The 491,162-nt window shown below is 34.1% G+C and overlaps 2 protein-coding genes and 1 long non-coding RNA gene across 8 annotated transcripts; 1 reads left to right on the forward strand and 2 right to left on the reverse strand.

Annotated features, from left to right (window-relative positions):
* Nucleotides 1–83,293: 83,293 nt before the first annotated feature.
* NEDD4 (NEDD4 E3 ubiquitin protein ligase) lies at nucleotides 83,294–196,380 on the reverse strand. 5 transcript variants are annotated; one of them, XM_051980705.1, is made up of 29 exons: nucleotides 195,885–196,380; nucleotides 189,286–189,359; nucleotides 183,298–183,376; nucleotides 183,173–183,211; nucleotides 172,035–172,088; nucleotides 143,690–143,740; nucleotides 140,641–140,702; nucleotides 138,817–138,919; nucleotides 134,382–134,548; nucleotides 130,778–130,895; nucleotides 130,484–130,651; nucleotides 126,664–126,729; nucleotides 125,372–125,491; nucleotides 114,819–115,025; nucleotides 111,872–111,949; nucleotides 111,565–111,619; nucleotides 111,418–111,476; nucleotides 110,358–110,423; nucleotides 100,618–100,847; nucleotides 99,986–100,107; nucleotides 99,828–99,898; nucleotides 99,034–99,129; nucleotides 98,652–98,725; nucleotides 95,996–96,056; nucleotides 94,707–94,766; nucleotides 94,509–94,616; nucleotides 88,921–89,017; nucleotides 85,545–85,617; nucleotides 83,294–84,803 (listed from the first exon to the last, which is right to left on the reverse strand). In XM_051980705.1, the coding sequence occupies exons 1-29, from the start codon at nucleotides 195,927–195,929 to the stop codon at nucleotides 84,701–84,703; spliced, it is 2,706 nt and encodes a 901-aa protein (XP_051836665.1). In that variant the 5' UTR covers nucleotides 195,930–196,380; the 3' UTR covers nucleotides 83,294–84,700. The 5 variants fall into 5 exon arrangements, with proteins under 5 accessions (XP_051836665.1, XP_051836663.1, XP_051836661.1 ...); XM_051980703.1 differs by lacking the exons at nucleotides 172,035–172,088; nucleotides 183,173–183,211; nucleotides 183,298–183,376; nucleotides 189,286–189,359; nucleotides 195,885–196,380 and adding an exon at nucleotides 164,525–166,045 and having other exon boundaries at nucleotides 134,382–134,500; XM_051980701.1 differs by lacking the exons at nucleotides 172,035–172,088; nucleotides 183,173–183,211; nucleotides 183,298–183,376; nucleotides 189,286–189,359; nucleotides 195,885–196,380 and adding an exon at nucleotides 164,525–166,045.
* A 21,212-nt stretch (nucleotides 196,381–217,592) lies between these two features.
* Nucleotides 217,593–383,385, reverse strand: RFX7 (regulatory factor X7). The gene is made up of 9 exons (XM_051980706.1): nucleotides 382,557–383,385; nucleotides 304,962–304,995; nucleotides 250,658–250,740; nucleotides 243,810–243,932; nucleotides 235,559–235,675; nucleotides 234,204–234,288; nucleotides 233,510–233,717; nucleotides 228,893–229,188; nucleotides 217,593–223,695 (listed from the first exon to the last, which is right to left on the reverse strand). Exons 1-9 carry the CDS (start codon nucleotides 382,715–382,717, stop codon nucleotides 220,417–220,419), a joined length of 4,386 nt encoding a protein of 1,461 aa, XP_051836666.1. The 5' UTR covers nucleotides 382,718–383,385; the 3' UTR covers nucleotides 217,593–220,416.
* Nucleotides 220,760–227,079, forward strand: LOC127551182 (uncharacterized). Of its 2 annotated transcripts, none has more exons than XR_007951022.1 (3): nucleotides 220,760–220,851; nucleotides 223,209–223,363; nucleotides 226,778–227,079. It is a non-coding gene; the product is annotated as an uncharacterized LOC127551182 (long non-coding RNA). The 2 variants fall into 2 exon arrangements; XR_007951023.1 differs by lacking the exon at nucleotides 226,778–227,079 and adding an exon at nucleotides 224,571–226,385.
* Nucleotides 383,386–491,162: the final 107,777 nt, after the last annotated feature.

Here is a 491,162-nt window from a genome sequence, read left to right on the forward strand (position 1 = left end):
CACTTGAGGTCCTTCACAATCTAGCACTAACCTGTCTTCCCTCATTCATTCCCTTTCCTAGCTCTAAAGTTCAAAGATAAAATGGCATTTTTACTGTTTTTCTCCTACAACATCCTATCTGCCATCTCCCTGTCACGTCCCAGACTATTCCCCAGGCCTTGAATACTCTGCCTCCACACTTTAAGAAAATTCTATACTTCTTTCAAGACTCAACTCAAGCAGCATAGTCTTTAGAACCCCATTACTGCTCAAAACTCTTAGAGCCCTCCTCCAGTTTTGTATTACTTTTGCATAAACTTCTTCCATATATATTCTTCCCATTACACACACACACACACACACACAGAAAGAGAGAGAGACAGAGAGAGAGGGAGGGATGGAGGGATGGAGGTTGGGAAAGAGGGAGAGAGAGAGAGAATGTTTCATCCAATAAAATATAAGCACCTTGAGAATAGGGAATTTTTCATTTTTGCCTCTGTAACCTTAGCATCTAGCATAGTGCCTAATAAATGGGGCATAGGAATAGGGATTGTACCTTTAATTTCTTTTATGTAAGGCACTGATGAAATCCCCTCTACCAATGCAGGTCATTACCTTTGTTGTAATTTATACTCTTAGTTGTCTAGGCCAGTGAGAGGTGACTTGCCAAGGGTCACACAGCCAGTATATGTCAAAGGAGGTACTTGAATTTTCTAGTTTTGAGGTTATCTCTTTAACTACTACTCATGCTTTCCTATTATGCGTATTTGCATATATAATATAGGAGTATAAGTACACTGTGCCATATTACTAATCAATTGCAAAGAAGAAAAGGCATAAAGGATTCAATAGAAAGATGCATAATTAGAAAAAGGTGTGATGGTTATGAGCCAGAGAAACAAATAGCTGATACTTTCTGTTGGCATCCAGATGGTGTCAAGAGATCTAAGGAAGTTGCCCAGCACTTTGAATGGACAGACCATGGAAAATTTATGAGTATATGAATGAGAATTAAATTAGATGAAATATCATAATTAATTTAAGTCTGTAGCACTAGTGAGAGTAATTAATGAGGGCATTAATGATCTGTGTGTTGATCCTCCTGAATAGTTATCAGTGAGGTTCTTATTCAAATATTGTTTCCAGTTTTAATTTCCACAACTTAATTGGAAGGAAAAGGAAGAGTGTGTGTGTATGTTTGTGTGTGTGTGTGTGTTGGAGGGAATGCAGAAAAAAATGAACTTGGAAAGGAAACACAAAGAAAATTCAAAGGCTAGGCAAATAAGATTTATAAAACATTCTCTGGTTTCATTCTCCAGTACTGATTGCTCTTTCTCTTATGTTCTTCAGCAAACTAAGTCGAAAGTTGGAATTAGTATAACTTGCTCTTTATTTTCACTGATCTTTTCTCCTTTACCACCATTACTAAGTAGCCTTTGCTTTGAGGCTGACGCGATTCATCTTTAACATTCACCTAATGCTGTGATCTACAGGCCATCAAGTCACTCCTTTTTTCTTAAGGAATTTGGTATCTTACTTATACTCCTCATAAGAATTGGAAGAGACTTCAGAGGTCAAAAGTCCAGCCTTCTCATTTTACAGATAAGGGAACTGAGGCCCACAGAAGTTAATTGATTAGTCTAGGGTCATTCACCTAAAAAAAAAAAAAAAAAGCTCTGAGACAAGTTTCAAATCCAGGTCTTTTTAACTCCAAAATCAGTGCTCTGCCCACTAAGTCACATTGTCTCTTTCCCCATCTAAGTTCCTGGCCCAGGAGATTTTAGAAGCAAGACAAATGGAAAATCCATGTGATCTGTATGGCTCAGTGGCATAGAGGGAGATACAAAAAATCCATAAGTAGGAAGAGGTAGGAGCTGGTGAGAAAGAAAAACAAATGATAGGAAGTTGGGGTGGAAGAGACTGCAGCTACCAGTTCCCAATATACTGTGCAAGATTTTGTATAAATTGAACTGATGAATTATCACTTTAATTTGATATGAAGATATCTAATTTTATTTATGAAAAATTTAAGGGGATCCCACAATTTTTATGCTTTAATATGATTAATTAGTTCTCTAATCTTTGGATCACTGCTGTACAGTATTTGGACTCTCCCTTGAGAATAAAGAACAGAAGATGAGAAATATAGAGAAATTTATATCTAAGAAAGGCATTACCTTTTCACTATATAGAGACAATGTTATATGATGGAAAGGCACTAGATTTGGAGTTAGAAGAGAGTGGGTTCAAATAGTATCTCTTAACTAGTTATGTGACCATGGACAACTTATTCAGCCTCTCTGAGCATAAAATGGATATGCATGAAAGGGGCAGAATTATATTTTCACTACCTCTTTCACCAATATTTTAGGAAAGCAATTTGCCAACCTTTAAGCATTATAGAAATATGTATGATTATATAATGTTTCAGAAGAGGTTAAAAGCTGCAGATGCTAGTTTTTTGATAAATTATCATTAGATTTAGTATAACAGAATAGTAACATATTATTTATTGTAATATGTAATATAATTAATATTGTAACATAATTATACTAATACATAATATATTACATTGATATTATTATATAATTATAATATTATATTAATATATAATATTATATTAATATACAATATTAATATTAATACATAACTGTTTACCAAAAATCATAACATAATAAGGTATTTTCTTGTTCATCATTTCGAGGGACAGCATAAATTTAAGAAACAAATGAAAGTGGTGGTTTAATTTAATTGGTTTAATTTAATCACTAAATTCTAAGATAATTAATACTCCATAATGTAACAGGGTAGGACACATTTTATTTCTTACATCTATCAGAGAAGTAACAAAAATCATTAGCATTCTTCTATATGTATATTGGTTGACAACTAGAGAAACTTGGAACATTTTAAGCTTTGCTCTAAAACAAACTGTTAATCATATTCCCATTCATACCAGGGGCCTCATGACCTAGTAAGTAACTGAAACAGTACAATGTATACTTGCTTTCAGTTCAAAGACCTCACACTGGTGAAGGAGTGTTAATGTCTTCAAAGGCTTCACAGTTGGCCTCTTCACAGCAGCTCAGATTGCAACGATTCCTTTTCCATGTCCTGGAGAGTCTGTCCACTTTATCATACTAAATGTAGGGAGAGTAGGAGTGGCTTCTTGTTCTTTTACTTCCCCTTTTCTTCATCTCCCTTTTTTCCTCTCTCTTTCTTTGTCTCTCTCTCAAAAGGAGAAGGTGATTCTTCCTTCATTTTTAATTTTATTTGTCAATATTTTCATGGAAGTCAAAGAGATGTCTCTAGAATACTCTTTTTTATATTGTTTGCTAATATATTTTCTTTACTTAGAATCTTCACCTTCTATTTCACTTAAGCTGGTGGCATCTTTATTCCAAAGGAGAATATGAAGAAGTCCAATACAATAATTAAAGGGAAAAAAAGACTGTTCTTTGTTCATCCTTCTCCCTTAATCTCTGTAGAAAGGTTCATTTCAGATCATATTTGGGAGTTAGGACCTAATAAGTATAAAAATAGTCTCTGAAGGACTTTTATAGTCAGTTTGGTGTTCTTTAAGGATCAGATTAGTTCCAGAGCCATCCTGGAGGTTTAAGCTCATCTGATTCAGCCCTAGGATCTCTGGGATTTTCTACTCCCATCTTAGGATAAATACAAATATTTGATTTGCCCCACAACTGACCCATTCTCCCCAGGGTACATCAGATCTTCTAGACTGCTTATAACTGAACAAACCCTGAGCTCACTTCCTCTCTCCATCCCACATTCAAAAAATATATGTTAAATTGATCAACAAGTATTTACTGAATTACAGCTATGTGCTTTGTCTTATCTTAAGTGTTGTGGGGTTTATCAAAGATCTTTGAAATGGGATTTTTGCACTAAAGTAGTTTATAATCTAGTTGGGAAGTAATGACTAATGGTAAGCAAAAGTACAGTAAATAATGTAGCAAATCCATAACCAGCCCTCCGCTTATAAATAATGTTCCCAAAGTCCATTTGTAATTATGTATGATTCATAGAACAACATTATAAATTGTTTTTGCCTTCCCCGAGTAGCCCCCAAAAGTAACTTAATAGGAAAATGGTAATGCTTAATAGGAAAAAAGTATGTTCATAGTCTAAGCTGGGGAATTTGATCTTTATTCACCTGATTCTTAACAACTAAATGAACAATTATGAGGACTTTTATGATGTTAAAGTTAATGAAGAATGAAATGAGCATAATTAAGAGAAACAATTTTGAAAATTGTAAGAACTATCACCAATAAAATGACAATTTATAATTACAAAGGACTGGTAATGAAACATATCATTCATTACAGAAAAGTGATTGATTAGGGTTCAGAATGACACATACTATTATTAAGGGCCATTAAGATTAAGTTTTTGTTTGACTTTGCATATTTGTTACAAGAAATGCAGATTTCTTTTCTTAGAGAGAAAATAAATTCTAATTAATTCTTAAAAATTAAGTAGGAAGCTATCGATACAAAATGTTGCTTTCACTGTCAAATGAAGACACTATGTTATTAGTTTTACTTAGCTATTTTACTTAATTATAAGAGACCTCTTTTGAGGTGGGAATAATCTGTAAATGTTTGTAATATAAAAAAACCCAAAACACATAAACAAAGCCTTTTTTGGTTAAAGAGAGAAGTATGGAGAAAAGGGACCCTATCTAGTATAATATTTCTGCACATAAGCCCAGGATGGTCAGAGGTCTTTCTCATTTTCAGCATAACTATGAACCATCACCACTAACTCTGCAAACCTCAACCATTAGCCATGCTACCCAAGGCTATGTCATTCTACTTGCTGCTCTACTGGCACTCTATGAGATCTTGTTCTACAGGCTCTTTTGCAGCATCCATCCAATTCCTACAAAATAGCAGGGGTCCTCAAACTGCAGCCCGCGGGCCAGATGCAGCAACTGAGGACGTTTATCCCCCTCACCCAGGGCTATGAAGTTTCTTTATTTAAAGGCCCACAAAACAAAGTTTTTGTTTTTACTATAGTCTGGCCCTCCAACAGTCTAAGAGATAGTGAACTGGCCCCCTACTTAAAAAGTTTGAGGACCTCTGTCTAGTGCATCAACAGTAACAATAACAACCTCAGCTTCACGATATCACCATGCTTCCAAATATATATCTGTCTTCTGACTTCACAGGGAATTCTCCACTGAAATATTTATCTTGACATAGTAGAATATTTACATCTTATCTAGGGGAATATCCCTATAAACAAATGCCAAATTGCATAATATTCACTCAAAATTTGACAAGTATTTGTGTGCATGAACTACAAAGGTTAATACAGTTTTAAAAAGGGGGGTGGCAAATGAAGAATGATCTGGGAATGCTTCATGGAAAAGCTTGGACTTGAGCTGGTCCTAAAAACAACCAGAATTTGTATTAAGGGATAGAAAAGGAGACCACATTCCAGGGGGAATTTTCCATAAAAGGGAACATATTTACATGCTAGAATGAGAAGCTGATAAGCTATGCAGTACAGGGGATAGTAAAGAAACATATGGCATGGTTCCTGATCTTAAGAAATTTATAATACAGTGGAGGAAATAAGATTTGAACATACAAAATGATTAGAGGACACTATAAGGAAGAATAATTTGGGAATGAAAATGAGAAGTAAGGAATGGGAGAGATGAAACATGACTCTGAAATGAAAGCTGGACAAATTCTCATTAGGGTTTCCCATTTCCATGGCATGGAAACAAAAAAGTAGTACCGTCAAAATGATGCCTAGTATTTCTCAGGTAAAAATAATAAAGCTGCTTATAAGAAGCAATACTTATATCCTGATGTATCTGTTTACTACTAGGCAGAATATGTCAAAGTTATTTTGAAATATTAATAAATAGAATATCAATTTCATTCAGACCTGGCAAACTAGTCCTCTTGTCTAATATACAGAAAAGTATATACTTCTATAAAAATAATGAATTTAAATGGAAACATGGTGAAAATCATTTAGATAAAAAGAAAAGAAAAAACCTACAGCATGGCCTAGAGAAAAATTAGACTACAAATTGGAGATGTGAATGCTTCTTTCTTAAAATGAATTCTATAACTGCATTTAAGTAAACTAGACAACAGAGAGAACTTTGACTAAGATATCTACTGAAAGTTTCATTCTGACTGGGGGAAATTATTTGATAAATTTCTAGCTTTTATGGCTATGAAGATAGAGGAAGGTGGAAAGGCAAATGCTATTCTCTACTTAATTATGACTAGTTAGAAAACATTATTTAGTGACATGAAAGTGATAGGAAATGTGGAGAAAAGTGACAATGTCATTCTGGAGTTCATAGCTGGATAATCTTATAATTTAGGAAAGTTGATTTTCTGACAATTCAGAAAATACAAAGATTAAACTTCATGTTTAGAAACTTCAAGCCCATATGGTTTTCTTTACAATAAATACATTTTATTAGTGCCTTTTGTTTTTACTTCACAGTCGTTTCCACCCACCTCAAATGAATGTTCCCTGGTGACAAAGAAAAACAATTAGATAAAAACACCTGACAAAATGACTGTATCTGATAATTACAATATATTGTCCTAGTAGTCTCCCATTTCTTTGACAGAGAAGTTATTTTTCTCTCTCTGTTCTCTGGTGTTTCATTTACTGAATTTGACTTCCTCTTAGATATCTTTTCATTTATATTGTTTTGGTCATTACGTATATTATTCTCTTGGTTATGCTGATTGGAATCCATAAAGTTTATATAAAGTTTCTCTGAATTCCTCTTTTTTGTAACTTTTTACTGCATAATAATATGCATATAAAATAAATATGCCATAGTTTTCTCAGTCATCCCCTAATTGATGTGCACTCACTATTTCCAATTATGACTTCTTTTTTGAAGATGAAAATTTTTTATTAATATCTTTTTATTTTCAAAATACATGCAAAAATAGTTTTCAACATTCACCCTAGCAAAACCTTGTGTTCCTAATTTTTCTCTTTCCCTTCCTTCCAGCCCCTCCCCTAGATAGCAAGTAATCTAATATAGGTTAAACATGTGCAATTCTAAACATGTTTCCATATTTATCATTTTGCACAAGAAAAAAATCAAATCAAAAAAGAAAAAGAGAGAGAAAAACAAGCAAGCAAATAACAACAAAACAGTGAAAATACTATGTTATTATTCACATTCAATCCCCATAGTCCTTTTTCTGGATGCCGATGGCTCTTTCCATCACAAGTCTATTGGAATTGGCCTGAATCACCTCACTGTTGAAAAGAGCCATATCCATCAATGTTGATCATCATATAATCTTGTTGTTGCTATGTACAATGTTCTCTTGGTTCTGCTCACTTCACTCAACATCAGTTCATGTAGTTCTTTCCAAGCTTTGCTGAAATCAGCCTGCTCATCATTTCTTCCAGAACAATAATTTTCCATTACATTCATATACCATAACTTATTCAGTCATGCCCCAACCGAGGAGCAGCCACTCTTTTCCACTTCCTTGCCACTACAAAAAGGGCTCCTACAAACATTTTTGGACATGTGGGTCTCTTTGGAGTACAGATCCAATAGAGATATTACTGGATCAAAGAATATGACAGTTTGATAGTTCTTTAGGCATAGTTCCAAATTGCTCTCCAGAATGGTTGGATAAGTTCACAACTCTACTAACAGTGCATTAATGTATCAGTTTTCTACATATCTTCCAACATTCATCATTATCTTTTCCTATCGCCTTATCCAATTTGAAAAGTGTGAAGTGGTACTTGTTTTAATTAGCATTTCTCTAATCAATAGTGATTTAGAGCATTTTTTCATATGACTATAAATGGCTTTTATTTCTTTGTCTGAAAATTGTCTGTTCATATCCTTTGACCATTTATCAAATGGGGACTAGTTTGCATCCTTATAAATCTGAGTTTTATATATGTGTGTGTGTGTGTGTGTGTGTGTGTGTGTGTGTGTGTGTATTTAGAAATAAGGCCTTTATCAGAACCCTTGCATGTAAAAATTTTTCCCAGCTTTCTGCTTCCTTTCTAATTTTGGCTGCATTGTTTTTGTTCATGCAAAAAAATTTTAGTTTAACTTACTTTAACTCATTTCCTACTTTAATGAGAAATCAAGCTCTCTTTCTCTCTCTCTCTCTCTCTCACACACACACACACACACACACACACACACACATATACACACACATACTTTTCAATAGCTTCCTAATAAGAATTAATTTAATTGCTTCTTACATACATGTAAGATACATACATCCTCAGGAAACTTTCATTTGACTCTACTACCTTATATCTCTTCTCCATTCTGTTGCCAAACTTCTTGAAAGAATCATCGGCATTCACTTTTTCTACTTCTTTACAAGCTTCTCAGCCTCTTGAAATCTGGATTTTGACTCCATCACTTGACTGAATTTTCAATTTCTTTCTGGTTTTTGTTGTTGTTGTTTTTGGGTGGGGTATTATATAGAAAAGCTTTTTCCATTTACTTCTTTGCTGATCCCATTTGCTATCATGAACTAAATTTTTATCTCCACAAACATAATTTCCAAATATGTATATACACATGTGTATCTGTGTATATACACAGAAATAAGTCTAAAAATGTGTGTGTGTGTGTGTGTGTGTGTGTGTGTGTGTACATAAAGTAAGTAGAATCCAAGGGAAGATGTTTATGATGTGATCTTTGGTATCTAGGTCATATTTATCTTGCAGTTTATTTTAGTATATACAGTGAGGTATTGATTTAAATACAATTTCTTTCATTCTACTGCCCAGTTTCCCCCCCAAATTTTAAAAATCAAATTGTGCAACTTTATCCCAGTAACTAGGATCTTTGTATATTAAGCTACTAAATTTATTTGTTTCTATGTGTTGTGTGAATAATTTGTTCAAATTATTGATCTATTGTTTAACCAGTACCAATTTGCTTTGAGCATTACTGTACTGATATGAAATTATGCCCAAAAGGCTATTATAAAACTGCAAATCCTTTGATCTAGCAGTCTCACTAATGGGTCTCTTTCCCAAAGAGATCATAAAAAGGGAAAAGGATTGACATATGCAAAAAATGTTTGTATGAGTTCTTTTTGTAGTAGCAAGGAACTGGAAATTAAGTGGATTACTCTCAATTGAGGAATGGCTGAATAAGTTATGGTATATGAATTTAATGGAATATTATTGTTCTGGAAGAAATGATGACCAGGCTGATTTCAGCAAAACCTGGAAAGACTTACATGAGCTAAAGCTTAATGAAGTGAGCTAAACTAGTAGAACATTATAAACAATAGCACCAAGCTTATTTGATAATTAACTGTAACAGACTTGGGTATTCTCAGCAATGTGATGATTGAAGACAATTTCAGTAGATTTGAAATGAAAAATGGCACCTGCATCTAGAGAGAGAACTACAGAGATTGAATGTGAATCAAAGCATAGTATTTTCTGTTGTTTGTTTTCTTTCTCATGTTTCTTTCCTCTTTTGCTCTAATATTTCTTGTACAACACAACAAATATGGAAATACATTTAAAAGAATTGCACATATTTAACCTATATCAGATTACTTGTTGTCTTGGGGAGGGAGGGAGAAGATAAGAGAGGGAGAGAGAAAAATTAGAAACACAAAGTCTTACAAAAAATGAATGTTGAAAACTACGTATGTTTGGAAAAATAAAATACTATGGGAAATGTTTTTTAAAAAAGAGAATTATTGGGGCAGCTAGTTGGTGCAGTGGATAGAGCATTAGCCCTGAAGTCAGGAGGACCTGAGTTCAAATCTGGCCTCAGATACTTAACCCTGCCTAGCTGTATGACCCTGGGCAAGTCACTTAACCCCACTTGCCTCAGCCAAAGGAAAAAAAAGGGGAGAGAGAAGATTATTGTGTTGTATTATCATTTGAGATTTGCTGCTAGCACCATTCTTGCCCACTGTTTTCATTTTTTCTTGAGATTTTTTAATATTTTTTATTCCATATGAATTTTGCTATTTTCTAGTTTTTAAAAGAAATTATTTGTTATGACACTGAGTAGATATATTAATTTAGGCAGTATTATTATTTTATTATATTGAATCATTCTACCTTTGAGCAATTAATATTTTCCCAATTATTTAGGTCTGTCTTTATTTCTGTAAACAGAGGTTTGTAGGTGAATCTATATAATTCTTGTATGAATCTTGGAATGTAGATTCCCAAGTATTTTATATATTCTGTAATTATTTTAATGGATTTTCTATTTCTTTCTGTTGCGGTTTTTTGGAGGGGTATTTTATAGAAAATCTCTTTCCATTTACTTCTTTACTGATTTCATTTGCTATCATGAGCTAAACTCCATAAAGATAATTTCCAAATGTATATCTGTGCATATACATAGAAATAGTATAAAAATATGTATATATACATAAAGTAATTTCCCTTGATGATTCTGAACTTTAAAAATATTTCCTATTATACCATAGTTAGAAAACATACATATATAATATCAGAACAAATTTTCTAGTTAAATATTATATATAAATATACAAAAACATAAACTTTCAAAACTTAAACCTACACTAAGTTTTTTAAAATAACCTGAATATGGATGTATGTCTCCTGATCTTTCTTCTAAATTCTAATAAGAAGTCTAAAAGAACATGCTACCTTAAATACAACAGATCTAAAATAGCAAAACCTACTGCTCTTCCAAATTTTCCTGTTTCTATTATGTACACTATCCTCTTTTTAGGCATACAATTAGGATTTCAGCCTTGTCTACCTCCCCTCTAACTCCATATCCAGTTTCCAAATCTTGACTAGTCTTTCTTTAATCTCTTATATCAGTTCCTTTCTCCCTGGTCACTGGGCCACCACACCAGTTACAAGGTCCTCATCATCATTTACCTGGATTCTTCAAATATTGTAGGGGTGGCTAGGAGGCATGGTAGAAGTGCTAGGCCTGGAATCAGGAAGACTCATTTTCCCGAGTTCAAATCCAGCCTTAGAAACTTACTAGCTTGGGTCCTAGGTGAGTCACTTAACTTTGTCTTAGTATCCTCATTTACAAAATGAGTTGGAAAAAGAAATGGCAAAACATTCCATTATCTCTGCTAAGAAAACTCAAAATGATATAATGAAGAGTCAGACACTTGAAAAATGATTCCACAACAACAAATTAAAACATAGTAGTTTATGAGTGGATGCCCACAGTTGGAGAATGGCTGAATAAGTTTTGTAAGAAACGACCAACAGGATGATTTCAGAGAGGCCTGGGGAGACTTACATGAACTGATGCTTAAATGAAATGAGCAGAACCAGGATTTTACTGTACATAAAAAATTATGCAATGATCAATTCTGATGGAAGTGGCTCTTCTCAACAGTGAGACAATTCAGGTCAGTTCCAATGATCTTGTGATGATGAGAGAGAACCCAGAGAGAGAACTGTAGGAACTGAGTGTGGATCACTATTAAGGGGCAGGTCAATTCTCTGAGAGGCTCTACAGCGTGGATCATAGCATTGAAAGAGTTTCAGGAGATAAATTGGAGGCAGAGGGAAGAGGAGAGAGGTCAGAGAATGCAATGGCCTCTCGGTCTCCTTGTATCATCATCTCACATGAACAGATCCATTCTTCAGGCCTGGATTCGATCTCCAGCAGCCACTGTCAGGTGGCTCCCATGACACAAGGGATCACAACATAGCATTTTTCACTTCTTTTATTATTGTTTGCTTGAATTTTATTTTACTTCTCATTTTTTTCCTTTTTGATCTGATTCTTCTTGTGTAGCAAGATAATTGTATAAATACATATGCCTATATCAGATTTATATATATATATTTTACCATGTTTAACATATATTAGATTAATTGCCATGTAGGAGAGGGGGAGGGAGAGAGGTGGGGAATTGGAACACAAGGTTTTGTAAGGGTCAGTGGTGAAAAATTATCCTTACACATGTTTTGAAAATAAAAAGCTTCAATAAAAAAGTAGTAGTTTACTAATTGTTCTCTTCATCTCTAATTGTTCCTCTAGTCAATCCATTTTTAACAAAACCAACAAAATGCTTTTTCGTGATTCCTTGTTGCCTGCAGTATAATATTCAGATGCCTTAGACTTCTATAATCTGTTTTTAACACACCTCTCCAAACTTATTTCATATTCTTCTTCTTCATACATACTGTATTTTAACTCAATTGGACTTCTAGCTATTTCCCAAACTAGTTTCCTGTACATTCACATTAGCCCTCTATCACCTTCTTTTCATCTCTACTTTTTGAAATCTTCTTCCTTCAAGGATCAGTTCAGGTTTTCCTTGATCCTCTCTATAATTCCTTCCTCAATTTCCCAAAGTATCTTAATCTCTTTTTTAAAGTCTCTCTATACTGTAATTATATACAAGTTGTAGCCCTCTAGTAAAATGTAACCTCTTCATAGGACAGGGAATAATCTGTCTTTGTCTTTTTATCTACCACAGAGCTTTGTAAATAGTAGATATGTGAAAAATGTGTATTGGCTTTAAATGGATAAATGAATGAATTAATTTTTGTGTCTATGCTTAAATCAGTATGCTAAGCACTGAGAATACAAATAGAAAGTTTCTGTTCTCAACCTTTAAAAAAATTAAAGGGGAATAATGCCCATATATCTTTTTCATAACTGTTTCCAATTCTTAACTATACTTTTCTAGTCCTTTGTTCTTCATAACTTACCAATAGGTGAAGAATTAAAAGGGATCTCAGAAGTCATTTAATTCAATTCCTTCATTTTACAAATAAGATAGTGATATGGAGCAGGAACTTTAAGGAGCCCTTTCTATCTCCATTGTCAGAAATCATATAGAACTTTAATTGAGTCCATGATTTTTCCATTGTCACACACAAAAGTAGTCTGAATTCCTGAGATTGTCTTATTAGCATACCTTCAGTCTTTTTCAACTTCTATCTCATCATGTAATTGCTCATAAGGAAATCGTATAACATACATATGAGTTTGTTCTTAACAAGATCCACCCAAACTACTTCCTAACTCCTTGGAAACCTCCTTTACTTCCCTTCCCCTCTTCCTTCTAATCTTAAAAGCCTATTTTGATTTTTCCTGTGAGACTTTTCATGTCAACAAAGGCCTTGTGACTATGTTAAATACCTGTTGTGAATTTTTCACATCTAGAACTACTCTCCCATAACCTGATACTTCTTAAAAAGCAGAAGCCCAGGGAAATGAGGTGGCTGCCTAGGTTCAAAGAAGGAGCACTTGAACTCAGATCCTCTGAGTCTAGAGTTATAATATGGTAATAATGTCAAAAATGGCACGCCTTGTTGAAAAGATAAAATACTGTTTTTTCCTTTCTCATTTTTTCAATAATATTTTTCCAATTATATGTAAAAACAGTTTTCAACATTCATTTTTGTAAGCTTTTGAGTTCCAGATTTTTTTTCCTCCCTTCTTTATACCTCCCCCGCTCTCCAAGACAACATGCAATCTGATATAGATTATATATGTATAATCATTTTAAAAAGATGAAATACTTATACATCTACATTATTTTTGATGCGAAAAAAATCAAGAAAAGGCAATCAATGAATAATGTAAAGAAAAACTCATGGGATTTTCTTCTTGAGTTTCATTAGAAAAAGTTGACTTATAGTAATTTGATTTTGTGGAGGGCTCTTATAATGGTTGGAATAAAGTGTTATCATAAATTGGCTGTGTAATTCTGGGCAAGACACTCAATCTCTAAGTGCCTTGGAGAGAACATCTAAAACCAAATTGCTAAAGAGTTTCAGTTCTGCACTAGTAAAAGGAGGTCTCTACAATTCTACATGAAATCATAGGTTTTCACAACCTAAAATCTTTTATCCATTGTAAACATTACTGGAATAGATGGTAGAACAATGGATGGGGCACTGAGTCTGGAATCGGGAAAACTTTTTTTTTTTAATTTTTATTTAATAATTACTTTATATCGACAGAATCCATGCCAGGGTAATTTTTTTTTTTACAACATTATCCTTTGCACTCGTTTCTGTTCTAATTTTTTCCCCTCCCTCCCTTCACCCCCTCCACTAGATGGCAAGCAGTCCTTTATATGTTGGATATGTTGCAGTATATCCTAGATACAATATATGTTTGCAGAACCGAACAGTTCTCTTGTTGCATAGGGAGAATTGGATTCAGAACAAAAATGCAGATAGTTCACATTCGTTTCCCAGTGTTCTTTCTTTGGGTGTAGCTGCTTTTGTCCGTCATTTATCAATTGAAACTCAGTTAGGTCTCTTTGTCAAAGAAATCCACTTCCATCAAAATATGTCCTCATACAATATCGTTGTCGAAGTGTATAATGATCTCCTGGTTCTGCTCATTTCACTTAGCATCAGTTCATGTAAGTCTCGCCAGGCCTCTCTGTATTCATCCTGCTGGTCATTTCTTACAGAACAATAATATTCCATAACATTCATATACCACAGTTTACCCAGCCATTCTCCAATTGATGGGCATCCATTCATTTTCCAGTTTCTAGCCACTACAAATAGGGCTGCTACAAACATTTTGGCACATACAGGTCCCTTTCCCTTCTTTAGTATTTCTTTGGGATATAAGCCCAATAGAAACACTGCTGGATCAAAGGGTATGCACAGTTTGATAATTTTTTGGGCATAATTCCAGATTGCTCTCCAGAATGGTTGGATTTGTTCACAACTCCACCAACAATGCATTAGTGTCCCAGTTTTCCCGCATCCCCTCCAACATTCATCATTATTTTTTCCTGTCATCTTAGCCAATCTGACAGGTGTGTAGTGGTATCTCAGAGTTGTCTTAATTTGCATTTCTCTGATCAATAATGATTTGGAACACTCTTTCATATGAGTGGTAATAGTTTCAATTTCATCCTCTGAAAATTGTCTGTTCATATCCTTTGACCATTTATCAATTGGAGAATGGCTTGATTTCTTATAAATTTGAGTCAGTTCTCTATATATTTTGGAAATGAGGCCTTTATCAGAACCTTTAACTGTGAAGATGTTTTCCCAGTTTGTTGCTTCCCTTCTAATCTTGTTTGCATTAGTTTTGTTTGTACAAAGGCTTTTTAATTTGATGTAATCAAAATTTTCTATTTTGTGATCAGTAATGGTCTCTAGTTCATCTTTGGTCACAAATTTCTTTCTCCTCCACAAGTCTGAAAGATAAACTATTCTATGTTCCTCTAATTTATTTATAATCTCGTTCTTTATGCCTAGGTCATGGACCCATTTTGATTTTATCTTGGTATATGGTGTTAAGTGTGGGTCCATGCCTAATTTCTGCCATACTATTTTCCATTTATCCCAGCAGTTTTTATCAAATAATGAATTCTTTTCCCAGAAGTTAGGGGCTTTGGGTTTGGCAAACACTAGATTGCTATAGTTGACTATTCTGTCTTGTGAACCTAACTTTTTCCACTGATCCACTAATCTATTTCTTAGCCAATACCAAATGGTTTTGGTGACTGCTGCTTTATAATATAATTTTAGATCAGGTACAGCTAGGCCACCTTCATTTGATTTTTTTTTCATTAATTCCCTTGAGATTCTCGACTTTTTATTGTTCCATATGAATTTTGTTGTTATTTTTTCTAGATCATTAAAATATTTTCTTGGAAGTCTGATTGGTATAGCACTAAATAAATAGATTAGTTTAGGGAGTATTGTCATCTTTATTATGTTCGCTCGGCCGATCCAAGAGCACTTAATATTTTTCCAATTATTTAAGTCTGACTTTATTTGTGTGGAGACTTTTTTATAATTTTGCTCATATAATTCCTGACTTTCCTTTGGTAGATAGATTCCCAAATATTTTATGGTATCAACAGTTATTCTGAATGGAATTTCTCTTTGTATCTCTTGCTGTTGGGTTTTGTTGGTGATGTATAAAAATGCTGAGGATTTATGGGGATTTATTTTGTAGCCAGCTACTTTGCTAAAATTATGAATTATTTCTAATAGCTTTTTAGTAGAATCTCTGGGGTTCTCTAGGTATACCATCATATCATCTGCAAAGAGTGATAGTTTGGTTTCCTCATTGCCTACTCTAATTCCTTTAATATCTTTCTCGACTCTTATTGCCGAGGCTAGTGTTTCTAATACGATATTAAATAATAATGGTGATAGTGGGCAACCTTGTTTCACTCCAGATCTTACTGGGAAAGGTTCCAGTTTTTCCCCATTGCATATGATGCTTACTGATGGTTTTAAATATATGCTCCTGACTATTTTAAGGAAAAGTCCATTTATTCCTATGCTCTCAAGTGTTTTTATTAGGAATGGATGTTGGATTTTATCAAATGCTTTTTCTGCATCTATTGAGATGATCATATGGTTTTTGTTTGTTTGGTTATTGATATAGTCAATTATGCTAATAGTTTTCCTAATATTGAACCAGCCCTGCATTCCTGGTATAAATCCTACTTGGTCATAGTGTATTATCCTGGTGACAATTTTCTGTAATCTTTTTGCTAATATTTTATTTAAGATTTTAGCATCAATATTCATTAGGGAGATTGGTCTATAATTTTCTTTCTCTGTTTTCAGCCTACCTGGTTTAGGTATCAGTACCATGTCTGTGTCATAAAAGGAGTTTGGTAGGACTCCTTCAATTCCTATTTTTTCAAATAGTTTATTTAGCATTGGAGTTAATTGTTCTTTAAATGTTTGGTAGAATTCACATGTAAATCCATCTGGTCCTGGGGATTTTTTCTTAGAGAGTTGATTGATAGTTTGTTCTATTTCTTTTTCTGAGATGGGACTGTTTAGGATATTTACTTCTTCCTCTGTTAGTTTGGGCAAGCTATATTTTTGGAGGTATTTTTCTATTTCATTTAAGTTGTCGAATTTATTGGCATAAAGTTGGGCAAAGTAACTCCTAATTATTGCTCTAATTTCCTCTTCGTTAGTGGCGAGTTCTCCCTTTTCATTTTTAAGACTAACAATTTGATTTTCCTCTTTCCTTTTTTTAATCAGATTTACTAAGGGTTTGTCTATTTTGTTGGTTTTTTCATAGAACCAACTCTTAGTTTTATTAATTCAATAGTTTTTTTTACTTTCAATTTTATTGATCTCTCCTTTTATTTTTAGAATTTCAAGTTTAGTGCTTGACTGGGGGTTTTTAATTTGTTCCTTTTCTAGCATTTTTAGTTGCAAACCCAATTCATTGACCTTCTCTTTCTCTATTTTATACAAATAGGCCTCTAGAGATATGAAATTTCCCCTTATTACCGCTTTGGCTGCATCCCATACATTTTGGTATGATGTCTCATTATTATCGTTTTCTTGGGTGAAGTTATTAATTATGTCTATGATTTGCTGTTTCACCCAATCATTCTTTAGTATGAGATTATTTAGTTTCCAATTATTTTTTGGTCTACTTCCCCCTGGTTTTTTGTTGAATGTAATTTTCATTGCATCGTGGTCTGAAAAGGATGCATTTACTATTTCTGCCTTACTGCATTTGAGTTTGAGGTTTTTATGTCCTAATATATGGTCAATTTTTGTATAAGTTCCATGAACTGCTGAAAAGAAAGTGTATTCCTTTCTGTCTCCATTACATTTTCTCCAGAGATCTATCATATCTAACTTTTCTAGTATTCTATTTACCTCTTTGACTTCTTTCTTATTTATTTTGTGGTTTGATTTATCTAATTCTGAGAGTGCAAGGTTAAGATCTCCCACTATTATAGTTTTACTGTCTATTTCTTCTTGCAGCTCTCTTAATTTCTCTTTTAAGAATTTAGATGCTACCCCACTTGGTGCATATATGTTTAATATAGATAGTGCTTCATTATCCATGCTACCCTTTAGCAAGATATAGTGCCCTTCCTTATCTTTTTTAATTAGATCAATTTTTGCTTTAGCTTGATCTGAGATCAGGATGGCTACCCCTGCTTTTTTGACTTCACCTGAAGCATAGTAGATTTTGCTCCAACCTTTTACCTTTAACCTGCATGTATCTTCCCGCTTCAGGTGTGTTTCCTGTAAACAACATATTGTAGGATTCTGGCTTTTAATCCATTCTGCTAATCGCTTCCTCTTTATGGGGGAGTTTACCCCATTCACATTTATGGTTAGAATGACCAATTCTGTATTACTTGCCATCTTGTTAACCCTGGTTTATGCTTTTCTCCCTTCTTTCCCCTTTCCCCCCTTCCCAGTATTAAGCTTGTGAGCACCACTTGCTTCTCACAGCTCTCCCTTTTTAGTATCCCTCCCCCCACCTTAGAGTTCCTCCCCCTATCTTACCCCTTTCCCTCCTAGTTTCCGTATTCCCTTCCGCTTAGCTTATTCCTTCCCTTTTCACTTTTCCCTTCTCACTTTTCAATGAGGTGGGAGAAGTTTCACCATAGATTGAATATGTCTTAAGATTTTTCACTTAAAGCCAATTCTGAAGGCAGTAAGATACCCACTATATTCATCCCCCTCCATTCTTTCTCTCAGATATAATAGGTTTCCTATGCCTCTTCATGAGATGTAATACCCCCACTTTACCCTTTTTCTGGTACAATGTCCTTTCCACATCAATTTCTAGAACAAGGTATACATGTATTCTTTATACATCTATATAGTTGAAATATAGTTCCCAAGATTAATCTTTACCTTTTTAGATTTCTCTTGAGTTCTATATTTGTAGATCAAACTTTTTGTTAAGTTCTGGCTTTTTCATCAGAAATAGATGAAATTCGCTTACTTCGTTGAATGTCCATCTTCTTCCCTGGAAAAAGATGCTCATTCTTGCTGGGTAAGTTATTTTTGGTTGCATACCAAGTTCCTTAGCCTTTCGGAATATCATATTCCAGGCCCTTCGATCCTTTAATGTGGATGCTGCCAGATCCTGGGTGATCCTTATTGTGGCTCCTTGATACTTGAATTGGGTTTTTCTAGCCGCTTGCAATATTTTTTCCTTCGTCTGAGGGTGCTGGCATTTGGCCACTATATTCCTTGGTGTTTTGATTTTAGGATCCCTTTCAGTGGGTGCTCGATGAATCCTTTCAATGTTTATTTTTTCCTCTGTTCCTATGACTTCTGGGCAGTTCTCTTTGATAATTTCCTGGAAAATAGTGTCCAGGCTCTTTTTTTCATCATGTTTTTCTGGAAGTCCAATGATTCTCAGATTGTCTCTCCTGGATCTGTTTTCCAGGTCTGTTGTCTTCCCCATAAGGTATTTTACATTCTTTTCCATTGTTTGATTTTTTTGGATTTGCTTGACTGATTCTTCTTGTCTCCTCGAGTCATTCAATTCCAATTGTTCAATTCTGATTTTCAGTGAAGTATTTTCTTCACTCACTTTTTAAAAATCTTTTTCTAATTGTCCCATTGAGTTCTTTTGTTCTGTGGAATTTTTTTCCATTTCGCCAATTTTGTTTTCCAGTTCACCAGTCCTATTTTTCAAGGATTTTACTTCTTTATCCACTCTCTTTAACTGACTTCTCCAGGCTCTTTTGCCAAGCCTCACTCTGCTTTCCCCATTTTTCTTCTAGCTCCCTTGTGAGAGCTTTTTAAATTACTTCTATGAGGTTCATCTGTGCTGAGGAACAGATGATCTCCTCCTTTGGGGATTCACCTGGGGACTGTCTGTTTTTAGTCTCCTCAGGATTTAGAGTCTGCTCTCTATCTGTATAGAAGCTGTCAAGGGTTAAAGTCCTCTTCAGTTTCTTGCTCATTCTGTCTAATAATCAAAGACAAACTAGCAAAGAAAAACAGAAAAAACTGGAGTCTTTCTTTGGGGGAGGGGCTGGGTGTGTTACCGAGCTTCCTCTCCAGACTGCGGGGGGCAGCAGTGAGGCACTAGCAGGACTGTGGTGCGCTCTGAGATCCCAAAGCGTGCTGAGTCACTGTGGGGGGGAAAGGGGGAGGCGGCTAGGTCCTGAGAGACTCCAGCTGTTTGGGGTTGTATTCTTCACCCCAGGTGTTTTTAGCTTCTCTGCTGGGCTGCTGACTTGCTGCCGGAGCAAAGTATCCAAACCTGTAGCGAAGCTCTCCCCGCAGAGACGGCTGCGATCACTCCCCACCCCCTCTCCAGTCTGCTCCCGTGCTCTCACTGCCGCTGCCCACCGCCTGCGCCCGATCTAAAACCGTCCCAGCCCTCCAGTAAAGACAGACCTTTCTTGGCGGATCTCAAGGATGGCTTCTCTTGGTAACTATTTGTGGTTTTTTTTTCAGTCAAGCATTGATTCAGAGGCTTGTAATGAAATGGATAGTGAGAGAAAGCGTGGAGCTACACAACTGTGTGCCTCCTCTCCACCATCTTAACTGGAAGTCCTGGAATCAGGAAAACTTGAGAGCAAACCACTTAACCTCTATTTGCCTCAGTTTCCTCAACTGTAAAATGAGGATTATAATAGCAACTACCTTTACAATTTGTTGTGAGGATCAAATAAGACACTTACTAGAGTGTCTGACACACAGCAGGTGCTATGTGTAAGTGCTTTTCCCCTTCTCTTCCCTATCAGTTGGTTCTTGTTGGTTGGTTTTATTTTCCTTTGTTCTGATATAGCAGTACTGGAAAGTTTAGTTAATAGAGAACAACAAAAATTCTACATGATAATATGATTATATGAGGGAACAATGAAATGAATAATTAGAAAGTGGAAATGGGAAATGCAAAAACATAATTGGAAAAAAAGAGAAGAGTCAGAAAGCACTAACAGTTGTACAGACTGAGAAGGGGCCTAGATTAAAGTCTTATGAAATGTGGAAAGTAAAATAAAATGCAGCAAAACAACTGCCTTGAGAAGATAGATGGGTTTGACCTCAGGGATCAATAGGGCTCCAACTTGCTTGAAGAAAGATTAAGCAATGACTTCCCTTTTTCTGCTTTCACTCTGCCTCATGATGGGAGGAGGGATTTTTACTAACAAATTTTGCTGCTCCAATTTTGCTGCCAAAAAAATCTGATTTGGGAGATGCATTGATCAAAGTCAGTTAATTTCTGGTGTTACATTTAAATCCAGCCTTGATGTCTCTGTCTCTGTCTTTGTCTGTCTGTCTGTCTGTCTCTCTCTCTCTCTCTCTTTTTCTCTTTCTCTCTCTTTCATTATTATAGCATTGTCCAATGGATTCCATCAAATCCATTGAAAGCCATATTAAACCTAAACCTTTTGCATTGTAAAAATTTTGTTATCAGAATGATTTTTTTTTGAAACCAGAGAAAATGCCTTTTAAGTATATAGGTACAGAATACTGATTATCACTACAAACATTACATTTTGGTAGCATTTTAAAATCTACCAAAATGAAATGTGTGTAGTGATAAAAATGATTTTAAAATACCATATCTTACATTTTTCCTGTAGTTGTATATAGTCATTCTCAGTGTGGTATTATTGAAAAAGTCCTGACTTTGGAATCTGAGGTTGTATGAATTCACATCTTACCTATACTACCCCTAGAATCTGGGGCAAGATATTTCACCCTGGGCTTCAGTTTCCCTAGTAATAAAAGGAGAGGACTGGACTAGGTGACCTCTGCTATCTCTTCCAGTTTTGAGCTTATGAAAGATCACTTTCTAGATTTTTCTTAAACTACAGGTTCATATTAACTTTGTATTTTCTTAAATTAATAGGGCCTTGTAGGGTTCCATTTTCTCTTCCTTCTTTAAGAAAAAGAGAAATCAGGTTCTTTTACCTCATTAAAATATTGTCAGAAGAAAAAATCCAAAGCCTCTCTTTCTGTCTCTCACTCCTTCTCTGTCTCTTTTTCTCTCTCCATATAAATAGGAGTGTGTGTGTGTGTGTGTGTGTGTGTGTGCGCGCGCGCGCATGTGCAATAATTTCAGGATTGTTTTATTACACGTGCTTTTCAGTGAAAGACAGAACTATTGTGTCCATTTTGTAAATGAGAAAACAGATTCAGAGATGGTAGTTGACTCAAAATTACACAACTAGGAAATGATTAGTGATGGAGTTGTATTCCAACCTAGTTCTTCCAGCTTCAAATTCAGTGCTACCTCTATGTTCCAATAACTACACCATCTCTCATTTCCCTTTATTTCTTTTGGAGGAGGCTGGTCTATAATTTCATTGGCATAGGTAATCAGCAGGGAACAACTCCTTTTCCCAGTTCAGAATGACATTCTCTGAAATGTGTATTCTTAGATGTGGCAGTGAGAGGTAGAGATTTGCCTGGGGTCACATAGCTTGGGCTGGAGATAAGACTTTAATTAGGTCTTCCTAATACTAAGGCTTACTCTCTACTCTCTACAGAGTTCTATTTGAGCCACAGGTAAAAACAGTATTCTGAATAACTGAGTTAGACTGATCTCACTGTATTTGAGCTACTAACATATTTACACCAGTGGTTGACAAATCTTCACCAGATGTAACTCTCTTAGATAAATTATACACATATGTTAATTAGTTGGAACAATTTAAGTACTAGCTGTACATCTTTTTTTTTTTTTTTTTTTTTTTTTTTTTTTTTTTTTAATCCACAGCTCGGAGTAAGTTGGTGGCATTGTAGATAGAGTGGTGGCCCTGGAGTCAGGAGTATTTGAATTCAAATCCTCAGGCACTTACTGACTGTGTGGTCCTGGGTGATTTAACTCTCTTTATCTCAGTTTTCTATAAAATGAACTGAAGAAATAGCAAAGCACTTCAGTATCTTTGTTCAGAAAACTTTATATGGGAGCATGAGTTGGACACAATTCAAACAACTGAACATCAACAGAGTAAGCTGGAAACAGTTCCTGCTCTTCAGAACTGCAATATATATATATATATAAATTGACAACTTGCATGGTGCCATAGCAGTAAGACAAAACAAGCCTATTTTGTTTATTGCATTCTCCCACATGCCTTTTTACAACATTGTCCCAAAATTCTCAGGTACTTAGGGCCCTTAGGTACCCAGCTGCTCAAACCCTCCCACTATTGCATCTTGCTCAGGTCTGCCTTCTGGGAAAAAAATTTATTTTTCAAAAGTATCTTCCCGTTCTCTCTTTAAAAAATTGACTTTCACTTTAGTATAGAATGACTTTAGTTAATATCAGAGAAAGCAATCTGATTAAAGGAAATCACAGAAAGAAGGTTTACTCTTTCCATTTGAATTTTAAAAGATTTGTCACCAAATGAAGTTCTAAATAGTTAAATGTTCTGAAGAGAGATTTTTCTGAACCAAGGGAACTTTCCAAGTACTTACCACCAATAATTTTTACTGCCATTCCTTCCCTTCCATGTCACAAAAAAGTATCATTCCCTGCCTTGAAATGTGATGGTATTCAAACTTCTCCATGAATGTGAGGGACTATACTACTAATTCTGCATCTGATTTTTTAAAGATATAGTAATATCACCTGAAACTAGTGCTTTACTACAGCCAGTTCATTCACACAAGAGAACAAGCTGATTGTTAAAATTTCACCTGGGCATTTCACATCAGCAAATGGGGATTTGATATGTTGTTTTGTTGTTTTGTCTAGCATTTAAGAAAGTGGAGAAAACATATGTGATGCAGGGTAGATTTTTTTCTCCCTAGATAGTCAGCTAATTGCTAAACATTTACCAGCATCCCTTTGCCTAAAAGTCTGCTAAATTGAATAATTGCAAAGAATGGAGAGTAGTGGAATGCTCAGGGAGCTACTGCAAAATGAACCAAAATAAAATGGTGGCCAAACAAACCGAAGACCCAATGAAGCTATTTAAAGTATAGCGAATTTCTAGGGGACAAGCTGCAAACTAAACAGTTTGATATACAGTTAACAGCTTACAGTGTTTCAGACTTTATATACAACCTCCTAATCAGATAATAATGTATACTGGGAATGAGACAATTGTCTAGCATTCAGGAGTTTTTAGTTCAAAGAAGGATTCTCTCCTTCTCTCAACAGTTAGATTTGAGACTATTTGAACAGGAAGGAGGTTTTAAGTCACACCCAGAAGTTCTTAAAGGGATACACACAGTCTGCAAGAGACAATCAAGAAGCAAATGCTTGTTTTGCACCTACCGTGTATCAGGCATTAAGAACACACTGGGAGGAAGAACTACCAAAGGACTACCAAATCAGTAACAGGGAGAGACTGAGTCCCTAGCTGGAGACTTATTGAATCAAGCTAGAAGGAATCACTGAAATGAAAAAAACAACCTACAGTGGGGTTGAACTATATCAAAGAAGGGAGAGATGAAGGTGGGCCATTAGGACTTGAACTCCAAATAAACTCCAAAATACAGCAGAAAAAACATTTAGACCTGAGAGTCATTGTATTGTCCCTCCCGTTTTTCAACATTCCTGTATGCATTTTCTTTCCAGTTATAAGTTCCTTGAGAGTAGGGACTGTTCTGTTTGCTTCTCTATGTATTCCTGGAAGTTAGTCCAGTGCCTAGGATGTAGAAAGTACTTAATACCTATCTATCTATCTATCTATTTATCTATCATCTATATCTTTCATTATGCATTCTTTATGTCTGTCTTCTCCTTTTTCATATTCATAATACTTTATTTCCCATATATGTGAGCTTGTATTAGCTATTTCCAATGCCAGGAATGTAGTCCCAATCTTCTCTCAGAATTGCTGATTTCCTCCAAATTTTCTTTCTTAAATTCCTAGAAACCAATGTCCCATCACAATCACCTGGAATCATCATCATCATCATCATCATCATTATCATCATCATCATCACCATCAGACATTTATTAAGTATTTACTATGTGCCAGGCACTGTACCAAGCACTGGAAGATATAAAGAAAGGCAAAATTTTCACATTCTCACTCCCATGTTCACATTCTAATGGTGGAGGTGTTGAAAGGAAAATTGTTCATTTGGATTTTCATCCTGATTAGGGAGGCAAACTCAGAATGAAGAGAATATGTCAAGGTAGCAAATTGCTTTGTTACCTTGGTGATCACAGCTGAAGATCAGAAATAGCTTCAAAGTGGAGCCAGCTTTTATAGATAACTCGAAGACAATTCAGATAGGTCAACTTCAACAAAAGAGGTTGAGCCCTTTGGGTGGATGGATATGTGGTGACTTGGCTAGTAACCAATATCAAATAGTAGATGACACCTCCCCCAATACTGATTGACAATCAGGGCTGGGAACAATGGGTTATTGAGTCAACATCTTTTTTCCATAGAGGCAACTTGCAAATCACTAAGTAGATAAAAGAAATGTATAGTGTAAATGAGAGGGAATCCTAGAGGGATAGCACTAGCTACAGATAGGTAGGTAGCTGGAAGGTGGTGGTAATGATGCGGAGACCAGTAAAAGTCTCTTAATGAAAAGTAAGTTTGAGTTGAGTCTCAAAGGAAGATAGGAAGCAGAAATGAGAAAGGATCATTTCAGGGATGGGGAACCAATTTTCTCTTTGTTTCTATGTTTCTCTTTGTTGTTTTCTCTAGTTAAGACTGCAGTGTTCTGGGTAGGAACTGTTTTGTGTTGTTCTCTTGGTATCTCCAGAGTTTGGAGCATAGTAGGTACTTTGTTGATCTATTGATAGGAAGGCTTTTGTGGTCCTCTCTGGTTATAGCAATTATATGTCTGACCCACAAAAGAATTGCAATAGTTTTTGGCAAGGGATCTTTAAAAGAGATGAAGTCACAAGAAAGCAGTACAAACTATGTCATCAGCAGCTTTGCAAGGAAGCAGTTAGTGACAGCTTCTGAGGCAGAAAAATGTTCCAGCTGCTAAGCATCCTGAGGAATTTGAATTGTCCAAATCATGCAAATGACTCATTGCTTCCTAATAACCTATAACTCTACAGGCAAGCATGCTTCCTGAATACATAAGAAAGATTTAAAAAAATTAACCTAGCAATTCAATTTAAGCAAATGCTTTTGGAAATAAGTTAATGTGAATTCATGTTTTGTCTTTGAGGGACATTTTAAGAAATTCATAAGCTTTTTCTTTGAAAAGAAGCCAACCAAAAGCATGATTCAAATCTATATTTGAGAGTAGCCTGGTCTACAGTAACACAATATATACTGAACACCATGCAAGGTGATGTGGGGGAAGATAGTAGAAGTATAAAAGGCAGTGTTATGATGAAGAATTCAAAGTCAGTTAAAAGTCAGCCATTTTGAGGGATTTTCAAGAATAATTTTGGACATATTCAATTTTTGTCTTACACATTGACATTAGAATTGCAACCTTAAGTAAAATAAGGCTGTACTGTAGACTCGATTTATGAAATGATGGACAATGATAGTGCATAAAAAATTATCCCAAAGCTTATTTTTTAAGAGAGAAGAAAAATTATTTAGTTTCAGGAGTCACTGATAGACTTCATAGACTTGGATAGCTTCAATTTCTATAAAATATGAGAGCAGAAGCCAAATTAAAAAAATACATTGTCTTCTAGTGGTTTATATATTAAAAACATTTTTTTCCTTTGTGGGAAAAATATTAACAACTTGATTATAATTTTATTAGAAAGATGGTTTTAATTTTACTTCTTTAGCATTCTAAGAAATTACTTCTGATTACTGACATTTCCTAGATTGATGAATCTCACTTTAAAAGAGTATCTTTTAATGAAGTAACAAGATTCCATAAACTCCTCAGCCAGCAAATAAACCTCTTTGTCACATAGAGATTCCTGGCAGTCAAGGATAACAGATTAGAATACAGATTTATTTATAAAATATTATAGAAAAGGACAATAGAAAATGTAATGGGCTGAAGCTCGAGTTTATGCACTGAGGTACTCGAGTTGATGCACTGAGGTCCCAAGCATGTGAGGCTAAATAGTAATTGGACCATACTCTATTAATATATGCTTGGAGAAAGAATGGCCCCCGCTCACTCTTTGTGCAAGTTTTGAGGTGTTGTATGGGAAATGATGTAGGGACGATTTTGGCGGGTAGAGAGAGAAGGGCAGAGAGAGAGGCAGAGAGACTGTGGTCTGGTTCGTGTTGCAGCTGTTCTCACTTTCTATCACCATCCCCCTTCACCTCCACAAAGAATAAAGATTGAGGATTTTCCCTTAACCCGAATTCCTGACTCTGGCTGATTTTAAAATACGCGGTCATCACAAGAAAATAATAATTTTATCTTATATAATTACCTTATAAATTTTACTTTATATTATCTTATAAAATAGTGAAAATGAGATTGGGCAAAGCTTATCATGAGAAATATTTGCACTAGATTACTGTAAAAGCTCTTAAAAACAGAGTTGTAAAGACAACAGGTAGACATGCAACAGATGCTATTCACCAGGACTTTCACAAGGATTATCATAGGGATTTATTCTCATTAATGACAATAATAACCAATATTCTCTTAGTACTTTGAGATTTACAAAGCACTTCACATACATTTTTGCTTTTGTATCTCACAATAACCTAATAAGGAACATACTACTTCATATGCCAGTGCTTTAGTTATTGAAAGACAGCTGAGTGTCTTCCCTTCATCTTTTCTTTTCTAATCAAAACACTGCCTCCCCAGTTATTTCAACCAATCTTTAAATGACATGAATTTAAGTGTTTTTTATCATCAAGATTTCCTTTCTTTGAACATACTCTAGTTTATTAAATGTCCTTCATAAATTAAAGCTCTTAGAAATGAACATAATACTCCAGATGGGATCTGACAAGGTGTAAGTACAAAAGCTTTATTATCTCCTTATTCCTGAAAGCTATACCTGTATTAATGCAGTCCCAAATCACAATAGTTATTCAATCTAATGCATCATACTAGTGAATTATAGTAAACATGAAGTCCATTACAACCTCCAGATCTTTTTCAAACAGTTGTTTAATCACATCTCTCCTATCTTGTACTTGTAAACTTGATTTGGGTAACCTAATTGTAAGACTTTTACATTTATTCCTATTGAATTTCATCTTATTAGATTCCACATTCTAAGGCATAAAGATCTTTTTTTCAATTCTGACCATCATCAAGTGTATTAACTATTCCTGTCAGCTTTTTATCATCTGCAAATTTGATAAGCATGCCATCTATGTCTTTACTACATTCAATAATAAAAATGTTAAGCAGGATATGGCACAAATCCCTGGGGCACTCCAATGGAGATTTCTTGTCAAGCTGACATCAAACTTCTGGTGACTTTCTTTGGGTCACGCTACTGGACCAGGTCTGATTCCATCTAGCTATTTTATTGTCTAGTCTACATTTAGAAAAAGTGGATGGATGGTAGAAGTCACTCAGGTTTGGGGTTTCACAGGAGTACATATAGGGATTAAGGGAATCAGGACAAAAGACAGGAAAGAATTAAATTGGTGATAGAATATTACAGTGTTATAAGAAATTATGAACATGATGAATACAGAAGCATAAAAAGATTTACAAGAACTTATACAAACTGAAATAAGAAGAGCCAGGAAAACAATATATATAATGACTAACAATGTTAGCCAAAAAAAAAAAAGCAACCACAAAACAATCATAAACTTGTCCCCAAAGAAATATGAGGAGACACTTTTCCCTTGATATTCCCCTCTGCAGATGTTTGAATTCACAGGAGTGGAACATTGCATGTAACATCAAACTTTTTTTATAGCATACTTGATCAGTTTTGCTGACATTTTTATCTTCATGTTTTCCATTCATTTAAAAAAATATTTGCCATATGGACTGTCTTGGATGGGAAGAATACAGAGAAAATCTAGAAAAAAATTAAATTACAATTATTGATAAAATATATTCTAAAATTTAAAATATAAAAGAATTAAGATAGTCAAGAATGTGAAAAGAGGAAAATAAGTCAATAACAGTGAGTGATGAACCAGGAAAACAGAATAGGGTCAAGTGAATAGAGGTCAAGATATGGAAAAAGAACAGGATTAAGAAAGCAAAGATGGATAAAAGTTTGTAATCCAATAAAGGAAATTCATATATTTGGGGGACACATATTCTATGATTCTAAAATCAGTATTTTCCAAGGTTTTATGTAATGTGACACATTTATACTTAAGGCTCTATAAAAATGTACATTTAAAAAATTTCTCTTTATTTTAGCAAATTTATCCGATACTATTTATTAGCTATACCTATACCTGCTTAGAGAGAGGCCCTGAATGGCAAAGTTTTTCCTGCTATATTAGAAAAGATTTACCCCTTTCCCAACTCACATTTTATGGTAATTGTGAAACACAAAAAAGTGAAATTTCATGGCATTGTAAAACAAAAATATATGGTTTCCAGTTAGGATCAATGTTAGTGCCTGTACACTTTCTTAGAGAACTTGTTTTCCCCAAACTACTATTCCCTAAAGACTTATTCTTTGTCTAGTTAGTGGTAAACAAAAGAGGATCCTCTCTACATTTGGTTAACAAAAAAAGACATTTTCCCTCTTCCTTTGGCCACCATAAATTCCCTCTAATGATTTACCCTGGCATTCAGTCTTCTTTGGGGGGAATTAAATACACTTTTTATTTTGATTAAGTATTATATTCAGAGGAGACTTCATGGGAGTAAAAGGATTCACATGTTGGCACTTAATATTATAGAATCTTAACACAGCATAAGAGTTCCACACGAGTGGCAGAAAATGTGTCATAATAGAAATTTTCTAGAATCCCAAGTGCCTAGTACAGTGTCTGTCACTGAGTAGACATTTAAAAAAAGGTTTTGGATTGATAATAGAGAAATAAACAAAGTGTTGTAGGAGCATGAAGGAAGGATTTGAGAACTAAAATAATAAAGGATTCTTAAAATAGATGACATTTTAGTAAGGCCTTGAAGGATAGGTAGACTTTCAACAGATAGATTGATGGGGCTGAACATTTTAGTCAGAGAAAGGCCAGAGGAACAATTTTGAGGCAGGAAAATGGAAGGTGAGAACTTGAATGGGAGAACTAGAAGTAGTCCAATTGCATGAAGTGTAAGATATAGAAAAATTGGGTTCCAAATTTTGAGTGTGGTATATCAAAACCATAGTTTAGTTCAAGAGAAATTAATAACTGATCTTGGAGAGAGCTGAAAAACTATTATGTGTGCCTATTTTCTTTTTCTAAAAATTAATTAATTTATTTAACATTTTAGCAATTATATTCAAAACTTTTTTTATGTTTATTTTTAAGATTTTTTGAGTTCTAAATTATCTCCCTTATCCCCACTCACAATTAAGAAACCATATGTGAAGTTATAGAAAACATTTCCATAAATGTCAAGCTGTGAAAGAAAACATAGATCTCCTACCCTAATGAAAATAAAAACCTCTCAAGAAAAATTAAGTTAAAAATAGAGAAAGACAGAAATAGAGAATGCCTCAATTTGTATTCAGACACAATCAGTTCCTTTTCTGGGTATGGATAGGATTTTTTATCATAAGTCCTTCAGATTGGTTGTGGATGATTGTACTACTGAGAATAACAAAGTCATTTACAGAATGATCATCCCAGAACATTGCTCTTACTTTGTATATAGAATATTTTTCTTTGTTGATGGAGGACTTTCTAGGTTTTGTTTTTCCTGAGACCATCCTGCTCATCATTTCCCAGAGAACAATAATATTCCATCAGAGAAACTTGCTTTGAAATTTTTTTTTTGCAATTACTATTGCTTAATTGTATTTCCTTTCACTTATTCTCTCTCACTCTGTTCCTCTTCAAAAGTATTTTCCTACTGACCATTCCTTCCCCTAATATTCCCTCTCTTTTATTATCCTTACCCCTTGCCATATCTCGTACCCTTCCTATTTTCCTGAAGGGTAAGATAGATTTTTATACTCTATTGAGTATGTATGTTATTTCTTATTTGAGTCAATGATGATGAGAGTAAGGTATACTCATTCACCCTTTCTTCCCCCTCTTCCTCTCCACTGTAAAATCTTTTTCTTGCCTCATTTTTATGGCAGATAGTTTCCATTCTACTTTTCCCTTTCCCACTACATTCTTTTCTCACTCCTTAATTTCATCATTTTTAAAAAAAAGTTATTATCCCTTCATATTCAACCCATACCTGTGCCCTCTATCTATATATACTTCTTCAAACTGCCATAATAATGAGAAAGTTCTAATGAGTTACATCCTCCTATGTAGGAATGTAAACAGATAAACCTTATTAAGTCCCTTATGATGTCACTTTCCTCATTTTCTCTGTATGCTTCTCCAGAATCCTGTATTTTAAAATCAAATTTTTCCATTCAGCTCTGTTTTTTTTTAAATCACAAATGCTTCAAAATCCTCTGTTTCACTGACCACCTTTTTCTCTGAAAGATTATACTCATTTTTGTTGGGTAGGTGATTCTTGGTTGCAATCCTAGCTCGATTGTTCTCTGGAATATCACATACCAAGTCCTCCAGTCCTTTAATGTACAAGCTGCTAAATCTTGTGTTATCCTGACTGTGGTTCCACTATACTTCAACTATTTCTTTCTGGATGCTTGCAATATTTTCTCCTTGACCTTGGAGTTCCAGAATTTGGCTATAATATTCCTGGGAGTTTTCATTTTAAGATCTCTTTCAGGAGGAGATCAGTGGATTCTTTCAATTTCTATTTTACCCTTTGGTTCTGGAATATCAAGACAGTTTTCCTTGATAATTTCTTGAAAGATGTTTTTTATTCAGGTAGACCCAATAATTTTAAAATGCTCTCTCCTGAGTCTATTTTCCAGGTCAGTTGTTTTTCCAATAAGATATTTCACATTTTTTCCTACTTTTTTCATTCTTTTGGTTTTGTTTTATTGTATATTGATTTTTCATAAGGTCATTAGCTTCCATTTGCTGAATTCTATTTTTTAAGAAATTATTTCCTCAGTGAGCTTTTATATCTCCTTTTATACCTTATTTTCTCTTCTTTTTATATCTTATTTTTCTTGGAGGCTTTGGATGTAGGGCCTTTGACTTTGTTATCATCTTCTAAGTGTGTGTTTTGATCTTCCTTGTCACCATAATACCTTTCAATGGTCAGAAACCAATTTTTTTGTGTTTTTTTTGCTTTCATATAATCTTGCTGTTGTTGTGTATGATGATCTAGTTCTGTTCACTTCACTTAGCATCAGTTCATGTAATTCTCTCCAGGACTCTCTGAAATGATCCTGCTGATCTTTTCTTATAGAACAATAATATTCCACAACATTCATATACCATAATTTGTTCAGCCATTATCCAGCTGATGGACATCCACTCAGTTTCCAGTTTCTTGCCACTACAAAAAGGACTGCCACAAACATTTTTGCATGTGGATCAGTAGAGCTCTGTTTCCAGAGTGGAGGGTGCATTGTTCCAAGCATCAGGGATTTTGTGTAGCTGTTTTCAGAAATCCTTCTAGAGATCTGACCATGATGTGTGCCAATTTTCTATGATAAAATTAATGCTAAGGTGGCATTTCATCACCAAATAAGTATTTGCCAATGCATTTGTTTTGCTTGCTATTTTGTTTGACCCCCTGATTTTGGCTCAGTACAAATTGGTATTGAGAGGCAGCATAGTCTAGTGGAGAGAGACTTGACTTTGGAACACCTGAGCTCAAGTTCTTTTTCTGACTGTGTAAACCTGAGCAAGTCCCTTAATTTCTTTATTTTTTATTATAGCTTTTTATTTACAAGATATATGCATAGGTGATTTTTCAGCATTGACAATTGCAAATCCTTTTGTTCCAACTTTTTCCCTCTTCCCCCCACCCCTTCCCCCAGATGGCAGGTTGATCAATATATGTTAAATATGTTAAAGTATAAGTTAAATACAATATATGTATACATGTCCAAACAGTTATTTTGCTGTACAAAAAGAGTCAGACTTTGAAATAGTGTACAATTAGCCTGTGGAGGAAATAAAAATTGCATGCAGACAAAAATAGAGGGATTGGGAATTCTATGTAGTGGTTCATAATTATCTCCCAGAGTTCTTTCTCTGGGTGTAACTGGTTCAGTTCATTACTGAAGTCCCTTAATTTCTAATATCCCTAAGTAGCATTCTAAATAGCAGATACAATAGCAGTCTTCATCAGTAAGGAGAATTTTTAATATTCACAAAGTAACATCTCCTGTCCAAAAAAAACCCAGTATTATCTCCATTTTCAAAAATGGAATTTTCTTCTTAGGGATCTTTATATAATAATCACAGAGCCTCCAAGAAAGGAAGAGAAGAATTAGAGAAAACTAGAGAGACAGTGAATTCTTCCATCATTTGCTGTCTTCAATGGAAGCTGAATAAACCCTTTTCAGTGACATTGAAATGGGAAATTCATGTTTCATAGGAGGTGGCCAAGAGGTCCTAGAATTCCCCACTTCAGTGTCACTGAAAAGTGTTCATTCAGCTTCCATTCAAGACAGGAAATGAAGGAAAATTCACATAGGTGCATTCTTAATTCTTTCCTTTGGGACTAAATACAGCAAAGCATATCTATCTTCCATATGAGATCCCATCAGATATTTGAAGATAACTCTAATGTCCCCATTAACCCTCCCATTAGAAAATATAGATAGAAAATTTATGGGAATTGGAAAGAGAGGACCTGAATTCAAATATCAATTCTACTATGGAATATTTGATGATTGACCTTTGGGAAGCTATGTTAACCTTTCAGTAAAAGGAGTTGGAATGAATGATCTTTTAAATATTTTTTCTGGGTCTACAATGATATGAACCTTTCCTTTTAAGGCATCCTTATATGAGGTATTTTTAGGTCCTCTGACAACCAGTATGGAAAGAAAACTTCTCTTGGAAGCAGGAATCTTCTAAGATTTTTGACTCTGACCTTCACAAGAAAGTCATTTAAGCCCTTTTCAATTTCTCCATCTGAAAAATAGTAACACTGTTTGTTACTTTTTGAGGAAAGTGATTTGTAAACTTTAAAGAGATTATATGGTTACCATTTTTGGATTAATTGTAACTCATCAATATTCTTAAAAAGTGCCTGCCACATCTGAATACAATATTCGATGTGGTGTGACTATGGCAGAGTGCTGTAGTATTTTCCTGTTCTACATGATATGCTTTTTTCAATGCTATCCCATCATGCTGTTCAATTATATTCAATTCTGCAAGCTTTCACTAAGCACTATGTGCCAGAAATGTTAGCTAAAAAGTCAGAAATGAAACCATCCCTGCCCTCAAGGAGCTTATATTCTATTGAGGGAAACAATATACATATAGACAAAATATAAACAAAATTATATACAAAATATAGGAATAAGGATTGGACTTATTATTTTACCAAAGAAGAAGCCATCTCTACCAATATAGATTAGAACTTTTCTTCAGCTTAAAGCTTTAGAGAATTGCTTCAAGCACTAAGAAGAGGTAGTGTGTTCTATATAGTCACAGAGCCAGTATATGTCAGAAGCAGTATCTGAATCAAAGTCTTCTTGGCTTCAGTGTTGGCTCTCTGGCATTTACCCCACTGTAAGTATAAAATAATATTTTTATTGATGGTGGTGAGAAGGCACTAATAGCTGAAGGGAATCTGGAAAGATTGTTGGGAGAAGTTGATTTCCAGCTGAGCTTTGAAGGGAACAGGAGAAACAGAGTTTGGCAGGATTATAGAAGATATGTAGAAGAAGAAATATTCTGCTTGGTAGAAAAAAATTAGATTGTTTCAAGTCTTCTATTATCATCATCTCATCCAATTGGAGCAGTGTTCTTATCTCTTTGATTTTCTTGCTGCTTTCTACATAGCTTTTTTAAAGCCTTTTTGTTGTCTTTAGAGTTTTCAGCAACACTCAGCTCATTGCAAGTTTTAGAATTTCTGGAATTTTTCTTAAAGAACCATGCCACTCTGCCCTTTTTGTAGTGGCTAGAAACTGTAAACTTAATGATGCCCATCAATTGGAGAATGGCTGAATAAATTATGTATATGAATGTTATGGAATATTATTGTTCTGTAAGAAATGGCCAGCAGGAGGATTTCAGAAAAGCCTGGAGAGACTTACATGAACTGATGTTAAGAGAAATGAGCAGAACCAGGAGATCATAATACACTTCAACAACAATACTATATGATGATCAATTCTGATGGAAGTGGCTATCTTTGGCAATGAGAAGATCCAATTCAGTTCTAATTGCTCAGTGATGAACAGAACCAGCTACACCCAGTGAAAGAACTCTGAGAAACGAGTGTGGACTGCTTGCATTTTTGTTTTTCTTCCCAGGTTATTTTTACTTTTCTAAATTTGATTTTTCTTGTGCAACAGTTCTCTTGTTGGAGATATATGTACACATATATTGTATCTAAGATATACTTTAACATGTTTAACATGTATGAGATTACTTGCCATCTAGGGGAGGGCGTGGAGGGAAGGAAGGGAAAAGTTGGAACAGAAGTGTTTGCAAAGATCAGTATTGAAAAATTACCATGCATATGTTCTGTCAATAAAAAGTTACAATAGAAAAAATTTTTTAAAATGACGAAAGGGATAATTTCAGAAAAATAAAATAAAAAACAAAGACAAACAAAAAAAAACATGGCTAGACCTAAATAAACTGCTTCAAAGTGAAGTGAGAAGAACAAGATCATTGGGCACAGTAATAGCAATGTAGTAATAATGATTAACTATGAAAGACTTGGCTACGTTGATCAATACAATGATCCAAGATAATTCCTAAGAACTCTTGATGAAAGACTGCTATCCACCTCCAAAGAGAGAACTGATCAACTTTAAAGGTAAATTGAAATATTTTCTCACTCTATTTTTCTTGCTTTTAAAAATGGCTAATATAGAAATTGTTTTGCATGATTTTACATGTATAATTAATATCATATTGTTGGGAGTAGAAGGAAGAAAGAGAATTTGAAACTTAAAATTTAAAAAGAAAATAATACTTAAAAATAATAAATTAAAAATTTTAAAAAATAAAATGGATATCAGGCATGAAGTGCCTGAATATACTTTTTTAAAATACAAAAATAAAATTTAAAATATTTTTTAAAAGAACTGTGCCACTTTATGGTATGAATCCTCAATTATTGGCTCTTGCTTCCATTTTCAGTATGCCCTTTAAAAATTTTATGGGTTTCAAAGTTCCCTACACATCCAAATCAGTCTCTTTAGACAGTGCTGGTCCCTATTCTTCTCCATCAGAATAATTTTTCTTGTCAGATTCTTGTTCCTGAAAGCACTGAATTATTCTCCTTGAGGTAACTTCACTTAAAGAATTTTACTCAATAAGATCCTAGCTATCTTTCTTTGTATTTTTATTTAGAAGCCATTTTCCCCAAATCTAGGACATGTGCCCAGCTTTTCTTTATCTTTGTATATATTCTAATAACATAGCAGGTAGTGTATTCAAACTGGAATTGGGAAAAACAAATAGTGGGGAAAAAAAGCATTGTCCCTGGAATCAGCAGATCTGGATTCAAACTCCATCTCTCTAACATTTGCTACCTGTATGGGATTGGTCAAATTATTTCATCTGCTCCGGCCTTAGTTTGATTATGAATAAAATGAGAGGTTTGAACTAGATGGCCTTTGAGGTCCTTTCCTGCTCTAAGTCTATGATCCTAAGATGATATGGGACATAGGTTCAATTCTTTTTCTGATATTTATTAGTTTCATGAACAATAAACTGGGAAAACATTTTTACAGTCAAAGGTTCTGATAAAGGCCTCATTTCCAAAATATATAGAAAAGTGACTCTAATTTATAAGAAATCAAGCCATTCTCCAATTGATAAATGGTCAAAGGATATGAACAGACAATTCTCAGATGAAGAAATTAAAACTATTTATAGCCATATGAAAATATGCTCCAAATCATTATTAATCAGAGAAATGCAAATTAAGACAACTCTGAGATGCCACTACACACCTGTCAGATTGGCCAGAGTGACAGGGAAAGATAATGATGAATGTTGGAGGGGATGTGGGAAAACAGGGACATTGATACATTGTTGGTGGAATTGTGAACACATCCAGCCATTCTGGAGAGCAATTTGGAACTATGCTCAAAAAGTTATCAAATTGTGCATACCCTTTGATCCAGCAGTGTTTCTACTGGGCTTATACCCCAAAGAGATACTAAAGAAGGGAAAGGGACCTGTATATGCCAAAATGTTTGTGGCAGCCCTGTTTGTAGTGGCTAGAAACTGGAAAATGAAAGGATGTCCATCAATTGGAGAATGGTTGAGTAAATTGTGGTATATGAACGTTATGGAATATTATTGTTCTGTAAGAAATGACCAGCAGGATGAATACAGAGAGGACTGGCAAGACTTACACGAACTGATGCTGAGTGAAATGAGCAGAACCAGGAGATCATTATATACATCAAGAACGATACTGTATGAGGATGTATTCTGATGGAAGTGGATCTCTTTGACAAAGAGATCTAACTCAGTTTCAATTGATCAAAGATAGACAGAAGCAGCTACACTCAAAGAAAGGATACTGGGAAATGAATAGAAACTGCTTGCATTTTTGTTTTTCTTTCCAGGCTATTTATACCTTCTGAATCCAATTCTCCCTGTGCAACAAGAGAACTGTTCAGTTCTGCACACATATATTATATCTAGGATATACTGTAACCTATTTAGCATGTATAGGACTGCTTGCCATCTGGGGGAGGGGGTGGAGGGAGGGAGGGGAAAAATCGGAACAGAAGAGAGTGCAAGGGATAATGTTGTAAAAAATTACCCTGGTATGGGTTCTGTCAATAAAAAGTTATTTTAAAAAATTTATTAGTTTCATGACTCTGGGTAAGTCACAACCCTACTTTCTTTTGGTGAGGCAATTTAATCATTTTATTAACAAGACCAACAGATTATTAAATTAAAAAGGATAGTCATTTGGCCATCTCTTTTAGACCAAAGATAATCAGACCAAAGACAAACATTCATCAAAGATTTCTTGAGACTATGAGGGGAGTCAATGTGAAAGGAAATATGAAAAAATGGATGCCGCTTGAATCTCACTTTTTAATCTATAAAATGGGAACTAATGCTAGTAGCATCTACATCACAGAGTTAATGTGATTATTAAATGATATAAAAGTATTTTGTAAACTTTAAAAATTATATAAATTGTAGTTATTAATACACTATTGTTATTTTCTCCCCAAATTCTCGTGATTTCTAAATCAGTATCTAACTAAGGTTTTTGTTTTTTGTTTATTTTTTAATTTCTTTGAACTGTTAAACTAAATTGCTGTAGGGAACTCCTGGTGAGGAAATTCTTGCTGCAATTGTTAAGCAACTTACTATTTTACTTAATGTCTTGAGACCCTAATGGGTTAAGAGGCTTACCCAAATTCACACAGTAAATATGGACAAAATCTAAAAGTTAACTGGCTCTTCCTGGCTCAAATGAAGGTTCTCCAATCCTGGAGCTGCCTCTCTGTTATTTTCAAATAGGCACTTGTTCTCTCCTCGTTAGTCAGAATCAGGTGTAAAATAGCAGCTGTAGAATAGCACCATGGCAAATCTTCCAAGTTTTTAAAAACTAAATTATCATCAAAGTAAGTCAAGCCTTTATCATATGCTATGCTTTTAGCAGAAATTTGGCCAGCAGATGCCCATGTAGTCAAAGTTCACCTTCAATACTTCAATTTTTACTCTGAGACAGTTTTGTAATCTCTGGAGTTATCTTTGATGATAATACTCTCTGATACCACTTAAGAGCAGCACAATTCTTATTTATGGCCGAAAGAATCCTTAATATTTGAATGTATTCTCTTTCAATTGCAGAACATGCAGAATTACAGTCTTGATATTAAAATCTAAACAGAAGATTGGCTAGTGCTAACTGTACCTTCCAAATGCAAAGCTCCTTTTCAGCTTTTTTTCTGTTTCTCTGTCTCTCCGTCTCCCCTTTCTTCTTCTCCTCCCTCTCTCCTCTCTGTCCCTTTACCCCTTCACTTTCTCTTCTTCTATGTATCTCTCTTTCTTCCCTCTCCTCCCTCCCCCCTCTGTCTGTCTCTCTCTCTGTCTCTCTCTCTGTCTTCTCATGCTTTTTCTTTTCTTTCTCCTCCTCCTCCTCTTTTCTTCTCTCTTCTCTCTTGCCAGTGTTTTTCTTTTGATAAGAGCATCAAGACATTATGTAGTTCTGCAAGCTCAAACTTTCTCTCTCCTTTCCTGTATTTAAAGGAATGGCTAGGTTGTGAGAGAAGCCACTGAATCTTTCCCAAGTTGATTTAGGAGTGGGCGACACCAAATGAAAACACTTTGATCTTATTGCAATCCCTATATCACATCTGTTTTCTCTCTCCCCAAGTTAGTACCCTGAGTACACTATTCTTTGATTCCTAGAGCACTTCCAAAGCAAAAGTAACACAAAAGTGATAGAACTGTTTGTTCTAACTTTATAGATCTTAAAACTTTTAAGCTCAAAATGAAGTATTCTTTATCCAACTGAAATTACTTGAATGCTAGAAAAATATGAGAATAATTTAATTTGCAAAAAAATGTATAAAATTACCATTTTCCTTAAAAATATGGTAAATCAGAGGTTGGTTGCTAGAAGATATGGGTTTGAAGGCCAGGCTGTTACACAGAATTAGGCAAATTTAAACATGTATCCATGCCCACAATTATTTTCTTTTAACTTCTCTAGACTCTCTCCAAAACAGCTTCTCCTTTGATCAAAGTTTTTTTCTGAAGAGCTAGTAAAAAGATGCTGCTCTTGACCCATTTTATCTCATTTATACATAATGCTGATTAGGCAAAGACCACTTGGCCCAAAAACCCATCCGCTTTAAGTTTATCTGACTCCACTTCTCTGCCTCTGGAATGCTTTAGCTACAATACACTGTTGTCACTGAAAGAGTGATTGCCTCTCAAGAGTGTAAAGATAAACAGATTCTCCTGTCTGCAAAGCTTGTTCCTAGAACCACATCTCTACCTCATGTTTTGGGAGCTTCAGTCTGGTCATCTCTTTTCTTAAAAGTAACAATTAATAATATAGAAGAAATATGTTTAAAATTATTATACATATATAACATATATCAGGTCTTGGGGTGTCTTGTGGAGGGAGGAGAAGGAAGGAGAGGAAAATATGGAACTTAAAATCTTATGAAAATGAATGTTGAAATTTATATTTAAAAGTAATTGAAAAAAATACTATTTAAAAATAACAGTAAAAAAATACAATGTGGTTATTTCTACAGAATCTCTCTTGACAGTCAAATAGAATTCTAAGAAATCAATCTATGGGGGAAAAGAATCAGGCTCTGTCACTAATAGAAAGAACAACAGGGACTGACTGAATCAAAATAGGTGGGCAAACAGTAAGAGATTCAAGATAAGCACTGACAAAGAGTTATTCTTTGTATTTGTGTCTGTTTGGAGATGGGGTGGGGGAGGTTGCCATAGTTGTTAGAATCTCATTTTAGGATTACCAGGACAGTCAAGGAGGTTGGGTTTCCTTCTTCCATTCAACCTACAAAACCTTTCTAAAAACCTCCCACACTAGCATAATAGTTTCTGACTTGAATGCTGAATAGATAAATTATAGCCACATTGTTAGTTTGTTGTCAAAATTCACATCCAACCATTGCTTTCTTCACTCTTTTCCTAGTCAGGTACAGACATTAACCTCACTGGAATTTCTTATAGGGGACCTTTCCTCATGTCTAGTTAGTAGCATTTGATTTTTACAATTACTGTCTTTATGCTTTGTATTTACTGGTTTATGTATTGTATCCCTTTAGTTTAATGTTTACTGTTTACTGTAATGTTTAATGTAAACTATTTGAGGGCACAATTTCATCTTGTCTTTGTATTCCCAATGCTTATTATGATGCCTTATACACTTAATAAATGCTTTTTGCATTTACACCTAGGAATTCATCCATCTTATCTTTGACTAAATGATGGCACCTCAAAATACCAATTGCAGTAGTATTTTCCTACTCTGTTTATTAACAGTACCATGTTTTATTTATTTATTTATTTTTTAATAAGGCTCCTCAAGAATTTAGTGACTGAGAGAAGCTCATGTGGAAAAAAATCATTAAAAAGGCTCAGGGGGAGCTAGGAGTAAGTTAGGTTCTTTTAAACTATGTGTTTCATTTTCAAATACTTGTCAATTTCATGTATTCTTTCCTGGAAATGATAAGAGGCTGTGTTGTCAGAATACTGACATTTTGGGTATCAGCATGATTTGCAAGCAGGGATTTAGCTTTTCAAAGTGAGTGCCCTACATAAATCTAAGAAACAAACTCTCCCTTAATGGATACAGTCATGTAAATCTCACATCTACTGAAGGGGCTAATGCATTAAAGTACAGCTCTTGGGGTCATATAGCATTGGAGAATCAATAACCTAAGCATAATCATAACAGACATTTATTTAGTATGGTTTATACCTTATTTTATTTAAGACTAATAACAATTCTGTGAGGCAAGTACCATAGGTATTATTGTGCCCATTTTATGGGTGAAGAACCTGAACAAATGAAAATTATGTATTAAATGCTGTCAGGCAATGTGCTAAATGTTGAGTATAAATAGAGATAGTGCTCACCTTCAAAGAATTTTACATGCTAATAAGGAAAATAATACATATAATGGAAAATTTTGGTCTGAGGAAATCAAAAGGAGATAAGCAGAACCCAAAAAGACACCTCCTTTCCAGAAGCAATAGCTGCATTGTTTTTATTGCTGTTTCCAGATCAAGAGATGGAAAACTGAAGTGAGGGTGGGGTAGATGGCTGACTCGAATATGAAGAATGGCCGGCTGAGGTTGGCTAGATATATAATGGTAGATAGTAGGTCCATCTAGATATTAAGTCTAGATATTAGATTTAGGTCCAGAGAGGACTGGACCTAAAATTAGGAAGACAAGTTCAAATTCCGAAGGTGACATACACCTGCATTTCAAAAACAAAGTCTGTTTCTAGATGATTTAATAATTGATGTTGGAGAAAGTGTTATTAAGTGTTTATTGGCTGACTGACAAGTAGCCCTGATTATTAGGGAATAGAGAAAAGTTTCACTTGACTAGGTAATGAAAGAGGGAAATCTACTGATAATTCTTGTTCAATTGGTTTTTTTTAATTCTGCTTGATTTTTTTGGGACCCCATTTGGGTTTTTTGGGGGGCAGAGATACTGGAGTGGGTTGCTGTTATTTTCTCCAGTTCATTTTACAGATGAGGAACCTGAATCAAAGAGGGTTAAGTGATTCGCCTGGGGTCACTCAGCTTGTAAGTGTTTGAGATCACATTTGAACTCAGATCCTCCTGACTCTAAGCTTGATGCTCTGCCCACCATGCCACCTAGCTATCTCACCAATACTGGACTATTAGCTTTTTAAATTTTTATTTTTTAATTCATGAACTAACACTCTATTCAAATAACTAATTAATTCTACCTCAAAATACTAATAACCAAAGAGTTATTAAATTGTTTTTTGAAATGAAATCTCAGGAAATAATTAGGTACTTGAATAGGATACAGAATGCTGAAATTTCAATGATAAAGATCAACTAAGCACAAGTATTAGAATTGTGGGATTTTAGAGTGGGAAGGAACCTTTTAATCCAACACCTTGATTTTACAGATGAAGAAGCTAGGAAGTAACTGGCCTAAGGTCACATAGCTAGGATTCAGATCCAATTCCTTTATGAATTCAGGGTTCTTTCCATAATCTAGACATATCAGGATCATGTCTTGAGTATATAAATAAATACTTGCCAACTGAAAAGCATCCTTCTCTAAATACTCTGGCAGTTCTGATGGACATGTCTAACTAGTTGAATGAAACAAATGGAACATCACAAAAATAGCTAAACTCAGAACTAGGAGTAAGACATTTGGATAGGGAATTGAGTCTTGGAGCCTATGAAATTGGGTACCAACTAACAATGAAGAGCCCCTCAGGGCAGATGACACCAGGTATGTCTGGCCTGTTCTTCAATTCTAGATCAGTACTTGTGTCATTTAGTGTTGTCAGTTGTAGAAGGCCAGAACTCTGGAGAAGTATACTTGAAACAAGGTATTAACTCAGTGGAATTGATGAGATAATGGTTCTCTAGTTCACACATACATAATGTGCTGTAATGATGTAATTGTAATAGGGTTTTTAAGGGCTGAGAGGACTGGAAATGAGATATTCCATCTTTGAACATCCTCCTAGTGGCTCTCCTGCCTCCTGCACTTCTCCACTAAGATCAAGACTGGGTCAGACTGTGACAGACACAGACTGTGAAGGAGACAATAAAGACTCTAGACTATTTCTGACCATTCTCATGGTCACTATTCTGCTGAGAAAGCTAGCCCAGATATTACAGTCAGTGGTTTTGAAATTAGACTAGAATAGTACCCAAAGGATATCAAGAAAGAGGGTGGAGTTTTAAGACCACAGTGAACAGTTTCTTTTGCTGCTTCCTCATCCTCTTCTCAAACTCTTGGCAGTCTCATTCACTCTCATAACCTCCATTTACCTCTACACTAATTATGTTTCCAAATTTATTTGTTTTTAGTTTCCCTGACCTCTTTTTGGAGCCCCAAACTCATAATTCCAACTGCTTGGAGATACAGAGATGTTTGAGGAATATATCCTATATCAGAGTCAGATTAATTTTTTTTTTTATGAAGCATTTGAGTAATGTCTCTCCTCTGCTCACAATTCTTTCATGGCTCCCCACTGTCTACAAAATAAATTTCCTCTTCTTTGGGATGAGAAATATTCAGGGCCTTCCAGAATCTGGAAAAATCTCTTTCTCTCTCCCCACCACCTTATCTTCTCTCACTCTTCTCTTTGAACTCTCAAGTCCTAAAACAAAATAAAACAAAACAAAACAAAAACTAGCCATTCTTTTGGAACACCCATGTACATATCTCCCTCTTCAACTTTGCTCAGATCTTCCCTTTACCAGGAATGCCTTTCAGTTTGTCTAAATCTTTCCCTTTATTTGAAAGTCAAACTCAAATCCTACTTTCCACATGACGCCATTTTAGCCTATGGTGATCCATCTTTTCCTACTCTAAATACTTATTGCAAAATAATTCACTCTTTTGTCCTTATCCTCCAGGAACGCAACTTATGAGCTATCTTTTTATGTTGCAAGGATTTCAAATCTCTCTCTTCCTCTGGTGCAAATGAGTTGTCGCTTGTTATCCCTCTATTCTTTAAAAGTTATTTCACAAAGCAGCTCCAGGTAATTAGTATATTCCATTTCCATATGCTGTAGGGAGGAATTAAGAACAATTAGTGAAAGTGTAGGGTATTCTTTGTAGAGTGTTGCAACTTGTGAGGAGAGATTGACTTGAGTGGAAAACAGAAAGTGATGATAATGTTGAAGGAGACAGATTATTTGAGAAGCCTGGGGCTATGTGTAAAAGAAGGCACAAGAATAGCAAAAATAGGTGGGTGAGTGGGTGGGTAGGAGGGAGAGAAAATCAATTTCTGTTTATTGAAAGAAAATAATTGAAAAGAAAAGAATAATGGAGCCTTTTTATTTTTTAAACAAACATGTCTGTGAAAGTTCTCACTATGGAAGCCAACTGTTAAAGAGCTTAAGAAAATGATAGAATAGACAGACTTCCAGGTCAGATAACCAAGGAGAAAGGAACTAGATTTTTTTTTTTCCTGATCCTTCTGTCTTCTCAAACCCCTCTCAAATAGGAATTATAGATAATAAATAAAACAATTTTGTGTCTCTACTGATTAAGATATTAAAAACCCATATGAGATTGTTAAACTGAAAGGAGATAAGGCTAATTCCTAATCTCTAACATATTTACTCAACAATTCTTTCTCCAATAACCACAATGTTCTGGCTGGGCTAAACAAACTAACCCATGGTTGCCAGCAGAACTCAGCACATTAGATAGAAGGATAACAATCTTCAAAGGTCAGTCAAAGAACTGAGGAACAGAACTGGAGCAGGAAGACATCCATGTCTGTGGAAAAGGAACTGGCAGCTATCTAGAAGGGAATATGACTTCCAGGTCAGCTAAATGAATCAAAAAAATTTTGAATAAATATTGTAAGACAAAAAGGAAATGGATAAGTAGCTTCGAAGGCAGAGGACCCTGTGGATTCTTGAGAAGAAATCATAGAACCACAACTGGAGGGTCCTGAATGGTTTAAAAGAGAACCAAGTATTGTGAAAATAGAATTTATCGCTTGCACAGCAGAAACAATTGGCAGAATAGAAAAACTTGAATCTACAGTAGCAAATCTCACCAAAGAAACAAAAGAGAGAACAACTGATTAAAAATGTGAAAACATGGAAGGGAACGACAATCTGGAGGAAGAGAAGCAAAAAGAAATAATTATTAAAAGAACTGACCTAGGAGACAATTTAGGTATTTTATAACTCCCAGAAAAACATAGGATGTCAAAAAATCTGAATGTCATAATGCAAATTATAATACAAGAAGCCTGGTTAGGACTTCTGAATACAGAAAATGCAGTGTCAATAGAAAGAATTCACAGAAAAAGAAAAACAAAAAACTCTAGAAAAGGAGGAAAAATGCTTTAAATGCCTAGAAACATGGGGTTAAATTTAATAATTTAAAAACATATAACAAATTCTGCAAGTAACTATGGAAAAGATCTTCAGATAAAGGAAAGGAATTCAAATAACAGAAGACTATTCCATACTCACCATAAATCAAATGAGAAAATGGAATATTATGCTCTGAAGAACAGAGGAGCTCAAGATGCAACAAACTCTGCAAACCTGAGTCTAGCCATCAATGAAAAAACAAAGCTGCTTAATTTAAAAAGAGACATTTGAAGCATTCAAATAAAGAAAACCAGACCTGAACAAATCATTTGTTTTAAAAACACCCCACACAACAGAAAAAGTAATAGAAAGGTAAACAAATATAGCAACTAAGGAAAATGCAGGTAATAAAATAACAAGTGAAAATAACAATAAATACATATATAATATTTATATAATAAAGAGATTGTAGGATATATTGGAGCCAAGATGGCAGAGTGAAGATACTCACTTGAGTTCTCCCTCAGGTCCCTCCAAATACCTTTAAATAATGACTCTAAACAAATTTTAGAGTATCAGAACCAAGCAGAAATAGAACAATTTTCCAGCTGAAGGCAGCTTGGAAGGTCAACAGAAGGGGTCTACTGCATGGGGTGGGTCTGGAGCACAACAAAGAGCTAAAAGCCAAGCAAGAGACTGGAGAAATGAGCAAATAACAGAAAAAGATTTTGACCATTGAAGGCTACTCTCTTGACAAGGAAAAACAAAATACACACTTAGAAGATGATAATAAAGTCAAAGGTCCTACAACCAAAGTCTCCAAGAAAAATAAAAATTGGCTTCACACTGTGGAAGAGCTCAAAAGGGATTTTGAAAAGCAAATAAGAGAGCTAGAGGAAAAATTGGGAAGAGAAATGAGAATGAAACAAAAGGAAATACAAAAAGCTAATGAGGAGAAGAATGCCTTCAAAAGAAAAATTGGCCAAATAGAAAAAAAGGTACAAAAACTCACTGAGGAAAATAATTCTTTAAAAATTAGAATTGAGCAAATAGAAACTAATGACTTTATGACAAATCAAGATACAATAAAATAAAACCAAAAGAATGAAAAAAGAGAAAACAATGTGAAATATCTCATTGGAAAAAATAACAATCTAGAAAATAGATCCAGGAGAAATAATTTAAAAATTATCGGTTTACTTGAAACCCATAATCCAAAAGAAAAAAAAAGAGTCTGGACATATTTTTTTCCTTTTTCCTTTTTTATTAAAGCTTTTTATTGTTCAAAACATAGGCATGGACAATTCTTCAACATTAGCCCTTGCAAAACCTTGTGTTCCAATTTTCCTCCCCTTTCCCCCATGCCCTTCTCTAGATGGTAAGTAGTCTAATATATATTAAACATGGTAGAAATATATGTCAAATTCAATATAGGCATACATATTTATACAATTATTGTGCTGCACAAGAAAAATCGGATCAAACCAGTAAAAAAAAAAAAGAAGCAAAATAAAATTCAAGCAAATAACAACAAAAAGAGTAAGAATGCTATGTTGTGAACCCTACTCAATTCCCACAGTCCTCTCTCTGGGTGCTGATGGTTCTCTTCATCATTGAACTGTTGGAACTGGTTTGAATCATCTCATTGCTGAAGAGAGCCACATACATCAGAATTGATCGTCGTATAGTCTTGTTGTTGTTGTATATAATGATCTCCTGGTTCTGCTCATTTCACTTAGCATTAGTTCATGTATATCTCTCTGAGCTTCTCTGAAATCATCCTGCTTACAGAACAACAATATTCCATTATATCCATATACCATAGCTTATTCAGCCATTCTCCAACTGATGGGCATCCACTCAGTTTCCAGTTTCTTGCCACTACAAAGAGGGCTGCCACAAACATTTTTGCACATGTGGGTCCCTTTCCCTCCTTTAAGATCTCTTTGGGATATAGGGACAGTAAGAGATACTGCTGGATCAAAAGGTATGCACAGTTTGATAACTTTTTGAGCATAGTTCCAAATTGCTCTTCAGAATGGTTGGATCTGTTAAAAGTTCCACCAACAATGTATTAGTTGGACATTATTTTTTTTCAAAAAATTATAAAGGAAAATTAGATAGAGGGCACAGGTGTGATTTGAATATGAAGGAATAATATCTAAAACATAACATAAAATCAAGGGGTGAGAGAGGAAAATACTCAGAGAAAGGGAAAGGGAGAGGTGGAATGTTATATATTATCTGCCATAAAGGAGCAAGAAAAAGCTTTTATAAAGGAGGAGAAGAGGAGGAGGGAAGGAGAATAAGTGAAACTTATTCTCATTAGAGTTGGCTCAAAGAGGAATTAACATACACACTCAATATGTGTATATAAATCTATCTTATCCTGCAGCAAAGTAGGAAAGTAAAAAGATATGAAAAGCGGGAAGAGTGATAGAAGAGAGGGCACATTATGGCACATTGTCCAAAGCAAAACATTTTTGAAGAGGCACAGAATGAAAGTAGAGCCTGGAATAAACAGGGGGGAAATATAGAGTTAGTCATACTAATTATGAAAATAATTTTTAAAGAAAATTTCTCTGATGAAGGCTTTATTTCTCAAATGTAAGGGAACTGAATAAAATTTATTTTTTTAAATAAAGAGCCATTTCTCAATTGATAATTATCAAAAGCTATGATTTATAATCAAAGGGTTATAAAATCATGTGTATCCTTTGATTTAACAATATTACTACTAGGCATGAATCCTGAAAGAGATTTTTTTTAAAAAAGGAAAGAACCTAAATGTATAAAAATATTTGTAGTAGCTCTTGTCTCACAGCAAAGAATTGGAAATTGAGGGGATGCCTATCAATCAACTGGGGAATGGCTGAATAAATTGTAGTATGTGGTTATGAAGGGATATTATTGTTGTATAAGAAATGATGAACAAGGATGCTTATCAGAAAAACCTGGAAACTTTTCAATGAATGAGATGTACTGTGCAAAATGAAATGTGATATGTATATAGTGATAGCAAAGTTGTGGGATGATCAGCTGTGAATGACTTTGTTCTTCTCAAGAATATAATAATCCAAGATTACATGATGAAAAATGCTATCCATATTTAACATATAATTTAACATATTTAACATTTATTGGACTACCTGCCATCTAAGGGAGGGGTGGGGGGAAGGAGGGGAAAATTTGAAACAGAAGGTTTTGCAAGGATCAATGTTGAAAAAATTACCCATGCATATGTTTTGTATTTTAAAAGATATAAAAAATATAAAATTTTTTAGAAAATTATAGACCAATCTTCCTAATGAATATTGATGCTAAAATCTTAAATAAGATATTAGCAAAAAGACTACAGAAAATCATCCCCAAGATAATACACCATGATCAAGTAGGATTTATATCAGGAATGCAGGGCTGGTTCAATATTAAGAAAACTATTAGTATAATTGACCATATTAATAACCAAATTAACAAAAACCATATGATCATCTCAATAGATGCAGAAAAAGCATTTGATAAAATCCAACATCCACTCCTATTAAAAACACTTGAGAGTATTGGAATAAATGGACTTTTTCTTAAAATAATCAATAGCATCTATTTAAAACCATCAGTAAGCAGCATATGTAATGGGGATAAACTGGAATCATTCCCAATAAAATAAGGAGTGAAACAAGGTTACCTACAATCACCATTACTATTTAGTATTAGAAATGCTAGCTTTGGCAATAAGAGTTGAGAAAGAGATTCAAGGAATTAGAGTAGGTAATGAGGAAACCAAATTATCACTCTTTGCTAATGATATGATGGTATACTTAGAGAACCCCAGAGATTCTACTAAAAAGCTATTAGAAATAATCCACACCTTTAGCAAAGTTGCAGGATACAAATAAACCCACATAAGTCACCAGCATTCTTATATATCACTAACAAAATCCAACAGTTAGAGTTACAAAGAGAAATTCCATTTGCCAATAGTATAAAATATTTGGGAATCTATCTGCCAAGGAAAAGTCAGGAATTATATGAGCAAAGCTACAAAGCACTTTCCACACAAATAAAGTAAATTCTAACCAATTGGAAAAATATTAAGTGTTCTTGGATAGATCGAGCAAATATAATAAAGATGAAAATACTCCCTAAACAATTCTATTTATTTAGTGCTATACCAATCAGACTCCCAAAAAACTTTTTTTTTCCAAAAAACTTTTAATGACCTAGAAAAAATAACAACAAAATTCATCTGGAAGAATAAAAGCTTAAGAATTTCAAAGGAATTAATGAAGAGAAAAGCAACTGAAGGTGGTCTCGCTGTACCAGATCTAAAACTATATTATAAAGCAGCAGTTACCAAAAACATTTGGTATTGCCTAAGAAACAGACTAGTTGATCAGTGGAATAGGTTAGGTTCAAAGGACAAAATAGTCAATAACTTTAATAATTTAGTGTTTGACAAACCCAAAGACCCCAGCTTTGGGGATAAGAATTCACTGTTTAACAAAAACTGCTGGAAAAATTAGAAATTAGTATGGCAGAAACTAGGCATTGACCCACACTTAACACCGTACACCAAGATAAGGTCAAAATGGGTTCATGATCTAGACATAAAGAAAGAGATTATAAATAAATTATAAGAACATAGGATAGTTTACCTCTCAGATCTATGGAGGAAGAAGGAATTGTGACCAAAGAAGAACTAGAGATCATTATTTATCACAAAATATAAAATTTTGATTATATCAAATTGAAAAGTTTTTGTACAAACCAATGCAGCAAGATTAGAAGGGAAGCAATAAACTGGGAAAACATTTTTACAGTCAAAGGTTCTGATAAAGGCCTCATTTCCAAAATATAGAGAGAATTAACTCTAGTTTATAAGAAATCAAGCCATTTTCCACTTGATAAATGGTCAAAGGATATGAACAGATAATTCTCAGACGAAGAAATTGAAACTATTTCTAACCATATGAAAAGATGCTCCAAGTCATTATTAATCAGAGAAATGCAAATTAAGACAACTCTGAGATATCACTACACAACTGTCAGATTGGCTAGAATGACAGGGAAAGATAATGTGGAATGTTGGAGGGGATGTGGGAAAACAGGGACCTTGATACATTGTTGGTGAAATTGTGAATTTTAAAGAAGGGAAAAGGACATGTATGTGCAAAAATGTTGTTGCAGCCCTCTTTGTAGAGGCCAGAAACTGGAAACTGAGTGGATGCCCATCAATTGGAGAATGGCTGAATAAATTGGGGTATATGAATATTATGGAATATTATTGTTCTGTAAGAAATGACCAGAAGGATGATTTCAGAAAGGCCTGGAGAGACTTACATGAACTGATGCTGAGTGAAATGAGCAGAACCAGGAGATCATTATATACTTCAACAACAATATTATATGATGATCAATTCTGATGGACATGGCCCTCTTCAACAGTGAGATGAACCAAATCAGTTCCAATAGAGCAGTGAAGAACTGAACCAGCTACACCCAGTGAAAGAATTCTGTGAGATGATGATTATTATTATATAGAATTCCCAATCCCTCTATTTTTGTCCACCTGCATTTTTGATTTCCTTCACAAGCTAATTGTACACTATTTCCAAGTCTGATTCTTTTTGGGCAGCAAAATAACTGTATGGACATGTATACATATATTGTATTTAACTTATACTTTAACATATTTAATATGTATTGGTCAATCTGCCATCTGGGGATGGGGGTGGGAGGAAGGAGGGGAAAAGTTGGAACAAAAGATTTTGCAACTGTCAATGCTGAAAAATTACCCATGCATATATCTTGTAAATAAAAAGCTATTAATAAAAAATATATATATATATATATAAATTTTTTAACGCTAGCCATACCCAGAGAAAGAATTGATTTTGTCTGAATGCAGAATAAGCATATTTTTTTACTTTTTTTTTTCTTGCGAGTTTTTTTTTGGGGAAAGGAAGTGCTATATTTTCTTTTGCAACATGACTTTTATGGAAATATTTTGCACAACTTCACATGGGCCTTTTTAGTGGAGAGTATGAGGAGGAAGGAGGACTATCTGGAATTCAAAATTTTGAAAACAAGTGTAAAAAGAAAGGAAAAGATATAAAAAATCATATATATGTGTAGATGCACATATACATATATATACACACACACATATTTATACATATGTGTGTGTGTACACATGTGTGTATGCCAATAACAACAAAATAATAGCAGAGGGACCATTGAGATTTCTTCCCAAAAGTACACAAGGAAGCAAAATCCTACAGGCAAATTTATTTCTATATATCTATATATGTATTTGTTGGGATGAAATTACAGAAGAGTAGGGCATGTAAAAAGGGATAGGGAGAAAGAAGAAAGAAGTATTGTAATTTAATCAAGGCAAAGGTTGAAAATAAAAGGAAATTAACTTTTTAATTCTCTCTTTCTAGTAGCCCTTTTTGTAATGGCAAGAAACTGGAAACTGAGTGGATGCCCATCAATTGGGGAATGGCTGAATAAGTTATGGTATATATGGTATTCATATACATATGATATATCAATAAGTATGATATATATATATATATATAATGTACCATATATGTATATGTATGGTGTGCACATGTGGTATTTATAAGAATGTTATATGGAACATTATTTTTCTGTAAGAAATGAGCAGCTTATTTCAGAAAAGCCTGGAAAGACTTACATGAAGTGATACTAAGTGAAATGAGTAGGACCAAGAGAACATTATATATAGCAACAACAAAATTATGTGATGATCATCTGTGATGGATGTGGCTCTCTTCAATAGTGAAGTGATTCAAGGCAATTCCAATAGAGTGTCATGGAAAGAGCTATTCGCATCTGGAGAGAGAACTATAGAAACAACCTAAATAGGAAGGGATATTATTATTTTCATTTTACATTTAGGGAAACTGAGGCAAACCGAAGTTAAATGATTTGCCTACAGTCACACAGCTAGTAAATATCTGAGACCACATTGGAACTCCAGGCTCAGCACAGGAATCTCCGTGCCATCAGACCTAGATGCAAGACCCCCAAGAGTCTTTTTTTTTTTTCTTTTCCAGGTCTGTTTACAAACAGAACACCTACCAAGTCATATGAAAATGACAGTTTGGGTTTGCTGCAGAAAATTCAGGTATTGTGGATTAGAGACACAACTTTCTTAGCATGGCATGGTTTTAATTGTTTAGCATTTTAAGCATATATCAAGTGCTTTTGACAATATGCTACTTCTCACAGGGATTTGTTAACATGGGCCTTATCCTGCTTGACAGATGTGAAAAATATCTCAAATCAAGAAAGGGACACACATATACTCATGTCTAGGGTCATCCTAGTCATAGACCCAGGTACAAAGAGTACTATTTTGTTTTCCTTGTCTGAAAAATAAAAACTAAGATGCCACCTTTCAAAAACATTCCCAAGAAGCATTGGTACACTTGAAGTTCCCAGCTATCTTCGGTCATGAAAACCTTTTGGAATTTTCGTTTACAGATGTCACTGGGGGCATTATCTAAATTTAAAATGTGTTGCAGAATTCCCCATTGCAACTCTTTTTATTAACAGTGTGTCAAAAAATGATAGAATTGACTTTAGTATGGTGCTCTTCAGACTACTGGAAAGCTAAGAGTGAAAGAGAGAGGTTATTTCCATATTTAACAGCAGATGAAACCATTTATAAGGCACTCATTCACTCACCCACACACCACCTGCTCCCTTCCACAATTATGGAGGGATACTAGAGCAGGAAGGAAATATTCTTGTAACTAAGTTTTTCCCACCTTTCTCATCTAGGTGGGAGAGTGATACTTTAGTAAAATTTATACATGTGCTGAAAAAGAACTCAGTCTTTTGGTCTAATTCTACTTTTTATCCTCTTTGAATTTGTTGTGCTATTTCCCTTCCTTCAAAGATGAATTTTAAAATATATAGACAGGAGACAGATGGGTTCTTTAGTTCATTAAAATGATACTAAGATAGGATCTACTCCTTGGGTCAAGGACCTAAGTGAAGCACTTTGGCTAATAACGATGAAAAATAATTTTGCTGAACAAGATCTATACCACAAATGATGAGATGTGACTATGTGACGTGATCTCTCAAGCAACCAAATTTAATCAGATTATCTTGAACTGCCCAGACAGATGCACCACAGTGAAAATCCTATTGTGACCTCAACCTAATATTCAAAGAAGAATAGTCTCTCTCATAAAAAGGAATTCTAATAGAAAATTTATAACAACTTTTCCCCTTTCAGAAAAGATCGTCCATAAATATTCTTCTGTGGCGGTAGAAAGTTGAAAGTTTTGACAACCTTAAATTCAAAAGGTCAATAATCAGTCCTTCAGGTAATATAATTTAACTCCTTAGCATTTTCTAGGTTTCCAATTAAATGAATGTTGAATGTCATTGTATGTATGTGTGAGAGACAAAGACAGAGACAGAGAGAAAAACAGAGACAGAGACAGAAAGACAAAGAGACAGAAAGAAAGAGAGAGAGAGAGACAAAGAGACAGAGATGGACAGAGAGAGAAACAGAGAGAGAGAGAGAGAGAGAGAGAGAGAGAGAGAGGAGAGAGAGAGAGATTAGTGGGGAGAACATATATATATATATATGTATTTTTACCATCTTCTGAAAGTTAAGTGTTTATATATATATATATATATATATATATATATATATATATATATATATATATTTTTACCATCTTCTGAAAGTTAAGTGTTTATTTCCCCTTGGGGGAAAGAGGAAGGAATAACAAATTTTAACCAAATATTCTGTTTTCAGTTTGATTCAACAAGTGCTTATTCCATACAAGTCAGTCTTAACTAATAATAGGATTGGGAATAAAGAAACAAAAATATGAATCAGTCCCTGTTTTTAAGTCTACTAGACTATAAATGTATGCTCATTCATTCAGATAGTTCAAAGAATGTTTTTTTTTTTTACTTCAGAGCATCTTTTATACCAAAGAAAAATTTTCATTTTAAATTTTCCACTACATTATTCCCTCTCTCACTATTCCTCCAATAGAGTAAATAAAACAATGGCTCTGGAGTCTAGTGATCTGAATTCAAATTTGATTTAGCCACTCATGGCCTATATGGCAACAGGCAATTCACTTAACCTTTATAGGCCTCAGTTTCCCTATTTGTAAGACGAGGGGATGGGATTAGATGATCATTAAAGAACTTTTCCAGTTTTATAAATATAAGAAGATGCTTTGATCATCTTATGAATCATATAAAATCAGAAAAGCTAGGCTTTTCTGCCTACTTATCACTACTGGTATTGGTCTAGGCTTCCTTAATCTGAGAAGACTATAGGCATTTTTAAAGGGGAAAGAGTCACATTTTCAGGGCTTCTGCAAGTTTAGCCTCCCTGAACAAGCAGAGAACCAAGAAATTGTATATGTAATTTTCTATGTAGCAATTAGGCAATTACAAGCACAATTGGCCATTTGTGCCTTTTAAATAGGATGCAAATGGTTGATTGTGGGTGCAATTCAATAGCACATGCTCCTTTGTATCTACAGTTTTGCTTCCACACAGAAGAAGAAGAAGACTTACAGTTTGAAACCTTAGCCTCTAGCCTGAACATTTATCATTGTGCCAAATCATGTCTTTCTTCAAAAGATTCCTCCTAAAAAAGAAGTTTCTAACCTAAGAAAATAGATTTTGATGGAGGAAATTTCACACCAAAAATTTTGACTTTGATTGTCTTTCAAAGCATTTGAGTGCTGCGTTTTGGAAAGAAAAAAAAGGCAGAAGGTTGAGTTGTTCCTAAGTAGTCATTAGCACCTGGGCCAATTTTCAGACAATTGTTGGGATCTTAAAAGCATGATGCTAACAAATGGTCAGCCTTGCCTTATCTAATACATGAACTAGGGAAATGCTGCCACCTCCTGGTGGAGCTTACTAAGAGCTGAAACCCCAAGACAAGCATAAACCAAAGGTGGGAGTGTTTTGTTTTGTTTCTGGGAAGATAGGAGGTCTTTGAGATGGGAGAGTGTCAGATAATTAGGCCTGAGGGCAATTCCAGGAGAACAGGCCTAAACCAAGGCAAACCGAGAACAGCAAGCCTGTGGCACTGGGCAAAATAGGGAGAAATTACAAGAAAGGACAATGGATGGAGAATCTCATGGCTACTATTTACCTGTGAGTCCTTCAGTTTCAGTAATCTGTGCCTCAGTTTTCTCATTTGTAAAATAAAAGGGTTGAACTAGATTTGATCTAAATTTTATTATCTCCAGAAAAAAGGTAAGTTGGTTCTAGAGTTCCAGGGCAGTTTGAATTAGTCATCTAATAAACTTACATTTCTTACCGAACTATATGCATTATAAGTAGCAGGGGATACACAAGAAACAAAATATACAGTGTGGGATGATGGGCGAAATAGGGGATTTGGAATCAAAGATTCCTTGTTCACATTCCAGAGTCTGCTACTTACCATTCGTATGACCTCAGAAAAAGTTATTTTGTTCAAATTTTATAAGAACACAAACTATTCTCTAATTCAGGGGTCCTCAAACTTTGGCTCAGGGGTTCTCAAACTATGGCCCACTGGCCAGATGCAGCAGCTGAGGACGTTTATCCCTCTCACCCAAGGCTATAAAGTTTCTCTATTTAAAGGCCCACAAAACAAAGTTTTTGTTTTTACTATAGTCTGGCCCTCCAGCAGTCTGAGGGACAGTGAACTGGCCCCCTATTTAAAAAGTTTGAGGACCCCTGCAGTCTAATTGATAAATGGTCAAAGGATATGAACAATTTTCAGACAAAAAAAACTAAAACCATTTCTAGTCATATTAAAAAATGCTCTAAATTACTACTGATTATAGAAATGCAAATTAAGACAACTCTGAGGTGTCATTTCACACTGCTTAGATTGGCTAAAATGATAGGAAAAGATTGGCTAAAATGATAAATGTTGAAAGGGATGTGGGAAAGCTGGGACACTGATACATTGTAGGTGGAGTGTGAACTGATCCAATCATTCTGTAGAGCAATTTGGAATTATGACCAAAGGGCTATCAAACTGTGCATATCTTTTGATCCAGTAGTATAACTACTGAATTTGTATCCCAAAGAGATCATAAAAAAGGGAAAAGGCTTCACATGTGCAAAAATGTCTGTAGCAGTCCTTTTGTAATAGTAAGGAATTGGAAACTGAATGGGATTCCCCAAATCAATTGGAGAATGGCTGAATAACTTATAGTATATGAATGTTATTGAATATTATTATTCTATAAGAAATGATGAGCAGGTTGGAAAAGACTTACATGGAGTGATACTAAGTGAAGCAAGTAGAATCAAGAGAACATTGCCCCCAGCAAAAAAAAAAAAAAAATTATGTGATGATCAACTGCAATGGACTTGGCTCTTTTTCAACAATGAAGGGATTCAAGGCAATTCCAATAGACTTGTGATAGAAAAAGGAATCCATATCCAGAGAGAAAACTATGGAGCCTGAATGTGAATGTAAATATACCTTTTTTTTTTTTGTCGTGGTCTGTTTGCTTGTTTTTCTCTCATTTTTTTTCCTTTTTTGATATGATTTTTCTTGTGCAGTATGATAAATGTAGAAATGTATACAGAAGAAAAATTAAACATGTGCCATTCTTCTATACACATTTCCACATTTATCATGCTGGATATAATGGATTGTTTGCTGTCTAGGGAAGGGGGAGGGAGAAAAAAATTGGAAGACAAAGTTTTGCCAAGGTAAATGTTGAAAACTATCTTTGCATATATTTGGAAAAATAAAAGCTATCATAAAAAAAGAAAAGTTATTTCTTCTCTCTGAACCTCATTTCTCTAATCTTGAGGATTAGACCAGAGAGTTTCTAAGGTCATTTTCCAGTTCTAAATCTAAGATCCTCTGATCTTGCCTTTGGAGCATTTATAAGGTTTAAGCTTTTTTCATGTTAAGTCAGGATAGAAATTGTTCCTTTTAGGCTGAGTCCACAGGGGCTGGTGACCTTTAACTCTAGGTTCATTGCTCTGGGGTTGCCTGTCTTCTCAATAGAGGGGCTGACAACCTAAAAGAAGAGTCAAGGACATAAATATTTATAGAATAACTATAAAGATAATAGATATATTTTTAGCCTCTTGCTGGAAGGGTAGGGACAGGAGCTAGTTGCCCATCTCATTATCCAGGTCATAAGCCACATAGTAACCACTTCCAGGTGGCTGCTTGTACCGGGGAATTCAACAAACTTGAGTGAAGAAACCCTCTGAAATCAGGAGTAGGGCCCAAGTCCTGCCCTGGCTTCACAGGAAAAAAAAAAGAACCAAAAGTTATTTGGACAGTACAGAGTTGAGGTGAAAGATAATAATGTCTATTTAGTAAAGAGAGAATTCAGTGTTCCAGTCCTTTGGGACCAGCAGTATTCATATTATTAGGTATGGGGGCTTCTCCGTCGTAGATATAAGGCTCTTTGTATTCTAGGAAACCAGGCCAATGTAATAGGTAACTTCAATAGGCTGGTGCAGTTATTTGGGACATTTTTTTTGAAGTATAATTAGTACCAAATGAAGACTCGGGTCTTAGACTCACTCTCCAAGACTAAGTATATCCATCTCAAAATTAATGTTTAGTCACTTAAGATCCAGAAAAAATATATACAGAATTAAAGGCAGAGATCTACATTCAAGCTTACTAGCTAAGCCTTCTTTGTTCTAACTGGTACATGGGAGAAGTCAATAGATTATTTAGATGGAGAGGGAACATCCTTCAAAGGAAATACCAGATGGACATGTTGCCATCTAGATGGTCAGAGGCAGAGAGAGAAAAAACAAGGGCTGGGGTAATTTCCTTTTTAAAGCCCACTGTGCCATTGGTTTTTCCTGGTCCATGATATAAGAAAGTTGTTTGTTTTTTAATATGCAGATTACTTTTCAACCCTGATCACGTATGTAGGCTGGAAGCAACATCAGTACTGAGCTAGCATATATGTATAACTAGTTATATGTATAAAGCTTTGTGCATTTTCTGCAATCCCTGATTATATAAAGGACAAACCTAATCTACACAAATAGATACACATTAATTTTAGAAAGAAGTAGACTAGCAGCATCAAGACCCTTTTTATGAAGGAGCTGAGACTTGAATTGAGATATGCAGGCAACCAGAGTCCAAGAGAGGAAGCTGAGGAAGAATTGCATTGAGATATGGAGGACAGCTATTACAAAAAAAAAGCATTGAGATGGAGAGTTAATTAGTAGTCAGTCCATCAATGGATGGATTGAAGACGATAAGAAAATTATTAAAGTATAAGAAAACTAGAAAAATAAGAAAGTACATTTTGTAAAAAGCTATAAACATTAAATAGGAATTTATATTTGATCCTGGAAGCTACTGAGAGCCACTAGAGTTTGTTGCATGAGGAGTTACGTGATCAGACTTTTGCTTTAGAAAAAAAATCACTTTGGCAATTTTGTGGAGCATAGATTGGAGAGCAGAGAAGCTTGAGGCAGGGAAAACAAATAGGAGACTACTGCAATTAGCAGACAAGCGGTGAAGAGGGTCTAAATGAGGGTAATGGTTGTGTGAGTAGAGAGAAGACAAATCTCCTAATTTTGACATAAATATGACAAATTTGCTCTTAAGTTTTAAAAATAAATTGTAGCAACTATGCTCTGGCCTACTCTCCCAGAGACAGGCAGGTTGCATCTTCTTCTCCAAGTCATAAAGTACCCTGAGGAGTTTGGGGGTGTCTCATCTTTACTGCCATCAACTCAAGGTCACACTGGCTATAACCTCCCACTATTAGAGTGCCAGTGACTAGTACTCTGGTTCCATTTAATCACTGAACATTGTTCAAGAAAAATATTAATAATCTACTCTGTGTTTTAGGTACATGTTTACCAGGAACAATTTTATTTAATTAGATATTATTTTAAATCCAGAGATTTTTAGTTTAGTGACCAAAATGGAAGATAACAAAAGTATATCCATATCCTTGAAATCTGCGTCTTTTATCCTATGTCCTTCAGAATTGAATGATTGGGTATTTTTATAAATTTGACTCAGTCTCTATATATTTTAAAAAATGAGACCTTTACCAGAGAAACTTGCTGTAAAACTTTTTTTCCTTGGTTTTCTGCCTTTCTTCTAATCCTGGCTATTGTAGGATTCTAGGTTTTTTAATCCATCCTGTTATCCACATACATTTTATGGATGAATTCTTTCCATTCACAGGTATGGTTACTTACTATGTAGTTCTTCCATCTTACTTTTACTTTTCCCCCTGTTTAGGTTTTTCTCTCCATCTCTGTCTGTCTGTCTCTTCCTCCTTTGAGCCTCCTCAAAATTGTTTTGCTTCTGACCACTACCTTCCCAATTTGACCTTTCTTTTATCATTTTCCTCTTTTCTTATCCCCCTTCCCTGTAGAGTAAGGTAGATTTCTACACCTGGATGAATGTGTATGTTATTTCCTATTTGAGTCAATTCTAAGGGGAGTAAGGTTTAAGGACCACCCCCTGCATCTTCCTCTACATTGTAAAAGCTATTTTATATCTTTTTTTTATGAGATAATTTACCCAATTCTACCTCTTTCTTTCTTCTTCTTCCAATGCATCCCTTTATCTCACCCATTCATTTTATATTTTTGGCTATTAACCCATCATAGTGAACTCACACTCATGCCCTTTGTCTATGTATACTCCTTCCAACTGCCATAATAATAATAAATTCTTAGATGTTACAAGTATTTTCTTCCCATGTAGGAATATAAATAGTTTAACCTTATTGAATTCCTTATGATTTCCCTTTCTTGTTTACCTTATGTTTCTCTTGAGTCTTGTATTTGAAAATAAAATTTTTTGTTCAGCCCTGGTCTTTTCATCAGGAATGTTCAAAAGTCTTCCATTTCATTAAATATCCTTTTAAACTTTGAATTCTTCATTGTAATACTAGTTCCTTTGCCTTGCAGAATATCATACTCCACGCCTTTTAATCTGTTGCTCAATCTTGTGTGATATTGTGAGGAATGTACAAGACCCTTCCCAAAATGACTACTCAGAGATCACTCAGTAGAAGGCAGAAAAGTTGTTTATTGAAAACCTCTGGAGGATGAGCCTTCCCATTGCGAGATAAGAAAGAGAAAGCTCGAGGTAGGAGAGCTAAAGAAGTACTAAAGATACATAGCTTTTACACAAGAAATTACATCACAAGTAAGAGAGCATTGAGAAGGGGAAGGGGAGGCATCTAATTGGTTATTGCTATCTGGGGAGATTGGAATGGAAGGTTTCTGTTTCCCTGAAATCTCCTGATTCTAGGAACATAAAGTCAGGCCTTTAGGCTTAATCAAGCAGACAGTGGTCCAGCTAATAGGCTAAATATCGATAAATGTCAAATACCAATAAATGTCATCAGCTCAGGTTAAGTAAATATGTTTCTAGCTGGCCAAGGCTCAAGTAGATATGAGCCTGCACATATTATACAGGTCATAGGGGAGACACAGAAATAATAAAATACAGAAAAAGAATTCATTCCTGTAAGTTTTTCACCTTATCTATTCCTCACAATATTGACTGTGGTTCCATGATATTTTAATTGTTTTCTTTCTGGATGCTTGGAATACTTTCTTCTTGTCCTTGGAGTTCTGGAATTTTGCTATAATATCCTGGGAGTTTTTATTTTGGCATCTTTTTCAGGAGGAGTTGAATGGATTCTTTCAATTTATACTTACCCTTTAGTTCTAAGATATTAGAGCAGTTTTCTTTGATAATTTCTTGAAAGATGATATATAGGCTCTCATTTTAAAAAAAAATTATGACTTTCTCCTTGACTATTTTCCATGTAATTTGCTTTTCCAGTGAGATATTTGGCATTATTTTAAAATTTATTGGAGTGAAATTTGAGAGAGCTCAGGCAAGTCCCTGCCTTTATTCTACCTCTGTCCTGCAGTATGACTTCTAGATGAGTTTTCTCTGATAGCATGTGATGAATCCTACAGATCACAATCTTAGTTATCCTGTATGATTTCCTCATATGATCTCTTTCAGATAGTGATCAGTGGATTTTTTCTATTTCTACTTTCTCCTCATGGGCAAACTGCTTTAATTATTTCTTGTATTATTAAATCAAGATTCTTTTTTCCCCCCAGTTATTCTTATGGCTTTTTCCTCCTTAATCTGTATTCCAGGTTCATGGCTTTTCTTATGAGATGTCTTATACTCTCTTCTATTTTTTCATTATTTATATTTTGTCTTATTATTTCTTAGTCTCATAACTTTGCTGGTTAACCCTTGCCCAATTCTAGTTTTCAAGGAGTCATTTTCTTTCTTAGGATTCTGGATCTTTTCTAGTTGGTTGATTTTCTTTTCATAATCTTGTTTTTCTTCAATTGTTCTTTTTGAATAATTTACACATTTTTCCTTAATTTCTCTCATTTTATTTTTTTTTAAGTCTGACGATGAATCCCAGTCTTCTTTATTTCCCCAAGTACCTCCTTATGGTTTGGTTTTTCTCTTTTGTTTGCTTATTTTGTAACTGATTTTTGGTGCATTCATCTCTAGTCCTGGGATATAGAGGATGGGTTCCTATAAGTGCCTGCTGGGTGTACCAGGCTCCTTCTCACCCAGGGAATACAACTGGGCCTGGTGTCCCTTATCAGCAGAGGTGCCTTCAATCTTCCCTGACTCAGATCTCTGACTCCTGACTCTGGAAGGTGAAAGTTCCAGTGGTGAGGCTGAGGTTAGCTCGAATCCAGCAAGCTCAGGGCTTCCCGGCTTGCTATTTCAGCTGAGCTAGCCTGGAGGTGTTTGTATTTAAAACCAATTAATTTTGGATCCCTGGGTCTTTCTTCTGGAGCTTTTCAGATTGTCCTAAGAGACCTCCTGTTCTTTTCCAAGACTTATTTGTTTTTTACCTGTCTATATTTATCACGAGGAGCAATTTTGTCTTGCTTGTGGGGAGAATCTGGATATCTTGGAGTTTTCTGATCTACTCCACAATCTTCCCGCAATTCTCCCAGCAATTTTTGTTAAGGCAAAAATTTAGAAAAATGATATCTAGGTATCTATATGGTGGGGTGTAGGTACAAGAATTGGAAACCACTAAGGGTTTTAATTTGTTTTTTTGTTTTAAGAAAATTTCAAAGGAATTATAGAATAATGTGAATACATTATTAACTGATTGAAAATTAAGCTGATTGAATACATTAACTGATTGAAAATAGAGGACCTGGAAGATACTCTTTGAGAAGAGGTTAAGAACTGAGAAAAATATGTGAATTTGTCCTATTCTACTGGGATGGGTAAGGGGATTTGGAGTGGTGACATACCCACAGAGAAATCCTAAAGGAAATCTCAGGACTCGAGATGGGCTGGAGCTGGAAATAGATTTGAGAATTTTTCTAAATTTGACAAATATGCATATAAAAGAACATTTTCATATACAAAGTAGAAAAAGAATCTATTACATGAAGATTTTTTTTTTAGTATATAAGTTCAACATGTTGTTTTCAAAGCTGTCCATCTTGTATTTTTTCCCTTCTGAACTTCCATTCGATTCTTTGTATTTTAATAAAATATATTAATCACCCCCTTTTCTTTCTTCTTTTTTTTTTGTCAACAGTATCCCGTTCCTAGCTCTTTTCTCCCTGCCAAACACAACTCTTCCAAATGAAAACTAATAACTAAATTAGAAAAAGTAATAACAAAGTTCATTTAGAAGAACAAAAAAATCAGAAACTTAAACAAAAAGAGAGAAAAAAGATATAAAGGAAGCAGATTCAGGATTATCAGACATTAATCCATATTATAAAGTAAAAGCATTGTTGAAAGGTAAAATGGATAATTTTAAATTAAAATTTTCATGTATAAATAAAAGCTACACAGCCAAGAATAAAAAGAATGTGGAAAATTTGGGGAAAAAAAACTTTCATAGTTTCTCAGGGTGCGATTGGGTTGGAATATTGCTGTAATGTAGGAAATGATGAACTGGTTGATTGAGAAAAAATGGAAAAACTTAGATTTATGAAAGAAGATGCTATCCACCTTCAGAGAAACAGATGACAAATAGAAATAAGCATAGTATAGGCTTACACATATGTTTATACATATATGTGGATATGTATGTGTATAATATATATTATATATATATGAAGGCTACAATTAAGCATGACATAAGTTATATATTCATGCTTAATTGTAGTTTTCTTTGGGCGAGGGGAAAGAGGGAAAATAAAAAATACACAAACAAAAAGAACCTATAAGGAGGCAAAGAAAAGTTTAATGTCTTTGAAAAGAATGTGTAATATATAATATATAGATTTCACTGAAATGGAAATTTATTGCTTTATATTGAATCATCTCTTATGTTCTGCTCTGTTTATAGCAATGTTTTTTTTCCCCTTAGATTGTGCTTAAATTCAAAATAGATTTCACAACTTAAAAAAACACAAAGAAACTATTATCCTGATCATTCCTAAGTCTTGTGATAAGGACATTTTTTGTCCATATAATCCTTAGGTTAATAAAACCAAATGTTTTTAGAAAACTTGGGGGAAAACTTAAGAATTTCATATTGATTAAACAAATTTTATTTACAAATAAAAGAATATTCATAAACTAGTGTGAGCTCACATATCTATAGATCTAAACCCTTTGCTTCTAAAGAAAGGAGTAAAACTAAGGATGTAAATTAGCCAGGATGACCCTGCTCTTTAATTCTGAAGAGCTTGGGACCTGGGGTTGAGTGTCTTGCTACAAAGCTGAAAGAGTAGTATCTAAGTCTGAGAAAGCAAATTTGGGGAAGTGTCTGTTGATTCTAGGGCAAGGATTTTTCTGGCTTTCCTATAATAGTAGTTGAAATTCTATGTATGAGCTTTAATTAAGAAAGTCTGGTGGTATCTGCTCTTCCCTGTGGACACCTGAGAAGTCACTTAAGCCAGAAGCTCTTTTAGCACATGGTACTAGTAGTAAACCTGGAATGGGTAACTCCTACTCATATATTCACTCAGGGCCCCCATTTAACACTGCAAGACTAGAAACTGCAGAAATGTTGCATATTTGTATTGGTGAAGGTATTTTCCTTGTCAGAAATTCCCTACTAAGCTCTAGATCATTTCCTCAGATATATTTTCCCCATCCACTTCCCAAAATATTTAACATGTGTAATCACTTTCTTTTATTTAATTAAAGCTTTTTTAATTTTCAAAACATACGCATAGATAATTTTTCAACATTAACCCTCGCAAAACCTTGTGTTCCAATTTTCCCCCCTTATCCCTACCCCTAGATGGCAAATAATATATGTCAAATAGGGTAAAATATATGTTCAATCCAATATATGCATACGTAGATATACAAATATCTTGCTGAACAAGAAGAATCAAATCAAAAAGGAAAAAAAAAGAAAGAAAATAAAATGCAACCAACAAACAACAAACAAGAATGAGAATGTTATGTTTTGATCCACACTTGGTCCCCATAGGCATGTCTGTGGGTGTAGATGGCTCTCTTCATCACAAGATCACTGAATCTACCCTGAATCACCTTGCTATTGAAAAGAGCAACATTCATCAGAATTGATCATAGTATAATCTTGTTGCCATGTACAATGATTTCCTGGTTCTGCTCACTTCACTTAGCATCAGTTCATGTAAGACTCTCCAGGTCTTTCTGAAATCATCCTGCTGATCATTTGTTACAGAACAATAATTTTCCATAACATTCATATACCACAACTTATTCAGCCATTCTCCAATTGATGAACATCCACTCAGTTTCAAGTTTCTTGCCTCTACAAAAAGAGCTGCTGCAAACATTTTTTGCACATGGGGTCCCTTTCTCTCCTTAAAGATCTTTTTGGAATATAAGGCCAGTTAACTTGTATAATCACAACAAACAGACACACAGACCACCACACACACACACACACACACACACACACACACACACACACACACACAACTAAGGCAAGGGTTAATGGAAAACTCAAATCTAATTCCAAATCATCTTAAGTGCTGGGCTCCCACTAGGCTTTCTCTGTGGGGCATTCCTCTCCTTCACCTCCCTTGACTGCAGCAGCATGGGAATAATTATCAAAACAAAGAGACTGTTTAAAATGTTTTGTAACCTCTTCTCAGCCTTTTCTATAATATCCTTAAAAAAAAAAAAAGTGATTCAGCTGCTCCTTTGCCTTCAAAGGAGTAAACTTGAGGGAAGCACTGCTAAAAACAAGCATTTCAAAAGATCATTGTTCTGTAATCACCTACTGGGGTTTAGAAAACCAAGGTTTCTTAACAGTCTTTTACTTTGCTTCCCAGAAAACACTTTGAGGGTCCTGCTTTTACTGACTCAGTCTGCTAAACTTCCTTGGGTTAGCATTGGATTTATAGTAGGATTGTTTATCTAGAACTTAGAAGGAATTTAGAGATCATCTAATCTTAATATCTAATCTTAATAAATCATAATAATCTCCATTATTATGCAGATAAGGAAAAAAAACACCAAGAGAGAAATGATCCACCTTCCTTAAAATGTAGGTTTTCTAAGCCCTAGTCCAATAATGGTTCCTTGCCACGAGCTTCCTTTAAGCAGGACTATGCTAAGCAATTTTAGAAAAGACCCTACTGGCCCCTCTTCTACATGCAGGATGCCCCATTCTTTGAAGAACTGAACAAAAGATCCTGAGTCAATATTAACCTGTTCACTTTACCTGTATATGTGCTCAGACCTGGAGATTGGGACTGGAGAATTCAGAAATAACGAAAAATGCCTCCTGTTATCCCCAACCAAAAAGGGCTGCTGTTGCCTACTGTGACAAGTTTCTTGTTTTTTTTTCTTTTACATGCTCAGAAATCTGGAATCAAAAAGGCAATTGTGCAAACCAGAATCTTGGACCATGACTCTATCATAAACTTGTCCTTGGTCAAGTCATGGGCCTCAATTACCTTAACTGTAAAATGGGTTTGAACTAGATGACTTCTGCCACCCTTTCAGTTTTCTATCTATAGTCCTGTGGAAATAATGGGGCTATTTTTTGTTTGCTTCTTTTTTTAGAGTTATGTGGGAATTTAGAGATAATATAGTTTAACCCCTCACTTTATAGAGGAAGAAACTGAGGCACAGAGAGTGTAAGGGACTTAGTAGTGCTGAAGGGACAGGAGTTGGAGCTTCTGTTGAGGTCAAAGGCTTCCTATCTTACAAAGGGTTGGGATAGGATAATTTTAGAAGAGCTGAGACCTCAGCTTCCCTAAATTGTCAGTTCTTAGTGTTTGAGTGGGAATGAAAACAATATTTGACAAGAGAGGGGAAAATAAGCGAGAAAAAAAACCTTGCTTCCTGTACATTTGTAGAGGGAATTGGGATGGATCATAATACATAACTATAAATTCCTTCTTAAGTTTGTAATTACAGCCCCCCCCCCCCAGTCTGCCCCCTGCAGTACCTATTGGTGAGTCTTCACTGTGCTCCCAGAGCAATCTGCTCATCTGCAGGCCTTGCGGTGTTTGCAGAAGTCCAGGTTTTGGAAGGAAGAGCAGATATGAGAGAATATGGAAGGGGCCACTGGGGAGTCAAGTCTTGGGACTTGCTGGTGGGGAAAAAGTAGGCTCTCAGATTAGAAAGAAAGAATCTTGGAGATAAGACCAGAGTAAGTATTATTATATTTTATCAACAATAATTATTTAATATGAATCTACTTTGAATGGGTGTTTCCATATGACAAAGATTCTAACCTCAAGATAATCATTTTTTAATGAAAGGAATGCCATATACATAAATAACGATCACAAAATTGAGAGTGATAAAGGAGAATTTTAGGAGGAAGAGAATATCTTTCAGGATATGGAAGTGGGAGCAGGAAAGGCTTTTTTACGGAGGAGGGTGTTTTTAGAAAAGGATTATCAATTACTAGTAAAGCATCAATGTTAATCTGGAAATCACATAACCCTCCATACTACCATCAGTGAGAGTCAAGGTGGATCAATTCTTCTACATTAGCAATTTAACAGTCACCATAGAGATATTCCCAACAGGGAGATAGTTAGGGAGACTCAACTTGGAATTGAAAGAGGGGTCATCTAGCATACCAACTTCTAGGAACCAATGACAAGGATGGGGAGAAGGAAATTCTGCTAAGACAGACATGTTCAAAAATGCTTTTTTTTGGTGCTGCAAAGTATTGTGAATCTGTCACTTCAGGAGAGCTATAGGATCATGGATCCTTTGCCCTAGATCACTCAGATGATAAGCTGCTTCCTAACAAATATGCCCATATCACCCTCATCTTCCAAAAAATCTCACATGATCCACCCACCCTCATTAGCTGTTATCCCTTATCTTCCCTCCTTTTTGTAGGTCAAATCCATTTTCTTTTTTTTTTTAATAATTTTTTTATTTTCAAAATATATGCATGGATAATTTTCCACATTCACCGTTGCAAAACCTTGTGTTCCAAATTTTTTCCCTTCTTTCCCCCATCTCCTCCCCTAGATGGCAAGTAATCCAATATCGATTAAACATGTGCAATTCTTCTATACATATTTCCACAATTATCATGCTGCACAAGAAAAATCAGATCAGAAAGGGAAAAAAATGAGAAAAACAAAATGCCTCCACTCTTGTATGACCACTCTTTCTCAGTACACTTTTTATGTCTTCCTCCAGGTCATACCCAGTTACAATGGATGTCCCATAGAGCTCTGTCTTCCCTTCTCTCCATATATATAGTGATTTCATCAACTCTTCTGGGTCCAACTGTCATTTTCATGCAGAATGAATCTCTGATTTATTTGTCCTAACTTCTCTCCTTTCTAGCCTTTTGGACACATCACACTGGATATCCCAAATGGGATGATTCCCCACGTTCAAAGATTAGGAATTATCCTCTAAACCCTTTTCTCCTAACTTTCATATTGCCGTCAAGGACACCACCATCCTCTGAAGGCCGAAACCCAGGTATCCTCCTCTCCTCTCTCACTCATCCTCCCCTGCCGATCTGTTGCCACATCCTGCTGATTTTTATCTTCCTAACATCTTTCACATGTTTCCCTCCTCTGACCCTGCCATTACCCTGATTCAGGTGCTCAACACTTCCCGAGGGGAGGGGGTGGGGTGTCTCAGCCAACATCATATTTCTCCCCTCCAGTCCATTCTCCACCAAGTTATCAAATTTTATTTTCCTGAAGTGCAGTTCTCACAGTACCACCTTCCTCTTCATTAAATTCCAGCGGCTCTCTCTCACCTCTAAGAACAAAGAACTAAGTCATCATTGGAAAAAACTTAATGAGCTTCTTACATCTCCTCCATGTACTCATCCAGTAGCACTGGCCTCTTTGCTGTTCTTTGTATGTGATTCTCCATCTCTTAATTTCAGATATTTTCACTGGTTGTCCCTAATGTATGGAATCCTCTCTCTCCTCTTTTCCACCTTTTGGCTTCCTTCAAGTTTCAGCTCAAGTCCCATAATGAGATTTTTCCAGTCCTCCTGAATCTTAGTACATTCTTCCCCCCCCCCCCCAATTTACCCTGTATGTCTGATCCTGGCTAGGGATACTTTATGGCAATTATGGATAACAAGTTCAATTTTATTAAATACAAAAATATTTCTGAAAAGACATTTTAAAGAGAAAGAATTTTTTAAAAAGCCACATAGTCATCATTTTGGTTTTACATATTAGCTAACATTTTTATAGAAGAATGTAAGGAATCCCACACTGAGTCAGATCAAAATATTCCATGCAGCTCAGTATTTATCTCTCTCCCACGAGTCACTGTTTTCTCAGTGACCAACTTGCTTCCCTCAACCTAGACCACATTTAGCCCTCTAATGTTATTAAGTTGTGAACAAATAACTGTACCATATATGGAGTTAATGAATTACAAAAGTCAAAACAATTGAGACCCAAATAGGAAATAACCTTAGGTTCTCAGGGACCTGTAGTCCCTTGTAAAAACCAACTAATATTATATATCTTCAGGAACTACAGTATATTTTGAGTACTCCATGGCTGAGCTAAACTGACTCACTAATTGAAGACATTGTCAGGGATATTCCTCAACTGTATATAGCAGTGGTTCTCAAACTTTTGTTTTCACTATCTTTATCCTATTAAAAATTATTGAGGATCTCTCCAAAGCATTTTTGTTTATCTGGGTTATATTTATAGATATTTACCATATTGGAAATAAAAACTATTTTTGAATTTGTAGACCCTCTAAAAGGGGTTCAGAGATTCCCAGTATTCTCTAGACCATATTTTGAGAACCACTGGTATACAGGTTGTAAACCTAAATCTCCTCACACAGTAATCAAGATTAATTGTACAAAAAACAATTTGTTGATGCTGAATTCCAGACTAGCAGAAAGTTGTAGCATAGCAAAAGCCAGAGGGAGTAGGGAAAAGGGGAAAGAAACTCTGTGTGGGGAAAGACAATTGCACTGGGGATCAGAAGATGGGTTCAAATTCCATTTCTGTTTATTTGCTGTGTGAGTTTAGGAAAATTAAAATTGTTCTATCTCTCTGGCTAACAGTATCTTCATCTATAAAATGAAGGGTTGGATTAGGTGGGCGCTGAGCTCCCTTCTGGACCTAAATCTATGTTCCTATGACTTTTGGAGAAATGTAATTCCCTTTTTGCCCTTGAATGTGACCCTAAAGAATTTATTTGGCACAAGATGAGACAAAGACCCCTGTGGCTAGACTGTTGTAGTCTCATTTCATCTTGATTTCTTGCATTCTATGTGCTCCTGCTGGCTTCCCTAAGGAGCCTAAGCCTGCTTTATGACCTTATGACAAAGTTTGCTCCCTTGACTAGTTTGAGTCACCAAGCACCAACTTCATCCATGTTCCTTCCTGCCTCCATTTCAAAAAAAAAAAAAAAAAGTAGTTGAATGTGATATTTATAAAGCACTTTAAGATTCTCCTCCACTTAACAGTACTTTATTTTTTCCAATCATGTGTAAAGATAGTTTTCAATATTCATTTTTATAAGACTTTGAGTTCCAAATTTTGTCCCTTTCCCTCCCTCTCTTGTCTCTTCCACAAAAAAAAGCAAAAAATGTGATATAGATTATACATGTGCAACCATGTTCAATAGACCTCTTTGAAATTTGCAAAGCACATTCCATGTTTCTCTTCCATGCCTCTTCTTAGAGTTTCATGACAGCTCTGTGAGGTAGGTACTGGAGGTGTGATTATATCAGTTTTATAATTGAAGAAATTGAACTCAGAGAATTTAAGGGACTTCTCCAGTATTATTCAGCTATTAAGAATCTGTGGTGGGATTTGAACCGAAGCTTTTCTGACTTTAAATCCAGGATTCTTACTTGCTATACCATACTGCCTTTCAGAATATAGCAAAATAAAAAATGGTGATGGTAACATTATGAGAATGAGAATCAAAATTCAGGTTTAGCATTTTAAAAAATTTAATAAGTTTTAGGGAGTCCTGATGTACAACTTTATCAAATTCTTTTTAAAAAATATCTTAGAATGGAAACTCCTTCTACTGATACAGATCCATAATTCATGTCTAATTTACAGTCTTAAGAGATGTGCCTAGGGCCTTGAGAAGTTAAATCAAATAGCTAGTATATAATCAGAGACAAAAGTTTAATTGAAATCTTCCCAATTCTCAATCTAATCCCTATCCATGACACTAGACTGACTCTCTAAATGCAACATATTCAATAAAAAAATATAAACTTGTGGTGAATGAAACAAAAATAGTATTATTTCCAGAAGAAACACCATTTTCTGAAAACCTGTATTTAAATAAAATAAAATTTGTCTGTCTTGGACTTTAGTATGATTTCATTATTCTCACTTGTATCATGTAAATATGAAGAAAATGAATATTTTAAAAATCCCATATTAGTGAATACTATCAAGTATAGGAAATAAAGCGAAAACACCTCCTGAATTATGTTTTGCAGAAAGTGAGAAGTTTTCCTCTAAGTATTCTGCTGGCACGAAATTCAATGTGAGCACATAACATTTTTCCCATGTCTAAGCTTGAACAAACACAGTAGGCAACTGAACACTTGGGTAATAAACAATTAGTACAATTGTTGCAAATGGGAGGGAGCATTTTAATCAGTCACCTCAGATATTTTGTTACAATGACATGACATTTTCCAGGAAAGATTCTTGAAAGCTGTTCCCTGCCTCCCCCTTCCCCCCTCCCCCCGCCCCAATGAGATTATCAGTATTCTTAGCTGATAGAATTGAAATAGTCCAATATCTCAAACAAGGTACCATGATTCACTGCAGAGAAAACAGTAATTCTATTCTCTTTTCACTCATCCGGTAAGACATTTGCATACATTTTAGTATTTTCATTAAAATGCTATTTAAAGGGCAGCTACTGACGCAGTGGATAGAGCATCAGCCCTGAAGTCAGGAGGACCTGAGTTCAAATGTGACCTCAGACACTTAACACTTCCTAGCTGTGTGACCCTGGGCAAGTCACTTAACCCCAACTGCCTCAGCAAAAAAAGAAGAAGAAGAAGAAGAAGAAGAAGAAGAAGAAGAAGAAAGAAGAAGAAGAAGAAGAAGAAGAAGAAGAAGAAGAAGAAGAAGAAAAAGAAGAAGGAAGGAAGAAGAAGAAGAAGAAAGAAGAAGAAGAAGAAAGAAGAAGAAGAAGAAAAGAAGAAGAAGAAGGAAGAAGAGAAGAAAGAAGAAGAAAGAAGAAAGAAGGAAGAAGAAGAAGAAAGAAGAAGAAAAAGAAGGAAGAAAAAGAAGGAAGAAGAAGAAGGAAGAAGAAGGAAGAAGAAGAAGAAAGAAGAAGAAGTATCATTTAAGTTTTCCTCTGTATCTTTTCTCCTCTCCCTTAAAAGCCATATTATATAACAGTTTAAAAAAAAGAAAAAGGAAAAAATTGGCAAAACTGATAAAATACATTTAAAAAATCTGACTCCACAAAATGTTTTAAGTGCTAATAGCTTCAAGTTGCACTAAGACTTTTGGAATACCATCTATATACAATGTACCACATCTACTTACATGCTTCTGCAAAGAAGTAGGAGAATCATACTTATCTATCTCTTCTTTAGGACCAAATTTAATTTTTAACATTTTGCAACACTGATTTGCAATTGTTTTGTGATGTATGTGACTTCCATTTACATTGTTGTATTAATGGTGAAACTAGCTTCACTCAGTTCACGAAACTATCTTAATAATCTCAGAACAACATTTTAGCATTGTCACTCAACTAATCTGTCATCACAGGAAGACAATTTCACCCATTTCTTGTTGCAGAATCCTCAATGTTTCTTCTAGTGTTTTAAATAAATACCATCAGATTTTTTTTTTAAGATTTAGAGCTCTATTTTGGATATTTTGAGTTTAAGATAGCTGTGAGATATTTAGTTAGATATATCTTATAAATGAGGATCCTGGGAAAATGGCAGAGTGGATCAAAAAATTCCTAGCTCTGTAGACAACATAGACTCTTCAACAAGACAATACAGAACCTTAGAACACACGTAAAGTGGTTAAATGTGTTGGGTCAAAACAGTGTTCCTCTTGGAACAATCAGGGAGGTGCTGAAGTAAGATATCAAGACTAAGATTTTGCCTATAAAATGCAAACACCTTCAAATTAGCTCAGCTGAAACAGAGTGAGCCCTGAGACCAGCAGGGTTAGGAGGTAGCCTCAGCCTCAGCTAGCTACAAGAAGATTGGGAACCTCAGCTGATAAGGAATGCCAGGCCCAGATGAACTCCTGAGACCAGCCCTGGGCCAGAAGGAAGCAGTACACAGCTGTTGAGTGGGAAAGCTGTGGGCACTCAAAGGAGAATGGCTTTCTTGGTTTTAGTTCCAGACCAGAAGGGAAAACTGAAGGAAGACCTGAGGTCAGAAAATCATCCTTCACACCCCATGACTAAAGTTCCTGGAAAAAAATAAATAACCAAATAAATAAATAAATAAGGGGCAGGAAAAGAAGAACCCAACCATAGAAAGTTACTATGGTAATAGAGAAGACTGGGGTACATCTTCAGAGGAGGATACTGAAGTAAAAAATAGCCCCTCTTGTTCCAAAGGGTTATGTCAAATGGCCATTGGGTCAAAAAAAATTCACAGAAGAATTCAAAAAAGACTTTGAAAATCAAATGAGAGGAAGAAAAAAAAAGAACAATCCAAGTAAAACAAGTTATGATGAAAAGAAATTCAACCAACTCGAAAAAGGAAATCCAGAATCTTAAGGAAGAAAATGACTCCATGAAAACTAGAATTGGGCAAGGGAAAGCCGGAGCAGTTATAAAAGACCAAGAAACAATATAATAAGATACAAAGAATGAAAAAATAGAAGAGAATGTGGGACATCTCAGAAAACCAATGGAGCAGCTAATTGGTGGAGTGGATAGAGCACCAGCCTTGAAGTTAAGAGGACCTGAGTTCAAATGTGACATTAGATAACTTAACACTTCCTAGCTATGTGACCCTGGGCAAGTTACAAAAACAAAAAGCAATGGTCTATAGAACAGATGTAGAAAACATAAAAATAATAGGATTACTGAAAGTTAAGATTGAAAAAATACTCTTGATATAATAATAAAATAGTCCTGAAGTGCTAGAACAAGACGCAAAGTAGAAATAGGAAAAAAAAAAAACCAAACCATTGACCAGTACCTGAAAGAGAACCTATAATGAAAACCTACAGAAACATCATAGCCAAATTCTGAAACCCCCAGATCAAGGAATGTCACAAACAACAAGAAAAAATGAATTCAAATAAACCAGCACCACAATTAGAATCACGTAAGACCTAAAAGCAGCTACATGAAAAGATTCTTGGAACATTATATTGAAAGAGCAAAAGAATTGGAGTGACAGCTGAAAATATCATATTCAGCAAGAATAATCTTGAAAGAAAAAAATGGGATATTCAATAAATTGCTAGACTTTCAGAAATTGTTACAAAGTGACCTGAACTTAATATTTGACATATGAGATCCAAGAGAAATACAAAGTAAACATCAAAGGCTAATTACAAGGGACTCAGTAAGAATAAACTTTGTTTTGTATATGGAAATATAAACTGAATGTTTATGATTCTCATTAGTAATTGGGTAGTTTGAAAGAAAGTTTGTGGTACAGCTGAGTATGATGCAATTTTTTAAAACAAAAAACTGTGTTAGGAAACATGGAAGAATTAGATGGCCTAGGACTCTGTCCATTGTGTCAGATGCCCAAGTCCTAAGTAAAGTCCTACTGAAGTTTTATTTTCTAAATGCTCTTATTCAAAAATATTGACTAACAATATTGTGTCAAGTCCCAGAATACAATAAAGTCCTCTCACTGTGACACACTGGTACAAAAGAAATTGGTCACAAACCATCATCATTTGAAACACAAAATGATTAGGTTTGTGATACAGGACTGTAGTCCCTACCAGGCTAAGGTTGGTAGATCTCCTGAGTTTAGGAGTTTTGGACTATAATAGGACTAAAGTAGATTTGGTAGCTTCACCATTATGGTGACTCTTCAAGAGCAGGGAGCAATTAGGTTGCCTAAGGAGAGGTGAACTGGCTTTGCTCAGAAAAACTGAGTTAAACAGGATTGGGTATGGGGCTATGAGCAAGTGCTACCCTTCCAGCATGGGCAAGATAGGGAGAATCAATCTCAGAACAAATCATAGTGCATGAAAAATGCCTATTCCTGGACTTGGAATGAGTGTTGGATGAATGGCCCATTGAGTTTATTTGCTGGTATGTGCTCCTTGGGCAAGCACTAAAGGCAAACCAATGGTTTTACTCATCTTTGAATAATAGGAGAAAATGCAGGAAGATTGAATTTAGGAAGTTTCTTAAGCTTTCAATGACTAGAAATTGGTCATTGCCACAAAACCTCACCTTTTATCACAGATATTCTCCTGGTGAGGTCATTTGCCTGCAAGTCTTGGAATGCCACAATATTAGAAGAATCTAAGAGAGAGCAAAGGAAGCCCAAGGGTTCTGGATGGGCACAGCATAATGTCATCTGTTATGTGTACAAAAAAAGTGACTTGACTTCCCAAACCTGAATCATGCCCCTCCTTCATGTTTTCAGCCTGATGAATCATAATACCTACATAAATACATGTATATATACATATATTTACATATATATATATACATATATATATTTATATATAGTCCTTCAGAAACCATGATCCATGAAAGCTTTGAGCAACAGTTACTCATGTAAAGATACACAAAAAGACTTACAGAGAGACCTGTCAATTAAGAACATTACATTTGGCCCTTTTTTAATCTTTTTGCAACCAGGGTGGCAGATGGTCTAAATTAGTAGGGCAAACAATTGGGAGGTAGTGGGGAGAACAATGAAATCAACATTTGACAAAAATCATACTGAATCTGAAGAAGACTCGAGTTGGGAGACCGGGGGCTATACAGTATACAAGGAACACCTTTTGCACACCTCCCTCTCCTCTGAGGGAGGTTAGTGGAAAGCACAGTTCCCAGAGATAGCCACAAATAAAAGTTTCTCAGAAAGAAGAGATGCATTCATTATATCTTAAAGTGATGAATTGGCCTATTACAGGGCTTTCTGGTCAGAGGCAGGGATTTCTGTGGATGGTGGTAATGACTTTCTGTTGCATCTTCTTTATGTTTGTATTAAGAGATCATTAGATGTGGGCTCAATGGAATAAATATTCACTGCTTCTATGGCGAATCTTCTATGTCTCAACTTCTGTCAACTTCAGTGGAATTAGAACAGATGTAATGAGAAAGTCCCTTGACTTGATTGATGGAGTGATATAAAGTGAGAGAATGGATGCACATTATTGTGGTAACCAGTTATGCATGTTACAGAGTCTTAAATAGTAGGATTAACAAACAAGAAGGGCAGGCCAGGCTTTTAAGGGGAAATAGGCTGTTTAAACATATGAAGCTTGTGGTGCTAATGGGACTTCCAAGTGGAGATATTTAGCCAGAAGCTGGGGAGGCTGGACTGGAGCTGGAGTTGGAGTTTATCCAACATAAAGATCAAAGTAGTTAAAAATATGGTTGTTTGGAAGGGAGGCAAAAGGGAGCACTTGGGAGATCTGGGGAAAGCTACATTTAATGCAGAAATCATGCTTGAGCTACATTTTAAAGAGATAGGGTTAAGGAGAGAGTACATTCCAGGCATGGGGAAAATAGCAAATAAAAAGGCACAAGAGGAGAGATAAGGGCAATTTGGGTGGCTCACAGAGTGGGTTCAGAGAAGTAATGTCCCATGAGCTTGGAAAAATTGGCTGGAGTAAATTTATATACATACATACATACATAAATAGGGAGGGAGGGAAGAAAGGAGGGAGGGAGGGAAAGAGAGAGAGAGAGAGAGAGAGAGAGAGAGAGAGAGAGAGAGAGAGAGAGAACCTAGAACAGAATATTAGGAAACACACACACCTACAGGTATGGGGTATGAAATGGATGATAAGTAAATACAGGAAAATAAAGAGCAGTCAGTTATAAAGGAAAAGAACCAAGGAGCAATTTCACAAAAATCCAGTTTTCAGAAGGAAAGCATGATAAGCAGTCAAATGCAATAATAGGGGAAGGGAAGGGAAGAAGCATTTATTAAGCGCCCATTATGTATCAGGGATTGTGCTAAGCCTTTTACAAATATCATCTCATTTGATTTTTACAAGTTCCCTGTTGTGTCTGGACTAGCTCTTTGGAGGACCTCAGTACTAGCCCAAGTCCATAATCTTAGAGGAAGAGTGAGGAGGCAGGACTCACATGGATGGTCAAACATAGTCTGTTTATTCCAAATTCTCTCAGCCTTAGACACCCTAATACCCTTATAGAACCAAAGCAATACTGCACATTCACTAACTATATACTGCCCGCATGCAGGTCCACATAAACAACTTGCTATTGTGTGTAGATATCTTTGCCACCTATCTCTCTGTTTCAATCACAGGTTGTCACCATCCCCTGACTTCTCAGGAAGGCAGAGAGGCTTTAGGGGCAATGGGGAGCAGAACCAGACGTTGTTAGCAGGTTCCCTTTAGGCTGAAAGGCCTTATATCTCACCCAGAGTTCCCCCACTGACTGTGACCCTCTACAATAACCTGTGCACTCCAATTTTATAGCTGGAGAAACTGAGGCAGAGGTTAAATAACCTTCCCCAGGATTATACAGAGATAAGATTATGAGGCTGAATTTGAATCCATTTCTTCCTGACTTCAGGACCAGTGCTCTATGAATCCAGTTGCTTCTAGATAAGTTAAGAAGTCTAAGGACTGAGAAAATACTATCACTTTAGCAATTAAGAAATGGTTATTTACTATGGAGAGAGCACCTTCAGCGGAATAAGATTGGAACCCAGATTTCAACGGGTTGAGGAGTGAGCAGAAAGGAAAGGAAAGGAGATCGTGTGCAGGAAGTGACTATAGGCAGTTTCTTCAGGAATTTGAGACAGAGTGAGGAGAAGGAGATGTAAGATGGATAATTGTAATGTTCTGGTTAGCTTTCTGGAGGTCTCTGGACCAGCCTTCGTTTCAGCAAAGTATCAACACGAGAATAGCCAGATGTTAAAGCCCAAATCCTTTATTATCGCCTTCAAAGTCTGTCTCCTTCACTTGGGACCTGGCTAGCTTTCTGGAGGACCTTCAAACAGGATTTGGTTTCAGTAGAGAAATGAAGGAGAGCCACTAGGAGGAGCCTGATCCAAGATGGATTGTCTCTCTGAGTTCGAGGGCTTGTGCTCCAGCCTCCAGCCACCACAAAGGTAGGAGAGGAAATGAATCTCTCTCCTTGGCTCTGAGAGCTTAAGCTCCTGCTTCCAATCCTCTGTCTTCTCTGAGTCTGTCTCTGAACCCTTCTCTGCCTGAGTTTGTCTCAGTTTATATGCAGTATACTGAATATAAGCCAATCATTATATCACTAGGGAATCATTATTTATTGTAAGATTAATTTAATCATACTGAACTAAACTAATAATAAACTAGATAACCATTGGCTTATCAATTCCACTTAGTTAACACCTTGTAAGAATCCTTGTTTCAAGTACAGCGTTCTGGCCCATTACATATACTAGTCTTATCAAAGGTTTTGAGGATAGGGGAGCTTATTTTAAGGATCAAGGATCTTTTGCACATTTTAAGACAGAAGAATTGATAGAGAGAGGTAGGGAATTCAGAGAAAGGAAAGATGATTGAAAATGGATTCTGCTGGGGACAACAAAAATGGATGGGATCAAGTGCAGATGTAGAAAATTGATTTTGGCATCACTTTATTAGAAAAAGGAGTTGGAAATGATGTCAGCGGTTTAGAGATTATGAGGAGGAGTGCACATAAAATGACCTCAATTTTTTTATTTTTATTTTTTACTAAAGTTAGAGGCACACAGAAAAACCTTTTGACAAAATACAGCATTCATTCCTATTAAAAACACTACAGAATACAAGAACAAATGAAGCTTTCCTTAAAACAATAAGGAGTGCCTATCTAAAACTCTCAACAAGAATTATTTGTAATGGGAATAAGTTAGAAGCCTTCCCAATAGGATGAGAGGTGGAATAAGGATGTCTATTATTATCACTATTATTCAGTATTACACTAGAAAAGGTTAACTTTAGCAATAAGGGAAGAAAAGAGAATTTGAAGCAATTAGAACAGGCAACGAAGAAACAAAATTATCACTCTTTTGCAGATGATATAATGACAGAAAGAATGCTAGAGAATCAATTTTAAAACTACTTGAAATAATTAAGACTTTTAAGAAAGTTGCAGGATATAAAATAAACCCACATGAATCATCAGCATTTCTATATATTACAATATTTTTTAAAAAAAACTCAGCAAGAAGAAACAGAGAAATTCTATTTATAATAACTGTAAACAATATGAAATGTTTAGGAGTTTACTTGTTAAAACAAATGAAAGAACTAACATGAACACAATTTCAAATCACTTTTCATATAAAAGTCAGATCTAAACAAGTGGAATTAGTCATGGCTAGGCCAAAACAATAAAACAAAATGAACAATTCTACCTATCTGGATTTATGCATTTAGTGCCATATCAAACTACCAAAAATTATTTTACAGAGCTAGAAAAAAATTAAAATTCATCTGGAAGAATAACAGGTCAAGAATATCAATGGAAGTAATGGAAAGGAAAGCAAAGGAAGGTAATCTACTCATACCAGATCTAATATTATCTTATAAAGCAGCAATCATCAAAATTATTTGGTACTGGCTAAAACACAATGGTGGATCCATGGAATTGATTAGGTACAGAAGACATGGCAGTCAATGATTATAGTATTCTACTATTTAATAAATGCAAAGACTCCAACTTCAGAATAAAAACTCACTATCTGACAAAATCCATTGAGAAAATTGGAAAATAATATGGTAGAAACTAGGCATAGATCAACATCTGATACCATATACCAAGATCAAAATCGGTACATGATTTAGATATAAAGGGTAATACCATAGCAAATTAGGAGAGTTTATCAGTTTATCGGTCAGATCTTTGGAGAAGGGAAGAATTTATGATATAACAAGAAATATAAAACATTATGAAATGCAAAATGGATAATTTTGATTATATTAAATTAAAAAGGTTTTGTACAAACAAAACACTTGATTTGAAAAACAAAATCTTGATTGAAAGATTAGAAGGAAAGCAGAAAAATACAAAAAATTTGTATAATACATATTTCTGATAAAAGCCTCATTCCTCAAATATATAGGTAACTGAGTCAAATTTATAAGAATACAAGTCATTCCCCACTTGATAAATGGTGAAAGGATATGAACTGGCAGTTTGCAGATGAAGTAATTAGAGCTACTTATCACATGAAAAAAATGCTCTAAATCACTGCCTAGGGAAATAAAAATTAAAAACAACTCTGAGGTATGATCTCATACCTATTAGATTGGCTAATATGACAAAAAAAGAATGATGTTGGAGAAGATGTATGGGAAACTGGAACACTAATGCATTTCTAGTGGAATAATGAATTGATTTAACCATTCTAGAGAATGATTTAGAACTATATTCAAAAAGCTATAAAACTGTGCATAACCTCTGATTCAACGATACCATGTTCCAAATAGATCATAAAAAAAGGAAAAGAACCCCCATCTAGAGCAGCTCTTTTTATGGTGGCAAAGAATTGAAAATCAAGGGAAGCCTATTATTTGGAGAATAGTTGAACAAACTGTGGCATATGAATGTAATGGTATAAGAATTGATGAGCTGGCAAATATAAGAAAAACTTGGAAAGATATACATAAACTGATGCTGAGTGACATGAGCAGAGCCAAGAGAAAACTGTACACAGTAAAAGTAACATTGTGTGATGATCAATTATGATTGACTTAGCTTTTCTCAGCAATAAAGATCCAAAACAATTCCAAAAGACTCATGAGGGAAAATGCTATTTGTAATCAAAGAAAGGACGATGGAATCTGAATGAAGATTGATTTTTTTTGGTGGTTTTTCCCTTTTGATTCTGTTTCTTCTATCACGACATGACTAATGTGGAGGTATGTTTATATGATTCTATTTTATATGATTGTGTGTCATTTTGGGAGAGGAATGGGGGGAGGAGAGAGAGGAAGGGAGGAAAAAATCTGAAACTCAAAAATCTAATAAAAAATGAATGTTGAAAACTTTTTATATTTAATTGAAAATAAAACACTATTCAACCAAAAGAATTAAATAATTAAAGGAAGCTCTCTGCAGTTTGGCTCCTTGATGTCTTTCTAGTCTTCTTACACTTTACTCCTCTCTGTGTATTATGATCCCATGGCACTGGCTTCCTAGCTGTTCTTCACATGCAAAATGTGAATACTCGTCACACACACTGTCTCTCCCAACTCAGTATCTTTTCACTGGCTGTTCTCCCTGCTTCTTTGGCTTCTCTAAAGACTCAGCTCAAATCTGCTTACTAGAATAGGCCTTGCCTCGTCCTCACCTCTGCTAGTGCTTTCTCTCTGAAATTACTTCCCAATCACTACCTAATATGAAGGGCATTATTTTCAGGTTTTTCCCCTAACAGATTGTGAATGTTCTGAGGGCAAGGATCATGTTTCTGCCTTTCCTTGCATTCTTTACTTAGCACAGTGCCTGGCCCATGGTGAGCACTACAATGCTGCTGCTGCTGCTGAGTGCCCCCATCTCTTCTCTGGTAGCCTCATGATTTAGAGGAAGGCTCCTGGACTATTATTTGGAACCACAGAGGATGTGCTGGAGGACATGATCAAATAAAAGTTCAATAGGATGAGAAGCCAGTAACTATAAAGTTGAGAGCCCAGGCCTGGGTCAGTACATATAATATATTTGACAGTACTAGTATAAATGCATAATGGCACTTAGTTCTAATATTTAAAGGCATGAGGCAGTCAGGTGGCACAACAGATAGGAGAGCAAGGCCTTGAATCCGGAAGCCTTCCTGGCTGTGAGACCTTGGGCTAGTCATTTGTCCTCTGCCTGCTTCAGGTTTCTCATCTGTAAAATGGGGCTGATAACAGCATCTACTACCCAGGGTTGTGAGAATAAAAGAAGAGGATAGGTGTAAAGTACTTTGCAAACCTTAATAATCAATAATTAATAATAATTAATGATAATATAATTTTCATTTTACTCTATTGGCTTTTGTTAATCTATTTATAAGTTGGGAAATATCTTTGTTTATCTGAGTCTGTGCATTAATGGTAGCATAAATGGGTTGAAAGATATTGTTGTCATTTGAACTTTTCTCACAAGTTTAGTTTATATTTTAACTATATTACATCTTAATAATTTCATATTTTTCTGCAAGATTTCTTTGAGCCTCTTTAAATTGTTCCTAGGATCCTAGGATGTTTAAATTCATCAAAACAAATTATGATTCATTAGAATAAATCTTAATTTCTGACATTAGGATTGGAAAAAAGTCAATATTTTATGCCACAAGTTTTGCTGCATCAATTGACAAAGCTTGGCCATATCCCAAGTTAAAAAAAGTTTCATGTCAAGTATCATGGAATAAATTTGTTTTTATTGTACCAAAATTTTATTTATTTTGATAATATTTATATGAACTGTAAAATACAAGTAATACATTATAGTATAATTTGGTATTAAAGGTTTGGAAAACTTTTACAAAGAAAATATAGGAATTTACAGGAAAATATGTGATAACATTATGTGCTCTAAATTCTTGGGAAAAAATCTGTAAAAATGATCCTACTCAGCCAACATCAAAAGGATATATATGTTCCAATTTTTCTTTTAAAGGTAATGGGTTATAATGTACAATCCTTACTGATCAAATAACATATGTACCTTTGAGATAGTTACTCAGGAATAAAGATACAGTGTGTGACATGGAACATAGCTGTCTGCAGGGAGTTAATTGCCTTTGAAATATTGCAAACCTGTCACTGTAACCTAATTACACCATGCTCTAACAGAGTTGTAGAAATTTTAAAATAAAAATCAGTTGGATAAATAAGCCTTTTCCCCAGTATTAGCTTTTACTATCAATTATTTTACCAAATGTATATTTAAACTACATCAAATGCAGGGAGAATAAAATTTCAACAAAATAATAACAACATTCATGTCTTTATAATCAAACTATAGCCCATACTAATACTGCTTTGCTGTTGTATATTAAATTGATACATCACATATTACATGTATTCAAAACATTCTGTCCATTTGGTAAGCAGTTTATTTAAGGAAATATTTTTCTTTTGGTGTTTTAGTATTAAGTATATAAGTGTGCATGGTTTGGTAATGATTGCTAGCTCTTGACTCCTAACCTGACTAAGGGAAGCAGGAAAGAAAGTAGAAGCAGGTTAGAAAATGATAATATGGGTTAGTGCAGGGGGAAAATACTTCACTGGTCTGTGAATGACTACTGAGTAATGACTAAGAAGACAGGATAGTTTCAAAATCATTAGTGTCATTTGTAGAGTATGTTTGCAACTCTATAAGTTTTGAACATTTCTCTCATGAACTGAGGGGTGTACTACAATTTAAACATCCTACTAGTCCTCTTAAAACAACAGGAATAAACACTTTTCAATGCAGACCTCAATTTATGGTATCCCTCGAAAATAATCAACATAACATTAGAAGAATATATTTAGTAAGTTTATGTTCATTTAAATATAGTTTTGACACGAAGTACAGATACAGGCATAACTTTACTTTCATACAGAATGCAAATATACTGTGACCCTATAGCACCAAGTTCCTTATGGTAACAAAACCATAAAATATGGTAAAAAACAGAAACAACATTTTGGATAATTAAATGGATTAGTTCATAATGTCTCTTCAGGTTTACTTTTAAGATACTACTACTTATATAAAATGTTTTTGTTTCTTGATAATAAAATATTAGAATAATTTGATAGGTTTTTAAAAACTATAAGAAGTTTAGTAAACAAAATATCTAAGATAAACTATACATTCTTGATTATGATTTTGGTTATGCAGTATTTTAACAAACATTTAGTTTGTGTACTAAAGTGAAGAAACAAGAAATATAAAAATGCAATGATAGAAATTGGCTTAATATGTAAACATTAGAAACTCTGTAAACACATACTTACTATATCACTGAGCAAGAATAAAGAGTGAATATTGAAACAGTGAATCAATGAAACAAATTGTACTTAGTTTTCCAGGGAACAAATGAAAAACACTGCATTATTAATCTTTCCTTGGATGTTTGCAAAAATGGATTTTCAGGTTTCCTTTATAATTAGCAATTATAAAATTTAATAATTTTTTTTGACTATTCAGATGAACCATAAGGACAAAAAATTTAATATTTTTCATTCAATGCAGTTGTGAATTTTAACTTTACATGCAACTTATAAAAATACTATGTTTAATAAACTGTATGTTACCAAAAGCTAAAAAGAGATGTCTGAAAGAGCTTTTAAGAGAAAGAAGTAATTATAAAATATAGGTAACACTTTCTAAAGTTTTCCAAATATATTGAGCAGTAAGGTGCTTTAGGCAATATATATAATAATAAATAGCTGAAAGCAGCACTAAATATATTGCAAAAAATTATATTTAAGTTTTCAACAATTTTTTATGTTTTTGTTCTTAGAATGTATCAATTTTTTTTTACACCTGACACTTCTTACATAAATGTTTTCACAGTTACAATTTCAGTAGTCTAAGAACTGCCTGAAGAATATTGTAACAGAGGTAATTGTTGAGGGAAAAACAATATTTTAGGCACAGAATATTTAAATCACATAATTCCAATTCAAAAGAAAAACTTTATCTTTATGATATGAAGATATTCATACAAGAATACTGTTTAGGATGTTACTTTAAAAGTGAAGTTGTTTCACTATAAAATTGTTTAAGTATTCATATCTTCTTATAGTTTTACATCATTTATTCAATATTTATGAAAATAGCTAAGTTTGAAGTAGTTCCCTAGAGAATTTTAAGTCAAAATTTCATTTGTAAAACTGCAGCAGTTAAACTATAGAGACATTGTTATTTATATTCTAATCAACCCCATCAAAACCCTGAGTGTTTTCAATTGCTATTTGAAGCTTATCCCATAAGTCTTCAAATGATTCATATGGAGGCAAATCCAAACGATTAAAGCTGAAAGAACAGACAAATATTGAGATCAGAAGTTAAAAGTGAAGGAGAGTTATATTTCTGTCAAATATAGAGGCTATGACAGATTTTAAGGGCAAAAGTGTCTATCATTATCACAAAACAAGGGCATTCTATAACATGAATTTCATCCTAGCTATGTTTTGGTGGGATATTTCTTCCTTTTGTTCTGGTGAGTGAATCTAAATCTCTCAGGTCCTCTCCCAATATCTCTACAATTGGGTGGGATGTTCCTTTTTTGCCCTAATTAGCCTTTACTCAGGGGCAAAGGAGCCATATTGCAATGGTTTGCCTGGGCCAGTGGTGTCAATCTCAAATATAAAAGGGAGGTCACTAATCCACCTATAAGGATACCTGTAGGTTCCATGGTGACTTAGTTTTTAAATGTAATATTTATATTTTACTGAATTTTTATTTATTTTGTTAAATATTTCCCATTTATGTTTTGATCATTTGGGTTACACTCACAGGTACTGAGGATGTGGCCTCTGGGTTGTCAGTTTAACACTTCTGGTCTACATGACTGGGTCACTTGAGGTCTGAAGTATGGACCTACTCAATTTCCCGATGTATATAAGATGTCTTTTCATTGGGCACACTCACCAGTTACTTAAGAGTGGGGAGATTAAAATGCCAAGTCTCTCTAAATCTAAATCATTTTTGCTAAAAGTAGATTTGTTTTTGAAGGGATTTGTTAATCAAATGCCACTATAATAAAATATTTACCAGGTATGTGCTCTTGGTAGTTTTTCAGGAGTACCCCACTGTTCCACTGTAAAAAACTGTGGTCCATTTGAACCTATAAGGAAAAATAATTTTTGGTTTCACTCATTTTATACAAGAATCTCTCATAAAACATGCAACTTATTTTAACAAGGAACTAATTTTGCTTGTCTCAGTAAGTTTGAATTTAAGAAGTTGGTACTAAAATGCCTGATCCCAATTTTTTGCATAGAGACAGATTTTAGTTTGATGTGGTAAAATCATAATCTGGAGAAAGCAGTGAATGATCTGACTAGATAACTTTTTCCAAGGGTATGCACAGGGATAGGGGGAAATATGGGGAAACCACTGCCTTTCTTGCCACTTAAAATTTATAGGTCATGACAGTCCCAGAAGTGCTGATATTCTTTTAAAACTAGGTAGGGAGCTTCATAGGGCAGTAGCCATACCAATCTAGTCTGATCTGGTCCTAGGACTGGGTTTTTTTTTTTTTTTTTTTTCATTTATAAAGGTAGCTTCAATAGCTTGATATTATACGGGCCATCCCATTATATTCCCCTTATTATTTCAATGATTCTGATCTATGGGGATCACCAATATATATCCATTTATGATTTCCAGATTGCTGGAGGCCTGGAAATGATCACATTATGCAATATTTCCTTTTTCTTGGCTACTTAACAAACATTTGCTATTTTAAAGCAACTTTTGCTTAATTTTTTTTTTTTTACTACTAGGTGATTTCTGGTAGGGATGGTAGAGCAGGAAAACAGAATGAGTGTCCAGGCTTCTTTTTTAGGTACAAAGAACTGCGTTGCATCTCCTGAACTGCTCTTGGTAGTCTTGAATGTGGAAAAGAAAACTTTGTAGATATTTTCAAGATAATTCTAAAATACTCAGAACCCAATAAGTCTAATACTTTAGAAAAACTGGAAGTAATCACAAAAGGTATTAGAGAAGTTAAGATAATAGATGGAAGAACACAAGTATCTGGTTTTTTTTGTTTTTTTTTAAATCAGGTTTACACTAACAACACCTTATTGCTCTGACAACTCTTATTCAAGGAAACAGCATCTGAAGTGGAGAACTCCAACTTACAAGAAATTTTTGAAAAGTCTGTCACTGTCTAATAGCTGTTCTTGAAGTTTGATACATGTTTAAATTCTTTATAAAACATACTGATTTTATGTTTAATATTTATATCTTTATGCATTTTTAAAAAAGACTATTTTCTCAAACAAAAATTTAATATTATTATTTTAACAGATATATACATATATTTTAACATATGTTAACATATGTAACATTCTCAGGTTTTGTCACATTTGATAATAAAAATAGAACAATTTTTCAATTCACTAGGAAATAGGTGAAAATAATTCTCCTTATACTACTATTATACTACTGCCACTATTGTGCAGATCAGCTCTTCACTGTTAACCCACACATCAGGCTTCAAAAAAATGTAAATGAATACAAACAATTCTTGTAATAAACTACTCCATCCTTCCAATGTTTATTTTTTTTTAGTTTGTGAATAATGGCTTATTTGTTGAATGATCATAACATATTTCTAAGTTTTGGGTTTGTATTTATTTATTAAAGTAAAAAAGATGGTGTCAATCCAGAAGCCAATTTCCAAAAGAATGAACAATGAATGAACAATTTATTTAAAAAAATAGTGCTTTGTGGTTTACATTTGGTTTTGATTCATTTGATATTTCTGAGGGGTGGTGGAAACCTTATTCATTCAGCAGATTTAATTTCCTTTGAATTTATAAAAATAGTAAAGAATGATTCCACTAAGAACTTCCATGTTTACATTTGAACATACAAAAATTGGATGTCCTAAAAATCAATTTGTCTTTTTTGAAAAAAGGAACATTCTTTAATATAGCCTGTGGGATTCATAGATAGCTGCAAACTGGAATAATGAAAAGCAACAGAATGACAGGAAAGAAAGTAGATCAGGAGGAAGGATCTCAGGTATGAAATAGGCCTTCTGCCTTTGTTAATCCATTGGCTAACAACAAATTAAGAGGCAAGCGATGATGTCTAAGAAGGGGCATGAAATCCTTGAAAAAGAAAAGAACAACAAATTAAATAAGATAAGAGAGTGGGGAATTGATTAAACACAGAAGTTAGCTTTCTCTTTTAAAAATAGATTTCTGTTTTTTATTCTGAATTTGGCAAAACAACAAACATGAATATTATACATAAAGAAGAGATAGAGATATTTATAAAAAATTGCTACCATATATATATATATATAAAAGTTGATGACCCTCCATTTTTTTCCTTTTTTTTTTTTTAGCAATGGTTATCAATTATTAATTTCTTTATTTTATCTTTCTTTTTTTCTGAGTAGTTAATGCTTGGTTATTACTAAAGCAGCTATTTTCTTATAAGTTTTATACTAATAAAAATAAAGATTAAATAAGAACACTGAGCTTCTGGGAGAAGAGAAAAGGAAATTTCATCACACAATACTTCTTTGACTTTTAAAACTTAAAGCTTATCTTATCCATATCTAGTCTTGACTGCCAGCCCTGGAACAAATTATAATCCTTTTTTCCATTACGGAGAATAAGTTTAATCCTAGCTACAGTTTTTGGAAAGATATTTTTTTCTTCTTTTTATCTGTTAATGTAAACTAAATGCCACATTTGCACTTTTTCTAGGGAACACAACACTGTAACCTCTCACAGATAAAATGTACCAAAGTCATTTTGATTTTTTTTCTTTTTCATAGAAATAAATCTGCAATTTTATGCTATCAGGAGTTGGCAAACTATGCTCCTGCTTTTGTATGGACTGAAAATTAGAAATAGTTTTTATATTTTTAAGGAAAGTTAAAATATAAAACCATTTTTAGCTCTCAGGCATACAAAAAACAGGTGGTGGGCTAGAGTTAGTCATAAGACTGTAGTTTGCCAACCCTTGATAGACTTCAATGAGAAAACAGGTTCTGACCTGTAAAACTTCATATTCTAGAGCCAACTTACCATTTATATATCTACTTCAAACTTTCAGGGTTACTTTTAAACGTTTCCTCTAAAAATTTAGTGTACTGTTTTTGCAACAGAATTTATAATGAGAATTTAAAGATGGTACATAATTTATGGAATATTTTCAGGATTTTTCTATTCTCGTTTTCAATATTAAAAGTATAGACACAAATATATTTTGGCTTACCCCATATCTTATTTAAATTATGGCAGAAAAAATTCCCATTTCATTTTAGAAGATAAGCATTGTGCACTTGATATTGCAAACTTCTAAATTAATCTAAGCAGTGAAAAAGTCCATACATTTTAGACAATTTCTTTCCTATTGCTGGTATTACTTAGTTTATGGTTTTTGAATGGAAAACCCTTACCATATAGTTCAGCAAATCCGTTCATGGGTACACGTGATGTACCAGTAACAAACTGAAGCAATCTTATTCTTTTCTCTGAATCCATCATTAAAACAGCCTGAACAAGATTTAAAACAAAAACAAAAACAAAACTCAAAAGAGCTTATTTTATGGACACTTGAAAACAGGATTTTGAAGCATAGTATCATTAAGTTGCTATAGTCACTTTTTCCATGTGTAAGATTTTTTTTTTTTATATTTGCACCTTATGCCAGCTAAGACTGGCTGATTGGATTTCTTTTTTTTTTTTTCTTTAGTTAAAATACTTGTCTCTAAGATGGTCAAGGGAGTAATTCCTAGATATTGGGTGGTAATGTGAAAGGCTGGGAAAAAAAAAAAAAAAACAACCCTTCTTATAGATTTGTCTTCTACTGTCTTTCAAGTAAGTTTTCCTGAATACAATATATACTTTGGTTTCTTATGAAAATGAACTGGATGATGCAGGACAAAAGCACTAGAGTAAAAATAGTGACTCGGCTCTAGTCTCAACCTTGGCTGCTTAACTAATCTGAGTCTTAGTTTCTTTATCTGTAATGTTATGCCACAGTTCTCAGTTTCCCTAATTATCCTGACCCAGTCTTGACTCAGTTTCTCTGCTTCTCAAGGCTCAGTCCTGCAAAACCTCCCCTCCCTCTTACTCAGAATATTTGATAAGGATAAAAGATCTTGTTTCAGAACATCAGAATGCCTCTCCCCATCCCAAGAAATTGGAGTGTCAGATAACGTCTTATCAAGATGCCTCTCCTCATTCTGGGATTCCTCCCTCCATTATGTCATGTCATCTCATCTCCAGTGGCTCTCAGTACCCTGACTCTGCCCCTGCCTCAGTCTACCCCCTTGAGTCTGAACTATGTGTATATATGTCATTGAGAACTCACATTGTTTGCTGAATTCTTAGAGACGAGAGTCTCATTCAGAGCTGGGACCAAACCATGGATCCATTTGGTCCCAGGAAATCTCTCCCTTTCAAATAAATTATGAAATACTCTCTAATCTCTATCTTGTCTCAGTTCCTCCAGCATTATATTTTGGAGGCCCCAGTGAGATGTAAGAAAATGAGGAGGATTAGAGATAAGAGACTTTCAGATCTCCCCCGTGGGCCTCAGGGTGGCTGGGGATCTGGGTTCTTTGCTTGGAGAGGCCAGCCCTCTGGATTTTTTTCCAGAGCCTCCGGGAAAGAGCAGTTTCCAGCCACAACTGTGCCTGAGGCCTGACGGCGGACACTCCATTTCGGCCATGGGAGAGTAAGTCTGGATGTCTTAAGACCTGTTCTGTCTGTCTGTCTGTGCTAGCATCTGGATTCCCAGAATTATGAAATGCTGATGGGCATAAATTCTGGGAGTGGGGTCCTCTGGACGCAGTGAGCACTACCTGGGTGTCTCCTAAGACACATCTGGTTCTGTGTGCCAGTTGGCACAACTCCGGGCATTCCAGAGTATAAATCTGGGTATCTTTTTTTAAGAGACCATCTGGCTAAAAAAAAAAAAAAAAACAAAAACAACTCCATTTGGATTCTGGGAGGGAAGACTCTGGAGCTGACAACTTCCCTCAGGGCTATCCTTTCCAGATAGCCCTTGGTCTGTGTTAAATGTTTTGTTTTATGTTGTAACTGCTCACTCAATGTTTGAATGTGACCTGTTTGTCTGTCCTGTTGGTTCAGAGCTCTGCTAAATTAAGAGATTTGGGAATCAGCTGTTTCAGTGTTGCAATTATAGTTAGTATGACATTTGCTTGTGATCTTAAACTTTTAAAAACTGGCACTTGGGTAGTTTAAATTCAGGCGTGGCTTGGATTGAGCTACTCTAGATAAGGCCTCTGGAGAACAAAAGGCGTTTATGCTAATTGATTTGAACTCTGGCTAGAGAAACATCTGATTAGAAATTTTAGGATGATTTTAAAATTGTGGGAAATAATTTGAGTGTTTCCTATGCAGGCTAGATTTAATTATCTTTGAATGTAAGATCTTAAGAAATTGTTGGAGTGAAGTTCTGTCAACTTACCTGAAAGGGGTCATGTGCCTCTAATTAAGGTAAAGAAAGGTCTGACTTTTCTAAAGGCTTCAACTCTGGCTTAGGAAAAGTCCACTGGGAAGGGTGACCACGTGAAATCCTCACTCCCCCACCCCCCACCCCACTAAAGGTTGGATGGGGTAGGGATCTTTTGTCTTCAAAGGTGAAGATTAAACTCACCCCCACTGCTCTCTGCTACTCCAGGTACAAACAGGCCTACTTAGCCTGGGGTGAAGGTTAGCTTGCCTTCCCTCCCCCCTGCCTCTTTGGAAGTAGAGTGGGGGGAAGGGCGGCCATGTGGAATTTCCCCCCCCCCCCACACACACACACACACTAAGTGTGCTCAAACCTCTTTATGCAGAGGCTTGACTTTGGCAAAAGATTTCAAGAGATAGGCCTGATTTTAAGTTAATTGATGTATAATTTGGTAGGGCTATTTCTAAAACTCTAAAGGATATTTTAAAGAATCTTTCAGATTCTTTTCTGTAGAATTGAGTATTCTGTATAAGTTTAACTGATTGTATACTGAGATTATGCCCATCATTTAAAGGAAGGGCTTCTGAAAATTTTACATATATATATAATGTAATATGGAATATTTGTATATGTATTGGTTATTTTTAAAAGCAAACTGATTTGTATGTAAAATGTTCACTTATGGAAACATCTACTTAGGTATATAAGAAGTGAACATACTGAGACAAATTCTGTTATAAATATAAGGTTATAGTAAATATCTATTTAGGATTTATCTGAAACTTCAGCTAATGCAATGTGTTATTAGAAGTAAAATTCTTTGGGCTTATAATTAATGCTATTTGGGAGTTTTAAAGCTCCACCTTCTGACAGTTAGTGGGACAATTAACTGGAGTAAAAATGAATTAAAGCTATTTTACCCTGTTTTGCTGAAAGTTAAGTTTTAACTGCTTATCTTATGGTTGTGTCCCTGCATTTTTTCCTCCTGTGACTAATTTCTATAATCAGAGTAATGGTCAATAGAAACTGTTAATGCAATTCCATTATGTCATACCTTGCTATTTCCAATCAGGTTATATATAATCATTATATTCTAAATACTTGGGCAAATAAGTATCTAGTCTGATCATCTATCTGTTACTGAATATTTGTGTCTGTGGATATTCAGATTTTTAAAGGTTTCAAAATAATGAGAGAGCAAAAGCCTAACTGCTGTTTTATCTGTTGGGAAGCTGCTGGCCAATTCATATTGACCTCTTCACATTTTGTATCGGTCTGTTCTAACCTTTACTTGTTAGATTTATGTTTTTTGATCTAGATTTTGGTCAAATTACAGGTACTGACTTGCTTCTGGGACCTAGATCAGCTTTGATTGCTAGCATGCCAGGCCATACCACATGTATCCTCTGCATGGACTGAGAGTCTCCTGCCAGTGTCCAGCCTGAAGCAGTTTTCGTCCCTTACCCCTGATGGACTGATATAGGGAATTTAAGAATCCTGATTGGGTCATCTATTACTGTGTGTTTAAAATTTGGGATGGATTTGTTAAAACTGTTTAACTATTGCTGTATGTTTGAAGGATTTTTAGGAAATTGACTGTACTAGTCTGTTATGTATAGGAATTTTGATTCACTCTTGGGATTTATATGTGGAATGGTCATTTGATAATTCCTTTTCTGTGGAAAAAAAGGGAGGAAGGAAGCTGGTTGAAACTGGTCAGGAAATTGGGGAAAACTGATATATTTTTCTTAGCCACTTCTGCCCAGCCCCCTATTTTATTAGTTCAGATTGAATTGGAAATTATTTAAACAGTCCTTTTCGTTTTTACTCCTTGCTTAAAATTTCCTGGACTATGATTTGCTAGTTAAATTTTAACTGTGAAATCCCTTATTCTGCTGGAATTGCCCTGGCAGACTCAGTTTTAGAGATTATTCTTTAGAAACAACTAGAAATCAGACACCTGTCCTGGGACTGGCAGTCTCTCTGATCTGTTTCTCTACTCCTATTACCTCAGTTCCTTAATTAGCATTAATATCTGGCTTCTAATAGTTCAGGGTTGCCTGCTTTGATCTAACTGTGTATATACTCTGACACTCTGTTCAGAAATCTGTTTCCTAGTAGCAGCTCTTGTTCTATAGAGAGAGGACAGCCTGGAGCTACTCCAGGCCCATTTTTCCCCCCTTTGGAGTCCCTGACAGACTTGTGGTACACTCTTAGGGAAGTAGGACTGTCTTGAACACTGCTACTCAGCAGAGGCCGAGTTTAATGCACAAATGACCACAGAACACACAGCAAACTGTCCATCTCAAACTGGATTCTCTGGCTAAGATGCCCCGCAACTGCAGAGGACCTGAACAGGGAGGCCTGTGTCTCCCTAAATGAGGAATGCTCTTTCATGAGAACGACTCTGGGCTTATCAGGGAGAGACAGGTCTTTGCCAGAAGTCGTTGCATTTTTGTAGTTTTACTTCGGTTTATTTGCTTCACATAGGGTTGGTCAAAATTTATGGTGCCAAGACCTTCTAGAGGAAGGTAATTCAATGATTTGAATATTCAGGAGAGTGTGGAATGTTATGCCACAGTTCTCTTTTATTGTTCTGACTCAGTTTCCCTAATTATTCTGACCCAGTCCTGAATCAGTTTCTCTGCTTCTCAAAGCTCAGTCCTGCAAAACCTCCCCTCCCTCTTTATCAGAATATTTGATAAGGATAAAAGATCTTATGTTTTAGAATATCAGAATGTCTCTCCCATCAGAATTTCTGATATCCTCTTATCAAGATGCCTCTCCCCATGTCCAGGGTGCCTCCCCCTATAATGTCATCCCCATCTCTGGAGGCTTACCCCACTTAGCACCTAGACTTTGCCCCTGCCTCAGTCTACCCCCTGAATCTGAGCCACGGGTATATATGTCACTGAGAACTCTGATTGTTAGCTGGATTCTTGGAGAGGATAATCTCATTCAGCCTGGGACCAAACCATGGATCCATTTGGTCCCAGTAAATCTCTCCCTTTAAATAAATTATTAAATACTCTCTAATCTCTATCTTGCCTCAGTTTCTCTGGCAGTACAGTAAAATGGAGTTAATAATATTTGTCTAACAGGACTAGTGTGAGGGTTATATAACATGATGCAAATGAAAGCATTTTTGACAACTATAACATAATATATAAATAAATGTGAATGATTGTTGTTGTTTTACTAGTACAAAGTTTAAGCAAATAACTGAGTATCTAAATATTGTCCTTTAACTACACTTCAAATTTTCTTTTGTTTTTATTTGTAAATTTACATGAAAAAATATTAATTATTTGAAAGGATTTTCTTGCTGATAACATTCATTTTAGTTCTAGGCCATAGAAAGTAAATAGGGTCAAGTTAGGAGGAAAGAATTAAGGGCATGAATGTTGAGGACTGGAATATTCCTTTTTGTATCCCAAAATAAAAAGATAAATTATATTACTTAAGTTAGTATTTCTTATCATATATGGAATGGACTCTAGAACTTATCACCAATATAGTAGATATATTCCAGATTATTTTATAAAAATCAGAGCTTTTACTTGCCTTCCAGAACCATTGGATAACTTGATGATTTACACTGTAGCCATTTTTGTATTTTGTGTGTTCCCTCCAGTCATTCACATCTACATCTCCCAATCCACACATAAGTAACTATATAAATAAGAAATGTTAAACAGTAAATCAAGATTAAAATAATATGTATAGAATTTCTACTAAAAATAAAGAGATAACATACTTTACCTCTAGTTCATTTTCATCAAAAATCTTGATGAGATCTTGTGGTATAAGTTCAAAAAAACCCTTACAAATAAAAGACATTTAAAATTTATATTAGACAAATAAAGGATAGAGGCAATTATAAAAAAACCTTTTTCACAAACATGACTATTATAGCTAAGGGAAATAATCAACTAAAAAAAAGTTTTAGGTAAAATAATTCTGATGAGTTTGATAACCTAAGACATATATAAATAACAAAAATAAATAAATAATACTAAAAGCAATTCCTGAACAGTTAAATATTAAAAGGATATGAAAAAGCAGATCTCAAAAGAATTATAAACTAATGATAATCACATGAAAGGATATTCCAAATCATTAAAAATAACAGGAACTGCAAAGCAAAATTAATTCTGAAGCTGCACCAAGCAAAATTGGCAAAAGAATACAAATGAGAATTAGTCAATTTTGAAAGGTTTGCAGAGAGGCCATTAATGCAATGCTGGTGAAACTGAATTGGTATAATTAGTTTGGAAAGCAATTTGGAATTATATAAATAAAATTAATAAACTATTCATACCCTTTTAGCAATAGGTCATTGCTAGGTATATATTCCACTAACAAAAATAAAAATTCTAGATATGCCAAAATATTTATAGGGGCACTTTTTATGGTAGCAAAGAACTTCCATATTCCATATAACAGTATATGCTCATCATTTGAAGAATTGTTAAACAAATTACAGTATATAACTATAAGGGAGTATCACTTTGTTGTAAGAAATATAAAATATGAAGAACAGAGAGAAGTATGGAAATATATGAAGCACTACCTTCCCTTACTCCTTTGCAGAGGTGGGAAATCTATATACAATGTCAAATTTTAAAAATGTTGATTGATTTTAATGTGTTTTTTTTTTTTTTTGTAAAAATTCTATTTTAAGTGAAAGCTCTCTGGGAAGGAATGAGGGATGGAAATCTAGATGATATAAAAACAAAAGATATCAACAAAAATCAATAAGTACTATAAAAAGAAACTTCAGGTTAGAGATGCCACTCCACATTTAGGAAGTAACAAGAATATAACAAATAGTTAAATATACAGACATTAACTTTAAAAACTACTTGCTCATTGTTCTCTGCCAGATAATGGTATATTATCTAAACTAAAATGTTACTTTCTCATATTAAAAAAGACATTACAAAGTTAAGACATTTACTTGATTCTTGTGGGAATTATTAGGACCAATATTATTAAACTTAAGATGCATTTTGAAATTTTAGAAGAACAGATGAAAGTAAAATGAATACCTCTTTAAAAGCAGACATTTGCTTCTGGATTCGGTTTACAAATCGCCATTGTATTACAAGACTAAATGAAAATGTAAAAACGTCAGTATTTTACAATGAAAAGTCAATTAATGCAGTAAAGAATGGAAAGCGAATATAGCAAGAAGGAAATACCTAATTATCTTAGTAGGCTACAAACTTATTACAAATAAGTAACATAGTATTATGATTATAAAGCGATGCTATACTGGGAATGTATAGTAAGAAAATCAGAGCATGAAAAAAATCAGGAAATAATCATTTTGTTAGAATCATGGAATATTTAAAAGTTCAGAGTAACCTAAGACAACTCTGAGATATCACTACACACCTGTCAGATTGGCTAAGATGACAGGAAAAAATAATGATGAATGTTGGAGGGGATGCGGGAAAACGGGGACACTGATGCATTGTTGGTGGAGTTGTGAACGAATCCAGTCATTCTGGAGAGCAATCTGGAATTATGCCCAAAAAGTTATCAAACTGTGCATACCCTTTGATCCAGCAGTGTTTCTATTGGGCTTATACCCCAAAGAGATACTAAAAAAGGGAAAGGGACCTGTATGTGCCAAAATGTTTGTAGCAGCCCTGTTTGTAGTGGCTAGAAACTGGAAAATGAATGGATGTCCATCAATTGGAGAATGGCTGGGTAAATTGTGGTATATGAATGTTATGGAATATTATTGCTCTGTAAGGAATGACCAGCAGGATGAATACAGAGAGGCTTGGAGAGACCTACATGGACTGATGCTAAGTGAGATGAGCAGAACCAGGAGATCATTATACACTTTGACAACGATATTGTATGAGGATGTATTCTGATGGAAGTGGATTTCTCTGACAAAGAGACTTAACTGAGTTTCACTGGATAAATGATGGACAGAAACAGCTACACCCAAAGAAGGAATACTGGGAAATGAATGTGAACTATTTGATTTTTGATTTTCTTCCTGAGTTATTTTTACCTTCTGAATCCAATTCTCCCTGTGCAGCGGGAGAACTGTTCGGTTCTGCAAATGTGTATTTTATCTAGGATATACTGCAACATATTTAACAAATATAGGACTGCTTGCCATCTTGGGGGGAGGGGAGGCGGGAGGGAGGGGAAAAAACGAAACATAAGTGATTGCAAGGGATAATGCTGTGTAAAAATTATCCTGGCATGGATTCTGTCAATACAAAGTTATTATTAAATAAAATTAAATTAAAAAAAAAGTTCAGAGTAACCTTAAAAGTCATCTAGTACAAATCTCTGCCTAAGGTAAGGATCCTCTCAATAGCATCTATGACAGATGATGAAATCTCTATTTGAATAATTGTTTGACCAGCTCATCGTTAGCACATCTAGTAGCTCACTGCTTCACAAAAATGCTTTTTTGAACAGCTCTAATAATTTAATTAAATTGGATAGGCATTTATTAAATACCTACTATACAGAGAGAAGATCTATAAGAGTCCCTATCATCAAGAAGCAAGCATTCAAATAGGGGAATATAACATTTTTGCAAATATAAAGGAAAGATTTGAGGATGCAGAAAAAAAAAAACTATTAACTAAAGGAATCAGGGAGAACTTCCCATAGGAAGGAGGTGATCCCTGAGCTGATCCTTGAAGGACTGCTGGGCAATAGTTCTAAAAAAAGAAGTAAAATTACAATGTCAGGTTTGGAGAATGAGAAACTAGGAAAATTCAGCTGAAATTATGTGAAAAATAATGCAGAGTTAAAATAATTATAAAGTTGCTTCTTTGATTGAACCAAAATTTGCCTTTTTTAGAATTCCTATGCATTTTTCTACTTCTAAATCTGTATTTTTATTGTTCATTGATTATTAAATTGGCTTTAACTCTTTATGATCCCATTTGGAGTTTTCTTGGCAAAGATAGTAGAACAGTTTTCCATTTCCTTCTCCAGATCACTTTACAGATGAAGAAACAAAAACAAATAGTATTATGTGAATTGCCCAAATTTACCAGGCTAGTAAAGGTCCTAATTGAACTCCCAAGAAGTCTTCTTGACTCCAGGCCACTTCGTTGCCCTTAATTCTTTGATTTACATAGTATAAACTGAATTGTTCTTTTATGTGACAACCTTTCACGTATTTTAGGAAAACTCTCATTACATTATCTTCCCCCTTTCTTGATTCCTTCACCTCTTCTTTATGATTTTCTTTTTATTAATAATTTTCTCAATAAATCCTCAAATGATGCTGTTTATAGACTTTCCTTTGGAATGCTCTAATTTGCCAATGTTCCTTGTAAAGTAGGGTTCTTTAAACTGACTATAATATGTCAAAATGTCTGCCTACAACAGAGAATGGTACTATCATGTCCTACACTAGACATTGCTCAGGATAGAATACTGTGTCAAACTTCTCTTTCTACATTTTGTGGAAAAAATGAAGAGAATCCAAAGTAGAAAAACTAAAATAATTCAGAAACTATGGGAAAAGATTAAAAGAATCTGGTTGAGAAGTTTAGAGAAAGGAAGGTTAGGGATAACTGAAGTACATGAAGAATTATTACAAGGTTACCTACCAGATATATCTCATGTGAACAAAGGATTAAATAAGAAGAAATGGGCTTACATTATGGTAGTAGAGTGGTTCAATTTGTTAATGTGAAATAGCAAAATACTTACTGAATATATTCTTTTTTGTTTTTATTGGTAACAACTATTTCAGATCCACCATTTTTTAATTCATGTTGATGAGTCTAAAAATAAACATAGAATAAATAAATATATTTGATTTTGTGAGAAAACGGATGGCAAAATATGCACTTTAAGCTACATCAAAGTACTTTAAATTAATTTTTTAAAGTCAAAACTTAAGATGTTAGGTTAAAGAAGTTACGTCACAAAATATTTTGTCCTAGAAAGCTTTTTTTCATTTAAGAAAAGGATATCAAGTACAGGGGAAGGAGATTCCATGGAATACAGAAATGTATAGCATATGTATCTTTTACCCTTTGTATATTTATTTTATAATTCATATTGTTTCATTTAGTTAGTATTTACAAACCTGCCCAAAGAGTTCTTCATCAACTGTAAACCTCAGGTCAAGTTCTGCTGGATCATTCTCAAGAATCCATCTTAGTGAATTATAATATTCACTGTCCTTTAAGACAAATGATTGAATATTTAAAAGATTGAATATTTAAAAGTTATATACTGCTCCTCTATAACTCTACTTTTTATTCAAACTTGACTATTAGCCATTTTCTTACTTTGTTTTTCACTCTCCCAACCCAGTACATCTAGGTAGGTTATCTTCCACACATGGAATGCCCATTCTTCATTGAAATATTTCTCTTTTTTTCAAGCCTAGGTCAAGTACCATTTGAACTACAAAAGCTTTCTTGACCTAGCCAATCCCTACCCTGCTCCCTCCACAGATGAAATTTCTCCTCAAATTTTCTTATAGAATTGTTTGACTCTCCTATGGCCTTGATAACATCTTACTTTAGATAGTATTTATTTGTGTGTACATAATATCCCTCTTTTCAAAAGAAACCTCTTTGAGGGCTAGGAACGGTATTGTTTTTCACCTTCATAGTCTCAGTTCTCTATAACATGTCTTGTACCTAGTAAGTTCTTAACAAAAGTTTGTTGAACTGAATTTAAGGATCACAACCTAATTTTTGATCTTAAAGATGTATTCCATTCATAATAAGAAACATGTTAACAAATGTATTTGGAATTTAAAACCCCAATAACTCCAACTCCCTAAAAAACCCTTTCTATTTCAAATTTATAATTATTTTGAAACTTCACTGTTCCTAAATTGCAAATGACAAAATTAATTAAAATACTTACCACAGATTCCATATCATGGAGTGTTATTGGTTTATGCAACATCATTTTGTAAAATGGACGAATAAAAAAACCTTTCAAATAAGAGATTTAAAATTATTAATAAAATGGAAAGAATGACAAATTTTTTTGAAAACTTAGGAGTTACCAATAATACTAACCATCTAAAAGTTTGCCATGATAAACTGCCATTCCAGCTACCCGGCCTATAAACTTGAAGTAGGAGAGATGATCTTCATTACACAATCCAGAATTTGGATTTATCTGCAAGGTATAGTTATCCCTATAAAGAAAATAATATTTTAAATACCACCCTCTTTTAAAAGTTACTGATACAATGATAAATAATGCTGAAAGTTTTTATAGCAATTTTTATTTCCATTAGAACCATAGTTGGGTTTAAACAGTTTTTTTTTTTTAAGAGTGGACCAATTCTAAAATTGTTTCTATTGCACATTTTTTTCTTTCATGGCCTATCATGACACATTCTTTTCTTGGATCAAAAAGGATATAAGATTTTCATGCATAATAAGATAACTTAACAAATGATGGCAAAATGTTTTTAATAGTAGATGTAATAAAAAAAATTGTCAATTTCCAGCAAAATCAAGCTTCCATTGTAACCAACCTTAGAAATTCAAATCATTGTTCCTTTAAAAATAGTGATAAATGGTGACTGTGTAAAGTATTTTATAAAAAATTAATTCCATTATAAGAACATTATTAATCTGGAAATCTCCAAGGTACTAGAATAGTGATTTTTATTTTGTTCATTTATTATAACAGCACTTACGTAGCAGAATATTCAAATAACCCATAATAAGGGTTAAACATTTCTTTCGATAATAGGAAGAACCATTCTCTGGCCACTCCTCCATAATCTAATCCTTTTTCACCATCAAACTCAATCCATAGCCTCGCTTTAAGGTAGTCTGCTCTCTTCACAGCTATGATTCTTCTGTAAGAATCTTCAAGAACTGTATTGCGGCGAAGTTTCATTTCAAATCGATTTGGAATGTCATTCTGAAAATCCAGAAAAGAGAGTAATTTTAACTTAAGCTAAAATATATATGAAAATAATATTGCAACCCATGGAATTTCATTATAATTTAGGGCTCTCTTCTACCCTGTGCGTAAGTCATAATGCTAATATTAAGCCAGTCAGATAGGAAGACAATGTCAGCTCATGTGATGTGTTGTGAAACAGCTCATGGGCTAAAACAAATATGAGTAAGCAACATCTTTCAGGTGAAGATGGCCCTTTAAAGTTGGAGGGAAGAGAGGCAAGGAAGTAGGGGCAAAGTCTAGGAAATTAAGGAGGAATTAAAGGAGAAATTAGGCTGGGTGCTTGTCCAGACAAACTCATGCATGTCTACTGACCAGCTACATGGTGAGATGGAAGGAAAGTATACTTTTTAGATATACAAGTAAGACAGTCTAAGGGCAACATTTGTATATGACTGTGAGAGCAGGATGGGTGATTACAGCTCTTGCTCACATCACAAAGAATTGTTTAAAACAAATTTCTTCATAATTTATTATCAGTAAATGTTTAATTTGTAACAAGTAAACTTTTTTCCTACCCACAACCTCATTTCATTCAAGAAATTTTCCACTCAAGAAAATTCCCATTTTCACCCAAGATTTTTTTTGTGTGTGTGTGACTCTGGGTATATAGCTATGTAAAATAGGTATATGAATCAAACATTTACTGATAATAAATCATAATTTTATGACCTCCACATTTAGTCATGAGACCCTATATGGGGTTGCAACCCACAATTTAAGAAGCTGGGATCTAATTCAACAGATAAAAAATATTACAGAGAATTAACTTGTACTTTCTTAAACAACTCCAGTGATAAGGAACTTACAACATTGACAAGAAGTTCATTTTTGGACATCTTTAATTGTTATTATACTCATTCTTGTACTAAACAAAAATATACCTGCCTATTGTTCTTTGTTCCATCAGATACCAAGAAGAGTAAGTATGATACTACTCCATCATGTGATAATCCTTTGTATGATTTGAAAAAAATTGTAATTTTCTTTCCCACCTTTAAGTCTTGTCCTTCCTCAGGACAAAAATTCCAAATTCATCAACCAATATTTAAATCACATGTTTTATCTCTTTACCATCCTGGATGCTCTTCTATGGACATGCTGCAACTTGTCTTAATTATTTCCTATTTACTCAACACTGTAAAAGGTATTTTGAATAATGCAAGCTTTTATTTCTCAAGGAACTTACAATACAGTTGGGGAAAAAAAAGAATGACAAAAATATGATAAAATTACAGAACAATAAGCAACAGTAAATAGTTGAGTGCTAAACTGGGTCAATTAGACATTGAAAACTATGACTTTAGAGAACAGACTTATTTTGGGTAGGAGATATCAGAAAAGGCTTTATAGGGAAATAGTCTTGAAGGAAGGCATGGAAGGATGAATAGGATATGGATTGTTGAAACAAAAGAAGTCATCTTATGTAGGAAAAGTAGCAGCAACAAAGATAACAAGTAGGAAATAAATATAAGTGCAAAAGAAAATGAGAGGATCAAAGTGACTGGAACTGAGGTTATAAAATAAATAATGGTAAGAGGAAAGTTGGATAAATAATGGATCTAGGTTTAGAAGGACCTCAAATTTTCAGATGAGTTCAGATATGATTAAATCTGTAGAAGATGTACTATGCTTTGTTCTTGCTTTTTAAATGTTTTATTGATGTCTTTTATTTTTAAATTAATCATTTTTTACAAATACACTCCTTCCCTATGAGTGCATAAGCATGATCAAATTGTTATTTTAGGAAGAGTCTCAAACTAGTATTCAGGATAGTTTTAAGATGAATAAACACTGGACTCAATAAGAGCAGTATTGCAATATTTGGTGTATAAGGTAATGAAGGCCATATCAGGATGCTGGCAATAGGAAGGGATAATAAAGAGAAAATTTGAAAGAAAATAAAGAGAAAAATTTGAAGGGAAAAATGATATAAAAGAAAATGATCCTGTGAGTTTAGAGAAATAAGTCAAACTTTGCTATAAAGTTTTAATGCTGGATGAAAAGAATAGTGATATCATATCATTGTTATAAAATGAGGAATCTGGCATGGAATTTTCAAATACTTTTCGTTCCTTCTCATCCCACTTTTCTCCGTCTGAGAGAAAGCATAGTGTAATGGACAGGATACCAGACTCAGAATCTGGAAACCCTTGATCTATATCCTAACTCAGCCAGCTGCATAGCCATGGACACAACCTCTCTAAATTTCAACTTACGTATCTGGGAATGAAAAACAATAAGAAATGCGATACTTATTTCACAGAGCGGCAGTGTCAAATGCAATAATATAAATTTCCTTATGAACTTTAAAATCTGTTGTCAATTATATATGTCTGTTGAGAGCACTTGTTTGTATTCTGTGCCAAAGCCTGTTGACACTGTCAGGTTTGGGTTTCTTCTCACCTGCCTTTACTGACAAGGTCCCTTTCACTTCTAGCTCACTTTACTATGCTTTTCTGAAATATGAACTTTGATGTGGCAGAAAGAGCATGAACTGAGATGATGACTCCTGGCTCCTACTTATACTAAGCTATGTTTTAGACAAGCCACTTAACCTCACTGTTACAGTTTCACTTTCTCTATTTGTAATTAGGGATAATATCTCTACCACTTATCTTACTGAGTGGTATAAAAAGAGTAAGTTGTAAAATGTAAAGTGCTATAAAAGTGTGAACTCTTATCATTCTATATTAATCTAACAATTCTTTCCTGAATTTCTAATTCTTTCTTTGCATATCACAAAATTTTGGGAAATTAAGGTTCTCTATAGAGATTTAAAGATTTAAATTTTACATAAATATATTTGAAAGCTTGCTTGCAATTTTTTTATTTCCAATTTTTTTCAAAGAAACATATGCCTTGTCTTCCTCTCAACTTTCTCCCCCCTCTCTCCCACAATAAGCCAGTAGGAAAAATAAAACCCTGGTTATAAACATGTATAGTAGAGCAAAATAAATCCATACATTGCCTAACAATATTTTAAATATGAATATGTCCCCTGCAACTTTCTGGGAGATACCAATACTGTAAAAAAAAAAAAAAAGTTACTATCAAAATCATGCCACCACATGAAAAAGATGATCAGGCTTCTAGTAAAGCCAAACCTACTATATACATAAGAAAGACATGACGGCAATTAGCAGAAATACAAATATTTTCCCCCGTCACTTCTGCAACTTAATAGAAATGAAAAGGGTAACAAAAACTGTATTTTAGTACACTGGACACTAGGTGGCACACTGTGGATGCACGTAATAGATTTTTATCTTTTTCAGTTTTGAAATGCTATTCACATAAAATATTTTGAGTTCATGTCTTTCTCATTATGTGAATGGTGAAATGGAGAGTGAACTAATGGATTCAAGATTCAGAATGAGACATATATTTTTGAATGTGTCCAATGTAGAAATTTGTTTTACATAGGTATGTTTATTATGAGGATTCTGTTTTTCTTTTCTTTCACCTTCCTCCTCTATTCCCCCACTCCTCTTTCTCCTCTCCAGGAAAGGGAGTGCAGCAGAGGAGATGAAAGGGAAAATAAAATAAAAGGACACTAAGGCTGAAACAAATAAAATAAACACAGTCACCTTTAAGCTATTTGAATCTGACCATGGCCAATCTCTTTTTTATGTATTATTCGTATCAGTTTATTCAACTCTAATTCCTCTAATCAAATCTTATTCATATGACAGATACAATTTGTTTCTTAAAAATTCCCAAATTACAGTTTAACAATACATAAAAACTGGAAAAGATCAAATCAGCTCAAACCTCTTAAATTCTTAATCTTAAATTAATCAGAATCTTAAGTTCTGATATTGTAATTCAAAAAAAATTAATCTGCTTAAAATAGGAGTAGAAAATAGCAAAAATGTCCACAAAGAATGAGTAATGTGAAAAAGGAATAGTTTTTATTTGTTTGTTTGTTTGGGTTTTTTTGATTTTTGTAATTCTCCTTTTGTAAGCCAGCCTCCCAGGAAATCAGTAACATCCTTTTTATTTCCTCTGTGAAGCCTTGTCTGAGTTTGTTCTCCTCAGCAGTGTCTAACGTTCCAGACTTATTCCCCTTCACTTTTTAAGTTCAGAATTTAAAATCCATATATGCACACACACACACACACACACACACACACACTTTTTTATAGACATAAAACACAAAAGAGGACTGTAGATAAAACCAGGAGTTTTCATTCCATACCTCTTGCTTGTCTTAGAAAGTATAAAGTTCTTGTTTCTTGTTTCCCCCACTAAAAGTTAGCACTACTTTATTTTTCATAGAACCCCTTCCAATTGCTGATAAATTTACCTAAATTTCTCTTGACTCTTATATTTGCATGTTAATGTTCTTAGCTCAGATTTCATCAGAAAAGTTTCAAAGTCCATATCAAAGGTCAGTTTTGCATAGTAATTTTGTTGTAAGCCTATGTCTTTTACCTCCTGGAATATTGTTTTCCAAGATATCTTCTTGTTTTTAACCCAAGCCTCCAGTTTTATATGGTCTAGCTTACAGTTCTGTGGCATTTCAATTGCTTTTATATGGCTCTCTGTAATAATTGTTCTTTGATATGGGAAATTTGGATTTTTGGCTCTGACATTCATGGGATTTTTCTCTTTGGTGTTTCTTTCAGAAAGTAATGGGTGAATTCTTTCTTCACTTTGTCCTCCTGTTCTAATAGAACAGAATAGTTTTCGCTTGACTTCTTGAAATATAGTGTCTAGTCTTAACAAAAACAAAAACAAACCCAAAAAAACCATGATTTTCAGGGAGTTTAATCAATGAGTCTTAAATTTTCTCTCCATGACGTTTCCAAGATTAGTTGTTTTAGACAGATAATACCTAACATTTTCTCCCTTTTTTCAATGTTTTGACTTTGTTCTAATATATCTTGCTATTTCATGGAATCATTGATTTCTATTTGCTCTATTCTAGTTTTCAAGGACTCCATTACTTGAGTCAGTTCTATTACCACTTTTCTGTTTAAGGGTTTTTTCTTGCAATTCTTTAGCACTTTCATTTTACTTTTATCTTTTGCTTCATTTCTAGCTATTCATGTAGTTCATGGAACATCTATTTTTTTCCTTTTAAGTTATTGATTAGACAACTTCTAGAATCATCTGATCCTTTATGGAGATCTCTAGATCTATAACGTTTTTATTTTGGTTAGTATTTTCTTTAATGTATTCAACTCTGTAATGTTATCTTCTGAATTGAGGCTGAAGGCCAAGGCCAGATTCCATACTTTTCTGTGTTTTTGGACTGGGAGGGAGGTTCAACTCTGCTTTGTCTTGCTCTGGGCCACCTGGGTTGGGGAACTAAACTTCACCTCATAGGATTAAGCCCTCTTGAATCTTTGAGATTCAGAATGCTTCATCTTTGGGGTGTTTCAGAGACTTAGGATGTGGCAGATATGTCTGAGTACTACAATGGCTTACAGATTGATGCTGCTTCCTCTGGGCTTCTAAGTTGTCTACCCCAGGGCTTTTTGATCTCTCAAGAGCTTCAGAGGGGATGGGAAGACTCTGCTCTGGCTACTTCAGTCTCAGAACCTTGAAGGCTACCTCAATAATGTCAATAGGTCGTATAGTTTGACTTTTGAAGTTGAGAACACTGCTTAGACCTAAAGTTCTCAAGAGCCTTTCTTTTCCCCCTGTCTCTTGGCCAAAGCAGAGACCCAACTGGCTTTCTTCTACCTATATAATACTCATAAGCACAGTGAGTAAAAGAGGGCCTGGTCTGAGGGAAAGCTTTAAGTTATTATAAATTACTAGCCTCAGTGCATGAAAAGTATTAGGGAGAACCACTGCTTCCAGGACTCAAAGACTGGGAACTGCATATTTCTGTAATGTTCAAAATATTTTCTAGGTGAGCCTCAACCCTTTACTTTAGGATGAAACTCCCAGACTAGAATTAGAAACAGAGAGGCTTGAAACTATGCTTAATCATCTCAGTATCTTAGAGGATAGAAACCCTTATCAACTGGTCAATTCCCTATGCTATAGTGGTCAAATGCCCTTCTCCCTTTTACTCCACATCCTCTCATGTACTCTTTGATCTGGGGACATTGGCTTCCTAGTCATTCCACAATTAAGATATGCTATATCTTTGGTTCTGAGCAACGCCTCTGGCTGTTCCCTGGAATACTCTCCCTCATCATCTCTACCACCTGGCTTCCTGACTGCCTTTAAATTCCCCTGAAAGGCCCACTTTCTCAGTCCCTCTTAATTCTAGTACCTCTCTTATTTATTTCCTATTTATTTTGTATATATCTGTTTACTTTATGGTCTTTCCCATTAGACTGTGAGCAGGAACTGCCTTTTAGCCTTTCTTTTTATCTCCATCTGGGACACATGGAAGGCACTTAATAAATGTTTACTGATTGAATGAATGACCTCTTTGAAGTTCTGCAGTTAAACCCTAAACTAACTCAATCTCTAGCTCTAATACTAATTTTGGGGTTTCTGGTTTCTGTATTTGCTTCTATAATGGTGCCAGACGAAAAGTTAGGTATGGGCAGAAATGAATAGGAATGGTTGTCCCCTGTGCTCATTTTTAAAAAATGTTTTCTTTGACACTACCTTCTTTTGATTTGCCTGATTATCTGAACAATCCTTTTCATTCTCTTTTCCTCAATCATCATCCTTCTCTTGCTCATTAGTGTGGGAGTTCTTAAGACTGTCCTAGGCCCTCTTCTCTTCTTTCACAGTGATCTTGCTGTTTCTCAGACTTCCAATTATCATCTTTATATACAGAAATCTTTATATTCTAAATCTACATACTGAGGTACCTCACAAGGATGTCCTGTAGGCATCTCAAACTCAACAAATCCAAAATGGAAATCACTGTGTTGCTCTTCCAGATGAGGCTCTTTCAAATCCCCCTGTCTCTGTTGAGGACACCACACATCCTCCAGTTATATAGATATGCAATCTTAGTCATACCTGAATTTTTATTCTCTCACTTCCTCTATTCAATCAGTTCACAACATTTATTACAACTATTCTCTAATCTCCATTCACATAGATTCTACAACTCAGGCTCTCATCATCGCTCACTTGGACTACTGCAGTTTACCTAACTGGTCTCCCTGCTTCCAGCCTCTCCTCTTGCCAATCATCAATCTAATATTTCTAAAGTGCAAAATTCCCTACTGGTTCTAGGATAAACTACAGATTTTTCCATCTGCCACTTAAGTCCTTCCACAATCAGACTTTCATCTACTGTTGTTGTTTTTTTTTTTTTTTTTCACATTATTCTACTCCATATCTTAATTTCCAACAATCTGGCCTGCTAGGTGCTTCCCTCATACATAGATATTTGGTTTTCTGCTGTCTCACAAGAAGTTGCACAGTAACCCCGTCCTGTCTGGAATGGTCTTCATTCTCACTCCTGCTTCTTGGAACATCTAATTTTCTTCAAGGCACAACTCAAGCACTACTTCTACATGAGGCTTTTTTCTCTGACCCACCATTTCATTCTACGTCCCATGAATTTGTTCTCAGCTGCTAGAATTTTTTCCTTCTTGAAACATTTTATATTTACTTATTTGTGTGCTTCTTGTTGTTCCCTGTACTCTACCTAGCTAAATATAAGCTCTGAGAGCTGGAACTGTGTCCTCATGGACAGAAGTCTTAGAAATTAACATTTCACCTTTTAAACAAACTTTCAAAGTTCTCTCTGTCTCTCTCTCTCTTTTTCTTTGTCTTCCTTTTTCTTTTTGTCTCTTTCTCTCTAACTAAATCAATCACAGTTGATCATCATCCAATCTTGCAGCTACTGTGTACAATGTTTTCCTGGTTCAGTTCACCTCACTGAACATCAATTCATGTAAGTCTTTCTATGCTTTTCTGAAATCAGCCTACTCATCATTTCTTATAGAACAATATGCCATTACTTTCAAATACCATAACTTATTCAGCCATATTCTGATTGTCATCCACTGATCCACTGAATTGGAAAATTCTTTACCACCAAAGAAAGGGCTGCTTTAAATATTTTTGCACATGTAGGTCCTTTTCCCTTTTTTATGATCTTTTTGGGATATAGACCTGGTAGAGCCACTACACACTTTTATAGTCCTTTGGACATAGTTTCTATTTGTTCTCCAGAACAGTTGGATGAGTTCACAACTCCACCAACAATGCATTAGTGTCCCAGTTTTCCCACATCCCCTCCAACATTTATCATTATCTTTTCCTGTTATATAGCCAATCTGATAAATGTGAGGTGGTTCCTCAGAGTTGTTTTAATTTGCATTTCTCTAATCAATAGATTTAGAGTATTTTTTCATATGACTAAATGACCATAGAAACATTTTCCCAAGTTTTCTGCTTCCCTTTTAATCTTGGTTGCTTTGGTTTTATTGCAAAACCTTTTTAATTTAGTGTAATCAAAATTATCCATTTTTATTTCATAATGTTTTCTATTTCTTATTGTATGTTCTTCCCTTCTCCAAAAATCTAATAAGTAAACTATTCCTTACTCTTCTATATCAAGATAAAGTCAAAATGGGTACATGATTTAGACCTAAAGGGTGATACCATAAGCAAATTAGGAGAGCCCTTTTGGAAAAGTGCTTCTGCTTTATAATACAGTTTTAGGTCTAGTTACTGCTAAGATGCCATCCTTTGGATTTTTCCCCCCACTAATTCCCTTGATATTCTTGACCTTTTATTTTTCCTGTCATTTTTTTCTAGCTCTATAAAGTATTTTTTGGCAGTTTGATTGATATGACATTGAATAAGCAGACTAATTTAGGTAGAATTGTAATTTTTATTATATTAGCCCTCAGCCTACCCAGAAGCAATTGACATTTTTTCCAGTTGTTTAGATCTGACTTTATTTATGAGAAAATTGTTTTGTAATTGTGTTCATAATAGTTCTTTGTCTTGGTAGGTAGACTCCCACATATTTTTATTGTCTACAGTTGTTTTAAATGGAATTTCTCTTTTTAATCTCGTTGTTGGGCTTTGTTGGTAATGGAAATGTCAATGATATATATGGCTTTATTCAAAACTATTTTTATTAATAGAATTGAATAGAATTAATAGAAATTAATAGAAAAACTTTTTTACACTTTTGGAATGTGACTTGCACGCAGCAAGCATTTAATAATTATTTGCTGACTTCATGGGTCAGGATAACTTTATGTAATCTCCCTGGGCTGGAAAAATGAGAAAGCATGGCAGCCAAATCCTAAATCCTTGATTTTTCTGGATTACCAAGTTCTTCCTAAGAAATCATTAACACTGGTAATTCAGGAAGAAAAAATACTCAAAGTTTAAGTTAATTAACAAATAGGAAAATTCAAAGAAATAAAACTATCCTTCCTGTAACACTTTTCTCTTGTTTCCTTAAAAAAGTTCTTTAAAATGTAACAACTAAATTTTTATTTTTTTTCTTATGAATTGCTAGTAGTTCCTCTAATGATCATTCTAACAAATACAAGTATTTATTATATATGTTACCTGCTTCTTCATCTTCTTTCTGAAGAATTCATACTTTCGTTTGTAATCTCTGGAATAGGGTACAGCCTTTAGTTGAAAAATTTAGAAAATTAAAATAAGTTTTATAATGTTCCCTTTTAAAATAACTTATAATTTTATTTTCATTCTATATTTTCTGTATATAAATTCTATGCATTACATGTAGAAATTAAACTTTAAGAAAATTAATACTTCTCTGCTTAAGATACGATTGCTTACATTAATTCTTATTAGATTATAAATTTAATCATGTAACCTTCTTAGATTGTTAGCTTTCAAGACTTTCTTCCATGGACAGAAGTCTTAGAAAAGAAAAGTTCCATTTTCAAACAAACTTTCAAAACTATTTTCTAGTAACAGAAAAACATTTAAAAATGTTATTTTTCTCAGCTGAAAGAACTTTTTAAAGCATTATTTGAAAGAAATAAACATCAAACAGCACTTTCAAAGTAATAACTTCAAGTTCAATAGAATGTGCACAATTAAAATTAAAGAAACTAAAATTAAAAAGTAACTATTTACAACTAATTGTGTCTTGTAATAAATTTGATTATGCAATGAATAAAAGAGGTATTGATAAAATCAAACAGAGGACAATCTAACAATCATCATACATTTTTGTATTTACATTTCAATATGGGTGTGCTTAATATAAGAATTCACAATATTTTAACCAAAATAATCAAGTCATGACTCAGGATTAATTAGAAAGTTGCCTACCTCCCCCATCTTGGCCTCTGCTGAACTTCTCCCTGTTATGGAGTATTTCCACTCAGACTAATGCAAAGCCTGAGGTTAGCTGTTCTTTCTTAGCGTCTGTTTGCTTCATACCTTCCCCTGGCTATTAGGGAAGGTTGGGAATAATTAAATATTTTGGTTTAAAAGGTTTTGTCTGGTAACTGAGACTGAAGGTAGGAGAAGCAATCTTAAATTTTTTTTTTTCTCTTCCAATGCCTTCTAAACTGTAAGGAGATAGTTTATGGGAGTATGACTCAGGGCTGATTGTATTTATAAAAGTACAACTACATAAAGAGATACTTACTGGTCTAGTTGTTGCTACATTCTGTAATCGAGGATCTTCCCATTGTGTTCTTTTTATATCTGTGGGGAAAAATGTATTCTTTTCCTTTCTTGTGCATAAAATTAAATATAACAAAAATGTAATAATTGAAGATCGCAGTGTACATACTGTGATTTATGTAGAAGACTCTTCCATCTGTGTGAATTCTCTCTTCCCATCCTGGCTAAAATAGATAGGATTTCAATTTTATTTGGGGGATTTTTAGCTGCTTAGATAAGAAAATGTTAATGGTTCTACAATTCATCTGATATGGCATATTACACTTTTTGAAGCAAGAAATATGAATCAGGAATCAGTATTTGGGAATAGATTTTTAAAAACATTTAAAAAAACACAACTTAACATATTATCATACCTCAAAATTAAAAGTGTTTCACATATTCAAGTTTTATCTACAAGAATTTAAAAAACTTACAGGTAAAGGCCCTAGATCAGAAGTATCAAGGGATGTGTTTCTCTTCAGATAAGCTGGAATTTTCAATCTTGGATCTTCCTTTTTTGGTATTGCAATAGAACAAAAACCACATTTAAGCATGATGAGAATACCTTATTTTTACCATATTAAAGACATTTCCAATCCCCTCCATTAAATAAAAAGTCTCTTAATAATTATAGTTTTGCATAATTTGGGAGCTAAGGATGATTACGTCTCTTTGTATGCTTTACCACTATGGCTGGGTCTACACCATCAAAAAAAGTGCTAAGGACATTCCCCCCGCACCCCAGAATGTATTCAGCATTAATTGTCATATCTTTTACAGAAATTATCTAGAAGATTTAGTTATTACTTTCCAAGGTGTTTTTTGGTTACACAGGATTTTATTCTACATGTTAGTGTATAGAGAGTTTAAGAATAAGAAGGAAATTTATTTCTAAGTCTCTAAAATCTGACTAAGTAGTAGAAAAAAACTGAGTTTGATATCATCTGAATTCTATATGACATTCATTATCTATGTGACTATAAGTCTCTGGGACAATCATCTACATTACAAAAAAACAAGTTATATGGAGAATGTTTATGAATTACATTATAAAATGCAGTTGTACAACCTATAGAACTTGTTCATCAGCACATATGCCTTGGATAGACACTGTAAATAAAAAATAGGCCCAGAATTAAAAAGGAAAACAGGTTGTCCTATTCTCTGAAACAAAGGACCATGTTTTTAATACCAATATTCTATCAGTGTTGCTGCATGGTGTAAGTCATGGAACAGTACAATTTACAAAGAACTAAAACAAATGCCACTCAGAGAGCAATGGAGAGGCATATACATGTGAAGTACTGCACCACAAGAAGGAACTCTTAATTCCCTTTGTATTGGTCTCAACTTTTAAACTGATTTCCCTAGTAGGTTCTTTCTATAAAAACATACCAAGTAGATTTTCTTCCTGAATTTTCCACAGGAAAATTAATTTTCATAAGGGGTAGATAAAATGACACTCTGGAGAATTCTCACAACGTGTAAATTCTTTTTGAAAAAAAGTTAAAATAACAGTATCATCCTAGCTTATTGATAATGATATTTATATGACAATATGTCACAGAACACTGTCTGAATCCCCACAAATAATTAAGGCTTGAAAAGGATTTAAAAATCATCTCATCTAAAATTCTCACTTTTCAGATGAAGAAAATGAAGTCCAGTGAGGTCAAATGGCATGTCCACACTCAGAGAGCTGGGATTTGAATCTGGGCCTCCTGACTCTAAGCCTAAGGCTCTCTATGTCATCGCATGATGCTGTATTTACCATGTATTATTATCCCCATTTAAAAATGATGAAATTATGACTCTGAGAAAGTAAGTGACCCATAGCTTGGTTATAATGGAGCCAGAACCCAATCCTAGATCTTCTTATTCAGAATCCAGTTCTTCCCCCCCCACCACCACTATGTCATGGTTTCTCAATTTATCAGCACTGTTAAGATTATTAAAAAGGAGTATTCTTTATAAAAAAAAGATTTATCTTTAGAAGCATTTTAAAAAATCACCAATTTATTCTCTTTACTTGAAATATTTATGTACATAAATTTATTTTATATGTATTCCAGTAATATTTTAACTCTCCTAATGCATATTATCATGTCTGAAGCTACAAATATGCCAGAAATGACGTTGCAATAGTGCACCAAAAATAAATCCTGTTGAAGACTTCCATTAACAGAGGACAGCTTGGTGAAGCAATGGAGAATTAATAATTTTTTAATGCTCTCTCTCTGCTTCTCTGTTTTTGCAGAAGCTGCTTTCCCTTCAAACTTCAAGTTTCATTTGCTTCAACAGTCCTCTCTTGATTTCCAGTCACAGTTAGGATGTCTCTAACTCCTGAAATAAGTTTATATTCATTTTGTGGCATATTCTATATTTACCCATCTGTGAACACGTTGTATTCCCCATGAAAATAGGCAAGTTGAGAGTAGGAATCAGCTTGCTGTTATATTTTTATCCACAGTGCCTAATTTACACTTAAATAATGCTTGTTGTTTGGCAATTACAAAATGTTTATTGATTTATTACATAAACTTTGAAAGGATGAAAAGTTAAATTTTCTTTGGATTTTCTTGAAACAGTTTATAATAAGCTAGGAATATAGGGTAAGGATGATTAAAGGAAAACTAAATTTTATATAATACCAATTTAAAAGAAATGCCTTTTTGCACAATAGGAAAAAAGATTGAAATAATGTTTAGAAACTTTTAATTTCTGTTAAGTTTTTGATGCATTAAGATTGATCAGAAGGAAGAAAAAAAATATTGACATCCTTTTCCCCTCATTATTCAAATAAAATATAATACTTTCTCAATTGCATGATTAGGAAATGGTGAATTCTTCTTCTTTCAAAAAACCTGCTTACCTGCTTTGGGGAGGCATAATAATTTTGGTTTCAATTTTGTGAAACTAATGTTCAATTTCTTTCTTTTGGAATGCAATTTCCATTAAAATTACTCACTTTCTTTTCTTTTCTTTTCTTTGTTTTCTTTTCTTTTCTTTTCTTTTTTTTTTTTGCTGAGGCAATTGGGGTTAAGTGACTTCCCCAGAGTCACACAGCTAGGAAGTGTTAAATGTCTGAGGCCAGATCTGAACTCAGATTTGAACCCTGACTTCAAGACTGGTTCATTTTCATCTTCTTAACCATGCATAACTAATATGTGAAGGAACAAATGATTAAATAATCAGTATTGTCATAAAGACAATATAAAAGACTGAATGACTTTAAAGTGATCATAATATAAAAATAAAATATGTGCAGCTTTAAATATATAAATGTATTATTATTGCTAATTTAAAACATCTCCAACATCCAGTATACAGAATGTAATTGGTTAATAAAGGCTTATTAAATTAAAAAATTATTAAAATTACCCAGGTGGTAGTTTTGGCATTATGGTCAATGAAGAAAGGTCTCCCATTTGGTGCATGTCGGACTTCCCAACCTTTAGGAAGACTTCTCTGCTCAGATTCAGATTGCTGATTCAAGGAGGGTAGTGATGAATCCATTGTAGCTATTGGTTTTTGAGTAGATGTAGAAGGACTTTGGTGTGATGGTAACTGAATGTTTTCTACTGTTGACTGTAATAAATCAGGGGAAAAAAGATTTTGTGGATTACTGCTGCAAAATAAAGATGTTCTTATTTTGTTTTTTTAAAAAATCAATATTTTTATTTTTCCCAATTACATGTACACTTTTAACATTCTTAAAATTTTTTTTGTGTTCCAAATTCTCTCCACCTCTTTTTTCTCTCCCTCCTTGATTGAGGAGGTAAGCAATTTGATATAGATTGTACATGTGTAGTCATGCAAAAGATATTTCCAGGTTGGTAGTGTTGTGAAAGAGAAAACAGACAAAAATCTTCAAGAAAAAAATAAAGAGAAAGCATGCTTTAATCTCTCTTCAGAGTCCATTAGTCCTTTCACTGGAGATGGATAGCGGTTTTCATCATAGGTTGCAGAATTGTCTTGAATCAGTGTATTGCTGAGAAGGACTAAGTCACTGATAATTGTACAATGTTGCTGTTCCTGTGAATACTATTCTCCTGGTTCTGCTCCCTTCACTCAGCATAAGTTTATGTAAGTCTTTCTAGGATTTCCTGAAATCCCCCTGCTCATAATTTTTTATGGCATAATAACATTACATTACATTCATATGTCACAAGTTGTTCAGCCATTCTCCAATTGATGGGCATCCTTTCAATTTCCAATTCTTTCCTATCATTCAAAGCAATATTTCTATATCCTTTTTCTTTTTGTTTTTTAATCTCTTTTGGATACAGACAAGGCAGTAGTATTTCCTAGTCAAAGGATATGTATGGTTCTATAGCCTTTTGAGCATAATTCAAATTGCTTTTCAGAATGGTTGAATCAGTATACAACTTTATTAAAGTGCATTATTGTCTCAATTTTCCCACATCTCCAACATTTGTCATTTTCTTTTAATGTCCTATAAGCCAATCTGACAGGTAAAAGATGGTACCTCAGTTGTTTTAATTTGCATTTCTCCAATCAATAATAATTTAGAATATTTTTTTCATATGACTACAAATAGCTTTGTTTGCTTCATCTGAAAACTGCCTGATCATATTCTTTGACCAATTATCAATTGAGGAATGGCTCATTTCTACAAATTTGACTCAGTTTTTTATATATTTGAAAAAAGAAGTCTTTATTAAAGAAACTTGAAATAAATTTTTTATTACAGTTATGATTACTATGTATTTCCCTCCATCCTATTTTCTCTTTATCCTCTCCCTCCCCCCAGCTCATAAGAGTAAAGTTCTGATAAAAAATAAGGTTGATATGTTTCCTTTCTTCCATTTCTTTCATCTTCCATTCCAATGTTAAAATGTCTCTTAGGTAATTTTACCTAAGACCTTTTGACTTCTCCCTTTTCCATCTCCCAGTATACATCTCTTTATCATTTCTTAAATTTATTGTCTTAGATAACCTTTCCATCATTTTCAACTCACCTGTGTCCTCTGTCTATGCACGTTCCTTCTATCTGCTCTAATAATGATAAACTTTTTAGGAGTTAAAGTTCTGCATAAGAAAATAAAAAGTTTAACCTTATTGAATTACCTTATAATTTCTCTGTCCTGTTTATCTCTTTATGCTTTTCTTGAGTTTTGTATTTGAAAGTCAAATTCTTTATTCAACTCTTTCCAGGATGAAGATGTGAAAGTCCTTTATTTCACTGAACATCCAATCTCAATCCCCTATCCCCAAATATAAGTTTTGCTGGGTGGGTGATTCTGATTGTAATCTTTAGTTTTTTACTCACCATATTCTAAACTCATATTCTAAAACTTCTAATCCTTTAATGCAGAAGCTACTAAATTTGTGTAATCCTGACTATGGCTCTATGATAACCGAACTGTTTCTTTTTGACTGCTTAGAATATTTTCTTCTTGATCTGGGCAATCTGGAATTTAATTATAATATTCCTGGTAGTTTTCATTTTTGGATTTCTTGCAGGAGGTAAGCAATGAATTCCTTTAATTTCTATTTTACCCTTTGGTTATAGGATATCAGGAAACCTTTCCTTGGTAATTTCTTGAAAGATTACATCCCTCCCTCTCTTCCTGCCTGCCTTCTTTCTCTCTCTCCATACAGTCACATATATAAAAACATAATTCATATGTAAATACATACACACATGCACACATAAAATATACACATGTACAATACAGATACACACATGTGCATTATGTTTATGTACATGTACACATACTTTTTTTTGGAACATGGCTTTTGGGTGATTTATTAATTCTTAAATTATCTCTCCTTTATCTATTTTCCAGATTAAAGTTGCTTTTCCAATGAAATATTTCATATTTTATTCTATTTTTTTCATTCTTTTGATTTTGTTTTGTTACTTGATGCCCCATGAAGTCATTAGTTTCTATTAGTCCAATTCAAATTTTTAATAAATTATGTTCTTTTGTATAGCCTTTTATATTTAGTGAATTCAACTTTTTAAATTGAATTTCTTCATTAAATTTTTGTTTACCTTTCATTTGGCCAATTTTGTTTTTCAAGCCATTTTTCTGTGCATCAGATTTTTGTGCCTCTTTTACTATTTGGTCTATTCTCTTTTCTGAAGTGTTATTTTCTTCAGTATTTTTTGAACCTTCTTCTCTAACTCTTTTCTCATGATTTTATTGTATCCACTCTCATTTGTCTTCTCAATTTTTCCTTTGCTTCTCTGACTTATTTTTTAAAGAGTTTTTTATTTACAAGTTATATGCATAAGTAATTTTACAGCATTGACAATTGCCAAACCTTTTGTTCCAATTTTTCCCTTCCTTCTTCCCACCCCGTTCCCTAGATGGCAGGATGACCAGTAGATGTTAAATATATCTAATTCATTTTTAAAAGATTTTTCAACCTCTTCTATGGCCTCAGACCAATTCATATTTTTCTTTGAGGCTTTAGATGTAATAATTTTGACATTTGTCTTCTTCTGAATTTGTATTTTGATTTTCCCTGTCATCATATTCACTTTTTATAGTCAGGATCTTTTTCTGCTAATTTGTTCATTTTTTCCATCCCATTTCTTGACTGTTTACTCTCTATTAAAGTGGGTTTCTGCTTCCAGAATAGAGGGGGCTCTCAAACTTCAGGTTTTTTTTACAAAGTTGTTTTCAGAGATAATTCTGGGGTTATATAAATTTTCAGTTCTTCTAAGGCTATATGATCTAGGGAGAGATATGTTTACTACTTTTCTGGTCTGTGACTAACCCTAAATTCTTTCTCACCCTAGAACTGTGTCCAGGGAGACCAGTGAAAAGTAAAATTCCCTAACATAGAAGGAGCATGAGATAGCTTTGAAAGTAAAACCACAATAAATGGGGTAGAGTAAAGAAGGCAGAAAGTGAGGAATAGTGGAATATAAGGGGAAAAGACTAAAACAATCAAAGATCCCAGAAGGAAAAAAAATTTAGTTTAAAACCTCTAGGAGAAGATAAACTTGCAGAGAAAATGCTAAAATCAGAAGATTAAAGAAATATGAAGATATCTTATATATTTCAAGATAAAAAAAACTAAATCAATACTTAATAGAATATAGAGCCCTGTGGTTTCATGAGAAGGTATGCAACTCCATGGTTTAAGAAAGAAAGAATTTTTTTTTTTTTAGTTTGAGAGAAATATCAATGTTGAGAGAAGGCAGAAGGAAAAAAGTAAAATCTACAGCCTGAACAACAGAAATGATTAGCAGAATTAAAAAAAAATTAAATCCATAGTGGTAAATAAAAAAAAAAGAGAAGAATAGAATGGAAATACAAACATGTTTAACTGAAAAAAATGTGGAAGATAAGCAAAAAAATCAATATTAAGAGAAAATAATCTCTAAGAAAGCAAAACTTGTTTGTTGATAATGAAATTTTAATTATTGTCCTCAGCCCAACCTCACAGAGGTCTTTAATCATAGGTCTCACTAGAACAATAAGCAGGTCAGCATGCTCTGTAATCACACGACCTGATTTAAACGTACTAGAGAAATAAGACAATAAGAAAGTACTACCAACAAGATGCTGAGCAGGATGATGGACTCCATCCTTTCCCCAACTTGGGGTCTGGGTGAACTTATAATGAATTCAGGCTAAGTATAAAGCATACATTAATATCATCAACCCCTTTGCCTCACAGTGGAATTTTCTGAATTCATTCTGGATAATTGCATGTACAGTACCATCAAGGTTTTAGGACTCCCTCATGTTAACCAATTTTTCCTCCAATCTCAAAATCTATTTATTTTGTGATATAATTAGCATCATTTTCTCAAAAATCCTGTCCTGCTTTTCCTAGGTAGCTAACTTCTTCAAGAAATTTAGTCCACTGAGGACATAAATCTCATTCAATGATTTTACTTCATTTGGAACTGAGTCCTGAACTTTTTCAGATGACACTGTGGAATATGCTTAATATCCCAACATTTGGTGACCTACATGGGGAAGGGATAAGTGATTGGCTTTGTGCAGAAAATCCCTCTATATTTTCTTGAGTGCCTTTCCTTTTCAACATTCACCCTAGCCTTTATTTGAAGGGGAACATATTTTCCTTTCTTGATGGTGCAGAAAGGGGTTTGGGGACAAAATAGAAAGTCAAGGAAGGATTAAGAAGAGGTTGATATAGAAAGTCAAGGAAGGATTAAGAAGAGGTTGATTATATATATAAAATCTTTTTCCCCCCACTCTATATAAAAAATCTTTTTCCCCCCACTCTCTTCAATTCTGGACTTTTTGCCAATTAACTTTCCTTCACAGCCCTAGAATAATGAAAGTGTTAATCTCAATTACTTTTAAAACTTTAAACAAATTTTAGAAATTAAGATTTAATCCTTATTTTTCCTTAAAATAAATTCTATAGAGTGGTACTTCAAAACTTACTAGATACTTCAGAAGGGAATGAGTTCCTGGAATTAGTCCAAAGTCTCAAAAGTTCTCTCCTGCAATTCTGAAATTACTAATTGCCAAATTCCTTAATGACTAATCTCAAAATTTCTAGAATCTGCTAAGATGTTCTTTAGTGGTTCTACAACTTTAATTATTTAACTTTATTTCTATAGCCTCAAATTGCCAACTGTTGGGACCACAGAAAAAATGTCTTTCATGCTTTTCTTCTTTGCTTAAAATCTAATCTCCAGCAGAAAGTCTAAGGTAGGAATTAATAAAGTTATTAAATCTTTCCCATGTTCCTAACTATAGCTTTTGAAGTTTTTTTTTCTCTGCATGATTGCATTTCAAATATTTCAAGGTCCTGTAAGTCAAATTTATTCCAGTTTTACAGGAGACAACCAAGTAGGGGAATTTCTACAGGATGGAGGGTGATGGTCCCATTATTCCATAAACCTGAAAAATTCTCACTATAGTCATTCAGCTCATCAAGCAGAATCCTATGGAGATAACAAGAAGAGGGGCTCGATACAAAGTTCCCAAATGGAGCATTCTCCATCCAGAGGGAATCTGCTGGGTACAGAGACCCACAAGCATTATGGCCCAAGAAGTTCCATCAAGCCTTCCTAGAAGCTTGAGAAACATAGACTAAAGTGAGGGGGAGAGGCTTGCCTTGGGCTAGAAAAGATCTGAATTGAAAACTTCTTAATAGGGACCACCAAATATTGGCATAACAGGCAAGTACAAAAGATTATATATATATCATCTGAAAAAATTCAGGATTCATACACTTCCTAAATCAAGCAAAGGTGATGAATGAGATTTGTGCTTTTAATGGGCTACAATTCTTAAAGGAGTTAGCTGCCTTGTTATGGGCCAGAAGTCTGTACTTTAAACAAGGATTCTTACAAGATGTTAAGTCAGTGTAATTGATGATACAATGGTTATCTAGTTTAGCATGGTGCTTAATAGTTCTCTAAGTTCAGTATGGTAGATTTAGTTTTACAACAAATAATGGTTTCCTAGTAATATAATGATTGGTTTATACTCAGTGTAGAGCATATAAGCTGAGACAAACTCAGCCAGGGTCAGAGCCAGATTCATTCATCTTCTTCTCACACCACCATGGTGGCTGGCCTCCTGAACTTCCACCACTGGGACCAAGGCTGGTCTGAAAGGCTCTCCAGAAAACTGCCCATCCCTGGGAAGGAGATAATAAATGATTTGGACTTTGGACTTTAACACCTGGCTATTCTCATGGTGATTACCCTGCCGTAAAGAACGGTGCCCCAGAGACCTCCAGAAAACCAAACCAGAACATTACATTTTGGTGCCCAGCATGGGGCTAAGGACTTACATCTACAACCCAGAAATTAGGGTAAGTACAAAAATAGACAAGAAAGAAACTTTGTTAAGGGCTAAACTATCGTTTCAGCTGAAATGGGACAAATGTTTAGAAAACAGCCTTCTTTTCCACCTTAAGGAAAAATGTGTTGCAAGCTTAGTTAAACTGATAAAAAACCAAGGTTTGATTGTAACTTGGGAGCAGATCATTCTACTTTTAGAAACAGTACAGTACACATCTTCTTGGTTCTCAAAGGAAAAAGTATTAGATCCAGAGAAGTGGAAATTAGTTGGAGAGCAACTATATGAATATTACAATGATAATGGTTCTGATTCAATTCCTAAAGAAACACTCTATACATACAACAACTGACTTTAAGGAATTATATAAGTATTAGAATAAGAAAAAATAAAAAAGAGCAGGAAGGGGAGGATGCTGACAAACTAGTTGAAAAGGATGAAGAATTAGACAAGGAAGGAGTTAAGTACAATTCTGATGAAATTAAGGAGTTTGGTGTTTCACAATAGGAGTCATTAGGGCATTCTCCATCTCATGACCCTCCCCCCTCAACCCTTCATGGGTGGAAGGAGCAGGAGGAGGGGGAGGGGCAGTAACACAATCAGCACCACCTAGGAAGCAGCCTATGACAAGATTACAAAAGGCACGGGTTAAAGCTAAAAATGAAGGACAAGATATATCTGATTTTAAAATAAACGCATACCTTGTTATGAAGAGTTTGACTCTTCAAGTCAACAAAGAAGAAGATATACTCCTTTTGAACTGAAAAAAAAATCAAGGATTTGAAAAAGGGTTGTACTCTTTATGGGGCTACATCGTCTTATGTTAAGATGGTATTAGAGAATTTGGCTTATGAAATCTTAACCCCTAGTGATTGGAAATCTATAGCAAAGACATGGTTAGAATCTGGACAAAACTTGTTGTGGCTTTCGGAGTATGGTGAACTATGTAGAATACAAGACCAAGGAAATAGGCAAACTATAGTTAATATACAAATCACTTTTGACCAACTAGCAGGTAAAGGTCAGTATGCAGATGCTTCAGCACAGATTAATTATCCTTTGACAGCACATGAGCAAATTGCTGCTGCTGCAATCAAAGCATGGGGCTCCCTCCCAGGAAAACAAAATGGAGGGGAAGCCTTCAAGAAATAGAGAAAGGCCCAAATGAACCCTTTGCTGATTTTGTGGGATGTCTGCAGACAGCTGTCACAAGAACCACTGGAGACTAAGCAGCAAAAGAAATTACGATAAGACAACTGGCTAAAGAAAATGCTAATGAGGTTTGTAGAAGAATTATTCTGGGACTACATAAGGATGCTTCTCTAGAGGAGATGAGATGTTGGGCCACAGTGGGCACAAATGCGTTTTATACCCAGGCTATGATGCAAAATAGGGGAAGACAGGGTCCCTCTTGGCAAGAGACTTTCAGAGAGACTCGTCAATGCTTTCAGTGTGGTAAAGTAGGGCATCTGAAAGCCCAGTGTAGGCAAAGAGATAGAGTGAGAAGACAGCGTAAGAGAACAAGACCCAAAACCCCGTGTCCAAAATGCAACCGAGGTTTCCCCTGGGCCTCAGAATGTACATTGATCCAGGGAAATGAGAGGCTGGGCCCAGCTCTAAGACCTCAAACAAAAAACAGGTGGGGCATGATGGTAGCCGAGGTCACACCCAGAGAGTCTTTAGAAGCTCAATATCCTGACATGATCTAGCAGCCAAAAAGCAATCTGATGGAAAAAAGGGAATATGATTGGGGAGAATACAGGGTTTTTAAACCAACAGAAGGGCAGTATCCAGTCCAGCCCCAATGTAATCGCCAGGTGATGAGGAGAGACCCAGAAAGTGGTGAATAGAAAGGACCAGATAGGTTAACTGCTTGGGAGAAAGGATTTGCTTATATTTCTACAGATGGAGAAGGAATCAGATGGCTGCCAATGAGCACCTTAGAGAGACAGAAAAAGAGAAAAAGCCTTGAAACAAAGGAGAAGACCTAGATAAAAAACATCTGTCACTGAAAGAGCATGGCTGATAATGAGACTTACAGAACTTCAAAACCCGCAGGAATCATTGGATTTTTATAGAGTAAATGATACTGATTACATCACAAGATATCCAGACTGAGATTAGAGGAGGAGTTTGCTAACATGGGGAGATTCTAAAGCCTTGATTGGAACTGGGCATGAAGTTACCCAGAAGGCATAAAAAAGAAAAGCCCACTGGGGGAAGGTATATTAATGTGAAATAACAATGTTATAATTAGTCTAAATTCTTTATAAGTTCACCCAAAGGATGGCAAAGGAGGATAGTGCACAGACTCCAAGTTGGGTAAAGGTCCCATCTGTGGTTTGGCATCTAACATCCTGCTCAGCTTTGGTACTATTGGTACCATTGTCTTATTTCTGTGGTATGTTTAAACCAAATTGTGTAATCCCAAAGCATGCTGAGTTGCTTATTGTTCCAGTGAGGCCCATGTTTAAGGATTTCTGTAGTGTTTGGGCTGAGGGCAACAATTAGAATCCCATAATTGATCTAAAAACAAAATATATAGACAACTTAAGGATCAGATGCATCCCAGAACATAACAAGTCCTAACAGCTGAACACTATAATGCAAAAGATAATAGAAGATTAGACTAGGCAAGAAAGAATAAGAGTTAATTAAAAATAGCAAGGCAAAGAAATCCTTTTTAGAAAAAAATGCAGAAAAGAAAAAAAAAAAAAAACCCCTAATAAATAAATAAATAAATTGGAGAGGACAGGAATGGGGATTTTGAATTGATTACTTAACTGAAAAGAAAAAGGGGATAATAGAGTGATGAATAAGATAATTAGGAAGAAAAAACATAAACTAAGACTCCAAAATTAGGGAAAGAGATAACAGACAGGAGAGGGAAGGGAAGAAAGCTATTAAGAACAGGACTGCCTTAAAGTGAATTAAAAAAAAAAAAACTATTTGTAGAGATAAAGTATTTAAAGGGAGAACTTAATAGAAGTACTTAAAAGGAGAACAAAAAAATTCCTAAATCTAAAAAAATTCAATATTAGAGATACACATGGAGGATCACATAAGCCTAACTTCATAAATTTAAGTAGATTAAAAGGAATGGGGAAGGGAAAGGAAAGGAATAAGCATTTGCAAAAGGTCTACTATGTGTCAGACACTGTGTAATTTTATTTTTTAGTCATGTCTAACTCTTTGTGATCTCACTTGCTATTTTCTTGGCTGAGATAACAGAATATTTTGCCATTTCCTCCTCCCGCTCATTTTATAGATGAAAAAATTAGAGTAAAGAAGGTTAAGTAACCTGCCCAGGATCACCCAGCTAGTAAGTGTCTGAGGCTAGATATGAATTCAGATTTTTCTGACTCCAAGCCCAGATCTTTATCCACTGTACTACCTAGTTCTCCAGGCACTGTGCCTGTTTAATAAATATTATTTGGTTTGAATGGATTAAACAATTCAATAAAATGAAAGTATGATAGATTGGATCTGAAAACAAAGTCACCCAATCTTTCATTTATAAGAAACACTAAAAGCAAAGATATATACAGAATAAAAATGAGAGGTTGGAACAAAATTTAGTATGTAATAGGCGAATCCAAAAAAAGCAGGAGTTTAAATCATGCTATCAGAGAAAGCAAAAATAAAAATTCACATTATAAGCTAAGATTAAAAGGAAATTATATTCATTCTGAAAGGAACCATAGACAGTAAATCAAAATTAATATTAAATGTATATGCTTCAAATAGCACAGCATCTAAATTAATGAAGTTAAAAAGCAACTGAATAGAAAGAAAACATAGATAGTAATACAATAACAACAGGAAACATTAATGTTCCTTACTTAGACAAATTTAGCAGACGGATAAACAAATGGGAAAATAAAAAATTAAACAAATGGTTGCAGGAGTTAAAACTAAAAAAAAATAATGGTATGTTCTGAAGGGGACTGTTAAAGATCTAAAGCAGAATTCTCTAACAAAAATTTAAAGAATAGTTAAGATCAATATGATATGATTTTTTCTCAAAAATTAATTAATATCATATTAGAAAATTAAATAATCAATTAACTGAAACACAAATACAATACAAATACAAAGTATTTCCTTCAAAGGTAATTAAACTGAATTAGAAAACAATTTTATAGATGTGCTTCAGGATACCTGTATAATAGGTTTCATCCATGTTGTAGTTTTGGAATTGTGGTCTATATAATAGGATCTTCCTTTACCATCTTGTTTTTCTTCCCAGCCTGGTGGTAATCCAGATGAAGTAGGCAAAAACTAAGTAAACATTAATGAGTGAAAAAAATTTAATAAAAACTTTTAAACTATAATTAACTAAAGAAATATTTATTTTTCTGATAATCTTCTTTTAAAGGAATACCAAAGAAATATTTTAAATGGTCAAAGCAGTGTACTAAATAAAATAGTAATTAAATTCACTAATGTATTATTATATTGAGTCATACAGATAATCTATGAGTTAAAATCTAGGTACAGGTCAGCCAACACGCAGATAATAGGGTTGAAATAATACAGATCAGAGTAGATAAATAGAGTACACCTTTAGACAAAAGATGTCTGTTTTTGCTAAAGGCTGGGGAAGATCCAGGTCTACTGTAGTAAGAGTTACAGGGAAACCAGGTTCTTTCAATGTTTCTGTAAACAGGAACTGGTACAACAGATAGATTAGAAATATCAAACATGAAGCCTGAAGGCCACATGTGACCCACAATTCTCCCAAGTGTGACCTGAATAAGTTAAAATGTAATTAGGAAATATACAGCAAAATAAACAAAAATAAAATAAAACAAAATAAAATTCTAAGTCAATATATGCCCCAAAGAGATCCTTATACATAGCAAGAAGATTCTTATTTCTATGAGTTTGATACTAGCACTACAGTACTTATTCTACAACATATAGAGATGGTAAAAGAACATAAACAGATAACTTACAAAGGAACAAATATGTGCTCCTTTTAAAATAAATAATTTCTCTTTATTTCCCCCTCATCTTTTCACTATCTTGATATTAGTTGATTGTTTACTCTTTGCATCTTTTTCTCATTTCCATGGCTTTTCAGTTTGGGAACTATAATCTAATTAATACTGCCAATATCACTGGAAAGGGTATGTCATTTTTTTCCTCTAAGACTCCATTCAGTGGGAATTTCTAAACTAAAATACTTCTTCCTGATCACCACTACCCCTATAAGAAAGTAAGCTCCCTGAGGTTGAGGACTGTCTTTGTCCTTGGCTTATAAATATTCTTTCTTTCATTTTTTTCATTTCTTCATTCATGCTATCCTAAAGCCAACATGGCCGTTAAGTACATCTGGCTTAGTGTTAGATGCACTTAGATGACAGGTTCAGAGTAGTAATATAACCTTTTAGGCCCAGTGATTTGAATAACATTATTTTTTTTAATGGCTGAAAAGAGATGAAACTCACCACAGGAAGTGCAGGTTGCTCCTCAAAAGTATATGCTTGCAAACTTCCTCTTTTTTTGAAGTGGTTCTTAAAGTAAATATAAACACGAAATAACTTGAGATTTCTGCCAAATCTTTGACTTTGTCATCAGTACGTTACCAAAAATAGTTACATCATTAAAATATAATGCTTACAAAACTGGTTTCTGTTTACTCAGCTCCTAATTTAGATCCTTCCCTCTTAAATCATCTTCCACATAAGGGTTGCCTTCTCCCAACTGGCTGTTTACCTAATATACAGCTGTTTGGGTAGAGGGAGTAATCTTGATACTAACTGATCACTCTGGGAAATCTTCACCAAGATTATCCCACGCTTTAAACAGCAGAGTTAGAGTACTCCAAAGGTACCCTGAATGACTGGAGGGAGACAGCATCAGTCAGAAAGAAGTATATTGAGAGGTAGATTGTAGCAAAGATGGTATAAATGAAGTCAAGCATACTCAGATTCACACAGACAGCCAGGTTCTTCACCTATTGCAAGTAGATGAGATATCAGCAACTATATTGGAACTTAAGTTTGGGTTTGGTGAACTTCCTCCATCCAACCTGGAGGATCTTCTAGGCTGAGAGAATAGACCTTCCTCCTATTTTTTCTCTATCTTTATCTCTGTTTGAAAGAACAGAGATTAAAATCCAGATTTCCTTTCTTTTTTAAACAGCACCCTATTACTTTACTTGGTTTCTCTAGATAAAAGAGATTGTTCTCAAATGCCTTGTGGGCATCTATATTTGTGAGTCAAGAATGCAATGGGAAACATTTTTTGTGGCCACAGGAGTTTAATGAACTGATAGCATCTTTTTCTCCCACTAAAAACTTGGACAAATCTCTAAATTTTCTGTATTATCATTATCTAACCAATGGTCACATGTAAGTACTGCTGTAGGCCTTGCCTTTGCGCAGAACTTTTATAAGTGTTCTTCATGGTTTAGAGCTTGACTGTCAGTTTTGTGCCTCCAAGGTACTGTCTTCTTGTTTTATTATAACCTTGGCTAGCAATCGCTCTTTCATTTTCTTCTGGTTAACTATTTCCAGAGATGAGACTTTTCACAACATTATCAATCGTCAATTCCTAGGACTTTTGATGATCTTTCAACAGCCTGGAGAAGGGTAGATGTTCATTTGACCAGATGGGCTGATTTCTTATCTTCTTATGCACAAGCAATCTGGAAGGGGAAGTACATCTTCTGTTGTTGCTGGGAGACCTGAGCCCACCGCATTAACTGCTGTATGGGTTCTGGACTTGACTATACAAGAGTGATTTCTGTGTTATTTTCTGTCAGGGAATTAGTCTGGCTTATTCTGGAACTAGCTGTTAAAAGAAATGAACCGATTTCTAGAATTTTACTAGGTCTTAGGGTCCTGAGGAAAGGGGAAAAACATTTCAGTTTGAGAAACCTGTTAAGTCTGGAGTATATTCAAAGCAATGTCTCTTCTTTGAATTTCTCTAGAAGACAGTAGTTTGAAATGACTCCAAGGGCCAGAGGAAAGATGGCAGACTATAAAGAAGCAATGTAGCCCAGTACTCATGCATAAAATTCCTTTATATAGATATAGAAAATGCACCAAAGCAAATTTTGATAGGGAAAAAACTTCTGAGTCTTTGTCTGACTCAGGTTAATATACAAAGGCAGATAGAAGTTTTGTTGACATTGGAACTGGTTTAGGGCAAAAAAGTACTACGTCAAGGGAGAAGCTGCATACGAGGACAAAAAATCCTAGAAAGTGCCCACTTGGTCATCTCTTGATAGAAACTTCTAAATGAAAATTTCCAGGAACATCCCAGCTAAAATGAAGAGTTTCTGGATTAAAGAAAAAATCTTGAAAGCAGTCAGAAATAATTCAAGTACTGAAAAGCCATTGAGAGGATTTTCCATGATTTAGTAGTCACTACTATAAAGAAGAACTTGTGTCTCCCTTGGGTCTAAATCCCAAAAAGATCATAAAAAAGGGAAAAGAACCCATATGTGCAAAAATGTTTGGGAGCAGCCGTTTCGGTAGTGGCAAGAAACTGAAAACTGAGTGGATGCCCATCTGTTGGTGAAGGAATAAGTTATCGTATACGAATGTAATGGAATATTATTGCTCTGTAAGAAATGACAAGCATGCTGATTTCAGAAAAGCTTGGAAAGACTTACATGAACTGATGCTAAGTGAACAGAACCAAAAGAACACTATACACAGCAACAACAAGATCATGTAATAATCAACTATGTGAACTTGGCTCTTTTCAACAATGAAGAGATTTCAAGGCAATTTCCATAGACTTCTGATGGAAAGAGCCATTTGCATGCAGAGAGAAAACTATAAAGACTGAATATAAATCAAAACATAATATTTTCATCTTTTTGTTTTTTGCTTACTTGTTTTTTCTTTCTAATTTTTCCCCTTTTGATCTGATTTTTCTTGCGCAGCATGATGAAAATAGAAATAAGTTGAGAAGCATTGCACAGATTTAACTTATAACAGATTGCTTGCTGTCTAGGGGAGAGGGAATGGGGAAAGGAGGGAGAAAAATCTGAAATACAAGGTTTTGCAAAGATGAATATTGAAAACTATCTTTGTATGTATTTTGAAAAATAAATAACTTAAAAAATAAAAATCAAAAACTTGGAATATGATCTTCTAGAATTCAAAGGATATAGGCTTTGATAATTGAAAATAACAACACAGCAAAACTAAGTATCTTGCTAGAGAGGGGAAAAAATGGACCTTTAATAAATTTTTTTATAAAACTCTCCAGTATGATGGGGACCAAATTAAAATGTAATTGGGAAATGTTTAACAAAATAAATAAAAATATCATATAAGATAGATTATGTTAATTTGCTATTTGCTAAGATAATAAGCAATATTTTTATTTGAGTTTGACACTACTATTATAGGTAGTACTATAATTTTTTTATAATGCTGGAGCCACTTTTTTTTTTTTTTTTGGGTAATGCCTCGATACCAGTTTGATGTCCCTTATATCAAAAGGTAATATAAAAGATCTAATAGAAGTGAGGGTACTGAATCCCACTAGATATTATTTTCAAAAGCCTATCTGTGTTCACTTTTATACACACATGAAAACAAAAAAAGGCTCTCTATGAAAGTGGGAATCTCCATTTCATATGATTTTTTTAAAATAGCATAAAACAAATTTTACATTTTATTTTCAAAAGCCTATCTGTGTTCCCTTCCATTCTTTCTCTCTGCATTTTGAAAAAAAATGTTTGGATAGACCTTTTATTTTTTTGTATCACTGCTGCTACTCTTCTCCTTCCCCCAACTGAAAACTAAGAGAAAAAAAGGAAGGTGAAAAAACAGCTTTTATAACATAGAAACATCAAGCAAATGAATTCACAAAAAAATCACGTTCAAAAACGTATGTCTCTTTCTGCAAACACAATTGGTCACTTCATTGACTACAATTCTTATGTTTTAAAAAATAATTTTTAAAAATACTGTTCTTGTTTATGTAAAAAGTATTTTCCTGATTCTGTTCATTTCATTGTATTCAAACCACCTGGGATTCTCTGAAATAGTCTGAATTATTTCTTATAAAGCAATAACATTCCATGATATCCATAAATCACAGTTTATTCAGACACTCCTTAAGTGTCTGAAAAACAATCTAAAGTTCCCCCTTATATTACCTCCCTCATTCTTAATCCCCTCTTATTATAGTATGAAAAACAAATTGAGTAATGTTCAAATTCTAAAAAGAATTAAAGAATTAAATATGCACTTACATTCAAATATTAACAATTTATCAAAAACAAATCAAGAATTTTCTTACACAGTTGAATATCTGTTGGCCTATAGCTGAATTTCCAGAGGTAGAAGGTCTGGCATTTAATTCTCTTACAAAGTATGTCTCAATATCAAAGTGACTTTGTGGCAGAAGAGACTGGAGATTTTGGTTGCTACATATGGTAGCTTCATCTTCTGTTATAATCTCCCAACTCTGAAACAAAGAGAATCAGCTTAATCTACGATTATTTTAATATATTTATAAACTATAAGTACTTTATTAGTTAATATGAAAGATGTACATAAGACAATAGAAAAAAAAAATAAAATTCTTTTACACCTCTGTAGCATCTCTGTTTTCAGAATTTTCAGTTTCTTCAGATATTTGCTTCCGTGTAGTAAATGCATACTGCCCTTGCTGTTCAATGTTAGCATTCACAGTATTTTCTGTGTTGTGCCTGCACCAAAAATATGAGTCAAAATCTATATTTTATATCATGGGAAGTAAAAATAATTATAATATTTAATTTTATGTATTGCTTTTCACAAAGTGATTTGTAGTGATTTACAAAGTACTTTACATGTGCTCTTATTTGGCTAACAGCCATTCTGAAATAGAGAAATATTATAGGTATCATCCTTATTTTAAAAATGAAGACACTGAAGCTCAGAGTGGATTTTCCATGTTCTCATAGACTACTGTTGGAAGTGGATTCATAAATTAAGAAGGGACTTTAGAGACCACTGTAGCCACCAAACCAGACCTAGACAAGAATTCCCTTTATAACATACCTGACAGATGGTCATCTAGTTTGAATCCCTCAGAATGGGGGTATTAAGGGAACCCAATACCTCCCAAGGCAGCTCTTTCCAATTTTGAACAGTTCCAATAATTAGAAACATTTCCTTTTATCAAACACAAATACTGACTTCAAGTCCAATACTCTTTCCACTAAATTGATAAAACTACAGTGAGGATTTAAAAATAAATATCAGATTAATCATACTAATAATTATAGCTAATATTTACAAAGCATTTTTATAAGCTGAAAGTACTCAACTTTTATTACCTTTGTTCAAAGACCATGGAAAAATCCAGATGGTAAAAAAAATTAGCATTTTCATTTTTTAAAAGGTCTAATACATCTTTTATTATGTTGATTTAGCCCCTTTTTTTGTTTATACATCCTCAGTCAATGGTACAGTATTTGTTTATCTGTGTAGCTGTGTAGACCCAGGAGAATATAAGGCTCTCAGGATTGTATTCCCAGAGTAATAGATGCTGAAATAATTTATACTGTATGATCTAAAATAACTTTATCTCTGATTTTCTTTAAAAAAAAAAAAGAAAGAAAGAAAGAAAAAACAGAAATTCTAAAATTTTATCTAAATCTCTTTATCAGACTCTTATTTACTAGAATTACTTCTGAATTACTAAAATTATCTAAGGAACTTCTAACATGGACAAACATATTCTAACAAAGAACAAAAGTAAAGATGACCTAGTAGGCTGCTAAACTGAGCGTTCCAGATAAGAATCATCAAATCCAAAGTGGAACCTAACATATGAAGTGGCTAAGGCAGGGTACCCCAGGTTAGAAGTGACAGCATCAGATTTGAGAGCCCTAATGGGGAGGTAGCAAAGGTCAGGGATGAGGCAGGCTCCCAATTTCTTGACAGAAAGTCTTAGGGCTCAGAGAGCGGAAACAAAGACACATTTTTTGGATATGGCCAATATGGGAATTTGTTTTTCTTGACTATTTGTTACAAGAAATATTTTTTAGTTTTCTTTTCCTAATGAGGAAGGAAGGGTGTGGACAGAGAAATGTATTTTTGTTACCTGAAAATATAAAATTGAATTTTAAGAAATTTCAAAAAAGAAAAAGGAGGCAGTGAAGGGTGCTTTTTTATCAGGAAATGAAAGAATTAAGAGCTGGAATTCCTGGATCCTGGTTCTGATTCTATTTCGAGCCAGTGATGAGGCCATAGACAAGTCACTTTACTCGAACACATTCCCTCCCTATTCTAAGATGAAATGTATTATTTTTGGAGGTATTGGGCTATTCACAATGATATGGCAGAAGAGATTCTTACTCAGCTTTGGGTTGAATTAGATGAGTGTGTTTCTAATTCTGAAATTCTATGTAACTTTTTTCCTCATTTGTAAAATATGGAGACTGGATGATCTCTAAGGGTTCTAACTTGAAAGTCATATGGTACTGTAAAAAGACTATCATAAAAATTTGGCTGGATTTGGGGAAAGTTAAGATTGCCTTAGACAGTGGGAGTTTTTAAGTGGAGGTCTATGGACCCTCTGGGGATTGTGAACCTCAAATGTAAAAAATATCACATCATTATTTTTACTAACTTCTAACTGAAATTTGATATTTCCTTCAATAATGAATCAAAATCAAATATTCTAAGAAGTATTCTTTAATTTAATTTAGATTTAATGAGGCTGCTAAAGAAGTCAAATGCATAATACAGGTAAGAACCACTGTTCTAGAGAAATATTGTTGTGATTGTCTTTAGTTACCTTTCACTACACAAAAAGTGTCTATTGGCTACTACTAGCCCATTATACCAAATATTTTGACAAAGGATTAATGACAATTTGTAGAATAACATAATGTAGAATATAGCAATTGAAGACTCCATAATATTAAAAACCTATCAAAAAAGAGCACTATAATATTTTAATCAAGGGCAGCTAATTGGTACAAAACTTCATCCTGAATTCAAATCCAGTGTTAGACACTTATTAGCTGGGTTAACTCTGTGCAAGTCACTTTTGCCCTATTTTCCTCCTCTGTAAAAGGAAGGACAAGGTGATCTCTGAGATTCCTTCCAGGTCTAAAGTTCTTGTGATCTCCACCCCAAAAAACCTTCTTCTCTATTTCCTTCAACTGATGGCACATGACACAGTTTCACTAATCAGTCAATCTCCTGTTTTCTTTCTAGTCTGTCAGTGTTCCTCCTAAAATGTGACATGTAGTAGAACTAAACAAAAGTACGACACCACTTTTATCTCCATTTTGGACTCTATGTTTCTATTATTGTATCCCAACTTTTCCTTTTAAATTAAAAATTATTTTTACCATAATTCAAATGTAATTAAGTAACATTGTATTAATCCAGAAAATTAACATGGACCCACAAGACCAGGGCCTGAAAGAAATAAAGTGTAGCCCAAGTTTTGGTTTCCATGTCAAGTATCGGAATTACCAGATTAGACTAGAACCTCTAAATCTTTTTCAAAGGAAGTACTAGTCATTCCTCTTGTATGCTGTATTAGAGGAGGTAATTTTTTTCTTAAACTCAAGAATATTACTTTATGTATATTTCTACTAAACTTTATTTTAGCAGGTTTGATTCCTTATTTCCAACTGCTGAGATCTCCTTGGATCATGATTATGTGATTCAGCAAAATCAACTATTCCTTTTCAATTTCCATAGAATGCATATAGGATAGGCATGCCATTTGTGCCATCATCCAAGTCACTGAAAACAATGATAATAGTAAGAAGGAAAGCCTAGAGCCATAGGACAATATGTCAGACAGAGGTTTGCTTCACTCTAAGCTATCGTCAGACTCTTTGGATTCAAGTGTTCAACTACTTCTGAAATTATCTGATTCTGCAGTCACCTGGCCCTCAATCCTCTGTAATTCACAAAGTTATAATGAAACACTGTCAAATATTAAGCTAAAATCTATTTAGGCCTTATTTATGATATTATATCTACCAATATTTCAGAAAAGGAAATGAACTTAATTATTCAGTCAATGCTAACTTCCTTTTATTTAACCCAGAAGCACATGTAAAAGGCTTAATAATCTAGTTATCAGTCTTAAAATTATTCCGATTCAGTAGTGAGCAACATCAAAATGACAATATCTAGTTAACATTATCTATAGTACAAACAAGGATGCTATCACCACATACTGAGGGGTTGGTCTTCTCCATTGTGTTCTTCTAGACTCATGATTTACATAATAGGTTCTTCCAAGAACATCTTGCCTTTCTTCCCACCCTGGAGGCAGAGGAAAGGATTCCTGTTGATGCTGCAAATGAAAAGTGGCATCGCGTTGGTCCACAATAATCCAGCCAGGCTGAAAATTACAAATGTTTAATTTAAGAGATGAAAGTAAATTTTTAAAAATTTTCAAATCTTACATACTAAATGGAAAAGGGAAATTTTAAATTGCATTAAGTATACAATATTTAGACCTGACAGTTACTCAATGAACATTATAATATAACCTATAAAACCGCAATTAAGTAATTTTTTGGTATTTGATCTGAGATAATTTTAGAAAATGAAAGATTACTACATATATTAGGAAACTTTACATTAAACTACTTTAAAATAATCCAATCATTTTTAAAAGGAGAAAGGATAATGCCTGTAGGAAAATACAAAACATCTTTAAACAAGCTGGAAAATTTATAGAAGTCAAAAGTCTATTTAAAGTATAATCTTTGAGTCGTTAGTGAAGCTTTTTGCAACTGTGCAGACACAAGTAGAAAAGTAGTGAGTGATTTAGATATAATTGCAAAAGTAAAAAAAATCCTGATTAGAGGACAACTTTTGGATTTCCTAAGTACATATTTATTTTAAGCTCTCTAACCTTTGGATACAAGAGAAGTAGAGGTTACAGAGATTTGGTTAAGCCCTGAAGCAGAAGAAACACTAAATTGCAAAACATAATTCTCTCTATCCTTCAGGTAATTCCCTTTTTAAGTCAACTGAATATTGAGGAGCTATCATGTAAGTCCTTGACAGTCTATGTAAGTAAATGTTCACAATCACTTAAAGTGGACCTTATAAATAGTATTACACTTATACTTCCCAAATCTTCTGTAATTTAAAAGCTGCTTAAGAGCCTGATAAGTAAAGTGATTTGCCCAAATCACACAATCAATAGTCATTAGGGACTGAATCTGAACCGTTTTCCTGATTATAAGGATGACTCTTTATCAACTACAAAATACCTAACATACATTTATAAATAAAATAAAGTTCAAATTGTCCATTCTTTAAAATGGATCTTTGCAATAAAAAAACCCTGGATTACTATGGTCATTTACTACTGTCTACTGTGTATTTAATCTATACCACAGACCCAACAATGTATTTCTTAAGCAGTACCAAATTTGCTCTATAAAATAATGGTTTGGTAGTCTGACTGGATGGCCCTTGCAGCTATATCTTTTGAAAATAAAGAACTGGGGGCAGCTAGATGGCGCAGTGGATAGAGTATCAGCACTGAAGTTAGAAAGACCTGAGTTCAAATTTAGCCTCAGACACTTAAAACTTCCTAGTTGTGTGACCTTGGACAAGTCACTTAACTCCAATTGCCTCAGAACAAAAAAGGAAGAAAGAAAATAAAGAACTGTTGGAATGGAGATCCCATTTACAGGTAAACAATACCATGTACAGAGTAGGCATTCAAATATTTGTTGAAGGAATATGTCTCTGAGATAGCGCTCCTATAGATGGTGTACAAATAAAATGTTTTCTGCCACTTCTATAATTTACAAGCAAAATGTTAAAATTGGAAGGGACATGTGGGATTATCTGATCTAAAAACCTCTTCTCACCTGAAAAAGAGAAAACGGTGTCCTAGAGTGTTTGTGGTTTTCCTAAGGTTTCATAAAGCCTCAAAGAAGGACTAAAACTCAAAAGTTGTAATTATTACCTTTGATGTAATTAGTATCAAATTTACATTTCCAAATTTAAATTCTATTCTGACGTATATTCTACTATATCTCTCTAACTGAATGTTCCCTTACCATCTCAAAGTCAACATGTCCAAAACTTGATTTACCAACCTTTACCAAAATAATTTGATCTTCATTTTCAAATTTCTATTAATGTTGATTTAAACAATCATACTTGAGTCTTCTTTGACTCTCCCTTCTCCCACTGATTCAATCAATTGATTCTATTTCTGCATCACCTTCCCCTTTGTCTCTCCTTTTCTCTTCCTATTGTTAGAATTGAGCCTAGATTCTCTCTTCCTTAGCCATTGCGAGTATTGCTGGTATTTTTGTATTAAGTTCATTCTATAGAATGTTGTCATATCTCCTTAATATAACCTATCGGTAATCACAATATCACAAACTTTATGTGAAAATCAAGCTTATTACAAGAGAAATTGACAAACACATGAATACTAGCAGGACAAAAAGAGGAGGAGATACCAGGAGGGGGCGTGACATGGGAGGGGAATGGTGCAGCAAAGGTGGGGAAAAAAGACAAGACCACTCCAAACACCTCATTCTTTTCTCTTGGGAACTGGTAGGTTATGAAGATAGGAGGGTCTGCTTTTCTGCAAAGAACCCTGGCTGCACAAGCACTCTCCCAGACTGGTACTTGGCACCTTTTTTGCCTCTCAAAGACCCATAGAGTGATCAACTTGGGGTGTAACAACAAATTATGTGGGTTCAGTGGGAGCTTCATCCTTAACAAATTCAAGGGCCTCTCGCATGCTCTAGGTCCAGCATTTCTGGAAAAAATGGCTTCTCTAGAAGATAAGTTCAGAGGACTCCTTAACAGTCCTCACCACTATCAACATTACTCTCCTATCACTTTATTATTCAAAAACTTTAAAAACTACTCAGACTTTTTAGTGTGGTTTTCAAGGCCCTCCGCAACTTGGTTTCAACTTTCATACCATGTGCTGCACTCCAGGCTCCAACTACATAGTATAACTTGCATTTTTCCAAATTTATTTCGTGTTTTCTCACTTCCTTTTGTTTACTCACAATGTTACTTGAGTCTGGAAAACATTTCCTCCATCCTGCTCTGTTCAATGAATCTAGCCATCCATGGTCTTGCTTATCTAGTCTACAAATCCATGCCTTATTCTTCTAGATGAAAGCTCTCTCCTACCTTTCAACACCCATACCATGTTTGTTTTTATTCTCATTAATTATCGTATTCTATATTTTTTGTCAGGGAGACAGAGACCTGCGACTTCCTTACATAGGAAGTTCCCCATGAGGAAGACTCTCTACCATGCAGATGGTATTTTGCAATTTCAAGTTTTAGAGCTATGCTACCTTGGACATGGGGCAGTGAAGTAACTTACCTATAATAGTACACACAATATGTATCAAAGGCAGGACATGAATTCAAATCAACCAGAGTTCATATTGTCTTGACTTAGAGATCAAGTTTCTATCTATTACTAAATTATCATAAGTATTATTGAAATAAATTACACTATTATAAATTTACTACTAAAATATACACTAAGATATGTACTATAGTTCCTTTACATGTGGTATGCTTCTTGAGATCAGAGATCATGTTTTATATGTCTTTATATCTCCCTCAGTAATTAGGACAGTGTCTCTGACAAAATAAAAGTTCACTTTCAGTTAGCATAAAGAATCTCTTGGCCTCACAGGCAAGAACTTTCTACTAAATTGTGACTCTTATTTTTTCACTTTGGCTATTCAATTCATTAAAAAAAATTTTCACGTCTCCTGACAAAAATCAAGAAAAATACCCATATATCATGTCCCTCCAAAAAGTATTCCATCAGATCCTTAACTAGAAAAATTACTATTATTACTACTGCTATTGCTACTATTACCACTACCAGTTAGCATTCACCCAGTGCTTTAAAGTTTACAAAGCACTGTATAACTTTATCTCATTTGATCCTCAAAACAACCTAAAGAAGTAAGTATCATTATTACCTCTTTTTTACAGATGAGAAAATTGAAACAGTGGTTAAATGATTTGCCCAGGGCCACATTGTTAGTAAATGTCTAAGGCAAGATATGAACTCAGATTTCCCCATTTCCAAGCCCAGCACTTCACCTTCTTTACCACTTAACTACTTAATTATTATTATTAATGTAAAATAAAGTATTTCAATAAATTCATTTGCTTTTTAAGAATAACCTTAAATAAGTTGAGAAAATGGAGGGAATAATAAATCTTAGGAAAGAACTTGCAATTTACTGATGTTCTTTTAAAAAACTAAATTAAGAAATATTAGGATCTGGTACTATTTTAATATAGAAAAATGTGACAGAATTTCAGAAAACCTTTTGCAAAAACAGAAAATAGAATGTAACTTAATTTTTATAAATTAATTTTGGTAAATATATTCATTTATATTTATTAGGCCTTTCTTCATCATTACATTAAAAAATTTAACCAGCAATAGCCATTCATAGACTATAGTATGCATAAGTATTTGAAACAAATGGGATTTTTTAGGCATATTTGGAAAAGGTAAATATATTTTTCAGTTAACCAATTTTCTTTAAAACAAATTAAGTTACTATAGTTGTTTTCTTGATTACATAAAAGAATAAGAAATCATATGTATTTTAACAAATTAAAACATCTCCCCACCTCTAATGCTTCAATCTGTTCTGTGTTTTCATCCTCAGATCCACTGGCTCTAGGCATATAAGTCATTTTTAATCTAAGATAACCTTTAACCTTTGATTGGTGACTGTAAAAAAAAAGACATAATTAGGCTAAAAGACTATAAAATTCATACTTTATCAAAGGAATTGAATGACTTGGAAAATTTAAACTTCATGACTTCATGAAAATTATATTTTGCTTTTCTAGTAAATGTTAATATAGTAAAACTTCACTAGTTAAGCTCAAACTAAGAGAAAGCCTAAGTGAATTAGTAGACATCTAATAGGAATAATAACAACAGAAATAGTCATAACTCTTTTGTAAATCCTATAATTGAAACTAGATCAATGATGCTTAAAAGAACATCTGCCTTATTGAATAATATTTTCTCATGCTTAATTGATTTTTTTAGGTGTGAATAGTGTTTTACTCATAATAAAGCAATGATGTAGGTAGTCTATTAAATCTCCATTTTACAGATGGAAAAAACTAAGACACAGATATTAAGTGACTTAAATAATAGTTTCATATACATCAATACTAACACACACACACACATCAATACTAACAATGATTACACTCAAGAGATATAACATTTGCTAAATGTATGTTCCAAAAGGAAAAAAATGCTTTTTGTCACTTAAGTAGTGCATTTAGGTGAAATTTTTATTTTATTTTCTAAAAATAATTAAAATATAAATTTCAGCCCATTTTAAAAAAAATGACTTCAGGAGAGGAGACTGAAGTGCTCTTTTATTTTTTCTTCCTTGTAATCCGGATATGAGTTGGGGGCAGGGAGAAGCATCTTGGGCACGTAACTGATAATTCTCCTCTTCCACTGTTTTTGGGCACAAGGCTCACCTTTCCTCAGGAGCAATAAAATGAGTCATAAAAGACAATGGATGGTGTCGGGTAGAGAAATGATTCTTTGGAGTTCTTTTCCAATTTAGTGCTTGCTGATTTCTATTTTTCTTCAGTAAATGCATTTAACTTTTATGTTAAATGAGATAATTTTTTTAGGTTCACATAAAAACAAAGATAACTAACCTATAAATTAACAAGTACTTAATGTAAACTTTATATATTCCCTTGTATCCAGCATAGTGACAGCTTAAAAGTACTGTTAGCTACACATGAAAAGAATTTCATACTCCCTGAATTTCATTTTTAGAAGAAAATTCTTCCTGAGTTCCTATAAAATGATTTTATAACATGTAGAAAAGGAAAAAAACAGTAGGAAAAATGTTATTTTTAGATAGAATTTTTGCTGCCTCATTTAAATAGTTTCAACAGTAAATCAGTATATATCTTGACCATATCTGTCTAGAATATTCCAAGGTGCTTTTTTGAGGGGTTAAATATAGCCTTTTTGATTCAACAGTACAGTTATAAAATATCCTCTTTGTGTTTTAAGTGTCTCTGTGCTTATATTGCCTTCCATTATTTATAATGTAAGTCAAATGAAAGTACATATTTATCCAGGAAGACTGGTTTTATATCATATCATTTACTAGTTTGTAGACAAAGTGGCAAAGTGTGATTTTTGAAATATGGTATATTTCACTAAATAAGATTTATATGTCATATATGTAATAAATATAAAGAACAATCTTCTAGTCTCACTTGAAAATAATTTCTTTTTGCACAATTAGAAAAAATGCTGCAGAAAATCAACAATAAAAAATTAAATTATTTTTGAAACAGATTATTTGCATGTGTAACCCTGAACTTATATAGAATTCAACTGAACAATAAAGTTAGAATTAAGACATGAAAGTATCATTTTCCTATCTGCCACATACTGACCTTCTTGGGTGAAGAAGAAAATCCTTAAATGTGTACGGTCTTTCCATATTTGGATTTTCTGTCTAGAAAAAAATAGAGGGTTTTCAATATCCAGTTGTAAGATAAAACTATACTTAAAACATTTGTGATAATGTAATCAAAAATAAACTATAGATAAATTATATCACACAAAGAAGTAAAAGTATAAGCTTAAGTGACATTTCTACATTAGTCAGGTTGTAAAAGAAAAATCAGAACAAAAATCAGAAAAATCAGAAAGAAAAACAGGAAAGAAAAAACAAAAAAAATGAAAAATACAAGCCATTCCCCAATTGATAAATGGTCAAAGGATATGAATAGGAACTTTCGGATGGAGAGATGAAAACTGTAGTCATATGAAGAAAATCTCTAAATCACTATTGATTAGAGAAATACAAAATCAACAATTCTGAGGTACAACCTCACACCTATCAGATTGGTTAATATTACAGAAAAGAAATTCAATATATGAGGAAATTGGAACATTAATTCATTGTTAATGGAGATGTGAACTGATTCTGGAAAGTGATTTGGAATTATGCCTAAAGAGCTATAAAACTGTGCATACTTTCTGATCCAGTAATACTACTTCTAGATGTGCATCCCAAATAGATCATAAAAAAGGGGAAGAGATTCACATGTGCAAAAGTGTTTGTTGGGGAATAACTGAATAAATTGTGGTATGTGAATGTAATGGAATACTATTTTTTGTGTAAGAAATGATGAGCTGGCAAATTTCAGAAAAATTTAGAAAGGCTTACATGAACTGACACTGAATGAAGTGAGCAAAACCAGAAGAACATTGTACATAGTAACAATAACAGTGCAATAATCAACTTTGATAAACTTAATTAACGCTTCTCAGCAATACAATGATCTAAGAGGAAAATGCCATCCACATCCAGAGAAAGAATTATGAAGTTTGAATGCAGATTGAAACATATTAAATTCTGTTAAGTTGTCATTTTGGGATCTTTTTCAAGAGATAATTGGTGTTTTCTATCAATGATCATTTTATTCTCTGGTTTTAGGATATTAGAGAGTTCTCCTTGATAACTGCTTGAAAGAAGTCCAGGGTCTTTTTTTTTTTTTAAATCATGGCTTTTAGGTAGCCCAATAATTCTTAGATTATTTCTCCTGAATCTATTTTCTAGGTTATTTGTTTTTCCAATGAAATATTTTACATTTTCTTCTATTTTTCCTTCTTTTGATTTTGCTTTTCTGATTCTTGATTTCTCATGGTCATTAGTTTCCGTTTGCCCAATTCTAAGTTTTAAGGAATGATTTTCTTCAGTTAGCTTTTGTACCTCCTTTTCTATTTCACTACTCTTACTTTTTAAAAGTTTTTTCTTCAGTAGATTCCCTCCCCCCATTTTGCCAAATGTATTTTTAAAGGAATTGCTTTCTTCAGTAAAATTTTTATCCTTCCTATTCCAAACTGCTGACTCTCTTTTCCATACCTCTCATTTCTTTTTTCAGTTTTTTCCTACCTCACTTATTTGATTTTTAAATCCTTTTTGAATTTTTCCAAAAAGGATTTTAAGGCTTGAAATCAATTTATATACCCATTTAAAGTTTCATGCAGTTATTTTGTTCTCTCCCGAGTTGGTGTTTTGATCTTTCCTGTCACCACAATAGTTTATTATAGCCAAAATTCATTTTTATTCATTGATCATTTTTTTGTCTATTTCATGGCTTTTAAAGTTGAATTGTGCTCCTGGAGTACAGGGGGTACAATCCCAACCTTCTTGTGTTGGGGGTTTTGAGCACTGGGGTCTTAAATACTTGGTAACTTGCTCACTGTGCTGGGGTAGCCTGGGCCTACTCACTTGTTATTGCCTGGTTTCTGGGGCTGGCAATTTGCCTTCTTTACTGGGCTGGAGGGTCCACTAATGGCTTTCTATGCCACTGGCCTGGTGACCCAGAACTAAGGGACTTTGGTTGCTGAGCTATGCTGTGGCTAAAAGCCGCCCCAGGCTTGGTTGGGCACGGTCTGTGCTGGACTGCACTTTCTTTTACCCAAGTGAGACAGACCTTTCTTGAAGTCCTTCCAAGATATCTTGAGCTACAAAATTGTTTCATTCCATCTTTTTGTAGGTTCTGTCCCCGCTCCAGAATCTGTTTAGAAGTTTGATTTAACATAGTTTCCAAAGGAAACCTAGAGAACTCAGAAAACTCCCTGGCTTCTCTCTGCTATCTTGGCTCTGACCATTTGGGGGATACTTGGCAAAGTTACTGGAGTGATTTGCTATTTCCTTTTTCCAGTTATTTTATAAATGAGGAACTAAGACAAACAGGGTTAAATGACCTTCCCAGGGTTATATTTGCACTCATGAAGATGAATTTTTCTGACTTCAGGCCTGGCATTCTATTCACTTGGCACCTAGTTGCCACATTTTGATCTTGGAAACTTCTAAATCTCTCTGTTGAGTTCTGACTTTATATCCACATTCAAATCTTTTTAGCTTATCAAAAATGTTCACTTTAATGTTCTGTTATCAATTATATTTAGTACATATTATTATAAACTTATCTGAAACCAGTAATTCTTCACAGTTCTTCTAATTGTATGAGTGATAATATTAGGGTCCTTTTTCTTATATAGACTCAAAATTTTCTGATTCACTACCTATTTTCATTTTCCATATCCAGTCATCAAACGCTATGAATTTTTACATCTCTTTATCTTTTGTATCTGTCCCTCCTTAATTTCCATGGTCACCATTCTATCCTAGAATCTCATGCTATTTTATTATAAAAGTTTCTTTTCTATACTCTCCCCATTTATTTCAATTCTGCTATTAAATATTTTTTGTCAAACATTGTTTCCATGATCAGAGAGTTACCTTTAAATTGGGATCACAGGATCATATATTTTGATAAAATTGAGGAGATAGATTAAGCTATTTTAAAATAAAGAATAGACTCAAGGATTACAAGAAGCAAGCTATTCTATAAAGCATACGTTTACACAAATATTGTTAAATTAAAAATTTTGAGCATAATAAAATAAGTGAAAGTTTGTACTAACCGGTAACTGGTAAAGAGGTACATTTACTTGACCTAGGAAGTTATCGCTTGTCTAGAAGAATAGGGAAAAACAAATAAGAAATATGACCACATCCTTTAGCAACCTCAAAGTCAAATTAATTTTTTGATAGAAACCCCTAAAATTTCCTATCCCATGAAACAATGATGGCAAAATAATAATTAATAATTATATATGTAGTCTGTTGCCTATTATCCATCTTGTGTACCATCTTTTCTTCTCAATGTTTCACTCATAGTTTTTTCTAGGTTAAAGACCTTATTATGTGAGTAAGAAAAGGAGAAAAAGAACAGATGAAAGAAAGGAAGGGACACTGTCTTACTGCTGGAGTATATGTCCTGGAGAACACTGAAGGCTTGCTTAACTTGGAAAGACTTAAGATGGTAGGCGTGGGGAGCTAATGAATTTTCAGGAAGTCATATTTCTCATGGCCTCATTTATGGCTCACAATACATTCTCCAGCTGTTCTGAGGGTTCACAGGCATTAAAAAATGGACTGGATCAGAGTGATTCAATTCTACTATCATAACTAGGCATAGCTGGAACTGTTATAAAAGCTAAAATATAGAGATCTGTTTTTATCAGCATAAATCTATGAAGGGTCAGTTCTATACAAAAATAAAACTAACTTAAAATTTATCATAGTGAAATAGCTATAACTAGGCCTACATCTAAAGTTAAAAAAAAAGACCTATGCATTAAAAAAAAATCACAAATGTTTTTTATAATGACAAACGAATAACAACTCAAGGCGGTAACAATCAATTAGGGAATGGTTGAACAAATTATGGTATACAAATGTAATGTAATGAAATATCCTCGAGTTAGAAACATGATTAAAGAGAGTTTCAGAGAAATCTAGCAAGATCTGTATGAATTGATACAGAGCAAAATTAACAGAATCAAAACAATTTGTACACAAATCAACACCATAAGGAAAAAGAAACACCAATCTCAACCAGAAAACTGAGAATGTACAGCTCCTGAAAAGAGAGAAGGTGGTAGGCTAAGATATAGGACAAGACAAACATTTTCAGATATGACAAATATAAAAATTTGTTTTGCTTGACATCGAATTTTTGCAAGATTTTGTTTCATTAGTTCCAATATTGGGAAGAGGAAAAAAGGTGGAGACATTACAAAGGGATTGTAGCAGAGCAGGACTGATTAGAGTTACATGTTGAATTTTTAACTTAAAAATAGAGGGGAAAAGCTCTGTCATAATGCCTAAATCAACAAGAGAAAATAGACCTACCTGGCAGCCTAAATTTCTGACAAACTTCAAATCCAAGCTTTAACTTGTCAGCATAAGACAGCAATGAGTTAATTAGTGATTCAACAAGCTTTTATTAAGTGTTGGTCAGTGCTGGAAATAGAACTAAATGAAGAAAGAAAGATAGTCCTTGTCCACAAGTAGCTTACCTTCTAACATAGGAACCAACACATAAAAGAGATCTAAAACTTGGGGAGGAGAAAGAAAAGAAAATATTCAAGATGGGGTATGGCACAGACAGTTCTGCGGAGAAGCCACCCTGCTGAAAAGGGAGGAAGTCACCATAGGCCAGGGCCTATTCTTTAAATTGGAGGTGCTGGAAGGAATCAGCCAATCAGCCTAAAGCCAAAAAGCCTCAAAGGCCACAAGAAGAAGGGACTTCCAGAGAGAAGATGCTTCTAGGACATGACAGGGAGCAGCCTGTGGAAGTGGAACTGCAGCGCAGCCGGGGCAGGAGGGAGATCAAGGAGAGAGAAGGTACAAAAAGTGGTCCAACTGAGCACGACCCTCAGGCTATGCTGTCCTAGAAGGGTATGAGTGTGAGTGTGAGTGTGTGTGTGTGTATGTGTGTGTGTGCATACGTGCGTGTGTGCACATGCACCCACTCATGCGTCTATGTCAGAGAGACAGGCAGAGGAAGAGAGAATGTGTAAAATTTGGATTTTGTGTCCTACATTTAATTTTTTTTAAGTAAGCTACAAAAATAATTTTTCTAGCTTTAATTCACACTACTTCTACTACTACCATAAGTATCATCAAGAGCTCATTGAAGGAATGAGATAAGCAATAGTCTATGTAATAAAGTACTTAATAATAATAATCAGTTACAGTTAAGGTTTGCAAAATGCTTTACAAATATTATCTCATTTTATCCTGTTAACAACCCTGGAAAGTAGATGCTGTTATTATTACCTCATTTTACAAATAATGAAATGATTAAGACCTATGTTCAAGTAATTTATCTACAGTCAAATAGCTAGTATGTGTTTGGAGTTCCTTAGAAGTAAGATGTTCCTGATTTCATGGTCTGCATTCTGTCCAATGTCCCTTACTGCAATCACTGGAGAAAGTGAATAAATTTAATTCCCTTGTGAGTGAGCAATTACAGGTACTTTTTCGTTTATCAAAAAAAATTAAGAAGAAAGTGTTAAATTCATTCTTAATAAATATCAGTCAATCTATAATGTTCATTACAACTTCTCTAGCCAACTAATTATTTCATATTCAGTAAATTCAAGCATTACTTAGCAAGTTATATCCTAAACTATGTGAGTTGCTTTTGTAAGAGTAAATATGTATTTGGTAAGTTTATCTCACTTAAAAATTCTTCTGGGAGGAAGAGAATTCAAAAGGTAAGATACTTTAAAAACTGTTTTTGTTAAGATAAATATCCTGGTTAATAAGTGTTTTCTCAAGGGGTGGGGGAATTAAAGTTCTTCAAAATTGCTTACAAAACAATAACAAGATTTAAGTGAAAATAACTGCTAAAATACTGCCAAATTTTGCGAAATCCTGACTATAGATATTTGGATTCTATAAAAAGATTCTTCTGAATATGAAATTCCTTTTGTAATTTTTACTTTATTCATTTTGCAACAGTTTGATTCATATATATTTTCCAAGAATATATTTTGAAAATAAAGATTAAAAACACTTTTAGAAGACATATCTTTGAAATAAAAAGTCAAAAGCATATCCAAAGTTTTTAATCAGATTGCCAAACCTTTTTACTTAAATTGTGTTTCCTAATGCTAGGGAAAGTATCTAATTTAAAATACAGAACATAAAAGTGAATACTAGTACAATACTAGTCTGGTTTTCAACTTTCAGAATTATTTTACAATTCTTTTCTCTTATTTCCTGATCCAGCTGATTTCTATTTTACTGTGGCAATAAAGTCTACAGATTAGTTTCATATGGAAACACAGAAAAGATCTTAATGAAAAAACAATAAAATAAAGAACAAAAACATCATAGTATTTTTAAAAAACCCAAATTTTCCATCTGTTCAAAATGCTTCTGTCCATCATAAAATTAAATAGTAGATTATTTATATGCTGGTGTCATAATATATAAATAGGCTAGTAGTAAGTATGTCATGGCTAAAACAATATGCTATCTATCCAAATGTCAAATCACTAAATTGAACTAAAATGAAACTCAGAGAGCATTTATTGATTCATCTACATATGTCACATATTTCTAAAAAAGAATATTCTATAAAGCAACTTTATTTGTTTTTGAAATTTCTCTGTAGGGATTTGTAATAGGGAAAAGAAAGGATATAAAAAGAGAAGCCATAAAATAGAAAATTGTAGTAAAGATAATTTTAAAAATATTCAGATTACAAGAAAGTAATTTAGATTAAATAAAAAGTTATTGCAAGAACTATTTCAAATGAAATCAAAGATAACTTAAATATTTATAATTACAAATGTTTAATGAGAAACTCTACAATCCTTATTTTAAGAATGGAATTTAAAATCTCATTTGCTGTACTAATTTATAATTAAAGAACTTAAATAAACAATAGAATTCTGAGTACATGAGAAGTGGCTACTTTGGCTGAACACAATTTAGGTTACATTAGGACATCTGAAAAATATAAGTGAGATAATTGGGGAAAGGAAAATAGCATAAAAGGTCCATATCAGTCTCTTCATAAAGAAAACCATGAGGCTCAAAAATGTACCAGTATAAAAAAATAAAAAATATCCATTTACAAAAAAAAGAAAGAAAAAAGTCTTAAATTAATTCTTAATAAATGTCAGTCATTCTTAATAAATGCTGAAATAGAATGTTTTATTTGTATAATAGCTGTCATTACAGCTTCTCTAGCCAATTAATTATTTCATATTCAGTAAATCAAGCATTACTTAGCAAGTTATATCCTAAACTATATGAGTTCCTATGACCTGAAATCTACAGAAGGATGCCTAGCATCCAGGAGACCTTGAGAAAGGTAAGTCAGCACAAGTGGAAAAAGTGTTGAGGTGGAATAGGTCCTGAAACTAGTACCCTGAGATGGGAGAAAGGTCTGGGCAAAGACCTAGTCAAGCCTGCCCAAGGTCTGGGACATACTGCAGGAGCCCAGCACACAGGGTATGATAGGGGATACTAGGGAATAAAGAAGAAAGAGGAGGGAATATATCATATAGTGGAAGCCCATAATGAAATAGTATGCCACCACAAAGAAATGGATGGGAAGAATCCACACCTAATAAACCTCACTTTCATCAAAACCAGATAAATAAAGATTTTAGCATCACACACACCTAAGGAAGTTTCTCTGATAAAAGTCACTTTTCTAAGATATATAAGGAAAAACTTAAACCAAGGGGAGAGGGCTCAGAGAGAGGAAGGGGATGGTATTCCCCTAAAGTCTCTGATGGTATAAGAATTGCCAACTGCCCCCAAGTGCATATCCCCTAATCATACATACATAGTCCTTCCCTATACCTGTTTCTCAAATAAGAACTCAGATTCTTGTTTTGCCTTCCATGTACTTTTTCCACATTCTCTCTTTCTACTAATGGTGACTTTATGTTAGAGTGCACCCTTTGTGTGTGTGTCTCAGTATTATAAAACTTTGTTCTTCACTTCATTGTTTTGAACTATATGACTTAATCTTATTCATCTGATAGAGTATATACATCAGTGTGATTCATCATTGGGAGGTGGACTGACAGAGTATTCTTGAAGCTTGGGTGGATTTTTCTAAAGATTTGAGGGGAGATCTGGGGTGATTGCAGTGTTAAACCAAAAAATTCTACCTTCTTGTCCAAAACACCTTCACACTTCAATATGTACTATTTACCAAATATGTTAAGGCTGGCTCTAAATGTCTTAGTTTTGCTTGAGATAAACTAATAGTTTACCCCTTTATAGTATAATTCTTTATACTAGTAAATATATAGTAGTACATATAGTAATATAAACTGATTTTTAAAATGACAACCTACATAAATATTTAGTCCCTCTCACTTCTACATATCTGTTTTTTGCTTCATGCACTGATTTTAAAAACACGTTTCTGGAAATTAAAAAACGCTTTTTTAGCATTGCCAAGAAAAAAATGGGCAGTAGCTTAGGAAATAGAGAAATTTAGGCCATAAACATTATAATGTGTTAGTTTTGCTGAACTTTAAACAACTAGTGATCTAAGTTTAAAGGATTGTACCAATGGTTAGAGTAGAACTGTGATCCCATCTGGAATGTCTCACTATAAAATACATAATAATTATTAGACAAAAAATAGTATTATACCTAAATTTATACTCAAACACTTGACAAGAAAGAAATTAGATATTATAATCTACAAAAAGAATTTTTACCTAACCAATATTGAGAAAAAGTCTATTTTAAGCCATGGATCTTTATGTTTAAATGAATTTTTAAACATTTAAGATCCAATAAAGAAGGAAAGAAAAGTTCCTTTAAAAAGAGCAACTGATAGGATAAGAATAGGCTTATATTCTATGTGCTAGAAGATTGCCAGAGTAAAGAAATAAAGATTAACATTTTTGTGGCCTTAAAAAATGAAAATTTTGCATATTACTTTTCCCCCCTCAAAATAAACTTCAAATACTTCAGCAATATTACAACTTCTCTTGTATAGTTTCTATCTCTAATGACAAAATGATATGTCCTAAATTCACTCCACATCTTTTGTTTCCACATCTCTGGAAACCTGAAATTTACCTAGATTATGGAACTTTGATTTTGGATCTGACTTTTAAATTGACCTTTTTAATTAAGCTGACTTCTCATGGTCCCCAGTCTCGTGGCCTCGATTCTCGTGGCTCCCAGATTGGGAAAGATTTTCTGTCGATGAGATTTTAATTGGGACCAAAATGCCTTGGGAATTCAGTAAGTAGAGATGAGGGAGAATATTTCATGTATGGCATATAGCGAGAGAAAATGCTTGAAGCTGAGATAGAATGTTTTATTTGTATAATAGCAAGAAAGTCGGTGTCACTAGACTAAAGAGTTCCTGTCAGGACTTCACCCCTATCTCATTTATACTCCTAGTTTAAATGTAGCTAACCCTCTCTCCCTTGTCCATATTTAGAGATTTATAATCTCTTAAAAGATTGAATAATAATAAAATTCACAAGGAAACAAAAAATCTCAAGAGAAATAATGAAAAGAAATAACAACGAAATAAATCAGAAATAATTGCCAGAATTCACAATTTAAGAAAAATTTCTCGGAGAAATTGAATAGGAATATGGAAGTAATCAAAGTGGGTTGATGATCTAGATAACAAATGTTACATCATAAACAAATTGGAGAAACATGGGGGGAAATTATTAGAAGCATGGAAAGAAGAAAAATATGTAACAAAAAAGGAAGAGAGGAACATAGAAGATAAAATGTGTAATTTTGATTACATAAAATTAAAATGTTCTTAACTAAACAAATGCAGTGTATTTTAAGTTAAAAAAGAAACAAATAGAAAGTCCTTGCAACAAAGTTCCCTGATGAATGTCTTGTTTCCAAAATACATAAGGAATTGATTCAAATTTATAAGAAAAAGAACCATTATATAACTGATAAATTGTCTAGGAACAAGAACAAATATAAAGTTCTCAAGAAACTCATGTATTTATAGCCATTGTTTTTTTAAAATGCTCTAAATCATTATAATTAGAGAAAAATAAATAAAAGCAATTCTGACAAATCTACCTCACACTGATAAAAATCAGTTTATATTACTATATATACTACTATATACTTACTAATATAAAGCAAAGATGAAAAAAAAGAAAAGAAAAATGTTGTAAGGATTGTGGGAAAATAGGCACACAAGATGCCCTTCTGATGGATCAGTGAATATGTACAACCATTCTGGTAAGTAATTTGAATCATACTAAAATCATACTAAAAAAGTTAATCAACTGTGTACCCTTTGATTCAGTTATACCACTGCTAGGGCCACATACCCAAATAGATAAAGAAAGAAGCAAATGCCCTTTATGTCCAAAAATATTCATAGCTTTTTTGTGATGACAAAAATAATTGAAAACTAAAGGGATATCCAATAATTAAAGAATAGATTTAGTTAATAAATTATGGCAGATGAATAAGGTAAGCTATGTTGTGCTATAAAAAATGAAGAAAGATTATTTTAAAAAGATGGTTAGAGAAAAACAAATTAAATTAATTCTGAGATACCACCTTACCCTTATTAGATAATATGAAAAAAAAGGAAAATGACAAATCCTGGAGGGGATGTGGAGAAAATGGGAAACTATAGCACTGGTGGTGGAGTGTAAAGTAGTCTCATTTTTCTTAAAAACAATTTGGAACTAAGCCCAAATGGCTTTAAAATTGTACACAGCCTTAGATATAGCAATAGGTCTATATCTCAAAGAGATGAAAGAAAAAGAAAAGGACCTATTTGTACAATACTGCATACTATACTGATGTAAACTTCTCTACCTTGGCTGTCCTCTGAACCAAGGGAGAAGTTGATAAGAAAGTTAATGCTATGGACCCACACAACACCATATACCAAGATAAGATCAAAATGGGTCCATGACCTAGGCATAAAGAACGAGATTATAAATAAATTAGAGGAAAATAAATAAATAAATAAATTAGAGGAACATAGGATAGTTTATCTCTCAGACTTGTGGAGGAGAAAGAAATTTGTGACCAAAGATGAACTAGAGACCATTACTGATCACAAAATAGAAAATTTTGATTACATCAAATTAAAAAGCCTTTGTACAAATAAAACTAATGCAAACAAGATTAGAAGGGAAGCAACAAACTGGAAAAACATCTTCACAGTTAAAGGTTCTGATAAAGGCTTCATTTCCAAAATATATAGAGAACTGACTCAAATTTATAAGAAATCAAGCCATTCTCCAATTGATAAATGGTCAAAGGATATGAACAGACAATTTTCAGAGGATGAAATTGAAACTATTATCACTCATATGAAAGAGTGTTCCAAATCATTATTGATCAGAGAAATGCAAATTAAGACAACTCTGAGATATCACTACACACCTGTCAGATTGGCTAAGATGACAGGAAAAAATAATGATGAATGTTGGAGGGGATGCGGGAAAACTGGGACACTAATGCATTGTTGGTGGAGTTGTGAACGAATCCAACTATTCTGGAGAGCAATCTGGAATTATGCCCAAAAAGTTATCAAACTGTGCATACCCTTTGATCCAGCAGTGTCTCTATTGGGCTTATATCCCAAAGAAATACTAAAGAAGGGAAAGGGACCTGTATGTGCCAAAATGTTTGTGGCAGCCCTGTTTGTAGTGGCTAGAAACTGGAAAATGAATGGATGCCCATCAATTGGAGAATGGCTGGGTAAATTGTGGTATGTGAATGTTATGGAATATTATTGTTCTGTAAGAAATGACCAGCAGGATGAATACAGAGAGGACTGGCGAGACTTACATGAACTGATGCTAAGTGAAATGAGCAGAACCAGGAGATCATTATACACTTAGACAATGATATTGTATGAGGACATATTCTGATGGAAGTGGATTTCTTTGACAAAGAGACCTAACTGAGTTTCAATTGATAAATGATGGACAGAAGCAGCTACACCCAAAGAAAGAACACTGGGAAACGAATGTGAACTATCTGCATTTTTGTTTTTCTTCCCGGGTTATTTTTACCTTCTGAATCCAATTCTCCCTGTGTAACAAGAGAACTGTTCGGTTCTGCAAACATATATTGTATCTAGGATATACTGCAACATATCTAACATATATAAAACTGCTTGCCATCTAGGGGAGGGGGTGGAAGGAGGGAGGGGAAAAATCAGAACAGAAACGAGTGCAAGGGATAATGTTGTAAAAAAAAATTACCCTGGCATGGATTCTGCCAATATAAAGTAATTATTAAATAAAATAAAATAAAATATTATTTAAAAAAAAAGAAAGTTAATGCTGTGGGAAGACACTGAGAACAGCAAGGTTGCAGTTTTTTACTCCCATCTTCCACTTTCACTAAAAACACCGAGATAACAAAAAGGATTTTTTGTTTGTTTCAGTGATGGAAAAGGATGGGAAAAGTTTTGTGATTTTACTCTACTATGCAGCAAGCTAGAAAGGAAAGAAACCCTAGTTGGAAGAAAACGATATGAAAATAAGAAGAGAGTGACTTAATCCTTAAGAAGAAAGGGGTAACTTTAAGAAGTTCTTCAGGGATTTACACTAGCAGGAAGGTATCACCTTTCATTCATTCATTCATTTGTTGTACAAATGTATAAAAAGATTTATAGCAGCCATCCTTGTGTTGGCAAAGGAAAATGTAAATGTTCAGAGCTAGTACAATGCCCTGGCAAAATCATCATTTAATAAATGCTTGTTTATACAATGAAAGAAAACTAGAAAACAGTTTTTGTCAAACCTTGATATAAGATCATTAAATATAATGACAGAATAATATTTTTTCTCACAAATTTTCTTATTAAAACAACTTCTCAGGGTTTTTCAATATTACAAAAATAAAATCTGAATATATTTCCAATTTGCTTGTGTGATTATATGAGCAATTAAGGTTTAACTCTTTAAACATTAGTCAAATTGCTTCCACAGGTGAGAAGGTATGTATATAATTTTTTTGGAAGCAATATAAAGTATCTATGCAATCAAAAAATACACACATAGGTCTGAGTTGTTTTTTTTTTTAAAGAAAGTAAGTGTCAACAGCTCTCTTATAAATCCAACATTATTCTTATTGAAACTTAAGTCAGACTTTTGATAAGTCAGATAAATGAACCCAACTAATTTCACACCATAAACAAATTTAACTAACCATAAACATTTTATCATAACATATCATCATATTAAGATATATGCAGATTTGCTTTATTTTAAGCAAAAACATTCCTGGCAGTACTAGTCATTTATATCCCTTTAATAAGAACAACTACCCCCAAATAATAGCTTGATCAGCTTGATCAATTAAACAGCAAAAGAAAGTTCTGTTTTCCTAGCTCTGATCACTTATAATTTTTCTTTTTTTCTCTCTAATTATATACCAATAATGAGCCTTCTCTCCTCTTTCACCATCTTGGCTGTTCCTACTTGCTGGTTCTAGTCAATAGCAGGAACGTAGGGGAAGAAGGAACAAGCTCCTTCTGAGTCTCCTCATCAAGTCAGCTCTTGGAATCGCTTATGAAGACAGCCCACTTCCAGCCCTATCTCTGAACAGGTCTGCTTCTGTAACAAATGCACAGAAGAGTAAGTTCCATGAAATACAGATGAATCTTACTTTAGCATATCCAAATCCTACCACTGTCATCTATGTGTCCTTGGTTTTTCTTTGTGGGGTCTAAATGAAAAAAGATAGGTAGAGAAAGTAATCGGATAAAAGAGGCTCTCTTCTACCTTCCTCTTCCAGTAAAAACACTGAGATAATATTTAAGAGGATTTTTTTGTTTCAGTGATGGGAAAAGCTCTTTGATTTTACTCTATTCTACAGTAAGCCTGGGGATGAGAGAAAGTCTAGGTGGAAGGAAAAGATATGAGTGAGGAAAGGGTGAGTCAATTCTTAAAGGCAATAGAAGGAAGGGGTAACTTTAAGAAACTCTTCAGTGACTTATACTAGGCAGGCGAGTAAGGTCTTTCATTCACATTCATTCAAAAAAACTTTTATTAAATGCTTATATGCTATATTGAATATGTATTGAATATATATGTGTGTGTATGTATAAGACAATAAGTCTTGGATCTCTTCTGCCAGCTCCTTGCCACTGAAAATAATCCTACCCAGCTTTTTAAATGATTACTTTTGGGGGGCAGAGCCAAGATGGCAGAAAGCAGACATGACTTTCTGTGACCTCCTCTCAAACCAACAGCAGATTAAGCCTTTACTCTGGTCTTGGAGTCAAAGAATCCACAAATATTTGGAATGCAACACATTCCCAGAAGAAGACACCTTGGAAGAAGTTCAGAACAAGTCTGTCTCAAACAGGCAGGGGGACAGTCTGCTGAGCCCATACTGCAGCACAAGGAGCTTGAGGCAAAAAGCTGGGGCAGGAGTCAGAGCGTTGCAGCTTCCAAACTTGGGAATCTTCTGGGAGCCTTTTAGGCTACTCTGTTCTGGTTGCAAGCAGGTGCTTTGGCAAATTTGGCTCTGCCCTGGACATTCTCCTCCCTCTCAGTAATCTCAGTTCCTCAGATATGCATACCCACCTGCAGTCTCTTTCCTCTGAGCCTCTGTCCTATATCACAGGTATAAATACCTCCTGGATATTTTAAACTGAATGTCCCAGAGATAGCTAAAACTCAACCCAAAACTAAATTCCATCTTTCCAAATCCTTGCCTTTTCCAAATTTCCCATTTTCTGTCCAAGGCATCACCATCTATGCAGTATTTCAGGTTCCTAATCTTGGCATTATTCTGTGTTTCTTATTCTCCTTATCTCATGGGTGCAATCAGTTGTCCAAATTCCACTCTGGTTCAAGCTTTTATCATCTTGTGCCCAGATCACAGCCTTAACCTCCTTATTAGCATCTCTTGCACATCGACCACCCTAGTTTCCTGCTCACACCACTCCAGTGGCTTCCTTGTGTCTCCAGAACAGAATATAAACTGTTCAATCCCACTTCTTCTGGGTAGTGGATAGAGGGCTAAGCCTGAAGTCAGGAAACCTGAGTTCAACTCTGACCTCAGATTTGGATTAGCTGTGATTGTGGGCCAGTCTTTTATCCTAGTCTACCTTGGTTTCCTCGGGGTTGTTGTGAGGATCAAATGAGATAATGGCTGTCAAGTGCTTAGGATAGTATCTTGCATGTAATAGATACTTCCTACAGTACTTCCTCTCTATAATGATGAAGAATGAGTCACTCACAATAATGCATCTTCCATTTTCATGTCTTTGTACAGATCTCTTGGAATGTCCTTCCTCCTAACCTCTGTCTCAGATTTCAGTTTTTCCTTTAATATGAAGCTCAAACATCATCTTTTGCATGAAAATATTCCTGATTTCCCAAACCACTAGTGCCCATAACACACACACACACACACACACACACACACACACACACACACACACACACTTTAATTAGTTTTATTTTTATAGGTACTTCTTGTCCTCATCTGAATGCAAGTTCATTTCCACATGGAACTATTTTTGCTTTATAAACCCATATCCTTCAATCAAGCACAGTACCTGGCACACAACAGGCACTAATAGCCATTATTGAGTGATTAATGATAGAGGGGAAGGCCTTGTAATGAATCCACAATCAAATCTTACCTAAATATGCTCATCTTCTTTAGGGAAAGAAAATAAATTTTCTTCATTTGGCAACATCACAAATTTTTAACAACCAATGAAATGATGCTCCAAATCACTGATGGGAGAAATACACAACAATCCTACTCGCCTCTCACCTTCCAAACATGAAAAGATGAGAATTTCACTGTTGGATGGGTCATAAAAAGACAGGTACAAAGTGATAGAATATAGCTTCTAAGGGGGACAGCAATAATTTTAAGATTCCCTGACCTTAGGGATGCTTCTGTTTTAATAATGTCAGTGATTCTAAATCTTCGGGTTTTGGAATCGGTGATCCCGAGGCCCTCTGATCCAAAAATGCTATTGTTCTGTCAATGACTGTAAAAGTCTTCTGACCTAGGAATATAATAATAATTCTTCTTTTAGACTTTAGGGAAGATATATCAGTGATTCTGAGATTCTCTAACCTTAGGATGCTATTGTTTTGACAATCTTGCCTGTAAAAGTCTTCTGGCTTTAGGATAACCCTAGGTCTGCTAGTCAGTGATAATCAAATTCCTGAAACTACCCTTCAGATATGCCTCTAGGGCATAAAATTAGCAAATCAGTGACATGAAGAACTGGATAAATTTATCTTCTTGCTCCAAGTTCTTTGTTAAAATCTTTGGACTTCAACTGGCTTCAATTAGTGTTACAACTACAATAAACTTTGCCTTTTCGACTTGGATGTGGATTCAAGCCTGCAAATTCTTTTGAGATACCTCACAACACAGTCTGTGACCCCAACCTTTTGGAATCCCTACCCAACCTTAACATTAGTGTACAATTGGTGTATCTAAAAATAACTTTTGGAGAGCAATTTGGAATTATGCAAATAAAGTGACTAAAATTAGAAATATACTCCAAGAAAGTTATTGATAAAAAGGAAGTCCTCACACCTCACATACACCAAAATATTTATAATATCACTTTTTTGTAGTAGCAAAGAAAAAGAATTTTAGATTTCTATTGATTAGGGAATACTAAATAAATTTTGGTGAATGAATGTAACAATATCATTGTTATGAGAAGACATGACACATTTGTGTCATTTGTCACTTCAAATTGTGTCAAATGACACATGTCATTCTATAAGAAATGACATAAGATGAATACAGATAAGTACAATAATACTTAAATGAACTGATTCATGTCTAATTGGCATCATATTGCTTGGTCTTTCAAGGGTGAGGAAGAGATAGAACTCAAAATTAAAAAAAAGTTAAAAAATTTTAATGGAAGTAGGACTTAATGAAATAATTTGCATTTTTATCAGCAATATGATGAAAGATGCTTATCTAATTTGCAGATGACACAAAACTTGGAGGAATAGCTAATATACTGAAAAAGTAAGCATCCTAAAAGGTCTCAATAAATTAGAATAATTGACTTAATCTAATAAGATGAATTTAAAAAGGGATAAATTTAAAGTCTTACAATTGTGTCAATGAAAAATTCAACTTCCTAAGTACTAAATGAGAAAGGTAGGTCTAGGTAGTGAATCATGTGAAAAAGAATTGGGAACTTTTGTGAGTTGTAAACTCAATTTAAGTCAACGTCATGATGTGATTTCTAAACTAAACTATCCTGAGAGGCATACTATAAAGTTCAAAGCAGATAAAAGTTCCCTATATTCTGTTCTGATAAGATCAACCTTAGAGTATTGTGTCTAGTTCTGGGAGCTGCATTTTATTGCTTTTAATTTTATTTTTCAAGTTAAATATATTTTATTTTAGACAATATAGATTACACATTTTAAAAAATAATTTTTCCATTTCAAATAAATTAGTTTAAAGATAAATGAGTAAAGCTCAAGATGACAGCAGTCAGCGGTACAGTACAGAATCATTTATCTGAATGCCATGACCAAAAAAAAAAAAAGAGCCTAGACATCCTACGAAAGCTTACAAGAAAACTGCCCAGAGTGCAAGGTGGAAATAAAAATCCATCACTCACTTTCTGAAAGAAACCTCAAAATGAAAACTCCCAGTAACATCACAGCCAAATTCCAGAGTTTCCATGTCAAAAAAAAAAAATACTATAAACAGCCAGAAATAAAGAATCCAAGTGCTGAGAAATCAGTCTGGATCACAGATGATAAACTACTATATAGAAGCAGAAAACCTGGAATACAGCTTTCCAGAGGCAATGGATATAGACTTATGGCCAAGAATAACTTACATAAAAATGTATATAATACTACAGAGAAGAAAATGGATCTTTAATGAAATAGAGAACTTCTAAACATCTCTGATGAAAAGACTGGAGCTGCATAGAATCGTTAAAGTTCAAACACAAAAGTGAAGGAAACATAAAAAGGCAAATATAAACAAACAGTGATAAATAACTAAACAAGGATAAACTGTTCACATTTAAATGTGGTGCAGATAAATGTGTTCCCTTGAAACTATCATTATCAGGAACTACAGAGGAAGTTCATTTAAACAAGCTTTAGAAGTAGCTGTTGTCCCTTAATAATCTTAAGAAAGGAATGAAAAAGGAAAGGGAGAAGGGAAAGGAAAATCTGGGAAATTTATATTTTTCATAAAAAGGAGTAGGTAATGGGAGGAGTGGTTCATTCCCATCGGAACTGGTCAAAATAAGAACAATACACATACACACACACACAGTTGAGTATAGGATTTTATTTAACAGGGAAAGGGGAGAAGGAGAGAAAAGGAAGTTGAGGAAGGACATATTAAGAGAAGGACAAGTCCCTGGCAAAACAAATTCTAAGGATAAACAAAACTATAATTCTTTGAGGTGGTAGATATTCATCAATTGGGGAATGAATGAACAAATTTATGAAGCATAAATATGATAGAGTACTATTAGGTTGATCTCTTATCAATGTAATGACAAACCATGATTTCAGAGGACAAATGAAACATGCTATCCACTTCCTGAAAGAGAGGTGAAGTGGATGTAGAATAAATGAAAATTTTTTCAGCACATGTCCAATATGGAAATGTGTTTTGATTTACTATACATTTGTAATAGGCTTTATTTTTCTTGTGCTCTCAATTGGAATGATATAAGGAGAGAAGACAGATTTTCACTCTTTAAATAAAAAGATGAGTTAATGTCCTCTTTTTGGTAGAAAGGTAGTGAATTAGGCATATGAATACAGCACTTACAGTCAGACATGATCATTGGGCTGATTGGTTTTGCTTAACTATTTTTCTTTGTTATAATTAAAGGCTCATTTTGAGAGGAGATATTTATCTGAAAATGACTAACATAAAAATATTAATAAAAACAAAATAACAGATATTTAAAAATAGAATACAGGCCTCCTAACTCCTAGTCAAATGCTCTTTTTACATGATTATTGCTTCAAGTTTACCTTGTTTTCCTATTAAACTATAAGTTTCTAGGGGGCAAGAACCATGTAACTACTTTTTCACTATTCCCAAGAATATTAGCCATGGCACTAGGCACACAATATATGCCCAATAAATAACTACTGGTATAGCAATTTTAGCAATTTTCTTTGTGCAAGAAAACCTAGATTTCTCATATATGCATTTTTTACTGTTTATCACTTCTCACTTTACAGATTTTCCTACTTTGCCTTAAAAGAACTATATGTATTTCATTCTTCCTTATATTAATTCACCAATTTTTGACAGGTCTTGGAAAATAATCAGTTAGAATCCAATAAGCAGTTTGCTTACTAATAAGGGAGAAGGGTCATAAAGATTGTCAGAAACTAGACAACCCATTTATGTAAAGAAAAACTAAGATAACACTAAAGTCAGCTGTGTTTAGTACAAACAGTTAAAGACAAAGTAAAACAAAAGGAGTATGGAAGAGCCAGTGTGGCAGAAAAAGTATTGTTTTTGAATTCAAGTTTTTATACTAATCAGTTGTATGACCTTAGAGGCTCACAACTATACCTTAAACCTTAAAATAATATAAACATGTAAATCATTAGTTCTTTCTCCTACTTTATATGGAGGTTTAATGCAAAACCCATTGACAGTTTTATATTATTAATACTTTCCTATAGAGAAATATGAATGATTTTGAAACAAATTATAACCCAAAGAGGCCATTCTCTAGGAAGCTGAGTAGGAGATGGAAGTCCAGGCTGAAGAGTTCCCATAGTTTCCATCTGTTCGTTCACTTTTCTTAAATCAGTGAGCATCCTCCATTTTCCTGATTTCTTTTTTACAACGAACACTGGTGAATTCCAAGGACTTAGAGAAGGTTGTAAATGCCCTTGTTCAAGCTGCTCCTGTATTATATCTAATAAGGCCTGAATTTTATCGCTACTTAAGGGCCACTGTTCTATCCACACTGGTGTATCAGTTTTCCATTGGATAGGAATAGGTGAAAGTGTTGGCAGGCCTTCAACAGCAGCCCTGCTTAAAAAACCGAAGTACTCATTTTTAACCCCAATTGTTGTAAAACGTCTCTTCCCCACAGATTGATGGGGATTTTTTCAACTATAAAAGGAGTAAAAACTCCTGTTTTGCCTTCAAAAGTCCATCTCATAGGGGCAGCACTAACTTCAGCTGCTATTGATCCTCCTACTCCAGACATATAGGTATCTGCTTTAATCTTTGGCCAGTGACTGGGCCAACTGGCACCTCTAATAACTGTACGATCCGCACCTGTGTCTACCAATCCTTCCAATGGTAGGCCATTTATATAGATAGTGAGCATAGGTCGGTCAGCCGTTACTGCTGCTGTCCAGTATATTTCTGGTTTTTGTGGTCTGGAGTCAGAACCTGGGTGACTATCACGAGTCTGCTTATTAGGATTCTGTATGAGTAACCCTGATGCTACTACGTCTCCTGGGTGATAAGTCACACATTGACTACCTGTATTAGTGACTGGGATATTATCTACACATTCCCCAGTTTCCCACATCAGTGTGTGGATGGACACTGTTTTGTACATACAAGAAGGTGAAATGGTCAAGCCTACTGTGCCTGGAGGTAAGGGATCCATAGGCTGGAGAGGAACAGATTTCACCTCTCCAGGGGGTATCTCAGTTGTCCCAGCTGCATACAGCTCTATTCTCCCCAATTGTAATTCCCTTCTGCCATCAGGTTGCTTCCTGGCTGGTTGACTGTGTAATCCCCTTCTCCCATCATATGGCTTTCTGGTTGATTGGTCATGTCTGGGTACTGGACTGCTAGCCAAGTGGAAAATATTCTGCCTTGCCTCGGAGAGAGGGCTTCTGGCGTAACTCTACTGAAATCTGACCGAGAGCTTCTGTCTGTTTCTTTTATCCAAGAGGGAGGAATTGTGGGATACGAGAGAGAGGGATTATGGGTTATCTCCCATAGTGCTCTCTGGCCCAACGAGCTTCAAGGGAGGTGTGAACTCATTGAACTTAGTTCTACTTAGTACCTTGTTTCAGGTTCTGCCCAAAACATCTTCTTGTAAGATTAGATCAACTCTAATTAGTTAGCAGTTAGTAAGGACATGTGTAAATTTTCAGATTGATTCTTGTTATTTGTTACATTACTACTAGCCTGTGTTATATTACTATGTGCTCATGTAAATTATGTATAATGCCTCCCATATTGATGGATTTATGTATACCATGTATATCTGTTACAAAGTTCTGGCCCATATTGATGGATTTATGTGTACCCCCTCAGAAACCCCCTATGTTTTAAAACAAAAGAAAGGGGGAGATGTTGGAATCCTTACTAACTGCTAAGTAATTAGAGTTGATCTAATCTTACAAGAAGTTGTTTTGGCCAGAACCTGAAACAAGGTACTAAGTAGAACTAATCAAGACAAGGCTTGTGTTCCCACCTTTACTCATTGGACTCCACAAGTATGCTAGCTTCACAAAGTACACTTTCTAACTTCAAGAGAGTTCACACCTCCCTTAAAGTCATTGGGCCAGAGAGCACTATGGGAGAAAACCCATAATCCCATTCTCTCAGAAGAGGCAGATAAAAAGCCAGCGATGAAGGATCTATGGCAGAATACATATTTTCCTCTTGGCTGGCTGATCGCGCTAGACTCGAGAGAAACGACTCTGCTGCAGAGAACACTTTTGGGATTTCAGTGGAGCTACGCCAGAAGCCCTCTCTCCGCGGCAAGTTGGTGCTGGGCTCCCCAGAAGGAGATAAGAGAGATCTTCCATCTCTGTTGGAGGCAGAAGAAGGCAGAGGCAGAGGCTGAAGGACAGAACCTTTGGATTTGGAGACATCTGAAGGGCTCTAAGCCTCTAAACCGGCTGTCCTCTGAGAACAAACTCCAACATTTTGAACTCTTAACTTTAGAAGTAGCTGTTGTCCCTTAATAATCTTAAGAAAGGAATGAAAAAGGAAAGGGAGAAGGGAAAGGAAAATCTGGGAAATTTATATTTTTCATAAAAAGGAGTAGGTAATGGGAGGAGTGGTTCATTCCCATCGGAACTGGTCAAAATAAGAACAATACACATACACACACACACAGTTGAGTATAGGATTTTATTTAACAGGGAAAGGGGAGAAGGAGAGAAAAGGAAGTTGAGGAAGGACATATTAAGAGAAGGACATATTAAGAGAAGGACAAGTCCCTGGCAAAACAAATTCTAAGGATAAACAAAACTATAATTCTTTGAGGTGGTAGATATTCATCAATTGAGGAATGAATGAACAAATTTATGAACCATAAATATGATAGAGTACTATTAGGTTGATCTCTTATCAATGTAATGACAAACCATGATTTCAGAGGACAAATGAAACATGCTATCCACTTCCTGAAAGAGAGGTGAAGTGGATGTAGAATAAATGAAAATTTTTTCAGCACATGTCCAATATGGAAATGTGTTTTGATTTACTATACATTTGTAATAGGCTTTATTTTTCTGGTGCTCTCAATTGGAATGATATAAGGAGAGAAGACAGATTTTCACTCTTTAAATAAAAAGATGAGTTAATGTCCTCTTTTTGGTAGAAAGGTAGTGAATTAGGTATATGAATACAGCACTTACAGTCAGACATGATCATTGGGCTGATTGGTTTTGCTTAACTATTTTTCTTTGTTATAATTAAAGGCTCATTTTGAGAGGAGATATTTATCTGAAAATGACTAACATAAAAATATTAATAAAAACAAAATAACAGATATTTAAAAATAGAATACAGGCCTCCTAACTCCTAGTCAAATGCTCTTTTTACATGATTATTGCTTCAAGTTACCTTGTTTTCCTATTAAACTATAAGTTTCTAGGGGGCAAGAACCATGTAACTACTTTTTCACTATTCCCAAGAATATTAGCCATGGCACTAGGCAGAAAAAAAAATTTTTGAAAAATTTATACTTTTTATCCTCTGGAATTGTTTCTTACATATTTTTAAAAAAAGATATATATGATTTTCCAGGGTTTCAAAATCTAAGTGCATAGTATTTTTAATTTAGTTTAATTTCCCTAATCTTAAAATATTTACACTAAGTAATACAGAAAAGTCAAATAAATGTTAACTACTTTTGCTGTTAGGACAGGACAATACACTAAAAGAAATTTACTAATTACTTAAGTAGGACATCATGCAAAATGTCTGCTACTCAAAATCAGATCCAAAAAATTATGATTTAAAAAGCAATATTGAAAGACTGAATTACGGTATAAAATAAAAGTGAGTTTTAACTAGTGGCTAATGAAAAGGGTGGAAACTTAAAATTCCTGTGGTTACAACTTTGTGCAAATGTAAATGCCATTTTATTATTTCTGTTATAAATATGCAGTACAGTACTTAATCTATCATCTCTATCATCTAATAAAAGCATATTTGGTAAAAAAAACCAGTAGATCTTATCTTGAAATATTTGAACCACTATTTTTATGCATCTAGATAATTTTGTATTGCATAATTGAAGCAAAAAATCATCAAGCTAGTATTTCAGTTTTGTAAGGCAAAGCTGAACATGAAACCACAGGAATTACTATGCCACTAGTCAAAGAAAAAAAAGTCACTGAAATAAAATTAAACTTAACAATTATGATTTAAAGCTTCTTTCATTTAAGCCATAAAAACTTTGTATTGCTTAAAATGGCAAGAAGTTTTCAAAACGTACATCTTTCTTTTCAAATAACATAAAATAGCATATAAAATTACTTAAAATTGCTCAGAATATATATTTCTGAATATAAACTTCTTGATCATGGAAAATTTGCTAAGCATAAAGACTATGAAAATTTTAATGAAATTTTAACATTGCTTTATTATGGTTTAGATACAAGATACAAGAAATTCCCACATAAATATTCATGCAAATGTCAAAAAATTTATTACAGGTACCAAAGGAAACTTACCTTATAACAGTGTTTCAAAGTATTAGACAATTCTTTTTTGAAATAGTTCTTGCCTTCTTTTGGAAAATTACTCACTTTGCCTTCATTTCCAGATGTGAACTGAATGTGTAATTGAGATGGCCCTGCCATGGAACAACTATGCTTAAAGCTGGATAAACAAGAAAGATTTGGATAAGTTCCTTCCAATGAAATACTTCTTTGTAAAGTGTGATAGGGTTTGCTTGTCTTTAAGTTTAATCTTTCCAATTCTCTTTCAATAGTGATTGGACAGTCCACATTTGGGGGAGATGGCAGACATGCAGATGTGCTATGGATCAGCTCAATATGCTCTGAACTAGAATTAAGTTTAAACTCCACGGCTGACATTTCTGGTTTACAAAGACCATTTGTTGTTTCACTTTTTGATAAAGATGCTCTTTGCTGGCTGAAATGTAGTGAAACACAAGAACAGCTGTCAGATGATTTTTCACAAACCAACTTATTAGAATTCTTATTTGAAGTAAAAATGTTTTCTTTAAATGAACCATTCACATGAAGTGGCTTAATGTGTCTAATTTTCCCTGGAGCATGTATAGATTTAGATAGCCGGAGTCCATTGATTGCTGTAGAAAGGAATTCTTTAGAAGTTGCACCATCTTCAGTTTCGGCAAGTTCACAGGAAGAAATAATGAACTGGTGTGAAGTTTGATAGGATCCTTTTCTTGGTAAAGTACCTGAGTTCACTGGAGAAGCTGAAGGGCTCTTAGGGAAAATTAGCAAAGATGAACAACATTTTAGTGGAAATTTAGATTTCTTTCTCTCTAGAAATTTCGTCATCTCCAATCCTTGCTCCAAGTCATCCTGGTCAAAAGGAATTGTACTTCTATTTTTTGAAATAACTTCAGATGGGACAGTATTAATATTTGTCAAACTCTTCTTGGTTGTGCCTTTATAGGATAAAGTCCCATGGAAAAAAGCATCACTTGGAGGACATGTACTACTATCGTTAACGATGCAGTTATGTGAACTATCAACACTTGTACTCATACATGATCCATAATCACTACAATTGCTGCTAAAAGATTCATTATCCCTGGTTAAAATACTACATGGGCTGTCAGCGATGGAAGAGATTCTTAATTGGCTGCCATCATGTATAGTACTCAATTTATCATCTTCTGTGGCTCCACTATAAATTCCTCCTGTTAAGACACGAGTAGATACTTTATCTTCACCAGTAGTTATAACATTGTTAGACTTTAGACATCTACTATACCTTGTAGGCTGTAGTGAAATCTGTAGAAAGGTGCTCTTTTTGCTAATATTTTGAGATGAAGGCTCAGTTGTTCCTTCCTGAGACTTAGTATTTTCCTGTGTTTGAGGGGCTAAACTGGCAGTCAGCTTCATGTGAATAATGTTAGATGTTGAAATTTTTCTCGATCTTTTGAAGGACATGTGAATATTATTATCCAATTCATCTCCAGAGGTTTCCGAAAGTGAGCAAATATTGCTTCTTCTGGATGCAAAATGCAATTGTGCCATTTGTTCTCATTTTTAAACATGTTAGCAAATGAAAGTCATAACAAATCTCTGTCTGAAGACAAGCTAGCAGCAGCTGTACCACATTTGAAGACAAAAGTCATGTGTAGTCTATTTAAAAGAACTTTTAAATTGTAGCTTTTATCTAAAATAAAATAGTAGATAATAGTTATCCTATAAAGAAGCAAACAACTCATTCCAGAGCCTAGGATTTCAAAGTCTTGCTAGTAGTCAAAATGTCTTCACTTACAGAGCACTTTAATTCCAGCGACCTTTAAGCTGAGCTCAGCTGCAGCCCTCTGCCTCAAACACAGCCAACCTTGTTTCAATTATACCTTCTCCCATTTGCATGAATGAATAACACAAGAACAACAATCCACTAGCATTTCAAGTTTAAACAGTATTTTTCTCTCTGGCTACACTAGGTGAACTATTTAACTATTTGAATCAACGTGCAAAAATTTTCTCCAGAGGAGTTTAACCACTAATATTTTTACCCGAAGGTATAAAATTACAGGAAGTTGGTAGGAATGAAGTCCCATGTAACTGAGTATCAAATCAAAGACTGACTTTCCAAATAGTAACTATACTAGGAATACAGTTAAGTTGATTGATGCAGAGAAATATTTACCAATTATACTTTTTAAAATCCCCAAATATAAAGTTTTAATAAATCAGGAATGCCAAAATACTGAGGGGAAAATAAATGTCACAGATTCAAAGGGAAATTTAAGGTAAACTAATCAAATAAATTTTATTCATCATAAAAATTAAGGTCATTCTGATAAGGATATTTTCTCCTGCAATTGGAATGCCATTTTAGCCAAGTGGCACAGTTTTAAAATAATGCTTTTCATATTCTGAATATCAAAACTGCCAAGAAAACATCCCGTGAAAAATTCGTATTTGACCCTCCCTCCCCAAGAAACATTTATCATATCACATCACATCACATCACAGTTTCAATTATTTCTCCAATCCACCCAGTTAAGTGTGTTGTGCTAAGTTCAGAAGTCGAAAAAAGGACTTAATACTTCAAATAAACATATCTGAATGCCAAGTGTCCAGATAGCCTATAAAGAACTCTTTGCTGGCCCCTAGTGGCATATGAAATTTAGCTGGTTTTGCTATTCAACATACATAAACAAACATTATGCAGCATGTTTATTTTAATGAACAAAGTATATATTTATTTACATCAGAGTACTCATACTAAATACAGTAATGTGAAATTAATTGCTGTAATAATTAACTTATAAAGCTTAAGAGCGAAGCACATTAGACAATTTATCTTTTCAGAAGTTGTACTATTTTTTCAGTTATATATTTATTCTTTATTGTACTATGATCCTATCAGTAATAAAAGTCTAAAATTTTATTCTTCCTAAAGAGCCATGGATCAGGTCTGGTATTTTACTCAAATAAAAAAATTCAATAAAAAATAACAGATTAAAATCAGTACCCTATACTTACAGTCAGAACTCCAATAAATAAAAATTTACTAATTCATTTAAAATAAACAAAAAAACCAGTTCAGTTTTTAAAATTACAAATTAAGAAACTCATATATTTTTCTAATTAGTGTATTCTAAGCAAATACATAAAAATTCAACATATTTTTTTCCCAAAAACTACATAAAACATTCTTTAGTTTTTAAAAAGCATTTTTAATCAAATGAATCATGGAAAACAAAAGACTATATATATTTTTCTACTATAAAAATGTAGTAACATGTAGAATGGGAAAAGGTTAAGAATAATAAAGATAATTATTACTTTATGATTTTGTTTTAGATAAGCAAATAAATTTAGTATCACAAGCTGGTCTTATTAAATGTGATTTTTTTTTTTTTTTACTGTTTTCTAAGGTCTTGAGATCTGAACTAAGGGATTTCTTATTTGGATACTTTGAATGTAAATTGACAAAGTAATCAAACACCATCATAAATAAAGCTACTTAGTGCTTAACTAAAGTCAACATCAGAAATTAATAACTATATCTTTTATGTTATTTTGCTTTCTACATTAATATTCATATCATCATTTGTCATAGCAAACTGAAGAAATACTTTGTAAATATGGATTTTGTAAGGAAGTATAAGATTAATATTAGCAAGGATTTGTGATTAATCAAAACCAAAACATATTGATACACCTAGAAAAATGTCAAATCAATGCCAAAATTCTGAATCAAGTTCATTTTCTCAAAATTAAAGAAGCCAGGAATAATTATCTTGGATCTCAACTATATAATTTTATCAATAGGTGCTAAAATTTTGATTTTGTTAAAAGTTTCAGTGTATTATTATATAACTATGGGCTACACACTCTCTTTGGGAACAACTTTTGTCTACTATCTAGACTCAGTCATGTGATTTCCTCTCCTAGTGATCACCTTATGTTGTAGTGATTATCACATCCTGCACATTTTTTTTTATATTTGATTTATTTATTTACTACTTTCCCCAGTTACATTCAAAAATTTTTTTTACATTTTTAAAAAAATTCTGAGTTCTAGGTTCTTTTCCCTTATCTCCCAACCACAATGAAGAAACCACATGTGAAATTATGCAAAACATTTCCATCAAAAGTCAAGTTGTGAGAGAAAACATAGATCTCCCACCCTAATGAAAATAAAAACCCTCAAGAAATTAGAGAGAGATAGAGACAGACAGAGAAGATAGAGACAGAGAGAGAGAGACACACACACAGAGACAGAGAGGGTGGGTGAGGGAGGGAGAGAGGGAAAGGAGAGAGGGAGAAGAAGAGAGAGAGAGGCAGAGGGAGTAAGGGAGGGGGAGAATGCTCAATCTGTGTTAAAACAAAATCAGTTTCTTCTGATATGGATATGGATAGAATTTTTCATCATAAGTCCTTCAAAGTAGTAATGGATTAGCATTTTTCTTAAGAAAGGCAATCTGAGAAACACTTGCTACAGCTATATCTGAGGCTCCAAAGATTCTGCACAGCAGCATGTGATATACTAATCTCTCACAAAGAAATGGCAACTTTTTATGGGTATTATTAGTTGTTTTTTGTGTTAAATATGATCAAAATTATTAAAATAAAGTTTTGGGTGGGGCCTATAGTTATTTGCAGTTTTTCACAATTGCAGGCGTGGTATGCCTCTAACTCCACAAATTTTTAAGGGATGACTGTCTTAAGAAAATAAAAAATGGAGAAAAATTAAAGTATTCTCCAATAAGATCTAGGTTAAAGTAAGGATGTTCAATATTACCACTACTATTTAACACAGTTCTAGAAATATTAACTACAAAAATAAAACAAAAGGAATCAATAGAATAGTCAACCCCCCAAAAATTATCATTTTTATAGATATGATGGCATAATTAAAAGAACTCTATAGTAAACCAAAAACTCAATGACATAATCAATAAGTTCAATAATGATACAGGATAAAACATATATCCTGTATTTCTATTTATCCTATTATGTTATATATGTTATGTATATATAATATGTATTATTATATAACATCTATTAATCTAGCATTTCTATTTATTACCAATAAACTCCAGCAAAAAACAGTTAGAGAGACAAATTCTACTTAAAATAACATAAGAGGGGGCATCTAGGTGGTGCAGTGGATACAGCACCAGCCCTGAAGTCAGGAGAACATGAGTTCAGATCTGTTCTCAGACACTTAACATTTCCTAGCTGTGAGATCCTGCGCAAGTCACTTAACCCCAATTGCCTCAGCAATACAAATAAATAAATAAATAAAATAAAATAACCAGAGAAGCTATATTGTATTTGAGAGCATATTTACCAAGAAACATCCAGGAACTATAGTAATTCAACTATAACATATTTTTTGAGAAATAAATACAGATCTAAATAATGAAGGAACATTAATTGCTCACGGGTAGGTCAAATCAGCCTAATACAATATTACCAAAATTAACTGACTTCTTTTTGTAGTACTAATCAAACAACCAAGGATAAACTTTGTAGGGTTGGGAAAAATGATAAATAAAATTCATATGGAGGAATAAAAGGTAAAGAAATCAGTGGAGGCAGATACGGATATAACATATTTGAACGACAGAGAGTAATACAGATTGGTTATAATAGAATGCATGGAATAAATGAGTATTCATGAAAAAGTGACTCCATTGTTTTAAGGACTCTGAACATAATGTAAAGGAATTAGAATTTTATGCAGAGTACTATAGGGAATCATTAAGATTTTGAAGCAGAGAAATAACATAAAGCAGATCCATGTAAAGAAAATTAGTCTGGCAGAAAAGTGAAAGCTGAATTGGAAAGAGAAAGGCAGCAGAAAGGGAAGATCTATTATTAAGTTATTACAACATTCTAAGTAAATAGCAATATTATTGCTAACATAAGATATTTCTCATCTATGTTAGGATGGTAGCAACAGGAAATAAGAGGAGGAGACAAATGCAAGAGATAGTCTGAAGATGGCATAAAAAGAACTTATTAATCTATTCAAAATATGAAAGGTAAGTGAGAACAAAGAGTCAAAATTAAGACCAATATTCATAAATGGGAGAATGGGTGACTGATGGTGTCATCAGGAAAATAAAAAGTCAGAAAGAGGATTAGGTATGGGAAGAGAGTAAATTCAATTTTGGTATTTTTAAGTAAATGTTATGGATCAGAACTCTGAAACAAGGATTCTTACAAGGTGTTAAGTCAGTGGAATTAATGAGACAATGATTATCTAGTTTAGCATGATGATTCTAGTTCTCTAATTCAGTACGTGTACTTAGTACTTAATCTAGTTCTAAAAGATTCCCACCTATGATAATGTAATTGTAAGAGAGCATATAACTGGGAGCCTCAGCCATAGCCAGAGCCAGAGAAGACAAGAGGACTGGAAGTGGGAGCTCAAGCTCTGAGAACCAAGGAGAGAGAGGATATTAGAGGGATGAACATAAACCTTCAAACCTAACCATTTCTACAGTTACAAGGACTTCATGGTCTAGAATTGATTAGATCCAGTTAGAGTTTTGCTCCAAAATAAACATTTGGAAGTTCCCATTTCTTGAAGAGGAAAACTACCTTCTATGCCATGCCTGCTCTTTTTTAAAAAATTTTAATCCTGACAAACATGAACAGTACCATAAAAAACAGAAAAAGAGGATGGTATAAGAGAAACTGACCCTTTATTATGAAGTTGTTTTAAAGTATATATTAAATGTTTGTCCATGTTTCCTACACACACACACACACACACACACACACACACACACATAACCAAGGATAGTCTGAAATGAGCTTAAAAATTAAATACTCTGGACAACTAAAGATTTTAATATAGCACTTAACAGAGCATTCATTTCACTATATTAAAATCATATCTTGGTCCAATTTTTCACTAATCTTTCAAAGACAGCTACCAAATCTTTATTTGAATAATGAATAAATAATTATATAAATTTGTTTATTTATCACTAGCAATGGTGTTGTAAACTGGCTGCTCTTTGCCAGAAGAAATAAGAAAATAAAGAAAGGAAAAGTGAAGGACTGTGATTGCCCATTAAACTAAACCCTTTCAGAGAAAGTAGAGAAGTACTTGCCTTGACCCTTGGGCTCCTGAAAGTATATTAAATCAATGATGGGAAACAATGAAAAACACTACAGAAACAAAAAAGAAAGGGACTTCAAAGATTATCTGGTCTAAACTGTTTATTTTTCAAAGGAAGAAAATGAGATTCAAAGCTCTTTCTCCAACTTGTATTCCTAGCCTTTTTATAATGTGAATACTCCTGGGAAAATTGTAATAAAACCTTATTAGATTTTTAATGAAAGGAATATTATCAGCTGACAATTAGATAAGAGTAAGAATCAAATCCAAGATTTAAGTATGCTTGAAGAAGGAAATGGCTCCATAAAAGGGATGTAGGGAATAAATAGCATAAGAACAATCAACACCTTTTTCTTTCTCACTATCTGTTTTCATTCATGTTTCACACTTCTCTTACTCTGCTAGAAAATAACTTACCAAACGATTTTCATCAAATACTTCAAAAAGAAGCCAGTGCTGATGAGGATGAACCTAAGGAAAAAAAAACAGAAAATTTGTTTTTGTTTAAAAAAAAAATTTGGCTTAAAGATATTTAACAAATCAATGCTTAAAAATATAAAATATTTTATAACAGCATCCTAATTAAGATATTGTTTTCAAAAGCTTACTGAAAATTCAAAACCAGAATGTAGTATTTATATACAAGTATCAATAAAGTACACTATAAGAATCATACAATAAAAGGTAATTATTTTAACTGCCATTTCAAAGTAAAATTCATAATATAGCTTAAGGCTTATATTTTTAAATAAATAACTTATTCATTATAATTATTTACTTTAAATTTCTATTCCTCAATTTTCTTTTATCAGATAAAAAACAGACTTGGAAGTTAAAATAAATGTGAAAATGTCTATTAGCTTCTGTAAGTATAGCTTCATAAGGCTTTCTCTAAGAAGCAACCTTTTCCATAGGTTTCATAAAGCCTCTTTAAAATGTCAAGAATTTTGTTTTAAGAAATATGGTAAACTTTTGTTTCAAATTGCTAGCTCTCATTTTAACTTGATAGCATATACTTTTTAACAGATATAGTCAGTATTTATGATCTTTAAATTTTATATAATCCAAACAAATTAGCTATCCAAAAAAGCCCTAAGTAATAACAAGAAAAAATAATAAAATGAGGTGGGGGAGTTGCTCAGGATAAATTCTTTCAAGAGAATCCTAATCATTTCTCTATGAGAAAAAAAAATTCTAAATGATAATGATATTGTAGAGCAAACATCAGAGAAAACTCCTTCTTATTTAAATATTTATTTCCTAAGGCATAGGATATAAAAGGCTAAGATTTGGTCACTTTACTCTAAAATATAGTCCTTGAGTCAAGTCATTTAAGGATTAGTAAGATTTTTTTAAGGGAAGAGGAGATGAAACTAAAAATCTAAATTAAAATACACAGGTAGAATAAGCATTTGCTGTTCCAGAAAACAGTGGAGTTATGTTCAATTCAATTTCAACAAACATTTATTATGTGCAAGGTACAATTCAAAATTCTAGAACTACAAAGGCAAAAAAAACAACAACAAAAACTTTTAAGAAACTTATAAAACTGGAGTAATATGATAAAGCTGAATTTAAATCATTATTACCCAGAGTCATGAAATTGGAGGATTTTAATTTGATATTTTTCTATTTTTTAAATTGTCTGCCCAATTCATTGATCTTTTTATTTTATTCATGGAAGCATTCAGATACATAAAATTTCCTCTAAGAACTGCTTTGGCTACATCCCATAAGTTTTGGTATGTTGTGTCTCATTACTGATCTCTTGGATGAAATTATTGTTTCTATGGATTTGTTGTTTGACCTCATACTTCAGGATTAGATTATTTAATTTCCAATTAAGTTATGGTCTATTTTTCCATGGCCCTTTATTACATGTAATTTTTATTGCATCATGACCTGAAAAGGTTATATTTACTATTTCTGCCTTTTTGCATTTGATTGTGAGGTTTTTAATTCTCTTATACATGGTTAATTTTTCTCTAGGTGCTTTGTACTTCTAAGAATGTGTGTGTGTGTGTGTGTTTTCTGGAATGATCAGCTGTGAATAACTTTGCTATTCTCAGTAATTCAGTAATTCACAACTAATCCAAATCAGGATTTATGATGAAAAATCCTGTCTATACCCAGAAAAAGAACTGATTGTGTTTGAATACAGATTGAAGCATATTCTCTCTTTTTAAACTTTATTTTTCTTGAGGGATTTTTTTAAAGAGGAGATCTATCTTTTCTTTCAGAATATGACTTTTATGGAAATGTTTTACAAAACTTACTATATGCTTTCTTAATGAGGGCTGGGGGTGTGGATAAGGAAGAGACTTTAGAACTCAAAAGTTTTAAAAACAAATGTAAAAAATCATTTTAAATGCAACTGGGGGAAAATAAAAATATTAAATCTTTTGATTAGATATATTTTTGCTTTTGCTTGGCCTGAGATCAGGATCACTATCCCTGCCTTTTTTTTTAACTTCAGCTGAAGTATAATATATTCTGCTCCAGCTTTTAATTTTATTTTATATCTCTCTGCTTCATAGAACATATTGTAGGATTCTGGTTTTTAATTCACTTTGCTAACCACTTCCATTTGATGGGAGAGTTCCTCCCATTCACATTCACAGCTAAGATCACTAACTCTATTTTCCCCAGATTATACTTTTCTCTCCTCTTTCACCCTTTCCATTCTTACCAGTGTTTTGCTTCAGACTACCATCTCCCTCACTCTGCCCTCCCTGGGGTTTTCAGTGCCCCCTTATTCCTTTACCCTTCTATTTCTGTCCTCCCTTCTATTAGCATTTTCCTTTTCTTACTCTTTTGCCCTCCTATTTCTCTATAAGGTGAGACAAATTTTCATACCAAACTAAGTATGCATGATATTCCCTTTTTGAGCCAGAGATTAAGGTTCAAACAATGCCCATGCCCTTCCTTTCTTTCCCTCAAAAGGCCTCTTCATGTGATGTAATTTGCACCAATTTATTTTCTCTTTCCTCTTCTTCCAGGACAATCCCTTTTCCACTACTAATTTTTTTATATTATTACATTAAAGTCAATTTGTACCATACAATTCGCAAGAATTACAAGTATCTTACCATGTAGAGATGTAAATATTTTTACCTTTAAAACAATTTTTAACCTTCAATTACCAAATGAACATCGAAAACTGGCTGTTTTGAAGACATCTTAAATTCAACATGTCCAAAATTACCCTCTGTTCTTTCAAACATCTCTATTCATGTCAAGGACATGACCATCCTTCCAGTTATCCAGGCTTGAAACCTAGGTGTCATCTGACTTCTCCCTTTCTCTAGTCCCTTATAATCAATTTACTACCAAGTGTCCCCTTCTAGCTTCTGAAATTGTCACCATCCTGGAACAAGCCCTTATCAGTTTACATCTAGACTACTGCAATAGTCTATTCATTGTTATTCTTGCTTCAAGTCTACCCCCATTCCATTACTTTACTTCCCATCCTTCACTTGGTTGTCAAATGCCAACCCCCTCTTTCCCCACCATTTCTTTCTTGGCTCCCTATCATCTTTATAATTTAATATAAAATACTCTTTTTAGTTTTTAATATACAACTTGTTACCTTAACAGTTTTCTTATGTTTTATTCCCTTCAACATAGTTTGTGATCCATTAACATTGGTTTCTTTGGAGTTTTTCAAACAAGACACGCCATCCCTAGATTTTTGGCATTTTTAACTGGCTTTTTCTTTTGCCTAAAATATTATTTCTTCTAATATCTGCCTATGGCTTCCTTTCCTTCAAGTACCAACTAAAATCCCATATTCTATAAAAAAGCATTTTTGGAAGCCTATAAAAAAGCATTTTTGGAAGCCTATATTTTATTTTTCAAATTACATGCAAAGATATTTTAACTTTTGCTTTTTTTTTTAATATTTTAAGTTACAAAATCTTCCTTTTTTTCCTTCCCCTCAATCCTCCTTGAGATGGCAAGCAATTAGATATCAATTACATATGAGTAGTCATGCAAAATATATTTCTACTTATTTACCATGTTCAAAAGAAAACACAGACACCCCCTGAACTCTCCCCCACACAAAAAAAAAACCGCAAGAAAAATAAAAGTTTTAAAAAATAATCCTCAATCTCAATCTGCCTTCAGACTTCATCAGTTTTTTCTCTGGAAATGGATAGCATTTTTCATTCTAAGTCTTTTGGAACTGTCTTGGATCTTTGTATTCCTGGGAATACCTAATTAATTTACAATTGATCATTGTACAATATTGCTATGAAAATGTTATCTTGGTTCTGCTTACTTTACTTTGTATCTGTAAGTCTATCCAGATTTTTCTCAAAGTATCTTGCTCATCATTTCTGGTAGCACAATAGTATTCCATCAAAATCATATGCTACAACTTGTCCAGCCATTCTCCAAATGATGGGCATCCCCTCACTTTCTAATTCTTCACCACCACAAAAAGAATTGCTATAACTATTTCTGTAGATATATGTACCTTCCCTTTTCTTAGACTTCTTTGGAATATAGACTTAGCAATGGTACTGCTGGGTCAAAGGGTATGAACAACTTGATAACCCTTTGGACATGATTCTAAATTGCTCTATTATGTTAGTTCACTATTTCACTAACAGGGAATTTGCATCCCAATTTTTTTACATAATTTCCAACATTTGTTATTTTCTGTTTCTGTCATATTAGCCAGTCTTTTGGGTAATGATACCTCAGAGAGCATTTTTATATCAAAATAGTGTGATTTTTTTATTTGAAAACTGTCTGTTCTAAGCCTTTGCTCATTTATCAATCAGGAAATGAGTTGTATTCTTATAAATTTTGCTCTTCTCTATATATTCTTTATCAGAGAAAGTTGCTGTACAATTTCCTCCCCCACCCAAACTTCAGCATTCCTTCTGATCTTGGTAGCATTAGTTTTGTTTATATAAAACCTCTTTAACCTTTTAACTTAATGGACTCAAAAGTGTCCAATCTACATTTCATAATGCTATCTCTTATTTGGTCATTAAATTCTTCCTTTCTTCATAGGCAGAAAGTTACAATCTCCTCTAATTTGCTTGTGATATTCTTTTTTTTTTTTTGACCATTTTAAAACATATTTTATTGATGTATTTTATCATTATAGCACCATTATTTCTGAAAGAGCAAATCCCTATCCCCCTCCAGCTTGAACCATTCCTTGTAACAAAGACAGTTAACAAAAAACATATGGTACAAAAACTATATATAACAATGTATACAATATTCCACCAGAGAATTTCCCTTCTTTTTTTTTTAATTATAGCTTTTTATTTACAAGATATATGCAGGGTAATTTTTCAGCATTGATAGTTGCAAATCTTTTGTTCTAATTTTTCCCCTTCTTCCCCCACTCCCTCCCTGGGATGGCAGGTAGACCAATACATGTTAAATATGTTAAACTACACGTTAAATACAATATATGTATATATGTCCATACAGTTATTTTGCTGCACAAAAAGAATCGGACTTTGAAATAGTGTACAATTAACCTGTGAGGGAAATAAAAAATGCAGGTGGACAAAAACAGAGGGATTGGGAATTCTATGTAGTGGTTCACACTAATTTCCCTGAGTTCTTTCACTGGGTATAGCTGGTTCAATTCATTACTATTCTATTGGAGCTGATTTGTTTCATCTCATTGTTTTCATCTCTCATTGAAGAAAACCACATCCATCAGAATTGATCATCATATAGTGTTGTTGTTGAAGTATATAATGATCTCCTGCTCATTTCACTCAGCATCAGTTCATGTAAGTCTCTCCAGGCCTTTCTGAAATCATCCTGCTGGTCATTTCTTACAGAACAGTAATATACCATAACATTCATATACCATAATTTATTCAGCCATTCTCCAATTGAGGGGCATTCACTCAGTTTCTGGACACTACAAAGAGGCTGTCACAAAGATTTTTGCACATACAGGTCCCTTTCGCTTCATTAAGATCTCTTTGGGATATAAGCCCAGTAATATCACTACTGGATCAAAGGGTATGCACAGTTTGATAACTTTTTGAGCATCGTTCCAAATTGTTCTCCAGAATGGCTGGATGTGTTCACAATTCCACCAACAACATATCACTGTCCCAGTTTTCCCACATCCCCTCCAATATTCCGCATTATCTTTCCCTGTCATTCTAGCCAATGTGACAGATGTGTAGTGGTATCTCAGAGTTGTCTTAATTTGCATTTCTCTGATTAATAATGACTTGGAGCAGCTTGTGATATTCTTTATGTCCAAATTAGATATCTATTTTAATTTTACCTTGGTATATGGTATGAAATTTTGGTCTACACCTAGTTTTCATCAAACTGCTTTCAAGTTTTCCCAGAAATTTTTGTCAAATACCAAATTCTTGTCCACGAATATTTGGATTTATCAAATGCAAAAAAAGTATTTTGGCTATTTGCTACTGTGTATTTTGTCCCTAATTTATCCATTGATCCATAATTTTATTTCTTAGCCAGTATCAAAATGTTTTGATCATTACTGCCATATAAAACAGTTTGAGATCTAATATTACAATGCTACCTTCTTTCACTTTTTTTCCTTTTGATTCCTGTAATATTTTTGACCTTTTGTTCTTTCAGGTTAATTGTTACTATGTTTTCTAGCACTATAAAATAATTCTTTGGTAGTCCGATTGCCATTACTGCCATATTATGCATGACTGCCAGTTAATGCCATTACTAAATAAGTTAAATTATTTTAGGCAGAATTGTCATTTTTGTTACATTGGCTCAGTCTATTTAGATGCAACTTACATTTTTCCAATTGTTAAGATCGAAGTTTATTTGAAAAGTATTTTGTAATTGTATTCCTATAGTTCCTAAATTTGTCTTGACAGGCAGATTCCCAAATATTTTACATTTATATTTATTTTAAATGGAGTTTCTCTATCCCTTGCTGTAGGACTTTGTTGGTAATATATAAAAATGTTGATGATTTTTGCAGGTTTCTTTTATATCCTACAACTTGCTAAAATTGTTAATTTCAACTATATAATGAGGATAATAACAGCACTTACCTCAAAGGATTGTTATGAAGATCAAATGAGATAATATTTATAAAGCTAAACTTAGCACAGTGCAAGGCACATAGGAGATCCTATATAAAAGGTTATTTCCTTTCTTTCTCTTCCTCTTGTTGCTTGCTAGAGTAGATTGTGAGCTCCTTGGGAATATTAACTGTTTTTTGCTCTTTTTTTTGTATCCCCAGAATTTAGTACAATATTGATGCATAGTAGATACTTAATAAAAACTTTCTGATTTAATTTAACAAGAGGAAGGAATGAAGGAGAAAAGTACTTTGAAAGGACAAAAATAATACAAAAAAGAAGGAATCCAGCAATCATCACAACCATTTGGTACTATTTTAAGAAAGAGATAGAGAGAGACAGAAGCACAGGGATAGAGAGAAAAAGATGGGGAGGGAGAGGAGGAAAAGAGAGAAATGAACTCATTTAATCCAGTGTTTGAAGATCTGGAAAAAAAAAAGTACTTAGGAAAAAGTTCCTCATTTGGTAAAACTGCTCAGAAAATTGGGAAATAATCTGGAAGAAATTGGGCAGAAAACAACTTTTTATACCAATTCTACAACTAATTTTAAATGGACACTTGACTCTAATATTAAAAGAGTCTAATATTAAAATTCATAAAAGAATTATGAAAAGTACATAGACCTCTCAAAGCTCTATTATTAAGCAAATAAAGGACAGAAGCAAATATAAAAGACAAAATATACAACTTTGATTATGTGAAATGTAAAAGATTCTGCATTAGAATAATTAGTATAAAAGCATAAGCATTATTAAGATAGCGAGGATAAGGAGAAAAGCAGTCAAATGGGAAAAGACATATCCAACCCATGCCTTTACCAAAATGGGAGGTCCATGAGTATGCTGAATTTGCATATTATCAGATATTTTAAAATGTGTGATCAGTTTGACTGATTTGGGGCAACTTTTTCCCCTTTAAAAAATGTAATCTGTAATATAGGATTGCTCTCTGAAGAAAAAGATATGGTAAGAAATTTTGGTGATGTAAAGAAACATTTAATTAAAAGGAATTTTTTAAAGTATTAAAAGTAAATGGCAAACCACTTCACTATCTTTGCCAAGAAAATCTGTACTGGCATACTATGGTCCATAGAGTCACAAGAAGTTAGACATACCTGAATAATAAAAAATGAATTTTAAGCTGTTATTTTCAATGGATTCAAAAAATGTTTTTTAAACTTCTTTAGTAAAATATCTGTACAAGCCACTAGCACTTTTTTTCACTGATTTTAAATTCCCAAGAAGTCAAGATGATTATAATCACAACTTGTCAATTGTAAATGTTTTACATAGTGTTTTGTGGCAAAGAAATATATACATATACCTACTTATCTTATTTGATCTTGACATCAACCGTTTTGAGGTAGGCCTTATTATTATTTCTATTTTGGAGACAAGGGAAGTGAAGATTAAAGAGGTCTAATGACTTGTTCACAGTCACATCACTAGGGTCAATCAAGATTTTAACTCATGTCTTTCTTATTCCAAACTTGTACCATGTTGCTTCTACACTACAAAATTGAAAGATATATATTACCTTTGAATCATTGTTTAGTTTAGATCTAGTTTTTCCTTTATGCTTTTAGACAAATCTTGAACTTAAGGTGTGTATGTTGTCTGCTTACTCTGCTATGATTAAACCTTGAATTCAAAGAAGCAACAATTGTCTGTTAGCTTCCCATCTCTCTCTGATACCTTCCTGTTCTGATGCCTCTTCATACATATTATTCTCTTCCATTTGGCTTTTTAGCTGCTGAAATGTGCAATTATCTACAATGAAAAATTTTTTTCACAAATGCAGAATAATTTCCCCATAAAGTCCTTGTCCCAATCACTAAAGGCAACCTGGTTCTATATCACTCCTCTAGCTTCTCCCCACCCCCCATAATAACAACAATAATAAAAGCTCACTTAAAAAAAAGTTAGCACCTTTAAGTGTTGCAAAATGTCTTCTTTCACATAATAACTCAATATACTACATTCATAGTGTAAGTGCTATTATTCTCGTTTTCAGAGACCATATGATGCAGAGGGAGAAAAAAGTCATAGGATTAGATATAATAGGATCTGGTCTAGTCCTACTAAATATTTCTCGTGAGAGCCTGAGCAAGTCACTTAAACTTTTCTAGGACTCAGTTTCTTTTCTGAAATGTGAATTTAGACCAGACAATCTCCAAAGTCTCTTCTAGTTCTAGACACTATTAAATTATCAACAAAACAAGCAGAATTAATGATATTTTTAAAAGACAGAGGATAATAGAACATGAGATCACCAATATTAATAAATATTGATTATATCATTTTCTAAAAGAATCCTATCATAGAGATTAGCAAGAATAGCTGAAGAAAATATATTTTTAAACAAACAGCAGTTTGGTATATAGAAATGGGGAAAAAACTGATTAGTAGAACTTGAATCAGAAGAATATGCTAAAAGAAGGATATGATAACAGTACTTTTGTGTTTAAGAAATATTTTTTTCCAAGCAAAGCCTGAAAAGCTTATAGATTTAGAGTTCTTAGGATCATCCAGTCAAGCTGTTCAACATTTTACAGAGAAAGATACTGTTCAGAGAGCAAAAAAACTGACTAAGGACACAAGACTATTAAATGACCAGCCATGAATAATAAAGTCCAGGTACTTTAACTCCAAACCCTGAACTCTTTCCACTTATTGCTGTACCAATAAACAGTCAGGAAAGCTGGTGAAATACATGAGGATATTACATATTAACATGGCCACCATCTAATACATTCATAATAAATCTTCAAAACTTGATTACAAGGAACTGAGGATAGCATGGGTAGTGAGAGAGTGGAAACTTAGAAAAGAATTGAGATGGTAGCAGAAAAAGATACAGAGGTCAAATGAAAGCTTTTTTCTAGACTCCGAACTGATTATATTTATAGGTAGAAGAGAAGTGAAGGATAAATTGAAGATTCAAGAGATAACTCCTAATACAAAATTAATAGGAGAGTTGAGAAAGGATAAAATCAAAGCAGAAGTCTGACCCTTACTGAGTGGAAGGAGAGAGATAATGATGACTGCAAAGTCTTAGGACTAGAGGAGGGGAGCTGATGGGAGTTCACATTGGGAGGCCTCAATTTTCTGAGCGAAGTAGGATGCAAGTTGTTAGCATGGGGAGCAGTGTATTTATCGGGGGCAAGAAAATATATAGTGGGTAATATCAGCTCAATTTCCAGTCAGTAGGAACAAGAGCAGAGATATCAGATGGTGATAGATACCTGGGGATTAGGATTAATGGCTTGGGAATAATAAACTGCCAAGAAAGCAAGTAATTGTAGAACAGTAACCAGTCAAATGGAAAGCTATGGATAAACTCATTATTGAGAAATCACATCATCTTGAAGGATCTAAATAAATAGCCTCTTTTTTCATACTTCATCAGTACTCTCCATGTCTCTAATAAGAGGACATAACTACAAACACCTTAATTTTAAAGAGAGAGATCAAGGCAAATATTTCCTTTTTTTCCCATTTGACCTCACTGATTTATTTTTACTTCTTTCATTTCTCTACTGGTACTTATTTTGGTCTTCTTTGGCATTCCAATATTCCTGCCAACCTCTTCTTTCTCTTCACTTTTCAGCTTTCTTTTATGTGCTCTTTTCTTCTATAAGATTGCAAATTCCTTGAGGACTGGTTTTTTTTTTTTTATTTGTATAACCATTGTTAGCACAATATCTGCATACAGAAGACACTATGATAAAGCTGCCTCAAAACTGGATGCCTCTTTCAAGACAGACCTATTTAGTCTTCTACAATCTTGTTCCCTCCAATTTTTTACTCATAATTTCTTTTTATACTCTGTCCATTACAAACAAAATTCTATGTTCTCTATGTGCTACATTCATCATTCATACCCATACTCTTGCACAAATTGTAATGATGATGTCATCATTTCTTCTGTTTTCTTAAGATTTCATTATCTATGAAAATCTTCATTCTACAAAATGAAATCAGTTCTGAAACTCACACCTTAGTATTTCAGAAATTGAATATTCAATAGTTGTTTGATTCTATTTTAAAATAAACTGTCATCTTAAACTTGTGATAACTAATGAAATGGTCTTTTTTTTCCATTTTAACCAATTAACTATTGATAAGCTGGACAAATACCAATTTGATAAATAAATTTTTTTATAATGAATAAGGAACATTTCTTAATATCAACAACTAAATGCTTATTTAAAAAAATAAGAAAAAATCCAGTTTTTCAAAGAGAAATGACTTTCCACTAAAAACACAATTTTTCTATGGTCATATTAATCTGCAAACCACCAAATGAATCATCTTCAAAAGATATTTACAAAATTGTTTAGAATTTTTTTAAGTTAAAATCTCTAGCAATGCTCATTAAAATATTACTTTGGAAATTGAAGCTTATAAATACTGACCTACAGAGTTTTAAGACCTTTGTAATTTTTGCATTTTAAGGAAATAAAAGTCATTTATACTTACTCTGAATAATATCTCTTCATTCCACTTTGGATTCAAAGTCTAAAAGATAATAAAAACAGTTTGAAGGCTTTCACATAACAGAAACAAAGTTTATTTCAGACTCATTAAACACTTCTAAGCCAAACCTTTTTAGCAGTTTTTGTTTGAACACTATTTAGGATTCCATTTGTTGGATCATAGAGTGTCACTTTCACATAAGGATCACTGTTTGAAAAAAAAAAAGAGTGCTTTAATTATTGTTCTACATAAATAAAGCATATTCTACTTTACAGAAAAATGTGTTAGTCTATATATTACTTAAAATATTTTCTTCAATACCCAAAAGTCAATTCTTTACTTCTAATGACAAAAAGAATTCCCCCAAAAACTATATTTCGTTTTAGACTTTGTTTAAATCTGTACTACTGTTTATTTGGTATGCTTTTCTCAACATTTCTGGAGTTCTGAGTCCTAAAAATTTTTTGTATGATTTCATGATATCCTGTTCTACCTTCTACTAAAAGGGATGCATTATAATTTTTTTCATCTACCATATTAAAAAGATTTCTTTTTTCCTGCTGTTTGAACACTAATAAGTACAGTGAAACTCATCACCAGTAGCCTCATTTCTTTGTGATAACAGCTGATATCTGTATAGGTTTTATAGGTTACAAAAGTATTATAAAAATAAAGGATACTTTAGACAAGTCACAGGTTCCATTCACCTCAGTTTTCTCAACTATAAAATGGAGATAATAATAACAATTTTGCCTTTCAGAATTGCTATCATGATATATCTGTGTGATGCTTAGCACAGTCTCTGGCATATAATAGACACCATATAAATTCTAGCTAAGATGATGATGATGATGACATTGAGGACAATATTGTTCTATTCAAGGTGAACCTGAATCAATTTAATGAGATTTCATGGTATGGATCTTTGTTAGACAGTCATATCCCATGGTAACATACATGACAGTCAGTTCCTTACTGCAAAAGCAGGCAAATTTTCTATTTGTGGTTCCCAGTACTTCAGTAGTCTCTGAAGTAGATGGAGTGCACTATCAGTACTTGTGCCCTTTCCCCATGACTAGAAAAATGAGCTTAGCTCCCCCTGCCCCATCCCTTACTGTCAGATAAGGATGCAGCAAGGGTGAATGGTGTTTGAGGGAAGTAGAGAGGAAGAATTTCCTTAACAACAGCACAAGTGACTTATAAGAGAAACATATGGGGGCAGCTAGGTGGTGCAGTGGATAGAGTACCAGCTCCTAAGTCGAGAGAGAGAGAGAGAGAGAGAGAGAGAGAGAGAGAGAGAGATCAAAACTAAGAGAGGAATTGTTGAAGCTCTAGTTTCTGGCTACCTTCTTCTGGCCTCTTTTCTGAGAATATGTCCCAGAGTCCATGAGAGTAGACTTTCAATTCAAGTTCGATACTTCCTAAACTTGGGAGTTCCGAAGTTCAAAGATCTGGGCAGAACACACAAAGGAATATTTTCTTAGGAGTGTGCTCCAGTGAGGAGGAAAAGGAGCAACACCACCAACAAATTTCCCTGCAGCTGAAGAAGTTAAGCAATACTAGTGGAATTGAAATAAAAATTCTGACCACTCTTTCATTACTATGAGTTGTTCAGATGGTAAAGGTCCATGGTGAATGGATATATTTGTTCATCAATTCCCTATCTCACCCCCATAGAGTCTTTAATTTTGAGAAGGGGTTCAGGGAATCTAATGGACTATTATTTGAATACTTTATATTACTGTTTTTGTTCATGGTCCTGTGCCTAAAAAATAACTGAGGGATTAAAGAACTGGAAGTTACAGAGAGGACAAAGGTCGGTTAATGGTCTGGGATGGAGGAGAAAAGAGAATGAGAAAAGATTATGATCAGCTACCAGAATTTCAAAGTTCACAAACATAAAAGTTGGAAAGTTGTAAGTGATGGCAAGATCTAGAATGGGATCATCGCTGTAATGGTTGGAAAACTGTTGAAAAATGTACTATGTAGTGCTTTCGATTTTCCCCAAATTGCTCCCTAAAAACAAATAAAAAATTTAAGAAAAAAGTAATATGCTGGGGGCAGTTATTTGGCACAGTAGATAGAAACTGGCCTTGGAGTCAGGAGGACCTGAGTTCAAATCTAGTCTCAGACTCTTAATACTAGCTGTGTGATCCTTTGCAAGTCACTTAACCCCAAATGCCTTGCAAAAATAAATAAATAAAAAATTTTTAAAGCTTTTAAAAATAATATTCTTCTCGTAATGTATTATCAATCATGGAATATCATAATCTCAAGAAAATACCCAAAGAATAATGGAGAGATGTATATTGGGTATGAATAAGAGGCAACATGGTACCAATGATTATCTGTTTGTGAGAAATTGTATAAAAGATATTACTAAAGAAAATAAATATTCCTGGAAAAGGAAGTAGGTTAGTTCTACAGTGCAAGATTGCATGAAAACTCCTATGCTGTCCCAGTAATCCTATGTAATATTAAAAGACAAGAAGAAGATCCCCAGTATACTAAGAAGACCCCTATGAAAGATTTTGGGATAACATGGAAAAGAATCTTACAGGACAAGAAGGGGGATACAATTTGCACTGGACAGAATACTCAATGTAACTAATTAGATTACAGATTAATTAAAATACTGAAGTATTTAATTGGAAAGTCAGGGTCATCTCATATCTAACATTGGGAATCACTGAACTAGCTAACTTAACCCTAATTATTTCCTTATTTTGCCACACTGTGAGGGGAAAAATTACTTGCCAAAAGAATATATTACTGAATACTCTCATTTAAATAAGATAGACAGCAATCTACTGATATGTAGAATCAAAGTTGTCAACATATCCCATACTTTCAAGAGTGGTCAGAATTTTTGTTTCAACTCCACTGGTATTGCTTAATTAATTTCAATTTTCTAAGAAAAATAAAAATAAGCATTTATTTCATGCTTTAAAATTCTGAAGTAATTTACTAGTCAATAGCTAGTATTGCTAGCCACAACAGATACTACCATTCTCCTTTCATAGATGAGAAAACTAAAGTTTCTCAAAGAGGTTAAGTGAATGTTTGAGCCCCCCACCTATCAAGTATCAGAACCCAGTATTCTTTTCTTATTTTTATTTTATTTTATTTTTTTAGACTCTGTATCTAACATATTATTTCTTAAACTATAATTTCCCTAATTTATATATTCCTTCTAGAAGTGAGAATGCATAAATTACTAATTCTAAAAATATTATGATATATATAGTAAAGAAACATGAAAATATCATTCAACTAGTTTGTCACTAAATTGCTACAGAAAAGTCATTTTATTATTTTAGTGACCTTTATAGTGACAAAATAATTGAAAATTTTTAAACTTTTATTTTTCAAGTAAAAAGTATTTCTTAATTTGTCCCTTGCATTATCTCCACATTGACCAAATTTAAAAACCAAAAAGAAATTCCTCATGCATATCGATATAAGTTAGTCAAATAAATTCACACATTAACACTCTCCAAAATTAATTTTTTCTGCATTTTAAGTTCAGCAACTTTGTCTGGTGAATGACATTTTTCATCTTCATTTTTTTAAACTCATGGTTTGTCATTGCATACATCAAAATTCTAAAAGAGAATCTTTTAAGTGTTCTTTAAAATATTACCAATATATAAACTACATTCCTGTTTCTGTTCATTTCATTCTTCACTACAATTCATAAAGGTCTTCCCAGTTTTCTTTGAAATTGTCCATTTCATCATTTCTTATGGCAGGATATTATATTATGTCCACATACAATTTGTTCACCCATTCTCCAATAGAAATCTTCCTTATTTTCTATTTTTAAATTATCATGAAAAGAGCTGCTATCTATATTTCTCTACATGTAGATCCTTTCCCTCATTGATTTCTTTCAGCTATTGGTCTAATAGTACAAGAACTGAATCAAAAGATTGCAGAATTTGGAAACTTTTTGAATGGTTAGACCAAATCATAGCACTATAATGGTACACTATTTTTAACTATCTCCAACATCTGAATATGATAATTTTCTAACTCACATTTTTTTTTACCCTCAAATCACAAGCAAGTTACTCAGTAAATGAATGTTGATTGACTGATTATGAATAGGATTTGAAATTAAATCCCAAAGTAAAGATTCTCTCGATTTGTGTACAATATTTTTGTTGACAAGTCATTCAAGTATTTTTCTGGCAATTTGCTTAATTCAGTGGCACTAGTCAGCTGGCAGATATGTGGGCCTTGGTGATGGTGGCCAGTGGGCAAAAATATATACCTAAGGGCAACTAGGTGACACAGTGGATAAAGCACTAGCCCTGAAATCAAGAAGACCTGAGTTCAAATCTGATGACACTTAACACTTCCTGGCTGTGTGACTCTGGGGAAATCACTTAACCCCAATTATTGTCTGAGCAAAAAACAAATACACACACACACACACACACACACACACACACACACACACACAATCAGTATCAATGACCAGAGCAAAGATGAGGACTCCAGCAGAATTTCACTTAAATCGCTAAATGTATTGGCATATAATTGGGCAAGATAACTTCTTACAATTGCTTTAATTGCAGGAGCAACAGATAGCAGAGATGGCCCCAGCTGGAGAGAAAACAACACCAGAAAACAGAGCAGTTTCCAGTAGCAGTTGCAGAAAATGGGCAAGTATAATGGCAAAAAGCAAGGTCCACTGTAGTCCATTGCTTATTATAATTGAGAGTGGATGAGTCCCTCCAAACTGCTGCCAGTACAACCTCTGGGGTATTTTTACAATTGCTCTAGGACTTGGAGGACCAGTGGAGTGACATTGTTGGATGGGAGCTTGCTTTCTGGTAATTAGGGGAAAGCCACAGTGGTTGGCCAGCCCCCAGGAATGGGAAAAGCCTGGGTTGGCTGATGGGCAAAAAGCACTTGCAAAGTTAGTACAAAGCAATTTTCCCTAATACATGTTGAGGATCAATGACCATGCAGAAGTGTCATCATCTTTGCCACAGCTCAGATACTCTCAGTGCTATTTTTGTTTATGGTCAGCTGTTTTATACTAAGTGAACCACTGTGAATTGGAAAGGTTTGGCCCCATTGATTACAAACCTGATTATTTAGTTTGGGGCCTCTTTTTCTACCCCCACTTTTAGCATTCTTTTCATAGCAAACACATAGGTGATCTTTCTCCCTACTCAAATTTACCTAGAGAACTTTGCTTGAATCTTTTTCTAATTCCAACTGCAGTCCACTTGGAATTAAATTTATTTATTTCTTTATATATAAATATATATATTACATATGTATATAAAATAAGAAGGGATGATATAGATATAAGAAACATGAACATGATTATATATACACACACACATCATATATATGATAATACATAAAGATGTCATATGAGGTGTGGGTATTATATACTTATATCTATTTCATCTACTATATCATTATATATCATGACTATATCTCATATCTATAGCATTCCTTCTGTTAGACCATTAGCTCCTTGAGGGCAAGAACTGTTTTTCATCTTTGATTTACCAGTTGCTAACACAGTGAATTATAAAATGTGAGTACTAAATATTCACTACTTCAAAGAGTTATTTTCATCAGCATGGTTATTATTTTTATTAACACAAATAGCAATCCTTCTATAAATTGGTAGGTGGTCTTCAAGACTTGTTATAATAAAAAAAATTCTCCCTTTAAAGTTGATCTAAACATAAACTTTATTTATCTAGATTTGTCCTTAGACAAGAGACATACAGATCTCACTGGACTCAAATACTTTCCAGCCTTTCTAAACTCAGAGCCTTTTCACTTTGATAGGCTCTGCTGGAAAAAAATGAGTCAACAATGGCTCAAGTCAAAATGGAAAATTAAAATTGCCATCTACTATTAGATGTTGTCCTGAATTAGCTTGTATCATGTCTTTGAGAAACCAAAATCACTTTTCTGCCACAAAGATCTCAGAATAGAAGTAAAGAGAAGGTCTTTAATAAATAGTGAAATTACTGAATTCTAACTAGCATCAATATTTTGTAATCTAATAAATAAAAGGAATTTACAAAAAATTAATACATATAAAACTTTCAAAAATATCAACATTTCTATAAACTTACCTAGCTCCCAAGAGATCCTTCTTCACCAGGCCTATTCCAGCTATAACTTTCACTCTCACAATTCGTGAATTTTCCTTAGGTAAAGATAAAATTTAATTTTTCTATATTTTGTATATGGATTTTAAAAATTAAATAGTATATCTGTCAAGTATATATAATAACTGAATTAAAGTTAAATCATTCAGAAGTTTTGTAGATTTATTTTGACTAAAAAGAGGTTAGTGACTCAATAATTTTGTAATTGTTATAATTTTTCAAATTTTCACCTTAGCAAAGCAAATGAAAATATTACTGTCGACAAACTTTACAGATTTCCTATAGTAATCTACTAACTGTAATATGCATCTTATTCATAAAAAGAGGCAGCATAAAGAGAGATAGAAAACCAGGCTCAAAATCAGAAAGATCTGGGTTCAAGTCCCACCTTGGACATAAAGGCTGGGTAAACATGAGCAAGCAAGTCATTTATTCTTGTCTTCTAGGAAACAAACTAAAAATTGTAGAGAAGGTGCTGAGCTATACTTGAACTTTCCCTTCAGTCTGTTCCTTACAAGTAATGAAATCAGTTTCAATTCTTCTTCTAAAAGCAACCACAACAAAAACAATCAAAAGATCATCACACAGAATTAGACAACTAGTAAGGAAATGTCCAAATTATATAAAGAACAACTGTTACCAGGTTTGAATCTCAAACTGAATAGATCTCTATAGTGAAAAAGCAAATTTGTCGATTATGTTAGTATCATTTACCAGAGAGGTCAAAACTTCACTTTTTTTCCCTCTCCTAATATTTCCCTCAAGGAGCGAGCCCCACTAATATCAGACCCAAATCCTTATTTCCTTAATTTTCTTTTTTTCCCTTTCTCTGCTCAGCCCAGATAGAATTCTAACCATCACCAAAGTTAAGTTTAAATGGCAATTTTTAATATGACTAATGATTTGTGAGATGGTTATAAAAACAGGAGAACAATTTGAAAAGGCATCATAACAGCACAAATCAGTTTTTAGCAAGCAAATGTTTTAGTTTGGCATCTAGAATATGTCTAAGTTCCAAGTTATATCAACTAGTTGCAAACCTAATATGACTGCTGCTTTTGTTATTTCAAAACCAAAGTTCTCTGTCTTTGGCAAATAGTTAAACCACTTTCAAGACTGTTGTTTTAGGGTTTTTTTTGTTTGCTTGTTTCTGGGGAAGAGTGGTGCCCAGTATAATTTAGCATTCCTTTTCAGCTGCTTCCTCAGCTGCTTCTTCCACCCCAGCCTTTCTTCAACACCTGTTTTCTTCCCACTTTCAATGGGCTTAAATGAAAAGATTTCTAGTAACTGCTATAGACGCGACAAGGGAACAAAGTCACCTATAAATCTTTTAGGAATGTTTCTTGGTACTCTTCCCTTAGGATTAAAAAACAACAACAATAAAACATATAAAACTGCAGAGCTTTGATACTAGCTTATATACTAGAATAATTCTTCTGTTCTACACTGGTCCATATTTTATGAATGAAAATTAGAAATTAAAGAGAGGCAGATAAAGTTAGCTAATAATAATGTTAGTTATATAACATACAAAATCAAGTTATGAAATGTAGTTTAAAGGAGCCTGAATCAGGGTGATGGCATTATGACAAGAGAGGAGGAATATTTGACAAAGTGAGGAGTCAAGGATGGTTATATAAATTGATATAATTCTAACTTGTGAAGAAACCAAGAAATTTTTTTCCCATCAACTTCTTCCCAATGTAATCTGCTGTTTCTCAGCATATACATATTTTTTTTCTTTTCCCTACAAGAATGTGATATACATGAGTAGCCAATATTGCTCTCAAAAGCACTTCTCAAACTATGAATAGTTATGACCATTTTGAAGGTATATGGTCAAAATTCTTTGATAGAATCTCCTAGCAAAACTATTTCTTTTTTTTTAATAGCTTTTTATATACAAGTTATATGTATGGGTAATTTTACAGCATTGACAATTGCCAAACCCTTTGTTCCAATTTTCCCCCTCTTTTCCTCCACCCCCTTCCCTAGATGGCAGGATGACCAGTAGATGTTAAATATATTAAAGTATAAATTAGATACACAATACATATGCATGACCAAACTGTTATTTTGCTGTACAAAAAGAATCGGACTCTGAAATATTGTACAATTAGCCTGTGAAGGAAATCCAAAATGCAGGCAGGCAAAAATATAGGGATTGGGAATTCAATGTAATGGTTCTTAGTCATCTCCCAGAGTTCTTTTGTTGGGTGTAGCTGGTTCAGTTCATTACTAGCAAAACTATTTCAGTTAATCTAATTATATTACTATACCTAGGTATTCCATGCACATAATCTGTATTACTTTAAATTTCCCAATTCTAGGAAAATTTCTAAATCTCAGTCACTCCTTTATATTAGATTTTATTTACTAAAAAATTCTGAAAACTATAATTTAGCTCAAATACTTTTATGAAAATTCTAAATAATCTAGAAGACTAACCCAAAACAATGACAGGGAAAAGTGGTATTTCTTAAAGAAGAGACCCAAGAAAATTTACAACCATATCCCACATTTCAAAATGTTCAGTCCACCACTTATGAAGATAAAAATCTATTTTAAAAAACACTTCTTATGTTTCTTTGTTACAGTGTCTGTACTTTTCAGGTTGCCTATTTTTACCCAGAAAAAAAGAACTTTCCACCCTAAAGAGGCTCTAATTATCTTCCTTGATATTTTCCCCCTTCTGCCATTCTATTACTTCATTCACCTCTGTAGTTTTGAGACATATATTAAAAAATATTTTAAATTCATGGAGCAGTCTGCTTAAGAATTTTTTAAAAACTGCTTTATTTCTTCTTCCCTATTATTTATTTCTAGATTATTCTAGCTTCAAACAATCTTATTTTCCTGTGTACAAAAACTTAGTAAAAAAAAAAAAAGACAAGTATTAATAAAGTTTATTCAATTTCCAGTTAAGAAATCAAATGAATGAAGTCTTTTATACTAAAGAGATTCGTTTTATCCTTACTAAGTACAGGTACTCTTATTGTGAAGTGATTTTATCTTTCAAAATCTGTTGGGAGTCCTACAAAATGGACCCCTAAAAATTGGCCAATAACCTACTGTGATTTTCCCCCCTGAGGCAATTGAGATTAAGTGACTTGCCCTGGGTCACACAGCTAGGAAGTGTTAAATGTCTGAAGCTACTGTGATCTATTTATAGAACTTTTTAAACTGAATATATTTTCAGTTCTATATAATTAGAAACCAGATCTATTCCTAATATTTTTGTTAATATATCTTAACATTTTTCAATTTTTTAAAACAAAATATGTTTAAAATATTTTCAAATTGATTCATTCTAGTTACTTCATTTTTCTACAATGAATACACAGTCTCCTCTAAATTGTCCTAAACTATGGACAGTCAAATTTCATAGGTCAAGCGTGAGTCAGCTGCAGCCCTCCCTTTTCCTTTACAGAACAGTTCTTCCTTCTCCATCACTCCCTATTCCATTAGAGTTGTTTAGTAATTCAAGTACAACCCCATTTTCAGCATTTTGAAGTGAAATATTTCTTAAATCACATTGAATAACAAGTGCTGATCGTTTTAGTCTATTTTTAAAAAAAGTAAAGAAAAACAAACTTCAAAGTCATTTTAAGACATTCACACAAGTGGAGGCTAAAGTGTTGCTACTAAAGCAAAGAATTGCTATGGCATCCTGTAGCTTTCTATAGCACTCAAGAAAAGGTTCTCACATGCAGTCTGGTAATTACATCAGTGGATAATGAGAGAGAAGCAAGCAGTCCCTTTTCTCAATCTTAATCTCTTGCTCTTTTTTCTCAACACAGTGGAAGGAGGAGCAGGTTCATAACCAGACCTCTCTCTTTTTCCCTGTGATAGAGTAATTTGGATATAAAGGAAAGAGGCATTTGGAATCTTGGCAAAACAAAAGCCAGAGCTCTCCCTTACCACTCAGGGTGCTATCTAAATGTAGGATGATGTTATTCCATGAAACTTGTGGGGTCTAGAAGTCTTAAGTTCAAAAATTAGGACTCTGCCCAATTATAACCCACTGAAGCATGCAGTGACAAGCACCTGGGACATAAGGTCATATATTTCAGGTCTAAGATTTTAAAATCATTCTAGGGATTCAGGTTTTACTAACCTGAAAAAAAAGCAGACATCATTAAAGAGAGAACAAAAGGAAAGGAGCACTAGAAATGGGGAATTATGTTTTTCAATCATTTTACCATGGATTTATCCTGATCCTGAGATTTCTCTTTAGAAATCTAGACAGAAAGAGTAAGAAATTCAGAGCATCAGAATTTGGCTTTGAGCAACAGATTATGGCTCTCAAGAGTCCCAAGCCTTTTTAGATACAGTGGGTATTTACCTTATAATTGCCTAAGGTAAGTATCTATTCTACAAAACAGGGATGGGGGATCTTTTTTTCTGCCAGAGCCATTTGGATATTTATAACATTATTCAGGAGCCTTACAAAATTATCAATTTATAGCACTCAAGCAGTAGGAGGTTGTTGTACCTAACTTTAAGCTCCTCACTGCCTGCAGTTGATTATGCATATAATTTTGAGGGTCTTATAAGGCAACAGACTGAGGTTCCCCATCACTATTATACAGCTGGGAGTGGGACAGTCTCATGATCTTCAGAGCCAAACAACAAAGTGACCAAAGGCATAATACTGTTCTCCTCTTGTTGAAATATTAGCCAGAAAATAATGTAGCTACTATCTAGCACTTACTATACACACGTACACATATTCATACTACCCTTTTAGTAAGAGATACAGGAATAAGTGAATATATTCCACCAGAAATTATTTTCTATAAGCTTTTATATGATCAGATGAAATTTTGTTTTTCAGTGGTGTTGACTTTTTGTGACCTCCATAGATCATAGCAAATAGATCCTTCTATCTTCTACTATTTCCTGAAGTCTGTCCACGCTCAATGTTTGTTGCTTCCATGACACCATTGATCCATTTTCTCTGCCATTCTCTTCTTTTGCCTTCAATCATTCTCCACAAATAATTGTCCTTTAATCAAATTATACTTATAGGAAATATTACCAAGCCATGCCAAAATAATATTACTAGTATAGGGACCGGATCTCTGATTTTATTGGTTTAGGGACCTGCACCTTCTTTCCAATTTATAGTCTTAGAGAGTTGCTTTCAGGTACTTTAAATATACATGTTTTGCCAAAAATCACAGAGACAGTAAGCGTCAGAGAGGGGAAGTGAGCTCAGTTCTTCTTGGTTCCTGGTTCTGAGACTTAATTCTGTTATTAAAGCCGGCATGCTCCATGGGAGAAAATAGAAGAGACCTAACAAGAAAGTAAGCTGAGATGAGAAGGAATGTCTCTTTTTACAAAATATGCCCTCCAGCAAAATTACTGAAAAAAATCAAATCTAAATTAATTGGTTCCAATATATGTTGATAGCTGTTAGCACAGCCAAATAAGTATTAATTTTGGGCTAAATCTGAATCTAACACATAGTAAGTTAAAGTGTATACACAGCCTGTCAGTCTTGGAAGTTGTACATTTACATTTCCGAGTTTGATATCTTAGAAGTCATACTTCCTCAAATAAAATTTGACCATTTTTTCCCATTGGTTCTTTGAAAGAGCGTAAAACCTGACTAGCCTTCAGATTATATAACAGCAGTGAGAATACATAACATCAGGACTCACTTCATACAGAATTGACAAAACATAATTTACTTTTTAAACATTTATAGAGGACAAAAAGATGCGCTTAAACTATACCAACAACCGGAATAAAGGATTTCATTTCAGTAAATGTAATTTCTTTAAGTTTCATTGAGTTTTGGCTTAAAAAAAAAAAGGACCAAAACAATTTTCCATATTTATACTGCTTATTAAATCATCTATATTAAATCATCTATGATCATGTGATCATATAAAAGCTTATAGAAAATAATTTCTGGTGGAATATATTCTCTTATTCCAGGTAATCACTATCACCCTGAAAATCCAAACAAGGGGAAAATAAAGCCTTCAGATAAAGAAAACAAAGAACGAAGTGGTCTCAAGATACTCGAACTCAAGAGTTTCGCTCAGCTTTAAAGTCCTATTCCCTACGACTTGAGTACCAAGTTCATAAAGAGTACTGTCTGGCGGGCCTCGGGCGAGACCAAGTTACAGGTGGGGATGCTCCAGGTGAAGTGCGAAGCATCTTTAAACTTTGCGGCTCACCTCACCACCTCGGCATGCCGGGGAACTTCCCAGGCCCGGGAGTAGACGGGGAGGGGAAGAGGAGCGGAGGAAGAAACGCCCGCGCACGAGGCATCCCGCACTCGCCCGGGCCCCGAGATCCGCTCTCCGGCCCGGGGCCCCCATTTCGCGGCTAAAAGGGGGTTGTACGAGAGTGGGGTACAATTAGGGTGGCCAGGGCACGGTTTCCAGCTACCCACTTTTACTCTCAAGAACCCGCCTTCCGCGGGCCCCGCCCCCTCTCCAACCCTGGAGAGCAGGCGAGCCCGAGGGTCCTCGAGGTAAAGGATCCACGAGCTGGGGCCTCGACCTCCTTCAGGAGCAGGGAAGGCTGAGCTCAGTAGAGCACCTTACCTCATCCTCCAGAAGTCCGAACACTTCCACCGAAGAAGTTGCCATGCCCTAGCTGAGCTGAATAACTTCTGGGCTCGTTCAATCCCCTGACACCCCGGCAGGGAACCGCAGCGGTAGAGGAGGTAGGAGTAGCGGGGAGGAGGAGGAGCGAGAGAAAAGGGAGGATAAGGCGGAGAAGCCTCAGCAGCGCCACCTGCCTTAGGAGAAGAAGAGGCAGAAGGGGCTCCTTTTCTTGCTCTTCGGCTTCCTGTGCACGCGCTGGGCTGGACTGGAGCCGCGCAGGCGCCTGTAGCGGGGCAGCCTTAGAGCCAGGAGAAACCGCTAGGAATATGGACTGGGAAGATTTAAGAAGAGAGGGAGGTATACGACTCTTCCTTCCAGGGACTGAAGCCCCGGCGGAACAGGCCGCGGACTTGTCTGCAGGAAAGTCTGCGGAAGGGCTGGGAGAAATGGGACTCGATTTGCGCTGATGGGAGGGAGGCGGGGTTGGGAATCCCTCCAACCTCCGCCCACCTAGACCGGGAAAAGTAAAGGACTGCTGGATTCCGCTGCGGATCCCGTGCGGCCGGGCCAGGCCAGGGCGGCCAGGGTTCGGCGTCATGCTGACGTTTCGGGCCGGGGCAGGCTTGGGGATGGGGGAGGAAAGGGGTGTCCCATGCGTTACCCCGACTTTGCAAACCCACTCATCCTTTCTGTGTTTTTCGATCCAGCCCCGTATTTCCTGACATTGCAAGTTCGGTTGTTCTAACTAACCCTTCTTTAATGCCTGCTGGGTTTTGTTAGTTTGGTTTAGTTTTAATTTCTTAATCCCTCTACCCACTGAGAATACTCTTGACCGGACCACCGAGGGGAGATTGAAACTCAGATTTCCTATCTCCCTGAGATTTCGTGGCCTCGCTCCCGCAAATAACAGTAGTATTGCCTCATTGAATCCACTTAAATTTTTGTGCTTCTGGTGGTTTGTAAAGAAATACTTTTAAAAGGTTCCCAATCCTATTCTTTGGAGGGAAAAAGTAGTGCCTTGTTTTTGTTATAGGTTTTTTCAAATTTTTCATGCTGGGTCATTCTAAAACAAAACGTTGGCATTTGAAAGACCAGAACTAGCTGCCCTTCCCTTTATGCATGAAGATCATAACTATTCCCCACCGTGCTTTACTGCTACTTGCAGTTACCTAGATGGATAAGAATTAATTCAGTTCGTATCGTTTCTGGACAACTTAATAAATGAAGTTTAAAATGATAGTTCTTTTGTTGCAATTTAAAACTTAATAAATGGAAGAAAACCACATAAAAAAAAAAAAAGGAAGTTATCTATTACTGTCTTGTTCTTTTAGGCAACATTTCTCCTTCCTCATCCCTCCTCCTTTTCTGAAACAAAGATCAATTAATTCTGCTGTTGTTTCTAGAGTGTGTCAATGGACTCTACTATGGTCTCACTCACTAACATAACTTTTCAAGACTAAAATACCCTGACACCACCTTTCCCCGCACATGAATTGCTTCCCCTATTGGAATGTAAGTTGGTGGGTTTTTTTGTTTGTTTGTTATAAGATGAAAACACTATGTTGAGATTCACTTTAGTCCTCTTTCTGGATGTAGATAGCTCTCTCTATCTTATTGGAATTGGTCTGAATCACCTCACCATAGAAAAGCTAGGTGGCGCAGTGGATAGAGCACCAGTCCTGAAGTCAGGAGGACCTGAGTTCTAATGTCATCTCAGACACTAAACATTTCTTAGCTGTCTTTCCTTGGGCAAATCACTTAACCCCAATTGCCTCAGCAGAAAGGGAAACAAAGCAGAATGATCAATTCGCAACTCCACCAACAATGTGTTAATGTCCCAGTTTTCCCACATCTCCAACATTTTTCATTATCTTTTCCTGTCATTTTAGACAATCTGAGAAGTATGAAATGGTACCTTAGAGTTGTCTTAATTTGCATTTCTCTAATCAATAGTGGTTTGGAGCATTTTTTCATAAACTAGAAATGGCTTTAATTTTTTCATCTGAAAATTGTCTGTTCATATCCTTTGGCCATTTATCAGTTAGGAAATGGCTTATATTCTTATAAAGGTGGTTGAGTTAGTTCTCTATATATTTCAGAAATAAGGCCTTTATCAGAAATTCTGGAAATAAATTTTCCCCCAGTTTTCTGCTTCCTTTCTAAACTTGCCCGCATCAATTTTGTTTCTACAAAACCCTTTTTAGTTTAATATAATCAAAATTATCCATTTTACATTTTATAATGTTCTCTAATTCCTCTAATTTAAATTCCTTCCTTCAAGAAATTTATGGTCCCAAAAAGGGGAAAAGCACATAAAAGGGAGCTGAAAGGTATTAGGGTGATACTTAATGAGGGGGAAGTGTCAAAATCCATAGAGCCAAAAGAATTCTTCCAGGAAAGGAATAAAGGATGACTGGCTTGGGCCTTTCTTCCAAATAGAGGGAATGGAAGAGAGAACATCAGGGTGACAAGGTCACAGATGCTGAGAAAGTTTCTTTGATGTTTTTTATTTGTATGCACTTAGCACAGAGCTTGGCACCACAATAGTATGCATTTAATAAATGCTTTTTCATCCGCTTAGTAGTCAAGTTAACTTTTTAACAGTTAACACATTCTATAGGCTTATAGTGATAATGGTCATATCACTTACCCATCTCACCATTACTTCTTCCTTCTTATCTAAAAATCAGAAAGTCCACCTTTGGAGTATGCCCAGTTAGGGTAATTACTTTGGGGCCAGCATTTTGGAATAGCCTTCCTGGGCCAGGCAGGCCAGAATGATCAGAGGGAATAGCAGGCTAGCAAAGAGGCAGGGCCTAGGAATGAGTGCTCTTGACCAGGACACCCACACATAACATAACAATAGGGAGCATGTGCTTGAGAACTCAGCTTCTTAAACACTGGTTCTCCCCTCCATGTGGTGTCTCATAACTGAATTGGGAGTCATGAAATTATGATTTACTATCTGTAAATATCTGATTTTTATACTTCTTTTATATATTCATATACCCGGGATCATGTAAAAATTTCTTGAGTGAAAACAATTTTCTAGAGTGTGATAGTTTAACTTTTGAGTTGTCTTAAATACCCTCTGGGCTAGTCAGGGGTTCTTAACCCAGTGTCTATATACTCTTAGAGATTTCAAGAGATTTTTGTAAACTTGGATGGGGAAAATTTTTATATCTTTATTTTGATTAACCTCTGGTTTCCTTTCTGTCCTATGTATTTAATTTTATGCATTTAAAATTTTGGGGAAGGGGTCCATTCGTTTCATCAGACTGCTAAAGTGGTATATAACAATAACAACAACAAAAAGGTTTGAGAACCCTTACTCTAGAACTACTCAGCCCCTACTTTCAGTGGAAAGGTAGGTCCTGAGAATAAGCTTTCTCCCTCTTTCCTCATGGCCTAGAAGACCTTGAGCTGGGTGGTGGGTTTTAAGTGCTATACCTTATCAGCTCAGGCTGGGGCTTTTTCCTTCCTCATCTGTACCCCAACAAAGGATCCTCTTTAAGGGGCTTTACTGGAAGGCTTCTTTCTACCTTAGGCTTCTGTATACTTAAATATACTCTATATATACTTCAAGTTCACTGTCTGGTTTAATGTAAACCACACAGGGAATGACCTCATCAATCTACCTATTTGAACAGACTTGATATTGCACCTAGGTGAAATGCCTTGTTTGAATAAAAATGCCCACTTTGGAGGTCTGTGACTCTGGGGATCACATAACCCTCTTTGCCTCAGTTTCCTCATCTACAAGGAAGTGGCAAATTCCAAAAAAGAGTCAGACATAACAAACAAATGAACAATATAGCTGAGGAGGGTTTGAACTAAAATGATATACCGGTGAATGGAGAAAAAGGGATGGATGTGAGGCATGTTGTAGATACAGAAGTGACAAATCCCTATGATGATGATATGGAAAATGAAGGAAAAATCAAATTGTGAGCCTGGAGTGGGGAGTGGTGTCTTGAAGAACAATTGGGCAATTTGGAGATGAGTTATAATTAAGTAGAAAGGTAATGAATTCTGTTTTATATCTATGAACTTTGAGATACTATTATAATTAATACTTGATAGATGAGGAAACTGAGACAAATAGAGGTTATTTGTCCAGAACATCTAGTGGATGTATGAGGCTGAATTTGAATCCAGCACAAAGAAAGACAGGAAGTCTATGCAGCAAATGAAAAGATACATGGCAAGTAGAGGGTAAGGGAGGGGCAGCTGCTGCAAAGACACAGACTGGAAATGGACTATTTTGTGTGAGCAGCCAGACAGCTAATATGACTGGACTGTAGTGTGTGGGAAGGAGGCTAGTATAAAATGGAAGTTGAAAATACTAATTGGGTCCAAATTGTGAAGGGCTTCACAAACCAATGAGAGGAGCTTATGCTTCATCCTAGAAGCAATGGGAGCTGCAGGAGTTTATTGAGCAGAGAGTGACATGGTCAGGAAAATCACTTTGGTAGCAATGTGAAGAATGGAATGCAGAAGGATATGAGACAGGAGATGAATTAAGAGGCCACTGCAATAACTTCTTGCTTAATTGTTTCAGAGGTGTCCAACTTTTCATGACCTCAATTGGAGGGTTTTTTCTTTTTCAAAGATAGTCATTTCCTTCAGTTCACTGAGGCAAACAGGGCAAAATGACTTACTTGTCCAGCATCACACAACAAGTGTCTGAGTCTGGATTTGAACTCATGAACATGAGGTTTTTTTTTTTATTTCAAGTCCTCTGCTCTATCCACAATGTCATCTTGCTGCCTACTTCAATAACTAATGGAGTAGTTAGTGAACTCTAAGATGGTATTTGTATGAATAAAGAGAAGGGATCTGATGAGAGAAACACGATGGAGGTAGAAACAGAAAAATTTCAGTTTATTGAATATGGACATCAATTAAAGAAGCAAGTTTATGGTGCAATTAGAATCAAGGACTGGCCTTATTTGAAGGGATATATTAACATATACATTGAGATGAAGCTAGAGTTTGGAGATGATGGGAAAGCTTTATCTTATATATCAGGACTTCTTGACCTTTTTCACTCTTGACCTCTTTTTACCAGAGAAATTTTTATGTGACTCCAGGTAAATAGGTATTTATTAATTATTTATTTAATCTATTTAATATAATAAATATCTTTTATAAATACCTCAAACATTTATTATTTATTATAGATATCTCAAACATTTACTGATAATAAATCATAAAGAAATTTATTTTAAAACAATTCTTTGCTGTACATATAATTTTAGCATTTATTAAAGACAAAAGCAAATTTGCATACTAAGATATGGATATGCTTGTTTCTTTTTACATAAAGAATTAAATCTTGGTGGAATATGATACCTTTTACTATTGACAATTTTTTTTACCACCCCCACATTCACTTACATGACCATATATAGGGGACTTGGTCCATAATTTAAGTAGCTTTGTTATATATGACATGAAGACTATGTGGTGAACTTCCTAAGAAAGGATAAAGAACAACCTGGAGGTCTGTAGAAAATTCCACAAAGATGATTGAAGAGAGTGATAAGGACATAGTGATACTAAAAAATGGAGTGAACTTCCAAAGAGAAACTGTTGAGTAATGACTGTGGAGTGAAATTTTGGAAGGGACAGCTAAGTGGTGAGGTGGATAGACTCTTCCTGGAGTCAGATGGCCTCAGACTGTCTGTGTAACACTGGGCAAGTCACTTAATCCTGTTTATCTTAGTTTCCTCATATGTAAAATGAGCTGAGAAAGAAATGGCAAACCACCCTAATAATGTCTCTGGCAAGAAAACCCCAACAGAGTCAAGAAGGGTCAGATGTGACAAAAAGTGACTGAATGACAAATATAAATCTGGAAGATTCCAGTTTGTCCTTAGCCCAGTGTGTGTATGTGCAAGATGAGGGACAATGTAGTTCTAGAGACGGTGCCTCTAGCGCTACAAGGTGACAGTTGGGAGTTGGGGAGGGACACAGCCTTCTGAAAGAAGTGTGATAAGAAGAGATAAGGGGAAATTTGTTAGAGACAAACCAGGTACAGAGAGTAGAAGAGAAAGGTCAGGCCTTGCCCTGTGACCTTGGCCAAGTTAGTCTTTGGATCTCATTTAGCTTCCAGATATTTGAAGGGCTGTTCTGGGGAAGAGGAACTAGAATTACTAAATAGAATTTTGAAAGCAAATTTGAGAAATATATGGCCTCCATCTAGTGGCATAACCTAGTCATTGCATCAATTCAGTTTTCCATTTAGTGTATACTTTACAAACTGCAAATATTGAAGGAATAATAATTTTTTTAAAAAAACAAGCAATATTTAGTAACAACTATCCAAAATCATGTGTTGATATTTGCATAGACTTTCCCTGCAATAATTCTGTGAGGTAGATAATGTCATTCTCTTTGTGGCAAGAACACTTGGCCTTAGGGTCCAAAAGATTTGAGGTTCAAATTTTGCCTTAAACACCTCAGAGTTTGGGGATGATTTACAGGTCATGGAATTTCTCTGAGCCTCAGTTTCTTCCTATGCAAATTATGGATAATAAAATAGTACTGACTTTACAGCATTACTGTGAAGAACAAAATGAAATAAGGTATGTAATTTGCAGCCTCTATAAAGTCTATGTAAATAATGATTAATTTTTAAAGTGAATATTCATATCTTTTTTATATCATCAAAACTCCCGTCAGTCCCTGAATCCTCTTCCCAAAGAATTATCCCATATAACAAATAATAGTTTAAAATACGAGAAAGGAGAAAAAAATCAGGAAATATGATCAATAAATCAAGTTTGAAATTATGTTCAATGTACCATACATACTCTCAGACTTAATACTTTTGCAAAAAAAGGGGAGATAAGTGTTATGTCTGATCTCTCTTTTTTTTTTGAAGACATGCATCTGCTTTGTAATTTTGCCATTCAAATTTTTAAAAAATATGGCTTTAACATTCATTTTTTTTAAGTTTTAAATTCCAAATTCTCTTCTTCCTGTCCCTTCCCCAACTGAGAAGGCAAGCAATATAGCAATTATATATGTGGAATTATTTTTAAAATGTATTTCCATTATTAGCCATTCTGTGGCTGATTTTTTATTATATTTCTTTCTATTATAGCCATCATATATGTTATTTTCTTGATCCTGTTTACTTCATTCTACATTAGTTCATATAGTTGTTCTTTCCATGCTTTTCTAAATTTATCATACTCATCATTTCTAATAGCACAGTAATATTCCATTATATCCATGTAGCATGATTTTACTTTTGTCTTTCTTTAGTGTAGTTCTTTTATATAGTTCTTAGCTCTTCTTTGTTTTCCATTTTTTACTCTCAGAAAAAGTGCTGTTACAAATATTTTGGGATTTATGGCAATACTCTTTATATTAATGGTCTTCTTGGGGTACAGATCAAGTAGTGAATTTTCTGGGTCAATGAATATGGGAATTTAATAAGCTTTGTTTGCAAATAAATATGAACTATTATTTATTTTCGGAATATTTTGTCAAAAAACTTAAAGGTCACTTATGCTTCTACATAATTCAACTACTCCAGCCCACAAAAAATGAACTTGTTTTCAGAAGATGAAGAATTCTCTGTACCTAAAATATAAGTATGTGACTGCTGGAAACTTAATGGGTAGAGTACTGAACTCTGAAATGAATTCAAGGCCTGGTGTCATTACTTGCTAATTGTATAATCTTGCTAAGTCATTCAACCTCCATGCCTCACCACAGTGTAATAGCACAGACTTAAAACTGGAAGGAACTTTATCAGTGATTTCTCCTAACCCTTTCATTTTATAGAGCTTCAAAGTGCAGAGTTTAAATTCAGCCTCAGATACTTCCTAGCTCTGTGATTCTGGGCAAGTTACTTAATCTCTGATGGAGAAGGACACAGCAAATGGGCTCCAGTATCTTAGTCAGGAAAACCCCAAATATGGGCACAGATCACTGAACAATAAATATGCAAGTATAAACCCTTTCCACCTGCAATAAGTATTTATATACATTGCATATAGCTTAGTAACACAGGAGGAAGAGCAGTGGATTTAGAGTTAAAGGACTTGGTTATTTGCTAGCTATGTGATCCCTGAGAAAATCACTTAATCAGTTTCCTCATCAGTAAAATGAAGTTTTAGAACTAAATGATCTCCAAGGTACCTCCTGACTATACTTCCCATTACCATTTTACAGATAAGCAATAATTTGGATCCAAAAGCCTAGGTTAGGTTACTTCCTGGGATCCATTACTAAGGCACTTTGAAGCTCTGTAAAATGGAAGGGTTAGGAGAGATCCCTGATAAAAGTTTCTTCCAGTTTTAAGTCTGTGATATGATGCTATGGTCCTGTGAGGCATGGAGGTTGAGTGACTTAGCAAGATCACACAATTAGCAAGTAAGGACACTAGGCCTTGAATTCATATCAGAGCCAGTTAATAATTAGAATAGACTTCTACAATCAGGTTGGTTTTGTTTTTGTGTTTGCTTGTTTTTTTGGGGGGAGGTTAAATACCCTGTGGTTTCATCTCTGTAGGAAGCTCTGCAGTGAGGAAACTCATTCTCCTAAATCAGATTTCCAGCTTCTTCACAATTGGAGTTGCCTAAGGACACCAAAAAGTTAATCCTAAATGTCTCTGGCTGACTTAAATTAAGGTGGATTTTAGTGCTCCATTTTTCTAACTCATTTCATAAAAGTACCTTAAGTTATGAGAGTGAATAGTCCTTTTAGGTAACAGGAGAAATTGGGGATAAGATTAGGTTTCTGTGGAAAAGGGACAAACTCAAGTCAAGAAAATTAATAAATTTAATGGTGTTAAACCATGAACTATATAGAAACCTTGGTTGAGGCACTTAGGGAGAAACTGGACTCTGTGCATGTTGCATTAGTAGTTAGCAAAAGGTGAGCTCTACATGGACAGTTCAGCCTTGAATGGCCCATCTGGCAGTATGAGCAGATATAGCCCTCTGATTAATATTGAGTCACCATCTCTATATAAGCAACAGCTCCTCTGAGTAAAGCATTTATTTTTTACTCTTCTATGTCAGTCCTTTTCCAGATCATATCTGTGACCATGATCCAAGGCAGATATTACTGGTCCCTTAGTCTAGCATACGTATATTTGTGCTGAGCTAGAGGCCCTTCTTACACAGTCTCAAGTATTCAAATGGAATTGCCATCTTGTCAGTTTGGGACTTCTCTGCATCCATGAAGACTGCGACTCATCCATGCTGGGCCATCTGGTGTCACTCACTGACTTTTGTCTGTGTTCTCCACAGGTTTTCACCCACTGTTTGAGAAATTTTACTTGCTTTGTTATCACAAGAATCCCAGCAAAACATTTTTGCTTTCCTTCCATCACTCCTCACTCCATCCATCATCCCATTTTTTTTTTCCTGTCCAACAACATCTTGATGATACCCTTTACTCATATTCTTCTTTAGAGTTTCTTGTTAATTGCCGCCCACTGACATCCAGGTACTGTTATTATATAGCAACATCAGTAAAACCTGAATTCAAGTATTGCCCCATACTTCCTTAATTGTATAATCCTGGACAAGTCACTTAGCTTTTCTCAGCCTGAGTATCCTCATCTGTAAAATGAAGAAAATAATAGGACCCACTTCACAGGGTTGCTAGGACAATTAAATGAGATAGATATGTAAAATGCTTTAGAAACCATAAAATACAATATAAATGCTAATTATTTTTATAGTGTCATATGTAAACATGAGTATCTGGGGGACTTCACCATCTATAAGGATTTACTTGTTCATCACCTTGAATTGGTGATGAACTGGGTCTCCTCCTTTACACTGATGATTATCTTTAACTAGCCTATTACCCTATGTTCCTGGAATTATGGACAGAAATTTTTGTGGTTAATTTTAATGAGTATTCACTAAGAACGGTTCCAGGAAAAAAAAGATCTCTACATAATCTAATGCTAATACATTGTGCAATTTTTAGAATAGACATCAAAGATAAATTTGAATTTAATCTTAGATCTTGAATTTTTATCTAGCATAGACCTCAAATTCAGAGGCTACCACCATTTCTTTCCATGGAGATGTAAAATATAATTTAGATGTTGACTGATTGAGACCTGAGAAATAGGAGTAAATGGATTAAGTTTTCTCTGTAAAACTAGGCTAATTTTTCAATGTCTATACTTTTCCTACTCTTTGGGGGCATTATATTTTATCTTATTTAAGGATTTTTGAAGGTCATCTATATCTCCTTCTACATCTCCTGCTGTCTTCCTTCTGTTGGTTTCAGTTTAAGGCATGGAGATGGGAAAAGCAGAAATACTTTTTAGCATTGTCAACTTTTCTTGAATGGGACTGAAGTCAGGCATCTGATGATCCTGTTTTTATTCATTTATTATTTTATTAAAGGTTTTTTATTTACAAAACATATGCATGAGTAATTTTTCAATATTGACCCTTGCAAAACCTTCTGTTCCAAATTTTCCCCTCCCCTAAATGGCAGGTAGTCTAATACATGTTAAATATGTTAAAAATATATTTTAAATCCAATATATGTATACATAGTTACACAGTTATCTTGCTGCATAAGAAAAATAGGATCAAAAAGGAAAAAAAACTGAGAAAGAAAACAAAATGCATGCAAACAACAACAAAGTGAAATGCTGTTTAGTTCTACACTCAGTTCCCATGGTCCTCTCTGGGTATAGATGACTTTTTTCATCACTGAACAATTGGAACTGATTTGAATCATCTCATTGTTGAAGAGAGCCACATTCATCAGAACTGATTATGGTATAGTCTTTTTGAAGAAGCTGTTTTTTATGATACTGGGCAAAAAAATAAATGAAACACATCAATGAATGCCCATCACATGCTGACAGTTTCTCCTGAATCCTACCACTCTAATCTGGTTCAGATGATAATTCTTAGAAGCTGCTCTTCTGCTGGCAACCTCTCATTAATAAGGGGTTTTGAGAATGTGAAATAATTTTTATTCTCTACTTTTCTATTTCTTTTATGACATGAATTTCAAGTAAATGAACCACTATAAACTGAGGCACACATATATTCTATATATGTCTTTTTTTTAAATAGTATGTGTCTTAATGATCTGCACATATTCAAGTCACCATGATTCTATACTGGAAGAGAATGGAAAAAAATTAGTGTCAGTACTATTCTGTTCAACAAGTGTTCATTGAGTATTTACTATATTTTTAGAATGTTGTAGATATAACAGAAAAGTACAATTCACTCCTTGCTTTCAAGGAATTAATATTGTCATTGGAAAGACAAATCTAAAACCCATGAAACAAATTATTCAAGAACAATATAATATGTGTTTGAAATGTAGGAATATATTATTCTGACAAAGCACAAGTCTAACCATATCACTTCATTACATAGCAAACTCCAGTGGCCCCATATTGCTTTTAGGATCGATAATGAAATTCTTTGTTTAGCAATTAAAGCCCTTTAAAATCTGGCCCCTTCCAGCACACTGCCATCTAGCTACACTGGTGCGCTTGTTGAAGGCTCTTTTTCTTGAGTCTGCCTTTTCATTGATTATGATTATTCTCATGCCTAGAATGCTTTTTTCTTGCATTTCCAGCTATTTATTTCATTTCCTTCAAAACTAAGCTTATATTCCATTTTCTGGAGGAACTCTTTCCTAGTCCCATAACACCACTGACCAAGTTCTTTTCCTCTGAGATTACCTTCCTTCCATTTACTATATATATATATATATATATATATATATATATATATATATATATATATATATATATATATATATATATATACTTGCTTATGCATAGTTATTTGCTTATTGTCTTCTTCACTAAAACCATATTTTTGCCTTTCTTTGTATTCGTGGAGTTTAGCATAGTAAGTGCTTAATGTGATGCTTATTGAATAACAATACCTGTTATCAGTTTATCAGATTATAAAGAAGGCTGAAGTTCTAATTAAGTCTAAGTCCTGGACACAATATTAAAAATAACCAGAGAAAAAAATCTGTTACCATGTTGAGTATATTATTCATGGTAAAATATTGACTAAAATTGTAGATCATGGGATGATATATAATCTGCATTGTAGGAGAAAGTACTCTCACCAATGAAATCATAAATTCATTGAAGTATCAGAATATAGTTACCTTGAAATGTTGAAAGAATCAGAAATTCTTTTTCTGGAATGGTGTGCATGAAATATACAAAGTATGAGGAAGACCTATAGTAGTTTTGATAGTATGAGAAAATATGGACAAGAATATTGAAGGATGAGAAGGTATAGTAGCAGTTGGACTTGTATTAGAGGAAGGAGTACTCACAGCAGTGAACTTCAAAATGTCAAAGGGAGGGAGGCCCTTATGGTGGGAATAATTTCTATAACTAGCATAGAAAGGGAAGAAATTACAAATAGTAGTGATTACAGGGAGATGACATCATAAATGACATGAAACAAAGTTCTCCAAATCTTAAGAGTTACAAACAGATAACCACATAAAGAAGCTACCATGGTCTGTTAGTAACAACTTGTGAAGAGTTTAGTGCTGTAATCAAATAAAACTTATTTTATTTGTCACATTTGTAATAACATTTTATCATTATTATGCTGCATGGAAATTATACACAATAGATAAAAGAAATGACTCAAAGGCAGCTTTCCTCTACTTCAGAATTTGTTATGGTACGCAATCAAGATGGGGTTAAGACAACACATGGCTTTGCCATAATTCAATTCAGTCCCCATTTGGGGCAATACTCTGGAAAAGCAGAGATCTATTTAAGAACCTGAGTCTTACTGGATGACAAATGTGAGGGGTCTCTAAGAGGAATGATATCTTCAGGGGTAATTCAAGCCCTTGCACCATCTTAGAACTTTGGGGTTAAAAAGATAGTTTCTTCCTGCAACAGTATGGGGAAATTTCTTTGGGCAAGAAGGAAGCTCATGACCACAAGCTGTACTAGAAGGGGAGTGTCTAGCCCTTAGGATGCTCCCTTCCTATAGCCTGAGCAGCACAAATTCACCCAGGCTTTTTTTGGCAGGACATATATTTTATATGCCATGTACTCACTGGCTTAAAGAAAGCCACAAGCTAAACCAAAACAGGCTTGACTTAATTCCTAATTGAAAATGAAGAAATGGTAGCTTGATTTTTTTATCTTTGTAATTTCAGCACTTATCACAGTGAGCATATTGATAAATGTATAGTTGTTCTAAACATGATCTCTGACAAAACACTTTGCAGAGCATTCATTTCAAATGAGTTCTTCCTCAAGTAAGTTATACAGTTTAGTTTATCAGACACAGTATTGCTAAATAAAATTCTATAGTTTTAATTTTTTTTCTTATAGTCTGCTATATTCTTTTATTTTTCTTCTTTTAACCAGTATCAAAGTTTTGATAATTGTTGTTTTACAACATAGAGTTCTAAAAGTTATTTCCCCTTTAGCACTACTTACTCTCGTCAAGACATTCTTAATTTCTTTAAGGGAAAAAAGCAGTTTTACTCTTGCAAGTTTTGAGTCTGCTCAAAATCGAATCTCAGAAAGTTTATATACATATATATGTATATTTATATACATATATATATATTTGTACTTACTCTAAATGTGGGGTATCTCTACAATTACTCTATGGGATTAATATTATTTTATTTTTAATACATTATTTTTATCCCACTGATGCTATTGTTTCAATTAGGTTTTTTTTTTTTTTTTGCTCATTCTTTAGGATTTTCTAAGAAAAATATGAAGTCATTAGCAAATAGGGACTATTCTGTCTTTTCTTCTTACTGCTATTAGTACTTCTGGAACTATGTCAAATAATAAGGAATGAGAGGGGGATAGCATCCTTACTTTATTCTCAAATTTACTGGGAAAGCTTCTAGTATTTCCTCATTGCATATGCTAGTTGTTGATTTTAGATATATATTTTAAAATCATATTTTAAAGGTTCTTCTATGCTTATGCTTTGCTTTTTTTGCATAAATGAGTATTATATTTTAACAAATTTTTTTTTTTCTGAATCTGCTGACATGATCATATGGTTTTCAATCCCCAAACCACATTTTCCAAGATATTTTTTATTTTCCTCCATCTTCATATTGATGTCAATATTTCAATGTTTATTATATTATATTTAAGAAGTTTTAAGGAATGTTATGTTCTTCGTCGCATTTCTTTACTTAACCCTGTATGACAGATTTTGACACAAACCGTCGGGTCGCTTTTGCCGAGTCCTTGGGAGGACTTTCTTGTAGCTTTTGGGCAGACAGTGAAATCAGCGCTGCTGCTGCTTTTACGCGTCTCCGAGGAAAGCCTGTGAGCTGCCCCATTTAGCGACGGCGACTCTGCCTTCTGGCTTCCTTTGGCGCGGTTGCCCTTTGTTTTTCCTTTTGAAGAGCTCCAATGCCCTCGCACGCTTACGTCTTGACTCGTGCGTGAATGGGGGAGGCGAGGTTGCAGTCACCGGCCTCTCTCTCGGATCTGGAATCCCTGAAGTCCAGGGAGAAGACAAAAATCACGGGGACCGCCAGCGGCCTGCGATACAGCGGATCATCTCAATGTCTGTGATGTCTGAGCGGACTCAGCGCTCCCAATACTCGCTTCAGCCACTTTTATGACTCTTGGAATAAATCCTTCTCATCTGCCCTTTTCACTAGGGGGAATCTTCACATCCCCTGAATTCACCTATGAGTCTGAAGCCCAACAGTTACCTGCTTAAGCCTATCAGTTGAGAGCGTTTACCAGGATGTAGCTGCTAAGTATAATACAGGTTCTTGGAGCCATAGGTGAGAACTAAATGCCAGGTGGGCGAGAAAAGGGCTCAGCAAGGTTTCACACGAGAGGTACCAATTATCATTGATCACCGTAATGTTAGTGTGGATGTAGTTCAACTAATCTAGTTGTCTTATCAGCTTGCTGACAATTAGAAAAGTTTACATTATTAAAATCACCAGTTAAAATAATGCTTGTAGGTAGTTCTAACAGTAGTGTCATCTTAGCAACCGTTTCCTGACACTTTTAATGTCACTCATAAGAAAAGGGATACACACTAGAAGGACAGTTTCTCATACGTTCTTTGATTTACTATGGCCAAAATATTTCTTCACTTCAATTCAACCTTTTGTGACTTTATGCATAAGCTATTTTGTCATACATAGCAGACATTCTGTCAGTGGGCTTTAGATTTAATACTTTCTCACAGTGGTACTACTTTTCCTAGCATCAGCCACAAAACCTTTAGCTAAGTTAAACTTCTCACCAAGAAAAGAGTTATTAAGAGTGAATTTTGTTGGATTCACAATAATTTTTGCCATGAAAGTCTAGGGAAGGGGATGAATGACAGGTAATTTCAAAGTGTGAGGCACTTCAAGGAAGGGGAAACGTTGAAACTTTTGAGGATCAGAATAAAATACAAGAGCACTAGGATATTGGGATATAGAAGAAAGCTAGAGTTGCCATATTCATTGGATTACAATTGAAACTATTCTTTTAATCAATCAATGAACCAGTATGCATTTAGTGTCTGCTATGTTTCAGGAACAAACATAGCAGCTGCTCCTTAGTGCCAGATGCAACTTAGGATAGTAAACGAAGTGAGAGAACACTATAATTATTTTTTTAAGACAATAAATTCGGATAGTTCAGTAATAGTTAAACCTGTCATTTGAATAGACATTTTAGGGAAAAGATAAGTATTTAATTTTATAATAATTAAATACTCATAGGCTAGTCACATAATCCAATAGGAATGGGTTATAGAAATGAATAATTATATACTTTAACATTATACAGTTTTTCTAACTTCCATAGGAAGTTAGATTTGTGATACAATTGTTATAGAGAACTCACAATAAGGAAGACAACTAATATGACTAAACATTGTTCTGAAAAGTAAAAATTTTAGCGGGGTGCCTACAAAGAAGTCCATATTAAAAAAAACATGCTAAATCAAATCAATAAAAATTTATTTGATGCCTATTATGTACCAAGCACATTGCTAGGATGTGGGGATAGGCAAAAATAAATCACAGTCCCATGAATTATTGTTGTCACAGACTACTTATGTAATAAATGAATTAATTTAATTTTGTACAATGTATTACATGCTTGCTATATTGGGCATTACTATCATTCAGGAGAAGTTGCAATTTAAAAAATACTGTTTTTACACAGTTCCTAGCTAAAGGAAGAAAAAGAATTAATTTTCATTTCAAACTGTTTCAAAAGTACAAATGTCCAGTATTTCATTTAAACCAATATTAAAACTCTGTTGAAAATTCATTTATTCATCTCATGGGAAATCACTTTGACAGCAGTAATGATTTTTGTAACCATGCTTCAATGGTATAAATAAGCTTTAAAACCGTCCATCTCTGCTCCCCTTCCTCCCCACAAAAGGACTAACAAGATAGTTTTCTTTTAGAGCAGGATAGTTTTAAAGGGCTTTAAAAAAAACCAAACAAACCTGAAATATGATTTCCTCCTGAGATCTTTACTCATGCTTCCTGTCCCTCACCCCCTGCAATGTAGCCAGTTCAAAACATGCTAGAAAGATTATAATACTGACAATCAAGTAGTCTGAATATATAAGAAAATAGCTATGAAATTTATATAACCTATCACTTGGATTAAGAAAACTTTCTCTTTGCAAACCACAATGCAGTAATGATTTATCAAAGGTTTGGTTTAATGCAAATATTTGGCTTTTCACCATAATGACCATAAGGTTACTGTCAAATCAGTTAAATTTCTGTTCCCAGCAGCAAGGATTGGCCATCTGCTATGGCTGGCAAAGAGATGTACGTATTTCAAGATGTTAACAAACTGCAGGATCATACTATAAAACTGGTAAAGAAATGATTTTTCAGAACTAGATTCTCTTGACATAAAGCAATGATCTCAAACACAGAATGTGATTTACAGCTAATTAGAAATTGATCTCAGCTAATTCCTAGCAACTATAAAAAAGCAATAGCTGTTAGCAAATTCCTTTATTGAGGAGTTTAAAATAAATTTCTATTGTAAGGGATAATTTATTAATTAAGACCCTGTGCTGTCTAGGAAATCCTCAATCTATATGTAAATAATATATTGCTTATGGACCCCAACCTAGAGAATATGCAATAAATTATAAGGCCTTAGTTTAAACACATATTTTAGAGTGCCAAGGAAACTATTCAAGCTCAATTCTGTCATGCCATTAAACAATCTGATAATCTGTTCACCTTTTGGAGAAAAAGTAAATATGATCCAAATATACACACACACACACACACACACACACTCACGTGTGTGTGTGTGTGTGTGTGTGTGTGTGTGTGTGTGTTGATACAGTAAAAGAAATGAGAACTATGGAGAAGTGGAAAAAGGGATTAGCAGTTTAACGGAAGAGTTATAAAATCTTACTCTAGCAACAAACTCTAAAAATCAGAATGGAATAGAAATTAACTCAGGAGACAGCCTTCTCACCTCCACCGCACCCTCTCCCCAAAAGTCAAAGGAATGGAGTAAAATGAAAATAAAACTGACCTGGAAAACAGATGTAGAAATAACTTAAGAATCATAGAATCAGAACCTAGATATCATATTTCAAGAAATCATTAGCGAAAACTGCCCAGTCATAAAAAGAGCGATGTGAAAATAGAATCTATTGATCATAAAAGAAACTCCCAATTAAAAATTCCCAGAATATCACTGAAAATATTGTTTGCAAAAACTGCTAGAAAAATTTGACGATAGTATAAAATTAATTAAATTTAGGCCAACACTCCTTAAATTAAGAAAAGATAAACTCCGCATGAATATGTAACCAAAATGTAAAAGACTATATCATAAACACATTAGAGAAACATGGCAAAAGTACCAAACAGATCTGTGGATAGGAGAAAAGTTCATGACCAAACAAGTAAGAGAGAGAATAAAATGTATTGTTCTAACTACATAAAATTAACACTTTTTTCACAAATTGAATAAAGCAAATTAAAGCAAACAATTGGGGAAGACTGTTGCAAGTTTTTCTGATAAAGATCTCATTTTTTAAAGATATGTGAGAAATTTAAAAGAAAAAGCATTCCCCAATTGATTAATAATCTATGGATAGAATAAAAGTCAGCAAGAAAAGCTATAAAAAAAGAAGAAAGTATTAATTAAGCACTTACTAAGTGCAATGTTAATTTCATTTGAACTTCACAACCACCTTGGGAGTTGGGTGGATAGGCCTATTTTTAAATGCTCCCCAAAATATTACTAATTAGAGAAATTCAAATAAAAACTTTCTGAGATTTCATCTCATACTCATCAAAATGGCAACAAAAAAAGGAAAATGATAAATATTTGAAATGTGGGGAAAAGTCACATTGATATATTACTGCTATACTTGTGAATGCCCTTTTGAAAGCAATTTGGAATTATACTGAAAAAGTTACTAAACAGTGTGTGCTCTTTGATCTACTTATACTACTGTTGGATTTCTAGGAAAAATAGATCAAAGAAATAAAAAAAAAACTTTATGTAAAAAAGAAACTTAAAACAGCTATTTTTGTGGTGGCAAAATCCTAGAAACTAAAAATTGTCCATTAATTGTGGAATGGCTGAATACATTCTGGTAAATGAATGAAATAATATATCATTGTGCTGTATATATTGAATGAAACATATTTTTGTATTACTGTCATCAAAGGAATTTATTTTGCTTGACTATGCAAATATGTTTTGCTAAAAAAAAATTTCCCATTTTTTTTGAGTGGGAGAGAAATTATTTTTTTTTTAAATATAGGTGAGAAAGTGCTACAGATGCAAAATACTGCATGCATTATTATCAAATGAAATCAGTGGGGAAGCATAACTCCAGTCACTGATAGCCTTCTTTCTCTTTTTTTGGGGGGGAGGGGAGGAAGCTGAGGAAGCTGAGGCAATTGGGATTAAGTGACTTGCCCCAGGGTCACACAGTTAGGAAGTCATAAGTGTTTGAGACCAGACATTTAAGTTCTCCTGACTTCAGGCTGGTGCTCTATCCATTGCATCACCTAGCGGCGCAACTGATACTCTTCTTGAAGATAATTATAGATTTCTTCTGCACATAGCTGTTTAGCTAGCTCTTCAACTAAAATCTTTTAAAAAAATATTTTTCAATTAACAAGAATTTGTTTTCTCACTTATTTCTCTCCCTTAAAAAAAACTGTAACAAATATGATCAGGCAAAAAAAAAATTCACATTTTAGCAATATAGAAAAATGTATGTCTAATTCTCCATCTTCACATCAAGAATGGGTAGCAAAGCACATTGCACTGATCAGAGTTCTTAAGTCTTTCCAACTTGTTTATTTTTTAAATGTAGTTATTATACAAATTATTGTGATTCTGTTCATTTCATTCTGTAGCCCTTCATACTATTTTTTGGAAGGTAGCATTTGAAGACTTAATTTACTTAAATTCTCTAAGAATCCATCTTTTATTATATTCTTCATATCTAAGCATATCACTAACTTCCATTGCTGGTTTCCTCATCTATAAAATGAAGAGGGCTGACTCTTCTAGTTTCGGCATTCCTTGGTCCTTGGGTTCTCTTAGCAATACTTACTATTCCTTTTTAGTTTTAAGATCACTTTCCTTCACAGAGAAATTTAAAGTGAGGGCCAATGAGATAGATAGTAAGAAAAGTAAATCATACTGATTTTTGTCATCTGTTTCTAAGTAATGTTGGGGCCTTTTAAAATAACTTTATTATTTAAAATGTACAGGGTTTTTGAGTAAAATTTATTTTTTATTACACAAACAGTGCTTCTTCCTCTTCCCAACACATTCCAGTAATATACTTGCATGGGAAAGTATTTTCCTAATTTTCATTCTGGAGAAGCTTTGGCACTTTGCTAGGATATGAAGATTTGCTAAAGTAAAACTGTAAGAACCATTTTGGCTTAAAGTCATGATAGGAATTTCATATTTACATTATGTGACACATGGCAGGGTTTTGGAGTCCTCCGAAGATCTTTATATTATACAAATACAAACTTTATTAAAAAAATTAAATTATACGAGGTAGACAGGAGGTATAAATAAACACTTACACTTTCTTGGTTCTTTAAGATAAAGTTGCTCAATCAAACCTGATGGAATTATTATAGGGAGGCTAGCTATCATACTGGTGACCTTTTTACTAACTCTGGAGTTGATCCAAGACAATCCCAAGATAGGAGTAGCTCTGTAATATAGGGACTATCTCTGGTAGTTAAGAGCCAGTTAGGGAGTTATCTTCTAGGAATGCAATCTACAAATGAGAGGGAGGAAAAGGGGTTAGTCCCAGAAGATAAGCTACAATTACAATTAAATAAGGAATATCTTTTCTTTAAAAAGCTGGATATTACAAAATATATTAACAGGCAGTTTTTAGACAAATCAAAGCTATCGATCACTATTGATTAAAGAAATACAAATTAAAACAACTATGAGGTACCACCTCACACCTATAAGATTGGATTATATGACTAAAAAGGAAAATGATTTGTTTAAGGAGATGAGGGAAAACTGGGACACTTATGCACTTAGTGGAGTTAAAAACTGATCCAAGCAATTTGGAAGAACAATTTGGAACTATATCTAAAAGATTATAAAACTGCACACTTTTTGACCCAGCTACATCTCTGCTAGATCTGTATCACAAAGAAATTTCCAAAAGGTGTCTACTGTGCATGGGGGGAGGAAGGCCTATCTGTACAAAAATATAACAGCTTTTTTGTGATGGTAAAGAATTGGAAATTGAGGGGGAGGACTATCAACTGGGAAATGGCTGAATAAGCGGTGGTATATATTGTAATGGAATATTACTGTGCTCTAAGAAATGAAAAGCATGGATGATTCAGAAAAACCTGGAAAGACTTAACATGAATTGATGCAAAGTGAAGTGAGGAGAAACAGATCATTGTATACAGAAATACTACACAATGGAGAACAGCAAATGACATTGTCAGCACAATGATCCAAGATAATCCCAAGTACTTATGAATATGGACTAAAACAACTAATTTTCTTTCTTTTTTTGGTTGCAATAGTCTTGTACAAAATGAGTAACAGGGAAATGTTTTGCATAAAAACAGTAAAAAGATGGACATCAGATACCTGGTTACCTGTTATTTTAAGATCTGTTACTGCGTCTGTGGGGAAAATCAGATTTGACCTAAAAGTGCTTTCCCCCAGGATTCTAATTTACACAAAACACAGAGTCTACCTGTTGAAGTTGCTTAGATATCAAATATCCATATAGAATTTTACAAAATGAATTAGTTAGATTTCCCTATTGGCAACTAATTTGAGGTAAAACATATGTCAGTGCTCAATACAATTTGAGAAATACAAATTTTTCAGCAAAGGCAAAAAAGAATAGGTGAATTAGGGTATTATAATAGACAATCAAAAAAAAAAAAGAATCATAGACTTAGAATTAGAAGTGAATTCAAAGGTCATCTAGTCTGGCCTCCTTATGTTAAAGAGGAAATTGAACCAAAGAAGAAACATGATTTGCTTCAAGTTAAACATGTAGTAAATAATAGATTTGTGGTTTTAACTTATGTATGTTCCAAGTAGATTTTTATCTCTTTGTTGAAAAGGGTTAAATGCTAGAATTAAAAAAAAAGGATTTACATGTGTACACACACACACACACACAAAACATGGACAGCTTGTAAATAACTTTCAAAACTCAATTATCTTAATATAAAATGTTTTTATTGTTTTTGAAAACATTTAAAAAACAATTCTTGAGCACTTTCAATAAAAAAAGAGAACTGAAATGCTACTGCAATAGTCAACTACTGTCGTTTCAGCAGGTACAACAGACAACAAAACACTGGGGGAAATCTGACTTTTTGCACTAAATGAAAATGTGGAACAGGGATTTATTTTTCCTTATGGTGCAGTAAAGCACAGTATAGTACAAGACTATTATATGAACCTCAGATGCACTGCACAAAAACACTTTCCTTCTTTTCAGTTCAAAAGTCAGTGCTTATTGCAATTATATGCAAAATTATTTACCTCATGAAGTAGTATCATGATAAGATGATGCAAAATGTTTTTTAACACGAGAACAATGAAAAATAATCTGAGAAAAGAACATATTCAACAATAACTAAGCAGAATTAGTCAACATAAAAGAGGAAATAACTTGTGAATAACTATGCTTACCTGGTTAACACTGAACCAGTTTCAATATAGCCAAAAAAAAAAAAAAAAAAAAAAAGTGGTTACAGGAATATACCTAGTACTGTACAAGATAAGTCAATAACACTCATGCACGCTTTGTGATCATGTATTAACATGGTGAAGCAAACTAAACTTAATTTTTTCCTGCTGTAATATTCTCATGTAAGAGAATAAGAAATAGAAATATCTCATTGAGATCAATGCACATTGCTACATAAGACAATTTTATCTGTCACTTGGATGACATTTGTCTTTTCATAATGAAACACATTTAAAAAGTTATCTGTGGACTGTATTGGTTGCATTTATCCTAAGAGATGTGCCTACCACAGGTTCAACAGAAATTTAGTGCAATATATGAACCCCAGAAAAGTTTGCTGGACTAATCAACCAAATTTAAAGTGTTTGCTGCAATACTGTACATGGGGTAAAAATTCACTAGTCTTAATGTTTTATCAAAAAATGTTTTCATTATTTTATTTTGTTAGTAGGAAGCTAATAATGTAAACAAGGGATCAGAATGGCCTCGAATTCTCCTTCTCCGAGTTTCTTACACAGAAAGGCTGCCATCATTTATTAGAGAAATCACATAGTTTTCCTTTGGGTATCGCATACTTTGGTGTGCAGTAGTGCTGTGTCTCAATGTACAGTAAAGAAATAACTAACTTTAAGAACAGGTATCTAACCAATTTTAAAATCATAACAGCAAACACACACAAATTCCAATAACTAGTATAATAAACAAGCTCTGAACCAACCCTAGCACCATTTATTGAAATGTATTGATCCCCCTTACTTTGCAGTTTTGCTGAACAATTTAAATCCTTCATCACATTTGTTAAATATTCATTGATGATTGTAATATTGACTGGCTTGCTAATTAAGTTAAAGGAAAACTTAGTTTTTTAAAACATAGCATTTGTATTTAAAATGGTTTTAATGTCACTTTAAAAACTTAATAATAATGTCTTAATCAATTTTGCAGTAAACTTGAAAAATTCACTTAAAAAAACCTGAACTCTCAAATGGATAGCAGATTGCATATGTTGATGTGAAATTTATATATTCATTAAACAAAATAGGCATGCAGAAAAAAAAGCAACTTTAAAATAAATCCTGAGTGTTTCTCTTGCAGTTTTGGTTATTACAATAAATAAGCAAGCAAGTAATAAGTTTCTTCTTTTGTTAAGTATTTTATATATATATATATATATATATTATATTAACACTTTTACAATAGAATTAATTAAGGATTTGTGAAGTCAGGCCTTAGTAACTATTTTCAGTTTAACTTTTTATATTTCTCTTGCTTGCTTGTATGTTTTTCGAATATTCTCATGATCAAACTGCATTTTTGTATTCAGGAGGATCAAAAAGTATTGGCTGACTAAATTGAGAAAAGGGGAAAAAAATCCTTCCTGATTACTAGAACATACAATAAGGGTTTAAAAATAAATCTCAAATAATAACGTTGTAATATCTTCCATGTAGCCATTCTATTTAAAAACAAGTATTTTTATTTCCATTTCCCTATCCTAAATTATTAATAAAACATGAAACATGTAACATGCTTAAAAGTTTCAGTGCCCAGAATTATTTGTTTCATGTTTTTAAAAAAATCAACATTTAAAAATGATACTTAAAAAACTAAACATGAGGTCACAAATATAAATGGCTAACAAACACTAGGTTTATTTCTCAAAAAATTTAGTGCAGCTTACTTTCTTTAAACTAGTATTAAATTTTTCATCATTTTCTCCTATTTAAGCCCTTCACTTTAGTTGTAAATGCTATTAAAGCTAGAGAAAGCCCTGCAGAGACTTCACACTATACCATAGCCCTATGCTTCAAAACTACACACTTGTTATTACCTGAATGCTATCTTTAGTTCCCCAGCTTTCTCTATAGTTTATCATAGCTGTGATTTCTTCTCTACAAGTGCCAAAAGAAAAAAAAATCTTATATCTAAAACCAATGGGATTCTGTGCATATCAACTAATGGAATAAAACTCATTTTAAAAATAGTCATCTGGATCACTGTTGTGAAAACTGGTTAACTGCTGACTAACAAAAAAGTGATTAAATGGGCAACATCATAAAATTTAAATCCTAATACTGGTTTGTGGACAGACCCATTGTCTTCAGAAACTTATTTAGAACAGAAGCAATTCTCATCTATTCCCTAGTGAAGAAGAATGAACCACTTAATGCAGCAAACCCTATTAAAATGTCACAATTAATAGCAAGTGTTTCTGCTGCGGGAGGCACTTCCATTAAGACAAATACAATACATCTGTCATTAGATACAGTGTGCTACATATTATAAAACACAATTTAACCCAACATTTCAACAGTGGGATGGTCCTTGCTTTCCATCCACTCAAAACCTGATGAAGTCATAGCGTTCATGGATTCATTGCAGATTTGCTGAAATAATGGATCATTCTTTAATTCCTCCAGTGTAGCATCATCATCTTGTCCCTGCTGGCGACCTGGATCAAACAGTAGATTTGTGTCTAAAGTGTTCAAATCATTGATGCTGCCTGAGAGTTCAGAAGACAATCTGATATCACTAGAGAAATCAGATGTAACATTACTAAGATCTGATGCTACCTGACCCACCAGCTGCTGGTTGGCTTGCAGGTTATCCCCACCCAACAAGTCTTTAACAGTGCTACTGAAATCTAACTGCTGCTCTCCAATTTCTGATTGTGCTTGGTTATCTCCAGGAGAAAAATTAATCTGATCCGTGCTGTTGTTTTTTGTGAGGTAAGTTGGTGTCTGGAATTCATAAACCGAAGTGCTAGAATTGATCATACTCTGTGGATTGGCACTAGGAAAAGCTGTAGAAGTTTCCAATATCTGAGTGAGATTCATTCTGGCTGTGTAATTGGAGGGCAGGTTGTTTATTCCCAAACCTCTTACTGCATCGTCATTGTCAGAATCAAGTTTATTCAACAAAACATTGGTTATTTTTTTACTGTTTGCTTGTTTCTGAAGAGTGGGGAAGGCTGTCTGCATCATAACAGTCAATGGGACCGACTGACTTCTTTGAGCTATGTTGTTGGCACTGGTATCTGTCTGTACATTTGCGAAAACATTATGGACTTCTGGAGTTATTGGGCTTCCAAAGGGAGTCAAATTCGACCGTGGTATATTAGAAACTGGATAGAGGGTGCTTCCACTAAGGTTACGTTGGCGATGGACTGCAGGGCTCACACTCCGGCATCTCAGGCTGTTGTTGAGGGAAGAATTATTCCCCTTGTTATCAAGAGGAGCAGGGACCGCGAAGCCTTCTTGCTTGTTCGCATTATTTACAGTGGCACCCTGATGCTGCACAGGTGAGACTGGAGTCAACCGACCAAAATGAGTCTCATGGTGCCTGGACTGAGACTGATAGGACTGGCCGGGCACAGCAAAAGCGTGAGGCTTCCTGAAGCGGTCTTCCACTAGCTCTTGGTAGCTCGGGAGAATACCGTGGCTTGCAACTGACGAATTACTGACTCCACTATACCCATTGTTCATCCACTCCAGTTTAGTTTTGTCAGGGTGAGTAGCCATAGGTCTCTGCATCGGTTTCACAGGACTACTTGAGACAATGCTTGCATCATGGTAGGCCATGCTGGAGCTTATTGGTGTAAATGCAAAAGGGTTCCTGCATTCAACAGGACTAGGAGGGACACTACTACTGCAGTTCGAGTGCGGAGTACCAATGGGTGTGTGCCTACTACTTCCTAAAGCACTGTCTACTGGCGTAGTCTGGGCTAATCGAGAACAGGGGCTCTCTCTTGATAAACTCTGAGAACCAGCAATCATCTCAGAAGTTGGAGTGGGTGTGGGGGTGGGGGTGGGGGTGGGGGTCGGAGTTGGCGTAGGTGTGTGAATTGGAGTGCCATTGCTATGGATTGAATGGTAAAAGTGAGTACTGTTGGGGTGAGATGACATTGGAGTTCCTGCAGCTACTGCTTGACTCTGAAGTGTCATTCCTAAACAGCCACCATAAGAATGTGAATTGTTCATTGACATTTGTTGTTCCATGAGTACTAGCTCTTCCACAATACTGTCCTGTGTAAGTTCATCGTCAAATGGAAAATAATTTTCATTTGTCTGAGAAACAGTAGGCTCAAATTCCTTCAAGTCAGACTGCAGAGGTAACTGATTTGAAGACTGTGCTTGCATTTGATTGAGAGAAGATTCTTGCATCTGGCTGTGTAACTGCTGGCTATATGTTTCCTGTGGCATTCCTTCTAAATGCAATGGTTCCCAAACAGACTTCTCTAAATCATTAATGTCAGAGTGACCAGTAATATTCATAACACTGATATGCTGTGATTCACAGCTGGCAGATGAAAATTCAGAATCCTGAGTGATCTGCTGCTGCCAGGCATTGGAATTAAAACTGCTATCTGCTTTTGAGTCATTTTCTAAAAGAAACACATTTTCTTCTAATTTAACTTTTATATCTGGAGATGATGATGTCAATGGCTGTTCTAAAGCTGAATCACTGGCATTTATAACATTAGAATTTAGGGACTGATTTGCCACAACATGTGGATTTACATTTATTGTTACCTTGATAGGAACCTGAGCACTTACTGCTGAGTTTTCTGTTTTTGCTGCAGGGAGAACTTTTTGATCTTTTTTAGCACTATCACCTTCCTTCTGAGCTTCCATGTTACCTGCAGAAAGCTGTTCCACCAGGGGTTTCTTTACAGGAGGCATCTGAGACTCTTGCAATGTAGAAGAGAGCCTCTTCCTTGGACTTTTTGTGCATAACTTCGTGTCTTTATTAGCAGGGTCACCATTAGATGGTGAACTGGTGCTGGTGAAGGGTAAATTTTGAGTAGCAACTGAGAGAGTGAGAGTGCTGTGATTATTGCCTGAAGAGACTGGTGGCATTTCATTGTAGCGACTTTTGCATTTGGTCCTCTGATCACAGGTCTTAGTTGCTTTTGTTTCCATTACACCTTCATTTGAGGGTTTCAGCCCTGTACCCTCTGAATTACTTCTCTGTCCCAAAGTTCCACGAGGGGTTACTTTAGCAGCTTTAGACACATCGGAGTTCTCTTGGCACTGTATAGAATTTTCATCTAATAAAATCTCTGGTTCCATTTTTATTTCCACAGAGGAAGTTCCCACAGCACTACTCTTGGATCCAGGAGACTGAAGTGAAACCACAGAACCATTTTTGATATGGGGAACAGCTCTTGATTCTTCTATTGTTCCAGTCGCACTGTTCACAGAGGGAGAATGTTTAAGAGGAGCACTACTGTTGCTGGGCGTGAGTGATATTGCTGTCATTTTCACCACATTTAGAGAACTCATATGTGGAGCTGGTACAACAGTTTTGATGGGACTGCTTGTAAAGAGGACAGTAGTTGGGGAACGGATGGTGAGGGCACTGGTGTTAGCTGGCTTGGGCAAGATCTGAGGGTACCGGTGCCGAGAAGAGCGATCACCACCAGGACTGGCTGGGACGTTTTGAGGGGTCTTTGGTGCCTGTTTAACAGACTGCATGTGCTGGGTGACCACCTGTACATTGAGGGGAAGGACCTTGCCATCTGAAGAACCCATTGGACTTGGAGAAGTCACCAACTGCCTGGTTCTTGGTACCTAATGGAAGGTGGAAAATAAAATCAGATTTAAAGTGTTTAGGACAGAAAAAGTAATTCACAAATATAGTATAGCTGTAGAACATTATTAAGGGATTTACTGGGTTTGGTCTGTTCCATATAATTAATGCAACACTGTTCTTGTCAATTAAGAACATTCAGGTAAGTTATAAAATTTCATAAACTATACAAATTAAATTTTGGTTATGATTCTCAGTTGTTGCCCTGAAATTCCTGCCACATTGCAGTATGAAGGTAAAATGTGGGTAGGGCCAATTAAGCAGGAAATGCTTCAAAAGTATTAGATTCTATGAAAATGGATTCTATAGACAAAAAAAGTCTCCTTACCAGACTGGCTACATTAACACAAACTCTTTTGGCCAAAGCAACATAAAACCATTTACTAAGACATGGAGGAATTGTATTTTGCTTTAGGCATATGCTAAATACTGAAGGAAATATAACAAGTAAAATACCATACACTTAAAACAGTCTAATGAATCACATGATATTTCTATTTAACTGACACTGGGTATTAATAATTAATTCTATAGGTGGTCTGTATATTAAGCATTATCTATTCTACATTGAGCTGATTTCTGACTTTCACAAGTTGACCACAAGTTCACAAAATGACCATGTTTTGGCAAATATTCTACTTCAGTTTTGTGTAGAGTACTGTCAGCTACTTTGTTGGGGATGAGAAAACAGAAAAGTTTTATAAAAGAAGAACCCAGTCGAGGTCTATATACATATAGAAGACTTTTTTAATGTTTGCTGAATAATTTTAAGGGGATTACAAGAAGGGAAGAAATTATCTTTTAGATTCTCAATCAAAATGTGGATGTAAGATATACTGAAGTTCATTTCCAACAGGTTTTTGGTGCTATGAGGTCAGGAGAAGAGGGAATGTCATATGAAATTACAAATTAGATGGGTCTGCCTTTCAGGTAAATTTTTCTGGAACTTATTTATCTTAATATCAAGTACTCACATAACACTTTAGTATTCAAAGTGCTTTTGGAAAAATATTTCAAAGTAGGAAATACTCCTTTCAGAAAAAAAAGAAAACTAGACCTCAGAAAGCTAAGTGACTTGTCCAAATTATAAGACTAGAACCTATTCATTGTATGTAACTTTGAATCTAAGTATGTTTAACAAGTTGTTTAGTTCTAACTGGAAATTGAATGGATGCCCATCAAATGGAGAATGGCTGGGTAAATTGTGGTATATGAATGTTATGGAATATTATTGTTCTGTAAGAAATGACCAGCAGGATGAATACAGAGAGGCTTGGAGAGACTTACATGAACTGATGCTAAGTGAAATGAGCAGAACCAGGAGATCATTATACACTTCGACAATGATATTGTATGAGGATGTATTCTGATGGAAGTGGATTTTTTGACAAAGAGACCTAACTCAATTTCAATTGATAAATGATGGACAGAAGCAGCTACATCCAAAGAAAGAACACTGGGAAACGGATGTGAACTATTTGCATTTTTGTTTTTCTTCCCGGGTTATTTTTACCTTCTGAATCCAGTTTTCCCTGTGCAACAAGAGAACTGTTCAGTTCTGCAAACATATATTGTATCTAGGATATACTGCAACATATCCAACATATAAAGGACTGCTTGCCATCTAGGGGAAGGGGTGGAGGGAGGGAGGGAGGGGAAAAATCGGAACAGAAGCAAGTGCAAGGGATAATGTTGTAAAAAAAATTACCCTGGCATGGATTCTGTCAATATAAAGTTATTATAAAATAAAATAAAATATTTTTTAAAAAGTTGTTTAGTTCTAATATGAAATAAAAGAAATTAGATCCAGGTTAGGATGGAATACCTTCCAGAAATTTCTTGGCTAACATACATAACTTCAGCTCCTACTTCCTACCTATATGGTCTTAAGCAAGAAATTTACCTTCTCTGAGCCCATTTCTTCATCTATAAATGAAGAGGTAATGAACTAGATGATCTCTAAGATTCCTTCCTATTTCAATCTCTATATCTTATGATCATCTATATATGAATATACTTAGGTTGTTTCTGTTCTCTATATAGATATGTTAGTACTGTTTTTACCTTCCTATCGTAAATATGAGAATAAGATTTTCATTTTTATTTTTTGTAAGATTACAAAATATTCTTGACACTAGAAACAGGATGGGTAGGTCTAAGTATATGTTGTCATATGTTAGAGGGATTATACTAGTTTTGCTTTACTCTAAGGTAGAAATGAGAAAAAAAGGGTGGAAAATGTTAAGGAGACTGAGAGTTTATATAAAGGGAAACTTCTTAACAGTGAGAGATATTGAAAAGTGGAATGGTGATGAGTTTAATTTGAATTTTTCAAGTAGAGGCTGGATAGTTTTTTTCTTGGGGAGGATATCTAAGAGATTCTTAGACAGGTAAAGTTTGAACCTAGATGGTTCTTGGGGGATCTTTCAACAATGAGATTCTACTACAAAATATAAAAGTATTAAGCTTCAAAATGGTTGCTTACTTTAAATGAGTTCATATAAAGGTATCCAAATGGGTTCTGAAGTGAATATGTATATCTGAAAAATTAATAATTTTCCAAAACTTGCTATGTCTGCTTTCTGGAGATCAGCCCAATTAAGTGTGGAAAAGTTCATTACCAATGGGCTGATCTACTTGGTAATGAATTATTTGACTATTGTCATACATGAAACAATTGGAAAAAACCTCCAAAAACCACAATAATAGGTCCAATAACTTCCTCTTTCTATAGTATAGGTAGAAAAAGTAGAGAAAAGAGCAGAAAGCACTAAAAATTAGTTTTTAAGGCTATAAACATTAATTTAGCTGTTAGTATTCTTAATATAAGATTTTTTTCTAATGATCAAAAAAAGGAACATTGTAGAGTAGTAAGAGATCTTAGCAATCTTGATTTCCTCTATGAACAAAACCAGAAGACAAAAGGAGGTTAAAGTTAAGTTATAGCTAAGGTTAAAACTCTTGATGCTTCTTGGAGAGGCAAACAAGTTCAAAAAAAAAGTTTTCATATGAATTCAAAGTTAATATCATTTGATAGTATATTTGCTCAATTCTTATTTGCAGGATGAATAACTTCAAGATAACTACTGAAAGTGATTACAATATACATAACATGAGCAAAGAAGAGAATTCAACAGAGTATTTAGTAAGATTCTCCAAATTAAATCAATAAATATTTTGTGGCTCAGTGACCTTACCACAAAAGTAGAAGAAAATCAGGACTTAAATATGTTGGAAGACATAGTTCAAGCCTAATGAAATAGTAATGAAAGATGCCAAAGACTTGTAGACTAAGACTACTTATATATCATATACCTGTCACAAGTATTTTCATTAAGAAATAAATGGAAAGGAATAAATATGGTGAGCACCAGAAAAAATCTCTGAATCAGAATTTTATACTTTAATAGAGTAAATGTTTCATTATTCATAAGTTATTCCATAATTAAATGTGTACATATGAAATATCCAGATGTTTCTAAAGGAAGTTGAAATTATATTTAAGAAAACAAAGATAAGAAAAGCATGTGAACAAGACCAGGCACACTGAAAGGAAACTAGTACTAAAAGGCAGTGAGAAATCAATTCTCAAGGGATCTGAAGGAGAAGAGACCAAAGACCAAAAGACATGGAAAAAAAATCTTGAACTTTCTTACCACTGTCCCCAAAAAAAGAAAACTAAAAAAATCAGAAATTACTACAGCACCCACTTACTTTTCCACTTGTACCGAAAACACACACTTTCTCTCTTACACCTAGTCAAGATATTTACATTGTTATGGAGAAGTTCTACATATAATACAATTTGAAGAAGGATTCTTTAGAGATGGTGAGCTCCACCAAATGGTCCTGTCTACATACAACACATGTTTGTGTTGATGGCACCAAACCATAGAATATTCAAAGCTTCCTAGACAATACCTATAATCACTTGACAGAGGATGTCCCAACTATTCACACAGGAAAAACCAAATGTATAAAGAATGTCTATTGTCTAGACTATAATTTTTAGTCTTGTCTATCGATTATAATTTTGACAGATACTGTAAATGGACAATTAATAAGATCTAGAATTGAATGTATGTACATTCAAATATATTGATATATTTCCTTTGTATAAGATGAAATTACATCTCACTCTCAGGACAAGAACTTTGATGAATGGTAAATGTTAATCACAGAAATATAACAACAGCTAACATTTCTATAACTTTTTTTGTATACAAGCCACTTTAGATAATTATTCTATTTGATCCTCACAACAAGTCTGTGAGATAGGTACTGCCTTAAATGACTTGACTAAGATCACAATAGCAGATTTGAACCCAGATTTTACTAACTTTAATTCTAATATTCTAACCATTACATTATACAATTTTACCATTATGAGAGCTATATATTATCTCACCTACCCCTCTTCTACCAATATACATTTCCCCCTAACAAATAAGCATAGTCAAAATATACAAAAAATGCACACATGTTGTTGTAAAGTCGTGCATTTTTGGCTTTGAAAGGGTCTTTTTTTCCCCTATGTAAAAAACTGTGGCCTTCATGATTATCAAATCTTTGACCTTGGTCAATCTCTATTTAAAATAACTATTGTTAAATAAGTTACTAAATGAAAGAACTATTTAATAGGATATCCCACTGGAAATTTTAACATTTATTCTCTTAATATCTTATTATCTTATATTTTTACAAAAAAAGAATACAGAAGCAGATGATTTTGTACTGAATAAATGTGGTAATAAGAAGTAGCTTGGCAGACTAGACAGAGAATGTATCACATAGTCAGGAAGGTCTGCTTTAAAATCTAAACTTTTACGCTTACTGGCAATGTGATAATGGGCAATCCATTTAGCCTCTAAATGCTAAGACTTTGTAAGACTTAATGTTGTAGAGAGAGTGAGAAAAAAGTTCTTCATTGGGAGGAAACCACAACGATGAAATCATAGATTTAGTTAAAGAGGGAGAAGGGTCCAGAGATTAACTATATTACATGGTATTATAATGTATTAACAATTGACAAAATAATTACAATATTGAATAATTAAAATGAAAAAACTACTCAAGACAATATTATTGATAGATTACACCAACATGTCAATTATTTAGATTTTGTAATTTCCAGAGACACCTTACTGAAAAATTTGAAAAGTGGCTTAATAACATTACCGGAATAGGACTGGGAACAGCTGCCACCACAATACCAATAGGCTGTGGAGAAAGGATTGGAGGATTTCCATTAGAAATACTTGTTACTCCATTGGTTGTAGTTCCTTCTAGTTTCTTTCCTGGAGACTCTCCTGGTAAAGGAGATTGTAGCTTCTGTTCCTGTTGTTTCTTTTGGATTTTCCTTTGCAACTGCTGCTTAGCATCAACAGGAGATGGCAGAGTCTTTACTTGAGGCTGAAAAGAATTACTTTCAGCAGTTGGTATAAAAGCAGAGGGCTGGGTCATTCCTTTAATTCCTGAAAATAATAATAAAAAAAAGACAGTGGAAATTAAATGAAACCTCTTTTATTCTGACAACAGTTGCAGTCTGATAAATCTATAATCTGCAACTCAATACAAGGTAAATAAAGCAATTCAACAAATAAACTGCCCAATGTATTCAGAGCATTATCAACCAAAGCATCACATGTAGAAATTATTCCAACTTAAAAGTACATGTAGAAGCTATATCAAAGTTCAATATCAAAATAATGAGATATTATTCACTGAAATGAAACTTTCCCTGAAGCAAATGGTAGCTTTTCATGGGAGAACAATTACATTCAGAACTATTAGAAACAAATAGGAACAAACTCCATCAAATATGTTTTACAAGCTCATCAGCATCTGTGAGAGCATCTTTAATAATCATTGTAACAGCTCATCTTTCTATTGGCCTTTAGATTTTGCAAAGTGCTTTCTTCAAAGTAAGCAGGTACAGAAAGTGATGAAAATGTTTTACAGAAGAAAATTCAATACATCTCTCCAATAAACGTATGTAACATAAGAAAATAAGACATACAAATTGTACTCAATAAAATTCTTGGATCCTCCTCTTAAAGCAATTTTATGTTAAACATGACATGTGTAACTAATATCAGATTGCTTGCTTGTTACGGGAAGAGAGGATGGTGGGTCAGAAAGAGGGAAAAAAATTTGGAACTCAAAAGTCTTATACAAATGAATGCTGAAAACTATTTTTACATACATGTAATTAGAAAAAATAAAATACTATTTACAAAAAAATACAGCAGTTTTATGAAATATGCCTTTAAGCCTATGGTACATATGTCACATTATTATTAAAATTATTGCTAGGCCTGCTATTGCTACTGTTGCTGAGCAGAGCGCCATGTATGAATGGAGAATGGACTGAATGAAATAAGAAGCAAGGCAGAATCTCTACATGAAAGATCACAGATTATCAGGTGTTACAGCAGGTTTAAAAATGTTAGTGGATGAGCAAAAGTATTTTTCATTCAGCAATAATAAAAAGAGTGTTGAAAAAGAGGTAAGAATGAAGATAGAGAAAAAAGTTCATTAAAAACTACATTAGCTAAAAAATTTTGGAAAGATACTGTCTTAAAACATTAATTTTAAATTTGGAATATGACTATAGTATTAGCAAAAAAAACCCTGAAATCACTTGGTTTCCAGAAAAACTGAAAGTCAGAGGTAATGAAAGAGTAGGTGTTAATAAATTATTTGAATTTGAATTCGTACCGCTGTTTGAAATGAGAGTAGCATTCTGAGAAATATATATACCTTGGACATACATCTGTAGATATTTGAACACAAAAAAGAAATTCCTTGATTAAAATGGCACACGTGAAAGATAGTTTGACATGTAGGGCTGAGAAAGAAATATGGTTTAGAAATATGAAGCATGGCCATAAAGTTTCAATGAATTTTCCCTACAGAAATTACACATTTATTCTAACAATAATCAAACAATATTTGTAGCTTCCACTCTGTGGCTTGAGAACCACTTGAAAATCAGTTTTATACCATTTTAATCACTCCTGATTTTGAACCAAAACATTTTTATTACCTTATTTACCAGAAATGCGGCTGTTTTTTAGTTACAGGTTCCTAATTTAAGCATGTCTAAATTATTTAAGTTCTTTACATATAAGGAATTTCAGAGATACCCCTTCTCTACAAACTTCCTCATCCTACTAATTTTCTCAGGCCCCAATTCTAAGCATAACCCACCATCCCCTCCCCAAAGACAACTGATCTATCTTAAAGGAAAAAAGAAAAAGCCCCCTTTGTGCTACAACTCTTGCTTTGCAAACTACACATCCTTTTTACCTCCATTTCTTGCTGCCTTTGTATCAACTCTTTATTTTCCCTCCCTCCAGAGATTCTATTTAACTTCATTCCTTTAAAATTTGAAACTTTTGATCCTATTCTCATTAATATCCACTTATTTGTTACTCCTGTCTTGAACCACAGGAAATACCACAAGAGGTTTGGAACTCAGGAAAGTCCTATTCACAATAACTGGCAAGTTGAAGAGGGATAAAAAGAAAAAAGTAGAAACGCATTTCTGGTTTCACAAGATATAGTGCTGAAGGCATTTTCTCAACAAAAGTATTGTTACAAATGGTGGTTAGGGTTTATATTATAACTACTGATGCCATATTTTAGACAAAAAATATTAAATAGACTTTTTTTTTGGGGGGAGGGGGCGTGGATATGAGAATTTAACCTCCATGTATAATACTGTTTCCATGAGGAAAATTATGGTCTAAGTTTTAAATGACCAATATAGACTTGCAAATGGTAAGAACTAAAAGAAATTTTATGGATCCTCTTGTTCATTTAGAGATGAGGAAACTGGCCTAGAATTTAAGTCAGTTGCCCCAGTCAAATAAAAGGCAGTGGAAAATTTGCTCAAATCAAATACACACTCCAATAACAAAGACAATAGGTATGAATTATAATTTTCCTGTTTTATTTTATGTTTTATTGAGCCATGATTTCATCAGTGGAGGGATTCCTGGTTTGGAAGGTTTTTTAAACAATATAGAACAGCCTCTTCTCTGCTATTCTCAGTCTAAGAGATACTGGAGGAGATGGGGAAGTGAAAGGATGTGCTCTGAGTCATGTGGCCAGGAGATGTCAGAGTGAGACCTGAACACAGATCTTCCTGGCTCTGAAACTAGCTGGCTCTCTAACCACTCAATCACTGTCTTTTTAATTATATTTGTTAGGGGGAAAAACACTCTACAATCACTGTGTAATCACATCTTCTGTGTGTATAATGTGGATATGTATGTATATGTACATGTAGGTCTATCTTATCTATCTCTCACATATACATTGGTTATTAGCCAATTCTAAAAATTAGTAGACAACGCTGCTTTCAGTAATGACAATGAAGAGCCTTCAAAATTGAGTCTTTTAAATCATGTATTTTTTATGTGTGTTAAGTTGTAATTCAGATTCAGGCGATTTGGTTCAAATCCAGACAAAGGATTCAAATTACAAACATAGGGTATCTTGCCAAAATATGGATCCTAAAATAATCTTAACATAAAAGCAATAAAAACAAAACACAAACACTTAACATTTTTGGTAGCTATATTTTAACAGAGAAAGTGATTCAGAATTCATAAGAAACCAGATAAGCCACCAGAAATCTATAAGTTGTTTCATAAGATTATATATCAGTATAAGGTATGATATCACAATAATATGCTATAGAGTTATGATGGACTTAGCTTTTACACGAATAAATTTTTCATGTAAACTGTATTTCTCTATATTTTATTTCCAATAATAAACTGATTAATAATTGACCTACCCTCCATAAGTAGGTAAGATATAAACTATAAAGTAATGACTTAAATACATAAGAATTTAGATATATAAATGGATGCTGTACATTCAAAATAATGATGTTGGGAGACTAAATAATCATTCTAGTGATGATGCCATTGTTCATGACATAATTGCCTTTATGCTCACCACATATTATTCTGATTATCTTCAAAAGTAATGAATCTTCATCTGCTAAGGGTGCAAATTTTTAAACTGATTAAAACCTAGAGACAAGTCTAATATATAGGGTGAATAATCAAATTGGCTAATATACTTTTTGGATTAAATCAAGGTGCTATCATAAAATAATTAGGCTAATTTTATCATATGGCTTGCAAAATAACCACAAAGGCAATTCTAAAAGAACTCCAAAAATATTTTGTATTTTTAGATATTTTTGTATTTTATTTTGTATTTTAGAGTATAGCCTCACAGATTCACTTAAAAATGAAAATTCTGAATGCATCAGTTCTTTTAGTAATAGGTTTAAAAATCAGTCTCACCATAGTTATCACATCATATATGCATTCTACTAAAAATAAAAGTCCCCTCAAGGAAAGTCAAAGACATCATAATTAAAAACAATATTTTCTTAGGGAAAAATTTATTTGGGAAAAAAACCCCCAAACCCAATATTCTTTGAATTCTGAACAGGAATTAATAAAATTCTATCAAGTTTATCTTAAAAATTTTCCTAAAGCAGCACAGCAGCACACATACACAAGAGATAATTTTGCATACTAAAAACTATATTTTATCCGATTATCCATTTTTAAGGCTCACCAACTTCTTGAATACATTGTTTATTCATGACAAGAGAGATCTCAACAAATTATCTTAACACTAAGGAGATGAGCAAGCTCCTTCTGGCTAAAATTTTCTTTATATCAATTCTAAACATAACGGCTATTTTTGACTAGTCAAGACCCTGGGTTAGTTTGAACTTTCTAACAGTAGTTAATTTAGTACCTGCTGGTGCTGCTGCCATTACAGTTAGAGCTGCCATCGATTTGGTGCCTATGTAGTGACTTTTTACAAGGAAGCGAGCTAATTCCAAGACTGAATCAAATGGCTGGCTTAATACTTTCTGGGCCCACTCACACACAAGGCGGCAGGCAGCAGAGATAACTTCCTCATCAACAGTTTGGAGTTGCCCGGAAGGTTCGGCTCCTTCCAACTAATCAAAGGAAAAAGGAAAAGTTAACTTTTAGAAAGCTCAAAGAAAAATTCTATTCAAGTACATTTAGAGAACATGCATCCTCAATATACAAGCAATAAATCAAAACCTAAGATTGTCATATAAAAAGAATGAAATTAGCTTATTATTATAGCTATGAAAATTCTAAATACATGCTCACAGGCATCAGAAATATTATGACTGAGGCTACAAGCTATAAAAAGGGGTTTGTAAAAACATTTATATGGTGTACTAAATTTCCTAGAAACCATTAAAACATTATATTTTGTTTTATTGTTAATTACAAATAATTTATTTTAGTTTGTTTTGTCTCTGGTCTCTATGGAATGTTATTTTAGTTTCTTAAAGGCACAGTTTTTGATGTTGGTCTTACTTAGATATAACTATGCTAAATGAGTTTCAATGCTGATATTAAATTGTCCATTTCTAGAAAAAATTAAAAAGAAAACAAAACGGATATCTTACCCCATCTCCACTTTTATGAAAGTCAAGGTTGGGCAGTGTTGGCATATGAACAAAAGCTTTTTTCCTTAGTCCACTGTAGCAATATGTAATAAATAGTTAAGTGCTAAAATACTCTTCAATAAAAATGGATTACTTTCAATATTTTCCAGGTAATCATGTAGAAATCAAAACATTATCAGTACAAAGTAATGTCCACCTTACTAAGATCCTTAATATCAAACTTTCAGTATGTTAATTTCTTAAATTGAAATGGACATGGCAAAAATTTTAGTCATCTGAAATGAAACTAAACAACTGTCATAAGCTATAAATTTATGGAAAAACTGCCCCAGTAAGTTGTGCTAATTTAGAGAAACAGAGAAATAGCCAAATGGAAATCTGGCACAAAGAAGGGAAAACTCTCACTGAGGCAGTTGGCCAAAACATCTCTTAAAGAGTGTTGCAAGGCCTCTAACCTTTTCTCTCCCCTGATGCTTCTGCTACTACAACACATAAAACTTTAAGATAAAAAAGACACATCTGGGCACACTTGATTATGATGTTCAAGAGCCCAGGAGATGAAATCCTTAATAGATAGAGAAAACAATAAATGGTTAAGAAAATACTCAACTGGTTTTTAAAAACAGCACATAAGCAATCTCACTTTTCCTTAGGCCTTTCCATTTGTTCCATGACATTTTTTTGTCATTATATTAAAGACTTAGCTATGTATTTTCCAAGTGATGTTAAGACCTCTTTTTTTTTTTAACAGTCCTTCAGAAACCTTATCATATGCTTTTAATGTTTCTCCAAGTTTTACTTATATTTGTTTTCCCTACATTTCTATATTTTCCTCTCAATTACAAGGTGAGGTTTTACTTTCTATTGATTTTTTTTTTTTAAACTACCAGGCTGAACATTTTTGGATGCCAATCTTTAAATTAGTACATTTTGCTACAAGTCACATTTTATGTTTATGTTTTAGTAGCAAGATGTTTTAAGTTTTTAAAACTATGAAAGAACGAAAGAGGATAGGAGTATAAAGACCAGCATTTCTCTTTAGTTTTGTTAATATGCTAGATTATTTAAATGTCTAAGAATGATATCAGACAACTAAGTCATATAAATACTGTTTTAAGAAGTCAGGTAAAAAGTATTTTACTATCCTGATACATAGATGGACAAATCTTTTTAAAAAAACTGTTCTTCTACAAATCTGATTATAGCTAGAAAACAAAATTTACTAATTTTTAAAGTTGTTTGCATTTGTTGATTTAATTTTGTTTCTAAATTTAATTAGGGGTTGAATTATAACAACAGAAGTTCTGTAAGCAAGTGTTGAAGATATTATTGAAAACTATTCTAGTAAAGGATATTTTGATTTGCCTCTTGTGCCCAGGCGGCGTGCCTTCATGTTTGGAAAGACGTTTTTCATGATCTTTCCAAAGTCAGCAGCACTTAATGGATGGTAACCAAGATTGTCGCAATAGCTTCTGCAAAAGAGGGAGGGGTGGTTTAGATAACACCATAACTTAATACTATATAGCATGGAATTGCCTTGAATACCATTTTTATCCTTTTTCTTTCTTTAAAGGGCTAAAGTGATTAGCAAAAGCCAATTATCTCTAATTTTAATTGACTTAGATTTTATTTATTATTACTATCTACAATAGTGAGTCATCTTAGGACAGGCAGCTGATCATCTCCACAGAGTTAAAATATGGCTTTCAAACAGTATTCATGGAACCTACAGAATTTGGTGAAAAGCATTGTTGTTATAGATTTCCTTTCTTACTCCAATAAATTCTCTTCTCTAATAAATGTGTAGAAAATATGACTTTATGATTTAAACACTGTTCTTTAGTCTTTAGCATGCTGACCAAAGCAATTATATCAAATCGCTACAAATTCAGTTGCCAATGTTATTAATAACCTTTATGGTTTAAACAACCCCACCAAAATATGAATCAACTAGTCAAAAAGAAAAAGGGAATTTAGTACATAAGAACCATGCCAAAGAAATTCAGAACCAAATGTAAATAAAACTAAACTAGACTTTAAAGAAACAAATTTAAGATAAAAGTTACCCAAGCTAAGAAAAACAAAACAAAAACAACAAAATGAGGCTTCCAAAAAATCAAGGCTAAAGAAACAAGTATTAGACAATTATTCCAAATGAGAAGTTTAATATACTTGTCTCTCTTCTTTTTATTCTCTGGATTTTGGTAAGATTCTCTGTGGTAACATGCCAAATATAATTTCTTCACGCAAAAAATTTCTAATATACTTATATATACTTTTGGTATGGTTATATAGGAAGCAAAAGGAAGAAAGTTAGATGTGAGTTAGGTGAATGCAAATTTTGTAAGTAAGGTAGAATTTACGAAGCCTAGTGATTTTGAACAACTATAGCTCGACATGGTGGCAAATGCCTATAATCCTAACTACTAGAAAGTTTAATAGATCTCTTGAGCTTACAAGATAGAAAATGCAGCAGGCTAAGTTAATCAGATGTCTACACTAAGTTTGGCATTAATGTGATAAATTTCTAGGAGTAAGGAGGTTACTAGATTATCTGAGGGGAGAGCTGGTACAGGGCAGAAACAAAGCATGTGAAAGCTCTCATGCTGATTAAAGAGAGATGATATCCAGGAATAGCCCTTGTACTTTTAGTCTAGGTGAAATATGGAGACCCAGTCTCAAAAAAAATCATTACAAAGGGCAGAATTCTGTTTTTTTTTTTTTAACTTTGACTCCTTCCTACTAGGAAAAAAAGTTAAAATCCAACCTTATTTTGTTAAAGAAATAATTTTAAATTCTGAAGGAAAACATCTTCTAGAAAGTAGGTGTTATATGTCATTTTGCAGGTATGTAAATAGAAATTAAATAATGAAGATAAATCAAACAGTAGGGTTAGCTAGGTGGTATGGGTGCATTGAGTGTCAGGCTTATTCAAGAAAACGTATCTTCATGAGTTCAAATTGGGCCTCACTCTGTGTTATCTTGAGCAAGTCATTTAACTCGGTTTGCCTCAGTTTCCTCATCTGTAAGATGAACTAGAGAAGGAAATGGCAAACTACTCCAATATCTCTGCCAAGAAAATCTCAAATGAGATCACAAAGAGTCAGAAATGACCAAAAAGAACTGAAAAACAAGGTCAAATAGTAAACAATGTCAAGATGAAAACATCAATTATTACTCAAAATCCTATACTAATAAGTAAAACACTTCATTTTAAATATGTCCAGTATAAACAAACTGGGTAAAGAGAAATATACAGGGTCTTGATTTTTTTAAAAATCAAAAAGATTTTCACTGCCTGTGCTAATCTCATGATTTTTACAGAATCTTAAAGAGCCGAAAGTAGTCTGAAAGATGCTCTAAGTTCCCATCCAATAAAAAAAAAATCTCTTCTATAAAGCTCACTAAACCTCTCTGGGCCTCAAGATCTTAAGTTTGGCATTAACATTATAAGTTGTCAGGAGTAAGGAGGTCATTAGACTGTCCAACGTGAGAACTGGTGCAGAGAGAAACAGAACAAGTAAAAAGCTCCCATCCTGATCAAAGAGAGATGATAAGTTTAAAGTCTAACTGTGCCCCTCGTTACATGTGTGGCCACAAGTTAGTCTGCTAAAATCCCCTGGAGTTCAGTATTGCTCATCTGTAAAATGAAGAGTTTGGAACACAAAATCTATAAGGTTCCTTTCAGCTCTCCATACAGTCTATGATCTCTGAAGTCTCTTTCAGCTTTAAAATTCTTCAAATAAAGATTTGCAAAGTCCTAGAATATGCTGCTTCCCATGATAGTCAATTTAAGAAACATTCTTCTCTATTATTGAACCAAAATCTGTTCCGTTGAAACTTTTTTCATTGGGTCCTCACTTCATATTTTGAAAAATTTAAGTCTAATTCAGCTAACTCAAAATGTTACTTATAACCATTTTCAAAGCAGTACTATAAAGCACAGGGTCATTTCAGGATATCTAGAGATCTTTTATTTTCCTGTTTTACAACTTAGATTGCATGTGGATTGGACAAGAAATGGTGTCATAACACCTAACTCAGTGTTAACATATTTATGCAGTATATGCAGAGTGAGAATATGTTCACAATATAACATACTGTTAATTCTTAAAATTAGATTGTTTGTTTTTTAAAAGATTACATTTCATGACCTAGTTTTTAAACTAAGCCTAATAATTTCTTAACCTGGCTCATTTCATCCTTTTTAAAAAGAATTCAATAAGTAATGTCCATTTCTACATATTTGAAGAGCCCAGTAACCAAAATTACATTTTACAGATTATTTAAGGCCAAAAAAAAGCAACAAAAAGTAGGAAGGACAATGTAATTGTGAGCTCCAGTGAGAATAAAGAATATGGTTAACAACTATAAGAGTAGTACATGACATAACTGATAAAGAGACTATGAGTAGAGAGAGGAAGCACTAAATCTGCTATCTCAGGATTGTTATGGTCTTAAGTGATCATTAAGACCACAGTATTGCCATGATAATCTGAAATAAGTATAAAATTCATTATAGAGGAGAAAGAACTGTGGAAAGATGGATTATGAGTCCAATAAGTTGGATGGATCATCAATACAGGTTTGTAAAGATAGAGGTGGAAAGAAAAACTTAAAGACAGGAATATATATCACGGTATATCCTGAATGATATAGAGAAGTAGTAAAATGGGAAATGAAGGAAATATATTCACTGTATCTGCTGATATTTCACATGTGAATGATATGTGAATGATACCCAGTTCTCTCAGATATCTTAAAAGAGTGATAAAAATAAAAATTATACCACTGAAATGAGGAATATATGCTAAGGAAATAGATGTACAATAATTACTCACGATTTAACCATAAACAGACATTTGAAAGGGAAGATGTGGGATGCATGGACATATTTACATGTTACATCTTCTGGAACAATGAAAAAAATATTGGATAAGGAATCAAGAAATCTGGGTTCTAGTTCTAACTGGAAGAGAATTTAGTTATTCAAATTGCTAGGTCTGTTTCCTCATCTATAAAAAGGAAGAGGGTGGACCATATTATCTCTAAGAACCCTTCAGCTCTCAAATTCCATTAAGTTACTCTTTTCCTCTGAGACTCAACCAAAAGATGGATACAGAAAAATATGTATAAAGAAAGAAGATCCAAAAAAAAAAAAAAAAATGATCCTTCCTAACTCAGATCACATCTGCTACAGGATACTAGGTTATATTCATTTCTGAAGAATCATCAAAGTTGAAGTCTTTACATAAAAGAGAGGGAAAAAAAGTAGATTCATTTCTAATTTGGCAGGGAAGACGGGGGAGGAAAAAAGTTACTATAAGAAACTACTTTTCCTCTAGGGGGCAGGAAGAAACTAGGAGACATATATCACAAGAGAATGTGACTAAAATGTTCCACCAGAGAATCATATCCTAATCCACCTGGTAAAATATTGAATCTTTTAGCTTCTGAGTAAAAAGGGATAAAAGGAAGCACGTCATACATCAACATCTGCAGCATGGTACTGTAAAAAGAATGGTATTTGGAGCAAAGGACCTGAGCTTAAATCTGTGCTCTACTTTTCACTGTCTTTGTGAGGAAGACTTTTAATCTCTAAGAGCCTTAGTTTCCTTATCTGTAAAGCGAAGGGTTGGATTCTTTTATACATTATATCTATGATCTTAATGATCTCTCTCATTCTACTTTTTGGGAATGTACAGTAATGGTTAGGTAACAATGGAAAGAATATATTTTTATCATATTGATAATATAAATGTGAATTTTCATATTAAAAAAAAATTCTTAGTTCTATATATGTTGTAATTATACCTAAAAGTCACAATAAATACTTATATCTAACCCTCGTGAACAAAAATTGATTTTGATTATATATTTCTAATTATAGAAACTAAATAATTTCTTAAATTATAGAAACTAAATTATTTCTTAAAACTGAAGTAAAAAAATCTAGCAGATGCTCATATATTTTAAACATTCTATTTCTAGATATAGCAGTTTTGGAAAATAAATATTAGATACCATTCTGATATTTATATATAAGTCTGTGTGTGTGTGTGTGTGTGTGTGTGTGTGTGTATAGAAGTCTAAGCAACATTTATCTATTAATCACTCACTACATATTTGATATATTAATACTCCTAAGTAAAGAAGAGTACATTATTAGGATTAATTATATCATTAAACTTATCAGGATTTATTTTACATTGATAAATATATAGCTACCTAACTTGTGTGGTGAGGTTAAGGTTATTAATGAAAGTTACATGTACGCATGAAAAAATTCAAAGATTTCTTATTACTTTGAGCAATTAAGAAATGATCAACAAATAAAATGATTATATTAAAAGGAGTAGATGAGTGTCATCTAGTAAAAATATAGTTAAATTTCTAATAAGTAAATATGTTTTCCATTAAGCATTTGTAATTTTCTAGACTGCAGTAAAACTGATTTTTTGAGCAACTAAATCAAGAAAAATGTTTTTAACAAGAAATTCATCTACAAATCATTTTTACATTTCTTGTGTGATAATAAGAAAAATAATTATTGATGCTGTCTTTTTATTAGATACATCAGATATTTTGCATTGATTTATTCCACCAGCTTTTCCTATTTATTCATATTTGAAGATGACAAATATTCCTTAGTAAACATTAGAAATATAATCATAGATGCTTAAAATCATTAGATTACAAATAAAAAGCATTTATTTAATGTCTACTAATGCAAGACACTAATGAAGTATAGGACATATAGCAAAAAAAAAAAAAAAAAAAAAGGAAAACAGTCTCTATCCTTAAAGAATTTACTTTATACATGGAGACAAACAAGTAACCAAACCAAGTAAATACAAGATTGGTTTGAGGAAGGATTAAGTTGACAATAAGTATATGGCAAGGGGATAGAGGTTAGCTGGAGGATATAGCAATTTTTTGCAATTAATTTATAACTTAAAAAAATATAGTTAAAACCAAACATCTTAATTATATATTGCATCTAGCAAAACAAATGTTTTAAGAAGTTAATGACAGAAGTTCTATTATTTTTCAAAGGGAAATCAGCAATAGGTGCGGTTTCTTTTGTTTTAGCTCTCTCAGTAGACTAACTTGACAGCTCTTATCAATCTGCAATGATGAACTTCCTACTAATTGCACTGATTAAGTGCCTATTAAATGTCAGGTACCATATTAGATGCTAGAATTATAGATATAAAGAATGAAACAATCCTCACTCTCAAGAAGTTTCTACAGTCTAACAATGTGAACAGCTTCTATAAGGATATATTATAAAGGATACTAACAAAAAGTTGCTTCTACTCAAAGAATTGCAGAAATGCTGATTTGGGGCTTCTGAATTTTTCATCTTATTTTAATAGGAGAAAGATTATTTTTATTGAAATCTTTATTAATCTTTATTAATACAAACTTTAATTTTAAAAATTAACTTTAGAAACCATCTTATATAAAAACCTAAACCTCCATAAGGAATAAACCTTATTGTCAAGAAATTTTTTGCACATTTAACCTTCTTGCTGCATTTAAACTTCCCAATATTTTCTAAGTATAATTTGAAAACCTTGTTGCCATACTATCCCACATACAGATGTGAAAATTTTTTTCCTTATCAGGTAGTTCCTTTGGTTTATTTTCTAACCCTTTAATTTGTGTGTTGCTATCTACCCAACTTAATCTCCCAAAACTTTCACATTTATTAAGCTAGATTGGTCCAAATATATAAAAAAGCTACAACTTCCCTGATTGGGAATTCCCTCCATTTATATAGACTGAAAATATGCCTTACTACACTACTTTTCTGAGTTATGGTGATAGTAGAAATGCTTCATTTGGGAGCAAATCTTGGTGCTAGGCATCTTCAAATGAGATAGTCATCTGGTTGTCAAACTGGTACTGGTGGGACCAACCAAAACTTGTATTCCATTGGCACAGCCTTTTAAAAACCTTAGGGTTATCTCTACAACACAGTACTTGACTAGATAGAGATCTACCAGCCACATTCCCCTATCAGCAATTAAATAGCACATTTCTTACTATCAGAGTTACACTGCTTAATAAATATCCTACTTTAGTCCACTATGATTCATACATTTTAATATCTTATAAATCACTTAGCTTATATTTAGACAGTTTATTTTTCTACACTGAATGAACTATTCTTCCCTAATGCATATTGGACTTTGTTTTCAACCATTTCTCTGACTCATCTCCTTATGAGGATACAAGCTATGCCATAAGCTATGCCATTCAAATTTTATGTCAAACATTTTAAACAAAGATTCATTTTCATTTAAATCACTAATAAAATATAAAAATTAATGCTTTTCATGATATTTTTTAAAAATCAAGTAACTTTTGCAGAAACCCCTAAAATCCCTTGAAAGATAATTTAGGATAAAGTATTTGGGATTAAATAAGGAGACCAGGTTCTAATTCTGGCTCTGATCTACCAGTGTGACAAAATTCAGGTTCTCTGTAAGCCTCAGTTTCCTTTTCTGCAATATAAATTGAATAAATTAATCCTGAAAGGCCCTCCCATCACAAAATGCTATGATTCTGTTACAAACTACATCTCTGTGTTAAATAAGTTCTCTTGGTTGCTTGTTCCTTTAAATGACGTTGGGATAACTTGATTATATATTTGGCAAGGCATATATATTGGCAAGATAACAGACACAGCAGTTACCTGAATTAATTAAATCAATTTGCATTGCAGCAGGCATTTAATTAAAATTTGCTAATTATTTATGGAACTATATAACTACTTTCCCTAAACCACAGCAACCCCACAAGCATTGGTTTTCTCTTTTTCTAGTTTCCATTATATACCACCCACCTCATTTATTACTACCATGTTTCTTTGACTTGTTTCTTTTTAAAACTGTTTTTTTCTCTTTTTTTCCTGTGATCATATCTGCTACCTTCCTGTTTAGTAATACTTCTACTTTTTTGAAAAAAGGCTTATGAAGATTTGTGTGGTTCCTAAATAAGTTTGTGAATTTAAAAATCCCAAAACTCATTACCTTTAGTGCTTATTACAGGATGGTGCACAATGAAGAAATTAAGTATTTCTTATTATTAAATATTATAAAAGTATTATAAAAGATCCAATATATGATTATGGAACAGCACAAAAGGATGTGATGTAGGAAAGCACAGTATTTCTCTGTAACATTACCTTTAGAATATTAGGGATGCACCCCCACACACATTAAAAACAAACCTCCCCAAAAAATCCCAAACCCAACCTAGTTTCCCTTCATAATCTATTACAAATCTGTCATTTATTACTTTATCCAAACCTTTTTTGAAGATTTTTTTTTTTTGCCAGTAACTAGATTCCTCAAGTTTACTACCTGCTGTGTACTTCCAATTTTTTGTCCCAAATTTCTCTCTTTAAAGCTTCAAAGGGTGCCCTCAAATTCTGGGAATTGCTGAATAAGTCCATGTTCATCCATACCATTCATGATTTTAAAGACTTCAGCTTGGTATTCACTGATAATGAAGCAGATAACAGTATGTGAGAACTGTATAATACTCAAATCCCTTTATGTACCAGTAGACCTAATACCTGTACATAGTACTTACTTATATTCATCATAGACTTCCTGCTTAGGTAGTGAAGTCTCAGGATGTTCCTCCAATGTATTTCGAATCCAGGAAAAGGCGTGCATTTGCTGGGCACGACTTGATGACATGGAACTCTGATCACTGGTCACAAAACAAATATACATTTTAGGTGAAATAGTGCCTTACTTTGTGACTTTTTTAGATTAATCTAAACTTTCTATTACAGAACAGTATGAAAATAAGAAATAAACACACCAAACTTATAACTCGTCAATACCTGAAAATATGTAACAAGGAAATTGAAATTTAATTCTTCAATTAAAGTAACAGTACACCAGTTTCACCTCTCTTTTCTCCTTCTAGTAGTTACAGAAAAATCTCCTGCAAAAATTTGTTTTTTTTTTAATTAAAAATTCATATCAATGCTTCCCTAACTTGGTAAAGAAATGCACAACAGACAGTAAACACATATGATTTAGTAAAAATAACCAACTGGAAGTTTTGATGACAATCTGTTTTGCTGGACTATCAAATTTCTGATAAGCTGACACAAAAGTCAATTAGTTTTAGTTTACAAGCAATGGGAAAATATACAACATACAGAGAAACTGTACTAGAAATCTAGCTAAAACAGAATGTATGATGTGGAACAAAATTCAACATTAAGCAAATCTTTGCTATACAATAATTTCATTTAAAATGTTATGAAATGGATAGTAGCAATCATTGTAAGGGACTTCAAAAATAATCTAGTTCAACCCTATAACTGAAGCATGAATTCCCTTTATAATTCTTAGCAAATGCTCATCTGGCAGAAGATTTTTTTCTAAGTCATCTGCTTTTTTTCTTAAAGACTTTGTAGAGCTGATGAATTCATTGCTTCTTTGCGATAGTGAGCAATTCTTAATTATCAGTAAATTTCTTTTTATTTTGCTTAGAAATTTGCCATTATTATTTCTACCAGTATATAATTTCAATATCTTCTAGAATTAAAGAAAGTATAATCTTTCTTCTACATGATCAACCTCAAAATATATGAAGACAGTAATTGTCATGTACTCCTCTTCATTCTTCTTCCCACCCCTCATACTAAAAGTCCTTTACCATCCTTATCATCCTTCTCTGTATAAATTTCCAATTGATCAATGTTTTAGGATTGTCTAAATCCCAATTTCATATAATAGGATAGAACTTCAACTGAGAAATCCACAGTGCCTGAAATCAATAATATCATTGTACTGAAATCTGGGAAGATAAGAAAACTAATCAGTCAAATAAACTACTTTGCAAAGCAACCTGTTTTTAATGCTAGGCAGTTATAGTTATTATAATATTCTTTATATTAAAGCCTGCTCATATTTTTACTCACCGAAATGACATATAACCACTTTAATTCTCTGAAATGACATATAACCACTTTAATTTTTTTAAATCACAAGACAGTCATTTAAATATCTGAAGGCTGTTATCATATCTTTCCTTAGTTGATTCTTATAGGCTAAACATTTCTTTTAATTTTTATGATTTTCTGTATCCACACTTGAGTCACCACATTCTGGACCCATTTCGAATTGTATGTACCTCTTAAAGTATAGTGCTTGGCATTGAATATAATATTCCAGAATGATTTGTGACAAGCAGAGTTACATAATGAAGACATTATACTTCTTCCTAATGCAGCTCAACGTTCTGTTGACTTTTTAAATGGACACATTAAATAACTGATTCACATAGAAACTGTATTTTAAAAAATCAACTTCACAGAGATAAAACTGGGGTGGGGGAGTGATCAGACATCAGCTTGTATGAAAAAAATCTGAAGGTTTTGATAAACTTCGAGTTCAATATGTGATAGGACAACCAGCATCCAGAGAAATAATCTTTATAGAAGACACCTGGAAACTACTTCTAAGGTTGCTATAATTCTTGCATCTTCAGTAGTTACAGCTACTTGACTCAAAAAACAAACTTCTTGCCATGAAATTCCATGGCACTGTCAAAGTGTTCAACATCATACACTGATATGATCTTATCAGTAGAAAAGACATTAAGGAAAAAGAATTACCACTCTATCCCCATGGAGTAAGAGACCATGTTCTGTCTCCCCCATGAAAATATAAACTCCTTAAAGCTCAGGACAGTCATACTATCAATATCACCAACAATTAGCACAGAATTTTGCACAAAGTAAGCATTTACTAATAATGCTCATTCATTCATTTAAGAAAGTTCATATTAGTATTAGCTGAGACACGTAGTTCCAAGGCAGTTTTTTGGTTCTCTTAACAATGAGATAATAACAAGAGTAATGCGCTCTGTTTTGGACACCACATTTTAGGAAGGACATTGATAAACTGGAGTACCCAGAGAAAAGCAACCAGAATGATGAAAGCACTCAAATTCATCTACATAATGACTGGAGGCAGGAAATAGGAATGTTTAACCTAGAGAAGTCTTAGGGGATTTAACAGATGTCTTCAAATTTTTTTGAAAAGCTGTCTTAAAAGAAAGATTAGGCCTTTTCCGGGAGCTTACCGGGAGCAGATTTAGGTTTGATAGAGAGAAAAACTGCTTAATAACTAGCACTGTTCAAAAGTGGAAATGCTGCCTTTAAAATGGAAGATGGATTCCCCTTCAATAGAAGTCTTCCTATGAATGTTGGATGTCTTCTCCACTATGCTGCTGAGGGGTTCTTGCTCAAGTATGAATTGGAATAGATAATCATTCAGATTCCCTTCCAATTCTGAAATTATGAAATTTTGTAATATGAAGATGAAGCCAGAACAGTAAGGTTCAAGGCAGATAAACACCAAGTCCAGCACAGAAATACTGAGTTCTGTTTTATTTGGTCAGAGATAATTTTGAGTAGAAATAAATCTAAGTCCTTCACCTATGTTATTATTGTGCAATGAAAGGACAGACATGAGGGCATAAAATTTCATATTTGACAAGCTTAATGTTCTTTTTTACCTGATAATTACTGGAACCATTTGTGTTATGCTGTTTCTTTCATATATGTTGGTCTTCATATTTGCATTTGGGCTTTTGATCTGGGCTTTTGTTTCTCTCACATCAAAAATTAAATTTAAAGCCTTCTGGCTCAGGCAGGAAAATTTACTAAATGCATTCTTCCTAAAATATCAAGTCCCTTCCAGAATCTCATCATTATAGGATTATAGAACATAAGGCAGACAATTAAGTCCTTCTCTTTGACATCACTTTCTTATATCTTCTCTTCTCTTTCAAAGTTACCATCATCAATGGAAAGACATGAAAATATTACTTGTACTCCTAATTCTTCAGTATCCTACCTTACACTTGAACTTTTCAGATGCATTTCATACATCTAAGTAAATAATTGATACCCACACAAGTCAGAAGAAAGTGGTGATTTTTTGACTCTCAACATGCTATTATAACTAAACTATATGTTCCTAAAAGATAGCGTAGCTCCCAATTTACCATAACAGCTCTGACATAGTCACCTTAATTCCTATAAAGCACAGTCATCAACTATACTGACTGACAGACTGAAGTCTATGAATTCCTCTAAAGGTCTGTGGAACACAGAATGGTATTGCTTCTTCAGAATTACTTTTCACAATAAACATATGACTCCAATGGTGAAGAGGAAGTTCATTATTTTGAGACTAATCTTTCTTATAAAAGACTCCATGGTGTGTGTGTGTGTGTGTGTGTGTATGAATTAGCTGGACAAAGTTTTTCTGAGAAGTGAAAGAAGCGTAAGGGCATGAGAGGTAGGTAGGGTGCTGAAAATATAATTTGAAAATATCTGAAAGTAGTAGACGTAAGAGCTCTTGATTATGATTACAACAGTCTTAGATAGGTGAAAACAATGTAGAACATAATTTTTTTTTCTTTTGCTGAGGTAATTGGGGTTAAGTGACTTGCCTAGCATAATACAGAGAGGAAGTGTAAACTATCTGAGACCAGATTTGAACTTAGATCCTCCTGACTTCAGAGCTGGTAGTCCATCCATTTTGCCATCTAGCTGCCCCCAGAACATGATTTTTTTTTTTTAAAAAGACCATAACAACCAAGAGAATTTCATAAAAGCCTTAGTCTGACAAGGAAAGATCTAGAGGAAGTGTTAGCCTTCTGTTCTGAAAAATATTATATTATATTTACATGTACAGCTTTATTTTTTGAAAGCACTTTTTCATTATCATTTTAATTAGTTCCTATACTCCTGGGATGTCAGTTAAGTAGATAGCAACATTTCCATTTTATAGATGAGGAAATTAAGGCACAGAGAATAAAGTCCCTAACTCAAGATTACACAGTTATTTAGTTTAGGAATAAGTACTGATTTCCTTGCTCGTTATTTTACAACCTTTATGACACTTCCTCTAGAAGTCTGAAATGTGATATAATATAAATGCTTAGAGGTATAGGAGTAAAATATGTAACTCTTCAGGAATATTACAAATCAATCTCCTTTCTTCATTAGAAATTAGGTCTAATATGGCTCTCTTCAACAATGAGATGACTCAGGCCAATTCCAATAGATATGGAATGAGAAGAGCCATCCATCTACAAACAGAGAGAGCACTGTGGGGACTGAATGTAGATCACAACATAGTATTTTCACTCTTTTTTTTGTCATTTGCTTGCATTTTGTTTTCTTTCTTGTTTTTTTCCTTTTTGATCTGATTTTCTTGTGCTGTATGATTACTGTGGAAATATGTATAGAAGAACTGTACATGTTTAACATATATTGAATTACTTGTAGTCTTAAGGAGGGACGGTAGAAAGGGAGAAAAAATTTGGAACACAAGATGTTGCAAAGGTGAATGTTGAAAACTATACCTATGTTTTGAAAGTAAAAAGCTAAAAAAAAAAAGAAATTAGATCTAAAATATCATTTGAGAACATTCTTTTATGCTTTAGGGTATTTAGATTTTTTAAAGATTTGTCTGCCCTTATTCCTAGAGAGCTACAAATATTAATAGAAGCAAAAAGCTAAGTCTCTTCAAATATAAGGCCTATGCTGGCTAGACATTTTGTTGACTTTGCAGAGATTTGGAATTTGAGTGATTAGAGGCATTACATTCCCAGGCCCCTTTGATCACAGCTGCCTTATTTCCAGTAACACAAGTTGAAGGGATATTTAGTTTCTCTTGAAAGATGACCCTTTCCAAAAGAACAATTGTAAGGTCAAACATTTGACCAGAGTGGCACTTTCAGGATCTGTACTCTAAAGATCTGTAATTCTATTGCTGTGGGTATTTCATTTACCAATATATGTTGAAATTAAAATTCAGTGGAGATCTTTAAAGAGTATGGTGGCAAAAATATCATCATCCTCCACTTAAACTGGAATACTTCTAAAACTTAGCTAGGCTACTGCTCGAATAAAAGAGTGTTTTATTAATTCTATTCTCAAAAACTTTCCAACCTGGGACTATAGAGTCACCTACAAATCAAAGTAAAGCATGAGAGAAGAACTTGAATGGAAAGGCACAGAAACAATTAGCTCCTTTTTGTCCTTTATGTTCTCAATTCCTTTGATCAATAAGTATCTTTTGTGAAAGCAAACATCTATTTTGGTCTAGGTATCCCAGTATAAGTCTATACTTGTGTGAAAACTGAATGTCATACAGCAATGGTATCAAATTCTGAAAAACACACATTTTTAACTTTATCTGCATTGTATTGTATTTTCATTTATTTTGTTGAATATTTTCCAATTATATTTTAATCTGGTTTAGTCCCACTTATTTGTGGGCTGTACAAAGCTCAACTCCGTCACTTCTGTCATAGTATCTATGTGCTTTAGCTATTAAAATCACATGGACTCACAGCATGAGTTCCCCACTCCTATTCTTTCTCCTCTTATTCATAATAGAATCTTTAAGAGCCTTTTGCCTCCATTTCTGTGTTTCTGCAATAAGCACAGAATATTCTAGCTAATGCCTTTGGCAGCCATCTCTGTGCACTTACCAAAAAAAAAAAAAATAAAAAAAAAAAAAAAAAAAAAGAATAATCTAGTTAGATTGCACAATCAGATTTAGACAAAGAAGGATCTTAGCAATGGTACTACCCTGATGAGGCTAGTCTAATGAACAGTAGTTGCTATCGAATTATATGAAGACAGTCTTAATCTGAAAGAAGCAGATTGGTGGTGGCTACAACTAAGATTCTTAAGCCCAAACATAAGGGGTAGAAAATCCTTTTAATTTCTGATCCTTAAACAGAATTTTCTTGGCAAACTAAGTAACCATACAGCAGTTGCTAGCACACTCCCTCCAAATTCTTCTGGCCAAAACTTTGAAAGATAAAATAAAACAATATTTTAACATGCTATGTTAGGGGAGAATGAATGAGAGTTACCAAGCATTCTGAAGATATAGATGATCTAGCTGGCTGAAGGATATCAGCAAGACCTTAAGCCATTAAAGTATTTAAGGGAGTAGGTTCCAAATAGAAAATAAAAAAGAATCTGGAATTTATCACAAATCTATGGCAGTATTTATATTCTGCACCTTCTCATTTCAATGAGCAATCAAAAAAAACAAAACAAAAACCCAAACAAACAAACCCCACCTCTAATATTTCATTCCTTATCACAGTAATCTGCTTATTTGTGGTTTCCAATTTTCAAAAATGATCAAATGTACAACATTCTATCCTTAGAATAAGTAAGCATTCACCTTTACCCATGTATACCATCATTTGATAGAGAGAACTAAGTTTTTACTGAAGTAAAAAATGTATATATACTAAAAAAGATCTTTTTTCCCCAAGTATTTTCTGAGACAGTTTTCAGAAATATATTGTAACAAAATTAGAGGACTGTCTGTATGCTTTTTCACTAATGTCAGAGACCAAGAAAATATATATACCTTTTCTCTCCATTGCTGAGACCAGAAGGCAGCTGAAGGTAGAGGTAGAGTTTCTCTAGGTCTGTAAACTTCTCAACTTCTTGCTAGTTACAAAGGATTAAAGAGGAAAATTTAAAAAAAAAAAAAACAATACATTTCTAAACAAGCTAACCAATTCCCTAAAACAATTAGCAATCAAAATTACTCCAAACAAAAAATATCTTGGAGTTTTTTTTATTCTCTAGTTGGTCCAATAGCAAAACTAAATTGCTTTACTGAGTAATTGCAGAAAAGGTCATGTAAAGTAGAAACTTTGTTATTACTGTTTATGTAGTGACCAGAATAAATACTATGATAGATCAAAGCTTTAGATACACTATTTCCTATAATTTATTGTTCACTGTATTCAAAAAGAGGCTCTGTGTATGGCATAGTGGGGGAAAAGCACTAGATTAAAGCGAGTAAGATTGTAGTCCTGATTCTACCACTAAGTAGTTATGTGAACCTAGACACATTTTATATATAAAATGAGGAGAATTGAAGTAAATGTTTTATACTAACATCCCTTCTCACTTTAAAATTCCATAATATGATTTACCATTTTCACAATTGTATAATACCTGTAATAGCTGAAAAGCATTAAGGGAGACCACTAATTCTTTTTACTATGAACATTTAAAGATTGTTCTTCATTTCATAGTTCTAATGACTATTTATAGTGCCTGCTTGAGACTTGCAGTTGGCCTTAGAACTATCCTATGCATGGCAATCTGACAGCCTGTTTGCTATTGCTTTCCAACAGCCTACAGCTACACTATCTTGAATGAAAATGAATTTGATAGCATTCTTCTAAGACACTTATTTTGTCCTTATTATTTGGACTTTTCCTAGTTTATAATGTTAACAAAGCATCAATTACAATTCAATTTCTAATTAATAAACACCAACACAATAAGAATAATTATATATTAAAAATATGCTAACCCATTCCCAGCAATATTGAATATAACATAACAATACAATTAACTGAGTTTAAATAATTTATTGAAGTTCACAGATGTAAGATTTTTTGTTGTTGTTAGGGGATGGAGAGCGCACAAAACTGTTTTTATCAATGTGAGGAACTTCTAGAGAGGAAACTCCTTTCTCTGATGCATATTAGTCACTCACCTGTAGCTTATAATCTTAGTAATCAAGTGGAAATATGCACTGGAAGGTTAAACAATTTGCCTATAATACAGATAGTGTGTCAGAAGTAGGATTTGAATTCAAGTCTTCCTGATACCAAGGCCAGTTTAATTATCCTCTAAGTAATTTAACCACTTCTTATACTTCCATAAAAAACACACAATAATGAGATATTCCCAATAGAGCAAAGTATCAAAGACTAAACTTGAAGAATACACCCACCCAGAAGGTTTTAAATTACTAGATGGCTTTTGATTCTCAAAACATTTGTATTCCTACTAATCTTTTCCCAGTCCTACACATCTATTACCCAGGGGAAATTACAAAGGATCTTATTGGTTCCTTGTTCTGATTTACTATATTCCACTAATCCTTCTCCATTCAACATTCTTGTCAGATCATCCAGCTTCTGCTTAAACACTTTGGGCAATAGAAAATTAGCTCTCTCACACAGCGGCCAATTCTAATTTTAGTTTGCTGTAAGTATTCAGAATAATCTTGATATTTGGCAAATCTGCTTCCATATAATTTCTACCTCCTAATCTTGGTTTGCCTTCTAAAGATATATGAGCTAAGTCAACATTTCTTCCACATGACAGCCATTAAAACAAAGGTGGCTATATTGTATTACCTCTATATCTCTTCTACTATTCTAACTCTTCAACTATTTTTCATATGACATAATTTAACTATATCTTCCTATTAATCTGATCATCTTTTTCTGGGCATACTCCAGTTAACAAATACTCATCTAAAAATATGGTACATATTGTTGGGCATAATATTTCAGGTGTGGTCTGATCAGCCCATAGGACCACTAACTTCTAGTTCTAGATACATTAATTTAACCACTTAATTCAAATCTAAATTGAATTTGCTTTGGCAGTCGCCCCTCATTATTAACTCACTTTAAGTTAAGTTGTAGTCAGTTAAAACCTTATCCCTCTGCCCCCAATAAATACTGTAACAGTATCTGATACTTGCTTGGTGATACCTAAACCTAAGCCTAATTTTAACTTTAAATCTATCTATAGGATGCCCCATCCCATGAAGAATTTTCTGGATACTGACCCTATTGGGATAATTTCCAGCACTGTGCCATATGTACATCTGATTAAATTATGGTTTCTATCATTCAAATTAATGATAAAAACTGTTGAATAGCATAGGGTCACAATAAGAAGTTTCCTTTCAGCTCCACAAGGAGTTGTTAATTAAAAATCTTCAGTTCTCAGAATCATACATTTAGACCTGGATAAAATAATCTTAAGAGATCATCTAATTTAACTTCCTCCCTCTGCCCACCCCATTTTCAAGATGTAGAATATAAGAAATAATTTACCATAGGCAGTAAGTGACAGAGATAGTCCTCTAGTTCCAAATCCAGTGCTACTTTCACAGCACTGCTGTGCCCCCCCCCCAAATTATACTCTTATCCAGCATATACCTTTCTACCATTTCTTTAAGTATAGAAGAGATTGACAAGTAACTTGCAGAAACCCGGATAACTGATTACTGTTCTATCTCAATCAATAAATTTAATGAACATTTATTAAATGCCTACTATATGCCAGCCATTGGGCTAAGCATTAGGTATAGAAAAAGAAGCAAAGGATAGTTCCTGCCTTCAAGGAGCTTAAAATCAGTTTGCTATTTAAATGATCAATCATAACAGTACGAGAAAAGGGAAAAAATGTTATTTTTCCAAGACTTAAAAAAAAAAAAAACTTATATCCTAGTAATTACAGTTTTACTTTCTAGATGTTCACAAATGATCTGATTAATAACTTATTCTGAAATTTTGCCAACCATCTTACTGGTCTCTAGTTTCTAGTCAATCTTTACTCTTTGGCACTTCTCCCATAATTCACAATTCCTTAAAGAATGCTGATAGTTTTAGAGACTCTTCCCCATATTCTGTCAGCACTTTGGGATATAATTCCTTGGCCCAAAAGACTATGACTCATATAAAGAAATCAAGTGTTTTCTTACTAGCTCTGCATCTTTAAGACCTTCTTGATGAGTGTTTGTTTTACCCTCTCTGGTTCATATATTTTTCTCTGACAAACTATGGAAATAAAATAGAGAAATAGTTAAGTTGTGAATGAGTAACAAAGCATTGATGAAGCACTTATTATATGCCAAGCACTAGGAATACACATACAAAAAAGCAAGTAGTTCCTACTCTTCAGAAGTTAATATTTTAAGGAATGTTGGAGAGAAGGAGAAACACATTCATAGAGGAAAAGTGACCCAAAAAAGGCTTCTTGGTCTGGAAAATTACAGAGATGGTAAGTAGAACAAAAGAGTAGTACTGAATTCATTAAAGTTATTATAATAAAGAAAATAGGTAGAAAGTGGTAGGCAGATGGGAGAAGATCATCAGGCTTATTCCTTTTTCACCTGTTTCTCCAAAGTTTAATAAGGCCTTTTAAATTGTCTGTAGTATTTTCCAAAAGCCAATTTTTTTTTTTTAAGCTATGATGATTTTGCAATTCAATCAAATTGTTTGCCTTTGTTCGTATGTGATCTTCTTTCTATCCTTTAAACATATTCTTTTAAAATCTAATCTCAGTGGAGAAAACCTGGGGCAGCTCCACTGATTTCCTGACACTCTACACACATTTATCACTGGAATAATATGTAATCGTCTCTTTGTAATCTGTAATTTCCTTTTTTTAGAGTCCCTCAGATCCACTGTCTTCTCTTTTAGAGTTTCTAGTCAAGAGGAATATAGTTTGATATCTAAAATACTTTTTAAACTATGTCCCATTTCTCACAGATTTCCATTTCAATGTTATATCAAAATCTCAACGTTAACAGATTGAAACTATACTTTTTTGCATCTCAAAAATTAAAAAGTAGTTACCCCTTCCCAATTCTTTCATTATACTACAACCACAGATAATAGCTAGAATACTACTTTAAGATTTGCAAGGCACTTGATAAATATTATCTCATTTTATATTCAAAACAACTCTGGAGGCAGGTACTATTATTATCTCCACTCTACAGATAAGGAAACTGAGATTTACAGAAAAATGTCTTGCCCAGAGTCACAGAACTAGCAAACTCCTGAGGTTGGATTTGAACTTAGGTCTTCCTGACTCCAGACCCAGTAAGCTATTTATTTAGACAATTAACTGTACATACGTCCTAAACAAATCTTTTGCTTTTCTTGTCATCCTTTCAAAAATACATTACCAAATCACAATGACACTTTTCCGATTTTGTCTATTGGATATTTCTCTTCCTCAACAAAAGCATTTATAGTTCTTACTTTTGATAGTTATGCCAGGATAGTTCTTTTGAAAAGTGAGTCGAATGCCAGATCAACATCAAACTGTGACACAAAAACCTAAATTCCTTAATGGACTTTTTAAGGCTACATAGTATTCAACAAGAAGGTGCTAAGTCTACTGTACTGTACTCCACTCTGGATATACAGTATCAGGAATCCCCTGGATATACAATATCAGAAATACCAAATATAATTCTGAGGAGCACATTTTAGAAAAGCCACTTAAAAGCTGAAGAGCATCTCTAGGGTTACCAGGATAATGAAGATCCTCAATAATAATAAAATAAATAACTTATTTATGTAGTATTTTGAGAGTTGCAAAGTACATTACACATATTATCTTTATTTGAGCCTCATGACAGCCTAGTAAAAATAAGTACAAGTGAGGAAGGTTAGGTTAGTTGCACTTAATTTATCCTAGCAAGCACATTTAGGAATTTTGATAGAAATTGAAGAGACAGATACATGTCTAATACAAGGTAATTTTTCCTTGCAATGAGGCTGGCATTATGGAACAGTGAAGAGTGGATTGGAAATTAGAAGATCTTTATTATCATCATAAGGCCGCCACTTACTATTCACATAACGTTGGGCAAATCACTTAACCGCTCTAGGTCCCAGTTTCTCTCTCTGTAAAATTAGAGGTTATATTAGATGGAAGGGAACTTCTTTTCTTAATTCTAGGATTCTATATGTCTGATCCCAGCAATTCAGCACTTAACATAATTCACAGAATAATAAAAAGTTTAATGTGTAAGCTTGGGATGCAGTGGATTCCTCTTCAGAAGAGAAAAATTACAGAACGGATTCTTGTTCATGCATAGTTTGGACTGTGTGGCCTTTAACATCCTTTTCTACTATAATTCTGTAAACTGTCTTCTAGAGGTATCAGGCTAGCTCACCTTTTCAAAATTTTCAATTTGTTCACATGGCTAGTATAAGAATATTTTTTCAAATCTAATTTCTTTCGAATCAAAGATCTCATTTAAAAAGTCAGTGGCTTCTAGTGTCTATTGTAGTAATTCCAAACTGCCAGAATGCAAGATGAGAGATTAGATTCCATTTTCCCCTTTTATTCCCTGAGCCTAGCATATTGCCTAGCATATAGCAGTCAATTAAAAACTGCTCAGTGAACCAAACTGCTACTTAGCATTCAAGATCTTCTAGTTGAATGTGTCTTGTGTATCCTCTTGATTACTATACTCTGACCAAATTTACATTTTAATGAATTTTACACAATTTTCTCAAATCTTACTTTGAGTTTCTACTTAATATAGAATATTGTCCTTTAAAAAAAATTCCCTTTCCCCTCCACTATTATCAGCATTTTTTACTTTTTTCAAAGACAACTCAAATCTCAAGCCCAGAAAATATACCTTCATTCATACAATTCTGTTTTCTTTTTATGGGGATTGTTTATCCCCAATTAGTTTTTAAAAATATTTTATATAAATTTGTATTTATACCATCTATACTTATGCTGTATATGTTTATACATGTATCTAGCTTCTCTGACAAAACAGGGCTTCTGAAACTTTTTCCACTTGTGACATTTTTTTTTACTTAAATTCTTCATGATATATAGGTATATAAAGTAGGTATACAAATCAAACATTTACTGATAATAAATCATAATTTCACAACCCCCACATTGTTACATGATCCCACTTAGGGTTGTGACCCACACAGTTTAAGAAGTTTTGCAATAGAACATTAACCCCCTTTGTTGAGCAAAGATGGTTTCATTTTTTGTGCTTGGAACTTCATGACAATGCCTGGAATACAATAAATGTTCAATTTGATTGGTAACTTAGATATTGAGTTTGCAACTGTATTCTTCACTTGTTTCACATCTAGAGAATATAACTTTCTGGACAAAACTGTAAGCTCTTTATGGAAAGGTTACAGAATTCATTTCATTTGTATAATGGCTAGAATAGTCATGTGCATGCAGCAGGCTTGTGAATATTCTTCACTGAATATTGCTTTTTAGTAACATTTTATTACTCATTACTTTTGCAATAGCACCCATCTCTAAAATATCAACAAAATTAAATTTCAGCAATGTGATTCTCAAAAGGAAATTATTATGATTTCAGTTAAACTTCTTTCAGTAAGGAGGAAACTCCAATCACTTGACAGTTTTTTTTCTCTACAAAGTATTAATCCTATTAGTGATATTAAGGGTTCTTAGGCTGCTCATACTATTAGAAGGCTATTTGTTCCCTACCTTGGTTGTCTTGATTTATATGATCTTTTGGAAAGAACAAATGACTCCAAATGCCTACTATATTAAGAATGCTCATCTAAGACTTTTTTGCTTTTTTTTTTTTTCAGTTCCACCTTTGGAGACAGGAAAATAAAATCTCAAGATCATAAGATTCAAAGCTAAAGGGATTCTTAGAGAACATCTAATCCATCTCTTTATTTTATAGCTGAGACTTGAGGCCCAGAGAGGTCAAGTTGACACAATGGTAAGCAGAAGAGCCTAGATTCAAAGTGAAGTCTTGTGTAATAACATATGTAAAATGCTTTAAAATACCACATAAATGCCTAGCTATTATTTACTAGTATTTTTTATGATAATAATCAGCTACTACAAAAATCAATAATAAAATCATAACAATAAAAATATTATTTTATCATCCAAATCCAATCTACTCTAAAAGAGATTCTAGGTTTCACAAGTGTGGAACAACTTATAATAGCTGCCAGAAACATTATATTCTCTAGAGAAACAATATTTAATGTTAAATAACTTGGGTTAAAAAAGATTGCCACTATTGGCTGTTATGATAGGTAGTCAATTAAGAAGAGCAAACTAAAAAAAGGCATTTTAAGGCCAACATGATGGTAACTCTTAGGAGGCTATCTCTTGTATAGAGGACCAAGTACATGGAATGCATAATCCAAACTGAGCAAGTTCTTACAAATTAAATCTTACAATGGGAGAATTTTAAGAATTAGAAAGTACTTCAAAGATTATATCACTTGGAACCGGAATGGATCATCACTGAATTCCAGAAATGTCAAATAATTTATCCCAGATAACACTCTGAGCAGAAGGAAGGTCCAGTTAGGACTCTACCTTCTTGTTACTTATACTAAAATAATTGTTATCTTTTCCCAAGTGATTATAAGATTTTAAGATTAATAGCAGTCCCAATGATCATAACTCAAACATCTTCTACCAGTATCTCCTCTTTCACTCCTGTTTTATGTGAAGAGGCCCTTTTCCTGAAGATAAATCATTACCCATGCACATGTGATCCCATTCTATTCTATCTTCTCAAGAAGGTTAACTCCTCTTGCTTCCTATTTGCCTCTTTATCCTAGTCCATATTCTCATATTCCTCTCTGGATTATGGGAATACTCTTCTCTTTGGTCTCTCTGCCTCAAATCTCTCTTCATTCCAGTTCATTTTCCATCCAGCTATCAATTTGTTCTTCCTAAAGCACAGATATGACCATGTCATATATCTAAACTCCAGTGGTTCCCTTTTCCTCCACAATCATATATGAAGTCCTTTGTTTAACATTCAAAGTCTCTCACAACTTCACTCCCTCCTATTTTCTGGAGATAACACGGGATGTCTCTTAGGACCTTACTCTTTGCTACTTCCTTGGTAGACCAGTGATACTTTATGAATCTTCACACTCCAAGCATTTTCACTTACTTCCTGTCTCCTAAACTTATCATGCTTCCTCCGCTACTTGCTAAATACGTAGACATCTTGTAGGCACCTCACATGCAAGTTAAAGAAAACGGAACTTTGTTTTCCCACTAGAATCCTTCCTTCCTTCCAATCTTCCCTATTAGGTTCTGTTGAGGGCACCAGTCACCTAGGTTCATAACTTTGGAGTCATCTTTGACTCTTCTTTCTCCTCTCACAAATGCAATCAGGTGCCTTCAGACCCTTATCTACTTGTTGGAATTATTTTAATAGCTTCCTTCCAGCTGCTAATCTTTCCTTCCAATTCATACTCCATATAGCTGCCCAAATACTCTTAGTAAGGTCTGACCAGTTTAGTCCTGTGCTTGGAATTTAAAGCCTCCCACAAATTGACTCCCACCTACTTTTCAAGTCTTATTTTATATTATTCATTCCTCTTTGTGAATTCTCTACATAAATCAAACTAGCATATTAGCTGTTCCTTGAACACAATAGTCTATCTCTGGTTTCCATGAATTTGTACAAGCCAATTTCTATACTACTTCCTTTTTACCTCTCAAAAAATCTTGTCTCCTTTTAAGTTTCAATTCAAGTGCTTCTTATTCCTTCTGGTTTTTTCTCTTTTCTCTCACCTATAGCCTCTCAGTTGTGACTACTTTTCTCTACCTTAATTTTCCTTTAACTAAAGTATTTAGAAACCACTCTTTTAATTTGAAGTTATATCTCTAGCATTTAATATGATGCTATTTAAATAGTAGGAATTTTATTTTCTTACTCATTGACTTTCTTCTCTCCTTTTCCACTAATCAAGGAAAAAAAGAGAAAAAGAAAAACCACACTCCCATAACAAATACACATATTCAAGCAAAATAAATGCTCACATTGTCCATGTCCAAAATATGTCTCATTCTCCATCTTGAATATATCACCTCTCTATAAGGGGGATAGGTACCATGCTTCATCACTGCTCCTCTGGAAGTATGTTCTGATCAGAATTCTTAAGTCTTTTTTAAAGTTTGTCTTTACAATATCATTATCAATTTACAAATTGTTCTACTGGCTCTGCATTAATTCTTACAAGTCTCCCAAGATTTCTCTGAAACCCTTCTTCTCATTATTTTTTACAGTACAATAATATACATTATAATTCAAATACCATAATTTGTTGTCATTCCTCAATTGATAAGCACCACCTAATATAGTTTCTAGTTCTTTGCTACTATAAAAAGAAGTGCTATAAATACTTTTGAACCTGTAAGTTTTACTTCTTTTTTTGGGATATAAGCCTGGTAGGGATACTACCGGGTCAAAGGGTAAGCATAACCGAACAACTTTTGGGGCACTGTTCCAAACTCTTTTTCAGAATGGCTGGACCAAGTCATAGCTCTATCAACAGTGCCTACTATATGCCATAACAAAGTGTGTGGCCACACACTTTGTTAGACACTAAAGATATAAAAAAACTTACATTCTATTAAGGAGGATATGTATGTATAAGAAGTAAGTGTCAAACATACAAATGGTTTAAAAAATTGTGTTCAACTACGCCCAAAGGGATATCAAACTGTGCATACCCTTTGATCCAGCAGTGTCTTTCCTGGGCTTGTATCCTAAAGAGATCTTAAAGGAGAGAAAGGGACTCACATGTACAAAAATGTTTGTGGCAGCCCTTTTTGTAGTGGCCAGAAACTGGAAACTAAATGGATGATGATCAATTGGAGAATGGCTGAATAAGTAATGGTATATGAATGTTATGAAGTATTATTATTCTGTAAGAAATGAACAGGAGGATGATTTTAGAGAGGCCTGGAGAGACTTGCATGAACTGATGTTAAGTGAAGTGAGCAGAGCCAGAAGATCATTATACATGAGAACAGCAAGATTATATGATGATCAATTCTGATGGATGCGGCACTTTTCAACAATGACATGATTCAGACTAATTCCAATGATCTTGTGATGAAGAGAGCCATCTGCACCCAGAGAGAGGACTGTGAGAACTGAGTGTGGATCACCATAGCATTTTCACTCTTTTTGTTACTGTTTGCTTACGTTTTGTTTCCTTTCTCATTTTTTTCTTTTTTGATCTGATTTTTCTTGTACAGCATGGTAATTGTAGAAATATGTATAGAAAAATTGTACATGTTTAACAAATGGATTACTTGCTGTCTAAGGGAGGGGGTGAGGGAAGGAAGGGAGAAGAAAATTTAGAATATAAGATTTTGTAAGGGTGAATGTTGAAAATTATCCATGTAGATATTTTGAAAATAAAAAGCTTTAATAAAAAAAATTTGTGTTCAAATTTTTTTTCCGTATGCTTTGCCTATGATACATTTTCTGATGCAATTTGTAAAGAAACAAGAGCTATGCAAAGGGTTAAAAATGGACAGAATGTGGAAAAGAAGTAAACGCAGTTTTGTCTTCTTTATACTGATAATTGATGCATCTCATGACTATTCTCCAAAGAACTGGATGGAAAAGGAAGAGAAGACAGTAAAGCTTTGAGAGACTGTTTTTCTGTGGGGGATTGCCTGATACTGTGATTCTAATAGCTTGAGGTAATAAGCCTGTAAGATTAACAGTATGAAGCACTGGATGCTTCAAGAGCATGATCTAAAGAATCACACCCTTGAATTAAGTGTGTTTCTTGTGAATGTTCTAAAAAAAAAAAGTTGTATTGTATTACCTGCTGGAAATCAGTAAGGATAAAATTACCTAACACTTTTGGAGAGAAATTCTTTAGGGGGTTGATCTGATTATCATGAATCCTTAGCTTTTTACTTCTTTTAGAAATTTGATGAACTTCCGGTTAAGATGGCGGAGAGGAGGCACACAGCTGTGTAAGCTCCGCGCTTTCTCTCACTATCCATCTCATTACAAGCCTCTGAATTAATGCTTGACTGAAAAAAAAAAAAAACCCCACAAATAGTTACCAAGAGAAGCCATCCTTGAGATTCGCCAAGAAAGGTCTGTTTCTACTGGAGGGCGGGGATGGTTTTAGATCGGGCGCAGGCGGCGGGCAGCGGCAGTGAGAGCACGGGAGCAGACTGGAGAGAGGGTGGGGAGTGATCGCAGCCGTCTCTGCGGGGAGAGCTTCGCTACAGGTTTGGATACTTTGCCCTGGCAGCAAGTCAGCAGCCCAGCAGAGAAGCTAAAAACACCGGGGGTGAAGAATACAACCCCAAACAGCTGGAGTCTCTCGGGACCTGGCCGCGCCCCCCCCCCCCCCCCCCCCCCCAGTGACTCAGCACGCTCTGGGATCTCAGAGAACAGGCGCAGCACAGTCGGGCTAGTGCCTCACTGCTGCCCCCGCAGTCTGGAGAGGAAGCTCGGTAACACACCCAGCCCCTCCCCCAAAGAAAGACTCCAGTTTTTTTCTGTTTTTCTTTACTAGTTTGTCTTTGATTATTAGACAGAATGAGCAAGAAACTGAAGAGGACTTTAACCCTTCACAGCTTCTATACAGATAGAGAGCAGACTCTAAATCCTGAGGAGACTAAAAACAGACTGTCTCCAGGTGAATCCCCAAAGGAGGAGATCATCTGTTCCTCAGCACAGATGAATCTCATGGAGGAAATTAAAAAGGCTCTCACAAGGGAGCTAGAAGAAAAATGGGAAAAGGAGAAGGAGGCTTTGCAAAAGGAGAGGGAGACTTGGGAAAAGGAGAGGGAGGCTTGGCAAAAGAGCCTGGAGAAAGTTAAAGAGAGAGTGGATAAAGAAATAAAATCCTTGAAAAATAGGATTAGTGAACTGGAAACAGAAAATAGCTCTCTAAAAAACAAAATTGGCGAAATGGAAAAAAATTCCACAGAACAAAAGAACTCAATGGGACAATTAGAAAAAGATTTTAAAAAAGTGAGTGAAGAAAATACTTCACTGAAAATCAGAATTGAACAATTGGAATTGAATGACTCGAGGAGACAAGAAGAATCAGTCAAGCAAATCCAAAAAAATCAAACAATGGAAAAGAATGTAAAATACCTTCTGGGGAAGACTACAGACCTGGAAAACAGATCCAGGAGAGACAATCTGAGAATCATTGGACTCCCAGAAAAACATGATGAAAAAAAGAGCCTGGACACTATTTTCCAGGAAATTATCAAAGAGAACTGCCCAGAAGTCATAGGAACAGAGCAAAAAATAAACATTGAAAGGATTCATCGAGCACCCACTGAAAGGGATCCTAAAATCAAAACATCAAGGAATATAGTGGCCAAATGCCACAACCCTCAGACGAAGGAAAAAATATTGCAAGCGGCTAGAAAAACCCAATTCAAGTATCAAGGAGCCACAATAAGGATCACCCAGGATCTGGCAGCATCCACATTAAAGGATTGAAGGGCCTGGAATATGATATTCCAAAAGGCTAAGGAACTTGGTATGCAACCAAAAATAACTTACCCAGCGAGAATGAGCATCTTTTTCCAGGGAAGAAGATGGACATTCAACGAAGTAAGCGAATTTCATCTATTTCTGATGAAAAAGCCAGAACTTAACAAAAAGTTTGATCTACAAATATAGAACTCAAGAGAAATCTAAAAAGGTAAAGATTAATCTTGGGAACTATATTTCGACTATATAGATGTATAAAGAATACATGTATACCTTGTTCTAGAAACTGATGTGGAAAGGACATTGTACCAGAAAAAGGGTAAAGTGGGGGTAGTACATCTCATGAAGAGGCATAGGAAACCTATTATATCTGAGAGAAAGAATGGAGGGGGATGAATATAGTGGGTATCTTACTGCCTTCAGAATTGGCTTTAAGTGAAAAATCTTAAGACATATTCAATCTATGGTGAAATTTCTCCCACCTCATTGAAAAGTGAGAAGGGAAAAGTGAAAAGGGAAGGAATAAGCTAAGCGGAAGGGAATATGGAAACTAGGAGGGAAAGGGGTAAGATAAGGGGAGGAACTCTAAGGCGGGGGGAGGGATACTAAAAAGGGAAGGCTGTGAGAAGCAAGTGGTGCTCACAAGCTTAATACTGGGAAGGGGGGGGGGAGGGGAAAGAAGGGAGAAAAGCATAAACCGGGGTTAACAAGATGGCAAGTAATACAGAATTGGTCATTCTAACCATAAATGTGAACGGGGTAAACTCCCCCATAAAGAGGAAGCGGTTAGCAGAATGGATTAAAAGCCAGAATCCTACAATATGTTGTTTACAGGAAACACACCTGAAGCGGGGAGATACATGCAGGTTAAAGGTAAAAGGTTGGAGCAAAATCTACTATGCTTCAGGTGAAGTCAAAAAAGCAGGGGTAGCCATCCTGATCTCAGATCAAGCTAAAGCAAAAATTGATCTAATTAAAAGAGATAAGGAAGGGCACTATATCTTGCTAAAGGGTAGCATGGATAATGAAGCACTATCTATATTAAACATATATGCACCAAGTGGGGTAGCATCTAAATTCTTAAAAGAGAAATTAAGAGAGCTGCAAGAAGAAATAGACAGTAAAACTATAATAGTGGGAGATCTTAACCTTGCACTCTCAGAATTAGATAAATCAAACCACAAAATAAATAAGAAAGAAGTCAAAGAGGTAAATAGAATACTAGAAAAGTTAGATATGATAGATCTCTGGAGAAAATGTAATGGAGACAGAAAGGAATACACTTTCTTTTCAGCAGTTCATGGAACCTATACAAAAATTGACCATATATTAGGACATAAAAACATCAAACTCAAATGCAGTAAGGCAGAAATAGTAAATGCATCCTTTTCAGACCACGATGCAATGAAAATTACATTCAACAAAAAGCCAGGGGGAAGTAGACCAAAAAATAATTGGAAACTAAATAATCTCATACTAAAGAATGATTGGGTGAAACAGCAAATCATAGACATAATTAATAACTTCACTCAAGAAAATGATAATAATGAGACATCATACCAAAATGTATGGGATGCAGCCAAAGCGGTAATAAGGGGAAATTTCATATCTCTAGAGGCCTATTTGTATAAAATAGAGAAAGAGAAGGTCAATGAATTGGGCTTACAACTAAAAATGCTAGAAAAGGAACAAATTGAAAACCCCCAGTCAAACACTAAACTTGAAATTCTAAAAATAAAAGGAGAGATCAATAAAATTGAAAATAAAAAAAACTACTGAATTAATTAATAAAACTAAGAGTTGGTTCTATGAAAAAACCAACAAAATAGACAAACCCTTAGTAAATCTGATTAAAAAAAGGAAAGAGGAAAATCAAATTGTTAGTCTTAAAAATGAAAAGGGAGAACTCGCCACTAACGAAGAGGAAATTAGAGCAATAATTAGGAGTTATTTTGCCCAACTTTATGCCAATAAATTCAACAACTTAAATGAAATAGAAAAATACCTCCAAAAATATAGCTTGCCCAAACTAACAGGAAGAAGTAAATATCCTAAACAGTCCCATCTCAGAAAAAGAAATAGAATAAACTATCAATCAACTCCCTAAGAAAAAATCCCCAGGACCAGATGGATTTACATGTGAATTCTACCAAACATTTAAAGAACAATTAACTCCAATGCTAAATAAACTATTTGAAAAAATAGGGATTGAAGGAGTCCTACCAAACTCCTTTTATGACACAGACATGGTACTGATACCTAAACCAGGTAGGCTGAAAACAGAGAAAGAAAATTATAGACTAATCTCCCTAATGAATATTGATGCTAAAATCTTAAATAAAATATTAGCAAAAAGATTACAGAAAATCATCCCCAGGATAATACATTATGACCAAGTAGGATTTATACCAGGAATGCAGGGATGGTTCAATATTAGGAAAACTATTAGCATAATTGACTATATCAATAACCAAACAAACAAAAACCATATGATCATCTCAATAGATGCAGAAAAAGCATTTGATAAAATCCAACATCCATTCCTAATAAAAACACTTGAGAGCATAGGAATAAATGGACTTTTCCTTAAAATAGTCAGGAGCATATATTTAAAACCATCAGTAAGCATCATATGCAATGGGGAAAAACTGGAACCTTTCCCAGTAAGATCTGGAGTGAAGCAAGGTTGCCCACTATCACCATTATTATTTAATATCGTATTAGAAACACTAGCCTCGGCAATAAGAGTCGAGAAAGATATTAAAGGAATTAGAGTAGGCAATGAGGAAACCAAACTATCACTCTTTGCAGATGATATGATGGTATACCTAGAGAACCCCAGAGATTCTACCAAAAAGCTATTGGAAATAATTCATAATTTTAGCAAAGTAGCTGGCTACAAAATAAATCCCCATAAATCCTCAGCATTTTTATACATCACCAACAAAACCCAACAGCAAGAGATACAAAGAGAAATTCCATTCAGAATAACTGTTGATACCATAAAATATTTGGGAATCTATCTACCAAAGGAAAGTCAGGAATTATATGAGCAAAATTATAAAAAAGTCTCCACACAAATAAAGTCAGACTTAAATAATTGGAAAAATATTAAGTGCTCTTGGATCAGCCGAGCGAACATAATAAAGATGACAATACTCCCTAAACTAATCTATTTATTTAGTGCTATACCAATCAGACTTCCAAGAAAATATTTTAATGATCTAGAAAAAATAACAACAAAATTCATATGGAACAATAAAAAGTCGAGAATCTCAAGGGAATTAATGAAAAAAAAAATCAAATGAAGGTGGCCTAGCTGTACCTGATCTAAAATTATATTATAAAGCAGCAGTCACCAAAACCATTTGGTAATGGCTAAGAAATAGATTAGTGGATCAGTGGAAAAGGTTAGGTTCACAAGACAGAATAGTCAACTGTAGCAATCTAGTGTTTGCCAAACCCAAGGCCCCTAACTTCTGGGAAAAGAATTCATTATTTGATAAAAACTGCTGGGATAATTGGAAATTAGTATGGCAGAAATTAGGCATGGACCCACACTTAACACCATATACCAAGATAAGATCAAAATGGGTCCATGACCTAGGCATAAAGAACGAGATTATAAATAAATTAGAGGAACACAGGATAGTTTATCTCTCAGACTTGTGGAGGAGAAAGAAATTTGTGACCAAAGATGAACTAGAGACCATTACTGATCACAAAATAGAAAATTTTGATTACTTCAAATTAAAAAGCCTTTGTACAAACAAAACTAATGCAAACAAGATTAGAAGGGAAGCAACAAACTGGGAAAACATCTTCACAGTTAAAGGTTCTGATAAAGGCCTCATTTCCAAAATATATAGAGAACTGACTCAAATTTATAAGAAATCAAGCCATTCTCCAATTGATAAATGGTCAAAGGATATGAACAGACAATTTTCAGAGGATGAAATTGAAACTATTACCACTCATATGAAAGAGTGTTCCAAATCATTATTGATCAGAGAAATGCAAATTAAGACAACTCTGAGATACCACTACACACCTGTCAGATTGGCTAAGATGACAGGAAAAAATAATGATGAATGTTGGAGGGGATGCGGGAAAATTGGGACACTGATGCATTGTTGGTGGAGTTGTGAACGAATCCAACCATTCTGGAGAGCAATCTGGAATTATGCCTAAAAAGTTATCAAATTGTGCATACCCTTTGACCCAGCAGTGTTTCTGTTGGGCTTATATCCCAAAGAAATACTAAAGAAGGGAAAGGGACCTGTATGTGCCAAAATGTTTGTAGCAGCCCTATTTGTAGTGGCTAGAAACTGGAAAATGAATGGATGCCCATCAATTGGAGAATGACTGGGTAAATTGTGGTATATGAATGTTATGGAATATTATTGTTCTGTAAGAAATGACCAGCAGGATGAATACAGAGAGGACTGGCGAGACTTACATGAACTGATGCTAAGTGAAATGAGCAGAACTAGGAGATCATTATACACTTCAACAACGATATTGTATGAGGACATATTTTGATGGAAGTGGATTTCTTTGACAAAGACACCTGAGTTTCAATTGATAAATGATGGACAGAAGCAGCTACACCCAAAGAAAGAACACTGGGAAACGAATGTGAACTATCTGCATTTTTGTTTTTCTTCCCGGGTTATTTTTACCTTCTGAATCCAATTCTCCCTGTGCAACAAGAGAACTGTTTGGTTCTGCAAACATATATTGTATCTAGGATATACTGCAACATATCCAACATGTATAGGACTGCTTGCCATCTAGGGGAGGGGGTGGAGGGAGAGAGGGGAAAAATCGGAACAGAAATGAGTGCAAGGGATAATGTTGTAAAAAAATTACCCTGGCATGGATTCTGTCAATATAAAGTAATTATTAAATAAAAATTAAAAAAAAATAAAATTTAAAAAAAGAAAAGGAAAAATGGGAAAAAAAAAGAAATTTGATGAGTAAGACATTTACAGAAACTTATGTAAATCTTCCTTCAAAATAGGTAAAGGATAAAATAAACGGCTTTGCAACATAAAAAAAAAAGTTGGTAGGGATGTTTTAAGTTGATTTAAGTTAAATCATTACAGAATCAATAGCAACTCCTTAGAAAACAATGAGGTAGAAGACAAGTATATAAAAACTGGAGGAATCAAATGTAATCTAGAAGATTTTTAAGCATCTTAGTTAAAAGTCATAATCACATTTCTCATCATTCTCTGTTTTGAAGGAGGAGAGCCTAAAATCTGAAAGAAGAGAATGTAAGAAAGCTACAAAACTGCTGACTAAGAAACCCTATCATAACAACAAAGAAGAGTCTTACTAATGAAGACATAATCATAGCCAATGGAGATACATAAACCTTGATATGCTAAAAAAGCTCAGTGAACTAAGCACATACAAGCCTGGGAGGATTTTGACTTCAAATTAAGAAGACTGAGATACAAAAATTAGTGTTTCTAATTATAAAATTTGTATATCATTAGCACTGGAATAAGTTGCTAAATGAATGGTATGAGAGCACAAAGAAAGGTAGACGATGGATGCTTCACAAGTATGAAATAAAGAATTACACTCTTGAATTAAGTATATAATGTTTGCTTTAGTTGTTTAAAGAAGAGTATTGTAGAAATAATTTCTACAGTATAACAGATAGAAAAAAAGTGAAAATTAACATAAATGTATGGAGGGCTTGGACAAAGAGTTTAATAAAATTTAGGAAAGACACTATCTTTACAATTTACAAACTTGATGCTCAAACTTTGTCTAAGATTACTATCGCCTATAAATCTATACTTTATTGACAAGTTGAGTTTCATTGGGAGGTTTGGTGGAGATGGGGGAGGCAGGGTTAATTAAAGAGGAACAGAAACATGAATTAAAAGTCATGAAATGACTGTATAATGTACATTTAATGTTGTTATTGTTGTCATTTTTTGTCATGTCCCAACTCTCTTTGACCCTATTTAGGGTTTTCTTGGCAAAAATTCTGAAGTGGTTTGCCATTTCCTTCTTCAGCTCATTTTACAGATGAGGAACCTGAGATAAACAGGATTACATGACTTGTCCAACAACCTCACTCAACTCAAACGAGGCCTGATTTGAATTCAGGAAGATCAATCTTTCTGACTCCAGGTCCAGTACTCTATTTATTATGCTACCTAGATGACTTCAATATATATAGTTGAATCCTAATAGCCAAATTACTTACCTTTAAATATAATGACTTGTACATTAGAATCATTTTTAAAGAATCCAGAAGTCTCAGACTGAGGGGGTAAACCGGTATCTACAAGCAAGAAGACTTCAAAAAAAAAGGTACAAATGGTAGGGTGATAAGAACCAGGAAATCACTAGGAGCTGACAAAGCGAGTCAGTGATTGCTTAAGATCTACTCTACGCATTTAACTATTAGTTCTTCTACCAAAGATAATAGAGAAGTTACTGTCATCAAGAGTTGCAGCTGCAGTTGCATGTCATGATTTCAGAAGTGGGCAAGTCAAAAATAAAAACTATACTTTGCTTTCTCCAATTTTTGTAAGTATTTGAAAAAGGAAAGAAGATTATACTTAAGAAAATTCTCCTCATCTATATGAAAACTGAACTAGACTAAATCAATTGAAAATATTCTTTGTAGCAAACAAGAAGGAATTTATGTATCTTGAATTGGTTTGCAGATTGCTTAAGATATATGACAGGCCAGGTTTCAGTGACAATCTTAGAGTTAAAAAAAATTATTTTGACCTCAGAAACTATTAAGAATTTAGGTACAGGAGCACGTCATCTATAGGACCAGCAGATTTCACCTTCAAGGGAGGAATAAAAAGGAAAGAAGAATAAAGCATGCTCTATGTTATCTGTACAACTCCTCAGATTTGTATATTACTTGTATTATTTAAACTAAACTAATCTAATCTAATATGAATAGGATTCAAACAAAATATGTACTTGCTCTCAAAAAACTATAAACCTCACAAGCTCATTCTTAAATACTAAACAAAACTGACCTGGCTAGAAGAAACCAATATAAAATATAGGAACCGCCAAGATCTAGAAGATGGGCAAGGGCATTTTCCTGACCTCCTTAAACTTACCTTAATTCTTATCTTCCCTCATGTAGAGGTTCAGGACCCCAAAGAAATGCAACAAGAGTCTGAAGTGGAAGAACTGAGGGGCAGCTCTAATAACTCATTAGAACCACAGGGTCGGGGTAAGGGTTCCTCATTGCATATCCCCACATCAAGCCTAACTGCACATTCTAGCTTCAGTTTTGAATTCTTATGAACCACTGATGATCTTTGTGAACTATCACACAATACATGATGTATAACACCTCTGGGAACAAGATGTCAAGAAAGATCACTAATTAGAGATTAATTTAGTTTTATCTAGAAAGCTTCTATGGATTTTGGACTCTGGGGTTCAAACTTAGATGCAAAGTACTGGTCTTGAACAATTTTTTTTTTTTTAACAGAGGAGGATTAGGTTATACTCAATTTAGTTAATTTAATAACCCTTTTAGATTGCTTTGTTATTTCCCATTTTCTTTTTATAAGTTCAACGTTAATCTTCCTCTCCATTATAGTTCTGGTGATTTACAAATATAACTGTATCCCACTGAATTTTTTTACACTAAAAATTATACATATTTTTCAAACCAGTAAAAATCTACTCCGCCCCACTGCCTGAAAACAAACAAAAAAGATCTATTATAAACATGTATAGTCAAGGAAAGCAAACATCCACATAAGCCATGGGCCAAAAAATGGAAATGTTTCATTCTACAGACCGAGTCTTTTACCTCTTTATCAGGAGGTGAGCACTGTTTTTCATCATTGGACCTCTGGAATCCATGGCTGGCCATTGCACTTATCAGAGTTCTTAATTATTTCAGAGTTGCTTGTCTACCATATTGTATCATTTATAAATTATTCTCCCTGGTTCTGCTCACTTTGCTCTTACATTAATTATTGAAGTCATCTTATATTTCTTAAAAAATCACCTGCTTCCTTATTTCTTATAACATAACAGTATACCATCATATCACATTTATATACCATAACTTGATCAGCCATTTTTCCAACTGATGGCCATTCCTTTAGATTTCCATTCTTTGCCATCTCTAAAACAGCTACATATATTTATATACTCAGATTTGTTTTACTTAGAAATAATCTCTCATTTAATCTATCCATCCTCTAATTCCCCCTTTTCCCCTTTCCCTACTATTTTCCTGTTGAATGCAATGTATTTCAGTACCAAACTGTGTCTATACTCTACTTTGACTAGATAAGATGGTGAGGTTCAAGTTTTAGCCCCTCCTTACACTCATTATTCCTTGTTTGCATAAATTTCTTCATATCCTGAGTATGCTAGATAATTTTTTTTCTAATCTTCCTTTCCCTTTTGGGAATTGCCACTTAGTTCCCAGGATCATCAAAACATAACAGAGCCATTCTAGACATCATTTAAATAGATTCTCTTTATTTCTGTTGATGATGTTAGGATTCAGAAGGTAACATGTATCATTTCACTATATGCAAGCAGTTTATCTTTGATTAATGATTTACAACTGTTTACTCAAGTTTACTTTTTGTTTCTTCTTAATTCCTATGAATGACCTGTAAAATTTCTATAGCATTAGTCTTTTTTTTTTACCAGTTTTGAAAGTCCTCTATTTTATTAGAGATCAATTTTCCATTTATAATTATACTTATTTATGACATTCAGTTTTACTGTTATTTTTGGCTGCAAGCCTCTGTTGTTTGACTTTTGGAATTGCATATTTCAAATTTTCCATTAGGGTAGTAGCTGTTGATCTTATATAATTCTGTGGCTTCCTTGGTACTTGAATTCATTCTTGCTATTTCATAGAATCACTGGCTTCTTATTGGTCCATTCTAGTTTTCAGAATGTTTATTGCAGGGACAAAATTTATTATTTCTTGGACCTGGTCGTTAATTCCCTTTCCAATTCTTCTTTCCATAGCATCTCTCTTTTCTGTTGGAGTACATGGGAGCTACTTGACAGTGGCTGCTGAAGATCCACCCCAGACCTGCAGAATGGATCTCCTCTTGTGAGAGGATGATACAAGGAGACTGAGAGGAGATCCATTTGACAGGTCAAACAACACAACAGCCTCTCAGTCTCCTTGTATCATTCTCTCATAAGAAGAGATCCATTTTGGGTTGGATGTCCATCAGCCACTGTCAGGTGGCTCCCATGTATTTCAACACTTTTCCTTTTTTTTTTTTCTTGAGTTCTCTCATTTCATCAATAAAAAGTATTTTAAACTTTTTAAAATTTCTTTATTCATTTCTTCCAGGAATTCTAGTTGAATATTTGCTCAAGGGGTGTGTGTGTGTGTGTGTGTGTGTGTGTGTGTGTGTGTGTGTGTGTCTTTAAAAGCTTGACTTGTAGAAGTTCAGAGTTATTCTCTTCTTCTGGGTTTGTGTTTTGAATATCAATGTTATCATGACAGTTTTTCATGGTAAAACTCTTTTGTTTAGTCATTTTTCCAGCTTTATTCCTGATTTTCCACAATGTTAGGACCAGGCTATGTGAAATCTGGACAGAAGGTATGAGCTAGTACTGTTGATGTTTTGGGGGGTATTAAGTTGTGTTATTCCAGCTGTATGTAGAGAAGACAAGCTCCTCTGGTTGAGGGCTGCTGAACCCTTTTTTAGAGCTGCTTTCTCTTTGGTATCCACCTGTTCCACCTAAATTTTCACCTGTGATTCCAAGGAGCTGTTATATGCCCAACAGTCAGCTGTTTCAGCAGATGGGCTAAATCAGTTTGAGGGTAACTGAGGGGTTTCAAATCTGTCAATGAATTGGGGGGAAGGAAAGATGTCTACCCCAAGCATATGAAGATTTCCCTTGGTGAAATGAGAATAACTTGTTCCAACAACTATCAAGGTAGTTGTGGAATACTTGGAGCTTGGTTGAACATCAAAAATGCAAACGTCATCCACTGCATCTTGAGCCATCACCAGTCGTCTTGACTTGGTCCTAATACTAATTGTAATGACTTTGGAAGAATGAGTAGGCCAATGACTTTGTAGAACTCTACCTCACTTAAATCCAGTTTACACATGAATCAAAAATCATCATCTCTACCACTGCACTATTTTTTACTTATCGCAAAGTCCTGTGGAGAGAGGCAAAGTGACAGCAGGTGCAGATACACTGGGAGCTCTAGTCATAGCCCTGCACACAGGGACCCAGGTCTTTGAGTCATCTTCTTCTGGAAGCAGCAGTGGGATTCAAGCAGACCCCTGGGTGTCTGAGCAGCCTTTTAAGGTTTCCACACCTTATGGGGTGAGGAAAGAGCTGGAAAAGGTGCCCTTTCAAAATTGCTTACCCACCCATGACTTGATTACTGTAGCAGGTGGGGATCCCACCCAGCAGTTGAAACCCAAAACATGTACAAAGTCTTCTGCAAAGATGATTGCACTCTCCACTGTTATATGGAACGTGCATACACTCATAAATAATACAAAATCCAGTAGACCCGAAAGACAAAAAGTTCTTGTGAGAAAATGCAGTGGATATCACATACAAATAGCAGCCCTGAATGAAACAAGTCTGACAAATGAAGGTCAGCTTAGTGAAGTGAAAGCTGGAGACACATTTTTCTAAAGTGGCTTCAACAAAGGGGAGTACTAGAAAAATGGTGCAGATCTTGTAATCAAAATTAATTTAATGTACAAGCTTGTGTGCCTATCAAAAGGAATAAATGACAGGCTCATGACAATGTGATTGCTATTGGAAGGAAAATATCACCACCATCATCAATGCCCATTCTCTCCACCAGGACAAACCCCAATGAGGTCAAAGAAAAATCTCATGAAGACCCTTATTGCCGATATGCCAGAAGAGGACAAACTTCTAATAGTTCTGAAATAACTACAATACCAGAATAGGCTCAAGATACCAGACAAAGGCAGGAAATCCTTGGGAGGAAAGGAATCAGAAATGACAGCAATGATCATTTACAACTGAAGATATGCGCATTTCATGACCTTCTAATGAAAAATACTGTCTTCTATTTACTGAAATGCAATAAAACTTCATAGATGCATCCTCATAACAAACACTGATATTTAACAGACTATGTGATGGAAAGAAGAGACAGACAGTTTGTGAGAATGGCAAAGGCAATGTGTACCAGAATGGTGGATTGATCATACTTATCCTTTCCAATGCAAAATATTTGCATTCAACAAAAGCAGCAGCCCAAGGCAAAATTACTATCAGAAGAATTAATATCAACAGAATAGAGTGCTTCTCTGAGAGGGAACAGTTTGTTGTTGACTTGGAGGAAAAGTTGAGCCAACACAAAATTGGCAACAAAGAAAAAAGAAAAAAGAGTAGGTAGCTTTCAGAAATTCAGTGTAGACCACTATACTTGCTCAACTGGGTGAGAATACACACAAACAGCAAGACTGGTTTGATGAAAGTTATGAGAAAATTCAGGAACTGCAAAGTGAAAAAACAAGAACTCTACAGGGTGTACCAATGGGATAGTTCCTCCATCTCTAAGAAGATACCATGTAATTCCATCAAAATAAAGTACAAGTGAAGCATAGAGAGTTGCAGGATTCTTGACTGATGAAATTCAGATTTATGCTGATAGTTAACAATCCAAAGTACTTTAATGATGTCTTGATGGCTATTTATGGGTCAAAGACCTGTGGTGTGTCTCAACTACTCAGTGCTAATGAAACTACATTAGTAATAACAAGATAATCCTAGAGAAACATTTCCATAATGTTCTCAACAGACATTCATCAATCAATGCTGAAGCAACTGACCAATCCTTCCTTAGCTGAAGAAGTTTTAAATAGGTTCTTTTTGAATTGTGTACTTAATGCAACCTCTGAACCTGTAATACACAAAGTATGAATTGATTTTCTGCTGTTTATGCTAATTTTGGTCCAATAATTAACACCAAGAAAACACAGGTGGTTCCATCAGCCAATACCAAACTTGCCATATGTGGAACATCAGCTATAGCAAAGAGAGAAGTTTTGAATGCTGTGGATAAGTTCACTTACCTTGGCAGTATACTTTCTAGGGATGTATACACTGATAATGAGACTGAAACACACAATACCAGAGCTAGCTCAGGCTCCAAAGGAAAGTGTGCGAGAAAAGAGAAGTATTAGAGACTGTGCTGATCTCATTGTTGTACATCTGTGATACCTGGACAGTATACCAGCGCCATGCCGGGAAACTGAATCACTTCCATTTGAATTGTCTTAGGAAGATTCTGAAGATCACCTGGCAGAATTAGATACCAGACACTAAGTCCTTTTTCAAACTAAACTGCCAAGCATTCCAACTCTGCTGCACAGAGCACAACTCTAATGGACTGGCTATATATCATTCAAATGCCAAACATATGCTTGCCATAAAGACTATTTTATGGAAAATTCATTCAGGGCAAGCACTCAGATGGTGATTAGAAAAAAAAGCGATACTAAGTCACTCTCAAGGTCTCTCTTAAGAACTCTGGAATTGATTGTATGAGGGGCACTGGCACAGGACTATCCAAATGGCATGCCCTCATCCAAGAAAGTGAAATAGCGCAAAAGAAACACAAGATGCACAAAATTAGAGAATTCAACCCAAATATTCACAAAGACTATTTGTGCTTGACCTGCCTCATTATTTTGCCTTATTATGCCAATAAAATATTGATTTTATTTTCCTTTGCCTTATTTATTCATAGATATCTGGACTTATTTAGTTGATCTGTAAACTGTTACATGTTGGCTTGTAAGAATTTCCCTAAGTTCTTTAACTGAGTTTTTTCTTCCTACTAAGAGCTTTGGTAATTTCATCCTTTTTCTTTTTATATTCTTCTATTGCTTACTTCCTGACTTTCACTTTTAATAACTTTTCCTTGAGGTTTATACCTCAGAGCTGTCTCAGCCTTCTCTCAGGCTGAGGACTTCACCTATCTTGCTCTCTACTTCAAATGCCTTCTGGAAGAAATTGACCTCACCCAGATGTCATTTCCCTTTGTTTCAGGCCTAGTGGATCCACATATATGGTAGTATCCTACCCCAGTTCCTTTTGTTGTCCAGTTCTATGGCTGAGAATTGTTTGTTTATTTTTCCTCCTCAATAGTATTTTATTTTTCCAAGTACATGTAAAGATAGTTTGCAACATTAATTTTTTAATATTTTATGTTCACATTTTTTCTCCCTCCCTCCTTTATCTTGCCCTTCCTTGCAAGCAAAGTTATAAATATACAATTCTTTTAAACATATTTCCATATTGGTCATGTAGTGCAAGAAAAATCAGACCAAAAGGGAAAAAACTACAAGAAACAAAAAGCAAACAAACAAAAAATTGAAAATACTATGCTTCGATCTATATACAGTCTCCAAAGCTCTCTCTCTGGATGTGAAGGGCATTTTCCACCCCAAGTCTATTGGAATTTATCTTGGATCACTGTATTGCTGAGAAGAGTGAAATCTATCATAGTTGATCATCATATAATCTTATTGTTACTATGTGCAATGTTCTCCTGGTGGTTCTCACTTCACTCAGCATAAATTCATTTAAGTCTTTCCAGGCTTTTCTGAAATCATCCTGCTAAGCATTTCTTATATTTCATTACATTCATATACCATAACTTATTCAACCATTCCCTAATTGATGAGCATCCATTCAATTTCCAATTCCTTGCCACCAAAAAAAGAGCCTGCAACTGGTCATTTTAAGAAAAAAGGTATGTGTTTTTTTTAATCCTTTCATCTCTAACCAAAATGTATTATGTACAAAATATATTTTTGTTTGGGGAATGATAATTAATAATTTATTGATATGATTTGCCTGTAATAATTCCCTCTCATTTATATCTTACTATATCTATTCTATAAAAGTAGAATAAGATTTATCTTTCTCTAGGTCATGACAAGAATAAAAAATTCCCTACCCCACCAGGTCAACAACCACTTAAGTTATTTTCTTTCATTAAACTGCCAGTTTACTTATGTCTTGCAACAAAGTGGGAGTTGGGGAACTGAAACAAGTTAGTTTTCCTGATTCTTTTGAGTATACAGGGTAATAATGACCCTTTATTCTCTTCTTTCCCACTTCAAACACCCTTTCAACTACATCCAATAATTACCTGTCAGATAAAAAAAAAATCTTCATTGGATCTCTATCATTCACCAAAGCATCCTTAATAATAAATAAATATCCAGAAAGGCAAAAAAAAAAAAAAAAAAAAAAAAGTATGTTTGGGGAAAAAGAAACCAAGGAGGGAAATAAGTTTTTAACTTTATCCCACTGGGAAGCCCATAAGAATTTATTATACATAAGCAATAACTGAAATCTTTTCACTTCCTAATTCCCAACAGACATACTAGGAATAAGCTGTTTCTGTAACTCCATGCTCTGCAGGCTGGAAATGTTTTCTAGGAATATATTAACTGTAACAAAATTTCATTATAATAAAACAATTTAATTGGTCCTGTGAAATTTGAAAAATGGGATTTTACTTTACAAGCACACCTTTTTAAAAACTGAGTTTAAAAATATAATTAATAAAATTAAGGATTCGTTTGGTTTTGTTCAACACTAAGCTGAGCATTCAATAGCCTCAGTTTTATATATGTTCTTTTGGAATATGAAGGTATTTCACTCATCATTAGCAAAGCATGCACTTGGAAAATTTTTTTCCCCGATAATAGGGATTGATTTTTATCTTTATTTTGCTTATTCTTCCATGCTATTAACTATGCATTTTCAAGATAACTGACCAGTTAGGATAACTTCAATAAAATTTAAATAATTCAGTTTAAAAATGTATTAAGCTGCTGCTCTGTGAAAGGCCCATTGCAAAGTAAAGCTAACTGTTTTAATTAGCAAATCAGCACCATTTTAATCATTTAAAGCAACTATTTGTCCCCATTTCGGTCAATTTCAGCTCACAACCTATAAAAATAAATTTTTATACAAAATGGTCTACCTTCCCCAAATCTACCATCCAGTCTATTAATTGATCAATAAGCTGTAATATTTATTCTTCTCTAAAATATATTTTCTGTGAGCAGGTTTTTTGGGGGACTTCTGGGAACAGCCAGTAATCACCACAAGTCCAGCTCTGAGTTAAAGTCCAATCCTTTATTGTTTCCTTTCCAGTCTTGTCTCCTTCCTGGGGTCTAGTTAGCTTTCTTGGAGGCCTATCTCTCTCCTTGATTCCTGCCACTAGTCCTTTGCCTCTGCCAGCTTCTGCCTCTAATTCCCTCCACATGTCTCCAGCTAGCACAAAGGTGGAAGATGCAATGAATCTGTCTCCTCCTCTGACAGTGGGCTTTGTCTGCAGTGGGCTTGTCCTTTAGTGGGCTTGTCCTTCTTAGCCCTGACACTCTTCCTTATATATGCTCTCTTAAAGGTGTGAATCTTGTAGAATTATAGTAAGTACTAAGTACATGTAAATTAGAGAATCATAATCTCATCAATTCCACTGATTCAGTACCTTGTAAGACCTAACATCTCCCACTTTCTTTTGATTTATAACAGGGGTCCTCAAACTTTTTTAAATAAGGGGCCAGTTCACTGTCCCTCAGACTGTTGGAGGGCCAGACTATAGTAAAAACAAAAACTTTGTTTTGTGGGCCTTTAAATAAAGAAACTTCATAGCCCTGCGTGAGGGGGATAATCGTCCTCAGCTGCCGCATCTGGCTCTCAGGCTGTAGTTTGAGGACCCCTGATTTAGAACAAAAGTGGTCATGTGAATTCTCAAGGAGGTGAGAATCCCAAGAAAGAAGGTGATCATGCCTTCCCTGACTGCTCAAAAAAGGAGTGAAAACACCATAAAAAGAGGTGATCACACCTTCTCTGACATCTCAGGAAGAGAGATGAAATCACCAAAGGAAATGGGAAATCAAATCAGATTAGCAGGTTTCTGAAGGGGCTCACTTGAAACAGGTATACATAAATCCATCAATATGGGGAGTATTACACATAACCACATAGATTACATAAGCACATAATAACACAGGCTAGTAGTGACATAACAGATAACATGAATCAACATGCAGAATTATACAGGTTCATAAGTTCTAGAAATAGTCCAAAAAAAAATCTATTGTACATTAGTTCATGTGTCAGGAATTCAATAATTCCTGCAAGTTTTGAAGTCCTGCAGAAGTTTCTTCTTGTGTTAGAGAATTCAATGATTCCTGCAGATTTTGTTCTTAGGTCTTCTCCTTTGTTTCCAGATTTTTCTTTTTCTGTCTCTGATGAACAAGGTGAATATGACTCGTTGGCACTCATCTGTTTCCTTCTCTATCTGTAGGAATACAAACAAACCCTTTCTCCCAAGCAGTTAACCTATCTAGTCCCTTCTATTTACCACTTTCTAGATTTCTCCTCATTACCTGGCAATTACATTGTTGGAGCTTCTCACACTGGACACTGCCTTTCTGTTGGGTTAAAAAGCCTGTATTCTCTCCAATTGTAATCCCTTTCTGCCATATGATTGCTTTTTGGTTGATCGATCACATCAGAGTCCTGACCTTCTAAAGACTCTCTAGGTGTAACCTGGGCTGCCATCATACCCCACCTGTCTTTTGTATAATATCTTGGGGCTGGGCCCTGCCTCTCATTTCCCTGGGTCAATCTACATTCTGAGGCCCAAATGAAAGCCCTTGTGGCATTTTGGACATAGGGTTTTAGATCTTCTCTCACCCTGTCTTCTCACTCTATCTCCATATCTCCATTGGGCACTCAGATGTCCTATTTTTCCACACTGAAAACATCGACAACTCTCTCTAGAAGTCCCTTGTCAAGAGTGACCCTGTCTTCCCATCTTCAACATAGTCTGGGTATAATAAACATTTGTGCCCACTGTGGCACAGCATCTTATGATCTCCTCTAAAGGAGCATCCTTATGTAGTCTCCATATCATTCTTTTGCAAACCTCATTGGCATTTTCCTTAGCCAATTGTCTACTCATAATTTTTGTAGCTGCATTTTCTCCAATGGTTCTTGTGATAGCTGTTTGCAAACGTCCCACAAAATCCACAAAGGGTTCATTGGGACCTTGCTCTATTTTTGTGAAGGCTTTACCTCCATCTTTCTCTGGGAGGGAACCCCAAGCTTTTATAGCAGCAGTAGCAATCTGTTCATAAGCTGTTGTGGGGTAATTAATCTGTGCTTAATTCTCTTCATACTTACCTTCACTGGCTAGTTGGTCAAAAGTGATTTGTACATTAACTCCTGTTTGCCTATTGCATTGGGCTTGAATCCTACATAATTCATGACACTCCAAAAGCCACAACAAGTTTTCTACAGGTTCTAAACATGTCCTAGCTACAGATTTCCAATCACTAAGAGTTAAGATTCCATAAGCCAAACTAGTAACATCTTAACATAAGATGATGTAGCCCCATAAAGAGTGCAATCTTTTTTCAAATCTTTAATTTTTTCCAAATGAAAAGGCGTGTATCTTCTCCATTGTTGACCTGAAAAGTCAAGCTCTTCAATCACAGGGTATGCATTTATTTTTAAATCAGATATATTCTGTCCTTCTCTCTTAGCCTTAACCAATGCCTTTTGTAATCTTGTCATAGGCTGCTTCATAGGTGGTTCTGTTTGTGTCACTGCTTCTCCCCCTCCTCCTCCCTCTACCCATGAAGGGTTAATTGAGGGAAGTAGGTCAGGGGATGTGGAATGATATAATTTCTCCTAATGTGAAGTAGCACACTCAAAATTGTTCTTAACTCCATTCTTATCTGATTCTTCATCCTTTTCACCTAGTTTAGTTGGCTCTTCCCCCTCCTGTTCTTTAGTCTTTTTCCTTGTTCTATAACTTATATAATTTCCTAAAGCCAGTTGTATCAAATTGTATGTATAAAGTGTGTCTCTGGAAATTGAGTCTGGTCCATTTTCAGTGTAGAATTGACATAGTTGCTCTTCTACTAATTTCCACTCATTTGGATCCAATTCTTTCTCCTTAGAGAACCAAGGAGATGTGTACTGTATAGTTTCTAAAAGTTCAGTGATCTGCTCCCAAATTATAATCAAACCTTGGCTTTTCATAAGTCTGACAATGCTCTCTACACATTTTTCTTGAATTGGAAAAGAAGGCTGTTTTCTAAACATCTGTCCCATTTTAGGTGAAATACTAATTTAACACTTTAACAAAGTTTCCTTGTGGTACTCACCCTAATTTCTGGGTCACAGATGAAGGTTCTTGGTCCCACATTCAGGCTTCAAAATGTAATATTCTTCTCTAAAATACAATATTTTCTGTGAGCAGGTTTCTTGGGGGGCTTCTGGGAGCAGCTAGTAATCACCACAAATGCAGCCAGGAGTTAAAGTCCAATCCTTTATTGTTTCCTTTCCAGTCTTGTCTCTTTCCTGGGGCCCAGTTAGCTTTCTTAGAGGCCTATCTCTTTCCTTGGTTCCTGCTGCTAGTCCTTTGCCTCTGCCAGCTTCTGCCTCTAGCTCCCTCCAAATGTCTCCAGCCAGCAAAAAGGTGGAAGATGGAATGAATCTGTCTCCTCCTCTGACAGTAGGCTTTGTGTATAGTGGGCTTGTCCTTTAGTGGGCTTGTCCTTCTTGGCCCTGACAGCTCCTCCTTATATATGCTCTCTTAAAGGTGTGAATCTTGTGGAATTATAGTAAGTATTAAATATATGTAAATTAGAGAATCATTATCTCATCAATTCCACTGACTTAGTACCATGTAATAATCCTAACAATAAGCATTTATTAATTTGCTATATATCAAGCATTGTGGAAGTCATTGAAACAACCAGAGAATAGGAAAACACATGAAAATTCAGTACACCTAAAAAGTAAAAAAGAACCTTACATGAACTGATGCTAAAAGTGAAATGAGCAAAACCAAGAGATCATTGCACAAAGCAACACAATTATATGATGATCAATTCTGATGGATGTGGCTCTTTTTAACAATGAGATTACTGATGCCAGCTCCAATGATCTTGTGAAGAAGAGAGCCATCTGCACCCAGAGAAGAGGACTGGGGGAATTTAGTGTGGATCACAACATAGCATTTTCACTCTTTTTGTTTTTTGCTTGCATTTTGTTTTCTTTCTCATTTTTTCCCTTTTTGATCTTATTTTTCTTGCCCAGTACCATAATTGTATAAATATCTATACATATATTAAATTTAATATATATTTTAACATATTTAACATGTTTTGGATTACTTGTCATCTAGGGGCTGGGAGGAAAAGGGGGAAAAATTTGGAATACAAAGTTTTGCAAGGGTCAGTGTTGGAAAATCATCCATGCACATGTTTTGAAAATTAAAAAAGCTTTAATAAAAAGAACTTATCAGATAAAATTTATATAGCATGTTGCTTTTATATAAATTAGATATTTTACAACCAGGACCAGTTATCTAAATATGGTCCCTTAGCCAAAGAGGCTTAAAAAAAAAAAAAAAAAGGTAAATTCTGTACATACACAGATTTTTATTCCTGAAACTATGTAGCCTTTTCCCCACTACTGCCAAACCAAACTGAAGAAAAAGAAAACAGATTTTATGTTTATTACATAGTCAAGCCAACTGAGTGTCTATTCAATTGATAAAAGGTATCACATTATTTAAGATCAGACTTAGAACTGGAAGTTAGGGGTTATCTAGTTCAAACTCTTTCATGGTCTTCTCACAATGAATCTTTTTGAAGACACAACTCATTTTAATTGGCTGTCTCCTGGGAAAAATTTGTCTGTTAACAAGATGACCCTCTGCCATCACTTGGGAGTCTCAGCAGAAACATTCGGAGTGAATAATTTCAGTTCAATTCCTAGAAAGTTGTATATACAAACTCTTCTTTATTTTTGACACATACGAAAATCTTCTTTTTCTTTGATTCAACAATTCCTAGCCTATGAGCTCAGCTCAAAAGCCACTACAGGAATACAGAAACACAGGATCTAAGAGTTGCAAGTTACCTCTGAGGACATAGGGTTTAATCCAAACATTGTTTTTCTGTAATGTCTTTAATAAGTGGTTGCCCAAAATGTGTCTTAGATCTCCTAGAAAAGAATTCACTGCTTGCTGATACACCTTTGAAATCCAATCTATTATGGAAAGTTCTTATTGTTAGGAAGATTTTCCTTATGTTAAGCATAAATCTGCCAGATTGCAAAATCTACTGACTGCCCCTAGATCTATGTTGTACTGCAAAGTGGGAAAAAGTATATGTAAATCCTTTTTAATATGGCAGTCCTTCAAATACTTGAAGACTATTATTATGGCTCCTGGTAAATCCATCTTCAAATTCCCTCAATAATATGGTATGTTTACAAATGCTCTCATCACTTTCTTTAAACTGCTACAGCTATCACTGGCTTTTAAGGTCAAACAAAAGTCATGTGCCTGACTGGATGATTTCCAATGAAATATAAAAATATATTAAGTATGGATAGAGACTAGACCTGTAATTTCATTGATAGAGGGAAGCTTCCTTAACCAACACAATTTATAGTTTAAAGAGATGCCTAGAACATTAAGTAAATTTGCCCTCAGGTCACTTATCCTTCATAACATGCTGTCTTCTCATAGATATTAATATAATCTAAATGTTGTATCCACTAGTTAATTCCATTATGATCTTTTGAATTAAAAACTAATTTATTTATTGTTAAATTTACCAATAAGATCTACAAATAAAGTTCATTATTTTTCTAAGAACAAATTTTTCCTTTGCATAAAAAAATTTATTTTATGGCATAATGCTGCTCATAAAAGATTTCAGAGAATATTTCTTTTCCAGGAATCTATCTATTTATCCCTCCCTCCCTTCCTTCCCTGCTGAGGCAATTAGGATTAAGGGACTTGCCCAGGGTCACACAGCTAGGAAGTGTTAAGTGGCTGAGGCCACATTTAATCTCAGGTCCTCCTGACTTCAGGGCTGCTGCTCTATCCTCTATGCCACCTAACTGCCCCTTATCCTGGAATTTTTAATCTTGGTTATAGAAGTAATTCTATAAGGAAAGAAACCATTATATTTCATGTCAAGGACTGTTATTATTACAAGAGTTAATGGATATCTCTCTGCCTAGGTTCTCTAAATTTCTTATATTGTAACAAAGAATTGTGATGAAACTGGGGGAATTTAAAAGCAAACAGACAAATCTGGCATAACTTTAGTCAGGCTTTTTACATAGCTTTTCAATGTCTCTGAGAAAATAAGCTACTATTCTTTATTGAATTGGCATTGAATTCACTTGCCATTGAATTGTCAAAGAATTTTTTAAAGGCACCCCAAGCTTAAAAATTGAGATCCGAACATTTAATCTTGTTATACTTATTTACCTAAGATACGGTTTTAAATTTCCTAAGAATGAAAAATGTAGCTTTTTTTTAAACCCAGGTAAACAATAATTGAGCTAATTTTGCCATCACTATCCCCCCAAAATACAAGCATTAGGAAGACTATTACCGTCCAATATTTTTAACCACTACTATAATATATAGCATGTTAGGTTTGGAGCAAAAAACAAAAATAATATACAGTACCTATCTTCTTGAAGCTTATCATTCAGTATTCATCATAACAGTATATGTCACATTTTTGAAGTATTTTCACCTGATCCACAAAATCTTGTGAAGCAGCAAAGGCATTACAATCTCCATTTAACAGATGAAGAAACTTAAATTCAGAAAGATTAAGTGAGGTGACCGCAGTTGCAAAACAGGAAAGAATTCCATATTCTGCCATTTTTCTATATTGTCTTTCTCAACTTAAAAAGTGAAGGTCACTCTGTTCATTTTCTTCAGTTTTAAAAGGCTTATTAAAAGACAACCATTCTCAATAGTTCACAATGCAAATCACCCAAAAGACACAAGACACAGTTGTACAATAGCTGAGAGAATAAAAAGTGATGTAATATAAAGAATCATTACAAATAGAAAATCCTTCCCCAATACTCATACCTACCCCCCTCTCTAACCTTTCCTCCCCACCAGACAAGTTGTAACCTCTTACAATTGCTTATTTTTTTTCTGCCACAGGCAACATAATTTTTTTTTAACCTGCCCTGGCTTCAACTATAGGGATTATTCATGGACCTGATTCCACAAATCACTAATAGCACAGGAGCTTCAACCTCAGCAAGTTTAAACTACCCTCCCCCCAACCTCTTACACTTAAGAGAACTTGAAGCCCCCTTCTGGAAAATCACCAAACTGCTGAACTTACTGCAAACACCCAATCCCCTGACCCTAAGCCTAACCCTAAATGTGCAGTTCAAAATTCCTTAGCACAAGAGATCAGTCAACCTCTCTGATAGGAAGTTTTATATAGATATATGCCACCACATCCAACAATATATTAATTGTTAAAACAAAGTAATTCCTATAGTTTATCTCTAAGAGATAGCCATTATTACTATATCATTTGTGTATCTTTTATTTTAGGATTCAGAAATGATCTGAGAATAAGCTATTATTCTATTAATATTCTTATATATTTAATGTTTTTTGGAATGTTATCTAAAAATGTTTTTAGTAATTGGATAAGAATACTAAGATTTAAACTCACATCACAATGAAATCACAATGAAAATATCTTTAGGACATATCTAATAGCAGATAGATTGACAGTGGTAACACATACCTTGTCCTGTTCCTACATCATTTTAATTGTTTCTGCTCAGTTTCTGATTTTGAAAAGCTTTTCTTCTAGTAGGTTTCTATATTTAAAATCTTTGATGTTGTTTGGAGGAGCATTTTGTTGAGAAATATGTACTTAAGAACTATTCTTAAATTTTTATGAATAACTGTTCAATCTGACAATCAATAAACATTTATTAAGGAGTTGCTATGTGCCGGACACTGTGCTAAGCACTGAGGATGAAAATAAAAGGCAAAACAGACAGTCTCTCCCTTTAGAGAGACATTAGACAGTCTAATGGGGAGACAAAAAATATATACACACAAGTCATATACAGGATAAAGAGGATATAATTAACAAAGAGAAAGCCCCAGAAGTAGGAATTGTCAGGAAAGACTTACTATAGAAGATGGGATTTTTAGCTGGAACAAAAAGGAAGCTGGGGAAGAAATGAAGAAAAGAATTCCAAGGGTATGGGAAAACCAGCGGAGAGTTTCTAGAACTAAGAGAGTGTCCTGTTCATGTAACAGCAGAAACTGGTGCCTCTGGATCAAAGAGAAGATGGCCAGAAGATGGAGAATAAAATCACCAACGAAGGTGAAGTGTAAGAAGACATTGGACAACTGGAACTCTTCAGAAGGACTGATTCTTCTATATGATCCTGGAGGCGACTGGTGCTGCTAGAATTTAATGCGGAAAGCAAAAGGGGGCTGATCTGGTCAGATCTAAGCTTTAGGAAAACGACCTGGTGGCTGAATGGAGGATGGACTGAAGGCAAGCCAATCCACCAATAGTCCCAGCTGAGGGTGTCAGAGTATACTGCAAAGGAGAAGACTGGATGGGGGAGGTGAGAGAGGTAGGGAGAAGTTAAGAATGACTCCTAGCTTGTAAGCCTAAGTATTGCCATTGACAATAAAGGGAAAGGGGGGGATCTTTTGGGGAACAGATGAGTTTGAGAGAAACAATAAAAAATTATGTTCTCATAGCAGAGAAAAAGCAGGCATCTGGAACTGAAAGTAGTCCAGAGGTGGGGACCAGGGGAGTTCCTGAACCAGTTGAAACTAGGTAAAACTGGACAAAACTAATAGTAAAAACAACAACAAAAGTCATACCTTAACTAGAGTATGTATGCTTAATTGCTTCATAAATATTAACTTCTCTTCAGAAGATAAGACTCATTTTAGTGGTCATAAAATGTATATGGGGGAGGTAGAACATATTAAAGGGTGTAGGTTGTAGGAAGATTGGGAAAGAATATTAACTTCATTACCTCAAACAATGGGGATTGGGGGAGGGACTTTGAGGCTGGGAGAAGAGATAAAAGACTATGCTCCTGCTTCTGAAAAGTGTGTGAGCTCATTCTGAGTTTCACACCCATTTCCTGCAGGAATGTATTAAAAGTTTAAGCTGTTTTAATCATCCTGAATTTTTTCATTTACTGTGCCTTTATCCGGGATTCAGAATTTTGTTTCTAACAAGTTCCATTTTGGATATGTTGAATTTAGGATGTCTATTACATATCCAGTTCAAGACATAAGACAGTTTGAGATGGGAGACTGGAGGTCAGCAAAGAGATTAAATTTAAATTTAAAATTTGTCAGCACAGAAATGGTAATTGAAGCCATTGTTACATCCAGGAGGTTGAGGGCAACAGTTCTGTCTGCAATTTATTATTGTTGTTATGTTATTGTTTTCATCTTTTTGGAAGGAAATTAGATAGAAATGGTTCTCAGACTAGTCATCATTGTACTATGAACTATTGATTATATAAATAAAATAACTACTGCTTTTTATAGTTAAATAAAAAGTATTAAAATGTAAGACAAACCGAACACATCCTTTGTATAGCTTCAATAGCAGACAAAACAATCAAGATAACGTAGTACCTCATCCCAATCCCATATGATTTTGATCTTCTCAGTTACCCTTCTTTATTTCAAAAGCTTTTCATTCATGCAACTTGGAATTTGGAAATTATGCAAGTTTTGGATGGTGACATATATCTTAAAATGGCATTTTAAGCAGCTAGGTGGATCAGTGGATAGAGCCCCAGCCCTGGAGTCAGGAGGACTTGAGTTCAAATGTGGTCTCAGACACTTAAGATGTCCTGGCTGTGTGACCCTGGGCAAGTCACTTAACTCCAATTGCCTCGGGGGGGGGGGGAGTCATTTTAAATTTTTATGAATTAACATTATTTCTGGGTAATTATGGGCAAAAATTTGGTTGATGATAATGGTCTGGTTCCAGTAGAGTTTACTGGCCAAATTTTCTAGGATATTTCAAAGTTCATTAATTGTAGCATCTACATGTCATCTATTAGTTGTAAAATTCTAGTTACTAAACTATTTTTCTTTGTATTTATATTTCTTTGTATTTCTATCATCAGTGCTTAGTACAGTATCTGGCAGACATGCATTAAATAAAAGTGTTAAATGACTATTTATTTGACTATTGGATGGCTTCTGGGGGCTCTTCCAACTCTGTATCTATGACCCTATAATCTGCCACTCATTCTCTTCTTACAATTCAGATGACTACCATTTTAGTTCAAAACTTCATCAGTTCTACATAGACAACAATCTCCCACTTGGTCTCTGTTTCTCAAGTTTTCTCTCTTTAATCTTTCCTCTATATAACTGTCAGAATGATTTTCCTTAAGTGCCAGTCTATGTCACTCTTCTAGTCAACAAACTCCAATGCTTTCCTATTCCCTCTAGAATAAAATATAAACTCCTCTGTTTGGCCTCTCAAGTCCTCTACAACCTAGCCTCACCCAACAGTTTCAATTTCATTATACACTACTTTTTGCCTTTTACTGTCTAGTTGAACTGAACATCTTACTGTAACTCCATGTCTTATAACCTTTGCAATGGCTTTTCTCCCGCTATGGAAAACTATTCCCCTTCATCTATACTACAGGTTTCCTTCAAAACATTCTTTTAAATGAAGCTTTTCTTGATCCCCCCAGTGGCTAATGCCCCCCAATTATTTTGAACTTATGCTGTATGTATTTATACATATACATACTACCTTCTCTAAGAGAATGTAAATTTCTTGAAAGCAAAATCTCTTTTATTGTTTATCCATAATGCCTAACAGTGCCTGGCACTAAGTAAACTCTTAATTAATTGTTGTTGACTTATATAAATATATAATAATAATAATAGCTAACATTTATGCAAATTTTAATAATAACAGAAGTAAGCTAACATTTATACAGTGCTTCTGAGATGCCTGGTACTGTGCTAAGCACTTTACAAATATTATTTCTTTTAATCCTCATAACAACCCTTATAGGTAGGTGCTACTATACTATTTTACAGATAAGGAAATGGAGGCAAAAAGATTAAGTGACTTGCTCAAGGTTGTACAGCTAGCAAATGTTTGAGGATCCATATACACAAATCTTCCAGGCCCAGCACTCTATTCCCTGACAGCACCACCTAATTGTCCACACACTCTCTGGAAAGTTATCTATTCTAGACATTTAAAAATACTTTATGGAGTTGGTTTTAATTAGAGTTTATAGATATTCCTATAGATAAAAAACCTGAATATGCAGCCTTTGTTAAGAAATATAATTTCCTACAATACCACTCTTTCAGAGAAACAATCAGATCTAGTTTTATAGTTCAATGGACAGTAACTAGTAAAGGCTAACTGTGTACTACAGCTATAGGTAGACAGGGATTAGAGGTAAAAGAAGTATACAATTCTGTCCTATAAAGCCAATCCATACAGAAAGCAAAGTCAGAAAGGGCAGTGTTGATTAGGTGGTGCTTTATGTTACATAAGCACTCAAGCTCTCAAATAAGAAGAGACCAAAGAAATCAATAACTTTCTTGTTCTCATTTTACATTTAAGGAAATTGGGGCTTCAAGAAGCTAAGTGTCTATTTTGGCTGAGCATTATATCTATCTATACAACAGAATAGAAAACACAAAGCAATTGAACTGAGGAGGTTAGAAAAGGGAATTTGAAAAGCTTTCGCATTTTCCTAAATGCGAACTTCAAAACAGGATTTCAATATTTTGAACATAAATTTAAAAAGAAAAATTAAATTGTTTTGAAATTACCTCCAGGTTATTATTTTATGGATATTAACACAAAAATGCTACTAAAAATGTTACTTTAAAAGTTTATAGTTAGAAAGAGTAAGAATTTTTTTTTGGCTTTTATCACTGATAATCACACTTTCAAAAAAATTATATATTGTTAAACATGCCATATTGGTATGAGCAATTCCCTTGTATTTCTCAAATAATATATTTCTTCTCTTCATTACTCTTATTTGCTAAAGCCAGGTCAACAAGCATTTATTAAGTTATTTATTAAGTTCCTATTATGCATCAGGAACTATACTAACAACTAAAAATAAAAATAGAAAACAAAGAAATAATGACAACAAAAACCCAGTCATGGTCCTCAAAAAAATTTATTACAATCTAATGAGAGAGACACAACATGCTTACAACATATAAAATCAATACAAGAGAAACTAGAGGAAATACTGAGGGGGACCAGGAAAAACCTCTTACAGACAATGGGATCTAAGCTGAGACATAAAAGAAGTCAGAAGGCAAGGATGGGGAATGGCAGGATTCTAAGCATGAGACAACCAGTGAAAAAGCTGATTGTTTTTTGTTTGCCCCTTATTCTGTAAGAAGACCATGACATCAGGGAGGACATGAAAATTAGCTGGATTTAAGTGAGGGAGGACTCACTTTCTCCTTCAAAGCCATTGGGGTCCAATGACAAGATACAGATCAGGATGACTAGAGATGGTCCTGAATGTACTGGGAGACTTTTTAAATGAAGCTGTAAGGGCTTTAAAAACCAAGGACTGTATAAATATGTGATCCTAGAAGGAATATGGAAATCTTAGAGAAGGGGGTATGACATTAGCAAAACTATCCTTTGGCAGTCAAGTAGACTATATGCTAGAGTAGGGAGAGACTTAAGGCTAGAAAGCTAACTTGTAAGCTATACGATTTGTAAGGTAATGAGGGCCTGCGTTAAGATGGTGGCTATTTAAGAGTAGAGAAAGGAAAGTATCCAAAGAATATTAGAGGTCAATTTAAATAAAACTCAATGATTAGATATGAGGGGTTGAGTGATCAATTGAAGAGAACACTCAGGTTGTAACCCTGAGTAACTGGGAGAATAGTGGTGTGCCCAATAATAACAGGAAAATTTAGAAAAGGGCAGGATTTAAAGGAGAAAATAATTCCATTTTAGATATGTTAAGTTTATGATGCTGACAAGTTTTAGATATATTTAGTTTATGATGCTCACTTTTTATCTCTGCAAATTGCGAGAGAAATAAAAAAACAAAAACAAAAAACAAATTCATTGTAAAAAATATATACAATCAAGCAAAATAAATTCCCATAATGGGTGTTTCCAAGAATGTATGTTTCAGTCTTAAAATTGAGTCTGTAGGAAATGTGGTTGGAAATATTGCTTCTGTGGGGGAGGAGGGAACACATACATAAAAACCTACTTATAAATGCTTACATGACAGAGAATATGCAACGGATTATGACCAAATAAGGTGAATATGAATAACTAATGAGAATTAGATGTAAGGACTTACATGGGGGAATGCTCTGGATAGGCTGTAACCTTTGTAGAATCAGCCAGTGGAGAATCAGGGGTATAGGACAGGATACAAAAATTAATGGCTTTGGCATTTTAAGAATATATCTATTTGGAATGCCCATTCTTGCAAAATCATGAATAAAAATCTTTTCCTGGTTTCATCAGACTTTGCAAAGTTCTTGGCAAGACATTTGTCTTTTACAAATTGGGATCTGGATTCAACATCCAGACATCCTGAGTGAGGGGCAACCACTGCCAAAGGATGAGAAGACAAATCCTGCTGACTGGCTATGGGAGTCACCGTTCATAGATCACTTGCAATCCTAGAAATGTGTTAGTGGTTAAAACTACTATGAATCCAGGAAATTTGAAAGGAAAGAATAGGTACTGTGGGTGACCAGGCAATTCTGTACACAGATCAAGGGTAAGAAAAAAAGGGCTATTGAGTAATATCATTGATGATTAGCATCTTACAAGAGTGTGAGATGAAGCTTGTGTACAGTAGCACAAAAAGTTGCACCCAAGTAAGAAAGATAGGGAATAGGAATTCAAAGGCACTGGAGAAACTACAGGCAAACTGGGAAACTCCTGTGGACATTCCTCCATATAGTTCCAAAGGAAGGATGTTGAAAAAAATGAGGCGGTACAACCTGTGTTAGAAAGACAAAAACCGGGGCAAGATGGCACAATGGGTAGAGCCCCAGCCCTGAAGTCAGGAAAACCTAAGTACAAATCTGACCTCAAACACCTAACACTTCCTAACTGTGTGACCCTGGGCAAGTCAATTAACCCCAATTGCCCCCGGGGGGGGGGGGAGGGTAGGGGGGAAGAAAGATAAAAAATTTTAAATGCATACTTTTTTCTCTCAATTTTTTGTCCTGTCTCGTCTTTTTGTACCCTGTCAATTAGATTACAGGTGAGAGTATTTGGCTCTCCTTGCTTCAAGCTAATCTGCATTTTCTTGAAAGTTAAGTTTTCCAGAGATAAAAACTTAAGTCTCCAGGCTACCAGCTTGAAAAGGGTAACATGCTGTCTTGAATAAGCTTCTCCCCTTCCTGATCTAGCCATCACCCCTGGCTCTTAGCACCCCAACATCTCAGAACCCTCATTTCTGGCATCTCTCTGATAAACAGTAGACTAACCCCTACTGCAGCACTATCTTAGAAGTCCCAATCAGTCCCCCCCTTCCCCACTAATGCCCTGGCATCAGCCTTGTTTTCTCACTCTGATTCTGGATACCAATGTTCAAAATCTCCAGACTCACAACCTTGACAAATCCAAGGTCCTGAAGTCTGTTGTATTCCCAAGCCCAGATTCTGGGCTCCTGCACCAACCCACAATTTCTCTAGATGAGAATTCCCTCTGTCTTCTATCCCACCAGAGTCCTAAAATCTTCCTCATGAGACTCTGTGAATGTAGAAAGGTTCTTTCCCCTCTCTTACCCAGGAGCTGACCTCCACATAGCTTGGGGAGATCCAGATGGCGGACTAAACAGGAGCAGCCATTTTAAGAACTTTTATTGTTTCCCCTTTCCTTCCACCCTAAACTGCAGGAGGGGTGAATTGATGGTAGAAGAGAGTAAAGAGAACCTTAAATTAAAAACAGACTTTTGGGGAGATCCAAATCACTGCCATTTTGCCCCAAATGCCATCTGGAAAACCCACAAGCCTGTCTCTCTCAGCTTTCAAGTGCCATCTCATATCTCAAATAGTTTACTGCCACCTTAAAAATTTGAAGGATCCAAAAGAACAGGCTTGAATGTCAAAGTGTTTCAAGGGGTGAAGACCTTGACCTTTTGAAATAAAAACTGGCATATTTAAGATTTCTCCTGATTCACAAAAGAGGAAAAAGTTTTTTCCCAAAAATGTAATTTTAAATTTATGTACATTTAAATTAGAAATCTGATTCTAAACTGTATGAGACTAGAATCACTTTTAACTGGTGTATGCTAAAATTGTGAACTTGATTGTTAATCTAGGCATAAGATTTTATAAATATGCATAGATTAATCTTTAATATTTAAATATTACTATTAGAAATTTAAAACTGTATTTAAACAAAATTCTCTTCTAGTAACTTATAAGGTCACATGTTTGTATCTCCTTTAATAAGATGTAATTTATTTAAGGTATTATGTTGCTTTCTAAATTAAAACTGCAATTTGTAAAATAAAAATGTGTAAATTATATTTTAAAATTCTATCAACCTCATTGAATACATGCTATAAGGAAATTTTGTAAAGTGTCATAAAAATCATTTAGCTAATGCCTATGTTCTGAATTTTAAGGTTTGTCTTGCTTTCTTCCTTAAACAAAGAAATTTACTGAAAGAGATAGAAGGGAAAAATCTGATTCTTCCTATAGATCCAGCATTGGCCATGTTGGGTCTACAGAAATAAACCTAGATAATTAAAGTTGTGAAACTACTAAAAAATATTTTAGCAGATTATGAAAGTTTTAATCATTAAGAAGTTTGGAAATTAGTCTAAGGTACCATTATGTAGAATTTATTCTAAAGAAAAAGGACTGAATCTTATAAAAAGTTTTAAAAGGTTTTAAAAGCAACTCAAAAAGGAAACTTATTTAAGAGGCAGGAACTCTTAAGAATTTCCAGGATTACAATAGCTTAGAAAAAGAATATTCTACAAGTTTTATCTATGAAACCCAGTAAATACTAATTGATAATAGGTTCTTTCTAAAATTCTAGAACTAAAATTTGGTTTGTCAATCCAGTAAATCTGAATATAAACTGAATAACTAAAAGTTTATAGGAAATATGCTTAAAAACCAGTTGTTTTATATAATGTTTTATAACTGTCTTTTAGAATACTGAATATTTCTACTCTTGTAAGTTGAGAAGTTATACCTAAAACAATTTGGTTATCACTTAGAAAATATGTAAAACAATTATTGTGTGTGGAAAGATGGGGATGAGGTGAAAACCTTATCTGAATTGGTTTTTCATGTTACAGCTGTTCTCCCAGAGATCTGAGGTATGCAGCTCTCTTCCTTTCTTCACAGAATGTGGTAGGAGATATTGATGACAGAGCCCATAAGGATATAGCTGCAAGAACACGCAGGAACAGTAAGCTCACCTCCTTTCTCTTTTCTATAGACTCCCTTAATTTGTACGCTTTACAAGTTTCTTAAAACCATCTTGTGAGAAAATCCATCAACCCTGGAAAAAGAGCTTGTTTGGATTATATACTTCCCAAACAAGGAATAAGTTTACTGGGAATCTATAGGCTTGTTATATAGTGATAATTTCTAATAATTGGTTTTTATACCAAGACAGGTTTAAACACAAGAAGAAGAAGAAAGCAAAGCAATCAAAAGATGTTAAGTGAAATCTCTTATGGATGTTAGGTCTGTTAAACTTTTGTTACTGTGATAAGGCTAATTTAAATTGATTGTATTAAAGTCACCTAAAATAACATGTTTTACTCTAGACAATGTTTCTAACATTTATTATATTTCTATATCTTATGTTTTTGGTTGTTAGCTATTGATAATCTTAAAGCAAGGTCATTATTGTAATGTACTTAAAACCATTTCCTTAGATATCAAGATAAGTTGTGAATTTTCTGTGATGAATCTCTTATAATAACCAAGGCATACTAATATTTAGGATATGTGTGATTCTTGAGAGCTGAATCTACCTAAGGTTGTGATTACTTGCTATTTATGAAACGTGCTATTTGAGATGAAATCTCTTGACATTATAACTGTTATTGTTTTGAGTTCAGATTCAATGTGGACAATGGGCTACTAAGTCAGTAAACCGACTATTCCAGAGGAATGCCACAGAGTGCCTCAGAAGATATAGTTGTGTCATTTATGAAGTCAAATAGAGTTAAAGATGTTTTCTGTCATAATCACATCCCTTTTCTTTCCTCTTATAACAAATTTCCATATTTAGAGGAAGTAGTCAGTAGAAGTTATGAATACCATGCCAAGTATATAAAATCTTGCTGTTTTCAATCTGAAAATGAGTAATCATTGGATAAATGAATATTTGGCCTAATCATCTACCTACTACTATATATATATATATCTTATTAGAAAGACATACTTGCATGAAATAAAGTCCTTAAGGGTTTCAAAATGATGTTAAGAACAATTAGTATTTCTTCCCTCCTACAACAGTATCTGAGACTAAGGATGCGGGACATCTGGAAGATCTAGGTAAAAAATACTGAAGAAGCTACCCCACAAACAATTTAGCTTGATACCTTTCAAATTAGAATGTGGAGGCTTCACTAATCAAAGACAATTAATTAGTTATGGTAAGTATTTATGCCCTGATGGAAAAAGAGGATTTTATGGTTCTACCAAACTTGGAATAATATTTGGCTTAATACAGCTTTAAAAAATGTATATCTAGTTATAAAAAACTAAAATTGATATCAAAATTGGATTATGTTGAAAGGAAAGACCAATCCCAAATGTCAAGAGTTAAAAGTGCAAACCTATAATCCTGCCTATCCAGAATGCAGGTGAAAGAGTAAGTTAAACATATGGTTTGGGAATAGATGTAACAAATATAAATCCTTTAGGAAGATTTGGAAACATGGTGAAAGAGAATCTTAATGTAGTCATAATACCTCCAGTGGAGAAACAAAAACTCCCAAATGATCCTAAGATTGTGAAAATTATTAAAGTCAAAGACTTAAGACAAACAATAGAGACAGAAACAGGATATGAAGACACCAATGTCTGAATAAATGAGAAAAGTATTCTTAAAAGTCTGAATAGAAACATTTGCTATGTTTGTGCCACTGGTTGCTCCACCATCTAGACAGTACCTTTCTCCTTAGGCATGGAAAGATATGAAAGTGAATTAAGTACATGATCCTCCAGTTCCAAACCAATACCCCTGGGAAGAACTGCAGTGCTTTGTCCTTTCTATTCCTTGCTATAAAGAAAAGGAACACTAGGCTATCCTAGCCTCTCATCCAGACTTGAGAAATCCCTTGGTTTGTCTCTCATAGCAGGATCAAAGATTCCAAAACCTAGGGACTTTGTCATCAGACATTCAAAGTTGGAATGTAATTGGAGAACAACTCTAATAGTTTCTCAGGGATGAATATACTTCCACAGACCTTTTATGGTTGGAGACATACATTTTGATTTCTATAAGCTCTTGAGCTTATGCCAAGATCTCAAGTAAGTATCACTGTCTCTTTCAATTCTGATGAGTGTGACATGGTCTCTGTATCATCATGTTTCATCATTCATTGTGGTAGAAACAACACACTGCTCTAAAATATGTATTTTCAAGATTTCCTAACTCATTTTTGCATATAAAATGGTTGTGTGGGATTCTCTCCATGAATGCTCAACTTTTTTGGTCATCAAAAAAATTATTATAGTCACCAGTACTATCTGAATATTCCAATTCACAGGAATTGCTGGGAACATTAATTTTTGATTTTCACTCTCATTTAGCAAATGATCAAATAAATAACTCTTCTCTAACATCTGTTCAAGTTGATATAATTATATAATTATATATATTTATGCCCATTTTACAGGTATTAATATAAATTACAGATACAGATATAAAATTTGAAGCTCAGAGAGATTAAATAATTTGCCAAAGAATCATAAAGCTGGTAGGGTCAGAGATCCTATTTAAACCTCTGTATTACTGATTTACAATAGAGCACTCTATCCATGATATGAAGCATGCTATTTCCAAGCTGTAAAAATACAATTTGGGGAAAAAAATTGATCTTTAGCAACAATATGCTAAATAACACAAGATAAAAAAGATATTAATTTAAAAAGTAATAAATCTAGTATTTAAAGTGAATTATAACATTCTCAATCTTCCAAGGAAAAAATTATTTTTTAAAGTATTTTTTACAATTTTAGAAAGGGATATATAAAAGGATTCTCAATTATATACTTTCTGAATATATATTAAGGTTCAACTTTAGAGTCCTTTTATAACTAGAACTAGCAAAGTTAAAGATTTGCAAAGTGATATACAACCCAACAACACTCACAGGGCTATTAGTTACTTTTCCTATTCAATTTATTATTGTTCTCAATAGGGACAAGTACAGTTGCTGTTTACACAATCTCTAAAGCCAGATGTCGTTCCCCTGTTGGGGATATTGAAAAGGATTCTTGCCCAGAAAAGGGATGAATTAGATCACTTATAAAGTCCCTTTCAATTCTTCTTCTTTTGTCTGTTAGTTCAAGAAAACACATATGTTCTATGATGTTAGTGCTAATAACTTTTGTTCTTAATAATCTTCAGATGGCAAAGTGGGAATCTTAGCTAGGTAGCAATCCAGTTATCAATTAGGGCAAAATCTTGTTATGGCAAAAGTTAAATTCTGAATTTAAACATAAAATACAATGAACTTTTTACATGGTAGAATATCAAGAGCATTACGCATGCATCCATGAATTTTGTATTGCTTATTTTAAAAATGCATATAAAAACATGTCTATCGTATTTTCATTCTACACGTTAGTTTCAAAACTGTTTTACTTGTCTGTTTCCTTCTGTACTTCTTGTCTGTGCAATTTTAAAAATGTTTCAATGGCACTCTGTTATTTAGCATCAGTTCTAAGCCTCTCCTCTAAAAACCACCCTTCCAAGTTAAAATCAAAGAGGAGGGAACCCAATAAACAACCCTCATAAGAAATAAAAGTAATAAAGCAAAATAAATTCATGTGGCCATGCTCAAATATGTATGTTTCTTCCTGTATATTGAATCAATTACCTCTATCAGGGGATGGAGACAGTTGCCCATTGCTTTTTTGACCATAACTCAAGTCTTTCAAAGTTTTTTTTTTCTTTCTTTCTAGTGTTATTATCCTGATATAAGGTGAGCTCCTACTTCTACTTACTTTGCATCAATTCGTTGTAGCCAGAATTATCCTGATTTATCCCTTTTACGTTTTCTTACATGCAATAATATTTCATTCCATACACATTCCATAATTTGTTCAGTCAATTCCCAATTAAGGTAACTCTTTAGAGTCTAGTACTTTTCCTTTTAATTTCCTCTTCAGGTACAGGAAGTTTATTTTGTTTGTAACTTTTCCTTACTAAGTATTATAATTGCTTTTAATCCCTTCTTCTCCAATTCCTGCTTGTATATTTATTGGCTCTGAAGTATTTCTACACAAAACTATTTGGATGTATGTGAATGTGTGTATTGAAGCCTCCTTTTTGCTTCAGACAAAAGTGAGGCTCACTCTCCAAATACTTCCTTCAAATTTACTTTAAATTTTCATTAACTCCAATTATAAAAAACTTATCAAGTTTCATTCCCATTTTCTTCTATTCTATATTAGGGCATTCCTTTTAAACTCCCGTCTCTTTCTCTTCCCTCTTTCCTGAATATTTTTCTTATTTAGCTTAACCTTTGAAGACATTAAGGTTGATACATTTCTTCTACTATTAGGTTAATTTTACACATCATTATGCAAGTCACTTGAGCTCATATTCCAAAGTTTCTATTCATTCATCATCAGAAAAGTATGAGAATTGTCTTTTCCTAAAAAAAAATCCAGTTTTATTCTTCTGCAGTGTTATACTTAGATTTGTAGGGTAAATTATTCTTGGATGTAAGTCTGCTTTTAAAATAGTGTATTCCAAGATCTCTTCTAATTTAAAGCAGAAGTTGCCAAGCTTTGTGTGATCCTAATTGTGGTTCCTGATGTTTGAATTCCTTGTTTCTAGAGTGTATTTGAAGCATTTTTAATTCGACATAAAAGCTCTGTATTTTCCAATTCTTCCTGTGCAACAATAGAACTGTTTGTTTCTGCACACATATATTATATTTAGGATATACTATCACATATTTAACATGTATAAGACTGCCTGATATCTAGGGGAGGGGGTGGAGAGAGGGAAGGGAAAAATCAGAATAGAAGTGAGTGCAAGGGATAATGTTGTAAAAAATTACCCATGCATATGTACTATCAATAAAAAGTTATTAAAAAAAAAAAAAGAAAGCTCTGGATTTTGACTTTGACAGTCTTAGAACTTTCCGTTTGGAAAAGTGTTCAGTGGATTATTATATTAGAAAGTGATCAGGAAATTCTATCTTCTACTTTCCTTCTATTTTTAATAAATCTGAACAGTTTCTAATGTTTTGAAATAGAGTGGCCATTTTTTATGTTTTTAATCATGATTTTAATGGGGTCCATGTTTCTTAAATTAATTCTTGATCTATTTTGCAAGTCAGCTGTTTTTATTAGCAGCTATATCTTATATTCTCTTCTATCTTTTTTCCATCTTTGGATTTTTTTTCTGATTTTTTTTTTGGTCTTAGTCATTCATTTGTTTGGTATATTCTAGTTTTCAGGGATTTTGTTTCTCAGTTAAGATTTATTATTTTATTTATAAGACAATTATTTTCCTTCCAATTATTTTCTCCAGAGTTTTTCTTTCACTTTTAACTTCTTGCTTCATTTCTATTTTTGAAGTTTTTATGGAAAAATCTGTTTAACTTTTTTTTTGGTGGGGGTTTTTTTCCCCATGAGCCACTGCTGGCAGTAACTATTTTGAGGGATTTCTAGAGTAACAATAATTTTTTATACTAATTGATATTTCCGTTGGGTTAGCAAGAACTTTATGTCAGGGCCAGCCTATTCACCATATTACACTTTTGGGTAGGGTGGTTAGTTCTGCTTATTCCTGTCCTAGGTTGACCTTCACTTTCTTAGATTAGGCCTCCCACCTGAATCTTTGAGGTGCAGAGTACAGAATCAGAAAGGTAAAGAGATCTAGAGCGCCTGGCTCTAGATCTAATCATTGCAGCATTGCTCTGGTTACTGCTACTCCTCGAACTTTTAAAGATAAAATCCTGGGGCTTTCTGACTACCACAAGGCTTTCTTGAGGGAACTACTTTTTCTGCCTCACACATGGTTTTGCAAGAACAAGGACAATATAGGCATATTTTCTGGCATTGATTTTCTGAACACTTCCTTTCCTACTGCCTGTGAATTTATGGCTAGAAGATCATAAGCATCAGAAAATATTAAATTTTGAGTGGAAGAAGTAATTTACTTTAGGTTCCTTGATCATTATTCACTGTGGTATCAATTTGTTGTAGTGTGTATATAGAAAATGGAAGATGTGCTTCCTGTTCAGGCAGGAATCTTAGAGATAAGTTGTACTTTGAAAGAATTAATAAATACATTACTACAACTGAAAATTCTTTCTCAAATAAGACCATTCTAAAAAACAGCACATCTGATTTTTAAAAGGTATTCTTTTAAAACTTACTTTAAAAGGAGTTATAAAAGAGGATAAAAAGTTGACCAATTTTATTTCCCATTAGAGTAAATACAAGCAATCTTACAATCAGGTTAAATGAGAAGACTATAGGCATGTACAGGGTTTTTCAAAAGTCTAGTTACTAAGGTTTTAAAATGCACTAAGATTTTAGAAGCATCCTTGTTCCCCCATGTTTCTATCTCTGTTTCTTGTCTTCTCATGTATGTGTGTGTATAAATACGCACACACACACACACACACATATACATATATGTATGTAGGAATGAAATTTGCATCGTTATATAAGAAGTTATGTCTCTAGAAAGCAGGGTTCAAAGCTTTTCAAATCATTAATGTGCCCATTCTAATTCTAACTGCATTATAACTACAGATCTAGTAAGCAACAAAAGCAACAATTTAGTCATATTTTTCTTTTTTTATTACATTTTAGACTTATATTAGCCCATCAATGAATCAATAACAATTTATTAAACCAAGCATTGCGCTAAACTCAGAGAAAATGGCAAAAAACAAGGCAATAACATGAAAACATCAAAATACAAACAAGATTATACAGGATAAATTGTAAATAATCAATAGAGGGAAGACACTAGCATTGCGGGGGAATCAGTGAAGCCTTCTTGTAGGAAATGAAATTTTTAACTCCAACTTGAAGGAAACCAAGTAAGTCAGGAAACAGAGATGAGCAGGGAGAGCCTTTTTAGGAACAAGAATATTCTTGGAATGTAAAGATGGATAAAGTATCAATGGACTTCAAAAGAGGTGGCAAAGAGTAAGGTGCTAAGAGACATTCCCTGTTATCTCCAGAAAATAAGAGGGAGTGAAGTTGTGAGAGACTTTGAATGCTAAATAAAGGACTTCATATATGATTGTGGAGGAAAAGGGAACTACTGGAGTTTAGATGTGTGACACAGTCAGATCTGTGCTTTAGGAAGAACAAATTGACAGCTTAATGGAAAAATGAACTGGAATGAAGACAGATTTGAGGTAGAGACCCCAAAGACAAGACTATTGCCATAATCCAGATGTGAGGAATATGAGAATATGGACTAGGGTTCTGGCAGCGTCACAAGAGAGAGAAAGGGGCAAATAGTAGAGATATTAGAAAAATAAAACTGACAGATGCTGGCAAAGACTGGATATGGACAGACAGTGAAGAGTGAGGATGGCACATAGGTTATGAGTCAAAGGTGACTGGGAAGATGGTGGTGCCTTTGACAATAAGAAAATTCAGAAGGGGGAGAATTTGGGGAAAATAATGAGGCTCAATTTTAGAAATGTAGAGTTTAAGAGTTTAATAAGTTAAGTTCAATAATTGGCTAGATAAACAAATCTAGAGGTTAGGAGAAAGATTAGATCTGGATAAGAAGATCATCAGCATAGAAATGATCAGTGAAACCATTGGAGCTGATTAGAAGGCCAAATAAAATAACATAGAAGGAGAAGAAAAGAAGGCCCAAGGCAATCCTGTGGGACACTCATCTTTAGTGGGCCTGACCTTAATGAAGATCTAGCAAAGAAGATTGAGAAAGCAGGGTCAGATAAGTAGGAGTATAGCCAGGATTGAGCAGAGTTAGAGAAAATGGAAAGAAAATCTCAAGGAGAACAGTGTCAAAGACAGCAGAAAAGTCAAGAATGATGATGGCTGGGGTGGGGAAAGGCCATTAGATTTGACAATTAAAGGATTAGTGGCAACTCTGCAAAATATAATTTCAATTGAAAGAAGTAGGAAGCAAAACTGTAGAATTAAGAAAAGAATGAGGTTAGAGGAGAAGAACTTCTTCTCAAGGAGAGAAAGGAGTTTGGGGAAGAATAAAAAGGTTTGGAAAAGTTGCTGTGGTGAGTAAATTAGACATTTGTAAAAAGATTACCTTGATGCAATGAGGGACCAGTTGGGATTATGTTACATATCTGTAGTAGTCAACATAGTTTTATTATTTTCTCAAACATTATTCAGCAGCATGTGAGCAGAAGTGAGGCAAAAGGCAATGGGAATATTGAGCTGAAACATTGCAGGACAAGACTGGTGAGTAAGGAGAAAAGGGACTTGGGAGAGTAAGTCAGTGTAGAGTTAAATTTATTCACTAAGAAATTAAGAAAAGGAAGGAAAGAGAAGGTGACAAATATGGGGTGATGGCATGGGAAAGAATTCTAATTTGAGATATCTAATAGATAATTGGTGATATTTAGTCTACATGAAAGTACATTGGCTCATTTATCTGAGACAGATAGATAGACATTGTCAATAATGCTATGGATATAGTTCTGAAACTAAAACATGACAATGCTTGGAGGCCATATGAATTCAATGACCCCCTGTAACAACTCTACTTCTTCCCATCAGCAGATATCTGAGGCCTACGAGATGGGAAAAAATGTATTAGTTGATGAGCTATTCCTATCAACAAATTTTAAGTCAGATTAACTTGTTATCCTAAAATAAAATATTCCTATAGGGAGGATACCTCAAAGCATTGATATTTAATACATAATAGAAGAAGAAGACCATTGAGAAATGACTCTGCCAACTTTATTATTTTTTTTTAGTCAGGAAGCTATACCATTTGAGTTTATTGCCCATAGTTTACCCTTATTTCCTATTAATTACACTTCTATTCATACATTTTTGATATGAATTAGAGTATACATGTTCACTAATACCAAACAACTTTTTAATTTATTCTACAAAGTTCCTTGATATCTCTAGTTGTTAGCACATTCTCCTTAAATTACGTTATATTTTCTTAGAAGAATGTAAAGTCACTGCAGGAAGGGGAAGGTTTCATTTCTGTCTTAGTGTACCCACAAAGTAATTCAGTACCACAGTACATAAATGTATATCAAATGTTTGGAATTTAATTTGAATTGAATTGAATGTTCTGATCATAACAAATGCATATTTAACTGTTACTAAAACAAAATAATAAATGGCATTCATAGACTATTTTTGAAAAGATTATTGAAAATTTTAATCTTAGTTATCTCTTATATTTTAAATAATAAAATTCTGAGTTATAAGAACCCTAAGATCATCTAGCTCAATCTTGTCCTTATACAGAAAGGGAAATTGAAGCTCAGAAAGGGTGACTTGCCTAAGGTTATAAAGGTAATAAGGAGCAGTGCTAGGATTTGACCTCCCATCCTCTTATTCCAAATCCAGTGCACTGTAGCAAGGATATCTATGATATACTAATTAAAAATACAACCAATGTACATTTAAATTAGAAAGGAGCTCATATATGCATATAGCTTTACATTTTCTCTCTGAAACAGTAATACAACTTTGGACTCCAATAAAGATAAAGAACAAAGATTATACTTACTTCTCTAATTATTAGAATAAACAGGAAAAGTTAAAACATTTTATTCTAATTAGATATTTATAATTCACATGCACATATCATAACTAAAAATTACAAAAGGTTCTCTACCCTCCCAATTTCTCAGTAAACAGACAAGCTAGATAATCACCTGATGCCATCAAAACCAGAACAAATTTCTCCAGAAACTATGTTGAAATCAACATAGAAATACTGTAGTTCTTCTCTACTTATCCCATTTCTCACTATGCCTTCTGGCCAATAAGATATAGTCAAGCACCCAATTAATATCTTTCTGTTAGGCTTGGTAGGGGAGACTCACAAGTCTACAGATGAGGGGAAAGCTTGGTTTACTGAAGTGACACTGCTGAGAAGTTGATTACTCTAAGAGACCCAGAAAAGAGAGATATCCAAGTCAGCACTATTCCAGTAGCAAGAACAGCTGCATGCCCCTTCCCCCACTGAAGCATCATATTCCACTCAACTATATGTGTAGCAAGAGCTAAGAACTACTAAAACAATCTAAAATTAAACTATTAAATTAATTGCATATTTAACTCTAAAAGATCTAGCCCAAATCAGAAAAACCATATACAGGCAAAACAAAACAACAAAACCAACATGTTAATATTTGCTCAAAAGAAAAAAAAAACAATTACCCTCCTATCTACCGCCCCCCAAAACACCAAATTTATATAGTTAATAGAAGAGAAAAATCCAATTTAGTTAACATATTTACTTCCAGTAATATTATTTTTTAGCAAAAGACAATAAGTTTTAAATAACTAAGCATTGTCTTCTGGTAATGGTTTTATTGTTTTGTTGAAGTAACTATATAAGAAAACATTGTGGCCCTGAACCCTGAGGCTATTTTAAAGAATATAACTGTTGTTGTTAAAATCAGTATATATTTTAAAACAGTAATTAACAAAGATTAATATATTTCAAATGTAAGTAAGTTAGCCTAATTAAAGAAGCATTTAAATAATGTTTTTACTTACCAAAATGCAGTCCACTTTAGATTGTACAGTTTTGCTAAAAAAAAAAAAAGGGGGGGGGGGTCAAATTAATCACTGTGATATATTTATTGGCTTTTAACTATAATATTTCAAAGCACATATGCTAATTTGTCTGTCTTTTGTTTGGTGCTCCTGCGAACAAAGGTATATATCTTCTTCCTGTTAAAAAACCCTAATGTAGAAAAAAAGATCTGGAATTTCTTATAATTTTTTCCACACACAAAGAGGAGGAAACATGTATTACTTACATGTTTCCCAGCTTTAAAAAAAAGTAGTATAATTTCACAATTTATCAGAATCACCTACGTCTAAGTACACCATTATTTAACGCACACATGCACATACACACCCCCATTCATTCAGCAAATAAAACTACTTCTAAGTATTAATATCCAACGATGTTCTGAAAAGTCATTCATATCCTATTAAAGGAAAAGTAAGTGTTGAAGTTACATATTTAGAACTCATAACATAAGATATATAATATCAAATTATAATACAATTCTACTACCTGTCTATTACTTTAGATGCCTTCCTTTGCATTTAAAAACAAAAGGAAACAATGTAATTTTGAATCTAGAAACTTCTTAAAAATAGATTAGAAAAATAAAAAAGAACCATTAAAGATGCTTAAAAATAAAAATGTAATAAATATTCAGAAAAATGAGATAATTTAATAACCTTAAGAGGGGAATAAGACAATTTATAGAAGTTTTTCTACATATGTAATTTCCCATTTATTTCTATGTGGAAAACATTAAAGAGATAAATTATGTACAAAAGTCTGCTTGTTCAATCATTTATTTTTTTAAAAAATCACTTAATGTATAGTTGGATAGATAATGTGTATTGAACCTACCTATTAACACACACACACAGAGAGAGAGAGAGAGAGAGAGAGAGAGAGAGAGAGAGAGAGAGAGAGAGAGAGAAAGAAAGAGAATCACAGAATTAGATTTGGAAGGGATCTCAGAGGCCATCTACTATAACCTACATTTTTTTACAGATAAATAAACTGAGGCCCATTAAGGATAAGTACCTTGCCCAAGGTCTGATACTAAGTATCAGAGAAAGGAAAGATTTAAATCCACATTCATGTCTCCAGAGTCAGTATCCTTTTTACAGGACTATATTAAAGTGTAAAAGTTAACTGAGCTGAGCTGAAAAATGAAAACAAAAAATAAAAAACAGAACCTGCAAGATTGGCTTTGAAAAACTACACAAATGAAACCTTTTAATGAAACCAGATTTTAGGGCTCATCTCTTCATACAACAATTTTCCAATAAAATTAAGTAATAAATATTACAGTGTCTGAATTTAAAGATCATCTAAAAGGCTTCAATATATTATACCCAGGAAGACTGCAGAAGTAATGAAAGGAACATTATTAAAGAAATACACAACAACCAAAAAAAAAAAAAAATGACTATGAACTAATCACCTAGAACAAGTGGACTGTCTAACCTCCTTTGGTAGACACTGGCAAGAGAAGTGAAAGAAAAATATGCATGAACCCCTCATAAATTTCTAGGTCACAGAGTTGCACAGGATAGGTGGAGATGAATGGATCATAATTTGAATTAGCAAAGATAATGTACATGAAATCAGAACCATTGAAATTGTGGACTAAATGTTTCATTAGAGGAAAACACTGCCTTGATAGTTCTCCTACAACAAGATATTTTTCATTCATGAGTGAAAATCATACAAGATTTCTTGGCAAGAGGTAATAACAAATAATTTTGTGACAAATTACTACCAAGATACAAAATAGATATGTAGAATGTAGAATTGTATTTATATTAGTTTCACTTCTTTTTAAATTTAGCATAGAGTAAACTCCATGTGACTTTCAAAACTGTTCTACTTAATCTATGCTTGCTTTTGTTCTTTTATATGGATTTTTAAAAATGTTTCAATTACTCTTTGTTAGGCATGTTTTGCTAACACCCTTCCAAAATCACCATCCCAGTTAAAAATCAAAGAGCAGGGGGGGCAGCACATGGGAAAAGGTGTACCAAAGTACAAATAACAAATAAGCACAGTGGAGCAAAACAAATCCACACTACTCACATCTAGAAATTTATGTCTCTGCAGTGAATATCCATAACTTTTCTGATAGGAAGTGGGCAATACATTTTGATGGAGGAAACCCTGGAACTCTCCTCTGACTTTGAGGGAGAAGTTATGGGTGATCTCTTGAAACTCTCCTGGAACTCTTGAGAAACTCTCCTCTGGGAAAGGCCTGCCTCAGGGAATCAAGATAAAGTGGCTTCATTTTATTATCTTGGTGGAACTAGCTGCCCCCTCTATTGAGTTGAATCCAGGGCCCTTATTCAATTGGAAATCTAGGCATGGGGACAATGACAACATTGAAGGCATTTCATTCAATTGATCTCTTATTTTAAAAAAGGGGAGGGGGCAATTTTAGATTTATTTCTTTGCAGAAGTCCAAAGCAAGACCGTGCCTTGTCAAGGAACTGCTCTCTTCTTGGCATAGATTCTGTCAGGACCCCTGCCCACTGTGAAGACATACTCTTTTCAGTGTTAACACCTCTGTCTATTTCCCTGCCAGGACCTTGCCACCGAGGAAGTCAGTCTCCTAGCAAAGCTGACTTCTGCAGTGCCAATAAACTTTCTTTTTGCCAGTCACCTTTCAGGCTTATGAATTCTTTCACTTTGAACCGACCAGAAGAAGATTCTCACATCTCAACTCTCTGCACTGCCACTAACCACATCATTTGGTTCCCTAACCACATCAATTTCATCATGGGTCCTCCAGAACAAAATGGGTGGGTTGCAACCCCCTATGGGGGTCACATAACTGAATGTGAGAATTACAAAAAAATTTGGCAGCAATAAAAAGCATCAGGTATTCTGCAAAGATTTAATTCTTTTTGTAAAAATTAACAAGCATATTTATCTTATTAGTATGTAAATTTGCTTTTATCTTTTAATAAATGGAAAATTATATATATACAACAGAGAATTATCTTAAAATAAATTTATAATTTATTATCAGTAAAGGTTTGATTTGTGCACCTGTTTTGTTTGTTTGTTTGTGTGTGTGTGTGTGTGTGTGTGTGTGTGTGTGTGTGTGTATAAATGGAACCATATAAAAATTTCTCCAGAAAATAGAAGTCATGAGTGGGAAAAGTTTAAGAAGCCCTACTCTAAAAGTCATGTTTGGTCATTGTTTTGATCAAAGTTCTTAAATCTTTCAAAGTTGTTTTTCTTTACAATATTGTTATCTTTATGTAAATTATTTTCTTGGTTCTGCTCATTTATTCACTACTTCCATTCACACTCCCTAAGATTCTCTGAAATTATCTCTTTCTTAGAGTGTGATAGCATTCTATGTACATTCATATGCCAAAATTTGCCCAGCCTTTTTACAAATGTTGAATAACCAATCTAAGGCATCCTTTTAGATTCTAATTCTTTTCTCCACTTTCCACCCTCTTAATCCATTCTTTAGGACTAGTATCTTTCTTTCTTTCTTTCTTTTTTTTTTTTTTTTTACTGTTCCTTCTCCAGTATTATCTTTCTTTTGAATTACCTCCTCTCCCCATTCCTCATACAGACTTTTTTTCCTGTAAAGTTTTATGCATTTCTATGCAAAACTACATGTGTTCAAGCTTCCTTTATCTATTTTGGTTAAGAGTGAAGTTTAATCTAATGCCCATGTCCCCTACCTCTTTGCACCTGTTTGTATATTCTTTTCAAGTACTCCAATTATGAGAAATAGCAAGTCTTCCTCCCTTTCCTACATTAGTTATATCTCCTTTTACTCTCCCTTCTATTTTCCCTCATCAAACCTGTAGAATATAATCAATACCTCAGTATTTCTGTTTTTCCTCAATATCCTTTGAAGAAATCAAAACTCTAAAGAAAAACATTTCTTCTCCACTACTGATATGTTAGCAATATATATGATCAGGCAGCTCAATTAGTCACCTTTCTAAGTTATAATGGCCTCTTCTACTTGTAGTGACACCTCAGGTTTAGTCTACTACTATTATTATTATTATTAGATGTACTTGCAAGTCCTTTTTTCCATTAGGAATCCATTTTTGTCCCTGTAGGATAATGGTCAGCTTCATAGTGATTCTTAAATCATCTCTCCTTGACATATTTTTTCCAGGTTGCTGTTGGTAGAAGATATCTTATTTTTTTTTTCCTATTCCTTTTTAATCCTTTGGTTCATTTGGTTTATCTTAGTTTTCAGGGATCCCATTTCTTGGGTGAGATTTCTCACTTTCTCTTCTAAACTATTTATTCTCTTAATTCTTCATTTTTAATCTCTTGTTTCATTTCTTTTTGGAAGGTATAGGGATTCTGTAATCCTTGTGGAAAACTCCTGTTTTTCTTTTAAGTCTCTATTTGCGGTGAGATTTTTGATTACTTTGGGACTATATCCCTTAAGCAAGATGAAACTACCACAGAACTTCTCAGGTAACATGTTTTGATTTTCATTTTGGAATTAAAAATGGCAAAAACCTACACAACTAAGTAATTATTAAGGATGTTATTTAAGATTTCCAAGGAGAAAGTTATCCAGAAAAAAATGCTAATTATACTATTGCATTGTTTCCATTACTTCAAAAAAAACCTAAGGTTTCAGTGTAAGACCTAGAGAACATTATTCCTTACTTCCCTGATTATTTCCACAAAGTGCCTCAATATAATAGTAAAGTATAGCAAATAGACGTTTGAGACATAAGTCTTCTAAGAAAATAATGAAGTTCTTCAATAATCACATGTTTTGTGCATCTCTAAACACATAGTTCATATGTATTGCTGTTACTGTTGATGTTGTTGTTCAGTCTTCATCTGTATCCCACTTTTTGTGACCCCTGGACCGCAGCAGGCCCTTCTATCCTTTACTTTCCCAAAGTCTGTCTAGGTTCATAGTCACAGTATCTATAACACTATCTCTTCATCTCAACTTTTGCCATCTCTTTCTCCTTTTGCCTTCAATTTTTCCCAGTATCAAAGTCTTTCCCAATGAGCCTAGTTTTCTCATTATGTAGCCAAAATATTTAAACTTTAGCTAAAATATTTGTCTTTTCAATTCACAGTAAGAGGAGGCAGAGCCAAGATGGTGAATAAAGGCAGAGACTGTCCTGAGTTCTCCCCCAAAGCCCTCCAAATACCTCTAAATAATGTCTCTACACAAATTTTAGGGGGTCAGAACCCACAAAAAAGTGAAACAGCCCTGGACAAATGGAAGGTTGGCAGGAAAGGTCTGTCACACTAAGATTGAGAATGGAGCCCAGCCCAGCAGAGGCTCTGCCAGCACAGCCTAGCCCAACAAAGTGGAACAGGCCTGGGGCAACTGACTCAGTGACAGCAGTGGTGGTATCTAGGCTTTCAGCCCACCAACCCCAAAACAACAGATGCAAGGAATGTCTGACCCATGGGTGTATGTGGCCATCAAAATCATTTGCTAAAACAAAGGCAGGCAATGATGAGCTGAAAACTAGATACAACAAACTTACACTGCTTGAGTTCTTCCAAATGTTAATTTTGTATGACCTAAGAATGATGTTATAAACATCCAAATGGCTCTCGGCAGAAAAAAGGTTCCCTACCTCTGACCCATAAGATCAGTAAGAAAGGTTTGTTGCACCTGGGGGAGAGGAGTAAAGCCCAGCCCAATAAAGGCCCAGCAAACCAAGAACAAGGCTTGGGAACCACTGAATCAGCAGGACCAGCAACTGCTGCCAGAACTCTCAGCCCACATTCAATAAGGGGGGCTGCAAAAACAACTAGACAGAAACTGATTACAGTGATATCTTTGCTAGCACCAAGGCAGGATTCTATTGATTAGCTCATACTTGGATCTGGTTCACAGTCCTAGTGGTAATCCCAGAATGAGGAGGAACACTAGCAGACTAGTGCTTGAGGCCACAGTGTAGCAGAGACCCTTCTCACAACTCCAGGACAAAAAAAGAGTACTTGTGGTCATTCATAGACCAGAGGAGTAAACACACCTCTCCTCAGATCATACCACCTCCTTGGAAAACTGAAAACTTACAGGTCCCTAGAAAGATCTCCAAAAACAGTTGCATCAAACCTCTGAAGCTTGAACAACGCATCCTGCATCCTGAAAGCAGTGCCCTACTTTAACAAAGTAAAGGCTGGGAAAAGCAATAAACAACAGAAAATGATTCTGAGCATAGAACGTTAGTATGGTGACAAGATCAAAACACACACAGAGAAGATAAACAAAGGCAAAGTTCCCACATCCAAAGACTCCAAGAAAAATATGAAATGATCTCAGGTCATGGAACATCTCAAAAAGGATTTTGGAAGTAGAGGAAAAATTAGTAAGAGAAATGACAATGATGCAAAAAAATCATGAAAAAGTCAATAGTTTGGTAAAGGAAACACACACACACACACGCACACATGCACACACAGACACAAACTGAGGAAAACAAATCAACATTAAGTTAATTTCTTGATTTAGTAGATCTCTTTGCTATTCAAGGAACTCTCAAAAAGACTTCTCCAATACCACAATTCAAAAGTGTCTATTCTGCAGCACTCACCTTTCCTAAGAGTACAACTCTCAAAGACATACCTTACTAATAAAAACCCATATGTTTGACAAAATGGACATTTGTCCATTTTTCTTTTTAGTATGCTGCTCAGATTTGTCATAGCTTTTCTTCCAAGGAGCAAATGTCTTAATTTCATGGTTACAGTCATAAGCTATAGTGATTTTTTGATCCCTAGAATATAAAACCTGACATTTTCATTTCTTCTTCCTGTACTTACCAAGAGGTAACGGAACCAGATTCCATGACCTTAGGTTTTTGTTGTTGTTTTTAATAGCAAGCTTCAAGACAACTTTTACAATCTCTTCTTTTATTCTCATCAAGACTTCTTAATTGTTCTTTACTTTCTGCCATCAGAGTGGTATCATCTACATATCTGAGATTGTTGATATTTCTCTTAGTATCCTTAATTCTACTTTTTGATTCATCCAGCCTCGCATTTTACATAATATGCTTTGAATAGAAATTAAATATGTAACAATAAATAGCCTTACTGTTGCAATTCTGAACCAGTCATTCCATGTTTGAATCTAATTTGTGCTTCTTGACTTACATGCTAATTCCAAAGGAAACATGTAAGATTATCTTGTAATCCCATCTCTTTGAAGATTTGCCACAATTTGTTGAGATCCAAACAGTAAAAGGCTTTAGTGTAGACAACAAAGCAAAAGCGAATATTTTTTAGGGAACTTCCTTGCTTTTTTCATAATCTGTTGAATATTAGCAATTTGGTCTCTAGTTCCTCTGCCTCTTCAAGACTGCACTTCTCAAGTCACATATTACTAAAGTCTAGCTTGTAAATCTTAAGCATAACCTCACTGACCTAAGAAACAAGCACAACTGTCCTATAGTTTGAACATTCTTTGTTATTTCCTTTCTTTTTGACTGGAACATAAGTGAATCTTTTTCAATACAGTGGCCACTGTTGAGTTTTCCAAATATACTCTACTGAGTGTATGCTTTAACAGTGTCATCTCTTAGGATTTTAAATAATTTAGCTGGAATGCTGATACCTCCACTAGCTGTAATGTTAGCAATGCTTCCTAAGACCCTCTAGACTTCACTCTCCAAGATGTACAGCCTTAGCCACACCCTCATGTTTATCAAGAATATCAAGATCTTTAGTTTATATAGTTTTCATACACATAAGTATATTTTTGTATATTCTTGACATCTCTTCTTAAATTCCTCTACTTTTGTTAAGTCCAACTTTTATTATGCCCATTTTTACATGATACATATCCTTGATGTTTCCAATTTTCCCAAAGAGATCTCTTTTCTTTCCCATTCTATTATTTCTTCTATTTTTTACACTGTCATTTAAAAAAACCTTATTTCTCCAAGCTATTCTCTGGAATTCTTTATTCAGCTAAGTACATCTTTACTTTTTTCCTTTGACTTTTACTTTCCTTCTTTCTTCAGCAAATTATAAAGCCTTATCAGAAACCCATTTTTTTCCTTGCTCTTCTTTTACTTTGGAAAATTTTTTGTTGCTGCTGTTGTATGAGCTTTTGCTTATAGTTTTCAGGCATTCTATACACTTTATGTAATCCCTTAAATATTTTCATCACCTCCCCAAATATTCATAAAACATGTTCCTTAAGTCATATCCATATGATCTGGTGACTTATATTCATTAGGCATTATAACATATAACATATAATTAGTTATATTAAAACACTACTTTTATGTATAAATAACAAATACTTCAGCTAGGGTAACACATAATACCTCAAGCACACACTAGGTAAATTAGTCCCAAATTTAATTACTATATACAAATTTTAGGGACTAATCAACTACTCATACTAGCTGTTACCTTGGGCAAATCATTTAAAAGTTATTTGTTTCAGTGTGCTCAAATGTAAAATTGGATAATAACACATAACTCAGAAGACTGTTGTGCAGATCAAATTGATATTTGTAAAGCACTCGGCACTGTGTCTGGTACATAGCAGGTACTTGTTTTCTCTTCTTCCCTTCATTTTATTTCTTCCTAATTGAGTTTTTATTGTACTTCCTTTTTGTTCATTCACAGTCACTTGGTTCAAGCTCTCAAACCTCTTATCTGGATTATTGCAAGAATTTTCTAATTTGTTTCCTGCTTCAATTCTCTTCCTTTTCCAATTCATTCTTGCCTGCCAAAGTGATTTTTTCTAAAGAACAACTCTAAGTCACCACCCTACTTATTAAACTCGTAGTTCCCAATTGCCTCTAGAATAAAAATCAAATTCCTGTGTTGGGAAAAGCCTTTCCTCTCTAGGTTCCAAGCTACCTTTTCTGCTTTATGGTAATTACTCTCCTCCATAATCTCCATAGTTCAGCCAAACTGATTTTTTTGCTGTTCAAAGGCTTAAAGGTGAAATTCACAGACAACTCTCCATCTTCGTGTCTTTGAATGGGCTATCCTCCATACCTAAAATGCACTTCTTCCTCACCTCCATCTTCCATTAGAAGCCCTAGTTTCCTTCAAAGATCATCTCAAGTGTCTACATGAGATCTTTCTTTTATAGTGCCTCTTCTTCCCAAATTGCTTCCTAAATTATTTCCTCAGTTTCCTGTATATTATTATATATGTCTGCAGTAGTATTATTATATATGCCTCTCTGTATGTAAGCCAAGACTGCATTAATGTTTTTGATTGTCATAACATACTCAACCTGTAATAAGACTGTAAAAATTGAACTTCTTTCTAACTATTCCTCTCCTTTTACTTGTGAGCTTGACATTTAGCATCCAAAGGTAATACTTTTTATCTATTCATTTTCAATATCATTTTATTAGATTCCAATGTCCAAATCTGTCAGGACATTTTTGGATCCTAGACTTTGTCATCCAGTGTATTAACTATCTCATCCAGGTTTGTTTGTTTTTTCATTTGTAAGCTTGACAAGCATGGCATCTTTGCTTTTATCCAAGTCATTATTAGAAATATTTTAAAAGTATGACAACAAAAACTGATTGTTGAGACTGTCCTCTGAATACCTCCTATCAAAATGATATCAAACTAAAGAAGGGAAAGGGACCTGTATGTGCCAAAATGTTTGTGGCAGCCCTGTTTGTAGTGGCTAGAAGCTGGAAAGTGAATGGATGCCATCAACTGGAGAATGGTTGAGTAAATTGTGGTATATGAATGTTATGGAATATTATTGTTCTGTAAGGTTAACCAGCAGCATGAATACAGAAAGGACTGGCGAGACTTAAATGAACTGATGCTAAGTGAAATCAGGAGATTATTATATACCTCAACAGTGATACTGTTTGAGGATGTATTCTGATGGAAGTGGATCTCTTCGATAAAGAGAGCTAATTCAGTTTCAATTGATCAAGGATGGACAGAAGCAGCTACACCAAAGAAAGAACACTGGGAAATGAATGTAAACTGCTTGCATTTTTGTTTTTCTTCCCAGACTATTTATATCTTCTGAATCCAATTCTCACTGTGCAACAAGAAAACTGTTCGGTTCTGCACACATATTGTATCTAGGATATACTGTAACCTATTCAACATGTAAAGGACTGCTTGCCATCTGGGGAAGGAAGTGGAGGAAGAGAGGGGAAAAATCGGAACAGAAGTGAGTGCAAGGGATAATGCTGTAAAAAATTACCCTGGCATGGGTTCTATCAATAAAAAGTTATTTTTAAAAATGATATCAAACCAGTAATATCTATTTGAAGTATCACCATTTAACCAGGTCTGAATATATTACTACGGTTAAGTCTATATTTCTCCTCATTTTTTCACAAGAACACCATGAAAGACTTTAAAAATGTTTTGTTAAAATATAGCTAACTATAACAGTCTCCATATCTAGCAATTTAGTAACCTTGTCAAAATGGAAATTGGGTAAATCTGTTATGTTATGTTAAATGTTAAATATCTTCAAATTGCTTAAGAATGATTATATTTTTGGTCTCCATATAAATGTAACTGAGAGCCAATATTTTATTTGAAAATACATTTTAAGGGCAGCTAAGTGGCACAGTGGATAGAGGACCAGCCTTGAAGTCAGGAGGACTTGAGTTCAAATTTGATCTCAGACACATAACATTTCCAGGCTGTATGACCTTGGGCAAATCATCTAATCCCAACTGCTTCAGCAAAAAGCAGCAACAACAACACATTTTATTAAAAAGATTCCATTAAAAATTAAATAGAATTGTTTACAAATTCATAAAACTATGACATAAAAGCATTATGACAATAGTAACAAATAAATAAATACCTAGATACTTGCCAAACCAAAGTTACTATTTCCCAAGCAATGTAACATATATAATCGAAAGAGTTTGATTTGGAATAGAGGAATTGATTTTGAATCCTGCTCTGCTATTCACTTATAGAAATAAAATAATTCATTTTTGTCACTGTATCCCTCAAGTCAAGAATGGATTAGGCACAGAAAAAGTACTCAATTAATGCTTACTGATACATTGACTATTACCTGTGAGAGTTTGAGCAAGTCATTTCCTCTCTCTAAGCCTCAGTTTCCTCATCTATAAAATGAAAAATTAGTCTAAATGACTTCTAAGATTCCTTATAGCTCTAAATTAAAAATATAAAGCTTTATAATCTGTCAAATACATCTCAACAGATTCATGATTTTAGTGTTAGCACTGCTCTAATAACACAAATTGCAACAAATTCACAACTTCCTATCCTATGTAATCCTTGTCCATGTCCTCTTAAAATTTTACTGAACATGACATACCTAATATTTTTGAAACATTACTTTATGTCTTTTAATATTCTATGGATATTACTGTAGTAGCTATTAAATAAATATTCATCTAGAACAAAAATTGAAATGATATAACTTAAGTCATAGTTTATAATTCTTTAACTGCTCTTATGAAAATTATCAAGAATCTAATTTGAATGTGATAGAGCAATCTACCTGAATAGTCCAAAGTGAAATTTGTCTTTGAGGTCCAGAACTGTAGCCAGGGCAGTAATCATATCAAATTGTCCTTGTAGGCATAGGTCGCCTCTTCCTAACTCGATCATAGGGATTAAATAACTTGTGCAGGATTACACAACTAGTGTAGGAGAATGTGAGAAAATATTCAAGGACAATTCCAGTCACAAATCCTAAGATCTTAAGAGCTCTTTCTCAGAGAAGAAAAGCATAAACTACTAGAGAGCTAATTAACCTTTCAGAGAGAAGTAATAACACATCATTAAATGCAAATAACAAGGTATATGAATTTACCTTCTACTAACAAATTGCCCTCACAGCCTGCTAGGCCTTCCTCAGTCTCATGTATTTCTCTCCCTGTTTTCCATAAATGAAACTATTGTGTTCATTGAATATCTCCTCAAAATAAGTGAGCAAATTAAATGTTTCATATTTCTCTTTTTAAACATCTAACAAGTCAAATAGTGGGGAAAAAATGCTATAGTTTAACTCAGAGCACCTAAATTTGTGCCAAGTTCTTATTAAATGTCTCAGGGCCTCAAAGATGTCCTTGAAGTTCCCTTCTAACTTCTGCCTGTTTTTTATTTCTGTAGAGTCTTCTGTTAATTTTTTCTCTGGGACAGTAAGAACAGAAAGGGTTTTCAGGAAAAGTCTCTTATCCTAATTTATACTGTGCTATTCATTAAAGAGAAGTGTCAATGAAAAGCAAAGTCCACAAAGGCAAAAGGAACTCAGAGGACCCCTTTTGTTAATGAATAATAATGCAACTACAACTTGTCAGGACCCTTTTAAAAAGAGATGCATTACAATACTCTAAAGTTCACACAATAATCTCAGACTATGCAGCTCCCTGCTGTTGATTTTAAGTAAGAAAAAAATCATTCTCTATAACAAGGGAACACGATTGTCACTTATAAATATAAAATGAAGAAAACTGGTTACAGAAATACAAAATATAAATTCATCCACTATCATCATTTAGCCTTCACCCAGATGCCACTGGATAAACCATAAAAGCATGTTAAGCTCTTGCTTCATATTTTAGAATATGTTGTTTCATTCTGACTTTATGCTCAATTATTTTTCCTTTCAGCTTAGCTTCCGCAAATGTTCTTCATTATGTAATGCCTCAATATTCAGAAATGCACCATAGAATTATAGATCAATAAAGAAACTTTATATCATTTATATTAAATTTATTTTAATAGAACTCAAAATCTTTGCAATTATATTTTCTGAAGAATGAGGGACAAAATATCTATTACTCTAAAGTTGGTACTGAGAGGAAAGGGAAATCTGTAAGAGAGAAAAGTATTAAGTTTGGAGAAATCACAAGAGGATTTACTTATAGAAAAGCTAGACCAACACTTCACCAGTAATATGATGTCATACTACTATGCCAGTAAGTAACCCTTGGCAAGTCACTTAACCTGTCTGCCTCAGTTTCTTCAACTATAGAATGGGGATAATAGTACCATTCTACTTTCCTTCTCCCTTACTCTCTTCCTTTTCTCTAGTAAGGCATAAAACAGGGAGACAGTATATAATTAGAAATACTTTCAATTACAGAGATCTAGTGTAAGATCCATGTTAAAAATGGAAAATAATGTATTAGATTCATTTGTACAGAATGAAATTAATGTGCTTTGAGAAAAATAAAGTTCTTTAAATGGTTCCAAACTTCTCTCTGAAATAAAAGGTCCATTTTTTAATAACAAGAGTGTTCCAGTACTGCTGAATGGTTGAAAGTCATGTCTACTCTCTAAGAACTAAAGTTAAAGATCACTTTAAGGTCATTAGAATGATGGACATGATGGGTATACAATATATAATATGTTAACAACATATTACAAACTAGGAATCACAAAGAGAAAGTGATATAAAAGATGTAACACCAAAACATAAGGTCAGTGGTTAGGGGAAGAGTAAATGCTATCTAATAAAAATTCTGCTTGCCATATTGGTGTCTAGAGGAAATCAAGACAAGGTAAAGGAAGCCTCAAATGATGAATTTCTGAATGGATATGGAAAATAATTGCACAAAATGGACATTCAGGGATAAATTGCAATTTGTGCCGCTGGCATTGCCCATGTAGATGAGATCACAGATCCATTTGCTGCACTTAAATAATTTTCATTTATATAGCACTTGACAGAAGTACATAAGTTCATCATTGGGAGGCAAATAAAGTTGTTTTCATTCTTTACCCCAAAACAAGAAGAATCATCATTGTATCTTTTTTCTGGTAATATATTTTAATTATAACATTCTTTATACCACTATTCCTTTGTGATTCCTTGTTTGTCCTGTGTTATATAAACATATTATCCTGGTTTAGTCCCTTAACATTTGCTTGCTCATATTTATCCTTTTATGTTCCTCTTAATGCCTGTGTTTGTACTTCAGAGTTTCTACTCAGCTCTGGTTTTTTCATTAGGAACATTTGAAAGTCCTTTATCTCAAAAAAAAAAAAAAAAAAAAAAAAAAGCTATTTCCCCCTCTAAATGATTATTCTCAGCTTTGTTAGATATCTTTTGTTTTCTGGAATATAGTATTTCAAGTTCACTCTTTAATAGTAATAGCTACTAAGTTGCATGTTTTCTGACTATATTTTCTCAATACTTTCATTTTTTATGGTTGCGTTCAATACTTTTCTTTGGATTGATGTGCTGTGGATTTTGGCTATAATGCTTTTGGGAGCTTTCAAATTGCAATTTCCTGAGGAGATAACTGGTCAATTCTATTTCCACTTTCCCTGATTCTAAGAAATAACAATCAGTTTGCTGATTTCTTGAAATATAATATCTAGACTACTTTGTTTAATATGAATGATTTCAGATAGTCCAGTAATTGTTATATCCTTTCTTATCTATTTTCCTAGATCTCTTGTTTTTCCAATAAGATACCTTGCATATTCTTCTATTTTTCCAGTATCATGGTTTTGATTTAATACTTCTTTCTATCTGTTGGAGTCATTAGCTTCTATTTGATTCATTTTTATTTTCAGGGACCCTGTTACTTGGGTAAGGCTTTGTACAACTCGTTCAAAGCTGTCAATTCCCTTTCCAATTCCTTCTTCCATAGCTCATTTCTTTTCTTATTTCATAGTTCATTTCTTTTTCATTTTCTCCCTTGGCACAACTTCATTTCATTTATATTTTTAAAAAATCTTTTGAATTTTTTTATTAAATTCTTGTTTTCTTTATTCTAGAAATTATTGTTAAACTTGTTCCTAAGTTATATTTTTCTTTGTTGGTTTGTAGATTCTTGGGGGTAATTCTCTTCTACATTTGTTTCTTAGCATCCTTGTTACCATAATAGTTTTTATGATGGGATTCGTTTTATGTTTGTTCACTTTTCCAGCTTAGAATCAACCTCCTATGAAATTCTAGAGAGGATGGAGAGAAAGAGTTAATCTTGTGTTCTCTGGGTTCTTGTTGGTGTTTCCTTGGAGTAGTAAGAGTTGTGTTATTCAATCTGGAATTATACCCAAAAAATTATCAAACTGTGCATACCCTTTGATCCAGCAGTGCTACTACTGGGCTTATATCCCAAAGAGATACTAAAGAAGGGAAAGGGACCTGTATGTGCCAAAATGTTTGTAGCAGCCCTGTTTGTAGTGGCTAGAAACTGGAAAATGAATGGATGCCCTTCAATTGGAGAATGACTAGGTAAATTGTGGTATGAATGTTATGAAATATTATTTTTCTGTAAGAAATGACCAGCAGGATAAATACAGAGAACGGTTGGAGAGACTTACACGAACTGATGCTAAGTGAAATGAGCAGAACCAGGAGATCATTATATACCACAACAATGATACTATATGAGGATGTATTCTGATGGAAGTGGATTTCTCCGACAAAGAGAGCTAACTCAGTTTCAATTGATTAAGGATGAACAGAAGCAGCTACATCCAAAGAAAGAATACTGGGAAATGAATATAAACCATTTGCATTTTTGTTTCTCTTTCCGGGTTATTTCTACCTTCTGTATCTAGCATATACAACATGTATAGGACTGCTTGCCATCTCGGGGAGGGGATGGAGGGAGGGAGGGGAAAAATTGGAACAGAAATGAGTGCAGGGGATAATGTAAAAAATTACCCTGGCATGGGTTCTGTCAATAAAAAGTTATTTTTTAAAAATTAAATTAAATTTAAAAAAAAAAGTTGTGCTATTCTAAGATCTTTTAGATTGTTCAGACCTATTAGTTTTCAGGGCTTCCAAAATCATCTATCCAGGGTTAAATCTGATAGCTGCCTTTCTCATCTGAGCCTTGCAAGTTTCTAACTTGCATTTAGGTCTAAGCAACACAGCTATAGGTTTTCTCTTGTTAGAATGCCAGTAGATACCTGTTGAAGTCAAGCATTATTAAGCAGCTAAAAAGCCGTGTTGATTCAGAATGAAAGAATCACAGGCTCCCCTTTGTCTGGGATTCCTACTCTGGTTTTTCCCCTTCAGGCTTCAGAATGGGCTGGGATATGGAACTGAACAGTGAGCAACAAAGCTACTTGTTGACACCTGTTCCTGTACTCAGATAGATTTGGGCATGTCTATGCTTGATTTATGTTGTTTTCTTAACTTGGTGCCTGGATTCTCTCTACATTGGAAAACTCTATGGGGTTGTTACTGTAGATATGTCCTTAATGTCTATAGCCTTTTCTGTTTCTCTCTACTGATAAAAGTGGTAAATATGGCACTGATTTTTTTTCTTGGAATTTCCCACCAGGTGACTGGTACATTTTTTGGATTTGTTCAAAGGGGCTGTAGCTCTGAATTCAAATATACTTCTTTCTGCTACTCCATCATGTTGATTCCATCCCTCTTCCAATTCTTTTTTATCTTGAAATGTCTTTTTGATTATCATTCACAATGAAAAAAAGAATTTGAAAAAAAAATAAGCACTGAGTTAGAGAAGAAAGGATAAAGATAAGAAGACACTCAAGAATCCTGAACCCAAACTATTTAAATATTCTGATGACCTGGAAATGTCTTTTTGGTTATCATTCACAATGAAAAAAAGAATTTGAAAAAAATAAACACTGAGTTAGAGAAGAAAGGATAAAGATAAGAAGACACTCAAGAATCCTGAACCCAAACTATTTAAATATTTTGATGACCTGGAAATCACAGAAAGAACTAATATGGTATAGTGGAAAAAAGTATAGTAGATTTAGTTTTTATTTAAGATCTAGGTTCAAAATCCCACTTCTGACATTTAATAATTGTATAGGCATTGGCTAAATAACCTCATTGTTCTCATATGTACAGGGGAATATAAAAAAAATTGTGGCATCAGCTTTATGGTGGGATCATAAGTCTCAAATAAGATAATCATTTTGGTTTTGTTTTTTAATTTTCTAATAGTATTTTATTTTTCCAAATACATGTTAAGACAGTTTTCGGCATTCATTTTTAAAAATTATTATAGCTTTTTATTGACAAAACATAGGCATGGGTAATTTTTCAACATTGACCCTTGCAAAAACTTATGTTCTAACTTTTCCCTTTCCCCTAAATGGCAGGTAATCCCATACATGTTAAATATGTTAAAATATATGTTATATACAATATATGTATACATATTTATACAGTTATCTTGCTGCACAAGAAAAATCAGATTTAGAAAGAAAGTAAAAATAACCTGAGAAGAAAAATAAGAATGCAAGCAAGCAATAGCAGAAAGAGTGGAAATGCTATTTTGTGGTCCACACTCATTTCCTAGTGTTCTTTCACTGGGTATAGCTGGTTCTGTTCATTACTGATCAATTGGAACTGTCTCTCCAAGCTTCTTTGTATTCATCCTGTTGGTCATTTCTTACAGAACAATAATACTCCATAACATTCATATACCACAATTTACTCAGCCATTCTCCAACTGATGGGCATCCACTCAATTTCCAGTTTCTAGCCACTACGAAAAGGGCTGCCACAAACATTTTTTCAGTCTTCATTTTTGTAAACTTTCTGTTCCAAATTTTTTCCTTCCTTCCTCCCTCCCCAAGACAGCAAGTAATACTATATAGGCTAAATATGTATAATCCTTTTAAACATATTTCCATATTTGTAATGTTATGCAAGAAAAATCAGACCAAAAATGAAAAAAAAAAAAAAAAAAGATGAAAACACTATGCTTCAATCCACAGTTAGTCTCCATAGTTTTCTCTCTGTATGTGTTTGGCAATTTCCATTCCAAGTCTATTGGAATTATCTTGAATCACTACATTGTTGAGAGGAGCCAAGTCCATCACAGTTGATCATCACATACTCTTGTTGTAACTGTACAGTGTTCTCTTGGTTCTGCTCACTTCACTTAGTATCAGTTCATGTAAGTTTTTTCAGACTTTTCTGAAATCAGCTTCTCATCATTTCTTATATAATACTAATATTCCATTATTATCTTCATATACCATAATTTATTCAGCCATTCCCCAACTTACAGGCATCCAATGAGATAATGTTTAAAGCATTCTGGGAGCTTTAAAATCAGCTAGTTATCATTAACAGTATTTTTATTATAAGTATTAAGCAAGGCAGGAAAAAAAATGAAAAGAGATATGAAAACAAAAAGACATGCTCTTTACCAATGTTAGGGCTGGCATCTATGTCAAAGTCCAAATGAAAGATGAATTTACTACATATTAGGTTTTCCAGATGTTTCTGTTTGTGGATTACATTATATTGATTGTATCAAGACTTGTAATACCATGGGGCCCCCAAAGTGAGATTCCCAGTTCTCCAAGAAACTGACTTGACTAATTCATACAAAAAACCCTGTGAGGAAGAAAAAGTATATTTTTATAACTTGTAATAGGAAAGGCAGCCCATTGAATTAGCCTATCAGAATATTTATATTGGATTGTACTACTGAAAGTCAAGGAACTGGACTTGAAATTGAACAGAGACAAGTAGCCTAAATAAACTGGATGGTATTTTCATCGTTTCAGATGACTCTCTAAAAGAAAAGTTCTTATTTTCAATATCATTATCAATGAACACCAAAATATAATAAAATTCATAAATGACCCAAAGGGCAATGGAAAGATGGAGGATAAGTTCTAAATAGGTATGCTATCACCATGGAAATAAATGGTACAAAAGATAACATCAAGAACATGTTTGAACCTGAATAATTAGTGAGCTGGTTAATATTGTTTCCAGTTCTAGGCACCAGAGTCTGGAAAGATTCCAGAACTGGAATGTCTCGGAGAACATCAGGACAATGAGGGGACAAAAGACTATAATAATTAAGGATATAATGAACAAACATCAAACTAAAGTTTATCCTGGTAATGACATGATAAAGTGACAAGATAGTTGTCAATGTACTTGAGGAACTCAAATATAGAAGAATGAATATACTTGTTTGTTTTAGACCTAGATGGTAGAACTAGCAGCTTGGTTTTCAAAATGCAAAGAAGCAGAAGTTCAAAAAAAGGGGAAAATTTCCCCAAAACTTTATCCAAAACAGAAAAGGACTGCTGTGGAAGTTAATGGTTTCTCTCACACTTGAGTTCTCTAAGCAAAGGTTAGAAGAATATTTATTTGCTAGGGATATTACAAGAGAGGCAATTCCTGTTCACAAATTACAACATATTCTTGTGTGATATGTAGCAAGAATAAGACATAGAAGATAGACAGTAAGATCTAATAGATGGTATTACACAGGCATCTGTAATAATAAAATATATAGATTAGAGGAATATGCCCATTATGATGGGGAAGTCATCTAATAATTGATAGACACAGGCAAGAATCATATAAACTTAAATGTTTATAAGTTGCAATCTATAGGCATGCCCATGTTGATGTGATTACATATCCTATGAAATATAAATGAACTAATTTTTTAAAAAATGTATCAAGTACCAACTATGTGCTGAGCACTGTGCTAATGATAGACACTAATAGAAAAGGCTTATCTGTCTTTCTTCTCAAGGAACTCAAATTAGGAAAGACAACACATAAGATGTAAGGCAGAAAAACCCAAAAGTCCCAAGGGGACAATAGTAGTAATTCAGATGGCAAGATTCAAAGGACATCAGGTTATGTCAAAAGGTCAGAAGACAAAGCCGTGGGATCTTCAGGCCTTAAAGGCAGTGCAGATGATAAGACCTGGAAGAGAGTTACACTGTTATAAAGCACTTTCCTCACAGCAATGCTGAGGTACATAAAACAAATAATCATTTCTCAGAATTTTAAAAAACAAGGCCATGTAACTTTTAGCAAAGTAAAGACTTGAACCCAGGTTTATGACTCCAAATTCAATATTCTGTTCTTTTTATTATTTCAGTTAAATACAATAATCCAGAACTAAGAAGGTAAGAACTAAATGACTAGCCCTTTCAATAAATCCTAGGAAAAAAATCCATAGTTCTGTAGCTTTTCATTTTTTATCTTTACCTTAATTAATTAACACTGCATAGAAGCATGACTAAAAAGTAACACTAGTCTTCACATAAAGGAATAATGGAATCTCAAAGAAAATGTAGTCAACTGATTTCCTTTTATAACTTTTCTGCTTGTTATGTGGTCAGCCAGTACAAATATATGAAAGCAAGAAAACATAAGACAAAATCAAGGAATAGATTTAGTTTGGCATCTAGATCATAAGAAAAGGAGCAATAGAAAAATAAAGCTCAGAAGGTTAAAGTCTGATTAAATAAGATCTCAGATGAATATATAATTTGAATTTATTCCACAAAAGCAAGAGAAAACTACTTAAGATTTTTAAGCATAAGAATGATGAAAACGACAGATCTGTCACCAAATAAATTTGTCGGGAATTTGAAGAATACATTGGAAAGGAGAAATACAGTAAAAGGCAATAAAAATCATTTAGGATACTACAATAATTTAGGTGAAAGGTAATTAGAGAGAGATAAGAGTAGTTGGTGGTATGAGTTAAAAGAAGAGCATAGGTTATCAAAAACTGTGGTAGTAAAATTAATACTATTTAACAATGAAATGGCTATATGATGAGATTGAGGGATGGAGGGGAGACCCTAAGATTTTAAGCTTAATTGCTTGAAAAGATAGTGGTATCAGTGATAGTTTTTAAAGGTAAATTGGAAGAAACAGTAGTCAAATTTGGGGTAAAAGGTGATTAGTTTTGTTTTAGATACTAAGAGGAGCTAGTAGAGATTGTCTAGCAGGCAACTGGAAATTAGGGCAGCCTTTCTATAAAAGAGATTAGATTAGATAAATAGATCTAGAATGCTCTGTACAAAAGTGATAAGTAAAGTAAGAAGAGAGGAACATATCAAAAATTCAAAAGGGAAGGAAGATAGTTATGGGAAAGTGAAATGAGTGAATCAGATCAAGGAATAGTCATTAAGCAGATAAGGGAACCAGAAGAAACAAATGGAGAACTAGAAAATAGTAGCTAAGGAAGGTTTAAGAGTTCATCAACAATGTCAATACTGCAGTAGTATCAAAGACAACAAAGACCAAGAAAAAGACACTCGATTTAGCAAGTAAGAGACCTATGGCAATAGCAATTTCATTTCAGTGAAGGATTGGACAGAAGTAAAAACAGGCAAGTATACCTTTAACAGAAAAAAACTGCTATCTATTTCCTGGTGTCACGGATAGATGACCTGTTCTATCTCTGGGCATGTGTCTCAAAAGAAAACTGATTTTGTTTGTAACAACTCATAATATCAGAAATAAGTAAATTCAATAAACTAAAAATTCAAAAAATGAACATAAATTACTTAAGAACCTTTTTTTTTTTAAATAAAAAGTGCTAGGAAAGTTTTGGGGGAACAGTTTGCTAGACATTATATTTACTCTAATATCTTGAAATACAATCATTTAAAAAAACTCAAAATGGATGTTATTTGAATAATAAAAGTCACACTCTTTTAAATATTAAGAGAATCAGATCAGGTATCTTTCATAAATATGGGAAGGGGGGAAAATTCCTAATTAAACAAGGGATAGAAACAGTCACAAAGGATAAAATACACCATTTTAATGATGTGACAACTGAAACCTTTTTTGGGTGAATAAAAGTGATAACAAAAATGATAAGAAGTGGTAACACCTTATCGGGGAAGAGTATAGATAAACTCTGTGGATATTCTTAGTTGTCTCATTTGATTTGGCTTAAAGAAACTATATCTTTTGGGTATCTAAGTGGAATAGTTGATAAAGAGTACTGGAACGAAATCAGAAAGGCCTGAGTTTGAATCCTGTCTTAAATATTTACTTGCTGTGTAACACTAAGCAAAGCAAATCATTCAGTTTTTCTCAGCTTTGGTTTCATAAAATTAAGGGACTGAACTAGACTATAGTCTGTAAAGTCTCTTCTAGCCTATGAACTATATGGAAAAAAATCTTGGTATAAAATATTTTTAAGTTACAAAAATCTCTTTTCCTTCTACTTCTTTACTACCATGAAAAAAGAAAAGCAAAAAACCAAAACAAAAACCCTTGTTAATGAAATATGCACTATCAAAAAAAATTTCATTTCTTATGTCTAAGAAACATGTTTGTTCTGTTCTCTGATTCCATCATCACTTCTTTTGAAGTGAACAGTAATTCAATGAATATGCCATCAATTCTCTAGATATGGATCATTTTTAATATGGCAATTGATAGCCTAGATTTCTTCTTCATCAAATATTTTCAGATGTTAGGATATTTAAGATATGCAAGATAGATACACACACAGACAAAACATACACACACGAATTATTGTCCAACAGATAAGCAGTCTAAGGAATCAAAAACATTTCCAAAATATTAACAGCTGTATGAAAGATTTCTTTAAATCGTTATTAAGAGAAATGTAAATCAAAACACCTCAGAGGTTTCAGTTCACATCAATGAAACTGAGAAAGATGACAATAATGTTGGAGGGGTTGTAGAAATACAGATACATTATTACACTATTGGTAGAGCTATGGATTAGTTTTATAATTCTGCAAAGCAACTATAATTATACCTTTTTTTTTTACCCCCACAAGTTTTTAATAATATATTTTGCATACATAACAAAATTATGGAAGATTCTGTGAAATATATACCAGCAATAATCTCACTATTCCTTGCCCTTTTGATGATAAACTATACATGAAGAAAAAAAAAAAGATAGTGAATGCTTCCCAAAAATGTTTGTTATGATGAGAGAAGGGAATTAGATAAAGATTCCAATTTGAAGAGATATTCTTCATGGATTTTGAGATTCTCCAGATGTCCTTTTTTTTTTCATAATTATAACTTTTTATTGACAGAACCCATGCCTGGGTAATTTTTTATTATCCCTTGCACTCACTTCTGTTCCGACTTTTCCCCTCCATCCCTCCACCCCTTCCCTTAGATGGCAAGCAGTTTTATGCATGTTAAATATGACACAGTATATCCTAGATACAATATATGTATGCAGAACCAAACAGTTCTCTTTTTACATGGGAAGAATTGGGTTCAGAAGGTAAAAATAACACAGGAAGAAAAACAAAAATGCAAACAGTTTACATTCATTTCCCAGTGTTCTTTCTTTGGGTGTAGCTGCTTCTGTCCATCATTGATCAATTGAAACTGAGTTAGATCTCTTTGTCGAAGAAATCCACTTCCATCAGAATAAATCCTCATACAGTATTGTTGTTGAAGTGTATAATGATCTCCCGGTTTTGCTCATTTCACTTAGTATCGGTTCATATAAGTCTCTCCAACCCTCTCTGTATTCATCCTGCTAAATTATTCCTTTTTTAAAGGAACTAAAATATCCATATCCTCTAACCTAAAGATTTTTTTGGTAGTCACATACCCTAAAGAGGTCAAAGACAGAAAGATCCCATATATTACCATAATATTTATTGTAGTAAAGAACCAGAAAGAGCACATTAATAGGTAATGGCAAAACAAACTACACAACATAAACATAACAGAATATTAATGTGCTATAAGAAATGAAGAATTTGGAGAAGCATGGAAAGACATGTGAACTGATGCAGTGATAAGCAATACAAAAGGGTATAAAAGACAAAAAACAAAACAAAACAAAACAAAAAACCCCAAACTGAACCCTAATTCTTTATATTCCTGAAAAGAGATAAGAAAATGAACCTCTCTCTTTCCTTCACAGGAGGGGATTACAGGTGTGGAACAATGCAAAACTGTCAGACTCTGTGATCTAGTTGGGTAATTTTGCTATCTCCTTTTATTTTCCCCTTCTCTCTTTCTTTATTCTTTGTGACAATGAATAGCCCTCTGGGAAGACAAAGTGGAAATTTGGAAATGAAAAATGAGATGAACCATGATAAGTATACTTTCATCAAAAAAAAAAAATTATCAGAAGCTGATGTGTAATGTGTATCATTTTATTGCCATACATGACAAAATTATATATATGAAAAGGCACTCTAGGAGCAGTATGTTGTAATGGAAAGAGCATTTAAGTATGCCTTAGGAACTCTGAGTCACAGTGTTAACTTTGCCATTCATAAGTTAAATGAACTTGGGCAAATCTTCACATCACTGGGCCTCAGTTCCTGTCCTTCAAGTTCTAATATTTTCTGAACCTTGACTATACCTCTGAGAATCTATACAGTTGAAAATCTATTACTAGGCCTAAGGCTCATTCACTTTTATGGCCTTGACTATGGAAGTAAACTTTACAGGTCAAAAAAAATTTTTTGGCTTTGGTCGAACTAAGGGCTAAAAGTAGCATAAAAATAACTGAACATCACAATTTTCCCAGAGAGAAGTTTTACAGGGAGACTAAAGCCTACTAAATCCTCTGAAAGCAAGATGAAGGAATGGAATATAAATTAGTTTCCTCACCTATTGAAAATAAACTGAAAAGCTGTACATTAAATGAGTCCAGATAGACAGACCCAATAGAATTTGGATAGGAAGTAATACTAACGATAATAGTTAACAAAAAGTCTAGATTCTCCTTTTATACCAAAGGCAAAATTCCTCTACTTTAATAAAGTTTATTTTGTCATCTAGAAAGACAATCCCATAATAATGTACAACCCAAAATGGCAGCAATTTTTTGGCATAGATAATATCCTGTTTTAAGACAACCTTCAATAAATTCCAATGGTTTCCTACCTTCCTGCTAGATAACAAGTGAATTGCTTTGCTTGACATTTTAAAGCCTTTTACAAACTTGACTCTTCAAAATTTTCCAGTCTCGTTATATTTTACTCCTATACGTGTGTTTACAATCCAGCAATATATGCTTTCTTCATATTCCTATCACATAATTCATCTGCTGACTTTATACTTTTTCAACTGCTATCTTCTATGCCTAAAATTTTCTCCTTCCTTACTTTTATCTCCTGTCTTTTTCCAGGTTTTATTTAAGAATCAACTCAAATCCAATTTGGAACTATGCCCAAAGTATTATCAAGTTGTACATACCTTTTGATCCAGCAATCTCTTTACTGGGTCTGTATTCCAAAAAAAATATAAAATAGGGGAAAGGATCCATATGTGCAAAAATGTTTCCAATAATTCATTTTGTAATGGCAAGGAACTAGAAACTGAGTAGACACTTTTCAGCTGGGGAATGGCTGAATAATTTATGGTATATGAATGTAATGAAATATAACTTTTCTATAAGAAATGATGAGCAGGCTAATTTCAGAAAAGCCTGGAAAGATTTATATGAACTGATGTTAAATGAGCAAAACTAAGAGAACATTGTACACAATAACAAGATTATGTGATTAACAAATGCGATAAACTTGACTCTTCTCAACAATGTGGTGATTCAAGAGAATTCCAATAAGACTTAAGATGGAAAATTCCATCCACATCCAGAGATAAAACTATGGAGGCTAAATAGAGATTAAAGCACAGAATTTTCACCATTTTGTTGTTGTGGTTTATTTACTTGATTTTTTTTTTCTTTCTCATTTTTTCCCCTTTTGATCTGATTTTTTGTGTGCAGCATGACAAATATGGAACTACGCTTAGAATTGCACATGTTTAAACTGTATCAAATTGCTTGCTGTCTTGGGAAAAGGGAAGGGGGAGGGGTAGGAGAGGAAGAAAAAAATTGAAACACAAGAATTTGCAAAGGTGAATGCTCAAAACTATCTTTGCATGTATTTTTAAAAATAAAATACTATTAAAAAAACAAAAAACAAAAAACAAAAAACCATGAATCAGGGGCAGCTAGGTGGCGCAGTGGATAGAGTACCAGCCCTGAATTCAGAAGGATCTGAATTCAAATTTAATCTCAGATACTTACACTTCTGAGCTGTGTGACCCTGGGCAAGTTATTTAACCCCAATTGCCTCAAGGTGGGAGGGAAATCATGAAATCATGAATCAGCTCACTTCCTTCTGAGATTATTTTCCACAAATTCTCTATCTTGGACAAGCATTCCTCAGAGATACTGCAGGTTTGGTTCTAGATCACTGCAATAAAGCAAGTTATACAAACATAACAAAAAGTTATGCTTATGCTAGTCCCTATTCTATTAAGGATACAACAGTACTGTCTAAAAATATCTTAATAAAAAACCATTTTACTGCTTTAAAATGTTAACCATGTTTAACCATCAACTAAACCTTAAATAAGTCATAATCTTTTTCTTGGTGGAAAGTCTCTCCTTGATGTTATTTTGCAAATTTTGGGGTACCATACAGTTGTTCACACAGAAGCCACAATCACTCTATCACTGATTAACTATCACAGAAAATATGTAAAGCTAACCTTCACTTCCATCATGCTTAAATTCACATCTTTGAAAAAGTGGCTTTTTTATAACTAAGTTTATCTACTTAGAATCAATAAAGTAGATAAAGTTTGTCTACTTTGAATAAATTGAATAAATTCAATTCAGCAAAGAAGACAGAAAACTAAAAAATTCTATGTTCAAGGTTTCAAATGCTATAGTATAGTTTGAAGAGATGATTTAATACCAAATTGTAATGAAATCCATGCTGAAATAATATGCTTTAAAATTGGCTCGTATTTTTCCGGTGTCCTAAACTACTAAGTTTAATAACTTGAAAAAAACTGTAAAATTAATGTATTTGAGGAAAGCATAAAACTGGACAACTAAGATCTGCCAAATTGGTCAGTAAGTTTATATCTTGGAATATAAAGGAGGGTTGTTCTACTATTATTAAGCCATAATTAAATGCCTTTGTTATGAACTAAATACATACTCTTGCTGATTGAGATAAGTAAATACTTCATTGGTAGCAGGTTAGTTTTCTTCACCTATAAAATAGAAGCTGGAATAGATGACCTCTGAGGTAATTTCTAGCTCAAAATCTATTATGTAGTACAATCTCTTTCTCCACCATATCAAGCACAAAGAGGTAAGACAGGCAGTCCTTCCCCACCCTACTGCTTTACTTTTTCTGATATGAGAACCAAAGTAAAACCTGTAGATAAGAACCACTCACCTCACTCAAATCATGAGAGCTGCCAATAAATACTATCTAGGGAGCCAATTTTCCCATATACCCTGCCAAAGGACTCAATGCTTCTCCTACTGCCACTGCCCCTGTCTCCAAAAAGAGATTACATACAACCTTTCACACCCTTCCCTCTTATCCCCAAAACTCTGTGGGAGAGAGTACCTCGTCTATCTTTCAAATGTCTTGGGAACTGACCTCTACAATTTTTGACCCTTTTCCCTTATACACACCCCACTCACCATCCCAATAGGGCTAATATTCTCCCTGCTATTTATATTTAATGACAGCTAGTAAAAATATAAAAGTAAATAGGATAAAAGGAGGTCAACTTACACTAATAGTATTACAAATAATGCTAACATAATACTCAAGTATAGGAACCTACTCACCTTCACAAAATTATTTTCAAGGGAAAATGAATTCCTGGTTATGTACAATTTACTTATATGCTCTTATTATTAAACACCTGAAGATTCCATATAATTTCTAAAATATCTCAGAACAGTATTGAATAAGAAGAAAAAAGCTTATATTAAAAAATCTTTCAATTTGGTTAATTTTTTAAAATTTTTTAATTATTTTATATTAATATTTTATTTTATTTTATTTTATAATAACTTTATATTGACAGAATCCATGCCAGGGTAATTTTTTTTACAACATTATCCCTTGCACTCGTTTCTGTTCCGATTTTTCCCCTCCCTCCCTCCATCCTCTCCTCTAGATGGCAAGCAATCCTATATATGTTAGATATGTTGCAGTATATCCTAGATACAATATATGTTTGCAGAACTGAACAGTTCTCTTGTTGCACAGGGAGAATTGGATTCAGAAGGTAAAAATAACCCGGGAAGAAAAACAAAAATGCAAGCAGTTCACATTCGTTTCCCAAGGTTCTTTCTTTGGGTGTAGCTGCTTCTGTCCATCATTTATCAATTGAAACTCAGGTCTCTTTGTCAAAGAAATCCACTTCCATCAGAATACATCCTCATACAATATCATTGTCGAAGTGTATAATGATCTCCTGGTTCTGCTCATTTCACTTAGCATCAGTTCATGTAAGTCTCGCCAAGCCTCTCTGTATTCATCCTGCTGGTCATTTCTTACAGAAGAATAATATTCCATAACATTCATATACCACAATTTACCCAGCCATTCTCCAATTGATGGGCATTCATTCATTTTCCAGTTTCTAGCCACTACAAACAGGGCTGCAATTTGGTTAATTTTTTAAAAATCTATTCACTTTAAAATATTACATTAATTTGGGGATTCAATTCCATCCTTAAAAATTCCATCCTTAATTTCACTAACCTCTAATTAAAATTAAGCATTTCCTTCAATTATGAATGCAAGTAATAAACCATTATAGTATGAGCATTCATGACACTCCTAAAGGAACCCACATGGTTGTGAAAAAAGTTAAGAATTCCTGACTGAGATGAGCTGACAAATATGACAATAAAAAGCGTTTGTCTGATTTTGCATCTTGCACCCAAGACTTGTGTTCATTGAGAATAGATATGACAAAATAACTACCTCCATATAATTGTAATCCAAAGCATCATTTGGCTTACTTTTCTCTATCTGGTGTGAGCTAATGTGTTTTCTGGGCAGAAAGTAAATAGTTTTCGTTGCTCCACACCCAGATTCTTCTTTTCACTCAGATTTCCTCCTAAGTCAAGAGGAAAATAAGTTGGCTAACTCCAGATATAAGAAAATAATGGATTTAGAGAAGGAAGAACTATTAGAGACCATAGAGTCCAAAGACCTCACTTTATAGATAAAGAAAGAAAAGCCACATTAAAGTTAACTGTCTTGCCCATGACCACGCAGTATATGTGTACATACACATACATACATGTGCACACATATATACAGAGTGAGCTAAATCTTACTTTCTATAATTACATTCTTGTAAAGTTGCATAAAAATTAGATTATTAAAAAGTACTAATTTTCATGGACTCTGTTCCTACATAAAATAAACAAATACATAAATAAATGAATCAACAAACAAATCTTACGTACAATATAAATCTTCAATCTTCAATAATCTTTAATTGGATCAAGAGACTGTCATATGTATGTATATATTCATGTTTTGTGTGTATAGATACATATATATACATAATATTATTAAAATAACTATAGATGATAAATGGTAGATATTCTGAATACAGTAGAGAGTCATTGTAGTATTTTAGTAGTCACTGCTGATGTTAAAGTCAAGACAAGCTAAGCTCAAATCCCACACTTGCCAGATACTAGCCATATAATTCTATATAAACCATGCAACCTTTTAGCTCCAGAAGCAACTCTTTCAAACAGCAAATTACAGAGAAGATAGTGGTCTGCAATGGTAAAGGATGCTTCTTTTACCTAGAGCAATGATGAAAAAACAGGTCTTAGCAAAAGCAAATAATTAAATAATTTACAAGTAATCAATTCCATATTAACTACATTAAAGAGAAAAGTAATGGATAATTCGCAATGACATAGTTATTTAATTTGTACAAACATGTCATGGTTTAAGACAATCCTTAAGACAAACATATAAAGTAATTAAAATATAAATTAGGAAATAATTTTTCACATTATAAAGTTTCTAGTTCATATCAACATGTGTGTGTGTTTTTTAATTTTATGTAAAGTATTCAAGCTATACAACTGGAAAATAAAACTATAAGAAACTTTGACTCTGTCTTACGGTTTTTGAATGCTTAACTGAAAAGTTTTCATTCAGATAAAAAGGGGCTGATTTTATCTATGACTGAATACTGCATTGGTGGCCACGTAAAGTGGGAGGATACATCTGGTAGGTTACTGGGTTGTATCAAGTGATACTGAGTTTGTAGGAATCAAAGGTAGCTGCTGATGCAAAGAGAAAACCTGGTATTCTTACCGACGATTGTTGAAAAATCATATTCTTTTACATTGAAAAGTGAGGCTTGCCTTTTTGTAGTGATAAGAAACTGAAAACTGAGTGGATGCCCATCAATTGGAGAATGGCTGAAGAAGTTATGGTATATGAATGTTATGGAATATTATTGTTCTGTAAGAAACGACCAGCAGGATGATTTCAGAGAGGCTTGGAGAAACTTACATGAACTGATGCTGTGTGAAGTGAGCAGGACCAAGAGAACATTGTACACAGAAACAACAAGATTATATGATGATCAATTCTGATGGACTTGGTTGTCTTCAACAATGAGATGATTCAGACCAGTTCCAATGATCTTGTCATGAAGAGAGTCATTTATACCCAGAGAAAGGACTGTGGGAACTGAGTGTGGTTCACAACATAGCATTCTCACTTTTTCTTGTTGTTTGCTTACATTTTATTTTCGTCATCATTTTCTTTTCTGGTTTGATTTGATTTTTCTTGTACAGTAAGATAACTGTATAAAAATATATATATATATATTGGATTTAACACATATTTAACATATTTTAACATATATTAACATATGTTTAACATATATTGGACTACTTGCCATGGGGGGAAGGGGAGGGGTTGAGAAAAGGGGGGAAAATTGGAACACAAAGTTTTGCAAGGGCTAATGTTGCAGAACTATTTATCTATATGTTTTGAACAATAAAAAGCTTTAATAAAAAAGAAAAGAAAAATGAGGCTTGTCATGACAAATATGGAAATATGTTTGGAAGAACTGCACATGTTTAACCTATATTAGGACTCCTTGCTATTTAGAAGAGGGGCAGGTGAAAGAAAGAGAGAGAAATTTGGAATCCAAAGTCTTTCAAAAATGAATGTTGAAAAGTATCCTTGCATGTGTCTGGAAAAATAAAAATCTTAAATCATTTAATTATCTAAAATTTTTAGTAATAACTATTATTGAAATAATAATAAAAAGTGATATAAAAAACATTTGTCTTAAGTCTGATTTTCAGGCAATTTCATAAGAATAAACCTAATTAAGGCATAGCTATAATTACAGCTGAAGAATATGAGTGTATCTGAAATTCTGAGAAATACAGATTCTTATTCTCTTTGGGCTAGAAAAATTCACTACCCCCATTAATTGGATTAAGTAACCGAGGACCAGAAACTCATGAATTTCACTCTCATCTGAAGAAATTCATAGAAGAACACACAGTTCGGGATAGAAAATTCATTTAACTGGTCGTGGCTTTCTTCAACAATGAATTGATTCAGACCAGTTCCAATTGTTCAGTAATGAAGAGAGCCATCTACACCCAGGGAGAGGACTGTGGGAATTGAGTGTGGACCACAACATAGCATTTTCACTCTTTCTGTTGTTGTTTGCTTGCATTTTTGTTTTCATTCTCAGGTGTTTTTTTTTTCTTTCTAGATCCAATTTTTCTTGTGCAGGAAGATAACTATATGGATATGTATGCATATATTGGATTTAACATATTTTTTAACATGTATTAGGATACCTGCCATATAGGAGAGAGGGTGAGGGGAAGAAGGGGAAAATTCAGAACAGAAGGTTTTGCAAGGGTCAATGTTGAAAAATTAACCAAGCATGTGTTTTGTCAATAAAAAGTTATAATTAAAAAAAAAAAGAAAAGAAACTGGAGGGGATGATGCTAAGAGAAAAGCAGAGGGGTGAGGAGGGAGATAAGAAGAAAGGCCAATTAAGGGAAGCAGTGGTCAGAAACAAAGAAGACTTTTGAGGATAGATATAGTTCTGATGTTAAAACAATTGGTAAATTAAACAATGGATAGGAAACTTTTTTCAAGGAACATATCAATACAAGCAATTCCAATAACTAACCAATACTTAAATGCTCTCCAACAGTTCCTATCAAATTTCAAGCTCAGAATGTGATAGCCTACAGCACCTCAAGAATGGTTGTGGAGGGAGACAGAAAGATTGGACTGTGAGGCTTTAGCAATATAATTTCGTAGGATGCTTCCTAGGCCAACAAGAACAAAGGTCTGAAGTCTTCATTCATTCTAAAGCTCTAATCCTAGGTCTCAAGGCATTAAAACATAATAAATAGTCCAACATATATTCCTCATCACTGAATTTTATATTAAAGATCGAATATTAATAAACTATATTAAACAAAAAGAATAAATATGTGCTACAAATAACTTTACTAATATTTTTTAAAAGTTTTCTTAAATTTTTTGTAAATGGTACTGTTTTACTAAAGACCTAAAGGTAATTTCATAGGTATATAAAAGTGTTAATTTTTTTAATGCTTCAAGATGATAAAGGAAATGGAGCCAAGTTTTACCAACATTTTCCCATAAACAACTTTCAAAAAGCACATCAAATCAAATTCTTAGAGGCCAAAGCAACAAATAAGTCAAAGTGACATTTTTTTCAGCACAGGATAGTTTGAAAAGATAGAAACAAAGGTCTGTAGACACTAGGATAGATAGCATTAATAGTACGAAGGACGTTCACTGTCCAGAAATAAAAAGGAGACTGAATAATCAAAAAAAGATAAAATAGGAACTTATCTTCTCACTGATGTAAGATTGAGTGCCCTTTGGCAACTCCATTGCCAGTTAACCAGTTGCAGGTTACCATTCCAGAGTACAAATGAGAATTTGTGGTCACAAAGCAGTATGGACCCTACTTGAGTAAAAATCATAGTACAGACCAGGAGAGCCATCATGACCACACCTTTAACCAGATCATATATTATTTTGGAAACACCAAAAATTTACTATACTGAGTTCCATTTCTCTCCCCCAGGACTAAACAGAATTAATTCTAAAATAAAATCCAAAGTCAAGAAGTAAACGAGAAGATGAGCAAAACAACAACAAATGAAACTGGCCATAAAAAGTACTATGAAGACAGGGAAGAAAACAAAAATTCAAAAGAAGACAATTAAAATATGTGCAAGCAAAATATCAAAATTGTACATTAAGACACAAATCCAACAAAAAGTTCCTAAAAGATCTAAAAGAAAGATTAAGAAAAAGCAAAAATAAAATTAACTCTTAAAAGTCAAATAAGAGTGGTAGAAGAAAAATCAGGGAAAGAAATGAGAAAAATGCAAGAAAATTATAAAAAGAAAATTAAAGTGTGGTGAAAAGATAATAAATACTGAAGAAAACAGTGCCTTAAAAAACAGAATTGGCCAAATGGGGAGGGGGGAGGAGGTACAATGCATCACTGAAGAAAATAACACCTTAAAAACAGGAATTGGCATAATGGTCAAAGAAATAGAAAACCACAATAAAAAAAAAAAAGTCAAAAGAACAAAAAATATTTTAATGAGAACTTTCTAATTGGAAAAACAACTCACATTAAATAGAGAGATAACTTAGTAATTACTGGACTATCTGAAAGCTATGATTTTTTTAAAGAGCATAAATTTCATATTTCAAGAAATTATAAAAGAAGAAAAGGAAAGGAAAAGCGGGAGGGAAAGAGAGGAGAGGGAAGGAAGGAGGCAGAGAGAAGAAAAAAGGAAAAAGGAAAATTGTCTAGATATCTTCAGAGAACAAAACAGAAATTGAAAGAATTCACTGATTAGCTCTTGAAAGCAAGATCTCAAAATAAAAAGCTTCAACAATATTATTGCTGAATTCCAGAACTCTGTCAAGGAGAAAATACTAAAAGCAGTCAGAAAGAAATCATTACAATACTATGGAGCAATAGAGAGGATCACACAAGATTTAGCAGTTACCATAATAAAAAAAGGAAAGGATTCACAATATAATAATTCAGAAGGCAAAGGAGCTAAGATTATAACCAAAACCAACCAATCCAACAAAATTGAGTATCTTTCAAGGGAAAAAATGGATATTAAATGAAGGAGAGGAATTCTAAACATTCCTGATGAAAAGACCAGAACTGAATAGAAAATCTGACATTCAAACTCAAGACTCAAGAAAGGAATAAAAAGGTAGGTAAGCATGGTAAGGAATTATAAGAATTAAAGACAATTACACCATTTACATTCCCAAACTGAAAGATAATACATGTAACCACTAAAATTTTATCATCATCACAGCAGTAAAAATAAACTACTTAAGAGAGCATAGATGTGAATCTTTTATACTGAAATCATCTCAAAAGAAAAATGGAAATATAAGAAAGAGGGAGAGTCTGAGAAAAAGGATAAAGAGAGGAAGAATGGAGGAAATTATCTCTTAAAACATTTACAATGGAAGGGGAAATGGAGGCGAAGCAGGAACTCATGAATTTCTTTCTTATCTGGAGAAGTTCAAAGAAGAACACACAGTTGGGTATAGGAATTCACTTTACCCAATAGAGAAGTACAAGGGGAATGAAGATAAGAAGGCAAACCAATTAAAGAAGATAGTAGTCAAAAACAAAACAGACTTCTGAGGAAGGTCATAGTTAGGAGAGAGAAAGAGAAACAGAGATAGAGACAGAGAAGAAAAAAGAAGAAGAAAATTAGACACAGGGATATATATCGTAGTCCTAATTAAATGTAAATGAGATGAACTAACACATAAAAAAGCAGATAGCAGAATGGACTAGAAACCAGAATACCAGAACATGCCATTTATTCTGTGTCACTTGAAACAGAAAGTCAAACAGAGTTAAAATAAGGAGCTTAAGCAGAATCTCATATGCTTTTGCTGATTTTTTTTTTTAAAGCATGGTAGCAATAATGATCTCAGACAAACAAAAGCAAAATTATACCTAATTAAAAGAGAATCAGAGAAACTACATTTATTAAATAGTACCAAAATGTAGAGTACAGGCTAGCTCTCTGGAGGCCTCCAGGTCAGCCAGAGTCAGGATAAATCAAAGTCCTTGGTGTTGAGGGGGAAAAGTGAAGAAGGCAAGCAAGCTGCCACGAGGCTTGTGAAAGATGTATCCTGAATCCTGGAGTCCAGAGTCACCAGCCTCTCTCCTCCTCATCCTGCTGCCAAATGACTCTGGCCTCTCTCCCTCCCCGCTCTAATCCTTGCCTATGGTTATCTTAACACCAAACATTCAGCAAGCACCAAAGGTGAGAAGAGCCATTTATCCAAATATATGCTATTAGAGTCATTATCTCACATCAAATAGGTAATTAGGCTTAAGTGCTCAGTTGTCTGATTCAAGCATACCTTTTTGGAGTTTCAGCAGGATACACCAGAGACAATACACACACAGCATCCATATTCTTGATGGAGAAGTTAGGTAAATTACGAGTAAATAGGTACCAAAACTATGCTGTTGGGGATTTTAATTTATCCCTTTCAGAACTGAACAAGTCTTATCATAAAATATATAAGTAAAGAGATAAGTACAATTTTTAAAAAGTTAAATAAAATAGACCTTTAAGACTACTAAGTGAAAATAGAAAGGAATATGCCTTTTTTCTCAGTTGTATACAGTACCTTCATGAAAACTAATCATGTTAGTGCATAATCATCTCACAAACAAATGCAGAAAAGCAGAAATGTTAAATATATCCTTTTCATACCACAATACAATAAAAATTAGATTTAACAAAATTCATAAAGGAAAAATTAACTAAATTACAGGGAGGCATTCATAGTCCCATAAATTAACAGAACAATTTAATATCCCTGATTCCATTTTGGACAAATCTAACAGAAAGCTAGAAAAGAAAATATGAAAATGAGTAACTTGCTCTAGAAACTAGAGGGAAAAGACACATGGCACATTCTAAGTTAGATGCTAAAGAATGTATGTATTGCTTAGAATCAAACAGAACTTTTTTTATCAAAATCAATCATATATTAAGGCACAGCAATATTGAAACATTTTAAAATGCTTATTGATCTTTATAAATGTTTATTATGTGAGTGTACCACAATGTGACAAATTTAGTAACTGGCTTACAGAGCACAAATTAAAGACACAGACCCAAAGATTTTAAAATGAAATCCTTTAAAAAAAAAAAAGTAGATTGAAAAACAAATAACAGAAAACCTTAATAATTCTGTAAAAGAGAATTATAAATATAAAACAACAAAGAAAAAATTTCTGGGATGCAGCTAAAGAAGTCCTCAGTAGCAAAACAATCCCTAAAAATACATAAAACAAAATAGACAAGGAAAAGGTTAGTAAACTCAATGTGCATTTTTTTTAAATTCGAAGGCCAAAAACTAAAAAGAAAACAAGAAATTAAAAATTAGAGAAACAGGCAAACTAGAAACCAAAAAGTTTATTAAAATGGTAAGCAAAACTTACTTAACTCGTTTGTTCTCTGAAAAATTTCACAAATTTGATAAAACTTTTAGCCAACCTGATTATCCTCAAAATAGCAAATGAACACAGGAAATAATAATAAGACAAAAGAAAAACCAGCCAAGACGATGGACTAGAATTAAAAAACAACAACACCTAAGCTTTCCCTTACAACTATTCCATAAAGATACAGAAAACAAATCAAGTCACAGGGAATCTACAGGAAAAAAAAAATTATCAAAGTTATTTTTTCCAGAATAAGTCTATACAGATTTTTTTAAAAAGAGAGTTCTGTAGACATTTCGAATCTAGCTAGAAGAGAGTTGCCTGAAGTTTTCTACTTCAAGGAGAGCCAGCCTATCGCAAGATAAGAAGTCCCACATTAGACAAAAAACAGCCTAACTTGATTAAAGGAACAGGAAGAGGTACCTGTCAGCAGGCCTATTCATTGCTATACTTTAAAGAGTCACAGACCCTATGGGTGTCCTATGGAGGAAATACCTGCCCAGAAGTAGTCCTTAGTAATACCTAGAATTAGGACCTAGACAGTGTACTGAATGAGGAACAAGCAAAGAAGTAAGCATCAGGTGTGGCTAATAACTTCAAAATAGAGCAATGTCTCCAATTTAATTTTTTGCCCAACACTATTAAAATATTAAAAGATAAGCACATCATAAACTTTGAGTGGCAATAGGATTTTCTTTTATCTATCTCCTTTCTTTAAAATATTTTATTATTTATTTTTCGCATTCTTTTCTTTTTAAATTTTGAGTTCCAAATTCTCTCCCTCTTTTCTATCCACTCAGAGGACAAGCAATATGATATCAATTACAAATGAAAAATCAAGCAAAATACATTTCCATGCTAACCATATTTCCCCCAAAAGCAAGACAAATAAAGAAAGTGAGAAAATTTTAACTCAATTTGGACTCAGATGTCATCAGTTCTCTCTCTGGAGGTGGATAGCATTTTTTCATTATGACTAACTCTGGAACTGTATTGGATGACTGTAATGACCACAATGGCCAAGTCTTTCACATATTTGATTATCATTACAACATTGCTATTATTCTGCACAATGATCTCCTGGCTCTTCTCACTTTATTTTGTATCAGTTCATATAAGACTTGCCATGGGTTTTTTTTTTTCTTTCTGAAATAGTACAATAGTACTCCATCACAATGATATACCCACAGTTTCTTCAGCCATTCCCTAAGGATGAGCATCCCCTCAATTTCTACTTCCTTATCACCTCCCTCAAAAAAGTTGCCAAAAATATTTTTTGTATATACAGGTCCTTTTCCTTTTTCTTTTATTCTAGTTGGGATACAGACTTAGTGGGTGGAAGGCATTAAGTACAGGTTTATAGCTCTTTGGACCTACTTCAAATTGTTTTCTAAAATGGTTGGATCAGTTCACTTCTCCACTTTATTAGAGTATCTATTTTTCCCTCATCACTTTCAAAATTTGTCATTTCTGATAAATGTGAGGTGGTACCTCAGAATTGCTTTAATTTGTACTTCTCTAATCAATAGTGATTTAGATAATATTTTCATATAAGTTTAGATAGTTTTGATTTCTTCTAAAAACTGCTTATCTCCTTTAACCACTTATGAACTGGGGTTTTTTACTCCATTTTACAAATTTGACTTCATTCTATATTTAGTATATATTTAAGAAATGAAGTCTTTATCAGAGATACATGCTGTAAAACATTTTGATATTACTCTATTGCCTATAGAACCTTTTAGCAAAATGAAGTTTTCTCTGATCGTCCCTTTAATTAGACCTGTTTTTGCCTTTGCTTTGTCTGAGACAATGATTACTACCCCTAGTTTTTTTAGTTTAAGTGAAAGCATATTATTTATATTCTGCTCCCTTTAACTTTCTGTATGTCTTCAAGTGGGTCTCTTGTAAACAATACATTATTGGATTCTGGTTTCTAAGCCATTTTCCTATCTGTTTCCATTTTATGGGTACACACATCCCATTCTAATTCACATTATGATTACTGTATATTTCCTTCCTTCCCATTCACATTTCATAGATATGACTATTGTGCATTTTCTTTTGATTCTTTTTCTTTCAGTCATTTCCATGCCCTTCTATCTATATAAATACTCCTTTTAACTTTCCTAATACTGATAAAGTTTTTAATAGTTACATGTATCATCCTCCCAAATAGTAATGTAAAAATAGTTTAACTTTATTGAGTACCTTTTATGATTCTCTTGAGTCTTATGTCTGCATGTCAAGTTTTCTGATCAACTCTAGTCTTTTCATCAGGAATGCTTGAAAGTATTCTATTTCATTAAATATCTATTTTTCCCCTGAAGGATTATGCTCAGTTTTGTGGGTTGTAATCTTAGCCCTTTTGCCTTCTGGAATATCATATTATAAGCCCTCTGCTTATTACTCATGGAAGCCATTAAATCTTGTATGATTCTCAATAGTTCCACGGTATTTTAACGATTTCTTTCTGGCTGCTTTCAATACTTTCCCCTTGACTTAAGAGCTCTGGAACACAACTATAATACTGTGGGGAATTTTCATTTTGGGGATCTCTTTCACAAAGTGATCAATGAATTCTTTTAATTTCTTACTTGTCCTCTAGTCCTAAAATATCTGAGCAGTTTTCCATTATAATTTCTTGAAATATGAAATATATGCTGTTTTTTCTGATCATAGCTTTCAGGTATTATCTCTCTTCCAGATCACTTGTTTTTCCAATGAGATAGTTCACATTTTCGGACTTTTAAAAAATTCTTTGGCTTTGTTTTGTTGTTTCTCCTGTCAATCTCCTAAGTTTTCTAAGACCAGAAAAAATGTTTTACCTTAACGTTTTACTGGCTCTGCCACTCCAAAATTTGATCTGAGGTATTATTTTAAAAGTTTTTTGAAGGGGAACTGAGAGAATTCATGTGGGTTGCATCGAATCTGCCATCATGATTATTTGTCTCCTTTTAGGGAAAGCTAATAATGTTAGGAGATAATATTCTTAATTAAAAAAGGGAGGCAAATAAAAAAGATAAAATCAGTAAGTTTGACTATATGAAGCTGAAAATCTTTTGCATAGTCAAAATTAATGCATCTAGGGTAAGAAGGGAAACAAGGGAATGTGAAAAAAAATTTTTTGTGAAATTTCTAAAATAAAAATTTGGTATACAACATTTTTAGACAATATACAATTTCCCTCTCCCCCCCCCAAAATCCCCCAATATTATAAAAATATAAAAATCCTCAAGCAATATAAAAATATGAACAGTACTTACAAGAACTGCAAACTATTAACAATTATATGAAATGGAATATGAGAAAAACAAATCAGAATAACCTTGAGGTTTCACTCCACACTAAGAAAATATAAAAAAGAAGATTAGAATAATCAATTAGAGAGAATGTAGAAAGACATGTGCATCACTGGTGCAATTGTGAATCAATAAAACAATTTTGGAAAAGCAATTAGAAGTACATAAATAAAGTGATTAAAATGTCCATATCCTTTGATCCAGAGATTCCACTACTAATCTTCTGCCCCAAGGAGGTCACTGACAAGAATAAAGTTCCTATATATACCAAAACATATATATTTTAAGTTAAAAAGTTTTTGTACAAACAAAACTAATGTAAACAAGATTAGAAAGAAAGCAATAAACTGGGAGAACATTTTTACATTTAAAGGTTCTGATAAAGGCCTCATTTCCAAAATATCGAGAGAATTGACTTAAGTTTATAAGAATTCAAGCCATTCTCCAATTGATAAATGGTCAAAGGATGTGAACAGACAATTTTCAAATGAAGAAATTGAAACTATTTCTAGTCATATGAAAGGTGTTCCAAATCACTATTGATCAGAGAAATGCAAATTAAGAAAACTCTGAGGTATCACTACATACCTCTCAGATTGGCTAAAATGACAGGAAAAGATAATGACAAATGTTAGAGGGGATGTGGGAAACCTGGGACACTGATACAATATTGGTGGAACTGTGAACGAATCCAACCATTCTGGAGAGCAATTTGGAACTATGCCCAGAGTTATCAAACTCTGCATACCCTTTGACCCAGCAGTGTTTCTATTGGGCCAATATTCCAAAGAGAGCCTAAAGAAGGAAAGGGACCCATATGTGCAAAAATACTTGTGGCAGCCCTTTAGTAGTGGCAAGAAATTGGAATCTGAGTGGATGCCCATCAGTTGGGGAATGGCTGAATAAGTTATGGTATATGAATGTTATGGAATATTATTGTCCTTTGAGAAATGATTAGCAGGATGATTTCAGAGAGGCCTGGAGAGACTTACTGATGCTAAGTGAAATGAGCAGAACCAAGAAATCATTGTACACAGCAACAACAAGATTATACAATGATCAATTCAGATGGATGTGGCTCTTTTCAACTATTTGATGATTCAAACCAGTTCTAATTGTTCAGTAATGAAGACAGCCAGCTATACCCAGAGAGAGAACTATGGGAACTGAATGTGGACCACAACATAGCATTCTCACTCTCTCTATTGTTGTTTGCTTGCATTTTTGTTTTCCTTCTCAGTTTTTTTTTCTTTTAGATCTGTTTTTTCTTGTGCAGCAAGATAACTGCATGGATATATAAAAACATATATTGGATTTAACATATATTTTAACATGTATTGGAACACCTAGGGGAGGGGGGAAAGGGGAAGAAGAGGAAAAGTTGGAACAGAAGGTTTTGCAAGAGTCAGCGTTGAAAAATTACCTATGCATATGTTTTGTAAATAAATATAATAAAAAATGGAAAAACATATATATTTGTACAATGCTTTTCTTTTATTGGAAGCCAAAAAGTAAGAGAAAAATATATACCTATCAACTGAGGAATCACTAAACAAATTGTGAACCACAAATAAACACATTACTGTGCTATAAGAAATGGTGGATATGAACATCAAATTGTAAAAAGATTTACATGATCCAATGTAGAGTGAAATAAGCAGAAGAAAATAACAATGATTTTAACAAAGTAAATGAAAAAATACAACAAAAATCAAAGTTGCAAACTTGTAAAGAAGTATTTTGATTCCAAAATTATATATACACATGTATGTTTGCATGTATATGTGTGTATATACATATAAGCACGTATATGTATAAAGTGATCCACCCCCTCGTCACTCCTTTACAGAAGTGAGTGTCCACAGATATGGTATATAGTATATACTTTCAGACTTTTTCAATTTACTGATCAGTTTTGCTGAATTTATTTATTTTTTTCTTCTTTTTTTATATTGTTCTTTTAAAAATATTATTTGTTACATAGAATAGCTATATGGGAGCGTTAACAGGGAGGGATACTGGAAGAAATTTTTGTGATATAAAAAATGAAGACAGTAAAAAAAATTTTAAATAAAAGACAATTAACTTAAAAATACAATTAAAATTTTTTTGAAAAGAGCATTTTCAGTCAAATAATATGGTTAGGAAGTCAAACTGCAGAAAGTTTAAAAAAAAAAAGGAAAGGAAATAGAGGCACCAATTGTAAATGGCTTTCCCAAGGAGATTAGCCATCAAAGGGAGGCAAGAGATAGAGAGCTATATGGTAATGAGAAATGAATCGAATTAGGCTTTTTTCAAGAACAGAAGAAAAATTCAGATAAAGTAAGTTATCTGATACTCTGATCAGAAAAACTATTGATGCTTTCCAAGACATTGTGGCACCTAAGAGAACTAAAAACGGTACTATGATTTTGTTAGAAACTAAAACAACAGTTGCAAAAAGTTGTGTACCACTATGCTAATTTCATTTCTATCAAAACTGTGTTAAAAACTAAATCACTGAGAGGATATGTTGAACACACATAATGAAAGTTTCAACAAAATAAGATTTGGATCTAAAAGTTAGCCCCCAACATTTAGAATAAATTTTCAGCCTATAAATAAATAGGGGGGAGCATTATGATCACACAGGGCAATGATTCTTAACTTTAATAAAAAATAAAATTAAGATATATAGAAGATCTCAGAGGGAACTCTGGAAAGGCTCAAAGGCAGAACCAGACACATTTAGACAGACCACTCCTGGGTAAGTAGAAACCCTCATATCCATTGAATTAGTGCCCTGGGTTGAAGCGTGACAGACACTACCAAAGAAACCCAAGAAGTCCAGAGGCAATTTTCCACTGCTGATTACTCTTAGTAATGTTACTTAACACTAGGTATTTTTTTTCAAATTTTCATAACAGAAAAACATGAATGATGAGGGAAAAATGTTATTTCTCTAAATTTGGGATTAGAGTATTATAAAAATACCAGCCTAAAGTTCTTGGATGTCAGGGTTACCTGGTGCATGGAATTTGTTAAACTTTGACATCTTCACAAATTATATTTTATGGACAAATACTATATTATTATTTATGAGTTTCTATGAAACATTTATTTAAGAAGTTCAGTAAAACATTGTTTTTTCAGCTAAATTATTTTAAAGCAGCATTGGAGGAGTCAAGATGCACACCAATCCTCCAAATAAAGAGAACAAGCAAATGGGATCGCAGCTGACCAAGCCTTCTGCATTATATACACATTCATTACTATAATATAGCACTTAGCACAGTGCCTGGCACATAAGAGGCACTTTAAAATGTTTACTGACAACTATATAGATCATGGAATTGGCTTTTATTTTATTTGAACTCAAATAGACTATTATGCCTTCTCATGGGTCTTAAGCAAAATCAAGTAATTCTAGAGTCAGAGAAAAATAAGAAATTTCTTGCTCATTTTATATACATAGTATCAGTCACTTATGTAGACAAACGATGGATAGGCATTTCATATAATCTTAGATGAGTACTAGAAGGAAGTTGAGAAGCCATCTTGCTGCAAAGGAAAAAACTGAGACCCAAAAAATGAAATGAATGGCTCCAGATCACACAGATAGTAAATGTAAATAAAGCATTTATTTAGCACCTACTAAGTGACAGACATTGTATGAAGCAGATTACAAATACAAACAAGTAAGGTAACTTTGGCCCTCAAAATTCTTACATTTTAATGGGGGAAGACAAAACACATAAGATGAGGACACAACAAGAAGCAGGTTGGAGGCCACATTTCAAGGAAAATAAGGTAAAAGTTCGCCTATTACAGCCAGGAGATCCAGAGTCAGAGTCCAAAGTTCCAATGGGAGGGGTATGAGGATGATGGCCAAAGAACAGGCAACATGGTAGGGAGCCAAGATTCTAAATTAGGTCCTATGACTAAAAGTTCAGCCCTCTTTTCATGATCATGAAAACAGCTTTCATTACTGTATTGACTAAATGAAATCTCACCAATTGTGACTGTTAATATGAATAAAATCTAAGTAAAATTTAACTATTATGACCATGAAAATCTAGAACTTGCTAAGCAAACAATATAAAACAAAAGTACAAAATCTTCCCACAAGAGTAAATCCACAATGTAATAACTGACATTTATGTAATAGTTTAAGGTTTACCAAATACTTTTTAATTTATCTGAGACACTTACTAATTGTGTGACCATGGACCATCTTTTTCAATAACAAGAATATATGATTTTATCAATGGGGGTAGTATTCCACTAACTCAGATGACAATCCCACTACAATCCTTCAAGAATTGTTGTGGTCTTTTTTTCCATACTCAACACCCTGAAATTGACTGAAGAATGATGCTCTTTAAACCTAGGTAGGTGTTTCTCAAAACTTTCCTTAAAGACAGAAACTGTCATTTTTATCTTTACATCCCCAGCCCTTATCATGTAGTAGAAAAATTAATATATGCTCTAATACACCAGTGGTAAAACTTTCCAAAAGGCAATAGTCACAATGCCTCTCAGAAGGGCTTCAGAAAATGAAATATTTAACTATTATTCCTATTTTAAGAAAGCTTTGAGAGGAGACAATTCTGTTTTAATATGAATCTTTGCACCAGTCTGAGAGAGATTTTTTATAGGAAGTAATTCAACAAACATAATTATCAAACAATGCCAGACATTGTGCTAAGCATTAAGCATAGAAATTTTTAAAAAGAAAGAAATCTATACTCTAGGAGCTTACAATCTAATGGGAAAGACCACACCCATACAAAAAAGCAAATCAAAAAGTGGAGAATAGAATGTGGGTCACCAGAAAATATGATATTCCATAGTGGAAACCAAATAAAGCTGCTAATGAAAAATGGAGTTACCTGAAAAGATCAGAGTTATTTACAAAGGAAGGCTTTAAAAAGAATTTGTCTCTCTACTTCCCAATCCTCTAATTAGAGGGGAAAGGCAATTGAGGGAGTTAAGAAAATGTTGAGCATCAAAAGCTAGATTAAACAATATGGTAATGAAATTCTGATGATCAACTTCTGCTGGGGTGGGAGTAGGGATTGGGAGAGCATAATGTTCCATAAAGTTAAAAGCAAGCACAGCTACTGTTAGAAAACGGAGAATAAACCAGTAGCAGATACTGAGGAATGCTAAGAATAGTGCCTTTCCTAAGAGTTAGAATCAACCTTTTCAAAGTATTACCTCATCATTTTGTAATAAGTGAATTCCCAATAATTTATGTACACCTGTATTCAAAAATCAAATAAAATGTAACATTTATCCAATGACTAAGGGTCTTTAAAAATTATGGAATGTAAAAGTAATAGAATATTATTATGCTATTAAAAATAAATTTGAGTAATTCAAAGACATAAGAAAACATCAACTGATACAAAGTAAAGTAAACAGATTTGGGAAAATATATGTGACTAAAAATGAAAACAGAAAGAACAATAAAATGCATCTGTATATTGTATAATTATAATCACAAAGCTTGTGACCTGGAAAAAAGGCAGAAAATGTTGATAAGACAGAGAAGTATGGTGATGAACCACTGTATATGCTGTCAGGTATAATCACTATAGCAACTGGTTTGATTTTACTGAACTATTTGAGTTTTTACAAAAAATTTTTTTAAAAGTATAAAGTACTTCCCTTTTATTATGTGGACATTATATTTACTGCAAGAAGCAAAAAAAGGCCATTTTTATAAGTAAGACAGAAAAAAGCAGCTTGTGAGGAAGCAGACAGTTTTGAGAAGACCTGAGGGAAAGCAATCCCTCAGAGACGAGTACTTGGCTAGTATGCATTGTTTCCCGAGAGCAAATTTACATGTGACATTTTTACAATTTTTAGGCTGATAACTGGACAACCTTAAATCAAAAACTGTTTGGGGACTTTCAAATAATTTGATATTGACTATTTGGATAAAACTAGGACGGTACACACAAGAAGGTCCTAATGAGAAGCCAGACTAGAAGGCAATGATAAAAGTTCTACTTTATGGCTAGAAACTTGAAACTGAATGGATGCCCATCAATTGGAGAATGGCTGAATAAATTGTAGTATATGAATGTTATGGAATGTTATTGTTCTATAAGAAATGACCAACAGGATGATTTCAGAGAGGTCTGGCGAGACTTACATGAACTGATGCTGAGTGAAATGACCAGAACCAGGAGATCATTATACACAGCAACAACAATATTATACGATGATCAATTCTGATGGACATGACTCTCAACAATAAGATGATTCAAAGCAGCTCCAATTGTTCAGTAATGACGAGAACTATGTACACCCAGAAAGAGAACTATGGGAAATGAATGTGGAACCCAGTATAGCATTTTTATTCTTTTTGTTGTTGTTTGCTTGCATTTTGTTTTCTTTCTCAGATTTTTTTTTCCTTCTTGATCCAATTTTTCTTATGTAGCAAGATAACTATATAAATATGTATACATATACTGAATTTAACATATGTTTTAACATATTTAACATGTATTGAACTACCTGCCATCTGGGGAAGGGGGTGGCAAGAACAAGGGGAAAATTTGGAACAGAAGGTTTTACAAGGGTCAATGTTGAAAAATTACCTATGCATATGTTTTGTAAATAAAAAGCTAAAATAAATTTTTTTAAGTTCTACTTTACAACCATCAGATTAATGAAGATAATAGAAAAAGGAAAATAAGTGGATGTGTTAAGGGAAAATAGGCACATTAATGTATTACTGATAGAATTGTGAAGTGGTCCCATTCTTCTGAAAGCAATTTGGAATCATACTCCAAGTCTCTAAATTGTACATCCCTAACCTGGTAATATCACCATTATACCAATATGCCAGAGAAAGAGAATCTACATGTAAAAAAATTATTTACAACAGTAACAACTGAAAACCAAGGAGATGATAATCAAATGTGGAATGACTGAACAAATTATGGTATACAAATGTAATGGAATATCATTGCACTATAAAACGTAAAAAAAGAAATGATTTAGAAGAAAACCTTAGGAGATGTATAAGAAATAATACAGTTAGTTAAATGAGGCAAACTAGGAAAAAAAACTCTTACACTATAACAATTTGAGACAAATAACTCTGAAAGATTTAAGAACTCTGATAATTTCAATGATCAACCAGAAATCCAGGGGATCCATGATGAAGCATGCTATTTACTAAGTGTTTTCATTCAATTTTATTTTATTTTATTTTCAGTTCCAGATTTTCTTCTTTCTCTACCCTACCCATTGCGGAGGCATGAAATACAAAAACATTATAAAGTCATGCAAAACAAATTTCTACATTAGTCATGGTCTTAGGAAAGGAAAAAAAGAAAAAAGAAAACAAAATTACACTTCAATCAGTACTAAGTTCATTAGTTTTATACCTGGAGATGGATAGCATTATTCATTATTCATTATGAGTCCTTTGAAACTGTGATAGAATATTGTAATGATTAATTACTGAGTCTTTCATAGCTGATTATCTTTATAAAATTGCTTTTACTTTATAAATTTTTCTCCTGGTTCTGGTCACTTCACTTTGAATCGACTCTTACAAGTCTTTCAAAGTTTTTCTGAAACCATCCCCTTTGTCATTTTTTACAGCATAACAGTATTTTATCACTTTATATAACATATCTTGTTCAATCATTGCCCAATTAATGAGAAATTCCTGTTTCCAATTCTTTGCTACCATAATGAATTACGATAAATATTTTTGTATATATAGATCCCTTTTACTCACTTCTTTATGAAAGAAAGATAATGAGAATCAAAATGCAGGATGGTCAAATATAAATTTTTTTTGGGGGGGGAATATGAAAAAATGTCAATTTATACTTGCCTGATTCCTATTGCCTTTTTTCCTTCTTTTTAGAATCCCTAGCCCTCCTGTTCTTCACATTCTAACCCCCGTTAAAAAGAAAAACAAAGAAAATCAAAATCTTAGAACAATATGCACAGTCAAGAAAATGAAGTTTTCATATTAGTCATATCCCCCCCCCAAAAAATGGATAAAGTGAATAAAAGGGATGGTTTCAGAAAAACCTTGAAAAACTTAAATAAGTTGATTCAAAATGAAGTGAGCAGAACCAGGAGAAAAATTTATACATTAAAACATTTATACATTGTTGGTGGAATTGTGAACAGATCCAATCATTCTGGAGAGCAATTTGGAACTATGTTCAAAAGATTATCAAATTGTGCATACCCTTTGATCCAGCAGTGTTACTACTGGGCTTATATCCCAAAGGGATCTTAAAGGAGGGAAAAGGACCAACATGTGCAAAAATGTTTGTGGCAGCCCTCTTTGTAGTGGCAAGAACCTGGAAAGTGAGTGGATGCTAATCAGTTGGAAAATGGCTGAATAAGTTATGGTATATGAATGTAATGGAATATAATTGTTCTGTAAGAAATTATCAGCAGGATGATTTCAGAGAGGCTTGGAGAGACCTACAAGAACAGCTGCTAAATGAAATGTGCAGAACCAGGAGATCATTGTACATGGCAACAAGATTATATAACAATCAATTTTGATGGACATGGCTCTTTCTAACAATGAGATGATTCAGATCAGTTCCAATATTTTTGTGATAAAGAGAGCTATCTACACCCAGACGGAGAACTGTGGGAACAGAGTGTGGACCACAACATAGCATTTTCACTCTTTTTGTTGTTGTTTGCTTGCATTTTGTTTTCTTTCTCAGCTTTTTTTCTCCCCTTCTTGATCCAATTTTTCTCATGTAGCAAGATAATTCTATAAATATGTATACATATATTGGATTTAACTTATGTTTTTACATATTTAACATGTATTGGATTACCTACCATCTAGGGGAAGAGACAGGGGGAAAGAGGGGAAAATTTGGAACACAAGGTTTTACAAGGGTCAATGTTGAAAAATTACCCATGCATATGTTTTGTAAATAAAAAGCTTTAATTAAAAAAAAAAAAAGAAAACAACATCTGCATCCAGAGAGAGAACTATGAATACTAAATGTAAATCAACACATGCTATGTTCATTTTTTCTTTTTCTTTCTTTTTCTCATGTTTTTTCCTTTTTGTTCTGATTTTTCTCTCCCAACATGATTCATAATGAAATGGGTTAAAAAAAAAAAAAGAATATACATGTATAACTAGAAAAAAAGGGGAAAAAAAGAACATTTTTCTCCACTATCTAACGTCCATTTCGGTCTCTAACATGCCTGTCTGTCAACATTAAAATCTGAATATTTTCGTGTTGCATTTTGGCCAGTAGAAAATCTCAATATCCCTACATATGTTTTTAAAGCCATATTCTACCCATTATCTAAAGACAGTATCTTTATATTCTATCTTCCAAGTAACTGACCAGAACTGCTCTAGTTTTGCACCAATTAAGTTCAATCTCTTTCCTTTTTAAGGAATCAGGACATTTGTCCTTATATAGTCTTGAAGTTTATGGGTATTTCTATGATATGACTCTGTAAATATTACTAAAAATGACTCCTCAATCAAATTACCACTGCTTTTAATACTTGAGGATAAAGTGTATATGAGTCAAGCAACAAGTTAATTAAGGGAACAGAGGCATTACTTTTATCTCCTTCTTATCTTGGGTATCAACTCCTTATTAGCCTTTTTTTTTCTAGTAGAGAAACATAGTAAAATAAAAGTTGATCAGCTCACCTTTGTCACCTTTTATCATCAATTATTACCTTCCCATCAATCCTTAATATTCATTTCACTTCTTTGATCTTATTTTTTCCCTTATAATTTGAAAACCTGTTTTTGTTATTCTTAACTTTCTCCAACAAACTTAATTCATTAGAGCTTTAACACTGCCTAACACAATCCTTACAGGTCACATAATACAATTCATTTAACCATTGCCCAATCAATGGGCATCTACTCTGTTTCCAATTCTTTACTACTACAGAATGTGCAGCTTTAAGTATTTTGAAAAATATGAAACCTTTCTTTCTAACTCTGACCTCTTTACAATGTGTGCCTAAGAGTAGCTTATGGGTTAAAGAGAATGGACATTTTAGTTATTTGGTTTGTATAATTTCAAGCTAATTTCGAAAACTGTTGTATCACTTCGTGTAACGTTTTATGACTGTGTCTTTCTATTTTCTCTCTAATGACTATTCTTTTGTCATCTTTAATAACTTGCTGTGTGTGAGCTGAACCTTCAACAGTGTCAATGGTTTATGGCAATCTTTCATATATTGGTTAGTATTTTACAATTCTTCTTTTGAGAAATGGATGTTTTTATACTCTATGACCACAAGTGAACATTGGAGACATGTCTCTTGGTATATTCAGTTCCCTTTATCATAGATATTCAGTGCATTAATTTCTTTCCCAATCTGTTCCTTTCTTGTCTTCGTTTCAGTGATTTTGTTTGTACAATTGCTTTTCAACTTCACGTGACAAAAATTATTCATTTTATTTTTTATGGTCATGTCTATACATGGTTTGTACACCTATTCCTTGTAATCCATATTGGTCTCTTCATTCTTGAGTGTCTCCCATCTTTGCTGGGGTGTTGCTATAGAATTACACTTCATGAGATTCTATTTATCCTTCCTTTAAAATTCTGAAATCTAGTTTTTTTTTTAAGGTGAATAGACCTGGCTTCCCTCTGTATCACAAATGCAAATTTGTGATATCACAAATACAAAATTAGTCACTGCTGAAAGGGCTCTCCATAATTTTTACTCCAGTTAACAATTCTTCCCTATTCATGAGAATATGATCCAGAAAATAATTCCCAATTTTGATTCCTTCACCCCCCCCCCTTTTTTTTTGCTGAGGCAATTGAGATTAAGTGACTTAGTGCCCAGAGTTGCACAGCCAGGACATGCTAAGTATCTGAGATCAGGTTTGAAGTCAGCCCTGACTTCAGGGCTGGTGCTCTATTCACTGCACCATCTAGCTGCCTCTCCTTCACCTTTTGAAGGATGAAACTGTCATTAAAGGAAATAAATAAGTTATTACTTCTTGAAAGTTATTACCATTTTGGCAGAGAGAATTCTAGCAAATGTCTGGATAACCGAAGTGCTTCACCCTTATCACTATTTATTATGTTTCTTAAAATTCCTCATCTTTCTAACAAAGTACTCTAGGTATATTCTCATAACAGAATTGTTTGTTTCTCTATCTAGTGATCTCCACCTAACTGCTCTCCACCATGTTCTTTCCCAGGGGTTCCTGAATCAGAAAATATACCTATGTCCTCAAATGTATTAATGCACAGAGAACAGTTAACAAAAATGAGCTTAAAATTGTCACACAAAAGAAAAAAATACAATCTCAAGCATATGACTGAGAACTGGTAGGATGGAACACATGACCAGGGTTTAATATATGAAAAGGCTATCTCATTCAAAACAAAACAAAACAAAATAAAATCTATTAAGACAGAATAAGTATACTTTATGTCAAAAATGTGGAAATTCATTTCCAAACTCACAAAATTAAGTCCATGATACTCACTGAAGAATATCTGAAGGAAAAGAATAAAATAAAAATTATATTCCTGTAGAATATTACTGTCTACCAATGAACTAAAAGTATAAGTACAATATTTGCCTTATGAGGGGAACTTCATATAGTCAAGTATTTTTTGAAATTCTACTTCTGCTTTAAAAAAGGAGGAGGGCACTGGAGTGTTTTCTGATATTTTACTTCTAATGTAGCTGAACTGTTACTGTGGATTTAATTTTGTCCAACAAACAAAAATGGGATGATGTAAAAATGACAGGAATCTCAGAAAGAAAGGACCTCAAAATTCCTAACAGTGAAGGAAAGCAAATCTGGACACTGTCAGATAGATACTGTAGACATAAGGAAAATGCCCCCTCAAAAAATAAGTAAATAAATTTAGATAAAATACCCACCCAAATAAGTAAATAAATTTAGAGTCAAATTTAAGAAATTTTGAGCACAGAGAAAAGTTTATAAGATTAAAAATTAATATGAACTGAAAGATCCCAATTAAAAAAAAAGAGGTATGTAAAAGCAATTTGAAATCACAATTTCTCAAATAAAATAGCCTAATTTCTTCTTTGTTTTTAATCCTAGACCCAGCTTATTTCCCATCTGTAGTAGCTATCCTAGACACAGATCTATCTATAGATATATAAATATACATATATGTGTGTGTATGTGTATATATATATAAAGAGAGAGAGAGATCATGAGATCATGAAATCACTATAGATATAGATATGAACTATTTTAATGGGCTGCTCTTCCAGTCATTCTGTTAAAGTTTAAGCAATCTGCTTTTCAACAATTTTGTTTCTATGTGGCAGATTAATGTAGCCTAATTCATATTACCACAAATTTCACTGAAACCTCTAATGTACTTGGATTCTGTGCATTGAGTATAGTCTTATAGGTAACTGTAAACATTTGAAAAATCTCACAATCAAGAAACAATTTTTTTTTTGTTTGGCCTTTATATAGCACATCTTCTAAAACATTCACAAATGCCTCTAGCATATATAAACTACTGGGTAGGTATTTTGCTTATTGTCAATACACAGCAAATTAACAAAGTTACCTTTCAAGTTCCATTTATCAAAAGTTTTATATAATTCTATTGTTTGTGAGAAAGAAACCTTGTCTAAAAAAAGCCTTCATAATTATGTTTTATTTTAGGGCAACCCCAGTTTCAATAATCTATGTCACAAATATTTAGGTATGATATTGTTGCTATTGTATTTTTAAGAGAGAGAATAAAATCTTAGAAAGTTATAGCTAATTGTCATCAATAAATCAGTACTTATCTAGTGCCTACTATCTGTCAGGCAGTAGTGCAAGTTCTAGTGATAGGAATATAAAGAATGAAACATTTCTTATTCCCAAATAGTTTATATTTCAATAGTATATTCCAATGTTATATTTCAATAATACAAAATATATTTTAATTAATACAAGGATGACCCAAAGGTCTTAATGAGTTTTCAATCATAATTTTACAAACAAAAATATAAACAACAAAGTTAATCAAAACAAAAGTGCTAAAGATAAGAGAGTGAGTATGTATGCAAGGTATGTGGGATGGCAAATGCTAAGGTACAAAGCAAGAAATCAGTTTGGCTATATGTCAAAACAAGAGTGGTGAGTATTAGCCAAAAAAGCTGGAAAGATAGGTTGGAGACATGCTCTCAGGGTTTTTATATTTTATCCTAAAGGCACTAGGAAACCACTAGATTGACAAAATAGGAAATGACAGAATTGACAAAAATAGGAACATGATCAGTTGTGTGCTTAAGGAAAATTACTTTAGAAGTAATGTGTAAACTGATCTGGAGTGGTGGAAGACTTGAGGTAAAGAGACCAATTAGGAAGCTGTTGCGATAATCTAGGGAGAATTAATTAACCATCATAGTTAAGAAAGACTGTGAGGTAGAAATTAAGAGCTTAAGAGAATTTATTTTCTAAGAGACAGAATTAACTGTCCCAGAGAAAGAGTCTGGAGAGAAACTTTGAGAAAACTGAGTTTTTAACTCATTCTATAGAAAAGACATCCTAAGAAAATAAACTAAGAAAACCGATTAGCTGTTGGACTATGATCATTGTTTATTAAGGAATCAGTCACCGCAGCCATTGCTAGAAGTGAAACTGCTTCTGACTTTTCTCACAGATGATACACTGTTGAAATATGTGTATATTTGCACTATCTGTTACTGTTCATAAAGTATATAGCTAGTAACACTGATATTTCTCTAAGCCTATGAAACCAGGATATGATACTTAAAAAAAGAGATAAAGCATATGGGGAAAAAGTTTACTCTGGTTTTTATAAATAGGGTGGAGGCTCAGAGTTCATTAAGGAGCAAGTTTCCGTATTTGTGGTAATCTATGCAAAATATCAACCCTTGATTCTCTTTGAAACCAACATGAAGCCAGATCACATTCCAAAAAGATGGAAGACTAGACAACACTGTGACTTCTCAAACCCTTCCAAAATAGGAATTATACACTAGAGAAAAGGAAGTTCAGCTATCACTAGGATCTAGAATACTAAAAACTCAAGAAAGGTAAAAAACTCAATGAATTTACAGAAAGCTAATAATCCTTAATCCCTAATTCATGTGCTCCCTCCTCTCCCCACTCGCATAACCCTGGCAGCAGAGCTGCACAAACCAACCCATGCCCTCTCTTGCAAAAGAATTCTGCACCAGATCTCGCTCCCTTCCTCTCAATCTCATTGAGATCCAAAAGGTAGAGAAGTATGTACAGACTGTGAAAGCAGCATGGCTGTGGTCCCTGGTGCTGAAGCAGAAAAACGACAAACAGAGAGAACAAAGAGCAGAGCATGTGTGTCTGAAATTGTGTGGCATTGCCCTAAGCTTGAGGCAAAGAGCTGAACATCTGGCTGGAAGCAGTTTGGTCCTCCAAAAGTAAATCGGGGCAGAGACTAAAGTTGATGAACTGTGAACTGCCAATGAAGAAGAGCCCGAAAGGCCCAAGGGAAACCACCATCTAAGGGAAGGGAGTCAATAAAAAAGTAAGCAACAGGAAAATAAGGAAATAAAACTGAAAAAGTAGTACCCAGGAGGTAAAAAAACTCACAGGCCTTGAGTATAAAGCAAATAAACTAATAAAAAAGATATTAATAACAAAAGAGAAAATGGCCTCCTCAAAAAGGTTCAATGAATTTGCAAGATAGAAAAATGAATGAATGGCTGATGAGGAAAAGGACCCAGTAGATTCTTTAGATTTGGAAACTACCTATAGCAGGATATTCAGGAATGGTTTAAAAAGAGAAATAAGAATTCTGAAAGCAGAAGTTATGTCCTACAAAGCAGAAATAATTGGCAGAATAGGAAAACTTGAATCTATGGACAGCAATTCTCATCAAACAAACAAAACAGAGAATGACTGGGAATTTAAATACACCAAAGTGAAGGTCAATTTAGATGAAGAAAAGCAAAAATAAGTAATATTAAAAGGAAATATGATGTCTGTAGAGGTCAGGAACACTGAAAAGATACACTTAAGGGTCAGTATGAGTGATTTAATCCTAAAACAAAGTGTTAACTCAGTGGAATTGATGAAATAATGGTTATCTAGTTTACATATACTTAGTACTTAGCATGGTGATGTAATATTTCTACAGTTGATGTAATTTTAATAGGGTATTTAAACTCAGGATAAAGTCAGTCCCAGAGATTCCATCTTTGATCAGCCTCGTGGTGACTCTCCTGCCTCCTGCACTTTGGGAGAGACTGGGAGAAAGGAGAACCACCACGAGGCTGATCAAAGACAGAAGCTCCTCTTCCAGTCCTTGTTAGTCTGTATATACTCTATTACAAGTACATCATCATAGGTGTCAATCTTGTAGAATAGGTGTCAACTTGTAGAACTATACTAAGTACTAAGTACATGTAAACTAGAGAATCATAATCTTAATTCCACTGAGTTAACATCTTGTTTTAGGATTAAATCAATTATACTGAACTAGAGAACTATTAATCACCATGCTAAACTAGATAATCATTGTCTTATCAATTCCACTAAGTTAACACCTTTTTCCAGAGTTCTGGTCCATTACAGGTCTCCACACAAATAAAACATATTTTTCTCAAAGACAGAAGGTGTAATGACAATATAAAGATTACAGAACTCCCAAAGAAAAATCCCATCAAAAAACTTCAATACCACAATGGAAGAAATGCTGCAAAAGAATTACCCAGAAGCTGTACATATAGAAAACAAAATGTCCATCAGAAGAACCCAAAGATCACTTAAAAAAGGAAAAAAAAACCCACAAGGCTATAAACTTTAAGACATCTATTAGTTAAATTTAATACTCCCATTGAAGAACAACAAAGACTTCTGCACATCCAAATTCTTCTTCTGCACAAAAATTTCAAAGGGGAATGAAACCGTGTGTTCTGAAGAGTATTAGAGTTCATGATGTAGTGCATGGTGACCCATACTACAAATCTCTGACTAACCATAAATGAAAAAAAAAGACATCCAATAAAAAGAAGCATTTGAAACATTCTAAGAAAGAAAAGGAGACATAGAGACTGTTTCTCAAAAACCCCAAGGACAATGGCAAAATTAAGAATAATAATAACAGAGAGACCATTAAGAGAATTCTTTCTAAGTCTACACAAGGAAATAAGGAAGAAAGCAGACCAAACAAAAGTGAAAATTAGAGAAACAGGTGTTAAAATATCATGGATCAAACATAATGACATTCCAACTATAAGTGAATCAATGTTTTTGGGAGACTAAATTATAAGAAAAAGGATACTTTCCCCAGGAAAGAACATAAAAGGGATGAGGGATGAAGAAGAAAGGATGATGTATTCTAATTAAGTCAAAGGCCAACAGTGAAAAGTAGTAGTTTCTCAGAAAGAAGCTACCATACCAACAGGAGAATGGACAAGGAGACAAGGAGAGAGAGGAATAATAGGAAGAATACTACTTAAAAACCACCCTATATATGAAAAGAGATATTCTAAAGTGGGAGAAGAGAACCTTACAATGAGTATGATCCACATATATTTGGTGTTATTAGAGACTAGATAGGCATGAATCCAAGGAAGAGATTTCAAGATCAATGTTAAGGGGAAGTGGAAAATTAGGCAGAGAAGGACAAACAGTCAACAAGGAACTGCACAATCAGAAACATAAAATTTGCACCATGGAGCTATATCCTCTTTATCACCTGAAAAAAAATTGGTATTTTTAAGAATGAGACACAACAAAAGGTAAAAAGGAGCTCAGGGACACCTGAGGCAACAAAAAAAATTATTTAAAGTTAGAAGGGCAACCAAAATTAATACCACAAAAAATTTAATTTCATGAACATTATAGAAAATAAAGAAGGCCTACATAAGTATAAGGGACATGAATCAAAGAATTAAAAAAAACCACAATAAACAGAAGGAAAGATAAACAATGAAGAGAATGAGGTAAAGAATTTTTTTAAAGGCAAAGAAAATGAAATTTTAAAAACTAACAACACAGGTTGAAGGGGAGAACAAAATTTACTCTTGATTACATAAGTGAAATGAAAAGAGGAAAAGAATTAAATAATTATATAAAAAGATAGAAAATGGAACTAATAAGCAAAACTCTAAAACCAAGCAAAGAGGTTAAAAAAAATGGGAAGGGAGAAGAGTAGAAGGTGGAAAGAAGAGAGTCAATGGGAACAGAGCTTGTCTTAAAAGAGATTTAACTAAAATAACTAAAGAGTCATAGTACTTTATTTAGGTGGGTGGAAGTGGGAGGGGAAAGAAGAACAGGAATCCCATTTTAGGAGGAAAAAAACAACCTCAATATTGGAGGTAAACAGGAAAATATTACCCCACCTCTCATAACTTTAAATGTGAATGGACTAAACAATCCAATAAAATTTCAAAAAGTGAAACGGAATAAAAATGTAAAATTCTGAAATATGTTGTTTACTTAGAAAAACACCTAAAAAAATAAATATGTACACAGAATAAAATGAGAAAATCGAAAAAGAAAAAGAAAAAACATTTGCAATGCAACAAGTGAATCTAAAAAATCAGGAGTTGTAATCATGCCAACAGACAAAGCAAAAGCAAACATTCAAAACCTAAAAAGGGAATAAACCACAAAACTACATTATGCTGAGAGGAACTATGAACAATTAACAAATACTGCTATTAAAAATATATGTTCCAAATACCTTAGCATCCAAATTCAAAAAGGAATGTTAAACTATAAGAAAACAGAGACAGTAACAAAATAATGATAGGAGACTTCAATGTCCCTCTCTCAGTTTGGGATAAAGGAAAAAAAAATAAAAATAAAAATAAAAAAAGAAGAAGAAAGAAAGATAAATAAAAAAGAAAATAAAGAACTGAATAAATTGCTGGAGAAACCAGAGCAATAAAATTAATAGTGTCTTCTAAATGGAACTACAAAGAATATACATATTTCTCAGTACTACATGGAATTTTCACAAAAATTGACTGGATATTAGTGGATAGAGAAACCAATGTAAAAAAGCAGAAAATCTTATGGATTCCAACATGATAAAAACAGTAAACAGTTCAAAGACTACAAACAAAAGACAGAAATTGAAATGAAGATTTAACAATGAAATCCTAGATAATGAGTGGTTTAAAAACAAAACAAAACATGGGAACAATAATTGTGAAACCAAGGTGAGAAAATAAAGTAATGAATCACATAGTGAGCTAGGCTGAGATTGGGGAGAGATTAATGTATTTGTCTCTAAGAGCAAGAAAAAGATATGATTCAATATTTTTATACTATCACTATAGATACCAATATTCCTGGTCATAGGATTGGTAACTCTGTGATTAATACATGTAAGGTCTCATTCACAACTTTTTGACATGTCAAATGCCTCTTAAATATCAAGGAAACATAAAGATATAAGAAAGTATAGAAAACTTGAAATCAAGACCCAAGTTTAAATACCATCTCTGACTACTTATCAAGCTAGATGATCATTAGTAGAATATTTAATCTTATTGCACTCCAATTTCCTCATCTGTGAAATCAGAATAATTATGCTACCTAATTCATAAGATTTTTGTGAATCTATTAATTTGAAAATCAATTTGAAAATGTCATATGGGAGCTGTAATCATTACATTTCTCATTTGTGTAATGTATGTAAAGAAAAATACTATAGTATATTATAGAAAGCAGCCTTCAAAATTTTGATAATTCACTCCTTATGCTTTTGTCCAAAATATCTTAAACAAAGACTATTATTATAAATATTTTATAGATATGGGAAAACAGGTATAAATAACTGTTAATGTCTTTATCTTTGCTCTTTGTTTTTAATAAAAGAATAATATGATTTTTTCCATTTTTTTAGAATCTTCTTCCTAACCTAATATGAGGTTGGTCTTCAATTGCTTTTCAAATTACATTGCCTTAAGCATGGATGACTTATTTATATAGATAATTTATATAGATTATATAAAAACAATTTATATAGATTGTTTAATAACCACTGAGTCTTACCATCAGGCCCCCTTTGTATGATTAGAAAAGCACAAGGATGTCAAAAATGACTGCAGAGCATTTTGGTTTTGTTTACTTCCTATGACTCATGCAACCTCCTGGAAATAAAATGTCATTGGGCCCATTCTAAAAACCTTTTGTAGCTAAGTAAAATGTCATACCTTGACCTATGTTACCAAACTCTTTAATCAATCAATAAACATATATTAAGAAGTGTGCTAAGTGCTGGGCATATAAAAATAGGCAAAGATGGGCCCTACTTTCAAGGAGCTCAAATCTATTGAGGGAGACAAGACACAAACAAAATCTATAAAGCTATAAACAGGATAAATAAGAAGTTAATTAAGGGGGAAGGCATTAGAATTAAAAGAGGAAAGACTTCCTGTGGAAGATGGAATTTTATTTAGAACTTAAAGGAAGCCAGGGAAGGCAACTGGCAGAGATAAGAAAGAGCATTCCAGGCATGGGAGACTATAGTGTTCTGGTTGAGTTTCTGGAGGTCTTGGGGCAGCCTTCATTTCAATAGAGTAATCACCACAAGAATAGCCAGATATTAAAGTCCAAATTCTTTATTATCTCCTTCAAAGTCTTGTCTCCTCGCCTGGAGCCAGAATGAGGTCCTCCAGAATGTGTCTTGGTTTTTCTGTGGGGGAGCAAAAGGACCACCACCATGGTCTCTCTCTTGAAGTCTGTCTCACTCGGAAAGCTTATGCTCCAGCCTCCAATCTTCTGTCTTCTCCGAGTCTGTCTCCAAGCCCTTCCCAGTCTGAACCATTTCTCAGGAGAGCCACCAAGAGCCTGACCAAAGATGGAATATCTGTCTGTCTGTCTGTGTCTTTGTGTGTCTCTCTCTGTCCTTATTGGCTTTTTATATACTCTATTATAATTACATCATCATAGGTATGAATCTTGTAGAACTATATTAAATACTAAGTTCATATACTGAATGAGAGAACTATTGATCACCATGCTAAATTAAATAAACATTGTCTTATCAATTCCACTGACTTAACACCTTGTAAGAATCCTTGTTGAGTACAGAGTTCTGACCCATAATGGGACAATCAGAAAAAATGTCCAGAGGTGAAAAAAGGGAGTGCTTTGTTTGTGGGACTAAAAGGAGACCAGGGTCACTGGATCAAAGAGTACATGATCAGAAAAAAGGTACAAGAAGACTGAAAAGGTGGAAGGGGGACTAAGTTATGGAGTTTTTTTTTTTAACTTTTTATTGACAGAACCCATGCCAGGGTAATTTTTTACAGCATTATCCCTTGCACTCACTTCTGTTCCGATTTTTCCCCTCTCTCCTTCTACCCCCTCCCCCAGATGGCAAGCAGTCCTTTATATATTTAATAGGTTACAGTATATCCTAGATACAATATATGTGTGCAGAACCAAACAGTTCTCTTGTTGCACAGGGAGAATTGGATTCAGAAGGTATAAATAACCCGAGAAGAAAAACAGAAATGTAAGCAGTTTATATTCATTTCCCAATGTTCTTTCTTTGAGTGTAGCTACTTTTGTCCATCCTTGATCAACTGAAACTGAATTAGCTCTCTTTAGCGAAGAGATCCACTTCCATCAGAATACATCCTCAAACAGTATTGTTGTTGAGGTATATAATGATCTCCTGGTTCTGCTCATTTCACTTAGCATCAGTTCATGTAAGTCTCGCCAGTTATGGAGAGTTTTTTAATACCAAACGGAGAATCTATATTTGATTCCAAAGGTAACAGGGAGCCACTGGACTTTATTTAGTAGGAGGATAACATGATTGAACCTATGTTTTAGGTGGCTAAATAGAACGTAATTTAAAGAAGGAAGAGACTTGAAGCAAGCAAATCACTGGCAGGGGCATGTGGTAATGAGGCTCAGCACTAGAATGGAGACAATGTCGAGAGGATAAAGAAAGGCCTATACCAAAAGTTTTATAAATGTGACACTGACAGGCCTGAGCAACAGATTGGATAGGGGGTCACCCACATTAGTAAGGAATTGAGATGACACCTAGGTTGTAAGCCGAAGGCACTGGGGAAATGATGCTGTCCTCTACAGTAATAGGGAAAGCAGAAAGTAGGGAAAGTTTAGGGAGAAAGATGGTTATAGATATGTTGAATTTAAGATGTCTACCATACATCATATTTGAGATGTCTGAAAGGCATTTAGAAATATGAGATTGGGGGAGGAGGGTCATCAGATATAATGTTCTTTGGTTTGGGTTTTCCTGAGGGTCTCTGAGAGGCAGCCTTCATTTCAGTTCAGTAATCATCACAAGCGTAGCCAGGGGTTAAAGTCCAAATCCTTTATTATCTCTTTTAAAGTCTCGCCTCCTTTCCTGGGGCTGGGCAACTTTCTTAGAGTCCTTCTGGAGTCTTGTTTTCGGTAGAGAAACTAAAGAAAAAAGCCTGCCACCAATGTGGTGTGAGGTGGGATGAATGAATCTAAGTCCAAGGATTTGTGTGCTTCAGCCTCCAGTCCGCTGGTCTTCTCTAGCTCTCTCTCAATCTGGCCAAGTTTGACTGAGCTTATATGCTCTTTTATCATAGGTGTGAATCTTGTAGAACTATATTAAGTACTAAGTACATGTACTGAATTAGAGAACTATTAAGCACCATGCTAAACTAGATAACCATTGTCTCATCATTGCCACTTAGTTAGTACCTTGTAAGAATCCTTGTTTCAAGTTCAGAGTTCTGGCCCATAACAATCAGAGAGACTGAGGCCGGAAAGGTAGATTTGAGAAGTCAGCATAAAGATGATAATTAAAATCCATGGGAACTAATGAGATCACCAAGTGAAATATTGCAGAAAAAGAAGTAAAGAAGGCCCAGAATAGAACTCTGGGGGACATCTATAATTGGAAGGCAAAATTTGGATAAGGACCCAGCAAAGAAGACTGAGAAGAAGCTGTCAGATGGTGGAAGGAGAATCAAGAAAGAGTGGTACCCTAAAAATCTAACAGGAAGAAAGTATCAAGGAGAAAAGCAACTAGATTTGGCACATGAGAAACCAATATGAACTTTGAAGACAGGAAATCTGCCCAAATGATGAACTTCAAAGTCAGATTGTAAAGGGTTAAAAAGTGAATGAGAGAAGAGAGAGCACTGACACAATTACAGAAGCCTTTTCAAGGAGATTAGTCATGAGGCAGAAGAGATGCAGAACAGTAGCATGGAAGGAAGAAGCAGGTGAGGGATTTCTCAGGATGGAAGAAATATGGGCATGTGTTTAGACAGTAGGGAATGAACCATTAAACAGAGAAGAATTGGAAACAGGCAACAGAATAGAGATAGCAAAAGGGACAATCTGTTGGAGCGAAGAGAATGAAATGGATTTATTTGAGCAAATAGAGCAACCAAGGTGCTACTCTTGATAAAGAGTAAGGTCACCTCATCATGTCAGACAAGGCAAAGGAAGAGAGAGTATGGAAGGGATATGAATGATAATTGAAGAGAACACTCTTAATGAATGGCCTTGATTTTTTTCTGTAAAATGAGGTTCTTAGATAAGAAAGTAGAGGAAGGGGGAACACAGGAAGCTTTAGGAGAGAAAGGCTTGGAAAAGTCACTATGGAACAAGCAATGAGTTGATAAGACAGGTATAGAAAAACTGCCTAATAGCAGTAAGGGTCGAATTGAGGTTGTCTAGTATAAATTTATAATGGACTTAGAACAGTTGTAGGATTGTTTTCCATCTTAATTCAGCAGGATGTGTATAAGAGTGAAGGTGAAGAAGGGGAGTAATCCGGTGCTAAATATTGCAGGGCTAAATGGGCAAAATGAGGCTAAGCATTCAAGAGTGAAGAATGGTATAGAACTTAAATGATATTAGGTATGATTCTGGTCAAGTCACTTAAACTTTCAGTGCCTCAGCTGCCTTCCTTATCAGTAAAATCAGATTGAAGTTGATATCCTGTAAAGTCTCTTTCATTCCAAATTAGGAGAACTAAATCTAGTATTCAAGATTATAGATTTATGATTCCATGTAGTACTTTGGTGGAAGTTTATCAGTTACATTAGAAAAACAGGTAGAACAAGGAAGAGATGGACATGCTTCTTAAGGAAGGTAATAAAATACTAACAGATGACAGAAAAAAAAAAGAGAAGTATTCAACTCCCATTTGGGGCTTCTTTTTTATTAAAAAGAGAACAATTTTCAATTTAAATTAGAATGATAATAGAACAAATATTGACAAGAGAGAAGATTAAAGAGAGATTAGGCAGTAATCTTTAAAGAACCATGTAGAAAGTATTTAATTACTGGCAATAGAAAAAATGTTACCTTCATTTTGAAAAACAGAAAAACTTATTTTTTGAAAGAACAGTACAATATTGCTTAGAGGTAATACCAGCAAAATTCAAAAACATAATCTTAAACAAATGGTCTGTGATCACTTTCTTAAAAGCAGTAAAGAAAAGGTAAGAGTCTATGTGTGTAGAATATTGCCCATATTGTTGGTTATGGTCAATATGTTAACTAATTTTGTTAAACTGGTTTTTTTTCTTTTTCCTTTTTAAATATTCATTATGAAGAATGGCCCACTTGACAGGGAAGGATAAATTTAGAGATAAATGTGATATTTTAAAAGGTACCTATAAAAACAGTATTTTTGAAATATTTAAAAGCAGGGATCATTAGAGCTATTATAGGTTCACTAATAAAATCTCATTGAACTAAGCACTCTCCCCCTTGGAAATGCAATAAACATAATTTACATTGTCTTTATAACACATTTGACAAAAACTCTTGTGATATACCTGTGATAAAGATGGAAAATTATAGGCTATTAAGATGAAATGAACTAGAGTAGACAAATGGTTTAATGGTTTAATTTAAAGAGAAATTGAGCAGTTTGCTCTGGGCTTTACTCTTGGCCCTACCTAATTCAATACTGTAAAATCAATAACTTGAAGACACAGAAGGCATAATCAAGTTTTCAGATGGTAAAATATTGAGAGGGATTGTTAAGATGAGTTAAGAACTCAGAACATAAGATGTATAGCAAAGTAATGAGATATTCAGATAAAAATCCTCTCTAAATCAATCCAGTCACCCTAAGTTTGGTTCTACTTATGCAAATAAAAAATCCTATTTATAAAATTATATAATTTCAATAAAGTCAATTTAGTGACAATATATTATGTTTCCAAGACCACTAATGATAGAATGAAGTATAAAATATTGCCCCTGCTCTCATAAAACTCAGACTAATAAAATGGGAGGGAGGGGGAAACAACACAGACACAAAAAGAAAAATTAGGAACTAAACTATTTACTAATAATTTTAAGTATAAAGGAAATTGATGAAAGAAAGAGTTCAATTTGGACTAGACAATTCACATGAGCTCATGGAGAAAAGGTTCCCTAGACAGGTACAATTTGAATAAGTAGGAAAAAAGAGGGAAAGGCATTCCAGAAGGAATGTTTAGTCCACAGGTATGGAAGCAGGTAAGTCAGTCAGTCAATAAACATCTATTTAATGCCTACTACGTGCAGGTACTAGGCAAAGCACAAGAACAGTAAAAGAGGCAAAAGATGTCCTGTATCATGGAATTGGGGAATTGAATGATATGGAGTCATGAGAAATAAGATTAGAGAGTCAAGAATAGGTAAAACTATATAGAGAGCTTTGAATTCTAGATTGAGCAACTTTTTAATAGTTAATAAAAAATTATTGTAGGTTCTTGAGCTGAAGCATAAAAGTTGATAATTATGTTAGTCTTGGGCATATGTATACAAAATAGATCAAAGTAAAAAGAACCTACAGGCAGGAAAGGCAGTTAGGCTAGTATAATAATATCTCACATTTATATTGTGCTATTTTTTCTTCAAATAAACTCCATGGGTTAAATACTATAGGGCAAGTATTCTCCCCATTTTATACAGGAGGAAACAAAATCAAAAAGGTGAAATAGTTTGCTCAAGCGCACATTTGTTATTTAGTGAAAGAATGAAAAATTTTAACTCAGATCTTCTGAATCTGAACCCAGCACTGATAACAAAAAGTTTTGGCATAAAAGGGGAAAAGAAGAAACAAATCTAGAAGATAGTGTTAGGGAGAAAAGGTAGAATTTGGTAAAAGATTGGATATAGGAAATGAAGGAAAAAGAAAAGGATGAGGCAGTGTTAAGTAAGGTTTCTAGAGTGGTAAAATGGAACAACATCATGCTGATATTCCATTTCATAAATTGAGGTTGAGAAAGACCAGTTTTGAGGTTTAAAAAAAAAAAAAAAAAAAGAACTATTTTGAACATTCTGAGTTTTAAGTGATACTGTAACATTCAAAGCTGATGCATTCTTTTGGCATTTAAGTCAGGCCTACCTGGAGAAATCCATCCATATAGAAGTGATATCTGAAGTCAGGAGAATAAACATGACTGAGGACATGAACAGGAAGAAAAATAACATAAAACTGAAGACAAAATCTTTAATGGGTTTAGGATTCTATTAAGAAAAGAATAGAGAAAAAGGGGAGATAAAGAAGAAAAGAAATGATCAGATTAGTAGGGGGATAATCATTAAAGGAAAAAAAAACCAGGGGAAAAAAATGGAATAACATTCTGTGAATGGAGGAAAATTCTTAGATAAACAAAAGACAAAACTGGTTACAGAAGATAAAATCGACAATTTCAATTACATAAAAATTGAAAAGCATTTCCAAGAGCAAAGTCAATGCAGCTCAAATTATGAGGAAAACAGTAAATCAGGGGGAAAAAAAATCGTAACAAATTTCTCTAATAGATATTTGACATCTAAGAAATGTAAGGAATTAATACAAAACATGTAAGATTAAAAGCCATTTCCCAAGAGGTAAGTGCACAATGGATATGAACAGTTTTCAAATGAGGAGATGAAATTTATGAAACAATGGAACAACATAGTGATGACAATAATTAAAGGAAAACAAACTTTGAAAAATTACCAAATAACTAATGCTATGACCAATTATGACTTCACGAACTACTTTATCTATCTCTTGGCAAAGAAGTGATGAGCTGAAAGGTCAGAAAGAAACAAATTTTCAGACATGCCCAATGAATTATTCTTTCTTTATACTCTTTGTTTAAAAGGAGAGCTTCTGAGGATATGACATTGGGAGTTAAAATGTAGTAATAGTGAAGCACAGAGGGAAAAAAGAATGAAAAAAAAAGTATTATTAAAATACTGAAAAAAATGCACAAAAGCAAACAAAAAATTTCAGAAGGGGACATACATATAGGACAATTGCTGGGTTAAATAAAATAAACATTTTATCTAAGTTCAGTTTTATATCTACAATATTCCTTGTTCTTCTTTGTATATTGAAGTGTTCAAGTTTTTAAATGATTAAATTCTCAATAAAAATTATTTTTCAAAAAACTGTCAGAGAAGCCAGGAAAAAAGAATTTCAGGAAGCAAGTAATGAACACATATATTACAGAAGAGTCTAGGCACTGAATTTTATTAGATTTAAATCACTAGTAATTTTTAAAAAATTAGTTTCAAACAACATAAATTAAAATATCATTAAATTTTAGAAATCCACATTTTGAGAAACAAAAATGAATAAAAGTCCCAGAGAACATACCTCCCTTATCTTAGCAGAAAAGGAGGAGCAAAATATTGTGTGTGTGTGTGTGTGTGTGTGTGTGTGTGTGTGTGTGTGTATACACATATATAGTCAGTCATGGTCACCATATGAAGTATTTTTGCTTAAAAATAAATTTAACTATTTTTCTTTGTAACAAAAGAGGCAGAAGGAGAAAAAGAAGTATTTTTAAAAATATATTTATTCATGCTCTTTTTTTGGTTTATCACTATCTCTTCCCAATGGTGCTTCCAATCTTCCATAGAATCTTCCTTTGTAACTAGTAATCACAATATAACAAGACAAATCAATGAACTAGCTATGTCTGAAAATGTGTGCCTCATTCTGAACCTACAATCTACCACTACCTTTCTTCTCAGAGGCAAGAGGAATATGTCACATAGTAGACAGATAGGATAATAGTACCAGAAATGATCATAAAAAATAAATAAAAGTCACTAATAAAGCTTTTTTTTAAAAGACTGGTCTTTTCAATACAGTAATAAGGATAGAACCTGGGCTAGTGAATAAGGCAGGAAGTAGAAAGAGCAAATGTGGGAATATACTTACAGAAAGGCTGACAACAACATACATTTGGAAAAAAGGCTAGATGCTAGATGATGGCCAGAAAAAACTGGTTTCTTAAAAGTTAGATGATGGCTAGCAAAAAGTTTTGGATCTGCTAGCAAGTCAAAAGACAGAACTATGGCAAGGGAAAGACAGGAATTACTAGTGAAGGAAATGAAAAATTTGGAAACAAGTTCTCTAAAGAGGTCAATGAACAAATCCTAAGATCAGGGGAAAGGATTTCTTTAGAGAAAATCAGGAATTCTCTTTTGTGGCTGGAGGAAAATTGGTTAAATGTAGAAGATGAAATGGATGATTTGTGAACAATTAGTAATGGAGCTCACCATAATGATCTTAATTTTCATAAAGTCCTAAAGTCATCTAAAGTCATCCACTAAGAATTAAAAACTTTTCTACCTATACAAATGCTTCTATCCATGTTTGTCCTCCAATCCATTTATATTCCTCCTTCTACTCTACTAAATCAAAGTCCGTCTCAGAATTGTCTGTCTTCTAATATGAACATCCCCATATTATTGTGCAGCTATTGTTGCTGTTTTTTATATTCTATTTTTCATCATCTGAATCAACTATTTTCATTTCAAAGACCTATGCTACTTCCCCTCCTCCACCTTATCTACATTAACTGTTATCCTCGTTCACCATCAACATTTATTGCTGTAACACCAACGTCCACCGGTGAATATCAAGGACCCTTGATTGAAAATGTACTGTGACAAATGCAGAAACTTACAAATACTATTATGCTGCTATCAGAACTATTCACCTATTTATCTGGCAATATATGTTAAGAATTATAAAACTCATGCTTTTGATCCTCTAATAAAGCTAAGACTTTAGTAAATGTTTATCTATACAAAAATTTTCATAATGTATTTATTATTGGCAATACTCGAAAAACAAGAAACAACTGGGGAATGGCAATACAAATTGTGATCAATGTAATGAAGTATTATTGTTTCATGAAATGACAAATAAAAGTAAATATATGGAAAGATTTATATAAAATGATATAAGAGCAAAGCAAATCCTATCAGAACAGCAACTATAGCAAAGAAAAAAAATTCAAGTCATGTGTATATATACAATGATCAATTCATAAGGGAGAACAGAACAAGTAAAATGTAATCTTTACTACTTTGTTGGAGTTTGGGGTTCCCCCCTTTTATTGACCCATATATAGTTTGGACTTTAATTGTACCTCATTTAAATGAATCACAAACCACAATTACAGTGGACCAATAAATGAAAAATGATAGCTGAATCACCCTTGAAAGAAGGGCGACAGACTCAAAGCACAGAATGAAACCTACATTTTCAAACATAGTCAATATATTTGTTTCGCTCGATTGTCTATTTGTTAAAAGGACTTTATTTTTTTTCCTTTTTTTCTGGGGGTGGGGTATTTAAGGAAAGGCAGGGTAACAACAGTATTATTTGAGGTAGGGAGGGACAAAGAGAAGAGGATGGAAGGAAGGAAAAAGGGAGGAAAAGAGAAAGAGGGAGGGAGAGAGGGAAAGAGGGAGGAAGAGAAGGAAGGAAGGAAGGAAGGAAGGAAGGAAGGAAGGAAGGAAGGAAGGAAGGAAGGAAGGAAGGAAGGAAGGAAGGAAGGAAGGAAAAGCTTAATATAATATAGAATCATGACTTCATGTAAAATCTTCATCTGTTCTTCTTTAGATAAAGTTTTCTATATCTACTGCCAGTTTAATGGTCACCACAACTTCCAAGAATTTTCCATTTCTGAATTATCATTTATTTATAAATAAGCATTTATAAAATGCAAACTACATGCCAGACATTTTTATTGGATACTTGCAACTAGAGGGATCAGGAAAAGATTCACATCCAAATGGTAGCACTACATCAAAACAGAATGAAAGAAACTAGGAGATTAAGGTAAGGAGAGAGGACATTTCAACTATAGAATGAATAGCCTGGGCAAAGGCAAGGAAGGAGTCAGGAGATAGAGTGTTGTGTTTAAGGAAAAACAAGAGGGGCTGGCTTAGCTGGATTATGAAGCATATGAACAGGGGTAACATATAATAAGGCTGAAAAGGTAGGTCAGAATCATGTTGCAACGGGCTTTGAATGCCAAAGAGTAGAGAAATTTATATTTGATTCTAATGGCAATAGAGAAGCCCTGAAGTTTATGAAGCATGGCAGTCATGTGGCCAGACCTGTGCTTTAGAAAAATAACTCTGGCAACTGTGCAGATGATAGACTAGAGTGGAGAGAGAGAGATGTGGCACCCAGAGGCCAGTTAATAGGAGACTATTTCAACAATCAAGGTGAGAGGTCATTAAGGTCTGAACTAGAGTGCTGGTCATGTGGAGAAAAAAAAGGATAGATGTGAGAAATGTTGGAAGTAACAGATGTGGCAAAATTTAGGAAAAGATTTGATATGTGGAAGGGGGAAAAGTGAGGAATCAAAACAGCCCATTCTTGATGTGTAGCGGTATCCTGAACAGAAAGAGAAAATTTTAAAGCAGAGGTTAGTTAGGGACAAGGGTACAGAGAATTAATCTGTTTTGCAACATTTAGTTTGAGTTATCCCTGGGATATCTTGATATCTTTGGAATAATTTAAAATATACAATTAGTGGTGATATGGACTTGTATCTCAGGAAAGAGGATAGGGTTGGCTATACAAATCTTAGCGTCATATGCAAAGAGATCATAAGTAAATTCATGGAATTTTTATTATGTGAACTAATGAGAAAGTATATAATAATAATAATATTAATAATAAAGGAAATAGAACAGAAGCTTAGGGTACATCCACATTTAGAAAGCATGATAGGGATAAAAAATCAACAAAGAGGACTGACAAAGAACAATCAAAAAAGTTGGAAGAAGAACCAGAAAAAAGAAACTTAATAAAAACCAAAGAGGAGAGAATATGCAGGAGAGAGTCATCAGCACTGTCAAATGCTGTAGAGCAGTCAAAAAGGATGAAAACTGGAAAAAAGCCAATAAGATATGATTTATAACTTAGCAGATGGCAGATTCAACTAAATGATGAGACTGGAAGACAAAGTGTAAAGGGTTTAAAAGAGAGAAATAGGAGAGAAAAGATGCAATGAATACAGCAAGCGTTTTCTTAGAAAATTTGGATGTGAAAAAAAGGAGAGATACAAGACAATAGCTTGAGGAAATAATAAGGTCAAATGATGACTGAGGTTTATTTTTAGTATCAAATAATGTTTTACTTCAAAATAGTAAAAACTCACATATGTAGTTTAACTTTAAGACTAGGCTATGAATGAAAAGTCAGTGCTGCTACTATGTAAAGCATCCTGTGTTGCATGTAAGGAATATAAAAAAGATATTATCTCTGCTCAAGAAACCAACAAAGCATGCACATAACTTCTCTGAACCTCAGTTTCCTCATCTATAAATATGGAGATAATTAATACTTGAATGATCTAACACACTATTATGGGGAAAATATGCTTTTCATATTTTCAGAGATATGCTTTCACAAATGCTTATTGATTCACTAGTTGAAAAGTGAGCTATTATGCAGACAAGCAATAAAGGATGGCAGCACGTTATATACCAGATGAACCCATCCCTTCTTGTGACTTTTCCACTTTTGTGCTTCGAAATGCAGATGTCATCCCTCTAATACTAATACACTATCTCCTTCTCTTTACACATATACTTTCTACAATGACCAACTCAAGTCTCACTTCCTCTGGGAATTCTTCCCTAAGAGTAACATGGAGAAACAACTTAATGATAAGAGCACATTGATAACTTGAATTCAAATCCTAGCTCCAATATTTATTTTGTCACTAAAGAAAAATCACTTAGCCTCTCTATGTCTCAGAATCTATTTTTAAATGAGTGCAATAATACATGCATTGCCTACATTACAAGGTTATTGTAAGAAAAGACTTTAAATCTTAAAGTGTTATGAGTGTAAGGTATTACTATAAGGCAATGATGCTTACAGGAATTTATAGAAAGAAATTATCACTAAGATAACTAAGTTGGGCTCTGAAGAAAGGAGGATCAATAAACACTATGCAAAGAAAAGAAAGTTGGAAATTAGTAGCACAGGAATATTTACAGCAGAGGTTTCAAAGATTGCAAAGCATAAAAAGGTGGAGTGGTAGCCATAAACCAAGGTCAAATACACAAAATGGGGTGAATGGAAGCTCTACTAAAAAAAGAGAACTAGCAGGCAATATGAGAGACCATTAATATTAAAAGGGATCCCCTTTTACTTTTCTCTTTGAGCCCTTGTGTCCACATCATCACTTCTGTATTTTATCCATTGTTTGGTACATGTTTCAAGATATGAGTGGAAATAAGAGAAAGGAAGTGGGGAAACTATTGGCCTTCATTGACACCAACATTACCTTCCAATTTAACAACTTTAAAGTACTATAAACATTACCTTATCTTTATATTTTCTAAGTCTAAAAATCAAAACAATGGTACAATAAGTACCACAAATAAAAACATACAAGTTATTCTACCAAGAAAAGACATGTATTTGAGTTTATTAATGTTCTTAGTATGAAAGCCTGTAAGTAATTGTCTTATAAATGTAATCAACTCCTGATTACTGTAAGTCTTCACTATTCATTATCAATATTATTCTTCATTTCATAGTCTTTCCTAAGGCAAGATGACTGTTCTTTCATCAATTCATTAGACCCCAATACTGCAGCCTCTTGGTTGAATAAATGGTTGTATCTCTTTTACACTGAGATCCTCCAATAGGAAGAAAATAGCTACTCAGAAATTAAAAACAGATTTCTTTGAAAGGGGCATGGGACAAGGAGCAAGGGGAAAAAGGGAAATAAAGGATTGTGATTAGCAAAATTGTTCCCATATTTAAAAGTTCATTGAGATTTCCTGCAAGGTGGTCATGTAACCCTCATGAAGGTTTCCACAATAAGTAACTTACCATACTTGCATTAGTGGAGACAAATCTCTTTGTGATAATCCAAATATATAATCTATAAGTCATATATATGTGTATATATATATATATATAATTTTACACAGAAAATTTAAATAACAAAAACTTAAACCTTCCTTTAATTTCCTTTTTCTTCTCTTCCAAATTTTTTATTTCAAAGTTAGAGTACCTGACACCTTTTTTTTTTTTTTTTTTACCAACACATGATTCTCCTATTTAACACCTTGAGAAATTGCTACTAGATAGATACCTAATGTTACATTAAGATGTCTTAATAATCTATCCCTTGTGAAGGCTCTGCTAGTTGGCTAGAAAGAGTTAAATTCATAATAACCACATTAATCTGTTCTCACAGTATGCTATATTACTGTTGCTGCTATTAAGGTTTATTTATTGACAAAATCAAGCAAGTTTAGAGCAAGAAGAGATCTTGGATGTCATCTACTCTAACTCTCTCGTTTTATACATGAAGAAGTAAAGACTATATCTTTCTTATATTTGCAACAATTTCCTTCAGCTCCTTGATAAGATAGGAAAGGGTATTATGGTTTATTAGGTTAATATAAAAATGTACTGACATTATTCAAACATATATCATCTGAGATTACCTTGTGCCACCTACTTATTGGTCTTATAAGGAGAGTTCATTTTTACACCAATGGCAAGTGTATTTTATGATGCTCATTCAATTTATTGCAATTATCTTCATTGGGGAAATTCTAAGAAATAGTATTTCTCTTGTGTAAAAAATTTTACATGAATCTTCATTCACAAAGAATGACTCAGGTTATTTTTAATAGGATAAATACAATAACAAGGAATAAATTAGTTGCAATTGTTAATATTCAAATACTTAAGTAGTAAGAAAAAAAAAGTTAACCAAATTCCCTCCAATCTAGTATTATTTTCTAGCTTCTCTTCTCTATTTATTAATAGGGGTACAAGTTTACTTTTAAATATTAAAATGTATCCCTAACCTAACTTGAAAAAATCCAGCAAAAGCAGGATTTTAAATTAATTAAATACCCTCCTTCTGGAGAGGGCAGTTTTACTCAAAACAGTGAAGATGAATTCTACCTCCTCCATTTCCATTTTGACAGTTCTTTACCTGAGGAATTAAATCACTACTCATGTATTCCAAGACAAGTAAGGGGATTCCTTAAGATGAAGTATTTATCTGACTGATGCTCTAAACATCACCAAAGATTAACATTAAATAATGAAAAAATATTGACTCTAGGGCTGGAAGTCCTAGGTTCCAGTTCTGCTTCTGACACGCATTAGTAGTATAACTTTGAGCAAGTCACACTCTGGCCCTTAAATCTCTGAAGGTCCTTTCAACTCTCAGTCTTTGAGTCTATGATCTGTGACCTTAACATTTAACTGTAAGATTCTAAAACTCGCTGCTCATAGTAATCCACAGCTGCTACCCTGTCATAACAGAGAAGGAACTAAAACATATCTATTTGATTTGGGTTAAAATTGGAATGCATGCTGTCATTAAGTAAAATCAAAATTCAAAATATACAAAAGCCAAGAGTTCTCATCTCACCTTTACTTCAAAAGACAAATGAGTTCAACAAGTCTTAGTCCTGTTCCATCCCCCTCCTCTCAATCTTTTTCAAAAAATGGAGGTAATGGAGACCTATTTTCCAAGACTATTTTTAAGCACGTTTGTAAATGACTACCAATAGACTTAAATTTACATTAAAGTATCACATAAAGATGAAAACCTAATTCATACAGCTGTTGAGTAAATATAAGCCATATTTTTACTACAATAAATTGTGATTATTTTATAAAATGATCCTTATTAGTTAAAATTTTATATGTAACAGCCTATTTGCAAAATACATTTTTATTCCAAGTAGGAAGATTATTGCTATCCAAGCAGACAAGATCCTTTCATAACCTGAGGATACCTAATTATAATTGGAAGACAAAAAAAAAAAAAAAAAAAAAAGCACTGGACCCTTGGGTTTGAACCTGACCTCTGCTACTTAAATACATGTGTAACTTCAAATAAGTCAAATCATTTAACCTCAGTAGGATTCAGGAGTTCTTAATCTTTTTTGTATCTAGTGAAACATTTGAATAATTTCTCAGAATGTTTTTGAGTGCATAAAATAAAACACATAAGATTAAAAAGGAATTATGCTGAACTCCAGTTGTTAAAAATGTTTAGAAAACAAGATCATGAACTGCAGGTTAAGAACTCCTGGCCTAAAAAAAATCATCTCTGAGTCCTTTCATTTCCAGTTCAAAAGCCTATGACCTTCTTAAATGAAAACTAGCTCCTCCTACTTTTCCCCTTCTATTTGACCCCAGAAGCCTGGGACCAGAGGAACTTAGAGAGGTCATCCAACTCTCTCTCTCATTCCAGGCAATAAACTTCTATATGATACACCTATTATTGTTGAAGTAGAACTGCTCAGAAAAACAACATAATGGACTTACAAAATGTTGGCTTTTGTAAATTTCTTTAAATTGCTATCCAAATCTCAATACAAATTTAGTAACTATGTTTTTCCTTTATTAGGAAATTAAAGGGAAAGAGTTGGCAATAGGTAGATTTGCTAAGTACCTAGCAACATGGAGGTGAAGTAAAAGTTGCAGAAATTTGAAACAGTTCAGAAGACAAACTCGAGTTGAATCCTCACTTAGGAAAGTGAGACTAAGGCTCCTCTTCCATAGCCACTCCAACTACAGAAAAATTTAGATAAACCTGTAATTGCAGCTTTAAAAAAAAATTATCCTTAGAACAATATTTTAAAAGACATCTGTTTATGAAGATCATTTAGAGAAGAGCCCTTTGAAAGTATATAGAAAATGAGAAAGGAGGAAGGCATTAGTACTTGAGTTACAGATATAACTGATTATACAAACAACTCATTTTGTTATGATGTTTTGAATAAGTTTGAATGCTTAAGAATTATCAAAAACAAAAATAATCTTGGCTGCTACAAATTTTATTTTCTACACAGTTGTATATGATATGCTCTATTTTAAAGCTAAGACTCGGGCAGACTCAGGTCTACAATTCCTGCCTCAGACACTTGCTAGCTCTGTAATCCTGGACAAGTTACTTAATTTTTCTCAGCATCAGTTTTCTCAATCTGTAAAATGGAGGTGATTATAGCAGCTACATCTCAGGACTGAGAGGATCAAATGAGAAAACCTATAAAGTGCTCAGTAAACTTTAAAGCATTCTATAAATGTAAGTTAAATTTAATCTTTCATTTCTTTCAGAGACAGAAAGTCATATAATTAAGGCTGGAGGAAACCTTTAGAAATTATTTACTAAGACCCTAATTTTATAGTTAAAGATAAATCAGTGAAGTGACTTGCCAGGGTCATATAGGCAGTAAATAGTAAAACCTGGTTTTCTGATTCTAAATCCCATACTTTTATTTGCTATTATAACAGACAAGTTTCTTTAGTTATAATGCATTTTAATTTAATAAACAGACTAAATTAACTATGAGTTGAGACAATGAATAAACTCATTGTACAACTAGAGGCCTACATCACATATATATTTATATTTGTATAGAAGGACAAGTTCAGACTTGTTTATGATTTAAGATCTAAGAGGCTTCTTTGAAGTAAAATTTAAAATTAACAGTATTAATGAACTAAAATCTAAGAAGAAGAACAAAATTGTTCATCTTTCAGAAAATTATCAGGGATTAAAAATCACCATTTTAAGAAGTATTGTGGTCTTAAAAATGTTCAATGAGAGAGCTGTAAATTTTCTGACCAAAAGGTATTTTTAATTAAGTTACATATTATACCTATACATTGATACTATTTCTTAGGGAAAGCCAGGAACAAAGAACTTCATCTTTTTAACATAAATATCTTTTTTTATAGAACCAATGGAAATATAATCTATAAGGAGAAAAAGGCAGTCAATATTAAATGTAACCATTACTGCTATTTAGTCTATAGTTAATATGAAAAGTAAAGTGATCTACAACCATACATATAGTATGAAAAAGAAAGTAATTTTGCAAATAGGTTTTTTAAGACACAAAATTATGTGTTAATATGATTTAAAAATAGATAAAATTAAGTATATTAAGTTTAAGATGTTTATTTCCTAAGTTTTCAGTACAGATGCTAAGAACGGATCTGTACTGCCTGTAGGTAAGACAAATTTCACACATGTTCAAGTCAAAAGAGTTAAGTTATAAAGGTCATATGAAAATGAAGCATCAAGAGAGAAGGATTAATAAGCCACATTAAAAAAGTAACACCACTATTCAAATAATTTTCATTGTTCTTAAAAATTCCATGTTAATTATTTTAATGATTATTTTTAATAGAAAAAGTGAAGGTTCATTCATTGTACTCTCTTCCTAACTAAAAAGTACACATAATTTCACTTTTTAAAATGCTCTATCTTAAAGGATCTTAGTAGCCATTTTGTCAACTTGGACATGATACCTCATCTAAATGTAATGAAAACATGGAAGCTTAATTCAATTGGATGACGACTTCAGGGAAGCTAATTTATGCTATGCTGATAAAAGAAATATTAATTTTGTTAAAATCTTAACAGTAAAAGCCATAAAGATTAAGTATCTTCCTCAGTTATGTATTTTTGAATCCTATATTCTGAAACTGTAAAGAAAAAAAAAATCTGTTTATTGATCCATTCCAGGTAAGTTATAATATGACATCATGTGGAGATCCAAAAAAATTTTGGCATTAATTTACACTTCAAATTTTAAAAAATTTGTACTGCAAACAAAATACTCAACTGCCAACTACAGTATAATGTGAAACTATTAATTGACCCATTAAATATTACCAAGACAACCTGGACACATGAACCCTTCAGGAAAATAATGCAAAACATTACATTACAAATGTCAATTCCACTCTTCAAACTTAAGAACATGATATTTCATTACCATTTTACAACAAATTTTATGCAAAGATCTAACTCTCTTCAGATAAGTCTTTATAAAGTTTCAAAATAAAATCTGAGGCTTTGGGGATGTAATACTTATAGTAAAATGATGGATCTGAAAAGATTTCTATCTTGATCTCAAGGATTTATTTAACAAAAACATCAGAATTCTGTTCTTTTATGTTCTTAAAAAAAGGAACTCAAACAACATTCTAAAGAATATTTTCCTGCTTTCTTTAAAAAGTACATAAAAAACCATAATATGAAACTCCACATGAATTCATTAAGACCAATGTATAATCTCTCTGAAATAGGGATTTGCAACTAAAAGAGAGCTTTTGGTATTATAGTAAGCACTCTTTATTTACACTTAAAGAGAAATAGGTTACCTAACTCAGCCATTCTACTTTATAATGAAAAGACCACCATCATAGAAAAGCTCATCTTAATACTAAATTATTGAACAGTCATACACTAACCAAAAAATAACAACAAAAGGACATTTGATTTGACTTGATTTTGATTTTCAAACATCTTAAAGTATAATAAAATAAATAGTAAGCCTTTACTGGAAAACAGTTTTCCATTCTCTAAAAAAAAAGCAAAAGATCATAGTCTGTCAGAATACACACAAATTAAAATGTCATGCTTTGGAGTAGTATTTTTTTTTTCAAAGGAAATGCAGAGAAATAACTCCTTTAGGAAGGCTTGGAATAAACAAGACAAAAACATCTAGAAGGAGTAGCTAAGTCAAAAGAGACAGACACATACACAATTAGGTTTTACGCTGCATATTAATATTCTTACGCACAATGGTCTGTTTGGCGAAAATTCACAATACACTTCTTCCCCTCTCCCTGTGTGAATGCAAAAAGCAGTAAACACATTTCATATTCCCCACTCCCTGATACATGCTAACATCATGCAATCTAACTTATTTTCTATCCTTTCGTTCCTCACACAAAGTGAAATATCAAATAACTTGTTAATCTGCAGTCACAATGTGGGGGTGAGGAGTGGGGGAAGAGGGGAGTTGTTTAGAGAGGCAAACCAGGTTTACATGTTTCACGAGCACACGCCTCCAAAGGTCCTATAAATGTGCACCAGACTCAGGAAACCCACATGCAACGAATGCATCAAGCAGCTCCTCCGCTCCCTCCCTCCCTCCCTCGCTCGCTGGCGCTCTCCCCTCCCCTTCAGCCCTTTGCAGCAGAAATGTGCCTGGGCTTTTCTACCCCTGCCATGGAGGATCCTCTTACCAGATGGAGTTCTTGATCTTGTGTTGCAGCGCGCGGGCCTCCGTCCCCGGCAGCCCGGGCACCAGGGCTGGCAGGGCCACCCCCGGGCTGGGAGTGCTGGGGGGGAGCTGCTGATGGGCATCGGGCTGCTGTGGTGGTGCTTGTTGTTGTTCCTCTGCCATCGCTGCTGGAGGGGTGGGAGGGAGGATGGGGGGCGGGGGAAAGGGGAGGGGGATAGAAGGGGAGGGGAAGGAGGAAGAGGAGGAGGGAGAAGGAGGAGGAGGAGGAGGAGGAGGAGGAAGAGGAAGGAAGGAAGCTGGATAAACTAGGCCTTTACCCCAGGGCTCGAGTGAATCGCTTTCTCCTGCTGCCCGGAGAACATCACCGGGGAGACCAAGAGGCTCCTCGCGGTGGGGGAGCCTCAGCGGGGTAGGGGCATCCCGGCTGCCTCAGCCCGCCGCCGCCGCCGCCGCCTCCCTTCAGGGGCCGGCCGGGGAGGGGGCGCTCGACAACGACGACGACTGGGGGAGGAGGGGGGAGGGCAGATGGGGTTGGGGGCGGAGAAGAGAGCTCCCCCAAGCCCGGGAAGAACGGCTCCGCGGGGACTTGGCCGCCTTGCTTTCCTTTGCCCTCACGTCTCCTGACTGCCCGGCTGCTGCAGCCCCTGGGTCGGCTGGGCGCCACTCGCCGCCCGCCCGCCTCCTTTCCTGACTAGCTCCCTGCCCTCCAGCCTCCTGCCTCCTGCCTCCTGCCTCCAGCCTCCAGCCTCCAGCCTCCAGCCTCCTGCCTCCTGCCTCCTGCCCGCCGCTGCTGCTGCCGCCGCCGCCGCCGCGGCCGCCGCTGCCCTGCCAGCCCCGGAGGCAGCCCGAGTGCGCGCAGCCGCACTGCGGCCCGCCCGGCGCAGACAGCAAAAACACCTACCGCTCAGACGGCGGCAGCGGCGGGAGGGGAGGGGAAGGGAAGGGAGGGGAGGGGAGAAGGAGTGTGTCTGTGTGTCTGTGTGTGTGTGTGTCTGTATGTCTGTGTGTGCGTGTGTGCGTCTGTATGTCTGTGTGTGCATGTGTGTGCATGGGCATGTGCCCCAGAGGGAGGGCTTGTGCCAGGGAAGCGGAGGAAGAGGAAGGAAGTCCTGGTCAAAGAGAGGAAAGGAGATGAGGGGAGAGGATGGTGGGCCCAAGAAAGGGAGATTGAGGGCAGGAAAAGCCCGGCGAGATGAGGGAAGAAGGACAGAACAGGTGGAGGAGGTGCTGGAGAAAGGGAAAAAAGGAGAAAGCCAGCAACCAAATTATATCAAAGAATATTAATTGTTTAAATGAGACTTTTGCTTCTTAAGAGTTTAAAGAAACTAAAAAACAGCCATCCGTCATGCCCCGGTACAACAGGTAAAGATTCTTTTTCTTTTTATGCTTAAGAACACTAAACCAGTGTCTAGAAAGGAAATTGGTTAAGAGTTTAGGCCTTTGACTTTGCAGAGGCTCCCAAAGAGGAGGAGCTACACTGTTACTCCCAGTCTGCTCAGAAAGTTGACCTCACTGTAAACTTCATGACAAAAAATTCTGTTAATCAATCAATAAGCATTTATTAATCGACTACTATGTTGCTAAGAATTGTGATGGAAGTTGGGGATACAACAAGAGAGAATGCCCCTTCCCTCCAACACTTATATTCTACTGTGGTGATGAAACATGTTCACATACGATAAGTAGATACAGCATGTTTAAATAAAATGCCTCTAAAATTGATATAGTATCAAAATCCTCCATAATCTGGCCTCACTGTACCTATATCCCCTTAAATCTAAACCCCTTACAGAAACCTGCAGTTTCAAAAAGGTAAGTCCCTGACAGAGTACCATATTCATTTTCTTTTTGCTACTTGGCTCACATTATTCTCTATATTTAAAATGTCCTTCTTCCTTCTCTCTTGCTGTTAAAATTCAACTTAACCAAGAATCTTGCCCAAATCTTGGAGATAGATTATTTCAACAGCCATAATCACTGATGATAATGATACATTTCCCCAAATTCCCCCATCTTTTCCTTATTAAGTGAGCCCTGGACCTGAAATATATACTTTTTGTGCACCCATCTCTCTGTTAAAATCCTATACTTTTCTTAAAACCATGCCAACCAATCAATTTGATAAACATACTAAATGCTTTTTATGTGTAGGATTCATTGGGCCATGACCCATGGATGCAAAAATAAAAATGATACAGTCCTTTCCTTCAGTGAGGCATATTATATGTGTGTGAAAATATTATATATATGCAATGTATGTAGATATTATACATATTTATACACATACACACAAAGTAATTTCAAGAAGGGGACATTTCAATAGGGAGAAAACAGTAACAATCAAGGATATCCTGAAAGACCTCAGATGTTACCTGAATTTTATTTGGGACATGAAGCACTTTCTCTATGCTGAAAGTACAAAGAAACCCCCAAAACAATCCTTGTCTTCAAGGAGTTCCCTTTCTAATGATGGAGTCAAGATACAAAACAACTATGTACCTACAAGATATATGTAGATTCAACTGGAGGCAATCTCAGAGGAAAAACATCAGCAGTGTGGGAAGGGATGTGTCTAGAAAGCCCTTTTATAGAAGATGGAAATTTAACTGTGATTTTTAAGGAAATAGGCAGAGCTGAGATGGGATAGCTTTCTAGATAAAGTGGATAGTCAAAAAATTGCAAAGTTCTAGGAGGTAAACTGACATGCCATAATCGCCCTCATATTCTATAATATGTAGAGGAAAATATAACATAGGAAGACTGGAAAGGTAGAGAGGAACAAAACTGAGAAGGGCTTCGAAAGCCAAAAGGTTTTATATTTGTTCTGGGAGGTAACTGGATGTCATCAAAATTGAATAGGAAAATGTCATGGTTAGACCTATCCTTTAGGAAGATCCTTTGCCAACTAAGTGAAGTGTGCCTTACAGTGAAGAGAGACTTAAAGCAGGGAGACCAAAGAAAAGATATTGCAATAGTACAAGTATGAAGAAATGAAGGCCTGTATCAGAATGGTAAACATGTCAATAAAGAAAATGGATGAATATAGGACATGTTGTAAAGGTAAAATAGATAGGGCTTGACATCAGGTTGGATAGGGAAGAAGAAACTAGTGAGCCAAAAATAATTGGTTGTGAACCTGTGTAACTAAAGATTGTAGAACATTCAAGAGTATTGGGGGGGGGGATTTGGGGAGAAATATAATTCAGCTTTGAACATATCAAGTTTAAGACAACCAAAGAATATCCAGGTCATGATGTCTAAATAGGCAGATGGAGATGTACGACTGGAGGTAAGGTTGAAACATCAGAGCTGGATAAATAGCTGTTCTGTTGTTCATCCCTTGTTTTTGAAGAGGACCAGTGATATCACAGGGCTTGACTTCCTCACGAATTGGACTTAAGTGAGGCAGAGTTGTACCAAGTTATCTGCCTCACTGTCTCTTCCAGAACGCCAGTAACAAGACACGAGGCATCTTTGATGTCTGAACGAGCTCTAAATATTCTGAAGCACCTGCTTCGATCACCTTCGTGGCCGCTGGAACAAGTTCTCATTCATCCATTCCTCCAGAAGTGTTCATATTCCTTAAAATAAATGCCCCGCCCTCAATGATAGGGTTGGAGGCTGGTCAGTTCCCCTCAGTCAGGTTTAGCCCATCTGCTGAGATGGTGTAGCCGGGGCTCGGCCACGACACATACTACAGTTTATTGGAACCTCATGGTGAACCCCAAAAGTGGGTGGGCAGCGTGGAAAGAGCAGAGGTGCTAGTTGTCAGGAACATGGGGTAGAGACAAAAAATAGCATTAGGAAGGGGAGGGGGACATGGAAGAGAAGAAAGCTATAATTCTGGATTGTGGATTTAGTCTGACAATCCCTGTCTGAAGCTGAGGTGGGCTGAAGGTACAGGTTAAGGTATTATAGATTTAAAGGTGCAATAGACTGGAGAGGACATCTGGAATGCCCCACTCATTGTAGCTAGAAAGGGTGGGCAGTAGGATTTGAACTTAGGGCTTCCTGTCTCCTGGTTCAGCCTACTTTTTCTCTAGTATGCCAAATCCTAAAAAATTTAGAAATCATCATCATAGAGATGGTAATTGAACCTCCTGGAGTTGCTGAGGTCACCAAAGTGAAACAGTATCGAGAAGGGGAAAAAAAAAAAAAAAGAGAGCCAGAAGAGAATCGGAACTTCTATGGTTAGTAAGCACTACCTAGATAAAGATCCAGCAAGGAAACTGAGAAAGAGCAGTCAGACATATGGAAAGAAAGAACAAAAAAGAGCAATATCACAAAAGAAAGGCAAAAAGCAAACAAATCTAGAGGAAAAAAAAGGTATCAAGGAGAAGATGGTGGCTGACATTTAGTCAATCAGATATTTACTAAGTTCCTGCTCTATGTGTCATGTAAGTGCTGAGGATCAAAAGACAGACCTTGCCCTGAGGAACCTCAAAATCTAATGGCAGAGACAACATACAAAATAAATCTACCCTGGAACTACATAAAGGATAAATAGGAAGTAATGTAGAAGGGAAAGGCACTAGAAATAAAAGCGGAAAGGCTTCCTGTAGAAGATGGAATTTTATTTGGAACATGAAGCTATAGAAGGTAGCTGGCAGATATAAGGAAAAGGAGCATTCCAGGTATGGAAGAGAAAGCCCATTAAAAGCTGAAAAATGGAGTGTCTTATTTGTTGAACAACCAAAATTGAAGAGTTGGGAATAAGGTATAAGAAGACTGAAAGGATAAGAAGCTATGAAGGGTTTTAAATACCAAATAGAGAATTCTGTATTTGATCAAGGAAGGGATAGGGAGATTTTTGAGTAGATTGAAACTATGCTTTTGGAAATTCAGTGGAGGATGGTTTAGATTGGGCAGAAACTTGAGATAGGTAGATCCATGAGCCAGCTGTTGCAATACTCCAGGCATGGGATGATAAAGACAGACACTAGTGGTGGCAGCATCAGGGGAAAAAATTGGAGTGTGTTCAAGAGTTGTTACAAAGGTAAAATGTATAGGCCTTAGCAACAGATTGGATATAGGATTAAAGGAGAATGAAAAGCTTAGGATGACCTCTATGTTTCAAGCTTGAGGAACTGGGAGGATTGTATTCCCTTCAATGGTAATAAGATGGTGGGAGGAGGTTAGGGAGAAAGATAATAACTTCAGTTTTGGATATGTTAAGTTTAAGATGTCTACTGGACATCCAGTTTGAGATAACAGATGTGAGATTGGAAGACAGCAGGATGATTAGGGTAGAAAAGGTAGATTTGAGAGTTATCAGCATAAAGATGGTAATTCGATCCATGACAGCTGATGAAATCATTATGTGAAATATAGAGGGAGAAAAGAAGGCCCAAAACAGAACTCTGTCTACACATAGTTTCAAAGGCTGAAGAAAGGTCAAAAAAATATGGAATAAGAAATTTGCCCAGAGCCACACAGCTAGTATGTATCATAGGCAAGCCTTGAACTTAGGTCTTCCTGACTCTAAAATAATTCTCTATATACTACAATTTTCCCTCTTTTTAAATGTTTTTTATTTAAAAATTTTACTTTTTCCAATTTCACTTAGAAACAATCTTTAACATTTGTGTTTTGAAATTTGGAGTTAAAAATTTTCTCCCTTCTCCTCCCCCCTCCCCTAACATTGCAGACAATTTGATATAGCTATACATGTGCAGTCATGCAAAACATTTCCATATTAGTCATATTGTGAAAGAGAACACAGACAAAAAGAAACACACACAAAAAAAGTAAAAATTAGTATGTTTCAATCTGCATTTAGACTGTCTCTGGAGATGGATAGCATTTTTTATCATAAGTTCTTCAGAGTTTTCTAAGTCATTCACAGCTGATCATCATACAATATTGCTGTTAACATGTATAATGTTTTAGTTCTATTCACATTCACATCCCTTTGCATCAGTTCATGTCAGTCTTTCCAAATTTTTCTGAAAGCATCCTGCTCATCATTTCTTAAAACATAAAAAGAATTTCATCACAATCATATACTACAAGTTGTTCAACTGTTCCCCAATTGATGGACAACTCCTCAATTTCTAATTCTTTGCCATCACACAAAGAGCTGCTATAAATCATTTTGTACTTATAGGTCCTCTCCCATTTTTTTAAACTCTTTGATATACAGACCTATTAGTGTTATTGCTGAGTCAAAGGTTATACACAGTTTTGTAGTTCTTTGGGCATAGTTCCAAGTTGTCCTCTAGAATAATTGAAATAGTTTAAAACTCCTCTAACAAGGCATTGTTATCCCAATTTTTCCATATCCCCTCCAAAATTTGCCATTTTCCTTTTCTATCATATTCGCCAATCTGAAAAGTATGAGGTGGTACCTCAGAGTTGTTTTTGTTTGCATTTCTCTAAGCAATAATAATTTAAAACATTTTTATATGACTATAGATTGCTTTTATTTCTCATCTGAAAACTGCCTGTTCATATCCTATGATCCCTTATCAATTGGAAAATGACTCAAATTCTTTTTTGTTATTCTTTCTCCCACCTCATCCCCAGGTAATTAGAGTTAAATGACTTACCCAGGATTACATAATTAGTAAGTGTTAAGTCTTCAGTGGAATTTGAACAGGTCCTTCTGATTTTAAAGCTAGTGCTCTATCCACTATGCCATCTAGCTGCCCCTTATGTCTCATATAATTATAAATTTGCCTCAGCTCTCTCTATATTTGAAAAACGAGGCCTTATACATTATAATACTTGAATCATATTACACTTTGAATTATGATACTTTCTCTGATGCCCTCACTTTAAGAAGGAGACTCTGGGTTGTCAGAGAGCACAATAGAGGACAAGTTCCACAACACTGGAAAGGCTTCCAGAAGAATTCTAGTAAAAGCCCGTGTTTGCTTTCCTACTGCTTCCTCGTCTGACCCCGGACATGTGAGGGTGGAGCAGCCAGGTATTCCCATAGATTCAGAGTATAATTCTTCCATAAAGCCTTCTTTATGAACTCTAATCTACACTGATCTCTCTTTTTTCTGAATGTCTATTGCACAGTATTTAACGCTTTGTCTTATTTGCTAATCTCAAACAAAATTGTAATAAGCTTCTTGAAGACTGGGGTGTTAATTTATACTTCTTTTATACAGCTACCATAGCAGCTGCTAAAACCCATGATCAAAGAAACTTTAAAAAAATACCTTTTTCCAAAATGTTACCTAATAAAGATTTCAAATGGTTATGGTAATCATTCTGACAGCTTCTAGCACCTTTCTCCAAAATTTTCATGTATCTGGCATATTCATGTATATATTTGTATATTGAACTATCTATACACATATACATAAATATACACTTATATGCAAATATATGTATTTATATTGTGTGTATATACACACGTATCAATAGAATATATTCTCTTTAAGAGTAAGCACTTAGAACAGTAACTAGTAAGTAGTTGGCATTTAAGAAATGCTTGTTGATAAAATGGGAATCACTATCAATGCAATCAACAAATGCATGGTATTATTATAATGAGAACTTATTAAATGTAGAAATAGTAAATGTCATATCTTAGTTCCTTTCTTCTTTTCTCCTTTAAATCATTCAGTTTTATTTTCTTTTTAAGTGGCAGAGTAAATAAAATGCCAGCCCTGGAATCAAGATAACCTGAGTCCAAGTCCATTTACAAGCGCTAGCTATGTGACTCTGGGCAAATCATTTAACTCTGTGTGCCTCAATTTCCTCATACATAAAATGATCTGGAGAAAGAAATGGCAAACCACTTAAGTATCTTTACCAAGAATACCCAAATGGGATCACAGGAGAGTCAAATCAACAGCCTCTCTAATCTATTGCTTCCTATACCTTCTACTTTCCTTGTCATTGCAAGCTAATAGTCAGAAGATATTACCAAATCTGTTATGTTTAGGTAAAATAAATGGTCACTTTTATGCTTTGATTCAGGTATATTACTAAGTATGTCTCCTACTAACACCATGCATTTCCATGCCTGAAATTCTTTCCCTCCTCATCTTGCTTCCTGACTTTTTTCTAGTAGCAGTTAAGATCCCAGCTTTTCTACAAGAAGCCTTTTCTGATTCCCTCTTAATGCTAGTGCCTTCACTCTGTTGATTATCTCCAGTTAATTATATACATAATTCCTTTGTACATAATTGTTTCCCCCATTTGACTGTGAGATTCTTGAGAGCAGGAACTGTCTTGCCTTTTTTTTTAATCCCCAGTGCTGAACAGAGTGTCTGAAACAGTAAGTGTTTAATAAAATAATTGTTGAATGACGGCCAGATATGTTATCATTAATAACCCATTTCTTTGGATTAAGTACTGACCTATTTAAGTATCTTTTTTTTTTAAATGCAAATACATCTGAGGAGGGTTAACACCTTAGTGTGAATGAGTTTACCAGGTTTTCTTTCAGCAATGTTAGTACTCTAGATAGCTGGTTCAATAAGGCCACACAAGAAAAAAGGTACCAATGAGGAAACTTGAAGTGCCAAAGACAAAAATTGGCCAACTTCTTAGTTTTGCCTTGGGCTATGGGCCTGGTATGACAATCACACATTGGCAAATTTACATAGTCTTTTTCATGTGGAAAAACAATGCTCTATGACCCAGAAATGGGAATTATGACAAAACAAACACATTCCCCATCCTATTAAAACAAAATTTTAGGTAAGGAAAAAAAACAGATTGCATAGTTGTTCACATCCTGAGCAAAGCAGTTGTTGTGTGGTTGTATACAAATCACTTTTTTGGATATTCGTAAACAGATAAAAATGTATTTAATATTCTGAGTTTTTCAAGTAAAAGCTACAATGAATGTGTACTACTTTTAAAAAGGGATTTCAATCATATTAATATTTCTTATAACTCCCCCCCCCAAAAAAAAAAAAAAACTTCTGGTTTGTAAGATCTAGGCTTTGTCTACCTAACCAGTTCTCTATGTCCTATATACAAAAGAACATAGATTTAGACGTAAAGGAACCTCAGGAGCTATCTAAGTCAACCCTCTCATGTTATAGTTGAACAAACTGAGGGTAAGGAAACCTAAACGACCAGAGTTACATAGGTGTGAAGCATCAGAGGAGGAATTTGAGTGCAGGTCCTCTGATTCTAAAGTTTGATCTTTCCCCATACTTCCTCCTTCTGCTTGGTATTCCCTTTCCTCCTACCCTGACTCTTTTCTGAAAGCTGCTTCATCTGGAATCTTGTTGTTTCTAACGCACCTCTAATGTTACTAAGTTTTCACCACACTGACAGGTCAGATTCTGAGAGGTTCTAAGGGTAATTTACCTAATAATGTGAATCCTCTTTCAATGTGTCCTCCAGTATAAATCAGCCAGTTAAATTCTAATAGTTTCTAGAAAAATGAATATTTACTAAGAAAATATAGTAATTTGGTCAGCTAAGTGGTGCAGTGGATAGAGCACCAGCCCTGAAGTCAGGAAGACCTGACGTCAAATCTGGTCTCAGACACTTAACACTTCCTAGCTATGTGACTCTGGGCAAGTCATAACCCCCATTGCCTTAGCAAAAAGAAAGAAAATATAGCAAGAATAATAATTGCAAAATATTTCTACCACCAGCCCCGCAATCCTGGAAACTTAATCTCCGCTTGCACACATAGAAGGTCCCTAGGAGCAGTGAGCTTTAACAAAGTACAGTGGGAGAGAAGCATACATGGAGAGAACATCTAACCAATGGTTATCTGATGGCTTTTTTTTTTCTTTTGTGGAGTAGGTTCCTTTTTAGATATAGCTCTTTGCTGGGTTTGGTACATGTATAATACCCCTGTTTTAAAATTCATAAGCAGAATTTCTTACTATCATAAAGAGTCACAGATTCTTGCGTTTTCCTCACACACTATCTACCTCCATCCTTTGTTGTTAGCTATTACTGGCTACTAGCAAATTTCCTAACTAAAGCTTCTGACAAACTTCTCTGCTGGTTCTAATGGTCTGAAATCCCTGGTTAAATGGGCACTCCCCTGATATAAAGCCCATTCACCTAAAGAAAGAAAGGAAAAAAGAAAAAAATATTCCATTTTCCAGATCTGAGTTGGATGACTCCAGATTCTCCTACCTGTGCAATCTGGAAGTGAAAAGCAATCCTCTTCACTTGAAAATCTCCAGAAAAGAGAGCAAGAAATCCTCCAATCTCTTGTATACACATTTTGTTCCTGTTCAGCCTCTCCTGAATCATCCAACCTTTTGGCTTTGAATTCAGTTTCATCACTGGGTCATTCTGAGTCATCATGGTTTTAAAACTGGCTCCCTGGAGTTCCATATTTTGGATTGACACCAGGTATGGAATATCTGCTAATACTCTGTTAAACCTCCCAAGAAGGGCAAATCTGGACATGTTCTTAGGGGTTCTCATTGGTCAGTCCCCCTACTAAACTAGCTAACTGGTATCACTGTGCTCCAATTAGAGAAAAATCAATCAATTGAGCAGGACCAAAATCTTCCCTATGAAAAACACTTGGTCTGTTTCAATTTTCCTGATCTTGGAACTGTTCTTATGCATGGATTAAATATGGATTCAGGTTGTACCAAAAGTATAGCAGACTTAATCCTGTCTTTGTCTGAAGATCCTGCCCAATGCTTTCTGGTACCATGAAACAGGAAGCATTTATTAAGCACTTACATGCTAGGTTTTGAAAACAAAAATATCAAATAAACCCTGCCTTCAAGGAGCAACCACAAAAACAAAGGTTGTTATTCCTTTACTGCCATTCCATCCACCTTCTAAGGTCCTAAAGCCAGTACAGAAGATTGAGGGTTTGATTTCTGTTGCCCAGTTTTGGGGAAGGTCATTATTCTTTCCTAGTAGGAAGGTATTGATTCTGGTTCCTCCATAACAGGTTAGTAGAAGGTCTTATTTTTCCGGTGAGTTGATAGTTCAGTTTGGTATTTGGATACTGTCCTACTACCTTTACATTGTTTCTTCTGTTATCCCCCTTATGGTCCGTCAAGTGAATGCAATTAAGTCACACAACCTTCCATTAAATTAATTAAATAAAAATACCCATTGCTTTTTGGGTTCTTTTGAAAGCCTTTAATCTTAGCATCAGTCCCTACCAGTACTGCTTCTATCATATTTTTTTACCTGTGATTTTCTTTATATTCAAATAGTGTTACAATGACTAATCTATTTTTATTTTTAATGTATCATGTCTTTTCTTTTGTTATACTCAATCAACAAGCATTTCCAACAAGAAAATGGCTATTATATACCAGGTATTATGTTAAATACTTCATATGCAAAGACAAAACAAAGTACTTTTTTCTGTCCCCATCTTGCTAATGATCTGAGATCACTTCCCATCTAAAAAAGATATACATATATATGTAAAATTTATCTTGTAGGAACATAATTGTTTGCATATTGTCTCCCCCATTAGAATGAGTTCCTTGAAGATAGAGACTATTTTTGCTTTTCTTTGTATCCCCAGAACTTAAGACAAGGCATGACTCAATAAATACTTGTTTATGAAATAGTGCCTGCCCTCAAGGTGCTTACATTCAACCAGAAAACACACACACACACACACACACACACACACAGATATGTAAAATATATACAAAATGAATACAAGATAATTTCCAGGGGAGCCAAGAGGATTTATCAGTCGCGAGATAAGGAAAGACCTCATGGGAAAAGTGGTACTTTTTAAGCTTTGAAGGAAGCCAAGAATTCTAAGAGGGAGAGTGAGGTGAGAAAAAAGTTTGTTCCAGGCCTGTAAGAGACCAAAGGTACTGAGAAAGGAGATTGAATGTCGTGTGCAAAGAATAATGAGTAGACCAGTTTGGCTGGAATGTGGAGTGGGTGAAGTTAAGTGATGTGTAAATAAACTTGGAAGCCATAGACTAGTGCCAAATTGAGGTGGATGGAGAACTTTAAATACCAAACAGAAAAGTTTTAATTTTATTCTAAGGGTAATAGAAAGTCTACTCCCAATAATAGGCAACTTATTATAATAAAAAAAAAATGTCAGGAAGAACTGGGTTCAAATCTCACCTTTAGGATCATATAAACCACTTAACTTCTCTAAGACTCTGTTTCCTGATCTAAAAAATGGAAATAATATTTCCTCACTTAATCATTTTGTGGGTCAAATGACATAATGTAGATCTCATAGAATAGAAACTATATATACAAACCATTGATGTTACATAAGCAAGCAAACATAGTTAGTAGTAGTGGATAGAGTGCTGGATTTGAAGTGAGAGAGATCTGACTTTGATTTCTACCTCAGACCCAATCTGGCTGTGGAAGCCTAGGCAAGTCCTAAAACTTAAAGCACCAGTGTTCCTTTTTTTTTTCTTTTTTTTAATAAAAGTTTTTTATTTTCAAAACACCTATAGATCAAACCTTGAAAAACCTTGTATTCCAAATGTTTTTGCCTCCCTTCTCCCCACTCCTTCCTCTAGATGGCATGTAATCCAATATATGTTAAACATGTGTAATTCTTCTATACATATTTCCACATTTATGCTACACAAGAAAAATCAGATCAAAAAAGAAAAAAATGAGAAAGAAAACAAAATGCAAACAAACAACAAAAACAGTGAAAATACTTTGTTGTGATCCACACAGTCCCCACAGTCCTCTCTCTGGGAGCAGATGGCTCCCTCTATCATAAGACCATTGGAACTGGCCTGAATCACCTCACTGCTGAAAAGAATCACGTCCCTCAGAATTAATCTTCATATAGTCTTATTGTTGCCGTGTACAATGATCTCCTGGTTCTGTGCATCAGTTCATTTAAGTTGGTTGTTTTGTATAGAACAATAATATTCCATAACATTCATGTACCACAATTTTATTCAGCCATTCTCCAATTGATGGGCATCCAGTTTCCAGTTTCTTGCCACTACAAAGAGGGCTGCCACAAACATTTTTGCACATGTAAGTCCCTTTCCCTTCGTCATGGTCTCTTTGAGATACAAGCCTAGTGGAGACACTGCTGGGTCAAAGAGTATGCACAATTTGATAGCCCTTTGGGTATAGTTTCAAATTGCTCTCCAGATTGGTTGAATTAGTTCACAACTTCACTAATAGTGCATCAGTGTCCCAGTTTTCCCACACATCCTCCAACATTTGTCATTATCTTTTCCTGTCATCTTAGCCAATCTGAGAGGTGTGTAGTGGTATCTCAAAGTTGTCTTAATTTGCATTTCTCTAATCAAGCGTGATTTAGAGCACCTTTATATATAATTAAAAATGGTTTCAATTTCTTCATCTGAAAATTATCTGTTCATATTCTTTTATTACTTATCAATTGGAAAATGGCTTGAATTCTTATAAATTTGAGTCAATTCTCTGTATATTTTGGAAATGAAGCCTTGAATGTAAAGTTTTTTTTCCAATTTATTGCTTCCCTTCTAATCTTGTCTGCATTTATTTTGCTTGTACAAAAACTTTTTTACTTAATATAATAAAAGTTATCTTTTTTGTATTCAATAATGTATTCCAGTTCTTTGGCCACAAATTCCTTCCTTCTCCACAGATCTGAGAGGTAAACTATCCTTTGTTCTTATAATATCACTCTTTATGTGTAAATCATGAATCCATTTCAACCCATCTTGGTAGAGGTGTGTTAGGTGTGGGTCAATGCCTAGTTTCTGCATACTAATTTCCAATTTCCCCAGCAATTTTGTCAAATAGTGAGTTCTTATCCCAAAATCTAGGGTCTTTGGGTTTGTCAGACACTAGGTTACTATAGCCATTGACATTTGTATCTTGTGAACCTAACCTATTCCACTGAGCAACTGTTCTATTACACTCATTGTCTATCCTATTGAGATGGTTTTCATGACTTTTACTTTATAATATAGTTTTAAGTTTGCTACAGCAAGACCACTTTCATTTGCTTCTTTCCCCCCATTAATTTACTTGAAATTCTTGACCTTTTCCTCTTCCAGATGAACTTTGTTATTATTTTTTTTCTAGCTCTATAAAATAATTTCTTGGAAATTTGATTGGTATGTCACTGAGTAAGTAGAATAAGTAGTAGTGTGATTTTTATTAGCTTGAGCACTTGATATTTTTCCAATATATAATTTTCCAATTAGATCTGACTTTATTTTATGGAAAGTGTTTTATAATTGTGTTCATATAGTTCCTGACTTTGCCTTGGCATATAGATTCCCAAATATTTTACATTATCTACAGTTATTTTAAATGGAATTTCTCTTTGTATCTCTTGCTGCTGGATTTTGTTGGTAATATATAAAAATGCTGATGATTTATGTGGAGTTAGTTTGTATCTTGCAACTTTGCAAAAGTTGGAAATTGTTTCTAGCAGTTTTTTTAGTTGATTCTCTAGGATTCTTTAAGTATACCATCATATCATCCACAAAAGAGTGATAATTTGATTTCTTCATAAGCTACTTTAATTCCTTTAATTTCTTTTTCTTTTCTTTATTGCCAAAGCTAACATTTCTAATACAACATTGAATAACAATGGTGATAGTGGACAACCTTGTTTCACCCCTGATTATTGGGAATGGTTCTAGTTTATCCCTATTACATCTGATATTTGCTGATGATTTTAAATAAATGCCACTGATCATTTTAAGGAAAACTCCATTTATTCCTATACTCTTTAGTATTTTTAATAGAAATGGGGGTTGGGTTTTGCCGAATGCTTTATCTGCATCTATTGATATGACCATATGACTTTTGTGAGTTTAGTTATTGATATAGTCAATTATGCTAATAGTTTTCCTAATATTGAACCAGCCCTGCATTCCTGTTATAAATCCTACTTAGATAATTAAAGGATGATTCTAAGATGCAACTCCCAGGGGAAAAATGATGGTGGCTTCAACAGAAAAAGGGAAGTTAGTAGGAGAGGTGGAATTAGGGAAAAAGATAATGAGCTGAACTTTGTACAGAAACAGCTTGGTCCAGAACTATAATAAATCTGAGTGGCAATACAATTTAACTAACTTTTGTATACTCCGGAGGACAAAGAGACCTGTGATTTTTTTTCAAATGTGCCAATCTAGAATCTTTAAATGCTGAAGTATTTACTTCTTTACTAACACTGAGAAAATGTCAAAGCAGAGGTGGACCATTTATATTGCAAAAACCATCTGGATAATGTGTTGGCCATAGAATATGTGACAAATAAGAATATCTAAACAACTTTGCCTACTTCACCAATGCTTTAAAATAGTCAATTTGCAATTTCCCTTTTATCCTTTAGGATATCAGATAGTTATGAAAGTAAACACTATATTAAATATCTTACACAAAGGTTTATTTAGTGTGTCTGATTGTCCACTAATAATATTGGCAGTAAAATGAAAGTGATGTAAATAGAAATATTTATTTTTTCTATAAAATTATGAATACTACTATTCACAAACTTCTGTATTACAAGGATTAGAAGGAACTAAAGGGAAAAAATTAAATTGGAGTAGACTATTTAAAATGACATTTCTGTAATCAGAATTATTTATAAAGTAGACAGAGACAAATAATATTTTCTTCTTTCCTTTCTGTAGATCTAGAAATTCATGCTTGATTTTAAAAGACATAAAAACAATCATCCAGTGCCAAAATTAGAAAAAAAAGAAGAAGCTGAAAGAGGAAGAACGATTCATATTGTCATAACAATGGAAGAAATGGTTGCAAGCATCATTACAAAAAAAAAAAAAAGAGTCTGTGTTAAGTACATAGACTTAAGTAATGAATAAACACTATGAAAGTACTAATTCGAACAAACACAGCACTGAAATTCAAGAAACTTCCTCTAAATGACCAAGATTAAAACTGGTAACAACCAAAATAGCTAGCTGGGTGCAAGTAATTCAATTTTATTATTTCAATGACTACTTGCCACCAACTGGTTATTGGTTGTCACTGTTTTCTAATCAATAAGTGATGAATACCTTATTAATCACTATGTTTTATCATATATAAGATATATATTTTATATCTTATTATTTACTAAATTTAATTCTTCTTCCAATCTGCTCAAAAATTAATGAATGCATTAAGTTCTCTCTAATGAAACATGATTCTGACTAGAATAAAGATGAAAAAAGATTTAATAAAGATTAAAAATTTTCTCAGTAAACTTCATTTCTATCATCAACTTCCATGGGTTCAATTATCATTTGTATGTAGATGATTCCCAAATCTTTATAATCCATTCCAACACTGACTAAATGAGTGCCAGACACAGGAATGCTCCAACCTGAATTTCAAACTCAACATTTTCTTTATCTTTTCCCCAAATCTATCATCCATCTACCATTCTTTCTAATTTCTATGAAGTATACTACCATTTGTTACCTCATAGTCATCCTTGACTCTTCCCTTACCAATCATATTCAACCAACTATCAAATCTCCTCAGTTCTACCTCCATACAATGTCTTATATTACTGTTCACTCACATAATCAACAGCTTAATTCAAGACTTAATTACTTCTAACCTGAACTATTTTAATAGCCTCCTAAATGGTCACTTTGTTTTTAGGTTCTTCACTCTTCAGTCCATCTTTCACACAATAAATGTTGTACTAATAATAACAATAGCAATAACAACAGCTAACATTAATATAGTATTTTAAGGTTTACATAATGCTTTACAAATAATATCTCATTTTATCCTCACAACAGATCTGGGAGATAGGTACAGTTATCTCTTCTACATTGTGCAAAAATTTTGGCCCTCCCTTCTTTTATGGGTGTTGACCATACTTTATTGTAAAATCTGAGTTAAGTATTTTGTCATCACTTCTGTGACATCTCCTAGCCTTCTCCTATCATCTATGATTTCTGCAAAACTCTGCCAAAATTCCCATTAAATTTCTTGTGTTGAATGATACATCAAAACCACAATGGGCAAAGTCACAAAGTGGAGGGGATAATTATTATTATCTTCATTTTACAAATAAGAAAACTGAAATACAGAAGTTGAATGACTTTTTCAGGGTCACACAGCTAGTAAGTATCTAAGGCTGGATTTGGACTCAAAATTTCTTGACTCCAAGCCTATCCCACTAAATCACGAAGCTGCTTCAAGACACAAGTCTGTCAATATTACTCCCCTGTTCAAAAAATTCCAGTGATTCTTTCTTATCTCTAACTTGAACTACAAATTTCTTAAGTTGGCATTTAAGTCATTCCAGTTCCAATTTACTTTTATAGGTTTATTTCACTAGATACTATGTATTATGGCCAAATCAGATTACCAATAGTCTAACTATATTGAATCTCTCACCTCCATGCATTTGTACATGTTGGTTTTTTGCCTAAAATGTATTTCTTCCCTACTTTTCAGATTCTTTATTTTCCTCTAAGGCTTATTTCAGGTACCACTTCCATGAAAAAGCCTTTCTTAATTCCTCCCAGTTGATAATTCTCTCTCTCTCCATAAATTATTTTGTATTTACTTGTGTATGTATTGTATCCCTGAAGCAGAATGTAAGCTCCTTGAGGGAAGACGCTGAATTTTTTTTGGCTTTGTATCACTTATACCTAATGGTGCTTTACACATAGTAGGATATTAATAAATGCCAAATGAAATTTGGAAACATTTATGTATTAATGGGGAATCATGAGAATTCACTAGGTCATCATACCAATTGTTTGAAATGGAAATCAGTGAAAAAAGAAAGGATTCTTTATTGATGATAAAGTTCAACAGTCAACCAAATTAGAAATGCAAAAAGGGCAGGAAGATCTTTAATGTATTTTAAAGCTCATGATGTCTAGTGCAAAATATAATCTGATATTTAGATGCTTGATAAAATTGGAAATCTGAATACTGGAACCTTTCTTGGTAGCATGGAGCTAATTAGTAACCATAACAGCATAGAAGGAGATGGTTTCAAAGCACAACACTGATTCTATACACTATTTGACTAATGAAATACAAAACTAATTTATGGGTTTATTGAACAGCAAATTCCAAACTGAAATCATTGCTGAAATTAATTTCAATGGATCCATGTAGCTATTTTATCTCCTTGTGCCTCTCCAACCTATCCTTTAAATTCAGTAAAATTGTATTTAAATTCAATGTAATTCTTATATCTGTCTTTATTAATGTCTTTCTGGAACAACCCATACTGGTTAAAGATATAAGAGACCTTAGGGGTCATCTAGTCCATCCCTCCTCATTTTATAAATGAGAGAATTGAAGCATAAGGATATTTTATGATTTGCCCAAAGTCATACCAATAGTAAATGTCAGGGGAAGAATTTGAATCTATATACTTTAACTCTAGAATCTCTATTCTCACCACTGTCTCAATAAGATCTGTTACCATTCTTGTGACCACTCACTGTCTTTTCTGTTCATAAATGCTCTTAATGATATTTTTATGGCTGTGATAGGAAACTAAAATAGAAAAACGGGTCTATAGTGGTACATATGGATCCCTGAAAGTTACATATTAGCAGTTTTACTTAATTTATTTTTTATTAAAGCTTTTTGTTGTCAAAGCATATGTATGGATAATTTTCAACATTCATCTTTGCAAAACTTTGTATTCCAAAATTTTTCCCTTCCTTCCCTTCCCCTTCTCCCCTAGACAGCAAATAATCCAGTATATGTTAAACACGTGCAATTCTTCTATGTATATTTCCACAATTATCATGCAGCACAAGAAAAATCAGATCAAAAAGGGGAAAAAATGAGAAAGAAAACAAAATGTAAGAAAACAGCAACAAAAAGAGTGAATACTGTGATCCACACTTAGTTCCCATAGTCCTCTCTCTGGATATAGATGGCTCTCTCTATCACAAGACCATTGGAACTTAGCTGGATCATATCAATGTTGAAGAGAGCCAAGTACATCAGAATTGATCTTCATATAATCTTGCTGTTGTTGTATATAATGATCTCCTGCTTCTGCTCACTTCACTTAGCATCAATAAGTCTCTCCAGGCCTCTCTGAAATCATCCTCCTGATCATTTCTTATAGAACAATAATATTCTATGGCATTCATGTACCACAATTTACCCAGCGATTCTCCAATTGATGAACATCCACTCAGTTTTCAGGGGTCCTCAAACTTATTAAATAGGGGGCCAGTTCACTGTCCCTCAGACTGTTGGAGGACCAGACTATAGTAAAAACCAAAACTTTGTTTTGTGGGCCTTTAAATAAAGAAATTTCATAGCCATGGTTGAGGAGGATAATCGTCCTTAGCTGCTGCATCTGGCCTGCAGGCCGTAGTTTAAGGACCTCTGTGACTAGTTTCTCACCACTACAAAAAGGGCTGCCTCAAACATTTTTGCACGTGTCCCTTTCCCTCTTTTATGATTTCTCTAGGATATAGGCCCAGTAAAAACACTACTGGATCAAAAGGTATGCACAGTTCAATAGTTCTTTGGGCATAGTTCCAAATTGCTCTTCAGAATGGTTGGATGAGTTCACAACTCCACTAACAATGTATTAGTGTCCCAGTTTTTTCATATCCCCTCCAACATTTGTCATTATCTTTTCCTGTCATCTTAGCCACATATTAGCAGTTTTAAAATGTGATGTTATCTATGCTTTATTTATTTTGCTAAATATTTTCAAATTACATTTTAATATGTTTTAGCAATAAGCAGAAGTGTTGGGTTATAGATCATATATTTGACAGCTCTATTTTATGCTACTTCTTATGTTCCACTTTCGGAGGTAATACAATACAGATTTCTTACATATACAATGCATCATTCTACTTTTTTCCTGGTCACTTCCCACTGTTGTTCTTCTGGGTGCCAATATATTCCATGATTTATAACCATCATTACTAAAAAAAATTAATTATAGCTATTATTTCATTAGAATGAAGGAAATCATGATGTGAAATTTTCTTTTACCTCTACAACAGATCTGCTATTTGTAATTTATAGCACTGGAAATTTCCTGAAGTATAGAACACATGACTTACCCATGGTCACATAGCTAATATGCTTTAAAAGTACTTTCTGACTCTGAGTGATTATCTATTATTCTTGATCATTTAAAGAGAATATTAGTTTGAAAGAGATGGACTATTGCAACAAAGAGCATCTTGAGTCCCCTGAAAGCATCACAGAGTTTTCCAAATGCAATCTGGCTTACTCTTCTTTTTCTTAGCAATTTTGGGGCTGGCTATTGTCAGTACATATCTTGATGGACTTTCACAGTGAGTTGCCCTGGCAATAATATATTTTCCCATCTGCATTCTTTTTTTTTGAATGAGTATATAACTCTGTCATATTGCAGGACCTGATACAATAAATCCCAAGTCATCTGTAAATGGAAGCAATTATATAAACTCTTCACTGATAGGGGATCCAGCATTTATTTGTATTTTATGTAGGATATTGTCTATTGTTGTAAAGATCAAATAAAATAATATTTGTAAAAATCTTATAATAGCTACTGCCACAAAATAGGTGCTTAATAAATGCTTGTTCCCTTCCCCTTATACAAACAAATGTCATTACTAAGCATAGGTCTCCTTGTTTTATGCCTTTTATTTATAATCAGTAGATCATTGTACAAAATTTCATCTTCAGTCACATTTGCCATCACATTCAGCATGACCTTAACCTATACATGAGACATTTTTGAGAAGATTATTTAAGATTATATTTTCTTGAACTGAATTAAATCCTTTTTTTTTTTTCTTTTTGGTCATCAACAAACAATAGATCTAACACTATCTTATCAATCACTTATCAATCATTTTTTGTGGCAATGAAGATGAGTCTGCTATAGAAAATTAAGTGAAAGAGGACCTGTTGTTCATTTCTTATGTTGTCATAAAAGTGTAAAAGGACAATGGGCTGACCAGGATCATTCCATGAAAACTTCCCCCACCCCTACCCCTGGAACACTTATAGGAACCTGAGCTCCTTAAGAAGGCACAAGCTCATTACTGAAGAATGAGGAAACAATAACCTCATTGGTTCCCTGGTTTTCATGTGTCTCTTCCTCCCATCACAACATGATGGAGTGTTGAATTGAAAAAGGATTCGACATTCAGCCAGGAAGAAGTGGCCCTATCAGCAGTAGACTCTGAACAGAGTGACTTTTCCCTTAGGTTGCCTCTCTAGTACTCTTTCACTTGTCAGCTATCAGATTTGAAGGATTCTATTTCTATCCTCCTAACTCTGAAATACAAGAGAGATTCTTGGTTGAGTTCCCACACATGGGCAGCAGAGTAGAGAAAAAGCATCCGAAATCATCCCATTTAAAATCTACAGGGTGAGCTTTCCTTCTGGCTGGCTGACCTCTCCTCTTGGATATATCTTTATTATGGGACAGGGGAGAGACACACAAGGAATAAGGGACCAATAAAGGGATTGCTTCAAGGATCCCAAAGTCAAGTCCTTCAGTGATGAATAAATAGGCCATCTTATGTGGCCAAAATGTGAAGGGACAAGCTTAGTGTATTCTCCATAGAATATTCGCTACCTCTTACAAAGGGCATCCTTAAAATGTGCACAAATAAATCTAATAAATATTTAATAGAAATGTGATAGTAGGAATATTTGTTGGTAGTTATTGATGTCTTCTTAGTCAACTTTTAAAACTAATTATGATCTCCTTTTAGGATCCTCCATTCTAAGATATCTTGCAAATCAGTCTCCATCTACATTTAAATTTTTTGTTACATCCAATATAGATTAATTTAACTTCTATCTGGCTTTTATTCCTTACGTCTTGTACCACTTTCTTGCATAGACCTGAAGTTGTGGAGTTCAAATTCTGGTCTATTACTATTAATCAATCCATTAGCAAGTATTTACTAAGTGCAATGTAAAGAATATTATATTCTCTTATGTAATGTAATAGGGAAGGTACCCTCCTCATGTAGAAGGGCCTCACAGATAGAGTAAGGGGATTGGTTGATATTGTATCTTCTGTGAATAATAAAGAACTGCTGCTACAGCTGCTCATAATTTAGATATTTTCCTAGCTCCAAAAGCACCTTCTTTTGCCTTTCTTCACCTTCTGTGGTCCAGGTTTCTCCAGGCTCAGTATAGGGTATAAATGTGAAATCTTTTGTGTATAATATTTCATAAATTTCTCATAAATTTGACTCATTATGCTGCCACCTGGAACTCTGGGAAAATTTCCAATAATACAGCCTGGACCTTATTTCCCAATATGATTCTTATCTCCTTCTTTGCTTAATGTGACCAAAAGGAAACGCATTACATTACAGTTTAAAATACCTTTATTATAAGAAATCAGAAGTTTGAAAAGCACAATAATCCAAGCTGTGATGCGCTGCTCAGGTCAGCCAGCTTCATGCCCAGCAGCTGTACAACTTTACTTTTCCCAAGTGGATAAATTCTCCCTAAAGCCAAGGAGGCCTATCTTTCATAATTTCCCATATCATAGAATAATGGAATATATTGTTTTAGGGCACACTGAACAGCTCATTGAATAGTTCGTTAGAGGATTCTGGCTTAGCAGACATTTTCTCCCCAGTACTTGTTCTCCCCTTGAAATCTCTGCTCAGTACCTGCTTGCATTGTTTCCACCTTCTCTCCAAACTATACTCTGCAGGTCACACGATCACAAAATCACAGATTTATAGTGATAAGAGAGCTGAGAAATCATCTAGCCTAACTGATTGATTTTATAGATAAGAAAACTGAAAAGCAGATTGGTGGAGTGATTTTCCCAAGATTCATACTCAAGTCCTCTGACTTCAAATCCAACACTCTTTTATATTGCCTCAAACAGGGATCTCTGGTGTCTGTAACCTGCCAACATGTGTGATGTCTTATCTGCTGGTTATTCAAGAAAAGAAAGGGAGTTCCTTACCTGGTGGGATGACATAAATGGCACACTGAAGACATGACAAGTCCACACTGGTCTTTCTCTCAGTCAAGCCTCCCAGCTATCTCTTTTACATGATGTCATATGGTATAGTCCAAAAGCATTTAATTGTCTGTGTTTTTAACAGCTCCACTCAACACAACGATTATCAAACACTACTGCCCCATTCTAGTTACTTCCTCTCAACCCCAACTCCAGTACCCAAAGTTCACAAATCTGTGTGGAAATCAGTGAAATGTGAAGGAATGATCAACCCCACATTATAGGCTACATTAGTAAGAATAGATCTCCACCAAAACACTGACAGATTTGTTCACTTCATGCCTATTTGTTGCTCTCCCTCTAGATTAATATGAAAAAGCTTTTGGACTTCCGGTTAAGATGGCGGAGAGGAGGCTCACAGCTGCATAAGCTCCACGCTTTCTCTCACTATCCACTTCATTACAAGCCTCTGAATCAATGCTTGACTGAAAAAAACCCACATATAGTTACCAAGAGAAGCCATCCTTGAGATCCGCCAAGAAAGGTCTGTCTTTACTGGAGGGCTGGGACGGTTTTAGATCGGGCACAGGCTGAGGGCAGCGGCAGTGAGAGCACGGGAGCAGACTGGAGATGGGGTGGAGAGTGATCGTAGCCGTCTCTGCGGGGAGAGCTTCGCTACAGGTTTGGATACTTTACTCCAGCAGCAAGTCAGCAGCCCAGCAGAGAAGCTAAAAACACCGGGAGTGAAGAACACAACCCCAAACAGCTGGAGTCTCTCAGGACCTGGCCGCCCCCCCCCTTCCCCCCCCACAGTGACTCAGCACGCTCTGGGATCTCAGAGCGCAGGCGCAGCACAGTCCTGCTAGTGCCTCACTGCTGCCCCCTGCAGTCTGTAGAGGAAGCTCGATAACATACCCAACCCCCCCCCAAAGAAAGACTCCAGTTTTTTCTGTTTTTCTTTGGTAGTTTGTCTCTGATTAATAGACAGAATGAGCAAGAAGCTGAAGAGGACTTTAACCCTTGACAGCTTCTACACAGATAGAGAGCAGACTCTAAATCCTGAGGAGACTAAAAACAGGCAGTCCCCAGGTGAATCCCCAAAGGAGGAGATCATCTGTTCCTCAGCACAGATGAACCTCATAGAAGTGATTAAAAAGGCTCTCACAAGGGAGCTAGAAGAAAAATGGGGAAAGCAGAGTGAGGCTTGGCAAAAGGAGAGAGAAGCTTGGGAAAAGGAGAGGGAGGCTTGGCAAAAGAGCCTGGAGAAAGTTAAAGAGAGAGTGGATAAAGAAGTAAAATCCTTGAAAAATAGGATTAGTGAACTGGAAACAGAAAACAGCTCTCTAAAAAACAAAATTGGTGAAATGGAAAAAAATTCCACAGAACAAAAGAACTCAATTGGACAATTAGATAAAGATCTTAAAAAAGTGAGTGAAGAGAACACTTCACTGAAAATCAGACTTGAACAAGTGGAATTGAATGACTCGAGGAGACAAGAAGAATCAGTCAAGCAAATCCAAAAAAATCAAACAATGGAGAAAAATGTGAAATACCTTCTGGGGAAGACAACAGACCTGGAAAACAGATCCAGGAGAGACAATCTGAGAATCATTGGACTCCCAGAAAAACATGATGAAAAAAAGAGCCTGGACACTATTTTCCAGGAAATTATCAAAGAGAACTGCCCAGAAGTCATAGGAACAGAGGAAAAAATAAACATTGAAAGGATTCATCGATCACCCACTGAAAGGGATCCTAAAATCAAAACACCAAGGAATATAGTGGCCAAATGCCAGAACCCTCAGATGAAGGAAAAAATATTGCAAGCGGCTAGAAAAACCCAATTCAAGTATCAAGGAGCCACAATAAGGATCACCCAGGATCTGGCAGCATCCACATTAAAAGATCGAAGGGCCTGGAATATGATATTCCGAAAGGCTAAGGAACTTGGTATGCAACCAAAAATAACTTACCCAGCGAGAATGAGCATCTTTTTCCAGGGAAGAAGATGGACATTCAACGAAATAAGCGAATTTCATCTATTTCTGATGAAAAAACCAGAACTTAACAAAAAGTTTGATCTACAAATATAGAACTCAAGAGAAATCTAAAAAGGTAAAGATTAATCTTGGGAACTATATTTTGACTATATAGATGTATAAAGAATACATGTATACCTTGTTCTAGAAATTGATGTGGAAAGGACATTGTATCAGAAAAAGGGTAAAGTGGGGGTAGTACATCTCATGAAGAGGCATAGGAAACCTATTATATCTGAGAGAAAGAATGGAAGGGGATGAATATAGTGGGTATCTTACTGCCTTCAGAATTGGCTTTAAGTGAAAAATCTTAAGACATATTCAATCTATGGTAAAACTTCTCCCACCTCATTGAAAAGTGAGAAGGGAAAAGTGAAAAGGGAAGGAATAAGCTAAGCGGAAGGGAATACGGGAACTGGGAGGGAAAGGGGTAAGATAGGGGGAGGAACTCTAAGGTGGGGGGAGGGATACTAAAAAGGGAGAGCTGTGAGAAGCAAGTGGTGCTCACAAGCTTAATACTGGGAAGGGGGGAAAGGGGAAAGAAGGGAGAAAAGCATAAACCGGGGTTAACAAGATGGCAAGTAATACAGAATTGGTCATTCTAACCATAAATGTGAATGGGGTAAACTCCCCCATAAAGAGGAAGCGGTTAGCAGAATGGATTAAAAGCCAGAATCCTACAATATGTTGTTTACAGGAAACACACCTGAAGCGGGGAGATACATGCAGGTTAAAGGTAAAAGGTTGGAGCAAAATCTACTATGCTTCAGGTGAAGTCAAAAAAGCAGGGGTAGCCATCCTGATCTCAGATCAAGCTAAAGCAAAAATTGACCTAATTAAAAGAGATAAGGAAGGACACTATATCTTGCTAAAGGGTAGCATGGATAATGAAGCACTATCTATATTAAACATATATGCACCAAGTGGGGTAGCATCTAAATTCTTAAAAGAGAAACTAAGAGAGCTGCAAGAAGAAATAGACAGTAAAACTATAATAGTGGGAGATCTCAACCTTGCACTCTCAGAATTAGATAAATCAAACCACAAAATAAATAAGAAAGAAGTCAAAGAGGTAAATAGAATACTAGAAAAGTTAGATATGATAGATCTCTGGAGAAAATGTAATGGAGACAGAAAGGAATACACTTTCTTTTCAGCAGTTCATGGAACCTATACAAAAATTGACCATATATTAGGACATAAAAACCTCAAACTCAAATGCAGTAAGGCAGAAATAGTAAATGCATCCTTTTCAGACCACGATGCAATGAAAATTACATTCAACAAAAAACCAGGGGGAAGTAGACCAAAAAATAATTGGAAACTAAATAATCTCATACTAAAGAATGATTGGGTGAAACAGCAAATCATAGACATAATTAATAACTTCACCCAAGAAAACGATAATAATGAGACATCATACCAAAATGTATGGGATGCAGCCAAAGCGGTAATAAGGGGAAATTTCATATCTCTAGAGGCCTATTTGTATAAAATAGAGAAAGAGAAGATCAATGAATTGGGTTTGCAATTAAAAATGCTAGAAAAGGAACAAATTAAAAACCCCCAGTCAAACACTAAACTTGAAATTCTAAAAATAAAAGGTGAGATCAATAAAATTGAAAGTAAAAAAACTATTGAATTGATTAATAAAACTAAGAGTTGGTTCTATGAAAAAACCAACAAAATAGACAAACCCTTAGTAAATCTGATTAAAAAAAGGAAAGAGGAAAATCAAATTGTTAGTCTTAAAAATGAAAAGGGAGAACTCGCCACTAACGAAGAGGAAATTAGAGCAATAATTAGGAGTTACTTTGCCCAACTTTATGCCAATAAATTCAACAACTTAAATGAAATAGAAAAATACCTCCAAAAATATAGCTTGCCCAAACTAACAGAGGAAGAAGTAAATATCCTAAACAGTCCCATCTCAGAAAAAGAAATAGAACAAACTATCAATCAACTCCCTAAGAAAAAATCCCCAGGACCAGATGGATTTACATGTGAATTCTACCAAACATTTAAAGAACAATTAACTCCAATGTTATATAAACTATTTGAAAAAATAGGGATTGAAGGAGTCCTACCAAACTCCTTTTATGACACAGACATGGTACTGATACCTAAACCAGGTAGGCTGAAAACAGAGAAAGAAAATTATAGACCAATCTCCCTAATGAATATTGATGCTAAAATCTTAAATAAAATATTAGCAAAAAGATTACAGAAAATCATCACCAGGATAATACACTATGACCAAGTAGGATTTATACCAGGAATGCAGGGCTGGTTCAATATTAGGAAAACTATTAGCATAATTGACTATATCAATAACCAAACAAATAAAAACCATATGATCATCTCAATAGATGCAGAAAAAGCATTTGATAAAATCCAACATCCATTCCTAATAAAAACACTTGAGAGCATAGGAATAAATGGACTTTTCCTTAAAATAGTCAGGAGCATATATTTAAAACCATCAGTAAGCATCATATGCAATGGGGAAAAACTGGAACCTTTCCCAGTAAGATCTGGAGTGAAGCAAGGTTGCCCACTATCACCATTATTATTTAATATCGTATTAGAAACACTAGCCTTGGCAATAAGAGTCGAGAAAGAAATTAAAGGAATTAGAGTAGGCAATGAGGAAACCAAACTATCACTTTTTGCAGATGATATGATGGTATACCTAGAGAACCCCAGAGATTCTACTAAAAAGCTATTGGAAATAATTCATAATTTTAGCAAAGTAGCTGGCTACAAAATAAATCCCCATAAATCCTCAGCATTTTTATACATCACCAACAAAACCCAACAGCAAGAGATACAAAGAGAAATTCCATTCAGAATAACTGTTGATACCATAAAATATTTGGGAATCTATCTACCAAAGGAAAGTCAGGAATTATATGAGCAAAATTATAAAAAAGTCTCCACACAAATAAAGTCAGACTTAAATAATTGGAAAAATATTAAGTGCTCTTGGATCGGCCGAGCGAACATAATAAAGATGACAATACTCCCTAAACTAATCTATTTATTTAGTGCTATACCAATCAGACTTCCAAGAAAATATTTTAATGATCTAGAAAAAATAACAACAAAATTCATATGGAACAATAAAAAGTCGAGAATCTCAAGGGAATTAATGAAAAAAAAAAAATCAAATGAAGGTGGCCTAGCTGTACCTGATCTAAAATTATATTATAAAGCAGCAGTCACCAAAACCATTTGGTATTGGCTAAGAAATAGATTAGTGGATCAGTGGAAAAGGCTAGGTTCACAAGACAGAATAGTCAATTATAGCAATCTAGTGTTTGACAAACCCAAAGCCCCTAACTTCTGGGAAAAGAATTCATTATTTGATAAAAACTGCTGGGATAATTGGAAATTAGTATGGCAGAAATTAGGCATGGACCCACACTTAACACCATATACCAAGATAAGATCAAAATGGGTCTATGACCTAGGCATAAAGAACGAGATTATAAATAAATTAGAGGAACATAGAATAGTTTATCTCTCAGACTTGTGGAGGAGAAAGAAATTTGTGACCAAAGATGAACTAGAGACCATTACTGATCACAAAATAGAAAATTTCGATTACATCAAATTAAAAAGCCTTTGTACAAATAAAACTAATGCAAACAAGATTAGAAGGGAAGCAACAAACTGGGAAAACATTTTCACAGTTAAAGGTTCTGATAAAGGCCTCATTTCCAAAATATATAGAGAACTGACTCAAATTTATAAGAAATCAAGCCATTCTCCAATTGATAAATGGTCAAAGGATATGAACAGACAATTCTCAGAGGATGAAATTGAAACTATTACCACTCATATGAAAGAGTGTTCCAAATCATTATTGATCAGAGAAATGCAAATTAAGACAACTCTGAGATACCACTACACACCTGTCAGATTGGCTAAGATGACAGGAAAAAATAATGATGAATGTTGGAGGGGATGCGGGAAAATTGGGACACTATTGCATTGTTGGTGGAGTTGTGAACGAATCCAACCATTCTGGAGAGCAATCTGGAATTATGCCCAAAAAATTATCAAATTGTGCATACCCTTTGATCCAGCAGTGTTTCTATTGGGCTTATATCCCAAAGAAATACTAAAGAAGGGAAAGGGACCTGTATGTGCCAAAATGTTTGTAGCAGCCCTGTTTGTAGTGGCTAGAAACTGGAAAATGAATGGATGCCCATCAATTGGAGAATGGCTGGGTAAATTATGGTATATGAATGTTATGGAATATTATTGTTCTGTAAGAAATGACCAGCAGGATGAATACAGAGAGGACTGGCGAGACTTACATGAACTGATGCTAAGTGAAATGAGCAGAACCAGGAGATCATTATACACTTCGACAACGATATTGTATGAGGACATATTTTGATGGAAGGGGATTTCTTCGACAAAGAGATCTGAGTTTCAATTGATAAATGACGGACAAAAGCAGCTACACCCAAAGAAAGAACACTGGGAAACGAATGTGAACTATCTGCATTTTTGTTTTTTCTTCCCGGGTTATTTATACCTTCTGAATCCAATTCTCCCTATGCAACAAGAGAACTATTCGGTTCTGCAAACATATATTGTATCTAGGATATACTGCAACATATCCAACATATAAAGGACTGCTTGCCATCTAGGGGAGGGGGTGGAGGGAGGGAGGGAAAAAAAATTGGAACAGAAACGAGTGTCAATATAAAGTAATTACTAAATAAAAATTTAAAAAAAAAAAAAAAGAAAAAGCTTTTGATAGGATTTGGCTTGTGAGTCTCCAGTCAAATTCTCTGTCATCTTATTTTTTTCCTTATCTGCTTTTCATTATTACATAAGGCACAAAAAAATTGCCCATAACTTCTACTTTGAAGTCTCTATGTTGTAGAAATGATTCTAGCTCTTGAAGGCTATAGAGTACAAGCTCTGGAAGGTTCACATAATATGAAAAATCTTAAACACTGGGGCACCAAATTCAAAAGGAGATAGAATGGGAGATAAGATGAAGACTTCTCCCAGTTGCCCATCTTAGTGGTTGATATGCCCAGGCTTTAAGAAAGTCAGCACATTCTCCTAATGCTGATGAAATAAGTGTGGCTGAAAGTTGACTCATTGAAACTCATGCATGTGCAAGTTCTCCTCAGTAGATGTTTCAATGAGTTATGTGTTAGTGAGTATATAAGAAGGGTAAGAGATTATCTATTTTGTGTGTGTAGATTTCTGGGCAATTGGAACATGCATTCATAGTCAATGGAGGGAGATCTCTAGAGGTTTGGAGGTACCTCCTTGAGCAAACCATTTAGGAAGTATGGATGTGATTTAAGAATAAAGGCTTAGAGGAAGGTCCCTCAAGTCTGGATCTAATCAAAGACTGAGGTCCCTGGGGTTTCTGTACTAATCCCCATGGAGTAGTATTAGTATTTGCAGTTCTATGACAAAGCCTATCAGGGATAAATATCTTGCCTAATCCTGAGTTCCAGGAATGTCTGCATGGGAAAACAGAGTTCCTAGTGGATGCACAAAGGGACTAAGAGCTTTGTGAATGTATGAGATTACATGTATATATGCGTTCCATGTTAGAAAAGGACCAAGAATACACCTAGTGACAGACTCCATTGGTCATCTGAAAATCTGTAAGTCTACAGAAAACTGTAAGAAATTTGCTTCTAAGTCATTCATTTTGTGGTCACAGTTAAAAATACAAACTTGCCTTTATTTCTATGTGGCTTCTTTCTGCTTTCATAGTTGATGGTGATAGTGACATAAGAGGAGACTGAGGCTTTTAAGAGTTTTTAAACTTCACAATTCACAGTTTTAAAATCATCTGCAAGCATTAATTTAATTGCTAACAGACTAGCATTTAACCAAATGTGTGGTTTTTGTCCAAAAAAAAATTTATAACAAGTAAATGCAAAAGTGCATATGGCATTGGATTGACTGAACTACATGCAAATTGATGCTCTGACATACATGAAACTAGATGTTGCTACTTAATAAAAGGTAGATAAAGGAGTTACCTCCTCTATCTCTACTTGGAGAGGTAGATGAAAGAATTGGAAGAGTTTCATTATGCATCTAAAGAACTTAGGGCAGCTAGGTGGCATGATGTGTAGGTCTGTAGTCAAAAAGATTCTTCTTCTTGAGCAGGTCACTTAATCCTGTTTGCCTCAATTTCCTCATCTGTAAAAAGGAGCTGAAGAAGGAAATGGCACACCATTCCAGGATTTTTGTCAAGAAAACCTCAAAAGGAGTCAGATATGATTGAAAAATGACTGAAGAACAAAATCATTTCATAGCTTCCTGGTCATCTTACCATGTTTTGTTCATGATGTAAATAAATTTTAAAAAGATTATCACAGAGAGTAGTTGAATAGTTTAATAACCTAAAATGGCTTGGGGTTCTGTATGGCTCCTCTCTATAATCATAGTAATGGTGGTAGAGTGGTAGAAAAGGAGACAGAGATTATGTATCAACATCTTTTGCAGAGAATGAACAAGAGATGTTATGAACAACTTGATAACATTTTTAACATTTTTATAACATGTATAAACACATCCACATTCACCCTCCTAACCCCCACAGCTCTTAATACTTAATGACTTCAATGAGATAGTGGGCACAGAGAAGTAGAGGGAGAAATATGAGGTAAATGATACTATAGTTATAAATAAAAGAGACCAAATACTACTCATAAATCTCATGCTTGCATATGATGAATTCCTTCTTAACAAAGAAAACTGGAAGTTATTGGATGTGACTAAAACAACATTACAAAATATTAAATTGACTATATCTTAACAGACAGGAAATGATTGGCTTGTCCTTGTGGGAGTCATTCCAGATTCAGCTCTCTGTGTACAGTCACATCATCAATCACTTAGAGCATAGATCAAAACAAATGCCAAATCAGAAAAGGGATGAAATTGGAAAGTTGTGTGGACCTTCAGCAGTCTACTCTATAAAGGGAGAAGTGGACAAAAGTAAAGATATTGACTTTATCATCATTTCTTATAAAAAGTATATGCAGAACAATTACTGTTATAATAAAGAGGCAAAGACCTCAGCATTCTCTTCCAAGAATAAATCTTAAAATCCCCCTACTAAACAAAAAAACCATGATATTTAAAAACAATATGAACAATATGAACTTCAAAATATTTTGGAAAAGAATATTAGAAAATTTTGATTTGTGAAATTGAGAAAAGTATTTTTTCATTGTTTGTACCTCTAAGGTTGCCAGACAAAAACAGTCATATTAAGTTATCAAAAGGATTTCTAATATGAGAAAAATTTATAGATTTCATCCATGTTTCTCAAAAATCTGAAATTACATTGGCATCCCAAATATTTCATATAATTTTATTTCACAAATTGATTGGTGGCCTGTATAGAATGGATTGGCTAGATGCTGCAATGGATAAAGTCCTGGGCCTGGAGACAAGAAGACTCATTTTTTTTCAATTCAAAAATGGCTTCAAATACTTACTAGCAATGTGACCCTGGGCCAATCACTTATCCCTGTTTGTTTTAATGTTTTATGTGTAAAAATTAAGTGAACCTCTCAACTATGTTTGCAAAGAAAATCCTAAATGGGGTCACAAAGAGTCAGACAAATTGGAAAAAACTCAACATCGGGATTAAAAAAAAAAAAGGAAGGCAAACAAGAAAAATTTATTTTGTAGGACTGCAATATATGTTTTACTTCAAACAATTATGATTTAAGTTTTCTTGTTTGCACTATTCATTAGTTTATACCAAGGATTTTTAACCATTTTTGTGTTTTCAATCACTTTGGCAAATCTGGTAAAGCATTTGGACTCTTCCTCAAAATAACATTTACATAAGATTACAAAGGAAACAAAAAGGTAGTAAAGGTTAAAAAGTAATTTTTTTCCCTTATCCAATTTCACAAAACCTCTGAAATCTATGCACAGACCTTACGAGGAGGGGGAGAATTTACAGACTTTTAAGTATTTACTATACAAAAAAGCCCAATGTCGGTATGAGGTAATACAAATAATATTTTATATTCCATCTAGCCTTCAACCCTGTTTATCCATTTTCTCAATATCTGCCCTATTGCAGAGCATGTCCTTCACCTTCGCTAGCTTTCTATCTCCTGTTCGTGGAACCATAATCAAAACACCATTACCATTGTTTCCCAAAAAGACATTTTGTCATCAATTGCCCCAGTGACTGCTACTCACCATCTTTGTGTCTTCTCAGACTAAATCACCCTTCTCTGGATACCACTCTCAGAATAGATTGTCTCCCTGTACTGAAATGTAAATTTCTTGAGTGTGGGACTAGTTTATTACCTGTGTAATACCTGTTCTTATTATAGAGTTTAGTACATAATAAACATATAATAAATGATTTCTTTCCATCTATCCATTTATGCTCTTCTTTCGTGAAATTTACAATCTTGTTCGGGGATTAGATGAAAACACAAACTTGCATCAGTTTAATAATGGATTGGGAAACAAGTGCTAAAGTTAGATTCAGAGAACTAATTTGGACAAATTATTTCCCCCTTTGGCAATTTTTTTCTGTTTTGTGAAAATGTCGTGGTATTCAACAGTTCTTATAAAATAAGTATCTTCTACCTTGGTCCATACCCACCGTTATCTTGTTTGCACTTTTTTTTTTTTGCACTTATTTTCAAGTCATAAAACCCAATAGTATAGGAAGTTGTAAGACTAGATTGGGTCCACAAATAATTTATGTTTAAAATACATTGGAAAATTACACCACAGAAGAATTGTACCATAAACCTTCGATCTAAAGTAAATGGATTTGTATTTGAATTCCAGCTCTAATAATTGTTATTGCTTGTGACATCTTGGGAGAGTCATATTTCCTTTCTGGGCTTTAGTTTCCTAATAGTAAAATGAGGGGATTGGTCCAGATGAACTCTAAGGCCCTTTTAGTGTTAGATCCTGTGATCTCTTTGCAATTGGGATATGAGGGCTGACTAACATCTTGGTAATCATATTTCTGAATGATAAGCATTCCCTTCTCCCCTTCCATAACAATATTATAGGATAAGTACATAAAAGAATTCCAAAACAAAGAACTCTGAGAGCAAGAACTGACTTGGGAAAAAGGAGATCAAAAAAAAGACTTTGAAAAGGAAGTAGCAATTAAGTTGGGATAGTTTGTCAGTGGAAAACTGAATGGATTTAGCAGAAAGAAGAAGAGAGGACATCATAAGCATAGGGCATAGCATGAGCAAAGATAAAGGAGGAAAAGGTGTGTTTGGACATTAAAGCACACTTTAATTTATAGGAAACATATAGTAGAAAATAGAGAGAGAGAGAGAGACAGAAAATATATAGTAAGTCAACAAGCCAACAAGCTTTTAAAAAAAAATAATTTTTTTATTTTTCAAAATAAAGATAGTTTTCACCTTTGCAAAACCTTGTGTTCCAAATTTTTCTCCCACTCCTTCTCTCCTCTCACATAGACAGCAAATAATCCAATATAAGTTAAACATGTTCAATTCTTGTAAACATTATGTTGTGCAAGAAAAATAAGAAAAGGAAAAAATGAGAAAGAAAAAAACAAGCAAGTAAACAACAACAAAAATAAAAAAAATAATATGCTGTGATCCACATTCAGTCTCCATAGTCCCCTCTCTGGATGCAGATAGCACTTTCTATCACAAGAGTATTGGAATAGCCTTGACTCACCTCATTGTCAACAAACTTTTATTAAGTACTTTGTGCCAGGAACTGGGGGAGGGGGGATACTAATACATGCAAAAAGACAGTTCCTCTCCTCATGGAGCTTACATTCTAATAGGGAAGGCAATACACAAAAGGAAAAGTGAAAAGAGGGGAGGGAGAGGCAAAGATAGAAGAATGAAGAATAGACAGATTCATCAAAGTGGCGGATCTAGGAGAAACTCACCAATTAGATTTTATAATGTCAGATTAGGCTAAAAATGTAGGGGAGAGTTAGATTATGAAGGACTTTTAATTTTAGACTAATTAGTAATCAGTAGGCAATAGGGAGCCATTGATGATTTTTTAAGCAGAAAACTGAAAAGAATAAATTAATAAAATTAATGTAACAATGGTATGGAGAACAGATAGGAAAAAAAGAGAATTGGAGGAGAGTGGGTGGAGGAAAGAGTAGAAGGAGTGGAATAATGTAGCTCTTGCATTTTTTCCAAAACAGTACAAAGACTTTTCACATGATTTTCCAAGTTCCATTAGCCTCTGGGAAATGTTAATGAACACATTACAAAATCTCTTAATGTTACTTAAATGTTACTCAGAAAAACTGATATCCCCAAACAAGTTAAAGCATTGAATTCACAAATAAGAGAAGTATTTAAGTTGTTGAATCACAGTATGGCAAATATGTTGACCAATAAAGAAATAATTTCCATGAATTCATGTTTCACTAATAAAGTTTTCAATTTTGCTCCAGTAATTTGGTATTGAACTTTGAACAGTCTGGATAAAGTTAACCCTTTTGGAGGGTACCTAACCAGAGAATTATAATACAAGTATGTTACAGTTTTACAATTCTCAAAAATATTAGTAGGTCAGGTTCAAAGCATTATGTAAAGGTGTATTTGAAGGATCACGCATTTACACCTGAATATTTGCTGAATTAAAAATTCCAACAACTTTTCTTTCAGAGAAAGACAGTGAAGCAGTGGAAAATCAATTTTGTCTGCAAAAAAAAGTAGTTTCACATAGAAAAATAATTTTTTTTATTTTTATCATAGCCAATATAAGTCAAAGAAATGAAGTTTTCTAAGAATCCTGATTGGATTTTGAATTCCTTTATCGTTTTCCCCTGAAAAAAATATGGGATTCCCTGAATGAAAAAGAACTTCCAACAATTTATCTGTGAAACATAACAATGATCTTGATTTAACATTTGGTTTTGAGGTGGAGAGTTTCAAGCATCAAGCTCAGAATTTACTGCCTCACGTGGAATCAGTAACATCTCTTGATCTGTTCCAGCTGACATGGGACTACACCCTTGGGAGCTGTTATCTAAACATAGAAAGAGCATTACACATTTATTTGACTTTGCAAGTTATTCCTGCATCATGTGAAAGAAGCTTTGGCAAACTCAAAATAATGAAGAATTATTTTGGATCTATGACATGAGATTGCCTGTCAAACTTAACCATGTTGTTCTTCGACTAGGATATTGCAAAGGACATTTATCTTGATAATGTAATCAATGGCTTTGCAATAAGCATGGGAAATATTGGAGTGTAGAGACAGAAGAGGGATCAGTGTAGGATATTCTCGTGGGATGCTCCTATTGCATAGGAGCTCTCTGGAATAACTGAAGCAAATGACAGATGATTTCTCTAATATTTCTGCTAGTGTATCTAGGGAATCTGAATAATGAAAATGAAGCATACATTTAATGACTTAAATATGAAAATGAAAAAAAGTGACTAAAACATGGTGGTGAGACTGAAGGTAGTGAGTGCAAGGTAAGCAGAGGTATAACTAGGAAGGGACAACTGAACCTTTACAGAGGGCACTGACATGTGGTGATCCACTACCAGTGATTTTTTAAATATCCAGGAAAGTGGGAGAAATACCACAAGATTGGAGAAAGGTAAATGTTCCAATTGCCATAAAAAAGGAAAAGAAAATCAGTCTGCAGATGATGGGCCAGTGAACTTGTCTTTGATTGCTGGGATGATTCTCAAGATGCTCCTGTTTGCAAATTATTTTGTGCTGATTATGTGAAGTCTTGTAACTTTACAGAGCCTCACAAATAAGATTATAACTACTCACAAGAGTTTGGCCTAACAATCCTCATGAGAAAAACCAAGAGGACAAAAAAGATCACCATTTATTAAGTACTTACTATGGGCCAGACACTGTGCTATGCTAGGATACAAAAAAAGCAAAAGACAATGATTGCCATATAAGAAGCTTGTAATCTAGTAATCTAATGGAGAAGACATGGGGACAATATGAAAGCAAATACATACAAAGCAAATTATATAAAATAAATAGGAAATAATTGATAGAGAACACAAGAATTAAGAGGGGTTGGAGGATGACTCATACAGATGATATGCAATTAGAACTGATCTATCAATATAAATATCTTGGGCAATTGTTGCAGTTGAATAATGAACTATGCTTAGAATGGATAGGTGAAAAAAGAGAAAGCTGGTTAGGTACTCTCCACCGGGGTTAAATTTATCCAGACAGTTCACAGTTCAATACCATATTACCAGAGGAGACAAAAATTGAAAACTCTATTAGCGAACATGGATTCATAGAAATTATCTTTATTTGTCAACATATTTGCCATACTATAATTCAACAACTTAAATACTTCTCTTATTTGTGAATTCAATGTTTCAACTTGTTTGGGAATATCGAAGTTTTTCCTGTCTTTAGGAAATTGGATAGTGCTTTTAATGAACACAAATTTTTCCCTAAAAAAAAACCTCATTTTTTCAAACCATAAGTATTCTTCTAATGATACTATATGACTGAACACCACAGTCTCTGTGATGAGAACATCACAGTCTCTAAAGAATCAAAATTTCATGTGACTCAAAGTAACAAGAAACATGGGGTTGGCAAGGGAAGTAGTAAAAAGTCTTCAGTCTATTTTCAATAATATTATATTTAAGAAGTAGAGTAAAAGATAATTTCAGAGATGTATGACCAGAAAAGAAAGTGTACCACTTATGTGGTTGTTGCTTTTCATTCTTCATTCTCAAAAAGGATGGGATAGCTTATGTGATGTGCTGGTGTCCTAGCATTGTAAAAAATAAAAATAAAACAAGAGAAAGGTTTTAATATACTGGGTAGGTTGCTTGTTAAGGATTTAATCTAGGACATAGACAAGAGTTACATATACTGCGAATGTATAGATGATTTATGATAGATACCTTTAGAATCTTCAGACTGATAAAAATAGCAGAGTTGTTGTATTAAAACTAAAAGATACTATCTTCAGTTTACTTTGGGTATTCATTCACTGATTATAATAGAGTTTAAAAAAATACTCTATGGAAACTCTTTAAATACAGTCAGGCAATTCCAGTAGTCTTAAGATGGAAAATGCCATCTGCATCCAGAGAGAAAACTATGGAGACTGAATGTGGATTTGAAGCATAGTATTTTCACCTTTTTTTGTTTGCTTGCTTTTTCTTTCTTGTAGTTTTCCCTTTTTTGGTCTGATTTTTCTTGTATAACATGCCAAATATGGAAATATGTTTAAAAGGATTATACATAGATAACCTATATCAGATTACTTTCTGTCTTGGGGAGGAAAGAGAGAAAGAAGGGAAGGAGAAAAAAATTTGAAGCACAAAATGCATGAACATATTAACAAATTGTGATATCTTCCATTCTGTATCTATAGTTTTTCCTCTTCTCTCCTGAGTGGAGGAATGGTTCTATGCATCATCATCAGACCTTTGCCTCCTACATTCCCTGGCTTTTTTTAATTCCTAGCTAATATTCCACCTTTTGCAAGAAACCTTCCCCAGACTCTTTTAATTCTAATGATTTCCTTCTGATAATGATCTCCAGTCTATTCTGTATGTAACTTGTTTTTATATAATTATTTACGTGTTTCCTCACTAGGTTGTGAGCAACTTGCGGGCAGGAACTATCTTTTACCATTTTTTGTAATCCTAGTGCTTAGCAGTGCCTTGCACGTAATAGTGCTTAATAAATGTTTGTTTACTGATTGACTAACTGGAGTCAAGATTGATCATTACATTAACTTAATTCTGATTCATTGCTGTATATTCTTAGATAAAGTTCAGACTCCATTCACCTGAACCATTAAATAGAGTTTCTGTCCTTCCTTGTCATTGTTTTCTGTAGATTTTGAGCCCTCCACTGTTATATTTTTCTATGTCATATGTTCTGTACTATAAGATATTTAGTAGTTCTAGTCGGACACTTTACTTCCTGTGAGCAGGACATCATATACTATTAAGATAGCCTTAAATTACATTATTTTTGTTGTTTTGTTTTATTTTTGCAGTTGCCTCAAACTAAAATCCTCAGATCTTTGGGATTCATCACTTACTTTTGTTAAATTTTATTGTTTCTTTAAGCCCAGTGTTCCAACCTATTGAGATAGACTGGAATCTTGATTTTTCTTGTCTGCTCATTAAGTTGTTCCTCTCAGCTTTGTAGAAGAAAACAGAAAATGTTCCCCCATTTTCCTGGATAGAAAAGGTGGCCAAAGAACGCAATCTTGTCATTGTTTTAAAAAATGCCTTGTAATTATCTGGGTTGTGGGGTAATGTAATTATATATGTAGAACCAGTCTTTTATTTGGATTACAGATCATAACAAGGAATTCTGGTCCCCATGACTAGGAATTCTGGTTACTGAAAAAAATATAGGAGGAGTGATCACAAGACTAGGGATGCCTTTGGTAAGTGAGGGCAGGGCAGGAATAGAGAGATCTGTGTATGCATGTATGTAGGTGCATACATACATACATATATATATATATACATGCAGAGACATATACATATGTGCATATGTATATAAAGAATATATTCTATAAATCTTATACATGTAACACAAACCCCTTATATGTAATGTGAATTATTATATAAATAAAATAATATATGTCAATATGATGATCATTCTATAGTGTTCATTTTATTAGACTCTGGATATTCCCTTGGCAAACTGGATCACCTATAGCAGAGGGAAGATGGGATAATAAGGAGGTTATTAAACCTTGAGTTTGATATAGACTTTGAGACCACATTGATACTACACTGTTTGATAGTAGCTACTAACATATGTTTATCATAATTTTGTTTTTACTTCATTGAGAATTGTGTTACTTTGGTATCAGAAGTCACCTTCATATAAGAAAGCTACAAAGCTACAAAATTATTTAGATAATTTATTACAATCTTCATAAAAGCCCTACTTTAATGCCTCATTGTAGCAAGAAAGCTGCCCTGGATTCTCAAAGGCTATGTCTGCACACTTAAGTTGAGGGAGAAGTTACCAAGTTGGAAGGGCCTAGCACAAGCCAATGACAGACAAAGCGTATCTGAGGGCCAAACTAAGCTAAATATTCAAAAGCTTAAAAACAGGCAGTAGATCATTAAATAATTGTTTTTTTTGGTTATAGTTATCCATGAAATAGATCAAAATATTAAATGCCCTTCTTCAACAATAATGGTGATGGGATTATAGGAGAGAGGGCAAAGGATACTAAGAATTACCTAAGAAGGTCTTCATTTATCTTATTGTTTGTTGCTACTCTTAAGGAGGAATCTTTGCTCACTGTTCAATGAGTCAATATATTCTTAAAGGAACATAAACAACATTCCTATTGGCTTTTTTGTTGTAAATGAAACCAAAAGACATAAAGAAATGAATCTAAGTAGAAGGACAGCTCATTTACAGAGGTAAATAAGGTAGTTGGCAGAATTGGGTTTTTTAATATACATAAAAGCTACAAGAAATATTATTTTTTAAGATAGTTGGTTGCACAAAGTGTCCATGAACATAATACAACAGATCACCATCAGGTTAGATACAAATATTTACTACACAAGAGAAGGAAAAAGAGAAATTCTATGACTATGTGGCAAGATCTGCCCCAAATTAAGGCAATATATTTTTATATTTGGTAACTTCAGTGAAAAGGAGGGCATAGAGGAAAACAGCAGAAAATTCTATTGTAAAATATGATATACACAGTTGTAATTTCTAAGTAGTTCAAGCTGGTACATCTGGGTACTTTCTTTAATAGAAGCATTAGAAGGAACACTAAAAAAAAAAATGTAAATGTAATTGACTGTACCCAAACAGTCATAAAATGACTTTTTATCCAAATCAAGTCATTTAAGAATCACCTGTTTGTGTAAGTCACATAAATGTGCTGTTTATAGCAAAGCTTAAAGTCAATACCAAATTAAGAGGTTGTTTAAATGAGAAAAGAATATAATGTGAAATGATAGCAACTCCAACTTGACCTGTTTAAACAAGCTATCAATGCCAAATAATGAGAAATAGATATGTAGGGTGACCTGAATCTTTGCCATTTTGGCAGCATTGACCCTTCTATGCTGAGTCACAGATGCTGGCATTGTTAGCCGTCACTGATTCCTTTTCTTTCCCTTCCCTTTTGGAATCTCAGAAAAGCAGTCTGGGAAAATTCACAAGGTCTAGTTTAGTCTCCATATAAAAAAATGAGAGGTAGAAAGGGAGTACATATGATCACTCATGACTTTGGAAGACTGATAATAAAGCACGCTGCACAATTCTTGGTAGAAAAATAAACTAGAGATTTAAAGTGAGATATGTATTTTCAGACATTGTCAACATGTTGATTTTTTTTTTGCTTGATTATAATTATTTATTTAAAAAGAGGGCTTTTCTTGGTGGGGGTAGTGATGAAGTTGGTGGACAATGTTAATGATACAAAAAAAGAAAGGAAAGAACATTAATAAAGCATTTTTTAAAATTACACAGAAGAAAGCAGAGAAAAATATAGAAGAGGATATGGACAAGCAACAAAGCTTTGTTGTTTTCTTTTAGAAACTAGAAATTTAGGTAGACAAAATTTAGTAGAGATAAATATAAAATCTTACATTTGGATTTAAAAATCCAATTCCTTCACAAATACTAGACAGAATATATGTGACTAGACACCTATATGTCTGAAAAAGATCCAGGATTTTAGTAACTCAAACCTCAGATGAGGAAACTAGGACCCAAAGAACCAAAGAAATTTGTCCAAGATAAAGGATATATTTCGTTGCAGAGCTAAGACTGTAAATCAGATCTCCTAACTTCCAGCACAATACTTTTTTCAAATGTATTGCAGGATGAAAATATCATATTTACTCTACTATTTTACTTCATATATTCTTCCTCATATAAATTCTAAAGGAGAAAAAGTTTAAAATATTTTCTCCATGTGACTCTACCCTATCATTTTTACTCCCCCCCCCCTTTCTGAACTGAAATGACAACTGTGATTCCACAAAAGGATGTCCTTTCTTTTTGTCAACGCAGCATCTTTCTCAAGATGTTTGTCCCTGCCCCCATTGCATAGGAGTTGTGATGTTTGGCTACAGGAGAGTAAGTAGCAGAGGAAGTGGTTACAGGAAATGAAAAGACCCAGCTGCAAAAGATAGTTTCAGAGGAGCAAAAGTCTCAAGGGCAGAGGCATGCCAGGGTAGCATGGTAGTGGGGACCTTTTCTTTCAGTCCTATTCAGTAAAAAATCTGAACATAAGTTTTGCAGTGTGTTGTAACTGATGCCTTAACTCCCGTGCCTACTACTTAGAGCTAAACAAGTTCAAATTTTACTTTCCCTAGAATTCAAGGCTTTATTGTTCATTCATTTTCCGTCATATTGGGTTTTATACCCCATTAGAGATTTTTCTGGGAAGAGATTCTGGAGTAGTCTGCCATTTCCTTTTCCAGCTCATTTTATAGATGAGGAAACTGAGGCAGGATCACACTGTGTCCAGGATCACACATCTTATAAAGTGTCTAAGGCCAGATTTGAGCTCAGAAAAATAAATCTTCCTAACTCCAGGCCCAGCACTTTATCCTCTGAGTTACCTAACTGCTTTTGTACTATTTGGGAATATCTGGTGACTGGGAAAGACTTTGGTGGAGTACAGTGGCAGTTAAGTAGTAGATACTTCATTATGTATTATTTTACTATTTCATGGCATCACCTCTCCAATGTCACCAATGAAGGATAAACAACAATTTTGCCATTATTATATATTGTTTTCATTGATTATATGCCAAGAATAAAACCAGTGTATACAATTAAGCATGTTTGTCTGCTTTTGAAGGGAGTGACTTCATTGTCAAGTTCATATAACAGGGTTTTCTGAAGTATCCAAGAAAAAAATATGGATTGACCAAAATGGGTACATATTACTTCATGGCCCTTTAGACAATGAGTTGGTTTTCTTTCAGAAAGTGATAGAGCTGAAGGATAGAAAATTGCATATTGTCTCAGAACTCAGAGAAGTTAAGAACCAGAATAAAATTTTAGAAAGGTAGATATAGTATATCTATGGAAATTATTGGATGGAAATAGAAAGGAACTGTAATAGTACCTTTACCAAAAATTGGCCATGTGCTTTGTTATTCAGTCATTCAGTTGTATCCAACTCTTTAAAACTATACTGTCCATGCACAATACTGACCTCTTGAAAAGGCTTTTGGAGTGGTTTGCCATTTTATTCTCTAATTAATTAAGGCAAACAGAGAGGTTACACAGCTAGTAAATGTCTGAGGTCAGAATAGAGCTCAGTTTTTTTCTGACTCTAGGCCCAATTCTTTAGGCACCTCCTTAAATAACATATGTTCAGTTGTTCAGTCATGTCTAACTCTTAGTAATATTTGTAATATTAGAATTCAACTGCTAAAGATATTAGAGTGAATTACTGTTTCCTTTTCCGGTGATTAAGGCAAAATGAGGTTAAGTGACTTGGCCCCAAGGTGACACAGCTATTAAGTGTCTTGAGTCTGCATTTGAATTCAAGTCTTCCTGATTCCAGGTTTAGCACTCTATCCATTGAACTATTTAGCTAACCTAATTAACAAATTCAGAAAAATAAATAATATATACATTCTTTACTGACCAGAATGGAACAAAAATTGTAATCATAAAGGACATTTTGTGAAAGGATTTAAACTTGAGAGGAAATTCAATGATTAAATCATGAGGATTGAAAGAACAAAGATTTCATAAAAATGATAAATAATTTCAGCAAAGAAAAGAAAAACAAGGAGACAACCTATAAAAATTGTAGCCAAAGCAGTCCTTAGGAGGAATTTCTGACTAAATGCTTTTTATCAATGTCCTTTGTCAACAAATATTTTATCAAACCAAAAACATTACTTTGGTGGTAAAGGAGCTTATAGTCAAAGCTATGGTTTCTCTAGTAATAATATATACCTGTGAGAGATAGACTATAAGCAAATCACAGAATTGACACTTTCAAATTGTGATACTGGAAAGAAATTTAGAGAATCCCTTGAACAGCAAAGAGATCAAATCAGTCACTAGTTAAAGAAATTAATTCAGGCTATTCACTGGAAGGTCAAATACTAAAGCTAAAGTTTAAATACTTTGGCACTATCTTGAAAAGATGAGAGTCTTTGGAAAAGACCTTGATGTTGGGAAAGATAGAAGGCAAAAGTAAAAAGGAATAACAGAGAATGAGAGCTTTAGATAGTGGCATGGAAACAATGAACATGAATTCCGACAGACTTCAAGAAGTAGTGGAGAATAGCAAAGTCTGGCATGCTATGGTCCATGGGGTCACAAAGAGTCAGACACAACTGAATGACTAGACAACAATAAGCTTTTTATCAACAAACATAAAGAATAGATCAACCCATGCATGCAAAGTAGGCAATTTAAAAAAAACAGATTAAAAACTCCAACTAAACACAAAAATAGATATTTTGAAAATCAAATAATAAGATTGGAAAAAAACTGAATTAGTAAATGAAACCAGGAATTAGTTTCCTCCTTTTAAAAAAATCTAATAAAGTAGGCAAGCTTTAGCTAATGTGACTTTTTAAACAAAGAGGAAAACAAATTCCCAATATAAAAAGTAGAAAAGGAGAGCTTTATTTGATAATAAATGAAAATGAAATAAAAGAAATTATTATAAATTATTTTAAACAATTATATGGCAACAAGCTTCAAAAATCAAATAGTTGAATTGTTTCAGAAATATACACCCTGCTTAAACATAACAGAACAAGAAATAGAAAATATAAGTAACCTAAACTCAGAAAAAAATTTAATAATCCATGAAAGAACTCCCAGAGAAAATAACTCCCAAATCAAAGGATTAGTAAATTAATTCAAATAAACATTGAAAGAACAATTAATTCCAATATTACATAAAATGCAAAAATAGAAAGAAGGAGTCCTACAAAACTCCTTCTGTGAAACAAATATGGTCCTGACATTCAGGATGGAAAGAACTAAAGCAGAGAAAGAAAATCCAAAAATATTAAGGAAAATATTAGCAAAGAGGCTATAACAACATGTTTAAAAGATTGTGCATGATTATCCCACTAAATTTATTCTATATTTTTAAAAATGAGTGGGACCTAATAAAATGAATTACATACAACCAAATTTTTGCTTTTCTTTATATAAGGAGATGTTTGTGTTTGTTGATGCTTGTCAAAATCATAATAAAGAAAAAAATTTACAACAAAAATAGTTAAGTGAAAATAAAAAAAAAATCAAATGATAGGTTCTATTAATGAATGAACAGAGCAACTTTTCAGCAGAAATTGATTCTCAAATTATAGATGTTCATGAGAAAATGAGACAAAAAGACTCAAGGAAAAGTGAATTTTCTCTGAGTTTAATCTAACAGAAAGTTGTCTTTAATTTAAATGTAGAAAGCAAAGACAGAGGCCCTTTCACCAGCCACAGGACTTCAGAGGGAAAAAAGTTTTCAAGGCTTCTCCATTTTGAGCATTGTCTCTCAGCAGACATAGAAATGCTTGAGAACCTATAAGAATATTGAGACAAAATGAATTGGTGGATGTCAATTAAAGTCTTTTGAATTTCATTATAGTAAGTCAAAGAGTCTCCCAGAACATCTCCCCATCCTGTCCATGTAAAAGATCCTGTCCTAAGTATTTTGTATATATACCAGATCCCTGTTACACAAGTGATGAGGGCCTAAATTAAGGGGATAACTATTCTGAGTGAAGAGAAGGAAATGACTAAGAGTGATGTTTAAGAGATAGAAATAGTAAGATTTGGCAACTTCTTGGATATGAGGTGAGTAAAAATGAGCAGAAACGTTATTTACCTTAGTGACTTAACATAAATTTCTTGACATAAACTTCGGAATTTGGAAGAGAGCATCATCTGGGGTGAAAGATCATGCAATAAGATGCAGAACACAAATCATCTATATCTACTTATTCTGTGGGTTCTTATTCCATTATACACAGCATACACACACATACACACACACACACACACACACACACACACACACACACATACATGCATATACACAAAAGAGTCAGAGCTGTTACTCATTGATCTCTGCCTTGAGAGTGCAGAATATGTCCTCTGCCAAAGTTTACCTACTGAAGCCATTCAGTGTTTTAGACACAGGACTATATATTATAGAGAAAAAGAACACAATTTTCCCAATGGTACCTGAACAACTTTTTGCTTTGGTAGTCTAGGTTGTGGTTATATTTTAACAGTCATGAAAAGAGGATGTGCACAGAGGAAGGGGGGCACTCGGGAGCTTTCAAAGTATTAGGCAAGTTTGGATGGGGGGAGGAGGAACATGCTTATTGAGAATGAGTGAAGAGTGATTATGCTTTTTTTTGGAGCTAAGACCCATGCCTGGTTACTTCCCCAAAATTGGATGTAACCTTTCTTCCCACCCTCACTAGGTTAATTAAGTACCATCTGTGGTCAAATCACAGTTCTCACTTTGGCAATTATTGCCTTAGTCTTCATTTGTAAGTACTTAGGATGCGACTCTAAACTTTCTAAGTTGGTCATTTGAGAAAAGCCACATAGTCTATCACTAGACTGATGCTCGAAGCCTTTCTATTTTAATAGAAACTAGAAGAGCTTGAGCTCTATGGAATAGCTTTCCTGGAACCATAATTACCACCACAATAAGTCATCAGAGTGGGATTCCACTGGAGGTATTTAAGGAAATTAAAGGAAAAAAAACAGTAAAATGAGGAAAACAAAACAGAAATAAAACCCTTTAAATTCTTAAAATGATGAGTGAACAAGTTAAAAACAGACTTTAGGGTACTAAACATTATTTTAAGGGAATAGAAAAAAATCCTTTATGTGCAAATCAGGGCCTATAATCATCTGATAGTTTTGAGTTAAGCTACTGTCTGGTCACCTTAGGCTAACAATCAGAGGCTGTTCTCATTTTTTTAGCTCATATCTCAGGCATAAAGTCTTAACTTCTACATTTTCAGAAGCAGAGAAGAAAAATCAATTATTCATATATTCTACTATGACTCCAAGGACCTTATTCCATCATATCCTGTAGCACTTATTACCTATAATTTTGATTTATAAATTAATCATGTGCTACCTTGGAGATTTTCTGATGTTATTATACTGAATCATTTCTTTCTATATTATTATTTAACCTTCAAAATATCTTATGTTCTATCATCAACAAACATTTGTTGACCATCTCCTAAGTCACAATAATATAAATTGAGTTTATTGGAGAATAGAGATGAATACAAAGAAATATTCTTAATTATTTGATACTTTTGAGTTTAACTCAAGCATTTTTAAATGAAGTCAAAGCTCAAGTCAAAGTAAAAAAAAAGAGTAAGTCTAATATGGCAAAAATCACTTCAGATAACAATAAATGCAATACATTAGTATACATCTATGTGGTGAAATTTGAGTTGGGAAATGTTAAACCTTGGCATGGGCACAATAGACCATGATCAATATAAAGTAAATGAAGGTTCTAACATAAATAAGTTGTTTTCTTGTGCTATTTGCTGTATTTGAATGTGAAGTATATAAACATGAAGTTAAACAACCTTTGTGTAGAAGTTTTAAAATACCATAATATATGTTGTTTCAACATTTTGGTAACTATAAATAATGACAAATTGGTTTTCTCCCAACATGGTAACTTAAAAAATTGAATTACCTCAAGAATAGTTATAATGTTCAAGGGAATTAATGAAAAAAAAAAAATCAAATGAAGGTGGCCTAGCTGTACCAGATCTAAAATTATATTATAAAGCAGCAGTTACCAAAACCATTTGGTACTGGCTAAGAAACAGATTAGTTGATCAGTGGAATAGATTAGGTTCAAAGGAAAAACAGTCAATAACTTTATTTTTTTTCTTTTTTTAAAATAACTTTTATTGACAGAATCCATGCCAGGGTAATTTTTTACATAATCCCTTGCACTCTCTTCTGTTCTGATTTTTCTTTTCCCTTCCTCCACCCCCTCCCCCAGATGGCAAGCAGTCCTATACATGTTAAATAGGTTACAGTATATTCTAGATAAAATATATGTGTGTAGAACCGAACAGTTCTCTTGTTGCACAGGGAGAATTGGATTCAAAAGGTATAAATAACCCTGGAAGAAAAACAAAAATGCAAGCAGTTTATATTCATTTCCCAGTGTCCTTTCTTTGGGTGTAGCTGCTTCTGTCCATCTTTGAGCAATTGAAACTGAGTTAGATCTCTTTGTCAAAGAAATCCACTTCCATCAGAATACAGCCTCATACAGTATCATTGTTGAGGTATATAATGATCTCCTGGTTCTGCTCATTTCACTTAGCATCAGTTCATGTAAGTCTTGCCAGTCCTCTCTGTATTCATCCTGCTAGTCATTTCTTACAGAACAATAATATTCCATAACATTCATATACCACAATTTACTCAACTATTCTCCAATTGATGGGCATCCATTCATTTTCCAGTTTCTAGCCACTACAAACAGGGCTGCCACAAACATTTTGGCACATACAGGTCCCTTTCCATTCTTTAGTTTCTCTTTGGGGTGTAAGCCCAATAGAAACACTGCTGGATCAAAGGGTAAGCACAGTTTGATAACTTTTTGATCATAGTTCCAAATTGCTCTCCAGAGCTGGATGTGTTCACAATTCCACCAACAATGTATCAGTGTCCCTGTTTTCCCACATCCCCTCCAACATTTTATGTTATCTTTCCCTGTCATTCTAGCCAATCTGACAGGTGTGTAATGGTATCTCAGAGTTGTCTTAATTTGCATTTCTCTGATTAATAATGATTTGGAGCATATTTTCATATGGCTAAAAATAGTTTTAATTTCTTTGTCTGAGAATTGTTCATATCCTTTGACCATTTATCAATTGGAGAATAGCTTGATTTCTTATAAATTAGAGTCAGTTCTCTATATATTTTGGAAATGAGGCCTTTATCAGAACCTTTGACTGTAAAAATGTTTTCCCAGTTTATTGTTTCCCTTCTGATCTTGTCTGCATTAGTTTTGTTTGTACAAAAACTTTTCAATTTGATATAATCAAAATTTTCTATTTTGTGGTCAATAGTGATCTCTAGTTCTTCTTTGGTCATAAATTCCTTCCTCTTCCACAGGTCTGAGAGGTAAACTATCCTGTGTTCCTTTAATTTATTTATAATCTCATTCTTTATGCCTAGGTCATGAACCCATTTTGACCTTATTTTGGTGTGTGGTGTTAAGTGTGGGTCAATGCCTAGTTTCTGCCATACTAGTTTCCAATTTTCCTAGCAATTTTTGTCAAATAATGCATTCTTATCCCAAAAACTGGGGTCTTTGGGTTTGTCAAACACTAAATTATTAAAATTATTGGCTGTTTTGTCCTTTGAACCTAACCTATTCCAATGATCAACTAGTCTATTTCTTAGCCAATACCAGATGGTTTTAGTAATCGCTGTTTTATAATATAATTTTATATCTGGTACAGCTAGGCCACCTTCATTTGATTTTTTTTTCATTAATTCCCTTGAAATTCTTGACCTTTTGTTTTTTCATATGAATTTTGTTATTTTTTCTAGGTCATCAAAATAATTTTGGGGGAGTCTGACTGGTATAGCACTAAATAAATAGATTAGTTTAGGTAGTATTGTCATTTTTATTATATTTGCTCATCCTATCCAAGAGCATTTAATATTTTTCCAGTTGGTTAGATCAGACTTAATTTGTGTGGAAAGTGTTTTGTAGTTTTGCTCATAAAGTTTCTGATTTTCCCTTGGCAGATAGATTCCTAAATATTTTATACAATCAGTAGTTACTTTAAATGGAATTTCTCTTTGTAACTCTAACTGTTGGGTTTTGTTAGTGATATATAAGAATGCTGATGACTTATGTGGGTTTATTTTGTATCCTGCAACTTTGCTAAAGGTGTGGATTGTTTCTAATAACTTTTTAGTAGAGTCTCTGGGGTTCTCTAAGTATACCATCATATCATCAGCAAAGAGTGATAATTTGGTTTCCTCATTGCCTATTCTTATTCCTTTAATCTCTTTCTCAACTCTTATTGTCAAAGCTAGCATTTTTAATATAATATTAAATAGTAATGGTGATAATTATATTATTATTATCACAAGGGCAACCTTGTTTCACTCCTGATCTTATTAGGAATGGTTGCAGTTTGTCCCCATTACATATGATGCTTACTGTTGGTTTTAAATAGATTATTTTAAGGAAAAGTCCATTTATTCCTATACTCTCAAGAGTTTTTAATAGGAATGGATGCTGGATTTTATCAAATGCTTTTTCTGCATGTATTGAGATGATCATATGGTTTTTATTAATTTGGTTATTAATATGGCCAATTATACTGATAGTTTTCCTAGTATTGAACCAGTCCTGCATTCCTGGTATAAATCCTACTTGATAGTGGTGTATTATCCTGGGAATGATTTTCTATAGTCTTTTTGCTAATATCTTATTTAAGATTTTAGCATCAATATTCATTAGGGAGATTGGTCTATAATTTTCTTTCTCTGTTTTCAACCTTCCTGGTTTAGGTATCAGTACCATGTCTGTGTCATAAAAGGAATTTGGTAGGACTCCTTCATTCCCTACTTTTTCAAATAATTTATAAAGCATTGGGGCTAATTGTTCTTTGAATGTTAGGTAGAATTCACCTGTAAATCCATCTGGTCCTGGGGATTTCTTTTTTAGGGAGTTGATTAATAGCTTGTTCTATTTCTTTTTCTGAAATGGGACTATTTAAGCAATTTATTTCCTCCTCTGATAATCTGGGAAGCCTATATTTTTGGAGGTAGTCATCCATTTCACTTAGATTATCAAATTTATTGGCATAAAATTGGGCAAAGTAACCCCTTATTATTTCTTTAATTTCTTCTTCATTGGTGGAAAGTCCTCCCCTTTCATTTTTAAAAATACTAATTTGATTTTCCTCTCCCCTTTTTCTAATCAGATTTACCAGAAGTTTATCAATTTTATTGGTCTTTTCATAAAACCAACTCTTAGTTTTAGTTATTAATTCAATAGTTTTCTTTTAACTTTCTATATTATTAATTTCTCCTTTTAATTTTAGAATTTCAAGTTTAGTAATTGATTGGGGGTTTTTAATTTGGTCTTTTTCTAGCTTTTTAAATTGCAGGCCCAATTCATTGATCTTCTCTTTCTCTATTTTATTCAAGTAAGCCTCTAAGGGTATAAAATTTACCCTTATTATCACTTTGGCTGCATCTCATAAATTTTGGTATGATGTCTCACCATTGTCATTATCTTGAGTGAAATTATTAATTGTGTCTATAATTTGCTGTTTCACCCAATCGTTCTTTAAGATGAGATTATTTAGTTTCCAATTACTTTTTGGTCTATTTACACCTAACTTTTTGTTGAATGTAGTTTTTATTGCATTGTCTTCTGAAAAGAAAGCATTTACTATTTCTGCCTTCCTGCATTTAATTTTGAGGTCTTTATGTCCTAATATATGGTCAATTTTTGTGTAAGTTCCATGGACTGCTGAGAAGAAAGTATACTCCTTTCTGTCACCATTCAGTTTTCTCCAGAGATCTATCATACCTAATTTTTCTAGTATTCTATTTACCTCTTTAATTTCTTTCTTATTTGTTTTGTGATTTGATTTATCTAAGTTTCAGAGTGCAAGATAGAGATCTCCCACTATTATAGTTTTGCTGTCTATTTCTTCTCGCAACTCTCTTAACTTCTCTTTTAGGAAGTTAGATGCTATACCACTTGGTACATATATGTTTAATACTGATATTGCTTCAACGTCTATAGTACCCTTTAGCAAGATATAGTTTCCTTCCTTATCTCTTTTAATTAGATCAATTTTTGCTTTTGCTTGATCTGAGATAAGAATGGCTACCCCTGCTTTTTTGACTTCACCTGAAGCATAATAGATTCTGCTCCAGCCTTTTACCTTTACTCTGTATGTATCTTCCTGTTTTAAATGTGTTTCCTGTAAACAACATATTGTAGGGTTCTGACTTTTGATCCAGTCTGCTATCCACCTCCTCTTTATGGGAGAGTTCATCCCATTCACATTTACAGTTAAAATTACTAATTCTGTATTTCCTGCCATCCTAATATCCCCAGATTATGCTTTTCTTTTTCTTGCCTTCCTTCCCTCCTTCCCTAGTATTAAACTCATTGGTCCTACTTGCTTCATGCAGTTCTTCCTCTTTAGTATCCCTCTCTCCTTCCTTTGAATCCTTTCCCCTTTCTTGTACCCTTCCCTTATTACATGTTTTTCTTTTCCCTTTTCTTCTCCCACTTTTTAATGAAGAGAGAGAGAAGATTCTCTGTAAAACAAAAATGTCAATTATTTCCTCTTTGAGCCAACTCTGATGAGAGTAGGATTCACACAATGTTTCTCCCCCTCTCTAAGTTCCCTCAGATTTGATAGGTTTCCTTTGCCTCATCATCGCATGTAGTTTCCCTGTTTTTATCTTCCCTTTTCCCTTTTCTGACATTATCCCCTTTCCATTTCTACTTCCCTTTTTTATGTTATATCAATAAAATCAAATTATATGTGTGGTTTTTAATGTATATTCACAACAGAAATACAGTTCGCAAGAGTTCCTTTTACCTTTTTCTACTTCTCTTGAGTCCTGTTGTTGGAGATCAAATTTTTTGTTTGTCTGTTTTTTTCCTTAGAAATAAATGGAATTCCTCTGTTTCATTAAATGTCCATCTTCTTCCATGGAAAAAAATACTCAGCTTAGCTAGGTAGTTTATTCTTTGCTGCATTCCAAGTTCTTTTGCTTTTTGGAATATCTGATTCCAGGCCCTTCCATCCTTTAATGTTGAGGCAGCCAGATTTTGCATGACCCTTATTGTGGCACCTCGGTATTTGAACTGTTTTTTCCTGGCTGCTTGTAAAATTTTTTCTTTAGTCTGAAAATTCTGAAGTTTGGCCACAGTATTCCTTGGAGTCTTTCTTTTAGGGTCTTTTTTAGAAGGTGTTCAATGAATTCTTTCAACACCTATTTTCCTTTCAGGTTTTATTACTTCTGGACAGTTCTCTTTGATGATTTCCTGTAAAATAGTATCTAGGCTCTTTTTTTCATCATAATTTTCGGGTAGTCCAGTGATCCTCAGGTTATCTCTCCTAGATCTATTTTCCAGGTCTGTTGTTTTTACAAGTAAATATTTGACATTTTTTCCCAATCTTTCATTTTTTTGGTTTTGCTTGACTGATTCTTGACGTCTCAATGAATCAGTCATTTCTATTTGTTCAGTTATGATTTTTAGTGAGTTATTTTCTTCATTAGTTTTTTTTTTTTTTTTTGCTTCTTTTTGTATATGTCCAATTGAGTTGTTTTGCTCTATGGAATTTTTTTCCATTTCACTAATTTTTTTTTTAGTGAGTTATTTTCTTTTTCCAGTTCACATATTCTGTTTCCCTGCACTTCTTGGGAGTTTTTTACCTTTTCCAATTCACATTTCAGAAAGTTGTTTTCTTTTTCCACTTTATCAAATTTTTCTTTTAGTGAGATATGCCTTTTCTGTACTCTCTTGCATAGCTTCTCTTTCCTTTCCCCAGTTCTCTTCTAGTTCTCTTTTAAGGTTTTTAATAGTCTCTTCTAAGAGAGTCTTTTGTACTGGGGGCCAACAATTGTCTGGAGACTGTCTGCTTTTCAACCCTGAAAAGCTGTTCTCTTTCTGTATAGAAACTATCAATCCTTCTTTTGATTTTTTTACTCATTTTGTTAAAGCCTGTAGGGTCTGCCTTCAGAGTCAGGAGGTTACCAGTTTCCTCTGCAGAGTAGTGAAAAGTGTATGGACGGGTAGCTGTCCTGCCAGCCAGCTACAAAAAAGCAGCAAAGTACTGGAGTGCTCTGGGAAAGAGTTCCCCAGCTGGGAGTAACTCAGGCTGAGCTGGGAAAATGCCCTGCAAAGAACCCCTGCTGTGTGAGATAATGATTGCCCTGGGGCTGGACGCTGAGCAGTGAGAGTTTCCCTACCCCAAGCCAAAGTCTGCCCTGGGACTGTGGGTATTAGCAGTTAAGCAGTGAATGGCCCTGCAGGGACCGGAAGTGTCTGCCCCAGAAGCACAATCTGCTGGGGAAGTTCTATTGCCCCAGGCCGAGCCCCCCCACTGTACCGATTAAAGGCTGCCCAAGCTGTGCTCCCCTGCCTTGCAGATTTGTAACTGCCCCCACAAAAGCCCCGAACTGCAGGGTGTGGCTGTAGGGCTGCGTTACAGTCTGCCTGAGTCACTTCCAGGTTTGAGGAGTTACAGCCAGATCTCATTAGGTTCTGGCATTTTTTAGAATACCCTCTGTTTCAGGCTTTAATCTCTCTGCCAGTTTATTGCTTTCTAGTCAAGGCAGAGCAGTTAGCCTATAGCAGAGTCATCTCTATAATTTCTCTAGCTACAGAGGTCACCCCCACCCCTGGTCTGCTCAGGATGCTGGTCTCTCACTGTCTGTGCTAGTCTGTTCCTGGCCCCTCAGGACAAACCTTTCCTGGTGATATTCCAGATTATCTTCGGCTGGTAAGTTGTAATGCTTCTAATCTTCATGAATTTAAGCAGTGAAGAGTTATTTTTGAAGCTGGATTAAATAGTTGGTTATGAGGGGAATGAGAGGAGCTTAGAAAGTCGTGTGTGCCTTGTCCACCATCCCAATAACTTTAATACTCTAGTGTTTGACAAACCCAAAGACCCAGCTTTTGGGATAAGAACTCACTGCTTGACAAAAATTGCTAGGAAAATTGGAAACTAGTATGGCAGAAACTAGGCATTGACTTACACTTAACACCATACACCAAAATAAGGTCAAAATGGATTCATGACTTAGGCATAAAGAATGAGATTATAAATAAATTAGAGGAACACAGGATAGTTTACCTCTCAGACCTGTGGAAGAGGAAGGAATTTATGACCAAAGAAGAACTAGAAATCACTATTGACCACAAAATAGAAAATTTTGATTATATCAAATTGAAAAGTTTTTGTACAAACAAAACTAATGCAGACAAGATCAGAAGGGAAGCAATAAACTGGGAAAATATTTTTACAGTCAAAGGTTCTGATAAAGGCCTCATTTCCAAAATATATAGAGAATTGACTCTAATTTATAAGAAAATCAAGCCATTCTCAAATTGATAAATGGTCAAAGGATATGAACAGACAATTCTCAGATAAAGAAATTGAAACTATTTCTAGCCATATGAAAAGATAGTCCAAGTCATTATTAATCAGAGAAATGCAAATTAAGACAACTCTGAAATACCACTACGCACCTGTCAGACTGGCTAGAATGACAGAGAAAGATAATGCAGAATGTTGGAGGGGATGTGGGAAAACAGGGACACTGATACATTGTTGGTGGAATTGTGAACACATCCAGCTCTGGAGAGCAATTTGGAACTATGCTCAAAAAGTTATCAAACTGTGCATACCCTTTGATCAGCAGTGTTCTTAAAGAAGGGAAAGGGACCTGTATGTGCAAGAATGTTTGTGACAGCCTCTTTGTAGTGGCCAGAAACTGGAAACTGAATAGATGCCCATCAATTGGAGAATGGCTGAATAGATTGAGGTATATAAATATTATGGGAATATTATTGTTCAGTAAGAAATGACCAACAGGATGATTTCAGAAAGGCCTAGAAAGACTTACATGAACTGAGGCTGAGTGAAATGAGCAGGACCAGGAGATCATTATATACTTCAACAACAATACTATATGATGATCAATTCTGATGGACCTGTCCATCTTCAGCAATAAGATGAACCAAATCAGTTCTAATGGAGCAGTAATGATGAACCAGCTATACCCAGCAAAAGAACTCTGGGAGATGACTAAGAATTCCCAATCCGTATATTTTTGTCCACCTGCATTTTTTATTTCCTTCACAGGCTAGTTGCACACTATTTCAGAGTCCAATTCTTTTTGTACAGCAAAATAACGATTTGGACATGTATACTTATTTTGTATTTAATTTACACTTTAACATATTTAACATGTATTGGTCATCCTACCATCTAGGGGAGGAGGTGAGGAGAAGGAGAGGAAAAATTGAAACAAAAGGTTTGGCAATTGTCAATGCTGTAAAATTACCCGTGCATATAACTTGTAAATAAAAAAGCTATTAATAAAAAATAATAATAATAAAAAAGAATAGTTATAATGATTTGAAGTTTTAACAATTAAAGTTAAGCTTGTCTTCAATGTTTTAATATGTCAAATTTTAAAAAGTGAAATAATACATTTTTCCCTTCCACATTATGACTTTCCTCATCACTGTTTTGTTATATTGTGAGTTGTAAAAGATATTGAGTGGGAATTTTATGGTAGTTTTTCAGAAGGCACAGATGACACAGAACTAGTTTAGGAACTCACAAATGTGTAAAATATATGAATAGTAATGAATAATATCAACATATTTTATCTTTTAATACCATAACAATTTAGACTTCTCTGATGAAAGTCCAAAAATTATACATTGATTTTTCAGGGGGAGGCCTCTAACCCCCCAAGATGTGGAAGTAATAGCTATTTCTTTATCATGGGTACTTAGGTGATGTAGGGGACAGAATGCTAGGCCTGAAGACAAGAAGAATTATCTTTTTTAATAGTATTTTATTTTTCCAAATACATGTAAAGATAGTTTTCAATATTTATTTTTGTAAAACTTTGTGCTCTAAATTTTTCTTCTTCCCTGTCTTACTGCCTCCATTCCCTAGACAGCAAGCAATCCACTATACATTAAACATGGATAATTCTTCTTGCATAGTCATTATTCTGCATAAGAAAAATCAGATCAGACTTCTGGCCAGAATGACAGAGAGGACACACACATCTACTTAAGCTCTGTGTTTTCTCTCAGAATTTATTTCATGACAAAGCCTTGGAACTAGTGCTTGCCTGAAAAAAAAAAAAACACAAATAATTACAAACAGAAGATATCCTTGAAATTTGCCAGAAAAGGTCTGTTTTTGCTCACGGGCAGGGATGGTTAGATCGAGCACAAACTGAAGGCAGGCAGATCTTTACCACAGTGTGGCTGTTTTGCCCTGGCAGCAAGCCAGTAGATCAGTGTAGGAGCTGTAAACACAGGAGGTAAAGCCTATAACCCTGAAAAGCTAGGGTCTCTTGGGACTTGGCCATACCCACCCAGAGAGTCTCAGAACACTCTCAAGAGTCTCGGAGCTCAGACACAGTGCAGCCATTGCTCTCCTGCTAGTGCCTCACTGCTGCCTCTGCAGTCTGTAGAGGAAGCTTGGTAATACCATCCAACCCTCCCCACCACCTCCCACCAAAAAAACAGATTGCATTTTTTTTTGTTAGTTTGTTTTCTTTGATTCTTCTTTGACAAAATGAGCAAAAAATTAAAATGGACTCTAACTATTGATAGCTTCTATACAGATAGAGAGCAGATTTTAAATCCTGAGGACACTAAAAACAGGCTGCCTCCAGATGAATCCCCAAAAGGGAATATAATCTGGTCTTTAGCACACAAGACTCTCATAGAAGAAATTTAAAATGCTTTTACAAGACAGCTAGAAGAAAAATGGGGAAAGGAAAGGGAAGGTTGGCAAGAGGGTCTGGATAAGTCATCCCACTCATTTAAAGATAGAGTGGATAAAGAAATCAAATCCTTGAAAAACAGAATTAGTGAATTGGAAAAGGTAAACAACTCCAAGGAAAACAGAATTAGTGAATTGGAAAAAGAAAATAGCTCTCTAAAAAATAAAATTGGTGAAATGGAAAAAAATTCCATAGAACAAAACAATTCACTTAAAACTCAATTAGACAATTAGAAAAAGATATAAAAAAAAATGAGTGAAGAAAAATTCATTGAAAACCAGAATTGAACAAATGGAATTGAATGACTCGAGGAGACCAGCCAAGCAAAACCAAAAAAATGAAACAATGGAAAAAATGTCAAATATCTTCTTGAGAAAACAACAGACCTGGAAAATAGATCTAGGAGAGACAATCTGCAAATTATTGGACTTCCTGAAAAATATGATGAAAAAAAGAACTTGGACACTAATTTCCAGGAAATCATCAAAGAGAACTTCCCAGAAGTTATAGAAACAGAGGACAAAATAGAAATGGAAAGAATTCATCGATAACCTACTGAAAGGGACCCTAAAATTAAAAAAAAACAAGAAATATAGTGGTCAAATTCCAGAACTATCAGATGAAGGAAAAAATACTGCAAGCTGCTAGAAAAAATCAGTTCAAATATAGAGGAGCCACAATAAGTATTACCCAGGATCTAGCAGCATCCACATTAAAGGATCGAAGGACCTGGAATATGATATTCTGAAAGGCTAAGGAACTTGGTATGCAGCCAAAAATAACTTACCCAGCCAAAATGAGCATTTTTTCTAAGGAAGAAGATGGACATTCAACAAAATAAGTGAATTTCATCTATTTCTGATGAAAAAACCAGAACTAAACAAAAAGTTTGATCTCCAAATATATGACTCAAGAGAAAACTAAAAAGGTAAAAAGAAATCTTAGGAACTATATTTCTGCTATAAAGAACACATGTATAATTTGTTCTAGAAACTAGAGGTAGAAAGGAAATTGGACCCAAAAAAGGGTAAAGTGGGGGTACTACATCTTACGAAGAAGCAAAGGAAACCTATTATATTTGATATAAAGAATGGAGGGGGATGAACATAATATGTATCTTACTCTCATCAGAATTGGCTTAAAGAGAAAAATATCATACATATTCGATTTATGATGAAACTTCTCCCACATTGAAAAGTGGGAGGGGAAAAGTGAAAAGGGAAGGAGTAAGCTAAGTGGAAGGGAATACAGAAATTGTGAGGAAAAGGGATAAGATAGATGCAGGAACTCTAAGGTGGGGTGAGGGATCCTAAAAAGAGAGAGCTGTAAGAAGCCAGTGGTTCTTACAAATTTAATAATGGGGAGGGGCATAAGGGAGAAGGAAAGGAGAAAAACATAAGCAGGGGTTAACAAGATAGCAAGTAATACACAATTGGTCATTTTAACCATAAATGTGAGTGGGGTAAATTCCCCCATAAAGAGGAAGCGGTTAGCAGACTGGATTAAAAGCCAAAATCCTACAATATGTTGTTTACAGGAAGCACAGTTGAAGCAGGGTGATACATACAAAGTAAAGGTAAAAGGTTGGAGCAGAATCTACTATGCTTCAGATGAAGTAAAAAAAGCAGGGGTAGCCATCCTGATCTCAGATCAAGCAAAAGCAAAAATTGATCTAATTAAAAGAGATAAGGAATTGCACTATATCTTGCTAAAGGGTACCATAGATAATGAAGCAATATCAATATTAAACATATATGCACCAAGTGGTGTAGCATCTAAATTCTTAAAAGATAAATTAAGAGAGCTGCAAGAAGAAATAGACAGCAAAACTATAATAGTGGGAGATCTCAACCTTGCACTCTCAGAATAGATAAATCAAACCACAAAATAAATAAGAAAGAAGTTAAAGAGGTAAATAGAACACTAGAAAAGTTAGATATGATAGCTCTTTGGAGAAAACTAAATGAAGACAGAAAGGAGTATATTTTCTTCTCAGCAGTTCATGGAACCTATACAAAAATTGACCACATATTAGAACATAAAAATCTCAAATTCAAATGCAGTAAGGCAGAAATAGTAAATGCATCCTTTTCAGACCACAATGCAATGAAAATTACACTTAATAAAAAGCCAGGGGAAAATAGACCAAAAAATAATTGGAAACTAAACAATCTCATACTAAAGAATGATTGGATGAAACAGCAAATGACAGTAATGAGACATCATACCAAAATGTGTGAGATGTAGTCAAAGTGATAATAATGGGAAATAATGGGATAATAATGGCCTACCTGCATAGAGAAAGAGAAGGTCAATGAATTGGGCCTGCAACTAAAAATGTTGGAAGAGGAACAAATTAAAACTCCCCAGTCAAATACTAAACTTGAAATTCTAAATATAAAAGGAGAGATTAATTAAATTGAAAATAAAAAACTATTGAATTAATTAATAAAACTAAGAATTGGTTCTATGAAAAAACCAACAAAATAGATAAACCCTTAGTAAATCTGATTAAAAAAGGAAAGAGGAAAATCGAATTGTTAGTCTTAAAAATGAAAAGGGAGAACTCGCCACTGATGAAGAGGAAATTAATTAGAGCAATAATTAGGAGTTACTTTGCCCAACTTTATGCCAATAAATTCTATAACTTAAATGAAATTGAAGAATACCTTCAAAAATATAGCTTATCAAGATTAACAGAGGAAGAAGTAAGTTGGTTAAACAGTCACATCTTAGAAATAGAAATAACAAGCTATTAATCAACTCCCTAAAAAAAAATCCCCAGAACCAGATGGATTAACATGTGAATTCTACCAAACATTTAAAGAACAATTAACTCCAATGCTATATAAGCTATTTGAAAAAATAGGGATTGAAGGCGTCCTACCAAACTCCTTTTATGACACAGACATACTGATACCTAGATCAAGTAGGTTGAAAACAGAAAGAAAATTATAGACCAATCTCCCTAATGAATATTGATGCTAAAATATTAAATAAAATATTAGCAAAAAGACTACAAAAAATCATCCCCATGATAATACACTATGAGCAAGTAGGCTTTATAACAGGAATTCAGGGCTGGTTCAATAGTAGGAAAACTATTAGCATAATTGGCTATATCAACAACCAAATTAACAAAAGCTATATGATCATCTCAATAGATGCAGAAAAAGTATTTGATAAAATCCAACATCTATTCCTAATAAGAACACTTAAAAGGATAGGAATAAATGGACTTTTCCTTAAAATAGTCAGCAGCATCTATTTAAAACCATCAGTAAGCATCATATGTAATGGGGGAAAAACTGCAACCATTCCCAATAAGATCAGGAATGAAACAAAGTTGCCCACTATCACCATTATTATTCAGTTTATATTAGCAACACTAGGCACAGCTAGCTAGTCAAGAAAGAGATTAAAGAAATTAGAATAGGTAATGAGGAAACCAAATTATCACTCTTTGCAGATGATATGATGGTATACTTAGAGAACCCCAGGGATTCTACTAAAAAGCTATTAGAAATAATTCACAACTTTAGCAAAGTGGCAGGATACAAAATAAATTCACATAAATCCTCAGCATTTTTGTACATCCCCAACAAAATCCAACAGCAAGAGATACAAAGAGAAATTCCATTCAAAATAACTGTCAATAGCATAATATTTGGGAATCTACCTACCAAAGGAATGTCAGGAATTATATGAGCAAAATTACAAAACACTTTTCACACAAATAAAGTCAGATCTAAATAATTGGAAAAATATTAAGTGCTCTTGGATAGGCTGAGCGAATATAATAAAGATGACAATATTCCTTAAACTAATCTATTTATTTAGTCCTATACCAATCAGACTCCCAAGAAACTATTTTAATGACCTAGAAAAAATAACAACAACATGCATATGGAAGAACAAAAGGAGGAGAATTTCAAGTGAATTAATGAAAAAAAAAATCAAATGAAGGTGGCCTAGCTGTACCTGTTCTAAAACTATATTATAAAGCAGCAGTCACCAAAACCATTTAGTTTTGGCTAAGAAATAGATTAGTTGATCAGTGGAATAGGTTAGGTTGACAGGACAAAATAGTCAATAACCATAGTAATCTAGAGTTTGACAAATCCAAAGATCCCAACTTTTGGGATAAGAATTCATTGTTTGACAAAAACTGCTGGGAAAACTGGAAATTAGTATGGCAGAAATTAGGAATGGACCCACATTTAACACCTTACACCAAGATAAAATCAAAATGAGTCCATGATTTAGGCATAAAGAACGAGATCATAAATAAATTAGAGGAACATGAGATAGTTTACCTCTCAGACTTGTGGAAGAGGAAGGAATTTGTGACCAGAAGAACTAGAGATCATTATTGATTACAAAATAGAAAATTTTGATTATATCAAATTAAAAAGCCTTTATACAAACAAAACTAATGCAAACAAGATTGGAGAGCAAGCAACAAACTGAGAAAACATTTTTACAGTTAAAGGTTCTGATAAAGATAAAGTTCTGATAAAAAAATATTTACAAAATATATAGAGAATTGACTCTAATTTATAAGAAATCAAACCATTTTCCAATTGATAAATAGTCAAAGGATATGAACAGACAATTTTCAGATAATGAAATTGAAACTATTTCCACTCATATGAAAGAGTGTCTAAATTACTGTTGATCAAAGAAATGCAAATTAAGACAACTCTGAGATACCACTACACACCTGTCAGATTGGTTAAAATGACAGGAAAAAATGATGATGGATGTTGGAGGGGGATGTGGGAGGGGGATGTGGGAAAACTGAGACACTGATGCATTGTTGGTGTAGTTGTGAACGAATCCATTCTGCAGAGCAATTTGGAATTATGCCCAAAAAGTTATCAAGCTGTTCCTACCCTTTGATCCAGCAGTGTTACTTCTGGGCTTATATCCCAAAGAGATATTAAAGAAGGGAAAGGGACCTGTATGTGCCAAAATATTTGTGCCAGCCCTGTTTGTAGTGGCTAGAAACTGGAAAATGAATGGATGCCCATCAATTGGAGAATGGCTGGGTAAATTGTGGTATATGAATGTTATGGAATAGTATTGTTCTGTAAGAATTGACCAGCAGGATGAATACAGAGAGGCTTGGAGAGACTTACATGAACTGATGCTAAGTGAAATGAGCAGAACCAGGAGATCATTATATACCTCAACAACGATACTGTTTGAGGATGTATTCTGATGGAATGGATTTCTTTGACAAAGAGAAGATCTAATTCAGTTTCAATTGATCAATGATGGACAGAATCAGCTACACCCATAGAAGGAACACTGGGAAATGAGTGTAAACTGTTTGCATTTTTGTTTTTCTTCCCAGGTTATTTTTATCTTTTGAATCCAATTCCTCATGTGCAACAAGAGAATTATTTGGTTCTGCACACATATATTGTATCTAGGATATACTGTGACATATTTAACATGGATAAGACTGCCTGCCGTCTAGGGGAGGGGTGGAGGGAGGGAAGGGAAAAGTCGGAACAGAAGTGAGTACAAGGGATAATGTAAAAAATTACCCATGTATATGTGCTGTCAATAAAAAGTTATTTAAAAAATTAAAATTAAAAAAATTAAAAAATTAAAAAAAAAGAAAAATCAGATCAAAAGGAAAAGAAAACAGGAGAAAGAAAAATAAAACCAAGCAAACAAAAAACAACAAAGATGAAAAATACTTTGATCCACTTTTAGCCTCCATAGGTCTCTCTCTGGATGCAGATGGCACTTTTCATCACAAGTTTATTGGAACTGCCTTGAATCACTGCATTGTTGAGAAGAGCCAAATCCATCACAATTGATCATTGCATAACCTTGTGGTTATTGTGCACACTGTTCTCCTGGTTCTGCTCACTTTACTCAGCTTCAGTTCATATGAGTCTTCCAAGCTTTTCTGAAATTAGCCTGCTGACGGATCATTTCTTATAGAACAATAATATTCCATTATATTCATATACCATAACTTATTTAGCCATTCCCCAGATGATAGCTCTCCACTCAATTGTCAGGAAGAATTATTTTATTGTTGCTATTGTTTGGTTGATTAATTGTGTCCGACTTCATTTCCTCTTCTTCTTCAACTCATTTTAAGATGAGGAAATTGGGGCAAACAGAGTTAACTGACTTATCCAGGGTCACCTAGCTAGTAAATTTCTGATACTGGATTTGAATTCAGGTTCTCCTGACTTCAGGGCCAGCACTATTCATTGAGCCATCTAGCTGTCCATAAGGAAGATTCCTTTTCCTGAATTCTAAAACCAAGGGACAAGGACTCTATTTTCAAGTAATTATAATTTCAATTTGAACAAGATGGGCTATCCAAGATCTCCACTAGAGACCCACATTTAATGGAGATAAATGGGTTCCTTGCCAAGGGGACACTACAGTTGGATAATGGGCAGAGAGTTCTGCTTGCTTTACTGAACCTGCTTCTAGAAATGTGTGATGATATGTAATTGAGTCCCTAGGAGAGTTATTGTGTTGTGCAAGGAATGAGATAATCCATTTTCCAGGTAGCTTATGGCACATCCAGAAGCAAACTTAGTGAGGAAAATATTGAGTATGAGCCACTTTAAGTTTGAGCCCATTCTCCTTAGGAACTGAGGTGGTAGAGGAGGAAGCTTCTCCAGTGTTAGGAATTTAAAGGATTGTTTGTTTTGGCACCTAGTATCTTACCATAATTTCTAAGTAAATATCCATTAGTAAAAGTTAACTGAAGTTAATTTCTTCTTGGTAATGTGGAGGTAACATCAACTGTTATTAACTATATTTGGGAGATTTTAACAGGCACAAACTAAATGATATTAAAGGGAATATACTGGAATATAAGCTCAAATTGATAGCATTAGAAAAACCTTATAGCCCCTGGGAAAGCCCCTACAACATTGAAGGAAGATAAAACAGAAGTCCTTTTCTGGGATTTATCATTGGAATTGGGGATGGGAGAATTTATCTATAGCCTCATTATACCAGGATTTTGTATTAGCAGAAAGCATGACAATGGACTGCACTAAAAATTCACACAAAGAATCTTCAAACTTATTTCCTAAGTTCAGATAGATATTACACATGGCTGTTTGCTATTCTCTAGGATTTTGTTTGGAAAGTGATATTAGAGATCATTAAATACAGTCCCCTTTATCTTATAGTTTGTGTTTGTAGAATGATAGAAATAGAGCTTAAAAGAAGGGACAGCGAACTTCACTCAAAAATTTTGGCAACAAAAGTGTCATAAGTAGTTACACTAAGAATTTTGGATAGGGCAGATAAATTGAAGTAAACAAGAATGTAGTTAAGCAGACTTTATGTGTGTATCCTTGTGTATCAATATTTTAGGAACTTTGTGTCATTTGCTATACTTATTTAACTCCATCTTTTCTTTCCATGAAACTTTCTCTATATGAAAGTTTTGTCATCTCCTATCAATGTCTTAAGTTGACATTTCTCCTTTTGGTCTTGGATTCTCTCCCACAAATTTGGCTAATGAGAAGAGAAACAACCTTTGTTTTATTTCTTATAGTTTTCTTTAAAACAGTTATCTAATTCTCTTTTTGGATCTTTAAAAGGTTTTACTACTTAGAAATTGCTGAAATAAATAAAGGAGAAAACCCTTGCCACACACATACCATCTTCCCCATTTCCCCAACAGTTCTTTCCCTGGACTTTAGTCTTATAAGGACATTGGAGAATATTGTAGAATTAGCTCCAGACCAAGAATTATTACAGTTTTCAACCCTACAGGGTTTTGTATATCACTCAAATCTGGGAACATGCCCAGTACTTGAACTCAAAGTAGCTAAATGAGCCAAAATTCCTTTGCATATGAGCCCTGTTTAAGCAACAGTTTAAGCATAAAAGAGTAAGTTAATTCACTTCTTATAGAAGTCCTGATTTGTATGTATTAATGTCAACCGATGCTCTTCTAACATCTGGGAGACTCCCAATGATGGCCATGCAAAGGGGCCTTTACTGCTTGGGTCATCTAATGACTACTAACATCTCTTAAATGGGAGCTTTATAAGAAAACCAGTTTGAATGCACTTTATTTGTATGACCCTAGGAATCTTTTGAACATTATAGATCAGGCTCATACAACTGTCAGATTTTTGGCCACTTACTAACACAGAGAAGCAGTGTGGCCTAATGCCAAGAGCACTGGGTTTTGTACTAGAATTAGGTTCAATTTATGGCTCTAAATCTTTTGAGCTATATAATTGTGGGCTTCATTTTATATCTACGATCCTCAATTTTCTAATTTATAAAATTTAGATGACGATCATGCTTCACTCCTCAGTTTTTTTTTAATTAAAAGAAAAAATGCTTTTTAAATATAAATTTGTCATAAAAATGTGAACTATTATTGTTTTCTCCTGTACTGTTTGTTTTGTACCTTCTTTTTCTGTTAAATTCTTGTCATTATCTTCCAGCTCCTTCAATGGAAATTCTCTTTCTTATCCACTATTTAAAGAATTTTGTCCTATATGATGAGCTTCCTACTCTGAACTGATATTAACTCCCATACCTTCTTAGACATTATCATAATATTATGATCTAAAGATTTTTGTCAGCTTAATTTTCCTAAAAAATATATAACTTTTTTTTGTGCCTCTTATCTGCACAAAGACATTTATTGATTGCCCAATATCAATCTTAGTTTCTTGATCTGCATTATGAGGGAATTTCTCAAGATTATTTCTAATCTTTACCTTCTACATATAAAATCATATGTAGCATATATGTAACATCTCATTGTTTTTGAGAATCTTTTTTTCATCCATGACCTCCATTCTGATTAGTTTTTTTGAAGCAAATGCATTAGCCAGATAAAATGGCTAGTTGTGCCCTTGAGTATCATAACTTTTCACCCAGTACAATATTATAAGCATCTCTCTTCTCTAGAAGGCAAGTGGTCATAGATCCAACAATTTTTTTCCTTAAGAATCTCTTTTCCTAAGTTTTTATTTTACTTATTATACCAAGAAGGCACCCTAGGAAAACATACTTTCCTACTCAAAACTTAAAACTACTTAAGCTACCCAGCTCTTTGAATGACATTTTTTCTTTCCGTAAGTTCACAGAGACAATGCTCTTTTTAAATATTGATTGTGGTCCATGTATGTAATTTTGATTGTTGAAAAACATGAACTTGAATTGATAACCTATTGGATTAGTCCATAAGCAGATCTATCTTGGCCAGGTAATAAAGAAGACAGTCAATTTGAATTAGTAATTAAGAAATTAATAAGAGAAGAATGAGTTAGCTTACATATAAGATATTATGTAGCACAACTTTTACCCTTATACTCAGACTTTTAAAAAAATTACTCTAAATTCAATGATGATCATTGCTGAAACAATAATTTCTATTCAAAAATGTTGGTGACCACAAAAGTAAATGAACAAGGTATATTGTACTCAAGGAAGCTAAAAAGTATTTAAAAATAATGATTTCTACTCAAGAATGAACCTATAATATATAATTCAGAAAATACAAAATCAGAAGAGATGGGCCAATTGTATATTTACAAAAAAAGGCCTGCCAATTTATAGCCTAAGTGCTAGTGCCTACAGTTCAAAAAATACTTGGAAGCTTTTGGTGCATTGGATAGATCCCATACAGACAATTTATGAGGAAAAAAAATGGAAAAGAATCCCTATCTGAAAGGTGATGTAGGGATTACAATCTATTCTGGTGGAAAGACTATTCAAATTAATTATTAGATCATGGATCCATTGAAGTACTGAATAGTAATTGCCTAAACAATGTCATTTTGTAATTCCTAGAAATTTGAGGCAAAAGGAATACAATAAACTTCCTATGTAAAATAAAAATGTTTTAGTTAAAGACAACATAGGCTTAAAAGCATGGATTAAAAATGGGACCCCATCAATGTGCACACATTTCATCTTTCATATATAACCATTTACATTAAGAAATATGAATGAGTATAGTATATGAATGTAATGAAATAGTATTGTTCTATAAGAAATGACGTGCAAACTGCTTTCAGAAAGGCCTGGAAAGACTTACATGAACTGATACTAGGTAAAGTGAATAGAACCAATAGAACATTGTACACAGCAACAACAAGATTATGTGATCATCAGCTGTGATGGACTTGGTTCTTTTCATCAATAAAGTGATTCAGGGGAATTCTAATATACTTGTGATAGAGAGAGCCATATGCATCCAGAGAGATCCATGGGGACCAAATGTGGATCACAACATAGTATTTTCATCTTTTTGTTGTTTGCTTACTTTTTTTTTCTTTTTCTTTTTTTTTCCCTTTTGATCTTATTTTTCTTGTGCAGCATAATAAATGTGGAAATATGTTTAGAAGAATTGTACATATTTAACCTATACTGGATTGCTTGTTATCGATGGGAGGGGGAAGAGGGAAAGAAGGAGAAAAGCTTAGAACACAAAGTTTTACAAAGGTGAATGTTGAAAACTATTTTGCAAGTATTTGGAAAAACAAAAGGCTGTTTAAAAAAAAAGAAAGAAATATAAATGAGAACCAGATTAAGAGCAATCAGTACTGCTAAAAAAAATTTTTTTCCAAGTTGTTACAAAAATAAGCAATTTTGGGGAAAAAATCAAAAGGAAGAATATTTGCAAAATTGTGCAATAATAATGGGACAAAGGAAAAAGTACTTCTAAATGATTGTGGGAAATGATGGCATTCTCTTGTCAAAGTATTTTGGAGAATTATTGAGTGAAGAGAAGAAATTGACTCTTTTTTGGTATATTAATGATGATGAAGCAAGTTTGTTTAAAAAAAATTCCTCTTGAGATTTTTTTTAAAAACTTAAATCTTCAAATCCATTAATGCTAAATTTTCATACTCTGATTTCATAAAGTGATTTCACATTTATGAAAAAAGTTTAAACCTCTGAAAATAAATTTACAAAAATTTTGTTTCACATAATAAAAAATTTTGACTGTTAAATGGATTAGAAGAGATTAAAAGCCTTTCTTGTTAATCACTTGGCCAGTCTACAAAAGTAATTCACAGTGGGTTTTTTTTTTTAAGATTAAAGAACACATAAATATGAATAGAAAAAAACAGTTTGTCATGAACAAATATGATATATCTGAACAAGAATGCTTAATATTCTGATTCTGTGATGCTTCATTGAAATAAATATTAGAACCTAAAAATATTATGGTTTGGCTTTCGGCAAATAAAGATTTAGGGTTTATTAACAGTCTTATACCTGGGCTTAAAAAAAGTTACCTTGACAAATGTAAGATAGGATGGGTGTGGTTAGTTTAAGGTTGGTCTGGAAAATTTCTGATGGTAAATTGCAAATTTGTTATGATTTAGTATGAAATGGCAGACAAAAAAAAGAAAATTTTAGGCTACTTCAGGAAACCTAGAAAGACCTATATATGTGGTCAGACTAGAGATGTAGTATCATATTCAGTACTGAGAATCACATTTTAGGAAGGACATTGACGATATGGAGATTATTCAAAGGGAGTTGACTAAGATGATGACACACTCTGATATTATGTCATACAAAGATTAGGAATGTTTTTACCTGGAAAAGAGAAGACTTAGAAAGAAATCTATATATAATTATTTAAAGGACTATCACATAGAAGAAAAATTAGATTTGCTTTGCTTTCTCCAAAGGGCACAACCAGAAACATGAGCAAAAGGTTCAAAAAGAAAGATAAAGGCACATGTGAGAAAAGACAAGCCCAACAAAATAGTCAAAGTGGAGTTCATGCTGCAGTCACCTATGACCTACTAACAGGTGTAGGTTCCTATGCAGACGTTGCAGTACAAATTAATTATTCTATAGCAGCATATGAGCAAATTGCTGCTAATGCTATCAAAGCATGGGCTTCTCTCCACAATAAAGATGACAAGGATGGGGCCTTCAGAAAAATAACACAAGGCCAAATGAACCCTTTGCTGACTTTGTGGGATGTTTGCAGACAGCTATCACAAGAACGAATGGGGAAAATGCAGTAACAGACATTTTGATAAGGCAACTTGCTAAGGAAAATGCTAATGAGGTTTGCATAAGAATTATACTAGGACTGCACAAGGATGCTCCTTTAGAGGAACTCATAAGACGCTGTGCCACAGTGGGCACAAATGCCTTTTATAGCCAGGCTATGATGCAATTTCCCAAGATCCCAACATGGGAAGACAGGGTCCCTCCTGGCAAGGGACTTCCAGAGAGACTCGTAGATGCTTTCAGTGTGGCAAAGTAGGGCATCTAAAAGCTCTATGTTGGCATAGAGACAGAATGAGAAAACAGGGTGGGAGAACAAGACCCAATACCCCATGTCCAAAATGCAACAGAGGCTTCCATTGGGCCTCAGAATGTAGACAGATTCAGGGAAATGGGATGAGAGGCCCAGCCAAAGGGCCCAAGGCAAAAAACACTTGGGGCATGATGGCAGCCAATGGTGCACCCAAAGAGTGCCTAGAAGTCCAGTACCCAGACATGACCAATCAGCCAGAAAGCCATGTGTAATACCTCCCATGCTGATGGGTTTGTACATACCTGTTTCTAATAAGATCCTTCAGCCCAGAAATCCGCTAGCAACCCCCACTTCCCTTTGGTGCTTTTCATCCCCCTTCCTGAGATGTCAGGGAGGGCGTGATCATCTCCTTTTTAGTGCTTTCACCTCCCTTCCTGAGAAGTCAGGGAAGTCGTGATCACCTCCTTTTCGGTGCTTTCACCTCCTTTCCTGAGAAGTCAGGAAGGGTGTGATCACCTCCCCGTGGGGGCTCTGACCTCCCTGAGGAGTCAGGGATGGCATGACCACCTGTGTTCTAAAACAAAAGAAGGTGGGAGATGTAATGGGCTGAGGCTCGAGTTGATGCACTGAGGTCCCAAGCACTTGAAGCTAAATAGTAATTGGACCATACTCTATTAATATATAAGCTTGGAGAAAGAATGGCCCCTGCCCACTCTTTGTGCAAGTCCTGATGTGTTGTATAGGAAATGATGATTTTGGTGGGTGGAGGCAGGAGAGTGGAAAGGAAGCGGAAAGAGAGACTGCTGGCTGGCATCTTGACACAGCTGCTCATATTGCTATCGCTAAGGCCCTTCACCTCTGATCCCCCTCTGCTAGCTGGCTTCCTGTTGCAGCTGCCCATATTGCTATTGCAATCCTTCTTCACCTTTACTGAGAATTCTCTCTACTGAGAATAAAGATTGAAGATTTTTCTCTTAACCTGAATTCCTGACTCCGGCTGATTTTAAATACACGGTCATCACAGACACCACCCTTTAATGGTCTAAAATTGTATAGCGTTTTAAAGTTTGCAAAGCACTTTACAATAATCTCATTTGATCCTCACAACAATCCTACAAGGTAAATGCAATTATTATCTCTCTTTCCCAGATGAAGAAACAGGTAGATGGAGGATAAGGATCTTGCCTCAGGTCACAAAGCTAATAAGTGTCTGGGACCACCTTTTGTCCCAAATACTTGCATTTCAAAAGACAAAAGGAAATTTCATTGATATAAAAAAAATTAATAAAGATTCCAATTAACATTAAGCTAATATTTATGGAGTGGAGCAGTTCCAGGAGTTGCATATGTTCAACATACATACACCCTGTGTGGGATTAGCCTGATAATTGAAATTCATTAAAATAGGATTCAACTGTGCAATCCCTGTTCCAAATGCAACCACTTTTTCACCTTGTTAATGACAAAAACATAGACAACTTCAACTCAAGCATCTAAATATATCATTTACTGTGGTAGAAAAAGTGAATGCAGATATTTTAAATGCCTCATCAACAAACAATGCACGCCTAAAATGAGGTAATAGAAATTCTGGGCAAATTGAGGTAAACCTTTAAGGACTATGATAGCAGGATTATATGAATACTAAAGAGTTATTGTATTTTATCTTTTTTATTTTGGTTCCATTATTTCATCCATTTAGGAAATTTCAAATAGAAACAATTCCTTCACAAATACAACCAACTTGTATTCTTATAGAATTGCCTAGGGTACTGACAGGTTAAATCACTTTCCCATGATTGGACAGCTTTTATGTCTCAGAGAAAGAAGACTCAAAATCTGAGTCTTTTGTTTTTGTTGGGTTTTTTTGTTTTGTTTTGTTTTGTTTTTTTTGTCAAAAGGGATATTTATTTAGGAGAAGTCTTAGAAGACTCATGAAGAGTAAAATAGGCACCAGGAGTAGTAAATATGAAATAGATTTGGGAAGCAATAGGGTTTACAAAGAAAGGAGTTTGGAAGAATCCATTAAAGGAATATGCTATGTGGCCTGAGTATGTCATTACCTGGCAGGTTAAATCTTTAAGGGAGTGTAGCAGACTAACCAGAGTTAGCTATAGTAAGGAGAAAAATGTTATTAAAGGGAAGACATTATGGGGAGGGAGGGAGAGAGAGAATAGTGGGCTTGTAGTGGGCTTAATCCTGAAATCTGTGGCCAAATCTGAGTCTTCTAACTCCAGGGCCAAGCTTTTATTAATTATACTACCTTTTAACCTCATTTTAAAAACAGGCAAAGATATAAGGCAAGATAAAATATAGGAAAACAGATTCTCTTTAGTTACCAAGAATCCCTTCAAATATTCAGAAATGAATGTGTTTTTTTTTTTGTTTTATCCAAAAGAATAACCTATGAATAAGAGGGAAATTTTTTTTATAATTGTTATTCTAACTTTCTTGTGATCTTATTTGAAATGAATATTTTTATGAAGTTTAGAGAGGCTTAATGTGAATTTTAAAAACATAGCAGGCTTTGGCAATTATCTTAATATATATGAAGAAAATATCATACTGGGCAAGGTGACGTTTACCTCTAATCCCTGCTAGTTGGGGAGGCTCAAACTGGTGGGTCACTGGAGCTTGGAAGTTTTGAGTTGCATTAGGATTAAAGCCTGTCAGATGTTCACACTAAGTCTGGCACCAATAGGGTGAGTCACAAGACTTCTAGACAGGAATAAAATGGCCTCAATCAAAAACACAGAGTAGGTCAAGCTTCCATGGTGATCTAATAGGCCCATGAGTGGCTACTATATTTCCAGCCAGAGTAAGATGGGATGATTCACTCTTTAAAAAGAAAAATCTGACCTCAGACACAAGTTGTATGATCTCAAATGAGTTACTTACTCTTATTTGTCTCAGTTTCCTCATATGTAAAATGAACTGGAAAAGGAGATAGCAAACTATCATTCCCAAGAAAACTTCAAATGGGGTCCTCTAAAAAATCTGATGTAACTGAACTGAAAAGTCACCTTACTATTCTGATTCTAACCTTCATTTCATTCTCCTTTTTTCTCAGTTCTCATATTAACTTTTTTTCTTCAAAGAAAAAATTGTTCCAAAAACAATTATATGATCTGCTCTAGATAATTCAAGTAGCCTCTTAACTTTTCCACCTCTTTATAGAATCTCCTCTCCTTCATTTCATGAAGACTCCTTAAGGAGGGAAAGATTTTTTTAGCAACTGGACTTATGAGTTTGCCAACTGGGCAGGATTGAGCCCACTCTCCCACAAAAAGATCTCGTGTGTACAAGGAAAGAGTAGGACACTAGTTAGAAGGTACTTCTATAATAATAATAATAACTCTAGCTACATAATTTCTACTTAATAAATACCCTTTCTAAAAGCTAATTTACTCTATTAATCAGTGAGAAATCCTAGTATCTGATTATCAAATGAAATAATATTTGAAAAGCATTTAGCAATAGCATAGGATCAAATACTGGTCCACTAAAAATCCACTACCATGATGATATTAATAACTATTATAAGTATGGCCATTCAACCAGGTCTGAATTCATCTAATTAAATTGTCATCCAATTCACATCTTTCCACAAAAATAATGTGAGATACTTTACCAAAGGCATTGGTAAATTCTAGATAAACTATAAATACAACATTCCTTTCATTGACCAATTTTAATAACACTAAGAGAAGTAAGATTAGTCTGGAATGATCTGTTCTTGAAGAAGTTGTGCTGCATTTATAATCATTGCTTATTTCCCCTTCTAGGTGTTCACCAACTATCTCCTTCTTGGGGCATAAATTGAGTTATATATAGAAGCTAGGTAGTACAGTAGATAAATCACTGGAACTAGAATCAAGAAGAGCTGAATACAAATCCAGCCTCAGACACTTCTTTCCTAATTGGGCAAGTCTCTTAGCCTTTGTTTGCATTGCTAAATCTAGATAAATTAGATAATCTAGATTGTGAGAATCAAAAAAGATAATTATGGTACTCAGCATAATGCTTGGCATAAAGTAAGTGTTAAAAATAAATTAGTTATTGATTCATGTTAGAATTTTTCTAGAAACCGAAGTCTAGTTCACTGGCCTTGTAGTTTATAGATTCTTTTTTCTTTCTTTAAAAAAAAAAAAAAAAACCCAAGACTTAATCCCCTTGAATTCTGTCATAAGTCTCTTGTTCCCTACAATACTTGAAATATCATTAATAATGGCTCAGAAATCATCTCCTTCACTTTTTTCAATACCTGAAGATATAGCTGATCTGGGGCAGATGACTTGCGTGGAGAATAATTAAGTACTCTTCTTACTTATCTTTGCTATTGTGAAAATTAATTCTTGATCCTGTATTTTACATTTGATTTTATTCTGTAATAAACCTAAGCCTCTAAGTGAAGAAATTTATGAATTCAAAGATTCAGTCTGTCTTTCTCTGAAGTTAGATACCAAAGGCTTAAGCTTTCTCACAATCACTGTTATAAAAAAAAGCCTCTATTTTCAAGACTTTCATAAAACATTATCTCTGCATCATACTTGAGAATCTGGACTACCTGACCTTGATCATCTTTAGCAATAAAAAATGTGATCTTATCTACTCCCCAGGTATCAATAAGTTCCTAAAAGTGATTTCAGGATGCTGGTGCCCAAAATTTCACAGAAATATTCCTTAAATATAGAAGTGGTCTTCATCCCATGTGTGAGGTATGCCCACTTTCTTTGATGTGACCAATCATCATTCCTCAACCTCATGATGTTGTCAATCCCATCATAACCAGTTATGATGTCTATTCTGTTTTTTGTCCTATGTTTTTTAAAATGATTTGTATATATAGTTTTGAGTCTCTGGCTAGTGACAATGCCATTACTTATCCCTTATTAATAGGGATAGTTTTCTATTAATAAACTGCTTAGAGAATTGCCTCATTTCATTTCACCTTTTTGTTAAATTTCACACATGATACTATCAACTGTATATGCCATTTTTTTCCTAAGACAACAGTTACTCTCTTTAGCAGAGAAAGCTAAAGCTGTATGTGTGTGTGTAAGCAATATGGTTTACAAGGAAAGGAGTTTGGAAGAATCCATTAAAGGAATATGCTATGTGGCCTGAGTATGTCATTAACTGGCAGGTTAAATCTTTAAGGGAGTGTTTCTTCCATCCCAATCTGTGATCTTATCTTTTTTTTTTTTTGATATTCCTGTTTCACCCAACATACCTTTAAAAGTCTTTTTGTCATCAGCTTCCTTAACCAGCCTCGATTAATTCAAAAATTTTTGCTATCTTTTTCAGGGAGTATCTTCATTTCAAAGAATAAGAAGAAGACAGTGCAAACATAAAGGAAATAATGGTAAAAATGAAAATATCAGTCAGGAGCTGATTATTATCTGCCTGATCACAGACAGCTCATATCACTTAGCTTGATCTCAGTTTCCTTATCTGTAAAATAAGAGGTGGGGCTACGTGACCTATAAGGTCCCTTCTAGATCCAAATAGATGATAAGAACCTGGTGAGAAATGTCCTATTCATTATTTGAATGTTGGCGATTCAAATACTATTACATAAACCTTAGGTTCTTAGATATCCTATAATGGACATTTATCCTTGGATAAAGTAGAGAAGGATAGTGAGACATTTAATTGTTGTTTCAAATACTTTGGCTCATTAAGTGCCCTTTTCTTCCAAATCATACAAAGAATATACTGGATAAGTCTCTCTCTTGTTCCCTTTGCAAAACATGGCAGGAGAGCTCCCATTATCCTTTTCTTCTAAAAATACTCTATGTTCTCAACTCTGCCTCCATCCCATACTTACTGATTTTTCTCTTCTTTTCTGATATTGTTATGGTCCTAGACATAGAAAATTGCTTATTTTAGAGATTGTGAGACATCTCTCTCCAATTCCGGATGCTTTCAAAATATAGAAGCGAAGAGGAATACAGGTGTTTTCCAGTCATTTAATAAACAGTTCCTGTATTTTAGACTCATACAATAAACTTTCCTATTGCTTACTATGTTTTATCACCTTTTGGCACTCCCTGGTTTCCGCTAAAACTCACTCTAGCTATTTTTAATAATAGGGCAATGATGACTCATAGAATTCTAAAGCTGGAAGAGACCTCAGATTTCATTTTAGTTCAATCCTCTCATTTTACATATGAGTAAACTGATGTTTGGATAGATTAAATAATTTGCTTAAAGTCAAAAATCATTTGTGCTAGATTTTAGAATTAATTGAGTCTGGTGAAGGAAACTGATGACCAAAAAAAAAAACAAAAAACAAAAAAAACAAAAAAACAAACAAACAAAAAAAACACTTTTAAAGGTCTGTTGAGTGAAATAGAAGTATTGAAGAAAAAGACAAGACCACAGATTGGGGTGGAAGAGACAGTGATAACTGATAAGAGGAAGCAGAGCTGAAGACATACACTGCTAAGAGAATAACTGTTGCCTTGGGGAAAATGGCATATACAGTTAATCTTGTCATGTGTAAAATTTAACAAAAAAGTAAAAACATATAGCATTGAAGACAAGAGACCGACTTGTGTTAGCTCTGATACTTACCATATGGTTATGGGCAAGTCACTTTCCTTCTCAAAGACCATCTATAAAGTGGGAGTAATATGGTACTCCCTCTATAGCAGGATATAATCAAAAGAGAACTGTACACAAAGGGTTTTGTAAGTCCCAATCAAATATAAAAGATTGTTGGTAGAATCAAGACTAAGAGCCTCTATCATTCTATCTGGTGCGGTGCTAATGATAGGAAGAGGGGTGAGAATTGGGGTGGGAAATCCCCTCTGGTTAGTGAAAACCCGAAAAGTCTGAGTGGAAGAAAAGGGAAGTTTATTGTTCACTAAGAAGGAGCTCTCTTAGCCGGCAAACTCCTAATGAGGAATTTGGCAAAGGTGTATTAACAGACCCCTAGTTATATGGGCAAATATTGGCCTGGGGCTGGGAACTGTCTGAGCCAATCCATAAAGAACTATCAGACAGAGATCTCCAGTTGAATAAAATTGCTTAACTGGGAGTTCAAAGGCTTTTCCCAGAGTCTGGGAACCCCCTGAAGGGGATCTGGGTCACCCCCAAAAGATCTGTTTCAATGGGGAGTGATTTGACCAAGATCTCTGATTGAATGAAGTCATTTATCTGGGGAAGGGCTCATCTGGGCAGGTATGTTTTCCCAGGGGAAAAGCCTGAGATCATGAATCTCCTTCTTTTACAGGTTAAAGGGGGGACATTTTTAAGGGTTCACCCCCATTATACAAAGGAGTCCCATACTTACCCTCCCTGAGTATGTCAATCAATCAATTAGTAAATATTGTGTCTCTTAAGTACCAGGCACTGTGGTAAGTGGTAGAAATACAAATAAGAAAAAAGAAATAGAGTTGCTACCTTCAAGGAACTTCTAATCTAATGAGGGAGACAACAAGCAAACAAATATAAACAAAGTAGCTAGGTATAGGTAAAATAAGAAATAATTAATATTGGGAAGGCACTAGAATAAAGAGGGCCTGGGGAGTAAGTATTATTCTTTCTAAGATCACAAAAAAATCCTAGGCTACTTATTCCTCAGCTTCCTTTCTTGCTATGGTACAGTATCACTTATTATTTAGGAGTATGTGGATTTATAGATCTACCAATAAGAACTTAGCTCTAAACTTCCCACCTACCCATGTTTTGGTAAGTATTATATTCAGTGAATTGTAAATGGATGACCTTGCCATGATGGCCAACGTTTCCCATGGAATGAAAACATTGAAGAAGGGACCCCGAAACTCTCTAAAACTCCTTGAAAGAGAGATTCTCCTTGAATCCTGTGTTTGTGGGACCCTGCCCGAGGGAAACAAGATAAACAGCTTCATTCTGTTATCTTAGTGGGACTAGTTGAAATATTCAATTCCAAGATTTTCTACCCCTATCGTTGGCTCAACCACTCCCAGTAAGTGGTCTCATCTAGGCCAGGGGGCAGTGACAGCATTGAGGAAATCTCACTCAATTGAAACTTCTGTCTCAAATTTCCTTATAAATACTACAACTTGGAACAACTCCTTGCAGAGGACCTGACATGCCATGCCATGCTATGCCATACTATGCCATGGAAACTTCTGCCCCCTGGAATAATATTCTCTTCCACTGTTACCCTCTCTTTATCTCCCTCACCTATTTCCCTAACGAGATTTTATGCCTCTCTGTCAGGATTTCTAACCTTACTTCCCAATAATAAACCTCTTTTTATCAATCTATGTTTTCAGGTTTGTAAATTCCTTTACAGAGAACCTCTGCGCTGCCAGAACTCCTCTAAACTCCCTACCCATGTGCCAAATTCCAAGAGGGTAGAGGGGAGCCTAACCTCTCCATTTGGTTCCCTGAACCCCGAACCTGCCACTAGACCTCATCATTTAACTCCCTGACTATCAGGAACCCTAATCTCATTTTGGTTCCCTAAATCTAGACCTCATCATTTGGTTCCCTGACAAAAGGAAACCCCCAAACTTAAACCTCATCAACATGATCTCTAAACAAGAAATACATATTGATCTTAAAGGCAGAATACAAAGAAAAAATTGAGAATTATAACTCTTCTAGGAAAAACAGGACAAATCAAAAAACCTGAAAACTACAATGTAAGAAATAATACAACAAAACTGCCTATAACTTTGAACACAGAAAATAAAGTACCAAATGAAAGAATCCACAAATTGCTTCAGGAAAAAAAAAAAAAAAAAAAAAACTTATGCCGCAAACTTTAAGATGCTCAGTGGTTAAATTTAACAAATTTCAATGACAAACAAAAAATTCTGCAGGTGACTAGGAGAAAAATCTTCAAATAAAAAGGAAAAAAATTTCAAATAATGGAAGACTTTTCTTCACTCATAAGAAACCACAAGAGGGAATGGAATAAATTACTCTAAAGACCAAAGGAACTCAAGGTGACATACCCTACAGTCATGAGCTATTAATGAAAAAAAGAAAGACATTCATTAAAAATGAAATGTTAGGAGAATTTCTAGAAAGAAAGCCAGACCTGAACAAACTGTTTGCTTTTCAAACATCTCAGGAAACTGATATGTAAGAAACATAATCAAATAAAGCAACCAAGGAAACAACAACAAAATTTCAATAGAGAGACCATTAAGGGATTTCTTTGTAAAAGCATACAAGGAGAAAAGAGTGAAAACAGATTTTAAATAGAAGTGATTATGGAGAAACAGACTTAAAGCATTATGAATTAAACTTTACAACATTCTCCTAAATGTGAATCAGTGTTTTGCTGGGACTAAATTACAGAATGGGAAGGCACATAAAAAAAAAGGGAGTAAGAAGATAGAGGAGGATATATAATATACTCTAATCAAATCAGAGGCTAACTATGAAGGGAAAATAACTCCTGTAGCTTCTCAGGAAGAAGCCCTATATAAGCACGATTATGAAAGCAAAGGTAGGAATTAACATGGGGGGAATAGAAGGGCAAAACTTTGTTTCAGTGACAGGGGCGGGTTGCTAATTGCTCCAATGGGGAAAAAGATATTAAATAAAGGGAGATGGGGTTCTTACAATGGGTATAATCTGCAGGAATTTGTGTTTTTATACAAATTAATTATATGGCCTCAGGAAATGGAGAATTTAGGCTTCAGAGGGTAACTAACACTCATAAAAGTAATAAGGTATGAACCCAAGAATGAGAGTTCCTGACAAATAGAAAGAAAATGACCTTGAGAAAACAAAGATTAGTAATTAATCACATAATTAGAGACATGGGAAAATCACTACTCTTAGACAATATTCTTTTTTTTACTTGTAGATGGTATACAACAGATAAAAGGGAAAAGAGATTAAGATCTATAAGGTAATAACATAGAAACTGTGTAGAAGAGAGAACCCAAATAGGTACCTTAAAAATTTTCATTCCAGGAGGAATATAGAGGCTAAAAAAGGACTAAATAAGTATTAGGGCTGTGAATCCAAGAACAAAACAAACAGAAAAAGAAAAGAAAAAATGCCAATGATGAAAGAATGAAATCTTTTTTTTTTAAGAAAAAGCACAAAAGTTTGAAATAATTAAAAAAAAACTAAGTTAAAAGAGAGTAAAGGGGGATATTTTACTTGACTACTCACTGAAAGGTAAAAAGGCAAGGAAGAATTAAATATTTTGATAAAAGGAAGAAAGAAAAAATAATAAATTGAGCAAAACTCCAAAACTAAGGAAAAAGAAGTAAAAGAGTAAAGAATTGAGGACGAAGGAGTATGGGAACAGGACAATCTTAAAGAATATTAAACTAAAGTAACTTAAAAGAAAAAATACTGTGTTTATAGAGGAACAAGGAAGAAATTGTAATTTGAAAAAAAAATAGACAAATAGAGGAAAATATAAGCTTAACTTTCGTAACTTTAAATATGAATGAATTAAGCAATCTAATGAAATGTAAAAGAGTGATAGAGTAGATTAAAAACACAAAACTCCACCATTTATTACTTACAAAAAACATATCCCAAATCCAAAGATACATACAAGATGAAAGTGAGGAACGAGAATAAAATTTAATATGTATTAGGTGAATAAAAATCAGGATTTGCAATCTTGCTATCAGATAAAGTAAAAATAAGCATTCATAATATAAAAAGGATGAACAACAACACTATATTTTATTGAAAGGAACCACAGATAGCAAATCGATGTTAATATTAAATTTATATGCTTTAAATGACTTATAAATTCACAATGGAAAAGTTGAACTTAACCACAAGAAGACATAGACAATAATATGATAAAGACAAGAGATTTCAATGCTCTTTTCTCAGTTTGGGACAAATCTAACAGAAAAATAAATGAAAGGAAAAATATAGAATTGAAAAATGCATGGAAACAGATCAATGAACTGGGCATGCAACTAAAAAACTTGAAAAAGAACAAATTAAAAATCCCCAATTGAGCACCAAATTGAAAAGCCTGAAAATCAAAAGTGACATTAATAAAAATGAAAGTGAAAATGCTATTGAACTAATAAATAGATCCAGAATCTGGTTTTATTTAAAATAATAATAATAAAATGAGTCAAAGGTCAATTTGATTTAAAAAAAAAAGAAAAAAAAACAAATATCCAACATCAAAAAATAAAAAGGGTAAAATCATCACCAATGAAGAGAAAAATAGAGCAATCATTAGGAAATACTTTGCCCAATTATATGAAAATAAACTAAAATCTGAACAAAACCAATGAATATTAATGAAAATATAAACTACCTATGTTAACAATTCAGGAAAACTTAAATAACCCCATCTTAGAAAAAAAGAAATTGAACCAACCATTAATGAGCTATAAGAAAAAATCCCCAGTGTCACATCAGTTCATGACTTAATTCTACCAAACATTTAAAGAACAATTAATTCCAATATCTTCCCAATATTTGGGAAAATAGGCAAATAAAGAATAGTACCAAACTCCTTTTATGACATGAATATGGTGCTGATAACCAACCAGGAAGAGCCCCCCAAAAAAAAAAAAAAAGAAAAGAAAGAAAGGAATTTCCCTAGGAATATTATTAATGCAAAAATTTTGAACAAAATATTAGCAAGACAATTATAGCAATATGTTAAAAGAATTATATACTACAACTAGATGGGATTTATACCAGGAAAGCAGGGTCTGTTCAATATTAGGAAAACCCTCAACATAATTGACCATATCAATAACTAAAACAACAGAAATCATATAGTTCTCTAAACATGTGCTGAAAAAACTTTTGATAAAATATAGCATGCATTCCTATTGAAAATACTAGAGAGAATAGAAATAAAGGGCCTATTCCTTAAAATGATAAGCAATATCTATCTAAAACCATCAGCAAGTATAGTCTTGCTAGATTAGTTAGAAGTCTTCACAATAAAATCAGGGATTAAGCAAGGATGTCCATTAACACCACTATTATTCAGTATAGTTCTAGAAATGTTAGCTATAACTATGAGAAAAAGAAAAAAATAAAAGAATTAGAATATGCAACAAAGAAATAAAATTATCACTCTTTGCAGATGACATGATTATAAATTTAGAGAATTCTAGAACATCAACTTTTTTTTTTAATTTATTTTATTTATTTTTTAAATTTTATTTTATTTAGTAATAACTTTGTATTGACAGAATCCATGCCAGGATAATTTTTACACGACATTATCCCTTGCAATTGCTTATGTTTCGTTTTTTCCCCTCCCTCCCTCCTCCCCCCCCCCAAGATGGCAAGCAGTCCTATATATGTTAAATATGTTGCAGTATATCCTAGATATAATACATATTTGCAGAACCGAACAGTTCTCCCGCTGCACAGGGAGAATTGGATTCAGAAGGTAAAAATAACTCGGGAAGAAAATCAAAAATGCAAATAGTTCACATTCATTTTCCCAGTATTCCTTCTTTGGGTGTAGCTGTTTCTGTCCATCATTTCTCCAATGAAACTCAGTTAAGTCTCTTTGTCAGAGAAATCCACTTCCCTCAGAATACATCCTCATACAATATCGTTGTTGAAGTGTATAATGATCTCCTGGTTCTGCTCATCTCACTTAGCATCAGTCCATGTAGGTCTCTCCAAGCCTCTCTGTATTCATCCTGCTGGTCATTCCTTACAGAGCAATAATATTCCATAACATTCATATACCACAATTTATCCAGCCATTCTCCAATTGATGGGCATCCATTCATTTTCCAGTAGAACATCAACTTAAAAATTATTTGAAATAATTAACAATTTTAACAAAGTTGCTGGATATAAAATAAGCTCACATAAATCACTAGCATTTCTTTGTATCAGGACTTCTTAAACTTTTTCTGCTTGTAATCTCTTTTCACTTGAGAAATATTTGTATGATCCCATCGCAAATCTCAATCTAGGTGTTTCTGGCAGCATTTATACATTCTCAGTGCAAAGTGTGCATGCTATGTATTCAGAACCAAGGCTATAGTGAACTTACATCATCAATATGGGCAAGTATTGCCAGAAACACCTCAGATTCATTAAATGTTTAATTTTGTATTAATTTTTGGTCATTAAGTTCAGAAACCTTTTACTGTTGCCAATTTTTTAATGATACTTACATTCAGTTATGCAACTTTATATGAAGTTGCAACCCACAGTTTAACAAGCTTTGCTTTATATGACCAACAAAGCCCAGCAGCAAGAGATAGAAAGAGAAATGCCATTTAAAATAAGCAATATAAAATACTTAAGAATTGAATTATCAAGACAACATAGGAATTATATGAATACATAGAAATTCACACAAATAAAATCACATCTAAATAATTGAAAAGATATCAATTGCTCATGGGTAGACCAATAAATCTGACATAATTCTTCCTTAATTAATTTATTCAGTGCCATACCAATCAAACTACCAAAAACTAAGGGGAAAGAACTGGGGGGGAGAAGGTGGGGTGGAAAAGAGGCACAGGAGTGGAGCAAATAAAGTGGGAGTCAAAAAGCATTTAAGACAAAAGAAATTGAATGAGCAAAATTATGGTGGTGATAAATCACAGGGTATGCTCAAGATGCATAAAGGATTTTAATTTGGATAGAGTACATAAAATTCATGGAAGGAAATAATATTAGATAAAGCTAGAAAAGTAAGACTTGAAGTCAAGGAACCAGCAAAAAAAGGCAAAAAGTTGTTTAGTTAGAAGTAGGAAGAAAACTAAGATATTGATGAATAATAACAGTTTCAAAATAGGAGAAAGATTAAATCATATGGTACATATAAAGAAAATTTTCACCAGATTTTTTTGAATTACCAGCCATATTTTCTATTTACCCTATTTTTCACACCATTCCTCTTCATTTCAACCTGGCAAGATGTAGCTATCAAGAAAGAAAGCTGTTTACAAGCCAAAATGCAGTCTCATTTTCTTAGTCATTTTTCAGTTGTGTCTAACACTTCATGACCCCATTTGAGGTTTGGTTTTGGTTTTGTTTTAAGATTTTTTTGGAGGCTTTTTTTTTTTTAACAAAGATAGTGGAGTGGTTTGCTATTTCCTTCTCCAGCTCATTTTATGGTTAAGGAACTGAGACAAGCAAAGTCAAGTGACTAGGGTCACATAGCTAGTCACTGGATTGGAATCCAGACCCAGTGCTCTATCCATTGTGCCACTCAGATGTCTTTCTTATAACATTTCATCAGTCTGGGTGCTCTTTTATCCTAAGATTTTAGAATCTTTTTACATAAGTGTGCTTAATAGGAAACAACAAATTTGTGAATAAAATAAGGGAACAATAAACATACCTGATGTTCCCCCAAATCAACAGGGTTTGAAGTAATACTTACAAGAGCTAATTGTGGTCCTAAAAAAAAAGTGTGAACCTGGGCAAGCCACTTAACCCCAATTGTTGCAAAAAAAACAAAAGAAAGAAAGAACTAAAAAAAGTAAAGGTGTAGAAAAATTGGAATGTGGGGAGAATAAAAAAATTTAAAGCTGAAAAGGAAAAAAGAAAGAATCAAAGACAAAAAAAAAAAAAAAAAAAAGGAAATGCTATTGACTCACAATGGCTTCTCAGTGACAAAAGTCCTAGACTGCCCATCCTCATCCCAAAATAATGTGTTTATTTTGCTCTGCTTAGATGTTTCCTTTAATTACAAATAAGGCTTGTGTTATGACCAAAAACTGCAATATAATCAGAGTTGATAATGACTGCCACTTAACAATGACCTAAATCCAAAGATTTAGTTAGAATTGTGAATCTCTGTCTGGCTCATTGCCTGGTCAAAATTTGCCCATGCTTGTTATTGCAAGGTGCTATAATGGATAAAAACTATACTACTATTCAGAAATCAGATTAGCCATTTAATTAATTCATGGTTTCCAATCTGTATGATTAAAGTTTCAGAATAGAAGACAGAAAGATATTAAATCATATGGCACATAAAGCACAGCCAAAAAATAAAGGGCTTCTGTATTCTGATTAAACTCCATGCCTTTCTCCTAATGTAGGGAACTGAATCTATTAGGGCAAGATAAATCCACATCATAAACAACAATCTTAGCTTTTCTGAAATGGTTCACAAAATAATTTTGCCATAAAAGTCACGCAGAAATGTGAAGTCCGGACTAGCTCTCTAGAGGCCTCAGGAGCAGCCAGACTCAGGATAAGCAAAAGTCCTTGGTCTTTAGGGGGAGAAGTGAAGGAGATGGACAAAACTGCCAGTAATTTTGCCAAGGATCCCTCCTTGATTTAAACATTGAGCCAGCCTTAATTGAGAGAAGAGAAATTCCAAACATATGCTAATAGAGTTATTGTCCAATAGGTAATTAGCCTTATGTGCTCGGTTTTCTGATTCAAGCACACCTTTTAAGTTTCAGCCCTTTACACAGAAATCAGAAGATGCTCAGCACAGAGGATGGATTCTGGGCAAACAACTGAAATTTCTCACTCTTTACAAGGGCTCTAGAATTCATCCAATTCATTCAGGTTGGCTAATGTTGGGAACAATATCACTAGGCAATGTCTTAACTAAGAATAGCAATGCAAGTATTCATTTTCTTTAGACAATATCATTGCAGCAAGTTTAGAGATGTGCACGGGGTCAGAGTTGAAGACAAGATCTGGTGCACTCTTATCCAAGGAAGAATTCATAGGATTATAGTTCTACAACTAAAAGGGACCTCAGAAGTTATCCAAGTAAATTCCTTCATTTTACAGATAAGAAAACGGAGGCTTAATGTGGTTAAGTGGCCATGGGTAGTAAGTATCAGAGATGCAAATAAAACAAGCTCTGATTTCTGTAGACATTCTGTAAAATTTCTGATTCTATAACTAGCATTCTTTCCACTGTTTTCTACTGACAAGCCAACAGTTTGATATTATTTTTGGAGACCTGGGCTTTGATCTTCTTGACCTGGACCAGACATGTTGCTCCCTACCTGATCTAGTCTCTATCTCTGGTCCTTCACCTGGCTTACCAGTTCTTATCCTGGGCTGTTATTTGTCCCTTAGACTTTTAATTGGTGAATATTTACTGTATTTCCCTCAATTTATCTGCCTCATACATAATCCTTCTGTGTTTCATTACCACTTTCCACCTTGGCCTTTGAGAACATTCATCAAATCAACACCATCATTCTTGAAAAAGGCCTTTCACTAACTATTTTTATGACATTCCTGACCAAAATGCCTCTGCCTGGTCATCAATCTCCTGTATGTGTTGTATTCCTTTATTGGAATATCAATTCAATGAGGACAAAGATTAGCTTTTTTTTTTGTATTTGCATCCCTAGCATTTAGCACAACACCTGAAACATAGTTAAGTGTTTAACAAATGCGTTTTTATTCATTCATCCATTGGACAAAGGGGGAAATGGTAAATATCAAATCATCAATTCTGTTGTTTAAAGAATTTGTGATAAATGATAAATTCAATTATAGAACAAATTACCTACATATCAAACAGATATTATGGCTTTATCTTATTGGAGCTAGAAGGGATCATAGAAACCATCCAAGCTAACATCTTCACTTAAATAATAAGAAAACTAAGGTCCAGAGAGGGAAAAGTGATCAGTATGAGAATTTCACCATGAAATAATAGCAAAATGACCGGAATTTGTCTGTATTAATGTAATATATACATGATATACAAATATTCACTAGGTTCTTACACAAAATTAATAATAATAATTCACATTTATGTAATACTTTAAGCTTTTCTGTGTATAAAAAGGAAATGCTAATAGTTGCTATTAAAATAGAAAGCTATATTGAAAAATCACCAGAAATTGGTTCTAATAGAAGTAATAGAGCTATGCTTTTAACAACAAACTTAAATTTTATCAGTGGCATTAGAATACTTTAAAGTGATAATTTAGAGAGATGGTAAATCATGTAAGTAAATTATAAATTTCATTTCTCTTCAAGGACATGTAAAGAGAAACTCAATTGCATTCCCTCAGCCTTTAGACTATTATTTTCTATATAACTCAGGTCCCTATAGAGTAAGGATTGTATGCTATTAGAGAAAAATAAAGGATTTCTTAATTCATAAGCCATGAGATTTGGATTCAAGCCTTAGAACTAGAAACATATGTTTTAGATGGTGTCATCTTGGTAAAATCAGAGATGTTTTCACATGTAGCTTATATTGATGCTATTTATATTGAAGTTATTCTAGCACCTTCATTCCCCTAATCCTTTGTGTTTTCCTTGAACCTTCTTGTCTTTTAGCTGATGTTGCTTGTGTTGGAGTTTAATACCTGGAATTTTAAAGAACATAGCATGACATTCTAGATGAAGATATGGGGTTTTTACTCTGTGTCTAACCAAGGGTCACTTCACCTCTAGTCCCATGAAGCACAGTATATTTTTACTTAATTATAAAAGAAAGAAGAAGAGAAAATAAGTGAATTAAGCGCAGCAGATCAGACCTATAGTTAGCAAGGTACTGTATCAAACACACTTAAAAACCAGTTCATTGCAATTTGTTCCTGAACAGACAATAAATGTTCTCTTTTAAACCCTCCTCAAAGTGAAAACAAACAAGAGATTACATTAGCTGATCTCTATTCCAGAGGGACAAATAGGGCTTTCTTTAGGAAAGCATTCACATAGAAGCATATGAGCAACTTCCTGCAGAGTCTTCCAAACAGGAAGAGGTCAGAATGACTACTGGCAAAAATTGCACAGACTGAATGGTCTCTCTCAAACAGACAAGTCAGGTGTCATGAGCCAGTGCATTCCTGTCTAAAGCAAGTCCCTAGGGTTCTTAAATACATTTAAAAGAATATTTTTCTGAACTACATGCAAACAAAAAATTTTTAACATTAATTTCCAAAATTCTGAGTTCCAAATTTTCTTTCTTCCTCTCTTTTTTTCTCCCTTCTTGAGAAGACATGTAATTTGATATAGATTATACCTGTGTAGTCATGTAAAATAAATACATTTCAATATTGTTCACTTCATGGGAAGAGGAAAAGAGTTGGATGTAATTCACAGGTGTTGAGAGTGTGGATGGCAAGAGACACTTTAATATTGATGTTATACCCAAATCCCTGGTTACTATATAATGTTTCAGTCCTGCAACTTTGGCATCATATAAAGAAAAAGAAAAAAAAGAAAAAGAAATTACAATAGAACAAAGGAAAGAGTGTGACAAAGAGTCAAATCAGGAAAAAACCTAAGGTGTCCAGTTTTTAGGTACAAGCTAAACTTTTGAACATGGTTCATTAATGAAGAAGGTTTTGTAATAATATCTAACATAGCTGCTAATAACTATATCACCCAAGCCTTTATAATAATAGCATTTATATAACATTTATTATTTGAGAAACACTGTGCAAAATGCTTTGCAATTATTATCTTATTATATCCAAGGCTAAACTTTTTTCTAACAAAAACCAGTTCTATAAGTAGCTCACATAGCCGGAAGCAGGGACCCATTTATCCAAGTTAAGTAGAGGAGGAATATAAAGAAATCTTTTCTCATTCTTTTTTTCTCATTCAAATAAATAAATAAATATAAAGCACCTATGGATATACACAGCATCATGATAAATGCTGAGAAAGACAAAGTTTATGTGAAAATCTACTCTTTGCTGACATAAAGTCTGTCTTTGTGAATACAAATAATGTATATAATACATTTACCCCCCATATATTTGTGTGTATCTGCCTGCCTCCTTCTCTCTCTCTCTCTCTTTCTCTGAATATATATATTACAAATACAGTATAACAATTGTAACCTGAGTCCCAATGTCCATTGTTATGAGATTCTGGTTTCAATGGTAGAGATCAATGTCTTATATCTGGATGATGGGACAGGGCAGAGTTAACAAAAGCAGAAGGAAAATGTTTCACTTTTTCCTGGTCTTTTCAGTGTCTTCAGGTATTTTCATTTTCTTAAAGTCTTTCCATTCTATACTTGCTTTACACACTTTTGGCTTTAGGCTTTTACAAAGAAAATTGACCTCAACTCAACTTCAGTTTGCTGAAACACGAATAAGACTGGAAAGACATGACATGAGAGGAGCTAGCAATCTCCATCATATACCTATCCTCAGCTTGTTACACTAAAGACTTTGGAGACTTTCCACTTGAGTAAGATCCAAAAATCTCTTTTGAACTGCTTTAACTTGCTCCTAATGGTAGAGTCCCTTCATTCTGTACCGTCATATATACCTTCTCTTATTTCAGTTTTTATATTGACTTGGATTAACGCGTTTCTTTGCTACTGATATATGTATTTATTGTGAAACTGGTATTTGTTAAGAACTAAGACAAGTCTTGAACAAAACATAATAGTAATTATTGAGTACTTAGCACATAGTAATCATTATCCAAATATTAACAATTATTATTATAAAGCTTAAGTACTCCTTTCCTCATTAATAGTGATCAGAAGTTTAGCTTGAATCTGAAAACTATATATCCTAGACTAACAATATTAAAGAAAGAAAATATGATTTTACCCTGATGACTCATTCTCTGAGAAGAGCAGACTGGCCAGGTTTCTGCCTTCTATTTCCCACTTTCCCTCCCAATAGAAATTAAAGTCTCTCTTGGAAAAGGGTTGAGGAAGAAGAGTCTATTCTCCTTCCCTTTGAGTCACACAATACCTCCATGCTACTTGTCAGAGATAGCTTTTCCTACAAAACAATACAAAGTACATAAAGAGATGCAAACAAAACACTGCATGAGGCTTGTTGGGGAATGACCATTAGTGATTTAGAGAATCAGAGAAAGCTTACAAAAGAAAATGTCATCAAAGATCATAGTATTTAATCATGAAAATAGAAAGTACTTGGAAGATAAGTGTTGGTGAAAAGACTCTAGATGAACCAGATAAGCACAGATCTAGTATAAACTTTAAGCTTTCTCTTGATATTTATATTTTATCAAGATCCTGCAATTTTGGCATAGATGCACCAAAAGGAGCAGGAAAGTTATTCAGAAAGTGTTGCCAAGGACACAGTTGTCACTAACTCTATGATGTAACACCACTAGCCCCTCTATTCTATGTAGCACCTTAGGATTTCTATTCAATACAACTTATTTCATGAGATTCTTCCCAGAGACACACATAAAGTGGAAAATTCAAATAAAATTCCAAGGAAAACCACTTAGCCAGTTTTCTAGCCTGCTGTATCCAGAAAATAATTCTCTGGCTTTTCTGAAGATAGTCTTTTCAACACAGTTCTGCAGTAAAAGGACCAGTTTAAGAGACCATCCCAGAAGATAGGTTTGAATAAATTTGGCTATAGGCGGCCTCAGAATAAGACTAATGTCCTTATTTGAGTTATTGGCAGTAGTTGCTCCCTTTCTGTCCCATAGATCAATTGCCTTGCCTTAAAATTAATTGCACTCATTTGGAACATATGTCCCGAATTTTAAATTTTTTTAAATTTTAAATTTAAAAAAAAATTGTAGGTGAAGTTTCTATTCTTGGCATTTATTAGGAATAAGTTCATAGTGGTTTATAAATTTTGAGCTGAACAGTACCTGAGAAATCATCATTAATTTTTTCCAGATGAAGAAACTGAGAACCAGTGAGGGTTTACCCAAGCTCATAAAAATCATCAATAGCAAAGCCAGAAATTGAACCTCCCAAGTTCTTACACCTTCCAAATCTAATGCTGTTTCCACTATGTATTTGTTCTTTCATCATCTAACAAATATTAATTAAATTTCTACGTGTAAAGTACTGTGTGTGCTAAGTGCACAATACAAGAAATAAGAAATTTGCAATCTAATAGTGTCAGCTTCTGTGGATCCAGATATATTCAGTGTGAAAATGTTTTCTACCTTTGCTGTATGAATCTGATGTAGATCAAGACAGGGGAACTGAGGGAGAGACGTGGGATGAGGGAGAAACTCAAGAGGAAAGGAATTTTGTGGTAAACTTTAAATACTAGGGAGAAATTCAAAAAGGTTTTGACATGGTCATTATGCTGTCACTAAATTTTTTTTTAAATCATTTCTAGTTGAGCCAAAAAACTGTTGGATATCTGGTGTTTTTTTCTCTTCAATTTAATTGAACAAACATTTATTAAGTATCTGCTAGAGGTAAGTCTCTGTATTTAGAGCTGGGGATGGAAAGACAAAAATGGATTGGTCTCTGTAGTAAAGGATGGAAGCATCCTTGTTGCGCTTTTCCCCTGCTGAGCTTCTTCTGCAGTGTAAGCACAGGCTACAAAGCATTACCTTCTCATTATATCTCTAAAAATCTCTAGTTTCCTTGAAAACTCAATTTCCTTCACAAGCTACATGAAGACTTTTCCTGGGAACTCCTAATGATAAGGATTTCCTCCCCCAAATTCTCAAGTATTTATTTTGTATGCATGGGTGCATATTTTCTCCTCCAAGAAAATGTAAGCTTTGAATAGGGTACAAATGGTTTCTTTGTTTTTATTTTCTCAATACTTAACACTTTGATTGACTGGTTGACAGAAAGAACTACATTAAACCGGGAGGATGCAACATGTAAGAAAATACAAAGTATAGATTAAATAATACAACATAGTTACAAGGAGAAAGTACCTTTTAGGGAGGGCTCAGGAAATGAATGGTTCATGTGAGAGCATTTGAGCTGTTCTCTTGAATGATGAACAAATCACTTAGGACAGAGTGAAATTTACTGACATACAACACACAACAAACTTTTCCAATCTTTTATAAACATTTAATATGTAATATTTGCCTGCAGTCACTTGCTTTATAGGACAAGTAGATGATGCAATGGACAGAAGGCCAGTCTTGGAATAATGAAGTCTCATTTTCCTGAGTTCAGATCCAGCTTTAGACACTTCCCAACTGGGTGACCCTAGGCAAGTCATCTTATTCCACCTCAGTTTCTCATATGTAAAATGACCTGAAAAAGGAAATGACAAACCATTAGTTTCTTTGCCAATACTAAACCTAAATGGTGTCACAAAGAGTTGGACACTACTGAAATGATACAACTTGTCTTACATGATTCATTATTGGGATCAGAAGCTTTTGACACATTCCTTAATTCTTCTTTATGAAACTATTATCATTTTGGATTCTAAGGTGACTCTTGACAAATGGTGTATTTTTCTAAAACTAACTTTGATTAGAGTCCATAAATTCCAGTCAAGCAAGTTTCTCAGACTATTGAAGCATGCTTATTCCCAATCCTTAGATATATTTCATAACATTTCACTGATATGTGATATGGAGCCATTTTCCAGTGTTTCATAACCATTTGGGACTTTCTGAAATTATTGAATAATTTTCTTTCTCAGTATGTCAATATATTAATCAGAATTTATCATTCCCACAGTGGAGAAATACTTCAGGCCCACTTGAAGTAGCATAAAATAAAACTTCAAAATATATTTGGGGAGTTGATATCTTAAACTCTAATTAATGTGATTTCAAAGTTATGAACTGGTGTGATTAAAAGTGTGTTGGTAAATATTTAACAACCACCTCTTGGTGATGGAGGAGGAAACATAGCACATCTTTAAGTTTAATCTGCATTATATGAACACTTTCTTAAGTCTAGATAATCAAAACTACAATAAACCAAGCCCTGATTTGTAATTCTTTTTTGATTTCTGAGGTACAAATGCTCACACTGAAAACTTAACAATCAGCTCTCCCAGCTGACTTCAGCACACCCCAAAGAGAACAGTTACCTAGACAGAATTAGTGTTGAATGAGGGACAGGACAGTAGTTGAAGAGAACTCCAAGGAAGGGAATCTAGTAAGGGAAAAGAATAGTGAGCCCAGTACATAGTGTTGAGGGATATCCACATTAGGATGGAGAGAGAAAGATTCATCCAGCAAAAAAGATGGGGAAGGAATAGTTGGAAAATGACAGGGAAAGACAAATAGCAGAATGTTGGAGGGGATGTGGGAAAACAGGGACACTGATACATTGTTGGTGGAATTGTGAATACATCCAGCCATTCTGGAGAGCAATTTGGAACTATGCTAAAAAGTTATCAAACTGTGCATGTCCTTTGATCCAGCAGTGTTTCTACTGGGCTTAAACCCCAAAGAGATACAAAAGAAGGGAAAGGGACCTGTATGTGCCAAAATGTTTGTGGCAGCCCTGTTTGTAGTGGCTAGAAACTGGAAGTTGAATGGATGCCCATCAATTGGAGAATGGTTGAGTAAATTGTGGTATATGAACGTTATGGAATATTATTGTTCTGTAAGAAATGACCAGCAGGATGAATACAGAGAGGACTGGTGAGACTTACATGAACTGATGCTAAGTGAAATGAGCAGAACCAGAAGATCATTATATACCTCAACAATGATACTGTTTGAGGATGTATTCTGATGGAAATGGATCTCTTCGATAAAGAGAGCTAATTCAGTTTCAATTGATCAAGGATGGACAGAAGCAGCTACACTCAAAGGGTGTACACTGGGAAATGAATATAAACTGCTTACATTTCTGTTTTTCTTCTCAGGTTATTTATACCTTCTGAATCCAACAAGAGAACTGTTCGGTTCTGCACACATATATTGTATCTAGGATATACTGTAACCTATTTAACATATAAAGGACTGCTTGCCATCTGGGGGAGGGCGTAGAGGGAGGGAGGGGAAAAATCGGAACAGAAGTGAGTACAAGGGATAATGCTGTAAAAAATTACCCTGGCATGGGTTCTGTCAATAAAAAGTTAAAAAAAAAAAAAAAGGAATAGTTGGACAGGTAGAAGGGCCAAAACAGAGCTGTGTCATGCAAGTCTAGCAAGAGGTGACGGTAAACAGAACCTAATCTTTGTCTATACTTGTCTATTTTGGATCCTTATACTTTTTTTTTCCCCTGAGGCAATTGGGGGTTTAAGTGACTTGCCCAGGATCACACAACTAGGAAGTGTTAAGTGTCTGAGATCAAATTTGAACTCAAGTCCTCCTGAGTTCAGGGCTAGGGCTCTATCCAGTGCCCCACCTAGCTGCCCTTAGCTGGATCCTTGTACTCTTGCATGGCACACAAGATCACAATGTCCCAGTATACAGCTAACCTGTATTTCCAGATCTTGATTACTCCTACCTGTGGTCCCTCTTGCTTTGCCACGTGGGTGATAAGAGACCTGTTGACTTAGTATAACTTTCCATTGACTCCTGCTGCTTTCTTACAACCAGAACTGCTTTTGCTACAAATAGCTTAGACTTACTTGTTAGCTTCAGAACTCCTTTCATGAGTGATTAAGGCTGTTGCCTTGGGCTACTTCTGCACCTGTAGGTGGGGCTGAGAGAATAGCACATGGAGGAGCTAAAACATGCATAGAAATCATTATGCTACAAGGCCACACATGACAAGTGCTGTAAGATACAATTATATCTAAAATTATATATTATGCAATGCAACTTAGATAGAAAGCCAATCTTGAAGTCAGGAAGAACTGGGTTTGATTTCTGTCTCTGACTATATAATAGGTCTGTGACTATTAGTGAATTGCTTAACATCTCAATGCCTACTGTTAAAGAATATAAATTACAGTCATAGGAAAGTTATTAATCTTCATCAGTGATGGGAATTTCTATCCTGGGAGCTTCCATATGGATAAAAACACAGGTTAGGATCAAAAATATATTTTGTGTGTGTGATATGTGCAAATACATACATATGTGTGTATATGTGTGTGAATGAGTGTATATGTATATATATACATGCATATATACATATATGCATGGCACATTTTAAGTTTTATTTATATTACTAACATTTTCTTCTTCGCTTTAAGTATAGATAAACCAAAAAATCATAAATCAAGTCCTAAATCATAGTATTTATTCTTTGTTGTTTAATCATTTCAGTCATGTCCAAAACTTCATGACCCCATTTGAAGTTTTCTTGGCAAAATTACTGGAGTGGTTTACCATTTTCTTCTCCAGCTCATTTTACAGCTGAGGAACTGATGCAAACAGAGTTAAATGACTGGCTCATGGTCACACAGTTAATAAGTTTCTGAGATCATATTTGAACTCGTGAAGATGAATTTTCCTTACTTCAAGCCTGGCAGTCTAACTACTGCACCTAGCTACTCTATGCTCATTTCCAAAGTGCAAATTTTCACAAGGAAACCTGGTTTCTTTGTTATAAGAACATATATATATGAATAGAAAATAGAAAATGGATATTGTAGGAGATGGAGGTAAAGAAAAAATAAAAGATATTGACTGAATTATTTTTTAAACTCCAACAAAAAGAAGCATTTGGAGAAAAATCATAGGGAATATTGAATAGCATAAAATCTTGGCTCAACACTTTTAAACATTCCACATGTATGGGGTGTAGTATCCTGTTCTCTATGTATGTATGTATATGTGTATTTAAAAAGTATTACAATATATATCCTATGCCAAAATGTAGTACAATCATTGTAAAGCTATAAAAGAGCTTTAGTTTTAGTACTATGTTTCTTTTGTCCATTAACAGTAATTTTGTAAACATTGGTTTAAGTAAAAAGGATCCTAACATATATCAGAGGAATCAAGGAATCACGGAATCAATGGAAAAAACATTCTTATGTGCTTACTATGCTAAGTGCTGGATGCACAAGTAGAAAAGTTACAATCCCTACTTTCATGGAATTTATATTCTAATAAGGAGAGACAACACATTTAGGAAATTTCAGGTGCAAGTGCAGTGGAAAAGCCCAGTGATCCTTGGATTCAACAACTATGTATTCTCTTTTTTTAAATGGATTTTTATTTTTCAAAATATGTGCAAAGATGGTTTTCAGAGTTCATCCCTGTAAAACTTGTGTTCCAATATTTTCTCCCTCCTTCCCCATCTGCCCCCCTCCTAGATAACAAACCATCCAATATAGCTTAAACATGTATAATTCTTGTAAACATATTTCCATATTAATCATGCTGAACAAGAAAAATCAGACCAAAAAAGGAAAAAATGAGAAAAAAAAAAAAGCCAACAACAAACATGAAAATACTATGTTGTGATCCACATTCAGTCCCCATAGTCCCATCTTTGGGTGTAGATGGCTCTCTTTAGATCATCGCATAATCTTGTTGTGTATAATGTTCTTTTGGTTTTACTCACTTCACTTAGCATAAGTTCATATAAGTCTCTCCAGGCCTCTCTGAAATCATCCTGCTGGTCATTTCTTACAGAAAAATAGTATTTCATAACATCTACGTACCATAACTTATTTAGCCATTCTCCAATTGATGAGCATCCACTCAGTTTGCAGTTTCTTGCTACCACAAAAAAGGCTGCCAAAAACATTTTTCCATATGTGGGACTCTTTCCTTCCTTATATATCTCTTTGGGATATAATCCCAATAGAAACACTGCTGGATAAAAAGTATGCACAATTATAGCCCTCTGGGATAGTGCTAAATTTATGCTACAGAATGATTGGATCAGTTCACAACTCCACCAACAATGTATTAGTGTCCTGGAAGCAATGTATCTTCTTTAGTATCATTTCCTTTCATGAAATCATATCTATTTTTGATGTTGAATAATTTTACTCTGCTAAGGACTTCAGTGGTATAAAGATTCGTTTCTGGGTCTTTATTGGATGTAGTTCTTCCCAGAACTCTTAACCTCAGGGTCCTATGCTATCTCCTTGGAGGTCTCAGAGAAAGAGGTGGTTGAAGTGGTGGCAATCAGTGGTTTGTTGCACCCTTTTTATGTTGCTTCTTGTCTCTCCCTTAGGTTTTAATTTCTTAGTGAGAGACAATTTAACATAGAGGTTAGAGAGCTAGCCTTAGAGTCTGGAAAATCTGTGTTCAAGTTCTGCTTCTGACCCGTGCAATCTATGGGATCCTGGATAAATCATTTACCACCTCAATAGCTCAGACAACTCTTTAAGACTCCAAGTTACAAGATATTTGCTGATTTGTGCTGATAGATGGAATTCCTTTTCCAGGAATTCTATATACTTATGACTTATAGCACTAAAATTCGGTCATAGCTGCATTCCTTTGTTGAATATAATTTTTTGTGATCAGTAAAGAATGTGTTTAATATTTCTGATTTTCTGTATTTGTAAATTTATCCATTTTGTAAAGGTACCACACACAAATAACTTAAGATATATATATACTCCTTTTTATTCCTATTCAATAATTATCAAAAATCTATCATATCTAACTTTTCTGAAATTCTATTCCTTAACTTCTTCTTTATTTTTGTTAGATTTGCCTTGGTCTGAAAAGGATTATATTGACGTCCCCAACTATTATTATTGTCCATTTCTCTTTGTCACTCATTTAAATTTTCCTGCGAGTAGTTAGATGCCCAGTCATTTGGTACATTTATGTTTAACATTGATATTAATTCATTGTCTGGTACATTTATGTTTAGCATTGACATTAATTCCTATGGCACCTGCTGCAACTCCAGTTTTCTTTATTGTTTCTCCTTTAAGATAGAAGGTTGCATGTGGTTGAAATGACTTGGCGTCAGTCAGACAGGAACTGTAGGCTCTACAGACCTGGACAACTTGTCTCCTCAGTGACCTTGTTTTATGTACTTTCCTTTAGCTACTGATTTTGATTCTGGCTTCTCTGTTTCATTTTCCATGGTTCTATGTTCTTCCTGCCTTTGATTTGAACATTTTTCTTGTTCATGCTATTTATAATTGTTTAAGACTTGTACCTGACCACTTAATTTTCATATTTTGACTTTATCCCTGTTTGGCATCTAATGGACTCTTCTGTTTTTTCTAGCAGTTCATAGAAACTGTTGGATAGCTCTAGCCATTAGCCCCTTGGTTCCTACAGTTTTTCAATCAGATTCTGATGGTATTTCATCATTTCTTTTTATCTGTTCACTGGGCATACTCAATTATCTATACATAAAGTTTAGAGAACAGTTTTTTAGGTGGTTAACAGTATAAACCCAAAAAAAATTTTTAAAGAGTTATCCTAGAAGCCATGTTAGCAATCAATAGGAATGGGTATCAAACATAATTCATGCTTTATGCCAAGATTTAAGAAACCTTGATAATCAGAGACTATCTACCATATTAAATGCATCCTCTCCATCAATCTGATATACATGTTTAATTAAAAATGATTTCGCCATCTGTCCAAATGCTGCAGGGGGCAATTTTAATTGATTGTTTCAGTTTTTCTGCATGATGAATAAATAGGACTAAAGCTTACAACTCTGGAGCCAAATTAGGATTTGCCAGATTAATAAACAGAGAATTTTCTAGTAGAAAAGAATTTAATTATTTTAGATCTCAACAACTTGCATTTAAAATATATAAGTGAATTATAAGAACAGAATGTATGCTAATTCGCTTTTAGGACTATAACCTTATGTGCAAAAAGTTCTAAGGATCACATGGGTCTCTATTTAACAGTAGTATGATATCTGATAATTTCTTTAAGACTAAGTCTGAACGTGATCTCAAAACACAAACTTTTAATTTATATCACAGGGAAAGAGAAACCATAAGGGTAGGACTTTTCTAATTAAGTAAGTGCCATTTGGAGACTTCTCTAGGCCCTTAAGAAAACCTTATATTTTGAGACTACCACTTGTGAAACAAAATCCCAAATTCAGAATATCAAAAACCCATTTGTGATTGGAATAGCTGTGAAATTGAAATGGCATTCTGCACCAGGAATGCTCTACTTAATGCAAGCTGGAGCTGCTGATCAGGAATATGCTGTCTCATCTATAAAATGAGAAGGTTGGGCTATATGATCTGTAAGATCTTTTTTCAGCTGTAACATCTTTTATTCCTATATCTACCTTACTCTCCTTTAAGGCCATTGACTTTGTAAATGTATATATGGACACCATATTATTGGTTAGGAGTCCCTCCCCCATTGGGCTTTGTCCCAGGACAGTCAAACTATTAGCCATTATGGATATGAGAGTGTGTGAAAGATGAACAAGGTGAGAGGATTATTACTGTAATAGACTACAGGACTTGACTACCTTTCTTGCCTTGCCAAAGAAAACCCTACTTCTTATAAAGTGAATGCATAAATTATCACTTTAAGATCTGAACATGATCCTTTTCATCATCTGTGGAATGACATATCCCATATGGTCATGTGGAATCTGGAATTCACAATTGAGGATTAGAAAGTGATGAACTTAGGTTTGTCCATGTATGACAGACCTGGTCAAAAACCAAGCAATGGGACATTTATTAATTATTGCCTGTAGAAATCTATGGAGCACCTGAATGTGAGTGGTCCTGATATTTTTATTTTGTTTTATAAATAAATGAATGACAGCACAACACCACGATTGATTAAGTAACTATTATGTGCCAAGTACTGTGCTAACCACCATCCCACCATCCTTAAGGCATATAATTGCATAGTCCATTACTGGATTTTATTTAGGTGAAAGTTTTGGGTGGCAAGCCAAGTGTATCCACAGCTTTGTTTTGTTAGTATTATTTGATTAGTTTATCATTAGGATAGGGAAAGATAGAAGCTAAGCATATGTGTATGTGAATATTCATCTATTATACATATACTCATTTGCAGATGGGTAATGGTAAATATTTACAAGTGGTTCTATAGAAAGAAAAACAACATAACACAGTTTAAGTTTAACTTGCATTATTAACATTTTCTCTATCACTTTCTTAAACTTTAGAAATCAACAAAACAACAAATTAAGGCTTTATTTATAGTATTGGCTAATTTCTAAGGTATATATATATATATATTCACAGTAAAAATTTATCAGCTTTCAACAGTCAGTATAAGCTAGCTCCTATGTACTTTTGCTATATGTATATATATATGCATATATTTGTATATACACATACATGTGCTTATGTGTTCTTATGTATGTACATGTATAAATATGTGTGTGTTAATCAAGCCTGTTACTTCATCAGTGTCAAAAATTCCTGGTAAGGAGTTTTCTGTACTTCTGCATATATATAATATACATATATATATACCTTCTCTGCAGGGGGAATTCAGAAATTAAATGACCTTCCCAGAGTCATAGTCAATGTCAGAAGCAAGACTTTTACTTATGTCTTCCTGCACTAGAGCCAGTTCTCTATTCACTAGATCATATGACTTTTTGTACACATGACATTATAGAGGCAAGCAGTGATATGAAGAAGACAGGGCAAAATACATCATGATGAAACCACATTAACTTCTTATTAGGGAACTACACCAGTACTGGAAATTATAATATTGGTTTGGACTTTCCCATAATCTAGATTATGGCCCTGAGAAAGGTTACTAAAGGAATTATTTTTGCAGAATTAGCTAATGTTATAATCATGGTGGTAAAGGCCTAATATATGAAAAATTATTTCTGAGACTACCCAACTAATTGTCAATGACACATCTAGGTGGTAGGCATGTTTGACTGGCGATATTACATTCAAACTTCACTTCCCTTTTTTTCAGATTCGGCTCTCTTCTCACTATTTCTCACTACCTTTTAAATCTAAGGAAAAGGTTCCAAATGAGGAGAGACTGTGTTTAATTTTAATAGCTCTAATTGGACTTGTTAAAATTAGCTACTGACTCTGAAAAATGAACCTGGTTCTATACCTACCTATACTTTCCTTTATCCTTATCAAATACGCTGTTTCTAAACCTAGGGCACATGTCATCCTATTCCTTTGTAGTTTTTCATAAATTCAAGCAGAGATTGGTTACTTCTCCCAAATGTTTCCATTATTTCTACTTATACAATCAGTTCTTCCTTGTGGATATCAGAATCAGGTCCAGAACAGCATTTCCTCTTATTACTTTCTTCATCTTTTGAAGGATGAAATCATTGCTAATTTTATGGTGGATATAAATAGGTAAATCACATTACCAAAAATTTCTTGAATAAAGGAGATTTTGCAAAAGAAATCATTAAGCACACATATGACTGTAAAAGAAGGTGTTTTGTATGTTGGGAAAAACTGGGACACTGATGCATTGTTGGTGAAACTGTGAACAGATCCAACCATTCTGGAGCGAAATTTGCAACTATGCTCAAAAAGTTATCACACTGTGTTTACTCTTTAATCCAGCTGTGTTACTACTGGGCCTATATCCCAAAGAGATCTTAAAGAAGAGAAAGGGACCCACATATGCAAAAATGTTTGTGGCAGCCCTTTTTGTAGTGACTAGAAACTGGAAACTGAGTGGATGCTCGTCAGTTGGGGAATGGCTGAATAAATTGTGGTATATGAATGTTATGGAATATTATTGTTCTGTAAGAAATGACCCGACGGATAATTTCAGAAAGATCTGGAGAGACTTACATGAACTGATGCTGAGTGAATTGAGCAAGACCAGGAGATCATTATACACAGCAACAAGACTATACGACCATCAATTCTAATGGATGGGGCTCTCTTCAACAATGAGATGATTCAAACCAGTTCCAATAGTTCAGTAATGAAAAAGCCATATACTCCCAGAGAAAGAACTGTGGGAACTGAGTGTGGACTACAACATAGCATTCTCACTCTTTCTGTTATTTGCTTGCATTTTGATTTCTTTCTCAAGCTTTTTTTCCTTCTTGATCCGATTTTTCTTGTGCAGCAAGATAACTGCATAAACATGTATGCATATGTTGGATTTAACATATATTTTAACATATTTAACATATATTGTACTACCTGCCATCTAGGGGAGAGGGTGGGAGGATGAAGGGGAAAATTTGGAACAGTAGGTTTTGCAAGGGTCAATTTGAAAAATTATCCATATGTTTTGTAAATAAAAAGCTTTAATAAAATTTAAAATATATATATAAAATCCTACCTGTCAGAGCTGTTATGAAAATAAAATGAAATAATGTTTGTAAAGTAAAAATAAGGAAGGTATTCTGTGTGGCAAGAGCAAGGAATAACAGCCCCATTGTTGCATTGGAAAAGAACTTCAAAGGCTGCCAGCATACTGGGTGGATACTTTTTGGGGTTTTATGGAAGAATGTATAGGAGGCATCATGAAAGTGACAGTTAAATTACCTGACTTCTAGGGTCCCTTCTTGCTCTATGATCTCTGTTATAGACAAGAATCACAAAGAGTGAGAAGGTATGGAAAAAATTACCTACATTTAGAAAAGGGGAGAAAGTTGTTCCATAAGGAATGTGCTATGTGCTTTATAATATCTCTAGCTACTTTCTGGGTAACTACATACTCAGTAGTTATATGTGTATGATTTTAAGTAAAAATTAGTATTTAAAAAAGTCTTGGACAAAATTTTGGAATCATTAACGATGGCATCACTTGTAGATATAATCAAAATAAATAATTTGCCCATTTGTCCATTATTTTGATTAACCCAAATCAGTTGAAATTCTCATTACAAATTGTTACAAAACTGATTAAAGCAATTTGTATTTCCCTTATGGTTTTATTTTGAAAAGATGGATAGTGCAGGAAGAAAATATGAATTTATATAGTACCTACTTTATGCCAGACATTGTGCTAAGTATCTTATACAAATATCTCATTTGCTCTTCACAACTCTGAGGGAGATACTGTTATTATTCCCATTTTACAATTGGGTAAATTGAGACCAAGAGAAAGTAAGTGACATGCCCAGGTTCACACAGCTACTAAGAAGTATCTGAGACTGGATTTGAACTCAGGTCTTTTTTTCTCCAAGCCTAGTGCTCTATCTACCTTGCTGTCTATACCACCCAGCTCCCCTAGAAAGATTCACTGAAAGAAAATCCAGAAACAGAAAAAAAATTATCACTAAATATAATTCCATTTCATCCAGACTGTTGGAGAAAAGTAACCATATTACAGTATAAACAATTTATTAAAAATCTAGATTTTAAAATTGACTAAAATTGAAGTTGAAGTATTTGGTAAATTTATAAGACAATAATGAGAAATGCAAATCAAAACAATTTTGAGACTTCCTCTTTCAACAAACTGTCAAAGATAACACAAGATGTTAATGTTGGCAGGCTCATGGAAGAACTAATAACATTAATGAATGCATTGATGGTAGAATGGTGAATTGATACAATTCTTCTGGAAAGACATGCCCAGAGAAGGTTACTGACCAAAAAAAAAAGTCCCAAAATATAACAAATATTTTGTAACAGCACTTTATTGTGGTATCAAAAAAGTAAAAATATAATAGATTCTCACTGATTGGGAAACAACTAAACACATTGTGGTATCTGAATATAATAGCATATTAACTAGGCTGTTGAGAAAAGATGAACATAATGGAAAGAGTATCATGAAAATTCATAGGTATCCATGCAAAGTGAAATAAACAAAACCAAGAAAATAATATATTCAATGACTCCAACAATGTAAATAGAAATAATAATAACCAAATAAGAAAATCAAAACTGAATGATGCAGAAAATTGTAATGATCAATTGTGGCACCAAATAAGAGCTATAAGACATCTCCCCAAATCCTTTGAAGAAAGGAGGTCTAGGGATATAACATCAGACTTTTTTTGACCTGTTAGTTAGTTTTGAAGAACTTTTTTTTCTTCCATCTTAAAAAAATTTCTTTATTATAAAGTATAACTCTCTGGTAGGGCCTAGGAAGAGGGATATAGTGGGAAATGCAGATTTTTATAAAGAGAAAAGAGACCAATAGACATTTATTTTTTAATTGCTATAGTATTTTATTTTTCCAGTTACATGTAAAGATAGTTTTCAACTTTTTGTAAGATTTTGAGTTCCAATTTTTTTTCTTCTTCCTTCCCTTTCCTCTCTCCTTCCCAAGACAGCAACCAATCTGATACAGGTTATACATGCACAATTTTAAAAAGCATATTTCAATATTAGTCACATTGTGAAAAAAATTAAAATAAAAGTGGAAAATCGTGAGAAAAAAGGCAAACAAAAAAGAGAGAGAAAGTGAAAAGTGTGCTTTGATGTGCATTCAGTATCTATAGTTCTCTCTATAAATGCAGATGATATTTTCCATTCCAAGAAATTGTCTTGTATCACTGTATTGCTGAGAAGAACAAAGTCTATCATAGTTAATCATCTCATAATCTTGCTGTTACTTGCTTCTGGTTCTGCTTACTTCACTCAGCATCAGTTCATGTAAGTCTTTGTAGGCTATTATTCTGAAATCAGCCTGTTTACCATTTCTTAGAAAACAATAATATTCCATTACCTTCATATGCTATCATTTATTTAGCCATTCCCCAATGGATGGGCATCCACTCAGTTTCTAGTTCCTTGCCACGACAAAAAGAGCTGCTACAAACATCTTTGCACATATGGGTCCTTTCCCCTCTTTGATGATCTCTTTGGGATACAAACCTATAGTGACACAGTTTCATAGTTAATGGTAAATTTAAAAAAAATATAAATTATATCATATATGTTCTCATTTTATACTTTAAAATGTCAACTTTCTACTTCCAGGTATATAAATTGTGCTTTGTATGTTTTATACAGAAGGTCAGTATCACCAAATCATCTTACCTGTTCCTACCAATCTATTATGTGTTCAGAAACTATCTTTAAAACTTGTCTAAATAAAAGCATAAATAGCAAGATAGATCTCCTTCAAAAACTATCAAAGGAATCAAAGTATAATATAAAGAAGTTGTAATTATTTTACTAGAACCCTCCTTTGCTAATAAGGTTAATTAATAACTGATTGAAATGGAAAAATAGAGAATTCTTTAGCAATGACATAAAGATTGGGCAGTAATGACAATGAAGAACTCTGTTATCTATATCCAAGAGTTTATATTGGAACATGAATGTTAATTATGATTACATTCATATCTGTGAACAAGTATTTCAGGCAAGAATTTGAAAAAACTTAATGTTTTTCCCAGGATTTAGAGCTAGAAGGAACCTTATCTATTTCTAGACCAACCTTTTCATTATACAAATGAGAAAACTTGGGCCTAAAAAGATAAAGTCACTTACCTAAGGTCACATGGTACTCAAAAATGAAATACAGCTATCTTTCTTAATCAACTGCTATAGTTAGTGGAATAAGTTCACTATAGTTTAATAGAAAGTAATGAACTTGGTTTTAGAAGTTTAGACTGACATTGTATGTGTGTGATCTTGTGTTATTCACTTAACCCCTTAGTCTCAGTTTCTCCTACTGTAAAAGAGGGATAATAACACTTTTTCTACCTACTTCACAGAGGTTTTGCAACAAAAACTTTGTGAATTTTAAAACAAAGCATTAAAAACAATATGCAAGATATGGGAATTTAACTGTATAGGTGGAGAGAATTGTTAAACGTACAAGACTTGGGAATTTAGCTGTGTAAGCAATCTTTTTTTATTTCTAAAAATCAATCTCCTCCTTCATCTCTCTACTCTCTTATGATAGGGTGATAGGAGTCAACAGTGATGGGACTTAGCACCTGTAAATGGAAGTACCACAGCATAGAAACAGTAGTTTTCAGGTCCTTGGACTGAAAATACCATGAAATGAAATATTCACTTCCAAGAAATGACTATCTCTACTGAATGACAAGGAGTTAATTTTTTGGTATGGAGGTTCAGTATATCCAACCCCATTGGGGGTTTTCTTGGCAAAGATACTGGTGTGGCTTGCCATTTCTTTCTCCCACTCATTTTACAGATGAGGAAACTAAAACAAATGAGATAAAGTTATTTGTCCAGGGTCAGATGGCTATTAAGTGTATGAAGTCAGATTTGAACTCAGGAAGATGAGTTTTCCTGACTTCAGGTCTGTCATTCTATGTTCTGCACTATCTGTCCAGGAGTATATTATTAGTTGAATTATTCTTATTGTATATTCAAGGCTAATCCATTTATGCAAGTTCAGATCTAGTTCTATCAACAACTCAAAAGTGGTCTAGATTGACCCTCGTATCTAGGTTTATTCATTCTCTTTATACCAACCTCCATATTTAGCTAATAACCCTTTATGGGGTCTTAAGCCATGGTTTAAGAGACTTTGCTGCACTTAGTAAATTTTCCCTCTCAAGATAAATATCAGTGCAGAGCACACCAATCAAACCCCTGTGGGGTTTCCATTTATTCAAGTTGTAGATAGTGCCCAAGAGGAATGAGCACTAGCAATTCTTAATTTAAGTAGGAGGATTGGGATTCCTTTAATAAATTTCCAGCAACCATAATCTCCAATCAAACAGCTTCCTATAGCCAATCATCCAATCCAATCTCCATCATGCTGCTTTCTCTTCAACCACTCCTTAAATTTAGGTTCTGTCTCTGTGTTCTCCCAGCTCTAATCCATAGTCTTTCATTTTATTTTGTTTTGAACTATTGCTTTCAAGTAATTTTCTATCTCTACACTTTGGATACTAACTCACCTTTCTAATTCCTCTTTTTGTAGTGTCTTCCTTCATTATAATGAAAGCTCCTTGAGGACAGGGACTATCTCAACTGCTTAATTGCTAGACACTATTACTGCTTGATAGTATATGTGGCAGCTGTATATAAATAGAAGACTGGGTCTAGATTCTAGAAGATCTGAGTTCGTATTCAGCTTCAGACACTTCCTAGCTGGAGAAGGAAAGGGCAAACCACTTTAGTATCTTTGCCAAGAAACCTCAAATGGGCCATGGAGAAAAAGACATGACTGAAGGACAACCAACTGAACAATTAGGATAAGCTGTTCTGTTTCTGTCTCTCTCTACCAGATCTCGCTTGTCAAATGGCTCAGTTCTTGTAAGATTCTGAATTTTGTCTTCTGAAAATAGCTTCTCTTGTATTTTCTTAACTTCTCACTGTGCCTTTTCAAGCTTCTGATGTCTCAAATCAGGATCTCCTTAATAAATAGTGAACAATTTTTAACCTGACATGAAAAAGAAACTATGGATTAATCAGATATAACACAAACAATATATGCAATTTTCCCAGTCTCAAAACAACTCTGTGACTAATAGTTTCTCAGCCATACTTTCAAAATGTGAAAAGTCACATGATAAGAAATTTAGATAATAATGCCTTGGAAATGTTGGAGTAAACTAAAAAGGTTGCTGAAATAATCCAGGCTCAAATCATTTCCAAATCAAGTAAGGGGATTTATTAAGGCATTTACTTGGAGTAAGGGATGACAGATTCTGGGGGCTTCCTCCTTAAAGGAGAAAGGCAAACCAGTAGAGTGAGGCAAGGATTTATACAGAGAAGGGAAAGGGGGGAACACCCAGAGGATTGGGTAGAGTAGGAAAATTGAATGATCTCAGAGGAGATTTTCCATGTTTGGACAATCTCAGATAAGGTATACATGGTAAAAGATAAAAGGCCTTTTTGTTCTGATAAGGTTCATCATCTGGTCAGAAAATGACCAGGTTACTGGGGCTGGGGCAGCAGCTCTCAGACTCCTTCACAACCATTTCCACCTTCAGTCAGTACTTGTATTTTTTGATGCTTTCAAACTGATGTTTTGAGAAGTGATTTCCTGTCAAGGTCCTCAAAACTGTCTCAAGCTGCTTTTCTCACATGAATTTCCTTCTTTTTGCCCCTTTAAGCAAATTATATATATATAAAAGAGTAAGGATTGGCTTACTCTTGTGGATAGGAAGAACAGATGATAACTAGATAATAGAATATTTAGGCAGAATAAACTATCTGAGTAGACAGATCCAAGAAGTATTCAGTAATAACTATTAAATTGAAAACCCTTTATTAGAATGACCCAGGAAACTGTCCTTCTGCCTGTGCTGTTTAACATATTTATTAATTATTTAAAGGCATAAATGGCAAGCTTATCAAATTTACAGATGACAGAAACCATCTCCATGTCAAGGGGCAAGACTTTATTGTAAGGCTTAGCAATCAGATAAAGCTCCTATTAACTCTCAATTAATAAGGGAAGAGATGGGACCTTTTATGAGAAAGGACCCAAAACAATGTTTGCTAACTTTGCTCATTGTGTGTGTCAGTAAGTCAACTGGTGAGTGTGGTAGTCTTATTTTCATAAGATGGCCAAGAGAGTTTGTCTATAGCTTAACTCCCAAGTTGTGTAAGGCATGAGTAGGGAAACTTTTTTTCTGCCAAGGGTCATTTGGATATTTATATCAGCATTCATGGGTCATACAAAATTATCAACTTGTAGAACTTAAGCAGTGGGAGGTTGCTTTCAGTTCATTATCAACTGAGGTCACATTAGCAAATGATTTCAGGCAGGACAGTCCCCACCCCTTGTATAATGTAACAGTGGATATAAGTACAGAATAAAAAGATAATTCAGTTTGCTCATCACTGGAGCCTGAGACATGGTCTTTTGTTGGAGTCCCATCAATACCAACCAAACTACCCAAAAAATTATTTTATAGAATGAGAAAAAAACAATAACAAAATTCATTTTTAACAATCAAAGGTCAAAAAAATCAAGGGAATTAATGAATAAAAAATGCAAAGGAAGGTGGCCTAGCTGTACCAGGTCTAAAACTATATTATAAGACAACAATCCTCAAAACTATTTGGTACTAGCTAAGAAACAGAGGGATGATCAACTGTGATAGACTTAACTCTTTTCAACAATACAATGATCCAAGACAATTATAAAGGATTCATGATAGAAAATGTTATCCACATTCACAGAAAGAACTGATGTAATCTGAATGCAAATCAATGCATATTATTTTCACTTTGTTTTTTCTCATGGTTTTTCCCTTTCATTCTGTTTCTTCTTTCACAACATGACTAATGTGGAAATTTTAACATGATTGAACACGTATAATCTATATTAAATTGCTTACCATTTTGGAGAGGGAGGAGGGGAAGGAGGGAGAAAATTTTGGAATCCAAAATCTTATAAAAATGAATATTGAAAACTATCTTTATATGTAATTGGAAAAATAAAATACTATTTACATTAAAAAAAAAAAAAGATCTGTTTCCTGATGAATTGTGTCTGACTGTGATCTCTTGTGGAGTTTCTTGGCAAAGATACTAGCTTGGTTTGCTATTTCCTTATTTTCCTTTATCTCCTTTACACAGGACAAAATTGAAATATACAGGGTGAAGTGACTTGCTTCATAGAACTTTCAAAAGTGTCTCTGATCAGACAACTCAGAAAAGATAAGTCTTTCTAATACCAGGCCAAGTACTCCTATCCACTTAGCTGCTCCTGAAA

The sequence above is a fragment of the Antechinus flavipes genome, chromosome 2 (genome assembly GCF_016432865.1).
Source record: "Antechinus flavipes isolate AdamAnt ecotype Samford, QLD, Australia chromosome 2, AdamAnt_v2, whole genome shotgun sequence".
In the NCBI taxonomy this organism is placed as follows: Eukaryota; Metazoa; Chordata; class Mammalia; order Dasyuromorphia; family Dasyuridae; genus Antechinus; species Antechinus flavipes.

What these genes read in the sequence shown, in the direction of transcription:
- NEDD4 (XM_051980701.1), bottom strand. Translation starts at nt 166,045, where the DNA reads ATGGCACAATTGCATTTTGCATCCAGAAGAAGCAATATTTGCTCACTT. An exon ending in TACCTCTTTACCAGTTACCG is followed by an intron (nt 140,703 to 143,689) that starts GTTAGTACAAAC and finishes ATTTTTTTCTAG; the next exon opens with ACAGAAAATCCAAATATGGA. An exon ending in TTATTTGAATATTCTGCTAC is followed by an intron (nt 100,108 to 100,617) that starts GTAAGTGCTGTT and finishes TTTTCTTTATAG; the next exon opens with GGATAACTATACCTTGCAGA.
- RFX7 (XM_051980706.1), bottom strand. Translation starts at nt 382,717, where the DNA reads ATGGCAGAGGAACAACAACAAGCACCACCACAGCAGCCCGATGCCCAT. An exon ending in CTAAAGTGGACTGCATTTTG is followed by an intron (nt 250,741 to 304,961) that starts GTAAGTAAAAAC and finishes CTTTGTAACTAG; the next exon opens with CAAGAAGTTGAGAAGTTTAC. An exon ending in GAAGTCTATGATGAATATAA is followed by an intron (nt 235,676 to 243,809) that starts GTAAGTACTATG and finishes CCTCTTTTGCAG; the next exon opens with AAGCTATTGCGACAATCTTG.